The sequence below is a fragment of the Phalangium opilio genome, unplaced genomic scaffold (assembly GCF_054372755.1).
Source record: "Phalangium opilio isolate 3A_F unplaced genomic scaffold, DU_Popi_V2 ptg000113l_1, whole genome shotgun sequence".
NCBI classification, from domain to species: domain Eukaryota; kingdom Metazoa; phylum Arthropoda; class Arachnida; order Opiliones; family Phalangiidae; genus Phalangium; species Phalangium opilio.
Window position 1 is genome coordinate 1,800,519 of NW_028324209.1, and position 487,587 is coordinate 2,288,105.

At 37.7% G+C, this 487,587-nt stretch overlaps 24 protein-coding genes, 2 long non-coding RNA genes and 1 other non-coding gene across 61 annotated transcripts; 12 read left to right on the forward strand and 15 right to left on the reverse strand.

Moving 5' to 3' along the window:
* Positions 1-63,714: 63,714 nt before the first annotated feature.
* RhoGAP54D (Rho GTPase activating protein at 54D) lies at positions 63,715-66,376 on the forward strand. Its single transcript, XM_089852307.1, has 9 exons — positions 63,715-64,294; positions 64,359-64,442; positions 64,519-64,728; positions 64,803-64,996; positions 65,068-65,223; positions 65,616-65,756; positions 65,836-65,928; positions 65,990-66,064; positions 66,124-66,376. The coding sequence occupies exons 1-9, from the start codon at positions 64,084-64,086 to the stop codon at positions 66,190-66,192; spliced, it is 1,233 nt and encodes a 410-aa protein (XP_089708433.1). The 5' UTR covers positions 63,715-64,083; the 3' UTR covers positions 66,193-66,376.
* A 9,433-nt stretch (positions 66,377-75,809) lies between these two features.
* LOC149623254 (uncharacterized) lies at positions 75,810-151,933 on the reverse strand. Its single transcript, XR_016374675.1, has 4 exons — positions 151,901-151,933; positions 151,262-151,348; positions 99,117-99,194; positions 75,810-79,082 (listed from the first exon to the last, which is right to left on the reverse strand). It is a non-coding gene; the product is annotated as an uncharacterized LOC149623254 (long non-coding RNA).
* LOC149623255 (uncharacterized) lies at positions 77,963-86,006 on the forward strand. The gene is made up of 2 exons (XM_089852296.1): positions 77,963-78,929; positions 84,872-86,006. The coding sequence occupies exons 1-2, from the start codon at positions 77,963-77,965 to the stop codon at positions 85,357-85,359; spliced, it is 1,455 nt and encodes a 484-aa protein (XP_089708422.1). The 3' UTR covers positions 85,360-86,006.
* A 239-nt stretch (positions 151,934-152,172) lies between the features above and the next one.
* Positions 152,173-160,367, reverse strand: LOC149623256 (actin-binding LIM protein 3-like). 3 transcript variants are annotated; one of them, XM_089852286.1, is made up of 18 exons: positions 160,322-160,367; positions 159,625-159,720; positions 159,362-159,545; positions 159,160-159,293; positions 158,969-159,095; positions 158,608-158,902; positions 158,199-158,270; positions 157,892-158,060; positions 157,768-157,830; positions 156,848-157,164; positions 156,646-156,787; positions 156,447-156,566; positions 155,500-155,594; positions 155,359-155,428; positions 155,253-155,284; positions 155,044-155,184; positions 154,165-154,236; positions 152,173-154,092 (listed from the first exon to the last, which is right to left on the reverse strand). In XM_089852286.1, exons 1-18 carry the CDS (start codon positions 160,350-160,352, stop codon positions 153,979-153,981), a joined length of 2,274 nt encoding a protein of 757 aa, XP_089708412.1. In that variant the 5' UTR covers positions 160,353-160,367; the 3' UTR covers positions 152,173-153,978. The 3 variants fall into 3 exon arrangements, with proteins under 3 accessions (XP_089708412.1, XP_089708411.1, XP_089708413.1); XM_089852285.1 differs by lacking the exons at positions 159,160-159,293; positions 159,362-159,545; positions 159,625-159,720; positions 160,322-160,367 and having other exon boundaries at positions 158,969-159,114; XM_089852287.1 differs by lacking the exons at positions 158,199-158,270; positions 159,160-159,293; positions 159,362-159,545; positions 159,625-159,720; positions 160,322-160,367 and having other exon boundaries at positions 158,969-159,114.
* A 10,352-nt stretch (positions 160,368-170,719) lies between these two features.
* m-cup (ankyrin repeat protein mann-cup) lies at positions 170,720-175,433 on the reverse strand. Its single transcript, XM_089852288.1, has 8 exons — positions 175,135-175,433; positions 174,904-175,031; positions 174,758-174,840; positions 173,375-174,052; positions 173,214-173,318; positions 172,876-173,151; positions 172,630-172,810; positions 170,720-171,734 (listed from the first exon to the last, which is right to left on the reverse strand). The coding sequence occupies exons 1-8, from the start codon at positions 175,340-175,342 to the stop codon at positions 171,450-171,452; spliced, it is 1,944 nt and encodes a 647-aa protein (XP_089708414.1). The 5' UTR covers positions 175,343-175,433; the 3' UTR covers positions 170,720-171,449.
* Positions 175,434-177,622: 2,189 nt separating this feature from the next.
* LOC149623258 (uncharacterized) lies at positions 177,623-223,091 on the reverse strand. Of its 6 annotated transcripts, XM_089853212.1 has the most exons (17): positions 221,689-223,091; positions 219,961-220,276; positions 202,305-202,376; positions 198,809-198,880; positions 197,372-197,443; positions 195,707-195,850; positions 194,787-194,858; positions 193,608-193,682; positions 192,399-192,470; positions 190,906-191,049; positions 190,464-190,670; positions 190,243-190,386; positions 183,006-183,077; positions 182,163-182,455; positions 181,925-182,104; positions 181,626-181,864; positions 177,623-181,561 (listed from the first exon to the last, which is right to left on the reverse strand). In XM_089853212.1, exons 1-17 carry the CDS (start codon positions 221,786-221,788, stop codon positions 178,868-178,870), a joined length of 4,968 nt encoding a protein of 1,655 aa, XP_089709338.1. In that variant the 5' UTR covers positions 221,789-223,091; the 3' UTR covers positions 177,623-178,867. The 6 variants fall into 6 exon arrangements, with proteins under 6 accessions (XP_089709338.1, XP_089709339.1, XP_089709340.1 ...); XM_089853213.1 differs by lacking the exons at positions 197,372-197,443; positions 198,809-198,880; XM_089853214.1 differs by lacking the exons at positions 195,707-195,850; positions 197,372-197,443.
* On the forward strand, positions 186,427-186,499 carry TRNAV-UAC (transfer RNA valine (anticodon UAC)). The gene has a single exon. It is a non-coding gene; the product is annotated as a tRNA-Val (tRNA).
* A 7,232-nt stretch (positions 223,092-230,323) lies between the features above and the next one.
* Positions 230,324-291,051, reverse strand: LOC149623260 (uncharacterized). 3 transcript variants are annotated; one of them, XM_089853337.1, is made up of 23 exons: positions 290,878-291,051; positions 253,484-253,682; positions 241,614-241,787; positions 239,403-239,704; positions 239,073-239,328; positions 238,849-239,004; positions 238,031-238,786; positions 237,639-237,967; positions 237,235-237,523; positions 236,732-237,169; positions 236,553-236,656; positions 236,405-236,489; positions 236,175-236,336; positions 235,825-235,989; positions 235,418-235,496; positions 235,136-235,296; positions 234,625-235,068; positions 233,667-234,548; positions 233,419-233,583; positions 232,823-233,342; positions 232,359-232,740; positions 232,221-232,274; positions 230,324-231,598 (listed from the first exon to the last, which is right to left on the reverse strand). In XM_089853337.1, the coding sequence occupies exons 2-23, from the start codon at positions 253,620-253,622 to the stop codon at positions 231,344-231,346; spliced, it is 6,297 nt and encodes a 2,098-aa protein (XP_089709463.1). In that variant the 5' UTR covers positions 253,623-253,682; positions 290,878-291,051; the 3' UTR covers positions 230,324-231,343. The 3 variants fall into 3 exon arrangements, with proteins under 3 accessions (XP_089709463.1, XP_089709462.1, XP_089709464.1); XM_089853336.1 differs by lacking the exon at positions 290,878-291,051 and adding an exon at positions 282,162-282,460; XM_089853338.1 differs by lacking the exon at positions 290,878-291,051 and adding an exon at positions 259,955-260,074.
* LOC149623261 (dynein axonemal intermediate chain 7-like) lies at positions 283,925-291,437 on the forward strand. Its single transcript, XM_089853341.1, has 17 exons — positions 283,925-284,086; positions 284,211-284,295; positions 284,410-284,495; positions 284,743-284,847; positions 284,997-285,134; positions 286,493-286,567; positions 286,635-286,700; positions 286,822-287,074; positions 287,355-287,507; positions 287,577-287,739; positions 287,825-287,931; positions 288,919-289,001; positions 289,228-289,428; positions 290,006-290,077; positions 290,139-290,282; positions 290,377-290,481; positions 291,214-291,437. Exons 1-17 carry the CDS (start codon positions 284,069-284,071, stop codon positions 291,349-291,351), a joined length of 1,992 nt encoding a protein of 663 aa, XP_089709467.1. The 5' UTR covers positions 283,925-284,068; the 3' UTR covers positions 291,352-291,437.
* A 6-nt stretch (positions 291,438-291,443) lies between these two features.
* Positions 291,444-296,782, reverse strand: l(1)G0020 (RNA cytidine acetyltransferase l(1)G0020). Its single transcript, XM_089853339.1, has 13 exons — positions 296,419-296,782; positions 295,940-296,301; positions 295,777-295,868; positions 295,189-295,317; positions 294,955-295,126; positions 294,382-294,894; positions 293,113-293,922; positions 292,907-292,981; positions 292,542-292,847; positions 292,265-292,475; positions 291,810-292,207; positions 291,614-291,756; positions 291,444-291,556 (listed from the first exon to the last, which is right to left on the reverse strand). The coding sequence occupies exons 2-13, from the start codon at positions 296,045-296,047 to the stop codon at positions 291,454-291,456; spliced, it is 3,060 nt and encodes a 1,019-aa protein (XP_089709465.1). The 5' UTR covers positions 296,048-296,301; positions 296,419-296,782; the 3' UTR covers positions 291,444-291,453.
* Positions 296,783-297,379: 597 nt separating this feature from the next.
* On the forward strand, positions 297,380-299,443 carry LOC149623263 (deubiquitinating protein VCPIP1-like). Its single transcript, XM_089853348.1, has 5 exons — positions 297,380-297,906; positions 298,037-298,114; positions 298,174-298,369; positions 298,431-298,562; positions 298,631-299,443. Exons 3-5 carry the CDS (start codon positions 298,345-298,347, stop codon positions 298,699-298,701), a joined length of 228 nt encoding a protein of 75 aa, XP_089709474.1. The 5' UTR covers positions 297,380-297,906; positions 298,037-298,114; positions 298,174-298,344; the 3' UTR covers positions 298,702-299,443.
* A 6,210-nt stretch (positions 299,444-305,653) lies between these two features.
* LOC149623264 (deubiquitinating protein VCPIP1-like) lies at positions 305,654-307,605 on the reverse strand. The gene is made up of 5 exons (XM_089853347.1): positions 306,887-307,605; positions 306,667-306,755; positions 306,412-306,607; positions 306,219-306,350; positions 305,654-306,150 (listed from the first exon to the last, which is right to left on the reverse strand). The coding sequence occupies exons 3-5, from the start codon at positions 306,434-306,436 to the stop codon at positions 306,080-306,082; spliced, it is 228 nt and encodes a 75-aa protein (XP_089709473.1). The 5' UTR covers positions 306,437-306,607; positions 306,667-306,755; positions 306,887-307,605; the 3' UTR covers positions 305,654-306,079.
* Positions 307,606-308,756: 1,151 nt separating this feature from the next.
* Positions 308,757-320,085, reverse strand: LOC149623265 (uncharacterized). The gene is made up of 10 exons (XM_089853340.1): positions 319,251-320,085; positions 318,366-318,398; positions 318,210-318,275; positions 314,444-314,650; positions 313,756-314,376; positions 313,481-313,682; positions 312,877-313,409; positions 312,463-312,811; positions 311,674-311,777; positions 308,757-311,573 (listed from the first exon to the last, which is right to left on the reverse strand). Exons 1-10 carry the CDS (start codon positions 319,302-319,304, stop codon positions 311,466-311,468), a joined length of 2,277 nt encoding a protein of 758 aa, XP_089709466.1. The 5' UTR covers positions 319,305-320,085; the 3' UTR covers positions 308,757-311,465.
* A 78-nt stretch (positions 320,086-320,163) lies between these two features.
* Positions 320,164-322,273, forward strand: Nup50 (nuclear pore complex protein Nup50). 5 transcript variants are annotated; one of them, XM_089853345.1, is made up of 6 exons: positions 320,164-320,304; positions 320,653-320,818; positions 320,912-321,278; positions 321,348-321,635; positions 321,696-321,899; positions 321,966-322,273. In XM_089853345.1, the coding sequence occupies exons 2-6, from the start codon at positions 320,666-320,668 to the stop codon at positions 322,163-322,165; spliced, it is 1,212 nt and encodes a 403-aa protein (XP_089709471.1). In that variant the 5' UTR covers positions 320,164-320,304; positions 320,653-320,665; the 3' UTR covers positions 322,166-322,273. The 5 variants fall into 5 exon arrangements, with proteins under 5 accessions (XP_089709471.1, XP_089709469.1, XP_089709468.1 ...); XM_089853343.1 differs by having other exon boundaries at positions 320,247-320,382; XM_089853342.1 differs by lacking the exon at positions 320,164-320,304 and adding an exon at positions 320,326-320,481.
* A 460-nt stretch (positions 322,274-322,733) lies between these two features.
* LOC149623267 (protein lin-9 homolog) lies at positions 322,734-326,433 on the reverse strand. Its single transcript, XM_089852723.1, has 10 exons — positions 326,309-326,433; positions 325,862-325,896; positions 325,645-325,791; positions 325,103-325,584; positions 324,609-325,026; positions 324,430-324,540; positions 324,182-324,364; positions 323,809-324,111; positions 323,644-323,738; positions 322,734-323,037 (listed from the first exon to the last, which is right to left on the reverse strand). The coding sequence occupies exons 1-10, from the start codon at positions 326,340-326,342 to the stop codon at positions 322,938-322,940; spliced, it is 1,908 nt and encodes a 635-aa protein (XP_089708849.1). The 5' UTR covers positions 326,343-326,433; the 3' UTR covers positions 322,734-322,937.
* Positions 326,434-326,482: 49 nt separating this feature from the next.
* Positions 326,483-329,696, forward strand: LOC149623268 (uncharacterized). 2 transcript variants are annotated; one of them, XM_089852730.1, is made up of 7 exons: positions 326,483-326,726; positions 326,790-326,837; positions 326,897-327,022; positions 327,084-327,130; positions 327,197-327,341; positions 327,405-327,497; positions 327,559-329,696. In XM_089852730.1, exons 1-7 carry the CDS (start codon positions 326,619-326,621, stop codon positions 327,628-327,630), a joined length of 639 nt encoding a protein of 212 aa, XP_089708856.1. In that variant the 5' UTR covers positions 326,483-326,618; the 3' UTR covers positions 327,631-329,696. The 2 variants fall into 2 exon arrangements, with proteins under 2 accessions (XP_089708856.1, XP_089708857.1); XM_089852731.1 differs by lacking the exon at positions 326,897-327,022.
* Positions 327,702-340,711, reverse strand: LOC149623269 (hypoxia-inducible factor 1-alpha-like). Of its 2 annotated transcripts, XM_089852700.1 has the most exons (13): positions 340,031-340,711; positions 339,771-339,964; positions 339,520-339,659; positions 337,876-338,303; positions 337,645-337,751; positions 332,451-332,598; positions 332,147-332,379; positions 331,745-332,082; positions 331,529-331,678; positions 331,056-331,461; positions 330,512-330,976; positions 330,293-330,423; positions 327,702-330,159 (listed from the first exon to the last, which is right to left on the reverse strand). In XM_089852700.1, the coding sequence occupies exons 1-13, from the start codon at positions 340,087-340,089 to the stop codon at positions 329,944-329,946; spliced, it is 3,015 nt and encodes a 1,004-aa protein (XP_089708826.1). In that variant the 5' UTR covers positions 340,090-340,711; the 3' UTR covers positions 327,702-329,943. The 2 variants fall into 2 exon arrangements, with proteins under 2 accessions (XP_089708826.1, XP_089708827.1); XM_089852701.1 differs by lacking the exon at positions 330,293-330,423.
* Positions 340,712-340,857: 146 nt separating this feature from the next.
* Positions 340,858-342,539, reverse strand: Polr1F (RNA polymerase I subunit F). 2 transcript variants are annotated; one of them, XM_089852726.1, is made up of 5 exons: positions 342,294-342,539; positions 342,060-342,215; positions 341,811-341,999; positions 341,370-341,743; positions 340,858-341,282 (listed from the first exon to the last, which is right to left on the reverse strand). In XM_089852726.1, exons 1-5 carry the CDS (start codon positions 342,455-342,457, stop codon positions 340,927-340,929), a joined length of 1,239 nt encoding a protein of 412 aa, XP_089708852.1. In that variant the 5' UTR covers positions 342,458-342,539; the 3' UTR covers positions 340,858-340,926. The 2 variants fall into 2 exon arrangements, with proteins under 2 accessions (XP_089708852.1, XP_089708851.1); XM_089852725.1 differs by having other exon boundaries at positions 340,858-341,743; positions 342,294-342,536.
* Positions 342,540-343,441: 902 nt separating this feature from the next.
* Positions 343,442-356,323, reverse strand: spri (Src homology 2 domain-containing protein sprint). 6 transcript variants are annotated; one of them, XM_089852695.1, is made up of 18 exons: positions 356,179-356,323; positions 352,308-352,389; positions 351,946-352,194; positions 351,561-351,879; positions 351,184-351,360; positions 350,563-350,750; positions 350,406-350,497; positions 349,983-350,332; positions 348,889-349,920; positions 347,915-348,283; positions 347,666-347,840; positions 347,423-347,598; positions 346,935-347,024; positions 346,745-346,860; positions 346,604-346,679; positions 346,349-346,535; positions 345,733-346,278; positions 343,442-345,131 (listed from the first exon to the last, which is right to left on the reverse strand). In XM_089852695.1, exons 3-18 carry the CDS (start codon positions 352,107-352,109, stop codon positions 344,980-344,982), a joined length of 4,209 nt encoding a protein of 1,402 aa, XP_089708821.1. In that variant the 5' UTR covers positions 352,110-352,194; positions 352,308-352,389; positions 356,179-356,323; the 3' UTR covers positions 343,442-344,979. The 6 variants fall into 6 exon arrangements, with proteins under 6 accessions (XP_089708821.1, XP_089708823.1, XP_089708820.1 ...); XM_089852697.1 differs by lacking the exon at positions 356,179-356,323 and having other exon boundaries at positions 343,442-344,929; positions 345,000-345,131; positions 352,308-352,652; XM_089852694.1 differs by lacking the exon at positions 356,179-356,323 and adding an exon at positions 352,489-352,603.
* Positions 356,324-356,419: 96 nt separating this feature from the next.
* On the forward strand, positions 356,420-363,042 carry LOC149623272 (uncharacterized). 5 transcript variants are annotated; one of them, XR_016374794.1, is made up of 7 exons: positions 356,420-356,558; positions 356,627-356,954; positions 357,109-357,156; positions 357,242-357,440; positions 358,640-358,695; positions 358,783-361,664; positions 361,743-363,042. It is a non-coding gene; the product is annotated as an uncharacterized LOC149623272 (long non-coding RNA). The 5 variants fall into 5 exon arrangements; XR_016374791.1 differs by having other exon boundaries at positions 356,627-357,156; XR_016374793.1 differs by having other exon boundaries at positions 357,109-357,440.
* Positions 363,043-363,278: 236 nt separating this feature from the next.
* On the reverse strand, positions 363,279-466,574 carry LOC149623273 (maltase A2-like). 10 transcript variants are annotated; one of them, XM_089852706.1, is made up of 10 exons: positions 433,639-433,977; positions 433,331-433,586; positions 433,157-433,212; positions 430,634-430,664; positions 401,980-402,372; positions 373,387-374,080; positions 372,987-373,328; positions 365,780-366,048; positions 364,992-365,364; positions 363,279-364,723 (listed from the first exon to the last, which is right to left on the reverse strand). In XM_089852706.1, the coding sequence occupies exons 6-10, from the start codon at positions 374,023-374,025 to the stop codon at positions 364,226-364,228; spliced, it is 2,121 nt and encodes a 706-aa protein (XP_089708832.1). In that variant the 5' UTR covers positions 374,026-374,080; positions 401,980-402,372; positions 430,634-430,664; positions 433,157-433,212; positions 433,331-433,586; positions 433,639-433,977; the 3' UTR covers positions 363,279-364,225. The 10 variants fall into 10 exon arrangements, with proteins under 10 accessions (XP_089708832.1, XP_089708833.1, XP_089708835.1 ...); XM_089852707.1 differs by lacking the exons at positions 430,634-430,664; positions 433,157-433,212; positions 433,331-433,586; positions 433,639-433,977 and adding exons at positions 419,633-419,751; positions 419,917-419,976; positions 420,046-420,156; XM_089852709.1 differs by lacking the exons at positions 430,634-430,664; positions 433,157-433,212; positions 433,331-433,586; positions 433,639-433,977 and adding exons at positions 419,633-419,774; positions 419,917-419,976; positions 420,046-420,156.
* Positions 380,639-382,225, reverse strand: LOC149623274 (uncharacterized). The gene is made up of 4 exons (XM_089852423.1): positions 381,812-382,225; positions 381,579-381,744; positions 381,379-381,516; positions 380,639-381,167 (listed from the first exon to the last, which is right to left on the reverse strand). Exons 1-4 carry the CDS (start codon positions 381,972-381,974, stop codon positions 380,699-380,701), a joined length of 936 nt encoding a protein of 311 aa, XP_089708549.1. The 5' UTR covers positions 381,975-382,225; the 3' UTR covers positions 380,639-380,698.
* LOC149623275 (solute carrier family 35 member G1-like) lies at positions 453,694-467,559 on the forward strand. Its single transcript, XM_089852727.1, has 2 exons — positions 453,694-453,806; positions 466,390-467,559. The coding sequence occupies exons 1-2, from the start codon at positions 453,744-453,746 to the stop codon at positions 467,491-467,493; spliced, it is 1,167 nt and encodes a 388-aa protein (XP_089708853.1). The 5' UTR covers positions 453,694-453,743; the 3' UTR covers positions 467,494-467,559.
* Positions 467,560-468,174: 615 nt separating this feature from the next.
* On the forward strand, positions 468,175-469,109 carry Srp9 (signal recognition particle 9). Its single transcript, XM_089852736.1, has 4 exons — positions 468,175-468,329; positions 468,568-468,666; positions 468,740-468,808; positions 468,876-469,109. The coding sequence occupies exons 2-4, from the start codon at positions 468,595-468,597 to the stop codon at positions 468,969-468,971; spliced, it is 237 nt and encodes a 78-aa protein (XP_089708862.1). The 5' UTR covers positions 468,175-468,329; positions 468,568-468,594; the 3' UTR covers positions 468,972-469,109.
* Positions 469,056-470,707, reverse strand: LOC149623277 (L-xylulose reductase-like). Its single transcript, XM_089852729.1, has 8 exons — positions 470,554-470,707; positions 470,403-470,500; positions 470,185-470,339; positions 469,710-469,836; positions 469,574-469,654; positions 469,466-469,515; positions 469,341-469,408; positions 469,056-469,260 (listed from the first exon to the last, which is right to left on the reverse strand). Exons 1-8 carry the CDS (start codon positions 470,603-470,605, stop codon positions 469,154-469,156), a joined length of 738 nt encoding a protein of 245 aa, XP_089708855.1. The 5' UTR covers positions 470,606-470,707; the 3' UTR covers positions 469,056-469,153.
* Positions 470,708-471,513: 806 nt separating this feature from the next.
* Positions 471,514-472,045, forward strand: LOC149623278 (uncharacterized). The gene is made up of 2 exons (XM_089852735.1): positions 471,514-471,634; positions 471,703-472,045. Exons 1-2 carry the CDS (start codon positions 471,524-471,526, stop codon positions 471,970-471,972), a joined length of 381 nt encoding a protein of 126 aa, XP_089708861.1. The 5' UTR covers positions 471,514-471,523; the 3' UTR covers positions 471,973-472,045.
* A 177-nt stretch (positions 472,046-472,222) lies between these two features.
* On the forward strand, positions 472,223-476,889 carry LOC149623279 (3-hydroxyanthranilate 3,4-dioxygenase-like). Its single transcript, XM_089852728.1, has 8 exons — positions 472,223-472,418; positions 472,483-472,561; positions 472,884-472,967; positions 473,037-473,143; positions 473,739-473,872; positions 475,233-475,456; positions 475,556-475,638; positions 476,782-476,889. The coding sequence occupies exons 1-8, from the start codon at positions 472,336-472,338 to the stop codon at positions 476,837-476,839; spliced, it is 852 nt and encodes a 283-aa protein (XP_089708854.1). The 5' UTR covers positions 472,223-472,335; the 3' UTR covers positions 476,840-476,889.
* The last annotated feature ends 10,698 nt before the right edge of the window (positions 476,890-487,587 follow it).

Consider the following 487,587-nt stretch of genomic DNA (forward strand, 5'->3'; position numbering starts at 1 on the left):
TTTAGATTCGTTTAGCTTCGCTTAGCTTCGTTTAGCTTAGCTTCGTTTAGCTTCGTTTAGCTTAGCTTCGTTTAGCTTCGTTTAGCTTCGTTTAGCTTAGCTTCGTTTAGCTTCGCTTAGCTTCGCTTAGCTTCGTTTAGCTTCGTTTAGCTTCGTTTAGCTTAGCTTAGCTTCGTTTAGCTTCGTTTAGCTTAGCTTAGCTTCGTTTAGCTTCGTTAGATTAGCATAGCTTAGCATAGCTTAGCATAGCATAGCTTAACTTAGCTTAGCTTAGCTTAGCTTAGCATAGCTTAGCTTAGCTTAGCTTAGCTTAGCATAGCATAGCTTAACTTAGCTTAGCTTAGCTTAGCTTAGCATAGCTTAGCATAGCTTAGCATAGCTTAGCTTAGCTTAGCTTAGCATAGCATAGCTTAGCTTAGCTTAGCTAAGCATAGCATAGCTTAGCTTAGCTTAGCATAGCATAGCATAGCATAGCTTAGCTTAGCTTAGCTTAGCTTAGCTTAGTTTAGCATAGCATAGCTTAGCTTAGCTTAGCTTAGCATAGCATAGCATAGCTTAGCTTAGCTTAGCTTATCATAGCAAAGCTTAGCTTAGCTTAGCATAGCATAGCATAGCTTAGCTTAGCATAGCATAGCATAGCATAGCATAGCTTAGCTTAGCTTAGCATAGCATAGCTTAGCTTAGCTTAGCATAGCATAGCATAGCATAGCTTAGCTTAGTTTAGCATAGCATAGCTTAGCTTAGCTTAGCTTAGCATAGCATAGCTTAGCTTAGCTTAGCATAGCATAGCTTAACTTAGCTTAGCTTAGCTTAGCTTAGCATAGCATAGCTTAGCTTAGCTTAGCTTAGCATAGCATAGCTTAACTTAGCTTAGCTTAGCATAGCTTAGCATAGCTTAGCTTAGCTTAGCTTAGCTTAGCTTAGCATAGCTTAACTTAGCCTAGCATAGCATAGCTTAGCTTAGCTTAGCATAGCTTAGCTTAGCTTAGCTTAGCTTAGCATAGCATAGCTTAGCTTAGCTTAGCTAAGCATAGCATAGCATAGCTTAGCTTAGCTTAGCTTAGCTTAGCATAGCATAGCATAGCTTAGCTTAGCTTAGCATAGCTTAGCATAGCTTAGCATAGCTTAGCTTAGCTTCGTTTAGCTTCGTTTAACTTCGTTTAGCTTCGTTTAGCTTCGCTTAGCTTCGTTTAGCTTCGTTTAGCTTCGTTTAGCTTAGCTTAGCTTCGTTTAGCTTCGTTTAGCTTAGCTTAGCTTCGTTTAGCTTCGTTTAGCTTCGTTTAGCTTAGCTTAGCTTCGTTTAGCTTAGCTTAGCTCCGTTTAGCTTCGTTTAGCTTCGTTTAGCTCCGTTTAGCTTCGTTTAGCTTCGTTTAGCTTCGTTTTGCTTAGCTTAGCTTCGTTTAGCTTCGCTTAGCTTGGTTTAGCTTCGTTTAACTTCGTTTAGCTTCGTTTAGCTTCGCTTAGCTTCGCTTAGCTTCGTTTAGCTTCGTTTAGCTTCGTTTAGCTTCGTTTAGCTTAGCTTAACTTCGTTTAGCTTCGTTTAGCTTCGCTTAGCTTCGTTTAGCTTCGCTTAGCTTCGTTTAGCTTCGTTTAGCTTCGTTTAGCTTCGTTTAGCTTCGCTTAGCTTCGTTTAGCTTCGTTTAGCTTCGCTTAGCTTCGTTTAGCTTCGTTTAGCTTCGTTTAGCTTCGTTTAGCTTCGTTTAGATTCGTTTAGCTTCGTTTAGCTTCGTTTAGCTTCGTTTAGCTTAGCTTAGCCTCGTTTAGCTTCGTTTAGCTTCGTTTAGCTTCGCTTAGCTTCGTTTAGCTTCGTTTAGCTTAGCTTCGTTTAGCTTCGTTTAGCTTAGCTTCGTTTAGCTTAGCTTCGTTTAGCTTAGCTTCGTTTAGCTTCGTTTAGCTTAGCTTAGCTTCGTTTAGCTTCGTTTAGCTTCGTTTAGCTTAGTTTACCTTCGTTTAGCTTAGCTTACCTTCGTTTAGCTTAGCTTAGCTCCGTTTAGCTTCGTTTAGCTTCGTTTTGCTTAGCTTAGCTTCGTTTAGCTTCGTTTAGCTTCGCTTATCTTAGCTTCGTTTAGCTTCGTTTAGCTTCGCTTAGCTTCGTTTAGCTTCGTTTAACTTCGTTTAGCTTCGTTTAGCTTCGTTTAGCTTCGCTTAGCTTCGTTTAGCTTCGTTTAGATTCGTTTAGCTTCGTTTAGCTTCGTTTAACTTCGTTTAGCTTCGTTTAGCTTCGCTTAGCTTCGTTTAGCTTCCTTTAGCTTCGTTTAGATTCGTTTAGCTTCGCTTAGCTTCGTTTAGCTTAGCTTCGTTTAGCTTAGCTTCGTTTAGCTTCGCTTAGCTTCGCTTAGCTTCGTTTAGCTTCGTTTAGCTTAGCTTAGCTTCGTTTAGCTTCGTTTAGCTTAGCTTAGCTTCGTTTAGCTTCGTTAGATTAGCATAGCTTAGCATAGCTTAGCATAGCATAGCTTAACTTAGCTTAGCTTAGCTTAGCTTAGCATAGCTTAGCTTAGCTTAGCATAGCATAGCTTAACTTAGCTTAGCTTAGCTTAGCTTAGCATAGCTTAGCATAGCTTAGCATAGCTTAGCTTAGCTTAGCTTAGCATAGCATAGCTTAGCTTAGCTTAGCTAAGCATAGCATAGCTTAGCTTAGCTTAGCATAGCATAGCATAGCATAGCATAGCTTAGCTTAGCTTAGCTTAGTTTAGCATAGCATAGCTTAGCTTAGCTTAGCTTAGCATAGCATAGCATAGCTTAGCTTAGCTTAGCTTATCATAGCAAAGCTTAGCTTAGCTTAGCATAGCATAGCATAGCTTAGCTTAGCATAGCATAGCATAGCATAGCATAGCATAGCATAGCTTAGCTTAGCTTAGCATAGCATAGCTTAGCTTAGCTTAGCATAGCATAGCATAGCATAGCTTAGCTTAGTTTAGCATAGCATAGCTTAGCTTAGCTTAGCTTAGCATAGCATAGCTTAGCTTAGCTTAGCTTAGCTTAGCTTAGCATAGCATAGCTTAACTTAGCTTAGCATAGCATAGCTTAGCTTAGCTTAGCTTAGCATAGCATAGCTTAACTTAGCTTAGCTTAGCATAGCTTAGCTTAGCTTAGCTTAGCATAGCTTAGCTTAGCTTAGCTTAGCTTAGCTTAGCATAGCTTAACTTAGCCTAGCATAGCATAGCTTAGCTTAGCTTAGCTTAGCTTAGCATAGCTTAGCTTAGCTTAGCTTAGCTTAGCTTAGCTTAGCTTAGCTTAGCATAGCATAGCTTAGCTTAGCTTAGCTTAGCTTAGCTTAGCTTAGCATAGCTTAGCTTAGCTTAGCTTAGCTTAGCATAGCATAGCTTAACTTAGCTTAGCTTAGCTTAGCTTAGCATAGCTTAGCTTAGCTTAGCTTAGCATAGCTTAGCTTAGCATAGCTTAGCATAGCTTAGCTTAGCTTAGCATAGCTTAGCTTAGCTTAGCTTAGCTAAGCTTAGCATAGCATAGCTTAGCTTAGCTTAGCTAAGCATAGCATAGCTTAGCTTAGCTTAGCATAGCTTAGCTTAGCTTAGCTTAGCTTAGCATAGCATAGCTTAGCTTAGCTTAGATTAGCTTAGCATAGCATAGCTTAGCTTAGCTTAGCATAGCTTAGCATAGCTTAGCATAGCTTAGCATAGCTTAGCTTATCATAGCTTAGCTTAGCTTAGCTTAGCATAGCATAGCTTAGCTTAGCTTAGCTAAGCATAGCAAAGCATAGCTTAGCTTAGCTTAGCTTAGCATAGCTTAGCTCAGCATAGCATAGCATAGCATAGCTTAGTTTAGCATAGCATAGCTTAGCTTAGCTTAGCTTAGCATAGCATAGCATAGCTTAGCTTAGCTTAGCTTAGCTTAGCTGAGCTTAGCATAGCATAGCATAGCTTAGCTTAGCTTAGCATAGCATAGCTTAGCTTAGCTTAGCATAGCTTAGCATAGCTTAGCATAGCTTAGCTTATCATAGCTTAGCTTAGCTTAGCTTAGCATAGCATAGCTTAGCTTAGCTTAGCTAAGCATAGCAAAGCATAGCTTAGCTTAGCTTAGCTTAGCATAGCTTAGCTCAGCATAGCATAGCATAGCTTAGCTTAGCATAGCATAGCTTAGCTTAGCTTAGCTTAGCTTAGCTTAGCATAGCATAGCTTAACTTAGCTTAGCTTAGCTTAGCTTAGCATAGCATAGCTTAGCTTAGCTTAGCTTAGCATAGCATAGCTTAACTTAGCTTAGCTTAGCATAGCTTAGCATAGCTTAGCTTAGCTTAGCTTAGCTTAGCTTAGCATAGCTTAACTTAGCCTAGCATAGCATAGCTTAGCTTAGCTTAGCTTAGCTTAGCATAGCTTAGCTTAGCTTAGCTTGGCTTAGCTTAGCTTAGCTTAGCTTAGCTTAGCTTAGCATAGCTTAGCTTAGCTTAGCATAGCATAGCTTAGCTTAGCTTAGCATAGCATAGCTTAACTTAGCTTAGCTTAGCTTAGCTTAGCATAGCTTAGCTTAGCTTAGCTTAGCATAGCTTAGCTTAGCATAGCTTAGCATAGCTTAGCATAGCTTAGCATAGCTTAGCTTAGCTTAGCATAGCTTAGCTTAGCTTAGCTTAGCTTAGCTTAGCATAGCATAGCATAGCTTAGCTTAGCTTAGCTCAGCATAGCATAGCATAGCATAGCTTAGCTTAGCTTAGCTAAGCATAGCATAGCTTAGCTTAGCTTAGCATAGCTTAGCTTAGCTTAGCTTAGCTTAGCATAGCATAGCTTAGCTTAGTTTAGCTTAGCTTAGCTTAGCATAGCATAGCTTAGCTTAGCTTAGCATAGCTTAGCATAGCTTAGCTTAGCTTAGCTTATCATAGCTTAGCTTAGCTTAGCTTAGCATAGCATAGCTTAGCTTAGCTTAGCTAAGCATAGCAAAGCATAGCTTAGCTTAGCTTAGCTTAGCATAGCTTAGCTCAGCATAGCATAGCATAGCATAGCTTAGCTTAGTTTAGCATAGCATAGCATAGCTTAGCTTAGTTTAGCATAGCATAGCTTAGCTTAGCTTAGCATAGCTTAGCTTAGCTTAGCATAGCTTAGCTTAGCTTAGCTTAGCTTAGCTTAGCATAGCATAGCATAGCTTAGCTTAGCTTAGCATAGCATAGCTTAACTTAGCTTAGCTTAGCTTAGCTTAGCATAGCATAGCTTAGCTTAGCTTAGCTTAGCATAGCATAGCTTAACTTAGCTTAGCTTAGCATAGCTTAGCATAGCTTAGCTTAGCTTAGCTTAGCTTAGCTTAGCATAGCTTAACTTAGCCTAGCATAGCATAGCTTAGCTTAGCTTAGCTTAGCTTAGCATAGCTTAGCTTAGCTTAGCTTAGCTTAGCTTAGCTTAGCTTAGCTTAGCATAGCTTAGCTTAGCTTAGCTTAGCTTAGCATAGCATAGCTTAGCTTAGCTTAGCATAGCATAGCTTAACTTAGCTTAGCTTAGCTTAGCTTAGCATAGCTTAGCTTAGCTTAGCTTAGCATAGCTTAGCTTAGCATAGCTTAGCATAGCTTAGCATAGCTTAGCTTAGCTTAGCATAGCTTAGCTTAGCTTAGCTTAGCTAAGCTTAGCATAGCATAGCTTAGCTTAGCTTAGCTAAGCATAGCATAGCTTAGCTTAGCTTAGCTTAGCATAGCTTAGCTTAGCTTAGCATAGCTTAGCTTAGCTTAGCTTAGCTTAGCATAGCTTAGCTTAGCTTAGCTTAGCTTAGCTTAGCATAGCATAGCTTAGCTTAGCTTAGCTAAGCATAGCATAGCTTAGCTTAGCTTAGCTAAGCATAGCATAGCATAGCTTAGCTTAGCTTAGCTTAGCTTAGCATAGCATAGCATAGCTTAGCTTAGCTTAGCATAGCTTAGCATAGCTTAGCTTAGCTTCGTTTAGCTTCGTTTAACTTCGTTTAGCTTCGTTTAGCTTCGTTTAGCTTCGTTTAGCTTCGCTTAGCTTCGTTTAGCTTCGTTTAGCTTAGCTTAGCTTCGTTTAGCTTCGTTTAGCTTCGTTTAGCTTAGCTTAGCTTCGTTTAGCTTAGCTTAGCTCCGTTTAGCTTCGTTTAGCTTAGCTTCGTTTAGCTTCGTTTAGCTTCGTTTTGCTTAGCTTAGCTTCGTTTAGCTTCGTTTAGCTTCGCTTAGCTTAGCTTCGTTTAGCTTCGCTTAGCTTGGTTTAGCTTCGTTTAACTTCGTTTAGCTTCGTTTAGCTTCGCTTAGCTTCGTTTAGCTTCGTTTAGCTTCGTTTAGCTTAGCTTAGCTTCGTTTAGCTTCGTTTAGCTTCGTTTAGCTTCGTTTAGCTTCGTTTAGCTTCGTTTAGCTTCGTTTAGCTTCGCTTAGCTTCGTTTAGCTTCGTTTAGCTTCGTTTAGCTTCGTTTAGCTTAGCTTAGCTTCGTTTAGCTTCGTTTAGCTTCGTTTAGCTTCGCTTAGCTTCGATTAGCTTCGTTTAGCTTCGCTTAGCTTCGTTTAGCTTCGTTTAGCTTCGTTTAGCTTCGTTTAGCTTCGTTTAGATTCGTTTAGCTTCGTTTAGCTTCGTTTAGCTTAGCTTAGCCTCGTTTAGCTTCGTTTAGCTTCGTTTAGCTTCGCTTAGCTTCGTTTAGCTTCGTTTAGCTTCGTTTAGCTTCGCTTAGCTTCGTTTAGCTTCGTTTAGCTTCGTTTAGCTTCGTTTTGCTTAGCTTAGCTTCGTTTAGCTTCGTTTAGATTCGTTTAGCTTCGTTTAGCTTCGTTTAACTTCGTTTAGCTTCGTTTAGCTTCGTTTAGCTTCGCTTAGCTTCGTTTAGCTTCGTTTAGCTTCGTTTAGATTCGTTTAGCTTCGCTTAGCTTCGTTTAGCTTAGCTTCGTTTAGCTTCGTTTAGCTTAGCTTCGTTTAGCTTCGCTTAGCTTCGTTTAGCTTCGTTTAGCTTCGTTTAGCTTAGCTTAGCCTCGTTTAGCTTCGTTTAGCTTCGTTTAGCTTCGCTTAGCTTCGTTTAGCTTCGTTTAGCTTCGTTTAGCTTCGCTTAGCTTCGTTTAGCTTCGTTTCGCTTCGTTTAGCTTCGTTTAGCTTCGCTTAGCTTCGTTTAGCTTCGCTTAGCTTCGTTTAGCTTCGCTTAGCTTCGTTTAGCTTCGCTTAGCTTCGTTTAGCTTCGCTTAGCTTCGTTTAGCTTCGTTTAGATTCGTTTAGCTTCGCTTAGCTTCGCTTAGCTTCGTTTAGCTTAGCTTAGCTTAGCTTAGCTTAGCTTAGCATAGCATAGCTTAGCTTAGCTTAGCTTAGCTTAGCTTAGCTTAGCATAGCTTAGCTTAGCTTAGCTTAGCTTAGCATAGCATAGCTTAACTTAGCTTAGCTTAGCTTAGCTTAGCTTAGCATAGCTTAGCTTAGCATAGCTTAGCATAGCTTAGCATAGCTTAGCTTAGCTTAGCATAGCTTAGCTTAGCTTAGCTTAGCTAAGCTTAGCATAGCATAGCTTAGCTTAGCTTAGCTAAGCATAGCATAGCTTAGCTTAGCTTAGCATAGCTTAGCTTAGCTTAGCTTAGCTTAGCATAGCATAGCTTAGGTTAGCTTAGCTTAGCTTAGCATAGCATAGCTTAGCTTAGCTTAGCATAGCTTAGCATAGCTTAGCATAGCTTAGCTTAGCTTAGCTTATCATAGCTTAGCTTAGCTTAGCTTAGCATAGCATAGCTTAGCTTAGCTTAGCTAAGCATAGCAAAGCATAGCTTAGCTTAGCTTAGCTTAGCATAGCTTAGCTCAGCATAGCATAGCATAGCATAGCTTAGCTTAGTTTAGCATAGCATAGCTTAGCTTAGCTTAGCTTAGCATAGCATAGCATAGCTTAGCTTAGCTTAGCTTAGCTTAGCTGAGCTTAGCATAGCATAGCATAGCTTAGCTTAGCTTAGCATAGCATAGCTTAGCTAAGCATAGCATAGCTTAGCTTAGCATAGCATAGCTTAGCTTAGCTTAGCTTAGCTTAGCTTAGCATAGCATAGCATAGCTCAGCTTAGCTTAGCTTAGCTTAGCTTAGCTTAGCATAGCATAGCTTAGCTAAGCATAGCATAGCTTAGCTTAGCATAGCATAGCTTAGCTTAGCTTAGCTTAGCATAGCTTAGCTTAGCTTAGCATAGCTTAGCTTAGCTTAGCTTAGCTTAGCATAGCTTAGCTTAGCTTAGCATAGCTTAGCTTAGCTTAGCTTAGCTTAGCATAGCTTAGCTTAGCTTAGCTTAGCATAGCATAGCTTAGCTTAGCTTAGCTAAGCATAGCATAGCTTAGCTTAGCTTAGCTAAGCATAGCATAGCATAGCTTAGCTTAGCTTAGCTTAGCTTAGCATAGCATAGCATAGCTTAGCTTAGCTTAGCATAGCTTAGCATAGCTTAGCATAGCTTAGCATAGCTTAGCTTAGCTTCGTTTAGCTTCGGTTAACTTCGTTTAGCTTCGTTTAGCTTCGTTTAGCTTCGTTTAGCTTCGCTTAGCTTCGTTTAGCTTCGTTTAGCTTAGCTTAGCTTCGTTTAGCTTCGTTTAGCTTAGCTTAGCTTCGTTTAGCTTAGCTTAGCTTCGTTTAGCTTAGCTTAGCTCCGTTTAGCTTCGTTTAGCTTAGCTTCGTTTAGCTTCGTTTAGCTTCGTTTTGCTTAGCTTAGCTTCGTTTAGCTTCGTTTAGCTTCGCTTAGCTTAGCTTCGTTTAGCTTCGCTTAGCTTAGCTTCGTTTAGCTTCGCTTAGCTTAGCTTCGTTTAGCTTCGCTTAGCTTGGTTTAGCTTCGTTTAACTTCGTTTAGCTTCGTTTAGCTTCGCTTAGCTTCGTTTAGCTTCGTTTAGCTTCGTTTAGCTTAGCTTAGCTTCGTTTAACTTCGTTTAGCTTCGCTTAGCTTCGTTTAGCTTCGTTTAGCTTCGTTTAGCTTCGTTTAGCTTCGCTTAGCTTCGTTTAGCTTCGTTTAGCTTCGTTTAGCTTCGTTTAGCTTAGCTTAGCTTCGTTTAGCTTCGTTTAGCTTCGTTTAGCTTAGCTTAGCTTCGTTTAGCTTCGTTTAGCTTAGCTTAGCTTCGTTTAGCTTAGCTTAGCTCCGTTTAGCTTCGTTTAGCTTAGCTTCGTTTAGCTTCGTTTTGCTTAGCTTAGCTTCGTTTAGCTTCGCTTAGCTTAGCTTCGTTTAGCTTCGCTTAGCTTGGTTTAGCTTCGTTTAACTTCGTTTAGCTTCGTTTAGCTTCGCTTAGCTTCGTTTAGCTTCGTTTAGCTTCGTTTAGCTTAGCTTAGCTTCGTTTAGCTTCGTTTAGCTTCGCTTAGCTTCGTTTAGCTTCGTTTAGCTTCGTTTAGCTTCGTTTAGCTTAGCTTAGCTTCGTTTAGCTTCGTTTAGCTTCGTTTAGCTTCGTTTAGCTTCGTTTAGCTTCGTTTAGCTTCGTTTAGCTTCGCTTAGCTTCGTTTAGCTTCGTTTAGCTTCGTTTAGCTTCGCTTAGCTTCGTTTAGCTTCGTTTAGCTTCGTTTAGCTTCGTTTAGATTCGTTTAGCTTCGTTTAGCTTCGTTTAGCTTAGCTTAGCCTCGTTTAGCTTCGTTTAGCTTCGTTTAGCTTCGCTTAGCTTCGTTTAGCTTCGTTTAGCTTAGCTTAGCTTCGTTTAGCTTCGTTTAGCTTCGCTTAGCTTCGTTTAGCTTCGTTTAGCTTCGTTTAGCTTAGCTTAGCTTCGTTTAGCTTCGTTTAGCTTCGTTTAGCTTCGTTTAGCTTCGTTTAGCTTCGCTTAGCTTCGTTTAGCTTCGTTTAGCTTCGTTTAGCTTCGCTTAGCTTCGTTTAGCTTCGTTTAGCTTCGTTTAGCTTCGTTTAGATTCGTTTAGCTTCGTTTAGCTTCGTTTAGCTTAGCTTAGCCTCGTTTAGCTTCGTTTAGCTTCGTTTAGCTTCGTTTAGCTTCGCTTAGCTTCGTTTAGCTTCGTTTAGCTTCGCTTAGCTTCGTTTAGCTTCGTTTAGCTTCGTTTAGCTTCGCTTAGCTTCGTTTAGCTTCGTTTAGCTTCGTTTAGCTTCGTTTTGCTTAGCTTAGCTTCGTTTAGCTTCGTTTAGATTCGTTTAGCTTCGTTTAGCTTCGTTTAACTTCGTTTAGCTTCGTTTAGCTTCGTTTAGCTTCGCTTAGCTTCGTTTAGCTTCGTTTAGCTTCGTTTAGATTCGTTTAGCTTCGCTTAGCTTCGTTTAGCTTAGCTTCGTTTAGCTTCGTTTAGCTTAGCTTCGTTTAGCTTCGCTTAGCTTCGTTTAGCTTCGTTTAGCTTCGTTTAGCTTAGCTTAGCTTCGTTTAGCTTCGTTTAGCTTCGCTTAGCTTCGTTTAGCTTCGTTTAGCTTCGCTTAGCTTCGTTTAGCTTCGTTTAGCTTCGTTTAGCTTCGCTTAGCTTCGCTTAGCTTCGTTTAGCTTCGTTTAGCTTCGCTTAGCTTCGTTTAGCTTCGTTTAGCTTCGTTTAGATTCGTTTAGCTTCGCTTAGCTTCGTTTAGCTTCGTTTAGCTTAGCTTAGCTTCGTTTAGCTTCGTTTAGCTTCGTTTAGCTTAGCTTCGTTTAGCTTCGTTTATCTTCGCTTAGCTTCGTTTAGCTTCGTTTAGCTTAGCTTCGTTTAGCTTCCTTTAGCTTCGTTTAGCTTCGCTTAGCTTCGTTTAGCTTCGTTTAGCTTCGCTTAGCTTCGTTTAGCTTCGTTTAGCTTCGCTTAGCTTCGTTTAGCTTCGTTTAGCTTCGCTTAGCTTCGTTTAGCTTCGTTTAGCTTCGTTTAGATTCGTTTAGCTTCGCTTAGCTTCGTTTAGCTTAGCTTCGTTTAGCTTCGTTTAGCTTAGCTTCGTTTAGCTTCGCTTAGCTTCGTTTAGCTTCGTTTAGCTTCGTTTAGCTTCGTTTAGCTTCGTTTAGCTTAGCTTAGCTTCGTTTAGCTTCGTTTAGCTTCGCTTAGCTTCGTTTAGCTTCGTTTAGCTTCGCTTAGCTTCGTTTAGCTTCGTTTAGCTTCGCTTAGCTTCGTTTAGCCCCGTTTAGCTTCGTTTAGCTTCGCTTAGCTTCGTTTAGCTTCGTTTAGCTTCGTTTAGATTCGTTTAGCTTCGCTTAGCTTCGTTTAGCTTCGTTTAGCTTAGCTTAGCTTCGTTTAGCTTCGTTTAGCTTCGTTTAGCTTAGCTTCGTTTAGCTTCGTTTATCTTCGCTTAGCTTCGTTTAGCTTCGTTTAGCTTAGCTTCGTTTAGCTTCCTTTAGCTTCGTTTAGCTTCGCTTAGCTTCGTTTAGCTTCGTTTAGCTTCGCTTAGCTTCGTTTAGCTTCGTTTAGCTTCGCTTAGCTTCGTTTAGCTTCGTTTAGCTTCGCTTAGCTTCGTTTAGCTTCGTTTAGCTTCGTTTAGCTTAGCTTAGCTTCGTTTAGCTTAGCTTAGCTTCGTTTAGCTTCGCTTAGCTTCGTTTAGCTTAGCTTAGCTTCGTTTAGCTTAGCTTCGTTTAGCTTCGCTTAGCTTCGTTTAGCTTCGTTTAGCTTCGTTTAGCTTCGTTTTGCTTAGCTTAGCTTCGTTTAGCTTCGTTTAGATTCGTTTAGCTTCGTTTAGCTTCGTTTAACTTCGTTTAGCTTCGTTTAGCTTCGCTTAGCTTCGTTTAGCTTCGTTTAGATTCGTTTAGCTTCGCTTAGCTTCGTTTAGCTTCGTTTAGCTTAGCTTCGTTTAGCTTCGCTTAGCTTCGTTTAGCTTCGTTTAGCTTAGCTTAGCCTCGTTTAGCTTCGTTTAGCTTCGTTTAGCTTCGCTTACCTTCGTTTAGCTTCGTTTAGCTTCGTTTAGCTTAGCTTAGCCTCGTTTAGCTTCGTTTAGCTTCGTTTAGCTTCGTTTAGCTTCGCTTAGCTTCGTTTAGCTTCGTTTAGCTTCGTTTAGCTTCGCTTAGCTTCGTTTAGCTTCGTTTAGCTTCGTTTTGCTTAGCTTAGCTTCGTTTAGCTTCGTTTAGATTCGTTTAGCTTCGTTTAGCTTCGTTTAACTTCGTTTAGCTTCGTTTAGCTTCGTTTAGCTTCGCTTAGCTTCGTTTAGCTTCGTTTAGCTTCGTTTAGCTTCGCTTAGCTTCGTTTAGCTTCGTTTAGCTTCGCTTAGCTTCGTTTAGCTTCGTTTAGCTTCGTTTAGCTTCGCTTAGCTTCGTTTAGCTTCGTTTAGCTTCGTTTAGCTTCGCTTAGCTTCGTTTAGCTTCGTTTAGCTTCGTTTAGATTCGTTTAGCTTCGCTTAGCTTCGTTTAGCTTCGTTTAGCTTAGCTTAGCTTCGTTTAGCTTCGTTTAGCTTCGTTTAGCTTAGCTTCGTTTAGCTTCGTTTATCTTCGCTTAGCTTCGTTTAGCTTCGTTTAGCTTAGCTTCGTTTAGCTTCCTTTAGCTTCGTTTAGCTTCGCTTAGCTTCGTTTAGCTTCGTTTAGCTTCGCTTAGCTTCGTTTAGCTTCGTTTAGCTTCGCTTAGCTTCGTTTAGCTTCGTTTAGCTTCGCTTAGCTTCGTTTAGCTTCGTTTAGCTTCGTTTAGATTCGTTTAGCTTCGCTTAGCTTCGTTTAGCTTAGCTTCGTTTAGCTTCGTTTAGCTTAGCTTCGTTTAGCTTCGCTTAGCTTCGTTTAGCTTCGTTTAGCTTCGTTTAGCTTCGTTTAGCTTCGTTTAGCTTAGCTTAGCTTCGTTTAGCTTCGTTTAGCTTCGCTTAGCTTCGTTTAGCTTCGTTTAGCTTCGCTTAGCTTCGTTTAGCTTCGTTTAGCTTCGCTTAGCTTCGTTTAGCTTCGTTTAGCTTCGTTTAGCTTAGCTTCGTTTAGCTTCGTTTATCTTCGCTTAGCTTCGTTTAGCTTCGTTTAGCTTAGCTTAGCTTCGTTTAGCTTCGTTTAGCTTCGCTTAGCTTCGTTTAGCTTCGTTTAGCTTCGCTTAGCTTCGTTTAGCTTCGTTTAGCTTCGCTTAGCTTCGTTTAGCCCCGTTTAGCTTCGTTTAGCTTCGCTTAGCTTCGTTTAGCTTCGTTTATCTTCGCTTAGCTTCGTTTAGCTTCGTTTAGCTTAGCTTAGCTTCGTTTAGCTTCGTTTAGCTTCGTTTAGCTTAGCTTCGTTTAGCTTCGTTTATCTTCGCTTAGCTTCGTTTAGCTTCGTTTAGCTTCCTTTAGCTTCGTTTAGCTTCGCTTAGCTTCGTTTAGCTTCGTTTAGCTTCGCTTAGCTTCGTTTAGCTTCGTTTAGCTTCGCTTAGCTTCGTTTAGCTTCGTTTAGCTTCGCTTAGCTTCGTTTAGCTTCGTTTAGCTTCGTTTAGCTTAGCTTAGCTTCGTTTAGCTTAGCTTAGCTTCTTTTAGCTTCGCTTAGCTTCGTTTAGCTTAGCTTAGCTTCGTTTAGCTTAGCTTAGCTTCGTTTAGCTTCGCTTAGCTTCGTTTAGCTTCGTTTAGCTTCGTTTTGCTTAGCTTAGCTTCGTTTAGCTTCGTTTAGATTCGTTTAGCTTCGTTTAGCTTCGTTTAACTTCGTTTAGCTTCGTTTAGCTTCGCTTAGCTTCGTTTAGCTTCGTTTAGATTCGTTTAGCTTCGCTTAGCTTCGTTTAGCTTCGTTTAGCTTAGCTTCGTTTAGCTTCGCTTAGCTTCGTTTAGCTTCGTTTAGCTTAGCTTAGCCTCGTTTAGCTTCGTTTAGCTTCGTTTAGCTTCGTTTAGCTTCGCTTAGCTTCGTTTAGCTTCGTTTAGCTTCGTTTAGCTTCGCTTATCTTCGTTTAGCTTCGTTTCGCTTCGTTTAGCTTCGTTTAGCTTCGCTTAGCTTCGTTTAGCTTCGTTTAGCTTCGCTTAGCTTCGTTTAGCTTCGTTTAGCTTCGTTTAGCTTCGTTTAGATTCGTTTAGCTTCGCTTAGCTTCGCTTAGCTTCGTTTAGCTTAGCTTAGCTTCGTTTAGCTTCGTTTAGCTTCGTTTAGCTTCGCTTAGCTTCGTTTAGCTTCGTTTAGCTTCGTTTAGCTTCGCTTAGCTTCGTTTAGCTTCGTTTAGCTTCGTTTAGCTTCGTTTAGATTCGTTTAGCTTCGTTTAGCTTCGTTTAGCTTCGTTTAGCTTAGCTTAGCTTCGTTTAGCTTCGTTTAGCTTCGCTTAGCTTCGTTTAGCTTCGTTTAGCTTCGCTTAGCTTCGTTTAGCTTCGTTTAGCTTCGTTTAGCTTAGCTTAGCCTCGTTTAGCTTCGTTTAGCTTCGCTTAGCTTCGTTTAGCTTCGTTTAGCTTCGCTTAGCTTCGTTTAGCTTCGTTTAGCTTCGTTTAGCTTAGCTTCGTTTAGCTTCGTTTAGCTTAGCTTCGTTTAGCTTCGCTTAGCTTCGTTTAGCTTCGTTTAGCTTAGCTTAGCCTCGTTTAGCTTCGTTTAGCTTCGTTTAGCTTCGCTTAGCTTCGTTTAGCTTCGTTTAGCTTCATTTAGATTCGTTTAGCTTCGTTTAGATTCGTTTAGCTTCGTTTAGCTTCGTTTAACTTCGTTTAGCTTCGTTTAGCTTCGTTTAGCTTCGCTTAGCTTCGTTTAGCTTCGTTTAGCTTCGTTTAGATTCGTTTAGCTTCGCTTAGCTTCGTTTAGCTTCGTTTAGCTTCGCTTAGCTTCGTTTAGCTTCGTTTAGCTTCGTTTAGCTTAGCTTAGCTTCGTTTAGCTTCGTTTAGCTTCGTTTAGCTTCGCTTAGCTTCGTTTAGCTTCGTTTCGCTTCGTTTAGCTTCGTTTCGCTTCGCTTAGCTTCGTTTAGCTTCGTTTAGCTTCGTTTAGCTTCGTTTAGCTTCGTTTAGATTCGTTTAGCTTCGTTTAGCTTCGTTTAGCTTAGCTTAGCTTCGTTTAGATTCGTTTAGCTTCGCTTAGCTTCGTTTAGCTTCGTTTAGCTTAGCTTAGCTTCGTTTAGCTTCGTTTAGCTTCGTTTAGCTTCGCTTAGCTTCGTATAGCTTCGTTTAGCTTCGTTTAGCTTCGTTTAGCTTAGCTTCGTTTAGCTTCGTTTAGCTTCGTTTAGCTTCGCTTAGCTTCGTATAGCTTCGTTTAGCTTCGTTTAGCTTCGTTTAGCTTAGCTTCGTTTAGCTTCGTTTAGCTTCGTTTAGCTTCGCTTAGCTTCGTTTAGCTTCGTTTAGCTTAGCTTCGTTTAGCTTAGCTTAGCTCCGTTTAGCTTCGCTTAGCTTCGTTTAGCTTCGTTTAGCTTCGTTTTGCTTAGCTTAGCTTCGTTTAGCTTCGTTTAGCTTCGTTTAGCTTCGTTTAGCTTAGCTTAGCTTCGTTTAGCTTCGTTTAGCTTAGCTTAGCTTCGTTTAGCTTAGCTTAGCTCCGTTTAGCTTAGCTTCGTTTAGATTCGTTTAGCTTCGCTTAGCTTCGTTTAGCTTCGTTTAGCTTAGCTTAGCTTCGTTTAGCTTCGTTTAGCTTCGTTTAGCTTCGCTTAGCTTCGTATAGCTTCGTTTAGCTTCGTTTAGCTTCGCTTAGCTTCGTTTAGCTTCGTTTAGCTTAGCTTCGTTTAGCTTCGTTTAGCTTCGCTTAGCTTCGTTTAGCTTCGTTTAGCTTAGCTTCGTTTAGCTTCCTTTAGCTTCGTTTAGCTTCGCTTAGCTTCGTTTAGCTTCGTTTAGCTTCGCTTAGCTTCGTTTAGCTTCGTTTAGCTCGTTTAGCTTCGTTTAGCTTCGCTTAGCTTCGTTTAGCTTCGTTTAGCTTAGCTTAGCTTCGTTTAGCTTCGTTTAGCTTAGCTTAGCTTAGCTCCGTTTAGCTTAGCTTCGTTTAGCTTCGTTTAGCTTCGCTTAGCTTAGCTTCGTTTAGCTTCGTTTAGCTTCGCTTAGCTTCGTTTAGCTTCGTTTAGCTTCGTTTAGATTCGTTTAGCTTCGCTTAGCTTCGTTTAGCTTCGTTTAGGTTCGCTTAGCTTCGTTTAGCTTCGTTTAGCTTCGTTTAGCTTAGCTTAGCTTCGTTTAGCTTCGTTTAGCTTCGTTTAGCTTCGTTTAGCTTCGCTTAGCTTCGTTTAGCTTCGTTTCGCTTCGTTTAGCTTCGTTTAGCTTCGCTTAGCTTCGTTTAGCTTCGTTTAGCTTCGTTTAGCTTCGTTTAGATTCGTTTAGCTTCGCTTAGCTTCGCTTAGCTTCGTTTAGCTTCGTTTAGCTTAGCTTAGCTTCGTTTAGCTTCGTTTAGCTTCGTTTAGCTTCGCTTAGCTTCGCTTAGCTTCGCTTAGCTTCGTTTAGCTTCGTTTAGCTTCGTTTAGCTTCGCTTAGCTTCGTTTAGCTTCGTTTAGCTTCGTTTAGCTTCGTTTAGCTTCGCTTCGTTTAGCTTCCTTTAGCTTCGTTTAGCTTCGCTTAGCTTCGTTTAGCTTCGTTTAGCTTCGCTTAGCTTCGTTTAGCTTCGTTTAGCTTCGTTTAGCTTCGTTTAGCTTCGCTTAGCTTCGTTTAGCTTCGTTTCGCTTCGTTTAGCTTCGTTTAGCTTAGCTTAGCTTCGATTAGCTTCGTTTAGCTTCGTTTAGCTTCGCTTAGCTTCGTTTAGCTTCGTTTAGCTTCGTTTAGCTTCGCTTAGCTTCGTTTAGCTTCGTTTAGCTTCGTTTAGCTTCGTTTAGATTCGTTTAGCTTCGTTTAGCTTCGTTTAGCTTCGTTTAGCTTAGCTTAGCTTCGTTTAGCTTCGTTTAGCTTCGCTTAGCTTCGTTTAGCTTCGTTTAGCTTCGCTTAGCTTCGTTTAGCTTCGTTTAGCTTCGTTTAGCTTAGCTTAGCCTCGTTTAGCTTCGTTTAGCTTCGCTTAGCTTCGTTTAGCTTCGTTTAGCTTCGCTTAGCTTCGTTTAGCTTCGTTTAGCTTCGTTTAGCTTAGCTTCGTTTAGCTTCGTTTAGCTTAGCTTCGTTTAGCTTCGCTTAGCTTCGTTTAGCTTCGTTTAGCTTAGCTTAGCCTCGTTTAGCTTCGTTTAGCTTCGTTTAGCTTCGCTTAGCTTCGTTTAGCTTCGTTTAGCTTCATTTAGATTCGTTTAGCTTCGTTTAGATTCGTTTAGCTTCGTTTAGCTTCGTTTAACTTCGTTTAGCTTCGTTTAGCTTCGTTTAGCTTCGCTTAGCTTAGCTTAGCCTCGTTTAGCTTCGTTTAGCTTCGTTTAGCTTCGTTTAGCTTCGCTTAGCTTCGTTTAGCTTCGCTTAGCTTCGTTTAGCTTCGTTTAGCTTCGCTTAGCTTCGCTTAGCTTCGTTTAGCTTCGTTTAGCTTCGTTTAGCTTAGCTTAGCTTCGTTTAGCTTAGCTTAGCTTCGCTTAGCTTCGCTTAGCTTCGTTTAGCTTAGCTTAGCTTCGTTTAGCTTAGCTTAGCTTCGTTTAGCTTCGCTTAGCTTCGTTTAGCTTCGTTTAGCTTCGTTTTGCTTAGCTTAGCTTCGTTTAGCTTCGTTTAGATTCGTTTAGCTTCGTTTAGCTTCGTTTAACTTCGTTTAGCTTCGTTTAGCTTCGCTTAGCTTCGTTTAGCTTCGTTTAGATTCGTTTAGCTTCGCTTAGCTTCGTTTAGCTTCGTTTAGCTTAGCTTCGTTTAGCTTCGCTTAGCTTCGTTTAGCTTCGTTTAGCTTAGCTTATCCTCGTTTAGCTTCGTTTAGCTTCGTTTAGCTTCGTTTAGCTTCGCTTAGCTTCGTTTAGCTTCGTTTAGCTTCGTTTAGCTTCGCTTATCTTCGTTTAGCTTCGTTTCGCTTCGTTTAGCTTCGTTTAGCTTCGCTTAGCTTCGTTTAGCTTCGTTTAGCTTCGCTTAGCTTCGTTTAGCTTCGTTTAGCTTCGTTTAGCTTCGTTTAGATTCGTTTAGCTTCGCTTAGCTTCGCTTAGCTTCGTTTAGCTTAGCTTAGCTTCGTTTAGCTTCGTTTAGCTTCGTTTAGCTTCGCTTAGCTTCGTTTAGCTTCGTTTAGCTTCGTTTAGCTTCGCTTAGCTTCGTTTAGCTTAGTTTAGCTTCGTTTAGCTTCGTTTAGATTCGTTTAGCTTCGTTTAGCTTCGTTTAGCTTAGCTTAGCTTAGCTTAGCTTCGTTTAGCTTCGTTTAGCTTCGCTTAGCTTCGTTTAGCTTCGTTTAGCTTCGCTTAGCTTCGTTTAGCTTCGTTTAGCTTCGTTTAGCTTAGCTTAGCCTCGTTTAGCTTCGTTTAGCTTCGCTTAGCTTCGTTTAGCTTCGTTTAGCTTCGCTTAGCTTCGTTTAGCTTCGTTTAGCTTCGTTTAGCTTAGCTTCGTTTAGCTTCGTTTAGCTTAGCTTCGTTTAGCTTCGCTTAGCTTCGTTTAGCTTCGTTTAGCTTAGCTTAGCCTCGTTTAGCTTCGTTTAGCTTCGCTTAGCTTCGTTTAGCTTCGTTTAGCTTCATTTAGATTCGTTTAGCTTCGTTTAGATTCGTTTAGCTTCGTTTAGCTTCGTTTAACTTCGTTTAGCTTCGTTTAGCTTCGTTTAGCTTCGCTTAGCTTCGTTTAGCTTCGTTTAGCTTCGTTTAGATTCGTTTAGCTTCGCTTAGCTTCGTTTAGCTTCGTTTAGCTTCGCTTAGCTTCGTTTAGCTTCGTTTAGCTTCGTTTAGCTTAGCTTAGCTTCGTTTAGCTTCGTTTAGCTTCGTTTAGCTTCGCTTAGCTTCGTTTAGCTTCGTTTCGCTTCGTTTAGCTTCGTTTCGCTTCGCTTAGCTTCGTTTAGCTTCGTTTAGCTTCGTTTAGCTTCGTTTAGCTTCGTTTAGCTTCGTTTAGATTCGTTTAGCTTCGTTTAGCTTCGTTTAGCTTAGCTTAGCTTCGTTTAGATTCGTTTAGCTTCGCTTAGCTTCGTTTAGCTTCGTTTAGCTTAGCTTAGCTTCGTTTAGCTTCGTTTAGCTTCGTTTAGCTTCGCTTAGCTTCGTATAGCTTCGTTTAGCTTCGTTTAGCTTCGTTTAGCTTCGTTTAGCTTCGCTTAGCTTCGTTTAGCTTCGTTTAGCTTAGCTTCGTTTAGCTTAGCTTAGCTCCGTTTAGCTTCGCTTAGCTTCGTTTAGCTTCGTTTAGCTTCGTTTTGCTTAGCTTAGCTTCGTTTAGCTTCGTTTAGCTTCGTTTAGCTTCGTTTAGCTTAGCTTAGCTTCGTTTAGCTTCGTTTAGCTTAGCTTAGCTTCGTTTAGCTTAGCTTAGCTCCGTTTAGCTTAGCTTCGTTTAGATTCGTTTAGCTTCGCTTAGCTTCGTTTAACTTCGTTTAGCTTAGCTTAGCTTCGTTTAGCTTCGTTTAGCTTCGTTTAGCTTCGCTTAGCTTCGTATAGCTTCGTTTAGCTTCGTTTAGCTTCGCTTAGCTTCGTTTAGCTTCGTTTAGCTTAGCTTCGTTTAGCTTCGTTTAGCTTCGCTTAGCTTCGTTTAGCTTCGTTTAGCTTAGCTTCGTTTAGCTTCCTTTAGCTTCGTTTAGCTTCGCTTAGCTTCGTTTAGCTTCGTTTAGCTTCGCTTAGCTTCGTTTAGCTCGTTTAGCTTCGTTTAGCTTCGCTTAGCTTCGTTTAGCTTCGTTTAGCTTAGCTTAGCTTCGTTTAGCTTCGTTTAGCTTAGCTTAGCTTCGTTTAGCTTAGCTTAGCTCCGTTTAGCTTAGCTTCGTTTAGCTTCGTTTAGCTTCGCTTAGCTTAGCTTCGTTTAGCTTCGTTTAGCTTCGCTTAGCTTCGTTTAGCTTCGTTTAGCTTCGTTTAGATTCGTTTAGCTTCGCTTAGCTTCGTTTAGCTTCGTTTAGGTTCGCTTAGCTTCGTTTAGCTTCGTTTAGCTTCGTTTAGCTTAGCTTAGCTTCGTTTAGCTTCGTTTAGCTTCGCTTAGCTTCGTTTAGCTTCGTTTCGCTTCGTTTAGCTTCGTTTAGCTTCGCTTAGCTTCGTTTAGCTTCGTTTAGCTCCGTTTAGCTTCGCTTAGCTTCGTTTAGCTTCGTTTAGCTTCGTTTAGCTTCGTTTAGATTCGTTTAGCTTCGCTTAGCTTCGCTTAGCTTCGTTTAGCTTCGTTTAGCTTAGCTTAGCTTCGTTTAGCTTCGTTTAGCTTCGTTTAGCTTCGTTTAGCTTCGCTTAGCTTCGCTTAGCTTCGTTTAGCTTCGTTTAGCTTCGTTTAGCTTCGCTTAGCTTCGTTTAGCTTCGTTTAGCTTCGTTTAGCTTCGTTTAGCTTCGCTTCGTTTAGCTTCCTTTAGCTTCGTTTAGCTTCGCTTAGCTTCGTTTAGCTTCGTTTAGCTTCGCTTAGCTTCGTTTAGCTTCGTTTAGCTTCGTTTAGCTTCGTTTAGCTTCGTTTAGCTTCGCTTAGCTTCGTTTAGCTTCGTTTCGCTTCGTTTAGCTTCGTTTAGCTTCGCTTAGCTTCGTTTAGCTTCGTTTAGCTTCGCTTAGCTTCGTTTAGCTTCGTTTAGCTTCGTTTAGCTTCGTTTAGCTTCGTTTGGATTCGTTTAGCTTCGCTTAGATTCGCTTAGCTTCGTTTAGCTTCGTTTAGCTTCGCTTAGCTTCGTTTAGCTTCGTTTAACTTCGTTTAGCTTCGTTTAGCTTCGTTTAGCTTCGCTTAGCTTCGTTTAGCTTCGTTTAGCTTCGTTTAGATTCGTTTAGCTTCGCTTAGCTTCGTTTAGCTTAGATTAGCTTCGTTTAGCTTAGCTTAGCTTCGTTTAGCTTCGTTTCGCTTCGTTTAGCTTCGTTTAGCTTCGTTTAGCTTAGCTTAGATTCGTTTAGCTTCGTTTAGCTTCGCTTAGCTTCGTTTAGCTTCGTTTAGCTTAGCTTAGCCTCGTTTAGCTTCGTTTAGCTTCGCTTAGCTTCGTTAAGCTTCGTTTAGATTCGTTTAGCTTCGCTTAGCTTCGTTTACCTTAGCTTCGTTTAGCTTCGTTTAGCTTCGCTTAGCTTCGTTTAGCTTCGTTTAGCTTAGCTTAGCTTCGTTTAGCTTCGTTTAGCTTCGTTTTGCTTAGCTTAGCTTCGTTTAGCTTCGTTTAGATTCGTTTAGCTTCGTTTAACTTCGTTTAGCTTCGTTTAGCTTCGTTTAGCTTCGTTTAGATTCGTTTAGCTTCGCTTAGCTTCGTTTAGCTTCGTTTAGCTTAGCTTCGTTTAGCTTCGCTTAGCTTCGTTTAGCTTCGTTTAGCTTCGTTTAGCTTAGCTTAGCCTCGTTTAGCTTCGTTTAGCTTCGTTTAGCTTCGTTTAGCTTCGTTTAGCTTCGTTTCGCTTCGTTTAGCTTCGCTTAGCTTCGTTTAGCTTCGTTTAGCTTCGCTTAGCTTCGTTTAGCTTCGTTTAGCTTCGCTTAGCTTCGTTTAGCTTCGTTTAGCTTCGTTTAGCTTCGTTTAGCTTAGCTTAGCCTCGTTTAGCTTCGTTTAGCTTCGTTTAGCTTCGCTTAGCTTCGTTTAGCTTCGTTTAGCTTCGCTTAGCTTCGTTTAGCTTCGTTTCGCTTCGTTTAGCTTCGCTTAGCTTCGTTTAGCTTCGTTTAGCTTCGTTTAGCTTCGCTTAGCTTCGTTTAGCTTCGCTTAGCTTCGTTTAGCTTCGTTTAGCTTCGTTTAGCTTAGCTTAGCCTCGTTTAGCTTCGTTTAGCTTCGTTTAGCTTCGTTTCGCTTCGTTTAGCTTCGTTTAGCTTCGCTTAGCTTCGTTTAGCTTCGTTTAGCTTCGTTTAGCTTAGCTTAGCTTCGTTTAGCTTCGTTTAGCTTCGTTTAGCTTCGCTTAGCTTCGTTTAGCTTCGTTTAGCTTCGTTTAGCTTCGCTTAGCTTCGTTTAGCTTCGTTTAGCTTCGCTTAGCTTCGTTTAGCTTCGTTTAGCTTCGTTTAGCTTAGCTTAGCCTCGTTTAGCTTCGTTTAGCTTCGTTTAGCTTCGTTTAGCTTCGCTTAGCTTCGTTTAGCTTCGCTTAGCTTCGTTTAGCTTCGTTTAGCTTCGTTTAGCTTCGCTTAGCTTCGTTTAGCTTCGTTTAGCTTCGTTTAGCTTCGTTTATCTTAGCTTAGCTTCGTTTAGCTTCGTTTAGATTCGTTTAGCTTCGTTTAGCTTCGTTTAACTTCGTTTAGCTTCGTTTAGCTTCGTTTAGCTTCGCTTAGCTTCGTTTAGCTTCGTTTAGCTTCGTTTAGATTCGTTTAGCTTCGCTTAGCTTCGTTTAGCTTCGCTTAGCTTCGTTTAGCTTCGTTTAGCTTCGTTTAGCTTAGCTTAGCCTCGTTTAGCTTCGTTTAGCTTCGTTTAGCTTCGCTTAGCTTCGTTTAGCTTCGTTTAGCTTCGTTTAGATTCGTTTAGCTTCGCTTAGCTTCGTTTAGCTTCGCTTAGCTTCGTTTAGCTTCGTTTAGCTTAGCTTAGCCTCGTTTAGCTTCGTTTAGCTTCGTTTAGCTTCGTTTCGCTTCGTTTAGCTTCGTTTAGCTTCGCTTAGCTTCGTTTAGCTTCGTTTAGCTTCGTTTAGCTTAGCTTAGCTTCGTTTAGCTTCGTTTAGCTTCGTTTAGCTTCGCTTAGCTTCGTTTAGCTTCGTTTAGCTTCGTTTAGCTTCGCTTAGCTTCGTTTAGCTTCGTTTAGCTTCGCTTAGCTTCGTTTAGCTTCGTTTAGCTTCGTTTAGCTTAGCTTAGCCTCGTTTAGCTTCGTTTAGCTTCGTTTAGCTTCGTTTAGCTTCGCTTAGCTTCGTTTAGCTTCGTTTAGCTTCGTTTAGCTTCGCTTAGCTTCGTTTAGCTTCGTTTAGCTTCGTTTAGCTTCGTTTATCTTAGCTTAGCTTCGTTTAGCTTCGTTTAGATTCGTTTAGCTTCGTTTAGCTTCGTTTAACTTCGTTTAGCTTCGTTTAGCTTCGTTTAGCTTCGCTTAGCTTCGTTTAGCTTCGTTTAGCTTCGTTTAGATTCGTTTAGCTTCGCTTAGCTTCGTTTAGCTTCGTTTAGCTTCGCTTAGCTTCGTTTAGCTTCGTTTAGCTTCGTTTAGCTTCGTTTAGCTTAGCTTAGCCTCGTTTAGCTTCGTTTAGCTTCGTTTAGCTTCGTTTAGCTTCGCTTAGCTTCGTTTAGCTTCGTTTAGCTTCGCTTAGCTTCGTTTAGCTTCGTTTAGCTTCGTTTTGCTTAGCTTAGCTTCGTTTAGCTTCGTTTAGATTCGTTTAGCTTCGTTTAGCTTCGTTTAACTTCGTTTAGCTTCGTTTAGCTTCGTTTAGCTTAGCTTCGTTTAGCTTCGTTTAGCTTAGCTTCGTTTAGCTTCGCTTAGCTTCGTTTAGCTTCGTTTAGCTTCGTTTAGCTTCGTTTAGCTTCGTTTAGCTTCGTTTAGCTTAGCTTAGCCTCGTTTAGCTTCGTTTAGCTTCGTTTAGCTTCGCTTAGCTTCGTTTAGCTTCGTTTAGCTTCGTTTAGATTCGTTTAGCTTCGCTTAGCTTCGTTTAGCTTCGTTTAGCTTCGTTTAGCTTAGCTTAGCCTCGTTTAGCTTCGTTTAGCTTCGTTTAGCTTCGTTTCGCTTCGTTTAGCTTCGTTTAGCTTCGCTTAGCTTCGTTTAGCTTCGTTTAGCTTCGTTTAGCTTAGCTTAGCTTCGTTTAGCTTCGTTTAGCTTCGTTTAGCTTCGCTTAGCTTCGTTTAGCTTCGTTTAGCTTCGTTTAGCTTCGCTTAGCTTCGTTTAGCTTCGTTTAGCTTCGCTTAGCTTCGTTTAGCTTCGTTTAGCTTCGTTTAGCTTCGTTTAGCTTAGCTTAGCCTCGTTTAGCTTCGTTTAGCTTCGTTTAGCTTCGTTTAGCTTCGTTTAGCTTCGCTTACCTTCGTTTAGCTTCGTTTAGCTTCGTTTAGCTTCGCTTAGCTTCGTTTAGCTTCGTTTAGCTTCGTTTAGCTTCGTTTATCTTAGCTTAGCTTCGTTTAGCTTCGTTTAGATTCGTTTAGCTTCGTTTAGCTTCGTTTAACTTCGTTTAGCTTCGTTTAGCTTCGTTTAGCTTCGCTTAGCTTCGTTTAGCTTCGTTTAGCTTCGTTTAGATTCGTTTAGCTTCGCTTAGCTTCGTTTAGCTTCGTTTAGCTTCGCTTAGCTTCGTTTAGCTTCGTTTAGCTTCGTTTAGCTTAGCTTAGCCTCGTTTAGCTTCGTTTAGCTTCGTTTAGCTTCGCTTAGCTTCGTTTAGCTTCGTTTAGCTTCGCTTAGCTTCGTTTAGCTTCGTTTAGCTTCGTTTTGCTTAGCTTAGCTTCGTTTAGCTTCGTTTAGATTCGTTTAGCTTCGTTTAGCTTCGTTTAACTTCGTTTAGCTTCGTTTAGCTTCGTTTAGCTTAGCTTCGTTTAGCTTCGTTTAGCTTAGCTTCGTTTAGCTTCGCTTAGCTTCGTTTAGCTTCGTTTAGCTTCGTTTAGCTTAGCTTAGCCTCGTTTAGCTTCGTTTAGCTTCGTTTAGCTTCGCTTAGCTTCGTTTAGCTTCGTTTAGCTTCGCTTAGCTTCGTTTAGCTTCGTTTCGCTTCGTTTAGCTTCGTTTACCTTCGCTTAGCTTCGTTTAGCTTCGTTTTGCTTAGCTTAGCTTCGTTTAGCTTCGTTTAGATTCGTTTAGCTTCGTTTAGCTTCGTTTAACTTCGTTTAGCTTCGTTTAGCTTCGTTTAGCTTAGCTTCGTTTAGCTTCGTTTAGCTTAGCTTCGTTTAGCTTCGCTTAGCTTCGTTTAGCTTCGTTTAGCTTCGTTTAGCTTAGCTTAGCCTCGTTTAGCTTCGTTTAGCTTCGTTTAGCTTCGCTTAGCTTCGTTTAGCTTCGTTTAGCTTCGCTTAGCTTCGTTTAGCTTCGTTTCGCTTCGTTTAGCTTCGCTTAGCTTCGTTTAGCTTCGTTTAGCTTAGCTTCGTTTAGCTTCGCTTAGCTTCGTTTAGCTTCGTTTAGCTTCGCTTAGCTTAGCTTAGCCTCGTTTAGCTTCGTTTAGCTTCGTTTAGCTTCGCTTAGCTTCGTTTAGCTTCGCTTAGCTTCGTTTAGCTTCGTTTCGCTTCGTTTAGCTTCGTTTAGCTTCGCTTAGCTTCGTTTAGCTTCGTTTAGCTTCGTTTAGCTTCGTTTAGATTCGTTTAGCTTCGCTTAGCTTCGTTTACCTTAGCTTCGTTTAGCTTCGTTTAGCTTAGCTTAGCCTCGTTTAGCTTCGTTTAGCTTCGCTTAGCTAAGTTTAGCTTCGTTTAGATTCGTTTAGCTTCGCTTAGCTTCGTTTAGATTCGTTTAGCTTCGCTTAGCTTCGTTTACCTTAGCTTCGTTTAGCTTCGTTTAGCTTCGCTTAGCTTCGTTTAGCTTCGTTTAGCTTAGCTTAGCTTCGTTTAGCTTCGTTTAGCTTCGTTTAGCTTAGCTTAGCTTCGTTTAGCTTCGTTTAGCTTCGTTTAGCTTCGTTTAGCTTCGCTTAGCTTCGTTTAGCTTCGTTTAGCTTCGCTTAGCTTCGTTTAGCTTCGTTTAGCTTCGTTTAGCTTCGTTTAGCTTAGCTAAGCTTCGTTTAGCTTCGCTTAGCTTCGTTTAGCTTCGTTTAGCTTCGTTTAGCTTAGCTTAGCTCCGTTTAGCTTCGTTTAGTTTAGCTTCGTTTAGCTTCGTTTAGCTTCGTTTTGCTTAGCTTAGCTTCGTTTAGCTTCGTTTAGCTTCGCTTAGCTTCTGTTAGCTTCGTTTAGCTTCGTTTAGCTTCGTTTAGCTTCGCTTAGCTTCGTTTAGCTTCGTTTAGCTTCGTTTAGCTTCGCTTAGCTTCGTTTAGCTTCGTTTAGCTTCGTTTTGCTTAGCTTAGCTTCGTTTAGCTTCGTTTAGCTTCGTTTAGCTTCGTTTTGCTTAGCTTAGCTTCGTTTAGCTTCGTTTAGATTCGTTTAGCTTCGTTTAACTTCGTTTAGCTTCGTTTAGCTTCGTTTAGCTTCGTTTAGCTTCGTTTAGATTCGTTTAGCTTCGCTTAGCTTCGTTTAGCTTCGTTTAGCTTAGCTTCGTTTAGCTTCGCTTAGCTTCGTTTAGCTTCGTTTAGCTTCGTTTAGCTTAGCTTAGCCTCGTTTAGCTTCGTTTAGCTTCGTTTAGCTTCGTTTAGCTTCGTTTAGCTTCGTTTAGCTTCGTTTCGCTTCGTTTAGCTTCGTTTAGCTTCGCTTAGCTTCGTTTAGCTTCGTTTAGCTTCGCTTAGCTTCGTTTAGCTTCGTTTAGCTTCGTTTTGCTTAGCTTAGCTTCGTTTAGCTTCGTTTAGATTCGTTTAGCTTCGTTTAGCTTCGTTTAACTTCGTTTAGCTTCGTTTAGCTTCGTTTAGCTTAGCTTCGTTTAGCTTAGCTTCGTTTAGCTTAGCTTCGTTTAGCTTCGCTTAGCTTCGTTTAGCTTCGTTTAGCTTCGTTTAGCTTAGCTTAGCCTCGTTTAGCTTCGTTTAGCTTCGTTTAGCTTCGCTTAGCTTCGTTTAGCTTCGTTTAGCTTCGCTTAGCTTCGTTTAGCTTCGTTTCGCTTCGTTTAGCTTCGTTTACCTTCGCTTAGCTTCGTTTAGCTTCGTTTTGCTTAGCTTAGCTTCGTTTAGCTTCGTTTAGATTCGTTTAGCTTCGTTTAGCTTCGTTTAGCTTCGCTTAGCTTCGTTTAGCTTCGTTTAGCTTCGCTTAGCTTCGTTTAGCTTCGTTTAGCTTCGCTTAGCTTCGTTTAGCTTCGTTTAGCTTCGTTTAGCTTAGCTTAGCCTCGTTTAGCTTCGTTTAGCTTAGCTTAGCCTCGTTTAGCTTCGCTTAGCTTCGTTTAGCTTCGTTTAGCTTCGTTTAGATTCGTTTAGCTTCGCTTAGCTTCGTTTAGCTTCGTTTAGCTTCGCTTAGCTTCGTTTAGCTTCGTTTAGCTTCGTTTAGCTTAGCTTAGCCTCGTTTAGCTTCGTTTAGCTTCGTTTAGCTTCGCTTAGCTTCGTTTAGCTTCGTTTAGCTTCGCTTAGCTTCGTTTAGCTTCGTTTAGCTTCGTTTTGCTTAGCTTAGCTTCGTTTAGCTTCGTTTAGATTCGTTTAGCTTCGTTTAGCTTCGTTTAACTTCGTTTAGCTTCGTTTAGCTTCGTTTAGCTTCGTTTAGCTTAGCTTCGTTTAGCTTCGTTTAGCTTAGCTTCGTTTAGCTTAGCTTCGTTTAGCTTAGCTTCGTTTAGCTTCGCTTAGCTTCGTTTAGCTTCGTTTAGCTTCGTTTAGCTTAGCTTAGCCTCGTTTAGCTTCGTTTAGCTTCGCTTAGCTTCGTTTAGCTTCGTTTAGCTTCGCTTAGCTTCGTTTAGCTTCGTTTCGCTTCGTTTAGCTTCGTTTACCTTCGCTTAGCTTCGTTTAGCTTCGTTTTGCTTAGCTTAGCTTCGTTTAGCTTCGTTTAGATTCGTTTAGCTTCGTTTAGCTTCGTTTAGCTTCGCTTAGCTTCGTTTAGCTTCGTTTAGCTTCGTTTAGCTTCGCTTAGCTTCGTTTAGCTTCGTTTAGCTTCGCTTAGCTTCGTTTAGCTTCGTTTAGCTTCGTTTAGCTTAGCTTAGCCTCGTTTAGCTTCGTTTAGCTTAGCTTAGCCTCGTTTAGCTTCGCTTAGCTTCGTTTAGCTTCGTTTAGCTTCGTTTAGATTCGTTTAGCTTCGCTTAGCTTCGTTTAGCTTCGTTTAGCTTCGCTTAGCTTCGTTTAGCTTCGTTTAGCTTCGTTTAGCTTAGCTTAGCCTCGTTTAGCTTCGTTTAGCTTCGTTTAGCTTCGCTTAGCTTCGTTTAGCTTCGTTTAGCTTCGCTTAGCTTCGTTTAGCTTCGTTTAGCTTCGTTTTGCTTAGCTTAGCTTCGTTTAGCTTCGTTTAGATTCGTTTAGCTTCGTTTAGCTTCGTTTAACTTCGTTTAGCTTCGTTTAGCTTCGTTTAGCTTCGTTTAGCTTAGCTTCGTTTAGCTTCGTTTAGCTTAGCTTCGTTTAGCTTCGCTTAGCTTCGTTTAGCTTCGTTTAGCTTCGTTTAGCTTAGCTTAGCCTCGTTTAGCTTCGTTTAGCTTCGTTTAGCTTCGCTTAGCTTCGTTTAGCTTCGTTTAGCTTCGCTTAGCTTCGTTTAGCTTCGTTTCGCTTCGTTTAGCTTCGTTTACCTTCGCTTAGCTTCGTTTAGCTTCGTTTTGCTTAGCTTAGCTTCGTTTAGCTTCGTTTAGATTCGTTTAGCTTCGTTTAGCTTCGTTTAACTTCGTTTAGCTTCGTTTAGCTTCGTTTAGCTTAGCTTCGTTTAGCTTCGTTTAGCTTAGCTTCGTTTAGCTTCGCTTAGCTTCGTTTAGCTTCGTTTAGCTTCGTTTAGCTTAGCTTAGCCTCGTTTAGCTTCGTTTAGCTTCGTTTAGCTTCGCTTAGCTTCGTTTAGATTCGTTTAGCTTCGTTTAGCTTCGTTTAACTTCGTTTAGCTTCGTTTAGCTTCGTTTAGCTTAGCTTCGTTTAGCTTAGCTTCGTTTAGCTTCGCTTAGCTTCGTTTAGCTTCGTTTAGCTTCGTTTAGCTTCGTTTAGCTTAGCTTAGCCTCGTTTAGCTTCGTTTAGCTTCGTTTAGCTTCGCTTAGCTTCGTTTAGCTTCGTTTAGCTTCGCTTAGCTTCGTTTAGCTTCGTTTCGCTTCGTTTAGCTTCGTTTACCTTCGCTTAGCTTCGTTTAGCTTCGTTTTGCTTAGCTTAGCTTCGTTTAGCTTCGTTTAGATTCGTTTAGCTTCGTTTAGCTTCGTTTAACTTCGTTTAGCTTCGTTTAGCTTCGTTTAGCTTAGCTTCGTTTAGCTTCGTTTAGCTTAGCTTCGTTTAGCTTCGCTTAGCTTCGTTTAGCTTCGTTTAGCTTCGTTTAGCTTAGCTTAGCCTCGTTTAGCTTCGTTTAGCTTCGTTTAGCTTCGCTTAGCTTCGTTTAGCTTCGTTTAGCTTCGCTTAGCTTCGTTTAGCTTCGTTTCGCTTCGTTTAGCTTCGCTTAGCTTCGTTTAGCTTCGTTTAGCTTAGCTTCGTTTAGCTTCGCTTAGCTTCGTTTAGCTTCGTTTAGCTTCGCTTAGCTTAGCTTAGCCTCGTTTAGCTTCGTTTAGCTTCGCTTAGCTTCGTTTAGCTTCGCTTAGCTTCGTTTAGCTTCGTTTCGCTTCGTTTAGCTTCGTTTAGCTTCGCTTAGCTTCGTTTAGCTTCGTTTAGCTTCGTTTAGCTTCGTTTAGATTCGTTTAGCTTCGCTTAGCTTCGTTTACCTTAGCTTCGTTTAGCTTCGTTTAGCTTCGCTTAGCTTCGTTTACCTTCGTTTAGCTTAGCTTAGCTTCGTTTAGCTTCGTTTAGCTTCGTTTAGCTTAGCTTAGCTTCGTTTAGCTTCGTTTAGCTTCGTTTAGCTTCGTTTAGCTTCGTTTAGCTTCGCTTAGCTTCGTTTAGCTTCGTTTAGCTTCGTTTAGCTTCGTTTAGCTTCGCTTAGCTTCGTTTAGCTTCGTTTAGCTTCGTTTAGCTTCGTTTAGCTTCGTTTAGCTTAGCTTAGCTTCGTTTAGCTTCGCTTAGCTTCGTTTAGCTTCGTTTAGCTTCGTTTAGCTTAGCTTAGCTCCGTTTAGCTTCGTTTAGTTTAGCTTCGTTTAGCTTCGTTTAGCTTCGCTTAGCTTCTGTTAGCTTCGTTTAGCTTCGTTTAGCTTCGTTTAGCTTCGCTTAGCTTCGTTTAGCTTCGTTTAGCTTCGTTTAGCTTCGCTTAGCTTCGTTTAGCTTCGTTTAGCTTCGTTTTGCTTAGCTTAGCTTCGTTTAGCTTCGTTTAGCTTCGTTTTGCTTAGCTTAGCTTCGTTTAGCTTCGTTTAGATTCGTTTAGCTTCGTTTAACTTCGTTTAGCTTCGTTTAGCTTCGTTTAGCTTCGTTTAGCTTCGTTTAGATTCGTTTAGCTTCGCTTAGCTTCGTTTAGCTTCGTTTAGCTTAGCTTCGTTTAGCTTCGCTTAGCTTCGTTTAGCTTCGTTTAGCTTCGTTTAGCTTCGTTTAGCTTCGTTTAGCTTAGCTTAGCCTCGTTTAGCTTCGTTTAGCTTCGTTTAGCTTCGTTTAGCTTCGTTTAGCTTCGTTTCGCTTCGTTTAGCTTCGTTTAGCTTCGCTTAGCTTCGTTTAGCTTCGTTTAGCTTCGCTTAGCTTCGTTTAGCTTCGTTTAGCTTCGCTTAGCTTCGTTAAGCTTCGTTTAGCTTCGTTTAGCTTCGTTTAGCTTAGCTTAGCCTCGTTTAGCTTCGTTTAGCTTTGTTTAGCTTCGTTTAGCTTCGCTTAGCTTCGTTTAGCTTCGTTTAGCTTCGCTTAGCTTCGTTTAGCTTCGTTTCGCTTCGTTTAGCTTCGTTTAGCTTCGCTTAGCTTCGTTTAGCTTCGTTTAGCTTCGTTTAGCTTCGCTTAGCTTCGTTTAGCTTCGCTTAGCTTCGTTTAGCTTCGTTTAGCTTCGTTTAGCTTAGCTTAGCCTCGTTTAGCTTCGTTTAGCTTCGTTTAGCTTCGTTTCGCTTCGTTTAGCTTCGTTTAGCTTCGCTTAGCTTCGTTTAGCTTCGTTTAGCTTCGTTTAGCTTAGCTTAGCTTCGTTTAGCTTCGTTTAGCTTCGTTTAGCTTCGCTTAGCTTCGTTTAGCTTCGTTTAGCTTCGTTTAGCTTCGCTTAGCTCCGTTTAGCTTCGTTTAGCTTCGCTTAGCTTCGTTTAGCTTCGTTTAGCTTCGTTTAGCTTCGTTTAGCTTAGCTTAGCCTCGTTTAGCTTCGTTTAGCTTCGTTTAGCTTCGTTTAGCTTCGCTTAGCTTCGTTTAGCTTCGTTTAGCTTCGTTTAGCTTCGCTTAGCTTCGTTTATCTTCGTTTAGCTTCGTTTAGCTTCGTTTATCTTAGCTTAGCTTCGTTTAGCTTCGTTTAGATTCGTTTAGCTTCGTTTAGCTTCGTTTAACTTCGTTTAGCTTCGTTTAGCTTCGTTTAGCTTCGCTTAGCTTCGTTTAGCTTCGTTTAGCTTCGTTTAGATTCGTTTACCTTCGCTTAGATTCGTTTAGCTTCGCTTAGCTTCGTTTAGCTTCGTTTAGCTTCGCTTAGCTTCGTTTAGCTTCGTTTAGCTTCGTTTAGCTTAGCTTAGCCTCGTTTAGCTTCGTTTAGCTTCGTTTAGCTTCGTTTAGCTTCGCTTAGCTTCGTTTAGCTTCGCTTAGCTTCGCTTAGCTTCGTTTAGCTTCGTTTAGCTTCGTTTTGCTTAGCTTAGCTTCGTTTAGCTTCGTTTAGATTCGTTTAGCTTCGTTTAGCTTCGTTTAACTTCGTTTAGCTTCGTTTAGCTTCGTTTAGCTTAGCTTAGCTTCGTTTAGCTTCGTTTAGCTTCGTTTAGCTTAGCTTAGCCTCGTTTAGCTTCGTTTAGCTTCGTTTAGCTTCGCTTAGCTTCGTTTAGCTTCGTTTAGCTTCGCTTAGCTTCGTTTAGCTTCGTTTAGCTTCGTTTTGCTTAGCTTAGCTTCGTTTAGCTTCGTTTAGATTCGTTTAGCTTCGTTTAGCTTCGTTTAACTTCGTTTAGCTTCGTTTAGCTTCGTTTAGCTTCGTTTAGCTTAGCTTCTTTTAGCTTCGTTTAGCTTAGCTTCGTTTAGCTTCGCTTAGCTTCGTTTAGCTTCGTTTAGCTTCGTTTAGCTTAGCTTAGCCTCGTTTAGCTTCGTTTAGCTTCGTTTAGCTTCGCTTAGCTTCGTTTAGCTTCGTTTAGCTTCGCTTAGCTTCGTTTAGCTTCGTTTCGCTTCGTTTAGCTTCGTTTACCTTCGCTTAGCTTCGTTTAGCTTCGTTTTGCTTAGCTTAGCTTCGTTTAGCTTCGTTTAGATTCGTTTAGCTTCGTTTAGCTTCGTTTAACTTCGTTTAGCTTCGTTTAGCTTCGTTTAGCTTAGCTTCGTTTAGCTTCGTTTAGCTTAGCTTCGTTTAGCTTCGCTTAGCTTCGTTTAGCTTCGTTTAGCTTCGTTTAGCTTAGCTTAGCCTCGTTTAGCTTCGTTTAGCTTCGTTTAGCTTCGTTTAGCTTCGTTTAGCTTCGCTTAGCTTCGTTTAGCTTCGTTTAGCTTCGCTTAGCTTCGTTTAGCTTCGTTTCGCTTCGTTTAGCTTCGCTTAGCTTCGTTTAGCTTCGTTTAGCTTAGCTTCGTTTAGCTTCGCTTAGCTTCGTTTAGCTTCGTTTAGCTTCGCTTAGCTTAGCTTAGCCTCGTTTAGCTTCGTTTAGCTTCGTTTAGCTTCGCTTAGCTTCGTTTAGCTTCGCTTAGCTTCGTTTAGCTTCGTTTCGCTTCGTTTAGCTTCGTTTAGCTTCGCTTAGCTTCGTTTAGCTTCGTTTAGCTTCGTTTAGCTTCGCTTAGATTCGTTTACCTTCGCTTAGCTTCGTTTACCTTAGCTTCGTTTAGCTTCGTTTAGCTTAGCTTAGCCTCGTTTAGCTTCGTTTAGCTTCGCTTAGCTTCGTTTAGCTTCGTTTAGATTCGTTTAGCTTCGCTTAGCTTCGTTTACCTTAGCTTCGTTTAGCTTCGTTTAGCTTCGCTTAGCTTCGTTTAGCTTCGTTTAGCTTAGCTTAGCTTCGTTTAGCTTCGTTTAGCTTCGTTTAGCTTAGCTTAGCTTCGTTTAGCTTCGTTTAGCTTCGTTTAGCTTCGTTTAGCTTCGCTTAGCTTCGTTTAGCTTCGTTTAGCTTCGCTTAGCTTCGTTTAGCTTCGTTTAGCTTCGTTTAGCTTCGTTTAGCTTAGCTAAGCTTCGTTTAGCTTCGCTTAGCTTCGTTTAGCTTCGTTAAGCTTCGTTTAGCTTAGCTTAGCTCCGTTTAGCTTCGTTTAGTTTAGCTTCGTTTAGCTTCGTTTAGCTTCGTTTTGCTTAGCTTAGCTTCGTTTAGCTTCGTTTAGCTTCGCTTAGCTTCTGTTAGCTTCGTTTAGCTTCGTTTAGCTTCGTTTAGCTTCGCTTAGCTTCGTTTAGCTTCGTTTAGCTTCGTTTAGCTTCGCTTAGCTTCGTTTAGCTTCGTTTAGCTTCGTTTTGCTTAGCTTAGCTTCGTTTAGCTTCGTTTAGCTTCGTTTAGCTTCGTTTTGCTTAGCTTAGCTTCGTTTAGCTTCGTTTAGATTCGTTTAGCTTCGTTTAACTTCGTTTAGCTTCGCTTAGCTTCGTTTAGCTTCGTTTAGCTTCGTTTAGCTTCGCTTAGCTTCGTTTAGCTTCGTTTAGCTTCGCTTAGCTTCGTTTAGCTTCGTTTAGCTTCGTTTTGCTTAGCTTAGCTTCGTTTAGCTTCGTTTAGATTCGTTTAGCTTCGTTTAACTTCGTTTAGCTTCGTTTAGCTTCGTTTAGCTTCGTTTAGCTTCGTTTTGCTTAGCTTCGTTTAGCTTCGCTTAGCTTCGTTTAGCTTCGTTTTGCTTAGCTTAGCTTCGTTTAGCTTCGTTTAGATTCGTTTAGCTTCGTTTAGCTTCGTTTAACTTCGTTTAGCTTCGTTTAGCTTCGTTTAGCTTAGCTTCGTTTAGCTTCGTTTAGCTTAGCTTCGTTTAGCTTCGCTTAGCTTCGTTTAGCTTCGTTTAGCTTCGTTTAGCTTAGCTTAGCCTCGTTTAGCTTCGTTTAGCTTCGTTTAGCTTCGCTTAGCTTCGTTTAGCTTCGTTTAGCTTCGCTTAGCTTCGTTTAGCTTCGTTTCGCTTCGTTTAGCTTCGCTTAGCTTCGTTTAGCTTCGTTTAGCTTAGCTTCGTTTAGCTTCGCTTAGCTTCGTTTAGCTTCGTTTAGCTTCGCTTAGCTTAGCTTAGCTTCGTTTAGCTTCGTTTAGCTTCGCTTAGCTTCGTTTAGCTTCGCTTAGCTTCGTTTAGCTTCGTTTCGCTTCGTTTAGCTTCGTTTAGCTTCGCTTAGCTTCGTTTAGCTTCGTTTAGCTTCGTTTAGATTCGTTTAGCTTCGCTTAGCTTCGTTTACCTTAGCTTCGTTTAGCTTCGTTTAGCTTCGTTTAGCTTAGCTTAGCCTCGTTTAGCTTCGTTTAGCTTCGCTTAGCTTCGTTTAGCTTCGTTTAGATTCGTTTAGCTTCGCTTAGCTTCGTTTACCTTAGCTTCGTTTAGCTTCGTTTAGCTTCGCTTAGCTTCGTTTAGCTTCGTTTAGCTTAGCTTAGCTTCGTTTAGCTTCGTTTAGCTTAGCTTAGCTTCGTTTAGCTTCGTTTAGCTTCGTTTAGCTTCGTTTAGCTTCGCTTAGCTTCGTTTAGCTTCGTTTAGCTTCGTTTAGCTTCGCTTAGCTTCGTTTAGCTTCGTTTAGCTTCGTTTAGCTTCGTTTAGCTTAGCTTAGCTTCGTTTAGCTTCGCTTAGCTTCGTTTAGCTTCGTTTAGCTTCGTTTAGCTTAGCTTAGCTCCGTTTAGCTTCGTTTAGTTTAGCTTCGTTTAGCTTCGTTTAGCTTCGTTTTGCTTAGCTTAGCTTCGTTTAGCTTCGTTTAGCTTCGCTTAGCTTCTGTTAGCTTCGCTTAGCTTCGTTTAGCTTCGTTTAGCTTCGCTTAGCTTCGTTTAGCTTCGTTTAGCTTCGTTTAGCTTCGCTTAGCTTCGTTTAGCTTCGTTTAGCTTCGTTTTGCTTAGCTTAGCTTCGTTTAGCTTCGTTTAGCTTCGTTTTGCTTAGCTTAGCTTCGTTTAGCTTCGTTTAGATTCGTTTAGCTTCGTTTAACTTCGTTTAGCTTCGTTTAGCTTCGTTTAGATTCGTTTAGCTTCGCTTAGCTTCGTTTAGCTTCGTTTAGCTTAGCTTCGTTTAGCTTCGCTTAGCTTCGTTTAGCTTCGTTTAGCTTCGTTTAGCTTAGCTTAGCCTCGTTTAGCTTCGTTTAGCTTCGTTTAGCTTCGTTTAGCTTCGTTTAGCTTCGTTTAGCTTCGTTTAGCTTCGTTTAGCTTCGTTTAGCTTCGTTTAGCTTCGTTTCGCTTCGTTTAGCTTCGTTTAGCTTCGCTTAGCTTCGTTTAGCTTCGTTTAGCTTCGCTTAGCTTCGTTTAGCTTCGTTTAGCTTCGCTTAGCTTCGTTTAGCTTCGTTTAGCTTCGTTTAGCTTCGTTTAGCTTAGCTTAGCCTCGTTTAGCTTCGTTTAGCTTCGTTTAGCTTCGTTTAGCTTCGCTTAGCTTCGTTTAGCTTCGCTTAGCTTCGTTTAGCTTCGTTTCGCTTCGTTTAGCTTCGTTTAGCTTCGCTTAGCTTCGTTTAGCTTCGTTTAGCTTCGTTTAGCTTCGCTTAGCTTCGTTTAGCTTCGCTTAGCTTCGTTTAGCTTCGTTTAGCTTCGTTTAGCTTAGCTTAGCCTCGTTTAGCTTCGTTTAGCTTCGTTTAGCTTCGTTTCGCTTCGTTTAGCTTCGTTTAGCTTCGCTTAGCTTCGTTTAGCTTCGTTTAGCTTAGCTTAGCTTCGTTTAGCTTCGTTTAGCTTCGTTTAGCCTCGCTTAGCTTCGTTTAGCTTCGTTTAGCTTCGTTTAGCTTCGCTTAGCTTCGTTTAGCTTCGTTTAGCTTCGCTTAGCTTCGTTTAGCTTCGTTTAGCTTCGTTTAGCTTCGTTTAGCTTAGCTTAGCCTCGTTTAGCTTCGTTTAGCTTCGCTTAGCTTCGTTTAGCTTCGTTTAGCTTCGCTTAGCTTAGCTTAGCTTCGTTTAGCTTCGTTTAGCTTAGCTTAGCCTCGTTTAGCTTCGCTTAGCTTCGTTTAGCTTCGTTTAGCTTCGTTTAGCTTAGCTTAGCCTCGTTTAGCTTCGTTTAGCTTCGTTTAGCTTCGTTTCGCTTCGTTTAGCTTCGTTTAGCTTCGCTTAGCTTCGTTTAGCTTCGTTTAGCTTCGTTTAGCTTCGCTTAGCTTCGTTTAGCTTCGTTTAGCTTCGCTTAGCTTCGTTTAGCTTCGTTTAGCTTCGTTTAGCTTAGCTTAGCCTCGTTTAGCTTCGTTTAGCTTCGTTTAGCTTCGCTTAGCTTCGCTTAGCTTCGTTTAGCTTCGTTTCGCTTCGTTTAGCTTCGTTTAGCTTCGCTTAGCTTCGTTTAGCTTCGTTTAGCTTCGCTTAGCTTCGTTTAGCTTCGCTTAGCTTCGTTTAGCTTCGTTTAGCTTCGTTTAGCTTCGTTTAGCTTCGCTTAGCTTCGTTTAGCTTCGTTTAGCTTCGTTTAGCTTCGCTTAGCTTCGTTTAGCTTCGTTTAGCTTAGCTTCGTTTAGCTTCGTTTAGCTTAGCTTCGTTTAGCTTCGTTTAGCTTCGTTTAGCTTCGCTTAGCTTCGTTTAGCTTCGTTTAGCTTCGCTTAGCTTAGCTTAGCTTCGTTTAGCTTAGCTTAGCCTCGTTTAGCTTCGTTTAGCTTCGTTTAGCTTCGCTTAGCTTCGTTTAGCTTCGTTTAGCTTCGCTTAGCTTCGTTTAGCTTCGTTTCGCTTCGTTTAGCTTCGCTTAGCTTCGTTTAGCTTCGTTTAGCTTAGCTTCGTTTAGCTTCGCTTAGCTTCGTTTAGCTTCGTTTAGCTTCGCTTAGCTTAGCTTAGCTTCGTTTAGCTTCGTTTAGCTTCGCTTAGCTTCGTTTAGCTTCGCTTAGCTTCGTTTAGCTTCGTTTCGCTTCGTTTAGCTTCGTTTAGCTTCGCTTAGCTTCGTTTAGCTTCGTTTAGCTTCGTTTAGATTCGTTTAACTTCGCTTAGCTTCGTTTACCTTAGCTTCGTTTAGCTTCGTTTAGCTTCGTTTAGCTTAGCTTAGCCTCGTTTAGCTTCGTTTAGCTTCGCTTAGCTTCGTTTAGCTTCGTTTAGATTCGTTTAGCTTCGCTTAGCTTCGTTTACCTTAGCTTCGTTTAGCTTCGTTTAGCTTCGCTTAGCTTCGTTTAGCTTCGTTTAGCTTAGCTTAGCTTCGTTTAGCTTCGTTTAGCTTAGCTTAGCTTCGTTTAGCTTCGTTTAGCTTCGTTTAGCTTCGTTTAGCTTCGTTTAGCTTCGCTTAGCTTCGTTTAGCTTCGTTTAGCTTCGTTTAGCTTCGCTTAGCTTCGTTTAGCTTCGTTTAGCTTCGTTTAGCTTCGTTTAGCTTAGCTTAGCTTCGTTTAGCTTCGCTTAGCTTCGTTTAGCTTCGTTTAGCTTCGTTTAGCTTAGCTTAGCTCCGTTTAGCTTCGTTTAGTTTAGCTTCGTTTAGCTTCGTTTTGCTTAGCTTAGCTTCGTTTAGCTTCGTTTAGCTTCGCTTAGCTTCTGTTAGCTTCGTTTAGCTTCGTTTAGCTTCGTTTAGCTTCGCTTAGCTTCGTTTAGCTTCGTTTAGCTTCGCTTAGCTTCGTTTAGCTTCGTTTAGCTTCGTTTTGCTTAGCTTAGCTTCGTTTAGCTTCGTTTAGCTTCGTTTAGCTTCGTTTTGCTTAGCTTAGCTTCGTTTAGCTTCGTTTAGATTCGTTTAGCTTCGTTTAACTTCGTTTAGCTTCGTTTAGCTTCGTTTAGATTCGTTTAGCTTCGCTTAGCTTCGTTTAGCTTCGTTTAGCTTAGCTTCGTTTAGCTTCGCTTAGCTTCGTTTAGCTTCGTTTAGCTTCGTTTAGCTTAGCTTAGCCTCGTTTAGCTTCGTTTAGCTTCGTTTAGCTTCGTTTAGCTTCGTTTAGCTTCGTTTAGCTTCGTTTCGCTTCGTTTAGCTTCGTTTAGCTTCGCTTAGCTTCGTTTAGCTTCGTTTAGCTTCGCTTAGCTTCGTTTAGCTTCGTTTAGCTTCGCTTAGCTTCGTTTAGCTTCGTTTCGCTTCGTTTAGCTTCGTTTAGCTTCGCTTAGCTTCGTTTAGCTTCGTTTAGCTTAGCTTCGTTTAGCTTCGTTTAGCTTCGTTTCGCTTCGTTTAGCTTCGTTTAGCTTCGCTTAGCTTCGTTTAGCTTCGTTTAGCTTCGTTTAGCTTCGCTTAGCTTCGTTTAGCTTCGTTTAGCTTCGCTTAGCTTCGTTTAGCTTCGTTTAGCTTCGTTTAGCTTAGCTTAGCCTCGTTTAGCTTCGTTTAGCTTCGTTTAGCTTCGCTTAGCTTCGCTTAGCTTCGTTTAGCTTCGTTTCGCTTCGTTTAGCTTCGTTTAGCTTCGCTTAGCTTCGTTTAGCTTCGTTTAGCTTCGCTTAGCTTCGTTTAGCTTCGCTTAGCTTCGTTTAGCTTCGTTTAGCTTCGTTTAGCTTCGTTTAGCTTCGCTTAGCTTCGTTTAGCTTCGTTTAGCTTCGTTTAGCTTCGCTTAGCTTCGTTTAGCTTCGTTTAGCTTAGCTTCGTTTAGCTTCGTTTAGCTTAGCTTCGTTTAGCTTCGTTTAGCTTCGTTTAGCTTCGCTTAGCTTCGTTTAGCTTCGTTTAGCTTCGCTTAGCTTAGCTTAGCTTCGTTTAGCTTAGCTTAGCCTCGTTTAGCTTCGTTTAGCTTCGTTTAGCTTCGCTTAGCTTCGTTTAGCTTCGTTTAGCTTCGCTTAGCTTCGTTTAGCTTCGTTTCGCTTCGTTTAGCTTCGCTTAGCTTCGTTTAGCTTCGTTTAGCTTAGCTTCGTTTAGCTTCGCTTAGCTTCGTTTAGCTTCGTTTAGCTTCGCTTAGCTTAGCTTAGCTTCGTTTAGCTTCGTTTAGCTTCGCTTAGCTTCGTTTAGCTTCGCTTAGCTTCGTTTAGCTTCGTTTCGCTTCGTTTAGCTTCGTTTAGCTTCGCTTAGCTTCGTTTAGCTTCGTTTAGCTTCGTTTAGATTCGTTTAACTTCGCTTAGCTTCGTTTACCTTAGCTTCGTTTAGCTTCGTTTAGCTTCGTTTAGCTTAGCTTAGCCTCGTTTAGCTTCGTTTAGCTTCGCTTAGCTTCGTTTAGCTTCGTTTAGATTCGTTTAGCTTCGCTTAGCTTCGTTTACCTTAGCTTCGTTTAGCTTCGTTTAGCTTCGCTTAGCTTCGTTTAGCTTCGTTTAGCTTAGCTTAGCTTCGTTTAGCTTCGTTTAGCTTAGCTTAGCTTCGTTTAGCTTCGTTTAGCTTCGTTTAGCTTCGTTTAGCTTCGTTTAGCTTCGCTTAGCTTCGTTTAGCTTCGTTTAGCTTCGTTTAGCTTCGCTTAGCTTCGTTTAGCTTCGTTTAGCTTCGTTTAGCTTCGTTTAGCTTAGCTTAGCTTCGTTTAGCTTCGCTTAGCTTCGTTTAGCTTCGTTTAGCTTCGTTTAGCTTAGCTTAGCTCCGTTTAGCTTCGTTTAGTTTAGCTTCGTTTAGCTTCGTTTTGCTTAGCTTAGCTTCGTTTAGCTTCGTTTAGCTTCGCTTAGCTTCTGTTAGCTTCGTTTAGCTTCGTTTAGCTTCGTTTAGCTTCGCTTAGCTTCGTTTAGCTTCGTTTAGCTTCGCTTAGCTTCGTTTAGCTTCGTTTAGCTTCGTTTTGCTTAGCTTAGCTTCGTTTAGCTTCGTTTAGCTTCGTTTAGCTTCGTTTTGCTTAGCTTAGCTTCGTTTAGCTTCGTTTAGATTCGTTTAGCTTCGTTTAACTTCGTTTAGCTTCGTTTAGCTTCGTTTAGATTCGTTTAGCTTCGCTTAGCTTCGTTTAGCTTCGTTTAGCTTAGCTTCGTTTAGCTTCGCTTAGCTTCGTTTAGCTTCGTTTAGCTTCGTTTAGCTTAGCTTAGCCTCGTTTAGCTTCGTTTAGCTTCGTTTAGCTTCGTTTAGCTTCGTTTAGCTTCGTTTAGCTTCGTTTCGCTTCGTTTAGCTTCGTTTAGCTTCGCTTAGCTTCGTTTAGCTTCGTTTAGCTTCGCTTAGCTTCGTTTAGCTTCGTTTAGCTTCGCTTAGCTTCGTTTAGCTTCGTTTAGCTTCGTTTAGCTTCGTTTAGCTTAGCTTAGCCTCGTTTAGCTTCGTTTAGCTTCGTTTAGCTTCGTTTAGCTTCGCTTAGCTTCGTTTAGCTTCGCTTAGCTTCGTTTAGCTTCGTTTCGCTTCGTTTAGCTTCGTTTAGCTTCGCTTAGCTTCGTTTAGCTTCGTTTAGCTTCGTTTAGCTTCGCTTAGCTTCGTTTAGCTTCGCTTAGCTTCGTTTAGCTTCGTTTAGCTTCGTTTAGCTTAGCTTAGCCTCGTTTAGCTTCGTTTAGCTTCGTTTCGCTTCGTTTAGCTTCGTTTAGCTTCGCTTAGCTTCGTTTAGCTTCGTTTAGCTTAGCTTAGCTTCGTTTAGCTTCGTTTAGCTTCGTTTAGCTTCGCTTAGCTTCGTTTAGCTTCGTTTAGCTTCGTTTAGCTTCGTTTAGCTTCGTTTAGCTTCGTTTAGCTTCGCTTAGCTTCGTTTAGCTTCGTTTAGCTTCGCTTAGCTTCGTTTAGCTTCGTTTAGCTTCGTTTATCTTAGCTTAGCTTCGTTTAGCTTCGTTTAGATTCGTTTAGCTTCGTTTAGCTTCGTTTAACTTCGTTTAGCTTCGTTTAGCTTCGTTTAGCTTCGCTTAGCTTCGTTTAGCTTCGTTTAGCTTCGTTTAGATTCGTTTAGCTTCGCTTAGCTTCGTTTAGCTTCGTTTAGCTTCGCTTAGCTTCGTTTAGCTTCGTTTAGCTTCGTTTAGCTTAGCTTAGCCTCGTTTAGCTTCGTTTAGCTTCGTTTAGCTTCGTTTAGCTTCGCTTAGCTTCGTTTAGCTTCGTTTAGCTTCGCTTAGCTTCGCTTAGCTTCGTTTAGCTTCGTTTAGCTTCGTTTTGCTTAGCTTAGCTTCGTTTAGCTTCGTTTAGATTCGTTTAGCTTCGTTTAGCTTCGTTTAACTTCGTTTAGCTTCGTTTAGCTTCGTTTAGCTTAGCTTCGTTTAGCTTAGCTTCGTTTAGCTTCGCTTAGCTTCGTTTAGCTTCGTTTAGCTTCGTTTAGCTTAGCTTAGCCTCGTTTAGCTTCGTTTAGCTTCGTTTAGCTTCGCTTAGCTTCGTTTAGCTTCGTTTAGCTTCGCTTAGCTTCGTTTAGCTTCGTTTCGCTTCGTTTAGCTTCGTTTACCTTCGCTTAGCTTCGTTTAGCTTCGTTTTGCTTAGCTTAGCTTCGTTTAGCTTCGTTTAGATTCGTTTAGCTTCGTTTAGCTTCGTTTAACTTCGTTTAGCTTCGTTTAGCTTCGTTTAGCTTAGCTTCGTTTAGCTTCGTTTAGCTTAGCTTCGTTTAGCTTCGCTTAGCTTCGTTTAGCTTCGTTTAGCTTCGTTTAGCTTAGCTTAGCCTCGTTTAGCTTCGTTTAGCTTCGTTTAGCTTCGCTTAGCCTCGTTTAGCTTCGTTTAGCTTCGTTTAGCTTCGCTTAGCTTCGTTTAGCTTCGTTTAGCTTCGCTTAGCTTCGTTTAGCTTCGTTTCGCTTCGTTTAGCTTCGCTTAGCTTCGTTTAGCTTCGTTTAGCTTAGCTTCGTTTAGCTTCGCTTAGCTTCGTTTAGCTTCGTTTAGCTTCGCTTAGCTTAGCTTAGCCTCGTTTAGCTTCGTTTAGCTTCGTTTAGCTTCGCTTAGCTTCGTTTAGCTTCGCTTAGCTTCGTTTAGCTTCGTTTCGCTTCGTTTAGCTTCGTTTAGCTTCGCTTAGCTTCGTTTAGCTTCGTTTAGCTTCGTTTAGCTTCGTTTAGATTCGTTTAGCTTCGCTTAGCTTCGTTTACCTTAGCTTCGTTTAGCTTCGTTTAGCTTCGCTTAGCTTCGTTTAGCTTCGTTTAGCTTAGCTTAGCTTCGTTTAGCTTCGTTTAGCTTCGTTTAGCTTCGCTTAGCTTCGTTTAGCTTCGTTTAGCTTCGTTTAGCTTCGTTTAGCTTCGTTTAGCTTAGCTTAGCTTCGTTTAGCTTCGCTTAGCTTCGTTTAGCTTCGTTTAGCTTCGTTTAGCTTAGCTTAGCTCCGTTTAGCTTCGTTTAGTTTAGCTTCGTTTAGCTTCGTTTTGCTTAGCTTAGCTTCGTTTAGCTTCGTTTAGCTTCGCTTAGCTTCTGTTAGCTTCGTTTAGCTTCGTTTAGCTTCGTTTAGCTTCGCTTAGCTTCGTTTAGCTTCGTTTAGCTTCGTTTAGCTTCGCTTAGCTTCGTTTAGCTTCGTTTAGCTTCGTTTTGCTTAGCTTAGCTTCGTTTAGCTTCGTTTAGCTTCGTTTTGCTTAGCTTAGCTTCGTTTAGCTTCGTTTAGATTCGTTTAGCTTCGTTTAACTTCGTTTAGCTTCGTTTAGCTTCGTTTAGCTTCGTTTAGCTTCGTTTAGATTCGTTTAGCTTCGCTTAGCTTCGTTTAGCTTCGTTTAGCTTAGCTTCGTTTAGCTTCGCTTAGCTTCGTTTAGCTTCGTTTAGCTTCGTTTAGCTTCGTTTAGCTTAGCTTAGCCTCGTTTAGCTTCGTTTAGCTTCGTTTAGCTTCGTTTAGCTTCGTTTAGCTTCGTTTCGCTTCGTTTAGCTTCGTTTAGCTTCGCTTAGCTTCGTTTAGCTTCGTTTAGCTTCGCTTAGCTTCGTTTAGCTTCGTTTAGCTTCGCTTAGCTTCGTTAAGCTTCGTTTAGCTTCGTTTAGCTTCGTTTAGCTTCGTTTAGCTTAGCTTAGCTTCGTTTAGCTTCGTTTAGCTTCGTTTAGCTTCGCTTAGCTTCGTTTAGCTTCGTTTAGCTTCGTTTAGCTTCGTTTAGCTTCGCTTAGCTTCGTTTAGCTTCGTTTAGCTTCGCTTAGCTTCGTTTAGCTTCGTTTAGCTTCGTTTAGCTTCGTTTAGCTTAGCTTAGCCTCGTTTAGCTTCGTTTAGCTTCGTTTAGCTTCGTTTAGCTTCGCTTAGCTTCGTTTAGCTTCGTTTAGCTTCGTTTAGCTTCGCTTAGCTTCGTTTAGCTTCGTTTAGCTTCGTTTAGCTTCGTTTATCTTAGCTTAGCTTCGTTTAGCTTCGTTTAGCTTCGTTTAGCTTAGCTTAGCCTCGTTTAGCTTCGTTTAGCTTCGTTTAGCTTCGTTTAGCTTCGTTTAACTTCGTTTAGCTTCGTTTAGCTTCGTTTAGCTTAGCTTCGTTTAGCTTAGCTTCGTTTAGCTTCGCTTAGCTTCGTTTAGCTTAGCTTAGCCTCGTTTAGCTTCGTTTAGCTTCGTTTAGCTTCGCTTAGCTTCGTTTAGCTTCGTTTAGCTTCGCTTAGCTTCGTTTAGCTTCGTTTCGCTTCGTTTAGCTTCGTTTACCTTCGCTTAGCTTCGTTTAGCTTCGTTTTGCTTAGCTTAGCTTCGTTTAGCTTCGTTTAGATTCGTTTAGCTTCGTTTAGCTTCGTTTAACTTCGTTTAGCTTCGTTTAGCTTCGTTTAGCTTAGCTTCGTTTAGCTTCGTTTAGCTTAGCTTCGTTTAGCTTCGCTTAGCTTCGTTTAGCTTCGTTTAGCTTCGTTTAGCTTAGCTTAGCCTCGTTTAGCTTCGTTTAGCTTCGTTTAGCTTCGCTTAGCTTCGTTTAGCTTCGTTTAGCTTCGCTTAGCTTCGTTTAGCTTCGTTTCGCTTCGTTTAGCTTCGCTTAGCTTCGTTTAGCTTCGTTTAGCTTAGCTTCGTTTAGCTTCGCTTAGCTTCGTTTAGCTTCGTTTAGCTTCGCTTAGCTTAGCTTAGCCTCGTTTAGCTTCGTTTAGCTTCGTTTAGCTTCGCTTAGCTTCGTTTAGCTTCGCTTAGCTTCGTTTAGCTTCGTTTCGCTTCGTTTAGCTTCGTTTAGCTTCGCTTAGCTTCGTTTAGCTTCGTTTAGCTTCGTTTAGCTTCGTTTAGATTCGTTTAGCTTCGCTTAGCTTCGTTTACCTTAGCTTCGTTTAGCTTCGTTTAGCTTCGCTTAGCTTCGTTTAGCTTCGTTTAGCTTAGCTTAGCTTCGTTTAGCTTCGTTTAGCTTCGTTTAGCTTCGCTTAGCTTCGTTTAGCTTCGTTTAGCTTCGTTTAGCTTCGTTTAGCTTCGTTTAGCTTAGCTTAGCTTCGTTTAGCTTCGCTTAGCTTCGTTTAGCTTCGTTTAGCTTCGTTTAGCTTAGCTTAGCTCCGTTTAGCTTCGTTTAGTTTAGCTTCGTTTAGCTTCGTTTTGCTTAGCTTAGCTTCGTTTAGCTTCGTTTAGCTTCGCTTAGCTTCTGTTAGCTTCGTTTAGCTTCGTTTAGCTTCGTTTAGCTTCGCTTAGCTTCGTTTAGCTTCGTTTAGCTTCGTTTAGCTTCGCTTAGCTTCGTTTAGCTTCGTTTTGCTTAGCTTAGCTTCGTTTAGCTTCGTTTAGCTTCGTTTTGCTTAGCTTAGCTTCGTTTAGCTTCGTTTAGATTCGTTTAGCTTCGTTTAACTTCGTTTAGCTTCGTTTAGCTTCGTTTAGCTTCGTTTAGCTTCGTTTAGATTCGTTTAGCTTCGCTTAGCTTCGTTTAGCTTCGTTTAGCTTAGCTTCGTTTAGCTTCGCTTAGCTTCGTTTAGCTTCGTTTAGCTTCGTTTAGCTTCGTTTAGCTTAGCTTAGCCTCGTTTAGCTTCGTTTAGCTTCGTTTAGCTTCGTTTAGCTTCGTTTAGCTTCGTTTCGCTTCGTTTAGCTTCGTTTAGCTTCGCTTAGCTTCGTTTAGCTTCGTTTAGCTTCGCTTAGCTTCGTTTAGCTTCGTTTAGCTTCGCTTAGCTTCGTTAAGCTTCGTTTAGCTTCGTTTAGCTTCGTTTAGCTTCGTTTAGCTTAGCTTAGCTTCGTTTAGCTTCGTTTAGCTTCGTTTAGCTTCGCTTAGCTTCGTTTAGCTTCGTTTAGCTTCGTTTAGCTTCGTTTAGCTTCGCTTAGCTTCGTTTAGCTTCGTTTAGCTTCGCTTAGCTTCGTTTAGCTTCGTTTAGCTTCGTTTAGCTTCGTTTAGCTTAGCTTAGCCTCGTTTAGCTTCGTTTAGCTTCGTTTAGCTTCGTTTAGCTTCGCTTAGCTTCGTTTAGCTTCGTTTAGCTTCGTTTAGCTTCGCTTAGCTTCGTTTAGCTTCGTTTAGCTTCGTTTAGCTTCGTTTATCTTAGCTTAGCTTCGTTTAGCTTCGTTTAGCTTCGTTTAGCTTAGCTTAGCCTCGTTTAGCTTCGTTTAGCTTCGTTTAGCTTCGTTTCGCTTCGTTTAGCTTCGTTTAGCTTCGCTTAGCTTCGTTTAGCTTCGTTTAGCTTCGTTTAGCTTAGCTTAGCTTCGTTTAGCTTCGTTTAGCTTCGTTTAGCTTCGCTTAGCTTCGTTTAGCTTCGCTTAGCTTCGTTTAGCTTCGTTTAGCTTCGTTTAGATTCGTTTAGCTTCGCTTAGATTCGTTTAGCTTAGCTTAGCCTCGTTTAGCTTCGTTTAGCTTCGTTTAGCTTCGTTTAGCTTCGCTTAGCTTCGTTTAGCTTCGTTTAGCTTCGTTTAGCTTCGCTTAGCTTCGTTTAGCTTCGTTTAGCTTCGTTTAGCTTCGTTTATCTTAGCTTAGCTTCGTTTAGCTTCGTTTAGATTCGTTTAGCTTCGTTTAGCTTCGTTTAACTTCGTTTAGCTTCGTTTAGCTTCGTTTAGCTTCGTTTAGATTCGTTTAGCTTCGCTTAGATTCGTTTAGCTTCGCTTAGCTTCGTTTAGCTTCGTTTAGCTTCGCTTAGCTTCGTTTAGCTTCGTTTAGCTTCGTTTAGCTTAGCTTAGCCTCGTTTAGCTTCGTTTAGCTTCGTTTAGCTTCGCTTAGCTTCGTTTAGCTTCGCTTAGCTTCGCTTAGCTTCGTTTAGCTTCGTTTAGCTTCGTTTTGCTTAGCTTAGCTTCGTTTAGCTTCGTTTAGATTCGTTTAGCTTCGTTTAGCTTCGTTTAACTTCGTTTAGCTTCGTTTAGCTTCGTTTAGCTTAGCTTCGTTTAGCTTCGTTTAGCTTAGCTTCGTTTAGCTTCGCTTAGCTTCGTTTAGCTTCGTTTAGCTTCGTTTAGCTTAGCTTAGCCTCGTTTAGCTTCGTTTAGCTTCGTTTAGCTTCGCTTAGCTTCGTTTAGCTTCGCTTAGCTTCGTTTAGCTTCGTTTCGCTTCGTTTAGCTTCGTTTACCTTCGCTTAGCTTCGTTTAGCTTCGTTTTGCTTAGCTTAGCTTCGTTTAGCTTCGTTTAGATTCGTTTAGCTTCGTTTAGCTTCGTTTAACTTCGTTTAGCTTCGTTTAGCTTCGTTTAGCTTAGCTTCGTTTAGCTTCGTTTAGCTTAGCTTCGTTTAGCTTCGCTTAGCTTCGTTTAGCTTCGTTTAGCTTCGTTTAGCTTCGTTTAGCTTAGCTTAGCCTCGTTTAGCTTCGTTTAGCTTCGCTTAGCTTCGTTTAGCTTCGTTTAGCTTCGCTTAGCTTCGTTTAGCTTCGTTTAGCTTAGCTTCGTTTAGCTTCGCTTAGCTTCGTTTAGCTTCGCTTAGCTTAGCTTAGCCTCGTTTAGCTTCGTTTAGCTTCGTTTAGCTTCGCTTAGCTTCGTTTAGCTTCGCTTAGCTTCGTTTAGCTTCGTTTCGCTTCGTTTAGCTTCGTTTAGCTTCGCTTAGCTTCGTTTAGCTTCGTTTAGCTTCGTTTAGCTTCGCTTAGCTTCGTTTAGCTTCGTTTAGCTTCGCTTAGCTTCGTTTAGCTTCGTTTAGCTTCGTTTAGCTTCGTTTAGCTTAGCTTAGCCTCGTTTAGCTTCGTTTAGCTTCGTTTAGCTTCGCTTAGCTTCGTTTAGCTTCGTTTAGCTTCGTTTAGCTTCGCTTAGCTTCGTTTAGCTTCGTTTCGCTTCGTTTAGCTTCGTTTAGCTTCGCTTAGCTTCGTTTAGCTTCGGTTAGCTTCACTTAGCTTCGTTTAGCTTCGCTTAGCTTCGTTTAGCTTCGTTTAGCTTCGTTTAGCTTAGCTTAGCCTCGTTTAGCTTCGTTTAGCTTCGTTTAGCTTCGTTTCGCTTCGTTTAGCTTCGTTTAGCTTCGCTTAGCTTCGTTTAGCTTCGTTTAGCTTCGTTTAGCTTCGCTTAGCTTCGTTTAGCTTCGTTTAGCTTCGCTTAGCTTCGTTTAGCTTCGTTTAGCTTCGCTTAGCTTCGTTTAGCTTCGTTTAGCTTCGTTTAGCTTAGCTTAGCCTCGTTTAGCTTCGTTTAGCTTCGTTTAGCTTCGTTTAGCTTCGCTTAGCTTCGTTTAGCTTCGTTTAGCTTCGCTTAGCTTCGCTTAGCTTCGTTTAGCTTCGTTTAGCTTCGTTTTGCTTAGCTTAGCTTCGTTTAGCTTCGTTTAGATTCGTTTAGCTTCGTTTAGCTTCGTTTAACTTCGTTTAGCTTCGTTTAGCTTCGTTTAGCTTAGCTTCGTTTAGCTTAGCTTCGTTTAGCTTCGCTTAGCTTCGTTTAGCTTCGTTTAGCTTCGTTTAGCTTCGTTTAGCTTAGCTTAGCCTCGTTTAGCTTCGTTTAGCTTCGTTTAGCTTCGCTTAGCTTCGTTTAGCTTCGTTTAGCTTCGCTTAGCTTCGTTTAGCTTCGTTTCGCTTCGTTTAGCTTCGTTTACCTTCGCTTAGCTTCGTTTAGCTTCGTTTTGCTTAGCTTAGCTTCGTTTAGCTTCGTTTAGATTCGTTTAGCTTCGTTTAGCTTCGTTTAACTTCGTTTAGCTTCGTTTAGCTTCGTTTAGCTTAGCTTCGTTTAGCTTCGTTTAGCTTAGCTTCGTTTAGCTTCGCTTAGCTTCGTTTAGCTTCGTTTAGCTTCGTTTAGCTTAGCTTAGCCTCGTTTAGCTTCGTTTAGCTTCGTTTAGCTTCGCTTAGCTTCGTTTAGCTTCGTTTAGCTTCGCTTAGCTTCGTTTAGCTTCGTTTCGCTTCGTTTAGCTTCGCTTAGCTTCGTTTAGCTTCGTTTAGCTTAGCTTCGTTTAGCTTCGCTTAGCTTCGTTTAGCTTCGTTTAGCTTCGCTTAGCTTAGCTTAGCCTCGTTTAGCTTCGTTTAGCTTCGTTTAGCTTCGCTTAGCTTCGTTTAGCTTCGCTTAGCTTCGTTTAGCTTCGTTTCGCTTCGTTTAGCTTCGTTTAGCTTCGCTTAGCTTCGTTTAGCTTCGTTTAGCTTCGTTTAGCTTCGTTTAGATTCGTTTAGCTTCGCTTAGCTTCGTTTACCTTAGCTTCGTTTAGCTTCGTTTAGCTTCGCTTAGCTTCGTTTAGCTTCGTTTAGCTTAGCTTAGCTTCGTTTAGCTTCGTTTAGCTTCGTTTAGCTTCGCTTAGCTTCGTTTAGCTTCGTTTAGCTTCGTTTAGCTTCGTTTAGCTTCGTTTAGCTTAGCTTAGCTTCGTTTAGCTTCGCTTAGCTTCGTTTAGCTTCGTTTAGCTTCGTTTAGCTTAGCTTAGCTCCGTTTAGCTTCGTTTAGTTTAGCTTCGTTTAGCTTCGTTTTGCTTAGCTTAGCTTCGTTTAGCTTCGTTTAGCTTCGCTTAGCTTCTGTTAGCTTCGTTTAGCTTCGTTTAGCTTCGTTTAGCTTCGCTTAGCTTCGTTTAGCTTCGTTTAGCTTCGTTTAGCTTCGCTTAGCTTCGTTTAGCTTCGTTTAGCTTCGTTTTGCTTAGCTTAGCTTCGTTTAGCTTCGTTTAGCTTCGTTTTGCTTAGCTTAGCTTCGTTTAGCTTCGTTTAGATTCGTTTAGCTTCGTTTAACTTCGTTTAGCTTCGTTTAGCTTCGTTTAGCTTCGTTTAGCTTCGTTTAGATTCGTTTAGCTTCGCTTAGCTTCGTTTAGCTTCGTTTAGCTTAGCTTCGTTTAGCTTCGCTTAGCTTCGTTTAGCTTCGTTTAGCTTCGTTTAGCTTCGTTTAGCTTCGTTTAGCTTAGCTTAGCCTCGTTTAGCTTCGTTTAGCTTCGTTTAGCTTCGTTTAGCTTCGTTTAGCTTCGTTTCGCTTCGTTTAGCTTCGTTTAGCTTCGCTTAGCTTCGTTTAGCTTCGTTTAGCTTCGCTTAGCTTCGTTTAGCTTCGTTTAGCTTCGCTTAGCTTCGTTAAGCTTCGTTTAGCTTCGTTTAGCTTCGTTTAGCTTAGCTTAGCCTCGTTTAGCTTCGTTTAGCTTTGTTTAGCTTCGTTTAGCTTCGCTTAGCTTCGTTTAGCTTCGTTTAGCTTCGCTTAGCTTCGTTTAGCTTCGTTTCGCTTCGTTTAGCTTCGTTTAGCTTCGCTTAGCTTCGTTTAGCTTCGTTTAGCTTCGTTTAGCTTCGCTTAGCTTCGTTTAGCTTCGCTTAGCTTCGTTTAGCTTCGTTTAGCTTCGTTTAGCTTAGCTTAGCCTCGTTTAGCTTCGTTTAGCTTCGTTTAGCTTCGTTTCGCTTCGTTTAGCTTCGTTTAGCTTCGCTTAGCTTCGTTTAGCTTCGTTTAGCTTCGTTTAGCTTAGCTTAGCTTCGTTTAGCTTCGTTTAGCTTCGCTTAGCTTCGTTTAGCTTCGTTTAGCTTCGTTTAGCTTCGCTTAGCTTCGTTTAGCTTCGTTTAGCTTCGCTTAGCTTCGTTTAGCTTCGTTTAGCTTCGTTTAGCTTCGTTTAGCTTAGCTTAGCCTCGTTTAGCTTCGTTTAGCTTCGTTTAGCTTCGTTTAGCTTCGCTTAGCTTCGTTTAGCTTCGTTTAGCTTCGTTTAGCTTCGCTTAGCTTCGTTTAGCTTCGTTTAGCTTCGTTTAGCTTCGTTTATCTTAGCTTAGCTTCGTTTAGCTTCGTTTAGATTCGTTTAGCTTCGTTTAGCTTCGTTTAACTTCGTTTAGCTTCGTTTAGCTTCGTTTAGCTTCGCTTAGCTTCGTTTAGCTTCGTTTAGCTTCGTTTAGATTCGTTTAGCTTCGCTTAGATTCGTTTAGCTTCGCTTAGCTTCGTTTAGCTTCGTTTAGCTTCGCTTAGCTTCGTTTAGCTTCGTTTAGCTTCGTTTAGCTTAGCTTAGCCTCGTTTAGCTTCGTTTAGCTTCGTTTAGCTTCGCTTAGCTTCGTTTAGCTTCGCTTAGCTTCGCTTAGCTTCGTTTAGCTTCGTTTAGCTTCGTTTTGCTTAGCTTAGCTTCGTTTAGCTTCGTTTAGATTCGTTTAGCTTCGTTTAGCTTCGTTTAACTTCGTTTAGCTTCGTTTAGCTTCGTTTAGCTTAGCTTCGTTTAGCTTCGTTTAGCTTAGCTTCGTTTAGCTTCGCTTAGCTTCGTTTAGCTTCGTTTAGCTTCGTTTAGCTTAGCTTAGCCTCGTTTAGCTTCGTTTAGCTTCGTTTAGCTTCGCTTAGCTTCGTTTAGCTTCGCTTAGCTTCGTTTAGCTTCGTTTCGCTTCGTTTAGCTTCGTTTACCTTCGCTTAGCTTCGTTTAGCTTCGTTTTGCTTAGCTTAGCTTCGTTTAGCTTCGTTTAGATTCGTTTAGCTTCGTTTAGCTTCGTTTAACTTCGTTTAGCTTCGTTTAGCTTCGTTTAGCTTAGCTTCGTTTAGCTTCGTTTAGCTTAGCTTCGTTTAGCTTCGCTTAGCTTCGTTTAGCTTCGTTTAGCTTCGTTTAGCTTCGTTTAGCTTAGCTTAGCCTCGTTTAGCTTCGTTTAGCTTCGCTTAGCTTCGTTTAGCTTCGTTTAGCTTCGCTTAGCTTCGTTTAGCTTCGTTTAGCTTAGCTTCGTTTAGCTTCGCTTAGCTTCGTTTAGCTTCGCTTAGCTTAGCTTAGCCTCGTTTAGCTTCGTTTAGCTTCGTTTAGCTTCGCTTAGCTTCGTTTAGCTTCGCTTAGCTTCGTTTAGCTTCGTTTCGCTTCGTTTAGCTTCGTTTAGCTTCGCTTAGCTTCGTTTAGCTTCGTTTAGCTTCGTTTAGCTTCGCTTAGCTTCGTTTAGCTTCGTTTAGCTTCGCTTAGCTTCGTTTAGCTTCGTTTAGCTTCGTTTAGCTTCGTTTAGCTTAGCTTAGCCTCGTTTAGCTTCGTTTAGCTTCGTTTAGCTTCGCTTAGCTTCGTTTAGCTTCGTTTAGCTTCGTTTAGCTTCGCTTAGCTTCGTTTAGCTTCGTTTCGCTTCGTTTAGCTTCGTTTAGCTTCGCTTAGCTTCGTTTAGCTTCGGTTAGCTTCACTTAGCTTCGTTTAGCTTCGCTTAGCTTCGTTTAGCTTCGTTTAGCTTCGTTTAGCTTAGCTTAGCCTCGTTTAGCTTCGTTTAGCTTCGTTTAGCTTCGTTTCGCTTCGTTTAGCTTCGTCTAGCTTCGCTTAGCTTCGTTTAGCTTCGTTTAGCTTCGTTTAGCTTCGCTTAGCTTCGTTTAGCTTCGTTTAGCTTCGCTTAGCTTCGTTTAGCTTCGTTTAGCTTCGTTTAGCTTAGCTTAGCCTCGTTTAGCTTCGTTTAGCTTCGTTTAGCTTCGCTTAGCTTCGCTTAGCTTCGTTTAGCTTCGTTTCGCTTCGTTTAGCTTCGTTTAGCTTCGCTTAGCTTCGTTTAGCTTCGTTTAGCTTCGCTTAGCTTCGTTTAGCTTCGCTTAGCTTCGTTTAGCTTCGTTTAGCTTCGTTTAGCTTCGTTTAGCTTCGCTTAGCTTCGTTTAGCTTCGTTTAGCTTCGTTTAGCTTCGCTTAGCTTCGTTTAGCTTAGCTTCGTTTAGCTTCGTTTAGCTTAGCTTCGTTTAGCTTCGTTTAGCTTCGTTTAGCTTCGCTTAGCTTCGTTTAGCTTCGTTTAGCTTCGCTTAGCTTAGCTTAGCTTCGTTTAGCTTAGCTTAGCTCCGTTTAGCTTCGTTTCGAACGAAGCTAAGCTAAGCTAAACGAAGTTAAGCTAAGCTAAACGAAGCTAAACGAAGCTAAGCTAAGCTAAACGAAGCTAAACGAAGCTAAACGAAGCTAAGCTAAGCTAAACGAATCTAAACGAAGCTAAACGAAGCTAAACGAAGCTAAGCGAAGCTTAACGAAGCTAAACGAAGCTAAACGAAGCTAAGCGAAGCTAAACGAAGCTAAACGAAGCTAAACGAAGCTAAGCTAAACGAAACTAAACGAAGCTAAGCTAAACGAAGCTAAGCTAAGCTAAACGAAGCTAAACGAAGCTAAGCTAAACGAAGCCAAACGAAGCTAAGCTAAACGAAGCCAAACGAAGCTAAACGAAGCTAAGCTAAGCTAAACGAAGCTAAACGAAGCTAAACGAAGCTAAGCGAAGCTAAACGAAGCTAAACGAAGCGAAACGAAGCTAAACGAAGCTAAACGAAGCTAAACGAGGCTAAGCTAAGCTAAACGAAGCTAAACGAAGCTAAACGAAGCTAAGCGAAGCTAAACGAAGCTAAGCGAAGCAAAACGAAGCTAAACGAAGCTAAACGAAGCTAAACGAAGCTAAACGAAGCTAAACGAAGCTAAGCGAAGCTAAGCGAAGCTAAACGAAGCTAAACGAAGCTAAACGAAGCTAAACGAAGCTAAACGAAGCTAAACGAAGCTAAGCTAAACGAAGCTAAACGAAGCTAAACGAAGCTAAGCTAAGCTAAACGAAGCTAAACGAAGCTAAGCTAAGCTAAACGAAGTTAAGCTAAGCTAAACGAAGCTAAACGAAGCTAAACGAAGCTAAACGAAGCTAAGCGAAGCTAAACGAAGCTAAACGAAGCGAAACGAAGCTAAACGAAGCTAAACGAAGCTAAACGAAGCTAAACGAAGCTAAACGAAGCTAAACGAGGCTAAGCTAAGCTAAACGAAGCTAAACGAAGCTAAGCGAAGCTAAACGAATCTAAACGAAGCTAAGCTAAGCAAAACGAAGCTAAACGAAGCTAAACGAAGCTAAACGAAGCTAAGCTAAGCAAAACGAAGCTAAACGAAGCTAAGCGAAGCTAAACGAAGCTAAACGAAGCTAAACGAAGCTAAGCGAAGCTAAACGAAGCTAAACGAAGCTAAACGAAGCTAACAGAAGCTAAGCGAAGCTAAACGAAGCTAAACGAAGCTAAGCTAAGCAAAACGAAGCTAAACGAAGCTAAACGAAGCTAAACTAAACGAAGCTAAACGGAGCTAAGCTAAGCTAAACGAAGCTAACAGAAGCTAAGCGAAGCTAAACGAAGCTAAACGAAGCTAAGCTAAGCAAAACGAAGCTAAACGAAGCTAAACGAAGCTAAACTAAACGAAGCTAAACGGAGCTAAGCTAAGCTAAACGAAGCTAAACGAAGCTAAGCGAAGCTAAACGAAGCTAAGCTAAGCTAAACGAAGCTAAACGAAGCTAAACGAAGCTAAGCGAAGCTAAACGAAGCTAAACGAAGCTAAACGAAGCTAAGCGAAGCCAAACGAAGCTAAACGAAGCTAAGCTAAGCTAAACGAAGCTAAGCTAAACGAAGCTAAACGAAGCTAAGCTAAGCTAAACGAAGCTAAACGAAGCTAAGCTAAGCTAAACGAAGTTAAGCTAAGCTAAACGAAGCTAAACGAAGCTAAGCTAAGCTAAACGAAGCTAAGCTAAGCTAAACGAAGCTAAACGAAGCTAAACGAAGCTAAGCTAAGCAAAACGAAGCTAAACGAAGCTAAACGAAGCTAAACGAAGCTAAGTGAAGCTAAACGAATCTAAACGAAGCTAAACGAAGCTAAACGAAGCTAAGCAAAGCTAAACGAAGCTAAACGAAGCTAAGCGAAGCTAAACGAAGCTAAACGAAGCTAAACGAAGCTAAACGAAGCTAAGCTAAACGAAGCTAAACGAAGCTAAACGAAGCTAAGCTAAGCTAAACGAAGCTAAACGAAGCTAAGCTAAGCTAAACGAAGTTAAGCTAAGCTAAACGAAGCTAAACGAAGCTAAGCTAAGCTAAACGAAGCTAAACGAAGCTAAACGAAGCTAAGCGAAGCTAAACGAATCTAAACGAAGCTAAACGAAGCTAAACGAAGCTAAGCGAAGCTTAACGAAGCTAAACGAAGCTAAACGAAGCTAAGCGAAGCTAAACGAAGCTAAGCGAAGCTAAACGAAGCTAAACGAAGCTAACCTAAGCTAAACGAAGCTAAACGAAGCTAACCTAAGCTAAACGAAGCTAAGCTAAGCTAAACGAAGCTAAACGAAGCTAAACGAAGCTAAACGAAGCTAAACGAAGCTAAGCGAAGCTAAACGAAGCTAAACGAAGCTAAACGAAGCTAAACGAAGCTAAGCTAAACGAAACTAAACGAAGCTAAGCTAAACGAAGCTAAGCTAAGCTAAACGAAGCTAAACGAAGCTAAGCTAAACGAAGCCAAACGAAGCTAAGCTAAACGAAGCCAAACGAAGCTAAACGAAGCTAAGCTAAGCTAAACGAAGCTAAACGAAGCTAAACGAAGCTAAGCGAAGCTAAACGAAGCGAAACGAAGCTAAACGAAGCTAAACGAAGCTAAACGAGGCTAAGCTAAGCTAAACGAAGCTAAACGAAGCTAAGCGAAGCTAAACGAAGCTAAGCGAAGCTAAACGAAGCTAAACGAAGCTAAACGAAGCTAAGCGAAGCTAAACGAAGCTAAACGAAGCGAAACGAAGCTAAACGAAGCTAAGCGAAGCTAAACGAAGCTAAACGAAGCTAAGCGAAGCTAAACGAAGCTAAACGAAGCTAAACGAAGCTAAACGAGGCTAAGCTAAGCTAAACGAAGCTAGACGAAGCTAAACGAAGCTAAACGAAGCTAAGCGAAGCTAAACGAAGCTAAACGAAGCTAAACGAAGCTAAACGAAGCTAAGCGAAGCTAAACGAAGCTAAACGAAGCGAAACGAAGCGAAACGAAGCTAAACGAAGCTAAACGAAGCTAAACGAAGCTAAACGAGGCTAAGCTAAGCTAAACGAAGCTAAACGAAGCTAAACGAAGCTAAACGAAGCTAAGCGAAGCTAAACGAAGCTAAGCTAAACGAAGCTAAACGAAGCTAAGCGAAGCTAAACGAATCTAAACGAAGCTAAACGAAGCTAAACGAAGCTAAACGAAGTTAAACGAAGCTAAACGAATCTAAACGAAGCTAAACGAAGCTAAGCTAAGCAAAACGAAGCTAAACGAAGCTAAACGAAGCTAAGCTAAGCAAAACGAAGCTAAACGAAGCTAAACGAAGCTAAGCGAAGCTAAACGAAGCTAAACGAAGCTAAACGAAGCTAAGCGAAGCTAAACGAAGCTAAACGAAGCTAAACGAAGCTAACAGAAGCTAAGCGAAGCTAAACGAAGCTAAACGAAGCTAAGCTAAGCAAAACGAAGCTAAACGAAGCTAAACGAAGCTAAACTAAACGAAGCTAAACGGAGCTAAGCTAAGCTAAACGAAGCTAAACGAAGCTAAGCGAAGCTAAACGAAGCTAAGCTAAGCTAAACGAAGCTAAACGAAGCTAAACGAAGCTAAACGAAGCTAAGCGAAGCTAAACGAAGCTAAACGAAGCTAAACGAAGCTAAGCGAAGCTAAACGAAGCTAAGCTAAGCTAAACGAAGCTAAACGAAGCTAAGCGAAGCTAAACGAAGGTAAACGAAGCTAAGCGAAGCTAAACGAATCTAAACGAAGCTAAACGAAGCTAAACGAAGCTAAGCGAAGCTAAACGAAGCTAAACGAGGCTAAGCTAAGCTAAACGAAGCTAAACGAAGCTAAACGAAGCTAAACGAAGCTAAACGAATCTAAGCTAAGCTAAACGAATCTAAGCTAAGCTAAACGAAGCTAAACGAAGCTAAACGAAGCGAAACGAAGCTAAACGAAGCTAAGCTAAGCTAAACGAAGCTAAGCTAAGCTAAACGAAGCTAAGCGAAGCTAAACGAATCTAAACGAAGCTAAACGAAGCTAAACGAAGCTAAGCGAAGCTAAACGAAGCTAAACGAAGCTAAACGAAGTTAAACGAAGCTAAACGAAGCTAAGCGAAGCTAAACGAAGCTAAACGAAGCTAAGCGAAGCTAAGCGAAGCTAAGCGAAGCTAAACGAATCCAAACGAAGCTAAACGAAGCTAAACGAAGCTAAACGAAGCTAAACGAAGCTAAGCGAAGCTAAACGAAGCTAAACGAAGCTAAGCGAAGCTAAACGAAGCTAAACGAAGCGAAACGAAGCTAAACGAAGCTAAGCGAAGCTAAACGAAGCTAAACGAAGCTAAACGAAGCTAAACGAAGCTAAGCGAAGCTAAACGAAGCTAAACGAAGCTAAGCGAAGCTAAACGAAGCTAAAGGAAGCTAAACGAAGCGAAGCTAAACGAAGCTAAACGAAGCTAAACGAAGCTAAACGAAGCTAAGCGAAGCTAAACGAAGCTAAACGAAGCTAAACGAAGCTAAGCGAAGCTAAACGAAGCTAAACGAAGCTAAGCTAAGCTAAACGAAGCTAAACGAAGCTAAGCGAAGCTAAGCGAAGCTAAACGAATCTAAACGAAGCTAAACGAAGCTAAACGAAGCTAAACGAAGCTAAGCGAAGCTAAACGAAGCTAAACGAAGCTAAACGAAGCTAAGCGAAGCTAAACGAAGCTAAACGAAGCTAAGCTAAGCTAAACGAAGCTAAACGAAGCTAAGCGAAGCTAAACGAAGCTAAACGAAGCTAAGCGAAGCTAAACGAATCTAAACGAAGCTAAACGAAGCTAAACGAAGCTAAGCTAAGCTAAACGAAGCTAAACGAAGCTAAACGAAGCTAAGCGAAGCTAAACGAAGCTAAACGAAGCTAAACGAAGCTAAGCTAAACGAAACTAAACGAAGCTAAGCTAAACGAAGCTAAGCTAAGCTAAACGAAGCTAAACGAAGCTAAGCTAAACGAAGCCAAACGAAGCTAAGCTAAACGAAGCCAAACGAAGCTAAACGAAGCTAAGCTAAGCTAAACGAAGCTAAACGAAGCTAAACGAAGCTAAGCGAAGCTAAACGAAGCGAAACGAAGCTAAACGAAGCTAAACGAAGCTAAACGAGGCTAAGCTAAGCTAAACGAAGCTAAACGAAGCTAAACGAAGCTAAGCGAAGCTAAACGAAGCTAAGCGAAGCTAAACGAAGCTAAACGAAGCTAAACGAAGCTAAGCGAAGCTAAACGAAGCTAAACGAAGCGAAACGAAGCTAAACGAAGCTAAGCGAAGCTAAACGAAGCTAAACGAAGCTAAGCGAAGCTAAACGAAGCTAAACGAAGCTAAACGAAGCTAAACGAGGCTAAGCTAAGCTAAACGAAGCTAGACGAAGCTAAACGAAGCTAAACGAAGCTAAGCGAAGCTAAACGAAGCTAAACGAAGCTAAACGAAGCTAAACGAAGCTAAGCGAAGCTAAACGAAGCTAAACGAAGCGAAACGAAGCGAAACGAAGCTAAACGAAGCTAAACGAAGCTAAACGAAGCTAAACGAAGCTAAACGAGGCTAAGCTAAGCTAAACGAAGCTAAACGAAGCTAAACGAAGCTAAACGAAGCTAAGCGAAGCTAAACGAAGCTAAGCTAAACGAAGCTAAACGAAGCTAAGCGAAGCTAAACGAATCTAAACGAAGCTAAACGAAGCTAAACGAAGCTAAACGAAGTTAAACGAAGCTAAACGAATCTAAACGAAGCTAAACGAAGCTAAGCTAAGCAAAACGAAGCTAAACGAAGCTAAACGAAGCTAAGCTAAGCAAAACGAAGCTAAACGAAGCTAAACGAAGCTAAGCGAAGCTAAACGAAGCTAAACGAAGCTAAACGAAGCTAAGCGAAGCTAAACGAAGCTAAACGAAGCTAAACGAAGCTAACAGAAGCTAAGCGAAGCTAAACGAAGCTAAACGAAGCTAAGCTAAGCAAAACGAAGCTAAACGAAGCTAAACGAAGCTAAACTAAACGAAGCTAAACGGAGCTAAGCTAAGCTAAACGAAGCTAAACGAAGCTAAGCGAAGCTAAACGAAGCTAAGCTAAGCTAAACGAAGCTAAACGAAGCTAAACGAAGCTAAACGAAGCTAAGCGAAGCTAAACGAAGCTAAACGAAGCTAAACGAAGCTAAGCGAAGCTAAACGAAGCTAAACGAAGCTAAACGAAGCTAAACGAAGCTAAGCTAAGCTAAACGAAGCTAAACGAAGCTAAACGAAGCTAAGCTAAGCTAAACGAAGCTAAACGAAGCTAAGCGAAGCTAAACGAAGGTAAACGAAGCTAAGCGAAGCTAAACGAATCTAAACGAAGCTAAACGAAGCTAAACGAAGCTAAACGAAGCTAAGCGAAGCTAAACGAAGCTAAACGAGGCTAAGCTAAGCTAAACGAAGCTAAACGAAGCTAAACGAAGCTAAACGAATCTAAGCTAAGCTAAACGAATCTAAGCTAAGCTAAACGAAGCTAAACGAAGCTAAACGAAGCGAAACGAAGCTAAACGAAGCTAAGCTAAGCTAAACGAAGCTAAGCTAAGCTAAACGAAGCTAAGCGAAGCTAAACGAATCTAAACGAAGCTAAACGAAGCTAAACGAAGCTAAGCGAAGCTAAACGAAGCTAAACGAAGCTAAACGAAGTTAAACGAAGCTAAACGAAGCTAAGCGAAGCTAAACGAAGCTAAACGAAGCTAAGCGAAGCTAAGCGAAGCTAAGCGAAGCTAAGCGAAGCTAAACGAATCCAAACGAAGCTAAACGAAGCTAAACGAAGCTAAACGAAGCTAAGCGAAGCTAAACGAAGCTAAACGAAGCTAAGCGAAGCTAAACGAAGCTAAACGAAGCGAAACGAAGCTAAACGAAGCTAAGCGAAGCTAAACGAAGCTAAACGAAGCTAAACGAAGCTAAACGAAGCTAAGCGAAGCTAAACGAAGCTAAACGAAGCTAAGCGAAGCTAAACGAAGCTAAAGGAAGCTAAACGAAGCGAAGCTAAACGAAGCTAAACGAAGCTAAACGAAGCTAAACGAAGCTAAGCGAAGCTAAACGAAGCTAAACGAAGCTAAACGAAGCTAAGCGAAGCTAAGCGAAGCTAAACGAAGCTAAACGAAGCTAAGTTAAGCTAAACGAAGCTAAGCGAAGCTAAGCGAAGCTAAGCGAAGCTAAACGAATCTAAACGAAGCTAAACGAAGCTAAACGAAGCTAAACGAAGCTAAGCGAAGCTAAACGAAGCTAAACGAAGCTAAACGAAGCTAAGCGAAGCTAAACGAAGCTAAACGAAGCTAAGCTAAGCTAAACGAAGCTAAACGAAGCTAAGCGAAGCTAAACGAAGCTAAACGAAGCTAAGCGAAGCTAAACGAATCTAAACGAAGCTAAACGAAGCTAAACGAAGCTAAGCGAAGCTAAACGAAGCTAAACGAAGCTAAGCTAAGCGAAGCTAAACGAAGCTAAACGAAGCTAAGCTAAACGGAGCTAAGCTAAGCTAAACGAAGCTAAGCTAAGCTAAACGAAGCTAAACGAAGCTAAGCTAAGCTAAACGAAGCTAAACGAAGCTAAGCGAAGCTAAACGAAGCTAAACGAGCTAAACGAAGCTAAACGAAGCTAAGCGAAGCTAAACGAAGCTAAACGAAGCTAAGCGAAGCTAAACGAAGCTAAAGGAAGCTAAACGAAGCTAAGCTAAACGAAGCTAAACGAAGCTAAGCGAAGCTAAACGAAGCTAAACGAAGCTAAACGAAGCTAAGCTAAACGAAGCTAAACGAAGCTAAGCGAAGCTAAACGAAGCTAAACGAAGCTATACGAAGCTAAGCGAAGCTAAACGAAGCTAAACGAAGCTAAACGAAGCTAAGCTAAGCTAAACGAAGCTAAACGAAGCTAAACGAAGCTAAGCGAAGCTAAACGAAGCTAAACGAAGCTAACCTAAGCTAAACGAAGCTAACCTAAGCTAAACGAAGCTAAACGAAGCTAAACGAAGCTAAGCTAAGCTAAACGAAGCTAAGCGAAGCTAAACGAAGCTAAGCTAAGCTAAACGAAGCTAAACGAAGCTAAACGAAGCTAAGCGAAGCTAAACGAAGCTAAACGAAGCTAAACGAAGCTAAGCGAAGCTAAACGAAGCTAAACGAAGCTAAACGAAGCTAAACGAAGCTAAACGAAGCTAAGCTAAGCTTAACGAAGCTAAGCTAAGCTAAACGAAGCTAAACGAAGCTAAGCTAAGCTAAACGAAGCTAAGCGAAGCTAAACGAAGCTAAACGAAGCTAAACGAAGCTAAACGAAGCTAAGCGAAGCTAAACGAAGCTAAACGAAGCTAAACGAAGCTAAGCTAAACGAAGCTAAACGAAGCTAAGCTAAGCTAAACGAAGCTAAGCTAAGCTAAACGAAGCTAAACGAAGCTAAGCTAAGCTAAACGAAGATAAACGAAGCTACGCTAAGCTAAACGAAGCTAAACGAAGCTAAGCTAAACGAAGCTAAACGAAGCTAAGCTAAGCTAAACGAAGCTAAACGAAGCTAAGCTAAACGAAGCTAAACGAAGCTAAGCTAAACGAAGCTAAACGAAGCTAAGCTAAACGAAGCTAAACGAAGCTAAACGAAGCTAAACGAAGCTAAGCTATGCTAAACGAAGCTAAGCTAAGCTAAACGAAGCTAAACGAAGCTAAGCTAAGCTAAACGAAGTTAAGCTAAGCTAAACGAAGCTAAACGAAGCTAAACGAAGCTAAGCTAAGCTAAACGAAGCTAAACGAAGCTAAACGAAGCTAAACGAAGCTAAGCGAAGCTAAACGAATCTAAACGAAGCTAAACGAAGCTAAGCGAAGCTTAACGAAGCTAAACGAAGCTAAACGAAGCTAAGCGAAGCTAAACGAAGCTAAACGAAGCTAAGCGAAGCTAAACGAAGCCAAACGAAGCTAAGCTAAACGAAGCCAAACGAAGCTAAACGAAGCTAAGCTAAGCTAAACGAAGCTAAACGAAGTTAAGCTAAGCTAAACGAAGCTAAACGAAGCTAAGCTAAGCTAAACGAAGCTAAACGAAGCTAAACGAAGCTAAGCGAAGCTAAACGAATCGAAACGAAGCTAAGCTAAGCTAAGCGAAGCTAAACGAAGCTAAGCGAAGCTAAACGAAGCTAAACGAAGCTAAGCGAAGCTAAACGAAGCTAAACGAAGCTAAACGAAGCTAAGCTAAGCTAAACGAAGCTAAACGAAGCTAAACGAAGCTAAACGAAGCTAAGCTAAGCTAAACGAAGCTAAACGAAGCTAAGCTAAGTTAAACGAAGCTAAACGAAGCTAAGCTAAGCTAAACGAAGCTAAACGAAGCTAAGCTAAGCTAAGCTAAACGAAGCTAAGCTAAGCTAAACGAAGCTAAGCTAAGCTAAGCTAAACGAAGCTAAACGAAGCTAAGCTAAACGAAGCTAAACGAAGCTAAGCTAAACGAAGCTAAGCTAAACGAAGCTAAACGAAGCTAAACGAAGCTAAGCTAAGCTAAGCTAAACGAAGCTAAACGAAGCTAAACGAAGCTAAGCTAAGCTAAACGAAGCTAAACGAAGCTAAGCTAAGCTAAACGAAGCTAAACGAAGCTAAGCTAAACGAAGCTAAACGAAGCTAAACGAAGCTAAGCTAAACGAAGCTAAACGAAGCTAAGCTAAACGAAGCTAAACGAAGCTAAACGAAGCTAAACGAAATTAAGCTAAACGAAGCTAAGCTAAACGAAGCTAAACGATGCTAAGCTAAACGAAGCTAAACGAAGCTAAACGAAGCTAAACGAAGCTAAGCTAAACGAAGCTAAACGATGCTAAGCTAAACGAAGCTAAACGAAGCTAAACGAAGCTAAACGAAGCTAAGCTAAGCTTAACGAAGCTAAGCTAAGCTAAACGAAGCTAAACGAAGCTAAGCTAAGCTAAACGAAGCTAAGCGAAGCTAAACGAAGCTAAACGAAGCTAAACGAAGCTAAACGAAGCTAAGCGAAGCTAAACGAAGCTAAACGAAGCTAAACGAAGCTAAGCTAAACGAAGCTAAACGAAGCTAAGCTAAGCTAAACGAAGCTAAGCTAAGCTAAACGAAGCTAAACGAAGCTAAGCTAAGCTAAACGAAGATAAACGAAGCTACGCTAAGCTAAACGAAGCTAAACGAAGCTAAGCTAAACGAAGCTAAACGAAGCTAAGCTAAGCTAAACGAAGCTAAACGAAGCTAAGCTAAACGAAGCTAAACGAAGCTAAGCTAAACGAAGCTAAACGAAGCTAAGCTAAACGAAGCTAAACGAAGCTAAACGAAGCTAAACGAAGCTAAGCTATGCTAAACGAAGCTAAGCTAAGCTAAACGAAGCTAAACGAAGCTAAGCTAAGCTAAACGAAGTTAAGCTAAGCTAAACGAAGCTAAACGAAGCTAAGCTAAGCTAAACGAAGCTAAACGAAGCTAAACGAAGCTAAACGAAGCTAAGCGAAGCTAAACGAATCTAAACGAAGCTAAACGAAGCTAAGCGAAGCTTAACGAAGCTAAACGAAGCTAAACGAAGCTAAGCGAAGCTAAACGAAGCTAAACGAAGCTAAGCGAAGCTAAACGAAGCCAAACGAAGCTAAGCTAAACGAAGCCAAACGAAGCTAAACGAAGCTAAGCTAAGCTAAACGAAGCTAAACGAAGTTAAGCTAAGCTAAACGAAGCTAAACGAAGCTAAGCTAAGCTAAACGAAGCTAAACGAAGCTAAACGAAGCTAAGCGAAGCTAAACGAATCGAAACGAAGCTAAGCTAAGCTAAGCGAAGCTAAACGAAGCTAAGCGAAGCTAAACGAAGCTAAACGAAGCTAAGCGAAGCTAAACGAAGCTAAACGAAGCTAAACGAAGCTAAGCTAAGCTAAACGAAGCTAAACGAAGCTAAACGAAGCTAAACGAAGCTAAGCTAAGCTAAACGAAGCTAAACGAAGCTAAGCTAAGTTAAACGAAGCTAAACGAAGCTAAGCTAAGCTAAACGAAGCTAAACGAAGCTAAGCTAAGCTAAGCTAAACGAAGCTAAGCTAAGCTAAACGAAGCTAAGCTAAGCTAAGCTAAACGAAGCTAAACGAAGCTAAGCTAAACGAAGCTAAACGAAGCTAAGCTAAACGAAGCTAAGCTAAACGAAGCTAAACGAAGCTAAACGAAGCTAAGCTAAGCTAAGCTAAACGAAGCTAAACGAAGCTAAACGAAGCTAAGCTAAGCTAAACGAAGCTAAACGAAGCTAAGCTAAGCTAAACGAAGCTAAACGAAGCTAAGCTAAACGAAGCTAAACGAAGCTAAACGAAGCTAAGCTAAACGAAGCTAAACGAAGCTAAGCTAAACGAAGCTAAACGAAGCTAAACGAAGCTAAACGAAATTAAGCTAAACGAAGCTAAGCTAAACGAAGCTAAACGAAGCTAAACGATGCTAAGCTAAACGAAGCTAAACGAAGCTAAACGAAGCTAAGCTAAACGAAGCTAAACGATGCTAAGCTAAACGAAGCTAAACGAAGCTAAACGAAGCTAAACGAAGCTAAGCTAAACGAAGCTAAACGAAGCTAAGCTAAACGAAGCTAAACGAAGCTAAACGAAGCTAAGCTAAACGAAGCTAAACGAAGCTAAGCTAAACGAAGCTAAACGAAGCTAAGCTAAACGAAGCTAAACGAAGCTAAACGAAGCTAAACGATGCTAAGCTAAACGAAGCTAAACGAAGCTAAGCTAAACGAAGCTAAACGAAGCTAAACGAAGCTAAGCTAAACGAAGCTAAACGAAGCTAAGCTAAACGAAGCTAAACGAAGCTAAGCTAAACGAAGCTAAACGAAGCTAAGCTAAACGAAGCTAAACGAAGCTAAGCTAAACGAAGCTAAACGAAGCTAAGCTAAACGAAGCTAAACGAAGCTAAGCTAAACGAAGCTAAACGAAGCTAAACGAAGCTAAGCTAAACGAAGCTAAACGAAGCTAAGCTAAACGAAGCTAAACGAAGCTAAGCTAAACGAAGCTAAACGAAGCTAAGCTAAACGAAGCTAAGCGAAGCTAAACGAAGCTAAGCGAAGCTAAACGAAGCTAAACGAAGCTAAGCGAAGCTAAACGAAGCTAAACGAAGCTAAGCTAAACTGGAGTTTATGGATTCCTATAGCTGGAAAAACCACCCTATAAACATGTGTGTCTAATAAGTCGAAATCTGAAATCATAATAATTAAACTAATTCCTATGAAAGTTAATTCATTTTACAGGGATCCAGTTTTACGTTGATCCCTGAAATGAAATGTGTAATATATTCCAAAATCTTTGTTTGTTTTTGGCCTAATTATTCCTGTTCTTAATTAGATAATCCTCCTTGGTGTATGGTACTAGTCACATTACAGGATTTTGATTCATAAGGAAGCTCTCGTACTCTAGCTTACTGATGTAGCCACCGAATTTATGTAAAACGCAATAAGGATAGTTCAGAAAAGGATGAAGAACTTCAAATATCATTAGACATGTTGATTGATATATAGTGGCAACGACATAAAAACACAATAACACAACATAAAACCAGGAGTTCATAATAACCCCCCTTCGGAGGGCCCGTTATTATGAACTCCTGATAAAACACATTAAAACAGCATAAAACACATTAAAACAGCATAAAACACATTAAAACAGCATAAAACACAATAAAACAGCATAAACGCACATTAATCAGCATAAACACACATTAATCAGCATAAACACACATTAAACAGCATAAACACACATTAAACAGCATAAACACACATTAAACAGCATAAACACACATTAAACAGCATAAACACACATTAAACAGCATTAACACACATTAAACAGCATAAACACACATTAAACAGCATAAACACACATTAAACAGCATAAACACACATTAAACAGCATATAAACACAATAAAAAAGCAAAAAAAAAAAAATAAAACACAAAACAGCTGGCCTGATATAAATGGGAGTGTCAGTGTTAATTATAGGTTTCATTTTGAAATTTGCATTATTACAATAGGAAGAGTCATACAAATATTGGTTCAAACGAATTGTTATTTTCCTAAAAATTTATTAAAATTTTGTTTGTGCATAATCATAGCATAGCCTATTTAGTAACTTAGGGAATACGAGTTTTGAAGCCGCTATTTGTAGCAAAAGCGTGATCGAGTTGGCCGTGATTTTAGTGAAATGTGAAAATACCACGTGAACCATTTGATCCAATCGCGGGGTTTGGTCCCAGTTTCGAATTGTTTGAACCTTAGAAGCTCGGCTTAGCCGGCCAAAGAGAATAGAGGTGAGGAGTGGAAAGTGGAGGCAAAACTGGTTGCTCTTTCCTACCGAGGCATTTCCGTTTGAGACTTTAAATGGTATCGTAGGTGGCGCTACAGAGCCGGGAACTCCCTTGTACCACTAGTATAATTTAGGGGCAACATTGTAATTTAGCCTTGTGGAACGGGGGGAGCTTCAACTCCTCCCCTATATTCTCTTTGAGCCGGCTAACTAGCTCGCGACGGGTAATGTTTACTGGCGTTAGCGCGTTGATAATTTTAAACTTAAATTAAATTGTAGATAGAAATTAGTACAAACTGGATTAGTATTAAAAATGGAAGCCAACTTTATGAACTTATTAACTAACCCTAAAATGTTAGCGTTAAAAAGGCTTCGCGATATTGACGCCCAACTTTATGTTGAAATTGGAATGATGCATTTGAGTCGGGCGATGGATTTGGCTGGTGAACGTTTTGCCACTCTTTTTACGCAGTTAGCGCATAAAGAAACCAAATCGAAAAAGAATAAAATACAGGACAAAAGAGGTAATTAACAACAGGCACTTTGTTTCCTTACATACATTTCTTAAACCTCAACTATCAAATTCAGGCATTATGATGAAAGGAGCTCCGTTAACTCAGGAAGGTATCTGCACAATCTATCAGTTAATAGAATACATTACCAAGGATTTCAGTAAGATTATTTCATCCTAAATAATCTTAAGTTTCCCCCATTCGAACTTAGCTGAAAGTGAATTTTTTCAAAATAGACGTTTGTCAGGAGAATATATTTCGTAAAGCCGGAAATCACGCTCGGCAGTATCAATTAAGATTCATACTCAATAATGCCACGCCTTTAGATCTGAATTCGCAGACTTACAACGTACACGATTGCTGCTGCGTCTTAAAAACCTTTCTTAGTGACATGCGGGAACCACTTTTATCTACATCCCTTTTTCAAGCTCATCTTAAACTGGCTGGTAACGTTAACGTTACAGAGACTAATTCAAATTATATTCCTAATAAACATACATTTCGTTAACTTAACTTACAGATGAATCCGATAAGAAACAGCACCGTTTGACGGCGGTACAAATATTGTTTTTATTATTACCGGTTGAGAATTACGTCCTTCTACAAAATTTGCTGATAATGCTCCAAAAAGTCTCGAAACATCATAAAGAAAATTTAATGGGAGCTGAGAACTTGGCTATTATTTTCACTCCCTTGATTCTCTGCCCTAGAGAAGTAGAAATTAATAAACTATTAATTAATTAAGTTATTGAAAATTAATAATAATTAGTTTTAATTTTATTTAGTTATCGGCTGAAGAATTGCAACCGTTAATAGCCAAAGCCGTCCCTGTCTTAACGTACATGATTAAAAATGCCCATAAATTATTTCAAGTGCCAAAAGAACTCTTAACTGATGTTGAAAAACATCTAAAAGATTTACAAACCGGGAAAATGGAACCTGTAATCATTGAGTTGAGAAAATTACCACTAGAGTGGCCTTTGCAGTTAAGCTGCCTATTGGGGGGGAACGCGGGACACTTTTAAAACAACGGGACAGGACGGACAGCCACCAAGTTTATCAAACGATGGTGTCGCCATCTAGAAAACGAACTTGAATTTCGGCCATTTACATGTATTCTTGAAATTCTTCAAATTTCCCGCCTTTTCGTTTAGTTCCCTTTATTGCACCGGGATGGCGCCACAAGCGCGTGATAAAGTTCATTTGGTCTATATCCTTGTGGATGAAAGGCCACTCTAGTGGTAATTTTCTCAACTCAATGCCCGTAATTCATTAATGCAATTAAATTTGTAATACAAAATTTGGCTTATAATTTTTTTTTTTTTTTTTCCAGAATGACGCGGTTAAACCTAGTTTAGCATTTTGCCAAAGACAAGAACCGAGTCATTCTTACACCACGCAACAAATACAAGGATTACTTACGGATATTCATAACATGCCGGATTGTGAACAGAAGAAACTCTTCTTAAAAAGGGTCAATCACTTTAATTAATTAAAAGAATTAAAAATACAATATTTTTAAAGTTTAAAATAAAATTTTAATTAATGATTAGTATAAGGATCAAAAAGGACATTTAACTCCGGCATCACCTTTAGAAAAGAGTCAAGGACACGCGCGATCTCATTCAGTTGGAGAATCCCTTAAAGTAAACTACTTAGATTAGATTTAATTGTTATTTAATATTTTTTTAATTTCTTATGGTTTAGAAACTTTTAACAAAGAGTGTTAAAAAAAGAAAACTACCCCTAGAACGTCGCGCTTCTAGTTGCGAAAGAATGCAGGTAAATATTTTAGTAGTTACGTTTACGTAATTAAATTAAGTATTTTATTTAATGTATAGACTAGTTTTACCACCGCCATTGAGGAAGCAACTCCAAAATCAAAAATCTCCTCCAGTACTAAATTGTAATTAATATTAATTTATCATAGCTTGTTAGTAATTTAGTTTGTCGTTAGTTTTTAACGTTAAATATATTTACCTGTATTTTTGGCGCTTTTATTTTATACCCAAGAAATAAATTTTTGTAATCTAGATATACCAAACTATTCAATAAATAAATAAATAAACTATTTTTATGGTTGTTTTGCCAAAATGACGTTTGATTATTTACTTCCAATACATTTTACTAAAAAAATATATTTATTTACTTGTCATATTCCGTGATTGTTTAAGTAGAACTTTTTCTAATCCATTTGAAATTCAAAATACGTTCTAACAATTTAGTTGTTGAAATACTCACTAGATGGCGGTATGCTCTCGGTGCGTCCAGACTGTTCCACTTCTCTCACCGTTCACAGTAGACTAGAGCGGAGTCTCCGAAATGAACTAGGCCCACGCGTGTCAAATTTTATGTGGGGAAATATCCAGTTTGTTAAGGAAAATATTTTCACCATATATGTGTACGAGATGGCGCTCACATTACCGTTGTGACAGGGGTCTTCCTTAAATTATCGTTGATATTTTAGGGGTCACTCATAAAATTTTATGATAGAGAAAAGTTTCATCCTAAATTTAACGTAAATGTTTTTGGATCTCTTCACTTTTTATTGAATCATTTGGTTAGATTAGATTGTGTGAAACCATGATTCTTTAAATAAAATTAGATGTTAAATTATTTCAATTAAAATAATTCAGTAAGAGTAATAAAACCGTATACTTCCAATCCTCGACCTTGGCCCAAATACTTGAGCAGTCGACAGGGTCACGGGGTTGAACTTCGTTTATTTTACGGTACTATAAGCGCCCCCAAGCGTAAAAACACGGCGAACTAAATTAGTTAAAAAAATATTCTCGCTTCGCCACACGCATGGGCCTAGTTCATTTCGGAGGCTCCGACTAGAGACGAGCTCTCTTTGGCGGGAAAATTGGACATCGATAAAGACACGTGATCACGGAAATGCGCTTTTTTTAACTTTCCCGCCACATCCAACTTTTCCGGCTTTGTTTTTTACCTTTAAATAACAAAACTAATAAATTAAAAACCACATCGACCTTACGAATTTCAATAAAAATATTTTTATTTTTTAGTAGTGTCGGTAGAGGGGGGAGTAGACGGTGTATCCCTCCCTCTATTTTGTAAAAGGGGATATTGTACGCGTCTGGGAGGGGGATGACACTGAACTAAGAGATAGAAGGGTATGACGTTTGCATACGTAGAACTGACATTACTCTATAGTGTGATTTTCATTTTTCACAATATTGAGATAGTGTAGGTTTTTTTCCTTAAGATCCAACCAGGGTGGGAAATAAGGATTTTTTTTAAACTGGACATTGGGCCAGCGACCCCCCTGGTCTGGTATAAATAAACTGGTCTATGACCATTGACCAGGGCGCGTCGTTTGCTAAACTAAAGAAGTGGATAATTAAATTAGTTAAGATATTGTCTGGACTCTGGCTACCCTTGAATTTTATTAGTGGTCAAGTGGACCACTGACCCCCCTCCGATTTAATTTTATTAGTGGTCAAGTGGACCACTGACCCCCCTCCGATTTAATTTTATTAGTGGTCAAGTGGACCACTGACCCCCCTCCGATTTAATTTTTAAACTGGTCCAGGCAATTTTTAAACTGGTCATTTGCCCTGTGCCACCGCCTTTTTTCCCACGCTGGATCCAACTTCAGTTTCAGTTAAAAAAACAACAAAAAGAAAAATTGTTATAAATTAGATAATAAATTGCAAATTAACTAGGCCTACTACGAATTTGTACAGCGTAGGAACCTAAATAACATCCCTCACTTTTGCGCAGACCTTAAAAATGTACGTTCATAGCTGTAAAACCTTATAACTTGAACTGTCTAGGCCTATGGGGGTAGATCATTATTGTATCAAATAGGAGTTACTCGTATCATTTATTCTGGTCCTTACGCTCAATCAAATTTGGGAAATTTTTATCGACTAACACCGTTTATATTGAATAGAGTCCACGAGGGGAGTTTGCAATTCGCGACACTCGTTTAATAATAGGACCCTTCGAGTGATTTTTATTGTATAAAAAGGCTCCGTTCGAAAGATGTCAGTGTATCCTTTCTTACCATACGATTCCCCTCAATAGAGACTAAATTGGGCGACGTTTTTCCAAGCCAAATAGGAATAATATAACGTAACATCTGCCGCGCCGCAAAAACCCATCACTCGTCTATGGCTTCAACAATATAACCTTAATGATTCTAATATCCCGAATATCCGGTATATAACCTCAACTCCGTGAGAATTTAGTTTTACAAGTCTAACGACAAATACGTCCGTAATTGAGATTTGTAGCTATAAGCTCGTACTCTTAAAATATTTAACAGTGACTCTGAAAATGAGTTTATTTTGAAACCTTATTTACTAAAGGTCCGGTTGATGTAGACCCCCTATTTTAAGGTACCATTGGAGAGATTATATCACGTATTGAAAGGGTTTCTTTCCTCTTAGCTATAAAATTATGTCCTAAAGTTTGTTCATATTCTGATGAGGGTCAAAAATTAATATATTTTCAAACCTAATTTACTCGAGGTCTGTTTAATGTCAGCCCATCTTCTGTTTTAGAAATTTACAACTTTATCTATCCCATTAGCTATAAAATAGGGCAGAGTTCTGACGTGCCAAATATTGTTACTTCGCAAGTATGAAAAAAAATATAGAATGCTTGAATATTTTTTTTTAAACAGCTACGTTTTTTTCTAACCGATTATCATTCAGTATAGTAAATACCATAACAACAATTTTTCATATTTTTAGGGTTATTTAATGATGTTATTCAACAGAATAGCCTGGCGCGATTTAGGGTTAAATGGAATAAATTTTTCTCCCATCTTTATTCCGTAGATAAAATATTTACCCATCTCTTAGCTTTAAGAGATTCAAAGAAGCCGGGTCATTATTCTTAAACGCTTTATATATTCACCAGAACCAGATTGTCCCTTTTTGGGCGCGAGGGCTTTTCCCCTTCCAAAATTTGAATAACGCGCTATAGCCAGAGTGTCGAAAAAAAAGGCGCGAAAAGTACTTGATCCCTTGAAAAATTCGTTTTCTCCGCCAGATCTCGCATTTTTAATGTCGTTGTCTATGAAAAATATCATTGGATAGATTTATTCGAAGAAGATGAAAAAAATTTCCTTATTTTCATCGACTTCCTGTCGGAAGCTACGTCATTTCGAGGCTGCAGGGACGGGGACATTTATTGGAGATTTTAACATCGTTTTCAACCGCTGCCTTTGACAAGGAGTACGCTTCCTATATACTCTCACCGGTTATTTGCATAAAATATCCGCTACCCGAGAAAATCCTTCTGTTTTTCCAGCTAGAATTTCTTCTTCTTCTGTTCCCTCAGAAATATATGACGTCATTTATCACGTGTTTTAAGGGTTAGGGTTAAAGTTATATAGCCCTTTTCGTTTTGAAAGAAATGAAAACGCTTTTAAAGCATTCCTTTGTCTTTGATTTATTTACCCCCTGAAAGCCGTTATTTTGAAATTTGAAAGGAATTTTAAATTCGTAAATGATCGTTTTCGTAATAATTTTAGATGGAAGGTACTAAAACGTCTCTCCCTAAATACTCCCTGCTCTTTAAAATCATTCTAAGAAATATTAAACATCACGTAAAAGCATGTAAAAGTCCTTAAAACTTCCTCAACAGTGTTTCTGATGACATAAACCTCATTAAAAGTCTCTCAAAAACATTTCTTATAATACAAACATTCTTTAAACTCTCTCAAAGCAATTTCCCATAACACAAACATTCTTTAAACTCTCTCAAAGCAATTTCCCATAACACAAACATTCTTTAAACTCTCTCAAAGCAATTTCCCATAACACAAACATTCTTTAAACTCTCTCAAAGCAATTTCCAATAACACAAAAATTCTTTAAACTCTCTCAAATCAATTTCCCATAACACAAACATTCAAGTTTAAACTCTCTCAAATCAATTTCCCATAAACACAAACATTCAAGTTTAAACCCTCTCAAAGCAATTTCCTATAACATAAAAGACCTTAAAGCCTTCTCAAAAACATTCCCCAGAACATAAACGACCTTAAAGCCTTCTCAAAAACATTCCCCATAACATAAAAATCCTTAAAACTGTCTCCATTAACATTCCCTATAACATAAAAATCCTTAAAACTCTCTCAAAAACCATTAGAGTCTCCGAAACCAAAAATCGGTTAAAATAAAACCATATAACCTTAATATTTATTGGGTTAATTTTTAAACGAGCAAATTGCGTGTTGAAAAACAATCAAAACACGGCAAAGATAGAATTTCGAAACAATATCATATAATATATTTTTATAGAAATAAAAACAAAATATGTTGGTATCTAATTTCTCAATCTCGCTCGATTGTTTATCACCAACCCCCCTTTTCAAATTAAATTTTAAACTCATTGTTTAAATAATTATAAAATAAACCCTTATTTTTTTAATTCTTAAAAACCGCGCCCTGTATTGGAGTTTTAAATATAATTACATCATAGTTCCAAGGAAGTCTAAAGAGAAGGAACAATTCGTTAGTAATTAACCTTTCCTTAATTAACGTTTAATTAGTTTGTCTCTTTATCTATTTTCTCTCTCGAAACTTAATCATTCCCTCAGGGTGTTAGATACGAAATCAGACAGTCGATTTAATTGTTATACGAGTATTTAACCTTTCTAAAGCCGGTTCAAAAAACCTAACGAACCTTCAACACTCTGTAACAGAGGCTTAATATTCATTTGAGAGGGAAAATAATTCATGGATAGAATCAATTATAGAAGTAGCGGTCTCAGATCGTGCCGTTAAAAAGGGCTGAAAGAAAGCGTAAGGGGAACTAAATTTTTGAGAAACAATGGAATATATGACGAAGATGGAGGGGTAGATTTTAGTGTTGACCCGATCTTGACAGCGCAGCCATTAGTTTCTTCCCCCCTCCTCTCTTTCTTTCTTTCTAAGATCTTTAAGGATTAATTAGCCCACACTATTTGGTATAGCAAAGCTAAATGATCATTGTTTTAAAAGACGCTAATTAAATCATTATTTCTTTGGTTTTAATGACAAGGCTTAGCGAATTTGGTAATGATAGGTGATTTAACAATGGATATCTACACAATTAGAATGTAGAAACTCTTGTGGGGAGATATTTTTAAATTAAGCTTATCGTGTCGGCTAAGAAATTAGGCTTAAAGAAATATGTGAAAATATAGGGATTTGAAGTTAGGCTTAGAGAAAAATGTGAAAATAAAGGGATTTGAAGTTATGGCTTAGAGAAAAATGTGAAAATATAGGGCTTTGAAATTAGGCTTAGAGAAATATGTGGAGAAAAAGCCTATAGTTATGAAGTTAGGCTTAGAGAAAGATGTGAAGAAATAGGCTATAATTATGAAGTTAGGCTTAAAGAAAGATGAGAAAAGGGGGTTAAGAAGTCAGGCTTATGTAGATACTTCAATGACGCTGCCAAGAGACTTAGTTGAGGCTATTAGGAAAAGGGTAGGAGAGGTTAAACCAATCGCGAGGTTGATTTGTATCCGGAGATGGGAAGTAGAGAGTGGTGGAAGAGGAAAGAAGCGAAATTTCGGGAGACCCCGGCAATTTCCTGAGAAGATTCTTCCTCGCTTCTTAATCCTTCGCTTTCCGACCTAACCTCCCAATTGGAGAAATCGCTCGGCCAGGAATTAGATAAGAACTATTCCCCAATAAGGAGAAACCAATGATTCTGCCACTACCGACTACCCCCTACCTTCTAAAGATTTCGAGTGTGTCTACCAGAACCCAAGGATTTCCAATACGTTCCTGATTAAGAATGATCAAATACTAAGAAAGATTAAGACCTGGGTAAGGTAGTCCTGGTTTTACGAGTTTTACGCGCCTAAATAACCTTCGGTTGAGGTTAGGCTTAGTAAAATGCAAGTCATACTCATTGTGATAGGGTTAAGCCTAAATTTTTTTGGTTTAAACATCTTCTACACTTAAATTTAAGGAAGTTAAATTATATTTAGATTAAAGTGCCAAGATTAGAGTGTAAATACTAAGACTTGGTAATATAATCGCTAGAAACTCTGAGCGATACTTCGTCACAGTACTTAAGACTTGGTTAGTCTTTATTTTTAATCCTAAATCGTAATAAGATTAAGTTGGGGTCCCCAAAAATAGGTCCATTCTCGTCTCCGGACACGTTGGAATCCTTGTTCAATTTCGAGGCATACTCGATACCAGGGGGCTCTCTCTAGCTAGCTATACGGGTGTACTATTCGGGCGCGCCGGAAGTAACAGGACGAAACTGTTGGAAGGCGACTAATGAGTAATCTGGGCGAGAACCGGAAATTAGAGCCATCACTCTTTGAAGCCGGGAACACTCAGTCGGCGTTTACCTCTCGCGCCCAAACCTCTGGGGGCCCTAACATGGTCCTTATAAACCCAATAGCGGATTAGAAAACTGCGTGGGTTCTAGCTCATAATCAACAAACGATACAATATGCACGAGCGAAGGGAGGTAGGTATATATCAAGGTCGTTCGACGCTTTTCCGGCATATCAAGGTCACTAGAAATTAATTATTTACAATTAAATCACCCAAATTAAGTGAGAATTATTCCTCCTAAGCTGCCAGTCTGGGAAATAAGAATACTTTTTAAACTAGTCCCTGGGACCAGTTCAAAATTGTAAACTGGTCCCCCTCTCTCCAAGTTTTCCTCTAGATTTGCAATGGTCCCGAGGATCAGTAACCCCTGACTTCTTGAATTTAAGCAATTGACGTGGGCTATTTCTAAGTTCACTGTGGCCAAAATGACTTCTGTTCCTCTTTATGATTACAAAGTCCATGGTCGTAGCTAGCTTAATCCCTGCCCACTCCCTCCTGGTGGACAGATGAGACCTCTCTGATTTTAGACGATGATTCTACGGACTGCCCGGGAGGGGGAGGATGGGCTTTGAAATGATCCTAGTTTCTCATATACCCTGGTATAACTGTCACAATTATTACTATCAAATATCTCTCGCAACTTCCCCGTTATCAGCGGCCGCGGCGCGGTGCGTCAAACGTCCAAAGACATATTACCATCGTTTCCCTACACCGGTCAACGATAATAAATTGCAATTAAATTAGGTCTTCCTAATTGAGAATAAATTTGAATTTCGTCAATATTCTCGACTAAGTCTAGGAAGTATTTCTAATTAGTACTGTCAAAGGCAAATAGAAACGACGCAAAGTCAGGAGAGTGAAGTTTATCTCTGAGACAAAGAAAATAATATTTACCGCCTCTTTGCGGTATACAAGGGGAATGAAAACTCACTAGGCCCCTTTCATTCATCTCCGCAGTGTATGCCTAATTACTTTCTGTTATTTCTATTTGCCTTTGGTAAATAGTAACGAGAGATAAGCCCCGGTATTTCCATAAAGGCACGCCTATAACTTAAGCAGAACGCAAATACAGCCATCACATTTGGTCTCCCAGAAAAAAACAGGAGTTGAAAAAAAAAACGTTAAAAAATCTGTCAATTGGAACTTAAAACGTATTCGATTACTGAACACTCACTCCGCGGGTGGCGGAGCTATCGAAACGAGCTTTAAAAGGTTTAGATATCCTTCGATTTGATTTGTAAATGTACAACAAGTTGGATTTAAACGTACATATATTTATAGATAGTTTTCACACATGGAGGATTCATACCATTTACACCAGGAAGCCGGGCTATCTGGAGGACAAAAGCAGAGGGGGTTTTTGTCCTCCAGGTAGCCCGGCCTCCTGGTGTAAATGGTATGAATCCTCCGTGTGTGAAAACTATCTATCTATCTATATATATATATATATATATATCATAAGTTTACATGATATGTTCCATAAGTTTGACACTAACTATACTTCGTAATGCTAGTGACTTACAGCTTGAGCTAGTTCGAGAATGACAACGCGAGAATTGACTATAGACTCGGTAAATTTTGTAGTCCATCTTCCTATTTAGTTTGTACTAAGCCTTTGACAGCGCCTCACCAGGTGTCGCTTTACGAGAATCTAAGACTACGTCACTTTGTGACAAGCTCTCAGTAACCAGTGACAAACTTAGGGAACATATCTCATGAGCTTACGATATCATAGATATCTCTAAGCGAGACGAGTGCTAAAGAAACGATATATTTTGGTTTAGCAACGAACAAAAAACATTCATACCACATAAGAAAAACCTGGGGCATAAAAGCTTTAAGAAAAGTCGATTTGAAAATTTGTGGAAGCCCATTCAAAAACCAGATGACTTTATATGGCCACACCAACACCACGTGAATTCAATAAAGCTTACCGACACAAATTCATTGTTCGTGATTGGCTTCTATCAAATGTATTTTTTTCGTATCTCGTAAATAAAAATAACCCCTACAATTTTCTTCTCAAGGTGTACCGACTTTGAAAATCCGATTACGAGGGGGAGCCAAGGCTTAGAAAGATCTTTTGATCACCGTTGACATGACCGCGCCAACACAATCTTTTATTTGAATCATGTTGCTCTATGGCTTTAAAAAAACCTTAGAAAAAGACCTAGAGCATGCGTATCTGAAGCTTCGTCAAACCGACCATGAGAAAGGGAACAATAGAGGGCTTATTTAGTGATTTAGGCCCCAAGAATCGAATTCAAAGTTAGGCTTAACAAAAAAAGGTATTTTCGTGATTTTCTTGATGTGTTCCCACCTTTTTCAATATCAGCTGTGACTGTATAGGAGATATATAATAATTGAGATATTTGTGCAGATACTAGAAGTACGAAATTAGAAGTAAATTGTTAAGTTTCAATTATTTGAACATGGAGAATATACAGTAGAGGAGTAGACCCTTTAGTCTTTACAAATCCATAAGTGAATTTATCGCCAAATTTTACGATTCATTTACGGGTTTTTCCCCCATAGAGCTATCTCAGTTGTGACGTCAGTGCCTAGGTAAACGTCACGGGTTTAGCTTTGGCAATGGGCGGCCATGTTTGGTACCGCTTTGGTTCTATGGGCAAATAGCATGGGTGACGTCACACTAAGCCTTCTGAGATAGCTCTATTGGCTGATGGCCTTCTGAACAAGACGTATTACTATTGGTTGAAAAATGTCGTCTGCTTTACTGAATATCCTCTATAGAGGCGGGGAGTGATATTTAGACAAAGGTACCCTCGTGTCTACTAAGAAACCGAGTGCCGGCCGGAATTAGCTACAAAAGAGAACTGAATACAACCACCGTCTATCCTCCATGGTTTGAATCAGTATTTGATCAACTTGATTCACCGAAGGCCTGACAACACTGCACTGAATTTTAAGCTGTGAGAGGGGGAAGAGATTTTTCATTGCCACATTTAGGGAAACGCATCTCCTTCTATTATACTTCCATGGTATCACGAAAGATGTTTCTTTCTGTAATTGAAACATCTCTATACATCGGTGGTAAAAAAGGTCAATTTAGCGAATATCAAAGAATTTCCTATGGAAAAGATAGATAGATACATCAGATAAAAATATCTATAGGAATAAATAAAGTTGTTGTATAGAGAACAAGGTACATTGTAAAATATCAGGTGGGCAATAAAAACACAGTCTTGAATGAAGCCCCCAATAAATTATCCTCGGAGTTTATTAAGGTGTATAAGGCACAAAAAATCGCCTCGCCCATGTTTCCCGCCAAGCGCAAAAAAGAAATAAAAATTTACTAGAAAAAAAAAAGCGCCAAACATTCCTAGTAACAAAGTGAATCCTAAATGTCTATGTTTAAATTGATATACTTGGATTGATAAGGCTTCGGTTTAGGTAGAAAACTGGGGTTCAAAACGATATTTTGCCAGTTTTACAAGCAAGACATCTCAGTAGCGTAGCCAAACAATGAGTTTTGGCCTTTTTTCCCGAAAATACTAGTGGCTTCTTTAAAGTGGCAGTGAAATGAAATTTTTTAAGAGTAGTTTTGCCATCTTTTTGCACCAAAATATGGGAGCAATGGCTATCAGAATGAAGTTTATTTAAGGGACAGTAGGTCCTCAAAAATAATCCTTTGTTTTTGGGTTTTATTAAAAAAAATCCGATAACTTTAGTAGATTTTTTTCGTGCCAAAACCTGGTAGCAAAACAATTCCCAGACAATCTGAGTGAAAGGTTTGTATCCCTAAAAATATTTGTGAAAGTTTAAAAGGCAATATAATTCCGTATTTCACTTGTCCTTTACATTGTGATTGTATATTTTGGGTCCCACGCTCCGGGGCACACGTGAAATAGAAAACGGGACACTGTAAGGGGGATGGTCCGAGAGATATCGTTAACGAAGAGCGTAGGAACTAGCTTTTACTGTTCATTAGAAGGGGTCCCCTAATAAATCAAACATCGGGGCGACCTTTTCTCGATCTTTTGACTACAAAAGAAAAAACTCTCCAGCTCCAAGAAGATTTCTCGGCCCGTCCGTCGCCCGGAGGCCCACACATCCATCTATCCATTTGAGACGGTCAATTTCGGTTGAACACTGGGAAGGGCTCCCGCGTATAGTAAAATATTAGGCGTGAAAAATTTTAAACGTTTCCGATGTTTTTCGCCTTTCTCTAGAGAGATTTTTCTGTTCAGAAAAACTTCTCAATGGCTACTGGGAACGTTTAGGCCCGATTTAGCCTTAACTAGAACGTTTTTGAAAGGGAGGGAACCCGTATTTTGTTTCGTTGAAATTTAGGTGTAACCCAAAATGTTAACGCTGGTTCGAAGCGTCCATCCATCCGAAACCTTGTCCAAAATGATTTATTGGATGGTGACCAAAAACTGACCGGTAGGTAAATGTACCCTGCAAGACATTTAAAATAACTCGATTGTCCGTGAAAATCAGGACAATTTGAAATAGTATATTTTTAAATCTTCTTTCCCACGCGAAAGTTTGTAGTATTTGATTCATTGATGAAAATCCACTGCATAGGCTTAAAAATGTTTCGTTAGTTTTAAAAAATTTAGTCCCTCTTCGAAGCTAAGTTTAATATCGTCAAATATTTAAACCTCGCAAAACCTTCAAAATAAGGTCATCTAAAAAAAATGCACTTTATAATTTGGAAACCGTAACTATAATATAAAATGGCGGGAAATTTTGGCGCGTTACGCAAACAGTAGCGACTATCCCATCACGTGCTTGGAAGTAAATACCCCGAGGCCCTAATCCGTCCCTTGGCAAGTTAGTAATAAGGGCTAATTGAAAATTGCGGGAAGGAATTTGAAGAAAACTAGCTCTCTTAGCGAATTGACCCCCTCTCTCGCTTTTGGTTAAACGTTGTAAGAGCGAGCAACGTACCGTGTTAGGAACAGACCCTCCCCCTACATGGTCTTTAATAGAGATCCCAAAATGATCCCTTCAAAAGCACGCCGCTATAGCTTCAAACTGAAACCTAGTATGTCTATCAAGAATAGGCGGAGTCCAGCACGAGCTAACGGTTCCGGAGAAGAGAATTTAACCAATGGAGAAGGACTCTGATCCCACCAGGAAAACTCCTCTCTCCCGCTCTCTCTCTTTTCCACTCCACCCGATCGCGAGGAGAAACTGATGGAAGAGAGCGAAGCAACACATAGCTACCGTACGTTAGCCCTAGTCCGGTGGCTTCTAGAGAGAGAGAAGTTTCCTTGAGATCGAAGAAGAGGGGAAAACGTTTTTCTCTAAAGTTTATTCCGTACGTGTTCTTGGTCCGAGTGAGATACCCTTTGAGTGGTCCCATAGACCGTACGCGCGTGGTCCTAAAATGCAACTTAGTCCGACCGTTGTGGTTGAAAACGGTCCGCATCAACAAAGTCCCAGTAACAATTTAAAGGCTTCGCGTCTTGATAACCAAACAGCGTCGGCGTTTACCATTATGAATAGTTTCGGAGCGGGAAACGCGTTCGTAAAACGTACGAGACCCGAGTCGCCGATTTCACCACCGGTACGAATGGGTCCCGGGTCGAGTCACCCAAATTCACCCTCACCGACACCTTCCTCTAATCGCGATAGCCCGTCACCCGTTGTGGTGACGTCGAAACAACCGATCAACCCGTGTAGAAAAGACTTGTCAAAAACAATTTCGTTTAGCGTGGATTCCTTATTGTCCGATGATAGGAGGTGTTCGGGACATCATTTAGGTGGACAATTGACTTTGAGGAACTCTTTATCTTTTAACCATCATCCTGTAAGGTACACCCCTAACTCGCCTCCAAGGTCATCGCCCGATGATCGGCCTGATTCGAGAGAGGATTCTTCACCGTCACCTTCAACCGCCGGAAGTCGCGGGTCACCAACGCCCCCGAGACCTCACCATCATCACGCTCATCATTTACATCACCATCTTCAGTTCTTACACCATAATCATAACCACCATCATCACGGATTGCTACAAACAGTTGGTTCCAAAAGGTTCACCGTTGATGGTTTATTGGACAATGCCGTTGCAGCGGCAGCCGCCGCGGCGTACGGAGCTCATCACGCGGCAGCCTCGGCAGGCAACAACGGCGGAGACTCACCGCCCGAGTTAAGAGGCGTTTTCGGACCCTTGTCCGTCGGAGTTGCCGTCAAAAGTAACTCCGAGAGCGGGAACGCCGGAAACGGAACTTCTGGATCGACGACGCAGCAAGGAAATGTTGGAGTGCAACAGGCGTCCGGAACGTGGCCCCCTCATCATCCTTTAGGGGCTCTGCCTTGGTTACAAGCATCCAGGTCCCTATCTCCGTCTCCCAGTAAGTCAATCAGATACGTCTTATTTCTTAATCAACGCGTGCATGAATTATTCCAAACTTCATTTCATCACGAAATCGTTGACTAATGAGAGAATGCGTGATAGAATGTTCACTTTCTCGTGGCACTGCACGTGAACAGTTTCATACGAAGATCTGAAAGTTTAAGGGAAACTCGATTATAGAGCAACAAATTCAGGGGCAAATTTCATGTTTTTCTGTTAATTGACAGCCACCTAGAAAGTACTGATCTACATGGTAAACCTGGAAATTCAGGGAAATTGGTTTTGAAAATGTCAAATTTTTCTTCTCAATTACAAAAAAGTGCTAAAGAAAAATTAACCACTTGACAAAACAATAGAATGATAGCGGCGGTATCAATTTATTATTTGCGTGGTCAATTAGTCAGTACCAATTCGCCTTGAGAAATAAAAATAGGAGATACGCTATGGGCTCCCCAATTATTTAAATTACACTATGGTCGACAATAATCACAAGGCACCTCTAACCGATAAAAAAAATAAAAGAGAGATTGGATGGCACGCACGCAACCCAGCAACCAGCTTCCAACGGTTTCTCAATTTCTCATCCAAATAACAGACAACCCCGGGCTAATATTTTCCCACCCAAAACTATACGCGTATAAATATAGCGGACATAACAAAATTATATACAAATCCCTATTAGCCTAACCTTTCCACCCTCGTAAATAGCCCCCTTCAAAATTATATAATGGCGCATCACGCAAACCAATATCGCGGCGAGAATCCAAATAATTCTAACATGAATATCAAACTCGGATAAAAACAATCAAGGACTTGGAGGGTTTATTACTTTGTGAAGTTTATTATGAATTTGGACAGGTCCAAAAACCTCTAGTGCCCATAAGATCTTTCAATTTTGCGGGAGAAATTACTGGGAGGGTTTTGTTACTTTTTACAGTTTATAAATTTTCTCCAAAAACGTGTAGGATCTTTCAATTTGGCGGGAAAAATTTCTGGCGCGAGAAAAAAAAAAATCACGTGTCCTTTTCCTTTTATTAATTTTGGAATTAGGCTTAACAAGTAATTTATACTTAACGATATCAATTAAAAGTACGAAACATAGGTGCAGAGCGCCACACGTTAATTGAAGGTCGCGTTCTTAAACCAATTTCTTAAATTCTATTTGAATTGATCCAAGTTAATTTTGACACGTTTTAAGCTATAGATAAATTTTATTTCTTATTATTTATGTAATTTCTGTTTTGGCTACATTTAATGAAAGGCTTAACGCAATTTTATTAATTAAGTTTGACATAATGAGAGCTATAACTTTAATTTCAAACAAATGAGGCAAAATATCAGTCATTCGTAAAATATGATTACAAGTCTTAACACTATATTAGTTTAATTAATTTTAACATAAAGGGAGTTAATGAATTTTAATTTCGAACAAACGAGACATGACATTAGAACGCGCCTAGATTCACCCATTCGGTAAAATATGATTTTACATGCAGACGGTCTTTGTTGATCATTCAAAATTGAGTCCAATGTTACGGAAACGTCTATTACCGTATTTCAGCTAACAATTGAATAAATTCAATTAATAGCTACAATACTTGATGCATAATAGGAGTGGGAGCAATTTGATAATAGCAGTATTTAAGTCTATTCCACGGAGCGATCGGGTCTCGTTCGTTTAACATATAGTAATATCGTGCTATCAGTAATTATCTAACGAGAACGCTTTGTGTCCGTCCCCCCTTCGCTATATCGTGTTATGGATGGGCAATCATGCTTACAGGACGCAAACCAAAAAATTATACAAAATTGAGAAGACGGCTAACACCTGCCCCGCGGATGCCCCCTCTTATAGTTAATGACATATTACCTAAAGAATGATTGTAGTTAAACGCTTCCGTGGCGCGAGGAATTATGGGGGTGCGGGTGCGATGCATGCCCTATCATGGCCGCCGGCCGGAGCTGTACTAATTTGATCTTCAAGATGGATAAATGACTGTATGTCCATCCACGTGTTTTAAAGTTTAATTATAAATTAAGATTAAACCTTTTAATTATTTTTAGATCAATTTTAATATCGGTTTAAATTAATTCACTGGACAAGGAAGATAGCTTTTCAAATGTATGGGTGAAGTTTTATATTTTCAATTTTATAAATGATGCCGCAGTATTTGGAAATATACTCATGGATATATCAATGAGTTTAAAAATGGGTTTAATATATTAAGGGATAGTCGGGGATCTCCAAATTGTAATGTTAAAAGTCGGGGAATTTTAAAGTTGTAATGCTAAAAGAAGGGGAATTTTAAAATTGCCATAAAAGTTAGGGAATGATACGAAAACTTCACTGGCAATCCTCCTCATATTACCAAAATTAATAATTTCCACTGTAATAATTAGTCCAAGTTAATAATAAACATGGGAAAAACAAAACAAAGTAATAAAGATAAATATTTAATTATAGCTACGTATAAAATTACTAAAGGAATAATAAACTTATTACAATATTATTAGGGAAACATTTAGGCAAGTAAATTATAAATGAATTTTAATTATTTATCATGCAGAAAGACAAAAGATTCTATTTCAAAAAATATTTAGGACACAAAGAGAGGGGGGTTTTGTTGCATGGATAACACGAGAGTTTAGGAGCCCCTGGGGATATGTTTTCTATTATAGCCGACACGCATGGTGAAATTCATGCCTTACGGCTTGGTAATACGCTTTTGGAATCACGCAAACCAACAGCTTTGGAACGGGCACAATTTATACCTAATAATACTTGGAGAAAATTAGTTAAGGAGAATTTTTACTTTAATAATTAAGTGATTTCTTCGCGTAAAAACCAAAAGTGTAAGGGTCACGCAGTCAACTTCGTTTTATCTTGCCCGTTTCTACAAATTTACAATATACTAGCTTCTAAATCTAAACTTAAACTTACGTTGCAGCTGGCCAGTACAACGGGCACTAGGATATCAATTTAAAATTTCACTAAGCCTTGTTTGAATTTTTAATTTCCCGAGCTTTAACAAAAAAAATTCATTCGTAATGTCACTTGCTTTGTTTTTGAAATTTTAAATTCCGCGCTTTAACAATAGAAAGCATGTCACGTGATCATTAAATGCCAAGAGGCAAAAATCTAGTGCTTTGTCAATTCATAAAAATTCGTTAAGCCTTTTTTGAATTTTGAAACTTCGCGCGTGTAACTACCGAAAGTTTTAATATCAGGTGATTATTGAATACAGAGGGCGCACGAGGAATAAATTTAGCTACAAGACCTCCTAAATTAATTTCTCCAAGATGATGATATAAATATATATTTTAACCTTATGCCCAAAAAATTAGCGCCTGTGGGGGAAATTTTTATAGCATGCATGCTGCATGGCATCGCGTTTAGAAACTTTTTCCTTGGGTTAAATAAAAAAAATCCGTCATAATTGAGTGGTATTAGTTATCGCTCCTAATCGGGGACATCACTTTATACCGGAAACGGTCCGCGTTCGTTGCTCACCCCTCGTGGGAAAACCAAAAACCAAATGATGATCGGTGTCACCCATCTCTCCCCCATGCATGTCGCAAGCCTAACGCTCACTAATTATCATTTAATCGTTGTTGGAAATATATTAAACCATTGGCAACGAAAAATTATGACGCGGCGTCACGAAAAACCAATTAATTGACAAACAAAAATTTCCCCGTTTACAGTGTAGAAGAGATCAGACTTAACACTTATTTTTAATAATCTGCACGAGTTTGGGGTTCGCGGTACTGACGACGGAAGAAATACGTACGCTAAATTGTAGATCTATGAAAAGTTAAAAATAAATAAAGGTATCTAAGCCTTAATTTCAATGGTAGTTCACAATTAATACCTAATTAGTAATTAAAGATAATATAATTTTAATTAACAATAAAGGGTCTGACTTGAAAGATCTCAGATCAGATTCAAATTAATATGGTATACACACACGTTTCAGGCTTAGTTTGCTTATTGATAATTTAAATAACATTATCTGTAATTCCTAATTTAAATGATAACTGATAACTACAGTTGAAAGAGGTCTTTAATTCCAATTGTACACTTTAAATCGTTGTTTCATAGGTCTATATTCATAGTGAAAACAAAAATTATTGTTGGTTTCGATCTCTTCAACGCTGGCAACCGTGTATAAATTATAATTCTAAAATAGGTCTATGGTGAGCAGATGCGTTTTTAATTTCCTTTTAAATTACTTTTTCTGTTTTATTTCACGTAATTTCATGGTTATGGCTTTAGTTTAATTAGAAATAAGAGTGGCAAGAAACGTTTTATACATTTAAATTAATTGAGAGGGTAATTACTAGCTCTCAGACTTAACGTATTTTAAGGACTTTTAAATATTAAGAACATAGCAGAGTAACTAACCCCTCGGAAGTTAAAGAGATAATTTCCACGGAACTAGTCAAAAATCAAACAACATAATCAATGATAATAGAGAAATGGCTATCTTTTAGAGAGCCTATAATCGAGAATTCGTGGATATTGTATTAAAAGGTCTAAACGTTATCTGACCAATTTGTAAAGGACTACACAGCGCGCGCGTCACGGAATTTTCCGGACGGTAGCACTTCAAAGAAATTTCTTCATATAATTTAGATCTATAACCAATTTTAGAGCCCCACCACACCGCTCATTTTAGCAATTGCTCGCTACTAAAGGAAAGAAAAATTTGGCAAAGGAATTTCTCCCCTCCATTGTTCTTGAAAGCATTTTGTTTCACGTAACGGATGGGCCCGTTCACACTCCCGAATCGCTAGTTAATTCATTAATTGAATCACAACTTAAACCCTAATTATATTTCAGGTTAGGCTAAGTTGTTGATTAGCTGGTGGTCTAATAAACATAATTCCAGTAGAAACACTAAACATTCCATACTTTCAACTAAAAAATTAGGCTTAACAAAATGACGAGTTTGACATCTTTTTAGGCTTAATGAACTTTAGGGTTCGATAAATTTAATAATTAGGCTTAACAACATTTAGATTAAGCTAAATTGAAGAATTATACTTAACGAAATGATGAGTTAACATAAAAGTTGACCCTAAATTACTTTTCACAGTTTAAATTATGATAGGGACGTTTTGATGAGGTGTTTTGAAAAGTTAGGCTTAGCGAATTTGAATCAAGATAGATAAACTTAGGCGAATGAGACACCTTCTCTTACATATAATGTATTTCATTTTGTCCAAATTGTTCGAAACTAAAAGAACCGGTGGTGTTTTAAGCATTGGCGCGTGAGACGATCGTCGGCGAGAGGAGGATTAAGTGATGGAGAGTTAGAATTTCCTCTCAAATTATTTTAGCCCGAGGCTACCTTCTCTTTAATGCGCTAATGGGACGAGTAGCTTCAAAAAGGGGGTCTCTGCATATATAGCGGGGGTTAAAACTTGGTTTTTTTTACTATAGGTGGTATTCTCTTTACTTTAAACTTATAACGGAAAGAACCCTACAACTCCTCCCTGCACTTAATGTCTTCATATACATTTTACCATCGGCTTTCTCTGTTTCTAAAAAAAAAAAAAAACAACACGGTTGGATATAGGGAGCTAACAGTTCTGACCCTGAAACGTCACACCCTTCTATCTCTTACTGGAGTTTCATCCCCCTAACGGTTGGAAACAGTATTCTACGCGCAAAAATGCCAACCAGAGGGGGGCTGCGTGACGTCAGACTATCTATTCCCTCTAGCCAGTTGTTAGCTCCCAATTAAGGGAGGCTACTGGGTTGCTAGAAAGTCAGGGTTTTCAAAATGGCTGTGAAATGACACGGTACCTATTGGTCATGGAAAACCTAGAAAAGTTATAGGGAATGAAACAGACTAGAAGCTCTTGGGTGGTAACAAAGGGAAAATTTTAACGTAAACCTAATCTAACCAATATTTTACCTTGATTTCGTTACAGAAATGGGCGACGGTCCTAAGTTACCACCGGTAAAATGTCAACTACGAAAACACAAGAGCAACCGGAAACCGCGTACACCATTTACAACGCAACAATTACTAGCATTGGAACGTAAATTCCGGACCAAACAATACTTATCCATCGCGGAACGCGCCGAGTTCTCGAGTTCGTTAAATTTAACAGAAACTCAAGTGAAAATATGGTTTCAAAACAGACGAGCCAAAGAAAAACGTTTAAAAGAAGCCGAATTGGAGAAATTACGCATGGCAGCGCGTCCATTGTTACCTTCCTTCGGATTTGGACTCCACGCTGGACACCACTTTTTAGCCGCGGCTGGACTACCACCTCCCGCTCATTTAGGGTCAGCCGGCTCAGGGGCTAGGAGTCTAATGGGATCCCTAATCGCGCCCTATCCAGTTTATAGCGTGGCTTCTTCCGGTCAAGTTTCATGTACCACAACCTCGCCTATAACTACGTGCCCGCGATGATTAAACGAATTAATCACGATTAAAACTAATTAACTTTAATTAAAAGAATTGAGTTCCTCAAAACAATTTGAACTAAAAATAAACTATATGATCGACTATAGCCTACGTCATAAAGCCTATAAAATAATTAAAAATTGGACTGGACAATAACGCTTCGCTAATTCAGGCCAGTGGCAGTTTTTTTGTTTTTAAATTCTAATTTAAAAAATATATTTCCAACATGGATACCGGTACTATGTAAATTAAAATAAAAACATTAATATTAATGTCAATTTTAAATATAAATCTATAGGTATTTAGTCTTCCACATGAAAACTTACCATACAGCGCGAGCTAATATAATATAAATTTTAACTAAATCCCAATGATTTTAATTAATTTACTAAATTTTTTTTCTAAATTTTCTACCGGTGCTTTTAAAAATCCGAGTAAGCTCCAAAAAAACATTTGTGAGGAAAATAAATTATGCCAAAGAATGTTTTAATAACTTAATTTGTAAATTAATTTTTAATTTTGATGATTTACACACCCCTTAATTTTATTCCTAGTTATGTTATGTATAAAAAAATCCACTAAACTCCCCCTGTACATGACTTGTATATATTTAAAATTAATAATTAAATTTATTTGAATATTCAAATATTAAATTTTTTTGTTTATAAATTTAAGTGAAGCATATATTTTTAAATTGGTCATCTTCCCTTTTGGGTTTTTCTTTGGGGGGGGGCAGCAATTCATAAGTAATAAATAATAACAAAAGTATGATCCTAAGTTCATAAGATTCTCGCAAAGCGACGCCTTGTGAGGCGCTGTCAAAGGCTTAGTACAGACTAAATAGGAAGATGGACTGCAAAAACCGCGTAGTGTAGTCAATTCTCGCTTGTCGTTATCGAACTAGCTCTCAGGAAGTCTCTAGCATTACGAAGTATCGGTAGCGTCATACCAGAAGTGAGATGAGAGTCATGAGACTAGAAGTGAAGGGCTCTAGCATTGATAGTAGATCCTGGCACTAGTGAACAAATTTGAGGATTTTATGCCGCTTCCCACGCGCCTACACTACAGAGAAAAAATTTGGTCGAGTTCCAAAAACATTTCCTACCCCCTTCCCCTCAACCTAAAGCGGCGGAACACGGGCGCGGCTCCTTGAATCTAGTTCGGCCGTCTACCGCCACGAGCGTCTCACGTTTTGGAGGGAAAATTCAGAAACCGCTACTAGAGGGCCAACCGTTCTTGTGTTATCAAGAATATTCACTTTCGCCGAGTGAAGAATTTGGTTAGCTCAGAACTTCTAGTCTCATCTCACTTCTGGTCATACTTATGGAACATAACGTACTTTATTTAGTGTTATACCTCTTTCTGTTATGTTACTTATATATTGCCGAAATTTGGGATAAGTTTAACAAGCCCTATATCAATCTATTGATAGCCTGTCAAAGCAAAAAAGGTCCGTGGCCCCAATAGTAGTTCTAAATTGACCTCTGGACCCCCTAGGGTATTTTTAGGGCAAAAAGACGAAAATACGTATAGAGTAGGTTGTAAAAACTATAAAATCAGCTACACGATTTTAAGTTTTAGGGGCAGATATGCGCAGCCAGCTTACAAAGGGCCCTTGCGCTGTCATGACCCACCCAAAAAGGGTCCTGGCTGGGTCCTTCTATACACTGTAGCTTTTAAAATTGAGACACCAAAAGCTTTCGACAACATCGTAATATTGTACAACAACGAATTCGTTCAATTTTGACAAGAATATTGAGCATTACAATAGAAGAAAGCGGTTTATCATGTTCAACAGTTTGAAGGCAGTTTCTAAGAGCCTTTTGTTGTTTCAAAACTTTGTAATAGGTTAAACAATCGCTAGTATATTTTGCACTTAAGCCTAAACTGAAGTACAAGTTAAGCCTAGTTTGAAAAAAAATTGAAAAGTGCTCGGGATTTTTTTTTTTCGCGCCAAGTTCTTTCTTCTTTAGCGGTATAGTCGTTATAAAAATAATATTCATGGATCAACTGATGACATTCTTAGTTGAATATCGAATCTACATCGATCGGCATTTTACCTTTTAACATTTCTCGATCAATAAAAGGCATTGTTACGTACGTAAAAAAGTCACAAAACTTTACTCTCCCCAAGTGCCTTTGGTCTATTTTAGATCTAAAAGTTAAAAAAGCAGTACACAAAAGAATACGAACCAAGGCTTAGATAGAGTACTAGGCTGAACCGAAATCTTTGAAAACGGATTCCTATCTTAATTGGATAACTCTGAACCGACTGAACTACTTTGAAACGCTTTCTTCGCAGTTCGGGGAGGGTTGGACTTTTATTGCGCTTTTTAGGTAATAGCCGCGCGTAAAAAAGTTGCAAAAGATTGCCGAGTTGAAAAGAGAACTCGAGTTTAAATGAACAATAACGAATTGGAAACGTTTCTTTAGGGTGTGGAAGCATGGGGATATCTGATCTAAGCCTATTTTGTCGGGGTCCATTATATGGTGAACAGATAAACCAAAGGAAGTTGCGTGAATAAAAGCGCGGTTGCTTTTTAAAAGGATGTTTGAAATTATACAGTTTTAACACTTATCCCTAATGAACAGCACCAGGTATCGAATTGGTTAGAATTTAAGCAGAAGCAAATAGGAATTAATTGAAAAATGTGAGGTATACTGACCCTTGTCCTAACGCTATCTATAAGTAAATGTAATTCGAATTTCCCCTAGCCCTAGTATACTTAATAGCTCACGCATGAACCTCAGCTCGCTTTAACCATAAAATTGGTTCCATTGTATCTACACGACTCGATGCAAAATACGGCACCATTTTAGAGCCATAAATAATATTACCACTTTAAACCAAAAACTTTTAGAGCAATTTTTCCCAAAACCCCCAAAAAGAAAAATTGAAATAGGTTATAAACCACGTGTCAAAAATTCCATCGCATTGAAATATTGGTGCTAAAAGGAATAGACTCTAATAGCTACAATAAAATAACCCCCTAAAATTTAGACTGAACGCGTGCGGACAGAGCTATTTCAATTTATAGATACATATATGCAGAAGTGAGATGAGACTAGAAGTGAAGGGCTCTAGCATTGGTAGTAGATTCTGGCACTAGTGAACAAATTTGAGGATTTTATGCCGCTTCCATCGCGCCTACACTACAGAGAAAAAAATTGGTCGAGTTCCAAAAACATTTCCCACCCCCTTCCCCTCAAACTAAAGCCGCGGAACACGGACGCGGGTGCTTGAATCTAGTTCGGCCGTCTACCGCCACGAGCGTCTCACGTTTTGGGGGGAAAATTCAGAAACCGCTTCTAGAGGGCCAACCGTTCTTGTGTTATCAAGAATATTCACTTTCGCCGAGTGAAGAATTTGGTTAGCTCAGTACTTCTAGTCTCATCTCACTTCTGATACCAGTACACTTCTTTTAAACTTGAACAACAAGGAAAGAAATAATAAAGTTTTGACTTTAGGGGCCATGCAGGCAACTAGTTGAGATTGAAAGCGGATAAAATGTTTTATATACGAGGCGTTTCGGGGTATAAAACACCCGGGCAACAAAACAGGGCAGGGCAGAGCAAGGGTATCCCTATAGGGTCTCCGGGAGTTCAACTTAGGGACGGGTACACCCTTGGCGATTGAGACAAGATTTCTTTTTCCTTGGTTTTTTTTTTTGGGAAGAAAAAGGTATTTTTGGTAGAAGAAATAGAGCGAAAGAGCGCCCCCTGGAGACATGATCCTGAGTTGTTTTTAAGTGGTTCTGTTACCGCTGTCTCCCCCTAGAAAAGCTCGCTACGGAGTTCTATGCCTTTTTAAAGTTGGGAACCGTATATTTTCTTCACCAAAATTGACATGTGACGTCTTTATTCTAGCATGAACCATTTCTTAGCGGGTGCTAAAGTTTAAATCGTAGGTTTTTATTTAAAGGGTAGATGAAATACTCGACTGATTTTATCAACAGCTCGGTACTATTCAAACTGGGGTTAGTAGGGAATAAGCCTCGGTGTAAAAAAAGGGGGTAGGCAAACCTCAGTATCGAGACGTACAAGGGAGTTGACACATAACTATCTCTGCGCACTCTCTGGACCCAAAACTCCCAGAGCGCAGGCGCCGAAAAGCGAGATGGGAGTCAGAGTTTTACCCCCGTGTCTTTCCCTCTTTGTTTCATCGAAGAGGCTTATTGCCAATACGGGCATAGCTCCGCCCCTTGTCTTTTTGGCGGCCATTTTTCAGCCCCCATCTTGGTACCTTTTCTAGCACGAGTGGAAGGTTGAGTGACGTAGTACTGTTAAGTCAGTGTTTGGGCACTGGTTTGGGTAAGTTGCCATTTTAAATTGATGACCACTTCTTTAACAATCATCTATAGAAATTATAAAGTCAACGTTCTTATTCATTTCATTACGCCTTTAAAAAGGGGGCAGGCCCGATTTTCGGGGCTTTTAGAAATTACCTTGTTTTATTTGAAAGACTAACTTGTAAAAGAAAAAAAAAATAAAATACTTAACTTTAAATTCTTTTTATAAAAAGAAAAAGTATGTTTTAAGTAATAAATAAAAAACTGTGGAAAATTTGTATCGCTAGCCAATTTGTACAAATCCAAGTTTTTAAGGGTCTTTTTTTTTCCTTTTAAAACTTGTCAGGAAATGTAAAGAATTTCGGTTTTGTGTAGACCGGTTTCAAATTTCAAAATTCCTATACACCGTTTTTAAACATTTAACAAATTAAGTTATTTGGTAAATACTTTTAAAAGTATCCTTTCCTAAATAATTTAATATGTAAATTAACTGTTGTTCTCCGAAGGCTTAATCACGTGATAATTAGTAGTACTTCAATTTTTAAAGCGCGCAATTTCAAAATGATAGGAAAAGGCTTAACGAATATAAATGCATTCACAAAGCAGGTGACATTGCAAATAGTTAAGGCGCGCAATTTCAAATTTCAAACAAGGCTTAACAAATTTTTTAATTTATCTGGCTTTTCTATTAGTTTGAAACATTAAACTGAAGCGCTAGGGCTAACCTCTGACGTAAATATGACGCAAAGGGTAAATGAAATATTTCCCGCGCACATCACAATCTATTTTTATGGTGAACCGGGATTTAAAATTATTTCGAAAATTTGTTTCTTGATGAAATGTTAACCGATTTTAACAAAACTTGTATTATTTTAAAAGACAAAAAAATACCCCACCTCTTTTAAAATGGGTTTAAAAATCCATTTTAAATTAGTCTTGCACTTTAAAATGCTTAATTTCCCACCTTAATTAGACGAAAAGGAGAAAGTCTTTGATTGATCACGCGACAAATAATGACCCTCTCAAACATTAAATTAATTCCGAAATTGGTTAAATTCTTAAAGTTATAAAACTTCACCTTCACTTTAAACTAATCAGAAATCGATTTATCTACCTAACGAATTATCTCCCCACTCGCCAAGTCAAAAGGGGAAGGGGGAAGGCAGATCTTAAAAAAAATTAAAATTGATTATTGAAAGTAAAAAAAAAAAATAAAATAAAACTAGATTTGAAATTTCGTCTTGGATATCATAGGCGGTATAAGAAAATTTTCCAAGAAGAAAAAAAAAATAAAAAATTCAAAGCTAACATATTTTTATCTCTCATTTCAATCAGTAAAAAGGTTTCGACTCTAGCTAGGTTTCTTTTCTGATGTGTATGTATTTTTTTCTTCCGTTACTCCCTAGTTTAAGGGGTCAAATTTAGTCCCTTTGAAAATGACCTTCTATCATTTCGTTTCGGTAAATGGATAGGACTTAAAAAGAATTTTTATTTTGTGATTAGGTTTATAATTTTTTTTATATAATAGCTTATAGAGGGCACGTGCCAATATGCGCCCGTAATACAATGGACGTATAAATCATCTTTTTACAGCCATATATCTTTAGATGCCCCGTATACTTGTAAAACTGTATCAAGAAGTGATATCTAGTTTATTAGGGAGAAGGTATAAATTCGCCACATTTCCAGCTTTATCTCCAGTCAAAACGTAGGTTCGGAGTTAATCCCCGCCGCCTCTAAATTACAACCAGCATCTCATTGGTTCTTGAAAACTCACGTCAGCGCGACGCGAATGACGAAAATTACGTATTTTCCGACTGAGGAGAGTGTAGCGAAATAGCCCGGCCTCCTTTTACGTCCCCCCTTGTATTTTGAAAGGGGGACTGGGACTATGGCGCGCGAATACTTAGGCATCTTATACCTTCTCCCTAATAAACTAGATATCACTTGTTGACCGTATAAAACCAAAGAGAATAAACCAAGAGGAGCAGAAACTTTGGAAATAGGGATCGACTCCGATTTTCGAGAAACTAGTTCCGGTTGTTCACGTGACCGTGTTGTCTGCTTAAAATTTACTTTTTGTACGTTAATGGTCATCCCAGAGATCAGCCCTTTGCCACCACAAAAACTAAGCAGCCGACATAATTGAACCAATAAAAGGTGTCGCTGTTTAGCCAAAAAACAAAACCGTGGCCGGCTTTTCAGAAGCCTTGTGAAAGGCTGACTTTCTGCTCCTCTATAGGTATTATTCTCTTTGATAAAACCGAATGGTTTAACATTTGTATATAACTTTGTAAAATATTCTAAGACTAACGAGGACCAGAAAAGAGTATATAGTCAGTTTCGGGAAATATATTAACTTTATTTAATCCCCCGCGCCTCTGTGCGCGTTTTTTCTATCTCTAATAAGGTTTAAGATCCATGATTATGGTCCCAAATAGCTTAACCACACTGTGTAAATGCCGTTGATTGTCAATGAAAACTCGGATATTGCTCTGTTTAGTCTTTAGAAACCCCTAACTACGAAGTTGTTTACAAAAACCAAAATGTATTTTTAGCGAAATTCGAAACAGTTAACAAAAATAACCGCCTTTAATTCTTCGAAAATAGCCCAATTGATGATTCGAGGCATCACCAGCACGTGTTTAAATAATTTATTCAATTATCACCACGTGGTTTTAATAAATACTCGATCGACCTCAAAATAGCTTCTTAACCCTTTTAAATTTGAATAAAATTGTAATAAAAGAAATATGACGTCAAGAAATTTCGTTATTTCGCAAAATAACAAAATTAGCAATTCAAGATTGTTATTTTATGGATCGAAAAAAAAAAGAAAGATAAAAATTTTAGTGAAACGAATATAAGATAAATAGTTTGAAAACTTAACAAACTGTTCGCTCCGCTATCTTTGGTTCAGATCTAGTATATAAGATTGAAAATTCCGAATTCGCCCTAATCGGTCTTACACGTTCAAGAAAAATATGACGGGACATAAGTTGCGTCATAAATAAAGTAATACCAATAAGTATGACGCTTTTCATTGTTGTAACGCTACTTTTACTGAATAAGGTTTGTTCCTATGATAAGCGTTTTCCATGAAAACAGTGTTGCCAGGCCGTTGGTGAGCAAGCTAGTTTTGATTGGCAATAAAATTATCGAATACGTTGGGTTGTTGGAAGAAATGTTTTTCGCGAAGAAAAACGCACTTCATTTAGTGTCATACTTTTTGTTGTTACTGTTACTTATGGTTGTATTTGATACGATAGAGCTCTTTGGCGCAGTGATATCTAACCCCCAGCTAAGCCTAGTCGCGTGTTTCAAGAGGGTAAAACCAAAACATAGGGGCGGGGGGTGGGGGTTTAGGGTTTTGAATTTTTAAAAGAAATACACTGTCATCAATTTCTCGACCTATCTTTCTTTTCTTGTTCGTTTTCGACTCTTTTCGATTATTAATCGTCTATGATTTGACCGTGCCCGGAAGTCACGTGACTTAAAATCCATCCCCCACAATGCCCCGCGGGAAAATTTTCAAAACAGTTCATCATTCCTTGAAGGAACTTTAGCCAGGCCATGAGATTTCTCGGAGACACGTCGAAATTGTACAAATCAAACGTCCTCAGTGCCTTCATTATCTCTATTTGCATTTACCGTTCGTGTTTTGGGAAGGGAAGGAGTTAAGAATGGCAAACACGTGGAAAATTGCTCATCGTTTCTCTAGAAAGAATTTATCGCTTGATATTATAATATTTCGCCAAATTCCACGGTGTTTTTAAACGGTACGAATACCTTAGATTGTTAGTAATGCTAAAGCGCGATATTAGAGAGGGTGGATTTTATTTCGTTGGCACAAATATTACCCCTGACTCTCTTATAAGTTTGGTATGCGTCAGTCGCAGCGGGTACCCTATCCCTTGTTCAGTATTCCCCCCCCCCCAAAAAACGGCGGGAGATTGCCTCGTGAGGGCGCAGCACGTGCTAAAATAAAATGGCGCCCTGGCTTAAGATATTCCAGAAATTTCAACAACAGATTTTTTTTTCTTTTTGATTCAGATTAAACGCTCCGGTATTAATATCTCTCTTTCCTGTTGAGACTTAAGTCCTTTAAAGGTATAGTTACGCAGAAAGTTTCACGATCTAAGCCAATAACAAAATAGTCTCGAGTCCTGACTAACTCATAACCAACGCGCACTGCAACCGCTGAAATTTTTCAGATAAGTCAGTAGATAAGTAGTGGGTACTTTCCAGGAATTCTTTTTTTCCAATCCTCGGCCATCTTGAAAAACGGTGGGCAGAAATGTGAAAAATCTTTTTAGAAGAACGATAAGTACGTTTCAACCGATTTCTTTAAACTGGTTCAATATATGCCATTGAAGCAAACATCACAGGGTCTAGTTCCCTCACGCCAAGAAGCACCGCAAGCGGCAGTGTGAGTCCACTAGCCTCCCGCGTGTAGCGAACGCGAGCTCCATCTGGCGTTGTCTCTTTGCACTAATGAACCCTCCTAATATGGCGGCCCTTCCCCTGTGCATTGGTTTCTCTGCAAATATTCAATGGAATGCTCCACATCCTATACATAGTTTTAAAACTAGGAGGACTCATCTCATTTACACAAGGAGGCGAGGCTGCTTGCAGGACAAAGAAGTCTGCACTTTTTGTCCACAAGTAGCATGGCCTCCATGTGCAATTGGCTAAAAACTACGTATAGACGGTCATTATGGGTGTTGACTTGAATTTGTCGCCATTTTAAAATGGCGACCATGCCGAAATACAATAAAAATGTCCTGTTGTTTGTGGCTAGTGAATAAATAAAATTGAAATTTATAAATTAACTACGCGATATATTTACATATTCGTGTAGAGCGGATTATGGGGTTTAATTTAAGAAAAATTAGGTCAAAATTGAATTATAAATAAGGATATTACGTTAGTTTTTGCCATCGAAGGTATTACGAGAAAATATTTTTTTAGCTTCACAATCACTTTAAAAATAATTTCTATCCGGATGGGGCACCCTATAAGCTTATCGCGTTTAAAAATCTATAATCCTGATAATAATATATGAATTTATATTTGTCCCCTTAGCGTTCGTACAACTTAATTTAAATTTTTAATAGATGACTTCAAAGAAAATATTTCCTTCAGTCTTTTGTTTTTTATGTTTTTAAGTTTTCGAATCGTGATTTGAAACTTTAATATAAGCAGATAGTGTCCTATTCCTCCACTATTCAATCTTAAAAAGGTATAAATCCCTTAATAAAATAAGCCTTCGTTAATATAAATATTTAATTCATTCCAAGATTGAATGAAAACATTTAATTTATTTCGGTAAGATCAAAAAGTATACCGCGTTTAATCAAACTTAAGTTTAAATCCATTTTTACCAGTTTTTTTAAAGGGATATGGCACTCAGTATTATCTTTCTATTGAGTCTAATAAAGCCAAAGTTAGGGAGCTGTCAGTACTTCGCCATTAAGTTAAACACCAAACCCAGGGTTCATACAAAGCTGGTAAACTTTGTAAAAAATTGGACGCTAAATATTTAGGGAAAAATTTAATTTTAGAAATATTTACTTTAAATGCTTAGTAAAATTGAGTAAAAATTTCAGAGGCATTTAAATTAGTAAAATTGAGGAAAATGCCAGATATAATCAGGAATAGATTTAATTTTAGAAGAAGGAGTGGAGAACAGAGTAATTTGGGCAAGCATCAAAGTCCCGGATTCCCTTCCCTGGGACGGGGGGTATGAAAGAAGAGGCGGGTCATGGCGACAGAGGTAAAAAGGAATTTCGTATTTTTCGCCATCCCCGTCAGCAACGTCATCAAAACGTAGTTTAAGTGAGTCAATAGGATAATTTAAACTTTTCGTTATGTGTTGGAGGGAGGGGCTCTATACTGGGCTATGAGTCGGACTGAAGTAAATACTAACCGTTCTCCATTCCTACTTCTAAAATTAAATCTATCCCTGATATAATTAAAATTTTTAGTAAAAAATGAAGAAAATTTCATAGATATTAATTTTTTTTTGTATAATTTTGCAAATTCTACGGATTTTTTTTTATAAATTTGTGAGGCTGAATAGTAAGTAAAACAATACTTTGTTCTTGAGGTGATCTTGCACTTGGAAATAACAGAAATCAGTTTTCCAAAAATTGTAGAAACCCTGAAACCTCTGCCGGAATATGACCCAAGTTAGCCCTTGACAATAAAACCTTAATTTCATGTATAAAAGACTTGATTTTTTATTATTACCACCTTTCGTCAAGGTAATGGCATCAATACAGCTTTTAGTGTATTAAAAATATAAAAAAAATAACGTCTGGTGCCTTTTATACTTTAGCCAATTCGTTTTGCATAACATAAAAAGATTTCGGGCAATAGAAAATTATTTCCCATTCAAGTTTTACGGGAGAGAGAGAGGGAAAAAGACTTTTTGGCAAAATGGATCCGAGGATAGTAATGTAATAATAGGCGTAACATTTAGTTGGATTGATCACTCTTGGTGGTTCTAGTGGTTTCTAATGGAGTAGGGGTGTACTTGGTATAATGGTGCGTCGATGGATACAATAGAATCTATGGGGCAGAAGGTGATAGCCATTTTTAAACCCGAGTGTTCCCGCCCTTTCCTATATGGCGCCGAAAAAAATAAAACCACCTAGGGTTAGGTTAGTTGTCCCGACTTAAGTTAGCCCTGAGGTCAAAGGTTACGTATTACAGGGGATAATTCAAGAGATTTAAGCCTATTTTTGAGTGACGTCAACAGTGCTATTTTGGATCTTTAAGAGAAACAAGTACTGGAATAGGAAGTGCGACGAAAGTACTTCTTTTGCAAGGATGTGATGGACATTTGTTTTCAGCTGGTTTCGAGAGATTTAAGCCTATTTTTTGAGTGACGTCAGCAGGGCTATTTTGTATCTTTAAGAGAAACTACTAGAATTGAAAGTACTTCTTTCTGCACGGATGTTATGCTTTCAGAACTTTAGTTTCCGGTTGTCTCGGATTGGTTGGGTTACGTTATAAGATCTAATTTATTTCAAACCGGCTTTAGATTTAATTATTAAAATAATTAACCTACCATCGGTAAGAACTAGTCATAAATTAATCCTCAAGTTAGTATTCTTCTGACAAATTTCAAAATAATTATTCCCAAGATGACAGTAAAAGGTTTCTCAAGTTTCCATCATGTTCAACCCAAGGAGAAAAAACCCTCCCATATATGAATTGACCTCCTTGATTACCCATGGTCAGTTTTCAATTTTTAACAAGCTTTTTATGGTACCTTTGGGTCTAAACTAAAATTCTTTGGTCTACCAACGTTTCCCACCATGCTCTCGGACCTCGGGACCAGAGAATGAATACAATCAATGCAAAGGCTAAAGAAAGATAAACTTAGTTGGTAAGCCTCGGTGTGGTGGTGGTGCATCTTTTAAGATGTCACGGGGCAAGTAGAATGACTGATGGTAGAGCCCCGAGGCAAAAAGCGGTTCTAAAGACCTCCCGCCTTTACAAGATTTGACCCCCACTCTTTGAACCTTGCCGCGCAGGTATTCCGTAAGAATAAGATAGCACCAATACGAGTTGAATTTTAGTTGTACATCGTATTCTTCAAGGCGGGGTTATTATAGCTTCAAAGACTAATAGTTTCGATACGAGGGATCTTTTTTTCTTCTTCTTTTTCTTCTACTGAAGGTTGATGGGGTCAAAGGTTAACTGGGGAATTCGGACCAATTACGTACGCGATTAGGGTAGGTTTTTAGGTAAGTGAGCTAAGAGATAAAGTGAGTTAACAAAAAACTGACGCCATCAGGGGCTTGAGTTTGATTCTACCCACTTAAGTACGCAATTTAATTGATAGTAGATTTTTACTTATCAAATTGTCATTCATCAGAAGTATATTACTATGACTATTTAGAAGTGTGGCACTTATTTTTGTTTTAAGTAATGTGTGCAAGATATCCATGGATTACTTTATTATACTGGTAGCTCTGAACTTAAATCCACTCTCTTAAAGATAGCGATGGTGTCATGTCTTAAAGGGGGAAAAAGTAACTGGCCAGCGCCATCTTTCAGACGTCATCGTAAACTAATATTAGGTCGCGAAATAAAAATAAAAGGCTAAAACAAAACTATGGGTTCTTTTTTGTTTTAGTTATGTCGGTCACGTTGCAATCCCAACAAATATAGAGAAGATTGCCGTTTAGTTTCCCAGTTCGCTAGAAACCCTATTTCCCGCCCAATATTTTTCCCGCCAAAAAAAGACCTTAGCTAAGCCTTGTCGTATTGGTTTTCCCGCGAGTTACTGCGGTCCCGTTTTCTTCATAGCGGGGGTCCCTATATTACGGGCTTTTCTACGAAACTAGCCTGGTGGATTTTATTTGTAACTTATAAAACGATTCTTATAGGGTGTATATGTCTCGAAAGCCGAGGCCCGAACGAGGCTTAAGAGCTATCGGATGCGGTATATAAATATATGGTGAGATGGGCGGGAAAAAATAGGCGCGAAACCCGGGAACTTCTATTCCGGGAGATTTTGCGCGGGAAAAAGGTTTGTCCATATAAATACGAGTTCGGACTTTCAATGAGGATTGTGTATGGTACGACGGAAAACCTTTTGTTTGGTTACGGAGGGCTAAAGCCGTCTGCTTATAACACTTTTTCCCGTCTTATTTGCAAGATATCCGGTTAGGGAAACGCCGGACGGTCCAGGAAAAGGGACACGGGACATAGGGGGCAATCCCTAAAGAAAACTAGAGCTGTCAAAACCGTCCATATTTATCTCGTGTCAAAAATGTAATGTGATTCAACAATATATTAAACTTGAGAGCGAAAATGTTGTATTTGGCGGGAAAAGTCCGAGGCTTAGTGACGAAGCAACAATGCTTACGTAAAAACTTGACTAAAAATAACTAAACCTGGTAAAGAAGCAGCTTTAAATAGCACTTAATCTGTTTGGACAACTACGCGACCACAAATCTAAAACCGTGTCTTTCAGAAAAAAAACCTAAATTCACCTCACCGCCAATGCAAATCCCTAATCTAATCCGACTTATTGAAATCCCTCGACTCGATTCTTTATTGTTAAGCACTAACGGCACCCAAACGCCTTTGCAAATATTAAACCGTATGAATACATAACAGTAGATGTCAAGTTGAGCCTCCCCGTAACCACCACCATAACTGACACGACTGCCTCACGATGACTCTTCACATATTGAATAATAAGTGAGATTTATTTAAGGGATATCCCCCCGTTTATCAAAGCTAGTTAGGGGTGGGGTGGGGGTTACAATTTTGATTTTAGCACCCAGCGCGACATCAAATATATTTTTGACAAGGGGAGAAAATGATTGCAGTTTGATTTTAAATGACAGCTCTGAGAAATTTTGGTTATATAATAGAGGGGATATTTAACGAAGCGTTTGTGGTTTGGGTTGTTGGAAAACGAGATTAAAATAAATTAAAATATTTTCTCACCGTTTATTTAAATTTGGCACGAACTGTTGTACGAGGAACCGACAAGCCAAATGGATTGATTCATAGCCACAATTAAGCCTATAATTAATATTAATTATTAAAAAAAAATAATGATAAAAATTTATTTAAAAAATAACCAATGAATAATACATACAAGATTAGCTTTAAAACAAAAACAAAAAAATAATTCAACCAAGAAATTATATTAGTGAAGCGGGGAATGCATATTGTGTAATGATGACACTCGTACAAGTAGGAGGAGCTTATTATTTTATTGTCCCGCCCAAATCGCGAACTAGAGACGGGAGGTAATTATTTCCCGTGTCACCTTCCTGATTTAACCCATTTGTAATTAAAAACAGAAAGAAACTATAGAAAAAGAATGTTAAGCCTTGTTAATAATTTTCACAAGCACCATCAGTCAAATATCAGGGCGTGAAATGTCTGTTTTCACGCTTTTACCCTTACTAATTGTCTCGGGTCGTTTTGGTTCCAAAAATAGCTAACAACACCGATATTTCGGTGCCAAATGAACCCTTTCTTTCAGTATTATCCTATTATCACGTCTAGCGGGCCATTATAGGCGCCATACCTAAAATACTTAAGCCTTGGTTAGCCCCCCAAACAAATTCCTTTGTATATGTATAGGAAACGTTAAGCCTAATCACGCATCGATACAGGGAAAGGGTGTGAATACAGTTAAGTAATTAGTTTCGACGGTCTAGTAATTCTATTTTAAGGATCCCTTAAATGAGTTTCCGATATGTTGTACTAATTAATTAATAATTATATTTCAGATAACGACGCGCAGAATTTTCTCCCACGCACCTTTTTGTAAAGAATTTTACAGAGAACCCCGCCAGCTATACGCGTGGATAGTTTTTACGTTCGTTCGGGCCTAAAAAGAGTTGTTCAAAAATAGGCCCCAGCCAACACTGCAACGGTTAGACGCCCCAAAAAATGACAATTAACGTAATCAGTAAACCGCACGAGCCTCCTTTCGCCCCCAAGGTGACGCGAATTACTTTATTAGTCCACCACATTCCCTCTTACATCATGGTTTTTTTTAAAGTGAAGGTCAAATGTAAGTTGGATGTGAATTAGGCGTAGGGACGTACCTAAAATTGCGAGTCACTCCATCTTCACAACTAGGCTTAGCAATAGAAAACTGCGAGTCATGTCTAACATGAAAAACTAGGCTTACTGAAGGAAATAAAAGTTGGGCTTAATACGATTCAAAACTAGGCTTAAAGCAAAAACGCAAGTCATCCCGAACTTTAAAAGTATCTTTTGGAATGTCTTGATGACTTTGTGACACACACAAACGTTAATCTCCCATTAATACAAAGTGAAACCATACCCTAACCATTAAGACTAATTTTAATTAAAAGAAGAAATGGAGTTCATTCCAGCATCCCTTTGGTTTTTAGAAGGCGTGGCTTACCCAATAAACCGCCGGGGAATGATTTTGGCGCTAAGAGAGAGGGGAGGGGAGGGGATGGCAGTGCAGAGAAAAAGTCGTTAGAGCGATTAGGGTGATAAGAGGGTGTTGGAAAAAGTACAACACAAGCAGTCAGCCAAGTTAGCACCCCTTTTTCTTCCCCACATCCCACTCCACGGTAAAAACTTAATGGCTAATTAAAAATCATTTGCGCTTAACGTAACGGCCCTAGCTATTTCCTAGAAGCATTTTCTCCCATTTTATTTTATTATTATTATTTTTTTTTCATCAAAAGCTAAGCCTTGTCTTATCAAAAACGAAATTCAAAGCGTCCGGAGCTTTTTCAACAGTTTTATGGATTTTGGACGCGCCGGGATTGCCCTAATAACTCGCTACCGCTTTTTTAAATAAAGATACGATAAGAGTTAAATACAATCTACTTATAACATCAATAAGTGTCTTGGTATTAACAGAAATTAATCATTATGAAGTAATAATAGGCCAGAAAATAAATCGAAATATGCAGTAAGTGAGCTAGGCCTTAAGAATGATGTTTAGGACGAATTATTATTATTTGTTTCTTCAGCTTCTTTGGTCGACCAATCAGCGATTTACATTAATATTATATACCCGCGGCGTCGCTCGCGTGTAATAAGAACTTCCATCAAAATCTTATAAAGAATGGGTAGATTTTACTGATGACTAATATTTTTGTAGCACCCATAGGAGGAGCGAAGGCACTCGGCGTTGCCCATCAGCCCGTCGGGACATTTTTCATTACTTTTCATGCGAACATTATTCCATAAAGAAGGGTTTTTAAATTTCTGACCGCCATTGAAAAAGAGGGCAACAAATCGATCCCGAAAGACCATTCAGCCAGTGTACTAAATATTTGTGAAATCGTTTGAAACGCGCGGACTTCGTTGCATAGAGAAGATTTTTTACATTTCTGGGCGCCATTTATTAAGATGGCGGAGGATTGGAAAAATCTTTTTTAGTACGTGCCTACTACTTATGAGTAACGTTCCTGCAAATTTTCAGCCTTCTAGGGCAAGCGGTTTGGGCTGGGCGTTGATTATCATTCAGTCAGTCAGGACTTTGATTTATATAGATGTCATTTTTAATTTCTCTCCGACTAAAATAGCCAAATCTTGTTTTGAGGCATTTATCTATTTTCGTTGGTGCACAATCAACTAGGCTTTCCACGGCACTCCACTTTCTGTTATTTGAATTCTATTTGGTAATTCTTTATCTTTACAAATGTCCTTCCCCTTGGCTGGTAATTAGAATATTCCGTGCTAGAGTGGGGGGAATAGGGGGGCATTTAGGAAGCTATTAGCTTGACAACATAATACTTTTTATTCAAGACCAGGAGTTTTCAGGGGGAAAACTAAACGGATATAACACCAATAGAATTCTTGATTAAAACTCAGTAGCGCAATTTGCTTATAATTTAGTGTTAACAATTTTAATGCGAAAGTTGTTACTATTCCTAATTACTAACCAACCCTATTTAATTTTAAATAACATACAGGACTCATAATCTGAATATTAAACATAAATATAATTAGAAGACCCCGGAACAATTTGCTTATATTTAATGTTCATTAACTATTTTACCAAAATAGATTTTAAATAAACACAATAATAATGTGAATATTTAATTAACATTGTGTTTCTGATAAGTCTGCCATAAATTATGGGCGATTTTAACATTTGAGTGTTTTAGGAATGGTCCCTTAATTAAATTAGAAATCATTGTCTTTCAGTTTCGTAACTAAATTTATGGGGTCATTCGTAAAATAATTTGTACAATATTAACTTGAAAACAGTGGTCCGGACGACAAAATGGAGATAGAAGTTGCACTTTCGATTCAAAATCGACCAAAGAACATCCCCTTAATTTATTATGGCAGACTTAACAGAAAAACCTTCTATAAATACTTGGTATTCAAGCTATTTATTTTATGAACCAAAAACTAACAAAACGTGGATTGTAGAAAAATATAAAAATTTCCGTAATTTCATTTTAACAATTACCGCCCTCCCTCTCTAAATTATTATGCTTTTCTCTCTGGCTAAAAACCAGGCGTGGATGGTCCGAAATCTAAATGAACACAACGATTTAAGCTTATTTCCTTTCCTAAATAATCTCCAACCATTATTTTTCAAGATTAATAATAACATCACCTAAAAATTTTGTTCGCGTGAACTTTACGTGACCGGAATAGTTTAGAGATACAACTTGGCAAGAGAGGTTTCCCTACTTTAAAAAAAAATGCCTATATTTTTCTCCCCCTGAAATCGAATTGTGAAAATTGACCAATTATCTTCACGATTGATTTGATCTGGTCTATTTTAGGAATTTTTCTTCTTCCATGAACAAGAACATTTAGAAAAAAGAAAAAAATAATTTGGGATCTTTTTATTTTCTTTGACGTAATCGAAAATCGCGTGCTGCTTCGCGCATTTTCGCCTTTTTGACCTCGAGATAATTCATTTTAAAGGCTGTGGATCAACTATAATGTTGCGAGGGGCAATTCACTACAAGATATTAGGGTACAATGGTTAGATCAGGATATAATCGTCATTTAACTTGATTAAACATTCATTGTAACTAAACACTCCAAAATTGCAATTAAGATTTAATCAATGTAGACATTTGATTAAATTGAATTTAATAATAAGTCGTTAATTTAAACAAGAACGTGATCTGCCCCTCGTATAATTCCTCATGGGTTGAACCGGAAACCAATCCCTGTAACAACAGCTCGATCAATTAGTTTCTTTCATTTTTGCCAACATTGCAATGGGTGAGAAAACTGAGTGAGAAGTCAACCTGTTTCTTTTGTAACAAAAATAAGTTTCCTTTCTAGCTCTCATTAAATTAAGATAAATTGTACGCGCTGCGATTCGTTAATATGTACTCTATATATATACAGGGTGTTTCTGATAAGTCTGCCATAAATTAAGGGGAATATGCTCTTTGGGCGATTAATTCAGTCGAAGATGTAATTTCTATCTCCATTTTGCCACAAGGGCCATTGTTTTCAAGTTAAAATTGGAGTATTTAACGGATGACCCCTTATATTGATTAAGAAACTGAAAGACAATGATTTCTAATTTAATTAAGGAGTCTTCCTTAAAACACTCAAATCATAACTCGAAAACGGTGTCCCTTAGGGTAAAATGTCATGGAACATTTTCGACTCAAAACCACCGAAAGAACATCATCCCCCTTAATTTCTGACATACCTTCCAGAAACGCCCTGCATATATATACATATATATTCACTAATCACGTGACATTAACGTAACAATTGTTAGACCACGCGCAATTTAAAAATCAAAAACAAAGGCTTAAGGAATTTCCAAATATATTTTCCGCAACGGGCTTTTCTACTATAAATTTAAGTAACACGAAATTTTCTATAGATTTTCTCCTCTAAGTTAATAAATGGTTAGTTATAGCAGAAGTGAGATGAGACTAGAAGTGAAGGGCTCTAGCATTGGTAGTAGATCCTGGCACTAGTGAACAAATTTGAGGATTTTATGCCGCTTCCATCGCGCTAAAACTAGAGAGAAAAAAATTGGTCGAGTTCCAAAAACATTTCCAACCCCCTTCCCCTCAACCTAAAGCGGCCGAACACGGACGCGGGTGCTTGAATCTAGTTCGGCCGTCTACCACCGCGAGCGTCTCACGTTTTGGAGGGAAAATTCAGAAACCGCTACTAGAGGGCCAACCGTTCTTGTGTTATCAAGAATATTCACTTTTGCCGAGTGAAGAATTTGGTTAGCTCAGTACTTCTGGTCTCATCTCACTTCTGGTTATAACAAGAGTAACGCGCGTATATTGGTGGGAGAATTATATCGAAGGGGAAAGATCGGTCTTTAATGGCGCTGGAGGATAGTCAGTCGGTCCCCCGAGCTATTACCATAATCGTTCAGATTAGAGAGCGGGATATAGGACGATGCAGGCACCAGAACCTATTAGCATATTAAGGCAGTGAGCGGCCGGGTTCCATCGACACCTCGTCGAATAGCAGCGACTCAAGCTCAATCGTCGTTCCCGTTCTGCCAGAGCGGGAAATTACAAAAGGGAATCTCGGAGCACGCGCTAAACTCAACGCCTAGACACGTGACCCTCGATTTGGTGACCCGATTCGCCAATAGACAAGTTCGCATTTCAGTCCAATCTTAGTTAAAATCATTAGAAAAATTCAATCCTAAATTCAACTTCGAAATAACGTATAATTATCCTATTTTTCATATAAGAAATTAAATTTCTTTGATCGATCCTTCAATGGAAAAACATTTTTCTGTCTATTTTAGAAATTTGGTGAAGCCAACTCACAGGGGCAAACCCCTTAATGTTATTTCTACGGGCGCCTGTAAAAATGTTTACCCTGCTGTACACCCAAACCCAAACTTTGCAATACGAACAAAACTTAACAAATTTCAGTTAAAACCTTAGAAAGGACTTATTGCAAGGAATATTAACAAGTTTTTCTAGGACTGTTTCAATCCCTTTCAAGACTGTAACTTAGTATATAAGAACCCGCGAAATGTACTTGGAAAAATCAGCGACGCGAGTTCTAAATCTTTCAATAATAGACTATAGCTCGGAACTCAATGGGATTTTCTCATATTAGGAAATTAATCCAGTTTGCCTTATAATAGCCAATTCCCCAACAACAAAGGAAGCAAGACCCCCCCCTTCTCTACTCTCCAAAATAAGGTTTATAAATAACACCATCGTAGGAAAGCTATTGTAATTTTGGATGTAGCCCGCTCGTATCTTGAAAAGGAATCTGCAGGATAGAGTCATTTTCGAATTCAAATTGACTTTAACTGCCCGCTTTTCAAAGAGTGTTTGAATTCACCCCGTACTCCTATTGTTATTCAAATTTGAAATATTTTCAGCATATTTGAAATGGGATGAAGTAATTAAGTTTAAACGCTAAAAGATTAAACTTAATTTAAATATATTATTATTATTATTATAAAAACGTAAGTCTATGATAGGTGATTAAGTTTTCCTCCCCGTTTCTATTAATGATGCTTCGAGGAGTGGGCGGGTATTCCTTAAAGATCACCACGTGACGTCAAACAGATATGATAGAAGCTCGTTTGGTGACGTCACCGAAGTTGTTGATTTAATGAAAAAATCAATAAGAGTGACAACGTGACATGAAATAGAGAAATAAATTGAACATTTCAAGTCAGTTATTTAAAAACCTAACCAGACAAAGGCTTAGTATTACATCGATAATAATCATTTTCTAAGCCTCGGCTGCCTCACCCACACGATTTGACAGTGACACGTGACACATTTGACTGTAGGGGGGTTCCTCTAGTGTTCTGATAGGGTGTATGTAATGCCACATTTTAATCGCTTATTTTAATCAACAGAGGGCACGCGTTAACGCTTTTATTATTACAATCCCTAGTTCAATCCATCCGTCTTGCCAAGGCCTACGCATCTAACCAACTTCAAATCCCTCATGATTCCCCACCGAATTTAGGAATTATTGAGGGCGAGGGGGTACAATTGGCCCCTTACGGGGGTCATAATAAAATCAGAAACGCTGTATATCCCGATAGATGGTGATATATAAAAACACCAGTCTCTCTCTACGAGTTACCCCCCCAGCAAAAAATAGAAGGGCTAGGCCTTGGTTCGCTAACCCTAAACATTTATGATGCTAGAAGGAAGTAGGCAGTGCACCCAGGGTGGGAAACTTGGGCCTTGGTTAGGTTTTCGGGATATTATAAAGATAACTGGTGAGGTTATAATAGATTTGCCCGTTGCTCGCCGCTTTTATTATTGAGTATATCTCACTCTGAGAGTTCAATACGAGAAAGTTGATTTAAAGTTACAGTCCCGAGATAGTTAGGCTTAGCCGTATTGTACTTTGATGACGTATAGGTGACGCTCCTGATAAAAATGTCCGCGCGAGCGTCCTAGGGTTTTTATCTATTTGCCATATCAGACTTTTTTTGCAGGGTCCGGTCTAGGATCGCGCGCTTTTTGGGGTGATCCGCTTAAGGCTATTCCATGCCTTATCCGGGGATAGCTAGTATTATAAATGATAGCTTTTGCGCAATCTGATAGCTTTAGTTCTTTTTGTTAACCAAATATTCTGATAGATTTGCCGGGAAATAGAGAGAGGAACGCCTGAATTATACTTAATCTACATAATAATGAAGTTTCTCCATGGGTTAATTTTCACAAATCAATGAATCTTCTCTTGCTAAGGAAACACTTATTCGTGAATATATTTATTTTGAAATTCCGCGCGCTTTAACAATTCGCAATTTCACGTGTTTTGTTATTTTTTTTTGCTCCGTTTATTTGTTAAAAAAAAAAAAACACGTGAAATTGCGAATTGTTAAATGAACATTCGTTAAGCCTTTAAAATAGATTTAAAGTAAATTTAAAACAATATATTAAAGAGCAAGCTTTAAAAATTGATTGAGTAATACGGTCGGTCGTAAGAAAGAACACGCTTTATACATTTAGAGAGAAATATTTTAGAGTGAATTGACAAAGGCTTAAAAAACTTCTTTAAATTCCGTTCGCTCGGCGACCCTTTCAAGTCGTCGTCGTCGTCTTCTTTTCTATATGAAAACGTCGTCTATTTAAACCGGAAATACTCCGTATTTTCCAAAATGGAGGAAAAGAAGGGGATGGAATCGGGAAATTGCTCGACGTCCCCCTCCCGGTTTTTTTTTAAAACCCCGTTACCCTAGCTGCGAAACTCATATTTTTACACCGTTTTTCTATGACGCCGTTTATCGGGCAATTCGACTGTTAAGACTTGGTCGCATTTCGAATTTTAAAGTTAAAAGAGAAAACTAAATCTAAAACCAATTTCGTTCTCGCATTTTTAACTTTCGAAATAGGCTTAATGATACTAATAAATATGCTTAAAACATTCAAATTCTAGAGCATTTCATAACTGTTTGTCAATAACAAATAGTTTGAAATAGGCTTAGCAATATTAGCCTCAATACTGTAGAGGAGTTGTGGATGTACATTTTGCGAGAAAGAAGGCGCGAAGAGTAGAAGAATCGAATTAGGCTTAACTTCCAGTTGGTTAAGATCAATTTAGGCCTAATGCGAGTGCGAACTCTTCCGTTATATTACACGGAAGACGATTTTCTCTATAGGAAATAAAACGAACTGAATTTCGCGCCTTTTTTCTCCAGAACGCAAGAAGGAGAGAACAGCGAAAAAAAAAGTGACTGAGAAGAAAATGATTTTCACCCCCTTTTGCTCTCTTTTCTTCTCTCCGCTCCTCCTCCATCCTCATCCCTTCTTCCCTCCCAAGATGGCAGCTACCGATCTCAGCTTCTTCCATTCATTTTTCCAACTGGATGCTTCAAACGAGCTTTCTATTTCTTTATTGGATTTTATAGGAGAACATACCCATCTTCTCTCGCCCCGTTTCGGCATCTTTACCGACGCCGGGGGTCGTCCAATAGAAACCTTTTCTTTAACCCCTATTTAGGAACAGTTAGGTTTAGCGATATTTAAAAACAAAATATATTATTTTAGGACTAATTTCTTAATCAATGATAGGTTTATCAGATGGGAATAAATCGTTAAGAGGTGTAGTTTAAATAAGGCTTAGCCATTTTGAAATCAATTGTTTTGCTTAGGCTTTTGTAAATAACATTTACAGATCTATTTGGGCCTACTACCATAAACCCGTGGTACTAACTCTACCGTAAAACCATTGTATTTCAAGATTTCACAGGTCTATTTTAGCCTACTCCAACCGTAAATCCATTGAATCTTCTAAGCCTTTGTAAATAATATTTGAAGGTCTATTTTGGCCAACTACTATAGTTCCGTAAACCCATTTGAATCAATCCAAAATTATAAACCCAAACCCGAACTGTACAGTACTCGAGTAAACGTCGTTAATCGCTTGCCATTAACACGGCGCTTATCATTACGGGCCATCTTAATAATTAATGTCTTAATAAATTAAACATTGAAAGAGTGCCTGTCCTCCCACAAAAGACCAAGGGTGTGCTGCGTACCCGATAAAACCAGGCCCGTAAAAGAGAATTAGTTAATGACGATGATAAGAGATCGGGAAATTTCGGGGGTGTCAAGATTAAAACGGTTCGCGCATTCACGGTTAATTAAGTTAATGCCTTACTCTCTTCGAGACTTAAAAATCAAAACACTCTGTTAAACCTTGCCTTTATTAACAAGAAAAATACGAATAATCAAAGCTAGGAAGAAGCTCGTAAGTCGTGTGTGTCCCTTTGCTTCATTACGTACGTTACCCATACGAAAAATCATGGACTTTAGTTCTATAGAGGACTAGAAGAAACGTCTGGGCCATCAGCTATCGCGCGCGTTGACTTGGGGGAATACACATTAACTCCCCCACTCGCGCCAAGTTTTGAACACCGAGTTCTGAAATTAAATTTAGAATGACCTTGAGAATCATAACCCTACCTTACTCGTGCAGTAATTTTGTATCGCGTGCCCCTTTAGGATTTATAGATCCATTGAAGAACAAAAGAAACGTTACTTTCGCGTTCATGGCGACCTAATTAATACCTCCTGAATTATAACGAAAAGTACGCGTAACCAAGGCAGTTAAGCCTAACCTAATTCATTATTTGACAAGGAACCAAGGCCCGATTCAGGCTAGAAGCTAGGCAGGCTTTTCTAATCCCCAAAGTTATCGCCTCCACAAATTAAATCATGGGATAGAGCTAGTTTGGGGTAATTAATTAGGGACGAATTCTTTGAAATAGAGAAGGAAGACGCGGTGGTGGTGGTGGTAAGCCTTGGTCTTATTCTATACGTCCCTTAACCCTTTTCTCTCTGGGTTTAGTCTCAGCGCCCGCTAGCGGATCTCTGGTCTTTTCCGGACTACCTCGTTGAAAGGATATAACCCCTCTTTCTCCCTGACTGACCTCCCATCCTTGGTTTGGCGCGCGCGGGAAAGAGATGATTCGCTTTCCTCCAACGCAAAGGCTTAGGGTTGGGTCGGGTGCATGGCCAGGCGGGAATAAGAACCAATTACCAGCCCGTTAATTGCTATAATTAGTTTGACCGTTTATAGTAATTTCCTTTTTAGACCCTTTTGATTTCTATTACCCATTTTCGGTATGGCACGAGGGATGCCGGGAAGGGATGAATGGTGGGCGCGCGAGTTTTAATGGAAGGAGAAAAGAGGGACGCGTTATTGTCTTTTGTTTTTAGATTCGGATGTTCAATCAATATTCGATTCTAGTTTTGGTTTCAGTTGTTCAATAAAACCCGAGAAAGTCAATATTTCTTAATTTGTAGTAAATATCTACATCGAAAAGAAAAGTCAGATGTTATTTGATTTCGTAAGTGTATATTTTAAATCGTACATTAATTATGGGTCTAATTACAATTCCCAAAGTGTTCTTAACTATCCTTTTGTGGTTCTTAATTTTTTTTTTTTTTTAGAAATTCTGTGGGTAAGGAAGGCATGAGAGCCAATGAACAGTATGGGGGTAAAAACGAGGTAATATATAGTAACAGAAGTGAGATGAGACTAGAAGTGAAGGGCTCTAGCATTGGTAATAGATCCTGGCACTAGTGAACAAATTTGAGGATTTTATGCCGCTTCCCACGTGCCTACACTACTGAGAAAAAAATTGGTCGAGTTCCGAAAACATTTCCTACCCCCTTCCCCTCAACCTAAAGCCGCGGAACACGGACGCGACTCCTTGAATCTAGTTCGGCCGTCTACCACCGCGAGCGTCTCACGTTTAGGAGGGAAAATTCAGAAACCGCTACTAGAGGGCCAACCGTTCTTGTGTTATCAAGAATATTCACTTTCGCCGAGTGAAGAATTTGGTTAGCTCAGTACTTCTGGTCTCATCTCACTTCTGATAGTAATAAAGATTTGTTCATCTGCTACTAACTAAAACTTTTTAAAACTGCGATTAAGACTTTTTCGCAAACTCGTTCAGGAAAAAAAAGGTAAATAAAAAATAAAAGTTTATGGGGTAGTTACACTCGAGTCGTACAGCGAATGTATGCACCGGAGTAGCTCTAGTGGTAGTTGGGACTAAAGTCAAGGAGAAGGGGAGTAAGTATTAAAGCATTACGGATAACGTTCTTATCTGCTCGGGGGGTGCTCTGAACTGCTCTGAAAAACCGATCGAGTCGTCTGATAATTTTTATACTCCTAGGTTTGGAAAAATTTCCTCGGAACCTATCAGCATCTCACTTAGAAAATTAGTACGGTAGAAGGCTAAAGGTGCCGTTAGTATAGGAAAGTGGCGGTAAAAATCATTAGTTACTCCTTAATGGTCGAAACCCGCCTGAGCTAGCTCGGTTATTGTTCTCCCAGAATCTCCGCGACATGTCCGTTTATTAGCCAATCAGAGCGCTCCACCGAGCACCCGCGCAGTTATCAAGGGTCCCTACAAGTATCTCACACTGGTTTTAAACGGAATGGCCATGGCTATTTAATTTAATTGCGCCAGAAAAAATGATTTTAAATAAATGAGAACATTTGGGAATAGGGACGTAGTAGATTATTTTTTATGTTTACGCTTTAATAGCGTTGTACAAATGGGGTATTAAATATTATCTCAATTGCTACTAGGTACCTACTCAACTTCATCTAGTTACATCGTTTTTGATGATGGGTGAACCGGTACTTAAACGTGTATAATGTAACGCGATCCTTATTTTTAATGTAATATTCTTTCTAGCCTGAATTTTCAAACTTATATACAGAGTATACTGCAAAAAGGCTGGTAGGTCCGAAGTATATTGAGTTCTATGGGTGATTTTAAATCGAAAATGTAACTTCAGGGATAGATCTAATTTTAGAAGTAGGAATGGAGGACAGAGTAATGTGGGCGCGCGTCAAAGTCCCGGACCCCCTTCCACGGGACGGAGGGGTATGAAAGAAGAGGCGGGTCATAGCGACAGAGGTAGAAATAAATTACGTATTTTTCGCCGTCCCCGTCAGCAACGTCATCAAAACGTAGTTTAAGTGAGCCAATAAGATAATTTAATATTTTCGTTACGTGTTGGAGGGAGGGGCTCTACACTGGGATGAATCGGACTGAAGTAAATATTAACCGTTCTCCATTCCTACTTCTAAAATTAAATCTATCCCTGCTCGTATCTTCTATGACATTTTGCCCTAACAGGAACCGTTATGTTTGAGTTGTTTTACTTAATTACATTAGTATTGTCTTTCAATTTCGTAATTAAATTTAAGGAGTCCTCCGTAAAACAATTATGAAACGAAAAATGTATTACAGCTCTGTTGAGCGTCTACTCCTATTGCTATATTTTATTCTCTCTGGTATATATCTTTCAAGTAGACACTTGGTAAAAAGTGTGAAGTTTATAATTCGATATTCACAGATTTTCACATCTATTTTTATTATTATTATAAAAGGTTGACTTTCCATTATTAAAAGTGGCGCCTGTATTATAAAATACTTTAACCAGGAGTATTTTCTTGGTACTGCATATCAAAGACTTGTCCGCTGCAGCGATTTTGAGTTCATAGAAGCAGAAAAACGCTTTTGACAAAATTTCTCCCAATCCTTACTTTTCGATAGTATAAATCATCACAAATGAAAATTTTCGGAAAATTGAACTTTTTTTTTACTAGACCACGCGGTCTATTTTTTGGGTAAAAGGGACCCAAAGCAGAGTCCCGGGGTCCCCTTTTTGACTAAATAAACTGCCGTGTAAGTTGCGGGACATTGTACTAGGAGCGATTTTTGGCTTGCTTTTAAAGTGTATTATATTTTAAGGGGGGATTTTCTGAGTGTCGCTTTTGTCATGATACGTAGAATGCGCTTCCCTTATAGTCAAGTTTGATCTCTCTTTCCTTGTGGAATCAAGCTTTTGTATACCATTTTATAAGAGGTATCGCTTCATTTGGGTTTTATTCGAACCTGCTACTTATCGAGCAGCCATTTTAAAATATGGCGGCGTGTTCAACCTCGCCGAAAACTCAACAGGCCAATCTACAGTATTCATTGTTTTCAGACAAGGAGAATTGACACCATTTACACTGCAGGAGGCCAGGCTACTTGGTCCACCGCACTTTGCCCGAGAAGTAGCCTGTCCGCCTGCAGTGTAAATGGTATCAATACTTCTAGTCTGAAAACTATGTCTACTAAATATTAGAGATGGCCGATACCAGGCTTAACCCGATACCGATTCAAACATGAACCGATACCGATATTAACTCACTTGATCCAAAACCTGATACTTCAACCGATACCGATATTAACTCACAATGATCCAAAACCCGATACTTTAACCGATACCGATATTTTTAGTAGTACTCTGGACATTTACATATGTATTAAAAATACTAGGAAATAATTATAGAGTAATTTCACGAATTATACTACCAAGTGCAATGTTTAGAGGTACTTCCAAAATAATATCACGCCTTATTGACATTCATAGAAATGAGATATTATCACCATCAGTACATTACTGAAAGACCTAAAAATGTCATGTAGCGCATTATAACGCATTTTAAAGGAGTATCGGTTTAGTATCGTATTAAACCAATCGATCCGATACTTTCGGGAAACCCCGAGTATCGGTGCCGATACCGATACTATAGGGAAACCCCAAGTATCGGTGCCGATACCGATATGGTATCCGTACATCCCTACTAAATATTAACAAAACTGGTAACTTCAAACATTATTCCTTAAGAAGGGTAATTGTTTACATTTCTGTCCGTCATTTTTCAAGATGGCCGCGGATTAAAGTAATATTTTTAGGGTGTAAACTTATTGATTTTGACAAAACAAACTTTTGTGCCAACTTCAATGCAATTGCAAGTGCGAACCAAGACTAAAATCCTCGGGTCCTTCTTGGAGACATAATAAGTTCAGCTCATGAAAAAAAATATATACTATGATTAAATATAGTTGGTACAGATACATAGCAACCGGACATAGTGTTACGGTAGAAAGAGTCTTAGATGGGGGGGGTTCGGTGATAGAGGTCAAACAATGGGAAAGTTAGGCTTAAGCTCTATAACCACTTTGACTTCTGTTATAGAGCGGCGGTGGTACCGTATCAATGTTGTTCTTTTTTCGGGGACTCTTTTTCTCTTCCCGGCGTCGGGATCATTGGCGGTCCAGGGACGCGGATATCGAGTTCGCGCCGTCACACTCCAGTTGATATTCTTACGCGTGACTGGATCTATTTGCGCCCTATGTTAGTTTAGGTTCCCGCTTTTTCTGACAGGGTGACCCTAAGTGAGTGGAAAAATAGGCTCCCTCAAAAAAACCCGAAATGGTTCCATATACAAAGGGACTTCTTACGCGGAAAAACCAGAAGTTATTCCCTCCCTTTTATTACACATATTATTAAGCGCGTACTCTTTACGCGTATACTTTTAGCAGAAGTAAGATAAGTAAAGTGCTCTAGCACTGGTAATCGATCCTGGCACTAGTGAACAAATTTTTGAGAATTTTATGCCGCTTTCATCGCGCCTACACTAGAGAGAAAAAAATTGGTCGAGTTCCAAAATAATTTCCTACCCCCTTCCCCTCAACCTAAAGCCGCGGAACACGGACGCTTGAGCTTGAATCTAGTTCGGCCGTCTACCGCCACGAGCGTCTCACGTTTTGGAGGGAAAATTCAGAAACCGCTACCAGAGGGCCAACAGTTGGTGTGTTATCAAGAATATTCACTTTCGCCAAGTGAAGAATTTGGTTACCTCGATACTTCTAGTCCCATATCTTACTTCTGCTTTTAGCAAAGGCAAATAACAGAAAGTGAGACTGTGAAAAACCACGCAGTTTCGTCAAATTCGGTAAAGAATTGTGATTTTGCTCATAGAGAAAAACATATATGCATACATACAAACATAGTTAACAAACAAAGAATACACTTTCTCAGGTAAATGTATAGAATTGATTACAAGTACAAGAAGAAACTAACCTTATATAATAATTGTAGTATCTTAATTAAAATCATGCACGGTGGCTGCGGCGAAGACTCGTAAGTTTATATGCAAATTTAACAGGGCGATAACGGTGAAAGCTTATAATACATGGTCGATTACCATAAAATATGTTGTAAGGACCATCTGCCGTCCATATATCCCCTAACCCGGCCGGCGTATAAATTCCATTCATTTAGTATATATCAGAGAACGCGCGGTGTATAGAATAGTACAAGGACCCCCAATATAAATAGCTGTAAGTCCGCAATAACCACTTATACGATTAAATAAAGCACAGTTTAACGGGGGGAACGAGAGCTTCTCTCGAATATAAATGAACTTGTCAACTGGCAAGTAATATTCGCACTTCAACAATGCATTTCATTTCTAACAGGAATGTCGCGTTCGCATCCCGACCAAAAATGGCTTACAATTCGATGAAATTACTTAATTATTTTTAATTCAATTCATTTTAAAAGAATCTATTAAAAATAATTTGATCTACGAGCCGAGATATTTGAGCGATATGAGATCAAAGTCTGCTACGACGAACCTTCTCGTGACGTCAGTGCACCTTCCTATCTTTTACCTCGGTTTTGGCGACCATATTGGAAGTCGCAAATGCAATTTAGACTACCAATACATAGTTTACACGCAAGGAGAATTCATACCATTTGCACAAGGAAACCAGGCAACTTAGAGTGAAAAATCGTCTGCTATTTTACACTCTAAGTCGCTTGGTCTCCTTGTGTTAATGGTAGGAATCCACCATGCCTGTAAACTATGTATATTGACGTCACGGAGTCACGTCCCCGTAGCTCCTCCCTGCTCAGTACCACTCTATATTTGAGTTCAAAGGTCACGTCTATGGCGAATGATATATTTACGAGTACATATATTAGAAGTAAACCCTTTAAATATAAACAAACATTTTCTTGTTCATTTTGTATTTAAAATTTAACGTCCAACGCCTATTTTCAAATGCAATTGCGAAATACGTTTCCTACGTTGTAAGAGCGGTTAAATACAGTTCAATTTTCATGAGTCAATTGATTAAATTCAGGCAGCTATATAGTACAGCCACATTAAAGGTATATAGCGGGTACCAATTTCCAAAACGGTTTTCCCATTTTGAATTTTGATTCGATTTCGCTTCCTCGAATCTATTGTCCGTATCTCAAATCCCAATTTCCATATATAGTCCCGGAGAGGGGTGGAGTTTAATATACAACGTCATAGATGCATTTTCCGACCAATCCCGAGTGAGCGCGAGCTCTTACCGGGCTTAAATTGCGCGCGAGAAAAGCGCGGGATACGAGCAAACGCGCGAGATTCTGCATTGACGATATACATATACTGAACCACTCAATCGTTGGGCCTAAATGACCGGCGCCCAAAAGTTTAACCGGGTGTGAAAAAGGGAGCAGTTTAGGAGTGTATAGGCTGCAGTGTTATAAACGAATGGGAAAGGAATATTTGAGAGAATTACGCTCCCTAAATAGTCAAAAGAATCTCCTTTTCATAATGCGCGTCCTCTCCGTTCAGGAATATTCCGGGGTATCATGGGCCAGAAAAAGCCAGGGTTTCGCTCTACCAGTCAAGCAATTCTTGGTGTATTATTTAAATCGGTATTTATCGAGATGCTATTGATGGTTAGGCTTACATTTCCTAAGCCTGAAATATGATTTCTCTATTTGCCTGGGATCATATTGATGTTGAATGATTATAGAAATATATATTTTCTTCTTCTCCGCGATGTGTCGCGCTTGTTCAAGCGTTGGATTTTTAGTATTTCAATTACTATATTTTTAAGGGGTTCAAACGAACTTGTAAAACAGGGAATGTTATTAGGAAATATCAGGGAAAAAAATTTAAAAGGGAAAAAAATCAGGGAAATCTGTGAAAATTGTAAATAACAGAAGATAAGTTAAGTTTCTCCATCCGAATCCTTACGAAAACTCCACTTTCAATTTTTAGGACTCTTGTATATCCTTTGAGTAAGTGATAGCCCCATTTCTTTACTTTCCAAAGATACTTAATACTTGGGATTACGACAATCAGGGACCAAGTAATTAATTCTGTCCATCCCAATCCTATAATGACATCTCAGTTTAGAAATATCATAACTCTGATTTTTAAGAAGTATACAGAAATCTTTTGATAATGTGATAGCCCTATTTCTTTCCTTTCCAACAAAAAGGATATAGCAATTCGGGCATAGTTCCATCCCCTGTCGCCATTCTGGTATCCTTTTTTTCGGAGTAGAAGCTATTTCAGCCCCTCTTTCGACCCCCCCTCTAGGTACCTTTACTAGCATGAGTAGAAGCTAGAGTGACGTATTACTGCAAAGTCCCTATATCTAAAACTTCGGATTACAACAATCAGAACTCAAGTACAAGTTACTACTAGGGTTGCAACGAAATTTTCAGATTAAAATTTTCTGACTTTTCCCTGAAGTTTTTAGATTCAACTGTTATTGTTCTAAATATAAGAAGGAGTACTGTAATATAAGTAAACAATATCGTTTAAATCGCATTTTATAAATATTTAACCTAAAACATTGAGAAGCGAACTTCGCGACGTTGGTATCTTGTCAAACTGATGTCGCTAAAATGGCGTTTAGAACGATACCCATGGCTGCTAGGTTGAATCGCAAATATTTTAGCAACTTCAATCAAATTCCATGACTTTGTTGAAATACAAAAAAATTCCCTGACTTTTCCCTGACGTTTTTGGTCCATTTTGAAACTCCCTGACTTTTCCATGTTTTTCATGACAGTGGTAACCCTGAAGTAATCAAGCAAAATATCAAAAGATAACTTTGACTATCCACAACAAACCTTTAACCACCTTGTTTTTAATTTTTATAGAACTACGCGATCACTATTTATTAGAGTATTTGATAGACAAACTGGCAAGAGGTTAAAGAAAATATCACGTGGTATTCATACACCTTCGTCACGATGAGAAATTTTTAAATTTCAAAATGACAGATTCGTGCGCGAGATTTTTTATAATTCTGGCGAAAACGTGAATATAGTGGGAAATTTATATAATGCGAGAAATACGCCGCTGCCAATCAACGTAACACTCTTTTACTTGGATATACAATATTCATGACTATTATTTGAGTAGATTGAAATTTGATAGGTTTCTTTTCAATTTTAAACCTTGGACGGCAAAATATACCAAGAAATTACATCATTTATTGGCGGTAAAAGATTAAAGTTAAAAAACATTTTCTTTTTCTTCCGCTCGTAACTGGAAATTTCATGGAAAGATTTTGATTCTTACAAATTTAATAACAAAAACATTTTCACGATTTTATCTCAAAAATTAGGTTAAATAATTATACGGCCGTAAATAGGACAGAGAAAAATAAAAAAAATTTAATTTATAAAAATTGGTGAACTTTTGATTAAATTAAGGTAAATTTGTACAGGGTGTTTTTGAAAAGTCTGGCATAAATTAAATGGATTGTTCGTCCGGGCCACTATTTTCAAGTTATGATTTTGAGTGTTTTAGGGATGACCCCTTAATTACATTAGAAATCATTGTCTTTCAGTTTCTTAATTAAATTCAAGGGGTCTTCTATAAAATACTCAAATCTTAACTTGAAACAGTTACATTTTCGACCTAAATTCCCCCAAAGAACATCCCCCCTAATTTATGACAAACTTACCAGAAACACCCTGTACAAATTTACCATAATTTAGTAAAAAGTTCACCAATTTTTATAAATTAAAGTTTTTTTTTCTCTGTCCTATTTGCGGCCCTTAATTTATGACAGACTTATCAGAAACACCCCGTATAGTATAATATTTAGGGTGAACGTAAGGTTTTGCAATTAATCTATCCGCCATTTTCCAAGATGGACGTGGATTAAAAACACTTTGTTGAGAATCTAATACTTAAGATCGATGTTTCGGCTTCGTAGGTCAAAGGGTTCATTAGATATACTCATCAGTCAGTTAAGTTGATTTCACAAATACAAACTGTCTATTAAAATGGTTATTTGTTCTTCTAAAATTATCGTCATTGAGCAGTTAACCTTGTAAATAACCCCAACGTTTTCATTTGAGAACCAAAAACAAAGTATAGAGGTATTAGTACATTGTTAAATATGTAAATTAGATAAAAACCTGCCAAGGCTTAGTAGCTAAGCCTAATAATAACGAAATAACAATAGCTAAGCGGACAAACAAGGTAGGCATATAATTGGTTAAAAGAAATAACCGTGGGTCGATCTGGCGCGAAACAATAGAAAATAGGAAAAGTGGGAAGTAATAAAAATGGTCGCCAGGGTAATTAACCAATGACTAATTACGAAATGATAGAAAAATGAACGTTAGTTAATAGAGCTTTCCACGCATCGTCGAGTAAGGGAACTGATCGATTCATCAGTCTTCTTTTGTCAGCTAATATAGGAAACGTAAAAAAAATTAAAAGTCCAAATATCTAATTAAAATTTTACCAATTACATAACATACAAGGGAAAGAAAATATTACCATCGTCATAATTTTTGGGTATTTGACGCGACCTCGTCTCGCTTCGATGATAACATTTTATTAATAGATACTTCGTTACTTCTAAGTTACGTTAAAGGGACGCTGAAATATATCATTAGCGATTGTTTAAAATATTCATATAAATTGACCTTAATTATATAGTTTTTTATTAATTATTTTATTAATGAATTAGGCAATTGTTTCGTCTTCATCAACGAAATTGAATTTAACGAAGGCCAATATAGGATTAAAATAAAGTGCGGGTTAACCTTTGGTCCAGACGTCTGGTGAGACGCTGCTGTCAAAGGCTTAGTACAGAGTATAAATAGAAAGCAAGAAGTGATACCTAGTTTATTAGGGAGAAGGTACAAATTCGCCACATTTCCAGCTTTATCTCCAGTCCAAACGTATAGTAGGTCCGGAGATAATCACCGCCTTTAAATTACAACCAGCATCTCACAGGTTCTTGAAAACTCACGTCAGCGCAACGCGAATGACGGAAATTACGTATTTTCCGACTGAGGAGAGGCGAAATAGCCCGGCCTCCTTTTACGTCCTTCCTTGTATTTTGAAAGGGGGACTGGGACTATGGCGCGCGAATACTTAGGCATCTTATACCTTCTCCCTAATAAATTAGACATCACTTGTTGTAGGAAGATAGACAGCAAGACCGAGTGTAGTCAATTCTGGCTAGTCATTCTTTAACTACCACCATCTCTTTACAGACAAGAACACGTTGGTTAGGCCTATGCAAAGGCTCATAACTACACATTAAATACATATTTTTTTCCCCAACTAACGTATGTTAAAATAAATAAAAATTGGGGACAAAGAATATAAGAGGTGGGGAAAAAATTCGTGTTGGGTCCTTTTTTTTCTTTTTTTAAATAAGAAAAAAAGAAAGCAACCCAGATCAAGAAAAGAAAAAAAAAATGAAAAATCCTGGGGGTAAGATATTTTAAAAACACCATATTTGAAAGCAACACTCCTCCCGATATTTCTTGACAACCTAATCAAGTTGTTAGAAGAGCTGTCAAGAACAGGGTATGGACGTGTATCTACGCTTTAAATACATCTAAAGCAATATTTTATATTTCCATAAAAATATATATAATATCAGAAGTATATCACGAGTAAAGTGTACCACAACACAAAGAGGGGCAATTGTAACATGATTCTTCCCAAGATTATTTTACATTTGGAGCAAGGTTACTAAACCAAATCACATACGCGATAAGTAGTTCCCTCATCTTTACTCTATTAGCGCTTAACTATTTGCCAAGGCGCATGAGCCTGGGAAGAATCTTGCTACATAACCAAAGTATACACCCTTTCGACGGGAAAAGGAGGGTAGGCAACCTTTAGTAATGGAAGATACAAGGGGGTTGCTCCAGTGCCATGTTAGCGCACTCTCAGTTCCAAAACACCTACAGCGCAGGCGCTAAAAAGCGAGATGGAAGGCAGAGTTTTATTCCCGCGTCTTCCCCTCTTAGACTCGTCGAAAGGGTGTATTAAGAGGATACAGAGTGTCATCCTTCTTCTATTATCTCCTTCTGATAATATTATATACCTCTTTGAGAAGGGATTGGGCCCCACCATGCACGGACGAATATATTTAACAACTAATAGTTGCTTTTAACATTCTTCTCTATCCGAACTCGGAATTGATACCCCCGAGATAAAAAAGAAGGTATATCTAGTTATTACAAGACCTTCGATTTCGACTATATGAGAACAATAGATTAGCTATAGGGGACAGTTGTTAAGAGGCAAATTTAGGGTACATTTAACCTTGAATAGTTATAAAAAATGTCGCGGTTTCCACGACAAAAATATCAACTATACACTTTAAACACTTAAATGAAGATAATATAAAACAATAACTATTTCAAACACGAGTGGCTATAAAGGTGCGCCTCTTTTTAGGTTAGAAATGAGTAAAATAACAATATTGTATAGAGAAATGTGACAATAAACAAGCTAATTAGCAATAATTTGGGAAAGTAGCAATATTTTGGGGAAAAACATACCCATTTTAGTAATATTTTGGAAAAGGGGAAAATTATTCAGTTGATAAACCTTGATTATAACAAAAACGGGCGCATTTTCAAACGGGAACTAAATATTTATCTACGGTATTAAGGAAGATAAATAATTAAGTTAATTACGCGTTAGACCTTACTGGGCAGGTGAAGTTGGGGTATAAATTTCTATTCGACGACCGCAACCTTTAAAACTTTCGTTTTAAATCTGTTTTTCATAATTTCGGCCTAACCGCCTGAAAAGGCTTAGCAATATGTCAATAGCGAATCTAATTGGTTCATACTATACGAAAGGAAAATTCACTAGGGTCAAAAACGCGCGGAATATATATAAGGATTAAATACAGAGCAACCACGTGTCTAATCTCCCGCCAAATTCGTCTCGCGCTTAAAAATCGTTCTTCTTTTCCAATGACTTTTAGCCCGCCAGTCCCGGACTCCCGGGAATTGGCCACACACAAGTTTTTTAACTGCCAAATTTTACGCCAGGTATTTTTTATGTCTGTACATCTTTCAATCGAAAGTTGTAGATAGAAAGCAACTCAATTTTTAGATGATTTTACTCGGTTCACTAAATCTGAGAATTGCGGTAATGATAAAGATATTTAAAATGGAATCTATGCTTTCTTAGCAGACGAAATTACTGATTACAATTTTGGTAAAAATAAAAAACCGATCGGGCGGTAATTTTTGGTAATTTATCATTGTAAAATTATGGAAGGATATATAAATCGTTAATTTACGGTGGTATTTGTTAAATTACCCCGCAGGTAACGGAAGGTAAATAATACCGACTCGCATCTCGAAACGCATCACCTTATTTTTTAGTTTACAAGATAAACTTCCGGAATAAACACGGTTGCCTGCAGTTTCCGCTGGATCCGAAACAGCAAAACCAAAGTAACCTTGTAGAATTTGGGAAATTATACCTTTGAGTTATATTGTAGCCTTGGGTGTAATTTTTTGCAAATTCTTTTAAGTGGTATCATAAGTTTATAAGATATGTTTCATAAGTTTCGTAATTCTAGACTTTGAGACTTACTGAGAGCGAGAATTGACTACACGCGGTTTTGCACTCTATCTACTAGGCCTTTGGCAGAGCCTCACCACCAGACGTCGCTTCACGATAATCTATGAAGTTTAATTCACCTACGTCACTCGGTGACAAGCTCCAGTTTGTAACCAGTGACAAACTTACGGAAGACGTCTTATAAACTTATGGTGGCATTAAAAAAGGTTATTCGGTGTTAACTTTAAAATGATATTGGTAGCTAAAGTACTTAAAATTTACCTCCAACTTAGTTTGGATCATAAAATAAATCCATCATTAGTTTCTTTCTATACGATAATAAAATTTAGAAATAAAAAATTTTTATAGTAAAAATCGGCTCTAAATTTAAGAAGCTTTAGCTATTAGATAAAATTTTTATTCCTAATTACGTTCAAATTTTTATCTGTTCCGAGGATACGTCATAAAACTGGTGGTTAGTTTAACTAGCCTCATAAATAATTGCAAACGCCTAATTTGACTAATAAGGAATTTCAAATCGAAAATTTTCACTGGAATAATTGCTTTCAAACGACATTAAATAGACCTTTTCTATTTGGATCACGAGCTATTTTAATTTCAACATCAACAGTGTTAATATAATCGTTTAAGTTTCTTTAATCTTAGTACCATATTAAAATAAAAAAATTAACCACTTCTAATTTCGTCATGGGCCTTTTCAATTCAGTTACGAAGTAATTTCAGGTTGCAGCTTCAAAGTATATTAAATTCAAATTCAAATATTGTAATCCGAGCTGATTTTAAATGAAATAAAAAGGTCCATCCGTATTTGGGGAATTGAAATGTTGGATGAATTAAACTGGCACTCGAAAAATCAGAAAACCTTGGGACTAATTGAAGTGCATAGCGAGAAAAATTTAAATATCGGAAAAGTTATTCAAATTTTTCAAACGATTTTTCAATTTTTACCCTGAAAACCCTCGAATTTGAAATTCGTTTGGAAATTGAGGGGGAAATTTAATACGATGGAGGTTTTCCTAAGGGAGAACTTTACTACCTAAGCCTTTCCCCTAAAAATAATTGAAGCCGTATGCAAATTAAGTCAAAGATAAGGCGCGGGAAAAGATTTTTCTTCAAGAGCTAGTGATGGGGGTAGGGGTGGATTCGACCCCTTGAAAGAGAATTTTTCGCATGGCTAGAAAAGAATATTAATTGGATTTTGGGAGCCCATCGTTTAAAAATACAGGAAAAATATTCAAGAATATTTAAGAGCAAACATTAAATAAATAATTTCGTTCTGAATTTAATTTCCGTAAAGTTCGTTAAGCCTGCCTAATTGCTTTAACTTACCCGTTTTCAAAATTAATCGCATTCCATCAATTAATTATAATTAGGCCTAATTTGAGCAAATTTTTAGGCCTAATTTGATACATTTTTAGGCCTAATTTGATACATTTTTAGGCCTAATTTGATACATTTTTAGGCCTAATTTGATATATTTTAGGCCTAATTTGAGCAAATTTTTAGGCCCAATGAGATAATTTTTCGGGCCTAATTTTGTTCTAAAATTATTTTCCGGTTAGTTAAGTTCCGTTTTGTTTTTTGTCTTTTTGATCTCGTCTCCCTTGTCGGTTAGAATTATTTCGCGCTTCTTTGTTTTCCCGCCATAACATCGAGATAAGGATACTAGGGTTAATTAGAAAATAACACGTGCCAGTCTCAAAAAAAAAAAAAAAAAAAGAATTGGCGGGTAAACCGGGCGCGCGCAGGGAATGAAATTATTTCCCGCCAAAAAATTATCACAACCGGAAATGGAAAAACGTGTCAATTAATTTGGCGCGAAAACTAGGTAATAAGAAACAGTCAATTTCCTTTTGAAATAATTATTGATTGAGTTGATAAGCCGCTGTTGTCTGTCCCTAAAAAAAAACCTCCGTTAAGGGGATGATGTACCAATAGGTAGGCTTTAAGGACTTCGGTGTCCCTTTGGGCTTCAAAAGTTACGCTCGTATAACCACGGAAATAACCACCAAAATCACCAGTCCTGAAAATTGAGTACAAGATTTGCTAAGCCTAACAGTCATTTAAAAACTTTTCCCAAAAGTAAGAAAGATAACATGGTCAGGCAGATGGAACTAGAGTTAACTCGTTATAAAACTCGGCAGTAATAGAGTATGTTACGTCGTTTAAAAACTAGGCTTAGCAAAAAAAAAGCTATAATCTTAAACAGCGAAATTGCTCGCTATCTAAAAGAGTTTTCTTATCTGCTAGAATATATATATATACATGTATTTATACTTTGGCATCCATAGCTTTTGGCGGGAAAAGAAAATTCCCGCCAACTTAAGTTCGGAAAAGCATGGCCTCGAGGTAAAGAGCGCGCGCACGCAGGCCAGGATTTTCTCGGCTATCTTCGGATTGCTTTCGGAAGCGACTGGCTCTGACGTAATCGTCGGCTAGCGATAAAAGCTTTACAGAAAGTATGAGGCTACCCCAATCCAGAGTTTTTACCCCAAAAATAGGGACATAGGACAATAAAATAATGCCCGAAGGTGGTGTCCTGTCCAAAAACTCCTAAGACTTTTCTAGCAAATAATGCTCAACTTTAAAAATTAATAAATATGCCTAATAAAATTACCATCACAACAATTTCCATCCCCCCCAAAGAGAGAAAAAAAATTAATTCCTAGATAATCCAATAGGGGTATGAAAAAAAAGGGTGGGGCTATAATGACGTAATTATATAGACCACTCCCATCCTTATAATAGAAGAAAAATCACCATGATAAAAAACCTATTCGATACGCAATTTCCCCCATACAATTTTCCCACACAGAGAGAGTGGGACATTTTTTTTTATTCTATTTCTCCCAATAACCAAAAGTAAATAAACAGAAGTGAAAATGAGTTCCTAAATCATATGGTACACGCCCCTATGTTTCAGGGAGATGGATTATACTTCAAATTAATCGGTTCAAACCAGACGCCAGAGTCGTAGAGAGAGAGAGAGAGAGAGAGAGAGAGCAAGAGGGGCAAGGCAACGAAAAAATACACTATTAGCACATCGCTTCCTATACTAAGAAAAGAATACGTCACCATCGTAAAAAAGGAGTTCAAGCCGCCTATTAAGGAATTTTCAACCAATCACAATCGACGTACCCACCCCAATGATGTCAGAGAGAAAAAAAACCGTCATCCTTTCGGGGGTAAGCATCGGAAAGTCTGCCAGGATCAAAATGAGCTCATGATCCTCGGAGAAGGATGGAGACAGAGTCTCCCGGGGGGGGGGGCAAGAGAGAGAGAGAGAGAGAGAGAGGGAGGGAGAGGGGGGAAAGGTGGGGTCGAATAAAATATATATACACCGGATAAGTCTTTGTGCTATAAAAGATTTCTGGGGTGAGGAAAAAAGAAGAAGCTGAAAAAAAGAACAGAGGGGGAACTTAAAAAGAATATGAAAAACATTAACGTTAAACGAAAGAGGGAGGGAGGAAGGGGGGATGATAAAAAAAACAGTCAGGGATGAGGATGCGGATGGAGACGAGAAGATCAAATAGAAAAGGATGTGGGATGCGATGGTGGAAGATGACGGGTTGTCACCAAGGGGGAAGTAAATAAAATCCTCTTCCCCCATTACTCTAGGTCTTCAGCATCTTCCTCCAATTTTACTAAGGGATGCCGGGATTGTATCATCCATTTTTTGGGGCTTAAAACTTGCAAAGATGAGGATGGTTTATGATATGGAATTAGGTTTTGTCAAATGGAATACGTTTATTTTTTAATTACTTACACTTCGGGCTCTTCTTAATTTGATTCTGGTCTTATTCTTTAAATTTTAATTCTGATCTTAATTATGACAAGAGCACCATTTTTGGCTAAATATAATTATTAATAATTCAGATTTAACCGACTATTTTATATTTAGCAAATTAAGTCAAGGGAGCAACATTAAGGGCATAAATTTAAATTAAATCTTGATTAAAGTTAGTTGAACTTCTCAATAAAGTAAACAAAATAAAAAAAAACATATTTACTCCCTGTATTGAAATTAATAAATAATCGACCCCAAAATTTATGTAAACATTGACATTCAGCTGTCTTTTATAAGCCTGATTATTTTCTAAGCTATACCGCTACGCGACATCCCATTGAATTGTATCCTTTTTCCAGAAAAGCATCATCCTCCTCCTCCTTGGGAAGGCTAGCTCCATCCTCTTAGTTTTCCTCCCCGTTGATGATGTATACGAAAAACGTATTATAAGAGTGGAGAGGAGGCGACCCGATAAGAATGTCTCCTTCTCCCCGCCTTCCCGTACCCGCCATCGTCGCGTCCCATAGAAAGGCAGCAAAAGGCTTTTGGGCCTTGGCTCGGCTACCAAAAGAATATAATATGCGAAGCGAGAATGACGGGATGAAGCTAGGCTGCTGCTGCCTGAGAAGCCCATTATACAATTCATCCCTTCGCTAAAGATAAGAGTTTACACGCCAATTTCCTGGCCCTAATGGAGTTTTATGACTGGGCAAGCACGTCGACTCTCTCTCTCTCCCTCTCTACTGCACCCCCATTCTATTCCATCCCCCTACGAGGATGGCTTCGCCCCATTGCACCCAAGGATCACTGGAAGCAGTGACCAGCCAAGAGCGTGCGCGCCAAAAACTCGCTCCTGAGTCTGGAAATGTCTGGCGCTCTCTTTCTTTCTTTCTCGGGCTTTTCTATGATCCCGTCAAAAGAGCTATAAGGAATTGATACTCATTGGAGCTCAAGGGAAAATCATTGAGACTTATTGAAACCTTGAGAAACTAATAAATACTCATGGAAATTTAAATTTAAACATATGGGGACTCCTTGAGAAACAATTAAACAAAATGAAACTCTATGAGATTCATTACACCTTACAAAACTCATGGAAACTCACGGAAAGTTACTGAATTTATAGTAGGTTCATGGAAACTCTCAGAGAGTCATTGAATTTTATAGTAGGCTCATGGAAACTCAGATATTAGTTCAACTAGGGTATTCATGGAAAATCGCAGAAACTATAAGACTATATGGAAACCACATGGCACTCTCTGCAATTAATAGGGACTCACGGAAACTCGTGGACACTCACTAAAATTAATAGGGACTCACGGAAACTCGTGGACACTCACTAAAATTAATAGGGACTCACGGAAACTCGTGGACACTCACTAAAATTAATAGGGACTCACGGAAACTCGTGGACACTCACTAAAATTAATAGGGACTCACGGAAACTCGTGGAATACTACGTGAAACTCTCTGGGGCCCATTAAAACTAATAAACAAAAAATCTTAATCAAATAATATAAATAAAGCGGTAATAAACCATTAGTTAAAGCGCAGAAATCACTTTGAAATGAAAGATTCACTTAGCTTAAGCTTTAATGGTCCCCCATTGAAATCAGAGGCGGTTGAGCTAGGGCTCTTTTAAAAGAGGGAATCCAAACTCCGTTAATTAACTAGGGGACCAAAGAGGGGAGGGGGACGGTATACCCAACGAATCTAAAATGGGGGCAAAGCCTGCCTCATTTGTAATTTAAATCGGGAAGAAGGGGTTGATGGGAAGAGAAGGGAAAAGGGGTGCTCCTTAATAAGGCGCTAATTTTAATTTTAAACCCGTTATCGCCTTTAAGTATTAATTACTCTTTATTGTCTCTAAAGTAATTAGAATTATCGCCCGGAGCTAGAAGCCAGCCAAGTTTCAAAGCAAAGGCTTAGCTCTCCCATTTTGTACATATTACCTAGTACCAAGCCTCGAGAGACTCAAAGGAGTTGTGACACCCGTTCTTAATTAATTCTTACGTTAATTAGGCTTAAGTCGAAGCAATAATTAAAATTTGTAATTAAATCCGAGTTGTAGTAAATTTATTCAGTTTTTACTACACTTTGTAAACTACATTTTATCGTCCTATAAATACATACGGTATAGCCTTCCTCGAAGAAGAACTATAAGCAGGCAATATTATTTCACAAACCCTTGGAATCTAGCTCCTTTTATAATATTGTATAGAATATACGTAACGTAGCTCGGCCGAGTAAAAGCCATTCTAGCGGAATGAGAAGCGATAAAGGGTCTTCGCTTTTGAGCGATGCGTCTTTTCCCCATAGACATTCCTTATATAAGGGGCTAAGGAGAAGCACTCTGGCAACGGATACGGCTGCACTAATCCTATGGGGAAAATGTATAGCGCGCAGAAATGATAGCGATTGGACGTCAATGCACCTATCACCCACTTATTGCCCAGCGCCCACCTAAGCCTAACTACCTATAGCTCGAATGGCACCACGGCCTTTTACAAATATACGGTTGAGTTTATTACTTTTGTGGTCGGTTGGTTGGTTGTATTTACAACAGTCCCGAGGTTTATTGAGCGAGCGTTTTCTTATTATTACGTATAACCGCTAAGCCTAACAATAAATTTTTTGTTAGGCCTATTTGTAAAATACCAAGGCTTAAGTAACCAACTCTATTTACAACAATTTCGAGGTGTATTTCTCGTTGTCCGATTCAATGCTTAACTTTTAATTAGGCCTATTAGTAAAATGCCAAGGCTTAGGTAACTAACTCTTATTTACAACAATTTCGAGGTATATTACTCGTTGTCTCATTCAATGCTTAACTTTTAATTAGGCCTATTTGTAAAATACCAAGGGTTATTCTTACACGTAACTGCTAAGCCCAATAATAAACCTTTCAATGGGCATATTTCTAAAATACCAAGGCTTAGAGAACTTGTTCATTTCTTTTTTAATTAAGGGCGTATTGCCTTAGAACACCGGTGTATAGAGGGAACAACATTTCTACAGGGGCTCGTAGGAAATACATGGCGAGCTTTGCCCCTACAAGTGGGCTTTCCTCAATAAACAATTCGGTGGTACTAACACTGTAATATCCCGTTATTAAACACAAGTACAGCAATACTTTAAATCATCGTATTTCTCTTCAAATACGTTTTATCATTAACTCTAATAAATAACCAAGTTATATTTAGTACAATTATCAATAGCTAAGCACGTGATTCTTCCCTGTTAATAAAAATAGACCTAAATAATTGAACCGAGGCTTAAGAATTTTAATTTACTGGAAATAAAGCTTTACTAAATCACCCCTATTTAAAAAATGAGGGATATTACAACAAAACGTCTCCCCTTCGAGCATTATCTAAACTCCCTTAATAGGATATTAAAATAAAACACTTCTTTTGAACGAAGAAAGAAAAAAAATACGTATTTTTTTAAAAGGAAAAAGAATTTAAATAGAAGAGTAGAATTAAGACATCTCTTCCTACGGTATATAAACTAAATTTCCGGAGTAACTTTTGGAGAAATGGGGGAAAAGTGTAGAAGGAACCGGCTCCCATCTTTAGGGGAGCAGGGATTAACGAGGGAGGTTGGGAGGGGGAGCATCAAAATTAAATTACGTTTCAAGCTCCGACATGGAGCATTCTCCATCCTCCCCCCGCCCCATACAGGCTCTAAAATGATTTATAATAATAGGAACCGGGTTTATAAAACTGAACGGGGAAAAAAGGCGGGAAAAGGCTCCCCCCGGCTATTGTCTCTAAAAGCGCGGAAAATAAGAAAACGGGCGGGAGTTATAACGCCATTAAAATGTTAACCAATCGAATTGCAGAAAAATGGTATACCCGCCATTTTCAATGGGCTTCGAATAAGGGAATTGTATACGATTCGATTGAGTGCGAATACGTAGTAAGTTTAGTTTTGGAGTAAGTTTTAACTTTGGAAGTTATTTTGAACTAGCAACAAAAGGGAACCGGGTGTTGCAATTCCGGACATTTTCTTACTTTATAGGCCGCCATTTTAAAAGATGGTGGAGGGCATTATACAATCCTAAAATCCGTACTGTGAAGCCCGCCTACAGATTACAGATATTAACTGAATATTGACGCCATCTGTTGAAAGTTTTAGGTTGCACATCCAGCCGCCATTTTTCAAGATGACCGCGGATTTGAAAAAACTAAAAGACTTTCTTAATGTGTTTCTACTACTTAATAGTAACGTCTTTACGAAATTTAGGCTTAGGCAGTGATTATCAGTCAGTCAGTTATGACTTAAATATAATATGAATATTTTAAAATCCTGCACGATCTAAAACTTACAACATTCTAGCTCTACAATTCTAGAAAATCACCTATAAGGTTTTAAAGAAAAGAAAAAGTGGCCGAGAGAGAGGGGAGGGGGGTAGGTTGAAACAGGGCCCGGGTTCATGATGCGAAACTTGGAAAATCGTTTTACTGAAGGAAAAATGAGATTACAGGCAATCGGAGCGCCATATATACCTACTATACTTTTCGTGAAAAGAATTCCAAGATAGACCAAATTTCCTCAGCGCAGCCTTTTCAAAGGAAAATAAATTCTTATTTCCGTTTCCGTAGAATTCTCTCTCTCTCTCTCTTAGAGAAGAGAGAGAGAGAGGGATGCTAGGAGGCAGGAGGGGGATTGGCTTGAAAAGAAGCTCAAGATGAGGATGGGGATGAAGTTGGAGAAAAGAGTATTCTACGACGAGAAGGAATGGGAGGAGGTAAGTTGGGAAAATTATTTTTCACCCCAAAAGCGAAGCGACAGTACTTCGATTATATACTTCTATAATGGGCTTTTATAGATGCTATTATTTGGAATAGACCGGGGGGGGGGGGAGAGTTAGATATATATTATTTCTTGATTTTTCTTTAAAATTGATGGGAGTTAAACCGGTACTTTGTATACTTAATAGATATCTTTCAAATTCAGAATTTTTCCTGCAGATGGATCTGTTCGCACTTGAAGTTTTTTGCCTATATTTACAAGATTTTTAATTAAAATAAGATTTGGAAGATATAGCCCTCTGTTATTTTGACCTAGCTGACGTTTCAAAGTTGAAACTGGATAAATTTTATTTGCCAGTTCCGAATGGTTCAGTATTTTCTTTAGAACTGACTAATAATTTTCATATATTCTTATGAGAGGTAAAAATTAGGCCTAAATTATAGAAGTTAAATTTAGGCTTAACAACATTCAAACATGTCAAACGTGCTTAACCATAGTTTAAGAACGTGTAGCACATACAGACATTTCATTCTTTAACTTTAAATTTTTAAAAAAGAAGTGTTAAGCCTAATCTAAAATTAGGCTTAACTAATCTCAGCCAGAACTATGCTGCAAGTACATGAAAAAGTTAAATTAAGGCTTAACAATATGTCAAACGTGTTTAACCATAGTTTAAGAACGTGTAGCCCATACAGACATATCATTCTTTAACTTTAAATTTTTTAAAAAGAAGTGTTAAGCCTAATCTAAAATTAGGCTTAACTAATCTCAGCCAGAACTATGCTGCATGCAAGTACATGTATACCTTTTAACAGTCATTACTCCGGAGCCATAACAAGGGTAATAATGTGGGCAAAGAGTCAGGGGTTTATTACAGCCAATAGAATCGTGCTAGAGAGACCCAGAGTACCCTCCCGAGGGATTCTGGGTTGGGTGGGGGAGGTTGAATAACGGGAATTTAAAAAAGAGTGTGTGTGTGGAGCGCCAGCAAACCCAGGGTGTTGTTCAGTGTAGCGCATTAATAAGTACTTAGAGTGGTCAGAAAATAATAACTGTGCCGGTAGGGGGCTCCATTACGCCATTTACTCAGCCACCTACCCGTTTCCTTCATTTTTATTACAAGCCACGGGGGTGAAATGCTTTTCATCCTCCGACTAGAGGAGCTAGCTGATGATGCGAACACGTTATACTTTTAGCGCGCGCGAACAGGGCTCTGGAAAAATCAACCCTGGGATGGTAAGGCTTAGCACTAGAGATACGTGTATTTTGGCCAAGGCTTAATAGGCTAGCGTATGAAATAAGTGGACCGTTACGTATTAGTTACACAAATTGTATACGGATTTTTGCAGAGAGCGACGAAGAGCTAGGGAGTTTCCTTCCAAGGCGAGCGTGGGGCCACTTGGGTCAATGTTTAGGTTTCTTTAATTACCTTAATTAGAGAAAGGTGACTTTATTAGTTAACCCTAGGGCTTTAAAACCTTTCTAATTAACCCTTAATTGGTTTTTCAAATTACGAAATATTTCTTCGTAACAATAAAAATTGCGAAAGTAATTTCAAAACGTTTCACAGGGAGATACGAGATAGTTTTAGATTCTAATTACGACTTTAGCACTAAATACAGTTGCGAAAACTACACTTTAACGATACCTGGGACCCATGGATAATTCGAAAAATGAAAATGGCTTATCAATTATTTTTTTGAGGGAATCAGTTGGTATCCAGCAAGGTATAGTTGGTAATAATAAAAGTTGGTTAATGGGTCCTTATCATTTGGTATATGATAGCCTCTCCTCGTCGTTACCGTCAACTTATCGCTAATGGACCAAAAACCACTCCTTATCTATCATGTACCAACCAACCTTACATGGGCCTAAAAACTAGGCTTAACGTTCCCATCCCTTTATTGCTAAACGAGGCAAGTATTAGTTCGTATAAACCGCAACTTTCTCACCCAAGTTTTTGTTGCTCGAAAATTTATCTTCTTAATTTACTTTTAATTTTTTATCACTTTTTTCAACTTACGAATAGTTACATACCAGCATAGGTTAGTGACAAATATAATTAGTAGAATCCAGCCTTAGAAGGTGCATTTATTCCCCTAGAAAACCGTTTTTTTTCCTGTGGTAAACTCTACTCATTCAAAATTGCTTGTCGTTCCCGAACTAGCTGTCAGTCTAGCATTACCAGGGATAGATTTAACTTTAGAAGTAGGAATGGAGAACGGTTAGTATTTACTCCAGTCCGACTCATAGCCCAGTATAGAGCCCCTCCCTCCAACACGTAAAGCGAATTTTAAATCATCTTATTGGCCCACTTAAACCACGTTTTGATGACATTGCTGACGCGGGGACGGCGAAAAATACGTAATTCCTTTTTACCTCTGTCGTCATGACCCCGCCTCTTCTTTCATACCCCTCCGTCCCGTGGAAGGGGGTCCGGGACTTCGACGCGCGCCCACATTACTCTGTTCTCCATTTCTACTGCTAAAATAAAATCTATCCCTGGCATTACGAAATATAGGTAGTGTCATACTTATGAAGTATATCTTACAAACTTCCGGTAACACTTTCATTCACTATGCAATCTCACTTTCTTTTACCTCTATTTGCCATTGCTACGATACGTGATTCATATTAGGCCTTAATAATAAACTCCCTAAAGTCAAATATTATTATTTGTCGACCGCGCGGCTGAAGCCTCGATCCCTAAACAATAATTCGCTTCCAATATTGTTATTAATATCCAGAACGACCCGGTCCTTTCAATATAAAAACGTTCCCTCAGAACTATCATAGAAACCTAAATACTTTAATCCAATAGGGACCACCCATGACTGCCTCCAAAATCGGATATATAAAGAATAAAGCGAGCTTATAAACAAAAAAGATTTCCCGCCTCTGGCTAAAGAGAGCGGGGAAAAAAATGGGCCCCAAACTAGGATATAAGTAAGAAAGGCGCGATCAAGTCCAATGTCACCATGGGGTGCTCTATTCCCCACCTCATTCTCTTTGTCACTAAGACCCTGATGGTGACGGTAATGACGTCACTTCCCCCACCCGGACACTTTTTTCTAATAAATCAGGAAGCCATATTGTTTTTACGACGAACTTCCTGGGGGTAAACTCAGAAGTCGCTTCCAAAAAATGAAATGAGAAGATGAACAAGTTGGGCTTCCGTCAATTTTAAAACTTCCTTGAACCTTAAAACTCATTTTCGTACAATGAGGGCTTCCATTAAAAGTTTATTGTCAATACAAAGTTTTCACTAAAGAAGGTTTTGCCAAGAGGTCGTTGGCGTGCTAAATAATTGCGGAGGAAAAGGCTAGCAGATCAGTTTAAATCTGTATTTGGTTCACAGACAGCCTGATAAAACAGTACTTAAGTTAAAACTGAGAGGGGGACGGAGTTTCTTTAGCTACTTAAGTGAAAACTATTTATTAGTTAGAAGAACATAACACCCTTCAAAATTCAATGACTGAAAACCCTCGCGGCAATTCAAAAACAAAAATTACTCCCTAAGCCTTTGCTAAAATTTCACATCAAGCCATCATCCGTTTACCCCGAGTGCTTTAATTAATAGTTTAACGTTAATTATTAAATATATATCCCAAATCTTTAATTCAGCCTCAACCTCTCAGCAAAAACTGGCGCCAATTCGAAAGAAAATTTGAACGGGTTATTCGTTAAGCCTTTGCTAAAATTTCAAGCACGTTAAGACCTCCGAAAACCTTAGGCTTGCTTAAGGTATTTAAAAAGTCTTTTCGATTATCGGCTTTTCATTCTAGGGGGGATCAAGCTCGGACTTTATTTTAATGATGATAAATTAATTGTGAAAAAATGGTAACTGCTTTTTTATCCTTCATCGCATATTTATTAGTTTAATTAAACGAGGATGGGTGGAGGAAAAAGGCGCCACCCCCTACTTTTGTATTATTAAGCTTTATATCACTATTTTTTCACATCGAGGGGGCGCGAGCGAGGGGAAGTGGATTGAATAGAGATAGCGTACTTTTTCTCTTTTCTTTCTTTTTAATACAGTAATTTAAAATGATTATGTCGCTAGGGGGTGCTGGAATGAAAGATTAATTTTCGGTTTCTAGAGAGAGTTTTTGCATGGTTGATTCCTTTATTGATTTTTTTCAATAAGTCTAAATAATGTCTTATCGTCTTTTTATTTTTATTTTTTTGAAATTTCTGCTCATCCTCAATTTTCTTTATTTCTTAACTTTTTCGATCATTTCTGATTATGGGTTTAAATACAGATTTAATTTTTACGCCTATCTTTAATCCCAGAGAAATTTGGCTTATTTTTCTGCTCCTCAAATTTAATCCCAGAGAAATTTGGCCTATTTTTCTGCTCCTCAAATTTTATCCCAGAGAAATTTGGCCTATTTTTCTGCTCCTCAAATTTAATCCCAGAGAAATTTGGCCTATTTTTCTGCTCCTCAAATTTAATCCCAGAGAAATTTGTCCTATTTTTCTGCTCCTCAAATTTAATCCCAGAGAAATTTGGCCTATTTTTCTGCTCCTCAAATTTAATCCCAGAGAAATTTGGCCTATTTTTCTGCTCCTCAAATTTAATCCCAGAGGAATTTGGCCTATTTTTCTGCTCCTCAAATTTAATCCAAGAGAAATCTGGCCTACTTTTATGCTCCTTCAATTTATGAAATCTAGCTTATAACTCCATTGCAAACCCATACATATTTCTAGCCTATAACTCCATTGCAAACCCATCCATATTCTAACATACACCTGTAAAATTCCACATACGAAATTAAAAAACTAACAAAAAAAAAAACCGGCAAAATAAAAAATATAGCTGACCTATCACAGTTTAAAATATAGCCGGCAAATATGTCAAAAGGCAAACATTTCCCTTCAAGCTATATAAGACAGAAAGCTAAAAAAAGATTCTTGGCCAGCAGCAGGGGTAGCGCATGCAGTAAAGTCAATATATAACGTCAGGGGTAAAGCTAGTTGGCTCGTTTTTTAACCATTTTCTTTGAACAGAACTTCCCGGCCGTGATTCGATTGGGGCAAAGAGGGTGAAACGGGACAATTACCAATTTCAGATGTTTCCTATCGAATTTTTCTCTCTCCGTCAGTGAGAGAGGAGTTTAAAGAAAACGTGGGTGATGGTGCTGGTGGTAGGGCGGCGGGCCATAGAGTGGGGCGCGATTTTTCCTTGGGCAGGAACTTTTTAACAGAGAGTATCGATTAAAAAAAAAAAGACTTTCAGCAGTTCTGGGTTTATAAATCTCGCGCGCACTGAACAAAAGAGCGCGCGAAAAGAATCTATACACCTTTACGACGTTACTAGACACTAAACAAAAGGATTTAACGTTACTCTCGCGCGCTTTTATACTGGTCTCGTGTCACTTTGGGGCACGGTGGTAAAAAAGTAATATATTGGCGGGAAAAAAAGGCGGGAAATTTTCTCCGGTAGTGCTGGCTGACTCCCCCGCTCAAGTTAAACGATTTTGATCAGATTTTAAAAGCGCGGGACCCAAAATAAAACAGTTTCCTCTTATCGGGCCTGTCTTGGGGCCCGGGGAAAGAAAGAAAAAAAGCCGATCTATATATAGACAGTTTTAAAATTGATTTCCTATCCCCTTTTTATCTAGGGGTCCTAACTTTTAAACCTATCGCCCAGTAAAGGTCAATTCAGACGGGAACCTAACAAAAAATTTCCATCAAACTTATTCAAACCATTGAAAAATATCCTAACTGAATTTGAAATATACAAAAAAATTTACAAATTTTCTTTAAGTCTGAGAAAGAAAGTTTCCGTCTGAACAGGCCTTAAATTTATAGGCGTGAAGCAGTGCCACACTTTCGAAGTCATAGATTTACGTTGTTAAGTTTGGATTAAGTGAAAAATGTTTCTTTTAGGGGCTTTGATTTTATATTTTTTATTTAAAATGGATCACCAAGGCCATAATAACAGAGTCGTTAAAGACCATAATAACAGAGTCGTTAACGAAATTCTAAATTTCTTCGGAAAGGTTTGTTCCAATATGGGGAGGAGTTCGGTTTAGCAGACGCCACTAAAGCAATGGCGGATAGCGCAGTAGTCCTCGTTTTTAAGACAAATTAAATGTTAATAATTTTGTAATAAGAGATCATTTATATATTTTACTAGCTGTTACCCGCGGCGTCGCTCGCGTGTAATAAGAACTTCCATCAAAATGATATAAAGAATGGGTAGATTTTACTGATGACTAATATTTTTGTAGCACCCTAGGAGCGAAGGCACTCAGCGTTGCCCGTCAGCCCGTCGGGACATTTTTTATTACTTTTCACGCGGAAATTATTCCATAAAGAAGGGTTTTTAATTTCGGGCCGCTATTTAAAAAGATGGCAACAAATCGAACCCGAAAGAATATTCAGCCCGTCTAGAGGTTAAAGGAAACCAGTGTACTAAATATTTGTGAAATTGGTTGAAACGCGCGGACTTTGCTGCATAGAGAAGATTTTTTACATTTCTGGGCGCCATTTTTTAAGATGTAGGCGGATTGGAAAAATCTTTCTTAGTACGCGCCTACTACTTATGAGTAACGTTCCTGCAAATTTTCAGCTTTCTAGGGCAAGCGGTTTGGGCTGGGCGTTGATTATCAGTCAGTCAATCAGTCAGTCAGGACTTTGATTTATATAGATGTACTAGCTGTTACCCGCGGCGTCGCTCGCGTGTAATAAGCATTTCCATCAAAAGGATAGAAAGAATGGGTAGATTTTACTGATGACTAATATTTTGTAGCACCCTAGGAGCGAAGGCACTAGTCGTTGCCCGTCAGCCCATCGGAACATTTTTATTACTATTCACGCGGACATTATTCTATAAAGAAGGGTTTTAAGTTTTTTGCCGCCATTTAAAAAGATGGCAACAAATCGAACCCAAAAGACCATTCAGCCCATCTATAGGTTAAAGGAAACCAGCGTACTAAATATTTTTGAAATCGGTTGAAACGCGCGGACTTTGTTGCATAGAGAAAATGTTTTACATTTCTGGGCGCCATTTTTTAAGATGGCGGCGGATTGAAAAAATCTTTCTTAGTACGCGCCTACTACTTATGAGTAACGTTCCTGCAAATTTTCAGCCTTCTAGGGCAAGCGGTTTGGGCTGGGCGTTGATTATCAGTCAGTCTGTCAGTCAGTCAGTCAGTCAGTCAGTCAGTCAGGACTTTGATTTATATAGATATAGATGCCAAACTTATTATCATTATGTCAATTGTGCTAAAAACCTCATTTGTCCTACCGTTCACTATCCCTTTAAAATTGCATAATAAACACGCAATTAAACAACCAAATTACCGAAAAATTCGTCGCAAATTAAGAATGGAATAAAAATCTTAAAACTTCCTTTTACTTTTCAAAACGATCTTGGGGTTTCTCTATATATATATAAGCTAATCAGTCACCAGTAGAGATCAAAGCTCAAATTTCGACATAAACTAGTGACGTTGAAAAATGACGTATACGGGACAAGGAAGATCCCTTGTGACAAGGCTTAGCACTTTGACGTTCCCCAAAACAAGGGTGGGTCATTATTATCATTATAGACTGACGCAGTAACACTCAATAGCGACGAGGACGTACGTATATAGGAGCGAAGATTACAACCCCGACAGGCTGATGAATGGTCAGTTGAGCCACTTGATAACGTAAGAGATGACCCCAAAGGTCAACAAGGTGTCTATAGTATATACACCCCCATCATTCCCTAGCTCCAATTAACTAACCCAATCAGATAACAGGGTCGTACGCGATAGACAAAGGACATTATAGGGCCTAACCGGAAGTTATACGTATTTATAGAAGGGTGTTTCCCTACTGCTAATCTAATCGATTTTCAAAATGGGTATATTCTAAAAAATATTAACCGCCAGATCTACGAGATATTCTGATAAGTCTGTCATAATTGGGTGATTCAGAGTCATAAATGTTGTGTGACATTTTGCCGTCCGGCCCACTGTTTTCGAGTTACGATTAGAGTGCTTTAGGGATGACCCCTTAATTAATTTAACATTCTCTTTCAGTTTCTTGATTAAATTTAAATGGTCATCCGTAAAATACTCTGGAATCTTAACTTGAAAACAGTGTCCCTTGTGGCAAAATGGAGATAGAAGTTACATTTTCGACTCAAAATCACCACCCAAAGAACATCCCCCTTAATATATGACAGAGTTATAAGAAACACCCTGTATAGTAAAACTTTAAATTTGGCATTAAGATATAGTACTTAAAAGCCATCACGTCAGTAGCGCCTAAAGTGAATATATACTTGTTAAAACCAAATCAGAAAAGCGTTCTAGATTCTTTCTTTATTTGGGTCAAAAATTGACTCTAGGAACTAATCAGTTGATTAGCTGTAAAAACATTCCATGGAAAATAACCTTTTAGTTAGTTAGTGATAAAAACAAGTGGCTTTCATTCACGCCACTAAAATTCCTATAATTGGAAGATAAATTGCTTCCCGGATTTCTCGTTTCCTAAAGAGAGTTACCATATAAGCTCGAAAACGTTCAAGAAAAAGCGTGATTTCAAAACGCCAACCAATTGCTCCGTAACGACCAATGATTAATCTTCAATATACGCCGTGATGGCAGTCGCTATGTCTTAGCATAGACACGAAATACAGTCAAAGCTGTCTAGGTGCCTACACTGCAAAGGACTAAGTTTCTCCGTTTCCCTCCTCCTCATATTTCTTCCTACATAGCTTTTAAAACAACACTGAATTCAATCCATTTAGAATTGATTCCTATGACGCGAGTAGCTTGGTGGGGGGTCAAAAGGTCACGGGAAGTGTATAGAGCTTCAATGACGTTGGGACTCAATCAAAACGTGATTGGTTATAGTTGTTAAATACGAGCCGTCCGTCATTCGTTCGAAATAAAGAAGGCCATTCTTTCATAGCATAATCATCATCAAGTTTATCAATGCGATATCTTTGTTTGGTGGATTTTAGAGGACTTTACTTGGGATTTGAATACCCGGACTGCATGCACCGTGTTGCGAAACGCGTAATACAGATTTTTCATTTCAAAATTCCCTGACTATTCCAGATTTTCCCTGACCATCTAAAGCCAATTTCCCTGATCAATTTTCAAACTTACACTAACAGAAAAATAAGGATGCAGCCTTTAAAAATTCCATATTTATCATCAGTTTTGTACTAATTTTATAACAGTTTTTAATTGAAACTACTATTTAGCAGTTAATAAAACTTTATTCGCAACTATCAGAAACAGTTAATGTAGGGTGGTAGAACGATAGCATTGTCCAGTATTTGACCTGGTGCGCCTAGTGGGCCGTGACTACACATTTCCAAGTCAGTATGCAACGGAAATTCCCTGACTATTACGACAATCTTCAAATTCCCTGACTTTTTTACACCATTTTTCAAATTCCCTGACTTTTTTACACCATTTTTGAAATTCCCTGACTTTTTTACACCATTTTTCAAATTCCCTGACTTTTTTACACCATTTTTCAAATTCCCTGACTTTTTTACACCATTTTTCAAATTCCCTGACTTTTTTACACCATTTTTCAAATTCCCTGACTTTTTTACACCATTTTTCAAATTCCCTGACTTTTTTACACCATTTTTCAAATTCCCTAACTTTTCCAGGTTTTCCAGAATTTCCAGGTACTGTGGCAACCCTGCACTGGGACTTTTAGAGGAGAGCTAGCATCAAGGTTCCTCTGCAAAAATTTATGGAATGGTCTATTGGGGTGTTCCGCCTATCGCCAAGAAGTTCGCTAGGGTGCATCGCCCCTGTGTGTTAGTTTCTCTATACGTAAATTCCGAAATGGTCTATATAGGCTTGCAGAGTACGCGACGTACCGATATGCAATGTCGGACGGGGTGATAGCTAATGGCGGCGCCCATTTTAAATGCCTCTCTAATAAATCCCTTATTTCCCCTTGCACTGTTGCTGAGTTTATCAAAACAGAAAAAAAAATATTAAGGGATGAGGGAAGGGGGTTTAAAATCTCTTGAATTCCAACTTCAGCATAAAATCGCCAGGGGTCTTTAAGGTCCTTCTTATACAGTGGGGGCCCCATAACCAATTTAAACTTGAGAATACACAGGGGGTGGGGGTTCTCGAAGCTAAAATTTTACTACTGATGCTCACGGGCATAAAAATGAAAGACCAAAGTGGTTCGGAGAGTTTTCTTTTAAATAAATCGCTTCTATATTCATTCCGAAATTTTATTACTAGGAGCATAAATAACGTAACAACAATAAGTATTGCACTCCATGAAGTACGTCAAGTTTCATCAGGGTTCATACGAAATTTCTAAAGTCAATTTCCCTGATATTTCCAGGTTTTCCAAGTACTTCTGATAAATTTCCAGGTGCATTTTTTAACTTTTAACATTGGAGGAGTGTTAATTTCAAATAGGGTTACCAGACTATACCCACATCACCATATGTTTACCATTCTTTGCTAGGTTATAATAGACAGGAAATTCCATACACCGAAGAAATATATTTCTCTACACTGAGACAACTTACATCGATTTTTTCGTGCACCAAATAAGATTATGGGCCCCACTCAAGTGTATTTGTTTCATTTTATTTAATTCCCAGGACTTTTTGAGAAACAAAATTCAATTTCCCTGTTATTTCCAAGTAATTTTCATTTTGCCTGATATTTCCAGGATTTTTTCCTCTACACCAATTTCCCTGATATTTCCAGGTTTTCCCTGTTTTCCATGTTCGTATGAACCCTGTCAATCATTATAGAAATTTAGAGTAGTCGGGAACACGCAAATCAAAAAATGTTGCCGTTTAAAGGAGGATGTAGCGCGGGATTACTAGGCCTTTAAAGTTAGGGGCGTTTTAAGCCTGTCGCGCACAAAATAAAAGTTCTCTTCAGATAACATAACATAAAAATTAAAGTTTATTTACATAAAGAGAAACTCTGAGATACATCTTTGCAACCTCTCGGTTCCGTGGTCAAAAGTGATCTACCTTTCCTCGGCCCTCTCTTTTGGGGGCTCAAGAAAGGATTAACAAAGGCACGTTTCGTTGAAACGTGGAGCCAATCCCCTACTGGGGTTTATTTACAAAACCCAGAAAAATACTCTTCGCTCTCCTTTTTGGGTTTATTTTATAAACCCAAGAACAGTCAAATTCTGGGCGTTACAAGGACTGATACCATTTACACCAGGGGTCATGGCTACTTGGCGGACAAAGTGCAGTTACAATTAGCCCGGTCTCCTGCAGTGTAAATGGTATCAATCCTACTAGTCTGAAAACTATGCCCCCGTTTCTTAACTTTAACCGCGCTTCAAGGTTTGTTATAAATAAATTGTTAGAGCATCTCGGGTTTGGAACTAAATGATCACCAAATCAAGCTTTTCAATCTGTTGCAGATAGAGGTTAAATTGCACTCACAAATGACTTGTAAGTTGTACACAACACTTGTCTGCGTACTATCAGAAGTGAGATGAGACTAGAAGTGAAGGGCTCTAGCATTGATAGTAGATCCTGCTGGCACTAGTGAACAAATTTGAGGATTTTATGCCGCTTCCCACGCGCCTACACTACTGAGAAAAAAATTGGTCGAGTTCCAAAAAATTTTCCTACCCCCACCCCCTCAACCTAAAGCGGCCGAACACGGACGCGGCTCCTTGAATCTAGTTCGGCCGTCTACCACCGCGAGCGTCTCACGTTTTGGAGGGGAAATTTCAGAAACCGCTACTAGAGGGCCAACCGTTCTTGTGTTATCAAGAATATTCACTTTCGCCGAGTGAAGAATTTGGTTAGCTCAGTACTTCTGGTCTCATCTCACTTCTGGTACTATCTAATGCAAGTGCGTGTCCTACCTACTGTTATTATGTCACTTATGCTAAGAGAGTATCATAGGGGACTGGCAACAAACAGCGTATATTTTTGATTTACGTCCAAACATGGGCCGCCCATAACAACACAATAGGAATCTCCTCTTTTCCCCCTTGGACCAAATTAGGGACCCTTTCACGGGCTTTTTACACCGGACCCTCGGGGGCCCCCATAGTTCCTCTTCCCCTCTCATATATATATATATATTACCTTTCATAAATAAAAGGGAAAAAAATGTGTAATAGAGTCGGTTCTAAAATGTGGATGATAAAATGAACAGCGTTCTAACAACTGACAAGGGAATTCTGGCTGGTATTTCACACGATATGTGACAAGATATCGTGTTATTCGCAATATTCGCGACAATCAGGGGGTATTTTAGACACGTGTCTCATGGACGATTTTCGTTTGCGATATCTAAACGGGAAGTGACGTAATTAAGTATTAAGTTACCGGTAGTGGTATGGGTTCTCTCTAACCGGAACATCCGGAAGTCCCGGGTAGTGAGGATTAGATAACCACGATGATATTTATGACAGTTACACTGAAAAAAGTGTAGCGCTTTATATCTATTACAGCATAGTTTAAATTTAACCAAAAATAAATAAATTTACGTAATTACAACAGGAATTATAGTAGTCGAAGTACGTGTAATTTTAAACACAATCTTCAAAACATTTTAAAGATGCCTAGGCTCTGGTTAATAAAATCGTTTTAAAAACATGGGGTTTTCAATTCTTCCCTTACTTAAAAATCAGGGTTCATACTAAAGTTGCAAAACAAATAGAACCTTTTCAAACGGCAGGGGTAAAATATAGTCTGATGTTCTACCAGCTCGTTTTCGATATCAGGGCTCGGACGAAATTGTTATATTAAAAATCCCTGACCAATTTTTTTCCAATATCCCTGACAATTTTAAGGTGTTTAACAACTTCATAATGACACCTGACCCATATTTTGCATTGTTCGAAGCATGGTTTGTTTGATACACCAAATGAAATCCCTGACTTTTCCCTACATTTTCAAAATCCCTGACTTATAAGGTTGTCCATGCAGGTTCTATACGTACCCTGATCCTCTGCCCTCAACCCTTCTTCTAAAAGTGCTCTATTTAGATACTATTTCTCTAATCCGGGTTCATACAACTTTTGGAAAACAAATTTCCCTGAGATTTCCAGGTTTTTCCCCATATACTTCCCTGAGTTATCCTGGTTTTTCCCGTATATGGAGTATCCTATGGAGCAAAATGTTAATGGAGGGGGGGGGCAAATAGGACTATTACATAATCAAAGGACATCCCCGTATTTCTAATATAACCAGAGTTATGAGCCTCCAAAGTTGGGTGTAATGCTATTCCTATGGAGAGTATGTTTTTCAACAGTTTGCTTAATTGCTCGGCCCCAGTTTGTCTTAATCCCAAGTCTTCAGTATGGTTGGATGGGGGGGGGCAAATAGGACTATAACATACTCAGAGGACATCCCCGTATCTCTAGTAGAACCAGAGTTATGAGCCTCCAAAGTATAGTGTAATGCTATTCCTACGGAGGGGGCTATGTTTGGGAACGTTTTGCTTAATTACTCGGCCCCTGTTTGACCCAAATTTCCCTGAATTCTAAATTTCCCTGAGGTTTTTGTCAACTATTTATTTCCCTGATTTTTCCAGGTTTGTATGAACCCTGTCTAATGAACAAAAGGAGGCGCATGGTGCCAAAATTCTTTTCACCCAGTTTAGGCCTACCATATTTTATATCAACCCTGATAACAACCCCGAGGCGAAGAAGAAAAAAAAACCAAACTTCTAAATTTTCTCGAAGACACGAAGGAATACAGAGAGTGTCAAGGTTCCGCGTGCTGCATATTTCCGGTAAGTAATTGGACTGCTTGGGCGACCATAAACAACAGATTGGTCTCGTGTACAGCCTTAAAAACTTATAGAAATTTATCTTCTATATATGAGGGGGTAAACGAAGAGAGCCTTGGGGGGGTTTTCCACGATAACCGCTGCCAACCGCTTCTGCGGTACGAGAGAGACCCTTCACCGAGATACAATAATTGAGATTTTTTTAACCCAAGGGGGTTTCCTTCGAACATAATTTGACAAGCTTTGAAAAGTTAATTAAAGGTCTTTAAAACTAACATGATAGATGCGGATAGAAAAATAAATGATCTCAATTTTTAGAGTCGAGGGAAATTAGTTCCTTTTGACGTCTGTATGGGTATACCATAAATAATTAATAAGGCACAATTTAAACTAAATAATTTGAAGTAATATATTCAAATCCTGGTTTGGTTTTTCTAAGGGTCTTAAAGGATTAATCGCGCGAAGTTGAATAAATATATTTAAATCCTTATTAAGTGTTTAAAGGGTGTATGAAATGTACAAAGGATTATTTATTAGAATTTGGGGTGATAAATATGTATATCACTTCAAGGCCCCGATCCTACATGTTGCGAATCCCTTTAAAGGCCGACTTCCAGCGAAAAGGGTTCTAGCGAACTGAAAACCGAGCATCGAGACTAACAATGGAGCGACCGTGCCGATTTTCGAATCCCCGCTGGGTCAAAAGTTGGAAGGGTTCTGGCTAACTGAAAGCCGTGCAATGTGGCGGTTCTAGCGAACTGAAGATGAACAACAGAAATCCTTTTAAATTTATTTACTCTCGAATTTTTGCTTTCCCCTGAAGGAAATTCTCTATTGTGTATCTTCAGTTCGCTAGAACCACATTGCATGGCTTTCAGTTAGCTAGAGCCCTTCCAGCTTTTGACCCAGCGGGGCTTCGAAAATCGGCACGGTTATACTCCATTGTTAGTCTCGATGCTCGGTTTTCAGTTCGCTCGAACTCTTTTCGACGGAAGTCGGCCTTTAATATTCTCTTTCAAAAAATAAAATAGAATAGAAAAAAAAAACATTCTAGCACCATACCATTCCTTTAACTTTTAATATATAAACAGGGCGTAAGACAACACCGTTGATTAATCGATTTCAAAGACATCCTAGACGGGTCAAGCGAGTGAGCTTTGTTATTTTTCTTGAGCGCATCTCGGTAACTTCTTAACCCGTCCTTAAGCATGCAGTTAAAAAACCTACAGGGAATTTCTATATATATACATAGATATTTTTTTTTTTGTTAAGAAGTCACGAGTGAAAAATTATAGCCGGGCATCGAGTTATCTTTTTAAGAGGGACCCCAAGAATTTCAAAGTGTCTCGAGCCGCTGCCGACAGTCCCTGTTTTTATAGATAAGCTCAAATTGGGCGCGCTATATTGAAAAGACTGGCAAAAAAAGAAGGAAGGGTACAATTTAAACTCAAGGGGAGGAGGGGGGGGCAGGGCTAAGAACTAAGAAGATAAGCGGCTTGTCAACGAACCTAACTGACTTCTTACGGACCCTATTAATATTAACCTTTCAAAGTGTAGACAGAAATTTACGGCTTAATTTTACGCCCTCGAAGATATTTTATTTTTTTTTATTATATTTAAACTAACTCGTACCTACCCCGCTATATCGTATCTACAAAAATTAAAGAGTCATTTTTCAGTATTAAAAAGGTTGAAAGATCAAAAGAGGGAATTTCTTTTTCTTTGGACTAAATTGAGCGTTTATTTTTAAAGGAGTTGTGAAATATAACGCGCGCATTTTCATCTTAATTATATATTTAGAAAAGTCGTGACTTTAAAGAGATTGCAGCTGCACTCTCTATGGAGAATTGGGACTAATAATAGAAGAAAACACTACAATTTACTATAGGGAGCTATAGTAAATAGCAGAAGTGAGATGAGACTAGAAGTGAAGGGTTCTAGCATTGATAGTAGATCCTGGCACTAGTGAACAAATTTGAGGATTTTATGCCGCTTCCCACGCGCCTACGCTAGAGACAAAAAAATTGGTCGAGTGCCAAAAACATTTCCTACCCCCTTCCCCTCAACCTAAAGCGACCGAACACGGACGCGGCTCCTTGAATCTAGTTCGGCTGTCTACCGCCGCGAGCGTCTCACGTTTTGGAGGGAAAATTCAGACACCGCTACTAGAGGGCCAACCGTTCTTGTGTTATCAAGAATATTCACTTTCGCCGAGTGAAGAATTTGGTTAGCTCAGTACTTCTGGTCTCATCTCACTTCTGATAATAGTAGAAAACACTACGATTTACTATACTCCAAGATGGAGGAAACGTCACCTTATCAAAATTTCGTATTTAACTTTTAAAATTTTCGCAATATTTGATTGTCAAAGAAGAAACCTAGAATCTCCTTTTTTTCATCGAAAGGGTCAGTTGAAATTGTACTCCACTATCCCTTTAATGGTATCCCTAAAAAAAATCCGCGAAATTTAAACTCGATGTTATAGCCATTTGGCAAAATGATAGTTCTACATTTCCCTAAGTTGAACAGGATACGGGAGACGCGCGAGAGCGGGATTAGGGCATCAAAATGACAGGGAATATATTGGCTAACCAGATTATAAAGAGCTATAAGAGAAATCGAGAGAAATCTTCAAAAACTTCACACCACGGCGCGCCAAAAATCAAGCGGGATTAGTTAAAGATACACAAAAGGTTGCTTGCTGGTCGGGATATGTCAAAAGGATGATAGTCAGGGTCAAAACGATTTCTCCTCTGACGCGGATACGTGGACAATTCCTTTTACAAGTCTTAACCTAACCTCACCTCACCTCAGAGACTTGATACCATACCATAAGTTTATAAGATATGTTCCATAAGTTTGTCACTGGTTGCTTGTCATGAAACGTCATAGATTCTCGTAAAGCGACGCCTGGTGAGTGAGGCGCTGTCAAAGGCTTAATACAGAATAAATAGGACTAGATGGACTGCAAAATTAACCACCGAGTGTAGCCTGCAATTCTCGCTTCCGTGGTTCTCGAATTAGCTCGAGCTGTAAATCTCTAGCATTACGAAGTACAGGAAGTGTCATACTTATGGAACATAGCTTATAAACTTATGATACTATAGTGATGCGATTGGTAAAAACGATTGATTATTCAAGCGTAAAAAACTATTGTAATTCTTGCCGGTATACTTTTTGGTTGTGGTATTACCATTCTGATACAGTTAAAGCTGAAGTTCAAAAATTGCACTGGTTGTCGGGTACGGATTAGAAAAAGGGGGCGGTACCACAACATAGATGGGAGAGCATGCTAAAAAAACATATATATATTCTAAGCCTAAATTGAATAAACGGAAACACGGCGTGATTGTCCATCGCGTGTTTAATAAGATTAAGTTATAGATGCATGCACTCACTCTCTCTCTCTATTGGGAAGAGTGGAGAGAGAGAATAAAAAAGAACATATGTTGGCGTGACTAAAGGGTTTCGGAGTTGCTAACAAAAGAACAATTTAAAGTATATTATCGTTTTCGAACGAGTGACCCCTAACAGTGAAAAACTAGCCATCTCACCACCAACCACGATTTCATCTTGGGAGGTCAAACTTTTGGGAGCCTCCTCATCCTTCTCCTTTCTGCCAACCTTATTTCAATTTTGTTGAAATTAACAAGAGCTTGTTCTAACTTGGGATGGGTTCGAACTTCGAACGCGGTGAAAAATTGATTTCTTCAACCCTTTCTTAACAGGGGGTAGTAGTAGAAAAATATTGAAAAATCGTCTGCTACGGGACAAAATGTTTAATTTTGGTTTTAATAGCGGCCTTGTACATAAATAATGTGCGGAGAAGTGTTGCTGGTCATTTGTGAGAGCAATTCAACCGTTATCTACAACAGACTGAAAAGCTTGTAGAGATTCAGTTCAGTTTAGTTCCAAACCTGCAGTAGATGCTCTCACAAATTACTTTAGTGCACGCTATATTCTAGTATTTATTCCCCCTTTATTACAAATCTCACTAATCCTATTTTAAAAATAATTAAACTAACCGCAAACATCTTAAGCCAAATTCAAAAAGTGACTAATCTATAATTGCACTCTCTTTAAAGGGAAGATAAAGTCCAATAAAATCAACATTCAGATCAAAATTGAACTCGGAGGTCCATTTTATCGTAATATAAATGACTTTTAAAACTTGAGAATTTGGTTAAACCTAAAACTCCGCCTCTAATGAAGTAAAACCCGAAAAATAAAACACCAAACGAATAGAAAATGCCCCGGAATTAATTTGTACGCGAAGTAACTCCACCCTCACATTTGTAAACGATCACAGCGAGAAAAGATTTAAAAAAATATATAGTCACTCCTAGAATAGACCATTTCGGAAATTACATACAGAAACACCATCCCACAGGGGCGAGACCGCAATTGGGGTATTCTAACTCTCGCTAAGAGGCAGTGCAAGTTGACTAGACTCCCACTTGTAGTGAGTTCTGGCGTCTTTTCTTGGCACAAGGTAAAATACCCCAATGGCGGCCTCGTCTCTGCGGTATGCTTCTCTGTAAATAACTTCCGAAATGGTCTATTTGGCCAAAGCTATATCTTATATAGCCACACGAGGGAAAGTGGTCCAGCGGTCTCTAGGCAAGTATAAAACCAACCGGAAGTCCTTACTAGCTGACAGGAAATGGAATAAAGTCTAACACGGAGACGCAATTTAGGGTTATACCATGTTCGAGTGAAAAACCAAAAAAAAGGCCCTCACCTAATACATATTTTTAACGGTGTGCCGCCGCGGCTTCCTAATTGACAATAACGCTCGCAGTTTATAGCAAATTGCTGGAAATTATCGAGGTCCTAATAGAGGTATTTTCCATAAAATTGGCGTGGAAGGAATACATTTCGTGGGAAAAACGAACCTTGAGGAAGTGACGAAATTAGCGGACCCAAATGTCTCAATTGGAACCCAGAAAATAATCCACAGATTGACTTTCATCACGCGATACCCAAGGGAATCAAGACTTAATGGTTTTCCCTTATTATACCACAGAAATAGTCCCCGAGTTTTAGTAAGAATTAACACGTGGTTTCACTTTAGATTAAAAGTTCAAATACATAAGGGATATTTGACCCCCCCCCCCCCAACGTTACAATTTACAAAAACCGTTGGTGAACCAAGAGAAGACTATGGGCTGGCCAACAGTATTCAATACTTCACTAATTAGACTGACAACACTGCACTTAGAGCTGAAAAGTTGGGGGGGGGGGCGAAAGCAATTTTATACAACAGGGTTGTTGCAAGGAGTAAGTTTACTGGAGTGATAATAAAATGTTTTAAAAGAGCATTAAAATAAAGCTAGATTTCCTAAAATATTACTCCGTGGTGACGGTATAGAAATTTACACTCGTATTTAATAAATTTCGGTTGATTTAGGGACGATTGAATGTATTTTGCATCTTTAGGTATTACTACAATCAGGGTTCATACGAAATTTCGAAACCCAATTTCCCTGATATTTCCAGGTTTTCCAGAGTACTTCTTATAAATTTCCAGGTGCATTTTTTGCATTGGAGGAGTGTTATAATTTCAAATAGGGTAACCAGACTATAGCTACAACCACATTTTATTTGGGCTCATGCCTCTGTGGTTGCCAGTAGCTTTGGTTACGAAATAAATATTATATGTTTACCATTCTTTGTTAGGTTATAATAGACAGTACCAAAATACAGAATTCCATACACCAGGGCTGATACTCACTAATACGCTCAATTTTAGTTGAATAAGTGACTAATTAATTTAGAAATGGTAAGCAAAAAGTGACTAAATAGGGGCCACTTGAAATGAAATGTTTTCAGAGATTACCGATTTAAAAGATATTTTGAAGGTCAGTGTCGTAATTTAGCTCAATCTATGGTCTTACATAATTCCAGTCAAAGGAAAGGTCACCTCATAAAAGGTCTACGGCGAAATTCAATTACAGAAATCAAAGCAATTGATGCCGTTTTAAATCAAAAACAAAACATTCATTTGAACTGGATTAATTTTAAATAATAAGTTAAACATTTGCTATTTGCTGAGCGAGCGAAGCGAGCTCCACGATTTTGGACTTTGATCAACTGTGATCTCGCTATTTTTGCGTTTAAACCGTCATAAGACGATTTTTTTCGTGCACCAAATAATGGGTCCCACTGAAGTGTATTTGTTTCACTTTATTTAATTTCCCTGATTTTTTGGAAAAAAATTTATTTTCCCTGATTTTTCGAAGAAATTTTCATTTTCCCTGATATTTCCCTGATTTTTTTCCTCTACACCAATTTCCCTGAGATTTCCAGGTTTTCCCTGTTTTCCATGTTCGTATGAACCCTGACAATGTACGAGGATTTTAAATTAGAAATTAACTGGCTGTTTTACTTTTAAAAATAAAATGTAGCTTAATTAGGTAGTCTAGTAACGCTTAGAAGCGAGCTAAATTGAGACGTTATATTTGCAAGGGGACTCCAGTTCGCGCGGGAAAACTCGGAAGAGTAAAAAGAGCGCGGGATTAAATCGTTTCCTTCCTTTCAGGTTTGTTCGCGTGACACGACCAATATTCAAAAGTATAACGCGTTATTATTCTGGTATAACTCGAGTTTAGTGGAAGCTGGCACGTACTTCTAATTAGTCAGTCTCTCCACTTGTTTCACAGTGAAATATTATATTCACAAAAGTTCTAGGCCCTCTAGGGGGTGAGAAATTATCCCGACACGCGATTTAGGGTCTGGGAAAAGAAAAAAAAGGAATAGATCTTGGAAGTGGCTGAATTCACGCGTTTGAATTACCATATCTTAATTTTGGTACGCTATATTGCGTCATTGTAATTGATATAACATTTGGTTCAAGAAACTATAACCATTGGGTCCCATAATAATAACTAAAAAAGGCTTACCATTAGGTGCGTATTCCTGATTTTAAAGCTGTTGTGTTCAGTATGTGTATTCCACGTTTAAGTTCAATTATGTTCCATATCCCTCGTCTGTTGTTAATTAGAAACAATTAGTACTTGCACTACAGAATCAAAAACCCTATATTTGACTATGGATAATTTAATTAAACTAATTATTTGATCTTTCAGTAGTAATTTAAAACTGCAAAAACTGTAAAATATTTTCCAGCATAACTGAACCGCAAAATTCGGTGCCTCCCGCCAAAAAGGTCAACTCCCGCCAATTTGCCAAACCTTGCTACAAGGCGCCATCTATACCTTACCGGGAATCGCAAAAGATTCCCATTAAGCTAGGCCTAGGTCTCATTAAACGTTCCCGATGGTTTAACGAGTAAAATCTATCCTTAAAACCAATATAAGAAGCTAATTTATGACACATATATATTTACATAAAGTATAACCAACTAATCTAGTAATCAATAATTAAAATTCCCCAAGAAAGCAAACAAGTACATCTCCACACCCATATCAATGTTTATATGTTAGTTAAACCCTATAATTTAATTTGAAACCATAAACTAAATAATTATCTACAATTAATAAACATGTAAGTATAAAATTATCAATAAAAATTCCTTATACCTTTTAAAATCAATTCGATGAACAACGATTACGTTCCGTAACTGGTGCAACAAATGTGCAATTTCAGCCGGTGACGGAGAGGGTTTTGCCACCTAGCGGTCAACTGTGAAACCACCACCACCTATATTTTTAATCAAAGTAATTAAAAATATAGGAGGAAACAAAAATTAAATCTAATCTTTATTACCTTATTTGAAGCTTTTTTTGAACAAAAGTTGATAATAACTGAGGTAGAAGTAGGCAACTTAAATAAATATAAACAATAACTTGAATATTATTTTAACAAGCACTGAAATTTTATATTTTCTTTTAAATAAGCTAGGTACATTCATAAAAATAATACAGAAATGCTATACCGGTATAATTTTTGTACATAAATTTTAGCATATTATATTTATTTATTTGTTTGTTGGTTTGTTTGTTTATCAATCAACTACTAAATAATAAACTAATAAAAAATGTCCAAATCCTTTAAGACTTCTCTCTCATCTCACATTGTTTATTTCCAAATTTCTGTCTATATCACTTTACTAATACTACGTAATGTTTTCTTTTAATTAATCCTCGCTTGATTATTGATTGGTTAATATAGTTAAGCGTTTAATTATTTACAATCATAAACTAGTATTTAATTATTTGATGAGGAATATTAAAAAAAAAAAAGTGTTTAACAACTAAAATTTTAAAATTAAAATTAAATTGTTCCATATTTTGAATAATTTCAATAAATATCGTTTAAAATAATAAAAACTAAATGTGTTAGTTAGTTTTAACTTTTTCACAACGCTTAATTAATTATTAATAATAATAATATTAAAAGAAAAAAATTAGAATGAAAATATAAGAAAGAAACTATCTGTAGCGAAGATAAAAGACTAGAAATAATTATTTAATCGCGTGTCTGTCGAGTTAAAAGGAACTTAATTTGAGAAGACGTTAACGAACGTTGTTGTTGTTGTTGTTGTTAAAGTGCGGTAGACAGATAAAGCAAGCAAGCGAGATAATTCTTTTAAATTACATTAAGAGAGAGACGCTGCGCTGCTATGATTCAATTTCATATATGACTAAGCCTAAGTTCCTCATTGATTATTTATTAAACATTATCGTTAGTTTGAAAATAAAATAAGCCTATATTAATTTATTTTTAATTAGATTGATTCATTATTAGATTAGCATGCAAGGATTGTAAAATATTTTTATTCATCTCATCTTTCGTGCGTCAAATTTTATTCTTAACCTCACACGATTTCCGTTCATTCAAAATTTTTGACTTGATCCACTTCAATAAAAACAAATTTCAAAAAAAAAAAAACATTCACGATTCCCATTCCTCAAAATTTAAAATAACTTTTTAACGAAAAGGAAAAAAACAATTCTACATAATTCGTATATTCGTCAAAAAATTTCTCTATTTGTTTCTTTTTCTCTTCTAATTTTTAGGTTTAAAAAGCAAAAGCCGCGTATTTTTCAACAGCGCAATTGGTCACAAATCATCTAAGGGTCACTTGGTATCATTTCATTTATATAAAAGGCTTAAAAGCTTCGTAGATAATTAATTTATAAATTATCGTTAGGCGATTAAAGCTTTACGCCATACTGTTTTAAAAGCTTTAAACCACGTGGTTGGTTTATAAGAGATAAGGGGTTTTCTTTAAAATCATCTGCTAAGAAAGACGATCCTAGGATTATAATTCAATCTGTTCCCCATATTTTACGAGTAATTAACAAATATTTCTTTTAATCAAGTCTTTTAAGTTAAAAACCTTAATAATAAACTGACGTCATCAAACTAAATTTAAATATTAATAAGTTTTACCGTTACCGGGAGATCTAGCATTTCATCTTTCAAACTTTACGTTAATTAATTAATTAATTAATTAACGTAATAAACTTAACGAGGGCTGGTATTACAAAGTACAATAAGACTAAAGATTAAACAAAAGAAGGGGATTGGATTTATATATCAAAGTTGCCATTATTTTTTATGTTTCACGTAGCGTTTAATTACTTTACCTTTTTTTAACTATTTCTGGAAATAAAAAAATTTTCCATCATTTTTTGTTTTTTTTTTTGGTTTTTCAAAAGAGTCTCGCCCTGCGTTTTAAATCTCCCCGTTTCCATTCAGAAAGGCGGTAGAATTGGAGTCGGTTCATATGAAAAATGGCCTGAAACTCTTCGTTAGAAAGGTGACGCTGGTTTTGGTTTCGGAAACATAGTTTTGTAAGTTTAGGTATCAACTATAACTGTGAGGCTATATTAATTACCTCTAAGTGACAGCGATCAACATCAGGTGGTAAACGATAATTAGTGGTTACTAGGAGGTGATATGGGTACATCTATAGAAAAAAAATAGGCCAAACTAGGCTTAGTATCTTAATAATAGGCCAAACTAGGCTTGGTATCTTAATAATAGGCCAAACTAGGCTTGGTATCTTAATAATAGGCCAAATTAGGCTTAGTATCTTAATAATCGGCCAAATTAGGCTTAGTATCTTAATAATCGGCCAAATTAGGCTTAGTATCTTAATAATAGGCCAAATTAGGCTTAGTATCTTAATAATAGGCCAAACTAGGCTTAGTATCTTAATAATAGGCCAAACTAGGCTTAGTATCTTAATAATAGGCCAAACTAGGCTTAGTATCTTAATAATAGGCCAAACTAGGCTTAGTATCTTAATAATAGGCCAAACTAGGCTTAGTATCTTAATAATAGGCCAAACTAGGCTTAGTATCTTAATAATAGGCCAAACTAGGCTTAGTATCTTAATAATAGGCCAAACTAGGCTTAGTATCTTAATAATAGGCCAAACTAGGCTTAGTATCTTAATAATAGGCCAAACTAGGCTTAGTATATTAATAATAGGCCAAACTAGGCTTAGTATCTTAATAATAGGCCAAACTAGGCTTAGTATATTAATAATAGGCCAAACTAGGCTTAGTATCTTAATAATAGGCCAAACTAGGTTCAGGCTCTTAGTAATAGACCAAAATAGACTTATGAACTTAAAAATAGGCTTATGATCTTAACAATAGGCCAATTTAGACTAGAATCTTAATAACATTCCAAAATATGCTTAGTAGCCTGTCAAACTAGGCTTAGGATCCATTAATAGGTCAAAGTAGGCTTAAGTATAAGAACATACCTTTGGTGGTTCACCGGTTAAATGTTGTAAGTTAACATTAGGAAGAGATCGTCTCATATGTGGGCTATAAGATGAATAATGGAATCCTCTATAACCATCCGAATAAGGGGTCGAACGAAAGTTGCCACTGTTACTATGATTCTATACAAAATTATACCAAACTCCATCAAATCCTTTCTAAATTACACTAGGCCTACTATAATATTTACCAAAAGTCTATCTTGATCAGAAATATTGGAAACTAATGAATTAAAATTTAAAAATGATTAATTAATTTTCAAAATAACACTTAATTTTACAAAGCCTAATTCTTACTGTCAGATTTTCCACTACCAAACTCTGAACTTTGTCCTTTTTCTAACTTTCCAAAACCAATATCTCCTCCCTATTAATTAAACCTCCATTAATTTTTAAGTACCTTTAAATTAATTAACCCTAAATCTTAACGATACTTACTCCAAACCCGTCTCTGGTTCCTGGTGGTAACGTTGCAGACTTGGTTCCAGAAAATCCATAACCAGGTTTAGGTACATTACGAAGAGAAGAAACAACTATAAACAAATTCCCCCAAAGTACAATAAAAATTTAGTATAATTTTAAAATAACAACGTAATAACTGTCAGTATCACAGTATCAACGTAATAACTGTTAGTATCCGCGTAATAACTGTCAGTATCCGCGTAATAACTGTCAGTATCACAGTATCAACGTAATAACTGTTAGTATCCGCGTAATAACTGTCAGTATCACAGTATCAACGTAATAACTGTTAGTATCCGCGTAATAACTGTCAGTATCCGCGTAATAACTGTCAGTATCACAGTATCAACGTAATAACTGTCAGTATCACAGTATCAACGTAATAACTGTTAGTATCCGCGTAATAACTGTCAGTATCACAGTATCAACGTAATAACTGTTAGTATCCGCGTAATAACTGTCAGTATCCGCGTAATAACTGTTAGTATCACAGTATCGACGTAATAACTGTTAGTATCCGCGTAATAACTGTCAGTATTACAGTATCAACGTAATAACTGTCAGTATTACAGTATCAACGTAATAACTGTTAGTATCACAGTATCAACGTAATAACTGTTAGTATCCGCGTAATAACTGTCAGTATCCGCGTAATAACTGTTAGTATCACAGTATCGACGTAATAACTGTTAGTATCCGCGTAATAACTGTCAGTATTACAGTATCAACGTAATAACTGTTAGTATCACAGTATCAACGTAATAACTGTTAGTATCACAGTATCAACGTAATAACTGTCAGTATCCGCGTAATAACTGTCAGTATCACAGTATCAACGTAATAACTGTCAATAACAACAAAACAAGTGCAAATTATAAAACTCGTTAAAAAATCCAGCAAATTAAAAATAATAATAATAATACCATTGTAATTAGGGGTGTAGGTAGAGGATCTACCGGTACCTAACGATGATCGAATACCGGAATTTCTCTCAAATTCTTCTTCTTCCCAGGGTTTAGGCCTATCTACGTCCCTAGAAGGTGCTGCGAAATTAAGCCAAAATAAAAGGTAAAACTACACCCTTGACAAAGCGTTACATTACAACAAAGCGTCTATACTAACAGGCATTGACGGGATTTTCGTATCGTAATCTGCGAGGTAATTCCTTATTGGCCGAAGGAAACCTGGACGCGTTTCTCGGATCTGGATGAGCTTTATGATAAGCCCGGATTTTTTCACGTTCTTTAACTGTTTTAAGAAACACCTGAAACAAATCAATCAACGTTAAACCTAGCTCATAAGATTAAATAGTCGGTAAACTCACTTTTCCAATTCCAGTTGCAATCTTTGACAATTCCTCTTCTTCCTTCTTTAACTGCGGATCTTCAATGATGACGCCATCTTCTCCGTCAATTTCATCCTCCTCAGTCAATTCGTATTCTCTCGAACCTCCGCTCCAACGTCTCCTACGTTCGGGATCAGTGTAAGGGAAAGGCGGTGCCGGGAAATCGTCTCTTTCTATTCGAGGAACTTCGGTAGCTTTAGGTCGATGCGCTCCGGGATAATGGGCCATTTCAATTGGTTCTTCATTGTTCATATGAGGAGATCTTGGTCGTGGTGTCGTGGATTGAATTTGATCCACTGTTAAACCGAATAAACGCCCATTTAATTTTGATCTATTGAAGTTAAATTAAAAAAAAAAAAAAAGAAAGGAAAAACAAAAAAAAAGGAAAAACAAAAAAAAAAAGGAAAAACAAAAAAAAGGAAAAACAAAAAAAAGGAAAAACAACAAAAATAGGAAAAACAACAAAAATATGAAAAACAAAACAAAAGGAAAACAACAAAAATATGAAAAACAAAACAAAAGGAAAACAACAAAAATAGGAAAAACAAAACAAAAGGAAAACAACAAAAATAGGAAAAACAACAAAAATAGGAAAAACAACAAAAATAGGAAAAACAACAAAAATAGGAAAAACAACAAAAATAGGAAAAACAACAAAAATAGGAAAAACAACAAAAATAGGAAAAACAACAAAAATAGGAAAAACAACAAAAATAGGAAAAACAAAAAAAAAGGAAAAACAAAAAAAAAGGAAAAACAAAAAAAAAGGAAAAACAAAAAAAAAGGAAAAACAAAAAAAAAGGAAAAACAAAAAAAAAAGGAAAAACAAAAAAAAAAGGAAAAACAAAAAAAAGGAAAAACAACAAAAAAAAAAGGAAAAACAAAAAAAAAAAACTCGCCTAAAACTTGCATTCCCTGTTTATTGGACTGAGATTTAACAACTCTCCTTCGATTGGACCCCTCTTAATATATGGGAAAGAAACGTTAATTACTGCTTGTATAACTTAACAATTTATTAATTACCAGGTGGTCTATGAAACTGTGGCGATTTAGGCGGCCTAGGGTCAACGGGTCGTCTCAAATAACCCTGAGTTGGTTCGGCAGTTAAATAACTATATGTATAAACTCTACTAAGGTCGTTCATAAACGACGAATCTCTGTCCATGTAACTTCCAGGACTATTACGTCCGTACTAAAACACAAAGAAACCATTAATTAATTAAAGCAAATCTAATTAAATCTACGCTCAGAACTTAATTAATGCGTAACACTTTATGCCACAAAAAACAGGCAAAAACTCATTCTTTAAAAACAAAAAAAGGAAAGTTACCTGTCGGTGTATCGAACTGTGAGGACTTGCCGATCGTGAACTACCCAAGCTTGAGGAATAAGGGATATACATCTGCATGCCCGAGGAGTAAATATTTTTTTTTTTTTTTTTTTCGCAAACGGTAAATGATTCAAAAACGTAACAAAAAGCCAAAAATTATATAAAAAAAATAAAAAACCCTACAAAATTCATGCAAAATTAAGTATCTTTTTACTAAATCTTATCTAACTTCACACCAAAATTAATGCACACTAAACTTCAAGGTAATTTTAATCATAATAAAAGTTAAAATCCAAAGCATGCTAAAGACTTAAAAACTGTGTTTCGTGATTTTTATTAATTTTAATTTAAACTTGGTGTAAAACAAAAATGAACACGTACGATTTATTTGAAAAATGAGTTAACTGACCTGCGTGTCGATGATTATATCTCTTTTATTATTATCGAGGTCGAAGGAAATACTCTCATCCACTTTTCCATCGGGACTGGGACCGCAACGAGGATGCCATATTGCTCCATCTTGGAGGTACATCTCTTCCCCGTCACCGAAGGGATCACCGCACTTGGAGCATCTAGCGCAAGTTGGGTGAAAATGGTGGCTATTTCCCGCCTGTAAGACTTTCCCCGTAATATATCGCTCGCAATGAGCGCATTGCACGCCAAATTTCTTTTGATAGTCCTTTTCGCAGTAAGGTTTTCCATCTCTGGAAACCGTTACTCGTTTAATAATAAATACGCGCCAAGACAAGAACTTTTTAATTAATACTCACTTCCCCATGTATTCTCCATGTAGTAAGGCCCCACAGACGTCACATTTGAAACACCAAATATGCCACTGTTTGTCCAACGCGATTAAGGCATCTCCTTTTTTAAGTTCCTCTCCGCATCCTCCACATACTAATAAAGAAATTAAAATTAATTAAAACGGGATGAAAATAATTTAAATTAAATAAAAACTAACATTCACCGGTTCCCGCCGGTGTTCGAGGACTGGTCGGAGATTGAGACGCGGTAACTATGGGAATTTGAACACACTTCGAGCAGAGACACTCTTTACCAGTAAAAGTTACTTTCTCTCCAGTTGGAAACGGTTGCCTTGAGTAAAAGGTTAATTAGCAATGATTGAACACGTTTGATTTATTCAAATAAAATTTATTCCTAACCTGCAACGACCGCAAACAAAACATTTTTGATGGTATGTTTGTCCCAACGCTGTCGCGACTTCTCCCTCGACAAATTCACCGCAAGCCGCGCATTTCGTACCAAAAGTTTGTTGATAGTCGCTTGTGCAGTAGTATTTGCCATTTTTAAAGAAAAAGCCTCCCTGAGCAAGAGATTTTTTACAGACTAACAAAAATAATAATAATAAAAACGCCAAAATTAATTAAAACAATTTACAATTTATGTATAAATTTTATTAATTTACCAGCGCATTGAAAACATTCTATATGGAAATATTTGTCTTGGACACGTAATGCATTTCCAGAGCATTTCTTTTTACAAGAATCACAATGAACTTTACCTAAAAATATTATAATAAAAAGCAAAAGATATATTTCACGAACCCGATACGTTTTTTCATATTTGTATCAACGTAACACAGTACCAAAGCTAAGGGCACGATCATATTCATATTAATATATTGCATTGTCCAGACTTACGATGAACCCACGTAGGTTGCTATATAAACTTTATAGAAACTTTAGCCCCTCTAACACAAATTATGACAAGCTGTCAAATTTTTCTGGCTTCCTATTTGTCAAGTCACTGTCACGATTGATTAACTCAAATTGATTTACTTCGCACGAATTGGCTGTAATTATATTTCTCAAACTTAAACATTGTGGCCTACTTTAAGTTCAAGATTTAATTCATTTTTCTTTAAGGGAATTGGTTACTTCTACTCGGGGTCAAAACCGATAATACACTTCTAATGAAAGAAATCTCTCTCCTCAATGTCAAATAAGCCCCTCCCTTTCTTTCGAAGGTCATCCTGACTCGTATCACTGTAAGTTACATACTTCTAGAAAGCGGATATAATAAACTTCTTTTGATATTTCTATCCTATATTATTTTAATTTACAAAGATTTAATCCAGAATTAATTAAACAATTAAAACCTACCAGACTTACGTTCAGTTTGCGAATAAGTCATTCTTAATTAAAATAATTTTTTTTTTAAATTTCTAGACAAATTTATAAAATGTTTTTTCCACCTCAGGGTTATTTATGTTAACGCAGAACTCGCGCTTAAACCACGGAAAAACCAAGAAAATTTCTAATGGAAAAATGCTAGTGAACCCGGGCTTTTCTGAGATCTATATCACAATGAGTCATTAAAAGGCACGGTTAGAGAGCTTTTTTGGGGCTGGCCAATGGTCGTAGACACAAGAAACGCTGCCGGCCCCACCCTAAAAGAATGCGGCGTCCGTCAGGGCCTTTTTCTTACGCATTATTAAGCTTACATAAAATGCTTTTACGCGTAACGCTAGCTGATGTTTTTATAGCTCACGCATTTACATGATGGGTTATATTTTCGAGGGGGAAACCACCTTACTTTAAATAATTAATCACTCCCAAAATTGAGTACAGCCGATTTAGAAGTGATTTGCCCCTTGACTAAGCTCCAGAACAAATTGAGTACTGACTCTAAATTTTACTATTTTTAACGTCAATATCTATCTAGGATAGAAAAAGGCAAGCTGTTGTCGAAGAAAAACAAAATTTACATAACCTAAATGTCAAAATTCAAGTGGGTTACCGTTTTTTATTCCTATACGCTTTAAAATTTCCAAATAGGCTTAAGTTTAACACTAAATGATATAATATACAAGTTTTACGCTTCAAGTCCGTTTAAGATAGGTTTAAAAAAACCAAATTTTATATTACGTAGATGTCATAATATCGATGGTTTAAATTCAAATAGGTTACCAATTAAAAGTTCAAAATAGGCTTAACTTTAACCCTAATGTGGATTGATAAAGTTAGCCCAAAGATTTAAGCCTTTAAGCCTTCTCAAAATAGGCTTAACTTTAACCCTAACCCTAATGGGGATTCCATTGGTTAATTAGTCTTAAGATTTCTTATCCTCAAGTTTAAAAGCCTTTAAGCCTTTTAAAAATAGGCTTAACTTTAACCCCAAAATTTTAAATAAACATTAGAGAAACCCTTCAAGGTTTTCTGTCCGTTATTACACGGATAATTACGCGGCAAAAAAATACATCGCCCTTTGTTTTTGCGCCTAGTAATCAATATCCACACTTTGCAATGGTACCCTAGGAGCAGAAAGTAATTTACCTAGAGACTAAAGTCTTTCGAAAGACTACCTAGTAACTTAAGAGGTAATAAAAGTGGCAGGCAGAAAAATCGTAAAAGCACTTTGTAATAATATTAAATTAAAAAAAAAATAAATGGGTCAAACATTACACCTATCTTTTCAATAAGAAAAAATTTAAAAACTATTTATTTCAATTGTTTCTAAAATCCAATTAAAATAGGGCCAAATATTATTATAATAAATAAATAGAACGTTTAATTTAAACTTCAAAGCCTTAATAAAGTCTTAATTTTAAAAGCCGCTTTCTGACTTTTTGAAAAATCCTTGAAAACACTTTTATTTAAAGTTTAAAATATAATTTCGCGCAATAAAACTTTTTACGCAAATTATTCTACCGGAACAATTTTATGAGTGACTCATTTCATACAAAAAGTGCCTCTAAACATTTTTATAAAATGATAAACGACATTTAAAATTTATTCCGTTGTGGTTTCTGTATTTTTTTTAAAAAGTGGGGAAAGCCGAAGTTGTTTAACTTGAAAATAAAAATTCTTAAAAAAAAAAAAAAAAATCTATTTTGAGATTTCTATCAGGCGTCAAAAATGATCTTCACACAAATGTTTTGGTGGTACAATAAAAACAAGTAGTTAGCTTTGTTTACAAGAACAAGTGTTTAGAAGCACTTTTTCCTTTATCAAAGAGGGTGTAAAAAATAAATAAACAAGTTCTTTTGAAGTTAAACTAGAAACAGAAGCTCATAACTAGAAGTCTATACGTGTAAGATGTTCTTTGGGAAATCGATTTTGAGTCGAAAATGCTCTATGACATTTTGACCTCAGGGCCACTGTTTTCGCGTTATGAGTTGAGTGTTTTAGAGATGCCCCCTAAATTAAATTAGCAGTCTTTCGGGTCCTTAATTATATTTAAGGGGACATCCATAAAATACTCAAAAAAAAAAACCCCTCAAACACAGTGGCCATTAGGTCAAAATGTCATAGAACGTTTTCGACTCAAAAAAGCGTGAAAAGAACATCCCCCTTAATTTATTCCAAACTTTTCAGAAACACCCTGTATACAGGTCGAAGGTTTCCACTAGAGGTGTGCGAGTCCTCATTTTTAGGTTTCGAGTCCGAGTCCGAGTCTTGGGAAACTGGACTCGTCGAGTCCTCGAGTCCAATTTTCTAGGACTCGTCGAGCCCATCGAGTCCTTGAAACATAGTTTCGAGTCCATTTCGAGTCCAAAAATTTCTAATCGAGTCCATTTCGAGTCCAAAATTTCTAATTGAGTCTATTTCGAACCCAAAATTCTTATAGATTCTAATTCGAGCCCTAAATTCTTCTTAGAGTCCAAATTTACTACTTGTTGGCAATAAATTTACTGGTTTCATGTTTCTAAATGTTCAATGCTTGGGATTGAGAATCTTTTAAATTATCATTATTAGCATTACTGTCATCATCACTTGAATAGTCACTCGAAGACAGTGGTGGGCAAAATTCGCGAAGGACGCGAGGGACTTTTGTACTACCAAGCGGGGAAACGTCGCTCCCTCGCCCCCGCTTGGTAGTACAAAAGTCCCTCGCGTCCTTCCTTCGCGAATTTTCCCACCACTGCTCGAAGAAGGTATTATTTCCTCGTTCCAAGGCTTGGCACCGGTTATTTTAAGTTTTTTACTCATATCGTCGCAGAACTTAACTAATATAATCAGTTTAATCTATTTACTTTTGGTTTAATGTTAAAATTGACTAGAAAAAAAGTCGAAAAATTACTCTCTTTGCTGCACGATACCACGTTGTTCGATGTAAAAGGCGGTAAAATATTTACGGATATATGAAGTCAGTGTACCCAATGCTATATGATTCCACTACACAAAGGAGCGTGGACTACAATTCGTATTGCGCGCATGACAACTAAAGACAAATCTTAGCCTTTGGTAGTGTTGTATAGCGTATGTACTGACAAGTGACAATGCATCTAATGATAGACCTAGAGTGACGTGTTCACGGCCAACTATGCAGTTAGCCTGCCGTTTTAGTTGGCCCCTTTGCCCCCTCATGAAAAAATGGAATCGTCGAAAAAAAATGGAATCGTCCAAAAAAGTGGACTCGTTGGTGAAGAAAAATGGACTCGTCCAGACCTAAACGGGTAATTTTAGGCCTTGGACAAGGACCCGGGTACCCGTTGAGTCCTAGAAAAACCAGTTTCGAGTCCGAGTCCGAGTACTCGGACTCGGACTCGAAGTCGAGTACCCGTCATTTTCGAGTACCCGCACAGCCCTAGTTTCCACTATGTATAACCAAGAAGTGATATCTAGTTTATTAGGGAGAAGGTATAAGGTACCCAAGTATTCGCGCGCCATAGTCCCGTTCCCACTTTCAAAATACAAGGGGGGACGTAAAAGGAGGCCGGGCTATTTCGCCTCTCCTCAGTCGGAAAATACGTAATTTTCGTCATTCGCATCGCGCTGACGTGAGTTTTCAAGAACCAATGAGATGCTGGTTCTAATTTAGAGGCAGGGACTAACCTCGGACCTACGTTTGGACTGGAGATAAAGCTGGAAATGTGGCGAATTTATATCTTCTCCCTAGTAAACTTCTCCCTAGTGAACTAGATATCACTTCTTGGTATAACAAAACTTACATCTAGCTAAAAACTTCGCAACTTCAACACTAGATACACTTTAACTCAAAAAGATCCAGTTAAAAACATAATATACATCCCGTACCATAATTTGCGGTTCATAAATCGATAAAAACGGACCTATAACCGTAATATTGGCGCCAACCCTGAAGCTACGAGTAAAAAAGAGCACTCTTCAAAATCGTCAAAGTAAATAACAATTTAATAATTAGGCTTAACGAAACGATTGCGGCGATATAAAAACCGCCAATCATAATTATTCTACGACAGGTAATTATAACGTAATCTTTAGAAAAATATCTCAATGAATGCGGGTGATAATAATATTTTGGGTGCAAACAAACTGGGTCACACGACATACGCGAATTTGACCGGAGCATGGCGGGTAAGCCTAACGATTCGTTTGGCCTACTTTTGTCCCATAGGCAATATACATGTATATATCATGAGTTTCCGCCCTTTTGTTATGTTTTAACTGAATAATCAATCTTTGTTCCATGGTCCCCAAAGATGGACGGACCCCTTCTATTCTGTCTGGAGTTTAAATTAAGCCAAATTAACTAAAGTAAAAAATTTATTTCGTAAAATAAACACTATTTGTTTGTAAATTTTCTTTACGCTTAAAGGGATAGTATCATCTCAAACTTAACCCTTCGTTTTTGGGGTTAATTTTTTTTTAATAAAATAAGACATATAGAGTATTCCAAAATAGGACCAAGTAGAGTGGGTTTTATAGGCTAGTTTGAGTCGAAAATGTTTAATGACACTTTGCTCTAAGAGACACCCTAAATAAGTTATAATTTTAGTGTTTAACGGATGACCCCTTAAAGGGAGGGTGAAATGGAAAATCAAATGATTTTTTATCGATTCTTCTACTAATTTCAAGACCAATCTGCATAATGAAACATCTAGCAAATACCTCCAAATGATTTTTTTTAAATTACAATTAGTTTGAAATTTAATGGATAATTTTAATTATGTACCTCGGACCAATCGCGTAACGGCCTGCCTTTTCATTAACAAAATTCTGGTAAGAAACAGAAAGACATTGATAATAACATAAGTTTATAAGATATGTTCCATAAGTGTGTCACTCGTTAATGAGAGCTTGTCATGAAGTGACGTAGGTGAAACGTCATAGATTCTCGTAAAGCGACGCCTAGTGAGGCGCTGTCAAAGGCTTAGTACAGACTAAAGAGGAGGATGGACTGCAAAACCGAGTGTAGTCAATTCTCACGTCGTTCTTGAACTAGCTCTCATTAAGCCTCTAACATTACGAAGTATGGGTCGTGACATACTTATGGAACATATCTTATAAACTTATGATAATAAGGGATCGTATGTAAAACAATATAAACGTTAACCTCAGGTCAAAATGTCAGAGCATTTTCGACTTAAAAATCGCCTATCCATAGAAGAGTACTTCGGTACTAATACCCTTTTTTGAAACTCCCAGCCCGGTAAAATTGACGTAATCAACGTTAAATCAATCTTTAAGATTTTGAATGTGCTAGGGTTTTGTAGCTACGACGACTACCCCTTCAAAATAGACTGAAATTCTACACATTCTTGCAGAGTACGTAGGGGCACCCTAAAAATAAACTTTCGGGGTTCTAACTTCGGTTCTATGAGGCAGAAACACTCCATAAATGAAAGAGGCCTATGCTTGGTTTGTTTCCCACATTTTCCAGGCGTTGAAATAATCCTTAGAGGTTGACTACAGCTACTACAATGATATATTTAATAAATTATTTTGGATAACAAAAACGGGGCCTCTTATTCTTATTTATTTCTCTTAACAAGTAAGCCGCTTCTGGAAAAAAAAATACCCTGGACTAGATCAACAGTTGGAAGAAAGAGGTGATACGGAGAAGAAATCTCCATACCTATAGGTAACGATGTCCTCCCAGCAGCCTTAGCTTTTGGTAGGGGTATGTTCACGAACATTTTGCTTAATTACTCGGCCCCTGTTTGACGAAATCCTAAGTTTTTTGTATCGTTGGATGGCGGACAAATAGGACAATAACATACCCAAAGGACATCCCCATATCTCTAATGTAACCAGAGTTATAAGCCTCCAAAGTAGAGTGTAATGTTAATCCTACGGAGGGTATTAATTACTCGGCCCCTGTTTGACGCAATTTTCCCTGATTTCCCTGAATTTTACTAAAAATTCTAAATTTCCCTGAGGTTTTTGTCAACTATTTATTTCCCTGATTTTTCCAGGTTTGTATGAACCCTGATTGTGTTTTACTGGTTCTCGAGGCCAGTTTATTAAATGCAAATCTATAAGAAACCTAAAGGGGGACCAGTCCTAAGGACCAGTTTATTATTTTGAACGGGTCACTGGTCCCAAGGACTTGTTTAAAATTTTTTATATAAACATAAAAAATGCCCCCCCCCCCGGAACTATTTATATAGTTCTTATAAATCTGCTTAAAAATTTAAGCAGATTTATAAGAACTATCTTTCATTTTAAAACAGCGCAACAATGGGTAGGCCAGTAGGGGCGTGCGCAAGGTACTCGGGGAGAGTTTCATTTCCGCGCATGGCCAACGAACATTGCTACTCAATCTCACCTCCTTCTCCAAGGCATAACGTATTGGTGTTTTTTTCTCTCTCTCTCTCTACCAAAGATAGGATCACCAAAATACCCCCTAATCTCTACATATTAATGAGTAAGGTACACCACTATTTTTGTATTATCTCTACGCTGTTGTACACTCATATCTCATTTCTACCTGTCAGGTGTCAGATCTGATATTCAGCGTGTATAAAAAATATTGTACACAATGGGTTACGTTAAAAAAAAAAACAGAACTGATCTCCGCGATTAAGTTTCGTTTTGGTGGAGATATATTAGATAGATGTTAGATAAATTTCATTAGAGTTAACGTCATATGTATTTCAGTATTATGAGTTACTGTTTAAATGGATATTTTAGGAAATGTTGATGATATCATTAAAACTATCTCAGCTATGACGTAACCGATTATTAATTATTATTTTAATCGAAGGTATTTTAGATGGTCTGTGGTTATGACGAAGCCCTATTTCAAAACTTATATCTGTGGCCCGAGATATTTGAGGTCAAGGTTACGCCATGCAATGGAAGATATTTTAAATGGTTAATACTTGTTAGTTATGACAAAGCCTGATTTCAAAACTTTGATCTCTTGCCCGAAATATTTGAGGTCAAAGGTTACACCATGCAACATACTTTACCTCTAAACATTTTTAGCACATAATTCAAATTACGGTTTTGAAATAATTTCATTCGAACTGCAAATATTAGTAAAAACATTGCAAAAAACGTATTTTAGAAATTATTAACTGAAAGTTCAAAGAACTAGTTAGGTTAGCTAATATGGTAATGATGAGGTTAACTACTTATTGCGTAATGGTTCGGTTTAGTAACTTTGCTCTAAATGTTCCGATGTTGGGAAGAATCGCGTTACAATTACCCCGCTTTGTGGTACACTTCTCTTTAAGAGAAGTATTATATACTTCTGGTTACACCAAAAGATGACTGTTTTAGAAAACTATCCATGATTGTTAAATTTTCGTCTAATTCTCAAATACTTGCTAAAATAAATAAGGATAAATATCATATATAAAAACCCATTCTACATCAATTTAGGAGCTTCTACCTCATCCCTACACAGTCTGATTTGTTTAACGATTTCACAAACATGTTTTACAACTATATTTTTAATTAGTTAGTCTGGTGGTCTTTTCCATCACGATGATACGCGGGTTTTTGGTATATACTTTCTTCCCCTATTGTTTAACAGCAATAAATTATTCATAGATAAAATTTTAGTATAATTTCTCCCTCATACATTTATCACTCGTTATCTCGGAACAAACATATAGAAGCCAATATTTTTTGATAGGGGGAATTTAGTAACCTTCATATCTCAAATTACAAATCAAATATAATTCCTATAATATTTGTTTGAATACGAAGCTGAAGCTACGGGAAATTATCATCAAATTGATAATTATTTTGATTAGGCTAGCGATGCAATTAAAAGCTTTTTGTTAGTTTTTTATTTTTTGCTAGATAAACTGGATTTTTAAACGTTTCGTTCTTGGAAAGAAGCAGAAAAAACCGCAACCTTCATCGCCTTTAATTTAGTAAAATTAAACCGCGCTTAAATTGATAATTATAGTAGAGAATGTAGAGAGCCTTGAAAACATATTTAAATATTAATATTTCCGATACGGTAGTTAAATTATAAGATAAAGTGGAGAGAGAAAACGCATTCTTCTAATTTCTAATAATCAAGTTCTTTGTGTATTGCGGTAAAATTATTTCAAAACAGAAAGATATAGCCTAAACTCGAGAAATTATTTACTATAATAAAAATAGCAATTTTTCACACCTGCCTATAGCTTCAAAATCGTGCAGTTTCAGCTTAAAATTCGTGCCAGGAATTTTTCTACCCTCTGTTCGGATAAATAATTAAGCGGAGGGGCTAACCACTTTCAAATTTTAACGAACTACATTTAAAAACATTCGTCGAATAGCTGCTATTATCAGTCTACAACGCGGTGGTTTACCCCTCGAATTAAGGCAACTACAGCATTTAACCAATAACTAACGGTAGCTTTCCCCCGACATGGAAGGCCTCTTTCCATGAAAATTATATGAAATAATTCAATTCTCCCAAAAAACGCGGGAAACCCCCTAATGGCTCGTGAAGGAGGGCTTCAGATAATTACCCATCCAAAATGGTTAAAGAAATAAGTCAAACAGGAAGTCTAAACTTAACCACTGCATGCTTGATTTGTGTTAAAGATCTAAAAATATCTTCAAAAGCTTTTTTGCTTCTACTTTTTCATGTTTAGTAGAGTAAAGAATAAGGCCTTTGACCTCTAGAGGTACCGGTACCGGTACCAGTCGGTGTGGTATGGTACTTTAAAAATGGGGGGCAATGAGGGGGGGGATAATATCCAAAATTACGGGGTCACGAACCGTGGGAACAGATTTTATTATAGCTACAGATAACTTGTCAATTGAACAAATTTGTTACACTGTATTTCGCTTTCAATTTCCAAGAGTTTGGCCTATTTAACTTTCGTTTAATGGGGGTCTAACAGCTAAACTGAGCTGGCTGGGCTGGGAAGAGTGGTTCCAAGTATTACACACGCACATTATTGTGTTTAAAAAATTTTAACAAGCTAGTTTTTCTACCCACGCAATGAGTGTGTTCGCTATGAACTAGGAAAAGCAACCAATAAACTCAACTAGCATCTAGTTAGGCCTTGACCAATATTATTCAACTAGCACGAGAAACACGAAGAATTTGCGGCCCTGTAGCACGCAATAATCCACCATAAAAGCTGACAAGATTTTTATGGTACACCCCCGCGTTTATGTGTACATTTTAATTGATAGGAACGATTATATTACTCGCAATTCTTAATTAATTTTACGCGGAAATATAGTTCTACTTAGGGTTGTTGACGTCATTTAGTCTAAAATTAGGCCTACCTAAATTCCTAGGTATATTTGGGTGGTTTAAATTAAAGGCGAGCCTTTTTAATGAAATATATCATTAACAAATTTGACATTAGGTTGATTATAATGATCTTGTTAAATAGCGCTTTAATTTAAACTCATTTCCGTATATATTTTAAATAGATTAAATAAAATTGGCATCAAAGAAGCCGCGCCCTGTGGTGGAAGGCTTCCCTATGTTCTATTGTACTAGCAAAGGCCTAGGTATTACATCGGCGGCACCGGCCCGGCTTTTCGCCTAAAATGTTAGGCTTAGGTGCCGCGTTCGCCCTTGGACTTATTTAAGTATTGATTTAAACAAAAGCTCACCCATTTTTAAAGATTTTTCGGACACTTCCCGTTGAATGGATCCTAACGAACACTTTTTCGTCGGTTTTCTTTAATCAGCTGAAGCCAATTTCCCAAAAATTACGCGAACTCATCTTCTCGGATCAGACCGAAATTCCGCCATTACCAGGCATAGTCCTTGCCGCTTCTATTACGAGCGCTGTCAAGCAGCACGATCAAAGAGAATCGCTCAACTGGCGCCAAAATCTTCCCAATGGGGCGGGGGACGAGTCTATTCTCCGCAGACTGAGGGGTGCTCAAAAAATACTTCCTTTTGACGCAATATTACGTTAAACAAAAAACAAGATGAGCAGGGCGTACTGTTAGTTTGGGAACTCATTTTAATAATACGAACTTAGATTCAAATAGAATAAAACCAATAAAATTAATAAATTTTTTCAGAACATTTCAGGGATTAATTAGCCTTATTCCTGATCAGCGCCACCTACCCGTAGCGTCGACTTTGAGAACTACTGTAATCGGCAAGCCAATCAGATGTCGCTAAAATCTGGTGACGTCACTGACGGGCACTCTCGGGGTCTTACCAAAAATGACGTCACCAGATTTTAGCGACATCTGGTTGGCTTGCCAATTACAGTAGTTCTCAAAGTCGCCGCTATGGGTTGGTGGCGCTGATCAGGAATAAGGCTAATTAACAGGGAGTAAGAATGTGGCAGGAAGGAGTCCAACCAAATCTTTACCAGGGTTTAAAAACTATTTCTACTTGCAAAAATTATTAGGGAAATTCAAAACTCCAAAAAACTTTTAAATTTTATTTTATGAATAAACATTTTATTGATAAAAACAATTTCTAAACCAAACCCTTTTTTTTGGGGGGGGTTTTTTTTTTTAAAGATTAAAAAAAAAAAAAGGTAAATTAAAAATTCACGTTAATTTTCTTGATGGTATTTAATTTATCTTTATCCATCCTTACGAAAAATTAACCTTAAATTCAGATTTCTCTCCTATAGTTGATATTCTTTATTCAAAAAAAAAAAAAAAAAATTAAATCTGAAAATCTTTACTTGTAGATTGGGACGACAAAAACAATTAAGAAATATATATGAAAAAAAAAACAAAAAAACATTAATTTAGTTTTCGTTACAATGAAAACGTTTCTCGTTTAAAAATAATATCACAAAAGATAATTATTATCACGCAGATTGCTTGAGGGGGGGAAAAAAGAAATTGATAATATTTACCTCAGTTGACGTTGTTGTCTATTAATTAATTTAAATTACCGGTAAGGATATGGCAATAATACGTAAATATTTCTAATTAATATTAATTCTTAATTAATCTCTTTGCCACTCTTCTTAATTAAAAACTATCTAAAGAAGTTCAATTAAATTTTTTTTTTTTTTTTAGAAAAATTCTAACTAAACTCTAATATCTCTAATAATCTGAAACCGTTTTGATATTAATAGTTAACTCGTTAATTTCCCCGTTTTTCATTTTAAACCGCCGCTCTTAGCATGATTTCTTAATGGATGCTAATAAAGCTTTCCAAAGCGATAGGTACCTGTCCACTGTATGTTATACGTTTTTCAACAATTTTTCTGGCCGCTAAACATTTGAGCGTAATGTGTTCCAAAGGATTAACGGAATTAGGTTTGATTCCCGCCAGCATCCGATGAGGATGGTTGCCATTACTGTTTCGTCGGTCTAAATGGGCGCCATATTTAAGTAGCACCGCAATTACTTCGGGTCTGTAGTTGAGCCTCATTGAAGCAACGTGGAGTGCCGTACTGTGATTATGGTTTGTAGCCTTTATGGTTCATAAATTAAAACTTCTTTTAGCATTTACTTCACACAATAAAAACCATTTCTAACTTCACTTGGATTCTAATAGTTTCTACACTACATTTGCTGGTTTTTCTACTAAAACTAGTAGTTCCCCCACTACGTTTGGCGATTTTTCTACTATAACTAGTAGTAATTTCCCCCACTACGTTTGGTAGTTTTCCTACCATAACTAGTAGTTTCCCCACTACGTTTGGCGGTTTTTCTACTATAACTAGTAATTTCCACACTACTTTTGGTAGTTTTCCTACCATAACTATATAGTTTCACCATGCTGTTTGGTAGTTTTCCTACCATAACTATATAGTTTCACCATGCTGTTTGGTAGTTTTCCTATCATAACTAGTAGTTTCCGCACTACGTTTGGCAGTTATCCACCTTCATTTGGTAGTTTTCCTACTATAACTAGTAGTTTATCCACCCCGTTTGGTAGTTTTCCTTCTATAACTAGTAGTTTATCCGCCCGTTTGGTAGTTTTCCTACTATAACTAGTAGTTTATCAACCCCGTTTGGTAGTTTTCCTTCTATAACTAGTAGTTTATCCACCCCGTTTGGTAGTTTTCCTTCTAAAATAAGTAGCTTCTCCACTACATTGGAAGCTTTCCTACTATAATTAGTTGTTTCTCCACTACACTTGGTAGTTTTTCTTACTATAATTAGTAGTTTCTCCAATACACTTGGTAGTTTTTCTTACTATAATTAGTAGTTTCTCCACTACACTTGGTAGTTTTCCTACTATAATTAGTGGTTTCTCCACTACACTTGGTAGTTTTCCTACTGAAATTTAGTAATTTTTCTACTTCACGTGGTAGTTTTCCTACTAAAATTAGTAGTTTCACCACTACACTTGGTAAATTTACCTCAACATCAGCTCCACATTCTATCAAAAGTTGTACAACTTCTGGGCTGGGGAATACATCAGTTAATGCATCTTCAAAGAAATTGTTGCTCTTTAACGTATTTTCCCGCGAAACGGCCAAATGTAAGAGTGAATCTCCCATAGAATTATTAGGGTTTATTCTAATAACTCTATGAAGGAGTCTAAGATAAAACGAAAAATAAATATTACTTTAAGATTTAAAAGGGTTCCTTTTTCTTTATCTTACCGTCTACTTTCAAGCATTTGTTCGTCAGTCTTGGGTAATTGATTTAAAATAAAGAATAAGTGGGTCATTATTTTTAAAATCTTGTCAAAATGATCTTGCTGCTTCTTGAAGACGGGTCGAATACTTAATAAATCAATGGCTGACTCAAACTCGTTGACTAGTAACTCGATAATTCCAACTACGTCTTCGTAATGAACTCTTTCGGGCAAAAGACCGGCCGTATGTTTTTCATTTAAATCAAAGAATAAACGAACGAGGGTTTGGCAATTAAACCACCTAAAAATGGGAGAAAAAATATTAGAATAGTTAGTTTAAAAATAGAATTAAGCCCGACTTACGCTTCTCCGTGAAGCAAACTATCTTTAACAACTCTTAATTCTAACGCGTATCTCCATAAATCTATGCAACGTTGATGTTGTAAACTATCGGCGTAAGCGGCTCCTCTGAAATTAATAGATTAAGACGAGGCAAATTTTAAGGCGAAATAAGTTGAACTTACCTGTACATACAACGAAATATCATGTCTTTATGAGTTTTGCCTAAAACTCTTTCCGTAATTAACAAAGATTGAATATGCATGGCGTCTAAATCGTAGGATAAGTTTTCGAGTTCTTGAAATGTCTCAAACTCTTTTCTAAAAAGGTAAGCCGCTTTTGGAATGATATATTGGGGTTTCCTTAAAGAATCAGGCCCGATTCCTCTCTCAGTGATGTTCCTCAGTTTTAAACCGTTTCTCCAACATCGGAGAGCGACTTGAATGTTGTGATGTTCATCCAGGAAAGTGGCTCCTAAGAGTTCCTGAGCTTCCGCTCGTCTCTCGACGCTATAGTCCAAATTATCCAACAAATATTGGACTATTTCAGTCGCTCCTTTCAAACAGGCTGTCTGCAAAGCGTCATCCCCGTAACGCGACTTGATATAAGGGTCTGCTCCGTGTTTTAAAAGGAGGAGCATCGTTTCTGTCCTGTGTTCCTGAATGGCGTAATGTAGAGCCGTTTTCTGTTGAATGTCTTGCGCGTTAACCTGGGCCCCATTTTTAAGAAGAAAGCCACAAAGATCGACGCTTTGAACTGAATTGATAAGACAAGTTCCGCCATTATGATTAGGTTTTAAAATATCAGCTCCATTTTCAACCAAATAAGTGACTACGTCCAAGTGGGTCATAAAACAGGCGGATCTAAAAGTAGATTAAGGCTTAAAAATTGCTGGCTCCACTTATAGAGTGCTGTCAGTTGTGACGTCAGATCCAAGGTTAAACGTCACGAGTCTGCCTTTAGCAATGAGCGGCCATGACAGTTACCGTTTTTTCTTTATGGGAAAACAACATGGGTGACGTCACACCGGCTCTTCTGACAGCACTCTATATATGAATTTATATTCAAAATACAGTTTTTCCAATAAATATCATTTCTTGGAGGTTAATTATGTGATAATTACATTTAAGTCGCGGAAACTATTTTCATGACCATAGAAACCCGATCAGTTCCTTCTTCCTAGCCACCAAATACCATAAAATAGGGAGCTAACAGTTCTGACCCTGAAACGTCACACCCTTCTATCTCTTACTGGAGTTTCATCCCCCCTAACGGTTGGAAACAGTATTCTACGCGCAAAAATGCCAACCAGAGAGAGGCTGAGTGACGTCAGACTATCTCTTCCCCCTAGCCAGTTGTTAGCTCCCTATATCTAAAAATATAACCTATCCTAAGCAAACATAACCTAACGTATAATAATATGAAGGGTAAAATATAGAAAAACATGGAAAATATATATTTCAATTAATTTCCGCACCTTAATTTTAAGAAATTATCCTATAATTAACCTTGAATAAATGATAATTATTGAAAAAACTGTATTTTGAATGTTTAGCCTTCATAAGTACCTAACAGGTGTTGATCCTGTGTCTGAAACCGCGTTAACATTTGCACCATGACTAATTAGGCATTTAACTACGTTTAATTTTCCCTAAAATTTTGATGTTTATCGTCAAAATGTTTATAAAGTTAGTTCTAAGTAAGGTAGACTTACAGCGACTGAGGCACACCATAAAGGTGAGACATAATGTAAGGTACGATCATCTGGAACTTCATATGTACCTTTTTGTTCGACATTAGCGTCGCACATTGTAATTAAATATTCCACAACTTCAACGTTACCTTTGTGAACGTTAAAATTTAACTAATATTTACCCAAGATCGAGATCAAGTCTCCCCGCCTCCTTTTAGACTGTAAACAAAAATAGACAAGACCAAGGCTTACCTTTTTTCGAAGCCAAGAACAATGGACTGCATCCATACTTCATTTTGGAAACGATTTCTTTCCTTTCATGGCGACTAAACCTTTCTAATTTACTTCTAACTAAATAAGTTAATTTGGCTCCAGGTGCAGCCATTCTACATTCGGTGTATAAATCATTAAAAAGGTTCTCTTTCAACGTAGTTTCTTCCTGCTTCGTTGGCGACCACATCTTGACTACTTCAGAAGTTCAGACTAGGCTTCAGAAGAAGTTCGAGAATGCGTGAGTGTGACATCATACTTCAACCGTTGCCTACGTTAATCAAGGCCTGTGCACGGTAGTTTCGAAGTGCGACTTCTAAGAAACGCGACTTCTTATTTTCTCCCTATTTAAGCGCGAGATTTCATTGAAAGCTGAACCAAAACGCGCGCGAAAATGAATATTTAAAATTCCAAGCGCGTGAAAATGAACATTTCAAGTTATTTAGGTCCAGCTCAGTGGCGCCGCCAGAGGTAATCGCGGTAAGCGACTGCTTACTTCAAATTTTGAAGGGGGCCTAATTTTGGAGGAAGGGCCTCATTTACAAAAATACGATTTTACTGAAAATATTCAAAATTTAGTCCTGGAGTCGCAGGTGGAATACCGCGGTGGCTATTACAGATTTGGCCGACTTTTATCGCTATCATAATGGGATCGGGTTAGGTTAGTAAAGAATGCGCTTTGGGGATGGGGACCTTTAGTCCTACCGGGCCTAGAAGTGAGAGGCGAAAATACTTTCACTTGATCGAAACCTCCTTCTGGTAGGAATTTATTGGAAGCGAAAGAGGTAGCTAAACCGAGCACTTTTTACTTCGACCAGCTCTATTGTGTTACTTTTTTGTGTACTGATAAGGATCGTCAACGGGACGGCGCTGACTCGAGGATTATTATTAGAGAGTTTATGCTGCACTACTTTTAGGCTTCTACGGTGCATTTGTCCAATGCACTGTAGAACCTTACACGTATTGCAACTTAAACTCTCTAATGTTACTTCTTATTTCGAAATAGTAAATACGAAGAGGAGAGAAAGAGGGAGATAGAAACGCGCTTTATAAAATCCGCCGAAAAATGGGAAAATAGGGGGGTAGTAAAAACAATTTTTGGTACGTTTAGTTTTAGGACGCACATCCTTTGCGCAGGGGGATTGACCTCCTCGCCCTATCTCTGTCATCCTCTACGTCAACTGTGCGCGAGAAAGCAGCGCTCAGGCACCGCGGTGCACCTTAGATTTACCCCCGTTTTCACCACGCATGGATCACGGCTGGGTAGGGGGCCCATACACAAAATACCGCTTACCCCGCAAAAGTTTCTAGCGGCGCCACTGGTCCAGCTAATAGCGCCTCAGGTGAGAGAATTTGGCAACTTAAATTGCCAAAATAAAAATAAAAATCGGCGCCGCGAACAGGCCTTGATTAACGTAGGCAATGCTTCAACTGATCGGTCTGGGTGGATGGTAACAGGAAGATTCCTGACAGACTACTTGTCCGTTTCCATAAGCTCCCTTTCAGGTTTCTCAAGTTGTCAACTTTTAGATCCTTCTCGTTTTAATAATTGTTTTCCCAATTACAATTTAATATCAATTAACTACAAACAATGACAATGCAAATAGTTTTTAGTTTAATAGCAGCAGTGATTGCTATATTATTTAAGGCGCTGAACGTCTTTTTGCTCAAGGTTATTCATAACCAGGGTACCTAAAGCCAAAAATAAAGCTTATAACTACGCAAACCTTTCATATATTATCTTTACCATGAGTTAATAATATGTCTTAACAATAATATGTCTTTACGAATATTTAAACTCAGATTTTAAAAGATGAAGACTTAATGGTGAGATTAATAGTAGCAGGAGTTCATAATAATAAACGGGGGGGTTGTTATGAACTCCTGATAGTAGTCTAGTTAACAACTGTCAGTGTCAATGACAAAATTTTTAGACATCTTCGTAGCAGACAACAGTCGACAACCATGGCCTTGAAAAGTTTTTTTTTTGTGAGGTTTCAATGCAAATTGAGTCCATAGGTCCGCGGCAAGGATGTCATTAATCAGGTTTCATATGTGTGTAAGCAGGGATGGAAATGAGGTTTTCTTGGGAGGTGACGGAAGGGGTGTGGGGGTCAAGTCACCTCCGGCGGACTCGGGGCAGTCGGCACCTATAGGGTAGGATCGCCGACATGTGTCTTATTCCCTTAAACTTTGCCGCCCAGAAGGTGTGCGCCACACTCCCGGCTGAAAAGTTTTTCTCCTAATCCCCTATTTTGCACCCCTGAGGCATAGCCTGAGGGCCCTGACTCCTGAGGCTGAAATTCCGTCCGACGCCATTTCCATGGAGTAATTGTATCGGAGTTGCTGGTGTCACTATAGCGGGTCTCTGTAATGACTTAACTTTAATCCTGAAATTCGCTCGCATACCAATCCCCTAAAAAGCACACTTAACAGTTAGAACGTACAAATTTAAGTCTGAAAAGAAATATTTACTTTAAATACGAATTAATTTATTCGTAATAATTACCACTCATTACAGACAAGATTGTTTTTGTTTAATACTAAACCTACAACATTTACAAGACGTTGGAAAGAGACGACCAGAAATTTTAGAAAGAATAAAACGGTTTTAACTTTCTCGAAACCCGAAACGCAAAATATTTCCATTTTCTGTCTTTTAATCTCAGGCACTTTTATATAAAATTTATGCTTTTTTTTTTACTCAAATGTAAATTGGCAATTTTTGAAAACTTAACGTATGGCCCCCTAAAACTGACTATAAACAATATGACAAACTTATCTATATTTATATAATATTTTGAACGTGTAAAAATCGTTCTCAAGCACCAACATTTGATGATTTATTATTTAAATAATTAACATAATTATAAAGCCTGAGTTAATTAATACGCAGCACCATTATCTTCAGTTTTTCCATCCATTTAAAAAATCTTTTTTTTTCTTTAAAAATGTGCGTAACTTTTTAATTTTTTTCCTTGTAAAAACGAGACTACTTGTTCCAAAGGAGTATTATATTAGTTCTTGGTTGGCGATCCATTTATTGGATTTAATTAATATTATAATTATCTTAATTATATTAATACCTCGTATTTAAAGGGAAGGGGTTAAACAACTATACTAACTCTTGAAAGGGATAATAACAGGCATTTTTAAAGAATACTGGTGAAATTGGCCTTTATTTGTTATAAAGTGAATTAATTTAACACGCTCCTTTTTCTCGCCTCTCTTGTCTTTCCGGGTAGTAGTTAAGAAATTTCGAAAACTCAATTTTTAAATATTTAAACTAATTTAAAGTAGAATTAGATTGTCTATTTGTTTAATCTAGTTTTCGTTGTTTGTATTTACGTTAAATTCTAAGAATATAAACAAACACAACTATTTATTTTTCAAATTTATTTCAAGTTAAAGAAAAATGGGTTTTTGAAATTTCATTCCTAATTTTCATTCAGATTGGAAGACGCGAACCCTAATTCCTTGATTACGTTAATTACATCTTTCTCCAAAAATACTTTACCAATCAATGCTTTTGCGGCTTATTTCTCAACCCGACCTACCTCTGAATCACTCTCGGAGCTGTTCTCTCATATTTTAGGCCTAAAAACCCTTAATTATTTTACGAACGGGACCCGTAGCGGTTCCAGATAGTCATTGGCTTGGTATGTTTACACTCCACTTACTGCCTGGTACCAAGTAATTGGTTTGAACTTTTCTTTCACGTGACGCGCCTTCTAGATTGTTCCAATTCCTGTTGCTCCATTAATGGGGCATCTTCGCTGGTACGAACGCTGGATCTTTGCGCGGCTTCCATGCTAGGTAAACCGGAAATAGACGCTCTGTGTCGTTCAGGTATGGACATTCTATATTGCCTCCTATCTTCATCTAGAAAGACGTCGTCACCTTCGGATTCCGAGTCGTCTTCGGCGAAACCTCGTATACCGGAAATGAGGGACCCGGATCTCCTTTGAGGTTGGGAATTACTTACGGATCTACCAGGGGCGTTCCTCCAATCGGAAAAGTTCGACGACGTAGGTCTATTCAAGGAGGCTAATGCCACCTCACTCTTGGAGCTGTGTAATTTAGCCGCGCTGGGAACTGGTGGTGTTGAAGTTACGGCTATGGCTGAACCCGTGGTTTTATTCTTACGTAGTCGACTAGGTCCGGCCGCGGATGTCGAGGCCAGTTCTAATTTGGATCTCGTCTTGCTACGAGGGCTTTGACTAGACAAGGATCTGAGTATGGCTGCCGGAAGGCTTCTTAAACTTAATTTCTTCAAAGAGTTTTCGGAAACAGTTTTCTTTTCCAGCTTGGCCGGAGAGGAATCGCGCAAACTGGTGGTACTACTGGATTTGGCAGCCCGAACGTTTTCCTCGCTAACGTGTAATCTCTCCAAGCGCGAACCGTCGGATTGACGACTGACCGGCAGTCTATCCATTGGAGGGACGCGATCGGCAGCCTCCGACTCGCGGAAAGTAGTTGAAACGCTGGTTGGTAATAACGGTTCCTCGACGCACTCTCCGTCTTCCCGGAAATTAATGCTGGCGGTTGTAGTTACCGTGGTCGTCGTGGCGGTACTCGACGTAGTAGCGTCGGGATTGTCCTTGGAGTCACCGTGACCTCCTTCGGCCGTCGATTGATCCGTGGAGACAATGACGTGTTCGTCCTTCGAGGTCGAAACCTCGCTGCTCTCTTCGTTACTGGTCTCGGCCAAGCGATTGTAGAAGCACGTGAACTTCTCCTCCAATTCTTTGCTCTTGAACGTCAACGGCGGACTAGTTTCTTTGCGGGCGCAAGCGGGACATAGATCCGTCCCCGCCGGACCCCTTACTATCAAGCCCGCCGCCGTTCCGTAGGGCGGAGACTTTTGGGGAAAAGGTCTCATTTCGATTCCTCCGCATCGACCGTGAACCGCGGCTCCTCGGTTACTCGCGGCGCAGTCGTCAACGGCGCCTTGCCGGCATAACTTGGGTTTATCTTTACTTACGCTCATGATGCCGCGAGTCAACCGAGAGACCGCTCCTTCCGAAGTGAAAACTGGTTTTTCCCTGAGAGACGAAATCATAACTCCCCGACCGGTATTGGGCGGTGGAGATCCAGCCGGTACCGCTTGACCATCGGCAGTGTTACCCGTAGCTAATACTCCTTGGGCCGTTCTATCTCTGAGACTGTGAGTAAACTGCCCCCGAGCCGCTCCAGAGTTAGCGTCGCTGCTAACGCTGGATCGAGACATCCTAAAAGTCGAAGTTGAAGAATCTTGTCGGCTGCAAGATAGATTCGAATCTTGCGATTGTTTTCTGGTGACTGACCACGAGGTTCTTCGATTGGCTCTTTCCAGAAGTCTCAGGGGCACGTTCCCTTGGCGCCAACTATCGGATCGCGACGAGAAATTCTCGCTCGAGATAGAGGAGGCGCGCTTATGGTGGCCGTGGTCCATATTCTTTTGGATTTGGGCGATGGCGTACGTGTAATCATTTCCGCGCGAGTTTTCGCGCGTTTGATCTTGACAAAACAAGTACCTGAGAGCCAAGGCTTTCCAGCCTCGACGAGTCCCGAATAATGTCCTTCTATCGGGCTGTTTAGTTATATGGCACATGCAAGCCAAGGGCTCGCTTCCGCTGTTAACACCGGCCAACATTCCACCGCCGGCTGTTAAGCCGGGGCCGCCGCTCTTCCGTTCAGCGGCCGAGTTCGTGTTGGCCGGAGTATGTCTGTTACTGAAATTGGAGCTATGGCGACAACGACCGATGCCGCGAGTGACGCGACTCTCTTCAATTCGCTTGCAGATCAGGACGCAGTCTTTCTTGAACTGTTTGGTAAAGATGGCGTATAAGAAGGGATTGGCGCAGCTGTTTAGCGGCAGAACGAAGATGGTGAAGACTTTGGCTTCTTCCAGGGAGATCAATTGGAGACCGAAAACGGCCGTCAGGGAGAAAAAGGCGATGGGAGCCCAGCAAACGAAATCGGTGAAGACTAGCAATGCCATCCTCTTGGCGATCCTGGAATCGTTCGAATTCCAAGCTTGAGATCCGCGAATGGCGCAGTACATCTTCAAGTAGCAACCCATCAGGATCAGGAAGGCCACGCCGTTAATCAAAATCAAGAAAACGACGTAGGCTAACGATCCGGAATCGTGTACGTCAAAGGGGAGACAGACGGCGAACTTTCGGTAGTCGCTGACCCCCAAGAGCGGCAAGATGGACATGACTAGAGCGAAGGTCCATCCGCAACTCATGATGTACCCGGCGTGCTTCAGGGATAATCTTTTATTCAAGTGCATCGCGTGGGTGATGGCGTAGTTACGCTCCAAGGTAATGACCGATAAGGTGTAAACGGACAATTCGCTGCTCAAAACCCCCAAAAAACCGGCTATCTGACAACCGGCTGAATATTGCCACTGAATGGCAAAAACCTAAAACGCAAAAACTTATAAAAACATACCATTCCGAAAGAAAGGTCCATTTCGAACAACAAACCTTAAACTCCCCTAAGGTTGAAGCGTCAACAACGGCTAAAATCCCCAAATATATTCCCATGAAGAAGTCGGCCATGGCCAAATTACAGACCAGGAACCGAGGAACATCTATCTTCGTTCTTCCGAACAGGAGAACCACTACCACGATGCCATTTCCCAGCATGGCTAAGAGAAACACGACCCAAACACCGCAGCGAAGAGTCCACCAACCGAACAAGTCTTCGCATGGCATAAACGGACCTGCAACCGAGACGAAAGTTAGAAAGACAAAACAACAAGCCACAAGTACTTAAGACCAACCGGGTTCCGGTCGACACTGTACGGGATGTCTAGCCCTTAAATTTTCCTCGCTGTTATAAACCGACTTATAATCTTCGAAATATTCCTCGGCGTATTGCGCCAAATTGGCAAAATTATCTGGAATCATATAATCACGTCCGTAGGCTGAAAGTACTTGTCCGTACTTATCCGAAAAGTTCTCTGAAATTAACGAATAATTAGGCTTAACTACCTAAAATACTTAAACAATGGACTCAACTGTGTTCGGGCCAGAAATCAGTGTAATTCGTATTCCATAGCGACATATCAACGTCCGAATGATGCAGCCAATAAATGGTTTCCTGCATGGCGGCTGGTCCAGCCACTGGTTTATTAACCAATGGCTGAAAAGCGCAGCAATGATAGGCGTAGGACAAATGTAAACTATGAATTTTAGGAAAGGCTTCCGGCGTGGGAAATTCCGTTAACGTGTAGGTTTTGTAAGTTGTCAATTGGCGTAGATTTTGTAATCCTTTCGTCGGTAACGATGAAAATACATTCATGGCCAGATTTCTGGAAGTAAAGGTCAATTGAGGTCAGTGATCGCTATCCCCTATATAAAAAGGCGCGAATCCTTTTAAGGAAGTACGCTTAATTTATAACCGGGTCAAGCAGGCGCGAGTAATAGGCAACTGATACCTCCCCATTCTCGTCGAGTACTCGAAGAAAATAACCACGTCTCTCACCACCAACCAACCAACCAACCCCTCTACGTTGCAATTTTCAGCGCGTGTTAAAGTGTTATTCGCGCAAATATTACGCAACGACTCTTAACGTAAACAGACACTAGCTTTAAGGCGCGTGTCAACAACCCTTTAAGACTGGATCGATATTTTATTCTCCATTTGAGTCAAACTTCATTTTTCCAAAGAGAACGTTTCTCTTTCCGTAAAAGAACCATTCTTTAAAACTAAGTTTAACCCGTTTATTTAAGATTGAAGGCGGGGAAAAGGAACTGAAAGGAAGCTAGAAAACGCCGCAATAGGCCTTTGAATGTATTACCAATAAACCGCGAATAAGAAACAGGAAGAGAAGATGAAAAATATTCTTTTTTTATACTTACAAATCTCGGAGTTCTTTAGTCGGGACGAAAGCTTCGCTACTGATGCTTTCTATCCTGTTGTTGTGTAAATCTCTGCGTGTATCAAAAAGAAGAAAAAAAATTAATAATGATAAAGAAATACGGAAATTATTTATTCTCTATGGAACAAATTCAATGATGGAATTTTTATTTTTGTATAAAATATTTTTCTTTTCATTTTATTTATTTAAGAAGCGAGATTGAATCAGATTGAATTCAAGTTTTTTATCCTTTAAGCTCGAGGTACTTCTTTTTTAATTATTTTCAAATCCCCATGAAAAAAAAAATAATAATAATAATCGTGAAAGAAATTTAATTATACGTGAAATTCCCCGAGATTCTAATATTTAATTAAATTTGGAGAACTTGATTATGTAATGCAGGGAACTATATCTAAAAATAGAAGGAACGAAAATCGCCCAAGTTTTAACTTTATAGTTTTAAAGGTACCCGATGTGGCTCAGGGTAAGGAATTGTAAACCCCGTACCAAGAAGTGATATCTAGTTTATTAGGGAGAAGGTATAAGGTGCCTAAGTATTCGCGCGCCATAGTCCCGGTCCCCCTTTCAAAATACAAGGGGGGACGTAACTGGAGGCCGGGCTATTTCGCCTCTACTCAGTCAGAAAATACGTAATTTTCGTCATTCGCATCGCGCTGACGTGAGTTTTCAAGAACAATTGAGATTCATGCTGGTTGTAATTTAGAGGCGGGGGATAAACTCCGGACCTACGTTTGGACTGGAGATAAAGGTGGAAATGTGGCGAATTTATACCTTCTCCCTAGTAAACTAGATATCACTTCTTGCCCGTACTACAAATCATTTTCCCCGAGTATTTTGATTCTAAATATCTCCTACTCTTCCCTGATAACAATTTCCCCGAGGCTGATATCTCTTATTCTTCTCTGATTTCCCATATTCGTACGAACCCTGAGAAATATTCCATAATTTTGTTTCTCCTAGCTGTTTATAATCACTTCATATAATTTTGTTTATTATGGCGTATATTGTTTATAAAATGTCTAGTAATTTAATAATAAAAATAAAGCGATAACATAATAATAGCCCTGAGCATCGCGTGTAACATTCTCGAGGGAGTTAGTAAAAAAAAAATAACAACTAGGCCTAGGCTTAAGAGAGAAAATTGAATTTGAGGCAGCCACAAGAGTGTCAACATAAACGTTTTTAAAAAGTTTATTATTAATAATCTCTGTCATAAAAGCTAGAATATTCTGCCAGCGGAATATTGTTTATGTAAACTTCCCTGGCGTCGAAAGAATTTCTGTGATGAAATTTCTCGTCCTCAAAATTAATTTTCCATCCTATATCCCATCCTTCCACTCTTCCCCTCCCTCCGTTTTGCCGCGGGGATTCTCGATTGAAAATCAAGCAATTTTATCTCTACGAGATTTCCAAGTTAAATTCAATTAAGGGAAGTTCCATTCTTGATTTATTTTTTATTTTTTCTTTCATCTTTTCGAAGAAGGCTAATGAATTTGGAAACTATGTGTCTATTTTAAAGAAGAAGATATGAAAAATTAAGTTAAATTCCCGCATGCAGTCTACGAGTACCTTTTTGTAGTTTGAACTATCTATGAATTTAAGTAGGGTTATAAAATTAAATTGAACCACCAGAGCAAATTAGGTTTGGAAATAAGTTCATTTTAAAACACGCGCTGGGAGTCGGATTATCCGCAAACTTTAGGACGGCAGAACTATGGGAACTTAAAGGGAGGGTGAAGTGGAAAATCAAGTGATTTTTTTACCGATTCTTCTTCTAATTATAAGACCAGTCTGCATAGTGAAACATTCAGAAAATATCTCCGAATGATTTTAAAATTCAAATTAGGTTCAGATTTTAAGAATAATTTGAAGTATCCCCCTCCGACCAATCGCGTAACGCCCTGCCTTTTTGTTAACAAAATTCTCGTGGCACGCTCATAAGTTTATAAGATATGCTCCATAAGTTTGGCACTGGTTATTGAGAGGTTGTCATGAAGTGACGTAGGTCATAGACTCCCGTAAAGCGACGCCTGGTGAGGCGCTGTCAAAGGCTTAGTACAGACTAAATAGTTAGATGGACTGCAAATCCGAGTGTAGTCAATTCTCGCTTGTCCTTCTCGAACTAGCTCGAGCTGTAAGTCTCTAGCATTACGAATTACAGGAAGTGTCGTACTTATGGAACATATCATATAAATTTATGGTGTGATATATAACAGTGTAATCTCTTCAACGGTACCGATAAATCGGGCCTAATTTAAAATGAAGTATTGTTTAGACCGCGGAACGGGGGTCAAACTTTATCAGGTTAGAACTTAGAACTCTTGAAATTTAATAGCTACATTAAAACGAATTGAGAGTGTTATATAATTAATTCTCCTTTGTTCAACGGTACCAAGTACTTGTCCTTATCTTAACCAGAAATTGAGATAATAACGTTTAAACAAGTACACTATTACACCCCCAAATTTAAAATATTCATTTTGATAATTAAGCTCTTCTGAAATAGAAACATATCTATTAGCAGGTACTTTAAGCAATTTAGGTTGAAGAAATTTTCCAGGTTAAAACTAAGCCTTGGCGAATTATTTAATACGTAAGCTGAAGAGAGAGATTCCTATAAGGTTATGTTGAAATATACGCTTCGTATGATTGATGGCTGACATATCTCTGGCCCAAATTTAATTTCGTCACCACTTCTCGAATGAATATTTAATTTGATACGGCTAAAATTTCCCCTCAATCCATAAGAAATGCTCCGTGGAAAGAAACTTGACCTCTGAGACGGAAAATATATTTCAGCTGAGACCAGCGCCATTCTTCCATGCATCAACCAAGGATTTCAAACTTAAAAAAAAAGGGTTTCGCGGAAACCAAAATTTTTCTATTTTTATACGTAACGCTAGTGCCGCTTTGACGATATTCCTTTGATTCGAACACCGAGAAATATTGTTTAAAAAACGAATCAATTGAAAGAAATAAATGCGAAACACGAATTTATTTAATGTTACCATACTTCTGATGTTACTGAGCATATAGAGAGACTATAGATTCCAAAAAGGCGGTAAATTCTACAGGGCCGGTAGGCCCTTGTAGATATGACTTGATACTCTTTTGTAACGTTAAAGCAAAATTCACATGCTTTTACCAATTTTCCTATGGAGATTAACATGGGGTTTTTCGTGATATTTAACCACCTCTAACTGAAAAACTAGAGCGAAGTTACTTTTCGGAATACTCTTAATTTAACAATTAAGTATTCAGGGTGTGCGATCGGCTAGTCTAATCAGAAACAATTAAGTCTAAGTATGTTAATTTTAGTTAATTACAGAAGTACTTGTTTGGACCATCGTGATTGGACATAATAATAATGCTAGAGCTCTTCGAAAACTCAAAATAACCAAGTATCTATGGTGTAGTGGTTATCACGTCCGCTTTACACTCGGAAGGTCCCAGGTTCGAGCCCTGGTAGATACATGACTTGACTATCGTTATTGGACACAATAATAAGCTAGATCTCTTCGAAAACTCAGAATAACCAAGTATTCATTGTGTAGTGGTTATCACGTCCGCTTTACATGCGGAAGGTCCCGGGTTCGAGCCCTGGTAGATACATGTTTTGACCATCGTGATTGGGCATAATAATAAGCTAGATCTCTTAGGAATCTCAGTATTACCAGGTATGTGTAGTGTAGTGGTTATCTCGTCCGCCTAACACGCGGAAGGTGCAACGTTCGGGCCCTGCTAGATGCATGTTTTGACCATCGTAATTGGACATAATAATAAGCGGTAAAGAAAACATAATTACTCAAAATTTAATTACATTAAGACTGAAGCGACAGATATTATATAAAAACGTCTTGGTTTGGACCAAGGCCGAAAAAACAAACGATATGTGACTGAAGTATCAGATATTGAAATTTTTTCTAGTTATTTTTATACACTCAATCCTTAATCAATATTTAATTCAATCAACTGATTTTACTGTTAATCGACCTAGTCCCTCTAAATTAATTGAAAAAATTACATATCTACGCTTTTTCAAGAACAATTACATTTTCCGAAAACATTTTATCATGAAATTCATTATTTTGAAGGGATTTCGTGTCGATGCTCACTAACTTGTGAGCATCTTGACCGACATAGTTTTAATTGTTGCTGGCTTGACAAATTTTCAAGTTTGCACCAAAAGAAGTTTAAATCTGTTTTAAGTTGTTGATAAGACTGTCGTTTAGAGTGAATGTCGTCTACTTAAGACAAAGCATCAAAGTTTATCCTGTGTGGTAAAGGGTAAAGATCACATAAACAGAAATACTTCTCAGACTTGTTATATTCATTTCCCGCGGAAATAATATGGTTAAACACATCATTCATTACTAGTTATGCCAAGAAGGTCACATTTAACTCCGACACCCCCTCCCTTCCTCTATTTTCAAAATATATGGCATTTTATAATCACCAGTGGTTTCAGTGTATGGGTCATCTGAGCCGTCGCAACACACTCAGCCAATATTACCATAGACTGAGTTATGACCAAGAAATTCTTAAGTACGGAAAAGGAAGTTCCAGTGCAACTTTACCATCAAAGAGGTGACAATAGAAATGTAGCATTTCGATATACGAAATTAAATGTATAAATTCGCGCAACACCCTTGTTTGGCATCCACGATCAAATATTTACATTTTCCATTCGAGTTATGCCAAAGTTCGCTTGCTTTTTTTAGACATCCAGTAGAACATTTCAAATATTCAATACTGTATCCTCAACATGATAAATTAATTTCACGATAAAATGTTTTCGGAAAATGTAATTGTTCTTGAAAATGCGTAGATATGTAATTTTTTCAATTAATTTAGAGGGACTAGGTCGATTAACAGTAAAATCAGTTGATTGAATTAAATATTGATTAAGGATTGAGTGTATAAAAATAACTAGAAAAAATTTCAATATCTGAAACTTCAGTCACATATCGTTTGTTTTTTCGGCCTTGGTCCAAACCAAGACGTTTTTATATAATACAGTTGGTTATATAATCGATTTTGAGTCTAAAATGTTCTAGGATATTTTGCCCTATCGGCTAAGGTTTACAAGTTACGATTGGAGTGTAAATGTTGAAGGAGAGAGGGATGGAGTAGGAACCTCCATACCTTTAACCAAGAAGCGATATCTAGTTTATTAGTGAGAAGGTATAAATTCGCCACATTTCTAGCTTTATCTCCAGTCCAAACGTAGGTCCGGAGTTAATCTCCGCCTCTAAATTACAACCAGCATCTCATTGGTTCTTGGACACTTACGTCAGCGCGACGCGAATGACGAAAATTACGTATTTTCCGACAGAGGAGAGGCGAAATTGCCCGGCTTCCTTTAACAACCCCCCCCCCCCGTATTTTGAAAGGGGTCTGGGACTATGGCGCGCGAATACTTAGGCATCATATACCTTATCGTTCTCCCTAGAAAACTAGATATCGCTTCTTGCTATAACGTTGCAGTCTATAGATAGTTTTCACACATGGAGGATTCATACCATCTACACCAGGAGGCCGGGCTATCTGGAGGACAAAAACCCGTCTGCTTTTGTCCTCCAGATAGCCCGGCTTCCTGGTGAAAATGGTATGAATCCTCCATGAGTGAAAACTATCTATACCCCATCTACGGAACGGTAACGAAGTTCTCCCAGCATCCTCAGCGTTTCGGTAGGGTCGTACGGTACAGAAATGTCGAGGACGCCCCATGTGTCTTAAAATATTAAGCTAGTTCTCATACAAATACAATGGCACTATGCGGCAGTACTTATCAAATCTTATCATTCCCACAATATTTAAATTCCTGAATGCGTTCTTTAAATTGCATTTCATCAATTTAAGAAGAAAAATAAGCGCACGAATCTTCGCTACAAAGTAAAAGACAATATTCCCATATTCCTAGTAACGTCAATGAATTCTTGAAGAAATAAAAAAAAATATATTGGAACATTTGGAACCTTAAAAAAAAGGGGGAGTAAGCAGAAAATCAATAGAATCCTATCGTAGACTGATTTCTTTTCCAGATTGCAAAATAATCGTAAAAATAAAAATAAATATTTCGTAGTCCAAAAAATATTTCGCCTATTTCCAGCCCTTTCCGGACGCTGAAAAAAAACTATTAAAGCAGGAAGGAGAAAACGTTTTTTTGAAAATATTTGAATTTTTTTGTCATTTCTTAGCAATACAAAAAAGCTTTACCACTTTTTCTTTATATATGCTTTTTTAGATTCAACAGAAACGAACCTAATCTAAAGATTCGAAAGCTCCGACGCTGCACTCAAAAAAAGGGGACAATGGCACTTAACATATTTTTGTCAATAACTTATGTTTTAAACCAAAAAAATTTACGACCGAAAAATAAAGCCCTACTTCTAAATATTACGCCTTCTTATATACAGGGTGTTTCCAAGAAGTAATATCTAGTTTACTAGGGAGAAGGTATAAGATGCCTAAGTATTCGCGCGCCATAGTCCCAGTCCCCCTTTCAAAATACAAGGGGGGACGTAAAAGGAGGCCGGGCTATTTAGCATCTCCTCAGTCGGAAAATACGTAATTTTCGTCATTAGCGGCGCGCTGACGTGCATGAGTTTTCAAGAACCAATGAGATGCTGGTTGTAATTTAGAGGCAGCGGGGATTAACTCCGGACCTACGATAAAGCTAGAAATGTGGCGAATTTGTACCTTCTCTTAAAGCCTCTTAAACTATGGGATAGGTTCTTTGGACGATTTCGATTCGAAAATGTAACTTCTATGACATTTTGTCGTCCGGGTCACTGTTTTCGAGTTATGTTTAGAGTATTTTACGGAAGACCCCTTAAAATTATGCGTAAAATACTCCAATATTAACTTGAAAACAGTGGCCCGAACAGTAAATTGTCCTAGAAGTTACATTTTCGACTCAAAGAACACCATGCATAATTTTTTGACAGAAATTTCAGAAACACCCTGTATATATTAGCAAAGGGGTCACCATTTTATAAGATGGCCTCAGATTTATTTATACATTTCAAAATTGTCTTAGAATAACTCTTAAAATTTTATTTAAATGGCTAAGCCTAACGCAAATAAAATTATGTCTAAAAAGTAATAATAATAATAAACGCGAGGTTTACTGGAAGTCAGCTTATCCGCAGACACGGAGGTATTGCACGTTTTGGCAATTTAGGGGCAAGAGGGTTTAAAATTTTGAAACTTACAGAACTAGAAGTTTCTTTAGTCCAATTAACGTCTCATCTTTGACTTGTCGCACACGATTGTTGCTGAGCATAAGATCAATCAACTCGCCTTGATATTTGAAAGGACTGCCATTCAATTCGCTGATATAGTTGGAACTTAAATCGCTGTAAATAACAATGAAAACAAAACTCGCGTATATTATTAGGCCTTAGATGTTAAGGTTCGTTTTTGAAATACTTACAGTAATCTTAATTGCGTACAGCCTGTCAAGTTCGGCAGATTATAGATTTCGTTTAACTTGAGATTCAAACTTTTGAGGTGCGGAACGTTGGAACACAGGTCATGGGGAACGCTTTTAATCTTTCCACGGTCGAGTCTGAGATGTTCCAGAGCAGTCGTCCCTTCCAAATCCAAGAATTCTTCCAGATGTCGGACGTCAGATAACGTACTGTAATTATAGGGTATAAGCTAAGCCTAAATAAACAAACGTGTCAACCTATTTGACAGGAAGGACGAGGAGACATTGAGTTTAATTACGGTGATCGAACTGTTTAGCCTAAATAAAATAAGTTAAGCCTATCCACGCCAAGTCAGGAAGAATAAAGAGTCACTAAGCCTAACTATATCCACGAATTACCAAAGACAAAAGAGTCACTAAGCCTAATTACGACGACGAAACTTACAGCTTTTTAAGATTCGGTAGATGACTGAAAGTTTTCCGTCCAACTGAGGAAATTGGATTACCGCTAACATCGACAACAGCCAATTGTTGATTAGTTTCAAAATCACCATCGTGCAACGTGTGAATATAATTCGAAGCAAAGGTCCTACAAAAAAAATTTGACAAAACCGCAAAGTTATTCACTATACCACAATCCCTTGAAAGTAAGACGATATTCAATACATATATTCCAAAATCAAATAAAAAAAAGTTGAAAACTAGACCCGAGGCAGTTTAAACTTTAGGCCTATTCTACTGGAGATTTTAGGCCTAAAAAATATATAAAAGGAAATTTCCGGATAAAATGGCAAAATACATCAAGAGAGGAAAAACAGAGGGAAACTGAAGATATCCGTAACTCGGTATGGCTGCAGCTTTGAGTTCCGCGTGACTAGCTTGTATACGAGCGAGTTATCCTCAATTCCCTCGGGTCAAATCAGCTCTTGTTCTTTCCGTTAGGCCTTCCTTTTCTTAAAAATACCAAAAGGCTGGGTGGGAAAAGACAGAGAAAGAGCTAGAAAAATGTCCCTGGAGAAACTCGAGTTGATTTTCTAGGAGAAACTATCTATCCGCGTAAGGAAACCGAACAGCTGACGCCATGGACGCGCGGTCAGCGATATAACATTGGTAGAGTTTTCTCAAACGTTAAATATATTTTAGTTCCAGAGTCAGTTAGTAATAAAGTGTGGCATTCCTTTTAGAAGGTTATGACCTTCTGGATCTATTTCATTTTAGATATTTAATAAGATTTTATCGTTTTTCTGAACGAGATTTTTCGGAATGAAATTACTAAACTGGTAAACCTTTCAAAACAAGTTTATAAGATATGTTCCACTAAGTATGACACTTCCTACACTTGGTAATGCTAGAGACTTACAGCTCGAGCTAGTTGGAAAACGACAAGCGATAATTGCAGACTACACTCGGTTTTGCAGTCCATCTTCCTAAATATTTAGCCTGTACTAATCCTTTAACAGCGCCTCATAGATTTACGAGACACTATGACCTTTCACCTACGTCACTTCGTGACAAGCTCTCAGTAACCAGTGACAAACTTATGGAACAGAACTTATGCTTTTACGAATAGAACAGTTGGTATGTTTTGTAGATGGAATGGTTAAGATAGTTTCCCACCCTTCTATATCTGGTTTCATTAAGTAATGGGATGGTATTTCCCCTCAACATTTCAATCTACAACAGGCCGATTTGGAGCAATTTATTGCTGAATTGTTTTAGCGCAACTAAGAAACTTTTCCGAGATTTTCTATAATAGTTCTGGCTCTAAAAAAACCAATTATGAACTTTGTAAAGATCTGAGAAGACATTGGGAAGAACTTTCGAAATTAAATCGCGCTAACTTAGAAAGAAGCTGATTTTGCCCGGTTTAAGAACGGGTTTCTATGGGGAATTGTTCCCAATTTAAGATTGCAACCGTGAGAAAAGAGAGAGACTTACAATTCTCGCAGAGCACGTAGACCTCGAATTGCTTTGCCGGGAATTCCTCGTAGACGGTTATTGTTGATTTCACTGGAAAGATATTACTGTATTTCTTTACCAAAGTTTGAAAAACACTATAAATTCGATAGATAACATTTCCCAATACCCCCCAAACCAAAATACACGTTTCAAACGTGTAACTTTTGCAACAAGGCCTAAAATATTTTTAAAAATTAATTTCTGCCAAAAATTACTTCTGATCTTCTGTTTAGAAATACGAAGTCCATGGTTAAAACCAGAAGGGGATAATAGAAGAAGGATCCCACTCTGTATCCTCTTAATACTTCAGTTATGTAACATGATTCTTTCCAGGCTAACCCTTTAAGTTTGCTCTCCTGCTCAACAAACTTTAGATGGGCATCGTACCGTACAAGGGTGTATTCAATAACTGTTTGCTTCTAAATCCTCTGCAATCAACTCACAAACCTTGATTGCCTTGACGTGGGACAAAACGCACAAGCGCATGCGCCTTGGCAAATAGTTAAGCAGCGCTAATAGAGTAATGAAGGGGGAACCATTTATCGCGTATGTGATTCGGTTTAGTAACCTTGCTCCAAATGTAAAATGATGTTGGGAAGAATCATGTTACAATTACCCCGCTTTGTGGTACACTTCTCTCGAACTGAATTATTATATACTTCTGCTAAAACTAATGTTAAACCGTTGTTAGGGGTGTGAAAAGAGGAGCGTAATCTTTCAATTAACTTAATGAACACGCTTTAATTATAGCCTATAGTTCTGGTTCTAAAATGGCTAAAACGCAAGCCCTTTCGTATCTCTAGAGAGAGAGAGTCGAGTCAAAGTTTGAAGTTTGTCAAGCTTTTCTGGAATCCAGGGCTCGAGCGCGACACCCGACAAGGTATCTCCTAAAACCCTGATATTGAGTAAACAAGAGCAGTCGTTAAACCACGCGCTAATGGGCCCGCCAAATTTTCGCGCGTTTTAACATCAGAATTCCTGGTATAATTCCAGACTATACGTATAATAGTACATAGTTAAGCCTAACTCTTACAAATAATTAAATTTGTCCTGGAACACGAATACTGGAACAACGTTAGATGCGTTGGAATGACATTTGAACGAGGTGAATTCAATCGTTAATAGATTTGGGCTTAACGAGAAATGCTAGAGTCTGGAATGTTAGTTCAGTGTTAAAAATTAGCTTACAGTATCTGAAGGGAGTCCTCTAGACCGGCGAAAGCATCGTCTGATACGTTATCGATTTTGTTTTCCTTTAGGAACCTGTAATATACGGAATAAATATATATAATTTCGTCCGAATTTGGCCCGAACTTAAACTGGTCATAACTTTTGATCGAAGGTACTTAGAATAAAATTGAAGGTACCAGTTAAAACTATACATTAGGTAGAGTAATTGTCGCAAGTATCACGAGACACGCGTTTAAAATCTCACGGCGATAGTTACATAAGTTTTTAAGATATGTTCCATAAGTATGACACTTCATATACTTTGTAATGCTAGAGACTTACTAATGAGAGCTAGTTCGAGAACGACAAGCGAGAATTGACAACACGCGGTTTTGCTGTCCATCTTCCTATTTAGTCTGTACTAAGACTTTGACAGCGCCTCACCAGGCGTCGTTTTATGAGAATCTATGTCGTTTCACCTACGTCACTTCGTGATAAACTCAGTAACCAGCGATAAACTTATGGAACATATCTTATGAACGCATGATAGAAGCAAAATATTACACATGTCCCATACTAGGCCAAAATTAAACTTGCCATAACTTTTGAACTAATATAATTTGACAAAAATTTATGATACCAGATAAAACTGGACATAATGTGGAGTAAGAACTACAAGTATCACAAACTTCGCATTAAAAATAACCTCATCGTGATCGAATTAAATTCGTACCAAAATCCCATGTCCCGCATCTTAAACTTATCCAAAAAAATGAGAGTAAAACGAGAAACTACATTCCGAAACCAAATAAATTCGTTACATCACAAACACGACCCATATCCTAAAACAAACAATCTAATCTAACTGATTTAAGCTTATAAGACTTAATTCGAGTTTGACCCCGTATAACCCTAACCCCAAAGGAGTCAGCTAGTCGATAGAATGAATTAAGTGACCATAAAAAGGAAACCCAAAAAAGAAACACATTACACATTATATTGGGATAACATTGGAAGGGAAGGAGGAAAAATGGCTCGGGTACCCTCTCAGCCAGTACTTGGCATATATCGGCTTAATCTAAAAGTACTTAAAAGAGTTGGGGAGCTAGAAACCCCTTTTTTCCTAACAGCTCCTGGTGCGGCGGCTACTGACTAGCTCTTAACGTCATAATAACGTAACGACTTTCGATAACTTACAGAATAACGAGCTTGGTCAAGTTCCGGAACGCCCCTCCCGGAAGCGAACGAATTTGATTGGTCGCCAAATTCCTGAGTGACGAAAAAAAAGAACGAAATATAAAAAAAAACTGTCTGATAAGCCTTGGCTTGCATAGTTAGGCCTAGATTGTAATTACGGTATTCAGAGGGCTGGAAGTATTGCCGATTTTTATTCCCTTAGGTTCCACCCCGAGTATGCGCTGAAGTTAAAGGTGCCCTACCCTTATAACCCTAATTGATTTTACTACAAAGGAACTTGATTGGTTTGGTGTCAACTTGGATTGTTGATAAGGAGCAAATCATAACACCCGAAATTAGTTAAGAAAACCACCCAGGGGAAATAAACACAATCTAGGACTCGGCTTTTACGAGAAGCAGACAAAGCGATAAAATAATAATACTGGACTACCTGTAGGCCTCGTCTGTTTAACTTTGCCTATCGAAAAGTTTGCCAAAGTTTCGGCAGAGTTGATTAGATATTGCTAAAGTTGTCGATGGAATTGCACCCTGGAGAATGTAACGTATCACAGGCGCTAAGCCTAATTTTAACATCATAAAAGTGCTTATGTCACGGTTCTATCTTCAACTCGGAGATACTTAAGAGAACCTAGTTTTAAGAGGCGTCAGCATTTTCAGACAACACACGTGTCTACGACCCTTATGAAATTAGGCCTAAAAGACGTTCGGTAAATGTCGATACCGCAAATAAAACAAACCCGATGATTCTGCACAGGGAATATCTGCTAAGCCTATTTAGGGATAAGCCTGGACATAAAACAAAAACCCAACAACAATATTTATACCAGTACGTTAAGCCTAATGTTTGTCTTGCGAAGGAAAAAAGAAACACTGGACACTGTACAAAAAGCGGACGATATATATCTATATAGGACACTTACAATACATCTAACTTGTCGAGCGATTGCAAAGCCAATACGGGGACTTCGCTAAGCCTATTTTGGTCCAGAAAGAGTCGAACTAGGTTCGTCAAAGAGGCAACTGAGTCCGAAGTGACGTTGGAAATCTGGTTGCCGCTCAACCGCCTAGGGTATAAACCAGCGCGAGAATTTCGTTAAGTCCGACAAAAATCTTTTCTTCCATGCCAAAAACAGAAAGAATAACCCTATCAAAAAACGGTGCCTAGGGAATTTAATGGTATCAACGCGCTCGCAAAAAAAAAAAATCGAATAGAGGGGGAGGAGTAGCATAGATATTGGTGATTATTTTGCTTCTATACGTATTTATTTTCTATTCCTTCGGGGTCATTGACTAGAGTAAATTCAATACAAAAGCTGGTGGGTAGGTTTTTGCCGCTGTCTTGCCTTCAAGATGTTGACAGGATACGTTTTCTTTTATAATACAACTCAGACTGTGGAAATAAATACTATATTTACTTCTATAGTCGGCGAATATTTCGGTGTATGGATAGGCTTTGAATGAAAAGACTTAACTCAAAAGTTAAATACAGGGTTCGATAACTTTGACAATCGCGTAACATTTTTCTTTTTCGAAAAATTTGACAGAAAGACGAACGAGGTTAAGTTGAACTTCGAGAAGGGAGGGTTGTTTTACTGACGTATTTCGTTTCTTAACCCTAAATTCCAAAAACTGAATGAATAAGCATAAATCTTCCCAAGACTTGACCACGAGAAATTTTAAACTCAAACATCTAAATCTTACATAATCCCCAAACTAAAATTTGCGTAGATTTTAAAAAGTTCCAAGACTAATTTAAACTAATTATGCAATCAAAACTAATTATCTAAGCCTAATCACCTAAATTACTAATTAAGCTTAACCTTCCTGGAATAAGAAGTTAACCTTATTATGAGCAAGTACATTTACGCAACAGAACACAAAACTTCAGTTAAGTTGACAGAAAGTAAAAATGAAAATGCGCATCGATAAAACATTAAGCTCTATCAACAGTTCGAAGGAAAAAATAAATACGAAATAGCGGAACAGAAATCTCCGATAGTTTTTTTTAGATTTGTCCAGCCCTGTTGGTCCCACTGTAATATCCCAGTATCCCTAATGGATGGGAACTCGACATGGGGAACAGATTTGGCGGGAAAGAAGATAAAATAAATAGAGCAAGAGACCAACCAAGACGGGGCTGCGAAGAGTTAGAAACGCGCACGAGCCAAGCAGCCACACGATGTTAGAAGGAGAAAATACTGGGAAAAGGGGGTCAAAGAATCCGCTAGATATCCAAATGCGCCCCGATAGAAATACGGATTAAGGCCCAAGGAAGGAATAGGGATGTTAGAGGGTGATTTCTAGGGCGGGAGAATGAATATGGGATGGTAAGAGGGTGACCAATATAGGAGGAAAGTCATCGATTATAGGTCTAATTATTCGGAGCACGGATCTGTTAGGGATGAAACGCGGGAAGCTCGAAATGAAAAGGATGGAGAAGGGAGAACTTTAGCCTAAACTTAAGGGATGCGGAAAGATACGCTCTTCGGGGATGGGTTAGGGTTAAAAAAAAAAGAAATTATATAGAATAGAAAGACAGTTTTCCAGAAGCGAGAGAAAGAGAAGAACGAGCAAGACACACTCACAGAGCTTCGAGACGCGAGAGATGGTAGAAAGAGTCAGTTGGGATGAGGGAAAACGAGTTATCGTGAAGAGACCTGAAAGAAATTAAGCTAATTAAGCTAATTACGCTAATTAGGAAGTCGCGATGATGAAGGGGATTTTGCACCCGGGAGTGTAACCTTTAAGACTTTGGGACTCGCTCGCTTCTAAGAGGTTGGGGTCCGGAGACTACGCCAACTACTTGGGAAGGAAAATGCACGGGGTAAGTACCGAGTGAAAGAGGGAGTTGGGATCAAAGTTGGTGTTGAAGAAAATACGGAAGAGTAGTCTGAGGTGATGAGGTAATCAGCTTCTCAAACTCAAAGGGATAGTGTACTATATAATTTGGTAAAAACACGCTTGCCACACAAAATGTTTATAATCAAAGTCCACGACTATTTACCGTTATCATCCCTTAACTTATAGGCCAGCAGTTGGCCAACGTTGACAGTATATTTTTAAGAATAGTACTTCTACGAATCAACTTTTCAGATTATATTTATTGTTACGTGCAAAGCTGTAATATCAAATGTTGAACTTTTCGTAATGCCAATAAATGGTACCCACTAAAATTGAATTCCCTGAACAATGGTAACCATAAACTATAAACAGTTCAGTATCCCTTTGATCCTATTTTGACATCTAAATATAAATAGCAAGAAGTCAAAATTGACCCGGAACCGGAAGAAATTCCTAATGGAAGTCAGACCTATTTTTTACCAATTGACAATAAAAAAAACCCCAATACATCTCCAAACATAAACCAAAAAAAAAATCACATACACTAAATCTCAAAGTCAAGATCTAGCCTGGTCTATTCATCCTTTGACACAAAGAAATAAATAAATAAATAAAGTTAAATAAATTTCCCTCATTGGTAAAGAGCAATTCCTTTAAAACGAACTCCCCGAGCTCCTCCTTCCATAATTTCAAGTGGTTTGGGAAAAATCCGCGGAAAATATATTACATTTTTAAGTTAACAAACAAACCCCCAAAGAAAAAAAAATAACTCAAAAGTTCTGTTCAAAAATAAGACTAATGTTAGAACATAAATTACATTCTCTGGGAAAACCGGGGGTGTATACAAAATTATCCGCAAAATTCGTTTCTATCCGGCTACTCGCATCGCCTCAAGAGACGAATGTACATTGGAATTTAGTTTGGGATGAAGATGGGTTAGGGAAGAGCAAGAGCGTGCAAGAGAGAAGGGACTCTCAGAGGCTGAAAGCGTCCCTGAAGAGATAGCGAGGACGGGTTTACGAGAACCCGGAGTTAAGGAAAAGGAGAGAGAGAGTCAGAGAGCATTACGTACGAGTCTGAGTGTAAGTGGACTCAAACATATACTGGACATAAGCATTTGAGTAACTACTTTAGCAAATCAGAACAGCTAGTATGGTATACAAGATAAAACCGAAACTCACAAAGTCTTGAGTCTCTCCAGTCCAGAAAAGACATCCCTGTGCAATTGCGTCAAATTGTTGGAACCCAAGTTTCTAGGGGGGGGGAGGGGGGGAGAGAGAGAGAGGGAGGGGGGGGAGAGAGAGAGAGAGAGAGAGAGAGAGAGAGAGAGAGAGAGAGAGAGAGAGAGAGAGAGAGAGAGAGAGATAAGGGTATTTCTGTATGTTATGGTTATTACCATCCAAGAGAAAGAGAGAAAGAATGAACTAAAAACGATACGGCGGAGGAATAAACAATTTAAAGCCTAATAGATATATTAGATATGAAAGTAGTTTAGGTCTAAGTATACTAGTGTCCAGATATTCTCGAGAGAAAATAGTGGAGGATCGAATTCAATTGACCCCATACGTGATATTGTCATAATGGACCCCAGAGATTTTCGATATTACGTCACCTTGCAGTGTAATCAGAACTATATTGGAAGATACTTTCAGCCTAAGAGCAACTTCGGATTGACTCACATCTCCAGGGTTACCACAGATTTTGTCTGACCGCCGAAGTTATTTTCCCTGACCGATTTTCCCACATTTGTCGAGTCTAAAAATGGCTAATATCAAGAGAAAATAGAAGAGAGTATAATGCTTGGGTCAAAATTTAACTTTAGCCCTGCTTTCTACAAAGTTTGAGGGGAGTCCTGTTTTTATCACCCCCCCCCCGATAACTTCAAGTAGCCAATCAGGAGAAAATTAGCGCTCCGCCGCCTCTAAGCGGCCATAGTCTGCTTTGTTGGAAGTATTCTCTCTCTAAAAGCTGTGAGGAGGCCATCTGGGAGGTGTGCGCTAGAGCGATATAAAAATAACCAGAAGTGAGATGAGACTAGAAGTATCGAGCTAACCAAATTCTTCACTCGGCGAAAGTGAATATTCTTGATAACACACGAACGGTTGGCCCTCTAGTAGCGGTTTTATGAATTTTCCCTCCAAAAATTGAGACGCTCGCGGTGGTAGACGGCCGAACTAGATTCAAGGAGCTGCGTCCGTGTTCGGCCGCTTTAGGTTGAGGGGGTAGGAAATGTTTTTGGAACTCGACCAATTTTTTTCTCAGTAGTGTAGGCGCTAGGGAAGCGGCATAAAATCCTCAAATTTGTTCACTAGTGCCAGGATTCACTATCAATGCTAGAGCCCTTCACTTCTAGTCTCATCTCACTTCTGATATTACCTAAAATAACTCATGCTAGTATTACTATAGGACAACCATTTTCAGAATTGAATTTCAGATTTTCCAGATATTGTAGCAACCCTGTGTCCGTTCGTGATAAGCCAGCCAGATAAAAGACCCTAAAATGGATCTTTCTGAATCTCAATCCCCCTTCTTCAATTCTATTTTAGATTGGCTCTTATTCCGTCTCTATATATAGACGTCATCTATGGCTGGCACCGATGGAGTCGGCCAACTAAACCAACCCAAACACTTTTTCCACAATAGTTTCGAGATGCCCGAAGCAGTCTTTCCGATATAAAAAGACCTCAAAAGAGAGGGTATATACGAGGAACGTCAAGAGGTGTTGGAAAAAGAGTGGCTATATATAGGGGTGGACTCTACGTGCCATTAGGCCTAATGGCTGTATTAAGAAACGAGTTCCCGCCAAAATTGTAAGAGTGGGGGGTTTCCCTGAAATCGATGACAGCCATTGCTCTGGCCAGGAATATGAACAGAGTTTATACGCAACGTCAAAGATAGGCCTATCGGGGTACGTAACAGTTAGGCTAAGTGCCTTGGCCACTTTGACTAGATTGACTCGCGTCCATTGGGGTAGAGCCAATGCGTTGAAAGGTGAGGGGATATACAAAATACAGTTTCAAGCCTACTAGAAATACGTAGCATAGGCTCATTTGGGTCTATAAAAAGTTACAAGCCTCAATTTCGTAAAGGCACGGGGTACATGTACCTCATAAATAAATAACACCAGCATAGACTGGATGGATCACGTAGTATCAAATGCAAATAGAAGTAACGGCAAGCGAGGAAGTATGAAAAACGTTGGCACGTTCATTCACGTAAAAATGTATTTACTGCCTCCCGCGGTATACTAGGGAACTAAAACTTTAGATAGCGCGAGTAGGCGGGAAAGCAAACTAGGAAATCTATGATAATTTATAAAAATCAAACACATTCCGCAAATACCTCAAAAGCCGAATAACTTTCCCCAGAGAGATATAATAATAAATTAGACCAAATAAGCTTAAGAGAAAGAGATTAAGATATCGTAGTAAACGTCATAGCGAGTATTACTACTTAAAGGCCGACTTCCAGCGAAAAGAGTTCTAGCGAACTGAAAACCGAGCATCGAGTCTAACAATGGAGAGACCGTGCCGATTTTCGAATCCCCGCTGGGGTAAAAGATGGAAGAGTTCTAGCTAATTGAAAGTCGTGCAATGTGGTATAGCGAACTGAAGATACACAACACAGAATTTCCTTCAGGGGAAAGCGAAAATTCGAGAGGAAATAAATTTAAAAGGATTTCTATTGTTCATCTTCAGTTGGCTAGAACCACATTGCACGGCTTTCAGTTAGCTAGAACCCTTCCAACCTTTGCAACGGGATTCGAAAATCGGCACGGTCTCCCCATTGTTAGTCTCAATGCTCGGTTTTCAGTTCGCTAGAACCCTTTGGGACCGTCCATAAACTACGTCACGCAAAAAATGGCATTTTCTGACCCCCCCGTCCCCCAGATCACGCTTTGTCACGTTTTCTAAGAGCCCTCCCCTGAAAACCACGTCACATTTCTTTAACCCCTGCCCCAATTAATTTAATTTGATTAATTTAAAAACAGATTCTTTCTTCTTTTCCACTCAGAAATTTTTTGCTCGACTTAAAAGTCAAAGTTCATTTCCGTCTTAAGCTTTTACAAATATCGTTCGCTGGAAGTCGGCCTTTAAGGCTTTCGGTTTTTATCCACAACAGTGATTCCTCACTTTCTGTTAATTCTATTTGCCTTTGGTATACTATATGTTTGTTAGAAACTTTTGCCCAGCAAGTTGCAATTTTGTAGCGTGAGTTAGCGTTATAGATAACTTGGAAAACACGAGCTAGGCGTGGGAAGTAAAAGTCTGCTAACCTAACATCATTTAAATAGACTAAAAGGATGTCTACAAGATTATAGTTCGCCTTGCAGCCAAACTCTTAAAAGCACTAAACAGAATTAAATCCATTGTAAGTATAAATAGGAGGGGATTTAGTTAAAGGATGTTTATGGCACCGGATCCCAAGTTGCGCGGACTCCGTTGAACTTTAAAGTAATTTAACTTTAGATGGATTAGTTTTGTTTTGTTACTATACACTCCTAGAAAGAGCTAGGAAAGACGAAAGAGTTATTGTTTTAGGTTAGCAAAGGCTTAGTTCGGTTGCAAAAGGTTTAAAGCTACAGTTTAATCTCTTAAATAAGGCCATAAGATATATCGCGTTCCTTTTCTTTTTACTTGGAAATGTATTTATTGATCGAGTGAAATTAAAACTTACAATTCTTGAAGATCCTCAAGATTGCTGAAAGTTTCGGGTGGCAGGCTCGAGATGGAATTTTTACTCAGATCTCTGTAAAAGAAAATATATCTTAATTAGTTAATAGTAATTAATTTAGGCACAAAAATTTAGTTTCAATTTATATAAACTTTTTCAATAAAATAGATTATATACAGGGTGTTCAAAAAAAGGGTGGTAGGGTACGATTTTGAGTCAAAAATGTTCTAAGATATTTACAAAAAAAGAGTTACGAGTTATAATTAGAGTGTTTAATTAAATTGGTTAAAGAGAGCGTGTCATATAGTGACGTAGGTGAAACGTCATAGATTGTGAGGCGCTGTCTAAAGGCTTAGACTGAATAGGAAGATGGACTGCAAAACCGAATGAAGTCAATTCTCGCGTCGTTCTCGAACAAGCTCGAAGGCATTAAGAAGTACAGGTACCGTTATACTTATGGAACATTAACTTATATAACCCAAAAGACTTTAAAAGAAACTGAACCAAAAACGATTTCTCAGAAGTTCATAAACATAAGTACGCATTCACATCTCCTCCACACTAGAATCTGATACGCGAAAAAAAGACCTACATAACAATTGAGAGAGAAAGAATAGGAAAGACCTCCTCCTTATCTGGGCCCTACTTTTGAGCCGCCGGCTTCGGTACCCTATATATTCCTAAAGTGCCCTAGCCTAAGGCAAAGGCAAAGTAAGGTTCAGGAGTCAGCCCGAAATAATTTTTCATTTCTTATCGCTCTCGGATAGCTAGCTAGCTAGGCCTCGCTGCTGGAAAGAGAGGTGGTATAAAAAAAAAAGAAAATAAAACAGAGAGAACCTAGAGTACCTCAGCTTGGAGGCAAAATGGAGCATCGGGAGTGAGAGAGAGAGAGAGTGAGTGAGGCGCGAAAAAAGAATTTATAGCTGCGCTGCGCTTGAATCTCACCACGTATATACAAACGTCAATAATCCCTTTCGGATTTGTTTTATTATTTTTTTTTTATTTTTGGAGGTTTTTTTTCGTTCAGTTTGTTTTTACGTGCCGCTTTGAAGCCTTCCTCTTTTTTTGAATGAATGGCTTTGAGATTGGCACGTTTTCCAGACTATCCGAGACAGAAATTACGCATGGATTATTTTAATACTTTTCTCTTGCTGAATTGATGAAATTTATCTTATTTTTCCGAATTTCGTTCAGGTTTTTTCAAAAAGGTTTTAAAAGCCGCGAGAATTTGCGCATATATAGTTGAAATTATCGATTCTATAGATTTTATAAAATATATTTTGTGACTAAACACGGGTTACGGTTCGTTAATAATTGCAATTATGAGCGATTAAAATATTAGCAAGAAGTGATATCTAGTTTACTAGGGAGAAGGTATAAATTCGCCACATTTCCAGCTTTATCTCCAGTCCAAACGAGTTAATACCCGCCTCTAAATTACAATCAGCATCTCATTGGTTCTGAGGAGAGACGAAATAGCACGGCCTCCTTTTACGTTCCCCCTTGTATTTTGAAAGAGGGACTGGGACTATGGCGCGCGAATACAAAGGCATCTTATACCTTCTCCCTAATGAACTAGATATCACTTCTTGATATTACTTAAGACCTAGTCTCAATTTTTTCGCATTTACTATAAACACCGCTATAGAAATTTCCAATGACCTTGAAATACTGGAACGCTCGTAAATACAATGGTTTTAGTACGAACATAGCACCCCGTTCTCTCCTACAGGTTTTTTTTAAATCCGTGACTCTAGGTGCTTTCTGTGATCATAACTTCAAATTAATGTTATTCTTTTCAAAGCCATACTCTCCTGACAGTTCTAGTTGAGTTGAATCTCTCTTTATGAAGAGGTTGCCAGGCTTATCTTAAGTCCATTTTGCTAATGTTAAACGGTACTATATGTCTCTCATCTTCGCACAAAGGGGCTTGATGATTTGAGATTCAGGGATGAAATAAGAACGAGCAGAAGAAAATCTGGAACTAGGGCATCTTCTAGGTCGACGTTTTCCTACGCTTTCAAAAACTTTCAGATGTTTATTAAACTCTGTGAGTGGAAACACGTGTACTCCATTAACAGTTAAAAAAGAAGAAAAAATTTTAATCCCAGAAAAAGAACATCAGTTTTGCGTTGCAAAGGGATGACTGAAGATAAACGTAATTTAAAATTAAAAGCAAGTCGGGTCTATAACTTTAGCGCAATAAACAAAGCCTAATTCCAGTCGTTCCTACAACTGCACCTTAAAGGTCGACTTCAAGCGAACTGAAAACCGAGCATCGTGACCAACAAAGGGGCGACCGTACAGATATTCGAATCCCCACTGGGATAAATGTTGGAAGGGTTCTCGCTAACTGGAAGCCGTGCAGTGTGGTTCTAACGAACTGAAGATGAACAATAGAGAATTTCGTTCAGGGGAAAGCAAAAATTCGAGAGGAAATAAATTTAAAAGGATTTCTGTTGTTCATCTTCAGTTCGTTAGAACCACACTGCACGGCTTTCAGTCAACTTTTGACCCAGCGGGGCTTTGAAAATCGGCACGGTTATACTCCATTGTTAGTCACGATGCCCGGTTTTCAGTTCGCTAGAATCCTTTTCACTGGAAGTCGGCCTTTAAGCCGTAATTCCAGTCGTTCCTACAACTGCACCTTAAGCCGTAATTCCAGTCGTTCCTACAACTGCACCTTAAGCCGTAATTCCAGTCGTTCCTACAACTGCACCTTAAGCCGTAATTCCAGTCGTTCCTACAACTGCACCTTAAGCCGTAATTCCAGTCGTTCCTACAACTGCACCTTAAGCCGTAATTCCAGTCGTTCCTACAACTGCACCTTAAGCCGTAATTCCAGTCGTTCCTACAACTGCACCTTAAGCCGTAATTCCAGTCGTTCCTACAACTGCACCTTAAGCCGTAATTCCAGTCGTTCCTACAACTGCACCTTAAGCCGTAATTTCAGTCGTTCCTACAACTGCACCTTAAGCCGTAATTCTGGTCGTTCCTACCGAGAAGTTCTTTGGTTCCTACAACACGTTAATGGTAAGACCAAACTTATGATAAGATTAACCAAGAAGTGATATCTAGTTTATTAGGGAGAAGTTATAAATTCGCCACATTTCCAGCTTTACCACCAGTCCAAACGTAGGTCCGGAGTTAATCCCCGCCTCTAAATTACAACCAGCATCTCATTGGTTCTTGAAAACTCACGTCAGCGCGACGCGAATGACTAAAATTACGTATTTTCCCACTGAGGAGAGGCGAAATAGCCCGGGGCCTCCTTTTACGTCCCCCCTTGTATTTTGAAAGGGGGACTGGGACTATGGCGCGCGAATACTTAGGCATCTTATACCTTCTCCCTAATAAACTTGATATCACCAGGAGTTCATAATAACCCCCCTTCGGGGGGGAAGTATGAAACTGGCCATAGAGCTAATGGTAAAAATCGCGAACAACAAGATTCTGTCGTTGCGCATAGAAAGGATTAGCCTGTTTATGGACATACAACCTTACAGTATATCGTAGTGGTATCTATGCTCCTTGGTTTTCGTTCCAAAACTTCCGTTGGCTGGGATCTCCGTCGAAAAGAAATATGGCGATATGGTGGACGTAGAAACACGTTGCAATTCTTATATTAAAGATACTGCGAATAAATTTGTCCAAACCGTTTTAATTTAACCACGGAATTCTCGCTCTCACATATCACAACAAAACATCATTGACGATCGTTTAAATGTTTTGTAGAAAACTAGAAACCCCGACTAAAACCCTACTTCTTAGCCAAGGCTTAATTTACACCGTTCCCACAGAAGCAGACGTGAGCCATTTTCGCTCCCAAAATCACAAGATAAAAATAGTACTAAACCGGAAGTGTGTAAGTTAATGCGCGTGGGCGCTAAAAAATGTGGTAACTATTTCTTTGGGAGTTAAGCGGTGTATGAATCCGCTGAGCTTTACGGCGAAACTTTGTTGTTACGGGCTTTTTAACCAGTTTCGTACTTCGGGTTATTATGAACTCCTGATATCACTTCTTGGACTAACTCACTCGTGATATTTTTAGTCCACAGTGGCGTTTAGTTTAATCAACAAATTAAATAATCGAATCAATAATTTTTGATTAAAAACCAGCTCTTCTAAACATTGGTTTCCCCAAAGGGGTTTAATTTTAAATGAGCAAATGACATTAAACGCGTAGATACATCACGTTCGCTTTTAGTTTTAACCCCTGAGAGAAAAGTCAGGCGCGCAACGTGTGTACACCGTTCGTATCTTTTGACCTAAATTTTAAACGCGACGTATAACGCAATTCCCCGCCAACAGCACCAGAGGATATGTAGAATATTCATTAAACTTAATCAATTATCCGGGGAATTATTTGCAAATTATTCCGACGCTAATTGCTATATAGGCATGTGTGGTGTGGTACGCCTTTGACTCGGGATCTAGGGGAGTTGGCTAGTCACTTTTAAAGGGCTATCCTTTGGATTCTCAAAGAAGCTATACGGAGAAAACGACCTCTTAGAATTGGGTAAGCATTTATTCCTAACCAATATTTCGTTCAGTGACATCCAATGGGCGGCTTCAAGATAGCCCAGAAAGCTAGCTGGTGCCATACTTAAAGTAACGGTGGATAAATAAATAAATTTCTAAGATAAATCTTCACCTATTTTTAATAATTCAGCTCCTATAAATCTAATTGGACATTATAATTCTAAAGAGGAACAGCAATGAAGTAAATATTGGTAAAAAACCAAGCGAACCTTAATAACTTTCAAATTTATTAATTTTGAGTGACGTTGATACACCAGAAAAATTCAGATGGCAATTTTTTACGTCCGCCTCGCGAACCTAGCTTTAAACAGCGAGTTCTGAGTGACCTTGATGTACTAGAATAACGATACCCTTGCTCGTGCTGCGGTTTTTGTATAAATTACAAAGCTATTATTCAGTTTTTTCATACCCCTAATCCTATAGGGTTTATTAGATCCATAAGCCTCTTCGAGGGAAAGACACGGGGGTAAAACATTGACTTTTAGCTCACTTCTCGGGGCCTGCGCACTAGGCGTTTGGGCCCAGAGATTGCGCAGAGACGGCAATGGATCACCCTCCTTGTATGTCCCGATACCGAGGGTTGCCTGCCCGCTTTTTAAATCGAAGAGGCTTTTTACAATTTCATACAGACATAATTCACTGTTCCTTGAAAGAAAATAAAGACGATCAAGGATGGATTGTAAGATGGTAAGAGGAGAGAGAGAGAGAGAAAGAGAGGGAGAGGGGGGATCCATAAGCCTCTTCGAGGGAAAGACACGGGGGTAAAACATTGACTTTTAGCTCACTTCTCGGGGCCTGCGCACTAGGCGTTTGGGCCCAGAGATTGCGCAGAGACGGCAATGGATCACCCTCCTTGTATGTCCCGATACAGAGGGTTGCCCGCCCGCTTTTTAAATCGAAGAGGCTTTTTACAATTTCATACAGACATAATTCACTGTTCCTTGAAAGAAAATAAAGACGATCAAGGATGGATTGTAAGATGGTAAGAGGAGAGAGAGAGAGAGAGAAAGAGAGGGAGAGGGGGGATTGACGCGTGCGATAGAAAGCGCGGGAAGAAAGAGAGGAAGAGAAATGGTAACCATGACAACGGAAAGAAACAGGATCCGGAAGAAGTCCGTCTCCCATTTTCTCTTCCTCTCTCCCTGGTTTTCTGACGCGTTCTCCATCCGAGAAGGAACTAAGGGGGTCCAACCCCTTGGGGGAGGGCAATAAGACCCCAAAGAATGAAGTGAAAAAATATTGGCGAGTGTCCAAAACAAGATTGGGCTTGGCTAAGGAGCCCAGCTTGTCCGGCTGTCTGTCCAAGAATGTAAAGAAGAACAATTGTAACAGTCGAATGGTCTTCAAGGAGGGACGTTAAGGAAAGTGTCTGAAATATTACACCAGCGAACTTTGACCCCTAGTTACGCCTCTGGTTTCAATATATTTTTTTTAACTCGCTAAGCCTCGGTCCAATTATTTCTTCGCGTTTTTAATTTACGTTCAGGAGCTAAATGCAGTTAAGGATTTTTTTTAACTATACGTGGGTGATTATAAACGTGGCTGTTTAATTACAACACCAAAAGAGAATAAGAAACTAATTAGTATTGAAATTTAATTAGGATAATTACTTTTCTTGGTTTCTCTTAGGTGGGAAAATAAATAGATTTAATTAGTAAATTCCGTAGTCTAATTAAAAATTAAAATGCTAAACAATAAAATTGGTTTTTAAATGGAATATGAAAGAAGAAATTTAGATCAGACTCCCTTTAAAAACTACCTAGACCCATCCTCATTTTAATAGCTTTCCCCACATCCATTATCTTCTCCAGACAAAACTAGGAAGAGAAAAACCTTTAAAAATGTTTCAACTAAACGATAAAAAGAGGTATTTCCGTAAAATATCCCTTTTAAAAAAAAATTCAGGAAGAAAAATCCAGAGAGATGTTAGAAGCGGTAATGTTCGTTATTTTTACTGGCATTGTTTCGTATCAACGATAGGAGGAGCCGTTTCTTTAAGCGAAAAGAAACCATTTTATTTTAACACGCGATATTAACGTTCATTGTTCGAGGTTCTATTATTGTAAGTCGGCGAAAGAAAGAAAAAAAAAGAGGTTTTTTCAGAAGAGAAAGCTATCCTTTGACGCTTTTCCCTGTTCTCCGGAAATGAGCTTGGGCTTCAGACAAGTTCCGTTCGGAAATGAATCTAGCTAGCAAAGGCCCGAAGGCCAAGGGTTAAGCCTAAGCTTCCACGCCTCCATTACGCAGCGGCAGCGCTAGATGCATCATCGTGCGAAGCTTAACCCCGATATTGTTCAATATTGCTTCGGGTTGTCTGCTACGAAATTTATGTCCAATCATATGACTAAGTCTAAAACGATATTATACAGGGTTGCCATAGATTTTTCATTTCAAACTTCCCTGAATTTTCCGGGTTTTTCCCTGACTCACTAAAGAGTCACTGTTATTTGTTAAAAACTATTAAATATTTTGATTAATAATAACTACAGGAAAATTACCGAACCATTATGAAATTCTGACTTTCGAAATTGACTAACATCAGAAGGGGATAATAGGATGACGCACTGTATCCTATCATGAAGTGATATCTAGTTTATTAGGGAGAAGGTATAAATTTGCCACATTTCTAGCTTTATCTCTAGTCCAAACGTAGGTCCGGAGTTAATCCCCGCCGCCTCTAAATTACAACCAGCATCTCATTGGTTCTTGAACGTACCTCACGTCAGCGCGACGCGAATGACGAAAATTACGTGTTTTCCGACTGAGGAGAGGCGAAATTGCCCGGCCTCTTTTCACGTCCCCCCTTTTGTATTTTGAAAGGGGGACTGGGACTATGGCGCCAATACTTAGGCATCTTATAGCTTCTCCCTAATAAACTACATATCGCTTCTTGATCCTATTAATACTTCAGTTATTTAACATGTTTATTCCCAGGTTGAGGTATACTTCTCTCGAACAGAAGTATTATATACTTCTACTGACATCCATTTTCAAAATCTGAGAGTTTTCCAGGTACTGCGGAAACCCTGTTAAAGAGGTAAGAGTAATGTCGTGGACACTACATAGTCCATACGCGGTTAGAGTACTTAAAGTTTGGTTCCAAATTTAAACACTTCAAACGTTTAGGGGTACACTTTAAACCAAGTCGTGTTTCATAGAACGGACATTAAATGCCAAAAACCTTTTAACAACTCCAAGATACTTAAGAACCTCATTTTTCCATAGATAGTTGAAATATTTCCAGAAAAAAAGACCCAGAAGTCTATAAGAAAATAACTCACAAATTTTCCCATGTTCCACCAAGAAGCGATATCTAGTTTACTAGGGAGAAGGTCTAAGATGCCTAAGTATTCGCGCGCCATAGTCCCAGTCCCCCTTTCAAAATACAAGGGGGGCGTAAAAGGAGGCCGGGCTATTTCGCCTCTCCTCAGTCGGAAAATACGTTATTTTCGTCATTCGCATCCGCTGACGGGAGTTTTCAAGAACCAATGAGATGCTGCATGGTTGTAATTTAGAGGCGGGTATTATTAACTCCGGACCTACGTTAGGACTGGAGATAAAGCTAGAAATGTGACGAATTTTTAACTTCTCCCTAGTAAACTATAGATATCGCTTCTTGGTTCCACTAAGTCCTTCAAATTTTATTTCTTATGTCTATGGTTTCAGTGGTCGCAAACCGGAACTTGAGAAAGCGATCCTTACACAAGAAAAAAAACTTCTTTAACCAATTTTAAGGGATAAAATAAGATTATGGTTTCTTATACACTTTAGTTCAGTTAGACAAACGAAAACTAAGGAAAGAAAAAAATAAATGCGGTTTCCCTTTGTCCGCTAACATTGTAAACGTTGATGTTTATATATTATATACTGGGGGGGTTCTGCTAAAGAAACTGAATCCTTAGACAGGCTTCACGCCATTCTTTTAAGGTTTCTCTGGCCTTAAGGCAAACACGCAATAAGGTCAATAATGGAATAAGAAACCACCGAGTGTTTTAATTTTGATTAGAGGAGAATAAGAATTCAGGCTTATTCTTAGAATGGCGTGAGAAAAGAAATACAATATAAGATTTAATTAAAAAAATTCAATCAACAAAGGCTTAACAAAGTCAGGATACGTTTAAGACGGACTTTCCGCACTTCAAATGACCTTGTAATTGTTAAGCCTAATTTGAAAATTAAAATTATTTTAGGTTTAGAGAACGCTAGAGGTTTTCGTACACTGTCAAGTCTTAAACTCTCTCTAATAAATGGACGAAGTTCATAGGACGAAATACGCGCAAAAAAGCAAAAGGAGAGCAGTCATAAAAATGATGTATCACCACCCCATGATACTCTTAAGCCTAAATCGCTAAGCCTAAAATAAAAAAAAAATGGAAAAGATAGAGTATACCTGAGGAAGTGACCGGAAAACAGATCTACTATAAACAAAAACATAAAGAGAAATGGCAGGCGTAGCTAGCTCGAAAGATGTAATGTATTTATTTCTAAACATCCTTATTCCAGCAACAGACATTTAGGCTTAACTCAGGAAGCTTTCTAGCCAAAAAAAGAGCAAAATAATATTCTATCATAGTGTCAGTCAACTGGTAACAAGGATACGTCACTCTGAACGCATCCCATATCTTAGTATACTGTTTTATTTTACGTAACTTTTCTTCCAAGATCCAGAGCCTGGAAAGTTGGGAGTAAAAAACGAAAAAGAAGACCCTATAAACGGGGTTATGGTTTTACCACGAAGCATCTCTCCAGGAACGCGATGGAATCTTTCATAATATCCTTTCAAGCAAGCTAAGAAGAACCGAATATCTTTCTCATGCACCGGCCGACTCTATTTTTGGTGGAACAATATAATATAATAAAGAGAGCGATTTAGGGCCCAGTCTAGCCATCCCTGATGACGAAGGATAAACAAGTTATACCCAGAGCTCATGCACTACAGACTAAATTCTTTCAAGTGTATTTTAGACCTCATCAATCATGTTTTATGTTATGGAATTCCTATATAGCCGAGCGTATTCTCTTCTACTAAGTTAGTTACAAATAAAAATCATAAAAATATCGATGAATATTTTACCAAAAACAAAATATGCAAATTTTCTTCTATATAAAGTTGGATATTTACGATTAGGAATTTTTATTAATATTAAATTGAAGTTTGTGACCTTTAGTAACCTTTAATATAGAAGTATCTTGAAAACTGCGAGGCGTTATTGACCTCATATAAATGATATTCAGTTTTAAACGCCTCAATTCGGTTTCTGGGAAATTAATAATACACTTCTGATAATATCAACTGAAATTAAACTTGCTTAAGTTCGTGACCTTTGTTAACCCCAGTTTAAGAAAATATTACTAGTTTATAAGCTGCGAAGAGATTCTGATTCAAATTGACCTCGAATGACCTCCATTTTCCAATAGTATTAAGCCTTATAAAACCCCTCAGTTCGTTGAAAGAAAAAATCTAATAATAGCAGCTAAAATTAAACTCAAGTTCGCGTAACTCCTGTTCGAGATTATTTTAGTATCTTAAAAGACAGCCACGTTGAGACTTCAAATTGACCTCGATTGACCTCCATTCATAATGATACATAGTTGCGATAACCCTTTTTTTATACATAATCTTTCGAATAAAACCAAAACTATAGCATCTAAACCACAGTATCGATTTCCGTCTCTATTTTAAGAACAATTTTAAACATACCCTTTTTTTTTCACGAACAAAAAAAACCCAAAAAAAGGGCTATAAATTTTGTAAAACGCGTGCTTTTGCAAAGGCTTAATAAGGGTTATTTTATATTTAGCCCGAGCTCTCCTGGAGTCTATGACAGATTACTAAGAAAATAAAAATTGTTTCTAAAACCGGAAACCAGGACATAACAGGACAGGACGGTCTTTTGACGTTAAACATTAAGAGTATTTACAACGAAAACGAGAAGGAAAAGGCTCGTGACATTATTTTCCCAAGTTAAGAATGTACCATACCCTATGAGAAGTACTATGTTCAACAGAAACCTTAACTCCTTTCAGCCTGGTACATTCTCAACGTTGAAATTCCTAGAGGGTCCGTGGCTTCTTTTTCTTGTCGGAAAACAAGATGATGATTGATTGAGGTAAGAGAAAAATGCTTCTAGAGACAAAAGTCCGTCCGTCCGGCTCTTTAACTAATGCTAAAGGGGTACCATGGGGGCTACACCCCCAAAGGATGGGGTGGGGTGGGGTGGTCTGGTAAATGTGACGACGTATTTTGATACTAAACCATAATTAGGGGGAATTCAGTCAACCTCTTTTTAGTTAAATTGCTTGCCAATTTTTTTTTCATATTTTTTGGAAGTGATAAGTTTTTGTCATTTAAAGTGAGTGTTACAAATTGCGCTTTTTGTTATTATATAGTTTTAGAATTGGTTTTTACCCTAAATTAAACAAGGTAATGTTCCCTTTAATGATATTTTTCCCCCCCTTTTTGAAAACAGTTAAAATTGCTCGCTAGTTAGAATTAAATTGTAAGGGCGTGATTTATTATAGTCGTTTTGGTGTCAAATCTTTATAGTTGGAATTATGTAATTTAATTGTGACGTTACTTTTTTAAAAGAAAGGGTGTTAATTGCACTGTTGCCAAACATTTTTTCTTTAAATTTCCAGCTTTCCATATTTTCCTGACAGGCTTAAGTAAATTTCCCTGACCAATTTTAACATCCAGTCAGCATATTATGGTATCATCTAAAAACTACAAATAAACTTGAACTTATAAATATATTAGTTCATGCTAAAACTACTATTAAACCAAGAAGCGATATCTAGTATACTAGGGAGAAGATATGATGCCTAAGTATTCGAGCGCCATAGTCCCAGTCCCCCTTTCAAAATAAAAGAGGGGGGGGACGTAAAAGGAGGCCGGGCTATTTCGCCTCTCCCAAGGAGGAAAATACGAAATTTTCGTCATTCGCGTCGCGTCGCGCTGACGTGAGTTTTCCAGAACCAATGAGATGCTGGTTGTAATTTAGAGGCGGGTATTAATTGCGGATCTACGTTTGGACTGGAGATAAAGCTAGAAATGTGGCGAATTTATATCTTCTCCCTAGTAAACTAGATATCGCTTCTTGATTAAAGTATGACTGAACCACGATGGAATTTCGGGACTTTGTATCAATTTTCAAAATTATCCGGCAATCACTTTCAAAATCCCTAAAATTTCTAGGAATTTCAAATACTGTACCAGTCACGTAAATTCAATAAATACATAATAATAATTTTAACTAATATTTTATCTAATTAAACGCAAATTCCAAGATGTATTATTTAAAATTCAAAAGATACGTATCGAAAATTAACCCTAATTAAATATTTAAAATCAATTTTAGCCATACTTTATCTCAACCTATTAATTAAACCGCGTAGGTTCTTCATCAAAATTTAATGATAAATATGTCAAAGTTCGGGAAAGGTTATGACCTTTTAAATATTCACCCTCGCAATCAAGATAAACTCGCCCGAATTTCGGTTTGGTGCCTTAATTAACACGTATACGGACTGCTTTATACTTAGTATACTTATCTTGGGAAAATGAGATTAAAATCAGACAGTGAGGTAGAGGTGCAGGTCTGGAAAATTAGTTAGGTAACTTTAAACATTTATAAAAAAGGTGATTTCCCAGCATCACCTAATTTTGGGTTGGGGATCATTAGTCGATTACTACAGAAGTTGAAAGTTGGGAAATATTATGATAAAGGTATATAAGCTGCATTACCAAGTTTTATATTATAGCTTTTCAAATTATATAGGTAGAATAATATAATCAAGTTTTGGATTAAAGTTAATGGATTATAATAGCTTTTATTTTTTTAAAGGTGAATTGAAATTAGTTCAAAATTAATTAGATGGCTGTGAGCGTAGAGTTATATATTTTGCAGGGGCTTACTCTATGGAATGTCTAGAATACGGTGCTAGTTCAATTTTAACTTAAGTAATTTAGAACCAAAGTTAGATAATAATGTTCAAAATTGGAATTTTCACCAATAAAGTTAGATTAAATTTTGCGAACGAATGTTCATGAATTTCCTTGGAATATCTAGTTAGTTTACGGCATTACTATCAACATAAGTTTATAAGATATGTTCCATAAGTGTGTCACTCGTTAATGAGAGCTTGTCATGAAGTGACGTAGGTGAAACGTCATAGATTCTTGAAAAGCGACGCGTAGTGAGGCCTTAGTACAGACTAAAGAGGAGGATGGACTGCAAAACCTAGTGAAGTCAATTCTCACGTCGTTCTTGGACTAGCTCTCATTAAGCCTCTAACATTTGGAACATATCTTATAAACTTATGCTATCAATTATAATTTAAGTAATTTAGAACTATAATGTCAAAAACATTTAATTTCATGACGATTAAAAATTTGATAAAATTTTGCGAATGATATTAAACTCTGATGCTCATGAATTTTGGAGGGATCACTCTGTGCAAGGTCTAGACTACTTTAATTTTAACCAAAGTTAGTTAATAATGTCTGAAATTTAAATTTTCCCCGATAAAGTTTGATTAAATTTTGCGAACGAAATTAAACTATGATGTTCATGAATTTAATTGGAATGTCTTGTTTACGGTGCTACTATCAATTTAATCTAAGTAATTTAGAACTATAATTACAGTCAATAATGTCAAAAACATTTAATTTTCATGAATAACATGAATAAATTATGATTAAAAATTTGATAAAATTTTGCGAATGATATAAAACTCTGATGTTCATGAATTTTGGAGGGATCACTCTGTGCAAGGTCTAGTTTACGGTAGTACTTTCAATTTTATTGAGCTCTGAGGCTCATAATACTTGGAGCAATTACTCTAAGGAATATCCAGTTTACTATTTCAATCCATTTTAAAACGAGCTATTTCACCCTCCCTTTGATTCACGATTTACTGAGTGATTAATTGAGAACTTATTTTTCTTTAAAGAGGTAGTTCTCAATTTTTACAGCCCGATAGTGTTCGGGCTTCGCAAAAAAAAAAAAACTCGAAGATAATTGATTGATGTAGGGCATGTTTTCAAATGAAAAGACGAAAAATTCCTTACTTTAAAAAAATAACATTAAATATAATAAATGTAGGAACGATTTAGTGCTTCTAATCTTATCGTTTCAATTTAAGTAAGTTAAGTTTAATTTTCAATTAAGAATCAGTTTAACACCGAGAAACGGGGTGGGCTAAGGAGGGTACGTTTCGAAACCATTAAAACAACAAATTACTAGAGCAAGACAACTAAAGCATGGACTTTATAAACCATACAAGGGACGGGAAAACTGCGACAAAGAGAGCGTTATAATTTATACAAAAATATTCCACGGTTTGTACGAACAAGGGGATCAGGGTTCGTACAAAATTTTTGGAATGAAATTCCCTGACTTTTTCAGTTTTTCCCTGACTAAATTCCACAAATTTCCCTGACCATTTGCAATAACGTATCATGGCGAACATATATGAAAACAAATCTAAATTCACTCGAATCATTTTTGCATGAGTTGTGATTGTTATAAAAATTAAAACTACTTCGTTTAAATTTAACTTTATCTAATTAAATAATAAATAAACGGAGCGAGCGAAGAGAGGCACGCGAATTTGGGGCTCTTGTCAAATCTCAGATAACAAATTTTCTGGACACTCTTATCCAGACTTTAAATTTCCCTCCAATATATTTTTCCCTGACCTTTTAGGACCATTTTCCATTTCCCTGACCTTTTAGGCCCGTTTTCCATTTCCGTAAATTTTCCCTGACCTTTTAGGCCCGTTTTCCATTTCCGTAAATTTCCCCTGACCTTTTAGGCCCATTTTCCATTCCCGTAAATTTCCCCTGACCTTTTAGGCCCATTTTCCATTCCCGTAAATTTCCCCTGACCTTTTAGGCCCATTTTCCATTTCCGTGAATTTCCCCTGACCTTTTAGGCCCATTTTCCATTTCCGTGAATTTCCCCTGACCTTTTAGGCCCATTTTCCATTTCCGTGAATTTTCCCTGACCTTTTAGGCCCATTTTCCATTTTCGTGAATTTTCCCTGACCTTTTAGGCCCATTTTCCATTTTCGTGAATTTTCCCTGACCTTTTAGGCCCATTTTCCATTTTCGTGAATTTTCCCTGACCTTTTAGGCCCATTTTCCATTTTCGTGAATTTCCCCTGACCTTTTAAGGCCCGTTTTCCATTTCCGTGAATTTCCCCTGACCTTTTAGGCCCATTTTCCATTTCCGTGAATTTCCCCTGACCTTTTAGGCCCATTTTCCATTTCCGTGAATTTCCCCTGACCTTTTAGGCCCATTTTCCATTTCCGTGAATTTCCCCTGACCTTTTAGGCCCATTTTCCATTTCCGTGAATTTCCCCCTGACCTTTTAGGCCCATTTTCCATTTCCGTGAATTTCCCCTGACCTTTTAGGCCTAGTTCCAATTTCCCTGACTTTTCCAGGATTTCCAGGTCGTGTACGAATCCTGGTTAGGATTTTAGAACACCAATTTAATTTTATCATAGAACATTTTCGATTCAAAATTGCCTAAAGAACATCCCCCTTAATTTCTGACAGACCTTTCAGGAACCACTCCGAATTCACGTACCTCAAAAATCTATACTTAGTTTCTGGTCCTCTTAAGAATTATAGTCCATGACATTAGGCTTAGCTCATCGCAATTATAACTTAGTGAAGTCATCGAAAATTAAACCCGACCAAATATAATAAAATTTGCATATTCAAATTTAGGGAGGGGTTATTCCTAAACCTCGAGAGAAATTGACTGAAACAACGTTAAGTTCGTTCGTTCGCGGTTTGGCTTTAAATTTTTAAGACCCCGCCTATTTCGTGTTTAGCTTAGTGTTCTATAGAAATATTTGCACCCTCTTATAAATATGTTAATTGCAAACAAATTGATTAAAATATTCAGGCAGCGGCTGCAAAAATGGGTCAAACGATACGTTTAACTAGAAAGGGTCAAACCACTGACTTGTCGAGTTGAGAAATATTATTTAAATAGTCAAAATTAATACGCAAATTAAATTAAACGCGCCGCGTATATGGGCATTTTGAAATTGAATTTGATTGATTGTACGCTTTAATTTTAAATCAGGGTTTTAAACCAAAGCTGGGAACCTCCTAATTACAATTATACAAGCTGTTCCTGATAAGTCGGTCCAAGAAGCGATATCTAGTTTACTAGGGAGAAGGTATAAATTCGCCAGATTTCCAGCTTTATCTCCAGTCCAAACGTAGGTCCGGAGTTAATCCCCCTCTCTAAATTACAACCAGCATCTCATTGGTTCTTGAAAACTCACGTCAGCGCGACGCGAATGACGAAAATTATATATTTTCGGACTGAGGGGAGGCGAAATAGCCCGGACTCCTTTTACGTCCCCCCTTGTATTTTGAAAGGGGGATTGGGACTATGGCTCGCGAATACTTAGGCATCTTATACCTTCTCCCTAGAAAACTAGATATCGCTTCTTGGTCTGTCCTAAATTAAAGGGTGTTGTTCTTAAAGTCAGACTACATTTTGTACATCAGTTATGTATTTCTACGTACACGAGTTCCAACCATATTCGTGGGGAAAACGTGACTAATTCTTTCTTCAGCCATGCAAAAAGATAATTCTTTTAATATAATTCTTCGCCGATAGATAAAATTTGCATATTGACATTTGCTAAGCTTCTCTTCAAACAATATAACGAGGGGGAACAAGCTGGGTATATCAAATCAACTTCCGGAATATATAGGGAATGTTCTAGATATACCAAGGTGTATCCAGTTATGAATTATAATTTTCACATTCTTATTCTAACCCTGTCTGTATTTGGCGCAAATTACCCCTGAAAATTGCTCTCTTTTTCTCTCAGTTTTCTTCTAATGGTATTTAAACACGCAGGTTGATATCTTAATTCTAACGCATATATCTTAATTCTACAAAAATATCAAAGTGGAGATAATACCTTATTTCTATTAAAATTACGTTTACACTCCCTTTAAAAACGTCACCTACGTACAAAAATAAATACGTTACACTAAATTCAACCCATTCAAACTGTCACTTGTATTATCTTAAATAAAAACACCAAAAGAGTGTTATCTATCTCTTCGACTCTATAACGAAATCCAATACCACCTGTCACTTACAACCCAGTTAAACCTAAGCAAGCGTAACCCGAGCTCCAGTGTCAATACAGGTAGTCAGTACCCCAATATAAACGTCCCCTTTTATTAAAGTCTACGTTATAGGCCTAACTTCTAACTTTCCTAAGCGATTGATGCGCTAAGCCTAAATCTAAAGTAAAAACAACGGCCACGCTATCTTTACGACATATTACAGAGACACTTGTCCATATAAACAGTGGACTTAATACCGTCTGACAAGCCTTAATAGGGGTGCAAATTAACACGGTTTTTACGCATCACACCCTGGGTTAGGGATTAGGCGTCTGAAGAGACAGTAATGGTTCCGTTTTGTACATATATATATACACACACACACACACACCGGTAATTAACATAAATTGATTTAAAGGGTGTTTCGGGTAACTCGGGACTAGCTTTAGGTGTTTTAGCGTAGTTCGAAATAACGCTAGGGAACTAAAGGTTTAACGGCTTTTGTAGAGAGAAAGAAAAACAGAAGAGATTTGGAAAGCAAAGAACTCGCAACGATTGCAGCTAGCTTTCCCGTGATCAATATTGGATACGAACTAATTAGATAAAGTAGTAAGAAGTGATTTCTTTTCTATTTTCCCCCCGATTTTTCGATTTCTACCCAACCGAGAACCACGAACGGGGCTTATGTATAGTACAGATTAATGTTTTAAGCGATTCTTTTGAGGTATTTTTAAAGATACTAGCCTGGTTTTTCATTTCATAAAATTTGCCATATTCAAGGGAAAATCTGGAAAGGTCAGGGTATCGAGACTAAAAGGTCATGGAAATGTCTGGGGATTTAAAAATTGACCAAAAAGGTTAGGGAACAGATACGTAATTTAAAAAGGTCAAAAAGACCAGGGAATTTGATCTTAGTGGCAACCCTGAAATATATCACGTGGCCCAAAGTTCGCGGTCCACAAAATGACAGTACCCAAAACCAAAAGTCTACAGAAATTTGACTTACAGATGCGTTGTTTTTGAGGAAATGTTGGCAGGAACCGTGGTGAGATTGGCTTGACTACAGTCCACTTTGAATGGCTCAGTACACTTGCATCTTAGGGGACAGTCCGCAATAACTGATGGGTCCGTGGTGGTCTCCGAGTTTTGCGCGACAGTGGGTTGTACCATAGAATCCATGGGTCTTGTCGGCGATAAGTGGACAGTCTGTGGTGGTAAAGCCACGGCCGCAAACCCACTGACCAATTGGAAGGTCAGAAATAGGCCAATCATACAAATGTTGAATTTGCGATGACCTAATCCGCCAGATGTGGTTGCCAGGCCTGAAACATTTAGGAATACGTTAGTTAAATGCATTTTAACTAATAATAATTAAAATAATATTTAAATAACATTAGCGTATATTAAACACAACCAAAAATGACTAAATTAGACATTTTTGGAGTTACGACCTTTTTTTAAATTTACCAATACATTATCCATAACCTATCACTTACAAACACACGTATCATTCATAACCGATATGACATAAAATAATGGATTAATCCAAGCATACAGGTGCTAGTCAAAAATTCAACAAATAATAATATTATCGAAATGGCAGCGGGTGTACTTTCCACTTTACATAACCCTACGGTAAAAACACGTAACTTGCCTATACTCTGCAAAGTACAAAAATAAAACAGGAAGTTTCCCAAACCCATGAAGAAGTTAAAAAAACAAATCCACCTTCAATATGCAGTACCTGTAAACCTAAGACACGAGCAATTACACACGGAGTGAAAGGAACTTTAGACTAAACTCAGTGTGAAGTTGGCAAAAGAAAAAAAAAATAAGATGGATTTAAAAGTAACTCAAAAGTCATATTTCTTTTTCTTCGCCCGTAAATTTTTGCGCCAAAATCTGTCCGCGAGAAAACGCCTTGCGCAGGAAGAGACCCCTTTCGATATTTTCTTTTTTTTTTTTTACGAAACCCAGTAAAAATCGTACTAAATAATTCGACCTATATATGATTTTCCGAAAACCGACTAGAGTTTGGCTGACGAATGATACCTAAGCCTTGGCATACATAATATAAACAGCCGAAATTATTTCCTACTACAACCACCAAATAAAATTGCTTCTACTTTACTAGTTATCTTTGTAATATTAGTAAAAAGACGATTAAAAACTTGTTACGTAACCTGGAAGTGACCCTTAATCTTGCCAATTTAAAAGCGTGATTTTGGAGAAAATATTTTATCATCGTATAGGGGTTACATTCGGACTTATTACGACTTTTACGGCGTTAATTAACCGAGGGTTTTTAGGTCAAGTTTAAAACTAGTTTGAACGTAACCGTAAAAGTGTTGAATCATGTAATACCTAGTATTACCTGTACCCTGTGTTTTTAATAATTGTTTGTTAATTTTAAAACTAATTGGGGTGGAGACAAATTTGCAGTTTATAATTAGACCAAATATTTAATTACGCGTAAAATATAAAAGTTGCGCGTGTTTAAACACCTTTTCTATAGAAATCTAAATAACAGCGTACTTTTTAATGCTAAGCCTATTAGGTCAAATTTACCACAAATTTAAACGATTTCTGTTAAAAAGGCGAGTTACATTCACGTAAGTACTACGTAGCTGTTTCGTAGTTCAACGAACTAGTTTTATACATAATTAATCACGAGTGTATCAAATCGCTAAGTCTAATTCATTACAACAGGCGAAACAAAAATTTTAACTCTCACCAGATTTTTTTGCAGACAAATTCCTCGTGGTACTTCGGGTAGTAGTTCCAAAATTGAGGCCACCCGAACCGACATTTAAAATAGCAGAATCTCCTTCCATAGTCTTTAAATTTGTTATAAATCGTGTCCATGGTTAACATCGCGTCGCGCGCGTTTATAATAAACTTCCATGTATAAAACGGCGTTTTAAAACATTGAATAAAGCGGTATCGTTAAGCCTAGTCGCCGCACGCGAACATTACTTGTCAGAACTTCAGTGTCTAAACGTCGACTGCTTCAAAAATGTACAAATTCTAAACAGGGGGCGGGGCCAAAGGTTAATTAGTGCCAAATTGCACTAGTACTAATTTTTAGCGCCTATTTAAAACCGCATACACCCGTCCGATAGCGAATTAAAATCTAAAAAGGGGGCTGGACAATTACTCAAAAAATCAGATTTCCAGTTTCAAGTAAGAAAGTGAAAGGGGGACACATTACTCGTTACGACGTGACGTCATTCAGAATAAAACTTTCGGCTGTTTAATCTCAACTTGATCCTTTCTTAACAATTTTTTTTATCCAGGGGGGATATATATTTTTTCTTTTGCAAAAGTCGGTCATACGTAGCTCGCTTCTTTACGACAAGCCAAGGAACAGCCAAATATTTTTAAGCAATCAGCCAACCACGTTTCTTGGTGGTGAGCAAATTTACAAACCCCTTTAAGTCCTCGATTTCGTAAAAAAAAATAAAGAAAACACGCGCTTAATTGCGCTGGGAAACTTGACTAGATTCTTACAGCGTCAGAAAAAACGTGCTTATGATCGTGGCTTTTAAACCACGTATAAAAAGCAACGGGAAATTTAAAGCGCGCGCGAACCGAAAGGGCGCGAAAACGCGAGTGAGTCTTTCCCGCCAAGTCTCTCGGAGTCGCTTCCGAAAAATGGGGCTGAACCGAAGACTTTTTTCTTGAAAAAAATTATATAAGAAAAGGCTGTAGGACGAGAAAGGGGAAGCTTGCCTACTTCTTATTTATTTTCATCTCGATTTTTATATCCCGTTCGAGATCCCGCTACTCGTAGTTTTTTAAGCCTTTGACAAGGGATAGATAAAGTAGGGGAGCTGGTTTTTCCCCTTTCTGGAGCGATTCCTCGCGCGCGCCGCCGCCACTGAGTGAGGTCAGTGCACTATCAGGCCGCTGCCTCGCACGCGTGGATATTTCAATCGCTCTCCGGTTGGTGGCGGGGTTTTTGGCCCCTTTTTCACACACACCAGAGCGGAGCTGTGACGCAAAGGGTGCTCGCGATGCTGTAACAGAAACTGAGCTACTCCGTTCAATAGAAGAGTTAAAGACCCGATCCCCTTTGAAAAGCCGACCGCCGAAGTCTATGGGTGCTGGGTGCGTTGGGTGCCTGTGTTTTCGTCGTGGACCCCCTAGTCGTGATCGATGGCTTCACAGCTGCGCGTAGCACGTGGGAGGCGATCTAGGCGCCACCATTTTCCCGCCTTCTTAACCCTTTTGGTTCCGGGGAAGGGGTGTAGACAATAGGGGGTTTCCCACATACCCCCAAAAATATGATATAATAAACAAGCCTACCAAGACCCTGATAGCCTAATGGCCACTTACCATAAGATTGTTAAGTGCATCTTGACAAGTGGGGATACAAGTTCCCTCTATGATAGGCTTTGATCATTGATAGGTTCTCCATTCTCCAATGATTTCCATGCGCTCCTTCAATCAGGAATAAGTTCTACAAGGATTTCCATGGGTTCCTTCGATCAGGAATAAGTTCTACAAGGATTTCCATGCGTTCCTTCGATCAGGAATAAGTTCTACAAGGATTTCCACGCGCTCCTTCGATCAGGAATAAGTTCTACAAGGATTTCCATGGGTTCCTTCGATCAGGAATAAGTTCTACAAGGATTTCCATGGGTTCCTTCGATCAGCAACAAGTTCTACAAGGATTTCCATGGGTTCCTTCGATCAGCAACAAGTTCTACGAGGATTTCCATGGGTTCCTTCGATCAGCAACAAGTTCTACAAGCATTTCCATGCGTTCCTTCGATCAGGAATAAGTTCTACAAGGATTTCTACGGGCTCCTTTGATCAGGAATAAGTTCTAAAAGGATTTCCATGCGCTCCTTCGATCAGCAATAAGTTCTACAAGGATTTCCATGCGTTCCTTCGACCGGAAAGAAGTTCTACACGGATTTCCATGGAGTTTTTTTATCGGTAATTAGTTCTTCTAGGATTTCTAACGGTTACTTCGACCAGGAATTACTTACGTAGTTTGCATTGGTCAGGGAGAAGTAATCCAAGTTTCGTCCAGAGATGATCCGACCTGACCAACATCTGCAATATTATAATCTCCACTTTGGGATTACCTATAAAGGGGTGAAACTTAAAATTGGAGGGTTCTCTTTTCCCCAATAATACCGATCGTCCCATCCCATGGGAGCAAACTGAGCAAAAATAAAAGTTGCTCTGGCAAAAATTGATTTTATCCTTATTTCTTTCTTTACTTCTGGCTTCGCTTTTTTTATTATTATTTTCACCCATCACTGTCTTGACAGGCTCTCCTGTAAGTTGGCCTTCTAAAGTTACGTGTTAGGCCCTTCCCATACTGGTACATAGCTTTTCTCTTTAAACTTAGGCGCATACAACCCTTTGGGACCATTGATTACTTTTAAAAGCCAACCAGACTTATTTGCTCTCTTAAACAATGGAAACTTTGTCTAGGGTTAACACTAAAATAAAAGAAGACTTCTAAAAAAAGAGAAAGAAAATAAACTAAGCGGCTTTGATTGATCGTAAGAGTGTGTTAAATAAAGTTTTCTTTACGCTTAAAGGGGTTTTAACAACTGCAAGTACTCATCCCTAAGCCTAAATTCTCATTGAATAAATTTAATTTATTATCAAGCCTAAATTAAAGTCTCTTTCATCTAAAAACATTTAATAATTGCAATTGTAAAGGCCATTTCTAACTTTAACTACAGGTTGGTAAGCCTAAATTCAAGATCGATTAGTGTTTAAGCCTAAATTATAGATAGAAAGATACTAAGTCTAATTCTAGATCGAAAGATACGAAAACGTTCCCACCCAAGAAATTCACTAACCCTAAATATTCAAATACACATTCCATACGCAAATCACTAAGCCTAATTTACTAAAATTAAAAATAAAAAAAAACTAACTAGTGACTTTGATGGATTGAATATGCGTGTGTTCTTAACCCTTAAAGGGGCTTTAACAAAAGTATATAACCCCCTTTCTTCCAAGGAGCAACTTTTACTTGAATAATAATTCAAAAGGAAAGACGTACGAATAATTTAAAACCCCGGTAGTCAATGAGGCTTAAATAGTGCATGGTGGCTCAACAGAGGGTGAAAAGACGCGGAGGGTCGCTAGGTCGAGGTGTTGGGTCAACCCTTAACGCCTCACTTTATACTTCCCTACAATACATCTTTTCTAGAACGGTTTCCTCGGCTTAGGTTAACGTTACGAATTTTAATTTCGTCGCCCTGAGTACACCGAGGAGCAAAAATGAAAGGAAATTAATTCAATCCACGATGTGTGTGACCCGCGGTTTTTATTAATCCCTTGATGTTAAGAATTAACCGTTTCTCTTTTCAAAGAGGAGATGAAAGTATCACATTTTGGAGAGTTGCGTTGAAATATGTAAAGAGTTCCGAAAATTCCTTATTTTTTCCCACCATTTTGCAGAGTCCCAAACTCATCCCAGACCTTTTCCTCCGTTTTGCCAATCCTTGTTTTTTCCCCGACCTTTTCTCCATTTAGCAAATCTCTGATTTATAAAGGATATCCAGGTTAATTAATAACCCTGATTTCAAAATAAAATTAAAACCAGTGAGAAAGGAGGTGAGCGGTAATGATGATGGGCGACCTGCGGCAATGAAAGTCTTCCTGCGTATACCTTACGAACACCATTACCCTAAGGTAGGTGATTGTTAAATGCTGCCGCGTAGAGCCATTGTATTTGTATGAGAACTAGCTTCTATTTTTAAGACACGGGGATGTTCTTTACGTTTCAGTACCGTACGACCCTACCTAAACGCTGAGGATGCTGGGAGGTTTCTGGTCCATCCCTCACTCCTTCAAGTTGAAACGGCATCATTTGGAAAACACAGAAGTGAGATGAGACCAGAAGTACTGAGCTAACCAAATTCTTCACTCGGCGATAGTGAATATTCTTGATAACACAAGGACGGTTGGCCCTCTAGTAGCGGTTTCTGAATTTTCCCTCCAAAACGTGAGACGCTCGCGGTGGTAGACGGCCTAACTAGATTCAAACACAGGCGTCCGTGTTCCGCGGCTTTAGGTTGAGGGGAAGGGGGTAGGAAATGTTTTTGGAACTCGACCAGTAGTGTAGGCGCGTGGGAAGCGGCATAAAATCCTCAAATTTGTTCACTAGTGCCAGGATCTACTATCAATGCTAGAGCCCTTCACTTCTAGTCTCATCTCACTTCTGGTAAACAATATTTGGTTTCAAATCCTGTAAATCTTTACGATTACCTTCACTTTAAGAAACCACTGACTTACCCAGAAAAAAAAAGCTTTTCTAAAAAGAGGAAAAAATTCCTCATTTCTTCACTATAGTATAATTAATATTATAATTTCTGTATTGTACAAACCGGGGTTATACACCTTCCTTCATAATATTAAAAGAAAGCAGCAGAAGTACTTCTTGTATTTAATAACCCGCGAAAGAAATAGACTCCCATAACTGTCAAAAAATAACTCAACTCTGCTGTAATAAATGCCGTTATACCGTAGATTATAGTATAACCAGAAGTGTTATATAACAACAGAAGTATGACACTAAATGAGATACGTTTCCAAAAGGGTTCACGCTGTGTCGTCTGCACGATATAGGGCTAAGAGTACGGAACCTAAATTGGTTAGACAGGGCTTAAAAACTGCACGAACACGGAACACCAGGCGGGAGACTAGCCAGCTCGCACTGCCTCTAGCGGCGCTTCTTGGCGCGAGTGAAATAACCCAAGAAGATCAATTGAGAGTTGCCAATGTTTTCTAGGAAAACCCTTACCATGGGAACAAAGCATTACAGAAAACATAACTTATTGTTAATATGTTGCTTACGATATAACAAAAAGTTATAATGTTCCTATATTCCCGGCACCTAAGTTGGCTTTAAACCTCTTTTTATATTTTTCTCCTGGGATTAACTTGCTCGGGGTTTCGTGCCAAAAATTTTGATATACCGGTGGTAGCTACTATTATATCTGAAATGGAGAGAATAATAAGGATTAATGCGAATCGTGTGACAAACGCAGCCCCTTAGATCTTATTTGAAAAATAACCCTAATATTCTTTCTTTTAATCCCCTAGCTAGCTGGGTCGTCGTCAACTTGCTTGGCCACTTGCGAGCAGCGAGCGAATAGTCTCAAAATCAAGTATGAGACCAATAGCAGCGTTTTGGAGGTGCTGTTCAGCAACTGACTTTGCTCAAAAATGAATTGCACTTCAGTACCCGGTGGAGGGATATTGTGATATTTAAGATTAGCTAGGGTTATGGTTTAGATGTGAGCTGGTAATTCACAAAAATTGCAGGGTCAAATTAGCCGACTTTCCCAGGTTTTTCTGAGGATTTCCCGTGGTTTTCTCTGACCTCTTTAGAAATGCAAGATTTTTGTTTTCATAAAAAGTCAACCCTTTGCAAATTATGTTGTATTGTAAAGTGCAGCAACCCCAGAAATGTTCCTCTCTAAAACCAAATTCCCTGAACTTTTTTTGGCCTATTTTTTTAATTATTTGACTCTTCCAGGTTTTCCTTGACCCGTTGCAACCCTTTATAATTAATGGCAGGAACCTAACCTGCCATTGTTTATACAGTTTTTATTTTCCTGGGGCAGACTCGGTCGTTTTAGAACAATCTAATTAGATATTCAGTTATTCCCGTTCTTTATATTTTGTGGCCCTGTCATGATATCGTCTCAGTTGACTTAAATGATTTAGGGTCGAGCCTTGGTCTGAGTGACGCCGGTATATAAAATCCTAATGGTTGTAAATCATCTATGAAGAAAAATTACGCTTCAATAAAACTAAATCGGACTTCTTTTTAACGAAAACAAATTTAAATTTTGAAAGGAGACATATCTACTACTACAAGACAGTAAATTTGGGGGCGTTAATTTAATACTCGCATGACGCAAGTGATGGTTTTCAGATCATTCATATAATAATCTACTGAATGATTTTTATTGATATTTTTATGATATTAGAGACTTTAAGAAACTGGCTATGAAAGATGAACCTAACTTTAACCCTAAACAAAAAAAAAAACCTTACCTAAACTAATAGGTCTCTGGTCTCGAGAAATTAATTTTTCTACAAGTTTTCCGGTCTATTCCTTAAAATATCTTTATTTAGTTCTAAATGCTCAGAAATGGATGCTTGATTAGCAATTCATGGTCCAATTGAATTTACATCATGGCATTTATTTGAACTTATTATATCCTTGACCCTAACGTAAGGTCATGAACGTTTCCTCTACGTTCTTATATATGTTTTTATATATGAACTTGATTTTCTAATGATTTCAGTAATACGATACCGCGAATCGAAAGAATGAATGTTAATTCAAATCAATGAACTCCGAACTCATTTTTCCTCGCATTTGTGTGAGAATTCTGGTATCATTAAGATTTCTCTCTTAGCTAAGGGGTCATGACACTCTTTCAGATATAAATACTATCTTCTCAACTTCCCGGAATTCACGTATCTCCAATCGGAGTTTGCAATATATTCTATACTCGATTACTTTGTGGGCAGTACCTTTCCATATCAGCGCAATCTCCTTCATCAGTTCACCAAACTTGGGTTGGCTTTCTATAGAAGGATCTAGAGAGGAAAAAAAGGAAGAGATGGACAGTGGTCCCTGTTAGGTTCCCTTTGTGGACGACGTCAAACGTAACGTAACGAAACCAACGGAAACGCTCGAATGAACTCGTAATTTCGTCCCATTTAATAATAATCATCGCTGCCTTCTTCTAAAAGCGACTCTCAATGTATCTTTTGCGAAATACTGTACTGTCCTAGCCATTCTCTTATCAAAAGACAGATTACAGTGTGCGGAAGTTGATATAAGTGAAGTTAGAAACGTGTAGCACTCAAGATCGCTCGTTCTGAGCAAGTCGAAATTTTACAAGAACCTTTACACGTTAAGAGTTAATTCTATGCTCGATAGAAAGATCGCACGTGTTAAGCCTAATTCTATGCTCGAAAGAAAGATCGCGCGTGTTAAGCCTAATTCTATGCTCGAAAGAAAGATCGCGCGTGTTAAGCCTAATTCTATGCTCGAAAGAAAGATCGCGCGTGTTAAGCCTAATTTCTAAATAAAAATTTAAAATCACGTGTAATTTAAGTTTTCACGTTTTAAGAAGATACTCCCGCCATTTACTTCTGAGGTAACTCAGAGCGTCTTGAATTTTCCCTGCCTACGTAACATTTCCTTGGCATGAAAAAGAAGAACATCTTCCCCATCTCTTCAAGCTTTTATGCCTCGCTTGAAGAGGAAGCTTTGAAAGCAACTCTGTTCCGAATATCATTTTCTACAAAAAACCGTTGTTGCCTTTTTACTTTATTCTAGAAAATGCAAAGGCAGACGACCGCGGAATAGATGGTCTTTTTTAAAACGTTTCTTTAAAGTTTGAATTTCCTCGTAAAAATGGTTGAACTTTATAGGGTGCTTGCCTCGGGGTAGGTGCAAGCAAGGATGAAAGCTAGCTTCAAAACAGAATTGTCCTCATCTGACACCAAGGTTTTTTTAGGGTTCTAAAATAAGGGTCGTATATGCTATTTATAACAATAAAAAAGGAAATATTCTAGTATATTTCTTATATGAACTTTAAGGTACTGCTGCAAAAATACACATTTTTCTTGAAGACCTGATCTAACATTTAAGGGGAATGTTGCTTAACTTAAGCGTGGGCACAAAATTCTGTAAAAAAAAACCTTAAAAAGTCCTTCAACTTTTCAAAAAACGCTATCTAACAAATTTTGTCATTTTTCTTGAATAACTTTACGTCAAAATTTTGTTTGATACGTTTGGATATCACTTCAATAATCTCTCGAGTCTCGACACAAACCAATTTTCTAAAAACACATTTTTTGCGGGTTCCCTAAGGTTCCCAAGTCCCCAAATCTCAAAGTCCCAGACAAGACATATCCCATTTCCTAAATTCCCAACAAAACGTCAATATTTATCGAGATTTAACATTTTTTTCTCTTTAAATCTTCAAACAGAAAACCGATAATATAATCAATAGGTAAACATATTCACGGGACGTTCAGCTCGCGTCTTCACGATTATAGAATAGATGTCATCAGACATGGAGGATTCACACACCTTACACAAGGAAGTCAGGCTAATTGGAGTACAAAAGTGCAGACTACTTTGTCCTTTAAGTAGCCTGGCCTCCTTGGGTAAATGGTATGAATCATCCTAGTCTGAAAGCTTTATATATATTGCCTTGCATGTGCTGCATATCATCTCACGTCATAACAACGCTATACTTACGTTGCCCCTTTAAAGATGGCGACGGTTGAATATAATCGAAATATCGATTACTTTCTCTAGAAAATAAATAATCGATTATATACTACCAAGAAAAATATTTTGTTAACAGTTTTGAAATAAGATTTATTTTTTTCTTCGTTAGGTAATTTTATTTACAGTAATATTTGTTTTTTTTAAAAGCTACCAAAAACACTTTAGTTTTTGTCGAGGTTTTTTTGGGATATTCTCATTTTTGCTATAGTTTATACTCTGTCTAGATTGTTACTTTTTTAGGCCTAAAACATTTTTCAAATTTGTTCATTCTGCAATCAATTTCTTGGTTCTTAGTTTGTTGTTTTAATTAACTGAACGGGAGGGAGGGAGAGAGAGGAGTAATTTTAATTACAATTAAATTAAAATTCATAAAAGATGATAAAATTAACTTGAATTTTAATCAGTGACCAAGGTTTAGGAAAATCGGTTCAATTCGGTTGTAGGATAACCAAGGCTTAGGAAAAATTGTGCTTAGGATTGAACTAAGTTTAAAAAACGACTTTTTCACCCTCAAATTGCAAAAATTCCACGGTTTTTCAGTTACTGTGTATAATTGTAACAAGAAGATGGTTCATATTTGGTTTCGATTTAATTTTTGGTACTTTTCGAAAAATGGAGGGGACGGATTTAGAAAAATACTCTGTTTGTGGAATGTTTACGATTTAAAGGCGAAATGTTTATTGGTTAAATTATAACCATGATTTAATAATAATAATTTCTTTTAAAATAGTTTAAAAACTCATAAAGGACGTATAGATACCTTTGGGGGTTTAGTTGGGGAATGTTTTTAGGAAGACATATTTACATAAAAACACAAATTAATAAAATAAACACAAACTTTCGAAGTTTAGGGAATGTTTTCGTTTGTTTTTAGTTTAGTTCGAAGACTTCATCCTTTCGTAGAAATTAGCTCGAGTGTTTTAACACGCCCCCTTTTTTTAAAGTTTTCATTTTTAAATATTCAATATATCCAATAATATAATTTTGGTATATTATTTTGGTTTTAAAACGTCTCAAAATGCGGAATCAATCATATTTCATTTCATATAATTAATTATATTTTTCCTTTTAAAAGTTTTTCTTTTTAAACTTTGGTTGGGTTATCATTTTCAACGTCAATTTTCTTTTCGAGTTGTTTTTCGAGATCAGGATAAGCGGGCGGAGGGATATCGTCTTGGAGGGCTACTTTTTTGACGACATTCATCTCGTTTTGGATGGATTCGTACTCTGATTCTACCGTTTGAATTGCTACACCCGGGTTCTTTTTGACAGTGTCGTAAGGGTTAGGCTTAGCTTGACTTTTGCCAGTGATGAAGCCGTATAGTGGGCTATTAAAAGCCTATAATAGGGAATTTTCTTGTCAAAAATGAGCCATTTTGGCAATTTTTAGATGATAACGTCATTCTAACTACGATTTGGCTTTTTTCTTACAAAATAATCATGCTTTTGACTTTGACATGCTTTGAAAGACCGAGGCTTATTTTATCCCCGATTTGACACGCTGTCACACAAAGGCCGAGACTTATTGTAGGCCCGATCTTACACGCTACCCGTTAGACTACTAGACACGTTTGTACTACGCGCAATTTCTATGAGCTCTACTGCGTTCTACAATTTACTAATCCGGATATATTTGCAAACAAGATCCGATTGCGATTAACATGCACCAAGAAAATTGGGAGAAACCAGTCCCAAGCGTTATGTAGGCTTATAACTAACCCTAAATCAACATGCACCACGAAAATTGGGACAAACCAGCCCCAAGCGTTATGTAGGCTTATAACTAACCCTAAATCAACAGCCAGAGGTCAAATAAAGGTCAAATTATTATCTATCTAGACCGAATAGCATGACATGCACAAAAATGATCAAATTAGGCTCTAGGTAGAGGTCAATTGAAGGTCAAACTATCAACTCTTACGAATAAATCATTCATAAAAACAATAAAAGAATGTACTCACCAAACTAACTAAAGAGTTCCTGGGTGTTTCTCCCGAATTTTTACCTCGATAATACTGTAAAATAGACAAGAATTGATAATTTAACTCTATGTTAACAGTTGGTTAAGGTTTCATAAATGATGCGAGATTTAAACTCACCGAAACTAGAGCGATGAGAATCAGGACAACCAATATGGTGATGACCAACGTAATGGCGACTAGAGTGGCTGTTCCGTCACGCGAAATGGCCGTAATGGCCATGTGAGTGTCCGGAATTCGATTGTCGAAGACTTCCACGTCGGGCGAAACGTAGTCGGAAATATAGTAGAAATGAGATCGTCGATAATCGGCCACCATGCTGCCGTCGTTCATTTGTAGAAGTAACCCTCCAGTTTTCACCATTTCCTCTAATCGGAAAGCCGAATCAACCTTATTGTCGCCAATCAGCGAAAAGGTCACTTTGGTCATTCGAGAAGATGGTTCAACCGTCAAGTCACCGTCAACGCGGGCGTCCAAACGTTTCAATAAGTGTTGCGAAAGGCTTAACGGGGTTTGAAAGAAAATTGGTTGCTGGTCCGCGTAAACTAGTCTTAAAACTACGAATATTTAAATTCAATCCTTACCTTTTAATAGATTCAGCAGTATTGGTCTTCAAAGGCGAACCTTCGTGTCTGTAAGTCAAAGTGATGTCGACACTCTTAATAGGAACAAACTTGCATTGCCCCTTGTCCCTGGTGAAGGTATTGGATTCCGGAAGTTGAATACCAGCTTCATCGACGCACCAACATTCCTCCTTCCCAGTACTTTTATCCTTCATGCACTGAGTTGGCGAAAACTTTCCTTCCATATCGCAAACGGGGACATACTCGTGCTGCAAAGCGACATCGTTCGATCTGACTGATCGCGTATGTTCGCAACGCGTCTCGGATGTCACTAGAGGAATCACAATATCGGGCGCGGCGGTAGGAGGTTGGCAATCAACATTCTGTCCAGCGCGATCCACGAAAACGGGGGTACAAGTGCAAGGGTCGACGGTGCAAACCGCTTCCGCGTTTCCGGGACAACTGACGTTAGCGCAGATACGACTTCGACTGCAAGGTTCCAGTTCCTGGGTAACCGAGGCCCAAGGACAGTACACCATGTCTTTAGGAAAGGCAAGGGGAATTTCACTGAGTCAAGGTTTTAAAAGGGGAGGACACGGGGCGTTTTTTTAACTTACCAGGACATCTAGCTTGGCATTCCTCCTTGGAGGCAAAATTGTTGTCATTACCACCACACCCTCCGTATTTGAATTCCTCACACTCGTGGGTATGTTTATTGTAAAACCATCGTGATATTTGAGCGCGACACATACCAACTTCCATAAGTTGTTCGCAGACTGGTTCTGAATTGTTAGGAATTTAACGAAAAAATTTAGGCCTAGGCTTACGGGCAAAATGAAATCAACTTGTTTGAACAATTACTTACTGGGTAAGACGCATTCCTTGTGGCATTCATCCATGCTCAAGAAATTATTATCGTTTCCTCCACAACCGGTATAGGAAAACTCTTCGCATCGTTGACTGTCTTGATTAAAGAAAAATCTGGACATGGCGGCACCGCAATGTCCTTCCTTCAATTTTTGGGAGCATTTGTCCTCGCAATTAACCTTCTCTCCATTTTCGTTTACAAAATGGACAGCGCAACGATTACAAGGATCGGCGACGCAAATGGCTTCGGGATGTTGAGGACAATAAGCTTTAAGACATTCCTCCCGACAAACTTTAGGTTTAACATCCTGAGAATCTGGGCAAATCGGTCCCAAAGATTGTCTGTCGACGACTGTACCGTTTCGACTACACTTAACGAATCCTTTCGTTAAAGAGTCGTGGATGGGACGTCCGTACTTATCGACGCACCAGGCGAACTCTCCTTGTCTTTGTACAACGGCGTATCCTCCTACCTTGGAACAGTTTGGCATATGGACCTTCATCATATTTTGAACTTCGGATGTACTTCCTTCGAAAGCGAAACTAGATTCGGCCGCTTCCTTTTCGGTGACGTCAAAGTTCTCGAAAGAGTCCATGTTGGGTTCGACGCACTCCATGCCGCAGTCTCCCATACAACATTTCTGATGTCCGTCGCATTGGGAATCGGTAAGACACTTATGGCGACATCTCCAACTCATACTGCGAATTAAACTCCAGAAGGAAGGCGGTGGGCAAAGACCCGGTTTGGAGACCATAGCTTCGTGGACTTCATCAGCGACCATTCGTGCCATAATGCTACTAAATGGGTTGACTACTTGAGGCACTCGAACCGAAAGGCTACCGAAACGGGGTCCAATGACAACCGCTATCCTTGAAGTTACTGTGAAACATTCATGACAACCGAATCTGACTAAAACTGGCCACAAGAAAAGTCAGCAATCAATTATAAAACCTACCTGATATGGGTCCTTGATGTCGAACCGCGCCATATTCGCTGTCAGAAGTCATCTGATCAGATAGCGCACCACTGAGGAACCGTCCCAACAATGTCCTTGACACAACAACCGGCATCGGCGGTGGAGGAGGTGGTGGATAGACAGGCGCCATTGCGGTATCAACGGACTCCCCTTCTTCGATGTAACTCTCAATGGAAGCCGAGGCGCGTCGATACCCCTTGATTTTGTTAACCCAAGCCGAACTATCTAATACATCCTGGACTTCACCCATACAAGCGGTTAAGTCCTTGCTACAGGAAACGGGTTGATTACGATTGTCGAAGAATTTAGCCTCGCAACCGCCACAAGGGTCAACTCGACAAGTGGCGTTGGGATAAGCGACGCAACTAGCGCGAGAGCATAAGTCATCGGGACATTGGTAAACGGGTAAACCATTGGCGCAGACTTCAAAAGTAAACGACAACGAGTTAGCCCTTCTACTTAAAACAACTAAAGAACTATTTTGAATTACTTGGAATTTCGCCAAGATTGCGTCCCCCACGGGAAGAACAAGCCGGTGTACCACGAATAACGCTTCCTGGTTGTTGGTCACCTTCCTTATTTACGCACCAACACAACCCCAACGCGTCCAAACATTGAACCGATTCCCAATCCCCAGTTTTTTTGTCGCATCTAATTAAAAAAGTTTAACAAAATAAAAGTTTCCCTCATCCAAACAGACACCCTGAGACTTTACAAGTACTTTGGCAACTATGTTTAAACCTAACCTAATTAAGAAAAAAGAAACACCTACTTTGGTAAGAAGACGATCTTGTTGACATTCTTCTTAATCTTTAAATTCCTTTCGCGAATTCTTTCGCATTCGGACATAACTAAAGACAAAACAATTCACTATGTCAACCCTTCAATTTTCACCACGTTTCTACTACAGCATAATTAAGCATCTTTGGTAGAAGGAAAAATTAATCCTAACCCCCTCCACCCCTGCCCTACACTCGAGGAAGGTAACGTTATACACCCAAAGACCGCCGCCTAGCTCATTTGGCCACGGTTCAAATTTTTGAAAGATAACATTGCAACGCGGACAAAAGGACCCATTCTTTGTTCTAATTCTCTTTGAGACGGATAGCAGCGCGACTAAGGGCTAATTTATAAGCCTTTGTACTGTTGCCAAGTTATTAAGATATTTAAAAGGCTTACCGGGACAAGTAGTCTCGCAGTCTTCTTTGGAGTCGAACCTATTAAGATTACCATTGCATCCTCCGTAGAGGAATTCTTCGCAACTATTTTTCCTGGCGTTGAAATACCAGCGATGCTTAGCCGCTTTACACATACCGATTTCTTGAGGTTGATAACAAACGTCTCCTACGCGCGAATAAATAGAAAAAGAGTGTCACTCCATGGAGATAAAAGTCATCCATTCCATTTAAAAGTGAAGATACGATTAATCTTTTTATGTAAGTCCTAGGGTTTAAGTACTCCCCTAAATGTTCTAATCCGAATTACGATTGCAAAGGGTTAATTAAGAATGGTAAGATTCCGATATTTACTTGGTTTAGGACAGCAGACCGAAAATTGTCCGAGTGGACTTAAGTGGCACTTATGGGATGATGGACAACTATCGCTGGACGGTCCGCAAGTAGCTGGTTCGCCCGTTGTGGCATTCAATAAGGGTTCACCTTCTGGACAAGGGTTGGACATATCGGGCATACCTGAAAACACAAACGAACATTAATCCAAAGCTCTTTTAATAAGATTTAATAATAATATAAAAACTTACATAATGCGATTGGAGGACACGGACCAGAGGCGCAATTAACTTGAATGGCGCGACATTGCTCGCCTGGTTTCTCGCACTTTACTTTCTGTTGGAGTTTAAGAGGTTTTAAGAGAAATTCTATGATTCGAATTTCATTTCGTGTACTTACATCGCACGGATCTCTACAGGCGCAAGTAAAACAATTATTGCCTCCCATTTGCAAACCATTAGGGCAATTCAAATCGCAATTCGCCGGGTAACATTTTTCAGGTTCTAGAAGATACACGACTCGTTAGAGCTCGAAATTACGCCTTATGGGTGGTTGAAGGGTACATTATAAAGACTTACGGGTACAATCCATGGTTCCATTTGACAATCCTCTGGTTCCTGGTAACTCGAATCCATTCTCGTCAACGCACCAACAAGTGCCACTAACAGGGTCACATTGGGTGGGTTTAAAGGCCCCAGTTTCGGCGTTGCATCCAGGAATGTAAGTTTGGGAAGCGGGAATGCCGTCTTCTCTAGCGCGATGTTCGGCAACGAGTTTCTCATGAAGACAAGCAGTCAGTAACAAAGGCTTCATGCATTGAGTGCCACAACCGTTTGAACAACATTTCAAATCGTCCGCGCATTCGGTATCCGTGGTACATTGAAATTCGCAACTGTCGTGTTTGGCTGGGATTAAGTAGGGACATTGGCCGGCTTTGCCCGTGATGGCAGAATCCTGGTTTGAAGTTTCGGCGCGTTCTAACGCGATGACGTCATTATTGTTGTTCGGTTGCAAAACTGGAGCAAATACCAATGAGAATTTCGCGCCGATTTGAATTAGGATTAACTCAAGGGGTACTTACTGATTCTGGGGCAACATATCCCACGTTGTTCGGATTCTTGTAAGGCAACGCACATATGACTGTCCGGGCATTGTTGGTAAGGCGCCATAGGTTCGCAAGTAACTGGTACGTTGTTTTCCTGGTACATAAGGGGGTTGCCAACGGGGCAGGACGGATGATTGGATGAAGACTGGCCTTGGACGCGACTCTCCACCTGTTTCGGGACGCACTGAGGAACGTGGGGACACCAGGCGCTATCGCACGGAGCTTGAACCATTTGACATTCGCGAGTCTCGTCGCATTTCGCGTGCTGCGAGTAGATAATAGTTTATTGGGCTTAACTTTCACTTAAAGAACTATCCAATCGAAATGAGACGCTACTGTCCCTCTTAAAAAGATTGTAAGAAGTATAAAAAGAGACTTACGTTGCAAGGATTTCGACATTCGCAGTAAGGACAACCTTCGTCATCCATTTCAAATCCATAATCGCAACCCAATCGACATAAGAGACCCAAACAACTTCTCAAAGCTCGAACCTCCCGACAATCCACCTTGTTCTTTGCCGCTCTAGTGTTAATTAGTTCGCTACCAAACTCGTCAACGCACCAGCATTGACTGTCTTCGGAATCAACTTCATTGCATTGAATAGGTTCGTACGAACCATCTTCGCGGCAACTCGGAACCGGTAAAGCCAAAGTGGCATTGTTGTTGCCGCGATCCAATTTCTTACTCATATCTCTTAGATACTCGCACACTATAGACGATTGTCATTTGTGAAAAACGATTCTATTTATATCGTGAACTACGCGTTACTTACTGGTTGGTAACCTCGGAGGTCTGGGATGAGCGCAAACCGATCCGCATTTCTCCTCCTGGCAACATTTCATTCCATCCTGGCAATCGGAATCAACGGTACAAGTCATATTCTCGCATGACGTAGGCGGAGGGACAAAGTTAGGACATTGGGGCTCTCTGACGCCGTGATCTTCAGTGACCACCGCGGCGGTGTTTAATGCCGGACAACATATGCCGCTATCCTGATCCGCTTGGACTTCGCATTTGAAATTAAATGGGCAATTCGAATTTGGATCGCAAGTGACCGTGTCTCCGGATACAACGTCAACCAAGGGACTTCCTCTAGCGCACGTTGGTCTGTTTTCTCTCATACAAGTTGCTATAGGTGGACAATGTCCACTAACGCAAGGATCCTCTTTCATGACGACGCATTTAGCATCTTCGGGGCAAGTGATGTCTTGGCATGGTTCCAAACACTCGCATTTCGTGCATCCATCGTCGTCACTTTTGTACCCGAATGAACAGTTCATGTTGCAGTGTAGATCGGGGCAAACAGAAGCGCTGGAACGAGCCTCGGTTGAACAGAAGACGGTATGGGCTGGGCCTAAAGATCCTTTCATTTGAGCGCCAACTTCATCGACGCACCAACACAGTCTACCATTCGTGGTACATTGCCTGGGAACAAATTCGCCTTCCTCGGAACATTGCGGGATGTAAGCTTCGTAACTCGGGTTGTTTGTGATTAAGAGTTCGACCACCATCTTCTGTTGTTGACAAACTGAACAGTAGGCAAGGCTTAGGTAAGAATACTAAGGGCCATTCAACAATAGAGACACTTACGTGTAGTATTTCCTGGTTTCAAGCAAACTTTGCCACACTTTTGAGACTCGCAGCACTTGCTGGGACCGCCGCAATCCATATCCAATTTACACGACTGCTGTTGGTCACATTCTAACTCTCCCACCTCATCATCTTTAGGACATTGTCCCGGTTTGTCTACAATAAAGCCCACCCCATAAATCAATACAATCTAAAACCAAGCCTTCGTGATTGATTAGGCTTACCCAATAATGGACAACAGACACCGTAATCGTTACCACGATTCACGTTACAAACAAAATTGGCAGGACATTGAGGTTTATTGACTTCGACGCCGCATAGAAATGGTTTACCACGATCGGGTGAATTTAGAGGTTCACCGAAATCACATTGGTCATCGAGGCTTCTGGGACGTTTACATTTGGGCAATGGAGGGCATGTTACATCGGCACAGGGGGCACTCTCAACAATGCATTCCTGACCACCAGGACATATCTTGTTCTGGAAACCACAGCAATTACTGTCTCAGTTCAAATTTGAATCTCAAATACAACGCCAATAGGTCCTATTGTTACCTTGCAGGGATTTCTACACTCGCATAGGGGACATCCTTCGTCATCCAATTCGAATCCGTAAGGACAAAACATCCTGCACACGTGACCAGCGCACTTGGCCGGCGCTGTGCAATTAACCGAATCCAAAGATCTAGCTCTCGTTCCGGGGCGTTCAAATCCTAGTTGGTCAACGCACCAACATTTTCCATCGTCCCTGTTACATTGAACTGGTTCGAACTCTCCGCTTTCCCTGCATTTAGGGATGTAGATTTCACCCCATACCTCAGCGTCTCTTTGAAACACAGATCTGAGTTGTTGACAACCTAAGTAAGTTCAATAACCTAATTAAAATTAGGCCAGCACTTTAGAAAAAAATAAGAAAACACTTAAAACAACCAACAAGGAAGTAAAGAATGAATATTAAATTTATTCAAAAATCGCTTGGATTTACGTTTTTATAATAGCGAGATTGGGAAAGGATTTTACCTGTTTTAAATTTTAAATCTAGCTATTTGGACCGCACCAAGAAAGAAGTATTGGAACCGTTGCTTAACTACTTTAAACTGGTGCAGCCAAAGCCTATAGTGACGTACGCAATTTATGTAAATTTTCATAGAAACTACCTTCAGTTTCACTGGCTCTTTGTGATAAACACACCCATATTATTCTTCGACTTAGATGCAATGGAGTTAAGGTTAAGGAAGAGGATAACCTAAACGTTTTACGCGTATCACCCTGCCTTACGTAACAGTGGCTCCAAACCAGATACATTATTTTTTGCACTCTTTTCAGGATCCATTGTCGTAAAAGATTTACATCAAAATGGTTCAGAAACTTCTTAAAAAGATGGGTTTGCGCTTAAGGTAAAAAAAATTCTAAAGCTTGATAAGGGTGCGTTAAAATCATTAAGGTATCAAGAAATGGCAGTTTATTCTAACGTTTCATAAGCCGAAGTGCCATCAAGGGCAAAGCTCCGTTATTACTCTACAAAGCAAGCGGAAGTTAATACACTGACGTGGAAAAATGTATCTCGCTGGTTAGCGTTACGAACTTCGAAGTAAGCTCTAAAGGGAATGCATGGCATAACCCAATAATGAACAAGTATGGATCTCCCATAAGGGCATATAGAGACCAAATTGAAGAGGTTACCGTGCCATCTATGTTTAAAAGTTTCTCATTCAAACAGAAATAGAACCAGACGACCTACTGTGATTTCCTTTCTTACATTTAGAAATAGAGATGACAGTATGCTATGGCTTCTCTTTCCTGGTAATCATGGTAATAAACAGGGCACAGTACAGTTTTATGGAGGGGGACTGCGCGCCTTTTGTCTGACTCCGAACCTGCCCCTTATGCACCCTCGTTGATTTTTATAAACGATACATCCACTTAAAAAATCCTTTAGACCTATACTTATGAGAGTACAATATTCTTATGATACGCGTAGATATGAAAAATATATCTTAATCATTTTTTATATTTCCCCAAAAAACTCCCGCGAGTTTTAAGATAGCTTTCTAGATGGGGATATAAAGATTTCCTTTAATACATCCTTGGGGATGGATCGGGGGCTGGGGCTAAAAACCCCTTCTAGTGGTCGGAATTGAGCTGTAGGAAATAGTGGGTAAGCCTCTAGTCATCAGTCTTAATACTTGGGAAAGCAATTGATAAGCGATATTGGTTCGAGATGATGTTCAAATCAAGTTTAGAGGGATCCATCCAAATGACACTTTCAAAGATTATACAAGTCCTCTTGCCCCATCGAAAACGGATTTTTTCTCTTCTCTACCGCAAGAACTTCGAGGGGACAGCAACGCGGTACCTTTACTTTAGGGATTACCGTAATCTTTAAAAGCCCTACCCTTAACAGCGCTAAACACACACATGGAATCTCCGAGTGAATAACCCCTCGAAGAACTTGCTAGAAGAGGAAATGAAGAAATTGCTTGCTCATAAAATGGTTTCAAATATCGATTTACTTTTTTTTAGGGGGAGGGGTATTTAGAGATTTTATTTTTAAACGGGATTGGGATTTATTCGATAGGATTTTTAATACGGGACCAAAGTAATCGTGGAATTTTTTAAGAGGAACCTTTCTCTATCTGTAAGTGAAAACGCCCAGTGCAACGCGCTTAACCTACGAAGCTTAAAACATCGTAGGAACGTTTCTTCACTCGCGCAACTTGGTGAAACGCTTCAATAAACATCTTCAAAACTCGCGTAAGCTCTTACCAGTAACTAAGGGCGTTGTGCAGACCTGGGCACATCCATTAGAACAACACTTTTGCACGTCCTCGCAATCTCCGTCCGTGCTGCATTCGGACACGGCGGCTGTGCATTCCTGTTTCGAGTAGATAGTGTCCGGTGAAATTTTGGGACAACGGCCATCCTTGACAATACCGGGTACTAAGGAAAGAGAAAAAGGAAGGGAAAAAAATATATAAAAAACTGTTCAGGGGGTGTTCAAAATTGATCAGCTGTCACCCCACGAGGAAACCAAACTTAATCTAAAAACGTCCACCCCAGCCGAGAAGACTTTTTCCTTAAACCCTTAACCACCCACTTTTCTTGGACAATTCCTTTTTTATATTTTCCGTCTCTTTCTGTCCGTTGACAATTTAGAGAGCAATTTGGAGCGGTTTTTTTTCTTTTGGCCGTTGTTTCTTATACCCAACATCCCTCGCGACTCAAACAAGCGAAAAAGAAAACCCGCTGTGGAACATTTTTCGCATTTTTTCTTGGTTCTACATGGTTTTTCGACTTTGTTTTATTTTTTTCTACCCGATACTGGAATGTTTTCATTCAACAACGGGAGGGAATGTTTCTTTTTTATGGAAGAGTCATTTCTAAGTTTTGTTTGGTTCTAACAAAATAATAAGTTAAAACAATATGTGTTAATAAATAAAATATTTGTTCACGTTGTTAAATTTGTTGGATTGGTAATCCAACTTCAGATGGGCATCGCACCGTGGGGTGTATTCTACAACGGTTTGGTACTAAATCCTCAGAAATCAACCCACAAACTTCGTCTTGACGCGAGTCAAAAATCCACAAGCCTTAGCAAATAATTACGCGCAAATAGAGTAATGATGTGGGAATTATTTATTGCTTATGTGACTCGGTTTAGTAACCTTGCTCTAAATGTAAAATGATGTTGGGAAGAATCATGTACAATTATCCCGCTTTGTGGTACACTTATCTCGAAGAGAAGTATTATGTACTTCCATGATTTTGCCAATACAATACACCCTTTCGACGAGTCTAAGAGGGAAAGGCGAGGGGGTAAAATTCTGCCTTCCATCTCGCTTTTTAGCGCCTGCGCTGTAGGCGTTTTGGATCTGAGAGTGCGCAAACACGGCACTGGAGCAACCCCCTTGTATCTCCCGATACTAAGGGTTGCCTATCCCCCTTTTCCCGTCGAAAGGGTGTATTAAAATATTTCCACAAGATTTTTTTTTGCTATAAATTTGATTTCCTGATATTAAAATCCATCAGCTCCCTGCCTATTTTCCATATCCATATGAGCCCCGCGTTTAATCATTTCTGCGAATGATTTGGGCAATAATTAGCGCCGGCCATCCTTCCTACAATTAACTCCGATGACGATAGGAAAAAATTTAATAACAATCACGCTCCATTCATCCTCGAATGTGGCTGGAAATTAGCACCGACGGCGAGGAGAGATCTCACGGAGCGGGCCCTTATTGTAAAAGCCAGAAGACCAGCAGCCGCAGCATCCATGGATGCCAGGCATATAGAGACTAGCCTTTTCATTGTTCCCTAGCTTCCAGCTATGGAAAGATAAGTGCATCTCTCTCCCGGACCATTTCGATCCCCTATGGTTTACATTTGCAACTAACTATAGCCAAGCCTCTGGTTTCCACGGGTTTCTTCCTAGTACCCCTGGGGCATAATGGGGGGGGGGGGGGCTAGTTCGATAAAAGGGAGAGCGAAATGAGAGATCGTTTAACCTTTAAAATAATCTAATCTTTACGTATGAATTTAGATAAATGATAAATATCATCCTCTATAATCTTAATATTATCGAAAATGATCATTATCCAAGCTATAATCTTAGATCGAAAATTACCATACCCTAACTATGCCTACATTAGGCTAATCTTCCTTCTAAGGCTTCGATTCAAAATGATTACCAGTTAACCCTAATCTTTGATTGAAAATTAGCATTACCTGAACTTATCTTAGACTCCTAAAATACACAAAATAAGACTAATTTTAGACTCCAATCACCAGCTAAGCCTAATCTTCCTTTCAACTTATCACCACTTAAATCCAAAATGACTATTATCTAAACCCAATCTTCAATTTAAAAAAAAGGCACCAAATAAGTCTAAATTTAGCATCTATGCCGGATGACAAACCCCCAAAAAACCAACCCTAAACCCAACAAAAAGCGCTTTAAACTAATCCTAATCAGAACAAAAAACAAAACTACCCAAGTCTATGAACAATCCAAAACAATCCTCAATATAATCTTCGATTCAAAACACATCTAATTTTAAAAAACTAAGCCTAATTCTCTCAAGTTCATTCACTTAAATCTGCCCTAGAATAAAAAACAGGGTTAAACACCGGTATAAATCAAAAACGCACAAACAATAAATTAGGCTTTTCACTTTCCCCTTAAAAATATCACGGTGTTTATAACGATGGAGAGTAGAAAGAGAGAAAGAAAGATGGTGGGAGGGTGGAGGTGATAGCATTATCCATTCGGCCCCACCTTTCATCTCTCATCCTTCACGCAACTTTGCCTCATTGATTAAAGAATCTACCATCTACTATACGATACGCTTTTGGCCTTTTTTCCCTGCTCCCCCTCTCCACCGTCTCTTTCATAGCACCATTGTAAGGTCTAACTAACATCCAAAGGTAGATCCTCCCGGATTTTGAAGGATTCTTTTTTCTCTCTCTCTCTCTCCCTTTACCAAATCATCATCGTCTAGTACTGTCTACCAGTTTCTAGTTCTACATCCTCTTTGCTTATGATCCGTCTCTCTTCCAAATCATACCATAAGTTTATAAGATATGTTCCATAAGTATGTCACTACCCATACTTCGTAATGTTAGAGGCTTAATGAGAGCTAGTTCAAGAACGACGTGAGAATTGACTACACTCGGTTTTGCAGTCCATCCTCCTCTTTAGTCTGTACTAAGCCTTTGACAGCGCCTCACTAGGCGTCGCTTTACGAGAATCTATGACGTTTCACCTACGTCACTTCATGACAAGCTCTCATTAACGAGTGACACACTTATGGAACATATCTTATAAACTTATGATCATACTGAAGATCTACGCTAAGCCTCGGTCGTTGATGTGGGAGGTATTCCCAGTTTTCCCACTATACCAGATATAATAAGTATCGCTAAAAGGTTCCCTTTCCAATTCTCTCCGGCTCGCGAGTTCCCTCAAAGATGTGTCCGGTTCAATCAGGGACTTTGAAACGATAAGAGGACCAGTAAAGAAGGCATTTTAGTGACAGACGAGAATGCCTAACTTTAAACAGTTTTCATTTCGGAATTATTTAATACCAAGGAGTGATATCTAGTTTATTAGGGAGAAGGTATAAATTCGCCACATTTCTAGCTTTATCTCCATCCCAAACGTAGGACCGGAGTTAATCCCCGCCTCTAAATTGCAAGCATGTAGTATCTCATTGGTTCTTGAAAACTCACGTCAGCGCGACGCGAATGACGAAAATTACGAGTTTTCCGACTGGGGAGAGGCGAAATAGCCCGGCCTCCTTTTACGTCCCCCCTTGTGTTTTGAAAGGGGGGACTGGGTATGGCGCCCGAATACATAGGCATCTTATACTTTCTCCCTAGAAAACTAGATATCGCTTCTTGTCAATAACTAATGACACTGATATATCAGAAAACATTTTGTGTCATTTTAAGTACCTATTCGTGCTTCAAAAGAATTCGATTCTTCTACTAATTAAGACCTATCATTAGTAGAAGAATAGATAAGAAACAAATTACTTGAATTTCCTTTTCACCCTCCCTTCAAAATTAAATTTAGAATGATCTTGATTTAAATGAATCCTAGTATTCTCAGTTACTCGTGGATACCGTGATGTTGACAAAAGGGAGCTGAGCGCAGTTTTCCCATCCCCTATAGGGAATATTTATAAGATCCATGGCTTTTTGGTTCAATCGACATTTTATACAAGAGTCCAAATACAGTCCTGGATCAAGACAGAACGACTCCTCCGAAGAGTACGTAGGTGTCTACGTTTCGCGTTCACCTGACAAAGACGAATGAAAGAAAGGCCTGTAAAGAATGGTTTCTTAATGGGATTTCAACCGGAAATAGTTGATAAAAGCTATTGGCTAATATCTCTTCCCTAAAGCCTTGGCGCAATTCCGCAAGAACAGTGGTCAATCGCCCTTAACTTTCTCGGACTGGTGGTAGCGCTTTATTCTCACCCAATCTTAGAAAGGGTATACGAAAAACCGGGTTTATACGGTTACTATTACCCTTCTAAGATTGGTATACGTACTTCCATCAAAATGTATTTCTCTTCTCACATCTCTTCATTCGAAGATGGAATTTCCGAACTACATCTTAAGCCTAACCGTAACCAGTGTGAGTTGACAGTGTTATTAAGGTAATGGGGCACCTTTTCCTATCTATTTCATCAATCTCAAGCGAGAGCGACGTTGGCTGGCGTTATCTTCAGGGTCCAGTTGGAATCGTTTCGAACAATGAAGTGGTTTTGGTCATTTTTCACAGACGGAACGGGACCCATCACTCTGTCACACCATTACAGAATCCTTTTGAATTTTAAAATCGAACCTCCTATAAAAATCTAGGTCGCGTTTATCACGATTTGGAACTTCACCGCGTCAATTTAAAAAAGTAAAATTATGGACTGTTTAGTTTATGGGAAAGCTTTTAGGCAATTACAAATCAGATGCGAAAAGCCTCGAGTCCTTTAGGCTTAAGACGCATTTATTTGAATTAAGTGCTGGCGCATATAAGGACCCCTAATTGAGCTTTAATTTCGACGCAAATATTAAAATAATTCCCTCGAGTCTTTGCTTTATCTCATAAGTTAAATGATTCTCCATCAAGTTTATATCATTCATGTTAGCATGGATATGTATAAATAGCAACGCATGATGGATTCCCATCTTTTACGTTCCAAAAGGTATTCCGCTTTGGCGTGGCTTCCAACCAACGAAATCACAGTTAGAAATACGTCATGTGAATTATGAGGCGTGACGGATAGTAAGTTCTCAAGACCGGCCTATAAAATCCGCATAGAAATTAACACGGAAGATATATGGGGCACGATAATTCCTAATAGCGGTATGCATTCTCGGTACTATAATGGATCCCAAACCACTTGAATTAATTAGAAACTTAAAAGGGGAGATAGTTAAGTTACGCTCTTAGATACACGAGCTGACGTACGCGACTTTCGTTTTAAAATATAAATATTTAAAGCAATCGATTCAGTTTAAGGAAATAAGTTACTTAAAGATTTACATCGTGCGCAATACGCTCCATTTGCTAATTCTAATTCGCCAGCATTTAAATTCAGACGTCATGTTATAGACTATCACGTCCCACCCAATTTATAATTTAAATCTAAATAATTCGCGTTAAATGACGCTTCACATTCCCTTGAACCATATATTGCATCTCGAATTTCGTTCCAATTTGTAAGGTTTTTTATTTCAATTAAAGATTCGTTTCTTTTTCAGCGAACGGGGTTCCGATTAATTTCATACGCCTGAATGAAGAGCCCAGAAATAAAAAGAAAGAACTTGAAACATAAAAAGAAAACCCGAGGAAACCTTAACCAGTAGTAGGAAGTCTAAGAAAAGAGCGATCTAAACGACATCATTAATCAAGCCTAAAGATATTATATCCAACAGAATAAATTGATTTAATTTTTCTTTCTTAAACGTATTTTTTTCTCTTATACCTTTCTTTATGTTATAAAATGGCTAAAATGATGCCTCTGGCCGTTTTGATATAACCCTTTTTTATTAGACTTTATCGAAAGTTGAACTTTAGGGAAACTTTAACAAACCGTTATATTTCTTTTCTTTTTCGGGGAAACTTTATAAAGGTAACATATTTTTTCGAAAGGTATAGTTGATGACATCAAAAGTTCAGTTCACTTTACTTTATCCCTATAAAAACGCGTCTCAAAACTGAATTGAATTGGCACGTTATGAAGAGATAGCGAAGTATCAAGATAAAAGTATACCGTATTGTCTATGAAAATGCAAAGTTAAGGCAATGCGATTCCCCGTAACACGCTGCTTAATCTTCTAGACACCAATTTTACCTGGGGAAAGGTAGGAACCAATAAGAACTAGTCCATGTGAACGGAAGTAAAACTAGGCTTTGATGAGCTTAGCAGGTGAGTCAACTCCGCCCCTCGACTATGGGAGTATCTAGCGTCATTTGTTTAAACTAAATAAACTAGACTAAATCACAGCAGAGACTCGCTTTAAGTTTGTGTTGGATAAACGTTTTGACATTTTGAAGTTTCAAAAAGCCTTATTGTAACCCAATGTTAGCGCCTGAAGTTAACCTGACAGACTACTCTGTATTTACAATATGAAATGCTAAAAATAAGGATATGATTTTTCAAAACACTCTTGGTATTTTTACATTATGGACTTTGTCCCTTGAAGGAACTTTGATATTTCGTCAGAAAGCGGTCCGGACAGTATAAGACTTCCGGTATGGACCTTGGATACTCTAATAGACAGCGGATTGACCCCCGTAAGGGATGGAGAACAGAAAAGCTTTTTGGAAGGGATGCTGGGCGGATGAAAAAAGTATAGATTTCCGATAAAAGGGGGCTATATATATCGTTGTAAGGAGCAAGAAACGCGCCTTTCCGAGCCTGGATTTAAGTCCCTTGACGGGCCGCCAGAGGGCGTGTAAGTACGCCCAGCAGTACTGCCGGAATGTCTTTAATCTACAGCCCAAGTACAAATAGAAAAGAGCCCAACCCAAACTAACTAAATTTTTAATCATACAAAGTCAACTCAACTATGATGATGCTGCAGGGCTGTCACAGATTTTGCATTTGACAGTTTTAAAACTGTTCCCCGATATTTCACGCCCATTTATATTTAAAATACCTAACCATCCCAGAATTTCCAGGTACCGTATCAACCCGACTAAACACAGATTTTTCGATATGGTGTTACGGTTACTCCCAAATCCAGCCCCAGAACCTATGGTAAGCAAATATGACAATAGGAGAACTTGGTTGATATTCCCGCCAAATTCCAAAAGAAAACCAGCCCAACTGGATGCAAAACCCGCCCAACCCGGTAGACACAGTCAGGGCCCATAAGAAAATCGTTGGTAAGTACACCCCCGCGGGACTTCTATGCTAGGGACCAATGGAAGAAGTGGACCCTTTTCTTCTTCTCGTACGTCTGCCTCTCAGCGTCTTTCCGGATAGCGGGATGCTGGTAAATCTATATCCTATAGGATGACTACTTAGAAAATAAATGGGCCAAATATGTAGAATAAGCCTTCGACAGGTAATACGTCATTCTTTCACCCCGGCTTAAAGGAAACGCCTCAGGAAAAACTTTGAGAGAATGGTTATGGGGTTATGGCCACTTTTTTTTTTTTTTTTTTTTTGCTTCACCTCATGGCGTTTTTTTGGGGAGGACCAAGAGCAAAAGAAAAAAGAAAAGATGGGTTGAGAATATGTTACGTATGTTAAAACGAAGGAAAAAACGTATTTTCAACACGTAATACATAAGATAAAAGAATATATTTTCTCTCGAAAGTTTTCAAATTGGTTTTGCTTTTTCTCTCTGTTTCAGTTCAGTTTTCGTAGAGAAAAATTTCATACATAGAAATGTCAAAATATTGGAAACAGGGTTGAGATATACAAATACTCGAAATGTAATCCTTTTCTTTTTTGATGTATTGCATTTTAATTAATAAGTGAGGTGACGTTTCTTTATGGGAATTTTTTGCTGTTTGTCAAAAGTGATGGGTTTTTGATTACAGTTTGTGTTGGTGTGTTAGTATTTGTTCTGAACTTCTGAACCGTTTCGAATCATTTTTCGTAATATCTTTCTATCTTTTCCCTCATTCAGAGAAACAGTATTAGCAAGAAGCGATATCTATAGTTTACTAGGGAGAAGGTATAAGATAATACAGAAGTCATCTTTCTTTGTACAGGGTGGAATTTTCCCCAGTCACCAATAAAGATGCGAGGATAATTTGTACCGGGTTTAAAAAGGAACCACCAAAGCCATTGATCACCGCGGACTTGCAAAGAATGGGTTCTTAACCCATTACATTAAATGATACCAAGAAGCTATATCTAGTTTATTAGGGAGAAGGTATAAGATGCCTAAGTATTCGAACGCCATAGCTCCAGTCCCGTTTCAAAATACAAGGAGGCCGGGCAATTTCACCTCTCCTCATTCGGAAAATACGTAATTTTCCTCATTCGCGTCGCGCTGACGTGAGTTTTCAAGAACCAATCAGATGCTGTTTGTAATTTAGAGACGGGGATTAACTCCGGACCTACGTTTGGACTGGAGATAAAGCTAGATTATAAATGTGGAGGTGAATTTATATTTTCTCCCTAATAAACTAGATATCGCTTCTTGGTATTAGCTTGGATGTTCTGTCGTTTTAATTTCGTTAAGTTTAAATTCCCACTTGTTAAGCCTAATTTGAAATTATGATTCCAAAGAAAACACGTGATTTTTCTCGATGTTTGAAAATTTGAAAAGATCATTCTAAATTTATCGATAACCTGTAGGTCAAAAACCTAAGTTTTTTACCAGGCATTGTTTTTATAATATTATAAAACAATACTTGTTATTTATGGAGTTTAATTTAATTTAAAAATAATAACGTTTAAAGTTTACAAGGTCTAACTAACAAACTAACCCTCCATTTCTTCAAAAGGTCACGTATATGGGGCTAAATTCTCCATGCATTATTTTTTAAAAAGCAATTCAAAAAAATCCTTTCTAAATATCCCAACAAAAACGAAGAACTTTTTTCAGTCCGTACCAAAGTTCTTTAAAAGGAAATTGTTACGCTATTAAAGAATAATATAAAAAATAACTTTCATAGACTCCATTTTATTTGAAGCCTGAAAGAAAAAAAAAGATGGGCAATTTTCAACTCACTGGAAAATACTCTCTAGCAGACTAACTTCCGGACCTCCAATCAAAAAATTCCTTTCCCCCATTAAACCCCCATATACATTTTTTTCTTTTTTTCTATGAAGTGTATTTTTTCTATAGCTATACTCCTTATGGTATGGTCTTAGACAACATCCTTTCCTCTAACAGGATACCATGAATTGACCCTTAGATGCTAAAGGGTCAAAAAACTAGTTTCGATTTAGGATATAGCTCGCTTTTATGGCTCTGCTCGGCTTGGCTTGGTTATCCAAGTATGGCACCTTGAAAATATGCCTCGCACAAACACGATTTGGGATGTTTAAACTGGATTTTTATCGGTTTTAAATTTGTCTGAAGATGATTTTTTTTAAAGATGTTTTCTTTTTTATTTTTCTTTACTTGAAGGTGAACACTGAAGTTTATTTACTATCAGAAGTAAGGATTTTAGGGTAGTATAATTCATCGATTGTTTTGGAGTTCTAGCGCAGTTTAAATGTCTTTTTCAAAGCCTAGTGAAGAGTTTAAGTGTACAATAAAGATGGTGCAGAGTCAGATCAAAGATTCTTGCTAATCCTAGGACTTGTACAGTAAAGCCTAATACAGGGATTATGTATAGATTAAGACTATGCTAAGCCTAATTTTAAACGATTTAAATTTGGAATTTTAATTTTCTATAACTCTTTGATTCAAGGATTAAATCCGATAAAGAGGATGAATCTTAATAAGGTGTCAATGTAAAACATGATTAAAATTAACTGACATAGCTTTCCTTTCAAATTTTGATAGTTATAGAGTAGAATTAATAAACATAATTCATATATTAGGTATAAATTACGAGTTAGTTAACTAATAAGCGTAATTTAATGATTTCAAATTAAATATTACGCTCAACAGCCCGATCCTTAAAATTTAAAATCTTACTACAATAATCCATAGCTAAGCCTAAAGATAATCGATTAAAAATACACCAATACTCATGGGAAATTTCCCCGGATCCAAAATTCAATTTAATGATTTCTCATATAGCTATAGAAAAAAACGTATATCTTTCCTTCCAAACACAAGACAAAAAAATCTTTAAAACTATTTCTCGTATATCGAAAAGAAACACAACGCAACACATTCCAACTTTAAAACTCCTAAACAAACATAAAGAAATAGGAACCAAGGCTTAGATACGTAAGAAAACCCTCTGTCTGATATCGAAATATTATATGGCAAGCCTCAAAACAGATGGATATCTATTTTTTAAATAAAAGAAGAAAAAAACTTCAATAGCTAAGATTGTAGTTCGGGATAAATCAAAAAGGCCAAAGTGGATATGGTACAACGCGCTTCTTAAGCTATGTTCGCACTTGCACGGGAATCGGCTTAGAATAAGTATGAATTTTCCTATACTTCGTAATGCTAGAGGCTTACAGCTCGAGCTAGTTCGAGAACGACAAGCGAGAATTGACAACATTCGGTTTTGCAGTCTATCTTCCTATTTAGTCTTACTAACCCTTTGAAGGCGCCTCACCAGGCGTAGCTTTACGAGAATCTATGACCTACGTCACTTCATGACAAGCTCCAGTTTGTAACCAGTGACAAACTTATGGTGAACATATCTTATGAACTTGTAGTTTCTCGCGTTTCAGTTTTGTACACACTTAACTTTGGAAGCGTTTTAATCGCTTCTAACCGGTTTCCCATGTATGTGTGAACATGGCTTATAAGACACAAAGAACAACACTAAGGGTTGGCTGGTTTGGCTTCGCAATGCTCCGCTAGTGCTACAAGTGAAGTAGGACACAAGTCTTAGAAATTTCATATACAGTGTCTTCATGAACCAAAAATTTTCCTTTTACGAAATTTCTGTAGCGCTGATTATTTTTTTCCATTTTATTCATTTAGAGCGATGGGGTTACTAACCTTGAATTAGGATATATTTTGAGATGGTTTTAACATTGGTTTAGTTTAGGCAATGATTATAAAGGTGCATCACCCATAATCTATGCAAAGCTCACAACGTATGCTATATTTAAACCAATTGCACTTACTGTTTATTAATATTAGTTTAGCGACAATCTACGTTAAAAGTAGTTATAAAACGAACAATTTTAAATATTTAATAGAACTAGTTACTTCTGAGGACTACGCCAAAGACGCTTGTTTAGACCGTTAACCTCAAATTATATCAGGTCACAGACGAAATAAACTTTTGAATTTGTGCTTCATCAAGACACAGACTTTAGACTTTAAAAAACACTAGTAATTAAAATTAATTAAATTATTGCGTCGCTAAGAAACGGCGTTAATGACAATATCACTCTGTTCGATTCAATATTAAATTCAGTTCGGTAATTATTAAATTTAGATCAAGCAGCTTTGATTTAATTAAGTTAGATTTTAATTAAGAGTTCACGTTTCATTGTACCTTCAAAATTATAATTAATTTAGTGGGTTATAATGAAACTGTGGCCAAACGTTTACAGTCTTGAAAGGAATATATTTCAACATTAAAAATCTGATTTATATATTGGACTTTTCCGAGGTTCTAACTTGAACTGTTTACTCCTTAATCTACTGATTTGGAAACATTAGAAGAAAACGCTTTCAGAAAGAGATTATTTCCCCGACACCCTGCCTTTACGCCTATTGCTTCTATCCGATTAAACACATATCCAACACCGTCGACAACAAATCCAATTATAAACACACACGTTTCGTAAAAGCAATTACGAATTACAGTTCACTATAAAAGCCTTTCTATCTTTAATGCCAAGATTGCGAGACAAAACTGTAAAATAAACCCTAGAATATCACTTTAACTTCATAGCAGAGTACACCCCTATTTAAGCCTTGCCAGCACTGTAAATTAACGAGGTAATTACCTCCCGGGACACTACAGAGTACAGAAAGGACGCGGCAAATTAATTAAACGTATAAAAAGAACTTACCAGCTGAAACTTCAGCTTGAGCTTGAGAAAATTTAGTGTTGGACGATAGTAGAACGAAGATTGTGAGAAAGAGGGTGGTAGTTGATGTGGTCAGAAGGTTCAAACTCAACCTCCTCGAGTACTGCCTTGTTGGGGGCATTGTCAGGCACCCCAGACTCCTCAGAGACTAGGCTATACTAGTACGCTTCCTTCCTCGAGTCTAAATGAAAGAAAAACAAAAATAACCGAGTGTTAATATACCAGAGAAAAGTTTGTTTTGGGGATGGGCAAGTAAAAGTTAGGCCTAAAACATTAGGCTTAGCTCCTGGTAAACATAACATTAAAACTTAGAACGAAATCGAGGGAAAGTTACTGGCTATGGGGGCACGGTGAGGTCAGTGGGTCAGGGGAGCCATTCCCGCTTCTTCCAGCGTTATACGCCCAAAATCACGGTATGGTAATATCGTTCGCAAACCCAACCGCGTCAAAATAAGGGTTCTCCCCTTACGTTTTAAACAAGTGTAACAAAGTCAAAAGTAGGTGAAGGAAATTGGACCCGGTACTACCGGCATTGCGTAGGGCGTGGTGTAAATATATATATATATATATACAGTTTCAGTGGGAGACGACTAAAAGATTCCCGCCAATCTATTCAGGTTAGTTCTGGAGAAATTGGCGCGAAATCAGGAGGAAGTCGTTTTACGAAGACGTCCGTAAATCCCGCGTCGTATCCGGACCGTTAGTTTATATAAGCTCATTGGTTTGTTTATCGAGTAGATAAATTCGGGTTATAGGTTAGTTCTAGAGAAATTGTCGCGAAATCAGGATGGTCTTTTAAGAAGTAAACCCCCGCTTTGTACCCATTATGTTAAGTTCTAAGAGTATATAGGTATATAATCGAAAGAAACAAGATCTTAATCAAAACGGATCGTTACACCGCCAAATTGTTAGATTAGATTCATCTAAAATTGGCGCGACAGCCGGATGGAGTTGCTCTTAAAAACTATTTTACTCGTTAGTTACAATCACAGGTACCATAATTAAACTATGACGGAACAATAAGCCTTTTCGATGTAAAAAAAGGGGATAGGCAACCCTTAGCATCGGGACACACAAGGGGGTTGACCCATAGCCGTCTCTGAGACTCTCTGGACCCAAAGCGCCTACAGCGCAAGCGCTGAAAAGTGAGATGGAAGCCAAAGTTTTAACCCCGTATCTTTCCCTTTTAGTTACATCGAAGAGGCTTATTCATAGTTTTCAGACTAGGGGGATTCATAGCATTTACACAAGGAGTCCGGGCTTGCAGACTTGTCTGCCGAGTAGCCTGTCATCCTTGTGCAAAAGTGTATGAATAATCCTAGCCCAGAAAACTATGTATAATAAAATCTACCTGTTGTAAAAACAGAAAACGAATGAAATCCAACTCAGAACTAATAAAAAACGACCCGGTGGGATTTAAAAGCTCTCCTGCCTGGAAATCGGATCTATTTCCTAATAATTCTCGTGAAAAACTTCTTGCTTCTTCTCTTCTTCCCAGATTCGATCGTGTTCCATTAAATCCATTCCACATACACCTTTTTTTTTACTTCTGATCTCATCCGACTAACCTGAACTCCTAAGGGGAACTCATCCCCACTCCCCCAAAAGAAGATCAAGAAAAAAAAGATGCTATTTCTCCGCATCCATACTAACATTTCTATTTGATTATCAGTCGATGCTCCAGAAGAATCTGGATGCTATAGAAAAAAAAAAAAACACTTCCGGAGAATTCGGAACTAGCTTATAGCTAAGAAAATACGTCATGTCCCGAATCAATAATAGCTAATAAAAACCATGGAAGCGCAGATCGTGGATCTAAAGATAAAAATGTTAAGCCTTGGCTGTAAAGGATGGGTGGCGATTAGGATCAGGGCACGTGGTCCAAATATGACGCGTATCTCGATCCGGAGCTTCAATTTTTCTAAGTAACTTTGATTTAATAAGATTGCTTTCCAGATTTAATTTATAGGTGAAAACAAGATGGCAGAAATGTTGTAGATAAAATGGGTGCTACAAAAAGGGTAATTATAGGCGTACAACATTTTCACTTAATCACTTCACTTGAGAAAACACGCAACTTCAACTTAAATTAATTTACTTTTGAATTGCGAAAACAAAATCCTTTTTACTGCAAAGTAGTTACTTTAACTAGGTAAATAGTAACCTTACTTTTTCAACCAATCAAAAAGAGCCCCTCGAGCAGTTCTAAAGATCCCAAGAACAAACTAAAGAGTTCCTAACGAAAGCGAAAACCTTTTCTACCACCACCACCATTACTACCCTACATACGCCAGGGGTCAAAGTAATATATATATTCTTACGTGTCTTTGACTAAAAACGTATAAAGCAGAAAATGGGAGAGCTTAATTTCTCGTTGGAACTCCAGTATATGTTTTCTCTCTCGATTCTATTTCGTAGAAAGCTTTTTTTCTTTATTCCCTGAACTTTTTATAGCCACCCCAGACTAAGAAGAATATAACTAAGGTGTCCATAGACGTAATCAAGGAAATGGAAAGATACTTTGTCCAAGAAAACGTGTTCAGTGTTTTTAATTTAAAGGGATAGTCGCGTATAATTTCCACTAAGGTCTTCTTCGTTCTAGATAAAGGAAACATGTGGACACATTTAACCAGGGATAGATTTAATTTTAGAAGTAGGAATGGAGAACAGAGTAATATGGGCGCGCGTCAAAGTCTCAGACCCCCTTCCACGGGACGGAGGGGTATGAAAGAAGAGGAGGGTCATAGCGACAGAGGTAAAAAGGAATCACGTATTTTTCGCCATCCCGTCAGAAACGCTATCAAAACGTAGTTTAAGTGAGCCAATAAGATAATTTAAACTTTTCGTTACGTGTTGGAGGGAGGGGTTTTCGTTACGTGTTGGAGGGAGGGGTTTTCGTTACGTGTTGGAGGGAGGGGTTTTCGTTACGTGTTGGAGGGAGGGGTTTTCGTTACGTGTTGGAGGGAGGGGCTCTATACTGGGCTATGAGTAGGACTGAAGTAAATACAAACCGTTCTCCATTCCTACTTCTAAAATTAAATCTATCCCTGATTTAACACAATAACCACTTTGTTGCTTGAAAATAAAACTAATTCAAAAATGTTAAGTAAAATAGACAATCTACGCGTAGTGAGTATATTGTGAAATGGAGTACTGGTTATCGTTTTCGCCTTTGCAGCCAGAGGGTCCCAAGTTCGATCCCAGACTGTGAAAAACATGGGAACAAACCCTTGCGCGTATCATGCCTGCAAGTTCTCTCCTCATACCCTTGTCAAGGAGTTTGCCTCCATCAAAACTTTGGTTCAGTAGACCTAGTTTATAAAGTCACTTTTATAAGGAAAGATATTCATATCCTAGTATATTACAAGAGTAGCTTATTAAAGGTGGGAACCCCTTTTAAGAGAATTGGCAGATGGCAGCCTTTTCAACGCGTAAAACAATGTGAAAATCTGAAAAAGTGCCACGTCGCTATATAACTCCTTAAAGTCACGACACCGTCTGTTTTTTCAGCCGCTTCTTTTCCTCCTACAGAATAACAGCATACGCCTACCTTTAACAATATTAAACCCCATAGAAAAATAACTGACAGTGCCATCAAACTATCTCTTATACAAAAACTGGAATTTTTTCCTATTCCCCCGGTTTCATCCTGGTCTAAACAAAAATTGTACTTCTGTTTGGATTCCACGACACAATTCAGGAGATCACGGCATTGTAGGTAAAAGCTACAATTGATTTAACTTCAGTCTACAGTTAGACTGAATTTAGGGATTTGGCTTTAGAAGTTTTCTCACGGTTTTTCTTCTCGAAGCGTGATTCGAACCAATATATACAGAATTATCTGAATAAAAAGCTACCGGAACTATATAAATTTACGCGGAATATCTACCTACCTCCTCCCATTCTTATTATTTATTTTCTCAATTTTTTTTTTGAAGAAGAAAAACCGAAAGTTTTTACAATTTTTTTACACGTAGATGAAGCTTTAAATTATTTAAAGAAACAATACTGATTTTTCATTATGAAAATTTGCTGAGTCTGAACTTTGAAGTCAATTTCCCGCAGCAATTTTTCTTGTATAAACGACAAAATTATTTGTTTTTAAAAAAGATACTAAGACCATGAACAAATTTATTAGTTCATTTACAATAGGCCAAAATAATTAATTCAATCTTCTATATTCTATTATATCTACACAGGGTGTCTGGCATAAATTAAGGTGCATATTCTTTGACCGATTTGAGTCGAAATATTTTGCCATCAGTGTTTTAGAGATGTCACCGTGGTCCCTCTTACACCACAAAAAACTTCGAATAAATTATGATTTTTTTTTCTTTCCCAGAAATACCCAAGTACTGGTACATTACGAAACTTTAGTGCAATACACCCTCCTATTTTTAGGGCACAAACATTAACGAATTTTGCATTACACGCCATTATATCCCACTCAAGGAAAAATAAAAAATAAAATTCCGAGTACGTATAGCACCCGACAAAAAATGTCGAAAAACACTACACGCTCGCTGCGTGCCTTTTAATTCCTAAACTTTCGGGATAAAGTTTAAACGAAAACAATAAACAGTATAAAGCGACTTTTAAGTCCTTCGCGACTTTAAACCATTTTTAAACATTTAGAAAATGTCAACCAAAAAAAAAAAAACATAAATAATCCCTAAGCCTTGGCTAAAATTTCCTAAATCGACTTCCCATGCAATGAAATAAAAAAATACGGAGTGATAATTGGGGCGTGAAAATTGTCAAAAAATACCGTTGAGTTAACGCTAAGCTTAAGTAAGTAGCTGTCCTCCGTCGTCGTCGGTCGTCGTGCTTGGAAAATACTTAAAACCTCATGATGGTCATGGGTTGGTTGATTGAAAATAATCCAGGCTCATTATTTTAATGACGTATCAAGACCAACGCCGCAAAGGGAAAGAGAAGAAGATAGGGAGGGATGGATGAGGGAAGAAGGTATTACATCCGTAGCTCATTAAAAGTTGCCCCAGGCGACAGACCAAGTTAGTTATAAGGCGCGAAATCTTCATTAGGTTGGGTAAACCGTGCCACTGTCACAGCTTTAATAAAAAGGATTATTTTTAGGTTACTTTAAGCACGACAACAGTTTGAATAGAGAGCTCAGGTACGAGGCGGGACAAGGCTTAACACTGTCTGGAGTTTTTGGACATAATTCAACTTTGACCCTGAATAAATGACGTCGCTTAGATAACGGTCGTACGAAGGTCACTAACAAGCTTAATTAAAGGTCAGTTTCAAGCGTCGCCGATGACTACAGGATAGAAATCGTAATTCAACTTTGACCCTGAGGAGTTATAGAATAGTGTAGAAGGTGGGACAACACTGTCCGGCCCTAATTAAACTTTGATCCTTAACAAATGTGGCTAATAACGCAGCTTGAATGAAGAAAATTATGGACAAGGTTTAACACTGTCTGAACATAAAATCCAACTTTGACCCCGATTTAAATCCTACAAACGTCGCTTGGGTAAACGCTCATACTTGGAAGCGTAATTAAAGGTCATTTCCGAGTGTCACTGATGACAGGTATAAAAATGGCCAGTAGATAAAAACGAGGCTAATTTAACTGAGATGGGTAACGAGTAATTACACAGCGAGCAAGGCTTGAAGAATTAACGGGTCCGTGAAGACGCGAGACTTCATTTCTTTTTTTAGGTTAACCCATTTTTCATAGTTATTAATTTAAAGCTCGTCCCCTTCTTCGTGAGCACTTTTGAAACAATCAAAGAAATGTTTTAAGTTTGATAAATTATATGGCTCTCAAGTAGCAGGATCCTGTTTAACACGCATCGTTAAACACTAAGTTCTGGGTTACAGACAGTAGATTAGCCTAAAATATTTTGTGCCATATTTTTAATCTTGAAACGGTGTACTTTAAGAACCCTAAAATAATGGTTCGTTATTATTTGAGCCATGAGGCTTAGCTAATAATAAATAAAGAAGTCTAGTAGACTTCAAACAAATAAAACTACTAAACGTAGTATGCTTTTGAAACTACACTCGCAAAACGACTTTTAAAATGCCCGTTTTAAAAAAAGGGAAATTAGGCTTAAGTAAAGCCATTTTGCAGACGACAGATGGCGGCCAATGAATAAATAAACTATTCAAAGTACCCGCAAAATGAATTTAAAACGCGAACCGCATTTCCATTTAAAACACTCCAAATCCACCCCACTGATTATTAAACTCCAATTTCACTCCAGAACCAAAAGCCGCAACAGATTTTTAAAATACATTAAAGGGAAGAAGGCTTTTTTCTCATTTTCCCCACGTATCGTATTACATCTAAGCCTAATCAGAAATCAATTTAATCTAAGACTCGGTTCGCATCCCAAACACAACCGGGAAACATCTCTCACTCACTTCCTGCATTTCGGTTTTCTTTGACCATAAAATTTGAGAAATAAAAAACTGACAAACCTTTTTGAGCGTTCGCTGGTCAATAAAAGTAATTCCACTACGAGTAAAACTACCACTTGAAAAAAACCCCTCAAAATTACAAAACAACTTTCTTGAACAAATCTTAACGATTTCTTAAGCCTTGGATCGACACAACACAGAAAAGCAAGTGGCGCGAAAAAGAACGCGCGTTACCGGGCACTACCGCAAAGTAAACTAACTTTATTGGTAACGCGAAGAACATCCTTATTTCAGAAGAGCTAGTTGTCGAATAGGATTGGTTAGAAATTACGTATTATTTGTCCTAGTTTTTTTAATAGATACTTTTTTGAGTCTAGCGGTGGGTTAAGCGCATTTTCCCAATGCGGGGCTTCCCCAAAAATTATTATAAAAAGTTTTGACCCCTTTAAAAGGTAGGGGTGTAGGTGCAATCACGGAATATACGTTTTTTTATAGACAGAAGTTCATAATGTAAAGAAATTAAAAGTGTAAAACGTCTAGGATGCTACACCAGGGTTCCTATCAAATTTGTCAATTTTTGACAATATACCCGTTTATTTCTAGGTGTTTACAGCAGAGCCCACGTGATTAGGGCCATATTTAACGTTCTCGACTATGGTTTAAGAAATCCCTAAATTTTTAACAAAAATCTGACATTTTGAAATCCCTGACTAATCCAGATTTCATACGAACCCTGTACAAATTATCCTTTCGTCTCTACATGTTTGAGGAAGTTTAAACTTCATATTATGGACTTTTCATCTCGAATAGGTGTTAAAGAGGGCAACGTTTTGTGACAATAAATTAAGCTTAAATTGAAATCCCCCTTGACTCAAGAACCATTTTTTAAAACGAAATCGAAATTATGTTTCGAGTGAGTAATGGGAAATTTTATTTAAAAATATGAGAGGATTTTGTTTATATTCGTTGGATATTAATAAAGCTTATTAAAAATAACATTTAACGTAACAGGAAAGCTAATATTTCACGGTTGATGTTTAAATAACTAACTAGGAAATGAGTCGAGAAAAATTTCGAACGAATGTAAACACATTAACGATTCGAAGAACGTTATTGAATTTTTGTTTAATTTAACTTTCAAGAGCGCTTGTTTAATATAAAATCCACGTAGCCGGAAATTAAGGCAGGGTTAATAGAGAACTTTCAGTTGGCTGAGTGTAGTACGTCACGATTCTAGCAGCCATATTGGTGGATTCCAGCTTTCCTTCCGCATTCAACCCACCAGTATGGCCGTGAAACTTAGCTCACGAATATAAGCTGAAGGCTCTCTATACGAAATTCCCAAAATAATTTTAGTTTAACTGATATTTCCAAGTTTTTCGGGAACACTATCGATAAACTTCAAGGCAAATTGTTAATTTTATATTGAAGGAGTTAAGTTATAATCTAAATAAGCACGATTCTCTGTAGAATTTACACGCAGAAGAAAAATGTACAAGTTCATCTTTTACATCTATTTACCTGTACTACAAATTATGTTGTATGTACCTGCTAAAATTTATTTCATCCACATACTTACGAATTTTTACTATTAACATAAGGAAATAATCCTTTTAAGTGTCCATCATTAGGTCTTTTTGGAAAATGTTTTTAGCTCGTTGCACGGCTTTCAGTTAGCTATAACCTCTCAATATTATTCCCAAAAATCGGCTAGGGCACTCCATTGTTAGTCTCGATGCACGGTTTTCAGTTCGCTAGAACCAATTTCGTTGGAACTCGGACTTTAAGCGATCATGCTATTGTATACACATTTTGGGGGAGAAAATAACGGAACAAAAATCTCGCCGACAATGTAGGAGAAGTTTTTATTACTTCTCACAGGACATACATACTAAGAGCATATTAAAGGGAAGCCTTTGACGGCGGTAATATTTCATATAATTTAATACCAGATTGGGGTGAGACGGATTATAGGCAGAAGAGGCGACGGCGACAGTTCGCTATAGATTCCATTCAGACATGGAAACTTAATGGTAGATTATTAATTTATGCCAATAATAATAACAATAACAATAATAATTTTTCCAGAGTATTTTGCTCGAAACCAACTTCTATCACATTTGTATGCCATCCCTATTTACCATATTCGTAGGAACCGTACTAAAGTGAAGATGAAACACAATCCAAATTATAGCTTACGTGTTTACCAACCATTATCAAATCAGCAAACATGGATTTTATATTCAAATTTTCGTCATAGTCTCGTAAACTCCCTTAACTTCTAACTATAGCTAGAGCTACAGGAGGAGCATGGGACCCGAACCGAGCACATATGTCCGCCCACTTTCAACAAAACAGGCTTAGGACGTTTCTTGTTATTTGAATAAAACATTAAGTTTTTTTATTTGCCCGGCATAAATTTCGCGTTCAAAAAAATTCAGATTTACGTGGTTGGAGACATCTAAAATATCGTCCCAATCTCGTCAAACCGGAGCACGTCACCCTAAACAAGCTAAACTGGATTTTTTTTTTCCACTTAAATATACAAACAATTTCTCGATCAGACATATTTTTATTTTTACTTGAAATTAAAAACCTTTCCATAAAAAGGGGTCTTATATCGATCCTAGGAAGGCTAACATCAAAAACGTTTTAGTCCTAGACGTGCTAACGAGATTTTTATTATTTTACGAAACTTGAACTTTGCTAAGCCTAAATAGGGCCTATTTTGATTTTATTGTCTATAGTACAACCAAGAAGTGATATCTAGTTTTCTAGGGTAGGTAGGTATAAGATGTCTAAGTATTCGCGCGCCATAGTCCCAGTCCCCCTTGCAAAATACAAGGAGGGACGTAAAAGGAGGCCGGGCTATTTCGCCTCTCCTCAGTCGGAAAATACGTAATTTTCATCATTCGCGTCGCGCTGACGTGAGTTTTCAAGAACCAATGAGATGCTGCATGGTTGTAATTTAGAGGCGGGGTTTAACTTCGGTCCTATATGTTTGGACTGGAGATAAAGCTAGAAATGTGTCGAATATATAACTTCTCCCTAGTAAACTAGATATCGCTTCTTGGTACAACTATAGAAAAAAGGCTTAAAAAATTTGGATAAATCATAATAAACTAAGCCACCTAATTCAACAAAATATTTTAGTACTAGACGCACTAACAACGTTTTAATAATTTTAAGAAACTTTGGCAAGCCTATATTTGGCCTATTTTGAGTTCAACGTCTAGGCAAAGACTCAAAAACGGGGGAAATTATGATGAACCAACCTAAGGATTACTAAGCCTAAATCGGTCCTAATTCACTCGAGTTATATCACTCATACTGTATTAAGAAACTGGGGCAAGAACTATTTCCGAATAAATTTAGGGTTATAAATAGCTTTGTTTACTGAATTTCACACCCACGCTAGCTTTAAACACGCCTGGAAACTAAATTCGGCAAAAATTAAACACAAATATTGCTCAATTTTGTTTATTTCAAATTAATCTACCCAGGATATTTAAAAAATTTAAATAAAATAATATTTTCAATATTTAAAAAATATTCAACGCTTTCTCAAAAGAAGACACAGCGAGGGCGGTTGATGTAAATACGTAACGTGACCCATTTTCGTCTCCGACTTTAGTTTAAACAAAATCCATTCGAGTTAGAATAATAAGGCTTGAAAACTGGTTTATTTTACTCTTTCAAATAAGAAAGAAATGGACCACGTGACGTGATTACGAAGGAAAAAAAAAAGATGATTTTTAAAGCAAAAACAAAAATGCAAATTTCCATTCCTAGAGAAGGAAATGAGTAGCAGCGCATTTAGGTCTCTCTAAATTTCATTTTTTTATCTCTTTTATAATTCTTTTCTACTTCATGAGATAAGGGTTTTTAATAACCTTACTTAATTATACTAATTACTTTATTTTAATATTTTTTTTTTCGATTGAGATTGTTTATAAATTAACATTCTAAAAGGATTTCCTATTTCTTTTAAAACCAGAGTTATGACAACCTAAAAAGTGTGTTGTAAATAAGGCCGTAGCGTTAATTCAATTGACAGAAAATCTTCGACCATTTTGCTTAATTACTCGAGCCCTGATTGTTGTAACCCAAAAATAATTAGTACTGTTCGAAAGGGAAGAAATAGGGCTATGACATTCTCAAAGGATTTCAGTCCTGTCTATTATATGGTATGACCCTACGACCCTCCACAGTTCAACGACTATATTATATCAAGAAGCGATATCTAGTTAACGAGGGAGAAGGTATAAGATGCCTAAGTATTCGCGCGCCATAGTCCCAGTCCCCCTTTCAAAATACAATGGAGCTCGGGCTATTTCGCCTCTTCCCAGTCAAAAAATACGTAATTTTCGTCATTCGCGTCGCAGTGACGTGAATTTTCAAGAACCAATGAGATGCTGGTTGTAATTTAGAGGCGGGGATTAACTCCGGACCTACGTTTGTTTGGACTGGAGATAAAGCTAGAAATGTGGCGAATTAATATCCTCTCCCTAGTAAACTAGATATCACTTCTTGATTATATATTATATTTGAAATTCGGACACCCAACAAAAAACAACCAGAAGATTTATTTCAGCTAAAACCAGAAGTGAGATTAGTCTCATCTTACTTCTGCTAAAACCTAACTCTGCAGACGCCAAGTAATGGATGACTCAGTTAGTAGTTACCTACGCTTAAACGGATACACCGCTTAACCGCTCCAACTGGCAGGGTCAACTCGTTCCATTTATAGATCTACTTCTTGACCATAATCACCGAGGTAAAAAAAAAAATAAAATGCAATTCCCAAACGCATTAGGAACGCCATTAAGTACCTAAAACTTTTCGGTAAACCCAAATGAACCAAAACCGGGTAAGGATATAACAAACACTACACTGTAACAAAATAACAGGATGAAACCACTACGGAAAATACATCTGAATCTCGAGAAAGGCATTAAAACCCAAAAAGGCGACTAGAAGTTTATATCAGTCTTAAGTTTTTTACGCGAATCCCAAAGAGAGAGAGAGAGAGAGGTTAGAAACGTGTAGTGTGTTTTCGTGGCTTCTCGGAAATTACCTATTTCACGTTTTAGAGAAAGATTTTTTTTTCTGGGAGAGGGGGATTAGGGATAGGGCAGTTTTCTCATCCATAAGTGGAAAGCCAGTTTTTAAAGTTTAATTCATCAAAAAATAACCGAGCCTTTGGGATTTCCAGACACCATAAGTACGTAAAATAAATAAGTATACTTGTATTTGTCTAGATCCTTTCGCCGACTTTATTTTTCGTTCGCAAGTTTTCTATTCAAAGGGATACACTGGACTAGAATCTTTTTTCTTTTTTAATCAAAAGAGCGTATGAAATAATGATTATATCAATTGAAACCATATTTCTATCTACAATATGAGCAATTAACACTACACGTTAGATTTTAAACAGAGATCACTTTAAAATTTATTTTTAATCACTCTGATATACCAGAACAAATACAGATGCAAATGTTTTCGCCTAAACTTCAAACAGTGCTGAATGTCCTTGATACACTACAAGCAAGAAGTGATATATAGTTTATTAGGGAGAAGGTATAAATCCGCCACATTTCTAGCTTTATCTCCAGTCCAAACGTAGGTCCGGAGTTAATAATCCCCGCCTCTAAATTACAACCAGCCGGCATCTCATTGGTTCTTGAAAACTCAACGCACGTCAGCGCGGCGACGCTAATGACGAAAATTACGTATTTTCCGACTGAGGAGAGGCAAAATAGCCCGTTCTCCTTTTAGGTCCCCCCTTGTATTTTGGAAGGGGGACTGGGACTATGGCGCGCGAATACTAGGCATCTTAAAACTTCTCCCTAGTAAACTAGATATCACTTCTTGCTACAAGCCTACTCTCCCCATACTAGCGTATACCATGGTTTCACTATCAACAAAGCATACTCCCAGTTCTCCCATCCCCTATAGGGCTCGTAAGATTAATGCCTGAAGCATAAGGAGAGACAGGGACTTAGAGACTTGGATTAGAATTACTTTACTTATAGGATGGCACGAAGAACCGAAAAGCGAAAGTCGAAAACAGGAAAAGCACTTTCACTATCTCATTCATGTTCCGAACGACGAAGAAAAAAAAAGAACACTCGGCAAATACGTGCTCAGGCTTTTAGGCCTAAATTTTAACTTGAAAACTTCTTAAGCCTATAACCCATGCAAGCACCTTAGGGAATAATTTAAACGCTTTTCGCTATCGCTAGTAAGTAATCTTGGAAATTTACCTTACTTTATACTTAACTTTTCCCGCCTAAAGAAAACTTGGCGAGTTTATATAGGCCTAGCTTAAAGAAAATTTTAATTTGAACAAGTTTATTGTTATGGTATGGTATTACCATAAATTATGGCTTTAATATCCTAACCTTAACAGGGTTCGGAAGAAATTTTTATATTGAAAATCCCCCAACTTTTCCAGCTTATCCCTAACCAAATTTCGCCAATATCCTGAGAATTTTAAGCGCGCTACATCACACGTAGCCCATATTTAGTATTGCTTTTCCACCATTTTCCAAATCCGAGACTTATCCAGGTTTTCCAGGTTTCGTACGAACCTTGCTTAAGACGAAAATGTGAAAAATGTCTAGATATAACGTTTTAATTAAAAATATTTCGCTTTCAAGCTTAGGTAAATATTATTAAGTCAATTGACTGCCGTTAATGTATTTATATTCTGCTATTCATGAAACTTGGAGAAATTACTCCATAGAATATCTAGTTTCAATGGGTACTTATTTGTCTAAGTTACCCAGGACCAAAGTTATAGTCAATTGAACATAACGCAAACTTAATATTTTACTTAAAATTTCAATTAATCCTTAATGTAATTAAATATGAAACTTTAAGCTCAATTAGTTTTTAAGTAAGGGTACCTCCTAATTTGGTCTAATTTAGTCAGAACCCAAGTTATTATTACTTAATATTTAAAAAACATTATCTTAAATTTTTTTACCTAAAGACAATTTTAATTATGAATACTGTATATTTCAAAAAATAAATTTCATGAAACTTGGAGCAATTACTCTCCGAAACACATAGTTTCTAATAATATCTATTATAAGATAAATAAATATGAAAAAATGTAACTCAGGTTATGGCTAAAAATAAAAAAAACCTGACCACGTGATACACAACGGATATCACGGTGGTAACACAAAAGCACCCCTTGAGAAGTTTTCCATCCACGGAGTCACCCCCATGGTTGGAAAAAAAATACATCCTTGTTGTATAGAAGACCATTAAGAAAACGGGATGGACCGTCCAAAGCACGAGAGAGGCCAGACCAGAATTACCTAATACATCTCACCATCACTCCAACCCAATACTTGAAAACATAACTCAATCCCCTTCTCCTAAAACATCACGTTTATCTTGATAATATCCATCATTTTAAGTACCTCGTTTCACCTTTAGTTCATACTATAATATTATACCTTTACGGTCTTTGGTACCTATGATATCTTGATGCAAAAGAGAGATAGAGAAGATGATTAAACTTAAAAGGAGAGTGCAAGATCAAGGACGTTAAGCCTATTGATGGGTCCATCCCATTTTAAGAACTCAATAGATGCCGGTATATTTTTTCCCGTTTATATAATTGGATTTATGGTAACTTTAAAAGTGAAATGAATATTTCAAAAACTGTGAGAACACCCTAGCGGAAAACCGTGCGAAAATTTTATTTATTATAAATTCAAGTTCGAGCGAGAGAGAGAGAGAAAAAAATACTGTGGGTGGATTCATTTTGAATTTTTTGATCTTTACTGAAGTTGGGGTCTAACTTTGAAGAACGTTTCGGACTTATTCCGTTTCTATACCTAACAAAATTTCTCAATAATACAAATTACCTTTTAAGTAATCGTCTCTATCATAATTAACCTTATTCTTGAGCCTTTGCAGAATGCATACTGTTCAGGTTTACCGTTCACGTTCCAAAAATATACCCATCGATAGTTGAAAAATAAATAAATCTATAGAGTGCTGTCAGTTGTGACGTCAGATCCAAGGCTAAACGTCACGAGTCTGCCTTTAGCAATGGGCGGCCATGACAGTTACCGTTTTTTCTTCATGGGAAAACAGCATGGGTGACGTCACACCGGCGCTTCTGACAGCACTCTATACGAAAAGATAATGCTGTTCAGGTTTACCCCTTAACGTTCCAAAATGCAACAATATCCTCGTCGATAGTCAGAAAAAAATCTCTACGAAAAGATAATGCTGTTCAGGTTTACCCCATACGTTCCAAAATGCGACAATATCCCCATCAATAGTTAGGAAAAAAATCTCTACGAAAAGATAGTGCAATATCCCATAGCGTTCAGGTTTACCGCCTTACGTTCCAAAATGCAAAATATCCCCATCAATAGTTGGGAAAAAATTCTCCACAGAAAAGATAATGCAATCATCGAATATCCCAGAATTTTCTCATTCATTCATTCACACATACCCAATTTAAAAATAAAAAAATATTAAAAAAAAAAAAAATAGAAGTTCCGACAATGGAAACCCGCGCAGTCTAACCACCATCGAGTTTTTCTCATTTTAAAAATATAAGAATAGTCTACCCTATTATATACCAACCATGGATGGTGGAAGTGATGACCCCGTTTCGGAATTCTAATATATAAAAAAATTATGAACTGAAACCGGCTAAGCCTAAAAAAAGATATTTCTGTGGTAGTGGTTATACACAGAAACTCGGCCCAACGCCGGAAAGAGTTTTATTTGACGTTAGGCAAACAGTACGTACCTCTAGGCATGATTATTTTATTCTGGACTCCGGAGTTCAAAGCTTTGGAAAATGAAATAGAAGCAACCAAGCTATTGTATTTGGTTTTTTTTTGCGCGTCCTCGAAGGCAGAAAGCCGAAAGCAGTCAACCATTTGATAAACCACGTACACTGAAGAAGAATCAACTATCTCTTTAGATATAATAAACAATGGATAACCATATTTTCCTCCAGGTATTTGTCATATACTGTTGTTGATAGTTATTATAATACAAGAATCCCGAAATAATAAATAAGCTTTTTTTCGGGTCGGAGTCGGACTGAATATCCGGCCCATTTTAAAATACCACCCAATAATTGGCAGCTTATCTGATGGACTAAATTAGGAAATTTTTTTACATTGAATTCATTTGACTCTATAGGGTCAATGTTTGATTTGTTACGGTTACAATACTCGGTGCGATTACACTATGGAATGCTTGGTATCTTCAATTTTATCATAGGTATCTCACATCGTATGTTATAGTGGTCAAACTGACAAAAATGGATGTTTGAAACTTGAAATTTATTTCTTGCTTTGCAATTCATTTGATTTTAGGGACATTATTAGGTTTGATCATGAGTTAATAATATGTTAGCTCCCTATAAGTTAGTCAGGCTCCATAGGCGTAATGTATCCAGCGATTTCTTCTCATTTCGCCCGCGCGGGAAAAAAATCCGAATGTTGCGCTCTCTCTTGTCGAAAAAAAAATCCCGCTCGTACGGCACCTCGACCTCGAGTCGTCGGCTGCTTTTTCACCAAGGGAGTGTTTTAGTCGTGAAGGTATATGTTTTAACAATTTAACATTAGATCATGGAGTTTGTGTCAGTACTGAGACAAAAAAATGCAGCAACTCAATGCAATTTGCCGATATTGATAAAGATAAGAGTTGTTATTGTGACTTAAAACCAGAAAATTATATAACTGAGCTATATCCAATCCAATCCACTGATCTCTGAACTGTTTTCTTAACCGAGGCTACTGAGCGAAATATTCGACTGCTTAAATAGCTCCGATATCATTGGCTAGCTTCCACTACCCGCGCTTCCGGGGAAAAACCGGAAAGAAGAGTAAATAAGATTTTCGTTCACGTGGCGGCCGCAGAGCGTCGCATATAATTGGGAAGCCGGCGGCGCGGAAGAAAACGCTGGAGTATAAAAATGAATTGCCTGAGTAACTTATAGGGAGCTAACATATTATTAACTCATGGTTTGATAGGGCTATGATATACTTGGAGCGATCACTCTTAAAGGAATGGTTCACCCGCCGTTCACCCTAGAATTTTTTATTGGAAAGATCATATAAAAATATGGATATTTAAAATTGGAACCATGTATTTATCCACAATATTAAGGAAGAAATGAGCATGTAACGTAATACACTGGCCCCTTCGCGTTAGGCCATACTGTGAGGTGCCTTTCTGTATTTTCAAAAATTTCGCCAATTTCCTATTCTAAAATCTTATTGGCTCTTGCTCACCCTCTGTTGGCCAATAATATAACTTTAAAAAGAGTGAGACGATCCAGAAAACTAAATTTAAGGGAACGTTTCTAGCAGCAGACTACGTGTAAAACGAGCTATCTTACTGTAGGAGTGTATGAGCCAATCATCGTTTGGACTAACACGTCACACAACATGCAGAGAAGCTTCATTACAGGGATCAATGGCGGCGCCCATATAAGTTAATTAATGGTATTTAATAGAAAAGCTGGAATCGTAATTAAAAAATAAAACCCGGATCTTTGCTGCACTTACGCTACTTATAAATATATCAAGGAGAAAAAAGTAGGCTTGTCTATTCCTTTTAGGAATATCTAGTTTCTAAGCGTCAAAGTCCCTGGGACTTAAATACAATACCAAAGAATCGTTTCAACCAAACCTTTAAGGGGTCATCCCTAAAACACTCAAATCATAACTCGAAAACAGTTGCCTGGACGGCCACATCAAAATCGCTGAAAGAACATCCCCCTTAATTTCTGCCAGACCTTTCAGAAACACCCTGTACAACATATCTCTCAATGGTAGCTAGCTCATGGACTCATTCTTTGACTATCCAGGGACTCCCTAAGTCTCTCGGGACCGTCACGAAATTGCTATATATATATATATAAAAAATAAAAGGTAGATTCCATTGGAGCGATGTTACTCGGAGTAAAAAAAAGGGGGTTGATTTATGACGGTTGTTAAGCCTTTGTCAAAATCAAAGTACTCTAACCTAAAGTCTTGATTCCCCATAGAAACTGCAAACTCCATTTCCCAACTAGGGTTGTTAGTGGGAGCGACCCAAAAAGGACACCATCACATCTATACGGGATGAGCTAGGTTACTATTATTAGAGTTAGCAATAAAAAAAGGACCCGAGTAAAAGGGTCAAAAATAAACGCTTCAACAAATTCGTACTATAACGTGTAGTACTTGCTTTTCGATTTTCTCGCATTATCCGTTTAATCCGAGTGATAGAGTACTTTTATGGCAGGTAGGTATTAGCCTTCAACCGTACTATAAAATTAATATTTCTTAAGACTAACGAAAGGGTAGTCAATTACTGGCTTTTACTCTGGGTCGAAATGGTGCTTGGACAACTTTTCAGAGTACTAGTAGCCATAGTTAAAAGACTAGCTGGTATCGATAGAAAATTTGAACTGCATTGGGTGAAGGAAGTAATGCGAGGAAACTGCTGAGGGCGCCAAAATTTTGGAACGAGGTTTGGTGGGGAAAAGGAGGGAGGGTAAAATGGAACAAGGGGTCCCTTCCCCGAGGAATCATTGTGCACTGTATTGTTTATCCAAAGAACTCCTATTGTTATCAATTAAAACAAAACCCAGCCTTAATGCAACCGACCTAAAAAAAAAAAACATTAGAAACAAGTAGTAGCTTCAAAACAAAAGCAAGATTTCGTCCTCAGAAACAAATTATTAGAAATAAATCAGTGTTCTGAACCTTCTGAAGTTCTGTAATAAATTAAGGGGATGTACTTTGGACGATGTTTTTACCGGAGCCTCCGAAATGAACTAGGCCCATGCATTATGTGGGGAAATATCCAGTTTGTTAAGGAAAATATTTTCACCATATATGTGTACGAGATGGCGTTTATATTACCGTTCTGACAGGGGTCTTCGTTGATATTTTAGGGGTCAGTCACAAAATTTTTATGATAGAGAAAAGTTTCATCCTAAAATGAACGTAAATGTTTTTGGGACTATTCACTTTTTATTGAATCTTTCGGTTAGATTGTATTGATGACAACAAAATAAATTATTTCAATTAAAATAATTCAGTAAGAGTAATAAAAACGTATACTTACAATCCGCGACCTTGGCCCAAATACTTAAGCAGTCGACAGGGTCACGGGGTTGAACTTCGTTTATTTTACGGTAATATAAGCGCCCCCAAGCGTAAAACCACGGCGAATTAAATTGGTTAAAAAAATATTCTCGGTTCGCGACACGCAAGGGCCTAGTTCATTTCGGAGGCTCCGTTTTTACAGACCATCCAGAAGTATATTATATTAGTAAATGAACTCTCTAGGTTAGCTTTTAAAACAAATTGCAAGGTACGTTCACCGCTGTAACGTCCAACGTTTGACATTTTCGAAAATCCAAGAAATCAAACTCGACGACTTAATTATAACGGTTCCATAAAATTACTTGACATTTTAGCCCCATTTTTAAATCCTTTACGTTTCTGAAGGCTTACTCTGACCTGTTGAAGCCCACCCTACATAATATTTTCAATACTATCCATAAACCCAATATAAATTTGCCGACAGACAAATAGAACTAAATCACAAATCATCCGATTTGGAGCGAATGGTACATACAGTTACCCCCATCTTCCTAAACCACCTCACCCTCATATATAGTTCGGGACTATTTTTCAGAGACCTCAGAGAACAGGGATGTAATCGTAACGTCGATTTTTCGGACGGATGGAAGAGAGCCGCGGAAAAAGAAGAGAGAAGCTCGGGATGAGGATTGGAAGAGGAGAGGAGAGGAGAGAGAGAGTATATAAAAGGGAGGGGACCAAAACGGTCCAAATAAAGATACGCATCCGGATGCGGCGACGACCAGGTTGGTGGCATTGGTCCTGCGAGGGATGAGGATTTAAATGACCCCGGTCAAAAGAACACAAGGAAGAGCAAGAGCAAAAAGAGAAAGATGGAGAGAGAAAGAATGAAAATGTTTAGAAGATCGTATAAAGGATGCTGCAATGGGATGAAATAAAAATAAAACAGAGAAAAGATCGACCGGAACGCCAATGTCCCCCTTTCTAAAAGGGACAAACTGCAACGAGTGCATTTGCAATGCTAGCTCACACACTGTCGCCAGTTTGAAAGGATGGGGTGAGTTACTACAAAAAAAGGGGGCCTGGATATAAAAATCGCCTGATGGGCACAAAGATTTAATTGAATTTTAAATCATTCAATAGGCACATTTACTCCTTAGTACCCAGAAAATTAATTCCAACTTGAGGGTAAGATGGGGAATAATAATTGAATTCCTTCTCTATTTTGAATCTATTTCGAGCTAGATCCGAGCTATTTTATGGATTCCCCCTTTTTTTTCAATCCAAGAGAAAGTGAATTTATTTAAAAGAAATTGAATTGCAGACCCAATATAATAATGGTTGCCACAGATTCCTCGAATTTTTCCAGGCTTTCAATGACAGTTTAAAGTAAAATTTCCTGACCCAATTTTAACAATACTCTTTACAGAAAATTCAGAATGTTGTTATGTTTAAAAATTAACTTAAATATTTTAGTTCATATGCCAGTGTACTGCAGTAATATTCAAATTATTTTTTTCCAGACAAAACTAACACCTAAAATCAGCGTTATGTTTAAAATTGAACTTCAATATTTTAGTTCATGTTAGTGTATTGACTACCCTGCAGTAATATTCAAATAATTTTTTCCCAGACAAAAACCAGCGTACAAAAGCATAAAGATCAGTCCACCGTAATCATAATGATTCCATATATAAAACTATAGACAATTAATTAATAATCAAAACTATCAATTACTTAAAAATAACATTTAAACCCCATTCATTCCAAATATTAATATTCACTCGAATGATTTCGATAAAATTCAAATGTCACGCCCAGCTATATTCAAATTCAATAATCTACAAGTCGTATATAGTGTACGTAGTCTGGAGAGAACGTTCTAAAAATAGCAAGCAAGCACGGACCTTTCTAAGAGAAGTCTCCAGAAACGGGAAATCACGCGCGCAAACTCTATCAATAAATTCAATTTAAGCGCCAGGGTTTTCCCGCCAGTTTTCCTTTATTTCCAAGCGTGCTAAGCCTAATTTCCCCGATTTAAGTTCGACAGAGCGGAATTTAGTTTTACAGAAAGAGAAGAGCGCGGAGCAGTCAAGCAATTTCTCTCGCAAAAATCACCGATAAGTTTCCAATGATGAAACGTGGAAAATGATCTAACTCTATCACTACATCTAGGCCTTGTCTAAAAATAAAAGAAATAAAGGTTGCAAAATAATATCAAAATTATCGGGGTAATTTTACTTATTTTTTATTTATCCCGTTCGTATCAGGGACTCTGCGGGTTTTAATGCAATGAAGAAAAAAAAATAAATAATAAAAAGGGTCAATAACTTCTTTTCTAGCGAAACAAAATGCAGGAGGAGGAGGAGGAAGGATTGGTGTATTTAATTTATAAGGAGGTTTCATCTAGTTAGGATGGAGTTAATTTATTACGAGTGGCTAAAAGTAAGCCTCTTTTTTAAACAGCCCAGAAAGAAACTGAAATAACAATTTTGTGGAAAAGGTGGTAATAAATAAGGTAATTAGCAATAATTTTGGAAAGGGTGGCGACATTGAGGGGTAAAAAAAAAAAAAAAAAAAAAAAAAAAAACAGATCCAATTTTGTAATATTTTGGAAAAGGGGGAAGTTTATTCAGTTGATAAAACCATAAGTTTATAAGATATGTTCCATAAGTGTGTCACTGGTTAATGAGAGCTTGTCATGAAGTGACGTAGGCGAAGTGACGTAGGCGAAACGTCATAGATTCTCGTAAAGCGACGCCTAGGGAGGCTAAGGACAGACTAAATAGGAAGATGGACTGCAAAACCGAGTGTAGTCAATTCTCGCGTCGTTCTCGAACTAGCTCGAGCTGTAAGTCTCTAGCATTACGAAGTATAGGAAGTGTCATACTTATGGAACATATCATATAAACTTATAATAAAACTAGATAATAACAAAGAAAGGCGTACATTTAGCCGCTCATACAATATTTCTAACTATAGGTTTTAAAGAGGGGCTAAGACGTCCGGCAATCTGACCTCCCCCCAACAGCATTCATTGCGTGTTAGGCTTAAGTTCACTTAGTATGGTGAGGGTCAGAATGATCAATTTTAAAGTAAAATTCAGTAATTACAATAAATTAAACAAAATACTTATTAACAGGGTTAATAGGAAATTTCGGTGTTTAGGACGCTCGTGAAATATACACTAGTCTGGTAAAATTGTATACTATACTAGGTTAGCTTTATTAGCAATAATTTGGAAAGGGTGGTAAAAGACTTTTAAACACCGCACTACTGATTTAAATCATCCAAGAAAGGACGCAAGGGCGCGTTGAGAAATTTTTACGTAAAAGTCGGAAGTCATCTATAACGGAAAAACCGGACCACTTTTCAAGCTCCCCTACCAATCCACCCCTTGTCATTTTTCAAAAGAGAAAGAAAAAAAAGAAAAATGCTAAAGAGCTTCGATGGAGAGGGACTTTAAGAGGATGGAAAAGTGTGATGAAGGGATTAAAAAACCGATTGGATGCACGAGAGGCTGTAACGGATGAAAAAAAAGGAGGTCACGTGGGAAAGAATAGCCAATTACCTAAGGATTTAGGAAATTTGAGATTTTTTTTATCTTTTCTTCTCTCTTTGCTACAGATTTAAAGGGATACCTCGGGCTGGAATATGTTCTATCAGAAGTGAGATGAGACCAGAAGTACTGAGCTAACCAAGTTCTTCACTCGGCGAAAGTGAATATTCTTGATAACACAAGAACGGTTGGCCCTCTAGTAGCGGTTTCTGAATTTTCCCTCCAAAACGTGAGACGCTCGCGGTGGTAGACGGCCGAACTAGATTCAAGGAGCCGCGTCCGTGTTCGGCCGCTTTAGGTTGAGGGGAAGGGGGTAGGAAATGTTTTTGGAACTCGACCAATTTTTTTCTCTCTAGTGTAGGCGCGTGGGAAGCGGCATAAAATCCTCAAATTTGTTCACTAGTGCCAGGATCTACTATCAATGCTAGAGCCCTTCACTTCTAGTCTCATCTCACTTCTGGTTCTATTTTAATCGAAAGAGCGTAGAAAAATGAATATATCAATAGAAACCATGTTTCGACCTACAATTTTAAAGCGATATACTTCCCTCGGGATACAAGTTATTAACTTCTGATGACGTAATACTCGAGCTTAGGCCAATCAGACGTTGAGAAACGCGAGAGTTTACGATAACGTAACACTCCCAGAACGATACAAGGAAAATAGTGTTTGCTCATGCAGTAGCCCCGCCCAGTCTCCTCTTTCCAGCAATACTAAATAATTGGGGTTACAACAATCAAGGGGTCGATAAAAAGACGGCGTTGGCAATAATATCCATCTTGAACCGTAATTGATACCTAGCTCCATCATAACTCTCGTTGGGATTATCAGAGGCAGGGAAAAAACTTACGCGCCTCTTCCCTGCAACTCAAAATAGTTGGCGTGAAGGCTCAAGATAAAGAGGCGATATTTCTTACCTGGGGTCATGACCTAGACTTGAACCCGAATCTTAAAACAAACTCTAGCTTGAGCTTAAATATGGAGAAAATAATTATCAACCGTTGCCACTGATTTTTAATTTTAAAATTTCCCTGACCAAATTTTTATAGCATTTTCTTTTTTTTAGAAACGTCAAAATGTTGTGACTTAAACTGGCAAACCGTCTAAAGTAATTTTTTATTTAATTATTTAATTTGTAGAAAACTCCCCCAGACATATTCCAAAAATCCCCCGGACATTCAAAGTATATACTATGATAACTCTAAATTACGATCAAACTGTATCCATCCTACAATACAAATTTTGAATCACGAGTCAGAAAATACTCTTTGCACTTCAACCTAGAATTATTCATCCTAAATATAAAATTACACATCCCTTCCTACACTTTATTCCCAAATGAATTTTAACTAACGAGTATGAAAATCGTAGATTCAGAGAAACGTGAGCAATACGGACCCGGCAGTTTCCAAATTTAGAATTTCAAAGTGACTTGAGAGAGAGAGAGAAATTCCACGAACTAAAGAGTTAAACGCAAACTTTTTGGAAATTTATAAAAGTTTTCGGAGTGTATAAAAATCCGATTGAAAAATGTATAAGAAGGTATTTATAGGAAATGAGAGAGGACCGTCACCGACGCTGTAATTTTGATTGCGCTGAAGCTCCTACCCTTGATGGAAACCTTAGTGATTAGCCCCTCGACAGAACCACAGAATTCTAAACCTTCCTTTCGTAAATATTAAATAATCCCTTGGTATTTTGGATTTTTCGGTAATAAAAAAATAACGCGCGCCCGTATATTTGGATTGGGGATAAATTTTACAGCCAAGTTTGCTGATTCGGAAAGGGGGTTTGTTTCCATTCTATAAAAAAGCGTCGATTTTCAGAAAACCTACGTATACATACTCCTTCCTCTTCTACTCTCTACCTACGTAAGTTAACACTAAATTCTTAACATCCAAGGTTTTCTGCTTTTGCCTTTAAAGGAGTGATGAAACGCCACCAGAAATGCAACTAAAACCTTTTAAAAAACGTCCGATTAACAAAATGAAGTTTTTATAGCAATTTATTTACACCAGAAGTGAGATGAGACTAGAAGTGAAGGCTCTAGCATTGATAGTAGATCCTGGCACTAGTGAACAAATTTGAGGATTTTATGCCGCTTCCCACGCGCCTACACTAGAGAGAAAAATATTGGTCGAGTTCCAACATTTCCTACCCCCTTCCCCTCAACCTAAAGCGGCCGAACACGGACGCGGCTCCTTGAATCTAGTTCGGCCGTCTACCACCGCGAGCGTCTCACGTTTTGAAGGGAAAATTCAGAAACCGCTACTAGAGGGCCAACCGTTCTTGTGTTATCAAGAATATTCACTTTCGCCGAGTGAAGAATTTGGTTAGCTAAGTACTCATCTCACTTCTGTTTACACTAAAGAGATCTTCTGATTAGAGGCATTTTGAATAGATTAGTTTATTTACAATTTATTAAAAATATTTATTTGAAATTATTAAAGAAGTTTTTTATTTATTTTGTTCCGTGAAGGAAAATAAGAATGTATTAAATTTTTTACCTTTTGTATCAGGGGATTTTAATGTTTGTAATATCCCCCTCCCCCCGAAAAAAAATAAGAGTTATATAAATTTATATAGAAGACCAAAAAATATAAAAAACGATCCTTGCAGTATAAAGTTTGTATGCATTTAAATGGTGCTAACGATCTGTAAAAGAAACGTACGTAAAGGTTCTGTTTGAAACGAGGCCATCTTAATAAAATGGCGGATAGAAAAACTAACCAAACAACCTTTACATTTGAACCCAGACAACCTTTGTTACCAGTTTTTAAAGAAATTATTCGAAATATTTCAAAATCTCTTGGAAAAAAAAATAAATAAAAAACTTCAACCCGACAAAAACAAATTTCATTTTTTTTTTCTCCAAATAAAAATTTACCTAGGAAGTTGAAGAAATAAAAATCCAAAGATTTCTTAGAAAAACATATCAATGAAATCACGCAACCGTAACCACAGAAATTTCGAGAGGAACTACTACTCATATATATATATATATGTTACATCATATTCATATCCGACGACGGTATATTTTTAAAACCCCATAAACAGGATATTTACGGTTAAAATATCCGCAATAATATTTCCTATAAGGTAAAAAGTAGAAAAACTTTACAGAGTGAATACAGAAGTCATCTTTCTTTGTACAGGGTGCAAATTTTCCCTAGTCACCAATAAAGTTGCGAGGATAATTTGTACGGGGTTTAAAAAGGAACCACCAAAGCCATTGATCACCGCGGACTTACAAAGAATGGGTTCTTAACCCATTACGTTAAATGGTACCACGAAGCGATATCTAGTTCATTAGGGAGAAGGTATAAGATGCACGCCATAGTCCCAGTCCCCCTTTCAAAATACAAGGGGGGACGTAAAAGGAGGCCAGGCTATTTCGCCTCTCCTCAGTCGGAAAATACGTAATATTCGTCATTCGCGTCGCGCTGACGTGAGTTTTCAAGAACCAATGGGATGCATGCTGGTTGTAATTTAGAGGCGGCGGGGATTAACTCCGGACCTACGTTTGGACTTGGGATAAAGCTGGAAATGTGGCGAATATATACCTTCTCCCTAATAAACTAGATATCACTTCTTGATGATACTAATGTTCGAAATGTCGTACCAACAGCGGTTACCAAATGGTTCATTTAGTTTCAATTCAATTAAAGTTATTGCAACTACTCCATTTAATTTCTCTATACTAAACCCCTAAGTTGAAATTACCCCTGCATAACACTAACGCGTTAAAAAGAGTCTCAGCATCTAGACTGGTCCCGTGTCCCCCCAACATAACGCATTGTACATCCCTTTAATAACAATGCTTCGAAGTCACCTAGCTTGTATTAACAACGATACTTCAAACTATGGCCTTCTAGACTTCCCCCATTGAGACATCAATGAAAAAAAACTTGGAATTACAGATTTATAATCTAAATATAATGGCGATACGTTCGAGTCAACTTGTAGATAGAATCTCATACTACCCTGTTCTGTTCCAGAAACGAGACCATTTCCGGGATGGGGTTGATGTAACGAAATTTTAGATGGTACCACCACGCATAGTGGCGTTCGGCAGACTAAAGCGAATCAATAATTTCCAATTTGGAATTATATAAGCTAGTACAGCACGAGGGCTATAGTTCATAGCATACGCGAGAATTGATGATGGTTTTAATTTATTGGCTATAGAGGATACCGTGACAAGTATCTCAAGGCCTGCATAGGGGCTCCATCATTAAAATGGTGAGCACCCCCCCCCCGGGGCCTCGACTATAGCTATAGAGTATAGAATTAAACGGTTATCTAATGAGGGCTTTCAAAATTTAAGGGTTCATACGATATTTACAAAGTCAATGGACCCTTTTCAAAACGGGAGGGGGGGGGGGTTTGATTTAGGACTAAAACGGCACATTGAAGCCGGTAAGTGGATACAAAGACATTAGATAGGGCTTGATGTTACCAGTCCTTTAGTTTGAAGAAGCCATAACTAGAGTCTTTGCTGTCCATATACCCATTAATGTTTCGTCTCAAAATCTTTTTAAGTAGGAACCAAAAGGGGACAACTGGTGAAGCAAAATGACATCTTTAATATATAAAAATATCTTAAATTGACACAAATGACGTATTTTCCTGTCCTGTACCACAAATTATATTATGGGTTTTTGCTTCCAAATATTTGTAGGAACCCTGATACAAAATATTTGCCTAAATATTATAAGTCAAAATTATAAGGGTTCAAATATTTAACTACTATCATCACGTGACCTAATATTCTCCAGGTCTTAAGTTACGGTAGCTATTTTAAGCATGAATAAACAATTCTTTTTTTTATATGGGAAATATTTGAATAATTAGATTAAAACGGGGGTTTCCGTTCGGTCATGCGCAGTATGATAAGTACGCATCGTTGGTTAAATATAAACAATATGGGTTATTTTTCATCCATGGTAATATTTTGTTATTTTAAAGGGATAACGAAATGTACGTAGAATTTAAGTCTTAGATTAAAATCAAGGTCGAATTTTTATGTTTTCAGACTAGAAGGATTGATACCATTTACACCAGGGGGCCAAGTAAATGGCTGGCGTAAATGGTATCAATCCTCCTTTTCAGAAAAATATGAATTAAAAAAATTACCAGCGATAATTTTCAATTCAAGAAAACAAAATGATTAAGAAAAATAGAAAATTGAGTAAAAAAGGCTTTTTGTGACTCATAATTTATTATTAACCAAAAAAACATTGTATTTATCATTGAAATATACGCACTAATCTCAAGGAGGAATAAATAAATAAGTTTGGTTTTTCCTGGTTGTCATTATAAACTAACATTATTTTAAGACAGATATTAATCTTTCAATCTTCCTTCCTTTATTACGACCATGAATTAATTTAAACTCCCTCGTGAATATTGAATAATAAATTACTTCAGGTAAATTTCAAGCGAAATTATGGCTTCCTATATTACCTTTTCAAATATATATCTATGATTAAAATTATCATCAAAATTTTGTAATGGGGTCAAACTAATTTCTCAACGATAAAATAACTAATTAGGATAATTCTTTGTTAATTAGTGAGACATTTTAAAGCCTTCTACGAAGTGAAAAAGCCCTATTTTAAAAATTCCATAAGTAGATCGAGATATTCGAGGTCAAAGTTCATTCCTTAAATAAATACTTCCAACCTCAATTAAGTATTCATGAGATTATGAAAATAATTCCTAACATAACAACTGATGTTATCTTCCGTTTTCCTGTCTTTCTCTCTTAATTATATTTCATTAATTATTTTAATTATACTTAAGAAATACTCGACGAAAGATAACAACATTACGTATTATTTATAATCATCACTCGGGTCAAAAGGGGCCGGCTTTCCTTTAGAAGACCAACTGGAACTTAAAGATGCAAAAAGCCAGTTAATTCAATTTGGAAGGGGGGACCTTCCTCCCCTCCCCCTCCTTTTAGGGATTCTGATCGCAGTTGGTTTATTTTTTGTTGGAGGGTAACTTCGCTAGCATCCTTTGATCCCAGAAATTTTGGCATAACCCCAAAAATCTACAGTAAAAGGGATAGCCCAGGCTGAAGGACCCTTACCAAATTTGTATTGATTTCTATTGGTATGTTCCCCAATTCATCAATATTCCTATAGTTGATCATAATCTTTATGAACTAATATTTAATTTGATGGTAAAATATAATAAATTTAGCATGAAATTAGATTTAAGAATCGTAACTTAAATTTGGAGATGCGAGTCGGGTAATTTACCGAATACCGCTGTACCAATTTATCACATACTGTAATTTAACAATTACTCTGTATTCACCATGGTAACTAATAATTTATGTCAAATAATTTTTGTGTTTTCTAAAAAAATAGCAAGAAATATTTGCTAATTTTTAACTTTTTCTAAGATATATTTCCTATTTGGGGTCCGAAAATGAATAAAACAATGAATACAAGGACCCCCAAAATATCTGGGGCCCCTGGGCATCAGTCTTACGCTTAACGGAACATTGATTATCCACAAATAATTGCCCATTTTCAATAAATTAATAACACACTTCAAACCTTAAGAAAAACAACTCAACTTCTAAAAATAAGTTAAAACTCACGTTGTAAATTGAGGAACAAACTGGATATATTTATAATTTTTAGATCCCCGTGTTGAATTCAATTAGTTTCTTTTGGTTTCCCGCCGCGGTTATTTAGGTTAGAATTCCAAAGCACAAGCGAACGCGGATCTCGATTACTCGCGCGTGGTGGTCAAAAAGTTTTGTAACGAAAAAAAAAAACAAGCGATTCTCGCGAAGCCTAAACGTCAGAATATGTTATTTGAATGAAAACGCGCTAAAATTTGGCGCGTAGAGAATGTACACTATCTTGGAGCGAACTGAGCTGACTGCTTTATCTCCGCCACGAGAAAAGGCCCTGGAAGATTTTTCTACCGCAGGTGGCCTACTTCCTCAGTCGCCCGTATAGGGGCGCCCTCTCTCTCCCTCGCGCGCACTGCATGGCGGAATCGCCATCACACAGAGTTTAGCATCGAGGTCAACATCGCCCATCTTAAAGGGAGCCTCTTGCCTCCTCTAAAGGCGCAATGAAATCAACGTCAACATCTTGTAAACCCTTTCGAGCGAGTAGCTTTGTCGATACAAAAGTAGTCCACGGTATCCATGAGCAAGAGGATAGTTAAGATTGTAGTATATCAAGGTCATTCTAAACTTAATTTCAGAAATCACTATTTAAGGCTAGGCGTGCTGCGTAAGGATGATACTTCGAGAAGTGGGCGGTTACTAAACTAAGCTCGCCATGTTTAAACCATGATGACGTCAATAGAGCTATCTCAGAAGCCTTAGTGTGACGTCATCCATGCTATTTGCCCATAGAACCATAGCGGGACGGTACCAACCATGGCCGCCCACTGCCAAAGTTAATCCTGTGACGTTTTACCTAGACACTGACGTCATAACTGAGATAGCGCTATAAATGAATAAGATACACGCTCCTCCCGAGTGTCGCATCTCACTCATCATCAGTATCCTCACGGCTTCATAAATATTCTACGTGTCGCTTCTATCTTTTTCTGATATTGTACATAGAAACATAGTTCCCTAATATTCATTATTTTATAAAGTATTTTTCAAATAATAATAATCATAAAAACATGCCATGGTTTCATAGTCCCTTGAAAGATGGTATAAGACTAAGAAATGAGAAATTTTCGTCTCGTGTAGGGAATACTTAGTCTATGGGGGTCGTCTTTAAGGATACGAGATATTATGGGGGAGCAAATACACAAGTATGGGGAGGGGAGGGAGGGAGGGGGGGGTTGAACCAAGAAAATCTAAATTAAGTTTATTTCTACGTATGAATTCTTTAAAAATAAGAAAAAAATATTCCTTACTCCGTCACGCGTGGATTGAGTTAACAAAATATGTATATATATATATTTTTTTCCCAACTAAATTTCAAAATACGTTGTTACGAGATATGGATGGTTTAGCATCATCATTTTTTCACGAACTATTTCCTATAAAGCGACAATTATTTAAACATTTGAGCACCTTACCGCGTTATATTTAATTTATTCAAACAAAGAATCATAAATTATCCCCCAAAACTGAGTGTTTTTACTCACGTAAATTTGATATGTAATATTTTTATATGAAAAATATTAAATTTTCATTTGCAATAATTCAAAATAACTAACGCGTTTTGTTTCTAAAATAAATAGGTTAAAATCTAGATTTTCATCAAATTTTATCATGAAATGAGCTAGATGAAAATGGATGAACTTTTTATATACCAAATTGTTTAATTTAGACCCACCTTAATGACCGCGTTTAAAAATAAAAATATAATGGGCATAAAAGAGGGAAGCAGTCGTTAATTTCGAGTATTTTTCCTTAATATTGCGCCATTCGCCTTTTTCCCGCCCGTTTCCATAGCAACGGCTTGTGTTCTCCGATTTCTACTCTTCCTGAAGCGCGCGCCGGCATAAGCACGAGCGGGAGATAAAATGCCGCCTAATAAAATGGTACTGTCACAAAACTCGGGGGTATTTTTCCCTAATTCGAACTTCTTAATATATATTAAATTTAAATCTTTCGACCTTACAATCAACCCCTTCCCTTTTTGACGCCGCAAATATCACGTGACAGGTTAAAAAGAAAGAAACCAAAGCCGAGAGAGAAGAACGGATTCGACAACAAAATGAAGAGGAGAAAAAAAGGCGCGAAAAAGAAGGTGCCCTTTTTTTGTTTGTTACAGTATGCGCGGCACTTTTTGGCGGGAACTCTCTGTAGTGATCTTAAATATTTAAATTGGGGTTTCTTTTCTTTTTTTTTTCTTTTTTTAAAGAAAGGGAGAGAATAGAGATGGAACGTCTCCAAATCGAAATGATGGCAAAAGCCCGACAAGAGAAAATTGAGAGAGAGAAAGAAGAAGTAGCGATTTTTTTTTTTTCGTTATTATTTCTTGATTTTTTTTCTTGGGGTAAAAAAAATTATACATTTAAATTGGGGACCAGGGTAGTGAAAAGTTTCCATTTAAAGGAATACTGAGGTGCGTTGTAAGGTTCATAAAACCTTTACAAACGCCAAAAGGAAGGGGGGGGGAGGGATATTTTTTCATGGAAAATGTCGTCCGGATTAATTTTAATAAATAACTAAAACGTTCTTGACATCTTAACAGAAAATTCGTAAGAGAAGCGAACATTATCAAGAAACTAAGAATATTCTAGAAGAATTTCGATCTAAAGTTAAAATTAGCAACTCGGAGAGATGGGAAAAAATTTTGGTATTGATTATTATCTCGCGGTAAAATTTTGAGATTCTACTCATCTTTTTTATCTTATTTTTCGTTTTTCCCCCTTTTTCAATTTTCATCCTCTCTTTCTCTCTCTCTCTCTCTCCAATTTCATCTCCATCCTCCCTCGTATACTCTAGTGGGATCGCTTTTTGAGACTAGATCATTTACCGGATGCCTTCCAAGCCCCGGAAATTAACGAATACATTGCTAGATGGATGGATAACACGGAGGAAAACGTTGAAAGCGTTTTCAAAGAGACTCCCATCTGTCTCTCAGTTCAGTTTGTTTCATTTTCCAAGCAAACTCCAAATTATTAAGAAATAATTTTAAGGATGCACTGTGTTCCAAAAATGTTGGTAATACCAGAAGTGAGATGAGACTAGAAGTAAAGAGCTCTAGCATTGGTAATAGATCCTGGCACTAGTGAACAAATTTGAGGATTTTATGCCGCTTCCATCGCGCCTACGCTTGAGAGAAAAACAACTGGTCGAGTTCCAAAAAAATTTCTTACCCCCTTCCCCTCAACCTAAAGCGGCGGAACACGGACGCGGCTCCTTGAATCTAGTTCGGCCATCTACCACCGCGAGCGTCTCACGTTTTGGAGGGAAAATTCAGAAACCGCCACCAGAGGGCCAACCGTTGGTTTGTTATCAAGAATATTCACTTTCGCCGAGTGAAGAATTTGGTTACCTCGATACTTCTAGTCTCATCTCACTTCTGGTAATACCAAAGTACAGTGGATTCTGAGGGAGTTTTTGAGTCGAAACAGTTCTTTGACATTTTGCCCTATAAAGGACACCGTTATGGTTAGAGTGTTTTACCGATGTCCCTTTCATTAAATTAGCATTGGCTTTCAGTTTCTTACTTAAATTTAAGGGGTCACCCGTAAAAGACATCAATAATAACTTAAGGCAAATGCCATGGAACATTTTCGACTCAAAATCGCCCATAGAGAGCTTTCAGTTGGAGGAGAAGCTGAGTCTTGTCACATAATTTACGCTGCAATATTGGTGGGTTTAAAGGCCGAGTTCCAGCGAAAAGGGTTCTAGCGAACTGAAAACCAAGCATCGAGACTAACAATGGCGCGACCATGCCGATTTTCGAATCCCCGCTGGGTCAAAAGATGGAAGGGTTCTCGCTAACCGAAAGCCGTGCAATGTGGTTCTAGCGAACTGAAGATACACAATAGACATCCTTTTAAATTTATTTCCTCTCGAATTTTTAATTTCCCCTGAAGGAAATTCTCGATTGTGTATCTTCAGTTCGCTAGAACCGCATTGCACGGCTTTCAGTTAGCTAGAACCCTTCCATCTATTACCCCAGCGGGGATTCGAAAATCGGCACCGTCGCTCCATTGTTAGTCTCGATGCTCGGTTTTCACTTCAGTTCGCCAGAACTATTTTCGATGGAAGTCGGCCTTTAAAGCAGGAATGAAGCTGAGACCACCCAATATGGCTACCAGAACAAAGGTAAGACTTCGGAGGGTGTGACGTACTACTATCCCATCCGAAAGCTCTCTATAGAACCCACCCAAGTACTTTTGGGAACACCCTGTATATCTTTATTTCTGACGTAATTATTGATTTGTTATTGCGCAATAATTAATTAGGTTTTCTTGTTTATCGTTAATTAGTTATTAGCCGAATTAAATATGGCGCTAATTGAATGCGCGGATGCTCCGGAGAAGCTAATTAATTCGTGGAAAAATGTGAAGTTTGATTAATTTTGCGAAATTTTTAATTTCTTAATAAAAGAATTTATTTTTTTATAATTAGTCAATTAGAGATTTGGAAATTGCGCTTCAAGAGAAATTGGACCAGGCTTCGTACCATCTATTATTAGTTAGTGAGATAATTAAGTTTAAATCAAAGCTCCGACCGTTCACACGAGGTTTAGTGTGAACCGGACCCGTTTGGAAATGGTAAATTTTAACTAAGTTTCCTTGTCTGACAAATTTCAAAGAATGCTAGCGAATTAATGGATTCCTCCACCTTCACGACTCACGAGTCTTTGACGTCCGATGACGTATCCATTTCCATTTGGGCTAACATGACCCAAAACCCGAGATACAAGGGTCACAATTTTCAAGAGTTGGGCTATAAATTCGAAATGCCAGAAGAATTGGTTTTGACCCCGTGCGCTGTCAGATTCATGTACACCAACTTCGATCACTGTTCAAAATATAGCAGGGTCACGCAAGAAATATTAGACGCAGGTAAAAAGGTCAAACACCCATCCTTGTTCGCACTACCTTAGGTCAGGGCTTGGGGAAATTTGATACCTTTGATGATACTTAGATTATTCCGTGGAAAATATAGATTATCATGGTTTTTATTTTGATAAAATAATTCGTTAACAGCAAGAAAATGCACAATCGTATTGGTGAAATTGTATTTATAAAATGACTAGCTAGGTTAATGAGGGGATAAAATTAAGCTAAGTTTGAACGATTCCATTCTGAACGAAGCCTAATTGTAATCTTATTTGGTAATTAGCGCCTGCACCACCACCATCCCCAGAAGGGGGCGAATCGATGCCCGTCATATTAGACCCGGAAGCTTACGCGGTCATTGGGGGTTTAATACATTGCGACTTAGTCTGGTTGCCACCTCAAGCGGTATACAGCGGAGGATGGAAAATACAAGAAAGTATTAGCGCTAAGCCTAAATATCGAATTTTCAGGGGAGAATTCTGAAATTCTCATTGCCATTAATTAGTCGAAACTCCGGCCAAATTATCCCACGTTGGCTACAGGGTTGTGGTAATTCCCGCCAAACCTCCACCCCCTGGAATGAAGCCGGCGGAAGCGGCTGAATACACGGAATCGGAAGTCAGGAGGTACGATCAGGAAATGGCTAAAACCGTACAAGTTATAATGAAGTAAGTTACTCGCTTTAAAGTTAGTTTAAATCCTAAGCCTTTGCCGTCATCGATTGATTATTATTAATATATCTATAAATTCAAGGCTTCCCAAGAACGTGATATATTTAGACCAACCCAATCCGGCTTTATGGGACGATGAAAATAAATACTGGACAACTAGAAGTATTTTCGATGGAAAATACGAAGAAGGTAAAATTTATAAATGCGAACAAAACCCTCCCACTAAAAAAAAAGAAGTCTGGAACAAATGATCATCGTCAAACTAACAAGTTTAAAAGAACCCAAATAGGACGTTTGAGAACATTGAATCATGGATAAAGAATGCGCGTGAAGAAATTCGTTTTCACTCTACAGGATAGGCAACTCCCTATCTCGGGCGACAGCTTATTCTGTATATACTCTGTTACAATATCGGTTGTCAGCACGCGCAAAGCTGTTTCTCTATGTAACGTAGCTTTGCACGTGCTGTCAAGAGACAAAAAACTTCAGGATCTTCAGGATTTAGAATATCCGCGAGTTTTTTAGCTCGAGTGCACGGACCTCTAGGCCTTAGTTTCAAATACGTGTAGTAGGCTATAGGTAATTTCACACGTATTTGAAACTAAGGCCTAGAGGTCCGTGCACTCGAGCTAAAAAACTCGCGGATATTTTAAATCCTGAAGATCCTGAAGTTTTTCGTCTCTTGACAGCACGTACAAAGCTCGGTCTCTATGTAACCTAGCTTTGAGCGTGCTGACAACCGATATTGTAACAGAGTATATACAGAATAAGCTGTCGTTCGAGATAGGGAGTTGCCGATCCTATAGCGTGAAAACAAATTTCCTCACGCGCATTCTTTATCCATGATTCAATGATAGAATGATCACCAACGCACAGGGGTGAGGTCGCTTTCTTAAACGGAGCCCGAGTTCTCTACAAGCAGAGGGCGGCTAGCCAACTCGCACTGCCTCTAGCGGTGCCTCTTGGCGCGAGGCAAATAACCCAAGAAGGCGTCCTCCCTTCCCGTGTCGTTTGCTTCTCTGTTGGAATTAATGGAATGGCATATTGGCAAGTAAAAGTACGAGCCAAGCCTAATATTGCTATTCATATGTTCTCGGCTATTAATATGGGTTCTTGATAGCGTGGAGTTACGTAATAACTTTCAATTTTTAAAAAACCTCCCGACGTTAATTTCAGACAAGGGTTGCCTATCATTCAAACTTTGCGAATTTGGAATACTCGGTGTTGTCCAAAGAAAACATCCAAACCTTCCATACCAAGTATGGATTTTTCCCTCTCTCTCTTTATCCCTTCGCTCTTGAGCCTCCCTCCTTTCCCCATCATCCCTTTCATCTTCCCCCCCCCGATCCCCCGATTTTTTTTTACGCCTAAGAAGGAATTCTTGGATAATAAATAAGAGCTAGAACGGATGGTGAATATTATCTTTCCTTTTGCCTTTTTCATCCCGTCCCCCCCCCCCTTCTCCCTATAACCTCACTACGTCAGTCCTGGGTTCTAGAAACCGAGGAGACACCCGATGATGGGAGAGTGGGTACCCTATCAATTACGGGACCGCTAGTTCATCTGGTCATTCTAATTAAAGACTCTTTGTGCAAGCTGAAAGAGTTGCATTACGGGGACCAGAACATTTTCGGACTTTTCCCGCATATTGGTCAAGATTGGAAAGTGGCCAAGGGATTACTAGGGGTAAGTAACGAAATAAGCCAGAAAAAAAAGATGCATGGGGATACTATGGAATAAATGGATGACAAGTTTGACCAGGGTATGTCTAGACTCTAGAGGAAGTGCTCTGGAATTGTTCTCGAGTAACCCGAGGGAGTACCAACGTGCACTCTCGAGTCAAATATTAACACTTTGGGTGGTTTAGTCTGTAGATAGACTAGAATTTTAAATGAAATATATGGGTATACCTTATCTCCTTAATATTCCTCTGGCGTTTATTTTAACCAGAAAGGTGGACCAGTTGCGAAACTTATTCAAATAGGGCTAAGGTCGAGCCTTTTGAAACTATTTAAAGTTGGTGTAAATATTTAAAAAAAGGCAAATGTCCAACGTCACGACTTTCGTTCAAACTTTATAATATATCGCTAGGTATTGTTAGGTTATCTACGAACAAGTCCCTAGGCTACGAAATTTCAAGAGTTAGTCGCGAAAACTTTTCAAGAAAGTAAGGGGATCGATAAGTCAATATGTGTGGTGATGTAGCTTATTTTCCTTTAAAAATATATTAATTATCGTTAAAATAGTCATTAAAATGTTTCAGGAGCTGGCCAAAATTGGAATTAATATTCAACCCGAAGGCACGGCTCATAAATATATCGGAATGGAACCAAAGGTTCTTGTTTATAATTAATTACAAGTTTCATTTTCCGTTTAATTGGGGTTTAACTATTTAGGAGTCGCCTATAGAAGCTTGGACATATCATTGTTTGGCTTTACTAGCTTGGGTATACACTTTCTCTTTTAGTAGATGGAATAGTACAGCGGGAAACGATTGTATCGTTTTCAGATGTAGTCAACCTAGCAGTGATCCAAATAAGGTAAATAATATGGTCTCGCGTTTGTTTTAGGTCTAAATTTGCTTTACACATTGCCATTGTTTCCTTAATTCAATAATATTTGTTTGTTCAACAGGACCCGACGGATTTCCTCGTTTCGATTAAAAAAGATCGTTGTCACGAAGTGACTTGCGCGGACGTAAATCAAAGCTACGTCGAGGAAATTGTTGATCCAAATGCCGTAAGTATAATCACGTCACTTGCAATCTAATTAATCATTAAGCATAGCCACCGCTATGTCCGACGACTCAAGTGATCCAGGTGGCTATGCACAAAGTCATGAGTTCATGACCTATGAATACGAGAGTAGCATCATCTAGGGGCACGGTAAAAGTAAAATGGCTACCGTCCCAAAGCCAAGGCTTAACAATATTTTAGGCAAAAAAAAAAAAAAAAGCTATTTCAATTTTAAAACTAATTTTACGGCTGAATATTAATTGAATTTAATAATTGAGCCCCTAATTAATGAAAATTAACAATATTTCATACACTTAATGCAAACTTAACTCGCGAAAACCTTTTGCCGGTTGTAGGCTTGTAGCAGGTTCAACCTTATGAGTTTAAAACGTAAACTTACATCAAATGTTCGGAAAATCCTCCAGTTCTTTATTTTGATTGTATTTAAATGCTTCCCTCGTCGATGACAGCCAAAACAACATTAAATACCGATTAACCCGGATTTAACTTCGCGTATTACCCGAAACCGGAGTAAAACAAAGGATACATTCACATCACGCACACTCTATCCGCCATTTTAAACTTTTTACGCGGTTTTTTTCCTAACAGCGAATACAGCACCCTCTACCCAGTTTTCGCGCCATTTTCAGAGCCCGCCAAATTTGAAATACGTTATTGTTACGTCATTCTTTGTCGTATCAAAATCATAATGCAAATATCTAAATATATTTAATAGTTTCACGGCGATTTATACCATTTAATCCTGGATAAAAGTTCAGAAGAATTAAAAAAGAAGTTGAAAACGGCAACACCCGAATTTTACAATAGTGTATTTTCATTGTTAAGCCTAACAAGACTTTGTAGCTTCTCTTAACTCAGGAAACTTAAGTTTTACCTAAATTATTGTAAATTTTAAAATAAATAAAAAACCCCCAATAAAATCGGTGGAATAAAATACAAACAAGACAAGTTTGATCTATTTTTTATTGAACTTCTTAAATTTCTTTTTAGGCCTATTAGTCTTACCGCTACCTCCTTCCTCCAATAAAGAATCATTTTCTTCGACTTTTGTAGCGATTCTGGTTTAAATACACAGTTAAAATCACTTAAAAAACCCTTTAATATAAAAATCTTACGTTTTGATGGTAACAACACTTTTTCCGGGCCTTTGCAAAGCGGATTCCCAATCATCTTCCGAACCTTTAATGGCAAATTGCGATAAATTAGCATCGATAACCGCCTTCTTAGGTGGGTTTAATATCTTCTTTGACGCTTCCTCCTGTAAAATATACATATTAATCTAATATATAAAATTTAAATTTCTCAACTTACCAACTCGTCGTCAAGTGACACGGCTAAGGGCTCCATTAATTTTGTAGGCCCTGTTGGTTTAACCAAAGTTTCCTCTACAGATTTATCAACAATGGACTTCAAATAAGTCGTGATTCTTCTAATAACTTTGTTGTATAAACCCAACAATTGCGTGGCGGGCAAATCTAAATCGGAAGCAACTTCATCCACAGTTTTATGTTGAAGTCCCAAACTAACTAAAATGGCTGACTGAATAGCGGAGAGACTAATTTCGCCTAATTTATCGAGGAAATATAGTCTAGCGACTGTTGGCAATAAATCCATGATTAAATGATAGTCGCACATATTTTGGCAATACATTTCTAAACGTTTTAGATCGTAAGCGGTGAAAAACATATCCAGTTCAGATTTTGTTAAGTCTACGTTAAAATTGATTAATTAAGAATTAAAATTAAGCGTTAAATTAGCTCACTAACCTTTCTTCACAGCTTGGGAGCTGAATTTGTTTTGCAAAATCCCTAAAGCAGTTTGAGCTTTAAAGTTCCGAAATTGAAAAGATAGTAAAGATAAAAATCTGCGTCTAAAATCAGACCAAAAGGCTGATAACCATTTTCCATCATCACTAATACGATTATCTTCATTTAAAAGCTTTAACATGATGCAACTATGTTCCCCAGTAAGATCATTCTACGAATAACAACAATCTAATTCAGTTACTTAACTTAATTAACATTATCACTGCCAGAAACTTACAGCGGTTTGACGTAAATAAACTGGAACATATCCGGCTCTTTTCCAAAACTTTAAGAGTTGTCCGGTTAATCCAAAGGAAACTCCCAAATAATCCAATCTTTCCGGTTTCTTTTCATTTAACCTCAGTAAAAGTGGCGGCAAAGCGCTTCTAGGTTTCACCGTTTCTTCCAAAAGCGCCACTTCCATATCATCTACAGTTTTGATACCAGATTCTTCGGTAGACATTGGTTCATCTTCATCTAAACTTTTAGTTTTTCCTTCGTAGAAATCTTGTAGAAGTTGTAGGGCTCTACTACCGTATCCCATCTGAAACGAAACTCGTTAGCGACGGAATTTATTAAAATTAATCAAAGGTTAATTAATACTTTTTGATAATCAGGGTGTGTCGCGATTCTGACGATCCTAGCACCTGATAGACTTGGAAAATCGTGATCTTGAAACTTTGAACAGATAATTACGCGTTAACTAACTTAATTACTAAAAAATAATAGTGGTGCGCGAGTACTTGTTAAGTTCAAGTACTTGGTTCAAGAAAAGATGAACCAAAAACTTCAAAACGTTATTCGCTTACTTGTTGAGAGACTGTCCAAGGTATTAGATCACCCGATGCTCTCTTTCCTCTAGATAAACTTTGAATAACTGATGATTTTGATATTTCTCCTTCCAAACAGACCTGAATAACGCAGAGAACTTGAGGGAGGGATCTTGTATCGGGTGGACAAGGAGGTAAAAGACAAAATAAATGATGAGCGGGCGCGTCAGACATCATTTGAAGATCGTTTGGAGAGTTTTTGTAATGAGAAGCGACATAGAGGGCCATCAAATTTTGCAAAAACATCTCGGAAGCAGCGTGAAAGCTGAATAAAGTGTCTCTGTTGATATAGAAGAGTTCGCAATCGGCTGGTAAAGGACATCCCGAACTAACCGCGGTGACTGTCGCGTTTAAACACAAGAGTTTGTTCAACCAGCTTTCAACGTCATCTCCGTTTTTATAACGAATTGATTCTTCCAAGGTTATTTCGTGAAGAACTCGACCAGTTGGAGTTAAAGTGGACGCTTTCCCTTTCTGCGTCGTATTTGTGAAGGTTTGCTCTCGAAGTTGTTGAATTAGTTTCAAGGATAAAGATCGTCCCGTTCCTTCATAGCCATTAATTGTTGAGGCCATGAAAACTAAATACGGTCCTAATAGATTCTTCACCAAAGGCAAAGGTATAGCCGCTGCTTCGTCAATAACAACAAGCTCAGCTTGTCCAAGTTTATTGGCATCAGTTGGGTGAACGTATTGAATAGTTTGACGATGATCTCTGAATACATTCACACGAACTACAGCTTTGTTAAACTCTGGGTTTGTCGATTGAACTATTTCATAGTCCAAATGTTCCTAAAGTAAGAACAAATTAACTGAAACCAAAGTTGAAGGAAAAGCTCAGGTAACATAACAAATTAATATCTTAAAAGAATGGCCTTATTATAAATATAAAAGGAAGAATATTAAACAAGAAATAAATAATCTAGTTCTTATTACAAAATGATTGGCATTTAATTAGTCTTAAAAACGAGGACTACTGCATCGCCATTGGTTTAGTGGCGTCTGCTAGCCAGAACCCCATCCCACCCCACCTCTGTCAGCCTGTGAGAATTCAACCAATCAGGCAGGGTTAAAGGTTTCGATTTAGCAGACGCCACTAAAGCAATGGCGGATGGCGCAGTAGTCCTTGTTTTTAAGACTAATTAAATGCTAATTATTTTGTAATAAGAGATCATTTATTTAATATTTTTCTTTTAAGGTATAATGTCATGTTACTTAAAATTTTCCTTTAATTTGATAATAAAGACTTACTTGAAATTTAAGGGCATCAAAACCTTTTAGAATGAATTCAAACAATGTCGTCAAGTTTTCAGGGCTTGGTGAAGTGACAAAAATGTTTGAATAGCCAAAACCAATAGCAGCGGCTATAGATAACCCTAATGCGGCAGACTTTCCTCTACCTCTTGCCGCAGTTAAGGTTATAGTACTCCTAAGAGTCTTTTCAGATATTCCTTCAACAAATTTGAGGACGGCTTTGGCTTGGTCTAAGGTTTTGCAACAAGAGACGAGGGAACCAACGGGTTGAGTATCCTGCAATGATTCTTTCAAGGTAGCTAACTCCTTATCCTCTTTTGTTAAACTTTCTTCCTTCGTTTTAGGTACAACTGGGATTATGTTAGCCACTTCCGAAGAAAGAGGTAAAATATTCAACTGATCGTCTACGACTAAACATTTCTTGCAAGATGAAAGGGAAAGGATGAAACGTTCATTGAATCTTCCCACTACTTCTTGATGAGCTTCAGTTCTATAGCGGCTATGTACATCCTAAAATACATGATTTTTTTTATATTAACAGTTAACTTAAAAAAGTTAATATCAATGTACCATGCTCAGTGTGTAGAGCTGTTTCAAGGAATTTACTGTCTTTAAAAGAACAACCACCATTCCTCCGCCTTCAATTGTTTCTATTGTTCTGGCCAATAAATTTGGGGTCATAGCTTCAAAATCTTGGAGTACCAGCATGCCATAGGTGTTACCCAAGATTTTATGAGTCTCACTATACATTAAAACACATTTATGATTTTTTACTACCAAACCATTTAATCTAAGAATGCTTACTTGTAATAACAAAAACGAATATTGGTAGCCGATATAAACAAGTCAAACGGTTCATCTTCATTAACTTCGACTTTACCACCTCCACTCTTCATTTTCTTTTGAAGAAGTCTCATGCGTTTGTGTCTATGCCTATAAACATTCAACTAACGTCAGAAGGGGATAATAGAAGAAGGATGACACTCTGTATCCTCTTGATACTTTACTTATGTAACGTCATTCTTCCCAGGCTCACCCTTTTAGTTTGCTTTCACGCTCATCAAACTTCAGATGGGCATCGCACCGTAAGGTGAATTTTATAATTGTTTGGCACTAAATCCCCAGCAATCAACCCACAAACCTCATCATGAGGTGGGACAAAAATCCTCAAACGCGTTTTGCAAAATAGTGAAGCACTAATAGAGAAATGATGAGGGAACTATTTACCGCGTATGTGATTCGGTTTAGTAACCTTGCTCCAAATGTTCCGATGTTGGGAAGAATGACGTTACACTTACACCGCTTTGTGGTACACTTCTCTCGAAGAGAAATATTATATACTTCTGCTAACGTTAAAGATATCCTTGGTTTATAAATAGGTGACAAACTTACGTGCTAAAGCCCAATTTATCTCTATAACACCATAAAACCGTGGGTCTAGTTTTAACAGCCGCTTTCGAAAGCATATGATGTAAAATGACCACCTAAAATTAGTTTAAATTTAATTACTTAAAGATATACATAGGTTAGGCTTAGTAATTATATAGTGTTTTACCTGGTCTCGGCCTTTATCACCAACAACAACCAAAAAAGATCGATGTCCCAACGCAACTCCATTCTCAATTAATACCCTAATTCGATTATCAATCTTTTTACGTACCATTTTATTTAATTTTAAGTCAAAATTAGACAAATTCTCAAAAAACACGTGTAGCACGATGCTTTCCGCCGAGATTTTCAGTAAGCAGACGAAGGAAATCCTGACGAATCATTGGTTCATGCCGCACACATGATACAATTGATTATCCAATCAAAATACGTAAAGGCAAAAAAAGGCAGCCTGCATTCAGGGGCAAACGTTCCCTCGCTATTCCTATGAGCGCCTGTAAAAGTGTTTCACCTCGCATACACCAGCACCTAAAATTCGAATTAGTTCGTAAAAACACGGATGTGTATTGTAGAAGGAGTAGAGACTAGGCCTCTAGGGCCTAGACATAAGCGTACTAGTGCTCCGCGCACAATTTTCGCGCATACCGAGCCAAAGTAAACAATCTCTGACGTCACGTGTTTTAAAGAAGGCGTCCGTTTTCTTCTTTCCCGGCTTAATTCTTTGAATATTTTCCATATTATAATTAATATAAATAGAAATAATAGTAAAAATAAAAATTTAAATAAGATTTGCAAACCGTTGAGAAACTCCCGTCACTCGGAAGTCGATACACAAAAGACCGAGGCTTAACCCTCCTGAACGTTGGTAGCTCGCGGCCATCTTTATTGTTTACATTGGCTCGCCTAGGTTTGGAGGGAGGGTCAAAATTCATACCCCCTTTTTATGGACAAATAAGGTCTAGCTTTTTTTACTAGAGGGGAAGATGGACCCTAAAAGGCACACGTTACACAAGAGCACACTTTTCACAACGCCTAAAAATACCTATTTCGCATCGCCTTTCAGAAGTCGTTTTTTATCACAATGCAATATGCCCCCCGCACATACTAAAAACTTATAAGTAAATTTTTATCACACTGCTAATTCCCGCAAATACAAACAATTAACATAAGCATTAAAGTAAGCACTGAAGTAAGTCAACCAACACAGCCGGTACACACTTATTTTAATGAAATCAACAAAAACATGAAGGAACGAATTTATTTTACTAAAATCCTAAAAAAAAACATCATATTCCCAGAAAGACCGAAGCTTAGCGTAAGTTTTGCAGTAGGCTGCGGTAGCTGGAAATCCGGGGCCGCGCCGGCACACCTTCTTTTCACAACCGGTACGGGAGGGACTCGTTTCCCCGTCGACTCCATCGACTCAAGGCGGCGTGCCAAGGCTTAGAGAAAAGGCGCACCTTTTCAGCTTCGAGAATCTAACGCCAGGTAGCGCGCTCATTTCACTTAGACCAATGGGGTAATCAGCCACTCTCAAACGCCAAATTTAAATCGTTCAAACTCATTTTTCAAAGTAAAGGAACCAAATAAAAAAAAAAAAAAAAAATTAATGTTTTTCGCTTATTTTACGCTTCAAGTCGTTCTTGTACTATCCCATCACACCTGTCTTTTCTTTCACAACCTCTTCCGATACTAGCACACCTTTTTCATTTACTCCCAGCACACCTATACTTTCTTTCACAACCCCTTCCGATAGCACAACTGGCACACTTTTTCTTAAACTATTCCAGATCACCTGTCTATTCTTTCACAACCCCTTCCGATACTAGCACACCTTTTTCATTTACTCCCAGCCACGGCCAAGTTGGCCGTGGTTCCACGTTCCCGCTTTTTTTCAAATTATCTTCGAAATTTTAAACCAATCACGATCTTATAATTTTTTCGTCCGCTAGGGCGATCAGGCTGACTGTCAGATTTTTTTTTTGCTCCGTTTTATTAATGACGAGCTAGGGCTATAAATAGCCATACAGCTTCAGATGCTGCTGAAGTTTGTTTAATAATTTAACGAAGTAACATTTAAAGTTAAGCGTGCTATAATTTAGTTTGTTTAAAAGACGTCGTGTGGCCCCGTGGGTAAGTTTCATAAGTTAATACTATATAAAGCGGCGGATGACTAAGCCAAGGCTTCGGTGGCCCAGATGAGATGATTGTTTAATGTTTACTTGTTTTGACGGTAAATAAGCAACGTACTTTTTAATATCAGTCAGATAGGGAGAGGGCGTTTGTCAGGGAGGGAAAGAACATCCGACGTCATTTTATACCTCTACTTCCAAAATACAAAGTATAATTGATGTAATATATAAGACTGATCAATTATTAACAGTAGTTAATAATTTCTAGGAGCTTTTTAAAGAGTTTGTCGAAGACAGGGAATGGAGTGCCATCATAGATGAATGTGATCCGGAATTTATTCCAACCGATGGAGAGTTGTTAGGACTCCGAAACATACATATCTTTGGTCTAGCAAATATTTTGAGAAGACCAATTATTTTGTTAGATTCAGTGGCGGGTATGCAAAGTTTGGGGGATTATTCTGGTAAGAATTTCATAGAAAACGCCGCGTAACCAAGTGTTCATGAAATGCAAACACTATTTAGCTTCATTCTTGCCCGCTTTTGTCGAGCCTACTAATTGCAGAGACAAAGACGGAGTCTTAAACAAGCCTATCTGTATCGCTTGGAGTAATTCGGCTCGAAACCATTACATTCCTTTAGTTGGAATTAAGGAAGGTGGGGAAGCCATTGTTTTTTTTAAGTGGCAGCCATAAAATTGAAAATGCTATCATTTTTGTCAATAGCTCCGTTGCCAAAACTGCACAGAAGCCTGTTACCTAAAGCTTGGGGAATATTTTTAAGTTTTTTAAATTAAATTTTAAGTTTTTAAATTAAATTTTAAGTTTTTAAATTAAATTTTAAGTTTTTTAAATTAAATTTTTAAAATTAAGTTTTTAAAATTAAGTTTTTAAAATTAAAAAAACTTTTTATCATTCCATTAATTGTTTTGCGTTAATTTAATCTTTATTTAAATATTATTGTTTCAATTAATTATAACTTTTTATCATTCCATTAATTGTTTTGCGTTAATTTAATCTTTATTTAAATATTATTGTTTCAATTAATTATAACTTTTTATCATTCCATTAATTGTTTTGCGTTAATTTAATCTTTATTTAAATATTATTGTTTCAATTAATTATAACTTTTTATCATTCCATTAATTGTTTTGCGTTAATTTAATCTTTATTTAAATATTATTGTTTCAATTAATTATAACTTTTTATCATTCCATTAATTGTTTTGCGTTAATTTAATCTTTATTTAAATATTATTGTTTCAATTAATTATAACTTTTTATCATTCCATTAATTGTTTTGCGTTAATTTAATCTTTATTTAAATATTATTGTTTCAATTAATTATAACTTTTTATCATTCCATTAATTGTTTTGCGTTAATTTAATCATTATTACTATTTTTTAATGTAATGAATTTTAATGTAAATTGCCACCTAATGGTTACGTAAAATATTTTAAATTTAATAAACTGTTTAAATTTTTAAGCCGTTGCAATTGTTTAAATTTGTGAATAAAATGTTAAAGAAGGCGTCTTTTAGTTTCAGTGCATTTTTACAAACTTCCCCCGTCAACAATAAATAAGCGTTTTAAAAACTTAATTCGTAATTCTCCAAAGTTAGCTTAATTAATTACTTTCAGACAATTAATTACTTAGCCCTTTGAAACGGGATTGAGAGGAATTAACAAGTATTTGGCTTGCAAAGTTGATACTAAATAGAAAAGTAATTACATTATCCTGAAGAAATTTTATCAAAAGTGTATAGATAGAAAAACCAAAAGTGCACATCGTTGAAACTCGCTCGCCCCTAACTCCTTTACCAACAGAGGAATCTGCTTTTAATTACCTATCGAATGGGCTATAGCGCTTCTAGTGGATCCAGACTTACGAGCCTCGCTTAATTACTGGGCCCCCGTTTGTCGTAGCCCTAAGTTTTTAGTATGGTTGGATGGGGGACAAACTGGACCATAACATGCTCAAAGGAGATCCCAGTATCTCTTGTAGAACGAGAGTTATGAGCCTACAAAGTTCAGTGTTAAAATCATAAGTAACATAATAACAATAAGTGAGACGATACCATACGTTGACGAACATTTTGCTTAATATCTCGGCCCCTGTTTGTCGTAGCCCAATGTTCTTAGTATGATTGGATGGGAGACAAATTCGACTATAACATACTCAAAGGACATCCCCCTATGTCTAGTAGAACCAGAGTTACGAGACTCTAAAGTTGGGTGTGACGCTATTTCTATGGCATGTTTTTGAATATTTCGCTTAATTTCTCGGCCCCTGTTTGACGCAACCCCAAACCTTTGGTATAGTAGGATGGGGGACAAAATGGACTATAACATACTCAAAGGACATCCCCTATCTCTAGTAGAAACAGAGTTACGAGCCTGCAAAGTATAGTCTAAAGCATTTCCTATGGAGGGGTTTGTTTCTTTACGTTTTGCTCAATTACTCGGTCCCTGTTTACTCGATCCCCAAGTTTTTACAGTGGTTTGATGGGGGGTAAATTGGTCTATAACACACTCAAAGGACATCCCCGTATCTCTAGTAGACACAGAGTTACGAGCCTGCAAAGTATAGTCTAAGTTTTTTGTATGGTTCGATGGGGGGTAAAAATGTCTATAACATACTCAAAGGACATCGTCGTAGCACTAGCAGAACATGAGTTACGAACCCCCAAAATTGGGTCTAAGGTTATTCATAACGAGGGGAACATTTTGCTCAATTACTCGGTCCCTGTTTACTCGATCCCCAAGTTTTTATTATGGTTGGATGGGGGGTAAAAATGCCTATAACATACTCAAAGGACATCGTCGTAGCACTAGCAGAACATGAGTTACGAACCCCCAAAATTGGGTCTAAGGTTATTCATAACGAGGGGAACATTTTGCTCAATTACTCGGTCCCTGTTTACTCGATCCCAAAGTTTTTATTATGGTTGGATGGGGGGTAAAATGTCTATAACATACTCAAAGGACATCGTCGTAGCACTAGCAGAACATGAGTTACGAACCCCCAAAATTGGGTCTAAGGTTATTCATAACGAGGGGAACATTTTGCTCAATTACTCGGTCCCTGTTTACTCGATCCCAAAGTTTTTATTATGGTTGGATGGGGGGTAAAAATGTCTATAACATACTCAAAGGACATCGTCGTAGCACTAGCAGAACATGAGTTACGAACCCCCAAAATTGGGTCTAAGGTTATTCATAACGAGGGGAACATTTTGCTCGATTACTCGGTCCCTGTTTACTCGATCCCCAAGTTTTTACAATGGTTGGATGGGGGGTAAATATGTCTATAACATATTCAAAGGACATCGTCGTACCACTAGCAGAACATGAGTTACGAACACCCAAAATCGGGTCTAATGCATTTCCTATGGAGGGGTTTGTTTCTTTACGTTTTGCTTAATTACTCGGCCCCTGTTTTGTCGCAGCCCAAAGTTTTTAGTATGGTTAGATGGGGGGCAAATTGGGCTATAACATACTCAAAGGACATCCCCGTATCTCTAGTAGAAACAGAGTTACGAGCCTGCAAAGTACAGTCTAAAGCATTTCCTATGGAGGGGTTTGTTTCTTTACGTTTTGCTCAATTACTCGGTCCCTGTTTACTCGATCCCCAAGTTTTTACAATGGTTGGATGGGGGGTAAATTGTTCTATAACACACTCAAAGGACATCGTCGTAGCACTAGCAGAACATGAGTTATGCACCCCCAAAAACGGGTCTAAGGTTATTCCTATGGAGGGGAACATTTTGCTCAATTACTCGGTACCTGTTTACTCGATCCCCAAGTTTTTATTATGGTTGGATGGGGGACAAATTCGACTATAACATACTCAAAGGACATCCCCCTATGTCTAGTAGAACCAGATTTACGAGACTCTAAAGTTGGGTGTGACGCTATTTCTATGGCATATTTTTGAATATTTCGCTTAATTTCTCGGCCCCTGTTTGACGCAACCCCAAACCTTTGGTATAGTAGGATGGGGGACAAAATGGACTATAACATACTCAAAGGACATCCCCGTATCTCTAGTAGAAACAGAGTTACGAGCCTGCAAAGTACAGTCTAAAGCATTTCCTATGGAGGGGTTTGTTTCTTTACGTTTTGCTCAATTACTCGGTCCCTGTTTACTCGATCCCCAAGTTTTTACAATGGTTGGATGGGGGGTAAATTGGTCTATAACATACTCAAAGGACATCGTCGTAGCACTAGCAGAACATTTGGCAATTAATTCTGGCAATAATGCTGTTCTAAAAACTCATTAGCTCTAGAATTGGCTGTATCCCACAGGGCTTCATCTTTCTCTATTCGTTCAATGTGGTGATCTACAGGTGTCCACACGCAGAAATCTGCGTAGCTCTCTCAGACAAGAACATCCGCGCTTGGACCTGGTAGTAATATTCGTGTTCTATATTCAATTTAAGACAATCAGGTTTGCTTTCTAGACAAAAAGTCTCGTTCACCTCCTTAACTGATTTGGTTCTCATTGAATAGGGACACTTTATTTCAACAGGGAGAGAAAGGGAGAAGCGGCCTAATGCTAACAGAACTCGTATCTAGCGGGTAGGGGTTGAAAACGGGGGTATGAAATACTGTGTTCTCTCTCTCTCTACCTTGGGTCATTCGGTGGATCATTGAGCATGCGCGAATAGTCGCTACATGAGATAAAAACTTTGGATTTTGCGCAGTAGCGCTCGCGGTGGCCCGGGCGATACTACCCCCGTTGGCTGGGAAATTTACTTCCCCCACCCAAAAGAGAGACACCTCGCGCTATTCACGCGGCATCTCCCTTTCCCCTTTTCCACAGCATTGACATTCTACTAATCCATCTGGTGATGCCCCAAGGTGTGGATATTTAGGATTTAAAAAAAGGCCTGACTCTTCGAACTTCAAATTCTGATGTTTTTCTTTCATTACAGTTAGATAAACCTTTTTCATTGTACGTTCGTGATTTATTCCCCAGTCAGTAGCCTCAGAACTGAATGACATTTTCCCGGGGTAACATATTGTTTCAATTAAAGAAACCGAGGGCATTGAAGGATATCTGCATGTTTGACACGCTTTTCGTAAATTTGACGCGGTAATTCTGCCAGCTCTAAATCTATGCCAACCTTTAGATTTAGCTTGAGATTTTGTTTCCATCTGAACTCTTTTGGCTCGTTCTTCGGTGAATGATACTTCTACTACTTCTGAATGGATTAACAGTTCCCCAAATGATAATTTTGATAAATGTTCTTTATAAAGTTCCGTTAAAACTAATGGATATACTTCCTTGTTGATGTAGGTTGGAATAGACCATTCCATTATTGACATGGCTGAAGAGAACTTAACAGGGGCTAGAGGTGTTTTGAGAAGCACCGCTAGAGGCAGAGCGAGTTGCCTAGCCTCCCGCGTTTAGTGAACTGTGGCTCCATCTGGCGTTGCCTCTTAGCGAGTCGAAAGACACCTCTCCGCCCCTGCAGGTTTGTTTCTCTACAAGTATTTACAGGAATGGTCTATACATTTTTCATGATACTTGGGAAGAACCCTAAAAATAGCCAAGTTCGGGGATTCGCTATGAATTTCTTCCCAAAATTCACTCATTTCTGCTAGTGGTACGACGATGTCCTTTGAATATGTTATAGACATATTTACCCCCCATCCAACCATTGTAAAAACTTGGGGATCGAGTAAACAGGGACCGAGTAATCGAGCAAAATGTTCCCCTCGTTATGAATAACCTTAGACCCAATTTTGGGGGTTCGTAACTCATGTGCTGCTAGTGCTACGACGATGTCCTTTGAGTATGTTATAGACATTTTTACCCCCCATCCAACCATAATAAAAACTTTGGGATCGAGTAAACAGGGACCGAGTAATTGAGCAAAATGTTCCCCTCGTTATGAATAACCTTAGACCCAATTTTGGGGGTTCGTAACTCATGTTCTGCTAGTGCTACGACGATGTCCTTTGAGAATGTTATAGACATTTTTACCCCCCATCCAACCATAATAAAAACTTGGGGATCGAGTAAACAGGGACCGAGTAATTGAGCAAAATGTTCCCCTCGTTATGAATAACCTTAGACCCAATTTTGGGGGTTCGTAACTCATGTGCTGCTAGTGCTACGACGATGTCCTTTGAGTATGTTATAGACATTTTTACCCCCCATCCAACCATAATAAAAACTTTGGGATCGAGTAAACAGGGACCGAGTAATTGAGCAAAATGTTCCCCTCGTTATGAATAACCTTAGACCCAATTTTGGGGGTTCGTAACTCATGTTCTGCTAGTGCTACGACGATGTCCTTTGAGTATGTTATAGACATTTTACCCCCCATCCAACCATAATAAAAACTTTGGGATCGAGTAAACAGGGACCGAGTAATTGAGCAAAATGTTCCCCTCGTTATGAATAACCTTAGACCCAATTTTGGGGGTTCGTAACTCATGTTCTGCTAGTGCTACGACGATGTCCTTTGAGTATGTTATAGGCATTTTTACCCCCCATCCAACCATAATAAAAACTTGGGGATCGAGTAAACAGGGACCGAGTAATTGAGCAAAATGTTCCCCTCGTTATGAATAACCTTAGACCCAATTTTGGGGGTTCGTAACTCATGTTCTGCTAGTGCTACGACGATGTCCTTTGAGTATGTTATAGACATTTTTACCCCCCATCGAACCATACAAAAAACTTAGACTATACTTTGCAGGCTCGTAACTCTGTGTCTACTAGAGATACGGGGATGTCCTTTGAGTGTGTTATAGACCAATTTACCCCCCATCAAACCACTGTAAAAACTTGGGGATCGAGTAAACAGGGACCGAGTAATTGAGCAAAACGTAAAGAAACAAACCCCTCCATAGGAAATGCTTTAGACTATACTTTGCAGGCTCGTAACTCTGTTTCTACTAGAGATAGGGGATGTCCTTTGAGTATGTTATAGTCCATTTTGTCCCCCATCCTACTATACCAAAGGTTTGGGGTTGCGTCAAACAGGGGCCGAGAAATTAAGCGAAATATTCAAAAACATGCCATAGAAATAGCGTCACACCCAACTTTAGAGTCTCGTAACTCTGGTTCTACTAGACATAGGGGGATGTCCTTTGAGTATGTTATAGTCGAATTTGTCTCCCATCCAATCATACTAAGAACATTGGGCTACGACAAACAGGGGCCGAGATATTAAGCAAAATGTTCGTCAACGTATGGTATCGTCTCACTTATTGTTATTATGTTACTTATGATTTTAACACTGAACTTTGTAGGCTCATAACTCTCGTTCTACAAGAGATACTGGGATCTCCTTTGAGCATGTTATGGTCCAGTTTGTCCCCCATCCAACCATACTAAAAACTTAGGGCTACGACAAACGGGGGCCCAGTAATTAAGCGAGGCTCGTAAGTCTGGATCCACTAGAAGCGCTATAGCCCATTCGATAGGTAATTAAAAGCAGATTCCTCTGTTGGTAAAGGAGTTAGGGGCGAGCGAGTTTCAACGATGTGCACTTTTGGTTTTTCTATCTATACACTTTTGATAAAATTTCTTCAGGATAATGTAATTACTTTTCTATTTAGTATCAACTTTGCAAGCCAAATACTTGTTAATTCCTCTCAATCCCGTTTCAAAGGGCTAAGTAATTAATTGTCTGAAAGTAATTAATTAAGCTAACTTTGGAGAATTACGAATTAAGTTTTTAAAACGCTTATTTATTGTTGACGGGGGAAGTTTGTAAAAATGCACTGAAACTAAAAGACGCCTTCTTTAACATTTTATTCACAAATTTAAACAATTGCAACGGCTTAAAAATTTAAACAGTTTATTAAATTTAAAATATTTTACGTAACCATTAGGTGGCAATTTACATTAAAATTCATTACATTAAAAAATAGTAATAATGATTAAATTAACGCAAAACAATTAATGGAATGATAAAAAGTTATAATTAATTGAAACAATAATATTTAAATAAAGATTAAATTAACGCAAAACAATTAATGGAATGATAAAAAGTTATAATTAATTGAAACAATAATATTTAAATAAAGATTAAATTAACGCAAAACAATTAATGGAATGATAAAAAGTTTTTTTAATTTTAAAAACTTAATTTTAAAAACTTAATTTTAAAAATTTAATTTAAAAAACTTAAAATTTAATTTAAAAACTTAAAATTTAATTTAAAAAACTTAAAAATATTCCCCAAGCTTTAGGTAACAGGCTTCTGTGCAGTTTTGGCAACGGAGCTATTGACAAAAATGATAGCATTTTCAATTTTATGGCTGCCACTTAAAAAAAACAATGGCTTCCCCACCTTCCTTAATTCCAACTAAAGGAATGTAATGGTTTCGAGCCGAATTACTCCAAGCGATACAGATAGGCTTGTTTAAGACTCCGTCTTTGTCTCTGCAATTAGTAGGCTCGACAAAAGCGGGCAAGAATGAAGCTAAATAGTGTTTGCATTTCATGAACACTTGGTTACGCGGCGTTTTCTATGAAATTCTTACCAGAATAATCCCCCAAACTTTGCATACCCGCCACTGAATCTAACAAAATAATTGGTCTTCTCAAAATATTTGCTAGACCAAAGATATGTATGTTTCGGAGTCCTAACAACTCTCCATCGGTTGGAATAAATTCCGGATCACATTCATCTATGATGGCACTCCATTCCCTGTCTTCGACAAACTCTTTAAAAAGCTCCTAGAAATTATTAACTACTGTTAATAATTGATCAGTCTTATATATTACATCAATTATACTTTGTATTTTGGAAGTAGAGGTATAAAATGACGTCGGATGTTCTTTCCCTCCCTGACAAACGCCCTCTCCCTATGGTCATCTTATCTGACTGATATTAAAAAGTACGTTGCTTATTTACCTGTCAAAACAAGTAAACATTAAACAATCATCTCATCTGGGCCACCGAAGCCTTGGCTTAGTCATCCGCCGCTTTATATAGTATTAACTTATGAAACTTACCCACGGGGCCACACGACGTCTTTTAAACAAACTAAATTATAGCACGCTTAACTTTAAATGTTACTTCGTTAAATTATTAAACAAACTTCAGCAGCATCTGAAGCTGTATGGCTATTTATAGCCCTAGCTCGTCATTAATAAAACGGAGCAAAAAAAAAAATCTGACAGTCAGCCTGATCGGCCTAGCGGACGAAAAAATTATAAGATCGTGATTGGTTTAAAATTTCGAAGATAATTTGAAAAAAAGCGGGAACGTGGAACCACGGCCAACTTGGCCGTGGCTGGGAGTAAATGAAAAAGGTGTGCTAGTATCGGAAGGGGTTGTGAAAGAATAGACAGGTGATCTGGAATAGTTTAAGAAAAAGTGTGCCAGTTGTGCTATCGGAAGGGGTTGTGAAAGAAAGTATAGGTGTGCTGGGAGTAAATGAAAAAGGTGTGCTAGTATCGGAAGAGGTTGTGAAAGAAAAGACAGGTGTGATGGGATAGTACAAGAACGACTTGAAGCGTAAAATAAGCGAAAAACATTAATTTTTGGTTCCTTTACTTTGAAAAATGAGTTTGAACGATTTAAATTTGGCGTTTGAGAGTGGCTGATTACCCCATTGGTCTAAGCATAGCCCACTTGATCACGCTGGCTGCACGCGCTATAGAAGCCCGCTCAATCGACCCTAAAAATGAGAATAACATAGGTTCGGTCTAAAATTCAAACCCGTCTGGTTTTAACATGGGCGTCTATGGGAGGGGAGCAGTTTTTTCAACGTTTTTGACAATATTAGTGCATCTACTGGTTCAAATCTCTTGAATTTTTAATGAGACGTGTATTGAAAGGTTTGATATTATCCTGTAAAATTTAAAGTCTTCAGCTATAATAGTTTTTTTAATAAAAAATAAAAATCATCACATAGTAGAGAAATTGAAGGGGCAAAATTCTCTACTATGTGATGGTTTTTATTTTTTATAAAAAAAACTATTAAAGCTGAAGCCTTTAAATTTTACAGGATAATATCAAACCTTTCAATACACGTCTCATTAAAAATTCAAGAGATTTGAACCAGTAGATGCACTAATATTGTCAAAAACGTTGAAAAAACTGGTCCCCTCCCATAGAGGCCCATGTTAAAACCAGACGGGTTTGAAAGTTTAGACCGAACCTATGTGACGCGCCGTATTCGCGAGTTAACATGTAAAAAAAATCGTTTGGACGGGCTTCTAGAGCGCGTGCAGCCAGCGTGCGTGATCAAGTGGGCTATGGTCTAAGTGAAATGAGCGCGCTACCTGGCGTTAGATTCTCGAAGCTGAAAAGGTGTGTCTTTTCCTAAGCCTTGGCACGCCGCCTTGAGTCGATGGAGTCGACGGGGAAACGAGTCCCTCCCGTACCAGTTGTGAAAAGAAGGTGTGCCGGCGCGGCCGCGGATTTCCAGCTACCGCAGCCTACCGCAAAACTTACGCTAAGCTTCGGTCTTTCTGGGAATATGATGTTTTTTTTAGGATTTTAGTAAAATAAATTCGTTCCTTCATGTTTTTGTTGATTTAATTAAAATAAGTGTGTACCGGCTGTGTTGGTTGACTTACTTCAGTGCTTACTTTAATGCTTATGTTAATTCTTTGTATTTTCGGGAGTTAGCAATGTGATAAAAATTTACTTATAAGTTTTTAGTATGTGCGGGGGGGGGGCATATTGCATTGTGATAAAAAACGACTTCTGAAAGGCGATGCGAAATAGGTATTTTTAGGCGTTGTGAAAAGTGTGCTGTTGTGAAAAGTGTGCTGTTGTGAAAGGTGTGCCTTTTAGGGTCCATCGAGGGGGAAGCTACGAGTCTCTACTCCTTCTACAATACAGCTCCGTGGTAAAAATAAACTGAAGATTAAGTTCTATATAAACCTTACATTTTAATATTACGCTATTTACAATGTTTTTTTTTTTTTGGACAATATTACAAAAACAATCAATTTATAAAACAATGAAATAAAAATATGGAAAAATGGGGCGAAATAATTAATTCAACTTGATATGCTAATTTTTAAGGCCCAACATTAATTAATTAAAAAAAACTCTTTTTCACATTCTTCTCTGGCATATTTTAATTAATCTTTAACAGATACCACCTTTTCACACGCAGAATATTCTATCTTACACAATATTTTTTATACCCACCTTTCAAAGTGGAAATATTTTTAGGTATAACTTTTAAAATATTAAATATTTACACTCTTTGTTTCTTTACCAAAAAATAAAAAAGGATATAAACAAAAGACTACAGCCTTGAAATAATTAATTTTTATGTCAATTAAAAAATAAATAATAAAACTATGGTCCCTTAAAAGTTACGCTAAACTTTATGAAAAGTGGGGGGGGGGGAATTAGTTTTTTTTCAATTAATCTTCATTAAATATATTTAAATATTTTTGGACACTGTAAGATTATTATTTCATTATGATTGTCTAACAATAATAATTTTATTAAGATTGTTTAGGGTACTTCAATTAATCAAAATTAAAACGTTTTTCGATCGAAAACAGTTCAAAATAGATACCTTTTTCGTTTTATGTATTTAGTTTTAAAATATATTTTTTTTATATGGATAGGCTAATTAATCGGAGTTTTGCATTCTTTAATTACTTTTTTACTTTCCATCTGACTGTTTTAATTATAATTAAATTAAATTAAAGATTGCTGAGGTAGAGATTAAACTATAATCTAATCTACTATTAAATTAAATTAAATTATGCGAAAATTTTAATTTAATAACAAAAGCAGGGGTGTGCGAGTACTCGTACGGTTCGAGTATCGAGCCGAGTACTCGACTCGATACTCGATAACAACACATTGAGATACTCGAGACAGATTCGAGTAGCTTTTTAACTTCTTAAATACTCGAGTCCGAGGCTTACAACTATAGCAGACGATGAGTTCATGATCATTTATTTTGAAAATCACCTGTTCAATGTTTAATTGATCACTAACAATCTTTTTGAACTAGTTAGTTATTAGATAATTGAACATCTTCATTATTTTCAAGAAATTTACAAAATTGCTGCTCGACAAGTCAATATTTGAGACTCGATAATTACTCGAAAGAACCAAAATTTGACCTATCTAAATACTCGATACTCGAAAGTATTTCTGAGTGAGACTCGGCTCGATACTCGATAAGAAATTAATTTTGATACTTGGACTCGGCTCGAAACCGAAAAAACGGACGGGACTCGCACACCACTGAACAAAAGAACTAAGGGTATTAAAAGAAATAGATAAGTTCCGATACTAACGTTAACTACTATGGGTTCACTGGAGAATTTCTTCACGTATCAAATTGGCACGCCCTGTATAATTTAGTAATTAATTGGCACGCAAATATTAATATATTTATAAAAGGCAAAGGGGTAACTTTAACTTAACGTCTTGTAACTTATACCATGCGTTAATAATATGTTAGCTCCCTATAAGTTACTCAGGCAATTCATTTTTATACTCCAGCGTTTTCTCCCGCGCCGCCGGCTTCCCAATTATATGCGACGCTCTGCGGCCGCCACGTGTACGAAAATCTTATTTACTCTTCTTTCCGGTTATTCCCCGGAAGCGCGTGTAGTGGAAGCTAGCCAATGATATCGGAGCTATTTAAGCAGCCGAATATTTCGCCTCGGTTAAGAAAACAGTTAAGAGATCAGTGGATTGGATTTAGCTCTGTTGTATAATTTTCTGGTTTCAAGTCACAATAACAACTCTTATCTTTAGCATTCTTTATCAATATCTGCAAATTGCATTGAGTTCCTGCATTTTTGCCTCAGTACTGACACAAACGCCATGATTTAATGTTAAATTGTTAAAACATAAACATTCACGACTAAAACACTCCCTTGTTGAAAAAGCAGCCCACGACTCGAGGTCGAGGAGCCGTACGAGCGGGATTTTTTTTTCGACAAGAGGGAGCGCAACATTCGGATTTTTTCCCGCGCGGGCGAAATGAGAAGAAATCGCTGGATACATTACGCCTATGGAGCCTGAATAACTTATAGGGAGCTAACATATTATTCACTCATGCTTATATCAATACTAAAAGACTGAAAAAATAAAGCAGTGTAAAGTTAATGGGGGTTCATGCGTTCGCTAAGTATAAAGCCACGCTCGACTAGATAAAGCTGAAACTATCGCTAACGAATGAATGATACTAATTAAATAGGCCTAAAATTTTCCTCCAGAACAAAGGTGAATTTTTTTTGTCGAATATTAAATTTCTTTCTGAAAGGCACATCACATTTTGTACACATCCCATTTATTATGTACAACGCGAGTAACGCAACGCAAAAAAGGGGGGTGGGGGGAAATCGAATATGGGTTCAAAACAGTTTTTTCTTTGTCAAAGCCAAGGCACAATAGGAAGAAAAATGGTTTATGGTTTATGGTTATTTATCTTTATGGAAAAAAACCATCAGAGACGAGAAAAATGAAAGATTCTTCATTGATTGGCAATTACTTATATATATTACTTTGGTAAAATTCTCCCACGAGTTATCAAATATCAAGAAAAGTTCGTTCTTAAGAGCCAAATTTGTGCATACGACTGATTCTTAAAAGGGATCAGGATATCCTATTACGTATCATATTTACAATATCCTGCATTTTGTTTACGGCTTCCTCCGTTGTTGCTTTCTCTTCTAAAAGTTCAGTCTGACGTTTTAAATTCGCCTACAATGTTAAAAAGAAGACAACAAAAAAACAAAAGATGATCGAAAATTTGAAATTTTTCACGCTGTTTTAGTTTAAAAATGCCAATGGGTGTTCTTACAGCATTAACATCAAGCAGCCTTTGTCGTTTATCCCTCAACTTCTTTATTTCTTCGTCCAGTTCTTTCTTACGTTTTAATTGTTTCTGTTTCTCCTCCTCTTTGGCTGTAAAACAAATTTTTTCATTGTATAATAATAATAACAACGTCAGAAGGTTTTTGGGGGAGGATTTTACGTCGAGGGGTCGGACGTTCGGCATTTTAGAGTACGGGATTTTGAGATTTCAAGATTTTGACAAAGATTTTGAGATTTTGCCCCAGATTTTGAGATTATTTCTGACTCCGATTTTAGAAATCTGGAAATCTAGTCCAAGATTTTAAGATTTCAGGATTTTAAAGGAGATTTTCAGATTTTGAACACGATTTTCAGATTTCGAAGATTTCAGGATTTTGTTCAGGATTTTCAGATTTTGAAGGAGATTTCGGGCTTTGGAACAAGATTTTCAGATTTTGAAGGAGATTTTCAGATTTCGAGGAGATTTTCGGATTTCGAGGAGATTTTCTGATTTGGATATTTTAGGATGAGATTTCGGGATTTTACGTTAAGATTTTCGGGATTTTCAGATTTTAAAATAGGGATTTCGGGATTTTCAGATTTTAAGGTAGGGATTTTGGGATTTCTAGATTTTGACGTGAGATTTTAAAATTTTTAGATTTTGACGTGAGATTTTAAGATTTTTAGATTTTGACGTGAGATTTCGGGATTTCGAGATTTTCGCGAGAGATTTTAAACAGATTTCAAACGAAGTGTACGGGATTTTGACAAACGTCCGACCCCTCGTTTTACGTACCTTGCTTTTTACTTTTAACCGCTATCGAAGTTGGCGCATCTTTCTTCCAAGGTTGATGATGCGTAAAGGAAGATTTAACTGGAACCATCAAGGTCACTGAAGAAGAATTGGAGGAAGATGGGGCGGCGGGAGAAGATATAGTCGAAGCCGATATTGGTATCGTACATTTGGGGCACTTCCAATGAGCGTTTTTGTTTACAATTTTACCGTCAGTAAGTTGAGGGACTACTTTCGCGGCGCAACGAGTATGATAGGGTCTTTTGCAACCGAAACACGCTAACATATCACCGCTTCCGGCTCCCAATCTTAAATGGCAGATACCGCACAAAATAACGTCCGATAAAATACCCTGCAAGAAGTAAATTATCAAATGTACGAAGAAATTAAAAGTTAAAAAAAGTAATTACTAATTACCCCATTTTTATTGAAGACAGTCTTCAAGCATCCATTAAGGATATTATTCTTTGGAATTGGTTTAATTAAGGAGTCAACTTTGGTTAAAACACTCCCATTAGTCGAGGATGAGGAATTACCGACAACATTATGATTGTTTATGGCAGTTTTAAGAACCAACGAATGAGGTGGTGGAGGAGGCGCGGATTTTTTGGAGCAATTAAGTGGAACGCAATTATCTTCGTTTGACGTTGAAGTCGTTTGCGGTGGTGGTTCAGTTTTGACCCGAATATGGTGCACACCAACGGGTAAATTATCCAAAGAGTTACACTGCGTGACAGTGTTTGTAATGACTAAATTGGTTCCGTTGCGAGAGATGAAGATATTAGTTGGACCGTTTCCGTTTTCTATTCGAGAAGTATTTGAAGTCGTCGTCGTAGTAGTAGTAGTAGTAGTAGTAGTTAAGTTTGTAGTTGTAGGGGCGACTGTAATTTGAGGTGGTGTCGGTGTTGGTGTTGGACTTTGTATTGGCGAGACGTTTAATTTTTGTCGACCTGAAACATTAAACACATCTTAGGTTAGGGGCAAAGCAGTTCTTGGATTTGTGGAAATTGCGTTAAATTACCACGAGTTTTCTTGACTTTTAATAAGGGATTTGCAGCGGCGGCGCTAAGTAACGCTGCGGCATTCCTACGTTTCTCTTCAATAGCCGCGTTTGAAAATTGGGGATTGGCGGTAGTTCTTCGCTTTCTTTCGCCGCGTTTGCTTTGGAGTTCATTCATAACCTCGCGGTTGATCAACCCCAAAGCCGTCATGAAATCCATTTTCTATTGAGCGGTACGACAAATCGCTTAGGATATAACAAATGTCCATAGTAAAGAAGAGTCACCTAAAACTTACATTACTGTCTTCGCTGGATTTCTCGGATTTGACTTTAACCTGTTTAACATCTACAAATTTGGTCGAATCATGCAAAACCAAGGGATGAGGTATTTTTTTCTCTTTTTTCACAACGGGTGTAGGGGCGTTTTCGACTACGGCAGTCGTGACAGTACCGCAAGAATCAACCGTTGAAGTGACCGTCCTCGAATTAGGAGGGGGGTATTGCGGTACCCTAATAGGCGAGCCTAATTTCAAAACGTAACTAGCCGAAGAAGTAGTGTTTGTAGTTGAAGAATTACACGTTGTTTGAGGGCCATCCGAAGAAGTTGGACGGCTACTCGAAATGGGTGAAGGTACAACCAGAACGGAGGACGAAGAGATCGAGTTTGAACTGACTGGGGAAGAGTTTTCGATCGTTGCGATACCCGATTTAGAGTTTATTACCCGGCTAGTAGCGTTTATGATAGCCGTAGTTTGACCGGCACTCAAGGAAGGAAATAAAACCGTCGTTTTTAGTTTACTGACGAGAGAAGGAACTGCTTGGTGGATTATATTTTGAGCCGCTGTCGGTACAGGAGGGACTGTACTAGCTTTTATCGAAGGTTTTTCGACGCGAAAAGAGAGTCCGTGCGATTGGACCTGAAGATCAAATCCATCAGAGAAGTTGCGAGAAACTAAACTTCATTTCTACAGCTATAAAACTTACCCCCGTATTGACTGATAACTGCCGACTTTTGCTTTCAGCTGTGGTTGAGATGAGAAACCTCGCGTTTGCGGGAATAACGCTAACAGTGTTGGTTGATAAGTTACTTAAGGTTGTTGGCGTAATAGGTTTTGTAGTTTTAATTGGTTGTTGTTGAAGTTTATTTTGATTCGCTTCCCTCTCTTTCCTCAAATTCGCGACTATTTGAGTCTGAAAGTTTCGTTTTAATAAATTATCATTACTAATCACTAATTATCTTTAATAAAAACTAAATTTAAGGCACTAATTATCTTTAATAAAAACTAAATTTAAATAACTAATTATCTTTAATAAAAACTAAATTTAAAGAACTAATTATCTTTAATAAAAACTAAATTTAAAGAACTAATTATTTTTAATAAAAACTAAATTTAAAGAACTAATTATTTTTAATAAAAACTAAATTTAAAGAACTAATTATTTTTAATAAAAACTAAATTTAAAGCACTAATTATCTTTAATAAAAACTAAATTTAAAGCACTAATTATCTTTAATAAAAACTAAATTTAAGGCACTAATTATCTTTAATAAAAACTAAATTTAAAGAACTAATTATCTTTAATAAAAACTAAATTTAAAGAACTAATTATTTTTAATAAAAACTAAATTTAAAGAACTAATTATTTTTAATAAAAACTAAATTTAAAGAACTAATTATTTTTAATAAAAACTAAATTTAAAGCACTAATTATCTTTAATAAAAACTAAATTTAAAGCACTAATTATCTTTAATAAAAACTAAATTTAAGGCACTAATTATCTTTAATAAAAACTAAATTTAAAGAACTAATTATCTTTAATAAAAACTAAATTTAAAGAACTAATTATTTTTAATAAAAACTAAATTTAAAGAACTAATTATTTTTAATAAAAACTAAATTTAAAGCACTAATTATCTTTAATAAAAACTAAATTTAAAGCACTAATTATCTTTAATAAAAACTAAATTTAAAGCACTAATTATCTTTAATAAAAACTAAATTTAAGGCACTAATTATCTTTAATAAAAACTAAATTTAAAGCACTAATTATCTTTAATAAAAACTAAATTTAAAGCACTAATTATCTTTAATAAATACTAAATTTAAAGCACTAATTATCTTTAATAAATACTAAATTTAAAGCACTAATTATCTTTAATAAATACTAAATTTAAAGCACTAATTATCTTTAATAAAAACTAAATTTAAAGCACTAATTATCTTTAATAAAAACTAAATTTAAAGCACTAATTATCTTTAATAAATACTAAATTTAAAGCACTAATTATCTTTAATAAATACTAAATTTAAAGCACTAATTATCTTTAATAAATACTAAATTTAAAGCACTAATTATCTTTAATAAATACTAAATTTAAAGCACTAATTATCTTTAATAAAAACTAAATTTAAAGCACTAATTATCTTTAATAAAAACTAAATTTAAGGCACTAATTAACTTTAAAACCTAAAAAACTAACTGACAATTAAACTAATCACTGATAATAAACAAGATAAGTATCTTTCACAACAACCAGCCTACCTACAGGGTTCAGATAAATAACCAGATCACTCACTAAGCACCCAAGGGTAAAGCTGGTAAAACGCGCTCTGTAAAAGTGTTCCACCCGCCTCACACCAATGCTTTGAGGGAAAAAACCTCGTTTTACCCCTTAACGGTAAACAAGTTATAAAACCATCTCCGACTCTGGGAGTCTGACTCTTGACGAAAAACGAATTCAAGTCTTAGAAAACGTTTTTATTACATTTCCGCGCCCCAAAATAAACTAAACAAAGAAAATAATCAATAATGAAAGCTAGAAAAGAGAGAGAGAGAGAGAACTACACCCCTTAAAAAAAAAAAGATTAAATCTGGTAAATAAAGTATTGGGAAAACGCTACTAACATACAAATATTTAATTTACGTACTCCAATCCTATAATAATAAATACTCAGATCAAACATGGGCTGCCTGTCACGGATTAACGCAAAAGCAACGGTAAAATATATTATTTAAAGTATAACATGCAAAATAAGCCATGAAAAATAAGAATAACAGGGGATTGACACAGCGCCTACCCCCAGCTTCGCGATTTTTATCAGAAGCTTATAACCAGAAGTACGGTTACAATCTCGTAACAATTATACAATTGAAAAACCGCCCCGAAAAGGACGACGTGCATTGCGCAATGGTCTATAACTATAGTTAAACATTGCTCCATGGAATCAAGGAATATTTAAAATACTTCGAACGACAGGTTTCTAATTCCGGGAAGAAGTTAACCACAACACACCAGGTAAACATTTTTGCGATACAGAAGTAAACACCGCAGTATCGACTAAGTAAAGATTTGTAGAAACTTAAGAAATAGGAGGAGGCGGGAAAGAGAAAATAGGGAAGAAACTAAACAAACGCTTCTCACCTAAAAAATTCAAGACTCCATTATACAAAAACGATACAAAAATCGAAAGAGAAGAGAGAGGTAACCAAAAAACTCTTCCATCGCGTCTCCCAAAGCTTGAAGAGAAGCGAAGAACTCGCGCGGTTTTCCTTCTTTATCCGATTCACTTTTTTATACGGACGCGCGCGCGTGCAGATATTACCTCGCGACCGACGAAAAACGGGCGGGAAAAAATTTTGGAGGGAAAGAAGCTCCATAGCCACGCGCAAGGGGGATGGAAATGAACTAAAAAAAAAAGAGTCATATTTTCTCTCTCTCTCCTCTTCCAGTTCTCCAAGAGAAGAGAAGAGAGGAAATTGTAAAGGGATCATCCCTTTTGCTCCGTTATTCCCGCCTTTTTCCTCCTCCGCGCGCGCTCCCGTATAGAAGGAAAACGGAGAAAAAACGCGGGAAAAGAGAGCGAGATGGCAAAGCAAAACCGCGTGTTCCGACGATGCTAGCACGCGCTCCCAGTCTCTCTCTCTCTCTCTCTCTCTCTTCTCTGGAAGATTTTATTGATCCTTGGGTGGAAAAACGCGCACGAGTCTTTTGACAACGTCAGCTCTAGTGCGGGCAACAACGCGCGCGCATTAAATATATAGTTTCCGCGAAACTCCATCCACTTTCCCTACTCTTTCCGCCACTTGTGCCAAGGAAAAAGGGGACCGAAAAGTTGGGAGAAAAGTCTTCTCTCAATTTTCTGCCCCCTTTTATCCGAACTCTCTTCTCCTCTTGGTTCTCTACTAGAGTTTTCGAAGGTTGGGCTCTCCTGCAAAACTCTCTTTTAGGTGTTTTCCGAGAGCTAGGGTTCTCTACATTCTAGAACTTCCCGCTAACTCCGACTCCCCCCCCCCCTTCATTCCCGGAGAAATCACAAATTTCGTCGCAACCTAGTCGACCCGCAACCAAAATGACGACAGACGCCATTATTTTGCTTCATTTCATACAAGTTTTGACACACAAATATCTTTTGGGACATTATGGATTTTGTTTCTGAGCTACACCAATACTAAAAATGCAGACCTAACTTATTCAAGAAGCCTTGTCATTTCAATTTCATTTACTATAAATACGCCATGGAACAAGTTTATATAAGCAACAATGCTTATACATAGTGAATAGGTTTTTAAGAATTTATTACTTAAGATTTAAAATATGGTAATTTTCCTGACACTAACATTATAAATTTTGTTTCTAGTAAAAAAGTTTGCAAAATTAAAATTAAACTGAAGTTAAAGATTATACCGAATTTCAGATTAAAGATAATCCAGCCACCAAAAGCTAAGTTAATCAAATTTTAATCCTACCTGCTTTTCACTCAGAGTCACAATTTCTACTTGCAGTTCTCGAAGTTGCTTTTTGAGTGCCACATTCTGTAATCACAAATATTAACCATAAATTAATGATAAGCAAATCAACAAGCATCTGTACATAATTAATTTGTTGAAGGAAAAACAACTTACTTCCGTATCTGTTTTCATCTTTCCTACGATGATCTGTAAATAAAAATATCAATATTTTTAATCTCAATTACCAGATCAGAGTGTAACAATCAAAATTAAACATAAGCTTAATATTAAATGCGCAGACTTTGTAATTGAACCAAAGCACTGATAAACTTATCTAAATGTACCCAAACATGATAGCATAGATTTAGTCATTAGATGTTTACATAACCCCCAGTAACATGGTTATCTAAATACTAAGCAAACTTAGTATAATTAGTATAATTTTGTAATTGATGGATGTATTACCTCAAAATTTATATTTAAGGGACCCCTACACTCTAAATCATAATTTCGCCATTCTTTCATATGCCTAACTGGGTCAATCTAGACGGGTTAATTCGCGTATTTATTCATAGTAGCGCTTCGTGTCAATCGCTTTACATTGAAAGATCACCAATTATCAATTACATAATTCCCAAATGAACTCAAAACATGGTAAACGCAAAAGAAAACTGAATTAATAAAAAATAAATCTGGCAAAGGCTTAACATGGTGGGCTATAAACTTAAAAGGAGACGAAAGCCACTACTATGAAGTAATCAAAAACTCCGTCATGTCGGGTCGATACATCCCAGAGTTACTTTCTCTCTTATAAAAAAATCTCTCCCCGAAACTTCGGATAACGTTATACTTGGACCGCCCTATACCGTTATTTAACCTAGATTGTCGTAATTTTCAGCCAAAAACCGCGCCGATTCAACAGTAAAAACCCGCTAGAAACGATCATAAATTTAGGCCTAAAAATCAATGACAGTAACTCTCGGAGAAATCAACAAAGATCGGCCTCAAGAAAAATTGATAAAGTAGATCAAAATCCCAAGTTGGGCTTCCCCGTTCTACCTGATGTTTCTGTATGGCAACTTTCAGCTGTCCTTGAAGAGTCGATAGTTCCATGGTCTATTTCTCACAAGATTATCCGAGTTAGGCTTAACAAGGTACGCGACGTAATCTAAAATAGCCCGATATATCTCGCCAACCGATAATAATTAAACATCCCCTAATTAAATGGGCAACAGCGCGATTAGTTTATCGCCGACTTACACCCGGGCAGCGCGGGAGGGAAGTCGGGTCGGCCGGCCAAACGCGCACGCAAAAGCCCGAAAATCGCGAAACTGTACCAGAGCAACTCAACTCTAGTGGGGTTCGACCCCCTTCCACCAACGCGAGCTACTTTCTCTTCAGTGCAACCAAAACTTCCGCGGAGATTTTTCCAAAGAGTTGTTCAATAGTTTATTTCCTGGTAAACTAGTTAAAATCAACCAGATTCGAGATAATTACCGTTTTTCATTAAGCCTAATTAGCTTATAAAATTCTTTAACCAGTCGATTAACCATCGAATTAACTTACAGTCGAAGGACTACTTTTCTGTCGCGGGTTGGACACTGGCGGTTTTTTACAAAGACGTGAAGAGGTTTCTCGCGCACCTTTTACCCCCCAAAGCTCTCCCACTACCTCTCTACTCGGTCGCCTTTGTAAAGTTTTCGGCTTTTGTAAAATTATTAATAACGTTTCTAAATCAGAAATTTTAATATTATTTTTAGAATATCAGACTCTATTGGAACTTCATTGATATCACAATAATTTTTCATTAATCTAATCGATAATTTGGGCTAGAATAAAGCGCGAAACAAACACAGGACCTAGCAATCTTACAACAAAGTTTCGCCTTCAGTAACTTCCAAAGAAATATGTTGTAGAAAACATACTACATAGCCGAAGCATTAGGGGTATAAAACAAGGAGAGTATATACTCTGTACCCTAGGTTTACACACTTTAAATGTACTTGTGTTTTTGGAACGTAACGTAACACGGAGAGCGTCTAAAAAGTACTACAGATACGAAGTAGATTGCATCCATGGTAGGAGGAGCCTAACAGTAAAAGCGCTTGCGCGCGTAAGATAAACCTCCCTTATTGGATAATTTTTCGGCATTGGTTGATTTGGTTCCCGCTGCAATTTTTACAAAAATCGTGTAAGCAGGTGTTTTTTACGAAAATTTTAAAAGAAAAGCCGAATTAATCGAAATTTCTTAAACCAATCGATACTAAACTCGCGTTTTTAAAGCTTTTACGTAAGAAAACCCAATTAAATTATGCAACCATAAAACGATTTAAATAGAGTTCAAGTTAAGCCTTGGTTCAAAAAAAAAGTTCTCCCATCCTGCATCCTCCTAATCATCCAATGTCACAATGTGACAAGAATTTATATATATAACCTTGTAATTGGTTAAAATTATTTATAGGCAAATTTACAGCATGGCCAAACGTCAAGCTGATAAGCAGTTAACTCAGGAAACGTGCGAAGATGAGGATGAAGTTGTAGAAGCGGGTGTTTTTACCCCAGCAAATGAAGCTTCCTTAAAAGAACGAATCATTAAAAAAGCTAAAAGAAGCTTACCATCAAGTGGCGTAAGTTTCAAACCATTACTTTACCTTTCAGTGGTTATTTCCAACTTTGTTCATTTAAGTGGTTAATTATCGTAATCTTATCTTTCCACATAGACGCCAACTTCAGCCTTTTCAGGGTTTGCTGGCTTCACTTCTAAAAGCTCACCCTTTGTTATAAACCCTAGTTTTAACCAAACTCCAACTAGTAACGGAAAAACTACAACCATGTCCTCTATATCTCCACCTAAATCAAATGGGGGTGATGATAAAGAGATTATCTATTACCAAAATATTAAAGAATTAAACTCTAGCGTATTAAAATGGTTGCAAGAACACCATTCCAAAAACAATTACTGCGATTTCACACCCGTTTTTAAAGATTACGAGAAACATTTCTTAGATCTAAAACAAAAATATTCCATAAACAAGCCGCCAATAACTAATAATTTTAGTGATTTAGCCAAAAGTACAGCTTCATCTTGTGAGTAATCAATCTTAAAACAACCCTTTAAAGACTTAATTAAAAGTTAACAAAATTAAATTCCTTTAGCTACAACTAAGACCGACTCCCCGGCAAAATTTTCCTTCTCAAATGCGAGCCCTCTTGCTCAGAATAAAACACCGCCGCCTTCCATTACTGGTGGCGGGTTTTCATTTGGTCTTTTAAACAATTTTTCAACTCCCGCCAAAACTTCAACAGGCACTGGTTTTTCATTTGGAAGTTTGAGCTCTAATAACCAAGCCTCCAACACGCCCTCATTTAGTTTCGGAGTCGCAAATGCATTAGCTAAACAAAAAGAAGCGAATAATCAGGAACCCGATGCAACTGGAGCTGCTGGTACTTCGTTAATCCTTGAAACTCTTCTGAGTTAGTTTTAAGACTAAAAATTACTTTTAGAAACCAAGAATGATAATGACGATAACTACGAACCTCCAAAGCACGAAGTTAAAATTGTCGAGGAGAGTGATGCCTTATATTCAAAACGATGCAAGCTTTTTTATAAGAAGGATTCGGATTATGTAGAAAAAGGAGTTGGATTACTTTACTTGAAGAAATTAGATGATAAAACGCAATTGCTAGTTAGGGCCGAGACATCTTTAGGTACCATAACGTAACGGTATCCTCTTTTGTCATTAACTCTAACCCTATTTTTTTTTTTTATTGCAGGAAATATTCTACTAAATATTGTTTTGAGTAACCAACTACCAATTAATAGAATGGGAAAGAACAACGTTCTAATTGTTTGCATTCCAAATCCTCCATTAAACCCTAAAGAAACTCCCGTACCAACTCCTATGCTAATTCGTGTCAAAACCAGCGCTGAAGCTGATGAATTATTGGCTAAGATTAACGAGTACAAATGTTAAGTTCTTTCTACATAAAAAAAAATAACTATACCTAAAACAATAAACATGTAAAAAAAAAAGTCTCCTAAACTAGATCAGTTTAATAAAAAAATTTGCTTTTAAAATGAAGCACTTTGAGTTTGAAGAGTGATTCATTTCATTATTTTCCTTCACTAATAAATTTTCGTTGTTTAGGATGGTTTTGTGTCAAACTGTTGCTAAGCCTACTTTCCTAGAAAATTTGAATGACTCAGCAAATTCCATTACTAAGCCTTTTCATCTCAGATTTTTGGGGTTAATCATTAAAATTAAAGAAAATTTTAATCACTAATAAATTTTCGTTAAGGATGGTTTTGTGTCAAACTGTTGCTAAGCCTACTTTCCTAGAAAATTTGAATGACTCAGCAAATTCCATTACTAAGCCTTTTCACGTCAGATTTTTGGGGTTCATCATTGAAATTAAAGAAATTTTAATCACTAATCAATTTTCGTTGTTTAGGATTGTTTTGTGTCAAACTGTTGCTAAGCCTACTTTCCTAGAAAATTTGAATGACTCAGCAAATTCCATTACTAAGCCTTTTCATGTCAGTTTCATTTTTTTTTTAAGGGTTTATTATTAAAATTTTACGTCCTTATAAATTTAATAATTAAGACGACCATAATAATTACAAATAAAAAATACAGCGTAGAAGCGAAATTAATTAAAAGAAAAGCAGCATAGGGGAGGGGAAGGGGGGGGAAAGAAGTTACCAGTTAATAAATTTAAAATATAAGAAATAAATTCTCATTTTATCTATATTGGCGTATTAGCAGCGAAAGCGGACAAATTTCCCATTTGACTTAATCCCGCTTCAATATGCTTTACGTGAATTTCCACCGAGTTTTGAAATACGCTGAAAAATGGAAAAAATTTATAGAGAAACTAAAACCATGGATAAAGAATGCGCGTGAGGAAATTTGTTTTCACGCTATAGGATAGGCAACTCCCTATCTTGAACGACAGCTTATTCTGTATATACTCTGTTACCGCTTCGGTTGTCAGCACGCGCAAACCTAGGTCTCTATGTAACGTAGCTTTGTACATGCTGTCAAGAGACAAAAACTTCAGGATCTTCAGGATTTAAAATATCCGCGAGTTTTTTAGCTCGAGTGCACGGACCTCTAGGCCTTAGTTTCAAATACGTGTAGTAGGCTGTAGGCAATTTCACACGTATTTGAAACTAAGGCCTAGAGGTCCGTGCACTCGAGCTAAAAAACTCGCGGATATTTAAAATCCTGAAGAGTTTCGTCTCTTGACAGCACGTACAAAGCTACGTTACATAGAGACCTAGCATTGCGCGTGCTGATAACCGATGTTGTAACAGAGTATATACAGGATAAGCTGTCGTCCGAGATAGGGAGTTGCCTATCCTATAGCGTGAAAACAATTTCCTCAGGCTCATTCTTTATCCATGCTAAAACTATCAATAATTAAAAATGACCGAAATCATCGTATTTACCTGACATTTTGGGGCTCTAATTTGGATTGAATTTCTTTTAAAGTGTCCGACAATGATTTAAATTCAAAAGAGTTCATCTCATTATCAGCAAGGCACTATTTTAAAAACAATTACAAAATGGTTAATTAATTTTCTTTAAAATATAAATTAATTAATTAAACGGACCTTAAATTGGATCATAATTGATGTAAGTTCAGTGATTAAGTTTATCATTCGATTATTGTTAACTTGAGGGAAATTACGGGTAATCTGATCTTCGACTAAATCTCTCGATTCATTCAAGGCTCGTTGACGAACGGAATCGGGTTGAACGACAGTCATCATTTCTTGATCCGGGCAAATCTCGGCGCAATATCGCTGAGCGTTTGTTAGATATTCGTTCAAGTCTTTATTCATGCATTCAAATTCCAAGACGTTGGCAGCGTATTTCTTTTGGAAATCCAATGGAATTGATAGTTGGTATGACCTCTAAAGAATAAATTACGCGTTAGTACAACAAAAAAATAATAAATATTAATTAAATTAATTAATTAATTACCAATTTCTCAGCTTCCGTATTCATTTCTTTTAATTCGTCCAATTTCTCTCGTTTGGCAGTGAGAATCTTCGAAAGACGAACCAAAAGAACCAGGAATTTTACCGGAAATCCCCCTAATTTGCCTTCTTCCGATGATAAGAGGTTGTTTCTGCCCGTGTTGCTTCCTAATAAGGGGTCATTGTCCTAAAGAAAACGTATTTAAAACACTGTGAAGTTAAAAATTGATTAACTACGTTAAAATTAATTACCAAAGTTGGACTGTTCATCAAAAATCTGGAAGGTTGGACTAAGAATGGATTTCTTCGCCGAGTTTTTTGAGCAAAAGCTGAAATTGGCATCAATTCTTGAGGTTCATTACTCTATTTGAAATTAAAGTTGGTTACTTAATTTGTATCCTAAATTTAATCCTAAACTTAACGACACTCACTAAAACTTCGTGATCCGCGATGGAAACTGTTCCGAGTCCCGGACGTTCCAACGTAACTCTGTAAGTGTTGTTTGAAGTATCCACAGCGTCTATTGAACCAATGAATAAACCATCTTGGGGTTTTCTTAGTAGAGCAGTGACTTTGGTTCCGATAACCAATTGTAAAGGAACGTCTTTAGGCAGATCTCGAAAATGAGTCAAGTTGACGACTTTTCTTTGTTGCAACTGTCGAATCTTCTGACGTTTACTATGAAGAGCCGCAATTTCTTCAGCCAGAAACGCCGGGGAACATCTCCTTGGTTTCCCCATCAACCTTCTAATGCAAGACCATTCCACTCGGGTTAATTTTCTCGTTTTTAAATATGGAAATGATTCTTTCAAACAGGCGCAGAACTCGTTATCTCCCAAGAATAATGGTCTATATTTAAAATTTTGATTATTTTAACTTCTCCCATTGATTTCTTTTTTTTTTTTCATTATTGGAAGATCCTTACTGGTCAATATTAGAATAAAACCATTCGTAGCAAACCCATTTATGAGCTTTAGGTAGCTTTAGAATGTTTCTTAATCTTGTACTGGTTCTCTGGGCAGCCAATCTCATAGGTGATGGTCCAACTTGACGCGGAGGAGAATCGGGAGGTGGTGAATCTATCATTTGAGGTGGAGATGACATTCGTGGAATTCTCCTGGGAGGATGACGTTGCGGAGGCCGAGAATATCTTTGTCCAGGACGCGGAGGAGCTGATTTTACAGCTATAGGACGAGGCACCACTTTGGATATATTTCTGGGTACAGTACGTGGTACGGAACGCGGTATTGGTCTTGGAATGGGTCTAGCCTTAGTTCTGGGCATGGGGTGAGGTCTTGACCGAACAGCTTTGGGTTGAGTTGTGGTGAGAGACTCCATAGTTAATATATTACCAATATCAACATGATCAGGCTTTTCCTCTTTGACAATACTCAAAGGTACTGAGGACTAAATTTTGATTTAAATTACAAGCAACTCGGATATTACTATGATAAAAGGATAGCTTACAGATCCTGGCGGTTCACCGGGTTTGTTAGGTTTGACAGCATTTGCTGCCTGTATGAGGCGGTTCTTGCGAGGTGATCGTCCATAAGCAAATGAAGTGTCTTCATCATCATTGAAAATTTTGCTATTTCGTTTACGTATCCTAACAGGCTATAATATATGTGTGACCAGATGAATCTTAATTAGTTTCAACATAAATAATAATGATATTTTAACTTACGTGATCTCTTAAAGGTACAACGCGTTTTCCTCCACCTAAAAACATTTCGAAAAAGATTTCAAATTTTGAGCTAAGGGGGCAGAAAGGGGGTGGCTACTATGGGAAATTTGAAAAACACTACTACAACACCACGGAATGGGGACATTGGTTTATTTACTTTACGACGACATAAAGATGGTAATATTTGAACTAAATGTTTTTATAAACCTGCAATGACTAATAATTATCTTTAATTATAACCCGTGAATGCTTTTCCCTAAACCAAGTTTGGATTAAAAATGGCCATTTTGAGATTCACACTTCCCGGGTACCACAAGCATATACAATGTTTTTCGTAGGGGGAAATAGGTCAAATAATTCAACATAAAAATTTTGCGCGCCATTTTTAAACAGTAATTAAATACCACTAATAACTATTGAAGCGCAAATAATTAAATTTAAGCTTACTTTCGGGAGGATTTTGCTCAATTTCGTCCGCCATGCTCTTCAAATTTTGAATGTTTCGCGTCGTCACAAAGCGTGCTTTGACGTCATCAATCTTCCTTGCCCCTTTCGCGCCTTCTCATAGGTCGCTGAAAAATAACTCATATATGGAAAATTTTATTGGCTGAAAAGACACACGTGTAATTTGTTTGTAAAATGGGGTCAAAATTACGCGGGAAATACAAAGGTCAAGAAGGAACGCACGTGGAGTCGTGGACGGTGGATTTTAAATACAAATGATAACGTTTACTTCAATGTTTGTTTTCGATTTACAATGAGAAGGTCGTGTAATTTAGGTTCGGGCAAATCGAACAAAGATAAACAAACGGCGAAACAAATAGATAAGAAAGAACCTAGAAAAATAGTGAAAAGCCCATGGAATGTGAGTTCGTTTTTAATTTTGTGAATCGATGTCTAACCTATTAAATTTATTTTTCTTCAAAAGAATGAAGTTGTCGACCAATCTACGTATAAACTCACTCCTGAAGAAGTGGTAACAAATTAAACTAAAATCTACATATTATAAGATAAATTATATATTGGTTTTCATAGTACAAAAGACACTTGCTTCACAAATCTAAAAACATTGAAGCAGCTAAGTTATCCCTAATTAAAAAGAGCCTAAACTTCAATTCAAACAAAGCAGAGCAATCGTGGGTTGAAAGCCCAGTTAAAATTGTACGTCATCAATCATTAATAAGACTACCTTAAACAAACACTAAAATTTTAAACATTATAGCTAGAACCAGCTGCAAGTAGTGTTACAGTTGCTCCTACTTTCTTAAAGTATGCAATTAATTAACCTTACTTTAAAAATGCTCATCTAAAAAAACACTAAATGAACACTTTTAGTGATATAAAACAAGGGCTAGTTGTTAATTTGGAACAAAATGTTACACCCTTACGAGAAGCTCAAAAACCATTCATCCCTGATCGAACCCCGTCTGAAATTTGTGACCAACTTGATTCTTTAAGTTTATCAAATCAAATTGCGCAAGTAATACCTAAAAAAAAAAATCTGTAAGCCTTGATCTAATTATCTTTAAAAACATTCTCCCAGCTCAAAATGGAACTTGAGAAAGAACGCGCGGCTCGTTTGAAAGTAGAAAATGAAGTGACAGAATTAAGACTACTTCTTTCGCAAGTCATTAAAGTATAAAATTACAATTGGGCCCTCGCAATAGAGTGTATCTAATTGCTAATTTAAACTATAGGAAGTCCTACAAGTTAGATGTACGCTTGACAAAGATTTCTTGAAGAAAATACCAGACCCTGTGACCTTTTAAATAGATTTTTTTTGGTTTTTATTAAGTTTTATTAACATCTTGGACTAATTGAGAAAAAACAAAGCTACTGGTGTTTTTTTATACCAATACCAACTTTATTTCAATGACATTGGGATAATATATGAATTACATTTTTTGTTTTGTTTTGTTTGGTTTTGTCTAACTTCCTGATATTGCCTATTATTTTCAAAATAAAGGAAAAAAAAAAGGGTTTATTACATTTTATAGTTAAATGATAAATCTAACAACTAACTTGTCAATATTGTAATTATACATTGGGGGAAATGATACATTGGTACTTCCAAAAATGTTTGCAGTTAAATCCATTTTTAATGATCATGACGCGGCTTAATTTTCTAAGCCTTGGTTCAGTTCAAAGGCAAAGGCTTAACAAGAAAGATCTCGAAGACTGCGGACTTAATTCGTAATTAATAACAAATTTGACTGTAAACGTTTTTGTACTAAAAATGATCTTTAGTTTCAAATTTCTCATCAGTAAAGTTTTAATGAGTGGCCATTGGGGGCGTGGCCTATCTATTTACAATTAAACTAATCAGGGAAAAAAAAAATAAAAATTATACTATATTAAAAAATTTGCCTATATTTAATTTTTTCCACCATGATCATATTTATTTTCAATTTTTACGAAATGGATGGTGACTGTATAGAAAATTCATCCTATTAAAATTTTATCTATAAATTTTTCGTTACTTTTCACTGAAAAATTTTCTTTCGCAGCAACGGGCCTTATAAAAATTTTTTCGTGAAAAAAGTAGAATTATAGGACTTTACTTATATCCTAAGCTCGATCCTATAACTTTTAACGCGTAATATTTGTTGTTTTTTTTTTATTCTTAATATAAGGAGTATTTTCGTTATTTCACTTTCGATAATTAATTTAAATTAAATCTATGTGCATTTTTATTATTTTTCTTTTTTGTTCCAATTTTCTACATACATCAGCGTAGTTAATTAAATATTTAATTTTCCTATCCGAGATTTACATAAATTTGATACATCTACGCTGTTTTCCCCATTTATCTCCTAAACTATTTGAATTTCCTCCCATGATAGAATCAAGAAGTGATATCTAGTTTATTAGAGAGAAGATATAAGATGCTTAAATATTCGCGCGCCATAGTCCCAGTCCCCCTTTCAAAATACAAGGGGGGACGTAAAAGGAGGCGCCGTGCTATTTCGCTGCCTCTCCTCAGTCGGAAAATATGACTGTAATTTTCGTCATTCGCGTCGTCGCGCTGACGTGAGTTTTCAGGAACCAATGAGATGCTGGTTGTAATTTAGAGACGGGGATTAACTCCGGACAGGCTACGTTTGGCTGGAAATATGGCGAATTTATACCTTCTCTCTGAGATACTAGATATAACTTCTTGATAGAATTGAATAGGGGACAGAAAATTCAAAATTGTGACTTGAATATTCGTTTTGACTCTCGTGCGCGATTGAATCAAATGACACGGTAGGTTTTCTATATTATCTTTTAAACGTATTTTGGCAAATTTTAAATGTTTTTGTACTCTAAACCCGTCGTCCATAACCCCACCGTTTTAAGCAGTTGATACGTGAACTTTGATACATATTCCCCCCCATTTACTGTTTATTTATTTACTTTGAAGCTCATAAGGCAGGATAGGATGTAGCATTTATTTTCCGATGTAGATTCGTTTCGTAATTCTAACCGGGTCCTTTATTACCATCTTTTTCAATGACATCCAAATTAAACCTAGCGGACTGAAGTTACAGACAGAACTAGTTTGTAAGTAACGTAAAATCAAGGATGAACCCTTGGTAACGTAAAATCAAGGATGAACCCTTGGTAACGTAAAATCAAGGATGAACCCTTGGTAACCTAAAATATGGAAGAGATTTTCACGCTCTAAGCCTAAATATATATATATATATATATATCCCTAAAAAATATCCTATCATTTAATAAACTGAGTTTTAATCGATCAATCGTATTCCCCCCAACTAACAAATAAAGAAAAAAAAAGAAAGTAATTAAACTAATTAATAAAAAAAATATTTGGATGAGAAGAAAAAAAAAATATTAAGAAAAAATTTGAAGAATCATATGATGAAACGTATAATGATCTGTAAATCACCAAAACATGTTCAATTCATTGGTTTTTGTAGCGGTTACACGTAGTAGTTGTAGTAGATTAGCGAATTAATAGTTTCTCAATGAAGAAATTTGTCACGATTGTCAATTTATTTTAACTCGAAGATAACCATTCCCTAAAATTATATATAATTTTTTTTTTTTTTTACGTATCACCCTTAACTTTTTAAGCTTTATAATAAGGCTGGCAAATCCACGGTGGCGCGTTTACTGTTGCCCATTAAACCCTTCCTGACCATAATCGCTTCTCTATTTAACAAATACGATTGGTTAGCGGTGGCGGAAGATTTCGTCACTCTGCCATTGGTCACCCCGCGATTAAGGTGGTTTCCACCGGTGTTTTGCAGAGTATTGTTGGGCACTTTGGAGGAGGCAGTGGATTTGTTGTACTGTACGCGAAATTAGAAGCGTTTCTGGCTTAAACAAGGATACTAACTTACGGCGGCGGTCAGACGGACAAAGGAGTAAGTACGCTACACCAGGACGGACACTATAAGGACACCCAATATACATCTATTTTACCTTGGTTGTATGGTTACCATTGTTGGAGTTCTGGTTAGCGCTGTTGTTGTTTGAATTAACTTGGCAAAAATAACCGTGAGTGACATCTTCGCCATTTAACAATAGATTCAATAAGACACTTTTTTGGGCAGCTATTACGAGAGAAATCTCTCTCAATGGGTGCGTCTATCGGAGTCTAAAAGCCTATTTAACGTTGCAACAACGGTATACTATACTTACTAGAATTAATAATTTCCTTGGTATCCATTTTTAACTTTTTCAGGCTCGAGTCGGAAGGATTGGGTAGGGGCACCGATGATCCATTCCGTTTTGGAGGAGGATCGGGTGGTGTAGGAAAAGGCCTCTCATTTTCGATGGAAGTTAGAGGAGGCCCAATGTCCGTGCCATTGGACCCTAATATCCTCTCCTCAAAATCCAAGCCGTCAATCGGCTCTCCGCCTCTATCTTCTTGTCCCAAACAAGTGGTTTTATTGGGGTGGTAACCATTGAGAACTTTCCGTAAACCACCACCTCCCCCAACTGGGCTATTCTTAATGGATGGATTCCTCATCGCGCCATTTTGCCGCAACGCTTTCGCTAGTGGCCCCAAGTGATTGTTTAAGTAGCTTAAATTGCCATTTGGTTGTTGGACATTGTCCCTTTTGACTCTACTGGTTATGATGACTGGATTCGACGATGCAACCTCTTCGCGTTGTTTTCAAATACAAATCGATATTAAAACCCAAAAAAGGGTGCCAGAAGTATCGAAGATAAATATACTTACGAGTGTTTTTCATGGTCCCATTAGGTTTACGTATGATGACGGGATTGACGGTGACGCCTTTCCTATTTTTCGTCACAGTCACCTTCGATACGTTGCCGTTAATAGGCGTAATGAGATCAGTTTTCCGCATTTTCTGCTGTTGTTGTTGCCTGACGTCTCCTTTGAGCAATTTGACCAAATCAGATTTGATATTCGCCGAGGAAAGTTTATCATCCCCATTCCTCCAAGAGTCCTCAAATCCGTCCGTTTGTTTATCGCTGTTACTTAGCATTAAAGGATCGTCGACACCTTTCCTAACAATGTCCGTTAACTGAAGCGGGTCATCGGCGGAATCCATCAACAAAAAGTCATCAACAATCACGTCACTCATAGGAATGTAAGGCGCACGCATGGAAAAGTCCTCCTTCTGCCAAATTATTACAATATACAAATTATTCCCAATTCAAATTGAATCCCCTCGGATATTTTCGTACTTCTTTCGAGGTAACCAAATTAAGCCTTTCAAGAAGTGACCCAGAACCACCGCTACTACTACTACCACCACCAACACCATCCTGTTTTGAGCTTAGCGAAGTCACCCTTCTTTGATTTGGACGAATATCACGAATATCAAATTTATCCCCCTGAAATTAATACGATTATTTAATTCGATATTCGCGCGAGAGAGAGAGACCCGGATATAACTTTACATTAACAATAGAATCCAGCAAATATTTCCCAGAGTCTGACGACAACAATGGGTCATCTCTATTGGTCAAAAAGGGGTCCTTATCAACCAGCAAAGGACTTCTGGAAGTCGTCACCAAATGGTCAGCCATGCTGCCACTATCCTCGTAATTGTTGTGCTTCTCAAAGAGCAAGTAATTGTCATATTCTCCGAGTAACATAGAAGGTTCCTCCGAGTCCAAATCGTCCAATAAAACATCTTCGAACAAATCTGGGCAAACGCCAGACATATCCAATGGAATACAAACGTCTCCGGCTTGAGGGGCCAAGTGGGTTAAATCTTCCGGTTCCTCCTTCGAAACTACCCGAGGAATTTTAACGTCAGTTACGGCTTTTTGAAATTTCCACCAAACTACGCGTTATACCTATAAGGCTGCCCCCATTTTCTACAAAAGTTAAGAATCCCGTATTCATATCTGCGGTTCTCGGAGCAAAAATCTTGTTAGTGTTGGCCTGAGGTAGAGAGGGTACGAATTCTTCTTCGGGTTCAAGTTCAGGCTCAGGTTCACATTCAATCTCTGATGGAGGAGTGGGTGTGACGGTTTCAGGCATAACAACCTGGTCCGCCGAGAAAATCTCATTTTTGCGTTCGATTTCGCTGATTTAGATTAACCCCAAAATTAGATGATAAGACCAGAGCGCGTTTAAAAACGTTACCGATCAAGATACCTTAAGATATAATTGACGCAAACCACACACTGAGGTTTATTTGTGGAACCTTCGTATATTATAGTACCTTGGGTTAACACCCAAACATATCCACCAAATTTAGCCAGAAATCGATAACTATTCGTTTCGCACTGTCCCTTGGCAAACACTGTATAGAAATTAAGAAATAAGCGTTACATTTCCGAGTAAGATAGTATCAAGAGGCCCTTCTTCTTGAGGTAATATAAATTACCAAAACGTTATCAAATTGGAACCGTTTTAAAACCCTATGCCACTTTGGCTTACAAGTAGACGTCGCGTCTTCTGTTCGTTAATTCTTTATCTTTAGGTCAGCGAGTTGATAAAATTTTACTACACTCGATTTGAACATAGAAGATACCGATAAAGAAATCTGTTTTTTAAACGAAATATATAGTCTAACTTTTCTTTTATCAATATAATGGATAAATTAAAAAAATATATATATATATATATAAAAACGCTACATGATTAAACTAAGCGACCTTGTATCAATTTCTCTGTGTTATAAAAAATAAAATACGATTATATATGGGTTGGGCAGTTAAAAGTAATGTTTTAAGAAATATTTTAAATAAATTAAGCGCTGTTAAGGATTCACTAACAACAGTTAAAAACTTAAAGCCACTGTTAAATAAAAATGCTTTGTTTAGCAAAACTAAATAAAAAAAGAAAAGTCGACCATCGCCAAATGGGTAAGTAAGGAGGGAGCGGCAACCCTCGACAGGTTAAAAATAAAACTCTACCAAAAAAGATATGGAATGCCACCAATGTACCCCAGCCAAAGAGTGTGTATGCAAGCGTCGCGCTTAAGGGAAAGGTTAAAAATTCATTTTGCAGAAAACAAAAATTTCTGTCGCATCTCCAAGACAAAAAGAACAGGCGCAAAAAAAAAAAAAAAAATATCACCGAAACCTTTTCTCATATTGATTTCTAGACGGTATTATGTTTAATTTAAAAGTAACAAATCAATAATACGCTTCCCACCCACGCTGGCAAAATATAATAACATCCGTAGCTTAAATTATAAAAAGCAATCCACATTAATATTGCGACAATATTTCGTTAAAGGATTTAAATTATTTTTAATGTAACTATTAATAAGGCAGTAACAAATTAATAATAGTGCTAGATTATTTCCTCGGGGAAATTGCTAGGCCTATAACGCGTGTTCTTTTATAAATATACGCTTTATATCTAATGTATATCTAAAAGGACACACCTATGTATAAAATTTGTCTCGTCAACATAACACGAGGTCTAGTGTGGTGGTTAGTATGTACAAAAGTAAACCTTTCCTACCCCCCCCCCCCTCCCGCTTTCTCCGTTTTTCTAATTAATATTCGTATCACGCCTAGAACCAGCCGTATTCGCAGTTATACTAACAGGGATAAATAAAAATGTGCAACGTAAAACTGAACGGCGGCCTAGTAAAGTAAAATTACTAAAAATTAGAAATCAAACTAGGCCGATCATTATGTTACGTTACGCTACAGCGGTACCGGCAAAATATCGAAACGTTCGTAAACAAATTTATCACAAAAATTACAGAAAATAACGCAAAACGGTCTAATTAAATTAAAGTTCAAATAAACCCTTCCGATTTTTGAAAAATATCACATTAAAATTAACAAAAATAACGGGATAAACCTTAAAAATTAATGTAAAATACACAAACCCAATTATTTTATCGTAAAAAACCTAATATATTTACTACTCAAAAATGAATTAAATTCGATTATAATTCACTTACCGATGAGATTTAACGGGCTATCGAATCGCAACTACTATAGCTATTAAGGAGCGGTCTATCTCTATGTTTTTTTTTATTTAAAGAGAACCTAATACAAATTCACTTACAAATTGTTAAGTGTAGATTATCATTTTAAGCGGCGTGAATCTAGCCTTTCTCGCGGCTCTAGCAGCAGGGAAGGAGAGTTTTAAAAAAGGAGGGGGTTTTCGCGTTTAGCTGTTTTTACGCAATCAGGAAACAGGCCGGTTAGATTCTAACATCCCCACCACCATAGTGAGTTTAGCGGAGAGCGAAAATGATAGAGAGTTTCTCCGTTCCAAAATAAGGAGGGGGGAGAGGCCCCGAATAAGGGGAAAATATCGCTCTCTCTCTCTCTCTCTCCGGCGAGGGAGGAGGGATCTATACCTATATATTATCAAAGAGAGAGTGAACTCATCACATTCTAAAGGATTAGGGGATTAGACGCGGATTAACGCGTTTCAACCAAGCCGACACTCTCCCTTTCGCTCTGGCTGGATCAGAATTATGTCAAATATAACACTATGTACGAGTATAGAGAGGGTATATCGAGTATAGCCCCAATTTAGCCATTCGTTCGAACGAACGTTGTTCGAAGATAGCTCCAGCTAGAGCCTTCTTCTTCTACTACGTTTATCGATACCGATGGAGCCAACTTTCTTAAAGGGGGAGTGTATCACTATCACGTTAAGCCGCGATTTAAGCTAGTTATAGATTGCGATAATTCATAATATAAGCTATACTATGACCTCAAGACGGCTATAATCGGATGAAAAATTATCAATATTTAATGATATAATTTCGACAAACAATATTTATCGTTAAAAATTTCGTAATTCTTGTTCGATTCTAACTAAATTTTTTTTTAAAAGAAACTATTCCTCCTTTTTAAAATGTTTAGGTACTTCCTCATAGCGGAACGTTGTATCGAACGAGTGAACGTGCGACACGGAAAAACACAAAAACATTAATCACTACGCAAAGTTTCGATTTAAATCAACAAGACAATAAATAATTTTAGGGATGTAATATCGATAGGATAGGTTCAACAACTACGTGAAAAAGAAAGGAAAAAAAAAAAAATAAATTAGCGAATAACGTGAAAGAAAGAAGACAGAGGTACAAGCCTAAGGAACGTATTGAGGGTGTATTTTTCTTCCTACGACATCAACATAGCTATTCTAAAGCTAAATGAGCTATTTTTAAATATCGTAGAACGTTCAACAGTGCCGTCTAAAACTGATAAATCCCCTAGCAATTATGTTTTGTAGGAAGTGTAGAGAGAATAGAGAGGCAAAAGTTTTTTTTCATTTTCTTTCCGTGATGTAGTGAGTCGAACGGTACTCTTGTGTTTCTGGCAAACTCTAAGACTTAAGGTTTCCTACTCATTCAAGGCACACACAGAGAGAGTGAGTTTTAGTGTTTTAAAAAGACCAACCCAACTATATCCAAGGCCGAATTTGAAGATAGGAAAAGAAAAAAAAAAATTTATCCCATGCCAAGCTCAGAAATATATAAATAAAATTCATCCCGTCTAAGAGAGAGAGAGAGAGAAGGTGGGTAAGGTAACGAGCTTGGTGTATACCTCCGTCTTTAAAAGATACGGTCTCGTCATCGTCATCGTGAAAAATGCCGACAACTTTGATAATGTTAAAGGTTTTGCCCTTTCAGTTTCGTTTCTTCGAATACCACCTCGCTTCAAAGTTCAAACTAACCTTTAACTCTAAATTTAAGTTTTCTTCTAAGAAAATTTCAGTCGCTCGTTTTAACCTTTCAACAACTAACCTTAAACTTTGCCTATGAAGTTCAACTCAAAAATAGTTTTTTTTCTTAGTTATTTATTAATAAAATCAAGAAGCGATATCTAGTTTACTAGGGAGAAAGTATAAATTTCGTCACATTTCCAGCTTTATCTCCAGTCCAAACGTAGGTTCGGAGTTAATCCCCGCCTCTAAATTATAAAGAGCATCTGATTGGTTCTTGAAAACTCACGTCAGCGCGATGCGGATGACGAAAATTACGTATTTTCCGACTGAGGAGAGGTGAAATAGCCCGGCCTCCTTTTACCCCCCCCCCCTTATATTTTGAAATGGGGACTGTGACTATGGCGCGCGAATACTTAAGACACCTTATACCTTCTCCCTAATAAACTAGATATCACTTCTTGATAAAACTAAATGCTCATTCTCTATTTAAATTTCTAAGCCATTAAATTTTAATTCACGCCACATTTAGTAGCATAAAAGCACCAAAGAACCAAATCTCTCCTCGATAAACCATGACGTGTCATTGAAATCGCTATCACTTTGAAGTTAATATCTATGCCAGACAAAACAACAGAACGAAACGAAACGAGTACCTCTATTTTTAGTGGAAAAATTTGGGAATATAAAAGGGCAAAGGTCGATCTCGGAGTCTAAGACTGCATTGTGCCTGGGAACAAACTATATGTAGATTTGTAACGCGGCGAAACAATACACATCAGAATGTCTAGGGAGGGTGCCTACCAAATATTTTAGGACAAAGACAAAAATTCCAAGAGTCTAATAGACAGACACGCTCACTGATAGTCAAAATACCTCATTTTCTTAAAAAACAAATTATAAAAGAGCACCACACCATCCCCGCTTATCTGGAAAGTTGCCATAAACATTCATTTGATGTGTAGCGAGAAATCCTCGTAATGCCAGAGGGGATTATTACCAGTTTTTATAAACCCCATCTTTTTTGAAATATTCCATCCCCCCACTTCTTACTTTACAAGATTAAACGACTAATAAGCTTGGAAACGCGATATTTTATATCGTGAAAAAATTGATCGTTTCTAAATTCTAAGAAAGGGTTATTTTAAAATTCAAAATAGTCGTTCAGTCAAGTGGCATACGTGACGGAAAAAAATTTTTTTTAATTTTTTTAACAAGTTTTTTTGGGTGTTATCCAAAGTATTTCCGATTTATTGTAGTTACGTTACGTAGTATCGAGTTGTTAAAAAGAAATTTTTTCTAAAAAAAAACAAAACTGAGCGATTTGAGAGAAAAACTTCGGTTTAGGTCGGTAAAAGGGGTAATAATTTTTTGGGGTGGTTTTTTTCTCTAAAATAGTTCCACCTCTGTCTGACACACGTTAAAACGTCGTCTTTTTCGTGTTAAGAACGTTATTTACGAGTTTTAGTTTAGTTTAAAAAAATTAAATAGAATAGGCCTATAACTCGTAGTAAACTCAGTGTCAATAACCCCTTACAAGTTAGCAAAGCAAAACAGTCAAAAATTGTCAATGACTAATATTTTCTACAATTTGTATCCGTCAAAACAATCGTAACGATTTTGGATTTCACGTTTTTTTATGGATTTTGATGAAACGTTACCTTCCCAAAGAGAATTAAAATATAAACAAGAATCAACTCACGAATTTTGTAGCTCTTTTCCATGACTTTACAATCAGCCACGTGAAAATACAAGTACACCGATTTCCCCAAAAGTTCGTCACTCTTATATCCAAGTATATCGGCAATCCTAAATGAACAAATAGAATAGACAAAATAAATAATTATAAATTAGTAAATTACATTCTAAAATCGAAAAAACTATCTACAAAAGCATCTTTATCTATCAATTTGTTTTTGTAAAATCAACTTACCGATCATCGACATAGGTGAATTTCATGTCTAAACTATGTCTACTGAGGAAAGTTTGTTTTCCCAATGGCACTTCGATATTTGATGGGTGAGGAATCGGTTCTCCTATCGTTAGAAAACACTTTAACGATGGATTCCCCTCTTTGGCTGAGCTGCCGCCGCTTGATTTCTCTTTCGAGGGAGCGGGATCCCTGTTGATTTTTAAAGATGGTTTTTTCAAGATACGCCCAGTGAAGTGAATAACTTTGTAAGAAGCCGATCTCAATGTTAAGCAGCGTCCCTTTCCATTCAGTGTGTTTTTCATTCGAACGAAAAGGGAAAATGGCACGATAGAATCCTTCTCTTCAGTTTTTAAGCTCAAAAGTTCTTTTATATCATCATGGTCGCAAGGATGGCTGTAGTCAAAGATGCTGTTACCCATTAAGTCAGTCTGACAAAAGATAATTAGAAAAGTTTCACGAATAAATAAGTTTTAGTCCAAACTAGGCTTAGCGGGTTTTAGTGCAAACTAGGCTTAGCGGGTTTTAGTGCAAACTAGGCTTAGCGGGTTTTAGTGCAAACTAGGCTTAGGGGTTTTAGTGCGAACTAGGCTTAGGGGTTTTAGTGCAAACTAGGCTTAGGGGTTTTAGACCGAACTAGGCTTAGGGGTTTTAGACCGAACTAGGCTTAGGGGTTTTAGACCGAACTAGGCTTAGGGGTTTTAGACCGAACTAGGCTTAGGGGTTTTAGTGCAAACTAGGCTTAGGGGTTTTAGTGCAAACTAGGCTTAGGGGTTTTAGACCGAACTAGGCTTAGGGGTTTTAGACCGAACTAGGCTTAGGGGTTTTAGACCGAACTAGGCTTAGGGGTTTTAGACCGAACTAGGCTTAGGGGTTTTAGACCGAACTAGGCTTAGGGGTTTTAGACCGAACTAGGCTTAGGGGTTTTAGACCGAACTAGGCTTAGGGGTTTTAGACCGAACTAGGCTTAGGGGTTTTAGACCGAACTAGGCTTAGGGGTTTTAGACCGAACTAGGCTTAGGGGTTTTAGACCGAACTAGGCTTAGGGGTTTTAGACCGAACTAGGCTTAGGGGTTTTAGAACGAACTAGGCTTAGGGGGTTTTAGACCGAACTAGGCTTAGCGGTTTTTAGACCGAACTAGGCTTAGCGGTTTTTAGACCGAACTAGGCTTAGCGGTTTTTAGACCGAACTAGGCTTAGCGGTTTTTAGACCGAACTAGGCTTAGCGGTTTTTAGACCGAACTAGGCTTAGCGGTTTTTAGACCGAACTAGGCTTAGCGGTTTTTAGACCGAACTAGGCTTAGCGGTTTTTAGACCGAACTAGGCTTAGCGGTTTTTAGACCGAACTAGGCTTAGCGGTTTTTAGACCGAACTAGGCTTAGCGGTTTTTAGACCGAACTAGGCTTAGCGGTTTTTAGACCAAACTAGGCTTAGCGGTTTTTAGACCAAACTAGGCTTAGCTGTTTTAGTGCAAACTAGGCTTAGCTGTTTTAGTGCAAACTAGGCTTAGCTGTTTTAGTGCAAACTAGGCTTAGCGGTTTTAGGCCAAACTAGGCTTAGCGGTTTTAGGCCAAACTAGGCTTAGCTTTTGGAGCTAATATTTAGGGTTTTAAATCTTATTAAGTTTAATATTAATTTGACACTTACTTGTGATAGGCCTAGATATAAGTCAATATTTTCAGAGAGATAAACCATATCTCCATCCTGCGACATTACAAGTAAAAATCCATCCAATGATTTCAGGTACAGAGTTTCCATGGGGTTAAGCGGCTTCTTTTTGATATATTCTATAGAATTTTAAACCAAAAGTTATCACATAAATGATTAGATTTAAAAGGAAGGGGGGGGGGAATTCACACTTTAGATAAAAAAGTTACTTTATTAATAATTTCTCTTACCAATATCGGGATCTACAAATGATCTAATTTTCAAAAAACTAATGGCTATTCTCATGATGGAGGCTTTATCCATTTGAGTCAGTGCCGATGGTGGTAATGGCAACTGAGAAGCCATTTCAAAGAAAATCTCAGTTTCTTTGCTACGTCTACATCTTGCAGCGTCTCTAGATTTTTCCTTGCGTTTCTCAGAGTTTCTACATATTGACAACTCATTAGACCCGAAAGTCTCATAATATTCGTGACAGTATAACAATAAATACCTTCTTTTCACTGGCTTAATAGCTGACGGAAGTTTTTTGGCAACTTTAGCATCGCACATGGTGATTTTTTTAAAAGTTTTTTTGGCCTTCGGGAGTCAAATAACAAGGTCAAATTATGTAAATTACGGTTAAACGACTTTGACGTTTGGTAACAAAGATTGTTTTCGGTAGAAAAACCTCACACTCAACACAGTCTCGAAACACTGTCGAGGATTGTATTGAAAATATGAGGAAATGTTTAGTAGTAGTAGAAAAATGTTGCCAAGGCTTAACCTATCAAAATATTTGGAGAAATCGTCTCTCTTCGAGTTTTAACGAAGGAGTTCTGGGAAGAAGCGAGCTTAGAATGCTAATGAATGGCTGCAAATACTCGTCGCGGAGTACACGGACGCACAAAGAGTCAAAATTTAGGCCTTTGTTTTACTCCGATTAATCATTTTGATTACCGAGAAATAACTCGTTATCGCGAAGATTACATGATTATCTAATTATCACCTTTTAAACTCGAACATTTTGATTATCAAAGGATTGTAAAGTATCTATTGTTTTACGCGTTGGAGCGTGGATAAAAATTCTAATCCACCTTACCAGATGTTAATCACGGCTCGATTTATGGCTGCCCGAAACACTTGTAAAAATATAATAAAAATGGCGGAAGTATCCATCCAGATTTTTCTCTGTTTACTTCCAGCCTCCCCGTTCACTACTTACTACCCTCCCTGTACAAATTACGATCCCGCCAAATTTGAAAGTTCCGTCCCGTTTTGATGTCGCAATTCTTACTAAAAAGATCGATGCTTTATTAATATTAATATTTAAATTAAATCTTTTTCGAAGATCATCAATATTTTTTTTTAATGAAGTTAAACCCAAGGTATAAAGTAATATATATAGTTTTATTTTGACTTATGAAAGTTATGTTTCTTTTTCTTAGACAACATTTCTGGCATTGTTGAGCTTTTGGTTGATGATTTCCTACGTTTTTTATCGTCATCTTTAGGTTCTTTGCGTTTCTTTTTCTTCTTCTTTTTATGTTCTTTGCGTTTGTTTTTCTTATCAGGGATTGTGGAAGATAATTCTGAAGAATGACCCTCTGTTAAAGTACTTTCAATATCTTCCCATTTACTACGTTTTTTAGTCCTCTTTTTCTTTGTTGAACTTGTTGTTGGGGTCAGTTCCATATCTTGAATTAAACTTTGTAACTCGGCAGGGTCAAATTTCAATCCGTATTCGTCTTCTTCCATCTCAACATCTGAACTTTTGATAGACTTTTCATTTACTTCACTCTTCTTTCTCTTTTTTCCTCTTTTAGGCGATGGTAACGCGTTACTATTTTTACTTTTTGTAGTATCGTTATTAGCCGCAATTGATTCTACCCCAGAATCATACAAAATGGGAGTTTCTTTAGAACTTTTGGCTTCTTTTAAACTTTTTCTCTTTTTACGGGGACTTTTGGAAGTTGGAGAGAAAATTCCCGAGGTATTTGTGCTAGCAAAACTATCACTACGTTTTCTTTTTCGTTTAGGAGTAGTTTTAATGGATTGTTCTTCGCTTCCCATTAGTTTTTGACTATTTTGAGTTGGAGTAATAGGTTCCGTAAAGAATTCATCCTCTGAATCTTGATTATCAGATTCGTTTACAGTATAGCCATTAACCACTTTAAATTCTTGAGGTTTGCACGAAGATACTGGACGATCTTTTAAAATTTGTAAACTACAAAAGTTTTATAATATTAGGGAACTTTTTTTTAACACCTAAAAAAGTTGAGTTTACAACACACCATTCGTGGGTTATTCTTCCACGTATTCTCATGTTATTCTCTCCAGAATCTACAGAGGTTATTTTAAATGCCATTTCTTGCCCTATACAGACAAAATTGTCTATTGTTGCCTCGTCAATCCCCTTGTCAAGCGTTAGTGATACATTGATACAACCGTGAACTAAACAGCCAGCGTGCGTTTGGCTTATTCTTGAAGGGTAATCGAGATTAAAACTTAAAGTCTGAGTTAATTAACCCAAATTAGCTTACTTATTAACAGTTCCAAACAGAATATTTCCAATAATTGGTTTAAATACGTAAAAATCTGCCGATACTTGATGGTAAATGTAGGGCAAATCCGATAAAATTTCTCCGTCCTCTTCTAGGAACATGACACCGTCGTAACCAAGTACGATTCCTCCAAGTCTTAAAACGAATTTAAAACTTTAATTATTTTTAACATCAGCAATTGAATTTTTGCAAAAAAATTGCCTTGGCCTTTACCTTTTCACATAGTGGTTTTTCCATCCTTGTAAAAATTGCGCCACACCTTGAGCTTCTTTATCAATGTAAGATGGTTGAAGAGCGATAGTTACCGTGTGATTTATTTTAGTTACGCAAGATGTAGCGTCGTTAATTAATTGTTTGGCTAAATTTAAGAAGTTCATTTTGACGAGACGCGTGAAGCACGATGCTCATGCGGCCATATTGTTTTTGACCAGCTACGCAAATTTTCCGCAACAGGAGGCGGGTTAATCTCCGACCAATCACAGCTCGTTAAATATAGGCGCTAAGATCAAATTGCAAGTTGAGCACATGGTTATCACCATAGATATAGTAAAACTATTTTACACCTGTAAAATCTTTTAAAAAACACTTGGAACTTGTATTTCTACTTACTTTCGAGGAAATACCACCGTTTTCTGAAGGTAAGAGTCTTTTTTTATACATTTATTAGTAATAAAAACATTTAAGGCGAGCTAAGCCTTGGTCATAGCCATAAATTGGAAATGGAGTAATGGCATCTCCGAGGCATGGAGGAAGGATACGAGCTATGGGCTCTATAGGAGAGGCCAACTAATAGGCGCGCGAGAAGCCAAAAAGGGTCACGGTGGCGCCGCCAGACGGCGAGTAAAGTAACTAAAGTTCAAACAAATTATTGAACTATAACGTGTAAAAAAAATGTATTTTTGGGAAATCGGAAAAAAGACAAATTTCTAGTATTTCCTTTATTATTTTTGCAGTTAGGAGCGCTGCAATCAATTATTAACCATATGTTTCGATTTGTTGTTCCGGACATGGTTTTGAATTTTCATTAAAACTTTAGTTACTTTACTCGCCGTCTGGCGGCGCCACAGTGTCCCTTTTTGGCCCATAGCTCGTATCCTTCCTCCATGTCCGAGGGTTTGACTTATTATGCCCTATAGGGAGTTAACATAGAGTGCCACTCATCCTTATGATAGTTCCAATTTTGGCCGCTAATTTGTCCCCGATAGATGGCGTTTTATACGGCTACCCCCAGAAAATAGCGGCTGTCTGCTCGTTGCCCCTTCCGCGTCGACCTCCCATTGAATTGTGCATCTACCCTTTTAATATATCTATGGTTATCACCGCTTTTAAGCCTCGCCAAGTGTTAAAAGAAAAAAATACCCTTTTTTAGTCACATTTATAATTTATTTACACTCCCAGGTATTAATGTTTACAAAGAAAATTATACAGCTACTATTTACAACACATTGAAAAGAGAGATTTAAAATTATTAATAAGTCCTGTCACTTTCGTAAGAACTCATCTTGAATAAAAACAAATGACCTCGAGACTAGAAAGGGTTACATAAGCTTACTGTCACTGATTCCACAAAACTAAAAAGGCTTAGAGCTAAATCTCACAGAGAAATTAGTGGAATGTCTATAGAAACTATTGCTAAATAGATTCTAGGCTTCTACAACTAACGAGTGTTATTAATTCCGACCATAATCATCGTACCCTACATTATTACACCAAAATTATGGTCAAGTTCAAAGGCCACACTTAAATTCGTTGGTTAATTTGTTATAAATAGACATTAACTACTATAAATTGGGGTATATTTTCTTTATATTTATAATAATTTAGGTATAATACTTAACTGCCCAAAGCAATAGAAAATTAATAGAGATAAAAATAGGCTTAGCGCTAATCATAGCTCTACTACGAAATATTGCTCAATTGCGCCACTTTTTTTTATTAAATAAAACTAAACATGGCACGCTAATCTCAAATCTTTTTTCATTTAAATTAAAAATCTCTAAAGTACCTTTCCCTTTCCTCTTTTGTAAAAATTAAAACTATAAATTTTTGTTAAATCCTTTTTTTTCCAAAAGCAAATAAAAATATCTCAAAATATAATAGCCATAGGCACGTGTTTTTGAAAAAACCCTAATCCTAATTTGAGTAGAATTCTAATTTAAGTTTGAAATAAGGCACACAATTAGCGTAGCGTTTTTGTAACCTTTCACCCCAAAAAATCATTGTTGTACGTCATTTAGAAATATTTAAAAATTTGAAAAAAGTGGTTTGTATCATGAAAAAGTTAAAAAGGGGCGGGGTTTTTTTTTTTTGAATGATGTATTGTCATGGATGAAGGATGCGCGTGAAAAACATTCGACGCTCAAGAGGATGTGCAACTCCCTATACTAAAAAGTAGACAAGTCGATACTAGCGCCGCCTGGCTACCAGTGCTGGAAACCCTGGCGCGAAAAATAAAAAATACTGGACATAAGAAAAAAAACCCACCATTTCGCTCCTAACAGACGACGCTAAGGAAAAAAATCGACGGTAGCGCGTATTTTTTCTTATGTCCAGTATTTTTATTTTTCCCGCGAGGGTTTCCAGCGCTGGTAGCCAGTTGGCGCTAGTATCGACTTGTCTACTTTTTAGTATAGGGAGTTGCACATCCTGTTGAGCGTCGAATGTTTTTCACGCGCATCCTTCATCCATGGTATTGTACTTAAATCTGGCAGTAAAATTTGTATTAATTTCATGTACTGTATATATAAAAAATTGTTTCAAAGACCATTGTTTAGCTTTTCGACGTGTTTTTGGTAATGTTTTCGGGAGACAAATGGCAAAGTTTATTTTGTTTTATTGTCTAATGTTAACTAAATGCGGATGAAATTGTAAATAATCAAACGGAATTCAAAAAACTACGCTATTTGTTTGATCGCGTACCTGTTTCGTTACCAAAATTTGGCCAAATAAAATGAGCGTCGCATCTTTTATAGGCAAAACCGCATTCAACTCCGGTTCCTAAGAGATCCGATTTGACTTTTTGAGGACTCTCAGCATCTCCGAGTTGAGTTTCTGTATGATTAAATTATTTAAAAATATTTAAATTAAGCATGGGCGAATACTCGAGTAACACGAATAACTCGATCGAATATCGAGACGAATAACCGTCTCGATATTCGATAAGCCCCATTTCGGGTATTCGAACGAATATCGAATAGTGAATTTTACTATTCGGGCCTACTATTCGTTAAATATTCGACTAACTATTCGTTAAATATTCGATTAACTATTCGTTAAATATTCGATTAACTATTCGAGAAAACAAAAATATTAACCCTAAAAATGTTTTAAAAATGTAATGGCAGTTACACTTTTTAATGTATAAGTTTCTATGGGAAAATAGGCCTGAAGTGCTACTACTCTATAGCACATCTAAATTCTAAATATAATTTAAATTGATTTTAATTAATCCTTCTATTTCTGACTATTCGATAACTATTCGATAAGGCCAATTTTAAGTTAAGCCTAATTATTCGATATTCGGTTCCCAAACAACTATTCGTCTCGGTATTCGATAAGAAAATTTTTCACTATTCGATATTCGTCTCGACAGTCAAAAACTGGTATTCGCCCATGCTTAATTTAAATAATAGAAAAAATAAGAAGTTCATACCTTCGCCATTGACTAATTTGAATAGATTATAGTCTTGAGGATTGGATATCTTGAATTTCAACGCTATCATCTTACAGACGTCTTTGGTAGTCATATTAGGTCTAACTGGGAGCGTTTTTGAAATAATGCTGCCACTCAGTTCATCAGGAATCATAATTTTCATGAAACCTTGTAAATCTACGATGGAAGGTAATCTAGGTTCGCTAGATTTAAGAAAGAATAGGGAATTCCCAACGGAATTAATTGATTCTCCGCTCCTAGAAGCTTCGTTAAGTTGATCATTTGGCACTGAATCTTGTTTTTTGGAAGCTAACGGAGAAGAGGATGAGCTAACTGAAGTATTTTCCTGAGAAACGTTGTTTCTAGCTTCGAAAGAAGACTGAAATTTCTTCAGGACGTCGACGGCGCTACTCAGAGTCGTTAAATAGTATCCTCCTTCCCCATTTAACATTGACGGTTGCAATAAACCCCACATATAATCCGCTTCAATTTCGGCGGAAATCATGCCACAATGAACCAAAACGTAGATGAAAATCGGTAAAAAATCTTCAAAAATTAAATATAGTACATTATTAAAGAAGACAAATTAAAATTAAGGATTAATTAAATTTGGTACCATCCGCTCCGAGAGAGGCGTGAAATTTCTCCTGTTTGGATTTCCTATGCTGTACACTATTATAAATGGTCGTCACAGCGGCTAATAAATTCTCCAACTTTTTAACCGGAGAATATTCTTGCTGTAAACGCAGAAGAAAGTGACGAATTATTTCCAAGGCTGGTCCTTCGGGTGGCGTTAATTCAGGCTGAAAAGAAATTGATTAATTTTATTTCCCTTCCCACAAATTAATATTAATTTTAATTTTACACTAACCCTAATTCCTATTTCTAGTTTTGTTTTCGAACGAGCAAACTTAATGTTGTCTGATAAAAGCTGTAGGGAACCTTTACTGTAATTAAAAATTGTTAACGTTTTAATTTTAAGTAATGAAAATAAATTAATATTTGTATTTACGTTTTGTAAGAATCAACAAACAACTGGTAAATATAGTTCTTCAAAGGTTTTATAACTAATTTATGTAATGCACCTTCCACTATGACATCGATATTTAAAAACTCATCAGCTTTTAACTACAAACAAAAATAAAAAAATAAATAGACGAAATTAGGCCAGTTTTTAAAAGTAATCAAAACCTAAATATTACCTTCTCTCGTTCAATTTGCACCAATTCTTCAAACTGTCCTTCACCGTGTTTCAATAAATAATTTTTCATGCCATTCATGAATTGTCGAATCTAATTTTAAAAAACCATTAGCAACAAAAAATCAACAGTTAAGTACTTTCAAGAAGTTATATCTAGTATCTCAGAGAGAAGGTATAAATTCGCCAGATTTCCAGCAGCTTTATCTCCAGTCCAAACGTATAGTAGGTCTGGAGTCAATCCCCGTCTCTAAATTACAACCAGCATCTCATTGGTTCTTGAAAACTCCCGTCAGCGCGACGACGCGAGTGACGAAAATTACAGTCATATTTTCCGACTGAGGAGAGGCTGCGAAAAAGCCCGCGCCTCCTTTTACGTCCCCCCTTGTATTTTGAGAGGGGGACTGGGACTATGGCGCGCCAATACAAAGGCATCTTATACCTTCTCTCTGAGATACTGATATAACTTCTTGGTACTTTAGATTTAATTACATTTCTCATAATAACTGTTGGATTCGTTTCATTACTCTCTTTCGTGCACTGAATAAAGTTTTCAATTGCCATGGCAAAAGTATTATTCTTTTCAAAAGCTAGCCTATAAATATATTGCCTGATTGGTTCACCGATGAAAGAATCTTTCACGCGAAATGATGGAAGCCTCGAAGTATCTGAAATTTAAGCGTCAAGCGAACGAGAAATATTGGTTTGGCGAAATTTTCTGCTTAATAACTTTACCGAGAAACGACTGAATTTTTTGTTGCGTCATGTTTTTGCTATCCTTATTTCTATCCATTGGAACTGTCGGCATCTCGGAAAAACTATTTTCATCTTCATTACTAGTTTGACTACTAATCATGGAAGCACTCTCAGATTCATCACAATCAATTAACGGAACAGTATCACTTAAATTCTACGTAAAATCAACAACATCGGTATCGTTAAAATCCAGCAGCAAAAAATCACCCGCCAAGTTAAAAAAATAACCTCATTCACTTTGTTTCGATTCATTTCATTCTTATTAAGTAAAGAATTTTCTCCATTTTGTTGATTCTTTGATTTATCGGTGTCTGAAAATTGCCTGGCGTTGTTGCTTTTAGCTCCTGGCGATACTAAATGAAGTACTCGATCCCATCTAGCGCTATCCCAGGGTTCGGAAAATTCCGTAGCGGTATCATCAATATGGTCGCTTCTTTGAGAACAATAACGCCCGCCCGGGGTTGTGGAGGAATCCAGCTCCAAGTTATCATAGACAGATTGACCAACAACCGAACTAGCCAATGATTCATCATCGGAGAAACAAAGTTCGGGGGATTGTATAGTTATTAGGTCCTCTACAGTAGTCGTGTCACTAATCTAAAGGTTTAAAACAGTTATTTACAATCTCGATTGGAGTTAGTTCAGTGGTGTGAGAGTCCCGTTTTTTCGGTTTCGAGCCGAGTCCGAGTATCAAAACTAATTTCTTATCGAGTATCGAGCCGAGTCTCGAAAATACTCTCGAGTATCGAGTATTTAGATAGGTCAAATTTTGTTTGTTCTTTCGAGTAATTATAGAGTCTCAAATATTGACTTGTCGAGTAGCGATTTTGTAAATTTCTTGAAAATAATGAAGATGTTCAATTATCTAATAACTAACTAGTTCAAAAATATTGTTAGTGATCAATTAAACATTGAACAGGTGATTTTCAAAATAAATGCTCATGAACTCCTCGTTCGCTATAGTTGTAAGCCTCGGATTCGAGTATTTGTCAAGTATTTAAGATGATAAAAAGCTACTCGAATCTGTCTCGAGTATCTCAATGCGTTGCTATCGAGTATCAAGTCGAGTACTCGGCTCGATACTCGAACCGAGCACTCGAACTTAACGAGTACTCGCACACCCCTGAGTTAGGTACAGTGGTGTGCGATACCCGGCTCGATACTCGAACTCGCACACCACTGGTTAGGTAACTTTTATGTACCTGAGAACCATCATTATGCGCTTTACTAAAATTAAGAGGAAATTTAATATCCAATGGGAAGCTAAGGGGACTTTCATCGGGAAATCCTTGTTCGGAATCACTCTGTCCCATCCATTCCCAAGAGGAATCAACAGCCCAGATTGATTCCGTCGTCCCAGTATTATTATTTCTTCTAGGTATGGAACCAATTTCTTCCGGCAATTTATTAACGCACACTTTCTTTGCGATTGGAGGTTTAGTTCGCACAGCGTTATCCTTTATATTCGGGGTTAAATTCTCAATACTAGATGATATACTAATTTCGCCGTCTTCGCTAGAATTCAAGTTTAACTTCTTAGAAGCGACGGCGCCACCAGGAATAAGATCCCCAAACCAGGGTAAATTAGGATCGGAATGTCTATGACAAACTAATCTCTTATTGACGTTATTTCTCTTATTTGAATCATTAGATTGTTGTATCGTTTCAGGGTTAGGGAGTGAATCAATCGGTTCCGCGTAAAAGGGACTAGAAACTTGCGCCAGTTGTTCCTGACGTTGATTATGGCATCTTATATCTTGCATAGATAAACTACACTGTCTCGGTAACGGTTCGTTATTAAAGTTTTTGTTAAGTTTCTCTTCAACTTTATGGTTCGTCGTCGCCGCTTCGTCCGTTTGAGTATAATTTGAGACCATGACTTTGGGATCGAGTTGAGCTTGCGTGTAAACATCCTCCTTTTTAGGTAAAGAGGCGGAAAGAGAGCTATTACTATCAGTGTCAACGTGTTTCTCAATTATGGAAGAGAGAGGTCTTTGAGGTTTGAACGTGAAAAATGTTTTTGCGGGGTTTTCATTATCAGACATGGTGGAGCTACCACCCCAAATATCTTCGTAATCGGAGACTTTATCGGCCAGACTACTTTTATAGTACAAACCGGGGGAATCAGTACTCTCGTTGTTTAAAAAGGAAGCCATTGATTTTGATTTCTTAGAGACTCCATTTGATTTGTGTCTAATTACAATTTCGGTAGATTCCAATGACTTTGAAGAAGCCTGAAATAAATAAAATGCTTCAAAATTTGTTTCCCACTATTTTTTTTTTTACGTCAACTTACAAAATCTAATTTCTCTTGAGATGTTGAAGCTTCGTTTTCTGATTTTGAATGAATCATAGCTGAAGACGTAAGTACAGAGACGGGAGTAGTCCTCGGAGGAGGCTTAGGAGCGTGAGGAACTGGAGGTGGCGGTCCGGGAACAAATTTCTTGGTTGGTACAGTTTCCTTTGAAATAGAAACAGAGTCCAACTCTTTCCCGTTTCCTCCCTCAGTCTCAGAATCGGGGGAAGTAACTGGTGTCGGAAGGGCTGGTTTATTAACTATGGTCATTGTTGCGGGAGCTGTATTTCTTCTTGTGTAAAAATTAGGCGCTGGGTTATCGGAAGAAAACATTGTGGAAGACCAAAAATCTACCAAGAAAAAAAGCCTGGCATTAGGTGCTGCTGCCAACCTATGATATTTCTTGGGTATTTTGTCTTTTACCTTGTCCTAAAAGAGCCAAAGAAAGTAACTCCTGTCGAGAGCTAGCGTACATCAAAACTGAAGGTAAAGTCAACGCAACTGGTAATTCATCACTGTTAAATTTAAACTGTTAAAAAATACAATTTCTTTAATAATTATTAAAAATAAATGAATTTACCAGCATTGACAATAATGAGCCACTAATAAAGGAACAGATGTAAAGTAACTCTCGGATCCTTCCAAATGAAGTAATCCATTATCATTCTTTTCTATCAAATAATGTTCTATATGAGGTCCAACATTAGGAGGCAATCGAACGGTCAGAGCCATCGTGTTAGGTTTGCTAGATTTCCTTATTATAAAGTTCTAATGAAGAAAAATAATCTATAATCTTTTGAAAAACATTATCAGAAGTGAGATGAGACTAGAAGTACTGAGCTAACGAAATTCTTCACTCGGCAAAAGTGAATATTCTTGATAACACAAGAACGGTTGGCCCTCTGGTAGCGGTTTCTGAATTTTCCCTCCAAAACGTGAGACGCTCGCGGTGGTAGACGGCCGAACTAGATTCAAGGAGTCGCGTCCGTGTTCGGCCGCTTTAGGTTGAGGGGAAGGGGGTAGGAAATGTTTTTGGAACTCGACCAATTTTTGTTCTCTGTAGTGTAGGCGCGTGTTAAGTGGCATAAAATCCTCAAATTTGTTCACTAGTGCCAGGATCTACTATCAATGCTAGAGCCCTTCACTTCTAGTCTCATCTCACTTCTGACATTATTCATTTTTATTTTTTTAAAATACTTACCCCTATTTCTTTCCCTTGTAATAAATGCACAGTCCCGCTACGCAAAATATCAGGTAGAAACCAGATAGGGTGGGTACAAACGAGGCGTTCAAGCATACCTATCTCCACAACAAAATTACTGCTATTTGTATCATCTGATAAAGTAGCGGAGGATGACTGTGTGGCGATGGGTGAGCTCTAATAATTAAAAATATTCACTTAAACTTTAAGCAAAAGCTGTTATTGTTAAAAAATGGGCTTGCAATTTAGCTAGGCCATTAGAGAAATTGAAAAATATTTTAGAGTTAATAAATTCTACAGGTCTAAGATAGAAAGATAGGACAGAACCACTCAGAAAGAAAATAGAAAAGCCATTTTTTTTTTGGTTTCAGAAGTACCTCTCCACCACCGTCAGTACCAGCACCCAAGGAGCAAGAAGCAGCGGGGCTAGCAAGATGAGCAGCTCGAGATGATAGATCAGAGTCAGAAGCTCTCATTTCGTGTCTCATACCATTTGAAATCGAGTTTGATTGGTCATTGAAGTCGTTGCCATCCCCGTTTGCGTCTCCCCATCCTGGAATCTCACTGAAAATTTGGCTTTTCTGATACTCCCCTGTTGCGTCAGACTGCTGCTCCCTGATTTGAGACTCTTTTCTGTTAAAGAATCGTCCATTTTCTCCCAACCCCGACACAGACTGCTCATGTAATGACTCGTTTCTTTGAAAGGGAATAATTAAATACTAGAGAAACAAATCCTTAAGCATTACAAAGTTCTAAACTTACCTTTCGTCTGAGCTGTCATTTTCACGTGATCTTCCATTTTCTAACGTTGCAAGCTCTAAGTCTTGGCATAAATCATCTAGCATCAAATCTAAATCGAGCGCGACATCAGAGAGCAGGTCTTGAACTTGCCAATAATTCTTTTTAGGTGGCCCTTCCGAACACATGTTCGTTAGAGGCTAACAAAGTTTCATCACAGAGGCCATGCATTCATTAGCCTCTTTTCGCGCTATCGATTTAATATTATTCGACCTGTACAGTGGATAAAACCGAACTCTTATCAGTATTTTAACGTTAAATAATGGTCTATATTATAGCAAGGTCCTCCAAAAAACGGGTTCAATTATGACTCATCAGTAACTCACTCTGAAATTTGATTTTGATTTCCAAGAAGGACGTCACTAGAGCCTCGGCCTAGGTTAGTCTCACCTTTCAGGAGTGACGGAACTTCGGAGGAGCGACAGAAAATTACAGATATTTAAGATTTTTTGGTCGGAAAATATCAAAATATCAGTCCAATTTACAGTATAATTAAAAATATAATACTTGATAATTTATAGTTATGAAAAGTACTACGGAATTTTGGGAACAAAACAACTGTTCCACAAAAATTCAAGCGAGCCCCTTAATACCTCCCCCAAGGGCGAGTATGGTGCTAATTTTTATCTAGATGGCATTGTTTTTCCATGGCCAACTTAGATTACCGGTGGTAGATGGCCTGCCAGCTTTACCCGAGCCCCATGTTAAAAAACGACTAGCAAAATCGCCCCTAGTTCCGACTTTCGCCGTTAGGTGCGCTACCAACCCAGTTTTCATCATAATGCTTTTTCTATGGGAAAAAAATTCGGAAGTGGACTCGGTTTAAGAGCATTTTTAATATATTTACCGATTTTTTTTCCTGGCCGAATTTTAAATGAGAAGTCAAGTAAGTTTTAATTTATATTTTGAGACCAATTTCATAATTTTCCGTTCGTTATTTGACGAGTAATCAACATTCAAAGTTGGGGTTGTTTTTAAGGCGGAGAAACGCGCCGTTTAGAGTTAAGCCTCGGTCTTGAAGGAAGTTTACAACTTTACATTAAAATTTAGTGGCGCCGTTGGACGAAGGTTAGGTTTTCCGAGAAATTTAATTTATCCGCCTTATAGTTTTACTATATCTATGCATGGGGCTCGGGTAAAGCTGGCAGGCCTTCTACCACCGGTAATCTAAGTTGGCCATGGTTTTTCACTGTGGTTTTTCAGATTTCCTAAAGCCATTTCCCGCCAAATTTGGATTTCGCGGGCTTTATCATCGTGGAATGGAACTTCTTTTCACCCGAAATGTAAATGCACCTATTTCGTTTACATTGTCCGGTGTGTTAAGGGACTCAAAACCGGGAAGAGTTTCCTGTCTTTACAATTTTTTTTTAAGAAACTAACCTTTCCTATAACTTATAAATTCGATAAAATTATGCTGCATTAGGAAGTTAGGATTAATCATAGAGCTAAAATGTTACTGGTCTAAAATAAGACGTTATCAACAAACTAGGGGTTCTCAGCCATCCCGACCTTGAGAAGACTCTACGAAACCACTTCTAATGGACCTTACCATAAGTTTATAAGATGTCCCATAAGTATGACACTTCCTATACTTCGTAATGATAGAGATTTACTGAGAGCTAGTTCGAGAATTGATTACACTCGGTTTTGCTGTCCATCTTTCTATTTAGTCTGTAGTAAGCTTTTAACAGTGCCGCCATGGATAAAGAAATTTGTTTTCACGCTATAGGATCGGCAACTCCCTGTCTCGAACGACAGCTTATTCTGTATATAGGCCATACTCTGTTACAACATTGGTTGTCAGCACGCGCAAAGCTAGGTCTCTATGTGATCTAGCCATGCGCGAGACCAAAAAAACTTCAGGATCTTCAGGATTTAAAATCGTTTAAAATATCCTGAAGTTTTTTGTCTCTTGTCAGCACGCGCAAAGCTAGGTTAGATCGAGACCTAGCTTTACGCGTGCTGACAACCGATGTTGTAACAGACTATACAGAATAAGCTGTCGTTTGAGATAGGGAGTTGCCGATCCTGTAGAGTGAAAACAAATTTCCTCACGCGCATTCTTTATCCATGGTGCCGCAGTGCCTCACCAGCCGTCACTTTATGAGAATTTATGACGTTTGACCTACCTTCATGATAAGATCTCAGTAACCAGTGACAAACTTACGGAACATATCTTACGAACTTATGATGATATTTTCCAATAGGAATTTTGGAAAATTACCCAAGTAAAAATTTCCAATTGAAAGGACGCGCAGTGACTACCGCCTCGCCTAGAAATTCCCCAATCTGCCGAACTCTTTTATCCATCTTCAAAATGAAGAAATATTTGTGAGGGACGAATGGAGTCCAGTAGAGAGTACGGACTAAAACTATGAGAAGAGCCAAAAGGGATTTTTAAAGAATAAATAGAAATTTTTCCGAAAGAGTTACGAGTTGGAGGGTCCTTTGGGGAGGACTAGTTTCGTTTCTTAGTTCTTACTCCTCTCTTCTCTTTTGGAAAATAAAGACGTAGAAGGAAAAAATAATAAAGAAATAAAAGAATCGGGTAAAATTCCTCCCGAGGACCAACGCATTTGTTTAAAAAGATAAAATATGAATCGCTCTAGCCAAGAGAAATCTTTCACTCTTTCGCATTCAGCCCTTAGGGACCTTTCGGTCGTTAGGTTGCAGCTCAAAAATGTTTGACAAGAAGCTGATGTTTACTCGTTTCTAGTCCGAAAACCGGGACAAACGCTAAGCCTAACGCAACCTATTTTCTTTCTTCTGATTCGTATTATTATACAACTTTTCTAAGCCAAAGCAGCGTACTCGCAATGTTCTTTGTTTATCGCCACGGAGTCCCAGATCATCCCTAAAAGTTTACGCGTTTTCTTTACGTCTCTATCGCGCTACACAACAAAAGTTTGCCTCCAAATTTGTACAGTCGCGTTGTATTATTTGAGGTTTGCGTGGATTGGGAAACTATATTCTAAAACAAAGACTTTTTGGCGCGCGAGAAAACTCCATTGGTCCTAGTTGAAATAAAGACTTATTTCGTATATAGAAGTTCAAAGGTCAGAGGAATTAAGTTTCTAAAGTAGAACTAAGTGGGAGGCCTCTGTATTAAATTTTCCGACGGGTTACTAATAGAACTGAAACCCTCTAGAGCGAGTTTGATAAAATATTTATAAATTGAAATCATAATTTAATACTAAATGTAATTTAATTTAAATTTCGTTACGAAAATAACAGACGGTCAAAATAAATGCTAAAAACGGAATCGATTTTTGCGCGCTGTTTTCTAAACACGGTTTTTGACTAAATACGGTATCTTAAAATCAAGTTGCTAAAAGATAGTTTGTCTAGAACTCTGGAACTCTGGAACTCTCTAAAATTAGGGCTTAGAAAATTTGCCTCTCTATTGGGAACCGGTATGTATAGGGTAATTAGAAACGGCGCCTATGAGATAAACTCATTTGTGGGCAGAGACTTAAAGCCGAAACAGGACAGGAAATGAAAACCGATAGAAAGAAGGCCACTTTTCCACCAGGAGCGTTCAAGATATCATTTGCGTTTCCATAGCAACGGATAAAATAAAAAAACAAGTTCAAGAGAAAGTATCGTTTCGAATAACGTCTTTCACCAACGTTTTGTAGTCTAGCTTTTTGCTTTTTATCAGTCCGTAAGCAGCTGTTATCTTCATTTCTCTCTCTAGTCACGACTCGCGACTATTTCGATGCTCTTTTTCTTTCGTTTCGTTCTCTCACCCTAACCTAACCCAAATTGGTCTCCCCTATCTTTTTTTGAAGACCTATAAGGATCGCGTCACATCACAGTACCCCTAAACACGTAGCCCACTTGCACCTGCTCGACTTAAAGGGAGCATAAACACACAAATGTTTGGGCGGTTCACCTAATTACACCCATCTGCCACCTTGATACCTTCATATAAGCTAAGCCTCGCAATCCCTAGTTACCTAAAGGACCATATGGTTTCGGTTGAAGACGATATTTTCAATCTCTTTCATACATCTCCTTATTTAAGATATAGTTTAAGATCCTTCAAGTATGGATGGCGTAGGCCTAATTTTCATATTTAAATTAGGCTTAACACGAGAGTATTTGAGAAAATTTAAAGTGATATCAGCTATAAATATAAAATAAACAAAATACGTCTGTAAATTTTGAAAATTTCATATCTCACTGTCAACTTACACTTAGTCGCCTCCTCCTTCTCAGCAGGCGTCCTGTACCCGCAGACCATCCGTCTTTTGACGTACACCTCGATGTCAAACTCTAGGGAAGGGAGTCCCTGGCATCCTTTTATCTCTGAAACGCTTTTAGAAGTCTAGGACTAATTTTACACGTACGAACGAGCAGCAATAATGAACTCCTACTATAGTACCCCACCCCTTATCCTCGTGCGATTGCGGACACGGGAAAAGTCCCTTTAGAAAATTAAACCGGATATCCTGTGGAAAACAAGTCTTTCCCCTTAGAGTCCTAATCTTCTCTAGTGAGTTTCGTTCGGCCTTCCTCACGTGAAAGAGCGAAAAGATATTCCAATTTTGTCCATGAATTGAATTTAACTCTAGGTAGAGTATAATATTTGGTTCATAATCTTGCCCGATTCATCCCTTTCCCCGCTTTTCCTTCGATACAGGAATGGCCACGAACGATTTCGAAGGTAGACGAAAGGGGAGAGTGGAATATACGTTCAAAAGGGAAGCGGATAATGAGAGAAATACGCTAAAATGAGGCTTGACTATATGGATTATGTTTCACTCTGTGTTTTCTGTGTTTAGAAAGGCACGTCCTAGTTATATCTAAAATAAAAAGATCGTAACTCGAAGTTAAATTCTACGTAGATTTTCGGTTCTACGTTTTTCTCTAACATATTTTGTTTAGGGTCCTCAGCGTTAAAGGCTTATCTTTACTTCAAATTGTGACCCTTTTATAAAGCACGGTGCTGAAAATTCTATTTGAAATACGTTAAGTACATTCCATTCTTTGACTGCAATGAGTTTTTAGTTATAACGTAGTTTAAATCACTCGTAACACGCGGCATACTCGGACTGAAACTTAACTATATAAACAGCACCAACGTTAGATAAATGGTTTTTAAATTCATTCGTTATCTTTCAGAGAAAGTCCCATAGCGTCCCAAGTTCCATTCCGAAGTGGAGATTTTAGGTAGGCCTAAATGTCCTTTACTGAAAATTCAAGGGGTATCTTTGGAAACCAACTAGATTGAATTAGACCGTTCTTCTTTTGACAGCCGGAGAATGTATCCTTCTCGGCGCGCCTTAAATTATCAATGAACTGAGATTTGGTTAATTTCAGAGCTAATATAGAGACGGGAGAATTAGGCCTAAGTGATTAGGCTTAAAACGGATGGAATACACCTTTGAAATTTATTCATTCGTACGTCACGTCAATTCTGGCGTATAGCCTTGTTCCAAGCATTAATTAATCAAGTACGGAATATATTAGAATATATAACTTCTATACCATTAATATTAAACGAACGTTGGGAAATAGTTGAAAAATGCATTAGGCCTAAAAAGATTTTGACCGCAAGAAGTTGGTTTGGAAAAGAGAGTAGTTCCGTTTCTCTGTTGGTTTATCGCGTAAAGAGACGTTAGAAATGCACCCGCAGGCGGATTTCTCCGGAGACTGGGACTACTACTACTACAGAATATAGAAGATAGAGTGAAGTTAAGCTGCCAGTCCCGGACTGCGTGGAGAAGAGAGTTTTGGGGTTTTGAATTTTATTTTGGAGGAGTTTATCTTAGAATATAAATATATTCGTTCGGTGGGTGGTGGGGGAGGGAGGGAAGAGGATTCTTAGCCAAGCAGTTGTAAAGGGTATTGTTTGGCTGAAGAATTCCCTGACGGTTTGGTTATTTTTGGTTTGTGCCCCAAGGAAACGTTGTCCTACTTTTCTAGTGATGAAAGGCACGATTAGAATGGGGAACTATAGGATTACAGCTAAGCCTAACCATTATCCGTGGGAAAAATCTATAAGAAAATGGAGTTAGGCTTAGAAAGTATATTAGGCTTAGCCGTTTTAGGGTTAGAGAGAACATTAGGCTTAACCATTATAGAGTTTGATAGAATACTAGGCTTAGTAATTCTAGAATTAAAAAATAACATTAGGCTTAGTGGTTTCAGGGTCAAATAGAACATTAGACCAGAAGGGGATAATAGAAGAAGGATGACACTCTGTATCCTCTTAATGCTTTAGTTATATAACGTGACGTCATTCCTCCCAAGCTCACCCTTTTAGTTTGCTTTCCCGCTCATCAAACTACAAATGGGCATCGCACCGTAAGGTGAATTCTATAATTGTTTGGCACTAAATCCCCAGCAATCATCCCACAAACCTTGATTGTCTTGACGTGGGACAAAATGCACAAGCGCGTCTTGCCAAATATTTAAACGCTAATAGAGTAATGATGAGGGAACTATTTATCGTGTATGTGATTCGGTTTAGTAACCTTGCTCTAAATGTTCCGATGTTGGGAAGAGTGACGTTACACTTACCCCGCTTTGTGGTACACTTCTCTCGAAGAGAAGTATTATATACTTCTGATTAGACTTAGCATTTTCAGGCTTGATATAGGGCATTAGGCTTAAAAACAATTAGACAATTTTAAGGCCAATTTTCTTCTAGTTTCATCTCTCCTTTAATAGGATTTTATCATGTACCATTACGCGGGATAAGAAAGGGTTAGTATATTTTTCATTCAAAAACATGTTAGAAGAGACTTGAATTTTAAAAGTGGCGTGCTTCCCTTTTCCTCTTTATCCTTTTAGAAAGAATTTCAAGAAAATAAAAGAGAAAGACAGGGATTGTAAATTTGAAAGCGCAAGGACCCGCTTCGCTTCTAATCGAGTTTCGGGATCTCGAAAAACGTAATTTTCAGACTAGCAATTTTTGCATAATGGATATCCCGGTTTTATAACAATGAAGTTGCCGGATATACCAACCGACATAAACCAAAGGAAGTTTATAAATTTTAGTATTGTATACCTTTCCTGAAAGGCTTGACGTAGAGGCAAAGGCTTAGATAAGTTTCCGAAACAGTGAAACGGTAAATAAATAATGGGATATTGATATTTAAAACCATTTTTCTAGCGTTGACAAGGCGGAATACGATTAGGTTAGACTGAAAAGGGATTCATTATTTATTTTTAAATAGTAAATATTATATTATCTGTATATTAGATTCGAGGCATTACGCGCAGACACATTCATTATAAATAGCTAAGCCTAATCTGAAGCTACGCACTAGAATACCGAGTTAGGACTAACTTCTAAACAACCCAAGTTATCGATTTCTTAACAACTATTCAAAATAAAGGGAAGGTATTTGAAACAAAATGCAAAACACAATAACAATAGGGTACTCTACATACCACTCAATTAGTACGCTACATTCTGAACGTCAGCCACATCGTAAAGACCCTTAGAATTTTCAAAACATAAAAAGATCAGACGACGTAAAAACCAGAAAAGATATATACCCAAGGAATAGAATTCAGTCGTTGTAGAAAAGATAGACAATATAATAAATGGAGTAAAAAATCCTGAGCACCCATTGTGTTTTAACCGCGAACTAGACTGGAAAATTTTCAAGCATGTGCAGTTCAAGAGGGAGGCCCGCGAAGAAGGCTCCTAAATTAACTTAGTATCTTTTTTTAACATACTCCTAAGCCTTGGTCTAACTTTTTTATTAATGAGCTTAAAGAGGGCAGTAATTATGAGAGATATTTTTTAAAAACAGGGATGCCAGGGAATGAGGAACATCGTTTTTCAATTATCCCTTGAAGCGAATAGTGTGGTTCGCTCGCAGAAAATTCTCTCTTTTTTCCTTGGGGGCAATATACCCATTTTACACGTTTAATTAAGGCTACATATTCTAAAGAAAGGCTTACAACATACATTTGATATATTAAATATAAAATAAAAAGTCCCCACTTGAATTACTTTAACAGTTGGACTGAAGCTTCTCTAATGGAATCCTAAAACTGCTCTGGAAGCGGTAAATCTTTAAACGCAACTTTGTTTCCTAAATTAATTTCTAGCTGCGTTACATTATTTTTTTATAGCTAGGGTTTCTAGGACTTGAGGGGAATGTATAATCTTGCTTATTTTTCACTTATTTCCAAAGAAGAATTAGCAATTACATCAAATACTTTCGATATAAAATAAGTTTTCCTTAAAAATTTGCGTACACTGGTGTATTGCGGTATAACGCTTTACAGGGGCAGGTAGGATTAACACGGGTAGTTTTACCCCTACATGCTGGCTTCACTTTAAAAAAGGTTTAACCACATTTTATAAATAGATTTTATGAGACTTGAGGATATAGCATAATCTTGCTTTGTTTGGACTTATTTCCCACGAATAGCAAAATCAAAAGTATATCAATAAATCGAGTTTTGAGGAACATGCATACATAGGTGTATTGCGGTACAATGATATACAGGGGCAGGTAGGATTAACACTGGAAGCTTTGCCCCTATATGCTGGCTTCACTTAAAATTTGATTGTTCAAACACATTTTAAGAAATATTGGTTAAAGAAATAAATTAATTAATGATTAAAAACTAGTATCTAATATCTCAGCTTATATTAGACCAAATTTATAAAAAAAGTTCCCTAAAGAACTATTACTTCTTAAAACAATCTATAGTAGCAATTTAAATTTGAAAACAGCACAAAGGCACGTAGATATCATTTATCTCATTTTACAAGGTAATTTTCAAAATTGTTGTGTTAGAGGACCAAATAAAAAACAGACCTATCTTATTTTTGTTGGTTTTCTCATTGTTAATATAACGAGCTCAAAAGAACCATTTATAACTGATATTAAGGAGGAAAGAACCAACAACTAAAATAGAACTTTACGGTATTTTAAACTCTATTTATCACGAAGTATTTTATAGGACCTAGAAAATTTCCTACAGTAGGAAAAATATAAAACTACTAAAGTTCTTTCTCGAAGATAAAGAACGCGGTCGTAAAATATTCCAATGATTTTGTTTCTTTTTTCTTTTCATTCAAGCGGAATTTAGAGCTGTAGTTTTTTTCCAAAGAATGATCCATATGGGAGTGGAAAATATGTCACTACGTCTAGACGGCGAAGTTATTTCCATCTGACACACGATATTAAGTATATTTTGATGTCTCTGTCAAAAACTATGCCTACATATATTTGACAATTTAAAATATATTGACAGTTATTGAGAATAGGAAGGGGTTAGTATACCAGACAATGATTTTGTCATATATTAAAATTATGAATCAAAAGAAAAAAATGTGTCACGTCTAATTCTAAGCCTAGTTTTAGGGTTTTCTTTGTGGCCTATTTCTTACATACTACAAGTGAAGGTTGGAGAGAGAGCGGGGAAGGGGGCTAATCTCAGTGCTAATACGTTGAGTGGTGACCCATCAGATTACCGTTAAGCCTAAATTCATTCAAATAACTGGAAGAAAGAAAAAATCGCTATACCATGAACACCAGAATAGAAAAGCCAAGGCCCATTTCGGTGTAATTATTTTGCTAACCCTAATTTCTTGTTTTAGTGAAGTTTATCTTCGTTCAGTAAAGAGTTAGAGAGATTCACATTGAATTTTAAGCCTAATTTCAGATTGATACACTTCTAGTTACGACTTCCTTTTTACGGTACAGGTAAGAGTTAAAGCTAAGCCTAAAAACTGAGAAAATATAAACTGAAAAAACGGTACATCCATCGATTGTCGTAAAAAGAGAAAGGAATGGTCTGCAGCCCGAGGCGTGAACCCATGAACACCAGAAAAACGAAGCCAAGGCCCAAAACCGATCGAGTTAAAGCTGACGAGACTTTAAATTTGCATGATCTACTTTTGAATACCGGTGGTGTCCGCCCGTGCGTAGTCAGAAAGAAAAGAGCCGCGGAGAGTTCTAGAAGCCGAGGGTTGAAAGAGGGAATGTTTCTTATTGATAAAGAAGATTCGTTTCAAAAGCCAAGATAGCCACTCATCCATCTTTTTAAAGAAAAAAAGTACTTTTTTTAAACTCTGAGTGAAATAGGATAGAAGAAAGCTACTCCGGAAAAGATTTTCATATCAGGCTAAACCTAACTCCAGCATAAAAAGAAATCAAAAATTCCAGGCGAACTTTTTCTCTCAGAATAATTTCAAAAAGATTTGGGGAACGTTGAAACTACAACAGGGTTCGTACGAAATTACCAAAAAACCATTTTCAGAGCAATTCAAATTAGCAGAGACGTAACTTTATATTGAAGGATTCTTTATGTATATGAAATTCCCGCGCTGAAGAAATGTATAGCTTTAAACCTTAATTTCCAGGCATTCTCCAAATGTTTTCATATTGGTATCAAGAAGTTATATCTAGTTTATTAGGGAAAAGGTATAAATTCGCCACATTTCCAGCTTTATCTCGAGTGCAAACGTAGGTCCGGAGTCAATCCCCGCCACTAAATTACAGCCAGAATCTCATTGGTTCTTGAAAACTCACGTCAGCACGACGCGAATGACGAAAATTATGTATTTTCCGACTGAAGAGAGGCGAAATAGCCCGGCCTCCTTTTACGTCCACACTTGTATTTTGAAAGGGTGACTGGGACTATGTCGCGCGAATACTTAGGCATCTTATACCTTCTCCGTAATAAACTAGATATCACCAAAGAGAATATACCAAGAGGAGCAGAAACTTTGGGAAAAGGGACCGGCTCTGAATTTGGAGAAACTAGTTCCGGTTGTTCACGTGACCATGTCGTCTGCTTAAAAATAGCCTTTGTACGTCAACGGTCAACCCAGAGAACAACCCTTTGCCACCACCAAAATAAGCAGTCGACATAATTTAACCAATAAAAGGCGTCGCTGCTTAGCCAATCAACAAAAACCGGATCTAGTTACTCCAAAACCGTGGCCGGCATTTCAAAAGCCTTGTGAAAGACTAAAATTTCTGCTCCTCTTGGTATATTCTCTTTGATATCACTTCTTGTTGGTATCTATGAACCCTGTACAATAGAAGAAATAAAGAAGTTCTACTTTTATTTCTGAGAGGAAGGGGGATGTATTCTTTGTTTTATTTACATTTATGACCCGATCAATACAAGAATTATATAGGACGGCTTGAAATATATACTGTTTTGGAGTCCTATATATTATATTTTTTGCGGTCTTTTTCTTTTTTTAAGGTATATCTACTTTTAAACAAAACTGATATTTTTTATGTTTATAATATTTTTTTTTACGCTTTTGTTATGGTATAAGTTATGGCATGGGGGGAGGGGGGGGGTAACTTTTATATTTATATATATATTTTTTTGTCCTTCGATGGGTTTTATGTTTATCTACAAGTTTATAAAGTATAATATAACTTCATTTATATGCGGGAAAATAGTTTCGTCATACATTTTTAAAGGGATAACGAAACAAAATAAGTACACGCGCTATATAGTGACGTATTAAACTCATAATCACGTGATTGGTTTTATGTTAAACGACGAAAGTTTCATTAAAATCCCAAAAACACTTTCTTTTTTAACTTTTTCTAAACCCAATATCAAAGTAGTATATTTGCTTTTTTTTCGAAATGAATTTTTCGACATAATCACAGGTAATACTGCTTTCGGTATGTATCATGAGTCAATATTCATCGTCATTGTTGGTTTTTTTTGGCACCATCATGTACTTTTTCGAGTATCATGAGAGGATAACACCGTCTTTTAATTAAAACTTAATCACCCAAATTAAATTCTTAATACGACGTTTAAATCAAATTTTTTAGTAGAAAGCAGTTTATGTGCAATATGGCGTTTTATGGTGTATCTTAATAGAGTTTAACTATATTTGGATAATTTGCCATATAAGAGTTTTTTTTTTTAATATTAAAGTTCGATAAAACTTTTAGTATCTAAATCTAAAAGTTGGTTTTGTTTTGTTAGTTCACGTCTTAGATTCAGTTCAATTCAATTTGTTGGAAAAGGAGATCAATACCTACCCCAGACGATAAAAAATATAGTATAGCGTTATTTATGCCCCATTAATTAAGGGAAGTTGGTCAAAATTGTATAATTACGTCACAGGGCCCGCCATTTCTAAAGTATTACGTCATTACGTCAGAGACAATCTAAATAAAATCTAACCTCTGATAGCACAAATCGCTTATAAGTATATAAACACTTATGTTTGTACGCTTTAGTTTGTTAGTAGCAAAATGACGTCACAGTTGTTAGTTTTTACTCACTCCAAAATTTCGGCAACTAACGCCTCACCAGGGTTGAGATTAAGTCGATTGAATCTCTCGTGGTTTATCGAAGTTCCGGTTGACAGTTTGACTTGGGCTTCGTGGAACTCACCCGATAAGTCCATTTCGCGCACAGAATCGCCCAGATTGACGCACACCACGACGCGAGGATGACGCGGGTAGAAACGTTCCAGAGCTATCAGTCCGTCAGTGTTGTAAAGAAGGTTATGGTTCATACGACGTGGCCAATGAGACGCGTTGACGGCGTTAGACGCTCCTGGTGTCACGGGGAAACGGTTGGCGATCAGCGGGTACGATTTGTTTCGGAGTCGTATGAAAGAAGAGAGGTCATCGAGATCGGTGGTTAGATTGTTGACGTTGTTGGATCGGAAGTCCGGGTGAATAGGGAGCCACGGTTGTGATTCTTTCTTTGTAAAGTTGCCGTTTGGGTTATTCGACCATTGCATCGGACACAGCTGACCGCTTCGAAAAACCTGATGGGTATACACGATGATGGGTTTGTACGTAACTTTAAAGTGACTTACAAAGCCTAACGGCGATAGGAAAATTAAAGTGCATGATAGTACGTAACAAATCTGAGCAATCAAACTTTACTCTCAATTGACAAGAACTTAATAAACGCCAAGCCACGCTTTTTCTTGACCCTACACTCGTCAATGTCAAATTTCGTTCGCCACTATCCCTTTAACTAATCCGGGAAAAAATCTGGTCCTCTCTTGGGAACGGTAGAATGGTACTTACTTTCTGAGTGACTTCGTCGAACGAATCTTGTAACTGTATCTCATCACCGTAGTAGATGGTTGCAGTCCCGGGCATAGAGAGAAGTAAGAAGAGGGCGGCCATGTTGTAACCCGGGATCATCCGTGAAGCCAAGCGGAACGTCTCCGAGCTCCCGACGTTCCAATTGATGCGCGGGAAGGTGGTCAAGCGCGACGTCCAATCTTCGGCCGCTCGAAGACGGGTTTCAACATCCGACGTGGCGTTAATGGTCAAATCCAACGGAACGTCCACTAAATCGAAGATTTCGGCCAATGCCGGTAACAGCAAACTATCGCGGTTCCTCAGAGACTCGAAGAAACTCATGGAACACATCAAAAGCCTTTGGGTGCAACCCCTAAGAGGAGAAGGAAATAAAAAAAAATAAAAAAAAATCGAGAACGTAAATTACGTTTACTTTCCTAACTCCCGTTTATCTAAAGTTTATTAACTAGAAGCAATGATAGGGTTTTGCCTGGTTTTTCTTTGTAATGGGTTTCATAACTTTGCGGTTAACATACTTCGGAGATTAGGATGGAATATACGCTTGAATGAACACTCCCAGGATAAAATCAGTTCGGGGGGAGGGATTTCCGTATTTCCGTGGGTTTCTATATATATACATACACATCGGAACTAAACTAATCTAGATTCCTGTTCCTTTCGATTTGACCCATCGTTAATTTTCAAAAATATATATCACCTTAGGAATGCTTAGCTCGGAACAAACTTACGGGGAAAAATTGAATTTTTGATCTCTCGGTAGTACTTACTTGCCATTCTCTCGGCTAAAATGATCGGCTATATGCCGCCATTGGCTGAGCACCGTCAATAATTCGCGATCATCGCCGACTTTCATTCGTTCCAAGTGTTTGAAATAAAAACCATCAACCCCTTTATGAAACCAGAACCGGAAAATGTTGGCCATTTCACGCTGAACTTCGCGATTCGTCCAATTAAGAAAGATTTGGCTTCCGAATATGCGTTGAGGAAGTTCCAAGTCGATGACGTCAACCTTACCAATGGGAGGGTAGAATTCGTCCTAAAAGAGAAAGAGAATAAACTCGCGTCATACTCCCTTTTAGAATACTCTTTTAAAGAAAGGTTTAAATTTCAAAAGCTGGTCCAATCGAAACGCGTGTAATTATTAGTGCAGCGTCTATTGTAACGACCCCATAGAGATTAAAACCTTAATATGAAACGGGTATAATTCCTTTATCTATCTTACTTTGAAACACAACACAATTGTTAACAATTAATTTTGAATAGGGCCCCGAAACAATAGGGATTAAAAGGGACAAGAGGGGAGTAAGGGACACGAGTCCTTTCGATATAAAAGCTTTCGTATAGACGTACAAATAACAGCGGCGGGAGATTTTCTATTGGAAACGTTGGTACCATTCTAAGGCTTCAATTAATTATGTTTTACAAAGCAATACCGTTAGGCTTAGCTAGTTCAATCCCAGTTTACTCTTGAAATAATAGTACTTGTACCATAGACTTGAAAAAAGGTACGTTAGACTTAGCTATTCAAAGTGTCACTAAATGCTAAGTTAGATTTAGCTATTTAAAGTATCACTAAATACAAGTTAGACTTAGTCATTCAAAGTGTCCCTAAATACTAAGTTAGGCTTATCTAATTCCAAGCGCCACTTATGTCTACATTAGGCTTGTCTATTACCAAGCGTCACTTTAGTCCACATTAGGCTTATCTATAACCAAGCGTTACTTAATTCTACATTAGTCTTAACTAATCAAAATGCCGATAAATCGTACGTTAGGCCTTCGCTTTTATTTGAACCAGAATTTCCATATAAATCACAATACGTTAGGCTTAACTATTCCAATCTCAGTTTACTATAAAAACAAAGGCTTAACAATTTCAATCCTGTCTGCAATGCGTATTCCTTGAACATACCCCGAAAGAGTTCGAGGCATTATTGGTTCTTGAATCTAAGAGAGTAATAACGCTTTCGGTTTAAAGAACAATGGATGTACCCCAGCTCGTTAAATACCGTGTTCCCCAAGCTATCTAACTGCCAAGGCCCAAAAATACTACCAGGAATTGAGGTTTTCCCTTTGTTTAAAATTATCCATTACAATTTATGTTCCGTTGGAGTGGGGTATCTAACGTTTAGTGGTCTTAAGCTAGATTCCCACTCGACGGAAAACACGACGGAAACCCGGCAGAAAGGGGTTCGACCGAAAAATCTTTACGCCGAGCCCGACGGAATTTCCGTTCAGTCGGGCGTAAGTTGTGTTCTATTTTTTCGGTCGTGTTCGGCGTTACGCCGGGGTTTCAGCCAATGAAATTATCCCAATGAAAACGTCATAAATTTCAAGAGCGCAGGCATACGCGAGATCGACTGATAGCCGCCATTTTTTGTGGTTGACCAAGGCTTATCGGAAACATACCACCATGAAAGAAAAATTAAATTAACGGAAGTAAAAAGAGATAAGATGTTAATAAGGAAGACTTTACTGAGGAGGTTAGAAAATATCCCTTCTTGTACGATCTAAGCGACAAGGGGACAAAGATACCAATTAAGAGTGTGAAATAGATGCTGTAGAAACAACTCCAATTTGTCACGTGACCCAAAAAGATCTACCGCCAAACTGAAAATTCAGTCGTAGTGTGAACGGTCTACCGCCGGACGCCGGCGTAAGTTAAAATTTCTACCGTTGGCTGTGTGATTTCCGTCGGTTTTTTTCGGTCAAGTGGGAATCTAGCTTTAGTTGGTTGAACTAGAAGGAGACGTAAAAATCCTTAAAAGGAAACTAGGAAAGGAATCGTATAATCTAAAGGATGTATGGGAATTGCTTTCAGGAAAGGAGAATGTATGGAACGCCCATGGAATAAAAATAAAGACGAAAATCTGGTTCGTTGGTCTACAGTTTGTCCAATGGTCTAGGCACTAGATGTAATAAAACGGAATACACGAGGCTAGAATTTGGTTTAAAGACGTCATTACCCATATCTCTTACTCCCTGCATTTAACTCTTATTGAATCCATAACAATGGACGAAGAGCTTTTCTCGGAATTTTTTGCTTAAAGAGTCGAAGTAACAGAAAATGGTCTGGGTACATGTTTTTCTCTGGTGAAGTTTTACGCTCTTCTAAAAGTACTGGGTTATTATGTCCCTTAAAGCTTAAGTATAGTGTTTTATTTTATGTTATAGGGAATCTGAAACAGAAAGGAAGGTTTTAGGTATTACAAAGACAATAATAGGGGAATATGTCATAAAAAAACTCATAAAGGTTATATACAACTTTGAGCTAAAATAGTTTTTAATTAATTTTCAAACTGTGTCACACTTTTACCCACTACCCAGGGCTAGTTTTCTGAGTTTACAGAAATTATTAAGTTGTTTACTGGAACAGCTAATGTTTCTTACCTCTATAAGCGAGTAAATCAATTAAAATAAAAACAATTTTAATCCAAAAGTAAAAGTAAATCGGCAGGAAACATATGGCTAGTATATTGATAAACCCTTGGGACACCTTGTTCCAATTATAACTATGTTTATTTTTAATTAAGAACCTAGCTCAATTAATGCCTTTTAGGCTTAAAAAAAAATAGACCTATTCTTCCTCATAATTTTTTATAAGCCATAAAATACCCTGGACAAAAATATATCAAACCCCAAAGCATTATCTCTATTTTTATAGACCAACTGAAAATGGCGGGAAAAAAATAATAAGCAGTTTCTGCACTTTGAAATCCTTCATCCTCTCCCGCCAAATTCGTTCATATTACAAAGATATATAATAATATTGGAAAAAATTGGAAAATCAAGCTCGGAAGGGCCCTTACATTCTCTTTCCCTCTCTCTCTCTTCCCCAAATTGATCATTTAAGAGATGGGCCCCCAAACTATTTATTACCCGTTTTGGGGGTTTTAAGGGGGTAGAAAACTATCCGTTACCCCTTCCACGGTACTGGTTGGAAAGATGAGCGCCCAGGGGCCACACCCCTCGGACCCCCTTTGAGTAAAATAAGATGAAGAACGTAGAAAAGAGAAAAAGAATGAAGAAAAAGTATCTCGAAAATCGATGGAAAGGAATTTTCCAACTATTTTCTTATTTTTGTTTGGGAGGATGAAAGTTACAGTAGGAGGATGGAGAAGCCTTCGTTTCAAGTGAAAAATACAGTACAGTTTAAGGTGAGGGTCATATTAATCTTGTCATAGTTATGCCTAAATTACGAATTGAATATTTAAACTGGGACGAAGTAGGGTTCATCCCACTATGAAATTTTTATGGATTTACGCCTAAATTCCACTGTTTAACTTTCCTCTTTATTGAACTTCCGTGTTGAAATTCCACGGGACTCTTTGAAGCAATCTTGAAAGGGGTTTATTTCGTAAAGGAATGTAAAGTTTTTCGTGGAGAAATTAAGGTTGAAAGAAAGTTTAGGCCTAGATGATATTTCGTTCCAATTCTTTGTTTTGTATGATGCGTCTACATTCCGATTTTCTCGGGCCAGCTTTGCCGCAAAGCTTCGCGAAAAAGTAATAAAAAAACATTTTATATCAGCGGGAATTGAAGAAAAAAAATTTAATACCGAGGTTCGGGGCGGAACTTAACGTTTTTTTGATGGACTATATCTACTTTTCATTTTTTACTTTCAAACAGACTAGATAGTGGTGTATATTAAAGGGAAATAGAAATTTACAACTTTTATTTATGCAAATATACCCAATTGCTCTTCAAAAGTAGGTCAGATTAGATTACACTTGTTTTGAAACGAAAATTTAAGCCTAAAATTGCAAAAGTTTTGAAATTTAATTATGGTAAAATGAGATTGTTGCGAGGCTTAGCAAAATTTGGCCTATTTTCTACCAGTAATTTACAAATTCCAACATATAATCATCAATTTATAAAATTTCATTAATACATTAACAAAGCATAGTTACTATATAAACCTGCATTTTAGGCCTAAATTAGCAAGTAGGTCTATTTTTATCCACTTATCTACATTTAAATACATTTAGGCCTAAATTAACAAGGCTTAGTAAAATTTGGCTTGGGTTTATATTGGGCGAGATCAATCACCCACTCGCTTAAGCCTAAATCCTTAAGATTAGGCTTAGCGTCTCTGCGCGCGCTGCCCAATATGATAAACGATCCATTCTCCCTTTTCACATTATCTCACCGCAAAGTCCATTTTCAAAATTAAATTTCGCAACACGTAAATAATCTACATTAACAAACAATACCTCGCGGTGATTAAACGAAAACACCCTCCCCAAAACCATTTTTAAAAGGGAGTTAAACTTAAACCTAAAAACGAGGTCGCTAGCTAGTCCCTTAATTTGCGTAAACCAAAAATTATCATTTTGGTCACAGATTTTGAAAAAAAAAGAAAAAAAAGAACGAAAATGATCCCGGCCAACATTTAGAAAAGCCGTTTTCTAGGATCAAGAACTAAATAAACGGGGCTAGACATTCGGTATAATGTTTACAGCAGGTGGCAAGGCTAAATCCTAATAATCCATACGCATTACGCAGATGAAAATTAGGAGTATAGAACAGTACACTCCAGCTGAAATGAATTCCTACTAGAACGATCCATTTTAACGACGTTTAAAACGCGAAAGCATTAAGCCACAACGTACTTTGCTTACCAGAAGCACGAAATAGCATAAAATAAACGGGGAAATAATTAGCAGATGAGATGGTTGAGATGTAATTAAATTTTAGGTTTACAGTAAAAAGAAAGGGGTCGCGATAATTAATTTCAGTACTTTGTTTTTAAGCGCAATATCCAAAAAATATATAAATATTGTTGTTCCCAAAGATCTATTTGAGTATAAGAAGAAATAAAATAGTTTAGAATAGAAATTCCTATCGACACAACCATTCAATCTGGTAAACGGTTTTGAAAACCGAGAATTACAGTGTCTATGGTGCTATCTCCATATATGAAAATGGTAAAATTTAAATATCCGCAACCAAAAAGAGCTTTAGTTATAGTATCACGAAGGAAGCTGGGGTTCCATTCGTAACAACATCAAATGAAATTAAAGCCATTTAATGACTTTATTCGTTTCGAGAGAAGTTCAAACACCCATTCCTAAAAGCTATCAAGGTTCCGTCTTGCCACTTTGGGACGTACGTGTTACAGTCCCGAAAAACAAATGCATAAACGAACGGGGAAAATGCCAAACGAAAGGTGCACACCAAAGGGTTCAGAAACAGAGTGCTTCAATAGATAAGAGAATCGAGTTTGTATCGCCCGCCCCGTCCCTCCCCGATGCCCTGTATGCTAATTAGGTTCAAGGTGTTGGTTTGTTTTGGGGGAAAATGAGGGTGTGAGAGAGGAAAATCGGACTTAACTCTTTGCCACGCTCAGATGCGGTTCCTATACGATATACGCAACAGAAATTTGCAATACAATAAAGATATCCTTGCAAATATATACGATATATACACATTGGGTCGAGTTCACACATCACAAAGCAAGAATATTTTTGACATATTAAAAGTTAGGCTTTGCATGAGAAAAATTATATCCCTTGCTTTCAATTTCAGGTAGACTACAGAATATTGACCATTTGAATGGAAGATATAGGCCTTGATACCTTTTTCTTCAATTCAAACATAAGTTCATAAGATATGTTCCATATATTTAGTTTCTCTGGTGAGGCGCTGTCAAAGGCTTAGTACAGTCTAAATCGGAAGATGGATGCAGTGGACTGCAAAACCACGTGTAGTCAATTCTCGCGTCGTTCTCGAACTAGCTCTCAGTAAGTCTCTAGCATTACGAACTATATGAAGTGGCATACTTATGGAACATATCTTATTCAAATAAGAGGTATTTACTAACATTCCTTGATAAATTTCACGAAACAATCAGAACAGAACTTTTCAAAGAACGCGGACAAACTTTCCCTGTCGTATTGTTGGGAAAGGGTTAAAGAATATACCACCACTTTCACTCATTCCTTAGTCGGTTTGCCTCGGTATTTATCGATTGCCAACGTTAGGGATGCTGGTACCGTACCGTATACCATTTCCATCTCTCTCCAAGGCCCGCTCTCATCCTAAAACCTCTCCGATTCCGTGCCATCGCTAGCCTCCTATAAGTATACGTTCTAAATCGCGTTAAAGACGTCGGTCCTGCACCCTAGATGCTCACGGTGGAATGATTCGCGCCGTCTTCGAGTAAATTAATCAGAAGTTATTACCACCAATAAGGTTAGGCAATTACATACGAGATCTTATCGAATCGAGAATGGCATACTCTGTTAGCTTCAGTTTAATCTATTTCGGGGAACATCTAGGCTTGAAGAGAGTACAATGTGAATTCCTGACTAGAAAGCGCGAGCTTCCTAAGAGGATGAATACTAGGAGGAAGTTGGGTCATCGAGCCAACACGGAATAATTTACGGGGAGGAGTTTGAGTTTCGCCTCCACCCTCTTAGGCTCTTAGGGAATAGTGGGACTCTTACCAGGGACAGACCAAAAGAGAAAATAAAATTAATAGAGAAACCTCGCGAACGGTCCTAGTACGATAATTGTTTTAAATAATTACGTTCCTATCTTTGGGCTTTGCTGCGTGGACCTCCCGAAGTATTACTGAAGTATACTTCATTAATTTCGGGAGGGAGTTATTAGACGTTTCCGGTTTACATATCTGGGAGCGCCAGATGCGAAGGAGAAAAATGGATTATTTCAAAATTTTATTTTGTGTCGCGTATATTTCGAGTAGGTTACTAAGTAACCGATTATGGATGTGGAAAATTCCACTCCCGGACTAAATAGTCTACAGGATGACAGTTCTAACTTAATTACGCGACTCAATTTGGAGGGAAAATAACGCGGGAGTAGACGAATTTATCTTTGTCAGATTAGGCTTAGTATATATTTTCCAATATTTCAGAAGACTGAATTTAATTTAACGCGGGTTTTCGGGGACTTGGTCTAGATCGGGTGCGGATATACAATGGTATGTTAAAACAATGTCGAAGTACTCACGTAAGATTCCGTAGTGTTAATGTAGAAGCCTTCGTATTCTGGGAAATTATTGAGCAACCAATGAGCGGCCCACGTGTGTTGATCGCTGGTGACCGTGGGGTTGATGTCGAGAACGACGCGAATTCCGCGCCGGTGCAATTCACGCACGACGCGCTCGAAATGTTCAATGCGCCCCAAGTGAGGGTCGACATTTTGAAAGTCAATGACGTGCTCGTACTCGAGCGGGTAGTCAAGCGCGCTGAAGATCGAGTTGAAACGGACCGCACTCACGCCCAAGCTCTCGATGTACTCGAGCCTTTGAAGCACCCCATTCATGTCTCCGAAACCATCTCCATCCGTATCCTGGGAGCAATAAAGGTTTAGGCTTAGGTTTACGTAATCAAAAGGTCGAAAATCTTACCTGGAAAGAAGCTGGAAATATCTCGTACATAACGACACCTTTCCACCAGTCTTTTCTGGACACGCAATCGTTCTTGACAGTGAGCAACAGTCCCAGTACCACGCACACCATTGCGAAGAGAGAGCCGCAAAAAACGACCAAGAAAAATAGACGAATCGCTGGCCAGTTCCAGTGGACAAAGGCCACTTCCAACGGCCGAAAAAATACGGGCACGTGTGCAGTTCTCATGGAATTAAACGCGAAAGGGCTGGGTGGGCACGCGCACAAGCGCGGCTGTTGAACAATCTTGATGTCGCATTGGTCCTTGTCAAGTAATCTCGTAGAACAACCGGGTTCCGTTCCGCCATATTCACTCTCTGTCGATGAACTCTTAGAGACCGCCGAGACAATCCCACCATTCGGACCACCGTTAGCCAGTTCGTCCGTTAAGGTTGGCGTGGTCAAACCTACTAGGCTGATGGTGGAGGGAGGTGAGCGTAAGAGTTCGTAAGTGTTCATCGGGGTCGCTTCGAACAGGGCGAGACCGTTGGAAAGTCCAGCCACCGTAGCCGGTGTTGTACCAATTTGTTGGACCATCCCGGTGGATGTTTCTAATTCCGGGGAGCAATCGTCGAAAAGCAGTTGGTTAGTGTCCACCATCTCTACTAGGCTTCGAGGGTCTCATTCAGGACAGATTGAAAGGCTTACCGCCAGCCTGAAAGTCAAAAAATAGTTCTCTTTTATCTCCAGGGGAATCGGTACTCGACTTAGGTTGGAAATTTTTACGAAAAATAATAATTCCGAAACGCATTTAATCTCGAATCTCTAAGGATCTACTAGCCCTACATTTCAAATGTTGCCAAGGCCTAAAGCATTCCAACTTTAACTAATTAAATCATTGCGAAATGTGAAGACACGTTCTAATTAATAGTCCATCCTTCTTTTTCTAAGAGTGGAATTTCCTAACAGATTTCTCCAGACTAAACTAGAGAATCCCCAGACCTCTGTCTTCATTCGAAACGAAAAAGACAAAACATTAAAGTCCAAATTTAATCTACGAATCCGGTAGAAAATCTCCGTAGGGGTTTCAAATAGATTTATTGTGTCAAAGGTTAGAGAAAATTGAATCTAATATGAAGTAAATAAACTGAGGTATAAACTGAAATATAACATTCGCCAAGTTATGATCTTTTATTATCACAACGAACTAATTTAAATTATTGAGCGTCCCTTCAAAATAAGGATCGAAAAGCGCCTTAAATTAATCGATATTTTTGATTAATAGAGGAGGATTAAAATACCCTGAATATACAAATTTTCAAAGATATATTCGCGCTTATATTTAATTAATTAGAGTTTGTTTCATAAATAATTAATTTGCAATATAATATACAATTCTAGGCAAACATCACGTGAATAATCTCACCACAAAAGAGCCGGGGCTTAAGTCGCTTAACTCGCAACAAGGTTATTATTATTATATGTATAATATGACCCGCTTGAAATGAACTACGACCTTTAAATGTTGATTAAGTGTTTAAACAAAGCGAACTTAACCCAAATTTGAAAGCATTATTACGCCAGATACCTAGATAGATCATGACTCAATCGTTAAGGGAAGCACTCGAGGATTGCCTCTGTCACGTGATCGGGTTAATGCTTCTATACGCTCTAATGAGGTTTCCTGAAGCGAGATTTTAAATTATCCTGTTTAAATCGCATTAAAGGTGACCTACTAAATTTAAATCGTTAATTCTAAAGCTTATACCTTTGAGTTTTGAGTTAGACTTTGAATTTAAAACAAATTAACAAACCAAGCCCTACCTTACACCCAATTTAAAGGAAAGTTAGTGCTTAGCCTTTAGTTTAGATTCCCCTAACTTTAGAAGCATCCCTAAAATTTATTTTAACTGCCAAACACTTTTGTGTTTATCAACAAAAAATTTTTTCATTCTTCGCACACAGTTCCTTCCAACTTCGTAATAACTCTTTCAAATCATTTGTCAAAAAAATTTAGCCAATAACACGACGTCAAAAATACCCAAGACACTTTTCGATCAAGAATTTGAAATTCGTCAACCATCAGGGGAGTTACTAAAGCAGCTCCAGTTCCTAAAGGCCAGTCATTGTACTCAAAGCGCCAAATGACACAAAATTTTTATGAGATAGGGTACAGAGGGGGGCAAAGGGGGTAACAAAAAACAAATCACTTCCATTACTGAATATTTTCCCTCCCACCGGTGCGCCTAAAAATGGTCCCTAATAGAAGCGAATCAATCATCTTATTTTACGCGAACTAAGCCTAATTATCCCCTTACATGTATGAAGGATAAAAAGACGGCAACTAAAACTCCGACTACAGTATCAGCTATAGGACGTAGATGAGATGGGGAGCAGGTTCAAGAGAGAGGGGTTGAAAGAGGCTGCGTTCGAATTCATTCAGGGTGCTGAAAGAAATAGGCCTTATTCAAAGTCGCTCGTGACTTTGAACGAAACCCGGGGCATATACGTCCTGTAGGCACGTGCATTCGTACCCCGTTTCTAATATTCGATATCATGATACTCCCATCTCATGCATGCACACATCAGTTTTGTCTCTAATAAGCTGCCGCAAATTGATTTAATAAGGTCGGGCCTTGGTCTCCACGGTTTCGCCCTACCAGGAAAGCCCCCTCGTATCCTGTTAGCTAAGCCTAAAACTTGGTACCAAGGCTTGCCTGGGAAAGGCCTTCCCATACCTCTTGTCTCTCGATCCACGTTACCCTAACCAACGTAGCCGACCCATTAATCTTCATGATTGCAATTTAGGATTTTGCGGTGTCTTTTAACGTATCTGTCAACGGTTATAGAGAATTTACAAGGAGCTAGTGCATAGGTGGGAGTACAGAGAAAATTAAGGGTTCTTACTGGTCGACGCCAGGGGGTTGGGGAGCTGTGCGAAAGGCTTTCAATTTAGCTTAAATTGCACACACTCATGGTTCTACTGTCTACTACATTACCAAAGATATGCCCTTGAGCTAATTTAAAATGGATAGATTACTCCGAATGAATGGTGATGAAATTAGAATGTTTACCGTTCTGATTTGTTAGTGGAGTGTCTCAGAGTTTAGTCAGTGCACCGTAATGCTGAATAAACATAAATATAATCCTCCAATCGATATTGGCCCAAATCCATTCCTGTTTTGGACAGGATGTTTATCTCCATAGTTTATCAATGCCAATTATGCGAAACAGTGTTTCAATTTAATAGGCCAAAATAGGTCAAACCGTTCATCAAATATCTGTAAGTCTATAGAATAACGCTGGAATAGTTTGCCTAAAGCCTTGGTGAAGCTCTAAACCGCACCGCGTTGCTTAGGATGGGTCGACTCGGCCCCGAAGCGTATTCCAAGAATTTGTGGATAACTTTAGGCCTATCTAACTCCCATATTCTAAACACCGAAATCTATAGATGAGAGAAATTGACAAAGTTACAACCTAAATATCTACTAAAGCATCTCTGTTATCTAACTCGTGATAATGGTTCGAATCTAAAATCTCAAATTGAAATCGTGGAGGTTTGAAACACAGTGGTAAGCCTGTGATCCCTGTAAAACATCTATATAAATTGATATAACCAAGGCTTAAATTCTGAAATCCCTGTAATCCAAGTCTCCATGTTTTCAATTTGAGCTTGGTTCGACCCATAACGTCGGAAAGCTTTACGATTTTGGGCCCTACGGGTTCGCAGGCTCGTTAAGCGCGGAATTATTAATAGATGCTGTTATTAACAAAGATAGTAATCGAGGTGTTCGGCCACTATTAAATACCTAATTAATCCTCACGATATATAGGTATTTTACAGCTATTATAAACCATAACCTTTCAGGCCTCGCGAGCTAGTAGCAACGATGTATACGTAACATCTTGGGAAAACTCAATTGTTGTTGTAAAGTAGATTTGGAACAGATGTTTAGTGTTTGGATGGATTATAGATAGCCAATCTTTAGGGAATATAATTTTCATTAGGCTTAAGGGCAAAGGGTTATTAAAGTTTATGTTTACAAACCACCGGGAGAGCCCACGTTAGGGTTAAACGACTTTTAAGTCGAACCAAAGTTGGAAAATTTAATTGCCGCGAAAGTTTTAACTAATTTACATATCCTTGAGCGTAAAAACGAACTATAACCTTTAATATCAAACTTGGTCTTCACGGGGGAAAGGCTTAACAATAGATACTTAAGTTAATAAACAAACAACAAGTAACAAACAAAGAATAAGTTGTTGTTAAAGTTATAACTAATTCACATATCCTTTGGCCTGAAAACTCCAAATAAACCTTAACCGTCAATAACATACCCGACTAAGTGAGAATTCCACAACCTAACTACTATGAAAAAAATTTCGCGCAAGCCTAAACAAAACGGTAAACAAACCAACCTTTAAGGTACAAAAAGAATGTCGTAGAAATTGAAAGAAAATCTCCCCGAAGACTAACTCTAAACCGTTATCCTTGGGCTTAGAGTGACGACCAGAGAAAGACATTTCTCTTGACTGTACACACTAGCTATAAAACTAACCCTGAATCTCTCTAAATAATCCATTCCAGAAAGATGGTTGCTAGGTTTAAGTCTGAGACAAAACTGTGGGTCCCTGAAAATAAAAATAAAACCCATCCCAAAGCAGCTCCAAGTGGGACCACTTTAAGAATAGCACGAAAAACCCCAAAATCCTTAAAAACCTAAAAAAAGATGCATTGTTGCCTGTTATCGCCCATTCCCGCCAATTCCCGTTTTACCACACTCCAAAGCACATGTTGGTTTTATATAAAATTGTCCGCGTGCTTGGATCATCATACCGTGGTAAATTTCCAACGATCCCATTTTCAAAGTACAACAGGTAGAAACTCTCCGCCCTTAATGTTTCAAACACGCCATTATGGCATACTCTTCGTTGTAAATCGTTCCTGGGATCGTATGGAACTTGCTAAAGGTTTATACTTCCTTAAAAAGAGGATGAAGGTTACGCGAAAGAACTAGGAGTAGGAGGAGTTGGTTGGAGAATAAAAAAAAATCTGCCAAAAACAGAGGGTCATCATTTATCTCAGCGTGCTTGCTAGGTCGCTGGAGCGAGGGAACGAAGTCTTTCCTCAGCTTACTGTAAAAGCACACTGAGGAAACTGCGTACCGCCGCTGGTATGAAAGGTTATGACCTAGGCTTACTTGTAATGGTTTTAATAGGATAATGAAACGACTCTAATCAGTCACGTGAGTTTCTAGCGATATGATTAGTCGAAACTTTGTCCCGGAAGCTAATAATGAAAACCAAAACCAAGGCTTACGTCGTGCACTATCATAAATACCTCCATTAACCTAATTAAGCCTTCTTTTAAGCTCTAAGATTAATGCTAAGCCTAATACCGTAACAACTGTCCACGCGGTAAAAGCAAAACTATTTTTAAGGCGTTAAGGCTAGTTTTCACTGGGCAAAAACGCGGCGCAAAGCGGCGCAAAATATTTTTAATTTGGCGGAAAGTTGGCGACGTTTCCGCGACAGGTTTTCACTAAGGACGTTTTCCGGCGTTTTGTATTTCGCGGATTTATTTAGCGCATGCGCATCTAGCGCTAAAGAAGACTTACGTCAAAGGGCAAAGGACAAACAAAATGGACGCGGTTGAGGTTGACACCGGGGATTATATTCTGGCATTTATTCAACTAGTTAATGCGATTTTGGCTTTTAATTTGTGGAGAAATTACTCCAAAACGGTTTATGAAAGAAGGTTTTGGGTAAGAGGAATATTTTTGAAACGAGAGGAGAAGGGCTATTTTCGACATTTAATTCAAGAAATGAGGGATGGAGACAGCGAGAAACATTACATGTAATAAGCCTTTGCAATTTGGTATCTATGTTTCTATGTATGTACATAATCAATATGTATATTGTTTCAATGTAGGTTTTTTCGCATGACGAAAGAGCAATTTGACTTTATATTAAGTTTGATCAGGGACAAAATCTCGAAGAAAACGACTAATTTCAGAAAACCAATATGCGCTGAAGAGAGATTAGCACTTTGTTTGAGGTAATTATTGAATGTCATATAGCTTCGAAATGCTTGCATTGATATATTACATGTCTAGAAGACTGCAACCTGACCCCCCCCCCCATTAAAGCTAATAATATTTAACCTAGACTAGTCTAATTCAGCCTGACGTAACTCCATGATTTCTATGAGGTCAGGTCGCAGTCTTTCTTAGTAAATGTGTAGGGCTATAGTTAACTCTATTGTCTCATCAGATATTTAGCTAGTGGAGACACTCAGGTATCCCTCTGTTTTGGATTCCGGATTAGTAAAACGGCCATATCTAACATAATCCGTGAAACGTGTGAAGCCATTTGGGAAGCTATGTCACATATCTACGTGAAGATGCCTCAAAACCCCGTTGAATGGGCAGAAATTAGTAAAGGATTTTATGAGGAATGGGATTTGCCCCATTGCTGTGGTTCTATCGATGGCAAACATGTTTACATACAGTGTCCTGCAAATTCAGGATCAAAATATTATAACTACAAGAAAAGTTTCAGCGTCATTTTAATGGCCATGTGTGACGCCCATTATCGTTTTACAATGGTTGACATTGGGAGTTATGGTAGTGAAAGTGATGGTGGTATCTTTACATCTTCAGTCTTTGGAGCTAAAGTGAAACATAACCGTTTACCACTACCACACCCCCGCTCTTTGCCTAATTCAAACATAAAATTTCCATATTATTTCATCGGCGACGAGGCTTTTCCGCAACTACCAAATCTAATGCGTCCCTATTCTACATCAAAGGGAGTTACAATGACTCAACGAATTTTTAACTATCGGCTCTCTCGTGCTAGGAGAGTAATTGAGAACACTTTTGGTATTATGGCAGCCCAGTGGGGTATTTACCAAAAAACCATAAAAGCCAATCCAGAAAATGTAGATAGGATCATCAAAGCAACAGTGTGTCTCCATAACTACCTAATCACTGATGAGTTAGGTAAATCTAAGCACCAACGCAGATACAACCCTGTAGAATTAGCTGATTTTGAAGATGACACTGGAGAACTCACAGAAAATGGACTCTGGAGAAATCTTCTTCAAGGAGATGGTGCAATCAGGGATCTAGTAGAACACCGAAGGCCAAATCAAAGAAGTCAGATAGCGCAAGTACTGAAGGACAGATTAGCCGGCTATCTATCCAATGAAGGTGCTATTGACAAACAAATACCTCAAGTAACTAGGATGTAAATAAATGAGCGAAGGACATTCAAAAACAATTTATAACTATGTTCTTTAATGACATTAAATTGTTAACAAATAAAATATTTAGTTTTCATCTTCTATTTCGAAGAAACATGTTTCAATTTTGTATCTCATCTTACGTTGCTGATCAGCCTTCAGTCTTTTAAATCTGTGCATGCAACTTTGAAAGTAATGGAACGTTTCATCCTTTTCACACTCTTTCTCTTCTGTTCTTTCCAATTTTTTGGGCACCAGTTTATTAAAATTTGAAGTAGCAGCCTCAAGCATGTTCATCATTTTAGTTTCAATTTCATCCTTCCTGCGCTTGCGATGAGATGGAAGTGGATTGCGGTCTTCAGGTTTGGTGTCACCAGCTATAGCCACCTGAGGTTCTTCAATGGATTTACAGCTTTTAGCAGAATCTTCATTTTGTTTACTTTGTTCCGATGCATTTGAAGTTTCTTTAATTATTTCATCATCTTTTCCCAAATCTACTTCATCATCACTCATGTTTTCGTAATGCGTTTGATTGGTGACAGTCTTTAAGAAACCACTGTTAAGGTACATAGTTAGATTACTTTGTTATATCAAGAAGGGATGGATGTGGGAGGAACTTGTATAATTTTTCTTTGTTAACATCATAATAGCCATAGCCCTGGGTGCTTACTGAAGTACCCACCCACTACTCCGACACATATCCTAGCATTGGGGGCTATGGGACTTAGTTACATATTTTATTACGGTTATTCAAAAGTGAACCTAACCTTGGCGGTGTAAACTGAGTACTTTTGAAAAGTTCATCTGCTGTTTTAGAGGTGTCCTCAGCTTGCGACTCATCTTCGCGACCCAGTGAATTCTCTACAGACTCCTTTGCCGTTGTATTTTCCATATTATTGAAAGTTCTACAATTAGATGGGTAAATCTTTCAATAATTCACTGAGTGCTGAAATAACATGGAACATACTGTCGGTGGGATACTGTTCTGCTTAGGAATCCATCAAGGATTTTATATTTCTTCCACGTAGGAACAATAATGTCATCCAAACCGGCTCCGCTCCTCATCTCTGTAGTCCTTTTCTCTTTTAAATATCTGTCCCGGATACTTTTCCATTTCTTTGAGGCCTCTGAGCCTAAACAAATTAGAAACCACGTACTATAGAAAGAGTGCTTAGGTATTAATGTTTACATTTAATTCACCTGATATACCGAACATAGCCCCAATAGCTTTCCATCTGTTATCTTTCATATCGTTGTTTTTGAAACAACGATTCGCTTTGTCATATAAAAAGGGATGGTCACGAACTTCATCAATAAATTGTTCTTGTTCTTTATCTGTCATCTTCTTTGATTTCGGCGGCATTTTAAACAATCAGTGGACAGCGACTCTTCCCAGTCTGACGTTTCTCGCCAAGGCCCAACGACATAATAAAGTGCGCGAAAATAGATAGCGCGAGACTACGTTAAAGCGCCACCACGAGACCGTCAGTGATTGGCTACCACTTCGCGTTTTTTTTAAATAACGGCGGAAAGATAGAACTTCAATTCCGTGTATTTCCACGTAAAATCGCTAGCTTTCCGAATTATTTTACGTAAAATATTTTTACGCAAACTGCGCGGAAAGCCTTTTCCGCCGCGTTTTTGCCCAGTGAAAACTAGCCTTTAGTAAGTTTCTCACGAGTGTACACGCGGAAAATTGAAATGACACCAGAGATATATTTTTATTCTGAGAAATACACGGACCATCCTTCGTTCATACGTCCTAAATCGGACTATCTGCAAAGTTCTAACGCTTCTCTAAGCTTTTCCCCGATAAAGAAGATTACTCTCTAATACCAGACAGGAACTGAAACTATAACAGAAACGGAAGGTTCTTAAGAACCAAAGGAACGTGTATATATATATATATACGCTTCCAGGAGCATGCAGGGCAAATAAGACGCGTACAGCGAAATCCGCTGACCATTTCTTGTATAAAAGCTTTGAAAGTTCATCCCATCAGACGCTCCTAACGACATCAAAGAGAAACGCCACCAAACTATGGCTTTCTTCCTACTGAAAACTAGGTTTGCAATGAATTTTGGCAAAGTTAAACATCGAAATCGATTGGAAGCGAAACAGAAGGCTATGATTTTCGTATGGTTCAATCGACTGAGGTGTGGGTCAGAGGTCATGAACTTTTCAAAGATGCTCAGTCTTTTGACAGCGCAATAGTGAAGAACGTTCAAATACAGGCGAACCATAAGTTGATAAATTTGAAATTAAAAGGTGATGAATATTACAAAGCTGTTGATTTTTTGGCATAAGTTAGTTTAAACATTCGAATATAAGTGAACCATAAGTTCATTAATTTAAGGTTTAGAGGTCTGAATCTTTAAGAGGTGATGAATCTTTAACATCGCAATAGTGAACCTGTTTCGAATGTCCTTTAGTTCTAGAAATTTTTTCCACAGAACTTTCAATGAAAAATAAAAAAAAAAACCTCACACTTTCTCGTCTATAAAAGAATCCACTATCAGAAGGACACAAGTTCAAATCTCTCCCATCCTGCTTAGTCACTATACCCCCTAGATTTAAAGCGAAACCTCCCTTTCCGATAAAAGGATTCGACATAGTCTCGATTGCCTTTATATTATCCAATCGGGGCCGACGACCGACTTCATCCTTCTCTTCATCTTCCTCCACCTCCTTCCGTCTGCACTTTCGCTAAGCCTAACTTCCTTGTGAGCTAGGCCTAACCCTAACACTAGAGGCCTTAATGGGATTTTCATTTCGTGGCGGCGGCCAGAGACTTGTACATCCAGTAGAAGTAACACAATCGTTAGACGTTTAGAACAAAAGGATCGAGTGAGGAAGGGAGAAAAAAAAAGCTTTAAAAACGGAGTAAAGCCAAGATACCGCAGTACGAACATCTTTTAGAAAAAAAAAACACGAGAGAAAGTACACCAGGTCCAATTGACCAGCCATATTGAACATGGCTGTACTATGGTACCAAATTACAGTTTAAAAACGTGTACCATCGATGGAACTGAATTTATTGCACTCTGTGATTTGGAGCCATGGATCTTGGTGATAAGAAAACTGGTTGCTTTGAGAGGGGAGATGATTATTCTAATATATCAATGTCATTTTAAATTTCACAGTACTGCTTAAATCAACAGGATATAAATGAGATGTATTCCCCTACGCTCTCTGAGCGAGTCAAAAAATTACCGCTTTGCTGGTCCTCTTTTATAATTACATAGTCATTGGTGAAAGTGACTCTTCCTTTTCGCAAATTACTTATATTTAATTGGTCTATAGATGCTAAAGCCCCATAACGCCAGAGCTTAGTCATCTAAACGGGGTTGTTTCTTGGGCCGGTAGTAACTTTAAACTCCCATCGATAGAAGTTCATAAATTGTTGTTGATCTTTTATGTTTATTATTAATGCAGACACGGGGAATGATTCCTTACGTACTATAAGATAAAGTAGAAGTACTTTCAATACTTTCCCCTATACTATCTTGGCCAGACCATGGCTTATGGGTTTCATTAGCGAGATGGGAAAATACGGGGGAAGCTCCTCATACTAGTACAACGAACGATTTTTCGTTAGTAAGATGCAGGTGTTAGGCTTACCGAGCGTCCTATGCTTTTAGGTTAGCCTTTTATGGAAGGAAAGGGGTTAACTTATACCCTACCCCAATAGAATCTCCTTCTTCAATGCCTTATACTTAATGAGGCGCGAAAACGTCGGAGTCTGGGCTAGACCTAACCCTAACGCGTTGGGATATCAGCAAAAAGACAAGGAAGGCGCGAGGGCAATAAGATCTTGGCGGGATAAATCGCCCCGGACAATATTGTCAGGGGCCTATCGCATCCATTTTGGACGCGAGCCTTACCCCCCCCCCTTTCTCTCTTTATCGCAATCATTCCTGAACTAACGGCTTCGGTCCTGGTCGAATAATGCCCCACCACTTTGGCCCCATCTTTCCCGCCCACGCCGATAATAAAAACTAGAAGACAATATGGAGCCACGAGTAATCATGCTTAATTTTGTTGAAGTATATTGATGCCCTGAGACAGACTGGGATGGTTCGCACCTAAACTCGAATAGGTTGGTGTTACTTGAAGAAAAACCTTAATAAAGCCCCCCTGACATTTCACAATAATTTTCCAAGATTTCCAGGAATACTGGCAACTCCGAGCTGACGTCGTTCAATATTTAACACCATCACTCGATGACTAAACCTAGCTTGTACGCCCGCGTCTAAGAATCCTTCATTTCCAACCCTTTCCTTTCTTTCATCCCAGAGTCAGCTTGAGCTTCCCTTGCCCAAACCATCTTCCATCTCTCTCTCCGCTTCTTTATTGAGATTCTCGATATTGGTCTGTTGGATCTCTTTGGATGCGATGCGATGCGTGCTGGAATGAAAATGAAGGGTTTTCTTCATCCCTACCTCCATTTATTCCATCCTCAATTCATCCCCCTCCCCAACCTCTTTTTTCCTTATTACTTCTTTTAGAACTACTTTTTTTCTTCTCTCTGCACCATCGAGTCTATATGCCTTGGAACTCATTTTAAAATTAAGCGTCGATCTACATTTTTTACGCCTTTCTAAGTTCTTAAGAATCTCGCATGGTCGTGAAGCAGCCGCCCTGAGTGTGTGTGTGTGTGTGTGTGTAGAAGTATATGGATCGAGTTAACGTGATGGAAAAACATTTTGACAGACTTAAAAAGAGCGAAAGGTTCAAGGTACCTGTAAGTTTATATAGAAGAAAGGTTAGATGGGGTCATTCCGCAAAGTGTGTTTTATACTACCTGCCTGTCTGCGGGGGAGTTCAGTGTTAAAGAGAAGTTAGAGAGTTTAAGCTTGAATCTTTAGCTCGATAGCTAGGGATAGCAAAACTGGGTTCCGCTTTGTTAGTACAAATATCAAAAGCACAAGCAAAGAGAAGATTAAGATTTTAGTTGTACACGGTGGTTATGATAAGTCTGGCATAAATTAAGGGGGATGTTCTTTGGACGATTTTATTCGAAAATGTTCTATGACATTTTGCCGTCCGAAATTTTTTTATTTTACGAATGACCCCTTAAATTTAATTAAGAAACTGGAAGACAATGCTAATTTAATCAAGGGGTCATTCCTAAAACACTCAAATCATAACTCGTAAACAGTGCACTGGTCCGGACGGCGAAATGTCATAGATGTTACATTTTCGGCCTCAAAATCTCCCAAAGAACATCCTCTTAATTTATGCCAGACTTATCAGAAACACTCTGTATATCAAGGTCAATCAGCACTGTTTAAAGCTCGAAATTAGTTTCAAAGGTAGGCACGCGCGATGGAGAGTGAATGAGATACATCCTTATGATCACTTTTGCAAAATTACTACCTAGCTAGATTACAGAATCAATGAGCGTATCTTCATCTATGTTACCAACCACCAGTATATTTCTACTTTCCCGCGATTCAAAAGCCGAAGTCATTTTTCCAGGGTCTTGGACAAAAGACAGGCTTCCAGATCATCCCCAACCTTTCTAAAAGAAGAACAGACAATCGCTTTAAGAAACAGTGGAGACTGAACTTATATATCAGTATGGCGTGCCAGTTTGGCGAACCCATAAAGAGATCAATGCTTTTGACGGGCCACGCCGGGAAACGCCAGAGAGATGACCAGTAGAAACGCACGGATGGTTGGTTAGAAGGAGGAGGGCAACTAGAGCCCAACTTACAGAGCGGTCATCTCCCACCATCCGTGTTTGATGGGGAGGAAAAAGGGATTCTAAGAGGCTGTAGAAATGGTCCAGCAGAGACCACTGATTTTGACAGCCCTTCAGATGTACCTTATACTGAAAAACCTTTTCCCTCTCGCCTATACTTGTTTCTCATAAGAAAACCAACCGAGGCTTAAGGAACCCGAAACCCTAGGAGCGCTCTTAAACATTGTTTACTTAATAACCCGATAGTCGTATCAACTTTTAAGGTTTCCTGAAAAAGATCTCTTAAGGAAAACCTTCGGGTATGTTTTTGACGGCTTCCTTTGAGTTTAAAAAAGGTACGAGTGACACTTTAAAGGAAACGTGAACGGTGACGTATTTACGATAAATTTCACTGTTTCGCTAACCAATTAACAACTTCAGCCCCGTTTCACCTAAGAATATTCTGTTCATCGTCTTCTAAGGGGCCCCAGTTTTTTGCGGGAGAAATGGTGTCAGGGGCTCTGTTGAGACCTCTACCTGGACCGCTTCCAATAAACGGGGGACCGAAAGCGCCAAGACAAAAATTTTGGCGTCGAAGAAATCGATTGGAACTTCTCACAGCACTTTCTCCAGAGCTTTTTCTTTTCTTTCCTTTAAACTAGAGGCGTCTATCCTGAAGAGCGAGTCAGCCGCGAATCTTAACACCCTTTTTTGTATTCTTTGACAATTTTTAAGGAAGCTGCGGCATTCCTTCCGTGTAAATAAGGGACCTTTTTATTATACAACAGAAAGCTGTTTTTATTTTTAACTACATAGCTTTTATAAAAAGTCCCCTATAAGTCTTGCCCAAATTAAGGTTCCCAAACGAAAGCCCAAATTAATCACACATTGAAAAATATCTCCTTGTTAAAGGGGCCAAGATCGGAGTAATCTTAGAGTTGGATTTAATAACTCAATATAGTTTAATCTAAACGTTTCCGTAGTCAAGATTATTAGTTAAGTTATTAAAGGTAGGGTCAAAATTAATCTTGATTGACGGAAGCTGCAATGGAATTTTCATACCAAAGTTCTAATCCAAAATTCAAGTTAAAAATGAATCAATTCTTGGCCAACCTGGGCTGGTTTTTAGAGGGTCCTTTTTCCCTTCAAATTTCTTTCGAGTAATTTAAGGTAACGCGAAAACAGTTTTAGGAAAGTGGCCTCAATACAGAGAAGTGCGCGAAAGAAATGACGCCCAACGAAAAACTGTCAAATACAATATGGGCAGGTATACTTGAAAAGGCTAAAAGTGGGTTCCCGCCTCAACAAATAACGCGCGTTAAGCTAGCTCGACTTTCCCAGGGTTTCCCCGCCAATAAAAGAGTCAGTTTCTATGGTTAAGCCTAAAACCTAACAAGTTGGGAAAACCAAAATATTACCTCTCCGAGTCAAGAGGTCTACTACTACGAACTTATTTATCTAGATATGGAATTATTTCTCTTTTTTGAAGTAAAAATTTACGAAATATTGAAGCAGTATTCCAAGCATAGCGAATAATACAGTAAAGCAGACGACATTTTACATCCAATAAGGATAAATCTTGGACACATGGAAATCAGTCAATGGGGAAAAGATCAGGAAATGAAGTCTACGCTTCAGCTGTTTACCGTATATTCTGATAGCTACATTCACAACTGGTTTGCAGTGTAAACACTATCGTCTCGTCTCACCTCAACAATATTCTTAGTTTGCCAACATGAATGTTAATGTTAAATAACACCAAAGCTAAATTGTAGCTAGACGCACTAATAGTCAATGCGCACCATAAAGAGAAAAAAGTCTGTAGCTACTACCCGTTTACCATTAGCCCTTTTACTGTTCTAATTGCCACCATGATCTTTTCTTCTATTATAAAATCTTAACCTGATTATTTAATAGTGTATTTAACTTTCGGCTCACTCTGAACCGTTGATGTCTCTTCATTTCAGACACGAAAATCAAAGCCACAAGTTTACTTCACCTCAGGCCTCAATTATTTACTCTTTGTTTCACTAAGCCTATTGCGGATGATATTTAATATACCCGCCGGAGTCCAGGTTTTATTTTTCTTCATGAAATCACTAAACCAGGGATTATTCTATATACAGATGTAGTATAGCTTAAGTAATATATAAACAGCCATTTCAAATAACAATATTAAAAAAAATCTTTGGAATATCAAAATGAAACATAGCTTTAAAGCTACAAAAGTACTAAATGCAACATAATTACGAAAAATACTTCCACATATTCACTTTATATTATGGAAAAGGGAATATTAAGGTTCTGTATGATTTCTTAACACATCAACACAAGGCTAACTGCTAACGCGACGCACTAGTGTAACAATGGACGGACACACACAGACAAAAGCATAGACTGCTTTTTAACTCTTTCCGTATTAATTTTGAGTTGAGAAACAAGATTATCTTTAATATTTAAATAAATATAATTATTTTTAATTATTTTAATCTTCAATAATTAACATTAATAATAGTTAAATGGTTTAAAATAAAGTTATACCTATTATCATCTTAAACTTTGCTAATATTGACGTTTAAAGTGAAGGGTACCCCTCTTGCCCGCTTTCTTCAAGTTTTGGGGTATATATACGATTCGTTTCCATTATAATAGTAAGGAAAAAGCGCAATTGCGAAAACCTTTGGTGGCGATCCCACCTTAGGGAGGCTAGACGTTTCTCGTAACCCTAGCTGATCGCCGCGTATATCCTAAAACCAAACGATGATAATAGAGTAGAAGCCAATGAGACAGATTGGTGTCTATGTGGAATAGACATAAGACCAGTAGATGGTGGTGTTAGAAGCCAGAATGTACAGACTGGTGTCCAAGTGGGATGGACAAAGACCAGAAGATGGTGGTGATTAGAAGCCAGTATGTACAGACTGGTGTCCAAGTGGAATGGACGAAGACCAGAAGATGGTGGTGATTAGAAGCCAGTAAGTACAGACTGGTGTCCGTGTGGGATGGACAAAGACCAGAAGATGGTGGTGTGAGAGCTCAAGTAGAGGAGCCATTTCCGTGACTGTGAAAGCAGTTCGGAAATGGCGAACACGTTTGCTCCGATACGCAAACTGCGAACGCGGTCACGTGGGGTCTGACAGACAGACACACAGACAGACACACAGACAGACACACAGACACGTTCAGTGTAAAACCTCTCCGTGACGTCATCGTCACTCGGAGAGGTAAAAAGTAGTATATTTTTTTGTTCATGGTACGTTACGTTTAGCCCCCGAAGGTTTTCCAATGATTTGAGCAAACTTTAAGCCTCGCCTACTTAAGGAAAAAAGCGAGTTAAGGAATAACGCGAGCCGCACTCTATGAAAACTAGGGCGCGCAAATATATTCTATAATAATTTCTACACCGTACGATGATCCAAGAAGATTGGAGTATACTTGGCGCGAAAGAGTTTTTGGCGGGAGAAAAAAAGGCGCGCTACCTTATTACCATAATCTGACCGACGTTGGCTGAAGATATAGGAATAAAAAAAGAGAAAAATTGGTTCTTTTTTTACAAGTTTTCAAAGGAGAAGGGAATTTTTTTCCGCTTATTCTTCGAGTGGAAGATTTCCTTTTTTTTCTTTATAACTCGGGACCATGGTAAAGTGGTTTTCCCGGTGTATGTACGGGGTTTCAGATTTAAATATAAGCTTATGTATTTAAAGGATTTGGATGGTAGCTTGGATTTGAGACGCGGTTTAGGAGTTAGATCGGACAATATTATAAAGGAAAAGTGAAATGAAATGTAGGTGACATATCTAAAACTGATAATTGTATCGTTCCTAACAATTTTGGCAACTTTAGAATTGGCTATAATTTTGAAACTAATTTTTATCCAATTTCAATTAAAATTCTCTACAACGCAGTAAGAATTAAAGTATCATTTCTCCACAGATTTAATTCGTCGCTATAGTAAGCGTGAACAAAATCTATAAGGAGGTACGGTAAACAAAACTAAAAACGAAGGTACGGTAAACAAAACTTAAAACGAAGGTACGGTAAACAAAACTAAAAACGAAGGTACGGTAAACAAAACTAAAAACGAAGGTACGGTAAACAAAACTAAAAACGAAGGTACGGTAAACAAAACTAAAAACGAAGATACGGTAAACAAAACTAAAAACGAAGGTACGGTAAACAAAACTAAAAACAAAGGTACGGTAAACAAAACTAAAAACAAAGGTACGGTAAACAAAACTAAAAACGAAGGTACGGTAAACAAAACTAAAAACAAAGGTACGGTAAACAAAACTAAAAACGAAGGTACGGTAAACAAAACTAAAAACGAAGGTACAGTAAACCAAAATAACAAAGATGCAGTAAACAAAACTAAGAACAAGGTAAAATAAGAAGATACAGTGAACAAAGGGTACCCTTGACAAGCTGGTAATAACGAAAACCCTTTGATAAACAGACACTGTAAATTTTCGTTCCTACAAATCTAAATTAAACCTAAAATCTTTAATTAAAACACAATCTTATTAGAACACCCTTAATAACCTCTCAAGAACGAAAATACACAGTCTTTTAAACGCATAACTAAACACTATAATTACAACACTACGTTCTCGAAAACATTCTCAAAAGCAAGGAAAAACCTAATACAATGAAAAAGAGATACAAAATAATAAACTCACCCTGGAATACACAGACACAGACACAAAAAGAGTTTCGTACAAACCCTAAACAATTCACAGTCTGGTTATTATTATTATTATTACGGTTTGTAGCACCGAAAGAAAAGGCGCCAACGTAAATCACGGGGCTGGGCCCCAAAAAGCCCCCGAAGATGCGGATGAAAGAAGCTGAGCGCACGAGGGATGAATTAGATCATTCTATAATGAGGAAGATGCAGAAGTAGATACGACTTGGAGTGATCTCTCGGAGAAAGCACAACGCGCAACTGACTGGATCGAACGATACTGCGGATCTGAGACTGGGGCTCCGAAAAGTGGGAGAAAATATTACCATGGCCTGTTTCGGGCACAGAGAAGGAAGGAATAAACCCAACGGCGCCTGCGCGGAAGATGAAGGGACTCTTCCTTTCTCGCTCTCTTTTGGAATTTAGAACCATATTCCGGAAAAATATCTTCTATCCCGTTTAAGGTTGGTTTCTTTTTTTTAAGGAATAGATTTTTTTATTACACTTTTAAAAATAATAGAGTGTTGAATAATAGCTCGTATAAAAATTTACCGATGTAAGTACAGTCCTTAACACATTAAAATTGCACTGCATTAAACGAAAACCCAGTTACGATCCGAGAACGTTCAAAAATTTAAGGTTTCCATCTTTTAAAATGGCGGCCAGGAGTTCTTTCGCTGCTAGTTTAATTAATTTTTAATCGACTTCCCTAAATGGTATTAACGTTTTATAAAATTATTTTATCAATTCAACGATACATTTTTTAAAAGTTCCCAAGTCAATAAATTATGCTCTCTAGAAAAAAATAATAACGATTTCTAGGAACTTTTTGATCTATTTCAAAGTACATATCATTTTCAAATGATGTTCTAAAAGGTCAAAAGACTAGACCTATATATACATTAAAGTCAAAACGTATTTGAATTCGGCGTATTTCAACAAAACAATCCATATAAAACTACATACATTCACAGGGTGTTTCTGAAAGGCACGTAAGAAATTAAGGGGTTGTTCTTCGATCGATTTAGAGTCGAAAATGTTCTACTAGCCTATAACGTTTTCGACTTTTAATGTTATGATTAGAGTGTTTTATGGATAACCCCTTAAATTTAACGTAAGGAAATTGAAAGACAATGTAAATTCCATTTAAGGGATCATTCGTAAAACACTCAAATAGAAACATGCCTCGGACGGGAAAATGTCATATATAAATTTTTCGACTCAAACTCACCCAATGGACAACCCCTATAATTTCTTACCGACCTTTTAGAAACACCCTGTATAAAAAGAGATGTTTGGACAGACCAAAACGACATATAAAACTTAAAAGCCTATATACAAAACGAAAAGTTACGTCTGAGAGATAAATTTACTAGAAAATTCGGCTTGATGTAGAAGGATCACTTCCCTCAAGTCAAGTTTTAAACTAAACCGTCCTCTTATAAAACCTTAAAGTAAAGATACAAGGTAGGAGTTCCCCATTTTTCCTTGAAAAGGGCGCGTAAAATAATGAGTTTTGGAACTATGTTTTAACCTACAACATTGAAGAAGATTTGAACAATTAACTGAAGCTTATAGTTTGGTCTATCTGAAAATTTAAGCAGACGACGATGAGGTATAATTTTGGAGACCATGGGATAAGATGGCAAATCGACCCTCATGGCGTTTTAGGCTTAGGATAGGTTAGGCTTGTGGATAGGTTTGGTTTAGTTAGGCTTGTGGATAGGTTTGGTTTAGTTAGGCTTGTGGATAGGTTTGGTTTAGTTAGGCTTGTGGATAGGTTTGGTTTAGTTAGGCTTGTGGATAGGTTTGGTTTAGTTAGGCTTGTGGATAGGTTTGGTTTAGTTAGGCTTGTGGATAGGTTTGGTTTAGTTAGGCTTGTGGATAGGTTTGGTTTAGTTAGGCTTGTGGATAGGTTTGGTTTAGTTAGGCTTGTGGATAGGTTTGGTTTAGTTAGGCTTGTGGATAGGTTTGGTTTGCTTTTCGTGCTCAATTGAGAGAGTCGGTTTGCCGTCTTCTAGTCCAAGTTAAAGTCATTGTTAATATCTTCCTTAATATTTGAAATATTCTTTAATATAATAAATAAAGATAATAATTCTGGTATGCCCTTTCCTTTAAAGAAATACCTCTACAATTTCTCAGAACCCATACGAGAAAATAAATAGATGGGGAGAGGTTTTTAAAAAAATGTTAAGAAAAAACTCGACGATAAAATTCTTATTCATCAATAACTCTTGGATAAGGGAGGGGGGGGGGACGAATAAGTTAAAGAAGAAGATGGCGGCGAAGAGAAGAAGATTGCGTTAATATTAGCCTTCATTTTCATTTCCTAACCATTTTTTTTTCTCATTTCTAGTTCAAAAATAAGACGAAAATCTTTATTTTCCATGACTAGGGGAGTAAAAAATGGGAAAATTGAAATTAATATTCGGGACCGGAACTCTCCCCGTGTTCATAGATACTAGATATTCATCATCAGAAGGTAAATCACTATTTTAATTTCATCTACCTACTGATATTAAGTTTAAGTTTAGAAATTGGCCAAAAAATAAAAACCCTAAACGTTCCGCGATTGAAATTCTTCAAGTTAAAATTTCACGAGAACTTGGACTAGTTAAACCCCAATTATTTTTCTATGTAAAAGCGCGTACCGTGAATTTTCGACGTTTTCACTCGGCTTTTGGAAGAAACGCTTTTTTTGGCCCTAATTCTGAAAATATTGGTTCAAATCTCTTGAAATTTGAATGAGATGTACAAAATAAGGTTTCTTATTTTTTTCTCTCATAGTGTTCTTGTAAACAAGAAATAATTAAAACGGAAAGTATAGCCATAATTAAAGGGCTTAGTCTTCAAACGGTGTAAAAGTCTTTTCTTCGCTTTCACTGAAATTTTAGTGAGAGGTATATTGAAGGGTTATAAATTATGCTGCAAAGTTCCGAAGTTTTTACATACGAAAGGGGCTTCTATAGCCCTAGGAGCCAGCGTGATCGAGTGGGCCGTGGTCTATAGAGATAAGATGGAGGTTTTCTTCAAATTATGGGCTTCAATATTACTTAGCTTACCATCGGAAATGAATTTCGTTCCCCTTTTTCTTTCGGAATTTACGTAACGAAAAAAAAAATTTCGGAAATATTTTTCAAAAGGGGGGTAAAAGAGGTCATCTTCCCATTTTTTTATTTAATTTTTCTTTCTCTTTAAAAATCCACCATTACAATGAATTTAATGATTTTTCTTTTCCGTTTCCACACGAGCTGTTCCTTGATACTTTTCTATTAAAAATGTCTCGAAGCTGATCTACAAATTATTACTATCTTTTACGAAATACTAACAAAATTTCCGAGCTTCGGTAAAAGCGTGAAGCAAAAGGTAGTTGTATTTAAAGAGAGTAGAAGTAGAACACAGTTCGGTACTAAGACTTTAAAGACCCTCAATAGGCGTAACTTTCAGAGAATCCATAACGTTTACGTCAGAGGTCAAAGGGTATGTTTATCAAATAAATACAAGGCGTTTCTGATAAGTCTGGCATAAATTAAGGGGCGTGTTCTTTGGGTGATTTTGGATCGAAAATGTTCTATGACATGTTGCCCCTAAGGGACACTGTTTTCGAGTTATAATCCGATTTTTTTAGGGATGACCCCTTAATTAAATTATAAATAATTGTCTTTCAGTTTCTTAATTAATTTTAACGGGTCAAAAATACTCTGGACAATCTTAACTTGAAAACAGTGACCCAGACGCCAAAAAATCATAGAAAAATTTCGACTCAAAATCGCTTAAATAATTTATGGCAGACCTATCAGAAACACACTGTATATCAACAAAGGCGTAAGACGCAAAACCCTTTTAAAGTATGGACTTCTAACACCAAATAATAAATCCATTTGTACAATCACCTTTAGTTAAACAAATTTCCCTTACTTAAAAATAGATCCCCTCTTAGCATTAGCTTTTATTTTAAAAGTCTCCCATGTAAGATGAAATAAGAGAAATAAAATAGTAATGAAAAACGATTTCGCTTCAATTTCGAAACAGGAGGGATTAGGCGGGCTGCAATTTCACTAAAGTCTTCTGCTAGCTCCCCCCTCCACCATCTCTAAAGTTCCTAAACTTGTTAAAAATCCCTCCGTACTTCACACACAGAATAATACAAGCGCGTATATGTTTAACGGTAAAGCAAAGTTTCGTTTTAACTTTTAAATTAAAATCCTAGCCAGCTAAAAAAAATAAAATAAATAAAAATAAAAAAAAAGAAGCCAAAAGCTAACCCTAGTTCCTTCTTGGGTTTTTTCTCGTAGACCTTTTGGTTTCAACTACGAAGCACGTTCCCGCTTACCTCAAATACGTCTAAAACTGTCTACAGCAGCGCTGATAAAGACAAGATCTCGCTCACCCCAAAGGCTATTTCCCGCAAAAATATTAAAGAAAAGGCGGGAAAAAAATCTCCATCCTTGACTTTTCTTTCTATATCTACTTCAGGAGGCCGAAGTTAAAGTTTACTACGGCCAATTTCGATTCGGGCATAAAAGGGATTTGACTCTCTGATAAGTGTCTCGAAAATCTACGGCCACCTAAAGTTAAATCTCCGCTATACGCTCCTAGACTCGTTTTCAAACTCAAAAAACTGGGAGTGGGGGGGGGGGTGAAAAAAGATATATACGTCTAAGAAAATAGACGCATTATTAAGGGACATAGCTCACCTAACCCTAACTCGGGCCTACTTCCTTGACATCCCGCTTCTAAAATCATTCGTTTCAAGTCCGTAAACAATTCAGAGAGTAGAAAACGAGTTCTTGAAATCAATTCTACTATAAAGCCACCGTAAAAAACCTACAAGACTATCTTGGAAGAGAAAATGCAAAACGGTTTTCAGACTCCCTCAACTAAGTCTTTTCCCGTATTCTTTAGGGACCTCTCAAAATCCTAGAAAATAGAAAACGGTAAAAAAGAGATTAACTATGGGAAAAAAGTCAACTTTTCCTGACAGAAACCGGCCTTCTAGAGATTTACATTTCTCATATTCTCTAACTATCCCATAATTCACTGGGTCAGAACGTACAAAGAAACTCTCTCTCTTTATAATATTACTCTTGGACAAAGGTTTCTCTCTCTGAAAAAAAAATGATATGAAAACATAAAAAAGAAACGACCAACTCGTCAAATTTTAGTATTTCACCACGTGCGTATTTCTCTCCCGCCTTTTCCATTTTCTTTCCCGCCATTTTTCGCAGTCTCCCAATGGAATTAATAATGGTTATTCCTACCCAATTCGTGGTAGTACGCTATTCCGAATCGTAAGGATTTTGAGTGCGGGAAAGAGAGCTTCCCGAGGATGAAAAAGTGAAAAGCTCTCCGAGTTTGAATATATAGGATTAAGAAAAATTCCAAATCCCATTTCTGGAATCTCTCTTTACGAAATTCCACGAATTTGAGGGTAATTTCTGCCTAGATTCCCAAAAGAAGGATTAGGATTTAAGATGCGGGGGAAGGAAAGCATTGAAAACAACTCTTAAGGCAATGAGATCAAGTTTTAGTGGAAAATATGATTTCCAGACTTTTGTTTTGGAAGCCAAATCGTTTCGAAGATATCTTTTGGAGTTGCGACATTTTCACTTTAAAGGTTTATAAATAGAGGGGGGGGGGAATGATATTGGGAAGTAACTCTTTCTCCAAATGCGACTTTAATTTCGTCAATTTCAAATGGAGCGTTAAAGGTTTCCTTCCATAAATTCCCGGGCGCGCATCCAACCTTTTTTCCCGCCATTTTCTCCATTGCCGCACTTTCTCCCGCCTTTTTCCTTTGAAAGAATTTTATTTCTAACTGCGTCCCTCTTTCCTACGACTCTTCTCGCATCTTCCCACGCGATCTTTAACCCTAAAACCTTCCTTAGGGCCTAGGAATCGGATTTCTGTACCTTTTTATAAGCTATAGGAAATGAGGTGGAAATTTTTTTTATTGCTCGGAGCCCTTCCTTGAGCCCTTAACTTTTTGATTTTTTTTTTTGAATGAATGGCGGGAAACTCTATACGTATACGAGTTGGACCCTTTTAAATATATTCTAAGCGATCGAGTTGTAAGGGCGCCAAAAATAAAACGTAGGGACACTTTGGGAACCACCATTCTTATTCGTTTGAATTTGAGACATTGCTTTCTGAGAAAATGTTCTTAGCATATAAAAAAAGCTTATTTTCGCAACCCTGTGTGCAATTCGCAGTATTTTTTTTATTATTATTAATGGAGAGGGTAAAATTACTTGGTGTTAGAACAATCAGAGCTTGAATAATTAACCAAATTACCATAAATTTAAATGAGCTTCAAGGTCTTAATCCATTTGTTAAAGTGCGTGGAATTAGAAAATTCGAAAAACAAAGGCTTAATTAATATTTTAATGTATTCACAAAGCACGTGGCATTTGCTAAAGCACGCGGAATTTCAAAATTCAAAAACAAAGCTCGAGCAATTTTTCAATTTTAAATACTAGGTAGCGCTCGTCTTATCTTCAAGTATTTTAATAAATAAAGCTGCAAAACTCTTAAGTTTGTCAAATCAACTCGCTTCAATAAGTCAGAAACTAATTAACTTGTCTCCGACACTGTAAAGACCCATTCAGACTAGACTAAAATCTTATCGCTCACGTCGGTGAAGTCCCTTTGCTCGCTTAATTAGACTGTTCACACTTGTCAACGGCTACGTAAAAGATTCTCGGGTTTAGTTTGAAAATTTTCAATTTTGTCTTACAAAGTCGAGATGGTACCACCGCGTTAGCACCTTTTCACTCAATCACGCCTTACTTAAGCCTTACTATTTTATTATTCATAAGTCTCGGTTGAAAAATCTCGTTTTAAGTCGTTTGCTCCGCAGTCTGAACAGAGAAATGAACGTACTGACGCGACCGAAACGAAACTAACGAAGGGACCAACGGGAAGGTAAGATTTTAGTTTAGTCTGAATGGGCCTTTAAGCGAACTTCCCAAATGAAAATTTGGAATTGATACTATTTGAGTTGAAGGGAACAGAAATTAAAGGACTCGTTAACGCCAAGAGGAGAGAAAACTAGAGAAAGACAGCGAAAGAAGGGAAAGTAGCAAGAAGAGTCCGGGGGAATTCCGAGACAATCCTTATTTTTCGACGAGCATTTCATTGAAGCAACAGAAGGAGACGGGCGTGCCTAGAAGGGGTCTACCCCAGAAACAATCGGCTCAATTTGAACTCGCGGGTTTCTGTTCTCAGTGTTGGCTAGATCTCTTTCTCCGTCTTTAATACTTTTTCCGTTACTGTTAGCCCTATACTAGCGAAGCGGGATTAATTACCGAGAGCCCAGAGGCTTTACCCCCATCCCCCTTCGAGCCCCAATCTTTCTTTCGCGAAGAAAAGAGATCTTTTCTCCGACGTAACCAAAGACCTACAGCTCAGCGCGCACGCGAATCTGTCTGTAGATTGTTACAGCTATAGGAAGATACCGGTTGGCTAGGGACGCTGCTTCTAGATTAAAAATGCCACTACATCCACCACGCGGGCCTTGGCTTTACTATATAACAGAGACTAGAAAAGGAGTGGCCTAAAACCGTGGTATACGCGTAGTTTTCACTAAAATTTTTGGTCGTGCTCACGTTGGTGAGCCAAGGAAGAGACTGCGGAGAGAAAGGCTCGGAATTCAGCAGGAATCCGTATTTGACTGACATGGCTCCCACAGAACTTGACAAAACTGCATTGAAAGTTAAATTACATCTACTGGTGTCAAGGGTTAAAGGTTAAGTTGGAAAAACATTTCCCGCCTTTTCATCAAGGGTTAAAGGTTAAGCATAAGAAACACTTCCCGCCTATTCACTCTCAGTAGGTTTTCCATTGACGCGTGTTACTTATACATCCATAATAGGTGCCTACCACGTCCTTAAATATTTAGTAGCCAAAACGGATTGTTGTTTCAAACCCCCGGTGTTCAGGGCAATTTGCCCAATAGGCTGCCTGTGTAAAATAACCTTGGGGTATTTTGCAGGTGCTAATAAGAACCCCAAGAGATACATCTCTGTTAACAAACTCCGAAATCACACTGGCCTAAACTCAGTTGCGATATATTCCCTAAAGGTTTACCCGGGCAACCCTTCCAGCGTCTTGTACAAGAAAATAGAAGGGAAAACTAACCGTACGTACAAAGATAGAGCTTTCAATGTTAGGCTTAATTTAGGTTCTAGTATCCAAAACGAAGTTGGATCGCTAAGCCTCGGCCAGGCTGACAACTCTCACAAAAGCGAAATGATTTTCTGAAGAAAGTCTATAGCTGAAAAGCCAAAGAGGTTCTCTCTTTCCTTTTCGTACGAGAAAATCGCGAGTCTTCCCAATTGAATCGAAAGAAAGTATCGAGGATTTCTACGGAAGTAGCGAGCTAGTTCGCGTCTGACTTTGGTAATATTAATATTTTACGCTTTTTACCTCTCCGTGTGACGTAGTCCAGGAGAGGTTCTGTAACGGCCGTGTCTGTGTGTCTGTCTGTCTGTCTGTGTGTCTGTCTGTCTGTCCGTTGTTACACCCACGTGACCGCGTTCGCAGTTTGCGTATCGGAGCAAACGTGTTCGCCATTTCCGAACTGCTTTCACAGTCACGGAAATGGCTCCTCTACTTGAGTTCTCACACCACCATCTTCTGGTCTTTGTCCATCCCACACGGACACCAGTCTGTACATACTGGCTTCTAATCACCACCATCTTCTGGTCTTTGTCCATCCCACACGGACACCAGTCTGTACATACTGGCTTCTAATCACCAACATCTTCTGGTCTTCGTCCATTCGACTTGGACACCAGTCTGTACATACTGGCTTCTAATCACCAACATCTTCTAGTCTTCGTCCATTCGACTTGGACACCAGCCTGTACATACTGGCTTCCAATCACCACCATCATCTGTTCTTTGTCAATCCCTCATTGACACCGTCTACACTTACACTGGCTTCTAACACCACCATCCACTGTTCTTCCGTCTATTCCACATAGACACCAATCTGTATCATTGGCTTCTACTCCATTATCATCGTTTGGTTTTAGGATATACGCGGCGATCAGCTAGGGTTACGAGAAACGTCTAGCCTCCCTAAGGTGGGATCGCCACCAAAGGTTTTCGCAATTGCGCTTTTTCCTTACTATTATAATTGAAACGAATCGTATATATACCCCAAAATTTGAAGGAAGCGGGCAAGAGGGGTACCCTTCACTTTAAACGTCAATATTAGCAAAGTTTGAGATGATAATAGGTATAACTTTATTTTAAACGATTTAACTATTATTAATGTTAATTATTGAAGATTAAAATAATTAAAAATAATTATATTTATTTAAATATTAAAGATAAACCTCTCGTGCAAAGAGACAGATTATCATTGCCTCCTATATCTACCAAGGCCCGTGCATGCGATATATTTCCTTCATTGCCCCCTATATCTATCAAGGCCCGTGCATTGTGATATATTTCATTCATTGCCTCCTATATCTATCAAGGCGCGTGCATTGTGATATATTTCATTCATTGCTCCTATATCTATCAAGGCCCGTGCATTGCGATATATTTTTCAAAACAACAACAAAAATGGTAAGCTCCTCTCAGAAACATAATAATTTCTTTTCTCTGTATATGAAATGAAAATATGGATAATATTGCGCTCCTTCTTTAATGGTATGAATCCTTGCCTGTCTATTAATATTTTATGTAGGAGTAATACGTTTTTAGCGAAGTCTAGAGAGGATAAACATAAGCGAGATTGTTTCGGAAAAAAAATACTGCTTCCACTAATGGGTTTATACTCCTTGTTACTGTTGTATAGAGTAATCATGATAAAAGCTTAAAAAATTACGAGAGGACAGACCTTTTTTATCCTCTTGTTTTATTCTTAATAAGAATATAAAACATTTATTTTGTATCAAAAAATATTTTTTGGTGCTAAGATTGCTTTAAAAAAATCCAAACGCTTAGGCATTGGTAAAAAAGACAAATGATATTTTTCAAATCTAATGAGATAACACCCACCTAGTTGAAAACTGCCCTTTTTTATCCGCGGGAGCCATTCTTAATGAGAATTTCGATGCTAGTCGGTTGTCAATTAAACTACCAGTATATTATTGTTGTTGGAAATTGGACATTAAGTCAAATTTAGTGGTTGTATAGAGCCAGCAGGTTTTTGCCGCTTCTTTTTGTGAGTATTTGATTTTTGTATGTAAAATGGAGGAAGATAATGTTGAGAGTAAGGATGAAATGAGGAAGCGCAAAGCGCGGGAAAGGATGAGGGCAAAAAGGTCGACGTTTTCATTGGATACTTAAGTTTATATAATCTTCTCGACACGGAGAGGTAATATTTTGGTTTTCCCAACTTGTTAATTTTACTGAGAAATATAGGCGATCGAATAGACTTCGTCGATTTGAAATAGTCCATACTTCAAAAGAGTAAATTCGGGGGTATACAGAGAATATCAAAAAATTGAAAATTTCCTCTCTTATTGAACGTGTTAGATTCAACCGGCGAAAATATTGAAAAAAATCTATTTTGCGAACTAAACTCAATTGAAAGTAAAAGTACTTCTACTTTACCATTACGGTTACGTAAGAAATATTTGATTTAAAACATTTTTGGAAACTTACGCGAGTAAAATACCATAAAAACCATCTCAAATAGTCAAAGCAATCGTATTTATGGAAAGCTTACGATATTAAATATAATTTCGAATCATCGATATTTCTCAAAATCCGACAATTTTTCAGGAAAAGCCAATATATAGGGGCAAAGCTTTCCGTGTTATTTCTACCTGCCCCTGTAAAACATCGTACCGCAATACACCGGTGTATATATTAACCAGAAAAACTTTATGGTGAAACAATTTGATATAATTGCATTTTAAGTTCAAATCAAGCAAGTTTTCAAGGAGGAAAATGTATTAATGAAAACAACATCGTGTGTAATTAATTTAGAAACAAGAAAGCGGACAAGTTTTCAAATAAATAATCCCAAATTTCACTTACCGAAACAAAGTTGAGCAAACCACCACTGAAAATTTCGAGGAACCCATTTCATAGCTATATATACACGTCCATTTTCGCAATCGTCGCATTTGGTCTCCAATTTCTTAATTTCCATGGAAAACGTTCCTCTTCATCTTATTCCGAGAGAGGTCCAAGAGCGACCATGATCGGGAGAGTCCATCTTGAAGGATCTTTGGATCCTTGTTGGTACTAGGGCGGTTACATCCCGACATCCGGGCAAAATTTATAGCTCGTAATTTGAAGCAAAAACAACGAGAACAAAAGAGTGGGCTGTCCAAAGAAAATGCCTCCGACCAAAAAAAAGTGTACGCTCCCAACGAAATGAAGAAGGCTTTCGTTCTGTTCTTGGTCGAGCAGGGATGAAAGGATATCCTATATTTGGAAGAGAAAAAAAAAGACAAAAAAGATGGCAAAGTTATTTTTTTTGTTCTTGCGACTATCTTTTCGTTTTAAAAGAATATTTTAATGACGAGGACAAAGAAAAGAAGATGAGAAGCTATTAGTAGCGAGAAGAAAGGACAGTTTATAAAAAATAAATAAAAAACGGGTTTGGGATGAGCGACCCTATTTTTATAAAAGCAGAAGACAAGTATTTGAAGTTGCAACATGAAAACTTAAAATATGGTTGAAGAATAATTCCTTTAAATTTACGTACACGTCATTATAGTTAAGTCTGATTATTTCAAATAAATTTTTAGACATTTATAGCCAAGCCTGACTATTACAATTGCCATAATATAGCCAAGCCTGACTATTACAATTTCCATAATATAGCCAAGCCTAACTATTACAATTGCCATAATATAGCTAAGCCTAACTATTACAATTGCCATAATAGCAAAGCCTAACTATTACAATTGCCATAATATAGCTAAGCCTAACTATTACAATTGCCATAATAGCAAAGCCTAACTATTACAATTGCCATAATAGCAAAGCCTAACTATTACAATTGCCACAATATAGCTAAGCCTAACTATTACAATTGCCATAATAGCTAAGCCTAACTATTACAATTGCCATAATAGCTAAGCCTAACTATTACAATTGCCATAATAGCTAAGCCTAACTATTACAATTTCCATAATAGCAAAGCCTAACTATTATAATTGCCATAATAGCTAAGCCTAACTATTACAATTGCCATAATAGCTAAGCCTAACTATTACAATTGCCATAATAGCTAAGCCTAACTATTACAATTGCCATAATAGCTAAGCCTAACTATTACAAATCCCATAATAGCCAAGCCCAACTATTACAAATCCCATAATAGCCAAGCCCAACTATTACAAATCCCATAATAGCCAAGCCCAACTATTACAAATCCCATAATAGCCAAGCCCAACTATTACAAATCCCATAATAGCCAAGTCCAATTATTAAAATTCCGATAATAGCTAAGCCTAAATTAGGACATGAAAATCAAAATATTGGTTAGTGTAATTCTATTATATTTATGTTTAACATCATTACAACTTAATCTAATCCAAGTATTGGCGCTTACATTATAGTAGCTAAATAAATTTTCAGACCTATAAACGTTTTAAATTACTCCTTAAGTTACGAATATCTAATGAAAATTATAAATCCTTATATTAAACTCTCTAACGAAACGCTATAGCAGTGTTTGACAAGGCGTGAAAATCCCCAGCGTAAGCTCACCTACGGCTACGCGTTTATGCAAAATTAGTTAAACTTTTTTTAGAGCGGCGGGTCTAGATATGAATTTTTGACATGTATCTTTAGAATTTTTCATTCAAGTTGACAAGGAATTAGAAATTAAGACATCGGGTCTATTTTGATCTAAATTAAATTTCGTAGAAGATTATACCGTATCATGCCTGAATAATTAAAAGAATATCAAAATAAAGAAATTATATTAAACCTAAATTATTTTTAATTTCGTAAAATTTTGATGTCAACCTTAAGGGGTTTAAACCCTGACCTCTAACCCTTATAGAATAGGCCTAGATTCTTTCAAAAATTTATAAAAGAACAGAGATGTTCATTTGGCTCTCGATATTTTTAAACCAACCACACGAATATGAGTTAACAAGAATGAAAGAAAAAAAATCATCTTCTTATTGTTATTTTTCAAAAACAGTAATAAAAAAAATGAAATAGCAGTCTAGAAAACAAAACGTTAAGTTAACGTTGAAGATAAAGCCATTCTATCTTACCCTAGCTCCTTCAAGGCCTAGGGCCCACTATAGGCAATACATACTAGCAGGGCCTGACTAGAATCCCCAGACCCTAAATGAGAAATGATTCTGAAACAAGTTACAAATGCGTAAGAACAGTTTCTCAGACCATGTTAATCCTACGGAGGGAAGGGTTTCAACATTTTGATTAATTATTAGAGTCTTGATTGTTTTAACTTCAAGTATTTGGTATCGTTAGAAAGAGGAGAAGTGCATGAGACTATCACATAATCAAAGGATTTCCCTGTATCTTCTATAAAACTAGAGTTATGAACTTACAAAATGGTCTGTAAATAAGTTTATAAGTTTACTTATGAACCCGAATTGGTTCATTGATTAGAACTTTCATTTTCAGTTAACCTCACCAAACTACCACTACAATACTACAACAATCCCAAACTCAAAATCTTTTTATCTCATCCCTTTGTGAAACAGATGAGTCTGAACATCTTTAACAAAAAAAAATATTCACATTTTTTATCTATATTTCTTAGCCCGCAGGCATTTTAGCGCAATGTTTTTCCAAGCAGGGATGCTGGGTAGAAAATAGTATTCCAGTATTCATCCTCATCCTCTTTATTCAAATAATAACTTAGAGAAGGGCGAGAAAAACCCGCCGGCTATCAGGTAAAAAACTGGGGCTTTGGTTCCTTTTCGACTCGAACGAGGAGGCCCTTACGTACCTGAAAACTCAGCAAGTACGACGTAAGGTAACCTAAGAGAATTCCGAAACGCTACGCCAGGCAGGGTCCGAGGGATAAGAGTGGAGAAAAATATTCGGAACTAAAGGGATGAATTTTAAAAGCAGAAAGAAAAGGCTTAAGCTAAAATGGCGCAAGACCTCGGGGTATAATGATAAATAATACACTTTAAATCACGATCTCTCGGTTAGCTTTTAAAAGGAAATATTGGTTAAATTTAAAAGTTAAAATTCACTGACCTAAAAACATAAATTTAGAAATAAAATTGTATTTTGCTTTTAAGCTCCAAAAACCCTAGCGACATTGTTTAACAAAAATAATGGGTTACCCCTCCCCCACCCCTCTTTTTTATTTCTTCAAAAAGAAAGACTATTCTACTATTAGATTTAAAGAGGTAGATGCCATTTTTAAAACCTTACTCTATCTCATTTGATGTCAGTCTGTATAGCAATGGACGTAAAAATGATATTTAAAGTGATACTGGAGTATAGAGTCTTATCTCATAACCTACCCATCCTCGTATACGCGATAACAATACTGTTATACTCTCTTAGCATCTTGCTGTGACTCAATTAAACACTTTCTAACAGTTGACCTTAAAGATTTAAAGTGGAGTTGGCAATTGCAGTCTCTATAAACGTCATGGTCCGCTTCACAGAGAGGCCTAATGTATGAAAATTTCCACGCTTTCCAAGATGCTAATAGACTATAGAGGTGATGTATTGGCGATTTTCCGGGACTAGATAGAGAAACGAGTTACAAGAGTGATACGTTGAAAAATCAAGCTCAGTTTTCACCACGAAAGTTTATAAGTAACATCAGCGGATTAGTTTTTGCATATAGAGCAAACTGGGATTGAAACCAGATAGATACAACGGAAAAAGGGATCTCAAAAAGAAGAGAAAAAAAAGGAAAGAGTTTTTAGTATTTTGGAGTTGCCATTTGATTATTCGGTCCGAAGAGTTTTTAGTCTGTCAACCGTATCATCGAGAGGAACTATATCGCGCACGAGAGATAGGGATTGGTTACGTAAAAACGAAATGGGTTTGGACGAGAAAGCGCGGGACAGGCTGGGGACAAAAAGGACAGGGGGGAGGGGGTTCGAGGAAATGAAGTCCCTACGGTGGCATCCCGTATAAGAAAAACGGGTAAAAAGCAGCTCGAGTACAGAGCTCCAGTATCCCCTCAAATAAAAAAGTAAATTTCGTTTTCGGTGATTTCGAACTATATAGATACGGTATACAGTCCCTGATTTTTACTTCTATTTAAGTTAGGGTCTACTGTTTCTAAACAAGGTAATACCTTTTACAGTTGTAAATAAAGTAACTTTATTTCTCTGGTTTGCTAGAGATAAACTTTTAGATCTATTTTAGAATATATAGGACTGACCTAAAAACGAATACGAAAAAGTCAACCACTCCTTCAAGCAATGACAAATAATAACTCAATCGATATCAGGCGTCATCTATAGCTTAATAGCCCAAATTGTACCGTATAAAGTTGGTTGGATAATTGCGCACATACGGGTCAAGAAACTATGCTAAAAAGGGTTCACGGGCATCGTTATTATGATAAGCCTTTGCGAAGGCATCCCATACAAGAAAAAGAAGATGAAAAACAATAGGCCTAAAGAGAGCCAGTTTTTTTCGTCTTTTTATCAACAGAGGGATAAGGCATACGGAGAAGAATCTTTTTTTCTTTTCTTTGGGAAGACCGAGAGCAAGGAGATGGAGAAGAAGGAAAAGAGAGAAAGGGAAAGCGTGTCGATATCCGGAAGTCTTGTCCGATGAAAAGAGAACGATGGAACGAACCCACGCATGCACCGGACCAAGCTCTAAATATTGTTTTCTTAGAGATCTCTCTAATAATATATTATTGGGGTGCTATAGCATCTGCTAAGCCTTGGTTTTTCTTCTTATTCTTCTTCGCGCGCTACGCGGTCGAAGACTAGAAGTTAGGCCTTGGTATAGGCAAAAGGTACGCCGCGGTATAAGGTACTTTACCTCACCAGGGAACCCCTAGATCAGATCCCTCTCTTTGTTAAAGAAATATATCTTACCCCAAGAGATTCGCATCTCATCCTTCTATAAGATTCAAGAGATATGTCCAATACGAGGACAGCTAGATCGTCCCATAAGCTGAATGAATACGGAATGGGACCAACTTTAAAAACTATGGTTTCTTACACTTTTCTTTGGCATAAAAATTTTGAAAAACCGATTCATAATGTATGAGGAGGTTGTACATACATATTTGTTTTGCAAAACAAACGCCTGGGGATGGACGCCGAAGAAATATACGATCAAACGTAAGGTTTATCGCGTGATAACAGATGGAAACTAGCAATAATTTCCATCAATTTTCCTCTCGCGCTTCTTGTCTTGATTCCACAATTTCCAATACTACCCTATATATATACGTTAGGTAATTTTAAACCAGTGAAGAAAGAGTTAAGCTATGGTTTATCGAATACGAAACTCCACATAAAATTAATCACTATATACGGTTATCACAACAAATTTAAATCGTAATTAATTTGTTGATCTAACCAAGAGTAAAAATTCTAAAACTTTTCACGGTTTTCAGCAATCCCTAATTATTTAAGAGGAAAAATCTCTGATCGTTCGTATCCCGAAGCTTTCAAAGTTTCACTTATTGGCTCTGATATCTCGGATATTTTCCACGGATTCCTTCCGGAAGGGAGTGTAAGGAATGAAGGTTGATACCATTCTTGGCATCAGCATCTTTACGTATACTCCCCCCACTTCCTCCCTACCTCTAGTGTCAGTTTCTTCCGATTTTGGGTTGGCCTAGCGCAATCTAAGAAAAGGGGGCGAGAACATCTGTTCTAGCTGTCAATTCTTTCCAAAGGAGAGCCAACACGTGATTAGAACTTCGGCAAGGAGCCACCTATCGGTCTTTAGCGTGACACGCCGAAACCCGCTATCGGCCTTTTCTCTCCTTTATTTATAAACCGGCGGAGAAAGGTTTTCGGGTATACCTTTTCTCATGCAAGGCGCAACTTCCATAACCTTGCGAAACCTTGATTATAACATTTTCAAACTAGGCTTAACGAAAATCACGTAGGTATTAGTAACAGTTGTGGAAGACACCAACCAGCACGTCTAAAATGATTTAGGCCTAAAAGCGTCGAGTAGGTTTACGGAAATCTTATCTCTTATATAGTTAGACCTTACAAACATAAAGTAGGTTTTCTAGAATCTTGGCTCATCATTAGGCTTAAGAAAACATCAAGGCTTTCTGTAATCCTTACTCGTGATTAGGTTAAGCTCGCATGGAGCATCTGAAATAAAGTAGGCCTGGTGAAGACTTAATACGCACGAGATAATTTGTCATTTTTGGGGCAAAAGATTGTCAGTCCCATCTTGTTTCTCCCCTATATATAGATTCTTCTTCAACATGCAATCTTTTCTAGTGTGCCACAGCGAGAGAGATCTTTCCACTGGGTCGAATTAACGGGTAGGATGGTCGGTGGTTGAGTTCTATACAACAGAGAAGAAGCGACAGCACCCCGATGACAGGCCAGAGTGCCGATACTCGATTAGAAGCCTCCATACCGAGGCTCCATACCTTCTCTCTTTTTCATTGGGTGCTTGTACCCTTCTATCCTTTTTGGAAAGATCTCAAGGAGAAATCCCTGCTGGTAATTCTTAGCCACCCTAAAAAACAATTTCTCTCATAATGACACCACTCGTTTCGTTGGCGATCTGCGAGAACGCGCGACGCGAATTGACAGGCCGATACAGAATGAATTTCCTACCCCGAGTTAGATGGCTATTATGAACATTAATAATCTAGGGGACATCGCGAAAGACGTCTTATTATTATATCTTGCTCTAAAATGCTTCAGGATATAAACAAGAACAAAAATAGATCAGATTTTCTCTCCGGAATTTTACTTCTTCTCAGCTTTGTCCCATAAATAATTGGGGATTGTTTGCGCAAAATAAAATAGAAAAAATCTAATAACGAGTCCCAATTATTTCTAACAAACTCTAACTAAATTTTGGACTGAACTAAAAATAACAGTAATGATAAACAATGATGGATTGCTTATACACTCTCTGCAATATGCTTCTTTAAAAAGTAGGTCAAATTTAGTCGATTGCAGACACTTCGAGACACAGTGGCTCTAAATCCCATAGCGACTGAATAACTCCCGAAATATCTACCGGGTGGGCAAAGAGACTGCTTTTTCCTAGATATACACACTAAGTTCAGTTCGGTTTGCAAAGCAATGGTTACGCGCACACACACGAAATTACTAAGCCTAGGAACAACTGGTTACAACCTTGGAGGAAGAATATTTTTTATTCTGGAGTAGAACAACTAAAGCGAGAGGCGTTTCAACCAACATTGATGAACGTTGCACTTGGTTACGTACACCTTAGTCAGTCCAGGACATAACCACGACTATTTCAATAGCCGCATCTAAGACATACTTCATCATTCTACAAGTGGCCCGGTATTTGCATAGTTAGGCAACAACAATACCAAGTAAAAGCTTCAAGAAAATACTTCGAAGCATTTTCAAGTCAAAAATGTAATAACTAACAACACTTGGAGACAGAGTGCCGCCTGGTGCTCGCGTTATGTACAGACGATTTTAACGAATTAGGCGCGAAGGTCGTTATTTTTCGCGAAGAAACCGCATAGCTATTTATCTTGGGGTTGGCAAAGGGGGTGGGAGGAGGGGGATCCCGGCCCTTTTCCCTCCAAAAGGAAGAGTAAACAAAAGAGAGAAGATATTCATCACGGTATTCTACGAAAAGGAGCTTGCTACATCAAGAAAAAGGAAAACTATAGCCGAGTGTCGACCCCTCCGGAGTTTCACCAAGTATACCGCCGCATCTCCTCCAAAATCGCCTAGGAAGAAAAGGGTTAAGGATTTTTCCTTACCGGACTTAACCGCAAACTAGATAAAAATCCCTGTTTCCAGAAATAGCCCAACTTGCAAAGGAATCAATACTAATAAGGCTCCCAAATCTTCTTTTGGAGTAGAAAAATTTGTTTATCGTCATATATAAGTTTTGAATATATGTTTCCTAAGTTTGGAACTGGTGCTGAGAGTTGGCCGTGGAGTAAAGTAGGTCTTACGTAGGTCAAACGACGTCATAGATTCTGGTGAGGAGCTATAACATGCTTTGCCGGGAGAAGGACTGGAAAACCTCCATTTTCCTTCACTAACTTTTATTTATGCGGACTCGCGAACCCCAACTTGGTTCAAGAGTTGGAAAATTAGATTTACTCCATCTACTAAGTACAAAAGTCAAAGCGGATGGGGACGCCAATAGAAAGACTGACACTTTTGGAAAAATCTAGTAGACACCCTTTTTTTACTGAAATATTGTTGGGCGACCTAAAAAAACCGTTAATTTAAAATTAAGTACCATCGATCGGGGGAAAAACAAGAACCATTCTTTAAAAATAAATTTAAGGTTTTCATTACATCTTTTCAAACCCATTTTTAAACCCACTTTTTCTTAAACTCTAAACCCTGTAAAAATTCCATTATAGGAAATCTGAGCCAAAACAAAAATTGGGCTAATTTGAAATCTCTTATTTTTTTATTCTCAAGCCTTGGCGAGAAAAACCGAAACATTAGGATTGAGACAAAAAATAATCGTTAATGAGATTTTAATTTAATATTTTTAAAGTTTAAACCCAATTTAGGACGAAGAAGAAGTTACGAAGAAGATAGATAGGGGTCAAGGGGTTAAAACGGGACAGCTTGAGATGACCGGTTGGTAAAATATGGGTCATTACGTTACTTAACAAAAAGCTAAAGGAAAAAGGGTCACTCTTGAATTTTTCTTTTTATTAGAAAGAGCGAATAAAATAATGGATATTGAAACTATGTGTCTATTTACAGTATTAAAGAATATATGAGTAATCTATATCTATATAAATCAAAGTCCTGACTGACTGATTGACGGACTGACTGATAATCAACGCCCAGCCCAAATCACTTGCCCTAGAAGGCTGAAAATTTGCAATCCGCCGCCATCTTAAAAAATGACGCCCAGAAATGTAAAAAATCTTCTCTATGCAACAACGTCCGCGCGTTTCAACCGATTTCGCAAATATTTAGTACACTGCTTTCCTTTAACCTATAGACGGGCTGAACGCTCTTTTGGGCTCGATTTGTTGCCATCTCTTAAAATGGCGGCCAGAAATATAAAAACCCTTCCTTATGGAATAATGTCCGCGTTAAAAGTCATAAAAAAGGTCCCAATGGGCTGACGGGCAACGCCGAGTGCCTTCGCTCCTAGGGTGCTACAAAAAATTGGTCATCAGTAAAATCTGCCCATTCTTTGTATCATTTTGATGGAAGTTCTTATTATACGCGAGCGACGCCGCGGGTAACAGCAAGTTAGGTTAATATAATTTTATACCCAATCGTCATCTGCTTCACAAATAGGCCTAAAGTGTAAGTTACCTTCATTTCAGGTATCTTCTTTAATATTATGAACAGACAGTTTCGTGTATGTTTTTTCCTATAAAAATATATCGTAGCACATTCCTATAAAACACATTAGGCTTAGGAAACCAAATTCAGTTCAAGTATAACTAAACGCTAACCCTAAAAGTAGGCTTAACGATTGCGTGGATTCATTGGAAAAAAGACAAGAGTGCAGTTAAAAATCTGGGTCATTTCTAGACGAGCAAAGAGAAGGAGCAACCGTTTGACCGATAGCCTGGAAATTCCAGAACGACGGTATAAAGCTAGATGGGGGTCATTGTGAAGGGTCACTGGCGCACCTTTGACCCCCTTTCTCTCTGTACCCCTGAAAAACAAGCGCAAACGATGGAATTGATGAGGCGAACCGATCTCTCGCCGAGAATGGAAAACCATTATTCAAATACGCAACGCGCAAAAGAAAACACGAAAAGAAAAAAGAAAGGATTCGAATCGGTTCGAACTGTAACTGGAATAAAAAAAAGTGTGTTAGGCCTATTTTCGCCTACTGACTGTACGCACGATTTAGCCACGGAGAGACAAAGGTGAAAGGCGCGTCGAAATTTAGGAAACAATATTTTGTAATTCTTGATTTAGGCTATCTATCTTTCATATGTACAGGGTGTTGCACAAAGGATGGTAGGGCCAAAGCACAGCGAGTTCTATGGGCGATTTAGAGTCGAAAATATTCCACGACATTTCGCCATCGTCTTCAAGTTAGGATTAGAGTGTTTGCCCATCCCGTACTTGGGTTCTAACATCCTTCTTGGAACATCGCGTATATTTTTAGAATTTCAACATCGATTCCTCGTGTTTACCGACGTTTCTTAAAAGCCTAAATTCAGGTTGTTCAAATTTTATTCGCTTTTATATAAATAGAATAAACACAACCAAAACAAGCAATAAAATACTAAGAAAACAAACCCAGAGTTTAGGGATTTTAAAGAAAGTTTGGAGTAAAAAAAAACAAACAATTGTTTGCTTTAGATTAAGATTTATAAATTGCGCTTTTATTATAATTTGCTTCTAAACAACAGTAAACAATAAACAACAGCCCTCCCCCTTACGGAGGCCATTTCAGTTCATATTTGACTGTGCCGTGTCCTAATAATTTCCCTAAATTCCCTCCCGCTAAACCAATTCAATTACTAACTTTATAACCACCAGAAAAAGGAATCCGAGGTGTTCGAACCTTGCAAAAGAGTGTAACATCTTCCTCCGTATTTATCTTTGACTAAATAGCATCCTTCTTTATATAGAGGGGGAAATTTTGTACTTAGCCTGTCGCTAAATTGGTCATAGTCCTCAAATTACTTTTCTTTAAGCTAGTATCCCAGGAAACGGCGACAAGATAACCAAACATCGCGTACTGTAAAGAGGTTTACGGAAAGAGAAAGAGAGAGCGAGCTAGAGGAAACGGAGAAAGATAGGAAGGAAACACAAGAGAGATGTAAGGAAAAGGACATCTTTGGAGGAAGTTCGGACCTCTTCAAGTAAAAGTCCACTCTGTCCACTCGAGAAAGAGAGGCTGAAGAAAGTTTTTCGAGTGAGTGTTAGGCTAAATAGATATTTTCAATCCACCTTCGAGGCTTCTCAGAGCTAAGCCTAACGAGAGGGAAAAAGTATACAGTCGTTATTTCTAGAGCTACGAACGTCTACTCGAAACTTTCGCTGAATCAGGTCTCAATTGTACAGAGGCACAATCCCAAAGCTTTCCTCTTTCCCTCTACCCATCTCCCAGGCTCTTTAAGGTCTTTCTAAAACCCTAGAATCTTTCCGGGCTTATGTCCAGTGTACCTCAAACATCCTAACTTTTTTATCCTTTCTTGGTTTAAAAGAGTAAAGCTTTGGTCTCGTGGCACTTAAATCTATCGATTTTATTCCTTTGAAGATAAAGTAAACGTAGAAAATGATATTTTTTAATCGATTCAGGCTAAAAATATGCGCAATAATATTATGAAAACTCGCCACCAAAGGTTTCCTGATTGTTAGCCTACATTTACATATTTAAAATTTATCGCGCTTCTTTCAAGCGAACTTTAAACGTGCAAATTACCGTCTGTATTATCTTTAGTAAAGTACACACAATCCTAAATTTAATCGAAATTTAACTCTGGTAAGTTTGATAATATTAATCCTTTAGGAGCGAGTGTAAATAATTCCACTCACTTAAGAATATATTGATTCTCAACAAATTACGTATGGTCATTTAAACACTTAAAGGTTGCCTAAGGCATGAAGATCCTATAGTTTATCTTTCGAAGCGATATACTAGATAATGAAGATATCATTTACCAACCTACAGACTCTTTGATACGGAACTTTGCGAGACGCCAAGATGACTACAAAGCTTCTATCCTTCAAGTCAGAACAGAAAATGGCTAAATTTCAAAGCGTTCTCTTGGAGAAATTCTCTTCACTAAGCGGGGTCTAAATATATACACGCGTAATAGGCCTAAATGGCTAAGAGGGCCAGCCGGAAAGAAGATATAGGTGTAAAGTACCAGGACCGGAAAGTTAAATATTAAATAAGATTAGGGCGCGAGCCATCATGGACTATTTCGATTGAAGACTAGGTGAGCCTTTGTCATACATTCGTCAACGATTAAATTCCTATCCCGAAGAAAGCGTGGCAAATTTTGGCGCCCATTAACACCGAAAAAGTCTATAAACTGGCGTATAGGTTTCATTAGACAGGGCTGTCCAGGAATCTTTAATAAGGGGGCTTTGAAAGACGAGGTTCATCATTCTAAGGCGAATGCGAGATACGGGGGATATATTTACATAATTGTAATGATGTCGAGTAAGGGACGTATTCGGCTTTGCTGAATGGACATTGGACGAATTCATCCTTGGTCATATACTCTCTCTTAATAAAAGCTTCTATTGGGACGAAGCACGTCCAAAATTCTCCGTCGTATACCGACCGTTATTAATAAATTTCTCGACCCATAATTCCCAGCAAAGTGGCGGGAAACTCCCACTCCTTTCCGTCGCCGCCGCTACGGAGGCTCCAACTTTATGAGCCAGAAATAAACCATACATTATTTAAATATTACGGGATGACTGCGTCCTTTTAACTATACCTAAACGTTTCTCGCGTACTTTATAGATATTAATTAAAATTAAAATTAGAACGAAAATAATAATAATAATATAAAACATTGACAAAGGAGTAATATTTCGAAAAAACAAACATAAAAAAACATAATCTATATTATTTTATCGATAAATAAATCGATACCTTACAGGAAAACGTGTTTTTCCAGTATAGTCCCATGGACTTTGTATTTATATATAGGACTAGAAAATGAGTCAATTTTGACTAAAGGTATTGAATTACATTTCATTTACTTTCGCACGCGCCAGTTTAGAACAAAGCTATGAAATTTTGGAGGGACCTTGAAATTTTTTTTTCTTTTGCTGCGGTTTTCTTTGCCCACATGGTTTTCATATCCCTTAAATTGTTCATAAGGTCCATGTCGTTGCGACATGCAGCGAAAACTATCGAGAGAAAATATAGTATTTTCATTTGATAGAAAGACGTTCGTATGTCAGCAAAATTTCCCCGATTTTTTTTATTTATTTATTTTTTTTCAGTTTTTTTAAGAAACCCATACATATATGCTTCTATTTTGTTTTTCCTTCTATCCCAGCATTCCTTTCCCTATGTTTTTGTGTACGAAGCAGAAAGAAACGGTTGGTATACGCTCTTAATACGGAGTTTCATATTGAATTTAGACCAAGGCTTAAGACGTTTCGAGTCTGCGAGTCATCTTAGATGAAATCCCAGTTTCCCCCAATATCCCAATGTTCTACGGGATTCCACGAACAACTTGACGCCAGATTATATACTGTACTATATATAAAACAGTTTGCCGTTATTTTTTAAAACTTTCTCTATATGGGTATACACTCGATACCGCCCCCCAACGTTTCTTTATATTGATTCAGTTGTTAGGATAGAAACAGCTGATGTAGAAATTTTATTTCGATTCCCGTTCGTTATAGAGAGGCATACATTCTTTGATTTTATTTTTTAGATCCTAGTTTTACGCTTAGATTTCTTGTAGTTTAGGGACTTAAACGTTCTTTGGTTTAAAAAAAAGGGATGCATTTACGCGTACATACATTTCAAATCCCTTGTTTTAACTTATTTATCGACTTGGGAAAACCGTTGGTTTCTTGCAAGGGCTTACTTATAACATTCGTTCAAAGAGTATTGACACCAATACTTAAGCCTAATTCTCAATAAAACGTATCCGAAATAATTTTTTATTAATTCGCGCCCTAAGCCTAACTGATCTAAATAGGTCTAACACTTTTCCGGTCAAACTAACCCTTGTAATCCCTTGTTTTTATTTATTTATTGACTCGGGTTTACTTTTCATTCATTCAGAGAATATTGCCACTAATACCAGAAGTGAGATGAGACAAGAAGTGAAGGGCTCTAGCATTGATAGTAGATCCTGGCACTAGTGAACAAATTTGAGGATTTTATGCCGCTTCCATCGCGCCTACATTACAGAGAAAAAAATTGGTTGAGTTCCAAAAACATTTCCTACCCCCTTCCCCTCAACCTAAAGCGGCCGAACACGGACGCCTGTGCTTGAATCTAGTTCGGCGTCTCACGTTTTGGAGGGAAAATTCAGAAACCGCTACTAGAGGGCCAACCGTTGGTGTGTTATCAAGAATATTCACTTTCGCCGAGTGAAGAATTTGGTTAGCTCAGTACTTCTAGTCTCATCTCACTTCTGCTAATACTTAGTCCTAATTCTAAAATAAAACTATTCTTTATTATTCAAACACTAAGCCTAACTTACCTAAAATAGGCCTAAAATCATTCTCAGGCAACCAAACCATTATAATCAATCAGAAAAATCTGAAGGCCGTGGAAAGAAGGGAGGACATACATTAAAGTCATCTATCATAAGCTTACCAGCGATTTATACCCAGAGCTAAGCCTAAAAAAACCGAAAACTAGCTATACCAAACATCGATAAAAAAATGTCAGGAAGGACCCAGGAAGATCAAGAGTAAAAGAGCGGTCCACCAACAGAGAGAGAGAGAGAGGGGGGAAAAAAATTCCCGTGTTCATTATGTCGAACGAAATTTGGTTAGGGTATTGATTTCAGAAAGAGAAGAACCATACCTAAGCCTTGGCCTTGGAACGCCATACATCGAATCTGAAATTTTTTCCCCTTTCCTTCCAGCAAGGATATTTTTTTTTCACCTAAAACCTTGATTTCCCTTTGGATTTCAATGATTGAATAGCTCATACTATGGAATACGGACATCCGAATGTTTTATATCCAGCACCGCATCGCGCCTTTCCATCAATACGGGCTTATTTCCAGGGCTAGAAATAAGCCTAAATCCTCCCAAAATATATACGAAAGTATAACTTTTAGACAACCTTATATAATCCTATTTATGGTATGTATTTTTCCCCCCTAGGGATGAGAGATACAATCCCCAAACAATATGTTAAATATAATCCTATTTAGGTTTAAAATAAAACCAGGAGCAGATGACAAAGGAGTCTCGGACGCTAGCTTCCATAACGTAGAGGGCAATGGGATCCGCGAACGTCACGGTTATTAACGAAAATCATTACGCCAGTGCCACCTCTCGTAGGAAATTTGAGCTTTATTTTCCAACCAATAGCGTGGCTGCAAAGTCTCGAAAGGAGATCTGGGAAATCGCGTCTGGAGCCTCTCTTTAAAATTACGTATCGTCTGCTTATAAGTAGCCTAGGCTTAACGAGTATTAGAGTTAAAAAATGGATTTCAACGGCTTTTTAATCTTTTTTTTTAGACTAAAATTGATAATGAAAAGCCCAGCGAGTAACGTATGTACATTATTAAAAAACTAAAATGTGTTTCAGTTATTTATTTCTAAATTTCTTCTTGAATTAAATGATAGCTACAAGAGGTTGGGAAAAGAAATCACTCACGATCTTTTAAAGCCCAAAAAGTAAGAGACAGTGATTTCGTTTCCAACCTCTTGTAGCAGTCAATTAATTCAAAAGAAATACTTAATATTTTGGCCCTAAAACACATATATAACGTTGTGTTTCTGCATCTTTTAAAACCTTGCTTTTATCTTTTGAAAACCCGACCCCAATCATTCCAGTGGGCACAAATTGTTAATAAAGCCTTACCTTTATTTCTCTGCTAGTTTGGACTTAATTTGACTATTTAGTAGGTTTAAAGTCACAAAATGTAGTCTTATCTTTTATCTTAATACCAACGGTTACAGCTGTTTGAATAAAGTAATTATATTGTGTATATTTATGTCGCGATCGGATAAGACGAACCTCAGTTGCCACCGTTACTCCGTTATTACAAAAACATTCCCAGCAGACTTTGGTGCCAGATATAATCCTCCAAAAGCATCGTCTGCTATAATGTCTGATAGCGCCTCTATGGCAAACGATACCGCTACAGCTGTGACGTACGCGGGTGCCATTGCCCTCTATATTGTGGAAACTAGCGTCCGAGACTCCTTTGTCATCTGCTCCTGATAAAACTAGGCCGGGAAAATAAGCTTATTTTAATGTTTGGCGGGAAATTTTGAATGTTAGAAAACACGTGCGTGGGTTGTTTTAGCTTTATATAAATATCATAACTGTTGTTTTCAACGCATGCGAGCATTGGGATATGGGAAAAGTACGGGAGTTTTGTAGGAATATAAAAAGCAAAAATTTTATCCTTTCCATCTCCACGATGCTGTAAAGATCTTTTGCAATTTAGAAGGCTCCTGTTCCAATAAATTTCGACTACAACCGTTTGACATAATTTAACATCAGTTAACAAAGGCTTAACGCACCCATCAAAGTTTTATGGGCTACTTCGAGACTTCAAATAGTCCTAAATCATCCCTAAAGTTTGCTTTAGAAAAAAAAAGTTTTAAAGAAAAATAGCGAAATATCTTGAAGACCAGAAACATTAGTCACCCTCTGGTCCAAAAGATAAACCTCCTTTTTTCCTTAGGACTCTGAGGCAAAGGGGAAAAAAGCCTAGCAAGGAAGCAAAAAAAAAAAAAAACGTTAACCCCACTGAAATACAGATGTAAGCCTTGCCCTTAATCAAAACCGCTTTTTGGGAGCGCCAAAAGTATACAGTGTCATTTTTAGCCTGGACCAATCAATCAAAATTTTTGAGAGAACTATCGTTGGACCATTGAAGTTAGACCGATGACCTAACCTACCACGAATTATGGGATAGGTAGGATGGCTTAGAATCGTCAAATTAAAGTTCCCTAAAAGGAAATAAAACCCGGAGATTTCATCTTTAAAACGTGATCGCAACAACCTAGTCTACGAGACCATGAAAAAACTTAGTCTACCCACTATATAAGTTTCTGAAGATTTTTAAGAATCTTTGTTCCGTTAGAGTCTGGAAAACTTTGTACAGGGTGCGAGGCTTAAAAAGGTTTATACCGAAAGCTTTTTTTATGTCCCTGAAAAGTCTTAAAGAATAAGTACGATCCCAAAATAGCTCCTTGGGGTCACATCGCAGGGTGCCCTTTCCCGCGTAAACTTCCCGCCAAAAAGTGCAGCGCTTCGTTATCATCGTTCCAACGTTTTATTATCCGCCATCGGGGGTTTCGCTTGCCCAATAAGATATAAAAACATTCCGTAAGCCTAACACGGTTCTCCGTTGGTCACTCTAGGTCTTTTTACGAGGAATCGAAGAGGGTTCGTTGTGTTTTTTGGATTAAAGCCAATGCGATAAAAACTAGCAAAACATCCACTTACTCGCATTTTGCACGGCTTTTAACGCGTTCGTTCAATTACAATAGATAAACCAAATTTAGGTTTATTCCTAAAGATTGCTAGCGACTTTCGATGTAGTCTTAATTTTATCTAGAATTTGAATTTCCAGACACTGCGGAAATCCTGTCTAATGAAGTAGTCCACAGACGGGAGTCTAAACGAAACCGCGCGCTTTGCCACGTGCTTTTCTTTCCCGCGCTTATAAAAAATAGGCGGGAATATCAATTTAAGCAAATACACTCAATCGAACAAAGTGCCTCCAGTCCTAGCTAGCTATAGATTGAAAAGAGACAAGAGAACTGTTTTTAACTTAGATTCCATCCATGGACTTTGAAATTCCAAAGAGGACTTGGAGAGAAGTATCGTTTTGTGAGGCGAACATTTGCAATGAGCTTATGGGAATAGATAACAGCGCACATTCAAACAAAGATTGCTATGAAATTAATTTTGAGTGGCCTTGAAGTACCAGAAAAAGGACAGATCCTAATTTATTACGTTCCACTTGCGAGCCTAGTGTTGAACAGCTTTGATACATGACGCGACGGGCAAACCAACTCTGACGGAGCTTCCTGTGTGTTGCTTTCTCTGTTGGTAATTTCCGAATTTGTCTATTGTATCGAAGAATTACCCAGTATTCCTATCCCCTATAGGGTTTATAAGATCCATGCTCCAACCCCTTTGATTCCAAGAAGAAATCTCGAAGAACTAGGTAACGCCTATGGGGGGAGCAAGAATCCACATCAGTATTACCATATTGAGTGAATTAGGTGTTAACTAGCTCGCAGGCTTCGTACACGCCAGAGTTAACGACTATAGTGAAGAAAAAATCGTTTACTTTGGGTATAAGATTATTTTTTGAAGTAAAGAGGTTCAACTTACTCTTCCCCCGCACCTTAACCTAAACTTCGTTTTAAACCCTAGATTTTTTCAAAGTTCTTAAGGCTTATTTCCATGATGGTAGTGCGAACACAATCCTAATCAAAAGGCCAAGAATCGAAATAAAACTTTAACGCGTATTTATTCAACAATCAAATAAACTTGGTCAGAACGCTAGGGTAAAATTCACAGAAGATAATGAAATCAGTACTTAGGACAACCCCTTCTTCGAGGCCTCGTTCACGTTCTCAAAAGGGATATAAACTAAAAGCCTATTCCATGTAAAAAAGGGGTAGGCAACCCTCAGTATCGGGGCGTACAAGGGGCGTTCAGAGACTCTGCGCACTCTCTGAAGTTCTGAACCCAAAAGGCCAAGAGCGCAGGTCCCTAAAAGCGAGATGGAAGGCAAAATTTGTGTCTTTCCCTCTTAGTTATATCAAGAAGTTACGCTGGAGATAAAGTTGGAAATCTGGCGAATTTATACCTTCTCTCTGAGATACTAGATATAACTTCTTGGTTATATAGAAGAGGCTTTACTCATAAGTAGAAAACGCTTCTTGGCCTTTTAGTTAAGATATTGTTATCACTATAATCATATTTTTAAAAAATTTGCATTTAAGGGTTAATATATGATTTCATTAATTGAACTTAACTCAATATGTAATATAAATTAAAACGAAAGTAGAAACCGCTTCTTGACTTTCTATCCAAGGTCACGTATTTAAAATTTAAAAAAAATCTCCAATATTTTGAAGGGTTAAAAAATGGTTTACTCAATCTTGTTAGAGGCCCCAAGGAGATTCTACTTTTCTAGTCGTGATTTAAAGAATGAAAGGCATGGGGGGGGGGTAAGAAGTTCTCTTGTCCAATAGGGTGATGAGGGGTGGGGGTCCGTATTCTGTTCCTACAAAGTTTTCCGGGGCTATGCAAATTCCTCGAGATTCTCTCGCAAAGATGAATGAAACTTAGAGGGAGGATGGACGGACCTAAAAACCCAAGTGGGTTATACGCGACGGAGAAAGATCCTTTTTCTTACTTGGTGTATATTAAGAAACCTTTTATCACGTACCCAGCTATGTGTAAAGTAAAAATTTGGTATACTCTTTTTTTTTCTTTCTTTTTCCGTAAACCTCCCTCCAGACACGCCTTAACAATAGGGTTTTCTATATACTAAAATGAGGCTTCTAAGATATTAGTTTTTCAGTCTAAACGTTAGTAGAAAGGCTCCTAGGGTAATTTTATTATTGTTATTTTTTAATATAATATCATGGCCTGGTTTACGGGACCTGATTTTGAGCAAACTAGATTTACTTAATAAACAATATTTAAGGGAATAAATTTAAGGGAATGTAAACATATACCCACCAAGAATAAAGTTAACAATTAACATTTACGTCTAATTTAAATTTATTTTAACCTTAAAATTTTATCAAACTGTTTTTCTATATTACAAAAATACCCTTAAAATATCAAACTGTTTTTCTATATTACAAAAATACCCTTAAAATATCAAACTGTTTTTCTATATTACAAAAATACCCTTAAAATATCAAACTGTTTTTCTATATTACAAAAATACCCTTAAAATATCAAACTGTTTTCTAAATTACAAAAATACCCTTAAAATATCAAACTGTTTTCTAAATTACAAAAATACCCTTAAAATATCAAACTGTTTTCTAAATTACAAAAATACCCTTAAAATATCAAACTGTTTTCTAAATTACAAAAATACCCTTAAAATATCAAACTGTTTTTCTATATTACAAAAATACCCTTAAAATATCAAACTGTTTTTCTATATTACAAAAATTCCCTTAAAATATGAAACTGTTTTTCTATATTACAAAAATACCCTTAAAATATCAAACTGTTTTTCTATATTACAAAAACACCCTTAAAATAACAAACTGTTTTTCTAAATTACAATAAATACCCTTAAAAATTCAAAACCCACTAAATTGCCAATAAATACCCTTAAAAATTCAAAACCCACTAAATTGCCAATAAATACCCTTAAAAATTCAAAACCCACTAAATTGCCAATAAATACCCTTAAAAATTCAAAACCCACTAAATTGCCAATAAATACCCTTAAAAATTCAAAACCCACTAAATTGCCAATAAATACCCTTAAAAATTCAAAACCCACTAAATTGCCAATAAATACCCTTAAAAATTCAAAACCCACTAAATTGCCAATAAATACCCTTAAAAATTCAAAACCCACTAAATTGCCAATAAATACCCTTAAAAATTCAAAACCCACTAAATTGCCAATAAATACCCTTAAAAATTCAAAACCCACTAAATTGCCAATAAATACCCTTAAAAATTCAAAACCCACTAAATTGCCAATAAATATCCTTAAAAATTCAAAACCCACTAAATTGCCAATAAATACCCTTAAAAATTCAAAACCCACTAAATTTCCATTAAACTTTTCTATATAAAATAAAACTTAAATTCCCTCAAAAATCCCTATAATTTCTAAATAACGTTGCAAAACTTTCCTTAAAATATTCTTCAAGCTACCACAAAACCTACACACCACCCCAGTATCCACAGTTTCCACAAGTATAATTTTTCATAAACAATAATCCAAGCGAATCAAAAATTAAATTAAAAAAGCCAAAAAAGAAAAAAAAAGAAACCGCTGAAAATTTTCGGTTTCAACTAGAATTAAATTATGTTATATTTCTTACATATTCCGATCGACGAAATATTTCCTAAACTTACAGAAAACCTTTCACGGTGCAGAGTTACTTTGAGAAATTATATAACTTTAACTATAATTTATCTTTATAAACGGCTAGCGGCGTAAGATACCTGAACAGATATGTTTGAAAAGGTGGTAATATTTTAGCTTGGAACCATTTTTTTTTATTCCCCCGAACGTTTTCTTCTTGGAGGCTAAGGCGAGCCCACACGCACCACCACTCACTATCCAAGAGTATAGCGAAACTGATTTGCAAGTCAATTTTCTCCCGTGGAAGATGGGAATGGAGGAGGAGGAGGAAGGTGGTATAAGACTCGATTTCTCGGCCTACATCTTTGGTGGCAAGTGAGCCTTTGGATTAAGGCCTACCAAAAAGGAAAGGCCGCGCGCGAAACTTCTTTATATATGTGCGGGAGATTTTTCATAAATATTAATACACGAGTTACTCTTCTCTACCGCGCGGAGAAAGAAGGGTTTTGCAATTTCTACTCGCGCGAGTGATTCTAGTTAGTCCAATGGTCAACCGGATATTCAACCATGACTGAAAATAATATATTTGTGTCTTGCATGCTTCTTCAATTTATTTTTACTTTTTTCTATAATGCGGAAGTTTGTAGTGATTATCACTATCACTCGCCAGCCTTCCCGAGTAGAGGTTTTCACCAAGGACCAATTATAGAGCCTCATTGAGTTGGGATTATCACCAACGACCAATTATAGAGCCTTACCGAGTTGGGATTATCACCAACGACCAATAATAGAGCCTCATTGAGTTGTGATTATCCCCAACGACCAATTATAGAGCCTTCGCGAGTAGAGGTTATCACCAATGACCAATTATAGAGCCTCATTGAGTTGGGATTATCACCGTAGATCAATAGCTGAACCTTCGCAATTGGTATTATCACCGTAGACCAATTAAAGAGCCTTCGCGAGTAGAGGCTATCCCCTAATAACCAGTTGAAAAGTGATAGACAGTTGAGTTAAAAATTAGTAGAAGTATTCAACTCAAGGAGTTACTTAACATGGATAGTCTCTGGGATGTTAAGTAATTTTCACCTCAGGGTTCTATTAATGGTTGAAGTTACAAGATTTTGTTGTGGTCCTAACTTTACTGATTTAAATCCTCCATAATAAACTCTCGTTATACAAAATTTCTGGTCATTTAACGAGAATAATTTCCTTTAAAATTAGTTGGGTTAACTTGTAACCTACTTCCCTTATCTAATATTAAACTTTGTTTCCTTCATTATAAGTTAGGCCTACCACAAATTAAAACTCATTCGAGAAAAATTTTAATTTCATCTTTCCGGGGTTCGAGCAAAGTTTTTTTTTTCTTATTTTCCATTCCGGTTTTCCAGTCGAGTTATCAGACCAGCAGGCCTTGTAGACAAATTCTCCCAGTTCTAAGCCTCGTTAGCGTTAAATTTTAACGGGCCTTGGCTCCTCCTTTTCTCATTCCAAGACGTTAATTAAGAAAGATTTCGGAACCAGCCGAGTTTTACGTTTTCCTAGAAAGCCTAGCTAGGTTCTAAATCGTTCTTTCAACATTTAATCGCATTCCTAACTCCCAGAGATGTCTAGAGTAATCGCACCCTTGTTTCTTAGTAAACCCACGTCTCATCTCTAGATTACAATACGCGGAAGGGCGCTAAAAACCCAACCCTAAACTTAGACAATACGAGCTTCAGTTCAATGCTCATTATAATTGGGATGAACCTTAGTTCCAGACGAAATTTAACCCCTTAAGACCTATTCTAGTGGATCTCACAGGCAAATTAAGCCAAAGCTATTCTCAATGGGGAATTTAGCAGTGCGAGCAATTACACCCTATCGTGCACACTCGGGAAATTTTTTTAATTTAAAAAGTTCTCTATTTTCAATTAAATTTTTAAGATGTAAACTATTTTATCTAATTTTTCCTCGTGACTAGCTGTCAAGTGAAATCAATTTTCGCGGCAATTTCAAAGTTTTAAAACCAAGGCCTGAAGAATTAATTTTTCATGTGGTTATATCCGTTGTATTAGTAGAAACGGGCTTATTTCAGTTAATATATTCCTTATTTTCATGGAGAAAATAGCTAAATTCACGCCTTTCCTCAATGCAATTCGGTTAAAAAAGAAACTTAGTACAAAAACTTGATGAATTGGGTTATATTTTAACAGACAGTGCGCGAAAGAGCGTATCCGAATTTTCTTTATAAATTATTTATAATCTAAATGATTGAGAGTCCTTTTTACTATGGAGAAACCACTCTCGCTCCCTCCCATCAACTATTATCCATTCATTACCAATGCCGCTTCTAGCCTTAACTGTACATATCATCTCACATCCTGCTAAGCCTAACCAGCTAACTCTAAGACAAAGATGACGGGTTAAGAAAAGTAGAATGAAACCAGAAGCTAATGAAGTTTATCCCGAGAAGTAGTAGACTTAAGGCTCTGTAAAATTGTTCAGAGTATTCGTAAAAGGGACTAAAATTATCCTCCCCACTAACGAAGTGCTCTTAAGCTCTTGAAAGAAACCTACAAGGGGAGGATGAGGCAAAGCTTGAATGAGAGAGGGATGAATTTGAAATTCTCATACCTATAACGTTGCCTATGTAGTATGTACCCCCCACCTATGGCACCGAAGTCTTCCCAGCATCCTCGGCGTTTCGGTAGTGTCTTAAAAATAGAAGCACGGCACTACGCGGTAGCACTTAACAATCGCTTTCCAAAGAGACAGTTTCGGTTTCGAGTTATGCCACGAGTCTTATACTTCCCAGACTGGAAGTCATTAGCTTCGGGGATGGTCTTAAGCCTAAATTTGAAATACTGTTTCAAGTCTCGTGCACCCATTTTGAGAATCTTCTTGCCACGTTCGTTCCGACATCATACAAACGCAATATCTCATTTTTTACGTTAAAAATTGCATATGTATTACGGGGGAAACCACGGCATCCAAGAAAAGTAAAGTGATAGATTAGGATGAATTACAGACAGTATATACACCGTTTTGGGTTAGGTTACGAAACCTCAGAGCACCCTGATGTGTCTCTGTCGTGTTTTTGGGGTGAGCAAATTTCAGGAAAAATGGTTTTTTAAAGACCCATTTTTTGACAGCTAATAATTTGTTCTAACGCTATGGGTTAAGAACCTGAAAGAGGCAAGTAATCTCACAGATTTTAGCCTTAATCGTTCTTTAATCTACTATGAAAGTTAGTGAAAAATTTTGGTTAAAGGGTATATGACACGCGAATGTTATGGAAATTAAGTCTGATCGTCTGTCTCATAGATAACGTCAGTATTGTTTACAACCAACGCTTCTGGGCATGGATAATATGTTACGCAGGTTATGACGTGAACAGAACATAACGCTAAGTTCCCTTGACCACAAAAACATTTTGCATGACGCAATTCGATTACCTACTCAATTACTTTTTATCGGCTAGTAGAGTCTAACTACAGTCAAATCCACCCAAAGAATGGCCATTTCAGACGAAACATTTTTTGGACAAGTTGAATCATCAAATCTAATTGAGTCAAAAGCTGAAAAGGCCTCTAGTTGATCGTGAAACTCATATCATTCTTAATACTTTGCCAGAGAAGGGAACAAAATGACCGATAGAAAAAAAAACAGTTCATTATTTCATAAACAAAAAACTACAAGTTCCTCTTATCCCATCCTCCCCATTAAACAAACTGGCTAGAGCGCGGGTTCAGGGCTATCAAAACCAGTTGATACCCCTGGTCAGGGGATAAATGAAAATTAGGAAGGCCAGCTCAGTCCTCAGTTCGTATAAACAAAAGAATCAATTCAGCGTCAAAAGACCAGTAACAAAGCGAGACAATATTACCCTCCCCCGTCCGGTCTCCTCCGTTCACAGTTAATTTGGCACACCCAATACCCTAGCCAAACGTCGTGTATGCCATTTTTTTTTCTGTCTTCATCAGCCTAAGCTTTAAATGCTTCAATTGTCCGAGGTATCGAAATAATTTGGCAACCCTTTCCACGGTCTAGAAAAACCGGAAGTTAGGTTTCAATAAAGTTAACGCAGCAAAGGCCTAATAGAATTGGTTCTCTTGTGGTGTGAATACGTACGTGACTTGCACGTGCACGCACACGCGCATTCCAGCGCGTGAGTTTTTGAAAGTTCAACGAAACTGAGGTAATAAAGAGAAAGGCGTGAAATAGAACTAATATACGTGGATACCTTAATCAGCATTAACCATTTCAGCATGAACACATTACCAACCCTTTTATTTTTATCTACCATCGGGGCTCTAATATATTCGAGGCTAAATTGTTAATACATCAAAAGGCGTTCCATGCTCTAACAGTTTCCAATGTTCTCCCAAGTTACCAGCAATTAACATTTAAGTATCGGACAAAACTAGCTTGAAGAAGCAAGCCATAAGAGAATCTCTCCGTAGCGGCGTGTTCCCATAGGTCGATAACTCATTTAGTTCGCTTTCACTTCTCACACCATCTCCCCCCGTTTCATCTAATTAAAAGCTAAGGGGGTTTAATGAATCCCGATTCCGCTATCTCGCTTCGATTAGAACCGAACCGAGAAGAGAGTACTCCGAGAGCAGCACCACCCATTACTCTTACACGCGATCAAGCTACTCTGGGGTACACCAGGGTACACTCGTGCGAGAACCACTCTTCAAAATCCTACATTCCTCATTGACGCAACGTTTCTAAAACCAAGGCTTAAGAAGAAACCTAAAAAAAAACATAGGTTCATACGCAGTTAGGCATAGCGTTTAGGGGTGTGAAAAGTTTCAAAGTTTCAACTGATTAGGTTCGGAGAATTTTAAAACGAAGTTGAGGTAAAGATCAATATAAAAATTTATACCTAACTTTAAAAACTTATTTTCAAACGTTAATTCTCGAAGGAGGGAATTAGTTTCACTTTCAAACGTTTTGGCAAACGCAAAAGATTCGTATATTTAGTAAAAGATTGAACAATAAACATTCATTTTTCTAAAAGAATCTTGATTCCCAATGCTAAAGTTTCTCCTTAATTTTTTTTTTCAAATACATCCTAAGAGAAAACAACAAAATAAACAGTTCTAGTTTCTTTGTGGAAACCGGAATATTTGGAAAAGGTTTTATAAAGAAACCTCGGCTGAATATATTCTAGCATAAATATAAGATAGTATATAAATCCTTAAAAGATTGGAATATTATAATATTAAAAACCCTTTGGGGATAAAAACAAACCCTTATCTATATACAAAATTCCAAAGGTATTCCCAAATAATATGACGAAGAAATTTTTAAAATAGCCTCTGCGGAATTTCAGATTACTTTTCGTAAACAAAATATAAGTAATGTTGCATGAGCTATTTTGACGGTAAGTATTAGCAGAAGGGGATAATAGAAGAAGGATGACACTCTGTACCCTCTTAATAACGTAACGTCATTCTTCCCAGGCTCACCCTTTTAGTTTGCTTTCCCGCTCATCAAACTACAAATGGGCATCGCACCGTAAGGTGAATTCTATAGTTGTTTGGCACTAAATCCCCAGCAATCATCCCACAAACCTCGTCTTGACGTGGGACAAAATGCACAAGCGCGTCGTGCCAAATATTTAAGCGCTAATAGAGTAATGATAAGGGAACTATTTATCGTGTATGTGATTCGGTTTAGTAACCTTGCTCTAAATGTTCCGATGTTGGGAAGAGTGACGTTACACTCTCTTGTGGTACACTTCTCTCGAAGTATTATATACTTCTGGTATTAGCTGTCTCGCGTCAAACTTATTAAAGGTTAAACGACAAAAGTTTAAGCCGCGTTGTTGAAGTGGTTCGGTAACTTAAGTTTTTTTGGACTGTAATACAATCGTCGAAATGCTTTTTGCGGTGTTTCATTTTGAACGCAAAGCGAAACTTCATCTATGAAGGTAGTATTGTATTTCCAACAAAAATTAGGACGTGAAAAAGTATGGATTTCAGTTGGGGTAAAAAAAAAAACAAAAATGGTTTTTCGCTAATGGAAAAGGGGTAACCAAGCGAACTTACATTACAAAAAGAGTATCAGATAGCCAAAGTCTATTTTTGTAAGATGTTTTCACAATCTTTGTCATTCCAGTTAGCTAAGACGTAAAAGTGGTTTTTTAATTTTTTTTCGTGATCTGAACAAAGTGAGCTTAGGGGATTAATGTGATTACATATAATTTACTTCCCACTTTAATCGGTACTTTGAAATTAATGTCGAGTGACCAGAAATAATTCAGTTCGAGGGAAGTGTACCAGAAAGCGGGGTAATTGTAACAGGATTCTTCTCAACATTAGCCATAACATTTGGAGCAAGGTTACTAAACCGAATCACATACCCGATAAATAGTTCCCTCACCATTTCTCTATTCACCCAACGGTGCGATCTGAAGTTTTATGAGAGGGAGAGCAAACCAGAAGGGTGAGCCTGGGAAGAATCATGTTACGTAACTTAAGTATTAAGAGAATACAGAGTGTCATCCTTCTTCCATTATCCCCTTCTGGTTCAATTAAACAGTGCGCAGTGAAATTTAGAATGTAGTTGATTTAAGTAGACGACTTTAGTGACGAACTGAACTAAACCGTAGAAATTTCAGCGATAGGAAAACTTCAACAAAATTGATTAAATTTAGATAAATTTTAATCTAAACATCTTTAATTAAACCCAGAATGCTAAAATGACCTTCTAGAATTTAACGATCTATAAATTTTCTTCGGCCTCCATCAAACCAGATTAAATCGTTTAAAACTGACCCATCTCGAATTTCGGAGAAAGTACATTCCGGATTAAATATTCAAACGACATTAAAACCCGCTTCATACTTTTACTTGTCACCGAAGCCAAGGCTTAGGAAAGGTTCTCAAATTCAAGGGTGATATACCCCCACACTTTACAAGTCGAATCTCATTAGATTGCGGGCGAAAAAGGGGCGTAATCCTACTGACAGAACGGGCGATTAGTTTGGGGACACGGTCAGGGGGTTTCATCAGCGATTGGAAAAGGAAAAGGAAGGATTTAGGCCCGAATTAGGCTTAATTCTAACGTTCTACAACTCCGCAACTATAGGCCTATCGCTAGTAATTAAAGAGGAAGCTTTAATATATATCTTGGATTTCCATACAGCGGGGATTGTTTTACCAATTAAATTATATTCCTCGAAGCAAAGTCGACACGAAAAGGGACCAAACTTTGCGTACGAATGCAATTAAATCTCGACTCTGCTTTTCCCAAATGAGCTATAGTTTCAACTGTCTTTTTAAATTCAGTTAGTTAAACTCTACAATGGTGCGAAAATGTGCGAGGCTTAAGCGTGTTAATGGTAACCACGCGTGAAAGCCTAATGATGGTAACGCATTGCCACTATTGTGACTCGTACTTAGGTCACGTTGTAGGCTTGGGTTGTTGTTTTTTCTTGGGTCGATTCCAGGGTTTTGGGGATGTAAAAATATCTAGTCCGAAGCCCGGATGCCCATCAACTTTTATCGCCTCCGTTAGGTGGTCACAGCGGGGTCTTTTATTGTTATATTCGCGTTGAGGAAAAACGGAAATCCCTCGTTCCAGCGAGGACGGAACTAAACAGACATATCCTAACACGAGCCATCAAAAATTCCCTCACTCCGTGTAGTTATTCAAATCATAGGCTAGCTCTACACGCTACACCAGATAACTCGGCGGATTTCAATATGTCCATAGACATTTCGTTGAGTTTAAGAATTTAGGACACGAGGACACGAATTCACGCCAAAGTTGAAAAGTATTTTGGACAAATATACCATTGTGTTAAAAATTTCATCATCTCAACTATATCGCACGGTATTTAGACGTTGACCCGTGTAAGATACACAAGAACATGTAAAAAAGACAAAGGCTTAAAATTGAACTTACGTTGGCAGCTGCGTACAGTCTTTTCGTCTTTCTAAACAAAATAGAAAATAATTTATTATAAAACACAATAAATACAATTAACTACCTTATCAATCAAAAGGTGGTTGGGTGGGGCTAATAATTTTCATATCAGCTAAGATATTACTGTATATCAGTTTTTAAAATTATGAAAAAACTAAAAGAAAAAATATATATTTTAAACCAATTTCTTATATTCCATTTTGCATACATGGAAAGGTTTTCGTTTTTTTAAGGGCTCATAGCGTAGAAATAAATCTATTCCACTAAAAAATGCTTACAGATGAATTTTACATGTAAGAAAAAAAACGCGTCAGACTCAACGAACCGGAAGTAAAATCCGTTGGCTTTAACTTCGTCTTCGAACAAATACCAATCCAACTTCATAAGCCACTTAACGTTACGGTCGTTAGGGAAAAGGGAATTTATGTACCTTCATTTTTGGGTCGAACCTATAGTATATCAACTCTTAAGCCTAAATAAAACAACACAGTTCAAACTAACCTATAAGTTACAGTATCAGAGTCTGTCCAACACATCAATGCGGGTTTGAACTGAAGTTCGGAATCAGCTTCCGTAAATTATTTATTAACTTAGGTGCAACTTGTTTGCGGAAATCTCTACTCCAGACCAAATATACTTCCCAAGGAATTATTTAAAAAAGTGGAATAGGGTAAGAATAAAGGCTGGTTTTCACTGACCCCAAATGCAGAGTAACTTTCGCGTTTTCTAGGTTACAAGGGGGGATTTGTATTTCAATTTTTCCGCAAATGTTTACGGAAAGGAAAACGGAGGCCAAAAGGAAGCGACGAATGTGTGACGTATAAAGCTAGATTCCCACTTGACCGAAAAAAACCGACGGAAATCACACAGCCAACGGTAGAAATTTTAACTTACGCCGGCGTCCGGCGGTAGACCGTTCACACTACGACTGAATTTTCAGTTTGGCGGTAGATCTTTTTGGGTCACGTGACAAATTGGAGTTGTTTCTACAGCATCTATTTCACACTCTTAATTGGTATCTTTGTCCCCTTGTCGCTTAGATCGTACAAGAAGGGATATTTTCTAACCTCCTCAGTAAAGTCTTCCTTATTAACATCTTATCTCTTTTTACTTCCGTTAATTTAATTTTTCTTTCATGGTGGTATGTTTCCGATAAGCCTTGGTCAACCACAAAAAATGGCGGCTATCAGTCGATCTCGCGTATGCCTGCGCTCTTGAAATTTATGACGTTTTCATTGGGATAATTTCATTGGCTGAAACCCCGGCGTAACGCCGAACACGACCGAAAAAATAGAACACAACTTACGCCCGACTGAACGGAAATTCCGTCGGGCTCGGCGTAAAGATTTTTCGGTCGAACCCCTTTCTGCCGGGTTTCCGTCGTGTTTTCCGTCGAGTGGGAATCTAGCTTAAGATGGTTTTGATCAGCTCCCGAAAAGTTTTTTTCGATGCCTTTTTTTTTAAAGTGAAGGCATTTGTGTTATACGGTTTTTATACGGTTCCTTGAAACTTAAGCCCATGAAAACCAGCCTTAAGAAAAAAAAAGGGTTAAATCCGATGCTAGGTTGCACAAATCTAAAATACGTTCGAAAGCAAAATCAAAATCTCTGTGGACTTGGACTTGATTTATGGTTAATGTCCCGTTCAGGGATTTCCTATGTCCTAGTATATGACTCGGCGTATTAGACCCGAATCCGAGCAATATAAAATGATATACATAATGGGTGCTGATAAGAGAACTAGGGAATAGCAAAAGGGCTTAGAGATCACTTATCCTCTGACCAAAGTCCCAAAAACCCCTTACCTAGAACTACGAGTCAAATGCGTTTCAACCAACCATTTCTAACGGTTTGTCGGTTTTCTCAACGATACCGGTAACTGATCCTGAAGATATAGCGAGAAATATATTCGAATCTAAGCCTAGTTACGTCAGAAATCATTAATGATCCCCTGGTGGGACAACTTACTTAATATTGATGTTTTTGATGATGAGTTGGGCCTTGGACATATAAAACCCTAGGCTTAGAGGATTAATTCTATATTTGTACACGTCAATTACGGTTCGTGGCCCTGAACTCTGCAAGCACGTCTTACAAGGTGGGCTACGCTACATTTATTCTTTTTTGAAAAGAACTTTGGCCAATTTTTGTATAGTTACATTCCAATTTGAACAAAAAATTGTTTGTTTATAATTAAAACGAACTTTTCTCAGCATACTAGCAAAAACAATCTTCGCCATGGACTTTCTACGGGGTTGACCTTTAACCTCAAATATCTCCGCAACATTCTCATACTTGGGCTCCATTTCAAAAATGCATAATGCTATATAATATTTCCCACTTAAAAATATTTATAAATATTTATAGCTTATTTTAAAATTAAGTTTAAATATGATATTTATTTTAATATTTATGCGCAGAAAAAAGCTATTCCAGGGAAAAATATATTTCGTATGGGGGAAGGAGGAGGAGGGTCATACTGTTAGTACAAAACTTTATTTACTTAAACGGTAGGTGGCGTTTCGGCTCGTGCAAGCAGAAGCTTTTAGGAGAAGCACTCTATACAGGAGTGGAAATAAAAAAAAAATCATAAAAAATAAAATACAACCGCGGGTTGGGTGTTGCCAGATAAAATAAAACGTTTGTAAAAAAGTAAATAAATTCAGAGAAAAAAAACCTCTATAAAAAGATCAATATGATCCGAAGTTTGCCGAAGAAAAATGTGTAGAAATGGCATCCCGTGTTATTTCTCTATATTGTACGAGGCTTTATCCGCCTTTACTTTGCAGTTGAGGGGACACCTTTTTACTTGTCTGTAAAGTTTTTCGTTGTTCCCCAAGTTTTAAAAACTCTTCTAGGAAGAGTGATGGATCGTAGCTAGATGAATAAAACATGGCACTCTAGCAGCGAGTATATAGTGCGGAGTAACTATACTAAAAAAAAAAATATGACGCTCCCGCCCTAAACGAGTTAGGCTTAGCTTACGTGCTAGGGTGAAGAAATACCATAGGGATTTCGAGAGAGAGAAGAGCGTACGGTTAGGTTAGTAGTTTAGCAAGCATTCTGTAATGTTGAAAACGATTAAGAAATAGGAAGGTTCAATGGATCATCCACGCTATCTATCGCCTTGGAGAGTTTATGAATTTTAACAAATTTGTTGAAGCGCGCGACATTTCAAAAATTCAGAAACAAAGGCTTAACGCATTCGCAAAGCACACGATACAATATTTTGCATTTTCAAGTATTTTAAGTTTTCAACGTTTCAATGAAAAAGGGATTTTCATATATTCTTCAAGAAAATCAATAGTTTGAACTTTGAAGTAAAAAAAAATACCAAACAGAAAAAAAAAGAAAATAAAATAAATAAGATAGGCGATAGCAGCACTCTGGGGATATTGGAATAGTAACTTAGATAAGCGAACTTTACGTTTCCATGAAACTGAATCGAAAACGACTACCTTGGGATCGTTCGCCGTAAACGCCTCCTCCGTATATATATCTAGAGCAGTACCCAGAATACCTTCAGGTATCAAACAAGATCTCTTTACCTTAATTCCTAATCTAGGTATTCGACACAAAAGATACGTAGGTGTTTTATACATTGTGTTTCTGATACGTCTGCAGCCATAAATTCAGGGAGATGTTCTTTGGGCAATTTTGACTCGAAAATGTAGCTTCTATGACATTTTGCACTAAGGGACACTGTTTTCAAGTTATGATTAGAGTTTTGAGGGATGACCCCTTAAATTTAATTAAGAAACCGAAAGATAATGTTAATTTAATTAAGGGGTCATCCCTAAACACTCAAATCATAACTCGAAAACAGTGCTTTTAGGGCAAAATGGAGATAGAAATTACATTTTCGACTCAAAATGGCCCAAAGAACATCCACCTTTATTTATAACAGACTATAATGTATAGATTGAAACTATATTACAAGATTTAATTTAAAATTCGCGTGAACTTTAGATTTTAGCCCTTTCTGGTGGAGCTCTAAGTTCAGGCCGAATGATTGATTGAGATGAGAGTTTCAAAATGATAAACGAGCAAAGTTTCAACCCCCGTGCGGTTTCCTGAGGGTCTTTATATTCGCCCTGGAAAGACTAACCCTCAAATCGACACGCTTACTTCCTTATTAGACTTTTCATCGAAAGGTAATGATGTGGTCTATAGATTAAATCATTGGAATTTTACGTCATTATCAAAAGTTAATTTAGTTTCGTCGATAAATAAAAATAACAGAAGGAAATTAGGTTCGCACTGCGGAGGTCGATGAAAGTCTTAGTGCCCAGTATGATGTTTAAAAGGAGAGTGAAAATCAGTTCATTTTTTTATAGTGAAACATCCAGGAATTACCTCCGAATGATTTTAAAATTCAAACGAGTTTGAGATATCATGGATAATTTGAAATTAGCACCTCCGACCAATCGCGTAACGCCCTGCCTTTTTGTTAACAAAATTCCCAGAAAAATCAGTTTGAAACTTTTACTTAAGTTAGTCTTAGGCTTTTTCAAGACGTTTTCATAGTCTCAGATTCTAAAGGCATTTAGTTTGCTGTTTCTGTGAAGGATCGAGACCCTCGACTTACAATTTAGTTATCCGCGGGAACTTATGGAAACATGGTTGCTAGTTTCCGAAAACGCGAAACAACTAAATTGATCTTGTAGAATTTTAGGAAATAACTTAGTGGATACGACGAAGTAATGTAGGTATAGCACGTCGCCAAAAAATTCCCCGAACTAATCTATAGAATTAGTTTAACGTCTTTTACACTTGTCTCAAGTTTTGGTACACGGAGGTAAACTGGTAAAAACAGTTTTCTTCCACTTTGGCGAGAGCTTCGACAGTGCCTCTTGGGTTCCTCGTAGATGGTGAGTATGGTGTACGGGAGAGGAGACGCTTTGCAATGAAGTGTTATATACAGCCCCACTTAAAGAACACGTTAGAACTGACGTTAAGTACCACCGTTAACGTTGGCAATTTCCGAAAATGTTCTCTACTCAATCTTTCGTTGTGGAAAGCGACGACTAGCCAAAAAGAAGAAAAAAAGCGAGTACCCCATTCCCCTCTACACTAGTCTTAGAAAAGTTCTCTGGTAGGTCCAGGGTACTCGACATCGACGAAAAGATGTTATTCCGGACGTTACGTAGTGTTTCCAAGAGACCCAAGGCCCACCACCCTCGACTCTAGAAGGTTCTTACACGCGCTCCTGGAAACGTTTCCTCCTTACATTTAGAAAAACGGATATTTTTGTGTTATTAATAATGAGTGTGCCAAGAAAATACATTGTAAGGAATGGGAACTGTTACTGTCTAGGCGCTTTAACTCAGTGAGGCTTTCAAATGGGAGAGAGTGCTTTGCCTTTCCTTAAACTTTATCTTTTTATAAAGGAGTTGGATATTTTTGGCCATGCACTTCTTATTTTTAGAAACTATGGCCATTCCGGGTCCTGAAAGAATTTCTAAGACAACGTAGCGCCAATGTAACTAACGATTTAAAACATCTCAGGGGTATTTGAATTTAAGACATTTGAGGAAGGTATAAGTCCAAGTATGAAAACTATGTAATGAATCATAATTTGAATTCGAGCACAAAGACAATATGTATATTAGATCCACCATCATCTTATCAATTCTAATGGCCTATTCTATTCTTTTTACCGTAATTATCGTTTATTTTTGTCGGGAAATGATTTTATCTCATGCTTAGGTCTATTTTTATGTTCTTTTTTATCTTTGATATATTAATGGGAATATACCATATCCCCTCAGCTAGCTTCTGCGATTATCTCGCTATGAAAATCGCTTCCGTTTTGGGCCTAACTTCCGGCCGTTTAGAATTTTTTTTATATCCAGGACCAAAAGTTGCTTTGCGCTGGTGCAAGACCTAAAGCGCTGGTATAACATCAATCGATATTAACCTTTATTATGACAGTTTAAAATGTATTTTATCATTTGGACCCAATAAGTTAATTTTGAGTATCGAAGACAACCACTCGAATCGAGGAGAAAAAGTTTGCAGCGCGGTTTAGAAAATCTCCAAGAACCAATAATATGTCGGCCGGATCGAGGAGATAATGTTTCCATGCAGGTTTAGAAAATCTCCAAGAACCAATAATATGTCTAAAACATTAGTAGAAAAATACCTCTTCTGGTAGATAAAGTCACATTAGCATTCTTAGATTGAAGGCTATTGAAATTGTCCAAACAAGATGGGCAGGCTGATATGTCTTACTCCACATATCTTTATTTTAGGGGCCAATCAATGTTTGGAGGAAACTGAATGTTTTAGACCCCTTGTTCTGTAACATTTTTCACTCAGTCTGACCCAAAGAACGCACCTCTTAAATTTATGGAAGATTTATCAGAAAAACCCTGTATACATAGTTTACAGAAGGATTCATACCATTTACACAAGGAGGCTTGGCTTTAGACTCACCTTGTGAGTCAGGTCTCCTTCTGTAACACGTTAAGCCTGGCCTCCCTGTGCAAATGGTATGAATTATCCTAGTCTGTAAACTATGTATACATACCCAAAACGTCATAGATATAATAATTAAACATCTAATAAGGCATATGAAATTTTAAATTTCACAAATGATGTATAATTACGAGGTTAATTCTAACAGAAAATTTAGTTAGCGTTTCTTGAAGGATTCCCAAATGGGGATAACTTGAAACGCCGCCAGCGAAATTTGCCCGTAACGTTAATTCAATTAGATTTGCCCCTAATACGCCAGAAGAAGAAGCGGGAGGTTCATCTCTGGTTCATACGTCGCAAGAATAATATTTAAAGCAAACTAATCGAGCGTGAACGGCCCGTCCCTACTGTCCGAGAAAATAAAGTCAATATGGAATAAAGGCTCAAAATCAACATTGGCAATTTATAAGTTTAAACTCGAGCCCTTATTGGTTCCATTTGAATAAACAAAGATGGGGGTCTTATTACCCCGGTTAAAATTGGGGAGAACACAACGAACAGGGAGAGAAAGAGAAAGAGAGAGAGAGACAGAGAGAGAGAGAGAGAGAGAGAGAGAGAGAGAGCGCGAGAGAGAGAGAGAGAGAGAGAGAGAGAGAGAGAGAGAGAGAGAGAGAGAGGAATTTCCCTTTTATCGCATTAGCAGTGAATTTCCTTGGGCGCGAATTAAGAGAAACCTAATTTGGCAAATTTAATTTGCTACAAGGAATATATATAAACCAATATGTATAAGACTGTCATTCGGAAAATAGAGACTAATAATTACAGGGTGTTCCAAAATGGTGGCAGGATCCAAGTACAGCGTATTCTAAAGCGATTTTGAGTCCTAAATGTAATTTCTATGACATAGCATTATTTTCAGTTTCTTACGTAAAAAAATTCTAATCATAACTTGTTAGGATATCCCGGCTTTAGAACCAAGAAGTGATATCTAGTTTATTAGGGAGAAGGTATAAATTCACCACATTTCCAGCTATATCTCCAGTCCAAACGTAGGTCCGGAGTTAATCCCCACCTCTAAATTACAACCAGCATCTCATTGGTTCTTGAAAACTCCTGTCAGCGAGTATTTTCCGACTGAGGAGAAGCGAAATAGCCTGGCCTTTTTTTCCCCCTTGTATTTTGAAAGGGGGACTGGGACTATGGCGCGCGAATACTTAGGCATCTTATGTCTTCTCCCTAATAAACTGGATATCACTTCTTGTTGGAAAAAAGTGTCAAGAACATTTTCTACTCCAAATTGCACTTAGAACACGTTGCCCCTTCGACCGTACCACCGTTTTCGGAACACCCTGTACGTGTTTAACTAAGGCTTAGCGCCTTTTCCTTTTAATAGTCCCTTAGCACATTGATAATACACCGCGAATCTAATAAGAGTTTGAAAACGCAGACTAAATTGTAATTCTAAAGATTACAAGAAAAGTAGTAATTTTTCTATCAGAGTACATTTTAGCTTATCTCTCATTTAAGTCTCGTGACCTTGATATACTTCAAAAACATACAGATAATCACTTACTTTACGCGTGTTGCCAGGGTTCTAAGATCGAGGGTTTATATCGACGTTGCATTTTATTCAAATTAAAATCCTTATTCAAATTTAAAATCCATATTCAAATATATTTAATCACGAATTGATCACCGAAATAGAACTAATATTAACGAAGATTTATCGCGTATGGAATCTTATCTCTTCAACGCCTTTATCTTATATTGTATCCAAAATAATAGACAAACCTATAATACCCCTTTCGAGCGGGATTACCCGCATCGAAATTTTCTAATTTCATTTAATCTATCGAAAATTTTAATAATAACAAATTTATTCCTGTTTACCGAAATAGAACCAATATAAATAATTAATCCCCGTATCCTATAATATTCAATATACCCACCCTTTCCTATAAATGCATCCAATTCACTAAATAAACTAAATTAAACACGCAATCGTGGATAAAATTCACAAAAATAGGAAATGAAGTTTGGAAATATTTTACCCAGTTTTTGAGGAAATGAAATTAAAGAAATTTCAAAAAAATTCATTTCTCTCAACTTTGTAACGAAGATTACGTGACTTTAGTTTTCTTCCCTTAAATGGATAGTCGTATAAACCATCATAAATCTTTGAATAGAAACACGTTTAACGGTAGTCGAAATTAAATTTTACTACCCCTTTAAGAAAAAGAACCAGATTGAATGAAAGAAGAATGGGCCACCAATTATAAGAATCAATTTTCTTCGGGTAAAAACTTCTCTCTACCTTGAATTTCTTCCTTCCCGCGTTTCAAGGTAAGTTTAAACCATACACGAAACGAGGGACCCGAGTTAAGGATAATACTAAATTCTTTTTAATATAACCCTAGCCTTTTCTTCGATATAAACTCAAGTTGCAATTTTAACAATTGTAATTTGATTTTGATTGCTACGAAAAGGAAAGAGCTCGAATTCAAATCCCTAACAGACTTTCGTTTTTAGTGGAAAAGACGGCAAAAAAATGTAAATTCCAGGAAAAGGAAAGACACCTTTGAAAATGACCCTAATTTTCGCTTAAAATACAGATTTCCTACGGGAATTCTAACCTTTTAAAGAGTATAAAAAATAAGCACGCTTTGTTACTATATTTGAAAGTCTTTTAGAATATTTGCTGGTTTTTCTAATGGGTTCAACTTCTAGCGGAAGACCCAACTATGTTTCTTTAGAGGTTAAAGATGCGCTACTTAAAACCATAAACTACCCACGTAAGCAATAAGTCCACGCAGGAATACATAGATTCCTTCAAACTTGGAATCATCAACTTGCCATTTTCTGTGTCTTTCTACTTGGACTAAAAGGGAGGAGGTGTAGAAACCGTCACCCGTAAATCTAAAAAAAGTGCTTGTAAATCAAAAAAAAGTGCTTGTAAATAAAAAAAAAAGTGCTTGTAAATAAAAAAAAAAAGTGCTTGTAAATCAAAAAAAAAGTGCTTGTAAATCAAAAAAAAAGTGCTTGTAAATCAAAACAAAAAAGTGCTTGTAAATAAAAAAAATGTGCTTGTAAATCAAAAAAAATGTGCTTGTAAATCAAAAAAAAAGTGCTTGTAAATAAAAAAAAAGTGCTTGTAAATCAAAAAAAAAAGTGCTTGTAAATCAAAACAAAAAAGTGCTTGTAAATCAAAACAAAAAAGTGCTTGTAAATCAAAACAAAAAAGTGCTTGTAAATAAAAAAAAGTGCTTGTAAATCAAAAAAAATGTGCTTGTAAATCTAAAAAAAAAGTGCTTGTAAATCTAAAAAAAGTGCTTGTAAATCTAAAAAAAAGTGCTTGTAAATCTAAAAAAAGTGCTTGTAAATCTAAAACAAGTGCTTGTAAATCTAAAAAAAAAGTGCTTGTAAATCTAAAAAAAAAGTGCTTGTAAATCTAAAAAAAAGTGCTTGTAAATCTAAAAAAAGTGCTTGTAAATCTAAAAAAAAAGTGCTTGTAAATCTAAAAAAAAGTGCTTGTAAATCTAAAAAAAGTGCTTGTAAATCTAGAAAAAAAGTGCTTGTAAATCTAGAAAAAAAGTGCTTGTAAATCTAGAAAAAAAGTGCTTGTAAATCTAGAAAAAAAGTGCTTGTAAATCTAGAAAAAAAGTGCTTGTAAATCTAGAAAAAAAGTGCTTGTAAATCTAGAAAAAAAGTGCTTGTAAATCTAAAAAAAAGTGCTTGTAGTAATGTATTTGAACTTAGAAGTCAAGTGACATTGATGTAGCTCTCGACCTATGAGCGCCGAACCCGGATGTAAACAAGTTCTCCTTGCGTGTTCTGAACTATAGTAGATCTAACTTGAAAGAGAGAGGGATGAAGTGATAACCCCCATATCTATAACGTTGCCTCCCAGCATCCTCAGCGTTTAGGTAGGGTCGTACAGTAAAGGACGCCCCCTCTGTCTTAAAAAGAGAAGCTAGTTCTTATACAAATGCAATGCCGCTAGGCGGCAGCTCTTAACAACCCCGTACCGAAAGCCAGAGTTTCCGTGCCGCAGGTAGCCCATCATTTCCACTCCATCTTACCTCATTTCTCCCTGGACATAGGTTTGACGGTTATCTTATATATACAAATAGCCAATGAAACGTTAGGAAAGAGGAATGGGCGTTTTAGCAAAGTTTTAAGCCCTTCCCCTTACCTTCAATCAGATATTAGTATCGAGTCAATACGGCTTCTTAAAAATTCCAAGTCGAAGAAATCTACGTATTCTTGTTCCCCGATATAATAAATGTTACGTCTTGTTCTTGGCTGGTATTAAAGTCATCTCTTACATTTTTATCTCGATGGAATTTAAACTATTTGATGTCCGGTTATAGTTGAGGTAAGTTTAAAACATGACCTCGTAAAAAAGAACGAACGTGGTTCCGAACTATAAGACTTTTCTCGTAATTTTTTTATCGATGTACAAATTCCTATACACTCTCTTACAGTCTTAGAAAGGGTTAAATCTTAGCTTTTCTTTTACGAAAATTGGGTTGATTCAAAGAGTGAAAGACGGTACACTACCTCCAAATAACGTCATTAAGCTTCCTTCCAGGGATGGAGAAATAAAAAAGAAGGGTATAAATTTTTACCCCCGTTATTATGGTTTTATGTTTCTCTTCCAAATACTAGGGAGGATATTTAATACTACCAAAGTTTTTTATTATTATTATTATTATTTTTTATCTGGCAAAGGCTTAACGTTCGTGCCTTTATTTCCTAAGAAATATTTCCAACATAAACCTTTTTTTACCTGAAAGTTTTTAAGAAACTGGAAAATCCAAGACCATTAGAACTAACCGCTCTTCGTTTGGAGAAAATTGCTATTTTTTAAACCACTTTTTATAGTAAAATATATATATATATATATAAAAAAAATAGAAATTATTCTGCGGTATGACTTTTTTTCTTTGAAATATGTTGGTTGCAAAAATAATTGGCTTCTATCATAAGTTTATAAGATATGTTCCATAAGTATGAAACTTCCTACAATTCGTAATGCTAGTTCGAGAATTGACTAAAAGCGGTTTTGCAGTCCATCTTCCTATTTAGTTCGTACTAAGTCTTTGACACCCCCTCAACAAGCGTCGCTTTACTAGAATCTATGACGTTTCACCTAGATCACTTCATGACAAGCTCTTAGTAGCCAGTAACAAACTTATGGAACATATCTTATGAACTAATGTTTTTATATATTTTTATACGTTCAATTATTGAAATTGAAGCTATATTTTGTAAGTTTCCTAATTTACCAAGACTATAACGAGGTCCTTAAAATGAGGTCCTTAAAATGAATGCACGCGCGGGAGACACGAATTAGGCTTAGCATTGTGCTACGCGATTAGACCTAACAACTGCTGATGAAATTGTCAAACTATAGCTTAACAACAAAGGCCTATTTTGTTTGTATCGTAATAAATCAACAGTTCGAGATACGGACTCCGGAGATGCTAGTTAAGCCCTAATTACGGGTCTTAAGCCTCGTTACGCAAAATTTTAAAATAGGGAGACATAAGTTACATATTTGTTTATAGTCTAGCAAAGACTGCGTAGTTAAATCGTTAATTAGTCGGAACGTTTTAAAAGCCTTACACTATCCTAATCTCTCACTATCTATCTAAGATATGATTGGTCAATTTATTTCAGGACGTATGTGTGTACGGTAAATACTGTCTAGACTTTAAACTTATTTCGGTGTTTATATCGCGAATTCCCCAAAGTGAGTAGAAGACGAAGTCAATAAAAATTCTTTTAACAAAATTAGCTTTTGTATTTCTGGGAAAACTGCGTGGCGGGAAAATATTGCAGTCTCATAACTGAACTATTAGGAAAATTGGTAGAAGCTCTAGGCACAACACCCGCGCATTTCATTAAATGCACGAAGGATATACGCGAGATAAAGTGCCGGGAGTTGAAAAATAATAAATACAACCAGAAGGGGATAATGAAAGAAGGATGACACTCTGTATCCTCTTAATGCTTTAGTTATGTAACGTCATTCATCCCAGGCTCATCCTTTTAGTTTGCTTTCCCGCTCATCAAACTACAAATGGGCATCGCACCGTAAGGTGAATTCTATAATTGTTTGGCATAAATCCCCAGCAATCATCCCACAAACCTCGTCTTGACGTGGGACAAAAATGCACAAGCGCGTCTTGTGAAATATTTAAACGCTAATAGAGTAATGATGAGGGAACTATTTATCGCGTATGTGATTCGTTTTAGTAACCTTGCTCTAAATGTTCCGATGTTGGGAAGAGTGACGTTACACTTGCCCCGCTTTGTGGTACACTTCTCTCGAAGAGAAGTATTATATACTTCTGATACAACAAACCCGTTAGAGGAAAATATTTTCCAGGAAATATTAAACTTATAATGGTTGCGATTTTGAATCTTCGTCAAGCAGAACTCGAGACAATAAAGATTCGAAAATATTTCAGAATATTGAAAAATTTTAACATATCAGAATACTGGGAACGGTAAGAGAAAACCATTGAGGGTCTGCAAAAGTTCATAAGTAAAAACAAAAAGTATTCATCATTGAAGCTTGCTCGCGCCGTGTAATATAAGAAACCCCCTTTTACATCTCAGAATAGTATCGACCCCCCTGTCTATGTTTACCTTCACGACCGTAGCGCAGGGAACACGCGTGAATAGGTAAAATATAGTACCAAGAATTAACGTTTGGATCGCCAACATAGAGTACTATTTTCTATAAGCCTTTAACCTCAAAAAAGCTCTTCTCTGATTGGTTAGTTGGTCTAGGAGTTGAGAATGTAGTCGTTTGCTTCTCATTTTACACGAGGTCAACAGGCAATACTTTTTGTTTTTATCTATGAACTTTTGGTATCTGATAGATGAAACTGTCTTCTGTACATACAACACAATACCGAGAACTTGACAGTACATCTCGAGTAAACAAGGTTTTAAAATAACAACTCATTAGAGGAAAATATTTAGCAGAATTATCTAAAAATAAAAATTAATAATATTTTTTATTCATTTTTCCGAAGAATTAATATCGAAATTCTGACGTAGTTATTATTAACATTTGATAATTAGTATAAAACCTCCTCAGTAATTCCATCTGGGATACCATTCTCTGACTTAATCAAATACAGTCGCATCATTCCGGGGTTCCAAACGCATTTCATTTTATTTACAGCTGTGATTCAAAGAGATAGAGAGAAAGAGAGAATGTATACACTCCGCTATCATTTTTCTTGAGCCCGGGCTTCTTGTTAAACCTATTTACCAAGGAAGTTTTCCTTTTTTTTAAACAGGAAGGAATGGCGCGATGGGACAGAGGTTTTTAAAGGCCCGTGGGGGTGCAAAGAGGAAATCATCATGGAGTCACGCTCGTAAATCACCAGCACTGCCTTGAGCATAAAAAAGAAAGAATACAGAAGAAGGCTAGGTACTGGATAGGGCTACTGCGTAGTATCTAACTTCAAGAAGCTAATGGACACCAAGCTTCGCTACTAACGAAACGAAACCCGATAGATATTGGGTGTGTGAGTGAGGGGGGAAAGGGGGTCGGTGAATTTTCAATGGCGCATTGTCATGCCCGACAGAAAAAGTAGATCCCGCTTTAAAATATAAAGGGATGTTGAAAATGAGATAAATAGGCCACGCGTCTTCACGCTGTAGAGATGGGAAAACTGGGAGAGTGAATTTCTAGGTCGATACAACACTGTTTAATAGGATCTGGTCAAGAAGTGAGATCTAGTTTATTAGGGAGAAGATATGAATTCGCCACATTTCCAGCTTTATCTCCAGTCCAAACGTAGGTCCGGAGTTAATCCCCGCCTCTAAATTACAACCAGCATCTCATTGGTTCTTGACAACTCACGTCAGCGCAACGCGAATGACGAAAATTACGTATTTTCCGACTGAGGAGAGAGGCGAAATAGCCCGGCCTCCTTTTACGTCCCTCCTTGTATTTTGAAAGGGGGACAGGGACTATGGCTATGGCATCTTATACCTTCTCCCTAATAAACTAGATATCACTTCTTGATCTGGTATATCAAATTAAGCCGAAAATTATTTATTCCCTACACGCTCACACCATATCCTCGGTCCGCAAAACATTACAATTTTAGAATTACAAATTCCGTGATAAAATAGAGTAGATTTCCTTGATTTTCCTTGAAAGTCACGTGTGTCATTCTTCCTTTAAAAGCACGAGGCAAATCCCGCGTGTTTTCGATCCAGCTATAGTGTATATTTTTTCTTGGGGGACTTCTCTTTAAAAAAATATAAATGGGCTTCGGCAATAGTCTATCGATTTTCAGTTGACTTAGGATACGTGGCTGGGAGTCTTGGGTAGTCAAAGGACTCCTGGGACTCCTACGAACCCCCCCCCCTTTCTTAATACACCTAGAAACACCTAGCTATTCACGCTTTTACTTTTTTGCTTCTACAACGCCTCCCCAAAACTGAAAGTACTCCTTGTTACACATAGTTACAATAATGGCATGAAGGTTTTTTTATTTATGCCTTTTGAGGCTTTTGTATATCCTGGTTTCTATATATTTCTTATTATTATACGCATTTTGTTCTATTATGTTATTGGGTTTTGTATGGTTTTGTTTATTGATATATGGGGCGTGATATTTTAGCTGAGGAAAACATTACTTTCACCAATGTAATACGTTTCCAATCCTACATATTTCTGTTTTGATATTCTATTTATACCAAGTGCTGCCTTTTGTTTGAAGGAAGGAAATAAGTTTTAATAAAACCAGGAATGCGTAGCTTTTTTCTCTACTTGGAATGTTATAGACCCCATATTAACATCTGATTGAAGGTAATGGGAAGGGCTAAAAGCTTCGCTAAACCGTCAGCTCCTCCTTCCTCGCATCTCATTGGCTGCCGCTATTTGAATGTATACAAGGTTTTTTTGATAATTCTGTTGCGGTGCGAATAGGTCGCAAGCTGCGTCGATATCACGTGATTTCTAACTTCAAATAAGTTATGCCTGACGTCAGCGGTGACGATTTCTACAACTCCTCCTCTTTAGTTCAAGCAAGGCCCAGAAAATGACCTCTTAAAGATTCCAAGTTGAATTAATCTGATGAAACTTACGGGGATTTATTTGAAAAGCGAACTCTTCACGGCAACAAACAAAGCAACGTAAATATTTTTGATTCAAACTTCTATCGAATACGCAGAATTTAATATTTACGCGAAAGCCATTATTCTATACTTCATGGTATCTTCAATTTTTATCTAAGTGATCTAGATGAAAAGTTATTTGAAGTTAAACAATTGCTCCATTTCACTGCCCCTTAATTCAACAGGACGAAAGTCTCGCACACCGATAGCCTGTTTTCCTTAAAACTATAGGGGATACGAAAAATTGCGCCTTTAATTTTTCACGGTAAGACCCTGAAACCCCCCCCCCCCCGAGTTCTCGTTTACTATTCGACATCGGAACCAGCTGGTGTAATTAAGGGAGCCCGGAGGCCTTAACCCTCCTGGCGACCCGACACAGGAAGCGGCGGCCTAAGTCGGATAACCTAGGAGAGTTACTAATTACAATATAACAAGTGGATCAATTCGGCTCTAGGCTCCCTCCCGGCCGCTCTAGTTAAGATTTTTGGGTTTATTTTCTACTTTTTCTCTCGTCGGTATAAGACACGAGCGGAGCAAAGCCTGTCGACGTTTCGCCATGCAGATTTTACTCTCATTATGAATAAGCTCCGAACTCAAAATCCTTAATCCAGTTTTCTCTCCTAGTACACGACAACCAACATGCCCGAATGACCCGACCCTGCAGCTTTTCGAGGTCCCGTCATTCTTTTGTTTTTCTCTTGTTTTTCTAATTTTTACCAGATATTTTTCTCCCGAGCTCCTGCATGCATCAAAATAAATAATTCTGACATATATTGGACTTATTATAGGTCTAACATGGTTTCTAAGTAATTTTCCATCAGGAACGAGGTATACGCAGGGGGTGGGTATATTTTGACTAGTGTTAGGGGGAGATTTTTAAAATTTAAGAAGGGGATCTACCGCGCGTAATCTTACTTTAGCGTCACCCATTGTCGCCAGCAGGAAACATATTTCAAATTTAAACTATGTATTGCAAACGAATCCCCCAGTAAACAAGCCAATGGCTTGATGTGGGCATCCCTTCTTGGACAAAGCTTATTATTATTACTAAAAAGTGTAAACCCATACGGAATGATCCTACAAACGGGACCATAGCGGCCGGCGTTCAGGCAAAGAACCATACTCATCAGTTCCATATACCGGTTACAGAGATCAATCCCCCTGAACCCAACACCCAGTTCCCGCCAAAGCAGAGATCCGTTAGCATTGTTCTACCTTTCCCTGATAGGTTCGGGATCCTTAACAATCTTCATTATCACTTTACACCTACGTAAGTATTACCCATCCCACTCTCCCCAAAAGATACAAGCAATAACTAAAACCTCAAATTACTTCTTCCCCCTTCTCTATTTCCGGATCCGGATGATGTAATGGAAAAATAAAATCTAGGGTTGCGCTAGCGCAATCCCGGGGTGAACCAGAGTAAAACCCAAGAAAATAAAAGACTTCAACAACATCTGGTAGAATGTACAAAGATAATTTAAACGTACACCTTGTAACAAAGAAAAAAGTTACATAAATTCCGTAAGTTGGACAGTTAGCTCTAAGCCACACAAGTAAACGTATTAACCCTGTGTTCTTTTTTTTTTTACGGAGTACCCCAATTTTCCAAGATTCTTCGCGTGGTCATGATTAAAGGGCGGCAATGTTTTATATCCATACTCGAAAACCGTATATCTCTCCATTACAACTTTACCTCGCTACCTCCATCTTCCAAAAGCTATTTCTTACAAGGAATGAAAGGGGATGGAAGAAACTGAGGATGAAGATATACCTTCTTTTTTCTTGTTCAGGTAAGAAAGGTACGGAGAGAAGTCGGAGCTGGAAAATGAAATACTAACATTCATTTCGGAAACTCGTTTATCAAAGAGTCTAGGTTCTAAGCCTCGCCATCATAGGGATGGAAGCAGCCAGGGAGTCGGGTAAGGTAAGGTAAGGATAGAGGACACGCTATCAGGGCTAAGTCCTTCAGAACGAAGGATCACTGAAAGGATAAACAACGTAACTGATATTTATATATGTATACAGGGTGTTTGTGAAAAGTCCATCAATAATGAAAGGGCGTATTTATTGGGCCATTTTGAGTCGAAAATGTTCTATGACATTTTGCCGTCCGAGCCACGGTTTTCGAGTTATGATTTGAATATTTTAGGGATGACCCCTTCATTAAATTAGCGCTGTCTTTCAATTTCTTAATTAAATTTAAGGGGTCATCCGTAAATTACTCCAATCATAACTTGAAAACAGTGGCCCGAACGGAAAAATGTCATAGAACATTTTCGACTCAAAATGGCCCAATAAATACGCCCTTTCATTATTGATGGACCTTTCACAAACACCCTGTATACATAGTATTATTATATATTTATATATGTATATACATAGTATTATTATATATTTATATATGTATATACATAGTATTATTATATATTTATATATTTATACAATATTATTATATATATTTATATATGTATATACATAGTATTATTATATATTTATATATTTATACAATATTATTATATATATTTATATATGTATATACATAGTATTATTATATATTTATATATTTATACAATATTATTATATATATTTATATATGTATATACATAGTATTATTATATATTTATATATTTATACAATATTATTATATATATTTATATATGTATATACATAGTATTATTATATATTTATATATTTATACAATATTATTATATATATTTATACAATATTATTATATATTTCTTCCGTCATATGGGAATGAAATAATTTAATTTTAAAATTATAAATTTTTGGTGATACCAGCCCTTTAAATTAATTTAAATAACTTCAAACCAATTTTTTAAAAAATTTGTGTGAAGCTAACTTACAGGGGCAAGCATCGCAATGTAATCTCTACGAGCCCCTGTAAAACATTTGACCCGCATTACACTGGTGTGCGATAAAAATTAATTCCGACTAAACTTAACGAGTAAACATAGTACTCCCATATTCCCCGACTTTATATAGGACCAAAAACAAAAGTAAAACCAACTTAAACTACGTATAAACCTCTATTTAACACGGACTTACAATCTTTTAACCCTCTGTAAACTTTCAACCGAGAAAGAAAAAAAGTAACTTTTCATGGACCCCATCACCCATGGTAGAAAAAAAAATAAGAGAGAATACAAGGGATGAAAAATAAATAAAAAACATTTCGCCTAGTCAGTCATTCAAGTCAAAGTCAGCTAGAAGCGAGCGTAGCATCGGATTTATCTAAAGTCTGACACCAAACCGGACCGTGATAAATGGAAAACGGATTTTTATCAGTTAAAACTTTCAACGGAGTCGGCTGCACGAGGAAGATCTGACTCAATGGAAATCAAGTAAATTTATCTTCGTCTGGGTTACGGGGCTAGACTCGCGGTATTTACAATTTAGCATCTCTTTGATTAAAGCACGAGCCATCACTCTAATAGTAGTATCAAATGCAAATTGAAATAATAGAAAGTGAACTTGGCACTCATTATAGGGAGAGAGTAGATAGTTCATATTGCCTCTAAGGCAAGGAAAATTAGAAATATTTATCGCACCAAACAATTTGATTCTATCAATACGTATTTTCATAAGTTCATAAGATATGTTCCATAAGTTTGTCACTGATTAAAAGAAATCAAGACTTAAATATAGTCAAAAACATCATAAATAAGAATTTTATCCATCTCAGTGCCTAATTACTTTGTTATTTTAATTTTTTCCCTTTCCTTTCACCGAATCCACCTTACACGAGGGGCGAATTTTCTATTCTACAGTAACAAGATTCTTCCTCCAAGTGTGCCACGCTTTTCGATTCTCGGATGACTCGAGAAGTAAGAAGAAAGAAAAAACATAATAAAGGGTTCGAAAACCCAAAAAGAATCATGGGGAAAAAAAGAAAAAAAAACCTTCATCAGAAACCTTTATCTGGGATGGAAAAGTTTCATTAAGTCGTCTGCCGTTCAAACGATTTAATTAACAGTAGCTGATTTCTCCTTCTGACAGAGAGACATCCTACACCTAACCCTAAACTAAAAACAATTCTTTCAAAATGTATATCCCCCAGACTAAGAGAGAGAGAGAGAGAGCGCGAGAAAAGAGAAGAAAGATATTAGAGAAAGGCGATGACGATAGGAAAACTCAGTATACGTAATATTTTTTAAAGGAAAAACGTCGTAAGTTGAAAATAAGGCTATTCCTAAAATTCCACATGGTAACTTTTTAACGTTTCACCTTGGAGGAGAAAAGTGATAAGGAGTTGCTATGTTCATGGCCCATAAATTATACAACAATTAACCATCAAATGAAGGGCTTTTAAATTTCCGAGTAACTGTCCCCTTGTATCCAATAGAAAAAGGTTTTACAGCGCTGAAATTCAATTTGACATCTAAACGAGATTATTCGAACTCTCTTACAATATTTTGACTCTAAATTATCGAGCATCAACATGTATTAACGTGACGAAATCGATATTCACAGTTAACTACGAGTAAATTCAGGAAATAGCGCCCCATTCTAAGAAACAATGATAGAATAGATTCTGGCGTTAAATTCAGTGTTTTCTGACTTGACCAAGGCTAAGTTAGAAGTACACCAAAAGAGAATATGGAGTTAGGCAGGCTACAAGCAAGTGTATTTGAAGAAAGGGTTAAGGGTATTAAAAAAACCTTTTTCCCGTTATCATGGCATTCTATCTCATTCCTTTTTTTCCAATAAATGAAAATGGTGGCAGTCCAAAGAGGTGCGTAACTTTTGGTGTAACCATGGATCTTATAAGATAAGTAGGGGATGAGAAAACTGGGAACTTAAGACAAAAATATTCCTCAGTATGCACGAGGGGAGCGCAACAACTGGGTGAAAGACATTTGGGCGTCCGGCAAATGGGAGCGTTCGAGGATTGAAAATTGGGAGAATTTAAAACTGGGTGAATAAAACATTATTTGGTAAAAAAATCGAAAACCCATAACGTTTTGTTCTGTTAGGTCAGATTAGGTTTGGTTCCGCAGTGTCTTTCTTTAACCCAGTTGTCGTAGATTCCTGCACGAGCAAGGAGATTAATTATCAAGGCCATTCTTTTAATTTCTGCACCGTTTAAAGCTAGATGATTGAGGATTGTTACAAAATTTGGATCCATATTATTTCTGGTTTATCAAGGTCACGCTAAAAAAAGTCTTAAACGCACTGGTTAAAACTAGACGCAGGAGAGAATGTATCCCCCTATGCTTGGGTTGCCTTATTTTCTGGTCCTTTTTAATAATAAGAGTCCATGATGTAACTCCACTCTGGGACAAAGCGCAAGGCCAAAAAAAATCTAAATTACCTTTTTCTATCCATACCATACTAGTTTAAAGAGTTGATAGGGTTTCTTTTTGCCGACTCAGCCCTTTATTATAGTTTTAACACAGATAAAAATCTTCCTTAGGGGTGACGACGTTACCCAAAAATAATCAATACGGTTGTATAGCTTAACGAACAACCAGGCAACCTCTTCGATGAGGGAAAATGAATTTCAGAGGTTGGTGGCCTTCTTTCAATGACACCTAATACAATTCATGGGTTCGGTTAATAATATTTGGTGCAGTTACTCTATGGAATGTGTAGATTACCATGGTTTAATTGCATTTCAAATCAGATTATTAGTTTTAAAGATATGTATATTTCAAAGATGGTTAAAAGATGGACGCCTTATTTCAATGACAGCTAAAATACTTGACGATTTGGCTTCATGATACTTGGTGCAATTACTATATGGAATATGTAGATTATCATGGTTTAATTGGATTTTAAATCAGATTATTAGTTTTAAAGATACGTTTATTTCAAAAATGGTTAAAATATGGACGCCTTGACAGCTAAAATACTTCATGGGTTGGGCTAATGATACTTGGTGCAGTTACTCTATGGAATATGTAGATTATCATGGTTTAATTTAATTTTAGTTCAAAAATTAAGTTTTAACCTTTAATAATAAAATCCTCCTTCTGTCGATGAATGCTAACACATGCACATTTCAAGGATTGAGTTAATGATACTCGGTGCCATTACTCTACGCAATATCTAAGTACTTCAAAACTTAACTTATAGCTATTTAAAAAAACACCTACTTCAATATATTCGTTAAGTCTAATCTAAACTTTGTTTATGTTTACAGAGACACTTTTGTTGAAAGTATACACATACATTTTGAACAAAGTGGGCGTATAAAGGGTACGATGTATATTAAGTTTTAATAACGTGGGAATATTTTTAATCACGAGAAGTATATGGATGAATTCCCTTCAAGACTAGAACCAGCCAGGAATATTAATAATTTCTTATAGAGACTAAAGGTAAGTCCGTTCACTAATTTAGAGATAATAAAGGAGAAGGCAGGAGGAAAGTAATATCATTTCTTATTCCCCGCCTTTCTTTGTATTGTTTTTATACATGGAATAAAGAAGGAATTTCATTAAGTTCTATCTCGAAAAATATTACGTATAGACCTTTTCAATCTTATACCTGTACTAGATATTTTTGGCTTTTCCCTGTTGAAATAATTAAAAATATAATAAAGGAAGGTATACCTTAGCACGTGATTATTATAAAATTAGTCTATGCGTATTCAATTTCGAAAGAAATTACGCGCGATTAACTATTTGCCTTTATTAGTTTGGGATGAATTGGTTATTATTGAAAAATTTAAAACAGTATCAAAGGCGGGGGTTATCAAGCGCAAATTTAAGATAAAAAAGCCTATTATTTCATTATTTTAACCTCAAAATAAAATTTGGATTAAAAATAAATTGGATATTAATATCGTTCCAAGAAAATTTTGGAATTAAGTGGATTTATTCAATACTCCAGAGACTGGAGTCCTAAAATGTACTCGCGTCGTCTGCTTTAAAAGCAATTTATTATACATCTGATAAAAATTTCACTTCCCTAATTTATTCTTTAAAAAGTATTTCCAATTCCGTTTTAAATCAAACCTAAATGATTCAATTCATAAAGAATTGCCAAATTTCTTGCGCTAGAAATAGAAAAATTCAAAGGCTCTGCAAATTGGTACTCGCTGGGGTATTTTCAAATATTCTATGTAGGAAGCTATTCAAAAATCGCGAAAAATTTGTCCAAGAGAAGGAAGAGAGTTTTAGGCTTAGCTTATTGAAATCCTACGACATAGTTTATAGAGGTTATAGTTCAAAAAGAGCCGGGGTATGTATGCCTTTTCCGCGTATAGGTCCCGATGGTATTTTCGATTTCCAATATTGGAAAGAGTTGGGCGAGCGTCGAGGTAAAACTAAAATCAGAGTGGAGTAAAAAGTACGAAATACAAAGCTTTGCTAAGCCTTGGTTTAACTGACAAGTAAAGTTCGTCTAAGGTTCGAACTTTAGAAACCTTCTCTATAGACGTTTTATATTGAAACAGGGTGATTTTTCACACAACGCCTTTCAACCGTGTTATGATAATTGGAAAATTTTACAATGGGGATCGTACTTCGAGACTGGAATAAAAATAGCCCATGACTTCAAATTTTGATACCAAAGCGATACATAAACCAGGGAGATTCAATATGGGAGTTTTGGTGAGAAGCAAAAGGCATTATCAGGGATAGATTTAATTTTAGAAGTAGGAATGGAGAACAGAGTAATGTGGGCGCGCGTCAAAGTCCCGGACCCCCTTCCACGGGACGGGACGGAGGGGTATGAAAGAAGAGGCGGGTCATATCAACAGAGGTAAAAAGGAAACTGCGTATTTTTCGCCGTCCGCGTCAGCAACGTCAACAAAACGTAGTTTAAGTGAGCCAATAAGATAACTTTTCGATACGTGTTGAAGGGAGGGGCTCTATAATTGGCTATGAGTCGGATTGAAGTAAATACTAACCGTTCTCCATTCCTACTTCTAAAATTAAATCTATCCCTGGCATTATTGAAGTCACCGGCTTTCCCAAATTTTATCGTTATACTGATATCATAGTTACCGTTAAATCTTACGTTTGCCACAGTTAAATAATTCCCTGAATATCAAAACATATAAGTAAACAGTTTCGTTTAAATCGAATTTTATGAATTTTTAACGTAAATTTCGATGTCTGGTCAAACGTCAACTCGCTAGAAATACGTTTAAAACGTCACCCAGCTGGATGTTTGAACTGCAGATATATTAGCAATTTAAAATCAAATTTTCCGTCTTTATCCTGACTTTGTTGAAATTTTTAAAGTTCCTTGACTTGGTATAATGTTTGCTGTAAGATTTACCAAAAATCCTTAATATAGTGTCTCCCTGATCCTACAAGTCTTTAGGTATATTGCTCCATCGAACGCTGGTGAAAATTGCTAGGACAACAGAAGGTAAAATCTACCGGATTATAAACGCTACACAATTCTAACCTTGTATCTCCCTCGATCGCCCTAGAAATTCTACCATCTTCTTGGTAGTCTAGATGAAAACATATATATATATATATATCCGAATTCCTAAAACCTTTTAGAGCACGATGTAATGGTTAGGCTTAAATAAAAAAGAAGCTCCCCCAAAAATTGGGCTGAAATTATAGCAAAGTTTTCTATTAGGGACTCAGTGCACGTTTGGAATGTTAACATACCGTAGAGACAATTTAGGGTTTAAAAGCAAAAAAGAAGAAAAAAAAAGAAAGCTATCTTTTCCATAGGGAATATATAGATATTGGTTTAAAACTGAGACCCAGGAGGATTGCATGGGTTAAAACAGAATTTATAGAGCGAGTATAACATCTAAAGATTTTCAAATAATTACATCAATTTCAAGTTAAGTTTATCAATAATTCAAAATAGTTATAAACAAAGTTGCAAGTTTAGATTCAATCACAGACTTTTTAACGAAGTTGGGAAATTTTAAAATGGGTCAAGGAACAATCAGGGAATTTTAGGAATAGAGTAGTGGCAGTCCTACAGGTTTGACTGTATTAAGCTGTATGGGAAAATAACATGGGGTGCCACTAGTCTATAGTAACAAAGTCAGGGAAATTCATTTTCGTTTGGAAACTTTTACCGAAGAGGGTTTACTAAAATTCTAACACTGGACGTTGAAGCGTTGCACTTATAATAATATAAGTTTATAAGATATGTTCCATAAGTATGACACTACCTATACTTCGTAATGCTAGAGACTTACAGCTCGAGCTAGTTCGAGAACGACAAGCGAGAATTGACTGCACTCGGTTGGTTTTGCAGTCCATCTTCCTATTTAGTCTATCCTAAGCCTTTGACAGCGTTTCACCGGGCGTCGCTTTACTAGAATCTATGAAGTTTCATTTGCGTAACTTCATGACAAGCTCTCAGTAACCAGTAACAAACTTATGGAACATTTCTTATGAATTTTTAATAATAATAATAATGTTCTTAAAATATTCTCTCAACATTGACACTGGAAAAATCAATCGTAGTCCAGAGAATTTGAATGTAAAATTTTTATGAAAACCCGGCGAACTCTTCAACTAACCCATTTGAAACCAATCAGAAGAAGGTTTAAAAAAAAAACATATAAATATGAGAATTAATTGAATTTGGCCAACGCCGTAGAAGTGATTTTACGTCCAGAGAAATATGGGCGTGACTTGGAAAATCACCATCAATCAGAGAGATTGTCAATATTAGGTGTTGGTGGTGTGGTGTGTAGGTACGTTCGATACTTTCCCATCCCAGACTTCCCTGCGAGTCAATTATTAATTACTAAAACAGCCGATAACTCCAACGTAAGCACTAAGCGAGTTAAAAAAGAAAAAAAAGAGACAGAATTGATAAAAAAGGAAACCTTTTTCTGATTAGTTTCCAGCGCAGTTTTGAATATTTCATAGTTTTTCATCAAACCCTGTATACTCCTTTTAGTCCCTCAAGCTCGTATATTAACTTAGCAACTTGCGTAGTTGCAATTAAGTTTTACATTTATGAATAAACAAAAAATCAATTCTTAATATTTCAGCTGAGTACTAGGGATAGATCTAATTTTAGAAGTAGGAATGGAGAACGATTAGTATTTACTTCAGTCCGACTCATAGCCCAGTATAGTGCCCCTCCCTCCAACACGTAACGCAAATTTTAAATTATCTCATTGGCTCACTTAAAGTACGTTTGGATGACATTACTGACGGGGAAGGAGAAAAATACGTAATTCGTTTTTACCTCTGTCGCTATGACCCGTCTCTTCTTTCATACCCCTCCGTCCCGTGGTAGGGGGTCCGAGACTTTGACGCGCGCCCACATTACTCTGTTCTCCATTCCTACTTCTAAAATTTAATCTATCCCTGTGAGTATCAAAAGGTTCTAAATAGCTAAAATTTTATAGTATCCTAACAAGGTTCTAAGTAACTACAGTCGATTAATTTTTCTAATTTCCTTCAAGAGTAAAGGGAAACAGAAAGAAATAAAGATAAAGGAAGAACGTATACATTCTTTTTCATCCTAAATTTTTTATCTTAAACAAGAGGCAAATAATTTCATTAAAGATTAGATAAAAACATGGTACCCTACGTACATCGCATAAAGAACAATGTAGTAGAGGAAGTATAAAGTAATTTTAACGTTGTTCTAACGTTGTTCTAGGATTAGGTACCCAATCTTTGGTCCTTGATATAATTAAAGGGATAGTAAAATGTACAATAAAAATATTTAAGAAAAAAAAATCCTATTCGAACTCGAAATTTCATCTCGAGTTATAAATATTAAAACGGCTTTTTCTTTACAGACAGTTAAACAATTTAATTAAAGCAAAAAGGTCAACGCTGAACAATAGAAAGACCCAACAGTCCTATTTATCTTGTTCTTACTTTAACTAATTTGCATAAACACTAGAAAAATCGCTCAAATGGAAATTGAAAAAGGAGAAAAATTAGCATACAGTATTGAAAAAGAAAGGATAAAATTGTTCTATTGTGAAACAGGTTTCAACCCGATTTTTGTTCGTATAAAGACAGGGATAAACTAGCTCGAACGTTTAATTGAAAAGGTCCAAGTATACCGACACAATAGATTTTTTCCCATTGATTAGATTCAATTTAAAATTTATAAATAATTTCAATGCGGTACCAAATTAATGATTAACGACTCGCTAAGCCTTATAACTTTAAAATTAAAAAGGGAGTTAATTAATAGCGGTTAAGGCGCGGGAAACCGTGTAAAACTTTCAGAAAAATTATCCCGTATGAAAAAAAAAGTTGGTTATTTTTCAACTCTTGGTTTCGTCAATAATTAATCACGAATAAGCCCAATTTCTTTTAACTGCCATTTGAGAGTATTTATCATACAGGGAAAAGGCGGGTTCTTTGAGTTTACTAGAGAGTTTAAGAAATTGAAATTAACCGTAATATTTTTTAAATTAGGCTTAACACGTTTCAGAAGTTCATAAAATATGTTCCATAAGTTTGTCACTGGTTACTGAGAGCTTGACACGAAGTGACGTAGGTCATAGATTCTCGTAAAGCGACACCTGGTGAGGCGCTGTCAAAGGCTTAGTACAAACTAAAAAGGATGATGGACTGCAAAATTGCGTGTAGTCAATTCTCGCGTCGTTCTCGAATTAGCTCTCAGTAAATCTCTAGCATTACTAAATTAAAGTCTAGAGTCACGCTACGTCTTTCTTAACTTCTCTAATATCAGCCTTGGTTTTAGAATTAGAATCTTGAATTAATAATAATAGAAAAAACTACTTCCCGGGGTAGCTGAACTCAATTAGAGTATTAAAATGAGCTTAGAGTAAACTTTCAAAGTTTTTATAGGCATACATAATTTAACTAAAGGCAAAAAAAAAACGTTTATTAAGTTTCCAGTTAAGACGGCAAAAATGGGTCAAGTTAATTAAGAAAAGTATACGCAACGTTTGCTAATGAGGAATTACATTAATATATTGATTAGATTAAGATTCGGGATATTACATAGATTCTATAATTATTATGTCCCTAAGGAGGATGGAATTCTTTTATTTAACCGCAATTAAGATACAAGCGTTACCATGGAAACGCTATTTAAGTCTTCATAAATATTTCTATGCCAAAAATCGTCTGCTATCGAAAGTATATGGCTCAGGCTGAGAAATAAGGATTAATTTTTAAACTGTACTAGTGGCCACTAGAGCCCAAGCACTTTAATTAAAAAACTGGACGCTTAAATTGGGTAACCTTGGAAAGTTTTTAATTAATTAAGTGGCCCATTTCTAAACTGGCCCAGCTAATTTTTAAAGTGGAAATTTGTCCAAGGCCACCGCCTTATTTCTGAGTCTGATATGGCTAATTTCCGGGTTAATAGGAGATAAAAGTATCACGGTATTGTTTTTTTAACAATTACTTTCATTTAAAATTAATTCTCGTGTAAACAATACGAAGTCGAACATAAGGATATCGGTGATGTTGCGTGTCTGGCGAACTTATTCGGGACTAATTATTAACTTATGAGATACTAATACAAGGATGATTCCTCGGGGTCTAGGTACCTATCACGTAGGCGTCATTCTATATTCCAATCCATAAAAGCCATCCATCTTTAGATATGAAGAAACGTTGGTAATACGAAAGATTCCCTGGCTTATCAACACAAAGCGAGCTAGGCGACTTCTCGTTGCTTCTAATAAGGGTCAATCCTACAAGCGCGCGTTAGGCCCTTCTTCAAAAACCAATCCCCATCCTTTTCCTGTTTATTTCCTCGCCGTCAAGGTTCGGTCCGAAGGGGAAAATAGTAATACAACTCCTTAAGAAACATGAAACAGCTTATAGCGTATATAGAAGCACCTTAGAAATGGGCTTTTACACATAGTGACCAATAATTCACGTGGCGCGCCATGTACAGTGGCTTCTTTTCCCGCCTTTTCCATCAGCGAGCGCGCTTTTATTTATTTTTTATTACATCTATCCCTTTAGCTGCTATAGTGTTAAGCCCTGGGAAAAATGACCACGTGCTGCCTTCTTAAATGGGCAAAGGGTCCCCGGGTTTTCCCGCCTTTTTATATATATATATTGTATATTTCAAGAAAGATTCCTGCATTTATTTAGCTCTTTGGGTTATTGAAAGAAGCCGTCGTATAAAGAAGGGGTCCTTTTTCATAAGGGGTCATTACTTTCCATTTCCGAGGTCAATGGTATCGTGAAGAACGTATTACTTGTTCTATATAGTAATTACTCCAAGTATTACGTATCCCGTACCCCTAGATGATTCCTAAAATTATTCAGGCTCAAAGAACCTAGTTGGGTTTAGTGTTTTAGTCGTCACGAAGGTGCGTTCAGGTGCAAGAACCGAAAAGACACGTTATCTCAATCAACAAAGATAACGCAGTCAACAATGACACTAAAATCTCTTTGAATTTCGGATGTTAGAATCATAAAGGCCGGAATTTCTACTGGAAGGTTCTCGTGGAACAGAAAATGCCGAGAACCAGTTACCATTGCCGCCAATTCCAAGGCCCATTCTGCTGAGTTACAAAGCGTAGAGATAGAGTCAAGAGGCGCCAAGATAGAGTCAAGAGGCGCCAAGATAGAGTCAAGAGGCGCCAAGATAGAGTCAAGAGGCGCCAAGATAGAGTCAAGAGGCGCCGAGATAGAGTCAAGAGGCGCCGAGATAGAGTTAAGAGGCGCCGAGATAGAGTTAAGAGGCGCCGAGATAGAGTTAAGAGGCGTAGAGATTTAGCAAAAACCTTAAGACAGCCAACAATACCCAACCGATGAGCCTAACCCCAGAAACCTCCATAAAAGAAAAAACACAACAGAGGCCCAGCGTGTTTATTTCTTAATTATGTCAAAATTGGGTGCAATTAAACTAAAGAACGGTAATAAAATAAAAGCCTATATTTTTATAGGAAACCCAGCAGCTCTGGTATTAACTTAAGCCTGCCACTGGTATCAGAGAGTGCAGTTTCCTTTCACTTAAGTGATTTATACTTAACCGGCGTTTTCCTCAAAGCGAAACCCCGAAGCCCAACCCTATCGTAAAGGGGCATTTGTTATAATTAAAGTTCAAAATGGATCCAAAGGGGCAGAGCTAGTGGGTTACGCTTACTGCATCCAAAAATGAGAAAATGAGCGAGGAAATAAGATAAAGCCATTGCTTCGAATAATATTCGAATTGGGAAATGAATTTTTACTTGGCGAACCCAATTTTTGTGCCGAGAAACATTTTTTCTTTACAAAAGTAAGAACTTTAATTTAAAAATAACTTTACTTTCAAGCAGTAAAAACCGCATCTGGGGGTTTTGGAGGTTCAAGTTGGTTGCGCGTTACAGCTAGGGATATAAAGTAATAAATGTTTATGGGTTTTGATCGTCAAGAAAAAGGGTAAAATGAAAATTTCCCAAAGAAAGTTGAAAGACGAAAATAATATGTATAAATTAATTAGTTTTTTTTTGTGGATAAAACCTCCATATACTAGTAGGTACTTCAAGTTTTCTAATCATTAATTTCGTGATGCAAATATGATCGTTAAATGTAAATCGGTTTCCCCTTAAAGGAGAGCGGGATGGAGTCGAGTGTGGGCCATGAGCGGCAATGAACGTCTTCCAGAGCATCTCGCGCACGCCCCAACCCTTTTGGTGCCCTGTTATATCTATTTGCCTTTGCTTAAATTAAAATCCTGTTTCATTAATAAATGCCGAGAAATAACCTTTAATTTGAACACGAAACAAATCTTTCAATTCCCTCAAAAACCTATAGAACTCCAAATGTTTGCGATAAAATCTCAATAATACCTCATAATTGGTAACAAAATAAACGACATCGGGCTGTCATGGCAGTTGAATGACGGTCAGTCAATTTAAAGACTAAAATTAGTTGAGAGCTTGCTGAAGTCGGCTCATTCAATTAAGGCACTGCAGGCTAGCCAGAGCTCCATTGCATGATGGGATTTATTAGCCGTACACGCTAAAGTCCCCATCCTCCGAGCTAATAAGGCGAAGAACCCATTTATTAAATTTGCCACCAAGACTAGCTTTAGCTTTTCGTCAAATACCCTAGCTTGTGTTATGTATTTAAGACATAGATATAAGAAAAAGTAAATACACTTTCCATCGAAAAACGGGGAGAGATGGGCATTATATAGATATTCTTAAGGGAATTTTGAATGTAAAGAAAACAGAGAGAATGTTTTGGATTAAGGCCATGATTAGTATATGAAGCGTTACGATTTGTGAAGGTCAGAGGTCACCCCATACGATGTCTATGACCCTAATGCGTCCCAGCTATGACTTGACCCCATACCGTGTCAATTTCGAAGACTTAAAGAATAAACTCAACTGATTGTGAAATTATGCTCACAATTTAGACTAGACATTGTGAATTGCCCTTCAATTTAGCTAGAGACACGAGCATTTTTCTGGTATCTATGTTTGGGTTCTTTAGACAGGCATATATGTGATAGGTGGGGCGGGAAAATTTCCTAACTATTATGACAGCTTGTCACCGACCATGTCTGAAATGTCACCCGTAATGAGAAATTTCTCGTGCTACCAAGTAGCGTCCCAATCGCCTGCCAAGGGCTTCTATTCCTACTGAACACATTCGAGAGTTAAAATTCTTCTCTCACTCAAAGGTAACTTAATAATATAGCCTGCTAAGCCTCGTTCGGGTTCCACTCTAGTTCTAGGGTACTTGTACAAGGCCATCATCATAGTTGGACCCAACCACTACTATAGCAGCTGGCCGCGCGACAACCTGAGCAAATGGCCCAGTTTAGTTTTAAAACCCCATTTTGTGAGACTAAAACTTTTAAAAGCCCAAACATCGAAGGGTCCCTAAGTCTTTCTCGGTCCCACTTTCTAATTAAACTTTAAAAGGAATTAAGGTAAAATGTTGTGTCAGAGGGGCTAAATACTCAGCGCAATCTCTGTACCGAAGACACAAAGGGTAATCTTGGGCTGCCAGCCAAGAGTCCCCCCCCCCAATCTTCAGAACCTCTATAAAAAAACAGGATTTGTAGGATCATTTTAGAAAGTGTTAAAATTGTGATCAGTAATCGGTGTACATTAAATCTAAGAGTGATTAGCCCCTCGGTCGTGTTGTCCGCCCCTCAAAGTTCATTTCACCCTGAAAGTACCACGCATTTTTAAGAGTACACCATTGTTTCAAGTGTCATTAGGGCTAAACATAGAAAGGCGTTTACTAAAATTGAAAGAAGCGTTTGAGATGAATTATATGTTTGGAAAACTATTACAGGCAGCGGGGATCATATAATTATTCGAGCTTGGGCTTTTCATAGTTTTGTCTCCTATAATTAAAATTTTAAATCGAGTTTTAATTAGAAATACAACTATAGTTTTGGCTTGATTAATTAATTAAAAATGAGATGAAGGCGGAATATCCCGCGGTTTCTCTTAAACTGAATTAATTCAGATTATACAATGCAAAAGTGAAATTGTAGTAGTATAATTAATCAATATTTTAAAAGGGGGGTTTACTTTCACTCCATACAGAGTGGTTTAGCTAATTGAGTAAGGCCAATATCCTCGAGATTTTCCCTGGCTCCTCCTTGAACCGAAATGGGTTATTGGTAAGGACAATATCGTTATAAATAGGTAATTTACACAAGGTATACAGGGTGTTTCTGTTAAGTCTGCCATAAATTAAGGGTTTGTTCTTCCAGGGCGTTTTTTTGAGTTTTAATAAAATTTTGCCGTCCGGGCCACTGTTTTCAAGTCTAGATTGGAATATTTTACGGGTGATGACTTGAATTTAAATTAGAAACTCAAAGACAATGATTTCTAATTTAATCCCATAAACAGTCAAATCATAACTCGAAAACAGTGGCCAGGACGCCAAAATGTCATAAAACTCAAAATCGCCCAAAGAACATCCCGCTTAATTCATGGCAGACTTTTCAGAAACACCCTGTATAATTAGTGGTTTCATATTTATAAATCTGCGAACCTGGAACAAACCGGTTTAGCTACGCATCTTAATTATATTTTTAATTAACGAATGGGGGAAAAAACTAAAAAAAAAAACAAAAAGAAAATCATAATCCGTAAAATTAAATCCTTTTTGGTCTCGATACAGCTTGAAACTAGTTTTGTAACTTTGGCTTTGGGCCACTTGTATACAAGGTCGATTCTCTATCCCCTATTTTACTTTATCAAGAAGTGATATCTAGTTCATTAGGGAGAAGGTGTAAGATGCCTAAGAATTCGCGCGTCATAGTCCCAGTCCCCCTTTCAAAATACAAGGGGGGACGTAAAAGGAGGCACAGGGCTATTTCGCCTCTCCTCAGTCGGAAAATATGACTGTAATTTTCGTCATTCGTGTCGCGCTGACGTGAGTTTTCAAGAACCAATAAGATGCTGGTTGTAATTTACAGGCGGGGATTAACTCCGGACCTACGATTGGAATGGAAGATAAAAGCTGGAAATGTGGCGAATTTATACCTTCTCCCTAGTAAACTAGAAATCGCTTCTTGACTATATTTTACACCTACTTAGAACCTAAAATCCCCTCTCACTCAGAGATTTCTCTCTTAACTTAAGTAAATTTTTAAGGACAGTATATATATACGCGTTGATTGGAACTAAGTTCGGAAGGACGAGCAGCCGCGTTGGTTTGTTTATATATATTTCGTGAGAAAACCTTCGAATTTCTTCTCAGTCTAAATTTCTCTCATCAAGTTTCCCAAGTTGGTTAAAATAAAGTTTTCCAGAAGTTGAGTAGTTCTAGGCGCGTAGATTTAACTTAAATCCCCAATGAGGCTTCAACTTAACGAAACCGATGTACAACTTATTCGGCCAAGTTTGGGATAATCTAATTCAACATCAACAATCGAGTTCGAAGTTCTTTAAATAATCATCAGTTGGATTGTTTTAAAAGTAAGAATGAATATGCCTCGAGCACTGAATTATATAATATAGTATACTAGCTCTATATTACGTATTAATTATATATTACGTATATTTAATATACGCTCCATATATTTGCGTGGTTGTGTATTTAAATAAATAACAACAAATGTATTTGACTTAGTGATGAAAAAAATAATAATACGTAACTTTCAAACTTATTATTAGATCATAACAATTGAGGATAAGAATGTAGTAATCAAAGTTTTAAAATATATAATTAAAGAGGAAGGTATATAAACTTGCAGAGGTTAACGGTAATAGTTAGTATAGGGCGCTGTCGGTTAGCTGTGGCATAGGGGCTAGCCACCACCCCTCTATGCATTGTAAAGGCGTTAGATAAGTGGCAATAAGTCGCAAGATGACTTGGTCCAATTAGCTAGCTAGCTGAACTAATATATTGTAATTTATATATGAAAGTCAAACGACTTGTGTTTATATCATTGTGGTTTAGTAACTATACCTGTTCGCCATTTTCCAAGATGGCTGAAGCTGATTAAATAGAAGCTGAGGATAAAGAGATACAGAATTTTTTTTTTTTTTTGACTCAAAATGACCCATAGAACTCATAGTAGTTCGGTCCTACCATCCTCCCTTTTTTTGGAACAAACTGTAGATATTTAAACCAACACAATGCATGCATGGTCCAGGGAATATTATAGTTTATATTCCGGTTAATTACTAACAGGCTTAGAAATAGTTAGTTTTGAAAGAGTCAATGCGATGATGAGTCAAAACACGCGCGATAAGACGTACTTGTATCTGGGAATAGCCAAGAGGAGGAGGAGAAGGTGGTGGTGGTTAGAGAAAAAGGATGAGGATTGTAAGAGGCTGAGGGATGGGATAAGACGCAAAGTATACACGGACAAAGATTCGTGCTTGGATCAGAGAAAAACACGTTTTTCCTTTTGGGCCCTCTCGTAATTTGAGAGGACAAGATTATTCAATAAGAACCCCGCGCAACCAGCAGAATCAGCCTTTCGCGAGGAAGCTGCATAAAAATGTATCATACGTATATAAACGGAAATTAATTAATCCGAAGTTACTATCTCTTTTTCAGATACATCCCTTGAAAGTTCAGACTGATTTTCTCATAAGGAATACAATATTTACTAATAACTTTAGTTTTATGTATCCAGAATTGCATTGGTCCATAGTCAAACCTAGAGGAACAAGTGATTTTCTCTGACCTAAGACAATATATATTTACTGATAACTTTGGGTTTATATATGTGGAATTGGATTGGTCCAAAGTCCAGCCTAGACGAACAAGAAAATGAGCGGGAAAGATGGGCATAGGTCACGTGGTTACTTTGCTCCCATTTGGAGCAGCGCGCGCGTGAATTGCGAGAGGACAAAAAGAGAAAAATCCAAAAAATACACCCCTTGCTAAAAGCGAGGCTAAAAGCACGAGCCATGTCCTGTCCTGGCCTGGCCTGGCCAGTACAACCCACTACCACTACCACTAGCACCACCATTGGCGTTATACTGTTTTTCGCTAAGAAAAGCGAGACGTGACTCAAGTTAGAAATTTCCTGATCAAGGAAGCTTTACAAGCCTAGGCTATCCTACACTCCCATCGGTATGAAAACAAAAATAACCCAACCCTCTCTCAATCCTTCTACCAAAATAACACTAATTTTGTAATGATACTTCACACGCTCTATTTACAAAATTAGGCTTAGAAACGTGATGTTTATTTGTACGGATAATTTGAAAAACAAATTTACTTCAAAGAAAAATTTAATTTATAGCTCTAGCCCACTTAAAAAATTTAAGATAGTCCATTTTTTTAAGTAATCTATATGGGAAATAATCTATATTATATAAATTTTAACTTTTTTGATTACGAATAATTACGATAAGAAGTTAGCTTGACTGAATAAGATTCGCTTATCATAAACTTAAAAGTCCCTCGAGGTCAAACTCAGATTGATGTTTTTATACGGGAACTCAAATATCTGGGTTTAATTAAAAGTCAGTCGTCATTCTGTTAGAGTATGAACTTTGATTCGGTAGCTTATAGTTCATAGTGACTCGCTAAACGCGACTGCGCGCGGTACTGTTTTATAGCAAAATGTAAGGTATATGAAACTATACATATTTAGTTTTTCGTGAAAATCCACGCCTTAAAAAAGTCGAGTAATGATTTTGTACTCGCGACGAGAAAGCCTCGCATTTACGGTCGAACTTTATAGTTCGAGACCAACAGAGTGCGTAAAACAATTAAAATAACCTCGGTCAAGGTCACGTCATTTGTGACGTAGGTCTCAGTGTATTTAGAATATTGACCCCATAATTTTATAACCGACTAAACATTTTTGTATTTGCAGAAATCAACACGTGTCGTATTTGTATCATTAAAAGCGCTTCACTTACCCATCGATGGCATGGAGTCCGTACGAGTTCAGTACCGCGATGGTCGAGGTCAAGCTTTACTTATGGACGAAGGTACGGTTACCATCATCAGTCCATCCCCCGAAGACATTCCACGATCCAGAACGGAGTCCTTGACGATAGACGAACGTCTGGCGCGATGTAAAGGGTTAGGAATCGTCCTGATCTCCGTTACAACCATGTCATTCGCGATATCAATGTTCGTGGTCAAACTTTTATCGCACGTCAGCCCCATGGTGGTCATGTTGGGGTCGTCTCTAATACAACTCTCGGTGTATTTACCCAACGCCATCCTTTCCGGTTGTAATTTTGGCGGGGAACCCGGTGAGCGTCATTTAATGTTCTTACGCGCCTTTTTCGGCGTCATGGCTGTTGGTACTCAATATTATTCCATTACGTTAATGCCGCTAGTTGACGCGTCAACGATAATCTTCAGTTACCCGGCCTTTGTCAGTATTTTCGGTCGAATTTTCCTAAAAGAAAAATACGGGATATTTCACGCTGTAATGATAGCTTTCATCCTAACCGGTGTGGTTTTGGTAACTAAACCGTCGTTTATATTTGGTTCGGAAGAGGAATACTCCAATTACCACTTACTAGGAGCTGGTTTCGCCTTTATTAGCTGTTTAAGTCAAGCTTCGGTTGCCATAGTGCTTCGTAAGCTTCAAAAAACCTCGGCGCCCTTAGTGACCTTTTACTTTGCAGTTTTTAATATTATCGGCAGTGCAGGGGCTTTATTGATTTTGGGGGATTATCGATGGCCTAATTGTGGTTTAGATGGTGTTTTGATTTGTTTCAGTGGTATGGTTTACGCGCTTGGACAAATATTTTACACGTTCGCGTCTAAAATTGAAAAGGCTGGTATCCTAGCCATTATTAGATCCATGGATATCGTACTAACTTTTATATTGCAATTGGTGTTTTTAGGGGTTTACCCTCTATGGAATAGTTACTTGGGTGGGGGCATAATTTTTCTATGCGTTTTATTAATCGCCTTCCAAAAATTCCGAAATGATCTTTCTACTTCTAAAATGTTGTAATGCTAAGCCTATTCATGTTTCTATACTTACTTTTGTTTAATAAATTAATAATTTTTGTTAATCATTGTTACGACGAATTATTCAAAACGGGGATCAAAGTTCAGCGAGGGCTTAGGAGAAAAATAATACGCATCCACTAACCCACCCTCTCACCCACAGCCTACTCGATCATGCGGTCAACTGCTCGCGCAATAGAACAGTGGATATTTCCAAAAACCTCCCATCATGGAGACTGTATCTTAAACTCCCTTAGACCTAATGTTAATTTTCATCTCCTTTCTAATTTTCCGTCCCTCGGCATTCTTGACCGATTGAACGGGGGATTCTATTGCGCGAGAACATGAGCGCGTGATCGATTGGGCTACCGAAAAACGTGGACCCATGGAAATACAAAGAAAATTATTATAAGCTCTAACGACTAATAATAATAAAATAATCCTTCATAAGCCCTAGTTTTTAACAGACAGATGTATAAAATCCCTAATTTATAATTTTATATTACTTAATTTTATTTTAATAAGGTTTAAATTTACCTTTCTCAGTTATATTATAGTTCCCGAATTCACAGCCGCTCCAGACTCCAGAGATTGAACAAGGGAGAAAAGGCGCCCTCAAAGCAGACTACATGGATTTCACAAGGCACTAGCGACATCTGTGTTGAGATCTAGAACTGAAGAACAAAATAAATTTTTCATGCCATCTTTTGGTAGAGAGTGAGTGTAACCTTTGTCCCCTCCCCTTTAAAAAAACCCAAAACAGACTGGAAAAGTGACATGTTGATTTGGCTGACGATATAAAAGGGTTTTCTTTTGTGTTATGATAATTAAATATTAAAGGTGAGTGATTTAAATTACTTATAATATAAACTATGAGCAGTTTACTACAATAAAATGAAAGCAATTTCTTTAAATATCTTAAAAACAACCGTATTCCCCCACGATGTTGCTTAGGCCAAGGCTTAGTAAAACCAAAACGTAGCACTTCGATATAACACGTTGATAATTCTTTTTCTACCGCGATTGTAGACCGGTATTTTAAACAATAATATTAAATATTCAATTATTATTCCCTCAGTATTGGTGCCAGTTTATCATTTTCATTATGACATATCTAACATCTTGGGAAGAGTTCTCCAAAGCAGTAGAACGCCTCTACACCAGCGATCCTATGAAGGTATGTTTATTTTGTTAGTCTCTCTTCTCTAACTTGACTTGATGAACTGTTATAATTTAGTTTCTATTTATAGGTGAGGTTTGTCATGAAGTACAGGCACAGTGATGGAAAACTAGTTCTTAAATTTACTGATAATCAAGTGGTAAATATTTAAAACTTCAGTAAATTTACCTTAACATAATTATAATGTATATTTTGAAAATTTTCAGTGTTTGCAGTATTTAACGGAACATGCCCAAGACATGAAGAAAGTTGAAAGGCTAACATCCCAGATTTTGCGTCATATGGCCTCGAGGGAAAAATAAATCTTTATTATGTTTATGTCATTGAGTAAAAATAATGAAAATTAAAACTTATTCCACTATTTCAACATTCTTATCATTTAAAAGTTGTACAAAGTGATTTTTAATAAAGCCAAAATGTAACAAGTGCTTAACTTTAAATGGATTTCACTGTGTTTAATTAATAAAAATAATTATTAATTATTTTAAGTACGGGATAAATGGCCGCCATCAACTGGATAATCCGCCCCATGTACAAAACTTGCAAAATCACTTAGAAGAAATGCTACAACATTAGCAACGTCTTCTGGTTCTAAAATTATGTCATAGAGGGCGTTAGAGTATGGATGCGCGGGAATTATAAATTTAGAGCATGGTTTAAGGGGGGCTTACGTCCGTATCTTCCTATGGGTGTCTTTTTCATTATTTCCGCGAGTATCTCTGGGTTTTCCAAATCACTCCTAACAAATTAAATATTTTAGTTCAAATGAGAAAAAAAAGGAAGTAACACAAACAACCTTTTCATTTCCGTCATAATTGGTCCAGGGCTGACGCTATTAACTCTTATCTATTGCCATTGTACGTTAAATTAATTAGGGTTTAACAGTTTACAAATTCTATATTACTCCGTGTTTTCCTAGCTCTACGGCCAAACAACGTGTAAGTTGAATTACGCTTGATTTTGTAGCGCAATAAACGAGCATATTCTGAAACAAGTCGTCGCTTAGAGACATGCCTTAAAAGAGTTATATAAAATTATACCGGAAAACCTCGATGTCCAGCGATACTGGCAAAATTAACAATAGATCCTCCAGTACCAGCTTCAATCATACCTTCAGCCACGACTTGCGAAATATTAAGATAAGATTTAAAATTAACATCGAAAGATCTGCAATATAATTTTAAGGTTAAGAATGAATAAGCAAAGCTGTTATCATAAGTTTATAAGATATGTTCCATAAGTATGACACTTGCTATACTTCGTAATGATAGAGACTTACAGCTCGAGCTAGTTCGAGAACGACAAGTGAGAATTGACTATGACTACACTCGGTTTTGAAGTCCATCTTCTTATTTAGTCTGTGCGAAGTCTTTGACGGCGCCTCACCAGAAGTCGCTTTACAAGAATCTATGACGTTTCATGATTCATCTAAGTCACTTCATGACAAGCTCTCATTAACCAGTGACAAACTTATGGAACATATCTTATGAACTTATGATGAATGCCATGTAATACCTCCCAATGTCTTCTAAGTTAATATCAAGAGCAGCTATATACTCAATTATACCAGCATTGTTTACTAACAAATCAAAATGCCCCATTTGACCAATGGCTAATCTGGTATTTTCCCAGTCAGATAAATCAATAACTTTTGTTTCAATACCGGGCAACTGGGCATAATAAAAAAAAACGGCAGAGATTATAATGTTTCAATCAAACTGAAAACCCTTTACTTCATCCTTTAAAATCTCCAAATTATCCGCTATTTTATCAACGACAACAACTTTAGCCCCGCATTCGTATAACCTTTGAACCACCGCTCTCCCAATCCCTGTAAAACCGTTATTAATTAACAAATAATTAATTTAATGTTTTAGTTAATACCTCTTCCTCCACCAGTAACCAAAGCCCTCTTTCCATCGAATCTAATGTTCATTTTTCTCCAAGAAAAGTTACTTTATAAATAAATCTTGATCAACTCAACTGAGGCGTTTTAAAGACAAAAGTTTACACTAACTTTGATAACTAAGCTATCTAAATCCGAGGAACAAACTAAACTGAACGAACTCTATAGAACCTCAAGGATATGTTCATTTGATTATATATATCGACTTTGGAATAAAGATTAAAAGAATGAATTTTTTCACATCTCTGTAGACGATAATTAAAATCTTTCCCTAAACCAGTTTATGTAGTTGTAAATGAATATTTAGTGATAGTTTACAACCTTAAGCTCCGGGGCATAAAGAGGGCGGTAGTAAACGACCAGAAGTTGCCATAGCAACGTTTAATGTTTCTTCAAATATTCCAAATCAATATTTTTCCGCGAGTAAATAAAAACGTAAAATGCCGATTTTCATTAAAAACATTGATTTTTCTCAAAACCAAAATAGTTTATTCATTAAGTTAAATATCCCGGGAGTTAGAAAGAATAATTTATCCGTTATTTCAGCCAAAAAATATATTAAAGTAATTATTATACGCGATATTTGAGTTGAAATTGGATTAATTATTATTTATATTTCAGATTAACCGAAGTCCGTATTTATGGGAAGCATTCCTACGTCACGAAATAAAACCTGATACCGTTGATATATTAATCACCGAAAATACTCTAAAAATGACAGTAGAAAAGGAAGATGAAATTGAATGGGAAACATTATTTGATGAAAATAGTAAGAATTTAAATGTTTAATCCAAAAAATACAATAAATTATTTGGCCTAATCATTTGGCTTTTCCCGCCATTACGGGGTCAATTCAAGATGAGAAAAGTAGGCCTAAATTTTAGGCTTAAAATTTAAAATATCGTTTCTCGTTTTCCCTAAGGTAACTTAAAGGAATATCAAAATGAAATGCGGCAAAAAGCGCTGGAAGAAATCGCGAATCTCTATCAAAACCATCATCTCAAAAAAGTTGAGAAAAAAATGGAGATTAAAAATTATTTAACCGAGGAAATAATTAAGGTAGATAAAAATTTCTCTTGACATCTCTTTCGATCGTAAGATTACTGAATCCGATGGCAATTTTTTAGAAAGAAGAAAATCACCGAGTCGAAGTCGAAAACGCGAAAAGGGCAGTACGAAAGAAATTAGACAACGAATTGGAGGGAAGATTTAAAAGGGAAGATGGCCAAGTGGAAAAGACCTTCAAGATCAAAGAAAAGTTCATCCCTGAACCCAGAATCCCGGGAAAGATCACCGTTAAATTTACTCCCAGACCATTTCCTACCCCAGTCAGAGAATCTCAATCCCAAATTGAACAGAAGTTTCTAATGGGTGACCCTGCACGCTCGAATAATTAATGTTACAAATATATTCATAAATAAAATTTTACTATCACAATTTCCGAAAAAAAAGAAAAGAAGCTCAAAATCTGTAGTGAAGTGTTTTTCATAAATTATGCGGAATTTTATTTAACGGTTCCGTGAAATTTGGTCGGTGAAAACCAGGCTTAAGATTGAATTTTCCTAATGCATTTGGTTGTCTATAGTAACAACCGTATCTCTGAGTTAAAATCTCGGCAAAACTAAACAGAGTCCGTTATCCTAAACCACCTCGAACAGATATAAAGAAGGAGTATCCAATTTCGTCTTATCTAAACTCAAGAAATGATCGAAAACTAGCACCAAATACCCTTAAGCTATTTAGTCTATTTATTAAATAAAATGGCTTCAATTCAAACCGATATTAAATCGTGGCTAGAAGAAAATGAAAACTTTTTTCAACCTCCAACTTGCGTCAAACATTTGTAAGTTTTAAATAATTAAATCCAATCATTAATTAAACTAACTAACTAAATAATTAATTTAAAGACACGAAAGTCAACTGAAAGTTTTTTTCGTCGGAGGACCAAATAAAAGGAAAGATTTTCATATCGAAGCCGGAGAAGAGGTAAGGTCTTTAACTAAAATATATGATAAATAAGAACTACTTAATAATCTAAAATTAGGTTTTGTGACGTTTATATCTAATCAATAGTAAAACTTAAGTCTCAGAAATTTCTAAAGATGGCAATAGGGGTTCTATGATATAGAGGAACACCTATTCACTAATCATTATAAATTTTATCGCGCGCGGAATTTCAAATGCGAGTCATGTAACACATGATATTACAAATTAAGTAAGAGCGCGCGAAATTTTCAAATTCAAACAAGGCTTAACGAATCGCGTTATCACAATGGTCTTTCTTACTGAAAACTATTTGTCCTAACAGTTTTTCTTCATGCTCAAAGGCGATATGTGTTTGACAGTCTTGGAGAAAGAGGTTTTTCGAGATATAATCATAAAGGAGGGAGAAGTAAGGTTGAAAGATTACAAACACGACCTTATGGAAGGACAAATAAATATTTGTAACAACGTATCCTAGGTGTTTTTGTTACCCGCTAGAATTCCGCATTCACCGCAAAGGAAACCTAACACGATTGGAATGGTTATTGAAAGACGGAGGACTGATAACGAATTAGACTGTCTTAGGTCAGAAATATCAGATACTAACAAAGACAAATTACAACTAGCAGAAAGCGAGGCAATTACTTTCTGTTAGTTATATTTACCTTTGTTATACAGGTGGTTTCTGATAAGTCTGCCATAATTTAAGGGGGATGTTCTTTGGGCGATTTTGAATCGAAAATGTAACTTCTATGAAATTTTGCCCTAAGGAACACTGTTTTCGACTTAAGATTTGAGTATTTTAAGAATGATCCCCTTAAATTTAATTGGGAAACTGAAAGACAATGCTAATTTAATTAAGGGACCATCCCTAAAACACTCGAATCATAACTCGAAAACGGTGGCCCGGACTGAAAATCGCCCAAAGAAAATCCCCCTTAATTTATACCACACTTATCACAAACACCCTGTATACTCGAGTGTTAAAAGGGGTATAAATTTACAAAAATAAGATATTTCGTTACAAATTCTTCGCCTAGATTTAATATTGTCTCTTACTAATGAATAATTAAATTTAGGAAAACAATATTTTCCAAAGCAAGTTCTTTAGAAAATCACAGACAAAAGAGAGAGAAAATCTAATTTCACCTAATCTAATATATTTATAAACATTATGCAGATACTTCGTCGACAATTCTAAAGAGGTTTTGTACGAAACTTGGTTTAACTGGGAAAAAAATTCGTCTAAATTAGGCGAATACATCGAGGAATTTTTCAACTCGGAACAATTCAAGACGGGAAACCCCAAATCAGGTTAGTTCAGAATTACAAGCTTCAATATGTCGATGAAAAAAAATTGTTTCCCATATTCGCATAATCTTATTTTCCATTTAATCCAATTTTTAGACTTGGATATAAAAAATAGGGAAATAGTAGGGAGGCTTAATTTTGTGAGACGTTAACAAACGAACTCCACCACGTATATTTCATTTCACCTCGACTCTTCAATGTTGTACCTTATAATAGACTAATAGGCCTTTTCTACTAACGATTCGCGCTAGTTCAACTGTACAACAACACTCACTAATAACCTAGTATTGATTAAGGTGTTCACGTGGTTTATCAAAATAGTCTAAAAGAAACAAACGAGAACAAACTGAATCCGCATTTCGAGACATGCCCTATCAAACGTGCGCTAAATTCCCGTCTTAGATATTTTCCCGCGCTTTCTACATAAACCCAAAGCTCTTGTAGCCTCGTTTTCGATTCAGTATAATTTACTACTACCAGAAGTGAGATGAGACTAGAAGTGAAGGGCTCTAGCATTGATAGTAGATCCTGGCACTAGTGAACAAATTTGAGGATTTTATGCCGCTTCCCACGTGCTAAAACTAGAGAGAAAAAAATTGGTCGAGTTCCAAATACATTTCCTACCCCCTTCCCCTCAACCTAAAGCCGCGAAACACGGACGCGGCTCCTTGAATCTAGTTCGGCCGTCTACCACCGCGAGCGTCTCACGTTTTGGAGGGAAAATTCAGAAACCGCTACCAGAGGGCCAACCGTTCTTGTGTTATCAAGAATATTCACTTTCGCCGAGTGAAGAATTTGGTTAGCTCAGTACTTCTGGTCTCATCTCACTTCTGCTACTACTTACTCCGACTCCGGGATTGGATGGAGAAAGAAGCTGAAGATCATAGCAAATCTCGCGCGCGGGCCGAACAAGTAGTTTTCTTACTGAATTATTAAAAAAAAGCCAAATAAAGCCGCCAGTTGGGACAACGAAACTAGGGGGTGCTCGAAGCTACGTCATCAATCAACGTCACCAGCCTTGACTCTACTTTTTTTCCCGCCTTTTTTTGGACTGCAGGCTGTACATAAACATTCGATAGTGGGCTAGCTGTATTCGTTCTCTAAGAATATTTATAGCCCGACAGAGTATTGCTTGCTTTTTGGGGGTAGGAGGGGTAGTATGGCCCGCGAACCTTAATCCGTCTCTATTAGGCTATTTTAGCTTTGCTTCAGACCTTTGTCTAGCAATATAAGGCAATAAAATAACCTCCCAAACAATCTAGAATGATTTTTCCTTCAGAAATAACGAATGACACACCGCAAGGACCCCTAATAAGTATTTAGACGTGTCCTAAACTGGTTTCTGTAATTAATTCACTCGCAGGTTCCATTTTGCAAACAAGCCCTCTTCAAGTGGACCATTCGAAAGCCTTAGGGTCACCAATAAAATTAGATTCCTTCATAAATGCTAGTAAAAATATATTGGATCAGGATAGTGGTACGGAGTTGAATCTCTACGGAGAGACTTACAAAACTAAAATTCAGTTGCTAGGCAACGGAGAACATCACGGATGCTCGGAGGATTTAGAAACGTACTTACTGCAAATGGTAAAAGTTAGAACTTAACGTCCCATAAGTACTTGGCCTACATTTTTAAATGGAATCAAATATTTAAGAGACGTTTTATTTTATATTATTTAACTGCAGGATGGTTATTGCGAAGTAAAAGATGAAAAATCGGAATTTCGACTAGAGGTTTTGCACTCTCTTTTAGTGCCAGCAGGTGAAAGGTTTGTTCTGAATTATAAATATTGAAATTGCAACAAATTACGGCTTAAGGGTTGACATTTTGATAATTTACTTTGCATCCAAACCAAACAGAGCTAAACAAAATTAAATTAACGTACACCCATTTACCTTTAAAGTCGTTTGGTTTAAAAAAACACAAAAAAAATTCTCATCTTAAAAATTAAAGTCACATACGATTCCCCAAAGGTCAAGTCAAGAGTCGAGTTCAATGGACCGCAAAAAGGCGTCCCAAGTTACTTCCAAAACCAAACCGAGCTGTCCAATCTTCACCCACCCAACTTTAAAATCTCCCAAGTCCAAAATTGTCTAGGCCAAGTTGAGGGCTCCCCTTTTTTTCCCTTCTTACCACAAAACGTATTTACCCTCTTTAAACTTCGTTCAAGGCAAGAACCCGTACGACATTTTAGCTATGGAACTGACAGGTAAGGTTAGCAAACGCTTCATTACGCGCCATTTTTTTTCCCGCACTTTTTTCTTTATCAAAAACGCTTCAAGAAGGAAGATTCTATGTAGTTGCGTGCCTATAGCATCTTTTCATCCAAACAGAAATATATTAGTAGGAAATATTGGCGTATAAAAATATATAAAGCGTTTTTGATTCTTTATTAGAACCTGTGTGTTCGTACGCTTCCTGATTTTGAATACTTTGCGTTTAATTTATTTCTGACGCCATACAAGCCCTTCTTTCACCTTACATCTCGGTTCGCGTCAGAAAACATACTATCATGGTAGTTTTTATGAAAGATGTAAAAAGCGACGCGGCCCGTTTTAAAAATGGCGCGAAACGTTTTAGCACACGCTTGAAAGTGGACTTTTCTTTGTTACTCTCAATTAAAGTGACAAGCCGAGGGACCCCAACTCCACCCAAACACAAACTACTCTAACGAAGGCTTAAAAAAATACCGTATCTTTAAAGCTGTCTGCTTATACCCAATTTAACTTTGTTTCAATACGAAAACTCGTTTGGTTCAAAAGATCTCTAACTCGATTTGACAATCGTAAGTGACGTAGTAAATAGTTTTCTTTGACAGATACAATCGGGGATTAAATTAGGCTTAGCTTTTTAAACTTCTTAAGCCTAAATTTTTGACGTTTAAAGAAATATTTAATCTATACATTTTCAGTTGGAGTATAACCAACGCGAAAGGCGGTATAACTCTTAAAGTGATTCAAAATCAATAAAATAAACTGAAAACGAGACAAAGCATTTATTTCTTCCGATATATAATAAAATAATCAATGATATTTCGTGAGTTGTTAACTCTTTATTTTTGTCTTTCGCTAAGCCTACCTAATACGAGATCAAAATAGCGAAACGAAAGAGAGGTCAAAAGAGCGATACATTTTTACTCCCTTAATAATTAAAGGCTTTGGGTTTTAGCGATTTTTATTTCTTCCGCATTTCTTATTGGGCCATTAGCGCACGATTGCCGATTGCAGTCAGCGAGCGCGCGCGTGTACACCACGTTTTCTCTCAACAAGATGATGATCGATTGCTAATTTTTTCTTAGCGTTTTTTTATATCATGGTAATTGGGAATATAATAAATCAAGAATATTAAGGATTTAGTAATATTAAAAGCTACGTGTGTAACTGTGTCTCAACTACCTCTTTCTAGCTAGCTTTTTCGAGCTTGCAGTGAAGGAGGTATACGGACAGGCCACAAACCAACAAACACTCATTCCGTTCCATAAGCTACTCGTGGATATAAATATAACCCGTGCACTTGCAGCTAAAAATGAAGAGTAAGAAAATGACCCGCGATTTCTGAGTCTGTACCACAGAATTCACAAGAATTGAAAAGGAGACTTATTGCTCTAAAATGTATTTGTGGCTGTAATACAACATGATTTTTATACTTCAGTTCTATAACAGATTCGGGAAATTCCTGTGCTTTTCTGATAGCTAGCTCTATACTTCTTCCATTTCCAAATCCATTAAATAATGCTCAAAAAATGATCCATTGGGTCAAAACATTGTTACTCCGATACTGTAGGTGATTTGGGGAAATCCCTTACGGGTTGCCTGGAGCTATTTATGTTAATACCTGTAGACCTAGAGATATAGTTTATGTTCAGCACCTTTTGGCATTAAGACATTATAATCAATGAGTTTGGCGCCTTAATGACGTCGAGAGCAAGCTGGTATCTGGGTTTTCGCTAAATAGACATTAGAGGATGGAGAGAAACCACGGGTCTGGCTAACAGTCTAAGTACTAGTTCTGTAGCGCTCGTCGAATATCTCGAATTACCATAAATTAGAAAAGGCGGCCGGCTTTTCGCGCCAACTCTCCCTGCTATAGCTAGTCTGGGGCGAGAGGCAAAAGGCTTAAAACGACTACCCATAAAGCTAGATTCCCACTTGACCGAAAAAAACCGACGGAAATCACACAGCCAACGGTAGAAATTTTAACTTACGCCGGCGTCCGGCGGTAGACCGTTCACACTACGACTGAATTTTCAGTTTGGCGGTAGATCTTTTTGGGTCACGTGACAAATTGGAGTTGTTTCTACAGCATCTATTTCACACTCTTAATTGGTATCTTTGTCCCCTTGTCGCTTAGATCGTACAAGAAGGGATATTTTCTAACCTCCTCAGTAAAGTCTTCCTTATTAACATCTTATCTCTTTTTACTTCCGTTAATTTAATTTTTCTTTCATGGTGGTATGTTTCCGATAAGCCTTGGTCAACCACAAAAAATGGCGGCTATCAGTCGATCTCGCGTATGCCTGCGCTCTTGAAATTTATGACGTTTTCATTGGGATAATTTCATTGGCTGAAACCCCGGCGTAACGCCGAACACGACCGAAAAAATAGAACACAACTTACGCCCGACTGAACGGAAATTCCGTCGGGCTCGGCGTAAAGATTTTTCGGTCGAACCCCTTTCTGCCGGGTTTCCGTCGTGTTTTCCGTCGAGTGGGAATCTAGCTTTAGACTAATTAAGGGGTTATCCTTGAACGCGGGACCTCTTAACAGTTGCAAAAGTGAACGATATACATTCAACCATAAGTTAAATAATAATACAATAAGTTTACTACGCTCTGGATATGTCAATAACTGGAGCACGATAACTGGGTGCGAGACATTTGGGTGGCAATGAAACCGACAGAGCGTCAATTGTGTGAATAGAAATTTTATTAACTGACCATAAAATTTCTATGGTCAAAATTTTATGTTCTGTGATGTCGGGTCAGTCCAGGTCAAGTTACACCCAGTTTTCGTAGACCCGTTGATAACAGTCCCGTATAGCTCTAGCCAAAATTTCGAGTTGTACCTAATTCTTAGGGCGCTTTCAGATCTTTCAGTTCGACATGGAACCATTTTTTTAATAACTTATAGCCTTTTAATGAACATACGATTAAACAGTGACATAGTATCATAAAAGGACCGCGAAAGTTCCCACCAAGAGCTTGAACAATTAAATGTTTTAGTTTTAGGCCTAGTAATCTCGGAAATAATTTGATTAATATGGCTAAATGTTAAGAGTTAAATACTTGACCGAGACTCGCCTTAAAATAGTATAAATTTAGAGTATTTAAATTTTTAAAGGGCATACTTTTTTGACTCTATTTATGGACAAGAAAAAGGGTAAAAGTTACGTTAGAGTTCTTCCTCAAAACTTCCACGAGCAGTTCATTTATCTAAGGTTAGTGTAGGTATTTTTTATTTGACACTTTTAGGGAACCTTAAAAAATACGAGGGGCCAGACTGAATAAAAATAAAATATAGAAGAAATGGCAGGGGTTTTTTTTTCCTTTGCATGTTGTTAGCATATTTTCGTTAGAGCGCTAGTCACAGCAGCCGCCATGAAGGGGGCAAGTGGAGTGGTTATAGAGGACTTTTTCTACCTCATTGCATATTTAAATTAAGTTCGCGGTTTCTCTAGACACGTGTCAAGAGCCAATCGACTATCGAGAGAAGAGACTTGACTCAAAAACCCTCGGTTTCCTCACTTACCAAGGCTCGAAACTGCACGCGCAGAAACAGCTAGGGAAAATATAAACAAGACACGCGGGGTTGTGTTTATGGGGGCTCTAGATGGTTCCACATAATTTTAAATATCGTATGATATATTTTATCAGTTCAAGGCAGACTAAGTTCTTTTTACTTGGCATGATTTGAGCCATATTTTTTGTAAAAGTTTCCTGAACAAAGTTTAGAGGAAATTACACTTTTGTTTCAGACAAATTTCCAAAAAAACGAGAGAGCACACAATCAAAGGTTTATTTCACTTTAATATCAACTATGACCCTTTTTCGCATCCCCGATAGTATTTATAAGATTCATAGTATTTGTAATTTTTAAGAAAACATTACTAACTACCGTTTTCGAGATTTAAAGCAAATCTCATCTGTGGTTTAGTTTAATCGGATGCCACTAGATGCTCCCACAATCGAGGGATGGAGTTGACTGGGCCTCTGAGCTTAGCAGAAGTCTGGGAAATAGCACACTTCCTCTGGTCCAAAACCAGTTTATTAATTGCTTGAACTAGTTTTTTAATTCAAGAAGTGGGGGTTACTGGTCCTCGGGACCAGTTTATTAATTGCAAATCTATAGGAGAACAAAGGCTGGGACCAGTCCAGAGACCAGTTTATTATTTCAGACACTAGGGGGTTACTGGTCCAAAGGAATAGTTTAAAAAATATTCTTATTTCCCAGACTGCTTAGCAGGGGCTAGTATAGCTCTGGCTTCATGGACCGGTTCTGATTGGCTCCTGAATTTGGCAAGGTAAAATTTGTGTGTAGAAGTTCAGCCATAATGTTAGGGGTGCCACAGTTGCTTTACGGTTCATACATGGTTTAACCGCGCAATATTCTCAAGTTGTCCCTAAAAGACGGGACTAAATGACTTCGTAACACCAAATTTAAATATAATTTGTTTCAGTAAGAGAGAGCAGCGGGGTTTGTATATTTACAAATTTAACCGCAGTTAGATCTTTCTTCGCGGCTTTTATATCAAGATTGATCACCTAAAAATAAGCTACCTTTCAAGTTGAAGTTTCCAAGCCCGTCGTCTAGCTAACAACTTAGTAAAATTCCTATAGCTTTAGCAAACCTTTTTTCGTTGTATTATGTAGCTGATATCGAGTTAGACCTAACCCTATAACTCATCCTTATTTTTTAATGGACTAACGAATTTACAACTACCAAATTACTAATTAAGCAATACAAATATAAAATAATATGTGTAGCAGACGATTTGTCACGAGTATCTACCAAAAACTAGGTTAAGCCTTTGCCCAAACCTACAGTAGACTATTCCGAATATGTAGTTCATCAATTATGTATTAATTCACCCATAAAAAGTAGGCCAAATTTGCGTAGTGGACCATAAAAAACATACTGTATAACTATGCTAAGCCTTGGTCCACCTATTACTTTGGACTACGAAAGAAATTATACTAAACCTAGACATACATTTGAGGTTAAGCTTAAAACACGTTCTCAGACGCTTAAGGTTAGAAAAACGCGGCTTTCTTTCCACTCTCGAAGGACTTTTAAGACGGAATAATTATGCCGCGCAACGCCTCTAAAACATTAGACCTACTTTATCTGCCCACACCGGAAATAAAAAAATACTAAACTTAGGCCTATCTTAGCTAAAAACAAAATAAGAAAAAAAAAAAGTAGAGAAGAAGATGGGAGGAAGAAATTCAAACTTGCAAAATCCTTTTTAGGAAGAAAACGGAGCAAGGGCGGGGGCGGGAGGGGGGAGTGAAACTAACTCTACCCTCCCCAACTCTCGAACAAAGCGACATCAGAATTTCAAATAAGACCCGATTTAATGGCAGATTTATACCATTTCTTTTCTACCCCCTCCCCATAGTGTAACCCCCCCCCCCCCCCATACCAAAAACCCCTTGCGTAAGAGGCAGATAGTGGAGAGTTAAAAGTAACAAGTTGATAAAGATACTTTTAAAAACCCCTCTGAATGTTTATTTGGGCCAAAAACTTCAGTATATTAAGACAAATCACCCCTGATACTCGGTGTAATTAGCTATAATGTTTCATTTAACTATTATTTTTATTAAATAAATCAAATAAAACGGTACTGAAATAGAAGCGTTCTATTATGACGTAGCTGTAGAATCAAGCAATCAGAGACAGAGCTCTGGAAACGAAAGGAATACTTAAAAGGCATTAACATTATCAGAGAAATGGACGTACAAAGGCAGCGACTTCTATTCCAGTACCAGTTTCTCTGATGAAAAATTAAATTTTAGGATAAATCAAATAAGAAATACTAAAAACCTAAAAATTCTTAAAAACTTAAAAATCAAAAAGACCAGAAAGAAAAAAAAAGAACGTTTTGCTCAAAAGATTCTCGCTTTTAGTAGAAAACGAGGGCCCGTTTTCAGGAAGCTGGCGAAAAACCGTAGAGGATAGAAGTAGGCAAGGCTTAATGCTACCATGAACGCCAATAAAACGGGGGAGAGGCTGGGAAAATATGCTAAATATGACCATTCGAGGCCGCCCTTCGCCTATCCTACAAAAAAGCTGCCCAGTCCCAAAAGATGGAATAGGATAAAACGAACTAAAAGACTGTAAAAAGATACCAGAAGATATCGCACGCGCCCCACTTTTTTCATCCTAAAAGCCGATTATAGTTTTAATCTTCAAGAAGTCATTTTCAGATATTAAACCAATTGGGTCGCAAAAGTTAAAAGCCCTTTTCGAGTTCTTCCAATGGAATGTTTTTTTATAACGAGTTTTAACACTTAAATATTAACTCTCTTAAAGGTCACGAGATTCGCGTTAAGTGCAAATGATAGCGAGAGGGAAAAAAATTAAACTTACACGCAGCTTCTGCAGGATCCATTTGGTTTTTTCTCAAATTTTCCAGTAATTAATTTTTCTGAATTCTGTTAGGAAATATAAAAAGGGTTTAATTAGTATTTAATTGGTTGTTAAGTATATTAATTTTTAAAGGGATAGTAAAGCAGTTTCCGGAAATAGTGTAATTACAAAACAAATCATAGAAAAGGGTTTTATTAAATATCTGTCAAAAGTCCCGAACATAAAGTATTATCCTATACTATTCCTTTAATTTTAACCCGAAAGGGGTCAGAAATAAGCTGACAATTGCCTTATAAAGCTCGCGTTAAACAAAAATAAAAATTATAGAAATTATTTTTCCTCAAACAAATAGTGTTGTTATCTTAGATACGCGTGTCATTACTCCGTATATACAAGACACAAAGAGAGAAAATTGACGCTACATTTAACAACAAAACGTAAACTTAACGCGTTTAGTAATTTTATCATTCAAACCTCTTTCCAGCGCAACAAAATACCAAGAATATGTTAGCTAGCTGGATCTTGGATTTAATTTTGCGTTAGAAGTTAGCGAGAATTGGAAAAGCAGAAACTGATAAGAATACGGGGGGGGCAGGGGCACGAAGAGAGAGAGAGAGAGGGGGGAGAGACATATTTGCTAAGCCTTGGTGGAATTAACTTGATAGGATAAAAGCTCCGCATTGGATCCGAGTTTCATTTTTCACGAGGAAACTTCTTCGCTAAGCCTAAAATGAAACTTTTTCAAATTAGGCCTAATAAACAAAAAGATATCACGTTTCCACAGGAAAGGATTAAATTCCAGAGGACCAGACTTTTAAAAACAGTTCTGTTTGTGCTGATCTGAGTTTCATATTACACTTCATTGCTAAGCCTAAATTGAAACTTTTTCAAATTAGGCCTAACAAGTAACAAACAAAAAGCGCTCGTGTTTCCACAGGAGAGGATTAAACTAAACCGTTCTCGAACACAGATAAGCTATTGTTTTCCCGTCTTGTAAAGTTCTCGACAGTCCCAGAGTATTTTACTCCAAGGAAAGGTTCGAGTCTCTGATTGTGAAAACGCTTCGACGGGCAGAAAGTTGGGGTGTTAGATGGTAGAGTTAGGGGGTACTCATTCTGAAAAGCAAAACCGCCTTATTTTGAAACGCAAAACAGTGAATAATGAGGGCCATAAATCTGAGAAGCGGGAGAGAAAAGTAGCTCATTAATTCCGAAGCGTTCGTTCGTTGGGGTTCAGCATCGAGACTGAATCTCCTGACTCATTGGCTAAAGCTCTTTCCTCTAATAATCCCATTGTTTGAAAAATTTCTATCCCATCCTCATCCTTTACTCTTTTGCCTTCGATAAGTTCAGTCGTTAACCTACATTAAAAATGAAAGCGGGAAGGGAAAAAAATAGAAGAAACATTCTTTTCCTTGACCCTTCCATACCCCTAATATATACTTAGGCCTTGGCCGGGTTAAAAGAATGTTCTGATAAAGGAACGTAACATTTTCCCAGATATTCTAACTGTATAGCCAAAGATGGGTCCAGGGTCCACGCATAATGATCTTAAGCCTCAATTTCTGAATTAGGCTTAAAAAATTCAAATGGTAATCATTATCATCCCACACATTAAAATTAGACTTAGAAATGACTCAACTAAGCCTTGGTCTTTATGGCCTTAAATACATTGAGAGACCGAAGTATTGGCTATACGAAGAAACGGTACGTAAATAAACTCCCTAGCGCGCCTGGGAGTGAAGGAAATTCGAAGTAAAATTAATCTTGAAGGCAGGGCCAGGAAGAAACGTTCGGCAACTGTAGGCAATCGGTCCGATAAAACTTTTAAAAGGGTTCTCGCCACATGGCCGGGGAGAAATAGTAAGCAGGTACTACCCTATAGCTATCTTAAAAAATATTATGATATTTTCGCGTTTTTCAGATAAAGAGAAGATTTATTGCTTCTAGAAAATCGAAAGAAGATTAGGAATTTCCGGCTATATACACAAATACATTTTTTCTAAAAAGGGCATAACCCTATAAATTAAAACATTCGTTAAGCCTACTCCAATTATGAATTTCGCGCTTTCTTAGCTGTTTCCAGACGTAATGTCACGTGATTAACGAATACGGTTGATCTGTGGTGAAGAAAAACATACATTTATGTGGACTTATGATATTAGATACTAATTTTAATCTTAATTAATATATTTAACCAATAATTCTCAAAATATTTCTTTAAACAAATTTTCAAGAAAAAGTCACCATATAGGGGCAAAGCTACCCGTGTTATTCCTACCTGCCCCTGTAAATCGTTACACCGCATTACACCAGTGTATGTATATATTAAAGAAAAACTTAGTTTAAGTCGAAACTATTTGATATAATTGCAATTCTTCTTTGGAAATACGTCCAAACAAAGGAATTTTTCACGCGGATAAGTTGTATAAGGGAAAAACATCGCCCGCAATTAATTTGGAAACAAGGAAGTCTAAGAAATAGAAAAGTTTTCTTCTTCCCAGGAACTCGACAAAGTAGAAACAGCGTCCAATCAAAAGCCATAGACAGAGTGGAAAAGATCAAACCAATCATTCAATCTCAATACTGACGACGCAAAAAACAGGTGTACTAAAATATAGACCTACGAAACTGATATGATTTTGTTTATTTCTAATTTAGTTCAGATAGATTTTTTTTCCAATCGGCATTTAGCATTACGGTGATTTCTAGACAAACAAGTGTTAGTCTGACCTTTTCCGCACTGTATACATCCTTATAACCAATAGTAGCGTCTTCTCTTACAAGGGTTTCGTTCGCATCTAACTGACCAATAACCAATTAACTCACCAAATAAAATTAACGTATTTAAAAAATAATTAAATTCGGTTTTCGAAATAATAAATATAGTTTCTATTTTCTTAAAAATCCACGATCATAAATAAAAGCAACCACGTTAAAGGGGCCAACCATAACGATGCTAAAAAAAGGAAAGGAAAAAACACAGAGAAGAAGAAAGGAATCTTGGGTAATCATTTGACCTATAAAATGCGTAATCGATACGGTTCTGGTGACAATCGTATTTGAACAAACCACGAATCGAGATACAAATCACGCTCCCGAGTAGAAAAGTGCAGAGAGAAAGATATAGAAGCTCCTTCTATATGGGGAAAGGGGAAGAGGGGGTGTCATGGTGTTATAGTAGAAGAAAACGACCACAAGACACCTAGTGAGAAAACGTGGTAACTAACCAAACTCAAGATTGGTCGAAAACGAATAAGTTTAATTACAGAAACAAATAGTCATTGTTGAATGAGGAATTAATTTATTCATAAGAAGGAATGAATAAATGTTTACCTCAGCTTCAACCCTTAACGCGAAGAGGATTTTTTTTTTAAATCACGTTTTGGTGGCGATGCTGAAGGGGTAATGAAAAATGCGTATATCAAGTTTGCCTCAGTTACGCATGGCATTAAACAATTTTTCAAGAAAAAGCCAGCATATAGGGGCAAACCTCTCCGTGCCCCTGTAAATCGTTACCCCGCATTACACGAAACCCCCGTTTCGTTTTGTAATATTTATTCTTGCTTTTTTAAAATAAATGAATTCCTAAGGAGAAGGATTTTTTACTTTCGAACCGGATATGAAGTTGCCTTACTTGCCGCGTACGAAGCTACTAATACTGTCACAATTGAAATGGAAGAAAGAGGGTTTTATTTAATCCTATACACTATTAAAAATTAAAGAAAAAGAGTTAGGCCTAAGTTAGGATCGAAGCGATTATCAAAATATGTTTCTCATATAGTTGCCACATTCTTCCAGTTAAGAGTTAGTGAGAGGTAGAAGATGCGAAGGAACTAACGGGCAGAATCGTCACGTCCTACGACCCGAGATTACTTTCATCTTTCCCCATTTTTTTCCGTTTCCTTCCGCCTCTATTGCCTCCCCTTTCCCGCCTTAAGTTAGGCCTTGGCTACGAGGGCAAATCCTCCCTATCCATCTCGGCTCGGGCTAGGCACGTTTCTCGCAGCTTCACTCTTTCCACCAGATTAAGTCTCATCTCGCAAAGTCCCGGATGCGGCGAGATTAAAACGAGCTTTCCCAAGAGAGACGCTTTGAGCGAGCGGGCTAGACGCGCGGGCTACGATGAAAAAGTTGCGGCTCCCGGTATACTACGGAATCATACCTGGCATCACGCTTATAACCAACCCACGATGCACGCACCCGGGAAAAACTAACTTTTACCTACACGAAGTAGAGTACACACTCCTTGGAGAATCGCGAAATAAACCGCCAAAACTTGAGAGGGGATATTACCCATAACCAACCCGCTTTGATCCTACGAGTAATTCTAGAGAAATATAAGACCCTTTTTAAACTTAGTCATTCATTCACTCATCTTTTTAAAAGAGGAGAGGATTTTTCAATGGTTTTTAGAACCGCGGTGTACCTACTTACGCGTATGAAGCATCCTTGAAAATTTTGCGAAATAATTAGTAAAATATCTTTGACTTTCTGGTTGGTTAGATTAAGTGGTTGTTAAAATGGTAAAAAATGGGGAGAGTAACGTACCTTGAGAAACGAGATATTGCCGAATTTCTAAAACATGGTCTTAACGTCTAATATTAATGCTCAAAAGAGCGCAATTCAAGAACAATTTATTATCAATTTCTTTACATTTATACGATAGCTACCATAATAAACTAGACATTTATGGTAAGTTCTACAACGTTGGTCAATTAAAGCACAAATATTTCACTCTTAACTCTTGGCTTAGGCCTAACTGGTTTTTTTCTTCTCTCTGAGAGGAATCAAGCCTATAGCTACGCTAAACGAAGGTATACTGGCGATGAGTTAAGCCTTGTTTCTTTCACGAAGAAATTCGTACGGTAGAGGAAACAGCAGTGACAGTCTACGGATGAAGAACGTACGTATACCCCCCCCCCCCAAATCCAGTACGGGAGAAAGAGAAGAAAAAAAAATCTCGGAAAAAAATCTGGAAGGAAAGATGGACGTTGTACGGAATCCAGAGAGGAAGGGGCTCATTCATTCATTAATTTGGGACGGCCCGTCAAGCAGAAGCTCCCGTCTAAAAGACAGGAAACAATTTTTTCTTCCGCTTTTTTTTTATACGATTCATCCGTGGTGGTT

Excerpts from the sequence above, each read along its gene's own strand:
- LOC149623263 (XM_089853348.1), top strand. The coding sequence starts at position 298,345 with ATGCAAAGTTTGGGGGATTATTCTG. Across the intron at positions 298,370-298,430 it reads AAGTTTGGGGGATTATTCTG|CTTCATTCTTGCCCGCTTTT; the intron begins GTAAGAATTTCA and ends AACACTATTTAG. Across the intron at positions 298,563-298,630 it reads TTTAGTTGGAATTAAGGAAG|CTCCGTTGCCAAAACTGCAC; the intron begins GTGGGGAAGCCA and ends TTTTGTCAATAG.
- LOC149623275 (XM_089852727.1), top strand. The coding sequence starts at position 453,744 with ATGACTTCAAATTTTGATACCAAAGCGATACATAAACCAGGGAGATTC. Across the intron at positions 453,807-466,389 it reads GATTCAATATGGGAGTTTTG|AAATCAACACGTGTCGTATT; the intron begins GTGAGAAGCAAA and ends TTGTATTTGCAG.
- LOC149623268 (XM_089852730.1), top strand. The coding sequence starts at position 326,619 with ATGAGAAGGTCGTGTAATTTAGGTTCGGGCAAATCGAACAAAGATAAA. Across the intron at positions 327,342-327,404 it reads TATCAAATCAAATTGCGCAA|CTCAAAATGGAACTTGAGAA; the intron begins GTAATACCTAAA and ends ACATTCTCCCAG. Across the intron at positions 327,498-327,558 it reads TTCTTTCGCAAGTCATTAAA|GAAGTCCTACAAGTTAGATG; the intron begins GTATAAAATTAC and ends TTTAAACTATAG.
- LOC149623277 (XM_089852729.1), bottom strand. The coding sequence starts at position 470,605 with ATGAACATTAGATTCGATGGAAAGAGGGCTTTGGTTACTGGTGGAGGA. Across the intron at positions 469,837-470,184 it reads AACTTAGAAGACATTGGGAG|ATCTTTCGATGTTAATTTTA; the intron begins GTATTACATGGC and ends ATTATATTGCAG. Across the intron at positions 469,409-469,465 it reads ATTATGACGGAAATGAAAAG|GAGTGATTTGGAAAACCCAG; the intron begins GTTGTTTGTGTT and ends TTAATTTGTTAG.
- m-cup (XM_089852288.1), bottom strand. The coding sequence starts at position 175,342 with ATGTGGTCGCCAACGAAGCAGGAAGAAACTACGTTGAAAGAGAACCTT. Across the intron at positions 175,032-175,134 it reads GTTCTTGGCTTCGAAAAAAG|GTAACGTTGAAGTTGTGGAA; the intron begins GTAAGCCTTGGT and ends ACGTTCACAAAG. Across the intron at positions 173,152-173,213 it reads AGTTTGCTTCACGGAGAAGC|GTGGTTTAATTGCCAAACCC; the intron begins GTAAGTCGGGCT and ends TCCCATTTTTAG.
- Polr1F (XM_089852725.1), bottom strand. The coding sequence starts at position 342,457 with ATGAACTTCTTAAATTTAGCCAAACAATTAATTAACGACGCTACATCT. Across the intron at positions 342,000-342,059 it reads CTGTTTGGAACTGTTAATAA|AATAAGCCAAACGCACGCTG; the intron begins GTAAGCTAATTT and ends TTACCCTTCAAG. Across the intron at positions 341,744-341,810 it reads GGAAGAATAACCCACGAATG|TTTACAAATTTTAAAAGATC; the intron begins GTGTGTTGTAAA and ends AAACTTTTGTAG.
- LOC149623265 (XM_089853340.1), bottom strand. The coding sequence starts at position 319,304 with ATGGAACTATCGACTCTTCAAGGACAGCTGAAAGTTGCCATACAGAAA. Across the intron at positions 313,683-313,755 it reads AATCCAGCGAAGACAGTAAT|AAAATGGATTTCATGACGGC; the intron begins GTAAGTTTTAGG and ends ACCGCTCAATAG. Across the intron at positions 311,778-312,462 it reads GGTTAAAAGTAAAAAGCAAG|CCAAAGAGGAGGAGAAACAG; the intron begins GTACGTAAAACG and ends TTTGTTTTACAG.
- Nup50 (XM_089853345.1), top strand. The coding sequence starts at position 320,666 with ATGGCCAAACGTCAAGCTGATAAGCAGTTAACTCAGGAAACGTGCGAA. Across the intron at positions 321,636-321,695 it reads CGATGCAACTGGAGCTGCTG|AAACCAAGAATGATAATGAC; the intron begins GTACTTCGTTAA and ends AATTACTTTTAG. Across the intron at positions 321,900-321,965 it reads TAGGGCCGAGACATCTTTAG|GAAATATTCTACTAAATATT; the intron begins GTACCATAACGT and ends TTTTTATTGCAG.
- LOC149623264 (XM_089853347.1), bottom strand. The coding sequence starts at position 306,436 with ATGCAAAGTTTGGGGGATTATTCTG. Across the intron at positions 306,351-306,411 it reads AAGTTTGGGGGATTATTCTG|CTTCATTCTTGCCCGCTTTT; the intron begins GTAAGAATTTCA and ends AACACTATTTAG. Across the intron at positions 306,151-306,218 it reads TTTAGTTGGAATTAAGGAAG|CTCCGTTGCCAAAACTGCAC; the intron begins GTGGGGAAGCCA and ends TTTTGTCAATAG.
- LOC149623273 (XM_089852705.1), bottom strand. The coding sequence starts at position 374,025 with ATGGTGGACACTAACCAACTGCTTTTCGACGATTGCTCCCCGGAATTA. Across the intron at positions 373,329-373,386 it reads TATTTCCAGCTTCTTTCCAG|GATACGGATGGAGATGGTTT; the intron begins GTAAGATTTTCG and ends TATTGCTCCCAG. Across the intron at positions 365,365-365,779 it reads TTTAGCCGAGAGAATGGCAA|GGGTTGCACCCAAAGGCTTT; the intron begins GTAAGTACTACC and ends TTCTCCTCTTAG.
- LOC149623274 (XM_089852423.1), bottom strand. The coding sequence starts at position 381,974 with ATGCCGCCGAAATCAAAGAAGATGACAGATAAAGAACAAGAACAATTT. Across the intron at positions 381,745-381,811 it reads GGCTATGTTCGGTATATCAG|GCTCAGAGGCCTCAAAGAAA; the intron begins GTGAATTAAATG and ends TAATTTGTTTAG. Across the intron at positions 381,168-381,378 it reads ACTCAGTTTACACCGCCAAG|TGGTTTCTTAAAGACTGTCA; the intron begins GTTAGGTTCACT and ends GTACCTTAACAG.
- RhoGAP54D (XM_089852307.1), top strand. The coding sequence starts at position 64,084 with ATGGAAGCCAACTTTATGAACTTATTAACTAACCCTAAAATGTTAGCG. Across the intron at positions 64,443-64,518 it reads ATACATTACCAAGGATTTCA|ACGTTTGTCAGGAGAATATA; the intron begins GTAAGATTATTT and ends TTTTCAAAATAG. Across the intron at positions 65,929-65,989 it reads CAGTTGGAGAATCCCTTAAA|AAACTTTTAACAAAGAGTGT; the intron begins GTAAACTACTTA and ends CTTATGGTTTAG.
- LOC149623279 (XM_089852728.1), top strand. The coding sequence starts at position 472,336 with ATGGCTTCAATTCAAACCGATATTAAATCGTGGCTAGAAGAAAATGAA. Across the intron at positions 472,562-472,883 it reads ATATCGAAGCCGGAGAAGAG|TTTTTCTTCATGCTCAAAGG; the intron begins GTAAGGTCTTTA and ends TTGTCCTAACAG. Across the intron at positions 473,873-475,232 it reads GACGGGAAACCCCAAATCAG|GTTCCATTTTGCAAACAAGC; the intron begins GTTAGTTCAGAA and ends ATTCACTCGCAG.
- LOC149623256 (XM_089852286.1), bottom strand. The coding sequence starts at position 160,352 with ATGACTTATTCGCAAACTGAACGTAAGTCTG. Across the intron at positions 159,721-160,321 it reads GCAAACTGAACGTAAGTCTG|GTAAAGTTCATTGTGATTCT; the intron begins GTAGGTTTTAAT and ends TAATATTTTTAG. Across the intron at positions 157,831-157,891 it reads ACAGTTTCATAGACCACCTG|AGGGGTCCAATCGAAGGAGA; the intron begins GTAATTAATAAA and ends CCATATATTAAG.
- LOC149623255 (XM_089852296.1), top strand. The coding sequence starts at position 77,963 with ATGCAACTTAGTCCGACCGTTGTGGTTGAAAACGGTCCGCATCAACAA. Across the intron at positions 78,930-84,871 it reads GTCCCTATCTCCGTCTCCCA|AAATGGGCGACGGTCCTAAG; the intron begins GTAAGTCAATCA and ends ATTTCGTTACAG.
- Srp9 (XM_089852736.1), top strand. The coding sequence starts at position 468,595 with ATGACATATCTAACATCTTGGGAAGAGTTCTCCAAAGCAGTAGAACGC. Across the intron at positions 468,667-468,739 it reads ACACCAGCGATCCTATGAAG|GTGAGGTTTGTCATGAAGTA; the intron begins GTATGTTTATTT and ends TTCTATTTATAG. Across the intron at positions 468,809-468,875 it reads AATTTACTGATAATCAAGTG|TGTTTGCAGTATTTAACGGA; the intron begins GTAAATATTTAA and ends GAAAATTTTCAG.
- LOC149623261 (XM_089853341.1), top strand. Across the intron at positions 287,075-287,354 it reads GCAAGAAATATTAGACGCAG|CGCCTGCACCACCACCATCC; the intron begins GTAAAAAGGTCA and ends TTTGGTAATTAG. Across the intron at positions 289,429-290,005 it reads TGGCCAAGGGATTACTAGGG|GAGCTGGCCAAAATTGGAAT; the intron begins GTAAGTAACGAA and ends AAAATGTTTCAG.
- spri (XM_089852695.1), bottom strand. The coding sequence starts at position 352,109 with ATGTGTTCGGAAGGGCCACCTAAAAAGAATTATTGGCAAGTTCAAGAC. Across the intron at positions 349,921-349,982 it reads CTCAAGAGAAATTAGATTTT|GCTTCTTCAAAGTCATTGGA; the intron begins GTAAGTTGACGT and ends TATTTATTTCAG. Across the intron at positions 347,599-347,665 it reads AAAAATTCAGTCGTTTCTCG|ATACTTCGAGGCTTCCATCA; the intron begins GTAAAGTTATTA and ends CTTAAATTTCAG.
- LOC149623260 (XM_089853337.1), bottom strand. The coding sequence starts at position 253,622 with ATGCCCCCAACAAGGCAGTACTCGAGGAGGTTGAGTTTGAACCTTCTG. Across the intron at positions 238,787-238,848 it reads GAAACCAGGAAATACTACAC|TTTGTCAACAACAGAAGATG; the intron begins GTAAGTGTCTCT and ends CCTACTGTTCAG. Across the intron at positions 233,584-233,666 it reads CAAGGAATGCGTCTTACCCA|AACCAGTCTGCGAACAACTT; the intron begins GTAAGTAATTGT and ends CTAACAATTCAG.
- LOC149623258 (XM_089853212.1), bottom strand. The coding sequence starts at position 221,788 with ATGGAAGGAGATTCTGCTATTTTAAATGTCGGTTCGGGTGGCCTCAAT. Across the intron at positions 183,078-190,242 it reads CTAAAGAAACTTCTAGTTCT|AGATTTACACAACAACAGGA; the intron begins GTAAGTTTCAAA and ends TGATACACGCAG. Across the intron at positions 181,562-181,625 it reads CAACCTTAGGGGAGTTTAAG|GTTTTTGCCATTCAGTGGCA; the intron begins GTTTGTTGTTCG and ends TTTGCGTTTTAG.
- LOC149623267 (XM_089852723.1), bottom strand. The coding sequence starts at position 326,342 with ATGGCGGACGAAATTGAGCAAAATCCTCCCGAAA. Across the intron at positions 325,897-326,308 it reads TGAGCAAAATCCTCCCGAAA|GTGGAGGAAAACGCGTTGTA; the intron begins GTAAGCTTAAAT and ends AAATGTTTTTAG. Across the intron at positions 323,739-323,808 it reads CAATTATGATCCAATTTAAG|TGCCTTGCTGATAATGAGAT; the intron begins GTCCGTTTAATT and ends TTTTTAAAATAG.
- LOC149623278 (XM_089852735.1), top strand. The coding sequence starts at position 471,524 with ATGCGGCAAAAAGCGCTGGAAGAAATCGCGAATCTCTATCAAAACCAT. Across the intron at positions 471,635-471,702 it reads TAACCGAGGAAATAATTAAG|AAAGAAGAAAATCACCGAGT; the intron begins GTAGATAAAAAT and ends GCAATTTTTTAG.
- LOC149623269 (XM_089852700.1), bottom strand. The coding sequence starts at position 340,089 with ATGTGCGATGCTAAAGTTGCCAAAAAACTTCCGTCAGCTATTAAGCCA. Across the intron at positions 332,380-332,450 it reads TGCGTCAATTATATCTTAAG|CGAAATCGAACGCAAAAATG; the intron begins GTATCTTGATCG and ends AATCTAAATCAG. Across the intron at positions 330,424-330,511 it reads CAAGGAAATTATTAATTCTA|CTGCCCAAAAAAGTGTCTTA; the intron begins GTAAGTATAGTA and ends CTCTCGTAATAG.